Genomic DNA, 559,541 nt, shown 5'->3' on the forward strand with positions numbered 1-559,541 from the left:
TCTGCGTTCAAGGATTTCCATTATCCTTCCAAAAATATTGCTCGAATTTTTGTAAGGGGGAGAGTCAGAAAAATGGCCAAAAATCGCAAAAATACAAGAAATATCCTTATTACTCAGCCATTTCAAGGACGATCAGGATGTCCTTTGGTCAGACTGCAGTCCTTGTTGATCCGCATCGACTGACACTATCAGATCCTGGAATGTCCTTTTGGGAGCTGAGATAAAAGGACTTTTTTAATTATGACAAAATAGGAATTATCTTGGGAGTCCTTTGAAGGATCAGGACGAAAGTGGTGGCCAAACATTCCAATCATTGAGGACTACTGTTGGTGCAAAGGACATCCCGATAGTCCTGCGGAGAGCTGAGATATTAAGGATTTTGTAGTTTTCTCCAGATTTTTTGATTCTTTGCTTTAATTTGGGACTTAGAAAAAATTGCATTAAATTTGGGACTTGGAAAAAATTACAAGTCAAATAAACAGAAAAGTGCTCAAAACTCGGTAGTTTTAAGGATGAGCGGGATGTCCTTGGGTCAGATGAAAGTCCTTGCTCATGCGCGTCGACTGACGTTACCATGTCCTGGAATGTCCTTCAAATATCTGCAAAAAAAAGGTCCTTTTCAGAAAATTTCATGTCCTGCATCCTTAGACGACCCCAATTTTTTTTGATGTCAATCGATAGAGATCATCAAGGACTTTCTAGGAAACCATGTCCTTTTGTCCTGCGACAGGATTTGTGGATTCTAGAGCTAAAAAACGTAAAAAGGATAATTTTTTGGAGGCCACATCTCGGCAGGACATTTTTCGATTCCACCAGGACACGCTTTTTTGGAGCCTCCAGGATCAGGACCATCGATCTGCGTTCAAGGATTTCCATTATCCTTCCAAAAATATTGCTCGAATTTTTGTAAGGGGGAGAGTCAGAAAAATGGCCAAAAATCGCAAAAATACAAGAAATATCCTTATTACTCAGCCATTTCAAGGACGATCAGGATGTCCTTTGGTCAGACTGCAGTCCTTGTTGATCCGCATCGACTGACACTATCAGATCCTGGAATGTCCTTTTGGGAGCTGAGATAAAAGGACTTTTTTAATTATGACAAAATAGGAATTATCTTGGGAGTCCTTTGAAGGATCAGGACGAAAGTGGTGGCCAAACATTCCAATCATTGAGGACTACTGTTGGTGCAAAGGACATCCCGATAGTCCTGCGGAGAGCTGAGATATTAAGGATTTTGTAGTTTTCTCCAGATTTTTTGATTCTTTGCTTTAATTTGGGACTTAGAAAAAATTGCATTAAATTTGGGACTTGGAAAAAACTACAAGTCAAATAAACAGAAAAGTGCTCAAAACTCGGTAGTTTTAAGGATGAGCGGGATGTCCTTGGGTCAGATGAAAGTCCTTGCTCATGCGCGTCGACTGACGTTACCATGTCCTGGAATGTCCTTCAAATATCTGCAAAAAAAGGTCCTTTTCAGAAAATTTCATGTCCTGCATCCTTAGACGACCCCAAGTTTTTTTCATGCCAATCGATAGAGATCATCAAGGACTTTCTAGGAAACCATGACCTTTCGTCCTGCGCCAGGATTTGTGGATTCTAAAGCTAAAAAACCGAAAAGGGATAATTTTCTCTAGGCCATATCTCGGCAGGACATTGTTCGATTCCACCAGGACACGCTTTTTGGAGCCTCCAGGATCAGGACCATCGATCTGCGTTCAAGGATTTCCATTATCCTTCCAAAAATATTGCTCGAATTTTTGTAAGGGGGAGAGTCAGAAAAATGGCCAAAAATCGCAAAAATACAAGAAATATCCTTATTACTCAGCCATTTCAAGGACGATCAGGATGTCCTTTGGTCAGACTGCAGTCCTTGTTGATCCGCATCGACTGACACTATCAGATCCTGGAATGTCCTTTTGGGAGCTGAGATAAAAGGACTTTTTTAATTATGACAAAATAGGAATTATATTGGGAGTCCTTTGAAGGATCAGGACGAAAGTGGTGGCCAAACATTCCAATCATTGAGGACTACTGTTGGTGCAAAGGACATCCCGATAGTCCTGCGGAGAGCTGAGATATTAAGGATTTTGTAGTTTTCTCCAGATTTTCTGATTCTTTGCTTTAATTTGGGACTTAGAAAAAATTGCATTAAATTTGGGACTTGGAAAAAATTACAAGTCAAATAAACAGAAAAGTGCTCAAAACTCGGTAAAACTCCTTGGGTCAGATGAAAGTCCTTGCTCATGCGCGTCGACTGACGTTACCATGTTCTGGAATGTCCTTCAAATATCTGCAAAAAAAGGTCCTTTTCAGAAAATTTCATGTCCTGCATCCTTAGACGACCCCAAGTTTTTTTTGATGCCAATCGATAGAGATCATTAAGGACTTTCTAGGAAACCATGTCCTTTCGTCCTGCGCCAGGATTTGTGGATTCTAGAGTTAAAAAACGTAAAAGGGATAATTTTCTCGAGGCCATATCTCGGCAGGACATTGTTCGATTCCACCAGGACACGCTTTTTTGGAGCCTCCAGGATCAGGACCATCGATCTGCGTTCAAGGATTTCCATTATCCTTCCAAAAATATTGCTCGAATTTTTGTAAGGGGGAGAGTCAGAAAAATGGCCAAAAATCGCAAAAATACAAGAAATATCCTTATTACTCAGCCATTTCAAGGACGATCAGGATGTCCTTTGGTCAGACTGCAGTCCTTGTTGATCCGCATCGACTGACACTATCAGATCCTGGAATGTCCTTTTGGGAGCTGAGATAAAAGGACTTTTTTAATTATGACAAAATAGGAATTATCTTGGGAGTCCTTTGAAGGATCAGGACGAAAGTGGTGGCCAAACATTCCAATCATTGAGGACTACTGTTGGTGCAAAGGACATCCCGATAGTCCTGCGGAGAGCTGAGTTATTAAGGATTTTGTAGTTTTCTCCAGATTTTTTGATTCTTTGCTTTAATTTGGGACTTAGAAAAAATTGCATTAAATTTGGGACTTGGAAAAAATTACAAGTCAAATAAACAGAAAAGTGCTCAAAACTCGGTAGTTTTAAGGATGAGCGGGATGTCCTTGGGTCAGATGAAAGTCCTTGCTCATGCGCGTCGACTGACGTTACCATGTCCTGGAATGTCCTTCAAATATCTGCAAAAAAAGGTCCTTTTCAGAAAATTTCATGTCCTGCATCCTTAGACGACCCCAAGTTTTTTTCATGCCAATCGATAGAGATCATCAAGGACTTTCTAGGAAACCATGACCTTTCGTCCTGCGCCAGGATTTGTGGATTCTAAAGCTAAAAAACCGAAAAGGGATAATTTTCTCTAGGCCATATCTCGGCAGGACATTGTTCGATTCCACCAGGACACGCTTTTTTGGAGCCTCCAGGATCAGGACCATCGATCTGCGTTCAAGGATTTCCATTATCCTTCCAAAAATATTGCTCGAATTTTTGTAAGGGGGAGAGTCAGAAAAATGGCCAAAAATCGCAAAAATACAAGAAATATCCTTATTACTCAGCCATTTCAAGGACGATCAGGATGTCCTTTGGTCAGACTGCAGTCCTTGTTGATCCGCATCGACTGACACTATCAGATCCTGGAATGTCCTTTTGGGAGCTGAGATAAAAGGACTTTTTTAATTATGACAAAATAGGAATTATATTGGGAGTCCTTTGAAGGATCAGGACGAAAGTGGTGGCCAAACATTCCAATCATTGAGGACTACTGTTGGTGCAAAGGACATCCCGATAGTCCTGCGGAGAGCTGAGATATTAAGGATATTGTAGTTTTCTCCAGATTTTTTGATTCTTTGCTTTAATTTGGGACTTAGAAAAATTGCATTAAATTTGGGACTTGGAAAAAATTACAAGTCAAATAAACAGAAAAGTGCTCAAAACTCGGTAAAACTCCTTGGGTCAGATGAAAGTCCTTGCTCATGCGCGTCGACTGACGTTACCATGTTCTGGAATGTCCTTCAAATATCTGCAAAAAAAGGTCCTTTTCAGAAAATTTCATGTCCTGCATCCTTAGACGACCCCAAGTTTTTTTGATGCCAATCGATAGAGATCATTAAGGACTTTCTAGGAAACCATGTCCTTTCGTCCTGCGCCAGGATTTGTGGATTCTAGAGTTAAAAAACGTAAAAGGGATAATTTTCTCGAGGCCATATCTCGGCAGGACATTGTTCGATTCCACCAGGACACGCTTTTTTGGAGCCTCCAGGATCAGGACCATCGATCTGCGTTCAAGGATTTCCATTATCCTTCCAAAAATATTGCTCGAATTTTTGTAAGGGGGAGAGTCAGAAAAATGGCCAAAAATCGCAAAAATACAAGAAATATCCTTATTACTCAGCCATTTCAAGGACGATCAGGATGTCCTTTGGTCAGACTGCAGTCCTTGTTGATCCGCATCGACTGACACTATCAGATCCTGGAATGTCCTTTTGGGAGCTGAGATAAAAGGACTTTTTAATTATGACAAAATAGGAATTATCTTGGGAGTCCTTTGAAGGATCAGGACGAAAGTGGTGGCCAAACATTCCAATCATTGAGGACTACTGTTGGTGCAAAGGACATCCCGATAGTCCTGCGGAGAGCTGAGTTATTAAGGATTTTGTAGTTTTCTCCAGATTTTTTGATTCTTTGCTTTAATTTGGGACTTAGAAAAAATTGCATTAAATTTGGGACTTGGAAAAAATTACAAGTCAAATAAACAGAAAAGTGCTCAAAACTCGGTAGTTTTAAGGATGAGCGGGATGTCCTTGGGTCAGATGAAAGTCCTTGCTCATGCGCGTCGACTGACGTTACCATGTCCTGGAATGTCCTTCAAATATCTGCAAAAAAAAGGTCCTTTTCAGAAAATTTCATGTCCTGCATCCTTAGACGACCCCAAGTTTTTTTCATGCCAATCGATAGAGATCATCAAGGACTTTCTAGGAAACCATGACCTTTCGTCCTGCGCCAGGATTTGTGGATTCTAAAGCTAAAAAACCGAAAAGGGAGAATTTTCTCTAGGCCATATCTCGGCAGGACATTGTTCGATTCCACCAGGACACGCTTTTTTGGAGCCTCCAGGATCAGGACCATCGATCTGCGTTCAAGGATTTCCATTATCCTTCCAAAAATATTGCTCGAATTTTTGTAAGGGGGAGAGTCAGAAAAATGGCCAAAAATCGCAAAAATACAAGAAATATCCTTATTACTCAGCCATTTCAAGGACGATCAGGATGTCCTTTGGTCAGACTGCAGTCCTTGTTGATCCGCATCGACTGACACTATCAGATCCTGGAATGTCCTTTTGGGAGCTGAGATAAAAGGACTTTTTTAATTATGACAAAATAGGAATTATATTGGGAGTCCTTTGAAGGATCAGGACGAAAGTGGTGGCCAAACATTCCAATCATTGAGGACTACTGTTGGTGCAAAGGACATCCCGATAGTCCTGCGGAGAGCTGAGATATTAAGGATTTTGTAGTTTTCTCCAGATTTTTTGATTCTTTGCTTTAATTTGGGACTTAGAAAAAATTGCATTAAATTTGGGACTTGGAAAAAATTACAAGTCAAATAAACAGAAAAGTGCTCAAAACTCGGTAAAACTCCTTGGGTCAGATGAAAGTCCTTGCTCATGCGCGTCGACTGACGTTACCATGTTCTGGAATGTCCTTCAAATATCTGCAAAAAAAGGTCCTTTTCAGAAAATTTCATGTCCTGCATCCTTAGACGACCCCAAGTTTTTTTCATGCCAATCGATAGAGATCATCAAGGACTTTCTAGGAAACCATGACCTTTCGTCCTGCGCCAGGATTTGTGGATTCTAAAGCTAAAAAACCGAAAAGGGATAATTTTCTCTAGGCCATATCTCGGCAGGACATTGTTCGATTCCACCAGGACACGCTTTTTTGGAGCCTCCAGGATCAGGACCATCGATCTGCGTTCAAGGATTTCCATTATCCTTCCAAAAATATTGCTCGAATTTTTGTAAGGGGGAGAGTCAGAAAAATGGCCAAAAATCGCAAAAATACAAGAAATATCCTTATTAATCAGCCATTTCAAGGACGATCAGGATGTCCTTTGGTCAGACTGCAGTCCTTGTTGATCCGCATCGACTGACACTATCAGATCCTGGAATGTCCTTTTGGGAGCTGAGATAAAAGGACTTTTTTAATTATGACAAAATAGGAATTATCTTGGGAGTCCTTTGAAGGATCAGGACGAAAGTGGTGGCCAAACATTCCAATCATTGAGGACTACTGTTGGTGCAAAGGACATCCCGATAGTCCTGCGGAGAGCTGAGATATTAAGGATTTTGTAGTTTTCTCCAGATTTTTTGATTCTTTGCTTTAATTTGGGACTTAGAAAAAATTGCATTAAATTTGGGACTTGGAAAAAAATAACAAGTCAAATAAACAGAAAAGTGCTCAAAACTCGGTAGTTTTAAGGATGAGCGGGATGTCCTTGGGTCAGATAAAAGTCCTTGCTCATGCGCGTCGACAGACGTTACTATGTCCAGGAATGTCCTTCAAATATCTGCAAAAAAAGGTCCTTTTCAGAAAATATCATGTCCTGCATCCTTAGACGACCCCAAGTTTTTTTGATGCCAATCGATAGAGATCATCAAGGACTTTCTAGGAAACCATGACCTTTCGTCCTGCGCCAGGATTTGTGGATTCTAAAGCTAAAAAACCGAAAAGGGATAATTTTCTCTAGGCCATATCTCGGCAGGACATTGTTCGATTCCACCAGGACACGCTTTTTTGGAGCCTCCAGGATCAGGACCATCGATCTGCGTTCAAGGATTTCCATTATCCTTCCAAAAATATTGCTCGAATTTTTGTAAGGGGGAGAGTCAGAAAAATGGCCAAAAATCGCAAAAATACAAGAAATATCCTTATTACTCAGCCATTTCAAGTACGATCACTTACCGATTCGGTGCACTTACCAATCAGTAGATGCATGAATCAATAGTCAGTCATATGTTTGCGAAGCATTATTAATTTTTTGCTACAATGATTCAGAGATTTCTGCTTGATATTTGCATAAAAATTTCACCCGAAATGGTAACCCCGCGGTATCTCAATCCATTATGGTTCGACCCAAAAGCCATCAACGTTATCATCATCATCATCAAGCCCACTCTCACACACACTCAATGAGGATAATTAAAATGCTCGAAATGTCAGCTTAACCCACATGTGACGATAGCAAACCAAAACGTTCGCGACCTGAACTCAAAAGATTCGAACATCGACATTTATACATATATGTACATATATATACAGTTATATACATATGTATATGTATGTATGTATTCCCATTCATATCCCTTTCCGGATACGCAACGGTAACCAGGGCAAGCCAATGTCATTACATTGCAATTATCAGTTACAATAAAAAGCGGCCACAACTCAAAAATTTAATTGAAGCCTCCAGACGAGGGCGTAATTGTTAAGTTTCATTACGTAAAATCGTTTCATGGCCTTGTCCCCGCTTCCATTTTGACTCTGGCTCCAGTTCCTCATCCATTGGGGGATTATGGAAAACGGCAAAAAAGCTGAAAAATGGCAAAAATTGCAACGCTTTCATTACGCATATTTGTTTCGCAGGCTTCTGTTTGGTTCCCCGTCGAAGCAATTACGCATGAACACATACGCAAACTTATGTCTATATATGTATGTGTATACACAAATACACACACATAGACAGCTGCATGTGTGTGTGTGCATATATCAATTAATTACTTTTATGATTCCGTAAAACCCAACAAAAAGCCTTTGACCATTGTAATGGCAAAGGTAAATATTTGAAACTCTGGGAAAACTCTTAAAATCAAATCCACAAACAGATGTTCAGGTCGAAAAGCAAACATTTTGAATTGAAATTAATATCGCAATATAAATTGTAGTAATCTTCTCATCGGACTGAAAATAGCAATACCATAAATATATTAATAATATTCAGACCAACAATAAAGACGATCGCATGTGAAAATGATTACAGGACAGAACAAACAAATAGACATAATGTCATTTAGGATGACCTAAAGACCTCTTAAAAACTGTTAAATTCCTTAAAAACCATAATTCAGCAAATTTTGTAATCCATAAATTTCTAAATTTAACTGTTCTAAAAGAAAACAACCTATTCATAGCAATTAAGAAATTCTCTTTATGTTTTTTTTTAAGTCGGAATAACATGAAGCAAAGGAATTTATATTTTAAAACTTTGCAAAAATAATATTTCCAAACATTTCTTCAACTAAAACTAACTAGGTCTAGTCCCGAGCTCGATTTCATTTGCATATGTGTGTATGTATGTGTAAGTATGTACATATTTGTATCTGTGCTCTTCACCTATATTCATTTCGTTAGCACATACTTGAAATATACACAATGGCACACACACACACACACTTACTTATGTGTATGTGTGTATTTTAGGGTAACACATTCACAAATATCCCCGCCCATATGTTATACGATATATATAGTGTGGAGTATGTACGTATACATACTTACGTATGTATAGGACATTGTTTGGAAGCAGCAACGATAACAACAATAACAGCAGCAACTAGTGCACTAATGAATATTTATAATGCAGACATGAACCCCGTCACACCGTCACACCACCACTTCACTTCTCACCTCAGCCTTTGCCCCTGCCTTCACCACTATTTTCTATCTCTATCATCTTGGTTTTCTCCATTCCATTTCTCTTCTGGTCCCGGTCAAAGAAAACTCATTTTAATTTATTCCTTCGCACGACTTTCATTTGTTTCACTTTTCATCATGGAATTTTCCTAACTCAATGGGGTGCGGAGGCTGTGGAAAAAACTTATCCAGCTAAATATATACATATCTATGTAAGAATGTGTTTAGTTTAGGTATACAGAGGAAAAAGCGAAAACAACAACAAATGGACATACAAATATTGGTAAATATATTTTAAATAGCTTAAATGCATTTTCATAAGAATTTAATAGTGTTTTTTGTGATTTCTCTTAAAAATAAGTTAACCAAGTAACAATTTAACGACTGATTATTTTTTTTTCAAAACTGATGGACAAATACAAATTGAAGATGTGCCAACTCACGTATTAATTTTATGATTTTTAATTGGAAATCTAATAAACTGACATATTTCTATTGTTTATTTTGCTTGTGTCAATAAACAAAATTGAATTTCCTTACCAAAATGGCAATTGTGTTGTGTTGTTTGTGTCCTTGATTTACATCTCTGCCCAATAGTGAAAGATTCTATGTAATTTTACTCAATTTACATTGAGATTTGATTTCTGATTCACACGCTGTGCTTCGTATTTGTTTTTGTTTTCTGTGAGAAATCAATTTTACTTAAACAATTATCAATGGTAAGGGAATTTTAATTAAATTTTAAGACCATTTAATATTATTTACGCTTGCTGCAAACAAAAGCATTTATGTGATAATTAATTGTCTGATGAACAATAAAATCAATTTTCGGGGCATATTTCAAAAATGTCTAGGAATAAATTAAAAAATTGTTTGTCAATGGAAATGATTTTAATTGATTTAGTTATAGATTTGTACCTTAAAATGTCCATCCTTTGAGAAGTATTTCAAATGCTTTAATTCCATTGGATTTTTCTCTTACAAACACTTTTAAGTTGCCATCAGAAATTGTTGAGATATCTGGCGCAAAATAAATAAATACATAAAAATGTTTCAAGATTATAAATTTTATGCAGTTGTAAACAATTTGAGACAAGCGGCCAGACCGCAGACATAGACGCCGAGTTCTGTAGGCGGCCAAAAGGATCTGTGCAACTGGAGCATGGAGGATGTGCCACAGTTGCATAAAATTGCATACGGAAAACTGAGACACCACAAAATGGTACGGGGGGCAATTGGGAGACGTGGCGAAACGGAACGCATCCTTGCATCCTTGGCGGACATTTCGGTTGCGAGGCACGTTTTAAAGGCTTGATTTATGCGCACTAACTTGGATTTTACAGCGCGTACTCCCACGCCCTCCCGCCCCCCACACACACATACATATATCTATCTTGCTTTCTCATGGTGCTCGTTGAATTTGTGGTTGCCGTTGTTGTTGCTTCTTGTAGGGTTTTTTTTTTTTGTTTTCTCTTAGCTTCTCTCGCTCGCACACACTGGCGCCTGTCAGTGTCGTAGAGAAAGGATTATTTAGAGTCAGCAGCGGCTTGCTAACGTCTCAGCGATAAGAACGCAGGACGAACAACGACAATGGCAGGACGACGGCCGCCTCCTGATGACGGCAAAAGCGCTCCCGATCAACGAAGCGAAGGCAATGTGATGGCCCCAGACCAGCAAAGTGGAGGCCATGTAACAGGACTGCACAGTGTAACTGCTAGAAGCACTGTGGGCTGACTTTGATTCAGAGTGGCATAAAAGGAAAATACATGATGGCCAAGGACATGTATGGACCCTGTGGCGGATCAACCTCATGCATGGATTCGGATCAATTAGATCAGATATCTTGAGCCTTTAAATAAAGTTATATCTAATAGATTTGGCATATCATATTGTCCCAGTGTGCTAGATCTGTGGCTGTGTGTCAGCTGTGTGCCATTTCCACAAAAATATCAGCCACTTTAGCCGCAGATAAAGCTATTCCCCCTTCAAATACCCAACGGAGCCACACAACCACATACACACACAGCTTCTCTGCACTAGGAGAGAAGGCATTTGGACGTAGAAGAAGAAAGGCAACATCATAAAATGCACCTCAATAGATGGACGAGGGAAAACGTAATGCAGACAAAGATAGGGCAGATTTGGGAGTCAGTGCGTCGCCTTTATAAATTTTTGTCATTTAAGGCAAGTGTGCGTTTGTGTCTGTGTGTATGTGTGTGTGCACCCTTATGCGCTTGGATAAACAATTTTATAAGCATTTTCTTTTCATATGCCAAATGAACATCCGCTAAACCAACCAGCACGTTGTGGCAATTCTATTTCCGTTGGCTTGGAGTGATTCACGTATGCAAGGGAAAAGAAAGTGCATAAGCAAAAGATAAATAGATTAATAATCCAATAAGAAGAAAAGTAAATTTCTTGTTGATTGACTCAAAAAGCAGCAAAAAAAGAAGACGCTCTGTAGGGAAACTAAGAAAGTAATTGAGTAACTTGTCATCCTCAGACAAATCAGCCCAAAGTCCATAAAGGCAGATAGAAGAGTATCCTTCAGCCAGTGACTGACTTCCCCTGCATCAAAAAATATGAAAATTAATTAAAAACTTTCTTTTTGCTGCAAAGCAAAGCAACAAAACAGAGTAAAAGAATATATGTAGAGATGATGATGTTACTTTTTGTTGTTGTTGTTGTTATTCCTGGTGTTGATGCTGAGGCCAAAGGTAGGGAAGACAGTTGCAAATAGAGTGTCAGCAGTGGCATGAGAGAAGGATAGGAGAAGGCAGAGAAGAACTTTCGGGTCAACGCGTGCGCCAGACGTTCCAGCCATTAATCCATCCGCAATGCACACACACACACACACACACAGACACATTCACCCACAACTAAAAGAGGAGAAGGGAAGTCGGAGTCAAGTTCATAACGCGAATATAAAAACGCTGCAGGATATCGCTACAACAACAGACAATTTCCGGACAACTTATACTTGAAGACATCCAGGCCACGCCACACCAAGCCACGCCCCATTCCCATGCTACCCTTGCGCCTCTTTTCTCCCATGCATCCGGTTTTGTTTGGCAAAGTTTTCTGCTTGGATGATTCTCAATGCTGACCAGCAGTAGCAGTAACAGCAGCAGGATGCCTGCTGGCTCAGCTGTCCCCAATGGGATGACGAAAGACGCAAAGGCTCAGTCGCGTGTTACGGCAAAAGAAAAAAAATAACCAAAGAAAGAAGAGAAAAGAAAAGTGCAAAGAAAAAAATTAAATTATTAAAACATCACCGGATGTCCATTGAGTAAACCAAGCAAAAAGGGAGCTCTGAAAACGAAAGGAAAACTCAAAGGAATCTCTACCAGCTGTTGCCAAAGCTTGACTTGGCCTGGCTTGGCTTTACTTGCTCATTGGAGGACACTCTACTACATAATCTAAAAATGAGCAAAAGGAAAATTGCAAGCCTAGACTAATTTCCGGTGTAATCATGCCAAACATCACACCTCTATGATTCACATCGACTTATGTTAATTTTTTCATCATGACTAGCAAAGAAGAAAGCCTTTTAAATTTAATAAAATTTTATCAGCCTATTTGCCCTTCACAAAACTTAAAAAAAAACGAGATTAAGGAAACTAATGTTACATTAAACAAGTAATGAGAATGTTGATAAATTGTATTCGATTTTCCCATATATTCGTTAAGATCAAACTAAAATATCATTTCATTTCATGACTTGAGAAGGTAATCCAACGACAAGTCCAAGTTAATGTCACATCGAAAATTTCATAGGTTTACTTGCATTATTTGCTGCACAGTGTAAACATTTCATAACTCTCGATAATTTTGTATAAAATCATCAAATACTAAGCATAAATATGGAAAATAGAACCATCAAGGCATACAACAACACACTGCTCCACCATAAAAGCAGCTCCACCAAGTTGATGCCGACAGGTGTCGAGTCGTGCACCACTCGTGGAGCTTGTTAGGAGAAGTCAATACTTTAAGCAAATATGAGATTACGAATACAGATTCAAACATACTTACATACATACATGGGTATCAGTAATATCCTTGAGGGCAACTTGGTGGTACTGCTGAGCTGAAAGTAAACACAGATGCGAAATCCATGCGAGCATCCATTATGTTCAGGATTATGGCAACTCCGAGTGTCACCTGGTGGGCTATCAGCCACAACATTTGCAGGAGACATAAATATGAATTGCAGGAGGGGGCAGATATATTTATTCATTTAAATTGATCATCCTTTTATTTCTATTGATTTTTCTATGCTGCACTTTGTCTTTTTGTACGATATCAAATATTCTTATATGGTTAGCTCAGCGGTTAAGGTTTTCTCAATTTTTACTTAAGAAATAAAGGATAAGAAAAGAAAAGGAGCAACATTCTCACATGCTAGCCTAACTTGGCCAAATTATTTGTGCGTTCTGAGCTGCTTCTGAGCACAAACCACATGAAAAGTTTTTTAGACAACAATTTTGCAAAGTTTCACACAAGTGTAAGCCATGCCAAAGTAAGGAATAGAGTGCGGAGAGTAAAGTGTGGAGTCTAAAGGGAATAGGAATAGGTAGACCGAAATACCAAATGGCAATGTCGAAGATGCGGATGCGGATGCGAATGCAGTTGTGCGCCAACTTGTATTTGCCCACTTAGACAACGTGAACGAGTTAAAATTTATAGGTATTTCGGCTAAAATCTAGCCAAAAGTATAAACCACTTAGGCAGAAAAAGAGGCGGCAACCAGTAGACCCCACGCCTCCCAAACCCTTTTTTTTGTCCTTTTTGTTTCGTTGGAAAACTGCTGCACTTGGAGTACTTGCAACATAAATCAGCTAGGGGGAACACCGACAAATGCCAAGTTTTTGGTGGTTCTTGTAAAACATGAGCTGTGTGTTTGTCTGCGTGTGTGTGCACATTTGTGTGTGGGAGTTAAAAAATCTAAATAAATGACTAAAATTATACTTCCTATGAAATGACCCATAAGAACACGACGTTCTGGGAAAAGATCTTTGCCAGAACTGAAGCATCTAGTATGTATTAAATTCTCTAATTTGTTTTAATTTCTATTCTAAAACTATACCACATCACACATATGTACATAGCTAGCGAAAACTTTCAAACTTCTCCAAATTCTAATAGGACGAAAGTCTTAAAAATTTCAAACAATTTTCGTATTATAATTACCCTGTAAGGTTGCAAATCAATGCGAATAAAGTAAATCCTTTAATAAACTAATATTAAGAATTTCTATTCCTATTGAAGGCCCATAAATGTAATCAACAGATGAAAAACGAGTCAAAGATTCGTTATCTATAAACATCAATAGTTTGTTAGGCAACACCCAAGATAATAAGTGCCAAGTCAGCTATTTCAACCGAAAGGACTTGCCTAGAAAATATCGCATCCTCTTTGGATACACCATTAAAAAAATCTATTAACTTGTCTTTATCTAACTTTATTGTCTTCACTGTGAACTGATTCTATTTTTCTTGTGTTTATTTTCAGATTGAAAAAAAATATACTGTCTCGTCCAAGCATCATTGGCTTTTAAACGGTTTGAAAATTGAAATAAAAAAAGAATACAAATGGGAAATACAAAAACATTAACTCATACATAGTGGAGTGGCTTTCAGAACCATAGGCTGCCAGGCCCACCCCGCCCACAGGTGGAAAACAACAGCAAGCTGAAAAATGAGAAAGGAAAAAGGATTGCATTTAATTCCTGTGGTCATCCACATGGAGTGGTCTGGCTCGCCTTTTAAACACACGAGTGGCGAGAAAGAGAAAAAAAAAGGAAAAATGTAAGCTGCAAACTGGAAACTTCATTGTGAAATGGTGAAACAGGTGAGGACGCTCAAGAGAGACACAGGGAGAGAGGGAGAAAGAGAGACAGTTGGTGCAACCATTTGCAAGTGGATGCAGTGAATCCAACATGAGTTGCATATTTGCATACAAAAAGCTTTTGTGCTACTTTTACTTCTGCTGATGTCATCTCATTGAAACAAAATAAGTCTAAAGACCACATTGATGCATATTTTTTATTTGCTAGCCATTTACTGGCTTGTTAATATAAAAGTTTATACATACAAATATCAAAAGGTCACCAGAAAGGAACATTATATACATATATATGTATATGTATACGTATATATTATACAATTAGTTTTGTTTTAAATTAGAAATTGTCTGTTTTTTATACATTTACGTTAACCACATAATCAGACCAAGGGACTTTATGTTGACGATTTGTGGTTAAAAAGAAAAATACCCAAAAACGGAGCAGAAAATTGAAGACTACCGCAGATAATCCCCTGTAATTATACCTCAAATCGCTTAATTTTGCAAATCCACCACGATAATTAACTGAAAGTGTCATTAAGTTTTAAGCAGAAAATAACAGCAACAATGTCCAACACTCAGACTTGGAGGGGAATTTGGAGAACTTGGACTTTGTCAACAATAACAAGCAACGTAATTACGTTCCACAAAAAACACAAACAACAACAACCTCAAAACACAGAAGGACTTAAACAAAAAAAAAAGGGAACACGAAACAAGGATGTGCGGCAATATAGCAACTGAGCTGGGACTTTGAACAAAAGGACAACAAGGACGATGACGACGCCGACGACGATGAGGACGATTCTGGCGACTTACACTAAACATCCATTTGGGTATTAGCCGACGAGGCGGAAGCCGCACAAAGCGCGCAACCATTTGGCGCCCAAGTGTTTTCCACTGGGACACACGGCACGGCAATGCTCCAAGGACCACGGGCTATGGACTATGGACTACTGTCTCCTTTTGGCTTTGGCTCCGGCTTCATGTCCGTGTCTCTCGGACTGAAATGACCACACTAAGTGCAGGTTTACACAGGCCAATGATTATATAGGCGACTGGCAATGGCCATTGCGATGGCGATGGCGATGGTGATGGCGATCCTTATTACAGACTGCGCTAATTCCCGCTGGAAACTAAACTGTCACCCACATTGTTGCTACTCTTCTCCTTGCTTCTCTTGTTCTGTAGTCTCTGAGACTGACAAAAGCGCATGTAAAATGGCATCAAAAGCACTAACAAACAACAACAACAAAAAAAAAAGAAAACGCGATGATAAATACGGATGCCAGTGAAGAGAAGGGCCAACAGCAAAAAGAAAGGAAGTGAAAACAACTAAACAAGGAAACAATGTGAGTGAGTTAAAGAACAGAGAGAAAGAGTGGTTCAGGAAAAAAAAAAACCAGAAGAAAATTTCTGAGAAATATCAAAGAAGTTAAATTCGGCTATGCCGAAGTTTATATACCCTTGCAGTCCTTGACAATAATAATTTCACATGTTCAAAATTTCTTTTCTGCAACTCAATTCATTAATATACAAACAAAACAATTTTACTCTTCATACTATGTACAATTTGTTCTTCTTCTTCCCTCATTCCCTAAGCAAAGCAACGCACGCATACACATACAGTTTATGTAGCGTTGCGTCTGTGTGTGTATGCATGTGCTCTGTTAACAGATGGTGACGTAGTAGGCAGCAAGCAGAGCTGCCGGCAGCGATTGAACCGATTTATATAGACTGTAACTTGTGTTCTATTTATCCGATCAGGGTCAAATTTTGGGATCTGAGATTTTATATCAAATTCTATTATATTGGTAAATTTCATGGGGATACTCCAATTTTTGCAAAAATTTTTGTTCCAGAGCTATATGATATAGTAGTCCGATCCCAAAGATTTTCATACTTTATCTCACCCGGGTAAAAAAAAGCTCCCAAAAAAAATTTCATCCCGATAGCTCTTAAGATGGCTGAGTAAAACGCGTACGCACCGACGGACAGACGGACAGACGGACAGACGGACAGACGGACATGGCTATATCGACTTAGCTTCTTATGCTGATCAAGAATATATATACTTTATGGGGTCGGAAACGTCTCCTTCTGTGCGTTACAAACATCTGACCAATTTTATAATACCCTCTGCAAGGGTATAAAAATAGCTTAAATTGCTTCTCGAACTGCCTCCGGTTTATTGTTGGCATTGTCAATTGAGTGAACTAAGTTTCAGGATAAGATAAAAATATGGCAAACAATGCAATTGTCAAATGGTTAAAGATACTTTCTCCCAATTGATTTAGGTCGAGAAATACAAAACACTAATCAATGGAATGTTAATAATTAATCTAAAGTTCAATCAGCGAACTAAGGCCACGTGACATAAGCATAGAGTTTCAAAATAATTGGTATTTTAATCAATATCTATTATTTATATACATTCAACTTAAACCCATCAAGTATGATGATAAACACAGATAGAACCTGACATAGTAAACAAAATTACCAATTTATTTATTAAGTCTTATAGAAATATATAAAAATTTAGTTCTGCTGATGTAAGCAAACATTATCAGATGGATAAAGCAAATGGTAAAGAGCAACTTTAATTCACAAATAGTTATTTCCTTTTACTAGTTTTTTGCTGCCTTCATTCCAGGTTTCATGATAGCTCCTGTATGGATACTTTTGCAGCTCTTGTGGGTCAGCTTAGGAAGCCATTAAACTTAGTTAAAGAATTTTCTTTGCTGTTTCTTTATTCTCGGTTGCCAAGAGGAGCTAACAAACGTCAACATCAGAGTCAGCAGTTCCGACACCAAACCCAAACAAGTTCAACTTGCAGCAGCAAAGGAACGTAAATAAGTAACAAGAATATCCAATTATTTCACTTCTCTGTCTATTGTCTCTCTCTCTCTCTCTCTCTCTCTCTGTCTCTGTATCACTATGTCTTTTACTCAAGGATGTCAACAGCAATGATGGCAAAAGTAGCAAGGACACATTTTCTTTAAGAAGCATAAACAGAAAACGATTAAAATCCTTTTCGTCTTAGCTGTTTGAGAGCCCAAAGGCTTTAATAAATTTCCACATAATAAAATGAAATCTTTTGCCCAAACTTGCTGGCTATTAATACATTCACACATAGACACCCATGCACACACACACACACACACACACATGAGGTTAAGACAAGGATGGAAGAAAGTTTATATTCAATTCCCAGGATAAAATGCGCAAAATGCCTAGAAATCCATTTACGTAAATCCTCTATTTAGCATGCATTCAGGGCATTTTCATTGTTTTTTATACGTTTTTTTTTTCCCCCTCATATTCTTGTCTCTCTTTCTCACTGTACATCTGTCCATTTCTGTCTACTTTTCTTTGGTTTCCCCTTCGTCATCAAATTTCAAAGCTAAGCATTTAGGAGCGAAGGTTTGCCTGCAGTTTATTGTGATGGGTTTCCACATTTTAGTTTTTTTTCCCCTGTTTTTTTTTTTCTTGCTTTTTTTGGGCATCGATTGCTGACCCATTTGTGTGCCCGGAGGGTTCCTGTTCTGGTTTCCATCCTTATCGCTTATTTTGTTGAATATTATCGAATTTCGATTGTCTTATTCTCAAGCCCCAAGCGAAGCAACTTTGTGTATGTTGGCTTTTTTTCTAGTTCGCCCAAAATTATGCTTAGATGTCTGAGCCCCAACTGGAAATCCCAGGTCATTCTCTTCTTGTTGCTGGCAAACTTTAATCTCCATTGTTATGGTTGAAGATGTTTCCTTCCTATCCGCACCTTGAATTGGGCATCTATTGAAGATTTTTATCTTAGTAAAGTTATTAAAACTGCTACAGTACCGCATCTAAAAGAAAATAAAAATGGAAATGTTTAATGTTTAATTACTTATCCAATATTTCCACGATCAGCACGGAAGTCCATTTTAGGGTGCCGAAATTGAGTCCATTGAAAACTAAACTGAAGCCCTCGCCCTCAGTTGCATACGCTTTTATAGGCTCAGCCTCTTGTTGAAGCTCAGTTGGGAGCGAAATCTTATTCTTTCCCGCTTACTCTAGCAGTGGCTAGCTTATAAGAAGGTGTATGTGTGTGGGTGGGTGTACTTAAGTCGCCGTCTCACTGATCTTTCTCCCTCTGCATATGCGAGCTTGCATTTATGTATGTGGGAGTGAAGGAATTGCAGTATAACAGCAAGCTGCCTAGCTTGTAATAGAGTTATACATAGGTGTGTGTGTGTGTGTGTGTTTACCTGAAACGCCATCTTGCTGGTACTCTCTTTCATTCTTATACTCCCATATTTTTTCTGGGATAAGAGTCTAATGATTAGACTCTAATCATTAGACATAGGAGAGTGATTTAGAATTGATGGAATAAAGAGAAGCTTTCTCTAATTATTTCCATCAATAAATGGAAATGCAATAAATATTTAACTAACAAGATTTAATTGATCTTTTAAGTTTCAAAAATCGTCTTATTCTTAAGAGTCTTAGGTTTTTTAATTTAAGTCATTATATTTTGTGAAGTAGTTAATCATTGTTCAAACTGTCGTCTGCTAGAATGCATATCGAAAACTTTTGGTAATTAAGAATACAATTTTTGTTTTGTTTTTAATCTTGTTGCAATTTTCCCTCAATGTGTCTTAATTGTATCTCCTGCTCCTGCTCACTACTTTTTGACATTTGCCGCTCAACTTGTCCGACATCAAAAGAGCTCAAAGTGGCTTTCACTTTGCAACATTTTCCATTACTCGGTTGACTGAGCTCATCAAAGTAGTTCGCCACGGAAATGCATTTTTTTTACTTTGATGATGGGCTTTCCATTGGTCTTATCTTGGCCAGTTGAAAACTGCTCTTAATTGCACATCTCATTTAATTATGCAAGCAGAATTTATACTCTTTCTCTTTTTTTTTTTTGCTTCTCGCTCATTACGCTATAAACTTCAGGGAGGGAAATGTATTTCGTCGACCTTCTGAGAGACAGCGAAACGAAAGGAAAAGTTTTCTTTTGTTCCAGAGTCCAGAGCTAACTAATAATGCCCTAATCCGATTTGGGATTGAAAATTCATAGAATTTTCATAAAACCAACAGCAACAGTAACAACTGAGCACAACAAAGCTGAGGAATAAAACAATGCAAAAAGCAACAAAAACAATAAAATAAAAATGAATGGTCACAGGACGTGGTAAAAAATAAGAAGGACTGAACTCGGCAGCTCGGACGTGATCATCGGCAGAAAACAAAAGCGGAAGCGAGCCAAGCGAAAAATCCGCATAAATTTCAACTAATTACAATTTCAGTGTCCGGCATGGTGCACACATCCACACCCACTCATACACACCCACAGACATACACAGAGAGAGCTTGGCACTTTTTCAATCGATATGAAAACCATAACAATTACCAATACAAATGCCATATACAAATAAAGGGAACCAACAACAAAAAGTAAACTCAGGAACTGACCCACAGAATGCAGAAGGCGTATAGGAAACCAACCGAAAAGAAATCTATGAAGTCGAATATGAATGCTCTATATTATATTCATTTTCTTTTCCCTTGAAGATTACAGGGAACAGCAGTAAAGTTAATTTTTAGTTTGAATTGAAAACAGAAATTAACATGGATAAAGTTGGATAAGAGAAGTTTTTTAAGAGTATACAAAAAGAAAATGGTGAAAAAAGAAAACAGATTAGCTTTATGGCGAATGGGCGTAATGGCTGCGTATCTCGAGCAAGAAAGGAACAGAACCATTTTGTGGTCAGGGCCATGGCCATGGCTAACAATGAAGGAGAAGTTGCTATTGTACATCTCTACAGCTCTCCCACACCAACTCCCTGTGTTCCGGCTCCTCTTCGGTATGTGTATTTGTACTTTTGGCTTTCTGTTGTTAAACCCATTTTCGGTGGCCACCAAACGCCAGCGAACACAGTCGACCACAGTGAAAACTCATTAATTTATTCTTCTTTCGTTTGCTGAACTTAAAATAACAGCGTTAATCCGCTTAGCGGCTGTGCCATACGACTAAAACAACACCAGGCTCAGTTGTCGTCAAGCCTCAGTCCTAACCATGCCAGGGCCATGGAGCCATGAGGGCAGGCGGGGCTAGAGCTCTTGCTCTTTATGGCAATCAGAAAACTGTGGTTACCATTGTGGATCTTGCTTGCTGACAATGACAATGCGAGTGTCGCGCCGCCAAACAAACAAAATGAATTAAGGAAAACCGCAATGACATAGTTACAGTGGCAAACACACACACACATACACCCAGAGATAGGGAGGGAGAGAGAGAGAGGAAGATCGTGTGTGTACGAGAGACTAGTTTAAGGATACGCATATCCCTTATGAATTCAAATTGTGTGCAATTGTCAAAAGTGCTCAAGTTGTAAACTTATGTAGCTACCAAATTGTTAGACAAGATGAAGACACAAAAGTCAGAGGCAAACTACTGACCTCTGGGCTAATAGTTCTGACTTAAAAGCTTAAAGTCACAAATGAGTGAAGGATAAGTAAACTTCTATGAATTGGTAATGTGTGAGAAAAACTTTTACCTAGTCAAAGGAAGTAAATATTCAAAAGTGACGTCCTTTGCAGGACCAAGCTCAGAGAGGTCTCTAGATTATTTTCCTTTCTATTGTCCAAGTCTATTAATATTAGTTTTGCTTCATTACAATTCACGTGTACTTAGTGCATAGGAAAAAGGCAAATAAAGGATATTAAATTCCGCTAAAATTGTTACAAGAAATTAACCCGCTCACATCACATCAAAGTCAAAGGAAAATGCCTAAGAGACAGAGAGAAAGAGAGAGAACAAAAACAAAAAAGCAAGCAAACTTTGATTTAGTCATTCTCTTTTTTGCTTCCTTTTCTTGCCGTCTTTTTCATCTGGATGGTTTCCTTCTTTTTTTTCTAAGGCAATCTCTTGTAGTTACTTCGGCTTTTCATTTATCACAGTTTAGACGTGCTGCTGTCAAAAAGAACACCCGATTGGGCGGCGCTGGTGGCCAAAATGTCCTTTTAATTAGTGTTTAATTGAAATGCAAACTGGAATTTTAATCGAAAATAGCTGCTTGCCAAAAGTTTAGTTTGACTTATCCGCACATTAAACAGTTTGCATTGAATAATTTAATTGCTAATCAAGAGAAACTAAGAACTCATGCATTAAGCACTCGTTATGCTATTTAAAACAGTTATTAGTTTATAATTTTTAAGACAATTTGTTTTCTTTTTAGGAAGGACTATTGCTTAATCATTCAAATGAGCATTCAAATAATTACAAAACAACCTTTAAGAAAGAAATTTTTAACCAGATTAAAGTGTCAGCTCCATTGTGAGTTGGTTTTGATTTTGACTTTGATATTAGCCGCTGTCCAATGCAGACTTCCTTATGCCTCTTTGAGGATGAAAAGATAAATAGTTTACGATTTTAATCTAGGCAATTTCGGGAAACCCACAAATTTGTTGTTTAATGGCCCTAAAATTCCACTTAAAGTGAAAATTGAATAAATATGCAAATACTTCGATATATGTAAGTCAAATATGCATTTAAGAAATTATTTTGGCTCGAATGCCGTATTAATAGCAATGCCAATGAAATTCATTCAAGTTAATAAGCTACTTAACCGACTTTTCATCACCAGCACTGCACAGAGAATGTGTGTGTGTGTGTAAATGTGGTGTATGTGTGGTAGCAATGGAATGCATATAATTATTTCCTATAGCAAGTGCATATTATTGATATAAAGTGGAGAGTCGGCTGAGAATATTCTGCATAATTAGGTTGAGTGCCATATGCACTGACCACAAAATGGAATAATTAAAGGTCTACCAAAGGTACAGAAGTTAAAGTGAGAGTGTGGGAATAGTGAAATGCAATTAAAATGGGATTATGTATTATTCTCTTGGCAATTTAGCCAAGTAGAGAACTACTTATACTTTTGCATAGTTCGATAGACTTTGAATAACATTGAACTCAAAATTTAATAGAGTTAAACAATTTCTAAATCTAGCATCTAGCCATATACAGATTATTCTTAGAAATCGATGTATTAAAATTTTTAAAGTATATAGACGATTCATGCCCATCGATTTCTTATTAATTCCATTGGATCTATGCATTTTTCCAGAGTGTTGATAGATTGATGCAATGTGCAATGGTATCATTAACATCGACCGAAGGAAATATCAAGCCCAAGAACTCCAATAGACAAGGTTGTTCCGATACAACAGCAGAATAATCTTCATATGAAATGAGTCCATCTCTGTCTACATCGAATTTTTTGATGATAAACTCACACATATCCTAATGGGAAATGAAAATAATTATAACTTAGAGAGAGATCTTGAGCTTAATTCTAAACTAACCGCTCTAAGTTCATTGATTTCATCTTCATCGTCGCCACTGAAAAAATGCTCCACTGCATTGACTACTTGTTCACGATCGATATAGCCAGTTCCCTTGGTATTATAGACCTAATATAGTTGTTAAAAAAATATAAAAACTTCAATTACTTAATTAACGACATCTACCTCGAAAGCAAATTGCATTTTTGTAGACAAATCCTTGGTGGTATATAAAGTAAACAATTTAATCCATGCCTGGGCACTGAAATATTTCACGTCGGTGGCAATGGCCAGCAATATACGATCTATTAGCTTCTCATTCGATAGATTGAATAGAACCAAGAATAAATGATAGAACTGTGATTTTTTCATCATTTTGGCTGTTGGTCCATTGCTCAAAACGAACTTGTAGTAGACAATTAGCAGACAAGTGACATCGGTATGGGTTAGATGCGTGTTGACCGATAATTCTTTGGCCAAACCAGCGTACAAAGCAGCAAAACGACTGTTCTGCATGCTATCGATAGTCCCATCTAAATAATCCATTTTCTTTCGGGACGAAAAGATTCAAATACCAAGTCGATCTTGCTATAAATATTGGAAAAATGTGCCCAAAAAAAATGAGAGTTTAGTAAGTAATCTAAATACGATGTAAATTTAAAGTCAAGGAAACATTGATGAAATGAAAATTGTAAGATTTGTACTTTAATTATAGTTAGATTATCTAAATATCTTACGTAACAACTTGCGATTGATTTGAAATTCGAACTCAAAGATACTTTTACTGCCTAGATGCTTAAACTCATCTTTAATATGCCAAAAATGTTGTCCAGTTAAGCAGATTTCAATTTGATGTATTGCCACATCTTGTTTCGCCTTTTTAATATCAAAATTTTTATGCGAATTAAATTGTTACAAATTGTCCTACTCAACATTTGCAGATTTAAGTGTCTTTTGAATACCAAAATGTTAAAATGAATCAATCAAAAAATAAGGGGGAAAATGCGGAAATCTCTTTCTCTTTAAAGGCCTTGTGCAAATCCGTTAATACTTGTTGGTATATTTATACCCTTGCAGAGGGTATTATAAAATTGGTCAGATGTTTGTAACGCACAGAAGGAGACGTTTCCGACCCCATAAAGTATATATATTCTTGATCAGCATGAGAAGCTAAGTCGATATAGCCATGTCCGTCTGTCCGTCTGTCCGTCTGTCCGTCGGTGCGTACGCGTTTTACTCAGCCATCTTAAGAGCTATCGGGATGAAATTTTTTTTGTGAGCTTTTTTTTTACCCGGGTGAGATAAAGTATGAAAATCTTTGGGATCGGACTACTATATCATATAGCTCTGGAACAAAAATTTTTGCAAAAATTGGAGTATCCCCATGAAATTTACCAATATAATAGAATTTGATATAAAATCTCAGATCCCAAAATTTGACCCTGATCGGATAAATAGAACACAAGTTACAGTCTATATAAATCGGTTCAATCGCTGCCGGCAGCTCTGCTTGCTGCCTACTACGTCACCATCTGTTAACAGAGCACATGCATACACACACAGACGCAACGCTACATAAACTGTATGTGTATGCGTGCGTTGCTTTGCTTAGGGAATGAGGGAAGAAGAAGAACAAATTGTACATAGTATGAAGAGTAAAATTGTTTTGTTTGTATATTAATGAATTGAGTTGCAGAAAAGAAATTTTGAACATGTGAAATTATTATTGTCAAGGACTGCAAGGGTATATAAACTTCGGCATAGCCGAATTTAACTTCTTTGATATTTCTTTTTATTTTCTTTTCTCTTTGGAGGGGTTGTCAACATTAAGGATCTTGTGAGTTTTCCTCCCCTTTCGTTTTGACTGGGAGTGTGTGTAATGGAATGTGTGTGTGTGTGTGGGTGGATGGGTGTTCGGCGTGTGTATTCTTTCCGCTTGAAAGGTCTTAACACCCAGCTCGGCACTTTTGTTTGGATTATTATATTCGCGTTTCTCACATGTGCTCAAGATGATGTAATTTTTATGTTTCATTTTATTTTGTAAAATTTTCTTGTTGTTTTGTTATGGCTTTTAAATTGCTGAAGTAAGTAGGCTTTACATTGAATTTCAGTCAAATACAAATTTCAGTGAACAAAAAAAAACAAAAAACTTACACAAAACAAAAACTAAAGAAAAAACAAAAAAATAGCAAAACAAAAACTAAAAAAAAAACTAAAAAAAAAACTAAAAAAAACAAAAAAAAACCAAAAAAAAAACCAAAAAAAAAGCTTTAGTAAACAAATTTGCCAAAATGAATCGAATTGACTGTAGTATGGATGATATGGCCAATACCAAGTTTCTAACAGCCTATGGTAGCCTAATCAAACACTTTTCCACATCAACAGATTTTAATTATAATGAAGTTCTTGGCCTTCTGGTAGTCTATTATAAATTTGTCAAATTCAATGGTCCCACAGCGAAAAAGATGACCAAAAAGCAATTCTATGAGCTATTCTTGGTGCTATTCCGCATTTGTGATATGTCGATTATCGATCGTGTTTTGTTGTGTATCACAAACGATGTTCGTTTCGTGCGTCCAGAAGCCTGGATGCAATTATTTTCGGTTTTCCTCTCCAAGGACACGAAAATTCGGTCTAAATTTGCCTATAATGTGAGTCATTTAGGGAGAGATATGTTTTGTGTTCAACAAACCAGACGATTTGTTTATATATTCTAGGTGTATACGTATTCAGGAACAGCCACATTGAATCGTGAGGCTGTTTGCTTGGCTGTGGAAAAATTTTTCGAAGGTGACGATGACGATGAAGTCATTGAATTAAGAGCGGTATGTAACTATGATCTCTTCCTCTTTATTTTAATTGGCAATGATCGTATACCCTGCAGGACATGGTAGAGTTTGTTTTTAATAAGTTTGATTTGGACAAGGATGGCATTATATCTTATAGTGAATATGCAGAAGTTGTACAGAACCAGCCACCCTTAATCGAATTCTTGGGACAAGTATTTCCCGATGATAATGATCTTGCCTTAGTAGCTTTATGTACCAATATAGAGTCAAAGTTTAGAAGTGATGATTGAGAGGCATTAAATGCTAACAATGTAAAAACGAAACTTTGGTTGCATTTCTTTGGTTTTAATTGTTTATTTTCAGTTGGTTTTTGTGCCATGTTGTTAACATTTTTACGGTTGAGTTTATTAATTTTAATGCCAACGGCTAATTTTATGCTCAACAACGAAAGAGCGACCGAGAGAGAGTGGAAAGGAGGGTGAAGAAAGGGTGCGGGGAGTATGGGGAACAACATATGCTGCTTAGCCCACTTACACAAAAGAGTCGCAAGTGTTGAAAATAGGCGCTTACAAGGATTTCGCTGTAAGTTGAGCAAAGCTTTACAATGAAGTAATTTTCTATTAAGTACACACAAAAGTTGAAATTGCCTTTCGAGTGGCGGCGGCGGCTGCTGCTGCGGGTCCTGTATCTTCTGGCATTATGTTTTGTTTCACTTTCAGTCCTCATTCTTCCTTTTATTGTTGGTATTTTTTTTCTGCTGCTGATGTTGCTGCAAATCTGTGCGAATGTAATTGTCTGTGTCGTTTTTGTGTGTTGCCAGTTTGTGTTGTTTTTGTTGTTGTTCGTGTTTAACTCCTTCTTCTTGGCTAGTAAGTAAGGATATACAATCCCTAGGCCCTAGGCAAAAACTTGTTGTTGCTGCTGCTCATGTTGTTTCTACTCCTTGTTTGTTGACGGCAAAGCATTTATTTTGCGGCTTTGTAAAGCAATTAAATTTCCTATTCCTCTTTCTCTCTGCCGCTTTGCTTGTATCCTTTTAGCCATCTTTACCCCATCCCGTCACATATGCGGGCATACATTTTCATCCCATCCATTTTATTCCCACACTTTTGTTTGCGAAGCCAACATGAAATTTTCTAATTAAATTGCCCAAATTATATGTTACATGGGATTCACATATGTGTAAGTATGTATATATGTACATACGTAAATGCATTTACCACATACACACAAGTGTAAATACATGCAGATATTTTGTTGATTTTTAGTTAAACTATCTTATCTCTCACCTAAAGCAAAACACTTTAATTATGAATTTCATTTTAATTCTAAACTTGTTTGTCAGATTCCAATTCTACAAGGCTTGACCCATGGAATACATATATGATAAAGGAAGTGAGGCTAGTAGGAGTCACTTTTGTTTTCTTGCGTCCATTAGATAAAGAGGTTGTTCTCTTTATTTTGTAATGCCAAAACGTTCAAGTTTCTAGAAACATATTTTGTCAACACATCAAACAGAGCACAAGAAGGATAACTTCCCCATGTGTCACGAATTGCCCCAGTATTGGGGTAAGAATCAGTTAAAAAGTTCCGACTGTCTCACTTCAGCCCCGATCTCACCAATTGTAATCGAGCTTATTTTTCAAAACTCTCCTTGAAACATTTAAATCTTTTGCTTTTAGGCGTACATAGACTATCCCTAAAACATTTTCGCTTATTCATTAATTGTGTCGAAGTGTTTTCTATGTATTTAAATGATTCGAATGTGTGACAAATGCATCAGTATTAAGCTAATTGATATATATAATTTTTTCCTTCACCAATTGTGTGTTAATTTCGTTTGGCCATTTGGAAAATGCACAATTTGCATTTAACCAAGTGTTAATGCACTGTGTGACTACATAAAATGCCAACATGCTGCGAGTGCAACAAGATTTACTGTAGGAAAATGAAAAAAAAAGAGGGAAAACACATTCTGCAGGCGATAAATGGACTGACGAATGCAAAAGGATACAGAAATGCCCTGCAGCACTGACTATCAGTGTGTTAGTGTGTGTATGTTTTTCTTTCATTTATTTGTGTGTTTGTGTGTGTGTGTATGACAACATAACATAAATGCGAGGAAAAAGCCTGGAAAACAAACATAGCAGTCCGCTAAAGGGGCAAGTTAACAATGAAAAGAAAAAAAAATGAATTCCAGCAACTCAGTTAAAACGTCGACATTTTTTTTAACAGTCAATGCAACAGGAGAGACGTCTCGCGCAAGGAATACACAAATAGCAAAAGCAAAATAAGAATAAAAGGACAACAGCCAGTGCGACAGAGAGGGAGAGAGAGACCCCTTTTTTCTGTTGGCATATGGTTGAGGCCTAGCCTAGCAAAGGGTCAAGTCCGTGACGTGGTCACTTTTCATGTTTCTGCCCCCATTTTGGCCCTTGTCGTCTGGCAATGCGAAAGTCACGCGTTCAACTTTTAATGCCCAGCGGACAACTAGCCACGTCATTGACTGGGTCGCCGCCATTCGATGGCCAATCCGATTTCTGACATCTTTCAGTATAAGAAGAAAAAACGGCCAATACAAAAAATGAAAAACCTCGCTGGCTTATATTTTTGTTACTCATACGCTCTGTTGCACGCAAACGAATTTATTTCCTTTCATTCCCATCCATGACAAGAACTTTGCTTTTTGAGCCACAGAAACCGCACAGAGAAAATTTGTTAAGTGTTTCAACAGTTTTGAGTTGCTGAAAATGTATTTACACACACTGACACACACACACTCACTACAGGCATTACGTTTTCCTTCTGCATTGAAAAGTGGAAACGCCGCAAATTGTGAAATGCCATGTTGTCATGTGGTTAAGACCAGGAAACTTTTGGTTCCGTGTATTCTTCTTTAAATTGCCTGCATATTGCGATCCAAATTGGAATTGGAATAAACCAAACACAGAAGCCAACAATGAAAAGAGATTTCAAATTCCACACTGCGTGATGAACTTCGAGTTTAATATGTAATATAATAATTGGACCTCTATATGCATATATTCTTCTACTTCCTTATTTCTTATAATTTTAAGCTTCTAAGCCAAAAATGGAATTCCTTACTTATATTTTAAGATCTAATGATCCTTATAAATATTTGAAAGACCACTGCTTCAACTATGAGATCGAGCAATAATTCCAAGAAAGATTTTATTTGAAACTCTCGACTTGTTTCAAATTATTGTAATATCTTGTGTGATGCTTTTTTATGTTCTTTCTCCCTTTAATAATGTAAAAATAATATAAAAATTACCATAGAGATAATTGAGATTACTGCGGTAATAGAAACTTTCCCAGAAATTCGATCATTTTCATTTCATTGCAGAAATAACGTATTGAAATTCATTTTAACGGCAACAAATTGCCATGTGTTTTTTTTTTTTTTTTTTTGGGGAGAAGCCATTGAAAAAGTACCTACTAAAAAATCCCTAATGCCTTTATGCCTGAAATGAAAGGAAAATCTGTGTAACAAAATAAAAAAAAAAAAAAACCAAAAACGAAAAGGATATCCGCGCATAACATCTAACGATAACAATGATAACAATAATAATAATCATCATCATCGTCGTCGTCTCATCCTCCTTAAGAGCATACACCGAGAGAGGTGGGATGAGTTGGAGATGTTGAAGAAATGGGAGCTGGGAATTCCTGTTGTTATATCAATGGAGAAAAGGATACAAGGAATGAAATGTGTGCAATATTTACATCTATTGAGATTTCTCTCAAGCGACCTGGAATCGTTTTGATTGTCACATTGTCATCATCTGCATATTAAGTACAAGTGATTACACTTTTCTCTGTATGGGTGTACATATGGGTGTGTGTGTGTCTGTATATGGGGTGTGTTTTTGTGTGTGTGTGTGAGGATTTGGTGGTGCTGCTGGCAACGTGATGTGTGCGGCATTGAAATTTCGGCATTTAAATCTAACCAAGCAAAAAACGAGGCACGGACACACAGCACAGAGAACTCACAGAGACACTCACACACAAACACACACAGGCAGTGAAAATACAAAAGCCATTGAATAACGATACATATGTATCTCTTGTTAACGAGCACAGCACGAGTACACGAATGTAAATGCTTTTTTTATTTCGCTTTCTTCTCCTTTTTTTGTTTTGTTTTGTTCTGTCTAAAAGTGGATTGGTTGGAAATCAAATCAGTTTGGTATAGAAGCGGAAACGGAATCCATTTCAGGCACGTGAAGTCCTTTTGATTATCCTGGTTTTTGTATTCAAACGCGGCACAACCTCAAAGAGATGAAAAAAAATGCAAAATGTCATTCAATGTGAGAAATGAGCTAAAAGAGAAAAAAATTCCGTTTGCTTAGTGGCTTAATGCATTGAAAAGTTAACTAAATTTTTTAACTTTGTTATTTGTCTATAAAGGACTAATACCAAATATAAGTATATCGCTTGGGCTCTAGAACTTTGAGTCTGTCTTAAACTTTTTCGAAAGTTCTTAGTTTGTACTTGAGGTAGACCAGCCAAGTAACTACTGTTGATTAAGGTAATTATAAACTGCCTTTTACCATTGAAATTTCTTCTTAAGTTCAAACTCTATGTTCTATGCGAGAAACCCAAGCCATTCAAGTAAAACATTAACTTTGAAAAGAACTAACCACTAATTAAGTAAATACTTCAGTATTTGCCACTCATAAGAAGTAAGTAATTTGATAGCCACACACATGCACACTTGCACACACACACACACATAGACACTTCTAGACACAATGAGTATGAGTTTGTTGCTGCTGGCAATGCATTCAATGCTCTACTTTCTTGGTTTTTCATTGTTTCTCGCTCTAGAATTAAAACTAAGCACTTCAGAGCACACAGCTCGCATAAACAAGGGGAAAACAGAAAAGAAGAGACACACATACAGCGAGCAGGGGGAGAGAATGAGAAAGGAAACAAAAATGGTAGCACTTGAAAAATCGTAAAATTGAAATTATAATTGCCACTGCAAATGATTCGAGAGAGAAAAGGTTTTTATTTGCCCCTCTCTCGCCTTCTAACGTTCTCTCTTTTGTGTTCCACCGCGAAAATTGTCCGGGCTTCGGTGCGGTTCGTCTCTGTCTTGCTGTTCTCTTGTATTTTCTGACCTGCCAAAGATGGTCTAATTGCATTTTCAACTGGTCGCTGGTATCGTTAAAATGCTTGTCAAATAATAATTACACCAGACCAGGCATTTCTCCCCAGCTGCATATGTATGGCAATAAAATACAAAGAATGCCAAGCAATTTGCTTTTTAATTGCACTCGCCACATCACGTTCACTTGCCCGAGCTATGCAATGTTATGCCTAAGCTGCTCCCATTTGACATACAAATATGTTTAATATACGAGTATGTATATATGTATGTGTATGGGGTGTCTATATAAATAAAGCAAACGGAATTTCGAAGCTTGTAATCTACCCTCTTATGGTTTAACCTTTCGTATCAACCTTTTTTGTGTGCCAAAAAGTGCATGTGGCAAGCCGGATGTGTTGCGACATTTTTCGTAGCAAAAAGCGCGAAAATATTTCCACACATATTCTCTGAAAGGGAACGACATTGAAAAGCAGCTCTCTCTGTTTCTCTCTCTCCCTCTCTTTTTCTCTTTCCCTCATCCAAGTAACAATGCCCCAGGAATGACACTTGGTGTTTGCGACATTTCTGCAACAAACTGCAGTTTGTCTGTAACGGATTTGGTCAGTTTTTTTCCCACTCCTTTCCTTTCATGCTGCATGATATTCAAAAAGTTTGAGTTTCCCTTTTTTTGGGGTACAATTTTTATTCCATATCCGTTTGTCCGTAGTTGTTGTTGTTGTTGTTGTTGTTGTCCGGGATTTCAGTGGGAAGGCGGCTTAACAATTTGTCGATAATTCGACTTTTTAGGGTTGCACGTTGAAAATCAATGGTTTTAGTTTCTTCTTAATCCAAGCAGAGTGAATATGAAATTAAATATCAATAGGTTGCAGAGTGCCCAAAAATGTATGCTATGTTTTTTTTTAATAGTCGAATTTATATTTTTACTTCATTTTAAACACTTTTCAACTTCATTTGTGGTCTTATTAAACTCACACATGAATTTTCCATCACTCTTTTTTGCTGTGCGTCCCTCTCTCTAATATTTTCGCACTCTTTCATTGGGTCAATTTCTTGCAGTTATTGAAAATGCAACACAAAATGCTGCACTTGAAATTGCAAATTATTTTTAAGTACGAAGAAAACTGTAAATTGCACAAAAGCCAATTGTGAGTATTAGGAAATTGGTTTGTGTGAGTGTGTCGCTCTCTGTATATGTGTGTGTGTGTGTGTGTGTGTGTGTTTTAGTAAACAGGACAAACAGGACGATAGCAGCATTGAGAAAGAGGAGAATTTGCCAATCTATAGCAGAGGACAGGAGCAAACTCTGATGAGTATATGTGGTCTTTTCCTACAGAAGCTCCTCAGGACACTTTCTGCTTATTGAAGTTAAGTAAACAACAACAACAACAAAAAGAAACAATTTTACAATGTCTATAGATGCGTACACTAGTATAAAAGACATAACGACGCCAAGTTGAAGAAGTATGTACAAAAATCAGAATATCAAGAGGGAACAAATTGGATCTGGGACTGAATTTGAAATTTATCGTTTACAGTTCGTATCGCTTTATCAAATCTTATAAAATTCATACATAATATGGTAACAATTTGTTTTTATTTATCTTTGAATGATTTCTTTCAGTGTATTTTGCTTTTTGTTGTAGTAGTAACGTGAACCAAAGTGTTTGCTGCATGCATCTGATTGCAAAGGATTTTATGGTTGTTGCTGCCTTAGATGTTGCCCCTGATGTTGCTGCTATTTTTGTTGTTGTTGTTTCGCCTGGCAATTGCAATGCCAATGCAAAAATACACAACAAGCAGCAGCAGCAGCTACCGAAGCAGCAACAAGAGCAACAGCAGCGGCTGCCGATCGCATGAGATGCAACGTTTAAGTGCAGTTGCTTCGTTCTGTTGTCTGCTGCCTGTGAAAATTGTGGAAACAAGGAGCTTACCCCAATGTGGCAGAGGGATGGGGGTTACAATCTATCGATGGAGCCTTGTAGCCACAGAAGGTGTCGCTCGTTTTCTGTCTATTTGAGTGTGCCAGTGTGCCTGTGTGTGTGTGTCGAAAACAGGAGGAGGCCACACCAAGTGGAGTCCGCACCAATGTTGCCATGGCAGTAGCTGGAAAATGTCGACATCAGCATTACATGCGACAATTGCTCCAACTGCGGATTTGCAGTTTAATGCCAATGCAAACGCAAACGCAAATGCAACAACACGCCAATACCAAACTAAATGCAATTGGTGCCGGGAAATATGTTCCTGGAATGCAGAGAAAAACATCCCAAACGGAAGTTCCGTTTTCTGCTAGTCTAATTAAGCAGAGAAACGTCAATTAGTGAAAAACCTGAACCAACTCGGTTAGCTCCAAAACTTGTCCCCAATCGACAACAACAGACTCTTTGGAAGGTTTTATCAATATCCATTGGAAATTTATATCTTTTCTAAGGGTTGGTAATTATTTTCACATTATTTTCTGTTTGTTTTTATCTTCCCCAATGATTCAACAAAAAACTATTACACCTTAAGCCGCCTCGATTACAAGAGATCTCAACTTTTTCAATACACAACGACCTTTACAATTTTTATAGAATATATAGTTCTCTTGTTCAGTTCAAAAATAGCAAAAAACAAACTCCACAAGCTCGTGCTAGAAACAAAGAAACTTACTCAAGTTTTCCAATAAAATTAAAAGTTTGGCTGCATGCGCAGATTTTGTTACGATTTTGTTTTATTTTTGGTTTATTTTATTTATTTATTAAAAGTACAAAAATACAACTACAAACCATTGAATTGCGGACAGGCGTGTTAGCCAAGGGGAGGGCTAAAAAGTTTTGATTGCCAATAAAGATTTGCAGGTGATAATATAGCATAATCTGGGCACGTTTCAAAGTTGGAAAAAAACACAACAACAATGTTTAAAGTGCTTTACAGAAACGCTAAAACAGAAACTGTGTAAAATAATAATCTATAAACACAAAGGTAGATTTTTCTCTCCCCCAAGGGGAAGGACAATAAAAGATTTAGATATTTTACTCACACTATTTTCCCAAAAACTGTATCTTTACCTTGTCAACAAATGAACTAATTAATTTCCTTTTCGGACCTGGCAAACTCAACCATTAGCTGCAGCTGCTAGCAACTTGGGAAACTTTTCCATCTCTTGCTTTTTTTTTTGCTGGCAAAGGTTACTTAAGAAAATCTTTGACAAGTGCTAAAAAGAAGGCAAGAAATTATATTCCAAAAATTTAGTTGATATACCCTTTAGATATATGTATCTATATATACGTAAGGTCATAATATAGCCTTTGACCTGGTTTTTTGTATAAGAAGTTTGCCTGCATTTAATTACAAAAAAGAAAAGAGGGGAAAATGTCACTCGCCACTTCGCAACTCTCCCCCTCTGTCTCCTCTGTCTCTCTCTGAAAGCCAACAAAAGCAAACAAAATTTCAATAATAAAATTTTCAACATTTTGGCGCCATCAAGACGCAGACAAACAACTAAACGCAGAATGTGCGCCATCACGACAAGGGCTAGGACTCTGTCCAAAGAGCTGGCTACAATTGCAGCAGAATCATAATTACAGTCACGTTGCTAATGAATTTTGGCGGAGAAAGTGCAAAAGAAAATGCCATGAAAATGTAATGGAAATGCATTTAGAAGAAGCTTTGACCTTTTCATTTCAAATCAACTCAATGTCAATGAGTCTTTTCAAGTAGTGGAAATCCATCAACTTTGACTAAATAGCACTGATCAAGAACAAGTTAAATTGACCAAAGTGATGCCATTATTTCAGAGAATATTTAAGGACAATTCGGAGTTTAGAAGACCCTGAACCTAACCCTAACCCTGAAGAATTAGCCACCTCAGTGAATGGGAATGTAAATACATTATCCTATTCACAAACACCCATTGAATTCTAAGAAATTTCTTGTCTACTTTTTCTAGGAAAATTTAATTTCCAACTGTGTTGTTTAGCCCGAAAATTGATTTAGATGAAGCAGGAAAAAGCAGGGTAGAGGGGCGAGAAAGAAAGTCAAAAATAACTCATAGCCAAACAATGTAAAGTCCAAAATGGATGATAAAATAGAATTTTCTTGTAATTGCAAAAAGCGTGTTTTCTACATCTATGTTGAATGTTGTTCGTAGAAAGCTACCATTTCGCTATCACCGTCGAGTCGGTAGGAATCGAGACGAGCCAAGTCTGTCCGGAATATGTTGGCAACAACAACAACAACAACAATAAGAACAAGCATGAAATTTATGGGGCAACTGTGGAGAAGACCAGGGAGCCGTGGCAACCACGCCCAATACTTCAGTAAACATAAATTTATTTATGAGCATGTGTCCGTGTTCCGTTGTGCTCCACACACACACATACAACGAGTCCAAGTCCACCTCCATCTACTTCCGTTAGCTAGCTCCGTCTCTCTCTTTCAATGTTCCTGCTGCGTTACCAACTTCCGCCAAGCTTACAAATTGTTTGAGGGCGAATTTTAATTATTCCTCATTGTTTTGATAGCAAACGCGTGTCGTGTGCCTGCTGCTGTTGGAGAGAAAAGGACTTGGACCTGAGACCAACACAGCCTGTAGCAATGACAGGCTCTCCAGTGACCCCAGCCCACTACCCCACCAAGCCCACCCATCATCATCTTTCACCCAGCCCCCATAGTGGCTCGTTCGTTTGGATTTGGATTTAGCTTTAGCTTCGTCTGCTCTGCACTCTCTGACAACTGAAAATGAAGATGATTTTGGTTTTGGGTGACCTAGTCACAAAAACAATTGTCACTGGGACTAGTTCTGAGTTGTGTCTCTCTCTCTCTTTCTCTCACTCTCTCTGTGTTGTTGTCTCTTTCTCCCCTTTTGCCTCTTACTACTAATCTTACACTGTTCCACTTCAATTGTTACTTTGTGCCCCTTTTTTAAGGGGGGGAAGCTTAATTGAGGTTGGTCTTTGCTAGAATTTAAAAGAGAATGAATGAAACTAGTTTATGGAACTATAAGAGACAAAATTAAACCACTACTACAAACTAAAAATAAATACTTAAAACCAAAACAAGTTATTAATTGTTACAATATTCAATCATCATGTTAAAAGAATTTCGAATAGAAACTCTAGACATCTCTGAACAAATTTTAGAATGTTTTTAATTCTCTTAGTTAAGACTGAGAATATTTTTAATATTTAATAATTGTAATTTGTAAGAAAACGAACCAACCAAAAACAAATTCCATATATTAATATAAATCAACTTTTTAAATACAAAATAAATACAGAAATCTCTTAAAAACAATGAAAACAACAAATTGAACTTAACCGCCTCTAATAACACAACCAAAAAAACAAGAAAAATCAAAATTTTAAACAATTTTCATAACAAAATAAGTTTGTTTTGATTCAATTTATATACATGTCTAGTTATAACAAAAAAAAAAACAAAAAACTCCAAAAACAAAAGTTGCGCCTGCGATTTGAGCGCTCTGCAGAGCAAAGGACAACGACATCCTTTTTGAAACTCACCAATAAACCCGCAAAAACCAAGAGCTTAACTTTTTTCCAACATTTATGCGGGTCGTCGTTTCCTTTCTTTTTTTGTATTTTGTTTTTTGTGTGTTTTTGCCTTTTCAACAAATTTAGTTTCATGTATTTTTTTTTCTTTTTTGCGTTATTGTTAAAGGAAAAGCCTTTTAGCAATTTCACAGTTTAGCACAAAAGTTAAAATGTCAACGCCGTCTGATGTCGATCTTATGTATATATAAATGAGACGGATGATGGATATGGATGGAAAAATGACCAAGGAAATGTGAGAAATGTGAGGGCTGATGGAATATTTTATGATGGCTATTTAGTTGAAATTTAGTTAGTTAGAGTTTTAGTTAATGAAAGGCATTCAAAGTAGGTCCACAATTTGTCAGATAAGTTTTATGAATTCAGGCAAACATTTTTATCCTTAAAAGCCGGCACTCACTTTTGAGTTAAATAAAAGGACTCAAGCAACTTATTTACAATTTGTTTCAACATTACAAAATCATATAAATAATTAAATAAATATGACTTGGAAAAATAACAAGGCATAAAATGACTGCTTCGTCTTATAATTTGTATTATAAGTGTGGCTCTGCCGCCTCGACGAGATATCATTTCAATTTTGGTCTGGCTTATTTCATTCATCAGGCTGTCAATGAGTAAACAAACAAAAAGAGGCCAACATTGCCTTCAAACAGGAGTGGACTTTGGCAAATTAAGTGGCTTCTACTCTGTATTGAATCACAAATTTCATTAAATTCAGTAAAGGACATCTAAACATTTCAAATTAGTCTTAAGAAAATTCTATAGACTGAACGAAAGGTAAGAATAAACAACAAACAACATCAATTCTAAATTAAATGTTGTTATCTTTTTACCAAATCCTTGGCAAAACCAGTCCTGCTGATGGTCTACACATATCTAGTGAGAGGAAAACAGACAAACTGTCAGAATCACAGCTGCTGCTATTGGAATTTTGTATGTTTATTTGCTGTAATAATATTAGTATTTGCATTTATTTGCTACTACAGGAGGAGAAAATCAACAAAACACCAAAAACAAAAAAGAAAAGTCCTTTTGTTCTTGTTTCGATACTTCTGGTCCAAGAGTCAGGACAGCTTTCTGGGCATGTCTGCCCAATGATTGTTGTTCAGGAAATAAGATTAATGCAATTGGGAAATCGAGCATTGGGAATTTTGTCTTGGCTATTGCTTGTTTTTGATTTCTTCTTTTGCTTTCTCACTCTCTCTCTCTCTCTTTCTCTCTTACCTATCTCCTTGTCCTGTATTCAAATATTGGAAGTAATATGTATACATATATATTTGATTTCATATAAATTGTTGTGCCATTTCCATTACGAAAGCTCAAAGAAAAATTTATTAAATAAACAAAGAATTGAGTGCTTGTATAATCAAAAACCAATACACATATCAGGCTTTAAGTATATGTTAACTATTTCTATACGTTTTGATTAAAACTAGTGGACATGAAAGTTGGCCAAACAAATTTTGGGATAAGATAATTATAGAAAATTCTATTTGGAAATAAACAACTTTGGAAATACGTTTAATAAACATAGTAATATTTTTAGTTATTATCAAAACTTTAAAAATTTTGCCAAAAATGTTGCGTAGTTTTGGAAATGCCTTGCTTAAGCAAAACAATCGGGTATGGCTCCAGCCAAAATGCTTGGAACACAAGATGCCCGAGGACTTGAAAAATGTGGAAACGGACAAGAATCCGGAATTCTCATCCATGGTCCTTTATTACTATCACAAGGCGGCGCAAATAATGGAAAGCGAACTGATCAAGGATATGGATGTATATACATACATGAAGCCCGAAGAGAAAAAGGCACGAGTTAGTGCCATATTGAATCTGATGGGTAGTGTAACCACATCGGTTGAGGTTAATTTTCCAATTATTAAAAGCAATGGCACCTATGAAATAATCTCGGGTTATCGATCGCATCATATAAGGAATCGTCTGCCGCTGAAAGGAGGTGAGTGTGCTTAAGCAGGGGAGATAGCCCAGTTTATTATTCTATATGCTTAAGGTATACGCTATGCCATGGATGTCGATAGTTCTGAAGTCAAGGCCTTGGCCACACTCATGACCTTCAAGTGTGCCAGTGTCAATCTGCCCTATGGTGGCTCCAAGGGAGGTATTCGCATTGATCCCAAGAATTATTCAGTCAGTGAACTGCAAACCATTACCCGTCGCTACACCATGGAGTTGCTGAAGAGGAATATGATTGGGCCAGGCATCGATGTGCCGGCCCCAGATGTGAATACTGGTCCACGTGAAATGAGCTGGATAGTGGATCAATATCAGAAGACCTTTGGCTACAAGGATATCAATGCTGCGGCCATTTGTACGGGCAAACCAGTTCATATTGGTGGCATCAATGGACGACATGCGGCCACGGGGCGTGGTGTGTGGAAGGCAGGCGATATGTTTCTTCAGGACCAAGAATGGATGGATATGCTTCAATGGAAAACTGGCTGGAACGATAAAAAGATTATTGTTCAGGGTTTTGGCAATGTTGGCTCATTTGCGGCCAAATATGTCCATGATGCCGGTGCCAAGGTAATTGGCATCAAAGAGTTCAATGTTTCTCTGATCAACCAGGATGGAATCGATATCAGTGTAAGTAAGCATTTCACCCTACGGACATCTATTTCAAAACTAATTATTCGATTTTTCCCCATAGGATTTGTTAGCCTTCACGCAGGAAAAGAAGACCATCAAGGGCTATCCGAAGGCCAGCGAGACTACAGAGGATCTATTATTAGCCGAGTGTGATATTCTGATGCCCTGTGCTACACAAAAGGTAATTACCAGCGAAAATGCTGAATCCATAAAGGCCAAAATGATTCTGGAGGGTGCCAATGGTCCTACCACGCCGGCTGGCGAAAAGATTCTCCTTCAAAAAGGTGTCCTTATTGTGCCCGATCTCTATTGCAATGCTGGTGGTGTAACAGTCTCCTATTTTGAATATCTGAAAAATATCAATCATGTATCATATGGCAAAATGAACTCAAAGACCACCTCCCAGCTCATTCACGAGGTGATCAACTCCATAAATGAGTCTCTAACTCGCTGTGGTGAATCTCCAGTGGTAAGTTGAGCGAACACTCAGAGAGTCAATGTCGAAGAGTCTTGAATCTTTGCTTATAGCCTTCCATCGAGCCCAATGTTGGTCTCAAGAAGATTCGTGACTGCACCAAAGAGGCCGACATAGTGGATGCAGCCCTACAAACTGTTATGGAAGCCGCTGCCGAGGGTATTAAGATCACGGCCAATAAATTTGAGCTTTGCAATGATCTGCGAACCGCCACTTACATTTGGTCAGTTTTTAAAATCTTTCGTGCTTTGGAAAGCTCTGGAATATCTCAACAATAGAGAATTAGAGGAATTATGTCTTTTAAAATCTAAAAATTTTAAATATTAATACTTTTAAAGTCTTCGCCAGTAATCTGAATTATTTGCAGAAAACGAATAAAATTTAATAAATATAAGTTCCTTTTTATCAAATGTATCTAATCTAAAGGATTGTATAGTGGCAAGAAGGTTTGGCAGATAGAAACTGAAAGAAATAAATCCCGTCAAATGTTTGCTAAGATTTGTTTACTTTTCAGTTAAAACTTAAAGGAAAATTCATTCTAAACTTAAAACGATGATGGATAATGAATTAAATAGATTGACATATTCGGCATGAGGTAGAAACGAGTTAGAATCCTTTGAGCAATTGTGATCTAGGAACTTGTTTTGGTGCTGTTCGAATGCTCCTCTTCGCCTAGACCTAGGCCGCTTATGAGACCACCCAGAAAGCTATCGACGATGGGATTGCCGCTGCCAGCAGGAGCAGCAGGTGCTGGAGCTGGTGCAGGAGCAGCAGGACCAGGAGCTGAGGGTGGATTTCCACCAACATAACCACAATCGTACATGCGATTCAACTTTTCCACATCAAAGTCTGAGAAGCCAACACGTTGACCCATTTTATCAGCTCCATTGGATTGCTGTGATCATGGGAAATGAATTGAACTATGGGCTTTCTGGTTTGTAAAGGATTTAATTATACTCACCATTGCCACAATGGTTGGCTGTCCATTGGTTGAGAAGGCATTCTTCGAATAGTGCATCACACTGCCATAATCGTAGGGTACACCGAAAGCTTCAGTCTTGGCTGCCTTCTCAAAGTTATTCATAGCCGATGATTGAATGTTTCGAAATTGAATGGCCACATAGGCATCCCGTTCCATGCGATTCTGTTCGTGCAAAAAGCCCAAGGCATGCATCAGCTCATGCATGGCAGTGCCAGGACGACTAAGGCAACCAGGCGACTGAAGATTGACTTCCTGTTTGCCACCCACACGTCCCACGGAGGACCAGCAACCCGAATTACCGCTAACAATGGAGATGTAGTCCCGCTCAGTGCTGCGTGGCACGAATCGTATACAAGTGCGCTTATGGTACTCGGCAATGGCATTCTGAACGGTAGCCATGTCACGGGAATTGAAATTGCCACGGATCTCATAGGGCACCACACCTTTGGGCCAACGGGAGGACTGTGTGGTCAAGCCATTCTTCATGGTAATGTCCGTTTGAGGGACAAGAATGTCACCCTCCAGATAGCTGCCCAACTCCTCGGGATTCATTTCATTTGTTTCAGCACTGTAATTGGCCACCAAATTGGCCGTCAATTCTTGATCTGGCTTACCGAATAAGGAACTTCCATACGAGCTTAGATCAATGATGTCCTTGTTGACACCCGGCGGTCCTTCCAGGCCATTTTCAGGCAATTCAATGACTTCTGTGTCGTCTATGTCTTCATCATAGGAGACCAAAGGAACTGCTTGGCTGAGGCTCACACCCAAAGCTAAGAAGAAAAGCAAGCGGCTCATGGTGGGGTTAATTAGTTGCTTTTTTTTGGCTTCCAATGTTGGACTGTGATGCAGATTTGAATTCGCGCAACTTATATATCCAATTCCGGCCAATGGTTGGTGTTGACGTGACCGTCTTTTGGTTTCCACTTTACTTTTTTTATCAGACGCCGGTTGTTCTTATGTACATAAACATGATTTCGCCGGCAACCTTCGAATGGGACATCCGAATCGTCATCGTCTTGGACTCTCTTAACACGCTTTCTGCTGCTTGGTAAATATTTGGGCAACGTTGAACGCTAGTTATTACCATAAACTGTATCAGTAGTTTGTTTGCATATTCAAAGTTTAATGACATTTTCATTTCTCATGTTTTGTTTTGTTTTCTTTTGCCAACACCCCCAAACAATAACCGATAAGAACTTATCTGGGCAACCTTTTCGCTTTATGGATCCTTATGCGGAATAGTAGGCGATAATTGCCTGTGATTTAGAGTGGAAATATCACTAGGCTCAGACTGGTATACATAAATATTTAATTCTCAAGGAGCCACAATTAAATGACGGAAGAAAAGACAAGAAAATGAGCGACTGACATAATAAATTTACAAATCATAAATTCAAGTCTTTCATCTAAATATAGAAATTGCCTAAATCTAGGATTAAGAATACTAAATAAAACCTGTTTTGTTACTTGCCTGCCAAACAAATTTAAATATTTCAAGTACGAATCCTTTTAGGAGAGTTAATTTACTAAATTCACGTTTTTTTATATAATGACCGATATAATCTCCTTTTTGAGTTTCTTTTGTTGATCGTTACACAGATCTTTTAGATTCCAACGCAACTATAAGTAATATAAACTAAATGATTAAAACTCGCACGCTTAAATACTTTTAAACCGCCAAAACTATATAGACGGCAAGTTCAAATACACATGGGATGGGAAAAAACATATGAAAAAATCCCAAAGACTTGGCTCATTAGCCAAAACAGCTGTGTATGCGGTATTCATGGGGAATTAAGTTCAAGTGCAGTTAGCATATACATAGTATATAAGAGCGAGATGAGCCTAATGTGTGTGTATTTTTTGTTTGTTTTTTGTTTTATGTATCGAAGCTCATGTCAACAGCCATATTTGAATCTGTATTGGTGAATTCCTCTTCTTCATCGAACTTTAGTTTCATGCCATTGAACTTATCCGAGTTGAGAACTCGTCGACTACTATCCGTAATGGATTTGGTGACATCTGCCAATGCGGCACCGCAAATTTCATCAATAGTGGCCGGATCATCCATAAGGTCTTCAATGCAGGTTTTCAGTATTGTCGATGTTACAATGCAATCACGACTTAATGATAAACTCTTATGGAAATACTCTATGGCCGGATCCAGATAGCCAAGCAGAGCATGAATAAACCCAATTGAAGTGTATGTGGTAGCAGTTTGGGGTTTCAGGAGAAGAGCCTATACGCAATGATAAAATGTTAATGGAATTGCTTAAAAATGTAGAACCATCTCGTTAGAACTTACAAATTTAAAATTAACCAAGGCCTCTTCATATTTCTGCACTTTTCGGCAAGCATGTCCTAGATTTATATAGAGTGGCTCCCAGCGTGCGGAAATCTCCTCTCGATTGGCTTTGGCACGTTGTTTTACAATGTCTACCGTGCATTGGAAGATCGTTTCGGCTCCTTCATAATATTCATATTCATATTTTATCACGCCCAACTCGTGTAGGACACAAACATCCAGCGGAGCTATAGTCATTGCTTGTAAAAAGAACTTTTCGGCCAATTCCAAATTCTTGGTCAGACCGCACTCTACTCCAATATAGAGGAGGGGCAAGTGGCAGCCACGCATTAGTTGCGTGGCCTTGAAATATGCCGCCATAGCTTGCTCGTGTTCATTTTCATTGGCAAACGAGTGACCATATGCCAACCATGCCGGCCCGTAGAGACGATCCAAGGCAGTGGCTTTGGATAGATAACGTCTGGCTGGATCGCTTTTACCAATCATGTCGTAGTAACAGCCCACAGCATACCAAGCAATGGCCTTATCCGGATACCGATCCACCAGTTTGTGAGCCACATAGAAAAGACGATTGAAATCGCCGTGTTCCACCAGGCAGGCAATTTGTATGGTCAATGCATTGTTGTGAAACGGATCCACTTTAAGCAGGCTAAATCATAATACAGTTTAGTTATACAAAAGAATAACAAGGAGATGGTCAAAAAACATACTCATTTAAGATTTTAAGGCACTGTTTGTAGTCGCAGTCATAGAAGCACTTCTCAGCTTCGGCAGCCATAAGATCTGTACTTCGCTGAATTCGAGACAAGCAATCACCCAGAGACATGAGCAACATGTTTTCCAAGTCTCTTGAACGCCGTCGACTTGAGGAATCAAAGAGAGAACGGTGTGAGGCATCAATCATAGAGGATGCACGCGACAAACTAGTTTGCAACGAGAATGAAGGAGCTTTCAGATCTTCGAGAACTCTAAAAAAGAATCGAAACTTAAAAAACCTAAACTTAACAGCAACAAATTCAACACGGTGGTTACTCACTTCTGAGCTGGCGACATAAATTGAAACAGTGGAGCTTTCAGGACACCAGCCTTTGGCGCTGATGTTTCCTTTTCTGGTTCTTTGGTTTTTTGCTGATCTCGGACCGTAAACTCATTGATAAACTGAAGAACGTCCGGATTAACAATGGGCGAAATCTCATCAGCGGTGCGAGCAGTTATCAACTCGTAATATTTCTTCAATTTGGATTCATATAGTTTAAGTATAAGTTTGGCATCTGTTTCACTGGATTGTTGTGCCAGTGGCAAGTGTTGCATTAGCTCAAACTCTGCAATAGCAACAATAGAGTAAAATTACAATTGATTATGCTTAATCGAGCAACTTACCCTCCCAGGCCATTAGCATTTCATGCTGGACCAACGCTTCGAGAGCTTCAAAACAATAAACTGATTTATGCAGGGCTTGAATATAGAAATCCATAGCCATGCCACGATTATCCATAGCCTCGTAGACCTTTCCCTTCATCAAATAAATAGAAGAGAGCAGCTCGTTGCGATAGTTTTCCTCGCCACCAAAGACACTATTGCTCTCCATATAGTAACCGCTGCCTGCTTCCACGGGCTGATTGATTAACGAGATTGTCATAAGTTCCACCTCCACGGTTTGGATCACATTGACAGCCTCGTTAAACTCTTTGGCTGCATATAAACTCTCGAGTAGCAGATTGAAACAGGGTAGTGAGCTCTTCTCCAGCTTATGGTGCTGGATTGTGTGGGCTGCTCGATGATATTCACCCAACAGAAACATACACTGAGCCTGATAGTAAACATCTCGCGGTTCCTGACCACTTAACACGGCAACTTTTTCAGCCCAAAATAAAGCCGTTCCATACCGACGCTAAAAGACCAATTGGAAAATAAGAAAACATATTCATATTCAATTTAGAGCGCATTTTGTTTCGATGCCGGTGCACTTACCATTTCTATGAATTGTTTGACCAGTTTCCTATAAACCGATAGATCAATCTGATCGCTTGTTGTATCCGAACTACTGTTCTCTGTGTCTCCGGCCATTGCAGATAGATTTTATAAAGTTTTTTTTGTTTAAATATCCTGTCAGCGAATTAAATGTTTGGTTGTTTTCGTTTTTGCTGTTGTACTATTTTGCCCCCTATTTTAAATGCTATTTGTACCCCGTTTTTTTCAATCGAACAATTGCCAACACTGGAAAAATATCGCGGCAATTTATCGATAGTTTTGGAATGGCGGGCAATTATCTATCGATTAATTTTAAAAGCGTTAAAAATTCAACGAATTTTACCACCCGACAGTGAGGTAAAGTTTTTTATTGTCATAAAACGCATAAATATAATTAAAAATCAATTGATCAATTAAATGTATCGGTAATAAGTTGCCTATACCTTTGCTTGCAACACATTTTCGGCAAAAAATTGCGGAAGTGAAAAGGAACAAAAACCAAACTTTCAAAGTCAAATGGAACGGATGAAGAAGAAACATTGCATAAATTATGGAACGAAGTGATTGAATCTCAAAAGCAAATATTTGGTTTAGAAACATAATTTTGTTAGATTCAAGCTCAGAATAAAGTATTGATTTTTGAATTCTAAAAAATGTTACTCAATTACAGACTATTTACACTTACTTAATGGGTCGCCCCACTGTGCGTGCGCGGAAAACACAAGGGATGTCCAAATAATGGTTCTCTCTGCTCTCAAATACTGGGACAGTGGGACAACAGTGAGAAGTATTATGTTAAAATAGTGGAATATTTTGTTTTTTTCTTATTTGTTTTCGTCAACATGTGAAATTTGAAATTTCCTTGCGCACCCGGTTTCAACTGCTCGTTAGGTGAGGTTTGCTTTTTACGGCTCGGACGGCGAAAGCAAACCACCGTAAAATAAAAAAATAAATAAAGTAAAGTTTAAATCAAAATAAAAATATATTCTTAATAAAACAAATACATAGAAATGTCTTTTGCCATTTGAGTAAGCAATTTATACCAGTGTAATGAAAGAAACTGCGAAAGGAACAGTAGTACGCCGAGAACAGCAACAATAAACGGAATTTGGAAGTAACGGTTAAAGCGTGGGCAAAAATGTGCTTGGCATGCTTGGAGGAGGAGAACGACCGAAACAGAAACGGCAACAGCGACTCAATGCAAAATTAAAATTAAAATTCGGTACAAAAAATTTATGTGAAAGGCGCGTGGCAATATAAAAGCAAACAGCAACAAATTCAAGAAAGTTTTGTGTGTGTGTTTTTGGGTATGTATTGTGAGAGAAGTGGAAATAAAATTGGGGAAAAGGCCGAGCAGCAAATGCAGCCGGCACACAACAAGAACAAATTCGAAATTTGTAGCAAAAAATCGGCAATGAATGTGTCTTAAATGTAGTGCGAAAAAAACCGTTGAGAACTGAGAAGAAGAAAGTCTTAACTTCAGCCTCCTATTTAAGTCTCAGTCTTGTTTCCCTTGAACGTTTTACGTCGCTCACGTCATCTCAGCAGCAGCAGCAGCAACAACAAATACTACTGTTGCTATCGCTGCCTCAACTACACACTTCTTCTTCTACTACTACTACTACTACTACTACGGACTCCCTCCCCTTGCCTCTTTTACAAATACGCACGCAGAGAGTACATAGACATGGCAAAAGGCATCTCCAACTGCTCCATTCTAGTAACGGGCATAGGCGTAACGAAAAGGAACTGGCAAAAAGAAAAAATCTGTTATCTCTTGAAAAGAAAACAAGAAAGATGAAATAAAACGGTATTTTAGATTTTTCATTAATGCTACAAAAAAAAAGGATTTTTGTTAAATATCTATATATTTATATCATCTAAGTTAGGTTTAGGAGAACTTATTTGAGGACTAGAAAAAGCTATGTATGTACATTTAAGGAGGAGCCTGGCTACGCCTTTGACTGTCCTTCCTACTAGCCCCATTACAGCAGCCTAGGAGGAATACGCACACAGAAGAAGAGGGAGAGAAAGAGAGAGTATGTGTGTGTAGACAAGGCAAGGCAGGCAGCTCCAACTCCATTGTTGTTGGTTCTGCGGCGTTCTGCTCATTTCATGCTGATTTATGGTTCTAATAATAGTTTCGCTCAACACACAACTTCCTGTTTCTGTAAAAGGATTACACTCGTTCGCACTCGCGCAGGACACACGCCCACCGAGCAGCAAGTAGCAACAATTTTTTTGGGAACCCAGACCGGGTCCCTGCCCAAACGGAGGATACTTAATAGTTAGTGCCATAAAAAAGAATTTAAATTTAATGACAGGGAACGACAAAATTATGAAGTAACTAATTTTTGAACAATTTGCGTATATGTATAATAGATTGTATAGGGTAGATTGTCGGAAATTGGTTAATTACTGTTATTTACATATGTATATTCAAAATGATGAAGAGGGTATAGCCCCAGGGGGTGAATATGCCTTGAGCATTTAACGCTCAAGTAAACCGATTTGAGATGGTTCAACGGCTCATTTGATTTGTATTAGTTAAACGATTAAGATAGGAAAGTACTCAGTGAAATTTATAAATAATTTGGATCAAAAGAAATTAATTCAAGTGGATATTCGTCTTATGGCTTAAATGTAAATAGTCTACGTGTCTGTCCTTGGGGTCAACCGAATGAGTTTCCATATTTTTTTATTGATGCAGTAAATGGGTAACAAATCTCAGTACGTTTATAAGCACATTCACATCTTTGACACAATATTCAATATAGCATCCTTTTAACTACTTTATCAGATGGCAATATAAATTGTTTAATGGTTTTTTTCTTTTTCTTTCTTCCAAATAAACTTTATCCTTAGTGTAAGGCCTGGGCCAAACGACTACAATTTGCATCATTGATGGCGAGTATTGCGTGGATGAGATGACTATTTGCTGCCGCATCAACGTCAGCTGTTGTCTGTCCAGTCAAGTGCCATCCAAAATTCCAGCGGCAGCACCAACACCAACAACATTACCACCATCAACAACAACAACAATAAACATTACAGAACCAGCAAACATGTTTGCCTGAGGCAACCGAAACCAAAAGACCAAACCAATCCCGTTAAAAAAGGAAACGTTGCGCGCAGCTCCCCAACTATTGAGAGTGCATTGAAATAGAGAGAAAGAGAGAGCGGGAGAGAAAGCAAGCCACGAGAGAGCAAAGTGCGCGTCCACGTATATATATATAGGATTTGGCCACGCCGTTAGCTTCCACTACAAGTAACGTTTCGGGATATAGGAGACGTTTGCCATAGCCGGTGGAGAGCACACGGAAGTGGTGACATCTGTTTTGCCGCTACCGAAGCCGAAGACTACGTAAAACCAAGCACGACGACCACCAACTGGAGCAACACCACCACCACCACATCAACAAGAACGTGGACACACACAAGTGTGGAAATTGGAATTTTTTTATTCAAAACAATGCCCCTGCTGCAACAGGTATGTAAATAATAATAAAAATAACCCCAAAACCCATTCGCACGCCAAAAAGGGCGGTAATTGAAATGCTCACATACAACTGGCAAATGGCTCGGAAATGTCCACCAAAATCTCAACTTTTGATGTCAGAGAGAGAGTGAATGTGAAAAGGAGAGATAGAGAGAGTACCGGCAACTATTGCTGCTGCTGTTGCATCAGCTGTAAAGAACCTTAACCAAAACTCTTGGCCAAAAAAAAAAAAACTTTTCTATGCGGCTGATGCCTGCTGCTTGATACCAGATGCCGGCTGCCTGTTGGCTGATCCTAATAAGATTACTCTGCCTAACTTTATATTACGCCTCCAGCCAACACGAATCCTGTGTCTCTGAGTCTGTGTGGGTGAGTCCTCGTCCTCCCACGGACTAGGACTCGACACGATGACTGGAGTCGACTCAACTCGACTCGACTCTTGTTGTCTGTTGCACATTATGAGTAGTTAAATTCGATTAAACTTGTGGCGTTTGTTCGCTAGACACACAATGCACACACGGCTTTTGTCCTTGTATGTGTGGGAGTCTGTGCGGGTGTGCTGTGTGTGTGTGTATGTTGGTATTATGTGTGGGCGTGTAATTTGTACTCTTTGTTGCGCAAAATAGTTGCGTGATTTAATTTCCTGAGCTTTTATATATTTTTAATTCATTTAAATAAGGATAATTCGATTAGGCCCTAGAAAGCGAAAAAGCAAGAGGGAGAGAAAGAGATAGAAACCAACTGGGATATTGCGAGTTAGTTGGTATAACTTTCATCAAAAATTGAAATTGCTAGAACAAAGAAGACTAAAAATGTAACTTTTAAGTGCATTTTAATGCATCCCTTTTATGTCGAAATTGCAGTTGTCAGCACAAAATATTATAAAGATAAAGCAATAAGCCATAACCTTATACCATTCATTATTATAAATCTTTGTAATCTGACTTAAACTTGAAATGAAAATCCTTGGTAGCTGGCTTTCCAGATAGATAGATATATATATATTTTGTTAAGCAAAAGTATTTACTACATCTTGCTGAATGTTAAAATTGTGTTGCCTGACCTTTTTTGCTTTTAATATATGAAGTATAATATTTTAGCTATAAACTCGCTCATTAATCATTAGTAAATCTGTCAATTGATGCTGGCTATAACTTCAATTCACAAAAATTGGGAACACTTTGAGCCCTAATTCGCAGCATGTGACATATAAATAATAATAAATACATTGCAACGGCTCATTGAATTGCCCAGCATGTGTTTAATGGTTGTGTTGGGTAAATGGGGGGGATTTGAGGATACGGTTTAGTCAAGTGACACACATGTAATCATTATTATATGCCACTGGCTTAGCCAACGCACTGCCTCCTGTTTCTGTCTCGTGGCAGCTGACGCCCTCGGGTCTAGATTTAAACGCTTCTAAAGCGGCTGTCAATATGTGTGACAGTCCCTTTCCTCCTCTATCTCCTCTCTCTCTCTCTCTCTCTCTATATTTGTAAGACGAAAGCATTTACCATTGTTGCATGCGTTTGTTAGAGGCATCCTTCATCTGTGTATCCTTCGTAATACTCCTGCTGCTGGGGCTGCTGTTGCTGCTGCCAAAGCTAAAAAGTTGCTCATTGTCGACTGTGTGATGTTCCCGTCTATTGCTCATCATTCAAGCATTCGACGACGATGACGAGAATGAGAATGCGAATGCGGTATCTAGGGGAAGGATCCGAAGTCATAGTCGACGTCAATGGGGCTGCCTTGCATGTCCTTACAATGGCGCTGCGCATTTGTTACAATGTTTACACAAATATTTAAGGATAATCCGACGATTTCAAAGGGGTTATTATGCAATTTTTCTTCTCATTTTATTGTGAAGGATGGAAAAAAAAGAAAGAAAATCAAAATAGACAAAATAAGTAAATGCAAAATGTCAATTTTATGCCGTAAGCAGAGCAAAAGCTGCCAGACGAGACAGATTCTGGCCAAAGTAGGCAATTGTATATATGTACATTCAAACATATATATTTACTGGTAATGTCTAAAATGCGTCTACAACTATTACTACAATGAGACTACTTTATTCCTGGAAATGACAATGTGGCGTTTACTTTATATAAATATAAAGTATCCTTTATATATAGTGCATTCAGTTGTATTTCGCTGCGCCCGCTGTTTCAAATCTGTCTCATAAATAATATAAATTGCTCGTGTCTATGGCGAGGAAATGTTAAACACATCGTTACGACTCTAGCCAGCTGTGACACGATTCACTTTTTTTTTACTAGTTTGTTGGTTTTTTTTGCTTTACTTAAAGCTCCCAATTAAAATGGTTTTAGATTTCGTTAGCTGCCTCTGCAATTGCCAGTTATTAGCCATCAAGCGCCAAATCATTGGCATTATTCAAAGAGTAAAACGAGATGAATAAGTGAATGAATGAGGGGTCGAGTGAGCGGGGACAAAAAAAAATGGAAAAAGAGAATCATTTTTGATGCAAATGCAAATCATTCTGCCGGGGCATTTACAGTTAGTTATGTATACTTAAGTATATGCCACACCGCAGGCGTGCAAGCAGCTTAGCGTCGACAGACGGCGGTCCCAAGCAGGAGAAGAAGGACAAAGACGATGGACGACAACGGCGACGAGGACGCCTCCGTCTCTTGGAATGTCTCGACATCGCGCAAATGCCAAAAGTACAAGGCGGTTGGACAGACGGACGAACGGACAGACGTAAGGCGTACTTGGAACTTGGGACACTCAGAAGTCGGGAGTAGGGGAGTCAGAAGAGACGGAAGACGGGCGTAAGCGCCCCGAGGCACATCATTAAAATGTCGATACCAAGCAAATCACACGCCCGCCGCCAGCCAGCCAGAAGGATAAAAAATGCGACGCTCTTCTGCGGTGGAGTCTGAATGAAACGCGTGGCAGAGGCATGAGAGGAGGTGCTGCATTGATAGCTTGGTGCATAAGGGCGTCGCCCAGTGTCGTTGCAATATGAGCCGATGGCATTTAACAAAAAAAAAAAAAAAAAGAAAGACGTAAATAATAATAATAAAACGAAAAGACTGCAGAATTCAATTGAATTTGTTTTGCACAGAAACGTTCGCACATTCAACTAGCATTTAATGCATTGGCATGCGTGGGTTGAAGTTCATCTCTAGAAGGGACTACCCAGTTGGCCAACACCCACACAACATACATACACACACACTCACACCACACACAGACAGAGACAGAGATTGGTATGGCATGGCATGCTAGTCTGTTGCGTTATCATTAAAAACCAAACAAAAATGTGGCGAAAAGAAAATAGAAGCAACAGCAGCGGCATCGCCCACCAACAGCCAACCAACAACTTTTGAAATAAGCTACAACAAAAAGACAACCACAAAAGGCCAACAACGAATCAGGAGTTACATTATATACATATGGATACCTAGTATAAGGACGTACATAGGTTCGAAAGGGATCAAGTCATTTGCAACCACAAGCGATATTTTCTTACATTGATTGATTTGGCTAAGAAAAGGATTAGGATAAGGACTTACTAGGGCTGAAAGACTTCTGTTGAGGTGAGGGATATGAAAAACCTTTAAAGGGTATAAACAATTCGTATCTACTGTTGAATGAAACTCTTACTTTTGTATATTTTGTAGGCAGAAGGAAGATAAAACATTGTGTACGCCTAAAAAAATATGCTTCATACGCCCCGTTGTGCTCTATACCATAACAGTTTCAGATATTCAACGAGATAATACACAGTGCGGAAAAAGCGCGTGTTTTATTTCCACTTAGCACTCACACACACCCACAACACATCCACACACACATACACACCCCTATTGAATGCGCCTGTTGACGGCTGTTTAAAGGGAACGAACAAGAAAAAAATAGAAACGGGTGCCATGCAACCCAATGCAATGGACCTTTTTCTTTTCCTCCCTTTTGGAGGAGAAACAATAACACAACGGCACAACAAAGCGCATAGAATCGGAAATGTTGCCGTTGAAACTGAAATGTCGCTACGCTTCTCGTTTGTTTGTCGTAGTCCGTAGTCGTCGTCGTCGACGACGTCGTCCTCTTAGTTTGTAGATTGTAACTGGGTGGCAGGTCTACGCCCATGTTAACAGAAGTGTAGAGGGAGTTGGCCCTGTCAGTGACTTGCTTGAATTACGATATTGTTGTTATTAATAAATGGATACGTATACGAGAAGAGGTGTGGGTCTAAGGAAGGATGCTGCATGCTCGCCCCCACACACTTGTATTGATAGTTTGAGTTTTGAACCAGAAAGGCATTTAATGTCTTGTTTTCATATGTCGACACATCGTGTCAAAGCTCAAATCAACTGCAACTGCAACTGCAACTGCTTGTGTTTAAATGAAATGAAATTAAATGACATTCAACATGCAACTCAATAAAATTCATCAAAGTCCTAGAAGCAAGCCATCCAACCATCTCAAGCATTGGCATTTAATGAAATGTACAAGAGATGCACACACACAGACACAAACATAGATATGGATTACATGCACATAGAGTAAGAAGCTGCTGGAAGCATCGTCACCTTGCCTAGTCATTTTGGTAGGCGTAGCAATTACGTGACATTGCATTAGAACGTTAACTCGACATCAGCATGTCCTGCAGACATTTGCATCTTATCGAACTTTGCCCATGGATATAAATGTTTTGGGTTTGGCTATACCCATCTTTCTATATACATACATAAATCAGCCCAAGGATATAAACAATAATTTACCAGCAGCTAAAAAATCTTTTATGAGAATATAATAAATTAAATAGAAGCAATTGACAATCAAATTTAAATTTATTAAATCTCAAATGAATTTCTTATTGCCATTATAAATTTGCTGGCTTTTAGCAGCTTTGGAAAGATTGGCATCTTGTTGGCTTTCAAATTATTATAGAAAAAGAACGCGCAAAAGAACATGTTACTATTAAAGAAGTCCTGTTTGATGAGAAAACGATATAACCTTTTAACCAACTTAGTTAACTGGGCTTTTAACTCTTTGTTGGTTTTAGAGTGAGAAATTTAATTATTTTCAATTTTAAAGCGAGAGAAAATTTCAAACACTCGATTCACGAAAGAAAAATTCAAATGCATTCAGTCAATAACCGTTATCCTTTATGGACAAACAGAACACACATCACCTACTCACCACCTAGTTGTCAGCTGGATCTCTATGGCTTGGTCTTGAGGGTTTTTGGTCCAGAGCTGTTGAAGTTGGCAACATGTAATCGGCCATAAAAAATTACAACTGTGCATTAACCTTTTGCGGTCATTCGAATCGGAGGGGGGAGAGGAAATTGAATGGAGGAAAATCGAATCGTAATGGCGACGACAAGGACGACAGCAGCATCGTCATTGAACGCTTATCACTACATGGCCATCAAATTTTAATGTTGTGAACCCTTTGGGCAAAAGGACTCGCTGGACTGAAGCAGCTCTTGCCACTGCTGCTGCTGTTACAAAAGGGAGCAACATCTAATAAGTGTTGTAAACGATGCAAACATAATAATTTGTATGACTTTTGAAAGCAGAAACTTGTAATTTTCCAGAAGGCCCCCCACAGGCTGCCAGCTAGCCCTCTTTAGCCACTTCCCCCTGCATCTGGTTACCATATCCATCGGCCGGGAGAATTGCATATGTGTGTGCACTTAAATGCAGGCCAGGACATCGAAAATCCCAAAGCAAATGCTTGCCAAAAAAGAAGAAAAGGCAAAATGGCAAACCAAAGAATGTTGCTGAGCTGCCGCCTGAAGAGGCGAAGAAAATGCCAAAGGAGCTTCTATATATAATACATACATGTATATCTAGTATCTGGTGTGTGTATCTCTCTCTGTGACTGTGTGTGTGTATGTCGACAAGCAAATGCACAAAAGCCAAGTCAAATGGACATTGGATAAATAACTACTGAGTTATGGGGTGGCCTGTCTACTACTTGGCTAGTTGGGGTGCCTGCCTTAGCGTACACTTTCCTAAACGCCAAAAGAGATTTCGAATATCTTCATGTAGCAATCAGATGGAAGTAAAGTAAAAGCCAAGGATGTGGGGTAAAGAAAAAAAAAAAGGAATCCCTAGCAGCCATTGAATCAAATTTTGAAAATTCACAACGACAAAGCAGCAGGAGCTGGAGCAGGAGTAGTCCTAGACTCGGAGTCGATAGCAATGCGGTGATATCTTATGGGGAGTGGGTTAGTTTTGTCGTATGCGTCAAAGAGTAGTTAAGATTTTTTGCCGTATTCAATTTCTTTGTTTATGGCTTATTTGTTTCTTTTTATTTTTGGTAAGGAGGTTTTGTCTTTAAATTTATTGTCCGAGGGTATAAACATGTTTGAAATTTCCGAAAAATTTTAACCGATGCAATTCCTCTGGAATGCCGTTTTGTCTTTGTAAACAAAAATTCTATAAAAGTTTAAAAAATAGTAATGTAATCTCTAAATAAAAAGTTTTCAATAGAGATTACATATCTTTACAAAGAGTATTGCGTATTCGTTTCGAATCTACTCTAAATGGTGGTGACTTTTGCTATTTCCGTCAGCGAAAGCTTTTAGCATTTGGACTCTTTTGTAAGTCGGATACGGATGCGGATGTGGACGCGGCCTCGGCATTACAAAATAGCTTCCAAGACTCCAAGACTATTTGTAATTTGCATTCATTGACGCCGTTCGTCTTTTTTTCTTCATGGTGTGTGTGTGTGTGTGGGTGTCTTGACGTTGCTGGGCTAGAAACAAAGTCTAAAATCTCCTGCCACACACACACACACACGCACACTCTTCGCTATATATATGTGTCAACAGGCTACAATGCCGTCTTTAACTATTGTAGGATGTAGAGTCGTCCGGCTCCGGCCATTGCCGACGCGCCTACATACATTTAACTAACATTGACTGCGTGTTGGTAGTGTCGGAAACCAGGAGATGGGTAGAAGTGTGTTGCGCTGGGGGTGGGGCTATATGAGTGCGTACGTGTAGATGTTCGTGCCATTTCCGACTTTTCACGTACCTTCATCAAGTTGTCATTCAATTTTTTAAATCCATAGCAAGTTTTGTACTTAACATAGTTGTGACAAGTTGACAAAAAGTAAAGGAGATGCCCCCCGCCCTTCATCCACCAACGTCGTGTCTGGGCTTTGAATGGGCTCTGAAAACGACGGCATTCAAAACTTGTCACCAAACGACCGAACGACCGACCGACCGACACACACATAAGTTTTTTTTCCCCTTGTCTTACCTCTAGAATAAATAGAATCTATTTAAAATGTTTTTTTAGCTTTAAATTCGATGATTAAATTTCAGAATTGATTTGTGGTTGTAAATTATGTTTTGGGTTATTCATGAAGCTATTGTGAGTTCAAAGAAGAAGGATTTTTTCCCTTTCTCGTCATTGATTTTCTCGATTCTCCACAATTTGCTATTTTTTGGCCTTTATCGTCATGGTTGATTTTTATTAGTATTGCTTTGCTTTCTGTCTTATCCTGCGACTCCGGGCCAGTCCATGCCTTTTGCTGCATTAATCCTACGTAATGAGTTGTACGCCATTTTGCGCTAAATTGTTTGGTGAGTGCCTGATAACAATATTTGCACTAATTTGGCATTTTTAAGTGTGCTCCACTGACACTTGATGCGCTTTTAATTGCGCCAAGCACTCGAGAGTGCTTCTGACGAGCCAGAAGCCTGAAGGTGGAGCCAGCAGCTGGTTGGTTGGTTGGGTTGCTTCGTTGGTTGGTTGCTCCGCATTGTTACTTCCATCTTGCGGTGGCTGCTGCTGTCCTTGTGCGGTTGTCTCGCCAACTTTGCTACATTGTTGCATGCTGCCGGCAAGAAATGTGAAAGATAAACGATTCATTAGTTGCAACAATCGTTGAGTGTGCCTCTTCCTCTCCGGGTAAGTGTGCGAGTGTGTACCTGTTTCATGAAGAAAGACAATAAAAGTTTTACCAGCTGACGCCATTTCTTATTGTATGACGCCCTCCTATTTTTTATTACTATTACTTTGCTACTATTCAAAATCTGTGTCTCTATTTCATTTCCACTCTTTCCCTCGTTCTCTCTTTCTTTCTGTAGTACGAGACACCGGATTGCTCTGGCACCATGCGCTCCTTAAACGATGGCAATCCCAGCGATTTACTGCAGAAACATTCAATTAATTCATTGCTAGAACATCAGTATCATCATCAGCAGCAGCAGCAGCAGCAACAGCAGCAACAACAGCATCTCGATCTGCTGGGCAGACGCAACGATGATGAAGCCATAACGTTTATAAATGGTAAGTTATTTATTTATTTTAACCGTGTTTAGCTAGGGTCAAAGGGGCTTTAGGGAGCTCATTGGCCATCCTTGCGACTTTTTAGGATCATTTTTATAGAGGGCGAACTCGGTTCTAATGGGCTTTGGGTTTTTTTTTTCGATCACAGTTGCCATGCAAATTCGGACCGAAATTCTTAATGTAGGGTATGCTTGGCTTCTAATGTCAAAATAGCATAACTGTCCGTTGTTACACACAACGAACTCGTATACATCCATTTCAATCGTTTTTTACTTTTAAAAGTCGGCACACATACATAAATCTTCCAAGACAAAATATTATTATTTATTTACTTTCAAGTAGTTTCAACTAGGATAATAAAAATCCTTGACCAAAAATTTCAATTGTACAAACCCACAAAACATTCAAAAGAAAAAACAACAACAATTAGTAAGAAAGAAACGAGTAAGAAACGCGAATAGTGTGCAGTCGGAAGCGAAAGAAAATTTTCAAGTGATAATCAAATTTTAAATATAATCAACTAAATTCGTTTGTACCAAATACTCTACTCGAGAAAGAGGGTATATACTAAATACTCTCGCATTGGACGAGAAGAAGAAAGAAGAAGAGAGGAGTGCAGTAGCTTCCAGAATGTTAGGCATTGAGGAATTGTTTATCAGAAAGCCGCCAACTGTGCTGCCAAGTATGTCACCCACGCAGGAGTCATACGAATTTGGAATAAATGGCAGCGATGGCGGCGACGGCAATCGTCATAGCGGAGATGGCAGCGGTGGCTTTGGTAGCGGTGGCAGCGGCGTCGGCGGCGGCAACCACTCGTCCTCCGTCAGTAATAGTATCAGCAGCAGTAGCAGCAACAGCATTGGAAATTGCACGACTACCATTGCCAATGGCGGCAATGGCAGCAGCAGCAACAACATCTTACAAAATGAGAGTCTTGGCATGATGGCAGCCGGCGGGGATGGTGCCCAGAACTTGGCCTACGACAACAACGGTCAACATCAACATCAGCAACATGCAAGCAATAACGGCAATGGCCACCAATGCAATGGCAATAGCAACAACACAAATGGCAACTGCAGTAAGTTTTTAAACTCTGCCAAAAAGAGTAACATCATCGAGAATCGAGAGAGTCTTGGGGAGAAAACACATATTTACGCTTAATTTATTAGCAGTTTTTGAATATTTGCAAAATGCTTGAGAAAAGAAAAGTGGGAGTTGGGATAGCTTTGATTTATTTGAGGGCTGCGCAAACTTTGCGATAATTGTTGACATTTATGTGACTCTTTCTCTCATATTGCTTGCTTGCAGATCCAATCACATTGAACGATCTACTTGGACTATGCGGCGGCGGAGGCGGGACCAGTGGCGGCAATGGCTCTCAAGCAGCAGGCAGCCAGGCAACATCGGTAACGGGAATTCAGCAAGTAAATAACAACCACACTGTTACCAACAACCAGGCGGGCACGGGCACAGGCAACAACACTATGACTAACAGTAGCGTCTGTGTCAGCGGTAACGGCAGCAGCAGCGGCGGAGTCAACAATTTGCTGCTCACCAGTGCAGCTGCTGCTGCCGCTGCCGCCGCCGCTGCTGGAGACGGCGTCCAATTGTCCGCCAATGCGTCGGTCTATGCACCGCTCACACCAAATTCCACGCAATCGTCAGCTTCACCAGGCAATAAATCGAATTTCGATTATTTTCAGGTAAGCCCTGTTCCAACTTTTCTAATGCCAACTTTTCATATATAATAATTGCACTCAATTTGCACCAAGAAAAGTTTTTCAAAAAGAATTCTTCAAGTTTTTGCTTGTATATCCCTATAAATATGTATGTATAATCCTTAAATTTTGTCACTCTCTAACTGTCGCTCGTGGACTGTCCATCTAGTTATGATTTACTATCTCTTTCTCTCTCTCTATTTATATCTCTGTCTCTGTGTGTGTGTGTGTGTGGATTGATGGGGCATATCCTTGCATTTTGGTCTGTATTGATCCTGTTTCCTAAAACCTAATTGTTGTGCGAGGATATATGTTAACAGTTTTCGGTTGACCGAAAATGAATATTAATTTTTATTGGGTTTTGTTGTTGTGAATATTTATGTATATTTGATTTCCTATTTCTTTTCTTCCTTATCATTCTTTTTATGGGTAAAAATTGGCGAACTTAGTTTGAAAATGTTGCACAAAGTAATCCACTTAAGGCTTTCCAAAGAACAAACATCAGCTTCGATTGCTCTGCACCTTTATCGCCAAGTACGCCTACATCTATTTACAATCGCTCCTTTCACAGTTCACCTTTAGTCAGGTAACGTTTAATATGCGGCGCACTACTTGTCCACCTAGTTTTATAAAAACTAGGTTATTCACCAATGCTAAACATGTATTCCTTCCTATCTACTCCCATTGCATGCCATTTGCAGTGATAGCAGCAATTCGTCAAGCGGTAATAGTCTATCGATGGACTCCATCAATATGCTGTATCATCAGCAACATCAACAACAGGTGCAGCAGCAACGCCATCAACAACACCAGCAGCCGCAACAGCAGGGCTACGCTAATTCAAGCAACTCTGTGGGCAGTGGAAATTATGTTTTGAATCTTCAGAATGCCTCGACGCGTTCAAATTCACCAGAGAGTCAGAATAGCAATCAGTCTGTCAACGAGACTAATTTATTGGACATGATTGTAAGTGAAAATGAAATTGAGTTGGTTCCTAAGTGTAAGTTCATTTCCTTTCTAGAATTTGCTATCGGTGAGCAGCAACAAGCTGGCCTCGATGCAGCAGCAGCAGCAACAACAGCAGCAGCAGCAACATTTTCAACAGCAACAGGTGCAGCAGCAACTGCAGCAGCAATATGCCAACCTGAATCGTAATTTTGAACAACAATTGGTTTCGAATGGAACCCAGCATCAGCAGCATAACTTTGATCTCACTGGGTCTAACTCGGTCAATGATTCATCTTGTATCACTCAATGTGGCTTGGAGAACTTTGCCAATGTAGATATGGAACTGGCCAAGTTGCAGAATCTACAGCGTCTCAATACGCTGAAACTGCTGCAAGCTCAGACTCAGCAAATGCCGCTGCTTAATCACTTGCTCCAGAGCTATGCAGGCAATCTGCCGGCAACTAGCCCAGGCGGCGTTAACACAATGGCTAATAATATTGCTGGAACCAGTTTAACCAATTTGGTGGGCGTGGGCGGTTCGGGCAGCAATATGGCCATTATGGCCAATGGTGGTATGGTAAATGATAACTCCAGTGATGGCCACCATTTGGATCGTGTTGCCAAATTTCATAGAAGTTCGGCTGCCCTTTGTGATGCCACTTGCACATGGAGCGGGCAATTGCCGCCACGTTCGCATCGTATGCAGAACTACTCACCGAAGGTATTCCTTGGAGGCATTCCCTGGGATATTAGTGAGCAATCGCTAATACAGATATTTAAACCATTTGGTTCTATCAAGTTAGTTTAATGAAACAAAACAAAACAGCAGATTAGGTAAATTATATGATTAATTTTATCCCTACAACAGAGTTGAATGGCCTGGCAAGGAGCAGCAAGCTGCTCAACCCAAGGGCTATGTCTACATTATATTCGAATCGGATAAACAGGTGAAAGCCTTGCTATCGGCTTGTGTGGTCCAGATTGATGAAATGCATAGCGGTAGTAATTACTTCTTTAAAATATCCTCTCGTCGCATCAAGTCCAAAGATGTAAGTCATACTCTATTGCCCAGTCTCGTTTATATTGCTAATCGCGATGTTATTTTCAGGTTGAGGTCATACCTTGGATCATAGCCGACTCAAACTTTGTACGATCTAGCTCACAGAAATTGGATCCAACGAAAACGGTATTTGTGGGCGCCTTGCATGGCAAATTGACAGCCGAAGGCTTGGGCAAGATAATGGATGATTTATTCGATGGTGTTCTCTATGCTGGCATTGATACGGACAAATATAAGTATCCTATTGGATCTGGTCGTGTGACATTTAGCAACTTTCGCTCTTACATGAAAGCTGTTTCGGCTGCTTTCATTGAAATACGGACCACAAAGTTCACCAAGAAAGTTCAGGTGGATCCGTATTTGGAAGATGCCTTGTGTTCCATATGCGGAGTGCAACATGGTCCCTATTATTGTCGGGAATTGTCCTGTTTCCGGTGAGTTAAAGTCCAAATTTTGTGTTCCTTCCAATATTGTAATATTTAATTGCAGTTACTTCTGTCGGAGTTGTTGGCAATGGCAGCACAGTTGCGATATTGTTAAGCATCACAAACCTTTGACTCGCAACTCCAAGTCGCAGACTTTGGTGGGAATTGGTCCATCGTCTTCCACGGTATCGTTAGCGCCATCGATTAGCAGCATGAGTGCTGAACATAATCTGCAACAGCAGCACCGGCAGCAGCAACATCTTCAGATGCAGCAGCAGCTACAACAGCAACAAAAGCAGCAGCAGCAGCATCATCAGTTTCAACAGCAGTCGGGCAACTTGTGCCTTTTGAACAAATCTGGTGCTGCTAATGCAACAGCCGCATCCTTGTACAATTATCAACAGCAACAGAAACATCAACAGCAGCAACAGCAGCAGCAGCACCAGCGTCAGGCTATCTAAAGGCTGTCCCACAAATCAAAGCTGCGTATATATATAGAATAATTTTTTTTTTTAAACGTACCGCTTTAATTTAATTGCAAGACCAGCATTATTGGATCGAAAGAAATTTTTCAATATCAAGAGTGCTGAGCAATCAGTTGAAACACTTTTTAGAAAAATTTCATGCTCCTCCATGGTGGAGAATATTCTTTTGAGTCGAAGTTAATGGTGCATTCCCCAGATACTATCATCATAATCATGATTGATTATGATTCTGAATTATTGTAAATCACATAGTTTTATATTATTGTGTGTATACAGTTACGGTACGATATTAAGTAAACGTGTGTTGCATTATTCTTATAGGTTATAGATAGAAGAGACGACACCCCAACATACACACACACACACACACACACACACACTTACACGACACATTCACATATAATATTTTTTGATAATCATGCTTACATATCAGCATTTGAAGCTGGCATTCGAATGCTAAACACAAAGTAATGAACAAAAAGGGACATCCATGAAATGAACGATTTCATATTAAGTTAAACGCATTTCGAATTAAGTAATTTAGACATTTTTCGGCTAAGAAAGCTATTTAATATTTCATTATTATTTTCATTTCGTATTATGTGTAATTTTAAGTAAGAAGACAGTGATCAGAAACTGTCGGCATAAAAGACAATTTATCTTTGTTTTTGTTACATATTCTTTATATAATTTTGTTTTGCGCTATTAATGAGGAATTTTACGGTTTCTTTTTATTAAGCCAGAAGCATATATGTATCATATATGTATATATATAAATATATATATCACATTTGGATTTGTCTGTGAAGCGTTTCTTAGGGAATTTCAATTTTTAAGAGTCAATTTTAAAAATTGTAAATTCATTTATAGGATTAAACTTTATTTGGGTTTTGTTTCTTTATCTGTCACACCATGAATTGTTTATGAACTTTAGTTATTTACTATATACTCGTATATATATATTTAATATAACTTACATTTTTTGTTTATTCTGTTTAGTAGTTCTTTTTTTTTTTTTTTTTTGTTAAACACATCTACTCAATGCCTGATTGTTAAATCTTGTTTTAAGCTAATGTTTTTCAATTTGGCTTTATTGGCTGTTTTGAGTTTTTTTAGGGCTTATAATTTCTGTCTTTACATTATATTTCATGTATTTTGAGAAAGGATCTCTCTTAGCCTTATATATAATATATAAAAGAGGATAAAGTATCACATTACCTATGCCTAAATATATTGTATTAAACTTAACACGCTTTAATTTAATAGTTATGAATTTTGTATAAAAAAAAAAAAAAACAAAAAGAATAACACAAAAAAACAACAACCAATCTAACCACAAAACTATACGAAAATATATAGAAATCATTCTTTTGATCCTTTAGTTTGCTTACTTTACTTCTTCATTGATTTCTTTCATTCAACTAGCCCATTCAAACTAAACTATATATAAATATGAACTAATCTATGCTTAATCAAACCACACACTTAACCTTGCGCTTCCTAATGCTTATATTTTGTATTTAAGTCTAGTCGTATATCAAATGTTAAATTCAAACGAATTTAAGCATAAAAACAATCAAATTACTTTAACGGGCAACTGAAATACTCCAAAAACCAGCAACTATTCTAAAAAAACGAAAGAAAAATGAATATGATCAAGCGATTATTCATTGAAGTAATGTCATTTTTATTTGATAGTACAGAAAAACAGACTTTGCTGTTTTTTTTGGGTTATTAATTTTATCAGCACACACACACATACAAAGACACACATACACATGCATCTATAAGAGAACCTACAGGGATTTTATGGTAGTCTTTGAAAACAAAACAAAAACTAATTATAAAAAACAAAATGAAAAGAAAACAAATACCAATTGTTAGATTAGTTGCAACTAGTTGAATTGGTTTAGTTTTTATACAATATGTGAATTTTGCAAAAACCAAAAAAAAAAAAAAGGAAAAAAAAATAGAAGTAATAAGCAATTTTTAATTACAAAAAACTAGAATGAACGCGGGTTTTAGGGTAAACACGGATGCCTCTTAGTGTAATGGTTTCTGTTAAACTGTTGAGTCTCGAGTATGTATGTAGTAGAGCATTGCCTAGTTTCTTTGCCTATACCGAGTGTAGTTAGTTGATCTGTTAAGTATCAACTATTTGCAGCCGCTAAATTATATAATATTTTGTGTATGTATATCCTAAATGTGTTGAAACATTCAACTTGACATGAGAGAAGACAGTGTATAAGCATATAGCAATAAACAAAACTTCAAAACGCTAGACAATTATGCATAGTTATAGCAAAAAAACACACACATACACAAATACATAACTAATGCTTACCTAAACTATATCAATACCTATGTATACCTATATATACCTAAACCTATACCAATACCTACCCATACCTATCACATACATAAATTAATGCCTTCAATATTGAGAATACCCTGCTTAAGATTTAAAAGAAAACCAAAACGACGCTTTACAGCAAACCACAAATCAAAAAAGCTTATTAACTACTTTTAGTACTATCTACCTACATACACCCATGATGAATATAATAGGTACACCCCTTAAAATTAATTTTTTTTGACTTTAAATTAGCACAACTTTTTTTCTTTTACCTTAATCACCAAAATTTAAATGCACATTTGTTTATTGAACATTTGTGTATTGTTTACCATAATTTGGAAATGAAAAGTTATTTTATTCAAAAGTTACAACAAAAATATGAAATTTCAGAATTTCGTGCTTGATGAAAATAATAGGTACACTTTAATTGACTAAGTTTTATTTTTTTTTTTTTGGTTTTGAAATCACTGAAAATCTATTTTTGTTTCATTATCTGATTAATATGGAATGTATCCACCTTAATTTTACCGTTACTTTTCCCATCCGATTGGGAATACTCTTAATCAAAGCTTGGCAGGACTCTATCGAAGTCTTCTTCGACGCACTCCCACAATTGTCGGTTGTTGCCACTTTTTTCTGTTCGAGACTGATCCTATAGCTCACCCCACAAGTTATCGATGAGATTCAGATCCGGAGACTAACTGGGTCAAGAGAAAACCACTCCTAACCTAAGAAATTCGGACACTTTCGAGTCCTTGAGAGCCATTGGATCCAAAATGGACAATGATATTAATGTTTTTCCAATTAGGATATGACTACAAATGGCTAATCTATCAGTTCGTATCGCAAGAAGGGTTCCTTTGATGCGAACCAAAGATTTGATCATATAGCAAAGATTTCTTAACGACTACTTCACATGGGCAGCATCTGAAGTTCAAAAAAACCGGCCTAATATCCTTCTTAGCAACGAAACTAAAATTTATCTTTTCGGAAATGACTGTTCCTAACATTTAAGGCGCCCTATAACCAAAAACTTTGATCACCGCTACAGTGGTGCATGGTGTTAAAAATATTATAGTGTGGGGTTGTTTGTCTTGGTCAGAACACTATCCAATATTCCTAGTATCTGACATGATGGGAGCAGCTGACTATAGGGATGTCCTGGAAAATATTATGCTAGCATATTTAGAGGAAAAAAAGTCCCTGTGGTGGGTTTATCAACAGGATAACGACGTAAAACACACCTCAAAAATTTTAAAAACTTGGTTAGAGGTCAATATAGTGGTCGCTCTTACCTAGCCCACTTAGTCTCCGGATCTGAATCTCATCGATAACTTGTGGGGTGAGCTATAGGATCAGTCTCGAACAGAAAAAAGTGGCAACAACCGACAATTGTGGGAGTGCGTCGAAGAAGACTTCGATAGAGTCCTGCCAAGCTTTGATTAAGAGTATTCCCAGTCGGATGAGAAAAGTAACGGTAAAATTAAGGTGGATACATTCCATATTAATCAGATAATGAAACAAAAATAGATTTTCAGTGATTTCAAAACCAAAAAAAAAAAATAAAACTTAGTCAATTAAAGTGTACCTATTATTTTCATCAAGCACGAAATTCTGAAATTTCATATTTTTTGTTGTAACTTTTGAATAAAATAATTTTTCTTTTCCAAATTATGGTAAACAATACACAAATGTTCAATAAACAAATGTGCATTTAAATTTTGGTGATTAAGGTAAAAGAAAAAAGTTGTGCTAATTTAAAGTCAAAAAAAATTAATTTTAAGGGGTGTACCTATTATATTCATCATGGGTGTATATAGATATATATTATATACTGATGTATACATTACATACATATAAGAAACAAACCCTAGTTGTAGGATAATGTGAATGGATATCAAAGGTAACCTGGAATTATTCAGCCTACTTACACATCTAAATCTATATGTATATGAAGCGACCTAAGTGTATATATTTTAAAACCGAAAATTGAATACCCTAAACCTAATGGGAGGAAGAATTAGAATACACATACTTTAGGTTAGTTAACAAAGTGTATATACTCTTAAGGACACACATAAAAAATGGTGCTTTAGCTGAATTATTATAAATTGTAAGACTTAATAGCATATATAGAAGAGCTATATCTACTATATATGTGCATTATATATGTATTAATCTAATCAACTGCAAGGCAACTCTTTAAACTTGTTCACTGATTCACCCGATTCAAATTCATTTAACTTTTCCTCTTTCTCTAGTTTTTATTTTTTAAACAAACTAAACAAAGACTCGAAACGTTAACTCTTTTTTATAACTCCAATTGGATCTGAAGCGTTTTTACTAAATCAAAACATACTCGTTCACTCACACAAACACACATAAAAAAATTTTAAATAATTATACTTTTTACCTCTAACTAAATTTAATGGCAACATTAAACAAAAGAAACATTTTAAGAGAACATTTTTAAGAATTGGCATTCAAAACTAACTCACTATGCAACTTTTACTTTAAAGTTTTTAAATGCTTTTACAAAGCTAAACCAAAAAAAGAAGGCGTTTTTAAATTTCACAAAAACAAAAAACCAAAAAAAAAAAAAAAAATAATATCGACAACAGTTTTAAAGATTTTCCACTGAAAAAGCTTTTCGTATTACCAACTTTTTTGTTATATTTTCACTATATTTTTCAAGAGCAGCGAGCAGATAATTATTATGAATGATAAGAAAATGTTATAAAGTATTAAAAAACCAAAAGATATTTGAGAAAAACGAAATGTAAAGGAACCAAAATCGAACGCTTCCCACGCAAAAACCGATAATATTAAATTTTAGCCAAAAGAAAGAACAAATATAATAAAACATCTTCACACGAAACAGAAAAAGCATACTAAAATTGCAACTAAGTATTACTTATATACATACAATACATATATATATATATATATATACAAAATATTTTACAATAGATAATAGAAATCAATATGTTTATCTATACACACAACCTACATAAGAAACTATATATATTGTATTTTTTAAACTTTGCTAAGGTGAAACGAAATTCGAGAAAACAAAAAAAACAAAACAGAAAACAACAAGAACAAGAAATAAGGATACATTAAATACTCTTATACTCATTTAGGCCAATATCTCCAACAAAAAACATAATGCATTAACTGACTCTAACAACTAACTAACTAACTAACTCACACACACACACACACACACACACACACACACACACACACTCAAATACGCTACTAACATATTTTTAATATAAACATTATATACTGGAAGTATCTATTAGTCGAAACAAAAAAACACAAGCGACATGTGAGACACATTTTTTGGGGGAACATTAGCAAAACAAATTGTTTGCGAATTGAATTTTAAACTATAATAAACTACAACTAAAACATTTGCACGGCAAAAATGAAGAAATAATGCAATAAGAAACGGTTTTTAAAAAGACTCTATTATACAAGAACAACAACAACATCAACAAATGAAGGAAGAAATATAAATTATAAACAATTATACCAAAAACCAATAAATCTTGAAAAACCAAAAGAAAATATATATGAACTAAGCTTTTAATGCAATAATCAGATATACCAAACATACGATTATTATACATACACATAAAAATGCATACATATACATATACATACATACATATATATATTTTAATAACTCATGGAATGTATGAATGAAAAACTGATGGAAAACATAATGGTATATAGGAAAAAATAAGATGAAAGTATTAGTATTGAATTTTTTGGGTACTTGAATGATGAAAAGCTTCGTTTCTTCGTGGTCAGTGAGTTGAAATCAATTTTTGAAATGAATCGACAACTGTTGGAAACGATTAAAGAAAGATTTGCTGCATTCTAGCAAATTGATTTTCCCACCTTATATAGGAATATAAATAAAAACAACAACAACAAAATACTGCAGTGCCATTTTAAATAGCTTCCGATAAGTAAAAATAATATATATATATATATAAAAATCACACACACAAACACATTCACACGAGGAATACTAAAGTGGAAAGTAGATAGACATAAAGATCTAACACGAATTTGCATTAATTTTCTAGAAGTTTTTAAATTAAAATTGCTAAACTCTTAGCAGATATAAATAGATTTCTTTATGGATTCATCTGCCCTTGTTTTGGTTCAGATCTTTATGTCCTGTCAGCCACAAGGACAGAAAACAATACGTACATGGATACATACCTAGTATATAAATGCATACAATACATCTAATAACAACTATTTATGTATTTATTAATAAAAACTAAACAAAAAAATATTGTTATGAGCAAAGTTCAAATTGCATTACGCAGTTACAAATAAAATTAAAAACCAAAATAAAAGTTAAAGCAAATGGAACAAAGTTGAACATATTTTTTGTGTGCATAAACATTTTTGTGAACATTTTTGAAGCGTTTTCTTTGTTTTTTGGTAAGGCATTTGGAAAATGTCACACACACACACACAAACACAACCAAAATACTCATTATATATACTAAAAAAACATATATATTAACCATAAAACCAAAAGACATACATAAATACAAAAACCAAAAAAAGGAATGAAAATGAAAATGTAGTTAGGCATATTTATTATTGACTAATTAAACGAAAAAACCAAATAAAACCAAACCCCAATATCTATTTATAGACCTACATACATACAATATATCAAACTAAAGAGAATTTTAAATGAATGAACAACAACAACAACAACTACAACAATGTAAGAAAATGAACAAAATCTAAGCGCTAAATTAAAAATTTTGCAGGCTAACATCATAATAAAAACAATAATAATAATAATAGCTAATAAATTTCATTCATTCTTACATGTAATGAGCTTACAATAAAAACAAAATAAACTAAAGCAATTGGATACAAATCCAATAATTGTTAATAATATTTACATGCTTTAAAGTGTAAAATGTGGAAAACAAATTTATTTACCTAAAACATATTTAATTGAATTTTAAAAACAAAAAACCAAATGCCACTCATAATCAATGCATGGGACATTCAATAAACAAAACCAAAAACAAAAGAAATCCCAATTATAATCGTATAATATACATACATATGAGTATTTTAAATATGAATATAAGGGACTGGCTAAACTGACAAATCGTATAATCCGATATATAGAACTATAGGAGAGGAATCCGAAAAAAAAAAACACATACACACACACACACACAAAAACAAAACGACAATATAAGAAAATTGCCTATACATTATGCAATATGCAAATGATGGAAAAATGTATTGCCCTACACAATAAACACAACTCAATAAAATGAAATAACAGATAATAAAGGACACTGAGACCAAAAATTTAAAGCATTTTCTATAACTTACTTAGATAGGGAAACATTTTTCATTTTTCACAATTGAACGGTTTGTATATATTTGTGCCTCACAATTGTGAACTTATAATCTAATTACAATACAAAAAATATAGATATATCATCTGTTCAGTGCCCAATCACAAGAAAAAACATCGAGTTTAATGGAAACCTTTCCTGAATTTCTGTATAAATAACGAATGGACTTGATTATGCTCTAAAGGTGCATAAAAACTCAAACGTTTCCACATTAGTTGGGTGTAAAATTTTGCCAAAAGCAATACAAACTGTTTGAAACTTTTGTAAACAATTTACCGACTAGCTTTCGTTATCTGTTAAACAAATATTGCATATACATTAACTTTTAATTATATATATAGAGGTGAGTTATTTGTTTAGTCTTCGCTTAGCAAAGATTTGATAGATTCCCAAGCCAGCAGATATTGTTCCAATGGCACCAACTTGGAATGTGGTTAGTTTTCCTCCCCAGAGATAACCCTTCGGTAATGTGCTTACAGCATGAACAAAATCCAAAGAGATACGCACAATGGACATCAATTCGAGGCGATGTTTGGCCAAAGATTTAGTATCAATGCTGTTGGGACTAAAACGAAAAGATTCAATTAGTTTATGGTGAAAAGAAAACCAAAAATTAATTCACTTACTCGCATAGTTTATGACTGCGATTGAGCTTTTCCTGATTTAAAGAGAAATTTCGCATTGTTCTGCAATAAACAAAAATAAAATCAAACAAAATGTGGATCTTCCTCATTGAGAGTTCAAACCTCATTAGATTTAGATAGACTGATAGCACCCAGAATATAGAGTTCAGGTTATCCCAACTATCTGCATGTTTTACATCCACAATCTTATGCTCTGATAGCCAGCATATCTTTTCAATGGGATAGTATAGTAGATCGACAATATTGGCAGTTACACCCAGAATGGCCATAATCTTATCCGGTTCGTTCTCACCCAAGCCATACTCCAAAGCATATTGTATCATGGGTATATCATCGATCAGACGTAGAGTAGCTCTAGCTCCAGAGATTTTCGAACTAGCTATGGCGTATCGCTTAGCCAACTCCGGATTCTTCTTGGCATGATAACCGGCTACAAGTTTTGCACTATAGCATAATGCTTTCATCACCTGCAAGAGAAATATGAATTAGAACAATGCCTTTTTCAGATTCATTAGGTAAAAATTAGTCAACAGATTGAAGTTAAGTCTAAGATTTTATATTCAAAACGTGATCTATGTGCCTTGAACGCAATAAATATAGGTTTAGCACGACAGAAGTATATTTTTATCAGTTTTTCATCTTACACTTTATGGCCATTTGCGGAATTGCCTTGTTGACACAAAAAGATAAAAAATACATACAAACATATACATATATGAATGATAAAGAGAGCACAATAATTACGACACAAATTTCGGAATTAAAGTTGTTAAGAATCTTTAACCTGAGGGAATTCCTTTAATGACGAGCAGAAGGAGACGAAAGTTCCGTTTGTTACACTATAACACTTTCCATATTCTTGCTTAGAGTATAACAACTTCGACATTAGGATAGGTTCACTTAGTATATTATATTTGCTTTCGTTTCGTGTTTCCATCGACTGCAATCAATATCGTTAGCTACCTACACTATGTAGTTATGAATTATTAAACCAACAACACTTAATGGTTATTTGTTTACTTTCCCTGTTACTTCCACTGGCAAATTGACTAACCTTTCTCTCGTAACGTATAATTTTCTTTATCTGGCAGCGGTTTAAACGTTTGCCGGGTATAAGTTGAAACATTATAATCTTAACTTGATTGTTGGTCGTAGCCGATTGTTTGTCTGTGTGAGCAGAACATTGTGCGAGCCTGATAAGCCATTGAAAGACTGGCCAAAAGTAAGGCAAGGTTCAACTTTACTTCCTAGCCCTGTCAAACGATGCCAATCCCAATGTCGGCAACAATCAAAACCAGTTGGTTCGGTTTAAACCAAGCCCCCAAAATCGACTGCCACGCTGCATTTTGAAATATGCGTATGTGTTTCACTAAATTTGTATGCAAATATTTAAAGACAATTTTAATTATGTTTAAACAATTGCGAGCCCACAGGCAGATGTATTTAATTTCACTCACCTTATCGCGACCTCCATAAGAGTCAATAATATCACAGAATTCAATTACAAATTTGCTGGTATCGCTCATTTTATGGTCGCAGTACCGTTGTATTTCAGACTAAACGAGGAAATAAACAAAAACAGAAATGAAACGCGAACAACAAGTGGGTTTAAAAGGGGGTGGATAAATAGTGGAATAGTGTTTTTTTCTTCTTCTTAAATGAGGCGCTAGCTTTGACTCATTTTGCGTTAACATTGCTCATTTTGCGTTAACATGTGCATGTTAACATCAAGAGTGGGAGAGATAGAGAGAGACTTTAAAAATTAAGCGCGCAAGTTGTATCGATAAATGAAATATTTGTGACATCTGGCCACTCTATTTTACAATTTCAATTTGTACGGCGAATATTCATTTTTCCAGCAAATTGCTAATTGCGGCGAGAGGGCAAAAAGTTAAGGCGAATAGTCCACTGAGCGCGGTGAGCAAATTGATTTGAATTGAAGAGAGCGCCCGGGCGAATTGAATTAAAACGAAGAGAGCGCCCGGGCGAATTCATGTACGGCGAATATGTACAAAAAATTATAAGTAAAAAAATGTCGATATATCGATTTTTCTCCGAATATCGTAAATATCGATACTTCAAAATATCGATTGTTTAGCAGCAGTACTTAACATCGGCAGCACTACCACCACTAGATTTGTTATTGTTGTTTTCAAGGTGAGCGGTCGTGTCGCGGACGGTGTGAAAAGAAAAAGGCTGAAAAGTAAATAGCAAACGCGTTGCGAAAAAAGTAAGGAACCAATTTCAACTTGCAGATATTTTAATGGAAACTTTGTGAGAAATTTAGCTTAAATGGTGTAATTTGTGTAAATTTACATTTTATTAGTTCTTTTTTTTGTGTATGTGTGAATGGCTGTGGGTGTGTGTGTGTGTGCGTGAGTGTTGTGTATGTACGGCCGTTTCGTAGTGTATATGTATTAATTATAATTAAAATTTATTTCATGGCGCAAGCGAAAAAAATTGTAATTTGTGAATAAAACGGCATAACGGACGGGGCAACGACAGCAGCAGCCGCTACTTCGCTTACGGGGCAGAACCACCACCACTACCACTAACACAAAGACAAAGCCTAGGCAAAAATAATAATATTAATCTGAATCTGAATCTGACGAAAACTAGATATGGTAGACAAGTGCAAATGTAGAGTATTTCCGTAGTGCAAGTTCATGGTGGGGGTGGAGCCAAACAAACTGTGGCAATGTGACAAGTAAACTGTTGTTGTTTCAAATTCAAATGACAAAACAACACGCCAAATGCAAGGCAACAACAAACCAACACACACAGTCAGTCAGTCAGACAGATAGACAGACACAGGTACAAACCCAGAGAGTAGTCATCCATCGCCATGGTCTTCTCATAGTCAGAGATTCATATTGTGTTTTTCTTGTTGTTGTTTTCCACATACATACATACATTTATACATATATTTCAAATGAACTGAGACGAAAACATACAGTTTGAAGACGGCAGAGGCACACGTGGGCATGGGGTATGGCTATACAAATCCCCCATTAGCTCCAAGCCACTGGCCAAGAGGCAGAACTCGACTCGTGGTGAATTTTGTGTTTCTCTTGTTCTCTCTCGCTGTCTCTCGCACTCCCCCTTCAACAAAAAAAAATTGCCCTCACCCGGTTGTGTCCCCAGAGAATATACGGCCAGTTCTAGCCAAAAATACAGCCAAGTATCTATTAAAGTATTAAAGCAAAATAATTAAGTTATTATCACTAGCAATTGGTAAAAGATTAGATGCCACAAAAAACAACAACAAATAGAATTTTATACTCAGAAATTATCCACAACTCTGCCCACCAAATGAGCATCTCTAATTTTAGGCCCGACAGCCCAGACGGTCCGAGTGTGTGTGGTGTGTGTGTTGAGTATCAATCTTCATCGTGGTGTGTGGGAGTCAACAAGCAAGCGGACGAATTTTTCTTGGTCGAGCGTCACAAGCTTCCGTAATTTACAGAAAACGTCTTCTATTTGTGTGTACATATATACATACATATGTATATATTTTATAGTGTGGTGTGTGCTGGCCATTCAATTTGTATGAAGTAATAAACGTAATTAGTTTGTTTCGATGTTTAGACGAGAAAATCTGACGCATCTTTTGATTAAACTTTTACAGCCAACGGAAAAGTCAAAATAAAAGTGAAAAAAAAAAACTAATCGAAATCTAAAACTTATTTAAAACGTATTGTGGGTGAAGGCTTCAACGCCCAATCAACGAATTTATAACAAATTTTTCAAATCCAAGTGCAAGTGAAGTTTTACGTTTAACGATTTAGTACTCCGGCGATGTCCACCGCCGCTGAAACGGGGTCGTCGCCTGGCAAAAGCAACAGCAGCAACAACAACAATGGTAATCCCACTGCTACCAATCATCCGAAAGGTGTGCAGCGCCGTCAACTGGTGAGTACCACCTATTAACTGATATCGAAAGCAAAAGAGACATATGTAGAAAGACAGAAAGAGGGAGGGAATCGCTTTCCTCATATGTACATACATACATGTGTATATATATATGTACATACATATATGTTTATATTTCTCGATATTGATAAGCCCATTTCCAAATAGAAGTCATTGTCATTTAGTTTAAAGAGCACATTGCAAGAATCATCATTAATCTTCATAAATACGTACGGGGCCCCAATTGCTTTCAAATTTTCCACCTGTAAAACATATTGGCTAAACAGAAGAACCATCCATCGCCTGCTGAGCAGTGGAGCCCCACTGATGCCGCATGACCAAAAGCAGTGGGCTTTATTTGCCATATTTTGTCGTTATTTCGTTATATTGTTATTTTTCTTGGTATGTTGTTGTTCGTCGTAGACGCGAGGCGCGTTCATTCGTTTGGTCGTGGTGGATTTTCAGCCGCCACTTCGGTCTCTGTTTTCGTATCGTAGATAACAAAAAAAAACCAGCGCAGCGCAGCGACCCTCTCCCTCCCCCTTCCACATATTTACATACTATACAGGCCGTTGAGAACTAAATGCTGACGTTGACAACACATTGATGAGTATGAACCGTGAGAGAGGGAGCGGGAGCGAGAAAATAGAGTGAATAGGAATGTAGTGACATTTGCACTAACAGCTCTAGTTAATGGGATCAGCAGCTGTTACCGAGATCCCAATTTACCTGTCTCTTCTCCCATCATCCAATTTCTTCTTATGCCATGAATATTTCAGTGTGAACTTATGGAAAATGTATGGCTAAATTCAAAGTAAATTAAAGGCGGGTGGAGAGGGCCAACTACTTCACTTCCTTGGTAGGGCAATTAGCACCTTAATAGAATATATTAAATCACCCAGGTGGGCTTCTGATAGAGTCGGGTGGTGGTGAACCACTTGACTGGATTTTAGGTTCGTATCTTACCGACTCACGCACTTTTTATGCTGTTGTCGTTGTTCTTGTTGTTGTTGTTAATATTATTACTTCTACCTGCCCAGACACCAAAACAAGCTTTAAGAACACGCCAAACAAGTTTCCAACTTTTTTTGTTTTGTGGAGAGACAGACAGACAGACAGAGATGCTCAAAAAAGGATATACTTCACTTTACCCAATTGTGTGTGTGTGTGTGTGTGTATATATATTCCACCATACATTTGTTTGTTTGACTGTGTGTGTATAAACGAGGGCAGTTGCATTTTATAGATTTTTTTTTTTTTTTTTTTTTGGTCGGTCCAAAATAACACACAATGCAGGAGACCATGAACTGATTGCACTGAGAGAACTAAAAATGGCATTGATTTAATCGAAGTGTTTCCAGTAAATCCCCTTATCAATATTCATTACATTAAATCCAAGACAAAAAATCCACGTGACTTCCCTTTTTGAAAATAAACTAGATTTTTGACTAATTTTCATAAGGAGCTTTCGCCTAATCCTGTAGTATTACGTCACTCTCCTTTTGGGTTTTCTTAAGTGTACGTATAATCTATAGCCTTTTCTAGTTGGAGCAACAGCCGTTACGGCTTCTTTGCCCAACCGGCTGCGGATGCATTATAAGTGCATGCGCATAGAAAGGAGACAGCAACAGGAGCTCTCTTTTAGCTATCGATAATAGCCTAGCCTAGCCTAGCTCGCTGCTGTCCACAACACAATTTCCATTGCCCTTAACACGCCAAATCGAGCGCGCGGAAATTAACAAAAAAAAATACGAAATTAGAGCTACTTCAAACCATCAATGCGAGGAGCTCTTTCTGGCTGTTCCGGCCAACTATTAGCCAGCAAATGAAAACGAAATCGTAAAAGACCGCAATTTTATATAAAGTTGGAGGCTTGTTGTTTGTCTGCTTCGTTGTCGACGTTGTGGCTGTCGTCCGTCGTGTGCTTCTTCTGTGAGAGAGACCGTAACCGGGTTGTGGTAGTAGTCACAACTGTGGTGAATAGAGCGCCTTCGTCTTCGTCTCTTAATGTGAATCATTCACTTGATGGCGTCAGCAGCGATGCCGCCCTCTGGTTTGCTTCGGTTCGGATCGGGTCGGGTCGGGGTTTTATGTATTTTTAGGCTTTCCGGCTTTACCTCCACTCAACTCACTACCTCACCTTCTCTCTCTGACTCTCATTCACTTAAATATGGTTGAAATCATTTGCCTTTATACTTTCCTTGCCTTCTTCCTCTTTTTATAGCGCGAGCGCAAACAGCGCAAACTCTATCTGGAGGAATGGTCGCTGGGTGATGACGATGCGGAGGGTGCTCGAGGCTTCAGTGTAGCCGAGAAGCTAGAATCGTCGAAATTTGCACAGACCGGCATGGTGCGAGAGATGCGTGGCAGTGATCTGACCGTGGCGTAAGTAAAATAATTCATTAACATAACTAAACTAAGTATTTAATCATTAGATCACGAAGGTAGTTTGTCAATTATTAAGGTGGGAGTACAAAATCAAGTTTGTCAATTAGTAATTAATCATACAAGGGCTAACTAAAGTACTTTTAGTTCATACTGACCTATTTCTGGTTAAAGCAAATGAAAATGCATTAACATCTTATCTGAAACTGTTCCACTTGTAATGAATCAACAAAGTGATGTCACCTGATTTCAATTCAACTCTGGAAGGGTTTATTATATTGAATATATATTTGCATATTTGAAAATATTTCAAGAAAACTTGACTTGCTAAACTTTCAAATGTTAACTTTAGCTTTTGATAACATTTTTTTAGCTAAAAGTCATTAGAAAGTTTATTTATTTAAGATAAATATGTTATTGCAGAATAGATAACAATGAATAGAAATAGCTCTGGGGAAGTTATCAAACAAAATGATTAGATCATTCTATGTAAAGTAAATTAACCCTTGAAAATAATGGATTCGCCTGTATTACAGTAATTATTACCTTGTTCTTATAATAAAATAACCAGATAGTTATAAAACAACATCTTATGATCTGCTTGTATTCTACAACACGACTTTTGTTTTGTAATTTCAGATTTCTGCAACAGCATGGCTTCAATATACCATTGCTATTTAGGGATAAGAGCGGTCTGGGTCTACGAATGCCAGATCCTCAGGAATTCACAGTTAATGATGTACGCCTGTGTGTGGGATCACGTCGTCTGCTGGACGTTATGGATGTAAATACACAAAAGAATCTGCAAATGACAATGAAGGAGTGGCAACAGTACTACGATAGTCCACAAAAGGATCGACTGTTGAATGTGATCTCATTGGAGTTTTCGCACACACGACTGGATCATTTTGTACAGAGTCCCGAAATTGTACGACAAATCGATTGGGTGGATGTGGTGTGGCCGAAACAGTTGAAGGATGCCCAAAAAGAGGGCACAAATCTATTGGGCGGCATGATGTATCCGAAAGTGCAAAAGTATTGTCTAATGTCCGTGAAGAATTGTTATACAGATTTTCACATTGATTTTGGTGGCACTTCGGTGTGGTATCACATACTGAAGGGAAGTAAAGTCTTCTGGCTTATACCGCCCACCGATCGCAATCTTCAGCTGTACGAGAAGTGGGTGCTCTCGGGCAAGCAGGCTGACATTTTCTTTGGTGACACGGTGGAGAAATGTGCTCGTGTCTATTTAACGGCGGGAAATACGTTCTTTATACCCACTGGATGGATACATGCTGTCTACACACCGACACAGTCTCTGGTCTTTGGTGGCAATTTCCTGCACTCGTTTGGTATTGTAAAGCAGTTGAAGACGGCCAGCGTCGAGGATAATACGAAAGTTCCGCAAAAGTTTCGTTATCCCTTCTTCACGGAGATGCTTTGGTACGTCTTGGCGCGTTATGTGTATACATTGCTGGGTCATTCGCATCTCGTGGGAGAGCCATCGGCCAGTGAGACGGAAATGGCAGCAGGCCCCCACACCCATTTAACCCATTACGAATTGTTTGGGCTAAAGGAAATTGTCATGTATTTGTATGATTTACCGCCGCAAAAGAAAAATGTGCCCAGTCTGGTCCTTGATCCGGTGGCTCTTATCAAAGATGTGCGAACTCTGGTGGAACGCCATTGCAAAGATCAGCAAGATATGGCCGTAACTGGCGTCTCTGTGTTGAGGACATCAATAGAAGATCAGACACAATTCCAGCTCTATGATCGAACGCGTGTTAAGCAGGAGATTAAACAAGAGATTGTCCGTAAGAATGCCGAAGTGATCCGTGAACAACAGCAATTGGAGGCAGGCAGAGCCAAGGAGGCTGAATCGGAATCTGCTGTTACTCCAGGCATTGGACCCCATAGCAATAATAACAGTTATGCAAATGCTGCAGTTGCTGGCATTGAATATAGTAATGGAGTTATGAAGAAGGAGCAGGTGGAGAATGGTTCGCCAGTCACAACGACATCAGCAACAGCAACAACCACAACTCACGGATCTCAGCCAGGTTAGTGAATGTTGTTTTAGCCCTTTTCTAGCTCACTTTCATTTGTTATCCTTTTCATTTGCAGAAGCCACTTTTGTCCTGCCAACGGACACTCTTAAATATCGACCACCAAAAAAGATGCATTTGGCCAATGCTGTGGCAGCTGCTGCCAGTAGTAGCACAACAAATTCCAACACCAATACCAGCCCCAGTAGCGGCAGCAACAATAGCGGAGCAGGTGCAGTAGCTGCCTCCTGCAACAGCCCCACGGGTGGAACTTCCAGCAATACAATTAGTGTAATAGCCACCTGCTCCTCCAGCTACAACAACATCGACGGGATCTCATCACCGTTGGACAACTGCTCATCTCCGGGGGGCGATGGGGCAAAGCTTTCGCCCCATTTGACTGGCACAGGACAGCCACGACGTCGGCGTACACGCTGCAAGAATTGTGCGGCCTGTCAGCGCTCCGATTGCGGGACATGTCCGTTCTGCATGGACATGGTGAAGTTTGGAGGACCGGGTCGGGCCAAGCAAACATGTATGATGCGCCAATGCTTGTCGCCCATGTTGCCAGTGACGGCGCAGTGCGTCTACTGTCAACTGGATGGCTGGCGACAGACGCCAGTGTCACCACAGACCAAGCAACTGGCCCCTGTGGATGGCCCCTCTGCGTTAATGGAATGCTCCGTATGCTATGAGATTGCCCATCCGGACTGTGCCCTGTCGCAGCTCGATGGGACTGAAGACGCTGCCGATGCCAAAGGCATTGTCAATGAGGATTTACCCAATAGCTGGGAGTGTCCCAGCTGCTGTCGATCGGGAAAGAATTACGACTACAAGCCGCGTCATTTTCGAGCACGGCAAAAATCCTCAGAGGTGCGTCGGGTTTCCGTATCCCATGGCGGGACAACGGGAGAGGGTCATGAGACTCCCAATCCGTTGCCACCACCTGTGGGGCAGTATAATGACTTTGTTTTCACCAGCGAGTCGGAGATGGAGGGATCGGCGGGATCGACAGGTGGCCAGATGACCCACTGGAAGCATGGCATGAAGCGTCACCATCAGCTGGAGATCAAAACGGAGCGAAATAATAGTTGCGATACACCCTCGCCGGGTGTCTCACCCACAGCTGGTGACAAGGTGAAACGGCGGAAGAGCGACGATGGCGTCAGCGTAAGCAGCAGTATGCAGGAGAGCAATGATGCGGCATGCAGCAATTCTATGGATGGTCCACCAACTACGGGTGGAGGTGGAGGCAGCACGGCCACTGGAGGAGGTGGAAGTGGTGGCAGTCATGCCGGAGGCACCGGCGGAGGATCACGCAAAAAGAACTCAATACGCACACAACTGGCCCAGCAGATGCTCAACTCCTCGACGCGGGTGCTGAAAAAACCCCAGTATGTAGTCCGACCAGCGGGAACGATATCCTCGAGTGGTTCCGGCTCTGCGTCAACCACAACAAATGGCATCAGCAATGGCAACGGCTCGGCAACTGGCGCCAGCAACAACAGTGGATCCCACACAGCGGAGAGAGGAGCTAATGGGAATGGTGGTGGCTCTGGCAGTGCCACCAATGGAATCAGCAATAGCAATCATAGCGCACAAAATCTCTCCCTCGATCCCACTGTGCTAAAGATAATCTTTCGTTATCTGCCCCCCGAAACACTGGTCACATGCTGCTCTGTGTGCAAAGTGTGGTCCACAGCAGCCGTCGATCCTGATCTCTGGAAGCGAATGAATTGTTCCGAATTGAAAATGTCCGCTTCTTTGCTAACCGCAATTGTGCGTCGTCAGCCGGAACATTTAATTCTGGATTGGACGCAAATAGCCAAAAGGCAGTTGGCTTGGCTCGTTGCCCGTCTGCCGGCCTTAAAAAATCTCTCGCTACAGAATTGTCCCATCCAAGCGGTGCTGGCACTGCACACATGTCTTTGTCCACCGCTGCAGACGCTCGACTTGAGTTTTGTACGCGGCCTCAACGATGCAGCTATTCGTGACATTCTGTCACCGCCAAAGGATTCACGACCAGGGCTAAGCGACTCCAAAACTCGTTTGCGCGATCTCAAGATCCTAAAATTGGCCGGCACCGACATCTCCGATGTGGCTGTGCGTTACATTATGCAGTCACTTCCCAATCTCAAGCATCTGGATCTCTCATCGTGTCAGCGCATCACGGACGCTGGTGTGGCTCAAATCGGTACCTCCAATACGGCAATTGCTCGCCTTGCTGAGTTAAATCTGAGCGCCTGCCGTCTGGTATCCGAAAACTCGCTGGATCATCTGTCCAAATGTGAAAGCCTCATCTGGTTGGATCTAAGACATGTGCCGCAGGTCAGCACACAATCGGTGATACGCTTTGCGAGCAACTCCAAGCACGATCTGTGTGTGAAAGACATCAAGCTGGTGGAGCGGAGGCGTCTACTGACCACAACAGCGCTGCGTAATTGGAATGACTGAGAGGAGCGAGCTCGGATTATGCATTCGCTGGGCATAGGAGGATGTAAAATGAAGCGCTAGTGTTTCTCTTATTAGTTTTAAGTCACAGAAAAAATGCAACAAAGCCAATTTATTTGTTAGGTATTTATCGGTAGCAAGCACTGTCCCTGTCCCCTCCCATGTCGCTATGACCAACCGCCTACCCACCCACCTTCTTCTCCGCAATGCAACCAAAGAGAATAGCCCTTTACAAGTTCTAGTCAAAAGAATAAGTTACAATTTTGTCTGTTTGTCAAAAGTTTTAAGGATGTTTGTCCGTTTATTATCTTTTTTCGAAGGTCACTGATGAGAATGGTTGGCAACATTCGAAATATATTTTAATCTATTTGACCAGCCAGCAATTTTCTTGTAAAGGGCATTTTAAATGAATATCGGCTATGCCAACCGCTCCGATATTAAAAATGTCTTTAGTTTTCTTCTTTTTTTTTTTACTGTGTGTGTAGTCATAACGCCAGGTTAGGAATAAATATAAGCATTCCCAAGGGTAAATTTCATGCACAAAAAAAATTTGATAGATGGATCGATCCAGTGTCATATATATAAATACTACACATAATAAAGCAAAGCCCCACCCCCAAGAGAAAGATGTCTTAAGGACGGTTCCCAGCTTTTCATATGTAAGAAAGATAATGCCGCTTAAGCACTACAATTAACTCATTGATCTGGTTTACTGGGATCTGTTGATATTGGTTACAAATCTTTAAGGTTTTTTTTTTCTTAGTTTAATTTCCTTTCTGGGACAAAGTGTAATTTATGTTTCTATATTTGGTCTTTACGAAATCGATTCGAAATTTTGGCCTACATTATGTGATAAATAAGTGAGAAAAAGTATTCGCTTATTGGAAAAATGTTGCAATTTTTTCGTAACTGTTTATATTATTCAAATATCAAGACGATCCTATAAACCTATGATCTGACACTTTCTATATGTTTATCTAAAGCCATCCAAAACCTGGCCAGTCCTTGTCCCTCACCTCACGCCCCATGAATTGTCCAAGTTAAAGAATCAGATATAAACAAAATTATAGTGATAAAGCAATATAAGAATTCGATATATATCTATGTATATATATATATTATACAAGTACATGGCATAATTATATATATTTAGAGTTTTACAGCATTACAATAAAATTATAAAATAATGTTTCAAGAGAATTCTAATATTTGGCTGATTTGTATTCAGGCTCATCACTACCACCACCACCACCTCCTCCTCCACCACCACCATCTTTGGGCAACTTTCGCTTTTGTATAATAGTCTGAAAGAGAATAAGTAGAAAATAAGTTAAAAACAAATTGAAGGAAAATTCACATTCAATGTTACCTGAATTTTCTGCCACTCCCGATCCAACTCAGCCTTTTCATTCTTCTCCGTCTTGTTCTTGCGAGTCTTACGGCCATCCTGCATCTTGACACCATACTGAAAGGCTGCCTTGGGTAAGGCCTCCTTGGTGCTCATATAATCGGAATACTCTTCCTGCGTATCGAAGTCCCAGCGGCCAATTGGTCCTTTCTTATTGCCCAAATCCATTTTAGTGTAATCCACTTCATCGTCTGAGTCATCAATGGCATCGTTCATTTCCTCCAAACCAGGATAGCATTCAGCGTAGCCTTCTGGCTCGTTGGCAAACCTGGAAGCCATGGCCTTTGATATTTTTGGGGGCGGCGGTATGCTCGTGATGACTGGTTCAGCGGCTTCGGGCGGTGCATCACCGAAGTAAGATTGTGGGGGATGTGCCTTGGATGTCTGATCGTTATTTCGATCTCTTCGTGAGGCCGATGGCTGATAGTCGCCCACATCATCGTAGATACTGTCACCCATGGCTTCTGGTTTACTAGCAGCCTGTTTGCTGGCAGCATTGTTGCTGCTGCTGGACTGATGACGGCCACGGATGTGCTCAATTTCCTTCTCGTAGAAGAGTGGTTTGTCCTTGTCTCGCTTCTTGTTCTTCTTGTTGCGCCCACCGGCTCGGAGATAGCTTAAGATTTGCGACAGTTTGTTAATTACAATGTCATTGGTGGTCAGAGTGGCTATATCCTCACGAGCTACTGGCACCTCGAACTTGGAACGCTTCAGTGTGGTCGGTATATCCGACTCGCCCAGTTCGTCATCCAGATCGATGACATAAGCCATGCGCCCGGGGGCAAAGAGTTCATTGCGCGGCACCTCCTTGGAGCGACGAGCCTGAATTTGATTGTAGATACTGCGTGCCATGGAACTGTTAATGGCATTTATATCTTCGGATTCGCGGCGCTCTGCTTCCAGTTGCTCGGCGGCAGCTGCTGCCTCCGCCAGTTTCTCGCGAGCTACAGCAGCGGCAATTTCCTCCTCTTCCGCTTCTTTAGAGTGCAGTTCAGAACGAACCTTCTGCAGCAGCGCGTAATCCAAACCTTTCACCAAATGGGTGTGCTCCATGTCACCGCCCAAGAACTTGGATTCCTGAATGATACGGCGCCTACGTTCGGCGGCATCGATGCCCGATTTCATATCCGGGGCCACGGCTCGATATGCATTGGTACTACTGCCGTGACCGGGAGTACTGGCACCTACATAATCAGGATTGGCTCCGTCACGTCGTTCCCGAGCACGATCCCTGTACTTTTCGGACAGCTCCTGCAGCTTGACATCTTCTTGCTTCTTAAGCGCTGCATAGAAATTCTTTTTCTTTCTTCTCAAATCATTCCTCTCGCTGCTGCTGCTGCTTTTCTTTTTCTCTCCCACCGATGCGGGAGTTGCAAACTGGGCTGTGGCTAGGGATCCAGATGCTCCAGCGCCAGCGGTCGCTGTGCCTCCACCGCTGCTGGCTGGCGGGGCACGAGGAGTGGCCAACAGCTTACGGAAGTCATCGTTGGTAAGCCGCACAGAAGGTGGCGCTTCCAAGTGTGCGTCGGACATAGAAAACAAATTTTTCTCCGATTTTTAAAAAAACCAAAACAAAAATAAGCTAAAAATTTCAATGGAAAATAAGCTTTAATAAAACACTTGATGTATTTATCTTTTTATAGAAATTTTAATAATATTAATGTACTTTCCACCACTGTATAAGCTATATTATTTTTAAATATGACAGATATAGCCTAAAACAGGCCAAAATGGCAACACTGCACGATGTATATAAATAAAAACTCACCACGATAAATATCGATAATCTGCAATCGTAAAGAATGTATCGACATTTAACGATATCGATAGACTTTACGGCGAGAGGGCAAGAATTTACGGCGAGAGGGCGGTAAAAAGGTACAGCGAAAAAAAGCCTGATAAGCCACGATAAATATCGATAATCTGCAATCGTAAAGAATGTATCGACATTTAACGATATCGATAGACTTTCCCGCGTAATCAGTTTTCACAGAGAGCAAGCAACACCTGATTTTTTGCACAACATATAAATTTGAAGATTGCAAAATGCTGGATTTCTTAAAAGGATTGCCAAAAGTTGAACTACATGCTCATCTAAATGGCTCGCTAAGCATTTCCAGTTTGCGGGATCTCGGAGAAAAAGTTTACGGAAAGAATACGGAAGAGTTTCTAGAACTTTGTGATCGCTTCATCAAATTTGATGGGAACTCCAATTTGGACGAGTGTTTTGAAAAATTCACATTTGTACACGAGCTAACTTCAACGGAAAAAGGTCTGAGATATGCCACCGAGATCGCCATACGAGACTTTGCCCAGGACAATGTACAGTATGTGGAGCTGAGGACTACGCCAAAGGCCAACAGCCATTACACTCGAAGAGATTATCTGCATTATGTGTTGGAATCCATTAAGAGTGCACGCACAAAGTATCCCAAGATTATGGTAAAACTATTGGCCTCTATTAACCGGGCGGAGCCGGTGGCAGTGGCTAAAGAAACCGTGTCCCTGGCACTTAAATTTGCCAAGACCGATGGAGATATTGTGGTGGGAATAGATCTAAGTGGTAACCCTGCTCGGGGAAAGTTTAGTGACTTCATTCCAGCATTGAGATTGGCCAGAGAGCAGGGCCTGAAACTTGCCATTCATTGTGCTGAGATTGAAAACCCCTCTGAGATCAAGGAAATGCTGGAATTTGGTATGTCAAGGTGTGGACATGGCACATATCTTTCCAAAGATGATTTGACTCACATGAAAAGGCATAATATTCCTGTTGAATGTTGCCTCACCAGCAATGTGAAGTCGGGCACAGTGTCCAGCTACGAGGAGCATCATCTTAAACAGCTCATGGAAGCGGAAGCCCCGAAAGTCTTATGCACAGACGATAGCGGAGTCTTTGATACCACACTGACAATGGAATTTCACTTGGCCACTCAAACATTTGGCTTGAACCGAAGTCAATGCATTGAACTAACCAAAGAAGCAGTGCATCATTCTTTTGCTATCCCCGAAGAGAAGCAAAAGATGATCGTAAAAGTGGAGGAGTTTCTGAAGAAAAACCCATAAAATGATTTCGATTCGTGTTTTTATTTTTTGTGTCAGCTTGGTGCCAACTTTGTTTAGAAGAATAGAAGATTCCAACGATTGTGGTATCCATTAAAACCAAATATGTGGTTTAAGATAATTTAACCCATGTTCTATTAAAATTGTGCCGCATATATTTTTGTTGGAATGACAATTCTGAACAATTCCTAATTCGACCTGTTGGTCGACTACAAAGGAGACGGAAGCCATATAAACCAATTTAAAACACGCGCTCTCAAAATTCGACAACAGCTGTTGTTTAGCAGGTGATTGCTCATCGTGAGTCACGAGTAACCTTATACTGGGATTTCTTTAGCTTATACTGGTTTTGGCGTGTCAACGAAAAAACGTTTGTTTATTAATTTGTTAAGTATGACAACGATGCAATTAAACGAACTACTCTGTCGGGTTTGCCTGCAGCAAGATGAGCTAATGGTGGATATCTATGAGAAGGTAGAGGAGCTTCAAATGGACTTGTCTTCATTACTGGACAAGATTGGCAGCATTGACATTAAGGTAACACAAGAGTTTTTTGATGCGAAAAAACACTCCTTAATAGTTTCTTTCTCTTCTAGCTTGATCCAACGGATGCCTATCCCAAGTATTTGTGCCAGGAATGTACCAATGAGCTCCTAATCTCGGCCAGATTTCAAAAGAAATGTTCGGAGACGAAGCAAATGCTTAGCAAGCTTAAAGGCCAAATACACATGGAAGTTGAACCTGATGTGAATCATCTGTTGACAGAGGAAATAATAGAATTTGATCCCCTTGACTATGTGGAAAGCATTGAGCCATGTCAACAAGTGGAGCAAGAAGCCACCAATAAGCAATCTAAGCCAATTTACAGCTGTGATAAATGTGGTGCCGTCTTCCAATTGACTTTAACTCTTCATAGACATTTGGAAAAATCTCACTCGGATGCCAAAATCTACGAATGCCAAAAGTGTGGTCATGCCTATACAGTTAAAGAGAATTTCCAGAGGCATTGCTGCACAGATTCCATTGATGATCCTAGTTCTAGACAAGGCCATCGTTGCTCAGTTTGTGGGAAGTGCCTAAAATCACCATCTAGTCTGGCTATGCATATGAGATTACATAATGGCGAGCGGCCTTTTGCCTGTGCTATTTGTCCCAAAAGTTTCAAGACCAATGGAGCTCTCGTTAGCCATCAAAAACGTCATCAACAATTGCCGTGCCATGTGTGTCCCCACTGTGATAGAGGCTTTGTAGAGTCAAGCAATCTGAGGCGTCACATTCAGTCCTTGCACACGAATGAACGTCCTCACGCATGCACCATTTGCCAAAGGAAATTCTCTAGAGTATATTTGCTACAGTTGCATAGCCGGACCCATACAGGAGAGCGTCCTTATGCCTGCTCGCAGTGCGATCGTCGATTCGCCCAGTTGGCAGTGCTGCGAAACCATGAGACTACGCATTCCCAGCAAAGACCGCATCGTTGTAGCATGTGTCCAAAAACATTTAGCCGAACAAGCCAACTCAAAAAGCATGAACTTAGTCATATCAGTGCAATTGACCCTGATAAGCACTAAATTTGCATTGGGTCAAGGTATTTATTGGTATTATCAGTTATTTTTGTCAGTTTTTATTAATTTTCTTCTGTCCACAGTTTTCGTTGGGACCCAATTGTTTGATGTATTTCAATTGGAAAGGAATTGTCAACGTGAAATCATGGAGATTTTCAAAGTTATTGCCAGCATCGTTTGCATCTTCATGACGGACTCTGGCTGGGCTAATCTGGCAAGGGAAAGACGAGGTGTTCATCTCACAGTTCCTAAGGGGTAAACTTCTTCATTTCATTTACTTCATTAGATTTCTAACATGCTCTTTATCTTTTTATAGAAGTGGCAATTCCGCCGCAGTAGCCAGTGCTGTGCGTAGCCTAAACACTAAGATGGACAAACAAAACGAAGCTCTAAATCGTCTAGCCGATGCCACTGAACTGGCAACTAAAACCGTCCCTCGAAGCTGCATAATGACTGACAAATATGGTTATACTCGTATCCAGTTGGAGCCCACAAGCAAGCCCTTTGATGTCTTTTGTGAGCAAGCCATTGACGAAGGTGGTTGGACATTGATTCTCCAGAGATTTAACGGCACTTCGCGTAACGCTCAAGAGTATCGTAATGGTTATAATAGCATTCGGGCCGGCGAATATTTTCTGGGCACGGATAAACTATATGCTTTGACACACTCACGCAAGCATGAGCTCATCTTTGTTATGGAGTTTAATAATTTTGTCCTGCAAAATCCCGAAGCATATTCCTTGTGGGCCCAGGAGCATGAAACAAGACGCTACAGTTGGACGCAATGGCAAAACGATGCTGCCCGTTTGCAAGCTGAACAATCCTGGATCAGTTATGAAGAGTGTCAACCAGGCGAAGCTTTGTGCGGTTTGGAACGATTGTAAGTACAAACATGTATGTCTATATGTAGATATCTAGATCTGATTTTATTGTATAATTCAAGTTTGGTCTTCTTACTGAAATGGAACTTCACGAAAGATACTTACAATCCGTTGTCTGAACACCTACCCATCAGACTGTTTAAGCTACTTCTGCGACCAAGCAATGCATACTGGACTGTACCCATTTAGGGGGGTATTCTAGTCTAAAAGAACTAAAAGGACTATCCAGTCCGTAAAGAAACAGGAAAATTGTTCTTATAGTCACGTTTTCAATCCCAAGAATTTCATTTAGTTCCTTATATTTTTGCCTTTGATAACTTGTTTGATATAGTAAAACCCAAATTTTAAGTACATATTGGTCCAATCTAAAAACGGATATATGAAGAATTTCTAACCTCTTAAATTTTAGAGAAATAGACACAAAATAATTCATTTTTCAAATTGTTTATTGCATGCACGTAAAGATTTAGTAAGTTTTTACTTCTGGTAATTGGTTTACATTTGTTTTTTTTTTTTTTTGTGTTTCGTGTGTTCCTTTGCGATTAGCCTACAAGTTACAACAAATTACGTAGTTATATGCTTGTTTTATATATATATATCCATATATAATTTATATCGATTGTATATTTGTATTCATCGAAATGAAAAGTAACTTATAATTTTTAAGTTGTGTATACATATACATATATATATATATAAACATGCAATTAGTTTTCTGGGAGCACAAATTTATTTTTGATTTCACTTAAGAATCTCGGTATTAACTCGATTTGTACATTAACATTTATATATAAAAAAAGATTGTTGATATATTTCGAATGAACATTTTGGAGAATTTTATTTGTTGAATTTTTGAAAAATTTAATTAAATTTTGTTTAGGAAGATTTTCTATTTAATATCAACAATCTCTAAAATTTGTTAGTAAATTATTTTGGTTGTCTCTTTTTTTGTTTTGTTTCGTTTAGGTTTTATTTTGATTTTCATGCAATAAGTATTTCACTTAGTTTAATTTACATATAATATTTGTTAGTAATTATAATTAGTTTTTGTTTTTTTGGTAAGTGCTGCTTTCTATCCCAATTAATGTATGGCTCAATTCTCTTTGGGTTCACATCTCGAGCTACTCTGTTTCAGTGTCTTCCGATATATGGCGGCGGGTTAACTTGGCTCGTTCCATTTTTTGCCAGTTTTCAATTTGTGGGTAGTCAGGGGTCGGTCGGGGGTTGGTTGGACTCATGGGAGAAGGGACTCGGTTTCACTTAGCCTATAAAAGCGTTGCCTCTGCACACACACACACACAAGCACACATACACGCACACACACACACACACACACACACAATAACAATTAATCAGTAAATTGGATAATTCTGGGCATTAAGTTAGTTAGGAGAACAGCAAAATGGGTGAAGGGTTCGATATAATGGTGCATAAATCTGGTGCCGGATGCTCCTGGCTTTAATCCTTTACAAGGCCACACTTTGATCCGATTTGCGATAATACCTACGTGCCTGGACATTGAGATCATCGAGCAGCAGTTCATTGGAGGACTTGGAGCGCTTGGGAAAGATCAAAGCATTGCGCAATGGTGTCACATGGGCTATGGCCACATGAGAGCGTGTTTGTTGGGGTTTTGGTGGTGGCTTTGGTGCCCGTTTTTGTTTGTGCGAGGGTCGCTTTAGCTGTTGCACAAATGACTTACTAATGGTTGAGCCACGGTTAAAATCGGCCTGATTAAGCTGCTGCTCGGCGGGATATTTTTGCAACTTATGCTCCGGCTTCAAACGCTCGAAGAGATTGGTTAGAGTGCGTGAACGCGGCGGTGCCGGTGCCGGATATTTGTTCAGGTTCAATTGCGGTGTACTATGCTTGGGCGTTCGTCCTGCCGCCATTGTTGTTGGTGTTGTGGATGCTGTGTGCGATTTGGTAGCGAATACATCATCATCGAGTTCACTGAGACTGACCAGCATGTGCTCATCCTCGAAAAGATCATCGGTATTCGTTAGGGTGTTGGTTGGCTGATCCAGCGACGAGTTACCCTCATCATCATCGTCATAGCGTGAGAATATCTCATCGAAGGCGGCATTCACAATGAAACTCTCATCCTGCAGTTCCTCCTCGCTGCAGCGACGCGTTAAAGTGCCGCCAAAGAGATTCTTGCGATAATCATCAAAATGGGATGCGGGCAACTGCTCGGTGGAACGCGCCAAACGCGGCATAGCCAGGGATTTTAATGTTTGGGTGCTGCAGCTGTTTGTTAGTTTACTGTGCGGCTGTGATTGTGCCCGGTTACGTGACTGGAGCTGTTGTTGTTGCTGTAGCAGCTTTTGTCGGTGCATTTGCTGCATGAGACGCTGACGCATCTCCTGCGATTTGCGTTTGAGCTGATTGTATTTGCTTTGACTGGTGCCTATGCTTTGGTTCGCTGTGCTTGCTGGGTCGTACTTACTCAACTCACGATCCTGTTCCGCCTCGGCCAGGCGCCTTTGCAGGGCCAGTGTCTCAAAGGTGTGCACCACACTGCCCACATGCGTGTTGATCTCTGGAATGCCCAAATCTCCGCTAAATAGATCGGCATTGCGTTTACTCAATGTCGAATGGGCGTGCGATGCACATGTCCTCAAGGGCGGCACTGGACAGCTGCGCCTTTGCTGCAGTGAATCTGTGGGGAATTGTTCAACAAATTCGGCAGCTTCCTGTTGCCAGAGCAAATTGCCCAGTTCATCATGGCCGCTGGAGGTGGCATGTGTTGTCGACTGGTATTTTGGATTCGTATTTTTCGTGTGTTGTTGTATGTGTTGTTGTATTCGATGATGATGTTGTTGGTGGTGTGTTTCGAGTTGTTGGCAGAAATGTTTAAGCAAAATTTGTTTAATGAAACAAAATAAATAGAAGCTGATTAGCTAAAGGGGCAACTTGGTGACTGGTGAGCTTAGCCGAAGGGTGAAGGTGTCATAAGTTGTGGTGGAGGTGGTGGACAGGGGGGGGGCTGAGGGTCTAGAGGGGAGGACAATTCTTATAATCTACCATAACTTTATATATACTTAAATATATATGTATTTTTGTGTATATATATATCATAAGCTTAGTCTTTCTTATAAATATGTACAATAAGTTTACCTTTTTCTTGTTTTCTTTTAATTGGGTTTGTTTTCTGCTTGAACTAAGTTAAGTATTGTATTTTGTTTCATATTTTAAACTATTTAGACTAGTCATAAATATCATATATTTGTATATTATAATCTATCAATGAAACAACAACAACACAAATAGCTGTCAATAGACGAGATACCACGAGATAAAGAATTAGAGATAGAAAAACGATCTCCATTTTGAATGAATGAATTGTATGCATTTGTGTGTGCAAATATGTGTGTGTGTGTTGTTTTTGTAACTGAAGTGGACTCATAGAAGTTAATCCAACACGTTTTCATCTGTTGTACAGATAGTTCAACCCAGAAAAATATAGCTAAGCCTCATACAAAACTATTTCCCAGTCGATTAATCAAAGGCAGATCTAAATTTGCCCCCAAAAAGTATGCAATAGGCAGTTCAAAACACAAACTTTACCAATGTGCTGTTGGAAAGAAATAGTTGGTTTAGCCACAAAATATTCCTAAAATTATGAGCATTATTGCTTTAGATCCGCCAATGACAATAAGCCTATAAGTGCTTGAATGATGAGCGGGAGAAAAACGTTACTAGACTTATTGCGACTATAAAAATTCCTTCTATTTAATACATAGCCTTTGTAAGAAGTTTTCATTTATTGACCTCTAACTTTCTTCTATTTGTTTTCTTGTATTCCATTTGTAATCTTCTAAACCTTCTTTATAATTCTCACCGTGGAAAAACTGTATACAACAAATTTTTAGGACTTTGTCACTGACTTGTCGAGATTGCTTAAACCTCCAAAAAGCAATATCCCAAACTGAAGCAGTAAACTAAAATATTTAAAGTTATGGAAATAAACATTTTCAGCATACCAATTTGTGTTCAAGTGTCAGTGCATCTGTGAGATTGAGTTGGTTGATTGGTTGGTTGGTTAAGTGTAAGCATACGATTGATTATTGGGTTAGAAGATGCCATTACATTATAACATACACCAAGAAAGAGTCAGCAACAATATAGAAAAGAGAGAGAGAATGTGTGAATGTGTGTGTATGTGTATTAATTAGTATGTGTAGTAGAGTGGGCGCCAATCTAATAGTAGTTATTATCGAATGGCAGACTATCGCTGGAGCTGCTATAATGCTGATGTTGCTGGGGCAACATTTGATTGTTGCTACTGCCATTGCGTTTTGTTTGTTGCTTGTGGGTAGAAGTGGATTTTTGTTGCTGCTGGGCCTGCTGCTGTTTGTGCATGGCCTTGAAATCATCTTGGGATTTACTATTCTTTGAACTATGCTTATTTTTGTGACCCTTGCTGTGTTTGGTATGCTTCAGACTATGATGTTGCTGGTGTATTGGCTGCTGTGGCAGCTGCTGCTGCTGCTGCTGTACATGGGGATGACTGTATCGATCACTGTTGCAACTGTTGCTGCTATTTGGCTGCGAATGATAGTGATGCTCAATATGGGCTATATTACTGCTGCTATGGTATTGGGGATGTGTCTGCTGATTTGAATTATCGCTGGCAGTGCCACTGCTGCCATAGCTATAGATCTGTGACTTGGACTGACTGCGATGAGGCTGCTGCTGCTGATTGGCCACACTATAATGATCGAGGCTATCGAATGTTTGCAAATAGTGTGGATTGATTTGAGTGCAATAGTCGCCGCCGCTGCCATTGGCCATATGTTTGCGATCGAGTGTGTTGCGTGTGGAGTGTTGTTGCTGTTGGTGATGATCGAGTGAATTGAAGTGTTGCAATTGTGTTGTATTGTAGCTGAGGTGTTGGTAATGCGATTCGTTTGTGTGATGTTTGCCACCATTTTTCATTGGTAATGGCGGCGGTTGTTGTTGTGGGGATTTACGATTTGTGTTGCTGTTGTTGCCATTGGACTTAAAACTGCTGTTGCCGCTGTGCAAACTGAGGCTGTTGCTGTTGTTGCTGATGCTGTTGATGTTGTTGCTGCCCGTGCTGCCGTCTGATTTCGTTTTGATGGCTATAAATGAATTGGGCAGCGGTGGCAATGGTGGAGTGCCTGTTGGTGTAGTTGTTGAAGAACAAGTGGTGGCTGTTGTTGTTGTTGGCTGTGCTGATGGTAATGGTGTTTGTGGTACTGTTACCGTGGTGCTGGCCACAGCAAAGTCCCTTTCCCGATCCCGCTACGCTATGTGATGACCGCCAAATGTGCGCAGAACTGGCACGCTCTTTATTATTATTATTGTGATTGTTAGATTCGGGTTTGGTTTGGTTTGGTTTTTGGTGGTGTGGAAACGGTTAAACGGTAACAGATTTGGTTTGGTGGTGTTGGTAATTGTGTGGTGTGCGTGTTACAGTTGTTTGTTGTTGGTGGTGATGGTTAAAATGCGCATTTGTTTTCGTTTTTCGGGTTGGTTTTTTTTTGGTTTTCGGAAAATGAAATGTCAGAGCGTAAAAAGAGACGAAAAAAAAGGAAAAGAGAGTAGACACTTATCATATAAGTTGTGTATGATATAGGTATATAAATATTGCTTTCAAAAAGAGTATACTTAGGAGTCAGTTGTTGTAATATGTATGTATGTTAAGTGTGTGTGTGTTGTGGGATTTTGTGTATGTGTCAAAGAATGTTTACGTTTTGAAGGACTAGAAGGTGCGTCGGCTGTGGGGACTCGCCATATTTTGTCTATATGTCACATTTAAGGCTACAATCTTCAATAAGTTTACAAGTGCTTTTGGTTAGAATTGTGTTAAAATATTTGCATATATATAAATTCAAAATAAAATTCAAGAAAAGACTACCAAAATGATTAAAGTAAAATTTATACAAGTTGTTAGTTAATATGTACAAACACATTATATACACACGCACACACAAGCACACAGGAGACACACACAGACAGACAGACGCACACAGAGACATACATCTATTAGGTTAAAGCCTTGTGAGCATTTTAAAGTTTCTCTATCTCCAGGCAAAGGATATTTCATGCATGAATGCAGGCAAGTCACAAAAGGAATAAAAAATAACAGCCAGAAATTAAGAATGACTTCTTTCTCTCTCACTCTATCCAGAAAAGCTAATTAGCTAGGGTAATTTGAAATATATATATAAAAAAAGAAGGAAAAGTGAGCACAAGTTTTTGGGCGGGGCCAAGAAGTTGTTGCATTTAAGTTGCGCAAGCTGCGTTATTTGTGGTGTGCTTGGGTCGGGGAAGAGTTCAATTTTGGAGAATTTTGGGGAGACTCGCCTAAATGACTTTGGGTTGGGGTTTTTTTTTTTTGGGGTGCGTAAGTTGTGTTTGAGGCTTGGTAATTTTTACATTAAATTAAAAAAGTTTCATCTACTGTCACTTTGTTTTTTCCTTTTTGGCGTTCCCTTTTACATGGCACAGCCACACATCACACCAATATGTGTGTGTGTGTGTATGTGCATTTATTTGCATATGTGTGTCCCATAGAGACGAAAGTTTCCATTCATTCACTCAATGCACTCTCAAAAGACACTACAGGGTGTACTTGAGATAGAACTTGTCTTCCTTTTTTTTTTTTTTTTGCTGCTTTCTCTCAACATAAAAGTTGACAAGCGTTGACATAATTTTACGCGCAATGACAAGTTGAAGGAGCCGCAGGATGTGCCATTGCCATGCTGAAGTGCAGGCAAATAAGCGAGTAAGTAAGTGCCATCTTTCCTCCTTTGGACTCCTCCCTTGATGTAAAGAGCAAGTAACATTTTCTGCATCATTTACTTATGCACATTTGATGATGGAAATTTAATAGACTTGCCACATAATAATTGTGGTTGTATATACTTATTTAGCTAATGATTGATACATGTATAGATAGATGAATGAATATATATGAATGGATAATGCACTGGATGCACTTAATGTAAAAATATCATAAGAATGTCCATGCTTGTTGGGTGGTGAGGGGTGGTTGAGCAACATCATCAACAGCCGGAAGCAGTGACTACTGGAGGCCACAACGGGAAGTTCAACTCAGTGCCACAAAAATTTGAAAACTTTGTAAACAAAACTTTGCCAGCTAGTTCCCTGCACTTTGCTGTTTGGGGCGCGAAAAACGAAAAACATCAAGACCTTCAGCAATAACAAGAATATAAAAAAAGAGGGTAAAATCGCACAGAAGAAAGAGCCAGCCTGGAGGACTGTCAACGGCACAAAGTTTTCCACACGGCAAATGGTAGCCTGAACTTACACTAAACTTGGCTAAATAAAGAAGGAGGGGAGATGCCGCGGGGCGAAAGGGTGAAACTTGGTCTCCACTTTGCATACAACAACAAAAGCTTTCATCAATTGTCCAGCGGATGTTTGGCTCAGCTTTTGGCACGACAGTCGCTCCTAACACTAACACAAGCACAACTACAGCATCCGCCCCGTGCTGCATCCGGCAGATGGATGTACCCCGTCACATTCCGTCCCCGTCTCAAAACATCGCACAGATCAAAGCTAACTGCACTTCAAAAATGGCTTCTATATACTACATACTACCACTACTACAAAAAAGAAAAGTGAAAGAAAAACCTAAAAAGATACAAGGGAAAAAAAGTAGAAGAAAATGCTTTGGTAAATACTTCTCAGTGATGTGACGAGCCGGGGAGAACGTGGAGGACAAAAGTTGCTTGCTTGCTCGCTTTGCATTTCATTTGAAGAAACTGTTACAAGTTTTCTTATCACCCCTCCCCCCCATCAAATGCTCCACCTACTTAACTATTTGCCTGCCAAAACCCCCTCGAGTAATGTTGCTTTGTGTACAATTGTAATAACTATCTCAGCGAGTGTTTGAAATGCGTTTACTGAAAACTTTCACTACAAAGAATGTTGATGGTTGTTTTGCGCTTCTTTTGTTAACTTATTCTTATTTCAGTTTTTTGGGGAAAAATTTATAGAGTAAATGAAATGGCCCGAAACCTCTAATGAGCGTAGCGAGCGAAACATAAATTACACTATTTTAATTTCACATGCGTTTGCCTCCACATTGGGCGCCAGAATGTAAAATTGGTGCGTAATATTGTTGGCGTACTTAAATTAAATGATTAACACAGATATTTACAACATGGCCAACCAGAAAACTGACCACCACACTGCGGGGGCTCACCTTTCACACACACACACACTCACACGCATCTGTGTAACCACCCCGCCCGATGTAAAAGTAAACAGGGAACAACGTATTGCAACACCCGTACATTGGTCCACACGTACACGAAAAGTGTACGGTATACAGTTTGTGGTCATGTCCTGTGTCTTGCTTTCAGGTGCCTGGACAACGGTCAATTGCTTTGCTTAAACAGACGACTGGGCATGACGCTGTTTTGTTTGCTGATTGCGCAAATATTTGCGCAGGCATTAAACTCAGAATTGATGGGACTTTCCGTCCCTTTCTCGCGCTGGGCTCCTGCTCCTTGGCGGGCTCATCGCTTGGCTTGGCGGCTGCTCGGGTGGCTGGCGGCTGGTGTCTGGTCTGGCCACAATATAAATTTAAATATTAACGCGCTTCGCTTTCAATGACGATGAGTCTGTAGCTTTTGTTTCAGCCGCGTTGCCCTGACTTCTTGACCAACACGAAGTGAAAGGCAAACGTTTGCCTTAATGTTAACAGCCTCGTTACTTTTTATGGCACGCACAGCATTGCCAAAGAAAAAACCAAAAAAAAAAAAAAAAAACACCAAAAAAGGAATATTCCGTACGGTCATTACCAGCCAAAAACGTAGAAAAGAAACGGAAAGAGAAAAAAAGGTACGAAAATTGTGATTATGAACACAAATTTGTGCTTAAATTGTGGGCGTTCACTTAGTTTTTGTGGCCACAAATTTTTATAAAAAAAGACCAAACAAAAAAAAAAAAAGAAAACCGCCTAGTCATTAAATTTTATTACAAGTTTAATTTTTCAATAAGGCAAGGCAGCCAGAAAAGGTGTAATGACCTTCAATTTAGTCGCATTTGAGCAAATTAAACAAGCTGGAAATTCATCAGGACTAAATATTCACTAAAAGCATTAAGTATACGCCACGTAGCCCTAAAATATTATTGCCCCAACAAAAGTGTTGACTTGCAAGAATGTATAATTTAATGGAATTTTCATTTGCTCATTTTCTTGGCCAAATTTAATAAGCAGGAAATTAATCTGAATAAATTTAGCCTACAAAAAAAAAAAAAAAAAATGTATACATATATATTATATAAACGCGGCATTAAAGTCAAATGGCTGATAGTAAATCAAAAGGGACATATATATCTTAAACACATTAAATCAATTCACTTGATATGCAAATAAATGTTTGTTTGGCGCCTTGAAAACTATAATTTTGAATATTAAGCAGAGTCTTGAACTTTGGAGTTTTAAGGACATACTTAAGTGAAGTCGTTTTTAAGATAAAATAATATTGGAATTACTTGGAATTATACCCAAAGAGCTAAATTTAGCACAACTTTTCAGGTCTTGCCATCATTGCGCTTTAATTCTTGTGGCGTTTTAAGCTCTCCTTCGTGCCATATAAATAAATGACTCTAACTTACTAACATTGCCAGGATAAGCATTATGAAATCACTCTCCTTCGCCAGTTAGACACGAATTATACGTGCCAAATCTAAATAGACCCGGCTAAAACTTAACCCAAAGCTTTTGTTCTTAGGAAACATGATCATTATAGAAAACATATAAAAAGAAATTTGAATTCTAAATTTGCATTGGGACTAAAGAATTGAACTTGAAGTAATATATCGTATTAGAAGCAAACATAGATTTTTCAACAAATCAACTAAAAGACTACTAAGCAATTTTATGATACCTCGTGCAACATTATAATGAAGGCAATTATCACGTATAAGCCATTGGGTTTATATTCTTAAATATGGCAATAAATTATTTTGCATTTAACGGTGCCAAAATGTGAAAAGTAAATCATATGCAAATAGTCTTGGATAATAATATAATGTATAGGTAGGAGGGTGGTCCTCCCTGGGGCCAACGAAATGCCAACAGCTGACGAAAAATACACTATAAATTTGGTATTTATTAGTGACTTTATCTAAACATGAAAAATACGTAACAAAAATAGTGTTCAGGGAAGCATATAAAATTCAAATATTTGTTGTGTTGACTTTAAGTATATTAAAATATAAAATGCACCTGTATACATGGACAGAAGGTTTCATAATTTACATTTATAGTGGCAATGGCAGCCGAAACTTTAACGTGCACGCACACACACACACACATCTATACACATACACATGAAGTATGCCATTTATGACATCCGCGCCATGCCGAAAAGAAAAGGATAGAAAAAGTATGCAAGAAGTAGGCGAAAGAAAGAAAGAGAGCAAAAGATATGGCAAGGCATAAAAAGCATATTAAATGCCTTGCCGCTTCTTATGCTACTTCTACTTCTTATTTTTAGTCTTTGTTCCCTGTAACTCCTGTTGTTGTTGTTGTTGTTGTTGCTGGTGTCATTTTGTCTCTCTGAGGCTGCGGCGAAGGTTTGGCTTTCTTTTTCTTTTTGGTTTTCGTCTCTCGTTTTTGTTTGTCATCTTTTAATGGCGCAATTAGAGCACACAGAATGCGTTTACTGGAAATTTGAGAGCGGGCTGGCGCGTCATAAAGGATTTTTAATAATAGCACCATATTACAATAGACACAGACTCACAAATACAGACATACAGTGTGTTTGTGTGTGTGTGTGCTAACAAATTGCGTATACGCCATGGCACTTTGAAACAAAAGCCACACAAAAAACAATGCAAAAGTTGCGTGCGGGTGTGGCGAACGGTTGGTCCTCTTGCTGTTGTTGTTGCTTCTTGTTTTATTTTTGGATTGTTTGTTTGTCTGTTTGTTTGGTTTCTGCTTTTGTACTGTAATTTGATGCAGCATTGTTTTTAGCCTCTCTTCCTTTCTCATCTATTTCCACCTCCTAACTATGACTGCATTCCCATATCTACTTCATTTTAGTGTCAGTTGAGATTTGTGCAGGCGTTTTTCTCGCCATTTCTATGCGAAATTGGTGGCTTTTTTTTGTTTTTTGTTTGTTTTTCGGGCATAATTTATGCGCACATTGTTTCTTCATTTTGTGCGGCTTGTCATTAGGCACAACCACAGACTGTTCAGGTTGTTCTAGGGGTTCTAGTCTGCAACTAGCAGCAGTAGCAGCAGCAACAGCAGCTGTATGAATTTATGGGCAATTTTTCTTGTGTTGTGCTTTATTTTTCCTTTTGACTGGCCAGAAAAGTAAAACTTTCCTGCCGCAAGTTCATTTTTTTTGGGTTGGGAGTGGGATGAAACTTTTTCTTGTTGCATTGAAATTGTTTTTTGACGACCAGAAAGTTGTGGTTGTTGTTGTTGTTGCTGTTGTTACTGTCGGAATACAAAGACAATTTAAAGACGTTAAAGTCTCATTGAGTTGCCGAGTTGTTGGAGCCGCTCAATGAACTCGAAGCGGAAATGCTCAAGCCATAAATTATGGCGTATGCCGAAGGAAAGATGCGTTGTTGCAGTTGTTGCTGCTGCTGTTGCTGCAATATAAATCCTTTTTGAAAATTTATGGTACGTTGAACTTAAAATGAAAATACAATAAAATCTACCGACTGAAACAGAGACCAAGAGACGTAAGCCGCATCAGCAAAGAGACAGTACGTTGTGAAACAAAAAGCGCATAACAATAATACAATTTATTAACGTTGAACAATTTTTACATTTCGCTGGCGTACAAACGGCCCTCTACTATATATGTACACTGTATATATGGGTATATATTTTCAGTACTGAATCTACCATATCAAATTGTGAAAAAAGGGGTCAAGTAGGGCTATGCAAAGAAGATTAAACCTCAAGAATTGATTGGGAATCAACAGGAACAACAATTGATGTCATGGTTCTCATTTTAAGAGAGTAAAATCCATACGATTTAATGAAAACAATTAGAAAAAAGTTCGGTTGTCTTCAAGACAGACTCTTATAGAGTCTGGAAGTTTTCTTTACCCCCTTTAACTACGTCACTGTGCCGTTTCTATATGTACAAATAAGAAAGGCGCCTGGACCTCAAGATGTAATAAAATTAATGCCCCTGCATTATATGCTCTGTGTGCAATGGGGCATTAAAACAGTCCGATGACATGAGAATTGAGTATTGAGGGGGGATAAGTGAGAGGCAGAGAGAGAGAGAGAGAGAGAGATTGGTGGAGGAGAATATGAAAAATCATATCAATATTTATGGGAACATTCTCAGTTTAAGTATACTTACGTTTGTGTACATTTTTGTTTGTTTTTTTTTTTTGTATTGCATTATCTGCTTTGAATGAGTTTTACATAATTTTGACTCTTTGTTAGTAACTCTAGCTAGCTCACAAGGCTCATACAAGATGCAATTATTTGATGCTGGTTCTTATGCATTTTAGTTTTAGTTCTAGTGCAAAATTCGATTGGTGCTTTCAAATTATAATTTAACTAGCAAAAAACTTATAATTAGTGCCAGAAAAACCAAAAAGGGCAAGCTTAACTAACTAGAGCGAGGGTGCAAGGTGGGCAAAGTGGTTTTCAACTTTCGCGGGGGCAACGTAGACAAAGAGGAGGAAAATACAAGCATATAAGAATTATATATAGTAATTTATATAGAATTTTTGTAGTTTTTCTGCTGCAGGTGAAATGCTTAATTAAATTTTTTGCCAGTTTTGTGAAGCGAAAAAGGGTGGGGGTGAAAAAAGTTATCTCAAAACTAGTTAAAAAATAAAATTAACGATAAATGAATGAAAAGTAAAAAAAACAACAAAAAAAAAATGGAAACGAACAAACGAAATTCAACTTTGTTGTTGTCGTATGCAAATTACTTGTGGGTTTGGTAAACGGAGACGAGACGGGTGGTGCTGGGGGGTTGTGCACACTAGAAACAACGTTTTGGGGTGTTACATTTCACGGGTAGTTATGCTGGCTTCAACAACAACATCACAAACGATAAACAAAAAATATACTATATACTTTGTGCTATATATATGTATATAGAAGGTAAATTTAACAAAAAAAAGGAGATAACAAACTGTTTGGAGGCGTAAGGTCTCTCTTTAGGGACACATTTCATTCATTTGCAAACTTAAATTGAACGTGAAATTATTAATTGCTGGGGCTTAATTAATTTATAATGAGTTTGTAGCGGCGGCAGCTGTGCCATGTCAGAACGCGGTCGCGTCGGTGTATGTGAGATAGAAAGAGAAGGAGCATCAAATATTGCTGGTTTGTAGTGGTGCAAGGTGGTGCATTGCAGTGATGTTCGGTGCTGTGCGGTGCATTGCAGTGCGGTGTGTTGCATACATAATGATGAATGATCAGATAATGGAAAAAAATTCTCAACATACGTGCTGACCATTCTATGTGTGTGTGTGTGTGTGTCTGTGTGTGAGTGTGTAATAAAATGACTAATACGAAGAGTACATAGAAAGTTGAGTTGAGTAAAGTTTAGGTTTGTTGTTGTTATTGCTTTTGAGTTTTGCGTGTGGTGCGCATTAATGTTTTGTGTGTTTTGAGACTTTGTGTATAGCCTACTTATTGGGGCTAATGTATTTTTTGAATTGAATGTTTCGTGGATGTGAGTTTTTGTGAGACTGTGTCTGTGTGGATCAGTGTTTTGTTGAGAATCTCTTCTCATCATTGGTTATCACAAGAACATTCAGTATAAAATTACAATACAATATGCATTGAATGATGCTTTTACACTATAGACTATGGGGTTCGTAAGTAAGTATGTAATTTGTCTTTTTGGTAGTAGATTATCAAAGGCAATATAAGATATATAAGATATTATTATTGTTTATATATATATATCGGTTTAGGTATACAAATATATATGTATATATATAAGGTAAAAACGTTCGTATTCCGCTTGCACCACATTTCAAAACAAATCAGTTAGTAATTGGCAAATCACGATCATCACATCATCACAGCAGAACGAACGAGGAACGAATGGCAGCAACTTCCGGAGATGTACAGTGTGTGTGTGTATGTGTGTGTGGGAGTGTATATATATGCTTGATTATAAATATGTATATATTATATAATTTATAGTAAATTTCATATTCAGGTACATATCAAAGTAAAAATTCAATCAATTCAGTCCATTCGCTTAGTATTATTATTATTAGTATACATCATCAAAGGTCATCAAAAGTAAGAAAAATAATCGATCTGTTACATATAAATATTATATTTTATATATGTATTTTAAAAATATAAATATATATATATATGTGTATATATATATATATATTTATATTAATGGTGGTATATATGTAGGTCAATTCATCAATCAATCAATCCATATCAATTAAACAATTTACATGTATGCGTATATATAAATATATATATGTATATATATAGAGAGAGACAAGAGACAATAGTTAGAAGAGAGATATAGAGAGATAATGTGGAACGATAAGAGGGTTCGGGCGCTCACCAAGTTCACGTAATGCAAATAATAACTCAAAAATATTCAACAAAAGTATATATTTATATATATTTCTAAGGAAAATGCCCTAAACATACAATATTACTTTTATTTTCTCCTAGTATTTGTATTGACTATGCATTTTGCTCAGTCTTTATTGTAGCTATCTTGGCCTAAATTGGCTATTAAGCAGCCTAAACTGGCTGAAACCTAAGCAAGGTTAAGGTTTTTTAAAAGAGACTTGCTAAAATGTTTGCATGTTCATAACTTAATAATGAACTAAAAGCCAATTTAAGATCAAAATTTAAATGATTTGCTTCACTTTTAACTCAACTTTCTTTGCTTACTCATTTTGTTATTACTTTCTCTTTTGGTTTTATTGGTGCAGTGAATTCTTTCTGTATTTTGTTGTTTGTTTGGTCTTGCTTCAGGTGTAATTAACTTTAAACTTGCTTGCAGGAACTTTTTTACACGCAAACCTTTCATACAGGTGAAATGGAATCTTATTTCATATACATACATAAATATATGTGGAAAGGGCTAAGTAAAGAGGAATAACGTTCAAATTATACACACTAAGATTTTCTTTTTCTTATAAGTTTCAATAAGTAGAAGAAGCATATGCAAGATAAGACATTTGCCAAGGTGTTGCTGGGTATATGTGTGTAACTATGTGTGTCTGTGTACAATGGAAAGGATTCTAATAATAAGGTACTGCTTTTTACATGGTGAGTTTTGTTTTGATCTGTTTTTGATTGGATTCTAGTATTAACTAGCAGTGAGCGGAGCAGAGTTTATTAAAAAATTCATAGCAAACCGGAGGACAAAAAGGGGGTTGTTGATAGGAGACGAGCATATAATGCTCATTCATGAATAAATCAGAACTGAAAGCGAAAAATATTTGATTTTACTTTATGTTGTATGTATGTATGTATATGCAATTATGGATATCTGTTATATGTATGTGTGTCTGTGTGTGTGTAGTATATTGTTGAACGCATTGTTCGCATCATACAAAGAGAAAATTGTCCAAACGTTTGCACAAGGCACACAGCGGCAAAGTGGAATACAATGAACAAAATCAATATTAATAATAATGCTCAATGCAATATTAATGGAAAATTCAACTGAAAAGTTTGGTTTGTTTTTTTTGTTTTTGTTTTTTAAGGCACACAAAACTGAATATGAATATAAATATTAACAGACACACACACGCATTCGCAATTAAATTGTTTGTTGTTTTATTATTATTCGTTATAAATTTGTTGTTCATGGCATTAATGTATATTGTTACTCATCATCATCATCATCGTGATCATCATCATCGTTTTAATTATCATCATGGTTAACCCCAGTCCCCTCAACGTAATCATTAACTGATTCCATTTGAATTTCTCGTTTCTTGTTTCAGTTTGTAATTGTTTAACTCTTTTCTCTTTTCCTTTTTTATATAAATTACTTTTGCTTTGCATTGTTAATATTAATTATATAAATATTTATATAACTTATTTGGTTTTCCCTTTCACTTGTTTTTTCTTTTATCTTCGCCTCCTTTACAATACCATTTTGCATTACCACGAGGAACAATTAAGCAGGATAATGCCACAAACATGATCAAAGTGTGAATCAAAGTGTGTGGAAAATGAAACAATGCAATTTAATTAGACGATAATAACTAAAAGTTAACAGAAAAATATAGTTCACTAGAAAGGAATTGAGCTAAGTTTATGGCCAGCAAAGCTCCTGAATGGCTCCTACCTACATAAGTGTTTAGTATTCAGTGAGAAGATCCTTTATGATCAGTTTAACATTATCTAAATGATAATAATAGATAAAACGTATAACTTAATTTTATAGTTATGCTTGCAAACGGAATAAATAATGTTAAAAATTTTAAAAACTCTCAAGTTCAGGTGTAAAAATTTCTTTGCTTGTTAGGTCCTTGACAAAACAAATGAAACAAATAAGTGGACAAATAAATAATGGTAATAATATACGTACGTACTGCATTATATAATTCATTTATTGGTTGCAAAAATAAATTAGGCATATTAATAATAATTCGGTTTATTTATACACTTAAAATAATAAATAATTAAATACAAGGTGCATACATTTACATTGCATTTTCGTTCTCATTTCTAATATTGTAATGCTTCTTAATGCTTTGTGAGATTCATTGCCACGCCCACAGTTCCCCACATCCGTTCATTTGAAGGTGGTGGGCGGTTTGGAGGATTACTGCTCTTGGGGGCGGGTTGGGGGCTTTGTGATTTCAATTCTAATGGGCTTTTGCAAACGCGGCGTTTCATATATCTTTACTTTTAACTAAAAGGTATAAATGGGTGTTACTTAGAATCAATCATCGTTTAGTCGGTGTAAAGTAAAGTAAACATAAATCAAAAACAAATAACCAAGCAGAGCGCCACTAAACCAAATAAAGAAATTTTTCATTTCAAAGAACAAACACATACATACAAACATACATACATACAAACACAACATATGGGACACATAAAATTGTTATTACTGTAGATCATCATCAAATGCAATTAATTTTTATAAACAATTTGTTGCCAACACACGCACTAGCACACACACACACGCACACACGCGCAAACAATTATCGGACATAACATTAATAAAAATATGAAAACAGAAAAAATTCGAAAAAAATAAATGTGCTGTGAAATTGTATCACAAAAATTGCAATCAAGTCCACTCGCTAATAATTTTCATTAATTTTATTAATTAAATCAACAAACAGTCTGTCCCTTTGATTAATTCTTTAGTGTGTTTTTTCCTCTAGTCGAACGCTTTTTGGTTAATTAAATTTATATGATTTTTAACTTTCTTCTCTTTACTATCATAATGGTTTGCAATCAAGACCAGATTTTTAACGAAACATTTGAACGGAATTAAGCCCTAATTTCTTTACTGGAATGGCTAAGGACTTTTCGTAATGAATTAAGATCTTAAATTTTAATAGAAGAGGAGCTGAAAGAGTATTTACACTTCGATAAGTTAAACTTGAGCTGTTTGCTTTGGTTTTCGAACATTCGATCGACGACGAATTTTTTCTACATTTTTTTTTTTTAAATAACTGAGGATGAAATTAAATTATTATAATTGCGCTTTATGTTTGATTGTTTTGTTGTTGTTATTGCACTTGATTTCTTTGTTTGTTTGCATTTATATGTGTGGCTTATATTTTCCTGTCAATTTTTTCCCTTTTAATGTGTTGTATTTCCGAGTTATCCGCTTTGGGCTTTAATTGGTTGTAATTAAGAGTTATAATTGTCAGCGGAGTTGTTTTATTTTTATTTTTTCAGTTGGCAGTGCATGAAATGAATAATTTAAATTAACAAAAAATATACAAAAAAACAAAAAAATCCCTACATAAATACAAAAATATTTATGAAAGTACATTTACATGTACCCCTAAAATGGGAATTGAATATGAAAAAGAGTTCTTAAAATTAGCACAGAAAAAATTAATTTCATTTGTAATAGATATTCATACATTGTGAACTTGCAAGAGTGTGTGTTTTGTGTGTGTGTGTGTGTGTGTGTGTGTGGAGTTTGTGGTATGTGAATGTATTGAGGCAAACATGCTATGTGACTTTAATGTGTTTTGTGTGGGGTTTTCGGTGGTGTTGTTTGGTGGTGGTGCTCGGCCATAATATGCATCAAATTGTGCTTTTCAGTTTAAAGTTCAAAGTTGTTTTTGGTTGGATTTTTGCTCTTAACTCTCGTTAGCATACTTTATAGGCACTTGCATAATAATAATAATTTGCAGCTACCTTGAGTCAAATTATTTATGCATTCTCGTTGTTGCTCCTGCCCGAATAAAACTTAACAAAATTTTATTGCGGTTAAGCACTAACTTTTCAACCTCGGCTGCCAACTAATTGGATTATGTGATTAGCAATCTGCTCAAAGGATTGTATTGTGTGTCCTGGTTAGACCTACAATTGGCAGCTGCAATTGTTGAATTTGCTTTCCATTTAAGCCACTATAGAGGCGGCTTACCTGGGCGTAGGCAAATCCATAAGTTTTGGAAATTCCTCCTGCACTCTAATGTCTCTTAAATGTGATTGAATCTCGCCTATTTTACTAAGATTAATTGACCATTTATCTAGTTAGTTTGACAGTATTTATGCAATGAAAATCTATTTAAACGATTATGCCTGAGGTTAGGGTAGAAAACTGTTATTTGTTTGTCATGAATGGAAGTATTTCAAATGAAAATGCATTGCCAGCAATTTTCGATTATGAGAATTTTTAAGAAAATTCTTTTCATAATTAAAATGAATTGTTGAATTTATGTTGATTCATGGAGATTATTGCATTGAGCAAACATTTTTAGGCTATGTAGGGGAAAACTTTTTGGCATCTTGTAGGGCCATTCATTCCATTCTGTTTTCTCTCTTGTTGTCAGTTCTTCAAGAACTTGAAGAAACTTTTGATTTATGCACTGGCAGTTTTGTGGTGCGTGTCTTGGCCTTTATTATTTATGAGTTTTCCTCATATAAATATATATATTCTTTCTTTTTTTGATTTGCATGTTCAGTTAAGCAAATACAGTATACAATAGAAATAAAAAATGTAACTGAAATAACAATTGTTTACTAAAGGTCTTTAAGTCTGCAATGTGTATGTAGCTCTTCGGGGCGTTTATGTTTATTTAAAAAACTATTCAAAGGGTTTTTCATTTTATGATTAAACAAAAAAAGTTAAACTTAGACTCACGAACAGACATGCCAAAAAAATAAATGCCCAAATGGTAAAACAATTAAAGTAAATACGATTAAGAAAACATATTTATGCACACCATGATGCCTGACTCGTCTGATGGAATAGAGAACATGAGTATATATATATATATTATATGTGTTGTTTTTTTTTTGGCTCAATGCAGTAACTAGAGTAAGGTGAGAGCGTGTGTATGTGTGTGTGTTTTTTTATGTTTATGTTTTTGTTTGCTGTCTGTTTGGAGTTTAGTTGCTTTTTCCTTTTCATGGCTCATAAAACATGCCTCAATTCACCACATGGGACACAAAACTTTGAGAGAGAGAGACACAAAAACACAAAACAAAACAAAAAAAAAATGTAATATCTCAACGGAAAAAGACAAAAAATTAAATAACAGATTGTTAGTCTTTGTTGAACAAACAAGTAAAGGACAACAAGCATATTGCATGTGATACACAGAAAAAACGAACAAAATAAATAAAAATCTAAAGTTTTTATACCCATGTATTTCAATTAATTTTGTTAGAGATTGAGAATGAGATTTCAGATAACAATCAGACTACCTATAATCATCATGAATCATCAGATCTTTGATTTATGCAAAAGGGTATTCAAACTTGAACCAAAACAAAAAAAGAAATTAAATTGATTGAGTGTAAAAACGCGTACAACAGGCAATAAAACATCGTGGACAAGGGGCAGATAAAATTATAATTTAGCTAGTTCGATTCAATTCGAAGATATGCACAAAATGCTTAGATGAAGAGAAAGAGCACAGATATGGATACTGAATTACTGATTACTTGGTTTTTGGTTGTTTGGTTATTTGCTTTGATTTAATGCTTTTTACATGGTTTATATAAGGGTAAAAAGAGAAGGGGCACACATTCCTTTGTTTTCTTTTTTCATTATAGAGTATTATTACAATTTTGGGTTGTTGGTTTTTTTTTTTTTTTTTTTGGTGGTATAATCTCAGCGAATCTCATATGGAAATCAAATAAAACACTTAACCAATTTAAAAGAAAATTATGAAGAAAATTCGTCAGTAACATTAACATATACAATATATTGAAAAAAAAAAACTAAGTCGGAGCATTAGCAAATAAATAAATGAGAAAGATAGTTAGATATAGAGACAGAGAGAGAGAGATGTATGCGATAAAGATGACCTACAATTATTATTATTATTTATATTATTGGTATTTATGTACGTAAAAAAATGCTAAAGTCGTAGTTACTTAAATAAATGTGTTTTGTTTGTGCAGCTTTAGCCGCTCATATTTGGTTGCCATTTTATGTTGCTATTTGTTGTTTTTTTTTTTCTGAAGTTTTTTTTGTTGTTTTTTTTGCATACTTAAACCAAACGTTAACACACGAACATAGGCTTAGGGCAATTTATAATAAATTAGTTATAGAAAATGGTTGATAAACATAAAAGAACTTGGAATTTGATTAATTTCAATGCAAAAATTGCACGCTTGGCGGCAGTTTCAATTGGATCGTTGATATTAGTTTTGGTAATTGGTAAATATAGTTAAGATGCGAGTAAAAAGTGGTTAAGAGAATTCGATTTTGTTTTTTTGTGGGGAAGGCGAGTCATGGTCATGTTCGAGTGTGAGTGTGTGTTAAGTTGTTAGTTATGGGTTACGGATGTATGTATGTGGGTATAGGTGAAAAAGTGTGGCTGTAATCAGTCTGCTTCTTCTATAGTTCTAGCTAGTTATTGTGGTCTGAAATGGAAAAGCAAAATCCAATTTCCCTTCACCGTATTTCCCATTTTCATTCTGTGTCTTTGCTTTGCTCGTTTTTATATTAATTTATGTATGTATATGTTCTCGTTCTCCATGCTTGCCGATAAGTTGATGGTCAGCCATAAAGTAGGCAATGAATTATTGTTGTTCGGCGGTCGGCAGATGTCTCTGTGTGTATGTATGTATGTGTATGTGTGTATATACAGATTTACATTGACGACAGCCTGGCTGGTGATGGTGGCATGCATTATACAGCAATTGCTGTTGTCAACTGACATTGCATAACAGCAACAGAGTTTCGTCTTCCCCCCATATGCATAAGGACGGGAATTGGGGATGAAGTAGCCGTAACCGTAGCCGTAGCCGTAGCATCTGCCTGACAGTAAATTAAGCGGAAAAGTGTGTTGTATGACCGGCCAACTGACTGACGGACTGACTGACCGACCGACCGACCGACCGACTGACCAACCAACCATACCATGTGGCAACAATCGTGGAGTACGAAATGGGGTCCTGGGTCTCTCTCCTTTTCAAAAGAGGCTTTGGGTCTGTGCATTATTTGCTTGCAGTCGGAAATAACTCAACCGCAAATGAGATAAATTGCTTGCACACAGATAATTGCATGGGGCCATGAAGCATGGCCAGGAATTGCGCCTGGTTCTTGGTTTTGACCATTTTTTTTCTTCTCTCTGTTGTGTTGTAGTTGTATTTACAAATTTTTTGGTGGCTTTTAAATGTATATATAAGTATGTAGTTCTCTATATATGTATTTGATATTAACACAATTGCATTTCGTATTTAGACAAGCTTCATGTTTTACTTAAAGAATGATGCGGCATTTAATCTTAGCCATTTCCAATGAGAAACTGGAAGCTCTAAAACGTGTTTATAGATATTTATATTCTTTACAAATTTTTGCTTAGGATCTTCGAAACTGTCTAAATGAAAGCAATATAAAAATGATATTCTGATTCTGAGTCTCTCTAGTGGAATTAATTTTCTGACATGACGAAATTCCCTGTGTTTTAAGCTGTAACAACTGTTTTGGAAAGGCTAAACTTAACATTCATATTTAAACGTATCTCAATTGTTATTCATAGTGATAATGTTGCGGAAAATTCGTTTCTTTTTGTTTTTGTGTGTTAATTTATTACATTTACATAGATGAGTATAGGAATTCGAGTAGGTAAATGCTTTGTGAATCCATCAATTGAACTATATATATATATGTATATATATCTATAAATTTGATTTATTTCAGAGTTTTCCTTTCACATTGTATTTTTGTTTGTTTCAATTGCTATTAAAGTGACTAATAGATTTATGTTTTTATGCATTGTATCAATGGTAATTGAATTGCATTTATTGTCAGAAGTTTACGTTCTAATTCATAATCTTATACACAACATTGAACGATGCATGATACATATATAACTATAATTCTAGATATCTGTTTATATACTCGAATGAATATTTGCAATTTTCTAGCCTAACCTTTGATATGGATGCGAGTAATTGCCTATTTCAGTTTTGCTCCACATCTATCTGCTTACTGCTCACTCTCTCCTCTCTCTCTACCTCTACTCTATTCGTTAATCCAATCAGCAGGCTATGCCAACAATTTGTAATTGTAATTTTGGCCAAACGAATAGATTGGGCAATAACAAACAATTCGCAGGTAAACTGCGGGCCGTTTCTGCTTCACAATGCTCTGCCCATCCCCCCGGAATTCGATCGATAACAATTTAATCAGGCGCTAACATTCATATTCCAGTATAAAGGATTCGCTTTCAGTTGGTCCTGCTCCTCCTCCTGCCCCTGTTGGTGCCTGCTGTCGTGGATGTGAATGTGGCTGATGCAGTGAGGATGATGTTGTAGATGGCATTGCCCTGCCTAAATTTACTTGTGACAACATTGCGGTTGCCGATAATTTCCCATTGTATGTCAGAGCAGGCGTTTGTGTGGGCGTGGCTGGGACGGGTGTACCGTGGCCATAATAGTTAAGGGCCGAGGTGAGTGGTCCGGCACGACGTTGCTGTTTCTGTTTGGCCATGTAATCCGTTGCCGGTTGCGTGGCATTGCGCAATGCTATAAAGGTGTCGAAGTTGTCGTTTGTTGAGGAAGCATTCGAAGTGCTCGAGTTGCGACGCAGTCCTAAATGTTGCTGTTGTTGTTGTTGCTGATGCTGATGCTGTTGCGGCTGCGGCTGATGCTTGGGAACGGTGGGTAGATTTAGTTTCAGTTGCTGCGACATTGAAGAGTTCGATGATGAGGAATTCGACAATGAGGATGAGTTGACCGAATGAGCAGGCGGATGCTGCTGCTGGGTGGCATAGTATTTACGTAGATTGTCCATCATATATCGATTTGTGTTTGGACTGGTGGATGAGGCAGCACCTCCCATAGAAGGTGGTGGCTGCAACTGTTTGCTACTAGTGGCATAGACTACATCGGTGGTTGTACTCGTTGGCATAGTCAAATTAATGACACTGCCGGTGGCCATTGCTGTTGCCGTAGTTGTTCCTGCCGCCGCTGTCGCTGTTGCTGGCAGTGCCGTCAGTGGTGCACGTCTTTCCTCTTGTATATGTTGCTGCTGCGTTTCATCTGTGCAGCTGCTGGACACGAAATAACTTGGCATTGCTACCGTCTTATTCGAACTGCGTGAATAGTGAGCTTCAATGAGATCTGTCTGATGTTGTTTTGCGGCATACAGTTCCTGGGCCTCATCTTCTCCAGCAAGACCACCAAAGCCATAATACTCACTACGATTGCAAAGAGACGAGGGCGTTGATGCCCGCTCAAAATCATTGCGGCTGCGTTGACGTTGAAAGTGGGCCAGGTAACTCTCACCAGTGCCCAGCAGAAACTGTTCGGCACTGGCATCCACATCTACATCAACATCAACATCTGCATTCTCCCCAATGCCCTGGACTCCGGCATTGGCTTGTCGTTGCAAATGCTGATTGAGCGATTGATAGAATGTGCTCTCGGCAAGATTCTCATTATAGGATGTTGCCGTCGTTGTCGCTGTGGCTGTTGCCGTTGCCGGTCCCGTTGACGACAGCAGTCGCTGCTGGCGTTGGTACCAATCAGTCCTGTCCTCGCATTCATTGACTTTGACGCGAATGCGAATATCGCGGGCCATATAATCAGGCTGTGGACCATTCCGTTGTTTTAACTCCTCTGCTCCTCCGTCAATTGCCTCATCCTCATCGTCGTCGTCGTCATCATAGAAAAATCTTGCTGATTTAGCGCTTTCCGCTAAAAGCAAATCCTCGCTTTCCTCTAATGCCAAACCATAGCTCGTTAGGTTATCGAAATAATATTCACACATTTTATCTGGATGCTCGTAACGCAATTTATAATCTGATTCATAGCTGGGTGGCAAATCAATTGCACCATTACTTGGGATCTCCAAATCTCGCTTTGTTGCTGTTGTTATTGTAGTCGTCGGACCACTGAATACTGAGGCATAGTCCGAGCTGCTCATTGAATCCGAGTGGAGCGCATTTCCCTTACTCGTCATCGTTGCTGGTGTCCTAGAAGCCATGGGCAAAGTGCCAAGATTCTCATAGTTAGTGGGCAAACCATTTTGAGCCTGCGATTGGCTGCGCTTATGACGACGACGCGGTGTTCCTATTTGCTCCTGTTGATGTTGCTGCTGCTGCTGCTTGGCAAAAGATCGTCGTTGTGCTCCACTCACCCGTCCCACGGAGTGCGCCGATTGTTTGCTTGTGCTCAATTGTTGTTCAAAATTCTGCTCTAGATAAGCGTCCAGATAATGCAGATTTTTGCTGAGATCAATCTCAGACTTGTAGCTCTTATATATGGTGGCCTGCTTGCAGCGGGATTCATAGTTGGAAATGTGCGCTCGGTCGCTAATGAATCGAAAACTCTCATCCTTGGCCAAGGTATGAAAGCCGCTGAACTCGCCGCCGCCGGAACAGCTGCTATCATGTCCGGATTTGAAATTGCGACATTTGTCACGTATCTTTTGAATGCCTTGGCGGGTCTTGGCCTGCAGTCGCTCAAAGTAATTGGACTTTGGCGTGGCCGTGGGATGATAGGATGTGTGCTGTATGTCATAACCACCGCTACCCGAAGCACGCATGCTCTGTATGCTCTGTGTTCGATTGGGATAGCTTAGCTTGAGTTTGGGCAGCGACGGAGGCTCTTCGGAGCGGTGGTGCAGTTTCCGCAAAGACAGCTGCTTGAAGATGGCCTTCGAACGTTTCGAACTCTTGCTGTGCACGGTGGACGTCTCAGTTGGGGTCACCGAATCAAAATCTTGGCGTTCGAAACGACTAATTGGAACTCCATGTAGATAATGATGATCAGTGGCGGATGCAGCAGCGGTGGCTGCAGAGGTGGCTGATGTTGGCCTAGATGGCTCAAATAGTCGTCGGAGACCACGACCTCCGCCGCGCTGTACCTGAACACCGCTGGCCGAACGACCGACACTTCTCAAAGCTGCCGTCGCACTGGTCGCCGAACGTAAACGAGTGTTCACACTTAGTGTGAGTATCTCATCGTCATGGAATATGGAGAACGGATTTGTGATCACCGTGGAGTTGTCGCCACCAGTCGTTACTGTGGTGGGGGGCGTTAAGCTGCTTATGGATCTAGTCTTAACATTATGTGCACTATTTCTAGACTTACTTATGGCTACGGCTTCCTGTTGCTGCTGCTGCTGCTGTTCTTTACTATCTAATACAACTACAACTTTGGCTTCATGATGTTGGTTCGGTTTACATATCCCAACCAAATCCGCTTCAGATCTGCAACGTATACGACATGTTTGCCGTCGCAAACGTCGCAGTTCTTTAAGCGAGTTGCTTTGCTTACGAAAGCGATAGAACGGATTGTTGATACTTAGTTTCTGGAGCAGCATTTGTGTCTCCTCTGCACTAAGTTGCATTTCATCTAACTTAATGTCAGCACCTATAGAGTTTGAGTTTGAATGCCCCTCCTGCTGATGATGCTCTAGCATTTCATCTTTGGTCACATTCAAATTGAGTAACTTGCCTGTGGCCTGGGGCTTTAAATCACTATTGTTCATATTGTTCTCCACCTGGCTAGTGGTGGCTAGTGGCTTACTTTTGTGACTATTTAGGGAACTATCAGTCGAGGAACTGTTACCCTCGCTGCTGTTGCTGCTAGAGCTACTACTACTATTACTGTTGCTTTTGCTTTTGCTGCTTGTCTTGGCTACCTCAATGGTATTGTTATTATTGCTATTGCTATTGCTATTGGTCGTTGTTGTAGCCGTATTGTCTTTACTGTCGTTGTTGTTGTTTTGGGTATGGTTGGGATGGGTATTTGTGTTAGTATTGTTGTTGTTGTTGGTGGTGCTGCTGACATTGCTATCAACATGATGGTCTTGGTGTTCATGTTCCGTACTTTCGTTACTATCAATTGCCTGCTAGACTCTAGTGGGCGGTTGTAATATCATAGCAGCCATGCGTACCTTCATTGCCTCCGGCGATCCATGGCCCGGATACTGCTGCTGCGGATGCTGTGAGGCAGCATGTAGTGCCGATGCCGACGCTGCTGCTGCTGCTGCCGCTGCCGCTTGCTGTTGCTGCTGCTGTTGTTGTTGCTGCTGCTGCTGGTGATGATGGAAGCCAGCGGGCGTTGTATAAATCGAATCACCTTGAGGGCCACTCGTGCTATCCGAGCGTGATTTCAAATCGGCTTTCTCGCTGCAGGGAAAGAAATGAGATAAAAATTTTGTTATCGAAAATTTGTTGTTTGCCAAAGTGACAATTGTGTACATGGTTAGGGGGCAATTTCGCTGATGGTGATGGTGGTCGAGGGTTGTGGGTCTAATTCGCTATCATTGATTGCCAAATTTTATGCCTGTCGCATATCTGAATATCTATTTAGTTTTTCTCGGCCCACGACCCCTGCGGGCAACTGTTTACTTGGGGTTTTTCGGAAATTGTCTTCTAACCTCCCAGCCCCTAGCCGCTTCCCCCTTCCTCTCTAAATCAGTGTGGCGCGTGCTTTAATGCTTTGATTGATATGAAAGTTTCAGGGCATTGTTGAATTGCGGCATACAAACTTGTACATATTTATCCTTGGCCTGTGTACGGAATGTTATTGAATATGGCGGAAATTCAAAATCCATTTCCGCAACCTCGAAAGTATACCATGAAATTTTCACCGCACATTGTGCAATGCAAAATATGGTAATTTCCAAATATAAAATAAGACAAAAAAAAGGGGAAAAGGGAAGGAAAAACTATAGCCGCCAACAATGCCTCATAATTCATGTTGGGGGCTCGGCCAACAAAGTGGAGGCAACAATGACCGATTGTTCATAGGCAGATCCCTGGCTTTACCCTTCTTCTGGTTGTTGCTGTTGTTGTTTTCGCATAAAATTCGCTTGGCAAAAGGCGAAGCTCGGCAATATTGAATATATGAAATATGTAAAATATTTTCTACAATACACACACACACACACGCACGACGAGGGAGAACATTTTTCATGATGTATGTATGCGTGCCAGTAGGTGTGTGTGTGTGTGTATGGGGGGTGTGTGTGTGGCCAGTTGGGGAGCATAAATTGGCACGACAGCACCACCTGTTGGCTGTGTTCTCCTGCATAAAATTTGTATCAAAATGGCCATTTATCTCAGTGTATGTATGAGTGTGTGTGTGCGTGTGTGTGTGCGAACTAGTATACTTCAACTTACCTGTCTTTATCCGATGATTTATAACCCGTGGAACCTGCAATACGTTAAGAAGGAAATGAAAAAGAGAAATTTATATTAGAAATTGTTTTTGCAATACATTTCTTTGGTTAGAATGAAAACCATTTTAAATGAACTCAGACAAACTCTCAAATAGACTTTTTTAATATTTGGTTTAAAGAGATCTGTGAACTGTTAATGCCAGTTTTTCGTATATCTATTTTAAAAGCGTTTAATATGTTTCTTTACAAAACTTAACCACACAAAAGTTTAATTTGAAGAATATTCTTAGAATTTATTTACTAAAAACCTCTTTCTAAACTAATCTCTTTCCAGACTAACTAAGAGCATACAAATTTCGTCACACTGATAATCCTTTTAACTACCAGTCTTCTTCGTATACACATTTAACAAAACAAAGCGAGAAATTAGCTGTCTGAATAACTTGAAGACAGATAATCGTAAGTACGTATTCCTTTTATAAACTGATATGCACATAGCTCTAACAATTTTGATGGATATCATCAGATGGTTAAAATTTCATGTTCTGTCGCAAGATCTGTCAAATGGTATTTGACAGCTTGAAAGCACCTGCTGCAGGTCGAAAATTGACAAGTTGATTGACAATTGAGTAATTGCCCAAAAGCAGTCAGTCAGCTTCATAAGCTTCATATAAAATGAGAGAATAGAATTTCAGAGCAATTGTCCTGGGGGCACAGCAAACAGAAAGCATTTGGGAAAAAAGTATACAAAAGTTTCATTTCTTTAAATTGTTTTAATGTGGCCTTTTTTTTTGGTTACTTCTTTTTCGTAAATTGTTTTGCAATTGTGCATTTTAATTGCGTGCCAAGGCAAAAGTTTTCCGCTTTGCGGCTGGATTTTGATTTCTAATTAGGCAAGAGGCAAAAGTTGGCTCAAGTTTCAAACATTTGGCCAGTTTTAAAGCTGTTGCTATCAGCGCTTTAAAAAAAAAAAAAGTTAGTATGTTTAGATGGAGCAACGACTATGAAATACCCTGCCAACGAATGCATATTCAGAGTGAATAAATGGCAAATATTCTTTTTAAATCATGCATCAATTAGCCTAGAACATTCTTGGTGAAAATCCTTTTTAGAGTTTTCAATAACTTCTAAAACCAGCCCCTGTCTGCTTTAATGTACTCTTACTTTGCCTTCCGGCTAAAGGGTATTGAAAAGAAGAGAAATAGAATGGAATTATCCACTACGGGGTATGTAGAAAAAATGTTTCTGGAAAATGGAAAAAAAAAGCTGGCACTGCTGGCTATGCCTTTTTGCATAGCCGTTGCGTTACTTAGAAGACTTTAACCCTTTTGTTTTTTTTGCCGGGGCTTCTGTTCGACAGGAGCGAAGATAGGGGGCCGAGGGAAAAGAAAAACAAGAGAGACAAAGACAGAGACTGACTGCCTGACTGACTGACCGCAGGCACTGGAGGCGGCGTAAAACGCGCTAATGAATATTTTATGAGATTTATTTGAGTTTCGAGTTTCAAGTATGAAAATAGGAAAATAAAGAACTCAGAACAAAAAATGAAAAAAAAGGAAGAATGGCGCCACATCCTGGCCAGCCATTTTTTTCCCTTTATACCCTCCACTCATATTTCTATGCTTTGTTGGCAGCATTTGCTTTGTGTGTGCGATTTTTTCTCCTTTTTTTTTGTGATATTTTTTTGCAGTAAGTTTTTGTGTTTTTTGCAATTAGTGTGACAGCGGCGGGAAAAGTTGCTGTTGTTTCTGTTGACCACCAATCCCTCCGAAAACTCTCCCTTTACTTATTTTCTTTCTGCGAAATCGGCGGGCATATTGGGGGAGTAACAAAAGTAATGAAGAAATGTTTTAATTGTGGCGGCCTTGACGAGGCGTCTGTAATTAATATGCCAGCCCAGTGTTTGAGTTGGTAATTGTCTGCCTCATCACATTGTTTGGCTTCAACAACGTGTTCACTTTAATGAGCATTTATATTTTTTTGTCTGAAGATGATGATGATTATAATGATTTTACCGATCTGTTGATATACTTACTCTTGAAGCAACACTTTTTGCTCTTAATGGCATATATGCAGAGACAAACGAGCAATAAGATGGCTGCCATGCAGCCGCCAGCGACTCCAAGTAGATAGCTCATTTCATAAGGTTCTGCTCAGTCCAGGAGCGAAAATAATCCACACGAATGTAATGAGATATATATATATATGGATGTTGAAATGGAATTGTCCATGTTGAGGTTATATTTGTTGTTGTGGCGGATGTTGATTATGCAAGCATAAAAGGAATTTAATTTTCATATGAATGTAATGCTTGCAATTGAAATTAATTAAAATTATTGGAATACATATGTATATGTATATTATGTGTGGATGTATGTGTGGATGTGGGCTGTTGATGATTGTTGAATGAGTTATTCTTGTGTTATTGTTATGCATTTGTTTGAATGTTGTATGTGGGAAAAAATTCGTTAAATGAATCTCCAATGAATGCACTTAGAACAATTAAATAATTTATGTTGAAAAGTGTTTAAAACTCTTCAAACATTTTCTAGCCTCATATACAAAATTTTTAATTGATTATGGCGTCAACAATTGAACACTTCTAAATATTGAAAAATTGTAAATACATATAATGGGAATTTGAACAGTATTTATGTACATTTGTGATGGGCAACCGTTTTAAGTTGATTAACTAAGTGCATTCAAATGGCTTTTTTTGTGTTTTCGGGATTCTAAGGGTTTTCGGGGAAAAAATAATAAGAAAAAAATTTCTATGCACCTGCAAACGTACCCTCCACAATCAAATGAATGGCATGTCGATCGGTACCCCGTTCATTTTCCACAACGAGGTAATAGGGTCGCGAATCATGCTCATCTGTCTCATGGATATGCAGTGTGGATAGGTAGCAATCTTCTCGCGAATCCTGTATCATGTCATCGGCTCGGAAGCGCTCTGAAATGATGGGAAACGGAAATTACAAAAATGCTCATTGACTTTTTAAATGAACTAATAAATTATATATGGGAATGTGTGTTTACATAAATGTTGCCATTGTTCAGTTTAATTGTTGAGTTTAATTGCTCTAAAAATTACGCAAACAATTTGTCGATGGATTTTGTGTGTGTGTTTCTGTGTGTGTGCCTTCAAGACCACTTGAACCGTTAGAATGAATGTGTGTGAACTAAGGGGCGGCAATGCAATTCGCATCGTTTGATTTCTGTCAGTGGCAAGCATGCTGGATTACACGCACGATGGCGAAACGGACAGAGGAGCGGACCTACGGGACATACGCAGACAAGCTGAAAATGAAGAGTAATACGAGAAAGGAGCCAGAGCCAGAGCCAAAAACCAAAACCAGATTCAATGCAGTTTAAAGTGAAAAACGAGCAGCGTTTCCATGTGCAGAGCGCGGTGTGTGGCTGGCCCGGTTGCCTGTCCGTCTGTCTGTCGGTCTGTCTGTCTTTTGTAACAGGGATTACCGGTGGCTGACAGGCATGAGAATGAAGAGGCAAGCCATCCCAGAGCCACTAGTAGGGAAGCGTACCATTGTCACGGGATCTACGCGACTGGAGCCAGCTGGAGCTGATGGTCTAGCTACTGGTTGGTTCTGGTGCAGCTGCCTGCCAACGGCAGACGCGCGGACATGACAGCGGCATTTTCTTCCTACGACTGATTTTTGGATGCCTGCGATGGCCATGTAATTTGTCTTGATTTGCTTTCGACCAGCAAACAGCGGCACGTACCATGGAATGCCCTTTCGTTGCTCCTTAACGCCTTATTCAATGCCAAATTTGTGTAAAAGGTTTGTTAATGAGCACTGAAGCGTGCATTGGACAGGACCATGGTAAAGTCGAATCAGCTAAAGGAGAGGCGATCCGTTTTACTGTGCGTGACATGTAATACGTTTGATGCGTAGTCTATTCCCCCACCTCCCCCCTCTCTTATCTATAGCGCTAATTGAGTTGCGGCTTATTGATATAGAAAAATGAGGGAAAAAAATAACCCAAGAACTAAGCACTTAATTGCATTTTCATTAGCTGCCCAATGAAGCGCACTGCAAAGGGTAAAGGCGAGAGAGAAAGTGTGTGTGTGTGTGTATACGCACCTATACCCGAGCCGGCCTCCAGGCGTAGAGAACCCCATTCCCAGGCGACACGCTGTGGTCGCGGATCGGCGCAAACGACCATCGTTAGGCTAGCTGACTCGCCCCGTTTCACAGCGACCGTGTGCATCGAGGGATGCAGACGCAGCACTTGTGGGGCACCTGGAAAAAATGAAAGAAAATGAAAGAATATTTAGCTTGAAGGTTGGTCAGTTAGAAACAGAGAGTGAGAAAGCGAGACACAAAGAGAGAGAGAGAAAGAACGATGACTGCATATTTAATTGAGTTGGTGTGGCTGAGGCAGATACAAAGGCAAATAGCTAAAGAATTTACTGCGACTTGATTGCTATGGAAAAGTCTTAAAGCTTTATATTTCATATGGTAGTAAAATCAGTAAAATATTGCCTTTAATTTGCACAGATTTAAGGTAATTTTGAATTGAATGTTGCTCATGCAGTTTAAGGATTACAAAGATTATTATATCAGATGGTAGATTAGTTGGGAAATGCGAAAGAATAAGCTGAACAACTTTAATTTAGAAGGAATCATCCTCTAAAGGATTCGCTCAGTAGTTAGCCAAAAGGGTTGACAAATTTTGTATACACTTTTCGTTTTTCTGCTTTACTGATTTCGCTGCAGAGATGAATGTTGTCGCTGTTGTGGTTGTTGCCATTGTTGCTGTTGCAGCTGCAGTTGCAACATATAATGAGCAACTCTTTTGTTTCCTTTTTTTAAGTCATACTGTTGATGTTGTTATTGCTGTTTTACGTAGTTAGTTCGTTAGTCACTTTACACACTCACATAGAGACACACGCACACACACACACAAAGACAGAGAGATTGTGGTATGCATTTTTTGCACCATATATAATAGCCGTGGCATTTTTTTCGCTTTTATACTTTTGCTGGCTCTGCTAAATTGCTCGTGTCCTTGGTCGGTCATAAATTATGTACGTGCTGTGGTATTCAGCACTAAATTTAAATATTTCTTTTTTTTTTTTTTCGTCGTTCGTCCTCAACGCTCTTTGCCTGTGGGCAGTGGCCATGGCAGTTTTTTGCATGTTGTTTTTTTTTTTGCCTTTGTGCGCTGCGGTCATAAGTTCATTTTGATTTTCTGTTACGTTTCGGTTTTAGTTGCTGTGTGTTGCAACTTCACATCGCAGCCACCGCGAAATTGTGTGGGGAGCATGAGGCGAAATCGCAAGCGCTTAAAATGTTTTGCCGGCTTTTTCCAATGTTGCAGTGGTAATTTTTTGTTGTTGTGTTGTGTTGTGTGTTTCCTTTTGTTTAATGGAGTTTTGTGTTTTGTTTTAAGTGTGCATTAGTTGCACAGGGAGATGGCGACTTAAATGAGTTGCCCGAAGCGAGAGAAGCTTGGGGTGTTTCTATCGTTGGGACACAGTTGCATGATAAGCTTCATTTTTACCTTCTAAATGGATAATGTAAAAACATTGAGAATAGAATATTAATATTGTACTTAAAAAGATATCCTCCAATCCAATTGTAACTGCATTTATTTAATAGGAATCCAAAGAATTTAAATTTATATCGCACTTTATAAATATCTGCCATCAGCATCAGCTGCTGCTGCTGTAGTTTACAGTGTTGCGGTTAAACGATGACCACAGACAGTAAAAAAATAGTTAATCACGATAAATTTCTTTCTCTCTTACTCTATTTCTGTCTCTTTTTCTCTCTGTTAGTCTTTATTTGTTACTTACCGACTACTTGCAGTGATACTGGATCAGAAACGGCTACACGTTCCTGACCATTGATATAACTGGTGGCTCGGCATTCATAGTCGCCTTGATATTCATAGGTGACATTATCAATAACCAATCTTGGCTCATTGCCCCGCTCCACATACTTGGATCCATGAGAGATTCTGAAAATTATAAAGAAAACAACAAATATTATAGTAAATCACAGAATATTGGTTTGGGTTTAAAATGTTGGAGAATTTGAAATTAAAAATCAGCAAACACAGCTTCAAAAGTACACAAACTTTCGTTATCGTTTATTTGTTGCAGCACTGGCTTTGATTGCATTGACTTTGTATGCAAGTGAATGCAGAAAATATTGAAAGAGAAAACCCTTTGGAGCCTCCTGTCGAAATATTCGGGCCTTCTGCCAACTCCTATCCCTTTATACCAACACCATACCCCAACTCATTCCTGCTTCGGCAATATTGAACGTTGCGTATGAGTTATTTTTGTAAGAGAGAACGCTTGCAGAAAAAAATATTTGATACATTTTTTAATATGAGAAATGCCTTTTATGATGCAAAATGCTTTGCCACATCCTTCAGCTTGCGTCCACACAAAATTCCTTTGAAAGCAAGGGCCCTGTACTCTGTTCGTTGATACATTTCCATTGAATTTTAAGTAAAACCCCTTGATTTTATTTAAAGGTGAATCAAGGCGGCAATAGCCATAAAGCAAACCCCATTTAAAAAAGGATAAGAAGAAAAAAAAAAAAAACACAAATTCACGTAAATCAAAGTGACATCTTAGGGCCGGTTAAATGCATTTGCATTTGAAAGTGAAGCCAAAGTTTAGTTGGCCAAAAACTTAAGTCTGTCGACACGAACGTTACGGTTGTAGGCCATTGATTTATTGTCTTACAACATTGGAAATTTTAAGTAAGTACTTTTGTTGATTTTGACACGGCACGCTCCATTTAATGTGCCAGGGAGCATGATGTGGGGATACGCGTGGAAATTAGTTTTCAACAATTGACATTTAATTTCTGATAAACACGCGCGCGTTCTCGTACGCTTCATTAAGTCAACACGTCAATGCATTGCATGTGGTATTTGTGTTATTAGAATCCTGAGAATCACGTTTATATAGATGTATGTACATGAATTTATGTGTGTACATTAGAGTGGATATTGGCTATAACAAAAACAGAAATGTGTTAAGATACTTGATTTGATACAGAACAAATTACCAGGGAATAAAAGTCCTTCAAATGAAGGATAATTCTTACGTATTGTCTTATTCCTTATTTCATTTACATTTCATATACAATATATCTATTAATTTAACTGTTTACTTGTTTTTTTGTCAGTAGATATTCATTAAAAATTCGAATACTTTCTCTTCGACAACATGTCGTATGATTAATATTTTATAATTTTCATTCAGTTAATATAAAATTTTAATACTCATAAGTATATGATAAGAAGCCACTCTAATATGCATACATATATATTAATAAACGTACATACATAGAATTGTATGAATGTATGATTTCGTTTGTGGGGTAAGTGCAAACAAATGAAATCACAAAAATCACGTCCGATCTAGGCAAAGCCAGAAAGAAGCAAGAGCAAACGACGTGCATGAGAGTGTTTCGAATTTTTCTCTTTCCTTTCTTTTTTTTTTTTTTTTTGCCTCCGGCTTTGCATTATTCCTGCTTTGCATACTAATTTTGCTTTCAAAGGAGACTGTGAAGAGGAGACTGGGGTTTTGCCTATAGCAAAAGCATATACACAGTTTTCTTGCCATCTTTGTCGATGTTTTTGTTGTTGTTGTTACTTGTTGTCGTTATTGTTGCTTGCACACAATTTCCGCTGTGCAGCTAATTAAAATGACGCAAAACATCAGCAATTGTGTATGTGGTGGTGGTGGTGGGCGTTGAGGATGAGACTTAACGCGCAACAGGAAACGTTCTCACATACGGGAAATGTTTTCTTTTTTCTTTCTATGTACTAACATGGCCACAAAACCTAGATACACACACACACACACACACACACATAAAGGAATTATAAATATGTATGTATGTGGCTGCAATTCATTAGAGCTAGAAAAGAAATAACAAGTTTACGCCCTGAGAACTCAAAGGACTTCCAACATTGATTCCAAGTATCTTTCCTTTGACAGAGAATTATGTATAATTTTGATTCATTCTCAGATTCATATCTTACAAAGAACAAACAAAGTTTGCTAAAGTTTTCCAATGAACCTTAACTGGGCCATTTCTCTATTTCTCTCTATTTAAACCAAATAGGAAATTAACATTAAATTTAGAACTGAAGATCAAATGGCTAACAAGTAACGGAGGTTTTTATGAAAACGGAGTGAAAAATCTTTTAAATTTTTTAGTTAAATGATTATTATTGTTGTTCGATTTCGCTTACCTTTGTACCCATTTATAAGATGGCAGAGGATTGCCATCAGCTACGCATTCGAAGGCAGCTGGAGTGAAAAGTGGAGCAGTAGTGAGACGATCCGGGCCAGCTGAAACAATTTTCGGTGAATCTAAAATGGAGCAAGGATAAGAATAAATACGGCATTAGTGAAAAAGTTAGCCAAGCAAACTGAGAAAAGAGAGACAGAGAGACTTGAAGATAAATACTCCAAGTGTACTCACATTTCACGTCCAACTGCACCGACAGCTGCTCTGAGGTGCCCACCGAGTTTTGCGCCTGGCAGGTATACAAGCCGGTGTCGCGGCGTCCAACGGGACGCAATTGCAACGTTTCCTGCGTAGACGAATCGAGAGAGAGAGGGAGAGAGAGAGAGTGGAAGACAGAGTGGGTTGGCAATTTAATACAATTACAAATTTCTGCTACACTTAAGATAAATACACGGCAAGGAGCAGTAGAGTGAAGCGCATTGCCACCACCACCACCACCAACAAGAACAACATAAACAAGGAATGGATATGTAGCTAAAGTTGGTGGTGGCATCTCCAGAGTGAAACTTACCTGCAAGCTGGCTATCTCGGAACGTCCGGCCCTACGCCAAACGATGCTGGCCGGTGGATTGGCATCAGCCACGCAGCGTAGTACAAGCGCATCCTTATCCTCTTCCAAGTCGATTTCCGGTGAGCCAATTAGACGAATGGTTGGCGCGTCTGTAAGCAACAGAGAACCAGAAGTTGGGTAAGCAAAATAAGTAGAGCAAACAACAAGTCAACAACGACCAAGCCGACCAAGTTGTACTTCTTTGGTCAGGGGTGGTTGTGTTGGGTGTTTGCCTGCCTGCCTGGTTGGTTGGTTGGTTGGTTAGACTTAGACGTTGAGAAAGGACACAGAATCTGAACTCTTGAAATTGCTCAACAAAACAGGAAATTGCAGCAAATTGTTGTTAATTTAATTGTTACAGTTGTCTGTTTAGTTTTTGACTTTCAGACTAAATCAAATGACGGCACTTAGACCTTCTACATACAAACAATTTAAAACTAAATGCGAGGTTTTCTGTGTGTGGGAATATATGTCAGGGCTAGTTTGATACTCACATCTCACATCGATGCGGGCCTCCACTGGCACAGACTTTGCCGAGTAGGACTCGTGGAAGGCCAAACAACGTAGCATATCGCCATGACGTTCGCGCATCGCGGACACTTGCACCTCTGAGGTGGCCGACCAGGTGCGTGGATTATCCGGCTCGGTGATATTCGTTTGCGGGTGTATGGCTGGGATTTCTTGGTCGCCTGCAATGTTTGGGGAGGTAAAAACTTGATTAACACCAATGACAGCAAGAACTACTGGACAAACACTGGGCGAACACTTACCCAAATACCATTTAAGTGTGGCCGGTGGATTACCATAATGCGAGACACATTTGACAGTCGCCATGGAACCAGAATCCACTGTAATATTGTGTCCTGGCGGCACGTGTACGCCTTCATATTCGAGACGTGGTCGTTGTGGCGCCACTGCAGAATACATGTTAAATGTGAAATGCACTCGGATTAGTTAGCGTTAGTTTAACTTGCTGCTGTGTGTATGTGTATGTGTGTTGGCGATTTAATTAAAAGCTTTACTTACCACGCACAACCAGACGAACTGGTTGACTGGTCAACGCATCCTGTGTGGTAAAATCACTAGCTGTTACTTGGCACTCCCACGCTCCGTCGTCGAAATCCAGTGTGGCCGAGCGTATCCACAGGGAGCAATCGCCACCGATTTGCATGGGCGGCGGATGAAGATCCAGATGTAAGACATTGCCATTGTCATTCGTTGGCAGACGTGAGGCCCATTCGTATTTCTTTGTATAAATGCCAACGGGCTGAGGAGAGAACAGAGGAAGAGCGAAGGAGAAGGGTATTGCATTAGTAGTACAACAGCTAGGAAAATTGTTCGGGCAGGACGAGATGAGGCCAATAGTCTGGGCGTAGTGGACATGTTTAGCATGTTTAACTTTTCGATGTAGTCAGGCGTGTAATTTCATCTACTATTTTGCAAAGACATGCAGGTCCAGGATACGCCCTACCCTTCACCCACCACAGCCGTCTCCTATTAACTACGTGTCCTTTAAACTACATTTGCAGTTGGCAGTGTCGTCATCCTCATCATCATCATCATTATCATTATCAGTCGTCGGCGTCGTTGTCTCTGTCCGGTTGTTGTTTCTGTCTCTAAATTGGCATTAGTTTGTTTGCTAATTGGAAATTAAATTACAATTAGTGATCTTTGAGCGTGGCCGACTCGCCTTTAAGTATTTATGTACGTCTCTGTCCCTGTTGCTTTTTGTATGCTTCCTAATTGCATTTGGGTTTGGTGATTCGACTGTTGAGTGGGTTAAATTAATTATGACTCTGCATTTCTTTTTCATCTTTTTAATGGTACCTCAAAAATACTAAAAGCCGATGCCTCATTGCAGATGAAACCATCTGATAACAATTTAGCTTTTGTCATTTCAGTAATGTCATTTATTTTTCAATTTATTTTCTCAAAAGTCTCACGGAAATTGCTAGAAACGAGTTTTTATTTAATAAATGTGCAATAGAGTGTAGTCATAAATATTATTTGACATGTGTCAAATAGTTTTCTAACTTTTGGTATGTACATTCAGAACACGAGCGTCTTGTTGAAATTGTTTCAAAGAGGGGTAAACTAATAGAATTAAAGTTTGGAATTCTAAAAACTTATTAATCACTCTTTGACCACGCCACTGATATCAAGTATACGTACATGGTATCTATGGAATCTGTGTACATATTGATAAATATATTCTGAATAGCTTGCGGTGAATGTACACATGTATATTAATATATGTACATATATATATGTAGGTGGTATATAAGCAAATATGATTTCATATAACTGGGAATTGTCCAGCCTCTATCTTGTCATTCATTCTATTTATTTTTTTTTTTTTTTTTTTGATAACAATAGTTTTCTATTTCAAACATTTTTGTGTTCTATCTGTGGCAAGGCATCGTCTGGCCATGTGACCAAGGGTTAAGCGACTGTCAAACACGTATGGATGTCTGTGTGTGTGTGTGTGTGCATGAGTGTGTGAGACGGCACAAACTCTGCCAAACTGCCAGAATAACAATTTGGGTGCCACAAAAAAAAAAAAAGAGGAAAAACACCACCCCAACAAATATTTGCCTCTCATTGTTGTTGCTGTTTGCCATCAAGGCAAAAGCCAAACTATTTCTGAATCGATATTCATATGGATATAATTTTCTATATTTTCCCATTTTTGCCTAAAAGGAAATGCATATGCAAAAAGAGAAAGATACAGAGAAGAGTGGAGTGGAGCGGGAGAGAGAAAGTTGGCAGTTCGTTATGTTTGTTGTTTACGTTTACGGTTCGAACCGAAAATTACATTTACACAAATGGCCAACAAATCGATGTTTGAAACTTTCATCTTGAAAATTATTCGTCTAACTAATGCCAGGAAGTGCAGTCACAGAAATATCGATGAGGTAGGTGACTCGACCTCATAAAATTTCAAATTGGTCATCTTTTCATTTAAATTTTGGCATATTTAGGTGAGTGTCTGGCCAACGTGTATATGTATGTACATTTCTCATACACTTCAGATATCCAAATTGTCTACTTATGATAACTATATGCAAAATACATGGAAAACTACACAAACGGCATGCAAAAATGGAAGCGAAAGGCAACGTACACGAAAAATGGGATAAATATGCAAAACTAAGAAGAATTTTAAATGAAAGCCAAACACACTTGTGCCAGAGTGTGTTTCGGTGTGTGTGCTTATGGAAAAAGGACACACGATGCATGCAAATGCTGTTGGAGACACAAAGCATGTAAACATTTAAGTATGGAATGCAAAAGGCGTATCGAAGACGAAATATGTAGACGAAGAGGCGATGCGCAGCATATGAAAAACTACATTTGAAAATGCTTTGTGATTTCTATTGTGTCCTGCGATCCACTATACAAAACCATTTTCAAAGGACTTGGTAGGGAGAGTGAGCAAATAAAAGTTATGCTTCAAACGCATACAATTGCCATGAATAACAAATAAGCAGCAGTGGAAGAAGCAACTCCTCCGACAATCTAAAGTATCCCAAAGATGAGCCAAAAATTCGTCTGCATAATGAGGTTTGGCCCCTATGGGTTGCCATATACTACCCAAATAAACTCAGTTATACATAGCAATATGCAAATTAACGCTGTTATGTTTTGGTCCTGGCAATAACAATAATAACCTATGAGTAGAGAATACCTTGTGGCTAACAGAGTTAAAGAAATTCCAACATTATTTTTTTCCTTTTTTTTTTGCACTCGAAAGGTAAAACTAGCAAACATTTCTTTGAAATAAATTTGTGTTTTATGTCAGGTAAAAGAAACAGAAAATTAATTGAGTTAAATGAAAAAGAGGGGAAACAACATTTCTATGCTTCTTTTAATTTGAAGTGAGAGAAATATCTTGTATTCAATTTCAACAAAAATAAAGTAAAAATAAATATTTTTGAGTGCAATTTTTACGAAAAATTCAATTTACTTTACTCTACTACTAAAAGTCTTTATTTAAGAAACGAGCGTAAAACTTTCTAATCTCTTTTATTAAATTAACATAGTTAAGTAAGATGAAATTGAAAAATAAGTGTGACTCCAGTTTAGAAAATATTTTATGTAGTTGCCATTATTGGCTTTAAAACATATTCATATACTGATTCGTTTTGGGAAATCTAATTTAGTTTGTTTGTTTTCCTTTATTTTTTGGACCTGGGTCACGGAGTTTCGATTAAAACTTCAGCTGCCAAACGGCACCTAATCAAAGACCAGGCGGCTCTCTTTTACGACAAAAGAACTCCCTTAACTCCACAACTTTCATTATTGGGTTCGTTCTGGTCAGGGTGTAAATTACTTTTTGCACACATACACTCACACACACACACTCACACATACACATACAACACACAAGCATATATGCCATGTTGGTTGGGCTGGCAAAACAACACTTAATTGAACCGCAGGATGCGCCTAGCATACGAAATGACTTGCTTTGCTTGCTTGCTTGGTGTCCAGGACAAGCAGGACCAAAGCACGTATGTGCCAGAGTTTTTCCAAGTTGTAACTTTAATCAAAATATTTATAAACTATAGAGAGACGAAAGTTATCGTCGATATGCATTGTGAGATGATATAATTACCTTGTTATCCTTTTGCCAAGAGCATGTGCCACGTTTATCGATTACTTTGCATGAGAGCAGCGTATCTTGTCCAGGATTGACTTCCGTGTATTTGGGTTGTTCCGAAAATCTTTGATAGCCTTCAATTCCTGCAAATAAATAAAAGACAACAAACAAAAAGTTAAGGAAATTTTTAAAAGGAAATGCTAATATGTAAGAAAGTCAGTCTTAGCGCATTTTATTGCGTTGAAGCACATTTATCTAGCTTGTGTGTGTGTGTGTGTGTGTTTGTGTCTTCCTGTCGTTATCATAAACTACTTCCGCCGGCGCATGTAAGTATGCTATACTTTTTTAATATCTCTCGTTGCATTTGTCACGCTCTCACAGAATGCTGGCAATTATGAACGCTTCGCGCAGCATGGCCGCAATTTGCTTATCTTGCCAGGCAACATACATATATAGAGAGACAGGGAGACTATGACAGCCAGTGGCGGAGCCGGAATGGTTTTCGGTGGGGGTGTGTATACTACTTTCATTATCATTTGGGGGGACTCACAGAAAATTTATGTTAATTGCTGGCATGTTGAATATTTTCTCAGCACTTGCACTCAATTACACCAATTACAGGTAGAAATTACACGCGCTGCTTGCTCAAGATAATGGCAATGGGGTAGAGGAGTTTTGGTTTGCCAGTAAGCAGATGGTAAACAAGTATTTAGGTCGAGTACAAATACGAAGCTCCAGTAAATGTCAAGAGTTAATCAAAGCAGTTGGCTTTTTAATTACCACAATGGAGCTGCTGCTGAGAATTTAGCTTTTCTTCTAAACTGGGCAAGCCGCGCTCCCCTCCAATGGCAAACTTCTGCCCTTTTTCTGGCCAATAAATATGGGTATAAACAAACAATCGCAAGTTTTCGTATATGTTAAGCCGGTTTCGTTGCGTGTGTGCTGACAACACGTGACCAGTCGGGACCAGCTCCGTCATATTTGACATGCCAAGCATTATATACGCACAAACACCACACCTACAACTCGCACAAACACACACACACGCTTGGGGATTCGTTCACGCAATGATTTATTACGCGTGATTGGCGTGATTGCCACTTTGCTGCCTTATTTCATCTTCTCGTTATTCGTTCGGTGTCGTCAAGCATTGAACACTTGGAAAAATGATTGTCAACAATACGTTTTTCCATCAACTTTTTAAATTCTAAATGTTGGAATAGTTTAGTTTAAATGCCCAATATAGAATTATATAGTTCAAATCGTATTTAAGTAAGCTTGAGCTAATTGCATTATTATGTTATGTTTTTTGTCGTATTAATTTTGTTCAGTGTATTTATGTAGGACTTTGGCATTTTATCGCTTGTTTTGTGTATAAATTGGCTTTGTATTTCAATTAGGATGCGTATCCGGAACATGCAACATGCAATCGTAGGCCATTTGATTTATTCTTGCCACAAACCTAATAGAAGTTGGCTCAAGTTTCATGTTGTTTCGTTACGCTGCGCAACTTAATTGAAACGCATTGAAATGTAAAGATTTGCCTGGCCAAAAACCGCAGGGGAATAAATAAAGCCATGGAAAGAATAAAAGCAAACACAAAAGCAACGGAGGAGGACACAGAAGGCGAAAGGCAACGAAGAAGACAGCAAACGCCTATTTGCATGCGGCAAATAAAAATATTAAAAATAAATAAGCAAAGCAACGAAAAATTTGAGTTGCCAGCTGCGGCACGGCCATACAAAAAGGCAAACACACAAACAGACACAGATAGACAGGGAAAAGAACGGCAACGGCAATGGCAATGGCAACATCTGTGGGCCATATCTAACGCCCAGCTGCGATTGCAGTTTTGCTGACTCCTCTGACTGCGATGTTGGTCCTGTAAATGGTTCTGCTGCTGTTGCTGCTTTTCATCCAGGCTTCAAGTGCGTGTTGCTGAGTGCTGCTTACAGAGTGTAGTTGTTGCTGTTGTTGCTGTTGCTGCTGCTGCTGCTGGTGCTGTTGTTTCGCTCGTGCCATGAAGTGGCATTGGCTTAGTCTGTTCCACCACTCCACTCCACTACACTCCACTCCACTCTACACCATTCTACTCCACGTTTTTGAGAGTTCTACGTGCCTGTGCACTGCCAACAAGGATAACAATTACTCTAGTAGCATGTCCGGCATGCCGCTGCTGTCTCATCTATTCGGTTGCTGTTGCTGCTGCTGTTTGTTGTGTTTTCTTCTTTATATTTATTTTCAATTGTTTAGCGCTTAAATACTTTGAACGCCTGTTTAAATAAGAAATAATTTTTCGTTTTCGTTTTTGTATTTCTTCATTTTTTTTTTTTTTTTTTTTGGCTTAATCGCTATATTTTGCGTGTGCCTGGCTGAATTTATTGCTGGTGCCGCTCTTCAACATGTCAGACGCACACTTTGCCAAAAGCTCCACCTACTCCCTGGCTTCATTTCCTCCAATACTCCTAGCTCCTGGTTTCTGGTTCCTGTCTCTGTTTCTGTTCCTGTTCGTGCTGTTTACTTTTGATGATGCATTGCAGCGTAATAATTTCACGTATATGTCCAAGCCACAAACACACACACACACAACAGCAACAGCGTAAAAGCCAGTATAAATAGCGAGTGTGGTTCACAGTAGAACTCCTCTTAACGTCTTTGGTCAGTTATAAAATGCCTGAAATATCCAAGTGTTTGGCCAAGTGACATTACTCATACGCCATATAGTCCTCGTCCACACAAAAGTATGTATCTATATTTTTGTAATGTATGTATGAGGGGGGAAGAAAATTTAAGAAAATTCCCATTAGGGCAAGTCTCCTTTGCTGTTAGCTTCTATTCAAACACAGACAGTAGGAAAACTGTCCCATAAACTCCTTCCACCCGCCGCGCTTCTGTTTTGTCGGCAATCAATGAAAGCAATTTATGAATCTCTTGTGCAATTCTTGCCAAAATACAAACGAGCTCAAGGACAGCGTATAGAAAAGAAAAAATAAAAAAGGTATTGCCAGATACATACAAACGATACCATAAAGATGAACAAAATTCTATGCAAATCAAATATGTACGATGATTTGTAAATTTTCAAATTTATTACATATACCTGTTATACCTAACACATATACATAGATATGTATGTATATGTATCGTCTGTATATAAATATAAACCTCTTGCCACCAAAGCCCGTCTTACAAGGTGCTAAGCAAACATGCAAGCCGTGAGGATTATAAGCAGTGCTGAGAGAGAACCCCACACAATCAAATGTAAAAAAGAAAGAAAAGGAGGGGAAAAAATATGAAGAAAGAAAAAAAGCCAAACCCGCCCCAAACAACAACAGCAACACGCAAGATACAACAAAAGCAAAGCGCGCAAAAAACGTTTACATCTCCAAAAGGAAAGTTGCCGCCTCATGTTTGTAGGAGGTTTGTATGAACGATGTTACGTATGTGTGCTTGGCGCTCTTGCCTTGGGATCCTTTTGAATGTCCTTACCCAGACCACGCCTTCAACCTACTTAAGCATAATGATATATTTAGCTTGCCAAGTGATTGTTATTTGATATTCAACAGATTTCTCTTTTGCCTTTGTTAGGTTAAATCGATGCGTGTTGTTATTATTTCATAAGCTTTGGTCGCCCTTGTGCCAGAGCATTGAGTATCCTTAGTGGCAGGCAACAACCGTTTTTATGCCAGAATCTCTATGTGAGTGTGTGTGTGCATTAGTCACAAACTTGAGAAGCTCTTTGGGCAACACTGCGTATGCATTATCTATGCCAAGCTTCTTTTAAATAAATAAATATAGAAATATGCACTGAAATTCTTGCTTTAACCAGAATCGAAAAGTATTTATAAAGAATGTAAATGGATTATTATTCAGATGTAATTGCATTTCAGGGAAATTACAACCAGGTGAATGGAGATACTAGACTGTAATCTAAAGAAATATATATGTATATATTAATAGAGGTAACTACTTCACATTCCTTGTATGAAGAGCCAAAATGATGTATCACTTTGTTCACAAAAGATAATATGACAAGTGATTTGCAAATTGGCTTAAAACACTTGCATAAACACATACTCGTAAATACACTCATCGCACCACCCACCAGCCACCGCACTTGCCACCCGCCCCTTCGCTTTACACTTAGACAATAAGCGACAGTTTCTGTTGTTCACATATTTCATATTTTCATAGCTCATTGAATCGAACGAGAAATGGGATGGAACGGTTTTCTACCGCTCCTTTGCCGTCGCTTTGTCGACACCTTCCCCCCTTCCTCCCATCTTTCAATCTCTTGGATTCCGACTACGAGAATCGAGCCGATTCTTATTCCGACCTTCATTGTTGCTTGACACTCAAAGTTTATGCATTTATTTGTATGTAATAGCAGCAACAAGAGGGCCCTCCTGTGCTCCTTGATTTATTGTATTGTACTTTTGTATTGTAATATTTTGTGTTCGAGTGCACGCCAAAGAGGCAGGCTCTTCAATGACGTGTATCCCCTCTATCCCGTCTCCGCTTCTTTAGCTTCCTTTGGTGTTGAAATTCATGTGCCAGTCAAGTAGCTACTTGAGCCTGTCATTTCTTTTATTTCTTGAGTGGAGAGTGTTAAAATTCTGTTTTAGGTCAAAGTTTCGTTTAGTTTTACGAAACTTTTACAACTCGCAAACTAAAAACCTTTTTCGATTATAAATACACACACACACAATTTAAATCTCCTCTTTTTGTCAGAAGAATAAAAATGGGACTAATGTAATATGCCGTGTCAGAAACACGCTAATCCTCCTCCCTCTTCCCTTACCTCACTCAAACACATGCACACTCTCATGTCCATACAACGGCGACTATCTCACTTAATATGCAAAAAGGAATTTCCGTGCTTCACCTATGGCCAATTCATTACAATTAAAACACCCGCAGTGTCAAGGTGTATGTGGGTGTGTGTGCGGATTGGATGGCATGGCAACCCGTAGAAATTGTGACAAATAAGGGTAATAACAATTAATTTAGATAAATCTAACTCAAACTCCGTCTATTCGTATAAAGAAATGGCCGCGAAAAACGAAACCATTACCGTTTATTTTCGACTTGTTCTTTTTTTGTGCTCTGACACGCAACTTTTAACCGATTAACCCGTGTGTGTGTGTGTCCTTTTCTCTGATAATCATAAATAAGTCAATTATATTATAGGGCTTATGGTAACTTTTCATATTGCAGCAATCAGAGTGTTTCCCCCCAATTCAATTGAATGAATGCAAATGATAAACAATGACAGGCAAATTGCTGGTCTTAACATATCCTGATTCCAAGCTAGTTGACGACAACTTTGTTGCTTATTAATAAAAACTGATTAAATTGCACTTTATTATGCGTGTATGTGTATCGACGTGTGTGTTTGCGTGTTAACTGATTGGCTCTATAGAGAGATGGCGAGAAAGCCAGTCAAATTAAGCCATATTAATCCAGCAATGGGGGAGGAACGAAGGACTTTTTGTTTGTTTTACAAGGGCCATTGGCCGCAAAACACTTTTGCCCAAATTAGTATAGTTTGCCAAAGTTATTATTACCCTTAATAATCATTATAATAATATCAAAAGCAAATAATAGTCCAATTGAATTAATTTATACCATGGTGGGAGTTACTACTTTTGATTTGGCATGTGATTGACTGATTTGATTGATTAGATATGCCTAGAGTGGGCTTGCCTCTAATTGAGTATGCATATGGATTTTGGAGTTTTACACATTCTCAGGAGTGGATTAAATAAATAACAGGGACTAATGTTATTCGATTCTATTTAAAGATTTAAAACTATAACTAGATTACATTACATGGTTTTTAATTATATGAAGAGCAGAAATGAAAAATAACAAAAGAATCTAAACCTAAGTCCCCCCTTTACTCGTGTACGAATTGATCCTTCCCTGGTAAGCCACATCATTACAGTACATCTGCAGTTACTTGGGTTGCATTTAATTACAACATCTTGGCACACATTAACGGGTATTTGAATGCCTACTTCAGCCATTCATCGTTCCCCCCTTATGACCACCTACCACTCCGATGCTCTCAGACTTGTTAACACTTGAGCACGTTACGCCGTCTTTTGCAGGCACTTAATGTGACTTCTCACTCCTTTGTTGTATGCCGTTGCCTAAAAACAATGCAACGTCAACACAGACAAGCAAATTCTGCATCACGGAAGCGGAAGTCATTGTTGTCGCACAATGGCGAACGCGTCGCAATTATAATAATTTTGATTGCGCCCCTGCCATAGTCTCCATCCCCCCAAGGAAGGGTGGGACAGTTAGCCAACCAACCAACCAACCGACGGTTGGTCCCCAGGACTTGTTATGTTGACGATGGATCCTGCAGCGGCAACAACTTATAAGGATTCCTAGCCAAAAGCAGACACAAGTGCATGTGCATTCAACTTTCTGTTGTTTCGTCTGGTTTTGCTTTTTTTTTTTTTTACCTTTCATTAGAAGGACTCACCTAGCTATATGGCTGTCAAGAGATGACTATTAAGTGGTACAAGTAGTGCACATGTTTGTTTTCAATATATATACATACTAAAACTAATTAGCTGCACAAACAAACCAATTAAATAGGGTAAGTTTCTTGTGGGAGAGCGAGCGGTCACTTAATTACACAAATTATTTGCCACAAAAACCTCTGATATACACACACCCACACATACACATAGAGACTGCTTTTAAGGACATGGTCGTGGGCGGGGGAGGCGAGTGGGTATTTGTCGATGTTAGTCATCCTTGGATTTAAAAACAATTTTCTTGAAAGCTTCCAGACATTGGCTTTGATTTGACTAAGTAAACTGCCCTAGACCAAAAAGTCCAAAAGATGGTCTAAGAAAGAGAGAAAAGAAGCAAAACAAACTAAAAAAAAAAAAATAAAGAATAGGGAATAACTGAGAGAGAATTGCTTACTTAGGGCTGTTGCCTCTTGGTCATTGGGGGAAACTCTTAGTCATTTGCTTTTAATTTGACTCGAGGGCGTAATTAAAGAAAAATGCCAAGCTAAAGCCCTTTGATTGTGTCTAGCCAAGAGGAGCAGAGTAGAAATGCAAATCACAGCAAATAGAATGAAATGCAAGGCATAGACCGAGACAGAGACAGAGAGAAAAGAGGCAAAGTAAGTAATGTGATAATTGTTTTAAGAAACTAACTCTATCTCTATCTTTGGAAAGAGACTGCAACGACATACATACATAAATCCCGTTTAACCTGACGTTGCAAAGCCAAAGCGTTGACTTTGTGAGGCTCTGGACTAACACATAAATTTGCCTTTGTTTCCACTTACATAACATGTCCTGACGTGTTATATATAACGGCAACTTTTACTGCTGACTCGCTACCAGGGCTAACACAGAAGAAGGGTAAAAGAGAGCGAGACATGCATACACAGAGAGAGAGAGAGAGAGAGAGAAAACGAATGAGACAGACAAGTTAGCAAAAAAAGTGCCAAAAAGCTTGCAAGTTTGAAGCAGACGAAGTTATGCAAAGTCAGCAGCGGACATTGACATGAATGTATGTGTGTTAGTCTGTATGTGTGTGTGTGTATGTAGGTGGCCTGGGAATGGGCGTGGCTGTGACTTAGACTGCGAATGTGAATGCTGGGTGATTCAATTTGCAGTTGTGACACTGCAGCACACAGCACTCCCAACGTAAAGTCAAATTGCCATATTTCATCTATGACTTTTATGACTTTTTCTTTTATTTTCCTCCCAAAAAATACCCCACTCTTTTCCGCCCCCGGTTCAGTTAGTTTTCAATGTTTTCCTTTTTTCGTTGCAATGAATTTATATGCACACACCAGCATCACTTTATGAACTTTCACACACATTTCATTTACACGTACATATTCCTTCACGGAGGTTTTTTTTTTTTTTTTGCTTTATTGACGGATCTTAAACATTTGATTCAACATCGACCACGCATTGCAAAAAATAGCTTCTGGCCATTTTACAATTGTCAGTGTTCACCTGGAACTGTTGTGGACATCTCTGCATGGCAAGGATACGCACACAGATGGTTATCTGTAAGGCAAAGGGATTGCATTGCTCCTCCATGAATTCAATATCCGGCAGATGAAGTGTATAGCGTGATGAATGCCTCAGTCGAAATATCTCACATTTCTTATAGGCATCCATCATAAATGTTGTGGCATTATCTTTCGGTTCCGGCATAAACTTGTCAAGATTTGTTTGGATATTTGCCATGTCCAGTCTATATGGTGGATCGGCATCGATATAGCCAGAGCCAACAAAATTGCATTCCTCAATGCACTAATGTACATGTAAGACGAAGATTGGGTAACAAGAATTGGTTGTAAGTATAACTAACTCCCACTCATCCATCCATACCATGTTGATGGTGTAGAGTTCGGCAAACGTGAAATGTCTTCCGTGAGGTAAATTGAGAGTTGCTTTGCAATCAGCGTTTCCTCTGTCCAAGCTGGGATGGGTCAATTGGCAACAGGACAAGGATAGAAGCTGGTCGAAAAATAGGATATATTCTGGTATATAATTGATGTGTGTGAGAATTGAAGCTGATCAAGAAAATCGGCATTCAATTAAAGTCGGTTAAGCTATAATTGAGTATGTTTAACTTGGTTCAGACTATGGAATATGATCTTTTCAATCCCTTTCCATTGTTGACCTCAGATAATTAGGGAGAAAATCATTTATGATTACTTTGTAGCCAATCGCATTAGTAATAATGTGTTTGCACACTTTGGCAGTGCATTTTAATTAAAATTTTCTCGTTTAGAATTTTAATTTCATTTAATTTATTAATTAATTTCACGCAGAGAAATATTCCAATAAATTTTCACTTACAGTGGCATTTTTCTTAAGGGCCTTGCAATTTATATCACCCATTATGATGCCAAAGCGGAAACAAATCAAAAGCTATGAAAATTAATGAGAGAATTGGGAATTTCAATTGAAAATTTCTTGCATTGCCATTCAATATGACTTACCAACCAAAGGCTGAGATGGCCACGTTGTTGTCGGTGTGCCATATGGACGTCTATACTAAAAATAACTGACTAACAGAGCAAGCAATTCGATTCAGTTGAGTTCATTTCAGTTACAAATGAAACGCTACATTACATTTTGGCAATTAAAATAAATTGAATTATCTGTTTTTGTCTGGCCAATTAGCGTTGCCAATGGCATCAGTTGACTGACTTTAGGAATTTATGTGGAGGTCGGCCTGCAAATCAAATAAACACCTTTGTACAAAGAAGAGAAGAGCTTGGGCCAAAAAGCATGTGCAAGTGGCCAGCTGGCAGGATATGGTGATTAATTACATTGACACTGGCACGCAATCAGACGACAATGGCAACGAGCAGGCAGGCACGTTGCTCAAGTTGCTCTTGCCATTGCCATTGCCATTGCCTCAAGGTCAGTTAATAAATTGTTTGGCGTTGTTAACTAAATTTTGATTACCACAGTCAGTCAGAGGCGGTGGGCAATGGGCGATGGGGCGGGTTATGAAACACTTTTACTTGATTTATTGATATGCTAATTGAGTGTTTGCACGTTGGACCTTTTTCTTTGCTCCTGCTGTTCGCCTTTTTTTTGGAATTGCGATGTCGTTCGTGTATGTGATATTGGGAGGGGTGCCTCGAAAGGGGGGAGGATTTGGAAATTATGAGCCATGGCACGCCATTTGCCTGGTAACTTTGCTTGTTGTTGCTGTGCTGAAATTAATTGTAAATGGTTGTAATTTGCTGTTGCCAACGCTGTTCTCCATTCAACGTTCACCGTTCAGTGTTCGCTTTTACAGTTTAATTGCAGCTTACGATCCCGAACTGTGCAGACCTTGAAACGGACAAACGCGCTAGTGATAGGGGGTGCTCGGGGTGCGGGTTATGGAGACCTGCCTTAATTAATTTATGGCCATGGCCAGGACTCTCGTTAAATACACGTCATTTGAAGTTCGAGCGTGTTTAATGTGACGTATGACTGATTTATGTTGATGGAGCGAAGCAGTTTAACTACCAAAAGAGGCGCCAATTGACTTGAATTGTGGCCCAATTGAATGGAGGAGGGGGAGGAATAAAAGGGTACATCCAAAATGTAATGAAAAAAACAGGGAGATGATAAAAAACAACAAACTCATAAATGACAATATAAATTTGATTGCTTTGCTCTTTTTCGCTCAGATTGTTGTCTTTATATTGCGTTCGCCGTTTTGGGAATTCGCTCTGCATAATTACTTCCAGACAAGTGGGAATTTTTCAGCATGGCTAACCTTTTGCTGCCTCTATCTCGTTTTTCCTTGTCGCCCTCGTCAAACTCCTCCCTTTTCTTCCTTTATTCTCTATCTGTTTTGGGGCTTTCCCGCCGTCTCTTACTTAATGCAATTATTTGTGATTATGTTTTTGCTGTTGCTATCTTTTATCCCAGTGAGCTTACTTTAGTTAGTTTTGCACGCAATTTAATTATATTTACTGCCTTTTTTTGTTGCCTCCATACAAGAGGGAGAGAGCCAGTGCCGAAATTAGTAGGAAATTGTTAATGCGATAACAGATTCACACAAACCGTGGTGTATGTGTGTGTTGGCGGAATGGTGGCTGCTCGGCCGCACATGTAGAGCTTCTACTTTGGCTTCGTAAAGTCGCCTCGTCTTCCCTGAAATTAAAGCTAGAGCTGAAAGAGATTCACGGCGTACACATAAATCGTTGCTTGTGGTTTCAGAAGCTTGCTCTTCTATACGGGACACCCCACCTATGTGAGTAAGTGAGAAATTCATTGAAAATGCATTTGCGGTTAACTTAGAGGTGGCGGCAATGGTTAGAACGGGGCGGGATAATGGGCACCATGGCTTGGCAGCTAAATTAAAGACGCATCTCACGCGGTTGCTCCTTGGACGAAGCGAGCGAACGGGCTAGAGTACCGAGTACCATAAATCAGTTTTAAATGCGTATAAATAAATTGAACAGCAGCAACAGCAGACATCACAGGTAAGCAGTGGTGAGTTGGGGGAGAGTTGTTGCCCGTATAACTAGAGCTAAGTGAACAGAGGTCACACACTGAGAAACCCAAGCAGAGCGTAATCCATTGCCTTAGTTTTGACAATTTATGCGATGGTAGAGAAGCTGTGCGCAATGCCAAAGGGATTCGAAATGGAACTGGGACAGAGACAGAGACTGGGGACATGTCCCTCCAAAGTGGGCAAGATATATCTATCTATATACATACATAGCAAGTGAGGCGTTTGGTTGTTGGCAAACGACATTCCCACCCACCTAGATAAAGATGAAGCCGGAGCATGCTAATATGTCATCATGTTTGTCTTGTCCCTGCGTTTACTTAACTGTGGAGTTTGCTTGTTATTTATTTAAGCGGCTTCAATCCCTGCCTACCATTTGACAGTACTTAATCAAAGGATTTTCGCTTTAAATTTCAACTAATTTATCTTGTATTCTTGCTGTTTGATTTTTATCTACAGTGTTTGCTTTAACATACCCCACATAAACACACAAACATGCATACACCCACCCACACACACATACATTCGCAATTGCTTTGGTCTCGCAGCATCGCTCTTTACTCAAATTTCATAGTCTAATTTTGGGCACAAAATTAAATTTTAATTATACAGCCCTTTTTGGGCTCGATTGGCCTAATTGGAAACGCGAAGTGCCTGAGTGTAAAGTGTCCGTGTGTGTGTGTTTGGTAGTATGGATATGTGCGAGGCCTTTGAACAAATTCTAAGGTATGAGGAGCTAAACTCATTTGGAATGGCGTTATTAATTTTTTACTTTGGCTAAAAGCAACAAAAAAGGAAAGAGAAGAAAAATAAACCTACATAGGAAATATTTTTATATTTGCTATCCGCAGGCTGCCTAAATGTATTAATATATTTATGAAAAGCCCATTTAACCCAGTGGAAAATATTGTAAACTATGAAAAAATAAATAAATATAAAGCTAAAATCGCATTAGTGTGGCAGCCACACTTGACGACTATTTAATAATAGAACTATATGAAAGTTTCTTTTAAAAGTAATTATAATTGAAATTTCTTTTTTTATAATCTAGAAAATAGATCACATGTGACTGCGAAATAGTTTGCCAGAGCTAGACTTCTAAAAATAACTGCTCAATCCTTTCTCTCTTAGTGCTTTTAATCAACATTTTTATCGAATTAGAACAAATTTGCATTTAATTTGGTAACTTGATGAAAATCCCAGCAATCATTGCTTGCCAACTGTTGGATCTGTTCTAGGCTATACATATATTGGCAATGCTTTATTTGCATGGCAGCTGCAAGGACATGTCACAGCAAACGAACTGCAATTAACAAATTAAATCTTTACCAAGCGCTGCCAATAGCTAAGAGCTGCTAGGAAGAAACAATTAAGAATAGTTTATTAGGTTAGACGACAATTTCATCTTAAACAAACGTTCGATATTTTCGTATGGAACTGAAATATTTCAAGGAAGGTTACCAAACTCTAGAAGTGCGAAAAAGTTATCATTTCGTTATGTTTTTGTTTGCTTCTGCATAAGAATTTTCAATTTCCAACACTGCGGTTGTCCTGTCACTCATAATATAACATACAAACAGTCTCGCATACACTCATATATTGATAGAATCGCAGATTTCGTTTATGTGTCAGATGCACTTCATTACGTATGCCAAAAGTAAAACAAGAACGCAACAAAAATAAAAATGTTGTGAGCAAATTCAATAATAATTTGTGATATGGGGCCAAAAATGCGAAAAAAGAAACTTTTTTAATTTACAACTAATGAATTTCAATGAATATATACGCTGATAGATGGCTTGCTTTGCCATGCGATGCCATTGCATCGATCCATGTTATGCTAGAGAGTCAGTCAGTCTATCGCGTTGTTGACACTGACAAGTTGGCAGGCGAAGCGGCATGTAATCAATATGCAATATTTACATGTCCCATTCTTTGCTGGTAAATTGAAATGCAACTGCAACAAATAAAATAGACATCAATTTTGCTCAATTGACAACGAAACGAATTGAAAAGCGGGAGTCGACTTGGGAATAAATGGGAGGAGGTACGTTTTAAGGGCTGTGAATTTCAATTCATAACTCCTTTTTCCTTCCTTCTTTCCTTCTGCCTTCGTTTGTTTCATTTCTCTCTAATTGTAATCAGGCAAAACGCAAAACGTGCCTAAAAGTTTACAATGCGTTGCACTAGAGTTATATACATACAATGTTGTGTAATGCAACTTCATTTCAGCCTACTCTAACCACCCACACCCACACCCACACTTGGCTACTATATTTTGACCCTACAACGTGTTTGTATGTGCTTGTAGATTGGGGGAAAAGAGAAAAATTCTACAACAGGAAAAACAACGATATCAGCTTCAACATAAAATTTTACGAGTCGTTTACACAAATAGCAACACTGTTGCCAATAAACGACAGCAGAGAACCTTCAACTGCCCCCATATACCAACACCCCCACAATTCCCAGCTCCACCACCCAGAGACCCCTTTTGGTTGTGCTTCATTCTGTTCCGCTTTTTTGCAATTTTTATATTGTACCAAAATGTTTTCGTTTCAACGCTTTTATATTTATTTTGTGCTATCCCTTCTCTTTTCTCCTATCCTACCGGCTTGCTGTTGCACATTGCCATTGTGCTAGGATCCACTGCCCCATCCTCCCTTTGCCATCACATGCCAACAACACATGCATGTGTACCAGTGTGTGTATGTGTGTGTGTTTGCTAAAATAATGGATTTTTATGCGCATTTGTTTGCACTGAGTCGGGCGACGTCTACATACATATATGGAAGGCGGCGGCCCTGGCATTGTTCTTGGTCGCGTATTCGTGAAAATGATTGGAAAAATCAGTAAAGTGAAATATAAGAAACAAATAATAAAAGGAAAAAAATAAAATAGAAAAACGAAATGCGAGAATGTTGTAAAAACGAATACAAATGATATTTATGTGTGTGTATGATGTGTGTGTGTGCGTATGTGTTGCAACAAACAATTGAAAGCTTATAGCATTGACTTTTGATTGGCAATATGAGTTGTGGTTTGGGCCATGTGGTGCTGTGGCCGCTTGCAAATACAATGGTAATGAATTTCAATGAATTTGAGTGATTGAAGATTCTCGAATTATGCTGACTGCCAATTAAGATGATCATACGCACTGTGCGCCCATAGAAAAAAAGATAACCAAACAGAATACTTGGATCTTTAAAATTATTGTTGAGACTTTATAATCTAAAAAAACATTCTTAGATGAAATTAATTTTCATTAAAAGTAAATGCTTTAAATTTATTGAATGTGAAACGAAACATCTGCCAATTTATAGAGAGTGGGCAATAGCTACCTTTTCATTCCTCAAACATTTCATTGATAGAGGTACAAAACATGGGACAGAGAAAATAGCAAGGCAACTACTATTGGAAGGTTACGAAAGAAAAACAAGTGAAAAACAGGACTACAACAATAGCAATGGTAGGAAAAACGAAAATCCTCTCTAAGTGCACCCAGCTCCACTTGAGAGTTGTGCAAATGCTTATGGAAAAAGCAAGCGAGTGCACTTCTTCACTTTCTGTTAACACTCCCACCAGCAGCAGACTGAAAAATTGCTCACGTAGTGAAGCGAATGTAAAATAAATTTCTATTCTAGTTTACGTTTTTCGTGTGTACTTTTTTTTTCTTTGCACTCTTAACTTGTGCAGCAGTTGGTAGAGGCAAAACAAATTTACGTGTAAGCTCACACTTGTCTTAAGCCGGGATCTTCATTTCTCGATGTAGATATTTTGTAGTAGTAGTAGTAGTAGTTAACTAGATGGTACATACCTGAAACGATATAGAGAAAAAAAACAAATCAGATTTACAACTCATGTGTACAACTTATTGCAACAAATGGGGATTTTTTGTTTTGTTTTTGATTTCACATAAATTAACTGAGTGGGCTTAGACTTTAGAGGAATAAAAGGAAAAGAGTTGTTGGCCAAGAACAAGAGGCAAAGGCAAATGGGCAAGGCAGATCATAAAATCATATTTCATGGTTTTTTTCGGTTGAGAGCAGGGCACAAAGTGATAACGGGGACATATATATTTTGTAACTACGAACTACAAATGGCTGCACAGCACATAAAAGACATCCACCTCAACACCCCACCAAAAGCCCAAACTCTCACTCTCTCACACATACACACACATGGCTTCACTTTTTGGCATTTTTAGGGATACCTTTTCATTCCGCCTCCTTTTTTCTCGTTGCTGCTCTTTCCGCTTTTCTTTCTCTATCTCCTAACTATGTATGTATATACCCTGCCTTTGTCAACGACGTCGTTTTGTGCGGCTTTCACCTAGTTAAACTCGCTGTGTCCTCTCCTCTAACCCTCTTCTTCCCTTGCAAGCGGCACTTTGTTAAAGGTTTGCCCTACGGGGAGCAATTCACATTTTCCTCCCAGCAACCTTCCTCCCTGACCTGGGGGAGCTGACGACCACAGTGGCGCTCTATCATCTCACGTTTTTCTACTGTTTTTATGGGCATTCGCGCGCCTTTTGCTGGCTTCTCGTTTAGTACAATTTTTATATGAATTTTTGTGTCACATTTTGTTTTTATTATTTTTATTTTCTTGACATTTTTAGTGGGTTGCCGCCATCTTCTCTTCGATGACGACGACGTCGACGCTGAATAGGGCAAGAAGTAGTGCGTGTGTGTCATTTTGTCACATACTTTTTATGTTTTATTTAGCAACAGAAGCAGCAGTAAGAGAGTAGTACGAGTAGTAGGGGTAGTAGGAGAAGTAGTTATTGTATCAAGTCTCTTCAGTGACTTCATACTTTAGCACTTTGTGGTCCTGATGTTGCCTTTTTCATATACACTTTGATGAGTTCGTATTGGTCGCTTGTTAGTCCATGGATATACGTAGTCCTCGGGCTCGCTGTTCTTTTAATTACTTATCGCTTCGCTTGGCCATTGTCAAGTTTTAAATGTCCGCTTTTGACACTTAACTGTCTTTTATTGGCTTACTCACTCCTTGACCCAAAATTCCAACTCCCACTCGCCGCTTCTTGTTATTGTTTGTCTAGGCAATTCCATTTGTTGTTTTATGTTCTATTGTTCCGCTCTGCTACATTCTGTCATAAAAATATTTATGTTCTTGGCGTAAAATGTTTTTAATGGTCTTCGGGTCTAGGGACTGTCCAAGATTACGCTGATATTTATACGTCTAATTAAATGTTAATTTCAATTGATTGCTCTGATTTTCTTTTTGCCTTAAAAGCAGCCAAGCCAAAAAGTGTTTGTGTTTTGTGTCAACGGAGAGACAAACGGACTTGAAACAGAGGAATAGAATAACATATCGTTGTGCAGTCATTGTCGTTGTTTTGTGTGTATATATTTAAAAGGATTATGCACTCGTGTGCTACTCAAACTCAGACACTGGCACGAAAATCCATTTTAAGGAGTCGCGTTATTTCGTTTCCGTTTCTCAGCTGTGTGATAAATTGCCCCTTAAGTGCAAAACAATTGAACAGACATTGCAGAGCCAAAGAGAGATAGAGAGAGAAGAAGGTAAAAGCAGTGTTCAGAGCCAGGATCACAGCTGAGCAAGAAGGCGGAGCATACGACACTTTGTTCTGCTGCACTTGAGCATCTTGTTAGGTGCCACAACAAGAGGGAAAAAAGTGAGTGGAGCAGAGTGGAGTGTGCCAGCGGCAAAAAGACAATTGCACTAAGAAAAAGTTTTATTGAAAAACATTTGAAATGTATGACAGTTTTTGTTGTACATACATATTGTAGTTTTCTACCATGAACCATCCCCCGCACATTCCTGCAGCATGTTGGCACAATTTCCAATTGGGCTGTGGCCAGCCCTCAAAAAGTTCTTGTCCTTGCACCAAAGATAACCAGGTCAAACGAAATTTCTATACTCTACCCAAAATTTTGATAGCTTGATAGCATATAAATCATTAAATGATGGTTAACATTTAAAATTATTGTCAATATTATTTTTAAGCCTTTGCCTTTTAATAAGCTAGAGTTGCCTTTTGTACTAAATCAACTCATTTGAAAGAGTATAACAAAATACGAATGAACCTCACACATTATTCGTTTGTTTGAAGCACATGGGAATGTCGTTTATCTGGATTCGACTCGGATCCAGAACTCATCCCATTAAAGTATTGTTGTATGTTTGTCAAATGTATGTTGTGTGTTGTCTTGCTGCAGTTTTCTTGTTTTCTGATTTATATATAATTTGATTTGATTCTCTATTTTTATGCTGACTTATGACATTTGTCATGGAGTCAGGAGTCAGGGATCAGGCATCCGGATTGAGGGTAGAATATTATGTAATTTTAATAAAATTAATTTTTGCATTTGAAGCAGTTTCGCTCTGGCAACTTTTCACAAATGGAATTTAATTTATGTATTCGATTATATACGGAAATTGTTATTTTATGCTGAAATTTATGTAAATGTGTGTTGTGCCTGTATGTGTGTGTGTGTAGCTATAAATTCGAATTTGCTGCCAGCTGCTGCATCATTATTAATGCGATTTGTATCAATGTGTGTATCTGTGTTTTTACATTCTTTGTTTGTCACTTGTCGGCAATTTGTAGGCTAAAATCAAAACACTGATCAACATGAACTACTTTGAATTCACACGACCGACCACTTGGCTAATCCAGCAACCACAAAGTGAGACAGAAAAGAGGAAGTGAACCACAACCGGGACTATCCCCAGGACCAACTGTCAGCATGTCTGTTGTTTCCACATTTACATTGGGAATCTCTCACTCTACTTGTCCCTTTCTCTGTATTCAGTTACTAGATACCAACTGGCGGTTGCGGCCCTGTTTGCCAAACCATTTTTGTGTTTTTGTCTCACTTTACTTTTCTGTTGGTGTCCCCTAAACTTGGCCATGGCATTTGGCCAATTGTCTGTGGCATCGGAACTTTCCGAGTTGGTACGTAGTGCAAAGAATAGCACAGAAAAATGGAGACCAAAAATGGCTCTTTCGACTATGTTTCGCTTACGTAGAGACTTTCTTCGTTTATGTACTTGCCATTCTCTTTGCGAATTAGACCATCATTTGAATGCATATCGAAGGGGATGCTTTGAGCGGCTTTTGCACCATTAATGTGGCTAAAACGGAATTGCATTAAAATTTACTTACTGACTTAATCGACCATAAACTGAATCAGACCTACTGTAGCTTACTTTACGGCTGACATTTTGTAGACAGCAGGTGAGAGTAGAAAAGAAAGACCAAGAAAAACGACCAGAAAGGTGAACACATAGAAATCCTTTTTTAATACTTGTGTGTGTACAAAAACAGAAACGAAAACGTAAATGAGATTACACATTATACACACTCACACACACACACACATAGAAACCTGTATACATTTACATTCACACTGACACATATGAAGTTAATGCCTTGGACTCGGGACTGGTCAGCAAGTCCATTTGCTCAGCGATAAATTAAAGGGAAACTACAAACAGCACCGGCACCAAAACAAAACCATGGCACACTGCATTGAAAATATGGCAAAATGGCACACAAAATTGCAAAACTAAACTGCTGTTTGGAATAGTTGAGGAAGGTAGTAACTTCTAATAAGTAAATACATACCTAAGTGCAGGTTAATATAAGCCGTATCGGCTCATTGCTCTACTGTAAATCTTTCTTGACCTGTTATTTAATTTTTAATGCGTCATTATAAATGAACTTTGCAAATAGTTGACTTTATACATGCAATTTTAGGTAGCAATTATTATTTTATTCTTGAATAGAGTTGTAAAGTTTTGGAAATCTTTCGTTTTACTACACTGTGCGTAATTCAGTTGTTGGACGAGTCAGTCGTTTAGTCAGTGGGCCAGTTAGTCAATGAATGAAGTGAAATTACTTAATGGTACGAAATTGTACTTTGCTTAATTACTTGGCCACTGATACCACATACATTCTCTCCCTCATACACGCACACTTACACATAGTGGGAAGCATACCATACACACACACACACACAAACACATTTAACCAACACACGCGCATACATGTCATTCATACGCCGTGGGTGCCGTAAAAATAACCTTCTTTGCTTTCGTTCGTTTCTCTCTATCTCTCACTCTCTGAATGCCCGTAAACTTAAGGATGTTTGTGTGTGTGTTGGCCCTGTTTATGGCTTGTTTCTTTTGAGTTTGCTTGGTTTGGTTGGTTTTTGGTTTTGTTTTTGTTTTTTGGCTCTCTACTTAAATAATTTTCTTCGTGCTCCCTCGTTTAATTTGCGCTGCCTTCTTTCATTACGTATACGCAATATATGACATTTTAAATTGTTTATGAGTTTCAAAGGGCAAAGAACAACATTACAAATTGTGGCCCCAGCACTAACACATCGGACTGTCACGAATTGGCTAATAGAATTGAATAGAAAATGTACGCGTGTGGTTTTTGAGTTAATTGTTAAGAGAATTGCCAATTGACGCTACAGACAAGGACTGATTTGCTTGGGGGCGTTTTGGGGCTTTAAGTGGTTTCTGGTTAATTGGTAAAGTTGTTGTTGTTGTTGACGTCGTTTTTTTTTTTGGCCTTCGAGTTCTTGTTTTTTGTAGGCTTTGTTTTTGTCTACATTTAGCGGCGATTTCCGACTGACTGCCTGTTTCCTAAACATAGAGCCAGAGCCAATGTGCAAATATTTGTTTGCTCGACTTTTAACATGGCCAGAACCTGGCTGCTGAATCCGGCCTGCGTCATGTGCTTCCGGCTCAACGCACAGGCGCACCTACACTTCCAACCACTTTACTCACTTTACATGTATTTGTGTGTTTGTGAATACGGTGGGCAGCAGATAGAAAGGTAGACTTTAGGTAGCTCGATGGGTGGTCAGGTAAATGGTTATACGTAGGTGTTGTTGTGACATTGTTTGTACATGATTTGTTATACGAAATGTACACATAAGAGGCACGCACATTGTCATAGTTGACCTCCCTTGCTGTCAACCCGCCTTCATTCGCAGTAGTTGTTTACTTAACGCCAACTGGTTCCCCCCACTTGCTCTCTCACTCTCTCTCTCTTTCTCTGTTGGTCCTGCGTATCCAAAAATATTTTAATAATCACGTTGTGCATTAACTTTTGACTGCCTGCTGCTGCTGCAGTTGTAATTGCATAATAACAATGTTGTATGCTGTTGTTGTCCAATGGCCTCGAATCATTTGATGTGTAAATGCGTTGAACAAACAAGGCCAACGATCCATCCATATACCCACATGCACATCCACTCACACACACACACACATGCACACTGGATGGTTGCTTGTTTGCCGAATTTGTGTTTTCAGTAAATTATTTAGGCCTCATGGCATTTCAGTTGCCTCTGTTGTTGCAGTTATTCTATAAGTTTTTCCATATTCGGGTTAATTAAAAATGTATTTTAGAAATTCCAGAATGGTCACATTCCAATTGTACATGTGTAACTATAACACAAATGACAAATGAGTATGCACTAATGGATGCCCTGCTGCTTTACTGTTGCCTGGTATTCCTGAATAGTAATAGAACCCGCACACACACACACTCACACACACACGGGAATATTGCAAATACAATCGATTTTGCATTTGTCCAAAATGTATATCTGCCATATTGAAATTACTGTCATGTTCATTATAAAACCACCTCCCCCAAAATGACCACTCTAGTTCCTCTTAGTGACCCTCTTATCGTTGTAATTAATAGGAATTCATTGCAAGTGTGCGGAATACATAAAGGCTGCCTGTACGATGTGCATGCCCTTATTTATGCCATCAATTTACTTGGCAACAATGGGCCAAGAAGACAGAGAGAGAGAGAGAGAGAGAGAGAGAGAAGAAGAGAGACAGAAAGAGAATGAATAAGTGAGAGTCAGGCAAATGCAAATCCCCCATGCACCCTATGATAATATTTTCCAACAAATATCACAAATCGACAATGCCAAAAGTAAACGGCTAACAAATATTTATAGTATTTGAATGAACGAGCCAAGAAAGAGCGACGGAGGAGAAAACTTAGCAGTCTAAGCGTCATGTGGAGAGGAAGGCAAGGAAGAGTTGGTTGGGTGGGGCTTGGAGGCAAGCTCCTGCAATATTTATTACAAGTTGCATTCAAGACAACGTCGCAATCGACAATGGGCTGCCAGGCGAAAACAAACAGCTGAAAGGCAGCGCTGGAGTCAATGCCAGATGGCAGTCTATTGCCATTCAAGGAGACCTATCCGTCCCCACCCCACAATGCAACTAAGGGCTATATAGAGGCAATGGAAATCATTTAAATAAAAGTCAATGTCATGGCATGTAAAGAAGACAGCGAATAAATAGGCAAAGTCAGCAGCGAAATTGCCTGGCACGAAGACTAAAACTTTCAAGGAAAATATGCCAAGCATATGTACGTAGTATATGACTCTTATTTTATTTTTTTTATATACCCATAGTTATAATAAATAAAGTGTGCGATACATAAGTATTAATGACAATACACATAAAGACGAAACCATGGCCAAATAAATACTTCCCATTCCCCGAACACAAGGCAACGCAAGGATGACAGGCACAACAAAGAGGAGGTACAAATCTCGGCGGCAGCTTCAATACATTTAATTTGGCATCAAAATGGAGGCTGACAGATGGTCCGACGTTGCAGGTAGACAGCAAAAGAGCCAACAACAATGTGGCTTCTAATGTATTTTCGTTTTATGGGCTCATTAAATTACGCTTTATTGCCGTTAAAATAAAATATTATGTGATAAAAATGACGGGCAGATTTTAAGTACGCTAATAAAAGTGACTAGTGACAAGAGGAGCGAAGGACTCAAGTTCTTGCTGGGCTTGCATCTTAAAAAGGCGTCACTTGTTACTTAAGAAAATTGGCTAACCCGTTAACAAACATTATTTACCAACGTTGAATTAAGTTGGCGATATCAAAATATCCTGTATTAAAGGCATAAGGCAGAGCTATTGGGGAATACTTAAATCATTCGAATTTTCTTCTTTTGTGACTTGAGCGCTGAAAAGTATGCTACTAATTATAGTTTTTTTCATATTTTGTTAACCCTTTTACATATCAAAGACCAAATACGTATATACCCGTTTACCACAATTACAGGGTAGAACAAGCATATAAAAATGTATCCAAATTGAGTTTATATGTTGGCCCATTTCGGTTAACTGGCATACAAAAACAGAAAACCCGTCTTTTACTTAGTGAGAGGATACAATTTATTTGTATGCTTCCATGCTTTTTCGTTGTTTTTAATTATTCCATTTTTTGTGTTTTATTTTGCGACTTGTCGTATTTGAATAAACCGAATGAATGAGCTGAGCAGGCCGGAGCAGGAGGAAAAAGATGAGGAAGACGAGGAGGTGGGGAAAGTGTTGACTCTTCTCACACTGTGTTACGTTGCACTTTGCGAGCAGAAAATGTCAGTTGAACTAATCGGATTAGTGTGTCAGTAGTTTTTACAGGCAAACTCAGTGTGTATCTGTCCTCTGTGTGTTTGTGTGTGTGTGTGTGCGTCTATGACGGATGGCTGTTAGACGACTATAGAAGGAGATGGCCCGTTCGTTAGCCCAAGTGACCTCCATTCGGGACAGCGGCACGTTTTAGTGTAATTAAAAAGATATGTCTGCATGTATGATATATGCATATGACTGTGTGACTTACCGACGCAGACATATCTCACTGACACCTTTTCGGAAAAGCCTTCCATGCCATATCCCTCCCCGTCATCACAAAACAAGCATTTCTCACTTTAAATAACTTTTGAGGATATCAATGCAAAATTTAAGAGATTTCCCCCAAAAGCTTAGCTCGAGGATATGGATATGAATATGGGGAATGTGATGTCAGCATGACATATCATATCAAAACAAAAAGAACATAATTCTGACGTATGCGATTACAACTCGCACACATCGGGGAACGCGCGCAGGAAGCATGTTGTTGTATACAGGACTCATGGTTTGCCAGTTCAGGCAACAAAGGACAAAACGAAACAAAACAAAACAGCGTTGAGCAATAAAATGAGAAAGCGCGCCAAGGCAAAGCAAAAGCACATCAATCAACGGTGGGAACGGGGCACAGTGGACAAGGATAGAGGGAAAATATGTAAGAATAAACGTATTGTGCGATGGGAAATGTTTTCTTCTCTCTCACTATATCCCCCTGTCTCTCTTTTCTTATGTGTATTAGTTGCAATGCACTTGAAAAATTGTTTCACATAATATAAATGTTGATTTTGAATCAACATTGAGAACTATTTCAACGAAATGTATTTCCTTTTCCCAATTTTCTCTAACCTTTTCTTTTTCATTAGCGTCTGAGAATACATAAACCTTTGCAGGATTGTTAAAAGATTTAGATTTAGATTTACATATATAAGAAGCTAATTAATATGTAAAGTCCTCTATTAAGTTTTGGTCATTTACAAGCAGCTCTTCTTGTTGAACAATTCACTTTGATTTTTCTGAGTGTAAGCGAGTTTTGGTATGTTAGTTTGTTGTAGTTTTATGCCCCACCGACAACCGCAACATACCTTTAAGTCATCACAGTAGATGGGAGGCAAAAGGACTGGCTCCAGCAGTCAGTCAGTTTAGACAGACAAAAACATGAGCATAAATATAAAATATGTGAGTGCGTGCTGTGTGCTTTTCTTTTCTTTTTTTCGTGTGCAGGGCAACAAGATTAAAAGTGCTGCCCGGGGTAAAGACACACCGACACACATCACACACACACACACACACACATATAAACAAGTAGATGAAGTGAAAGCATAACCCCAGAAAAAAATGCTACAACTTGAAAATAGTAAAACAAAAAACCAAAACAACGAAACTTGACTCACTTTGGCCCACGCAATTAAAGGTAACATTTCATATTTAATTTGTTCATGTTAAAGCAGATGGCTGATTAAGTTGGCAAGCAGCAGCAAGAGTTGGCATAGAGTTTGTGGTTCATACGACTGGCCCATATAGGTGCCAGCTCATTGCACAATTAATCTTGGGACCGCATACAACTGGACATACTTATACATATACATATGTATGTATATACTTGCGTGTGTGTGTGTGTATACTACGCATATTTATATATGTATGTATTATTTTATGGTTCATGGTAATTACAGGTGTCGCTATAATAAATTACCTTTGAATTTACTGTTTGTCGTTCTCATCGTTGTCCTTGCTGTTGTCCTTTTTGTTGTTGTTGTCATGTTGCCTGTTTTTGTCAGTAGTGAGAAGCTGTTTGTCGGAGTAGGGCAGTCCCGATGATGGGGTGGGGCTTGGGATGGTATCGAATCAGACTGGACCCATGGCCAGGATAGTTTGTGGGGATAATTGGCTACTCTGCCCTGGCTATGGTTTGCTACTGCTGTTGCTGGCAGCTCGCATGTCCCGCCATTGATAAGCTTTATTAAAAAGGATAATGAGCCTGTGGGTGTCTGCATCAGCCTGCCGTGTGTATGTGTGTGTGTGTGTGTGGGTGTAAGTATCTGTGTCTGTGTGTGTGTAATGCGGTTTTGTAGTCTCGTATGTGTTCGTGTTCGTTCTCCTGTACATGTGTCCATTATAACTTTCGTTGTTGTTTACGAGTTGTTCTGTGCCGCTTCAGTAGTTGTTAATAGTTATGAGTTAATGGTTTTTTGTTTTCATGTTATTATTGCTGATGTTGTTGTTGTTGTTGGTTGGTGTCGGTGGTTGTTGTTTGCTTTTCCGTTTCCATTATGATTTTCGGATTATTATGATTACTTTTGTTTGGCCGCATAATCAAATTAACTCAATGCTAGCAATTTTAACTGCCACTGACACATTCAGGTTTTGCTTTATTATTGGCATTTCCTTTTATTTTTTTGTTAGCTGATTGTATTTGCTGGTTTTCGGGGGGCCAGGTGGTAAAACACTCCAGTAATTGCATAATCGACACGTGAAATCTTTCGACTTTCCAATAACTATAACGATAACTTTTGTCGATTTTTTTCCCCCTTTTTTTTTTTGCTGTGTTTTTTGTTCGTATGGCGTATTTTTTTCCCCCCATATAGTGGAAAACTTGCGTCAAATGACTTTTTGATGTTTGCTGATTCAGTTTTGATTAGCTTTCTCTTACCCTTAACGGGCCATCGGCAACTCTCGTCAAAGGCTATGTGTATCGTTTGCAAGAAATGTTTTTTATGTATTTCTTTTTCCAATTTTTTTCTTCCTTTTTTTTTTTTAGTGATTTTCAGCTTTGCCTCATGCCTGAGTGCAGTTTTTCAAGCTTTAAGCTCCATTGCACATTGGCCATTTGCACTATGTGGAGCTCCATGGGAGCGTGTACTACTCCCAAATGGGAAGCCTATGAAAATACCTCAAAGCTTGCTGGCCCCATTTAGAGCCACATATGTATGTGTGTGTATGTGTTTTTTTGGGGCACTGGCACTATTGATTTGGGCTAAAAGAAGAACAAACTTTACTTTGGCAACGTAAAAAAGAAATTGCCGAACGATAAAAATATTTTGCCATAGAATTTTCTTCACATTTTCAAATTGAAATGAACAAAAAGTTGGTTGAAAAAATATATGATTTGCTAGTCAATGATTTTTATAGAAGAAACATAAAAAAAACATTGTTCTTTAAAATTTAAAGCTTTAAGTTTTTCGCATCGTTCTCGATCAGAAGCAACTTTCATACCAATAATTATAAAGCTTAGCTTGTTGTTGATTGTAAATTTTGTCTTCTACCACACGCGAATTTTAGTTTCATATTTCCAAGTATCCTTGGGCTAACTAACAAGTTCTGTCATGTTGTGCATTTGTTTCGCTTAGTTAGTCATGGGTGACAACTACATGAATTCATCGGCCTGCTCATATCTTGTTTTTGCATGTCGCTGAAACGTTTGGCAACTTAATGAACGCCTTTGGTTATACACATACATACATACGTGTTCTTAGCATATGTATGTAGGTATGAATTTATGTACGCAGCTGCATGCAGCTACAGCTTAAGGTACAGCTACTCCGGGGGGTCCTTGCCTGCCACTTGAAGCTAAGCAGGAAACGGAAATTACTTTGCAAACACTTTGCACCAGCCCAAAGTCGCGTGGCGAAACGTGGCGTATACGTAACAGCAAAGGCAACAGCACGGCAAAAACGATGTAAAAGTCAAGTGAAGTCAGGTTAAGGTGAAGGCGTCCCAGGGCCTTCTTGCGTCATTTTCTTATACTATTCTTGGCATTTACTTCGTTGCTGCTGCTGGTGTTGTTGCTGCTACTGCCTTTTATGGCCATAAGCAATATGAAATATGAATTGCGGTTGCTTGAAAATCTGTATGGCAAAACCAAGTGAAGTGGGGGGCAAGGGAACAACCTCAACCGGGTAAGCCCAGTATCTGGGGTCTGACCACACTGACTGCTGGCTATTTGAGTGAAAACAAAAACAACAACAACAAAAAACATCAACTGCATTTAACTTTGTTGTGCTTTTTTTTCGTTGCCGTCATCGTCGTCGTGGCACATTGCCATTTTATGGCTAAATCCACTTTAGCTGCGCACATAGAAAGCAGCATGTGTAAGGGAAGAGACTGAAGGGTAAAGAATAGACGATGGGGTAATGTAATTCACCTGACTGCCTACGTTTGTTCCCCTGACTTTCTCTCTCTCTCTCTCTCTCTCTCCTGCTATTGAATGTTGTTGTAAGTTAAATTATGACCAAAATGTTGTTGGCTGCTGTTGCCGCAGCCTGTTTTGTCCCTCCAATACGAGCAAGTCTCATGTGAGTGTGTGTGTATATGGTGGGTTAAAATTACCTTTAAATTGAAAATTATTGTATGTGCGCGCGCGCTCAATTCGCATTCGCTCGTTGCCAGTATCTCTCCTCCCGCCCTTCCGCTTGCCACACAGCAGAGCAGCTAGATCCCTACATCAGGTCGGTCTTCTTGCTTATTGCACTAAAAATATAAATTTCTGTGGTTTCTGCTGAAAATTGCGGCAGTGAAGGCACTGAAGCAGCTTAAAACGTTGTCGAGCTTTGAGAATTACTTTTTCAATTTGAGGTACTCACGGCACACAGCCGAGAAGCCGCTCTACTCACGAGAGCACAGCAGGAAAATGAATTAATGTGGGATGGTGAAAACCCAGCGGAAGAGACTCTTAATTTATGTACATTTCTCATATAATATGCGGGTGAAGTGAATGGTTGAGATTTGAGACGAATGTCAATTTAGAAAATTTTCCGTAGCATACTTTTTAGAGCACGACTCGAAACCCAAAATGAGAGTGAATGGTTGGATGTGTGTGTGTTTGTGTGTGTGAGTGGGCCAGGCAGCAACAATTGTTTGCTTTTGTGTCCATTTTGAATGGGCTTTTAAAATGATTAAATTTCATTTCAGAAATATTTCTTTCCATTGGACAACATCTGCTTCAACATCAAATGGACAATATTGACGAGTTTGCTATCAATTTCCATTTTGATATGGCAAACATTTGACATGTTTATTAATAAATTGAAGTTGACTTTAAATCTATCTATAGAAATTGGCCACTTTAAGAGATGAAGAAGAGAGAGAGAGAGGGAGAGAGAGAGAGGGAGAGCGATGAACAGAACTTTTGGCCAGAGACAAGACATACGCCTTTGGGCCATAATTCTTGTTACTTGTCCTGCCTGTCGCCTGGCCAAATGTGTGGTCTCTGTGGCCTTCAAGTTGGCGTTGAACTCAAGGGGGTTTTGGGTTCAACAGTTTTGAACTTGTGTCTCTCTGTCTCACAATCAGTAGTGCTTGCCTTCTACGACAACTTGGCAAATTGTCGTACCCCAACCCCCATCATGTGCTCCTCCCCAACCCCACCACTACCCCAGCCCACTTTACTATATCATGCCCTGCCGTTCAGCTCTGCTTCAGTCGCCAAGCTGGCTTGTTTGTTTGCCTAACGGGGTCGTAAATAAATCATTTGATAACTTGACGCTGCCTCCACCTCTGCCAAAAAACGATACACCCACATAGCCACATATACACATATACTGCACACACACACACACGCCCTTTGGAGTTGTAGATCCTGCGGTTTGCCAATGGTCAAGGGCTTACCTAAGCGACGTCAACTTGGCTGTCCACTGTTACAAGATTTTGTGATTTATATGCTTTCGGTTTGACGTGACGCGACACGATATCGATTTGGCTCCGTTTGCTGGTTTACGAGCTCAATTCTTGTAGCCACTTTGTTGCTGGCACGGGCTACGAGTCTTATCTGTGGCCCTTCGGCCGCAGAGCAAACTTTAGCCAAAAATGAAATGGCGTCGTTAATTTTTACTGTCCACCACGCCACCAGGACACCAGAACAACACAAGGCACAGAGCACAGAGATACAGTCAGTCAGAACCACAACCATGGCCAGGGAGTCACAGCCACAGTCATGCCAAGGCAGAAAAGAAGTTGGACAACAGTTTCAATTATCTAGCAGCACTTTCATGTGGCTTGCTGCACCATGCCAACATGAAACTCTTCTATACAAACAATTCACACCAAATTTTGGGGTCGTCCTCAAAGTCAAATAGTTGGGACAAAAGTTACGAAATTGATTTTCTTTGTTAGGTAACACCTAACACCAGCTGAAAATCCTCCAATGCAAATCGGCTCATTTTGTAATCTGAGAGATTCCAAGCAGAAGTAAATCTTTTTCAATTACAAACCACAAAAAGTTTCGACCAAAAAAGAAAAAGGTGTCCTTCAATCAAGCTTAGCCATGTTTTTTGTTTGCACCTCATAAAAACTCTTAAAAAAAAAAAAGAGAGCTGAGTCGGGAAACAAGAAATGCGAAAAATACAACACATTGACATAAACACGATTTGCCACTTAGTCCATTGTTCCCTGGCGCTAAAAGAGATTCATTTGACCTACATTAAATACGCATTGAAGCATTTTGTGAACCAAACAGGGCATACGATGCCTGTCATAACTGGAGCTGGAGCCATATGACTTTCTATTTAAGGATTTGCTGTCAGAATCAATTTGTGGCTGCCTTTCCACATCCCATTCCAATCAACTATTAATAGACCATATGAGTCCGAGCCAATTGCTAGCTGAAAGCGGGAAAATCAGCTTAAATGTCTCACGAGAAGCAGACCAGACTTATGACGAACCGTTCAAGATTAAACCGTTTCTCCAACCCGAAGAAGAAGATAAAAAAAGGGAGAGAAATGTTATTTATAATCAGATTCGCATGAGAAACTAAGCCTCTGCCAGCGTGTTGCTGGCTTAAAGCTGCTTCAGCTAGTGCTACAGCTTCTACGTTTCCTACCATGCATGAGGATTAGGTATTTCAAAAGTTTTTGACCCAAAAGGATTTAGCTTTCTCTCCCTTTCTGCCTCTATCTCTTGGCTAGTGTGGTGTGTGTGTGTGTGTATGGGTCTCTGTGAGTGGGGGCTAACAGTCTGGTGGCCGGGTCTTTGTTTGCTTGACTTTGTTGCCACTTGGCAACAATGGGAACGTGTCTACTACATATTTGTGTGCCGCTTTTGACTCTTTTGCCTATTTGCCTGAATGGCCATTATCTTCATCTACATCATCGCCAGCAGCAACAAAAACAACAACAACAACCACAATTTGATCCTAAACCCCTTTGCGTTTTTGATCTATGCCACATAAAAGTTACCAAGCGCCACAAACTACATAGTCTGTGGGTCGTCATCATCATTTCAATCCTCAGTTGTCGTGGCAATTCAATTTGCTTTGCCTACTCATAATACTTGCAAAACAGTTTGAAGTGTGCCATCAGTTGTCGGTATCAACTAATTTGCTTAAATTATCCCAAAAAAGGATTGAGTCATTTATGTAGACAGAAGAAGACTTTGTAAATTGACATCAAACAAAAAGAGTCATAATCATAATCACAATCTTAACAAAAGTTTGCCAACAAAAGACAATCGAAATTGACCAATAGACAATGTGTAAGTCTTTAATTACACAAGTCAAGTCCATAAATTACTTGCACATTTTGTTTCCAAAAATTTATTGCAACTCGATGACTGTCATCTTGAGGTGTGTTTGCTGTTGTCAGGCAATTAAATTTATAGGTATTCTTCCCAAATACCCAAATACCCAACACAAAGCTGACATTGAGAAGAAGCTACAGTAAAATGACTGAACTCTGAAAATAGGCAATAAAAAATTCCAACAATATGGCAAAGCTCATAAGGCAGCATCAGCAGGTCTAAGCCTGGTCCTGAGCTTTCTTAGCTTTTGCAGCAATAACATTAACAACAACCACAAAAGTAGAAGCTGCATCAAATTCGAAGTGAAATTTACAATTTAAAATGCATGCATAATGAATGATGTTTGCAGCCAAAAAGTCTTTCAGGGTGCTGCATGCCACAGAATTAGGAAATCTGCAGGCCATGGTCAAGCTCTAGGCAAAAGGAGAAACAACAACATAACACAACAGGCACTTCGAAGAGGAGCCGAGAAAATTCGTAATCCGTACAACATAAAAGCTGCAGATAGAGAAAACGAGTAAAAGGCAACCAAACAAATGTGAACTGTTTGTTACAGATGGTTTTATTTTCGACTTATTTTTGAATTAGGTAAACAAGTACCAATGTAGATTTATAGTTTCTGTTCCCATGCCCCAAATAAGGAGCCTGTTACCCTTTACTTTATTCTTATATGTAGTGCTTCTTTCTCCTTTTATTCGGCCCCTTCTGCCTCTTTTATTGAGCACATTTTTGTGCCCCGTTGTGTGCCTGTTGTTCGTTCACATTTGTTTTAAAAAATTTTTGCATAACGTTTTTTTTTCTTGTTTCTGAGAAATATGCTTTTGTCTTTGCCCTGGCATCGATGGTTGAATTTCTTTCTTAAGCTCCCCACAGGTGGGGGATCCACCTGTGTTTGTTTTCGGATTAAAACTGGGGCAAAAAAAAGGTGCACGTGTGCTGGCGGCTGCTCTCCAGCATCATCTCAACGCCCAACCGGAAGCTCCCTTTCAGTTGAAAGCCGACACCGACTCATGCTCGAATTTCCGTTTTTAATTTAATTAGGCGCATGCCAACGCGTTTACCTATGCTCACAACCGGGCCTAACAATATACATATATTTCCAGCTTATCCACCTACTCACTCACACACGACAATAACACTATGTGTGTGAGTGTGCGTATCTGAAATTTAAAATAAATTTTATTTATCTTTGATTTTGAAATATATTTTACCCCTGCAGAGTGGCAATATATCGCTGCCTTGACAACTAACAGATGTTTTTTTTTTTTTTTATATTTTTATCAAGGTATCATATCACCATTTTTCCAGGATTTTCAGGCAATCATTGTATATATATGTATCATTTAATTGTTAGTTGTGGCAATTAGTTTTAAATGCAATATTAGAATATTAATTAGAGGTTTTTTGGTCGTGGTTTTATGTTTGGCATACTTTTTGTTCAAACAAGTTTCGAATTTTAAAATCAAATTAAAAATAATAAAACTATATCAACAATAATTTTGACATATCGTTCACTTAATTTTATTATTTATTATGAAAAGGGGTATAAATTTAAAATGTTGCAAGCGTATCACGTATTAAATTTCGAAACTTTCTGTTCTTTTCAGCCGAATTGAATATATTGTAAGTGAAGGTATATTGTCTATATATTTGTATGTAATATATACATACATATGTACATACATATATGGATCTCTCAAATTGAAAACTCATGTCTTTTTTGCATCCGATCCCTTTTTGCCATCTCATAGGGTTTGCCTAATGTTTAACATAAATTTGACTTTGAATAGGAAAGTTTTGGCAAATCATCATCTTCTGCTTAGTTTGTTGCCTTGCTTAAACTTTTACTTTGATTACTTTAAAATGTGGCCATAAAGTCAAAACGAAAAGCAAAGTCAAATAGTTGCAAGTGTGAGAATTGTTTCAACAAATCGCTTATCAAATGCGGCTACACCACACACGCACACGTCATAAATTTTGAGTTGGTTTCAACAAATTCTAGACTATGCCTACACACACACACGTACGCACACACACACTGACATTCGAATAGCTAGCGGAAGAGACGCCATCATAATGGCCAGACCATTATCCTGCATATAAAGTTGTTCATTTCCTTGTTGTTTTTTGGTCATTTCTGCTTTGATTTGACCGTCGTCTCCATTGTCCTTCTCGTACTTGATGTCTACGACTTTCGCCATGCACGTTCATCTGGTTGGCTGGGTGGCTGGCTGGCAGGCTGGCCCTTAAGGCCATTGTATTGCATACATAATAAATTTTATGAAACGTAAATTTTTATTGAAACCAATTTTTGGCACTGCCATAAAACGACAAGTGGGTCACAAAAGCCCAACTTTTTCTCCTCCCGCCACCGATGAGTTCTTGGAGCATTTATAATAAAAGTCCAAATGTTTTATTTATATGCTGTATTCGATTTGTATAGATTTGTAGCGAAAACATTTCCAGACAGAGACACATGGCCTCTACAGATTTGGCAAATTAATTTCACATTACCGAAAACTATTTCCAAATTCAACGAAAAAGCACAAAAACAATGTTAACAATAAGAACAAAGTACTAAAACTACTCTAAACGACAGAAAACAAAATAGGAAGAGTGCATGAAACAAAAAAACAAACATACCAAACTAGTTGAAAGAATCAACAAACGCACAAAGTGCAGAGCAACAACAACAAGAAAAACAACAACGTTATTTTGTGTAAATTTTAAACAAACGCAAATATGGCGAATTAAACGAAACTTTGAACAAAGCATTGGCCCAGCTGTTGATTTGTCGTAGACAAATGAAAAATACTTTACATCGTTTTTCAGTTGGGGGATATCGAATTGCAAAGACCCTGAATAAATTTCCGGGTCATATGATCACTGATAATCCTCCTCAAAATATTAACAATAGAAGAAACCAACTGCAACTTCTGTCTACATAATATTACGAACAAGCAATATGCCCTCTATCTATATATACAGGGTAAAAAAGTAGCTTACTATCATCAAAATCCGCCATTTGGGTTCATTGTTTCTATGTTTTGTTGTTTTCTTTTCGTTGACTAAAGAGAGGTCACAACACACACACACACACACACACAGTGAAAAGGTGGGGTAGGCAATTGACAGTTTTTTCCAATACATTATTCGACTGGAAATGCAAAAAAATGTTTACAAATCAGTGAAGCAAAAAAATTCACCAATTTTATTTTCGGGGTGTGGCACACATTGTACGTAAATCTCGTGTGAACTTGGTAGCTACAAATACATATAAACTATATTTGGCATAAGGTAACCGTTTACAAAAAAAAGAGGAAAAAAACAGTCACTAAGCCCATATGTGAAACGGTTTTTATTAGGCATTTGTATTGATCAAAAAGAGGGATCAGACTTTGTATGCTTTTTGTTGGTTTCGTGTTTGATGAGCAAATTCTCTAATTCATTCATACATCAACTAACATTTTTAACAACTTTTTGAAGGTAAAAAAGTTATCTAAGGCCTTTAAAATTATATAAAAGATCAGAAAACAATTAGCTGTATGTAGAATGTAGATTTAGACTTTACCTAAATCGGATTCGACACTAAATTGATGAGACCCTTAAACTTGTTGCCTTTAAATCAACTTTTAATAACTATGTGGTTCAAATTTTATTTACATATTTGGAACAAACAAAACAAACGGTCCATAAAGATAAATAAAAAAAAATTCGCTTAAAATTGCAAAAAACAAAATTGTTTCTCAATGACAGTGATTTCCGGTTTGGGATTGAACCTTTTCCTTTATTATTTTTTCAATTAATACCTCTCAGGATAGCGTATAATTGCATTATGTGGAGCAGCATTACACAGGCAATACAATTACGAATATGCAGATTATATATGTATGTATGTATGTATTTGAAAATGTCTGATGCAGGGCCCGATACAAACAGATTATGCTTGTTGAATGCTTTTCGACTCACAACAGACTCTCTCTTATGGACATTAATATCCAATGTATGCATATTTATTTATAACACGCAAAAATATTTATTGAACATTCTTGTTCAGCCGGTGAATGAGTCATTAAAAATTCATAAGCGACCAATGCAAAAATCCATGAAATTTTAATGAAATAATTAATTTATACATATTTATATGTACGGGGGGATATACAGAGGGATTCATTAGTGCATACGAAATATCTAGCAAGTTTGTACGTAATTATATTTCAATTATGGGTTGCACTTTGATGGACCTTTTGTTATCTAATTGCTGAGAAGGAGGAGCAAGAGGAGGAGCAAGGCAAGACAGAATGACAGCCACTTTACTTGATGGGTAAAAGAGAGGGAGCAACTGACCCAGTTGACTTAGTGCACCTCAAGTACGGCAAGCCATGCTTAACCTGACAAACGCAGGGAAGTCGCTGTGCATTGTCAAAACGTCATAACGTCGGGACCAACTCATCAAAGTACGGCTCATTAACACGCTTCTGGAAATGCCGAGAAGAGATGTGATGGCATGGAATGGAATGGTATAAGGAGCAGACAACTTGATTGAACTTCAATGGCGGCTGCTGCTGCTACTCCTTCTGTTTGGTGTCGCTCGTTCGTCTTGGGTTGGTTGGGCGAACACCACATCGAGATTAATGCTAATGTGACAACTTAATCGAAAGCCATTTATAAGTCATGTCAAGTGGAGGAGCCTTCGTCGCCCACTTGTCAACATTATGACTACGCCATAATATGGATGTCAATGATAATGATGACGATGGCTAAATGTAGCTAGGCTACCCAAAGCCATAGCCATACCCATACCCATCCATGACAACGACAAATCCATAAAAAGCACGTTAAATATTTGCATTAATTCTATGTTTTTGGACCAAAAGCTGTGTCGTGGTAGTAACACTGTTGGCAGGGACAAAGGAGAAGAAAAACAAACTGATAAGTTAGAGCCAAAAAGGGAAGACACAGGAAACAGGAGGCCAACCAGGATGTGTACATACATATTTTTCGTGCGCTTCGGTACTTACCCGGTAAGCATGATGCCAATGCGATGCTGATAAAGAGCAATAGTTGTGCTATCTCTACCGTGTTGATGCTCCTCCTACGGCTGTTGCTCCCACTGCTCCACCAGCTTCTGCTGCTGCCGCTGCTGCTTCTGTTGTTGTTGTTGTCGCTGTAGCTGCTCATTTTCTCGTTTATCGGTAGTCGTTTGGCTGCTGGAGCTCCTTCTCCTATTTGTTCTTATCGTAGAATGCGTTACTTTGTCAACGACTCGACTCGACTCTGTCTCTCCGTCTGTCTGTCAGTGTGTCTCTCCGGCTCGCTAAGTGGACGTTAAGTGGCGCACACTTGACTTTTATTGCACGGCACGATTCTTGTCACTATTTTACTATTTCTTGTTTTTGCCCGCTTTTTTTGGTATCAACTCACTTTCTACTGCACTTTACGTTGTTTTAGCCGTGGCAGCAGGCGAAATTTTATTTTTGAAAATTTTCGTGTTTCGATTTTTATTTTTACTTTATTTTTTTTTTTTTTGGGTTCACATCAGATATATCGGATTATTGCCGCACTTGCCGATCTCATAGATGTGTATAAACAACATTAACAAAAAATATATTTGGGGAACTGCATGAAGAATTACTGTCATGACAACGAATAAATAAATCAATTATGGAAATTTGATATATTTCGCACAGTATCGTTTGATGGAAATCAACTTTGAAACACAACAAATTACAAGAACCAATTTTACAATTACTATATGTATATGAAATATATTTGCAATTATTTTTGTTGCTCGTTTGGGTTTCTTTCTTTTTTTCGTCTATATTGTCTGCATTTGTTTATTATTTCACTTTGCACCTCGGGAGAGGTTTTTGTTTCTTTTTGTTTGTGGTGTTTTAATCAGAAATTTACACAGTCAACCGTCAATGGTGAACAGAAGGCGAGACGATGGGGCCAGAAGGTGCACGGGATCGGGATGCGGATGCGGATGCGGATGCCGATGTAGAGGAATCCGAATCGTGGAGGCGGTGAGCAACAAATTGGCAACGTTGCAGCCAAATGAAAGCACAATGAAAATTTTCAATCAAAACTTTTTACTCCTTTTGTTTTTTGCCTTTCGCCTGGCTTTTTTCGGGATTTTTTTTTCTTTTCTTTTTTCAGTTATGCTTTTTGTTGCTTTTTAGCGCTCGTTAACTCTGGCGATTCTTTTTGCCAGGTTCTTTTGTAGCTTGTTGTTTCCTTTTTTTCAATTTTTAATGCAATTTCCACGCTTAACTGCACTTTTTGCCATTTCTCTTTCCCTTGTTATTCTTTGTGTTGGTTTTTGCTTTTGTTTCGGTTTGCCCCTTTTTGTATTGCATTTATTTACACGAACAGAAACACACACACAATGTGAGAGAGAGAGAGAGAGAGAGAGAGAGAGAGACAACAAAATATGTACACAATTTGTTTTGGGTTGTCGTCTCTTCTTCCCTTCGTGTCTATATCCTCTGTCTTAGACACAAATTCAAATAACTTTTTCCTTTGCCTTTTCCGCTTAACGTTATTGTTGCGCGTTTCTTTTCCTCAAATCAGTTGACCATCAGTTTTTGCTGTTACTGTACCAAAGAACATGGCCCAATTTTGGATAGCTTTGGTTTTGATTTTCTTGGGCTTCGGTTTGGGCCTTGCCTTTGGCATCTTCACATACTCCTTGCCAGAATCTGCAAAAAAAGAGAGAGAAAGGAAAAAAAGACGAAAGTCTGATGAGTAAATTGTCTGGAGAGTCTTTAAGGGGGGCAAAGCTTACGGTTATTATGACCTTAAATGCAAAACTCATGTAATCTGGGGGTAACTAATTTAAAATTTCCTTTGAAGCTTTGGTTTCTTTCGTCGTGCTTCATATTTATTTTTCATAATTTATTAGTTCAGTTTCGCTTTCATTTCTGCATTTTATGCTAAACTTTTCGCTCGTGCTTTGTGATGAACTTTTTCTTTCTTTTTTCTCTCCTAGTCAGGATATATGACTTAGCCGGGACCGGATAATGCGTCAGGTGGCAAAAGGAGATGGCATCATCTTTTACGCACTCCCGAAGGTCGCCTAGCAAAAGACTGACGGGCTGAGTGACGGACTGGTTGAGTGACGTGTGTCTAGGCTATGAGCCTGTAGGTGGTGTCCTGGTCGGGTCGCAGTCAACCTTTTGTTCTCTTTCCCACACACACACATACTAAGTGCGAGGCTGCAACCATTATTATGCTTTATTTTCCGCTTGACACCTTTGGGCTGCGTTGCGCATTTCCTTTCACCAGGCAATGGCACTCTGTCTATGTGTGAGTGTGTGTGTGTGTGTGCACCCACTTGGCATTTATGCGCGACTTTTTCCCTCACTCGTTTGCTTTTTCTATATTTGCTACTCGCATAAGCCATTTTTTTTTTTTGTGTTTTTGTAGGCCCTAGCCCAAAGGCTTGGCCCAGCCACCTGCATGGAAATGAGAAACCTGGAAATGCTCCCTCGCACAACGTTTTCTTATCAACACATGCACGTCGACGTGAAGCAGAGACGTCATGTCCTCGTCGTCTGAATTGAAATTTATTATTCTGCTTTGTCGTGCGTATATGTGTGTGTGTGTGTGAAACACTCTTTTCGTTTTTTTTTTACCCTCCCTTCTGGTTGGTTTCTCTTCTTTTCGTTTAGTACTTTTCATTTGCCAAGAACCCCTTTGGAGCATTTAATATTTTTATTTTCCGCCATCTCCAGTCAGTTTTTCTTGCTTTTACTCTTGTTAATTGCTTTTCATCTGGTTATGGAAACAACGAAGAAAACTGGCTATGATGAAGTTGACTGGCTGAAGGAGAAGCAAAAGGAGTAAGGAGTTGGGGTGACCTTTGATGTGCGACCTTTTGCTTTGAGAATTGCTGTGCGCACTTAGGGATATTGTTCACATGTCTCAATTATCCTTTTTTGATTTCACACATATGTGCACTTCAACTTTTGCGCTTTTGTTGCTCCAATTTCAAAGTGAAATTGAACTTGATTTTGAGAGCAAAGCGAAAAGTGAACTTCCCTTCTGATTTCTTATTTCAAGATGCTGGTTATTACTTTGTTGGAAAACGAGACCTGTTAACTTAATGCCTTTGCTGCTCCTACTACTTGCTGTTGGCCATAAAAAAAAATCTTGCATAATTCCGCCATTTTTATACACGATTATGTAGGCTAAATGTGTGTGCTAATTCGGTTCCCAGTGCCCGAAGAGATGACCATCCGATAGCAGGCAATTTGTTGAAGGTCCTTTTTATTTATACATCTTTTTTCCTCATTTTTCTGTGAGCCAGCCACGAATGAGATACAAGCAAAAAAAAAAAAAGCGGCAAACCCAAACTTGTTTGGTTTTTTTTCTTTTCTGCTGACATTTGCCGTTTTCGCCGCTTAGCACGTTCGAAAGTGAACAAGAAGTAGGAAAAAACACAACTCCCAGCCACAAAATGGAAAGGAAAAAGCTGAGTTGGAAATTATGCAAAGATTATGTGCACAACTTGAGACAGGGCCGAGAACTAGAGCAAGAACTGGCAAGTTAACTTGTCCTCGGGCTGGACTCGAGGTGTGGTGAGGTCCAGTACCAACTTAAGTCGAGTGACATGTAAATCTGGCTCCAGGCTGTGCGCCATTTTGTTGGAAAGAGTTGAAAAAAAAGTAAACGAGATGATGATAATGTACCCGCTCATGCTCATTTGCCATTCTCCGCTTTTTTTAAGCCCATGCCCAGGAGCCACATTTTCTTTTCATGAAAATCAGTTAAATGAGTTTGTTTACATGTTTCGCTGTTACGTCTGTTGCGGCTCTTGCGGTTTTTTGTTACAAAACCTACAGACACACAACACACACTGACACACACGTCCTTTAATGTATGCAAGCATAAGGAATGGAGGGAACAGAGTGGCGGACAACGACGCGACATTGTCTGGACTCGGGGTTTTTTCTGCGGAAATAAATGTAAGAAAAATCCCCATACAATTTACTTTTGAAATTTGATATGCCGTTGCGGCCTAAAAGTAGGCAGCATATAATTTGCGTTCGCCGCTTTGCCATTGCCAGACAGCAGCCGTTTGCTTTATGTAATTTGCATGTAAACATGTGTTTATTTTTATGCCTCATGGCAACGTACATCGTACGTTATATGTACACACACATACACATTTACACAATCCTCTCCCAACCACCATACCCCGAGTATTTCTTAAGACCGTGACGCGCGAAATTACTCCAAACATCAAATGATTTTGTTTAACATATTTTGTTATTAAGTGTGGAAATGTGCATATTTTGCTTACGGACTTCGCCTTAAGGTTCCTAGCAGTTCCAGCACCAATTCCGGCAACTTCTGGTCTCTGTTTGAGAGTTTCCACCAAACCCCTTTTATCCGTGTGCCTTTCTCTCTTTCAGCTTTCTCATTTTTAGCATTGAGTCGTTCGTGCCTGCAGTAAATTTCCGTTTGCCATCTTTTAGGGCGGGCAAGCAGGCATACTTTACTTGAACTTTGTGTAGCGTGAAGTTCTTAAATTATTGGCCTAGACTATAAACTGTTTGGGGCCGTCTGACCTGCCCAACTACCCACACGAACCCATATACATATATATGGCAACATGCTTAACTTTGGCAGTCTTTGTTGCCAAGCGAATTATGTTTTTGTTGAGTTTAAGACAGTTTGACCTGCCCTATGACAATTCGACAGAAGTTTGAAGGCTAAAACTACTATATTTAATGTAGTTTCTTTGCCAATTAGTCGCGTTTTACAGTTTTCTATATCTTTTAAGGGCATGTCACGTCAGCTAGGGCGAAGTCTACCAATTTGTTTCTATACCTTTTTTTTTGTTCTCCCAACTTAAGGCAAAGATGAAGACGCACAAGTGGACGAGCACTTGGGGAGTTTGTGATAGTAGATGTAAAGAAATTGTAAGATAGAGAGAGAAAGTTGGATAAATAGATACCCGCTAACACTAACACAGACACAAGAACACGTTCACATGGACTGCACATGGACACAACAATTTTCTTTCTGGCCGTGTAATACGTGGCCGCACTTTATAATGCCAGCTGCATCGCTTTGATGCAACCCAATCAACTTGGCCACGCCTTGTGCCATTCCAAATGTGAAAGACGTTGATCCACTTCTATTTCCACTTGTTTCCCTATCTCCGGTTTGGCAGTAGCGTAAACAGAGAGTGCTAAATGCCCAGGCCCTTTTGTTGTATGGTGGGAGACGTAGCAGAGACTAAGCAAATACATCCGTATATTAAAACTCAACTCAATTCAAGTCAAGTCAGCGCGTCCGAACAAAGGCGTTGTATTCATTTCTTATTTAAAACTACCGCGTCTTACGGCACCCCCACATTGAAGATGGATCCGATTTGTGGTAAGAGCTGGATGGATGGATGAATGGATGGTTACGGGTTACTTCAGTTAGCACACACACATACATACACACAAGGTTTATTTATTGAACTGTGAATAAATATTTTGCCGGGCATAAACTTGAAGCACCTTTACTATCGACTCTAGAGTGGGGCATCAAAGCTAAGCGAACCCGTTGGCTAAAGCTTTAGCTTTATCCATTCAGGCGGAGTTCAAATCGATAGACACTTGAGGCGTAGACGCCGTGTTGACTTTGCAGTTTGCAGCTACGAGTATTGACTGTAATTATCTCAATGGGCGAGTACTGTATGTGAAGTTATGGCCGTGTGTATATGTGTTGTGTTATGTTTAGGTGTGTGTGTGTGTGGAACTGTAACCTAATTCCAAGGCTGGCTTAAATGGTCTTACAGGCTATTGACTTGCTGCGCCTCATTTTCGGGCTCCACTTTACTTACGCTCAGATCTCTCTTCCTAAAAGAAAAACACATAAAAATGAACCGAAGCTTTGGCGACTAAATACGTATTTCTATCCCCACCTCAATATCATTTTGAGTGGCGCAGCTGCTTTCATTAGAGCCAAGAGAAGATGGAAGGTGGAGAGGAAGCAGCAATAAGGGGGCGTCACTCACTCACAGGCAAAAGGCTCTTCAGCTTTATCGCTGTAATCAATTGTCTGCATTTGAATAGTTGACAACCGATTTATGGACCATTGAGTGAGCAGCAGCAGCAGCAGAAGCAGTAACAAGGACAGCATCGGCAATGGGCTTGGAAGTGGGGAAGTTCATTTCTTTTGTGCTTGCGGTCGTCTGCATCACCATCGTCTCTCTTCGGTGTACTTGTTTTCTTTTTGTGTTGTGTTTTTTGTTTTTTTTTTTTCCTTTCTCTTGTATGGCCAGTATCCTTTTCGGAAATCAAGTGGAATGACCCGCACGGTCTGTGTTGGGTTTTCCTTGTCTTTCCTTTTGCCTCTTGGTTCTTTTAGTAACTTCTGTTTTTGTATGTTTTACGTAATTTCAGAGCAAAAGAAAAGCCGGAAATGGCTAGGAAATTGAGCCAACAATAACAACAACAACATCAACAACAAGAGCCACAACCACAACTCACATCATGCACGAATAAGAATAATAACGAAAATGTCAGCCCATCGGGTCTCAGTCGAAGAGAACGACTTCTCTCCACTGTCGTCATGTCCTTGTTTCTTTTTCGTCCGTCGTCAGTTGTCAGTTTGGTCAGCCATTCAGTCAGTGGCCCAGATAATGTACTGCCAAGTGTTTTTGACCTTTTTTCGTTTTGCCATTTCATATTTCGTTTCTTCTGCTTGTCATAAGCTGAACTCCGACGACGCATCCTTTTGGCAGTTCTCCCAAACCAACAAACACAACATCGTATGGCTGCCTGCGACCCTTTTGCAATTACTTACCAGCTGCTTTCGCTACTGATGCTATTGCTGCTACTGCTGTTGTTGTCGCCCTTGTTTTTTGTTGGGTGTAATGTGACCCATTTGAAAATTATTTAAAACACAATGCAAAGACCCCAAAATGTATCCCCGAAATTGGGAGAAAGGATTTCAAGTTCAGCACCATTACCATTAATGCTAACTATGCGGCGCTTAGTCTTGGAAGATTGTTGGCTTTTGTTTTCAACAGATTAAATGTGGATCAGAGTGAAAATTCCTAGAACAGTTGGCAATGGGCATATTAAAGCAGATGGTAGATTTAAATGGCAGCATTTCATCTGCATCTAAATGTATACATAGGTATATCACATACATGTGGATACATGTCCCACAGGCATTTGGTTGCCAGGCTCTTGGCACGGCTTTGCATTTGGGTTAATGTAGTATTTGTGTATTTGTGTCTCATGTAGCTAGAGCAGTACCAGCAATAGCAGCAACAGCAGCAGCAGCAGCACGAGACAGATTGATGTCAACCCAAAACCCCAATCTCAGGCCCAAAACCCGTGCCGGCTCTGCTTTTCTCATCGTCATTGCATTGCGGTAACGGGCACATTTTGTCAGCGGCCTGGAAAAATAAAAAAGAATACAAGAAATGCACTGCACGTTGCCAAGTAAAAATATGTCAACGTCTTCCTAGCTTTCGCTTAGATTGGCTTTGTCATAAAATGCCGTACGTACATCCAACCACCGATTCGCCCACACCTACACCCCCTCCCACTGTAGCAACAAAAATGTGCACATGACTGTGATTCAGCTGCCTCATGCAGTCAGTTTAGAGAATGAATTGCATTTTATTGTCGGTATTTCTCATCCTGCCTGCTGGCTGCTTGGTATTTGCTTCTTGCTGCATGATGCATGCCGCCAGCCTTGGCACGTCTTCAACTTTAAATAGCTAAAATGGCCTCGAACGGGCAGTTGAATTCAAAAAAAAAAAAAAACCAAAGTGTGAAAAGCCACAAACGAATTTCCTTTTGGAACGTGTTGCTATTTTCAACTCACGCCCTACTATCACTTCCTCCCACTGCAATTCAAACCAATGCCACAAAGTATGCAACACAAAATACAACAGCAGCAGCGGAAACAGAGCTGCAGCAAATGAAGATGAAGGAGAAGAAGATGAAGCCGAGAGCGAAGTGAACGTTCTGAAAAATTCAATCAAAATTGTTGCCATTTAGTTTGACATTTCATTTTGATGGCTGGCAAAAATGATGATGAAGTGGACACACAATGATTGGGTGTGGCATCCTAGCTTCAGTTCGCCATTTTTTTTGTTAGAGAGCAAACAGGGAAGGAGTCATTGAGAATGGTATGAAGAAAACGAAGGAAATTCCTTTTCTACTTACTGCAAATTGCATAGAAAAATCTAAAAACTGACCGCAAGCTGTGGGTGGTTGCTGGGTAGCCAAAATTGATTTTGTAGCTTTTGATCTGGTCTGCTCTGGTGTGGATGGAGTGGAGTGCGATAAGAATTTGCCATTTCAGGGTTTACGCATAATTTGCCAGTCACAGAGACAGAAAGATAGAGAGAGAGAGAGAGAGAGAGAGATGGAAGCGCTGCGAGTTATGTTATTGATATTTCCCGTTTCTAATCATTCGTTCATAAATCAACGCCAGAAACGGAGCCGGAGAAGTTTGGTGGCTTTAAATTCTTTATAATGAAGTTATTCAAGCTTGAAAAAGAAAACTTTCCACACTCTCATATATATGAATACGAATAGTCGGGTCGTGGGTAGGGGGTGACAGAGACAGGAATGGGGTTTGGGATGCCTTTATAAATTCTTTCACACGATGGCAGCGTTCGCTTGCCTTGTTTCAGCTCCTACGCTTGAAAGCACATGAAAATTCATAAAAGTCTGAAGCTGCCTACTCCCGCACATACACACACACACTCACACATACACTTTGGAGACACACATACGAACGCCTGCCATAAGGAGCTATCAAGAAATCACAACAAATTTACAAGTGCCACACAAATGTTTGACAAAAACTTTCTGAAAAGCTTTTCTCCACTGATTTCGCAACGTCTCAACGATTTCTTCTGTCTGTTGGTTGGCTCCTTCTATGCCAAAAAAAGGAGGAGAAGCAGACATTTATGGCCCAAGATGCTATCGGGTTGACATAAGTTAAGCTGCTTTTGCTTTGCTTTTCGGCTAAAAACAACAACACCAGCAACAACAATAACAACAACAACAAATATTGGCTTGTGTATTTGTGGGTGTGTGGGTGCGTGTGTGTGACTGTGTTTGTATATAGCAAACAGTTGAAAAGGGTGTTCGAAGTGTGCCAACAATGCGTAAATTTCACTTGAAAATATTTTAAAAAGCAGCAACCACAAAACAACTGCGCGAATTCAAAAGTTTTGCCTGCTAGAGCCTAAGGGAGTTCGTGGATGAAACAGAGAGATGGCAGGAGCACAAAAACTGTTTTAGACTTGTCTGCTATTTAGTGTTGACACGCAAGGCAATTTGGCAAATGCAAACATTTTCAATGCTGCCTACACGACCATAGAACATAACGCATCACACGTCATACGTCGCGTCCTTCCGCTCTTCTTGGATATTAAATAAACTTGCGCCATTTCAGTTTCGCGCCTCGACAAACCGCAGAACACACGCCGCGCCCCATCGCCTAGCTAGCACCCCGCGAACCGTCACCCGGTCGCCCCGACGCCCGTGTGGTAACTGTTATTGCTTATTACATTGCTAGCGGGTTGTTGGCTTACAATTCTGCTTAGTTTGCCGTGCTCTGGTTAAATTGTAAATGCTTGTCTATGACAGTTGCCAGCCCCGAAGCCCCTCACTCCCTGCAAAAATCACAAAAGAAATGCTTCTAATGTTTTGCAGTACATATATGTCAGCTTACATGTGCTTAGAGTGTGAACGAAAAAATTTAAATAAATAGCATAAAAATTTTGCACAGCAGATTTGCTGCTACTTTGAAAAAAGATCTAAAGAAGGGAGAAGACCCAAGTTTAGCTCAGCTCATGTATATAATCAACTTCTATTCTAAGCTTTACACGCTTGCTTACGCCAGCTGCCAGCTTCAACTTGATGAAGTGTGCGAAATTGATATATGAAGTGTGTGTGTGTGTGTGGGAGGGAGAGGATTTTAGATAATGATACAAAGGGAACAGAGAGAAAGAAAAAGATGAGAGAGACAGGGAGAAGCGTCAAAGAATTTCCAACTATGCGATATGCGGGGCGTATACTTAATGAAGCTCAAACAAACATTTCACAAATGCCAACAGTCAAATCTCATTCCTTCATTTTCGATAATCTTCATAGTTCTTATTAGCAAATTTTTTGGTAGAATGAGACAAAACAAATCTCGATAAGCTTTTCTGATAACACTCACGAAAATTGGCTTCACGTGGCGTATACTTCTTTCACAGTCTCTCTCACTCTCTCTCTCTCCTACTACACCCGCCAAGTTCTGACTCGGGGAGTAAAACAGCCTGAGGACAAGCACCAAGGACGCCAAAAAAAGAATTGAAGTGGCAACAACAGCGCAAAGAGTGTCAAGGCAGGAAAAAAGGCTAAGCGCTAAGCATTTAAATGCTAAATAGCTGGTAAAAGGATAACGCATATCCTTACTGCCATAGAAGCAGAAGCCAAGCACCACGAAACGGCCCATTCGGACTAGCTTTCACGCTGCGTGCGTCAAAAATTAAACTGTTACCAAAATAATAACAACAAATTGCCTTAGTACCACGACAACAGCAACAGCAACACAAAATGTCGCGGTTCGCACAGCAGGACCATTAGAGGCACTTTTTAGCGACACCCAGCAGGCGGTCCCTGGAAGGGGTGTTAGTCACATGGTGCCACATTTATTTAAATTAAACAGTGAGGCCAAATGATAGCTGTTGGACATGCAATAGACCAAAGGGGCCAAACAATTGCAATTTTCATACCTTCGTACCCGAACTAGCAATGAGTAGGTCAATTTCTTATTGCAGTCGTGAATTGTGACCCAGTCAAAAGTCAATATTTACACAGAGAATGGTAGTCACACTCAGAGAAAAAGAGGCCTGACAACACTTTCTACTTAACAGTTGCAAAAGAAGGCTTATACCATGTCATTTCACAGTGTCGCGTAATTGTTTTGGTCGTATTTCCACACTCAACTCGTTAGCTTTTTGAGTGAGAGCACAACTCGTAACGCCTTCTCTTCTAGCCCTTTTTATTTCGCATTTTTCTGAGGCGGTGAAAATAAATTAAAGTGCAAAAGTGTTTCCTTTTTATGACCATTTCCATTTCTTTTGTGCGCGTTTCTTGTTTCAGTATTGTCGTTGAAGTTTTCTTTCCTTCTCTTTTTTTTTACAATGTTTGAGCAGAAAAAAAGGAACAGAAGAGAAATCTGAAAGCTGCAACCCAAAGAAAAATGCGACTGGAACGTGAGCAACGTTCTACGGATATCCGTTTACAAGGAAAGAAGTGCGCACAGAGACGGGGAGAGAGACAGAATGAGTGAGGGGCTACAGGAGAAAAAGCGTTAACTCAACCGGAAGGTGGGCAGGAGCTGTGTTCCTTAAATGAAACCTAAATGCCCGGCAAGCGGATATGTCGCGTAAAATTACAAAATGGTCGAATGCTAAATAAGTAGGCCACCAGCCACCTGCCACTTGTCAGTGAGAGGCAATCCAACGAGGCAATTATTATGCCGAAATATTTACGCAAGAAATTTGCACAAATATCTTTCGTCTAATTGCATGTTATCGTAAATGCTCACAGCTGCATTTGCTGTTGTGGCAGTTATCTTAGAAATAAGTGCATAAATTTATGAGAATTTATTGCACCAAACAAAACCAACAGACTATAAGCAATATTATTGTATACTTGAACGTGTTCCAACAGCGTTTGCTTTGCCGAATGCGTGCTGGGAACTAGCATGGAGCAGCCAACATCTGACGACGATACACAATTAGTTGAGCCGCATCAAAGCCAACACCAATACATATTATGCCTGGCATGCACACGTACAGATGACAACTAAATAAACACACGGCAATAATGTCGAGCCAACAGCATTTGTACAAGATTTGAATTTTAGGAGGCAACCACCGTGGACCGCATCCCAGTTTCTGCTTCTGCATCTGTCCACACTCAACTCAGCCAAATGCGAATGGGGAAAATGGGATATGTGAATTCAAGCCAAACCCTTGGCAAACATGGGCGAATGCGTATGCTTAATATTGCATAACCCCGCATGCATGCCAAAAAGCACATTAACTGCACACGAACTGACATACAAACATATACCGCATACATACTTGCATATGTGTGTGTGTACTGCACCCACACACAGAGAAAGAGAGAGGCATTCGAATTGCAATTGCGGTTGGTGTGAAATCGTCATGCGCCATCTACTGTTAGAAAATTGAATTATGAATAATTACGTTTTGTTGGCAGTCACCTATATACACACACACACACACACACAGACAAAGAGAGACACATACGCTTACACTTACAGAGAATGCAAGACATGCGTTGCCTACTTTTCTGCGTTCGGGGGCATATATACCATTTGCGGCAACTTTAACTATTTGAAATGCACGACATGTAACACACAGTGTCTCAATTACAAGAAAATTATGCATTTTACTGGTTATCAGAATGAAATTCAATTTGCCATCAATTTGTACACAAATTGTTATCGATACTTCAAATAGTTTAACTAAATTAGATCACTTACGTCTTCTGTGTAGTTTATGTGAGTTTACAAACTTTTATTTTAGTTGCAACTAAAATAACTTTCTATAAGTCCCACTGTGCTAGAACCCAGCGTGTTGCTCCACTGAGAATGAGTATTTGTGTGTGTGTGTGTGTCTGTATATGTGTTTGCCTTGGCTTTTGCATTATAGTCGACCACATTGCACGTGCTTCGTGGTGCGGTTGACGATTGCATTTCAACAGCATTAGCATTGCCTGTATACCTTTCTAGGTGCGTATTTGTCTATGTATGTGTGTGTGTATCTGTGTGCTTGTTGGTGTTGATGCAGTCAAACTCATTTAGCTTTTCGACAGAAGCCGTCAGACGAAGCGACTTCTGCTCAAAAGAGACATAAATGAAATTCATACAATTATATCCTTGGCCTGTGCTGGTAGGAAACTTAAAGAAAACTTCCCCTTGCAAGAGCACACTTACACACACAAACACACACACACACATAGAAAGTGGCCAATGTCATTGGCCCTAATCTACTTAGTGTGCTATTTCATTCAAGCGAATGACACAATGCCAAAAGGACACACAATGAACCTCTGGCACTGAAGGCGTCGGCATTCATTCACATCCATTGTGTGGCCGTTTTGGCCATTTGGTCGTTGTTCTCGCTGTGCTAACAAGACCAAGCAGTTGACTGACAAAATGAAGCGACAGCGCGACTAAGAAGGGCCAAAATCTAATTTAGCGCAAGTGAAGGTACGAGATAGGTGGGTACGCTGAGGTGGGTCGATGGTTGGTTGTAAGAATCCTGCCGTCGGCAAGGTTCCGCTATGGCTTCTGCTGGTTCCTGCTCTACGGAGCGTGCGGCATTTGACAGTAATTTGGTAAATATATTTGCCGCTTAATTTTTATAAACTGCCTGCCAGGGCAATTTTCAAGACTGGCTTACATTTTGCAATTTTTAAACCATTTTTCTGTGTGTCTGTTTGTTTAAGGAGGAAGGACAATGCCGTGCTCTGGCAGCTCTTATAATTTGTTCGGCATGGATGCTGCCATATGTGCGTCATGTTTGTCGTGTTATTATTAAATCGGCATACTCATTGTTGCTGCTGGGTGTTTAACATTGTTAGAAGGCAACCAGCAGATGCTGCGGCCCACTCCTCATACCGCGTCATCATCATCGTGTAATCATGATGAGTATCATTATGGAAAAGGCGTCTTGACGTCCTGCCATCCTGGCGTCCTTTGCCGTGCAAAAAGGCAATTGTTGCGCTTAATAGAGATTCAGGCAAGAGGGATTTGTGCTCTGCCAGTGTTCTGTTGGACAAAATGATACATATTTTATTATATTCGCATGGCATTCAATAAATTCACTGGGCCATGTGATTACGCGAACACACACAGGGTCACATATGGCACGACTCACATGCCATGTCATGTTGTCGCCCACCACTTCATTCTAATCAATTGTTATGCCACATTCTCGTCATCTCCGTCATCATCATCATCATCAGGAGCAACAGCAGCATCAACATAAGTGCCATACAATTATGGCTTTTTCCATAGAAATCTCGTTTACCTACTTTACTGAGTTAAGAATATGAGCGCTTAAAATTTAGCTACTTGACATTTCCAACTCTTCAACTGGATCAAGTTTCTATGCCAAATGAGTAAAAATAATTCGCTTGCTTCGCTTAGTCTCATTAATTAGCCATTGTCATGGCTGAAATTATAAGACATAAAACAGAAATAGAATGAAATATGCGATAGAGGCACGCGAGCTTGGCAGAAAACAGAAAACTGACGTCCTGCAACAATGAACTTTGACACAAAGTGTCAAGTGTACTGACTCGCTGCTGCCTCGGCCAGATCGGAAGCTGACAGTGTCACTAAAATTTTATACAAGAGAATCTACTTAGCAAAATTCAGAGCAAGACAGCACAACAATTAGGCAAGCACCTGCCCCCCGGGCTGGTCCCGTTGACTACTAAATGAAGTTGGCAGACTTTTTCGCTTCCCCTCTTCTCTCCCCATACACTACTACCACTCAGTATGCACTAGGCAAAGACAAAGATGCTACATAGAAAATGGCCAGCCAGAAAGAGGGTAACACGGCAAATGTCGCGCCCTGGACCTGGGGGGGTGGATGAATCTTTTACTTTCTTGCTCACTGATTTTTTTTTTTTTAGAGTGCCAAAAAGTTTTTGCCGTTTCGCAATGATGTGATAAGCAAACTTAAAGACTTTTCTTTTTGCTTGGTTTTTAAAGTGACGCTTCGTCTAATTGAAATTTGTGTCGAGAGAAAGAGAGGGAGAAAGAGAGAATAGGGACTGACACAGCTGTTTGTCATTTGCCGTTTGTCGCGCTAACGCTTCGAGCTATGGAGGGCAATGGAAGAGACGAGACACATGCACGAGCGCCTAAAAGTACACAGCATTGATATAGTAGATTACGTGCAACGCAACGCCATTGAGGGGTCATGGGCGGTGCAAAACTTTTACTCACGCACACACAAACACACAAACAGCGAGTACGATAAGGGGGAAAAAAAGAAAGCAAAATATATATAAGAAATAACACTTGACATTGACAAATTAGTTCCAGAAGACAAGAGTAGCAGCAGAAGCAACAGCATCCCCTACTGCTGCGGTTGGGTCGGCATGTCAGTTCAGTTGGTTAAGCGGGAACAACAACAACAAAAGCAAAAGCAACAACAACGACAAAGGCAACGGCTGCGCCACAGTTGTGGGTATGAGGTTAAAAATAATAAAATACCTACTGACATGATAGACATGAAAGAGACTTTTCTTTTTATTTAGCGTAGATTGGAAAAGTTTCGACAGTCCACTCGCAACTTGACTTTTCCGTACTTGCACTTAAGTAGCTCAGTAACAAAAGCAGCTGTGATTTACCCAGGAACTGAACTGGACCCCACCAACGAGCAGCAACAGCAACAGCAACAACCAACAATGCCACCAGCAGAACAACGAACATGTGTAGCTAATGCTGCTTATTATATAATATAACCAACCCATCGGAGAATGTATTGTGTCTATCTATGTTGTGTGTGTGTGTGTGTCTATTTGGGTCATGGCTATGTTTGGCTGCCATGAGAGAACGGAACAAAGTGAATGGAGAGGAAAGAAATTTTGTTAAATTTATTGCATAGTTGCTGGCGCAAGAGTAGTTAAAGTAAATCTCAACAGTGTCCTGGCAGTTTATGCATTAAACTTTGCCTAATGAGTTATGCAACGAGCTTGGAGCGAAGAGTTGAATACTGTGGGAGGATGATGGCACCGACTGGAATGGAAAACAATTATATGCGCGCCAAAAAGTATGCAAGCTATTTTTTCCAAGCGCCTGTTCAGTACATTACTTACAGTAGATGAGCGAAAACTTCGAGCTTACTACGACCCGCCCCCTCCCATCACGGTTGGGAAAACTTTTTGCTTTTCAATTTATTTTGCAAGTTTTCTGGAGTAGGACACACAGAGTAGCGCAAGTGGCATCAGTGGCAACAACAACAACAACAACAACAACAACAAATAAAGGCCGCAGGATCAGATCAAGCACAAAATGGGCCAAGTATGTATTTACCCGCTGGCTGCATTAGTGGGACTTCCACAGAAATACCCAAAAAAAAGGAAGAAAATTAAGCCACAAATAAATCTGTGAGAATTAAACAACCGCAGGCAACAGCACGAAAACGACGACGTCAATCAGGAGCAAGTTCAGTATATGCAAAAAGTTTACAGTTGACCGTCTTGACGGGCACAAGGACACTCGAAGCGAATGCCAGCCGCCAATCAACGACCACTGATTATTATTTACGAGTATTTCAATCTCGAGGATTGTTTTTATTTTTATTTTTCGTTTTTGGCCCATAAGCGCATTAGAAGGCTCAACTCAACGGACACTTTTACTTAACAAAAATTGTTTTGAAATTTTGGTGTAAGAGTGCGAAAGAGAGAAGAACAATTTTTTGAGTTGTTTGGCTGCCATAATTTTTATTTATTTTGTTTTGTTTTTTGTGCCAAAACTTTGCAATTCCATAAGCTAAGCTGACCAGAGAGTCGGAGATGGAAGAAGAAGCATGGGCTGTGGTGGGTGCAAAGAAGCGATTTTTGACATACTTTTTCTCCTTGTTGAAGTTTATTAAAATCGAGACGGTGGCACTTGGCCCCTGCTTTCTAATTTATCAGCAATTCTCAACATTTTTCCCTTCAATCTCTTGCTCTCTCTCTCTCTCCGTCTCTCTCTCTCTTTCTGTATTTTTCTCTGTGCTGCTCTTCCTCTCTATTTTTCACTTTACTGGTCGCCTAAGTGCGCCACTTCATTTGCATTTAAAATGTTTTCGCCTGCTCAGTTTCAGCCTCAACTTTGGCCATTCATTTGGCACATTTCTCATTGTTGGTTGAGTGGGTCAAGCGGTGGGTTCCTCACTCACCACAGTATCGGCTGGGATTTTCGCAACTTTTTACATATATGTATATAGAGCATATACCCATACATACATACGATCCGTTCCAGCTGCGGTTTTTATGTTCTTCGATTTTCTATGCGATGGTTGAAATGTTACCATCTTCTTAACTCTAATTCACTCAAATTAAATTCTCTTGAATAATGACCAGGCATTTACTTTCGCTGTGGTGGGCTGGGTTTTTCCAAGAAAACCGGCCCCTCTAAAGTATGCAATAAAAGTGTATAACAAAATACCTAATGAAATTTGCGTATTTAAATTATTGTGCAATAATACAAAGCATTAAGATAAAAAGCGAGTCTACCTTAAAAAACAAAATACGGAGAAAGCAGCAAAAAAGGGACCGAAAGCCTTTTAATTTATGACAAGGCCTATTCAGGGGCGTGTGCAGCTCAAATGTATTCAGAAAAGACAGATTGAGGGAAGCCCTAGCCCTGACCATCTCCCACCCCATTAGAATCCTTATGCCGCAAGGCTGAAAAAGAAATTTGTATTTGTTTGTCTTTTGCATAGAGACTTATAAATATATACATATAACACACAGTTAGGATCGTAAATTAAACGCTAATTGTACAACGGCGGATGCTGCCTTTGAAGATGATGAATTATGCGGTAAGTAAAGAGAAGCATATTAAAAATTAATTTAAATTTTTAATTTATTTTCTGTATGTGTGTGCACAAGTTGATCAACTCAAAGGAGCATAATATATGTATGTATATGTGGCCGGTCCACTGGACCCAATTGAAGAGCAAAGACAGCCAGAAAAAAATCATTTACGTTTCATTTACACCGGAAATTTATATACCCTACTAAAGTCTTAAAAACTTTTTAAGCTGTTTTCCTATAGTCAAAAATTCAGTATTCGTTTATTTATCTGAACATATGTTTCATATAGATGTTTGAGTAACATTAATTTAGCTGTAAAGTGTATAATTAAAGGTCCCACAGCTCTGTGTTTGTCCTTGGCCCTTGGCCTTCTTGCCCTAATGTGGCGATTGGCCTCTTAGTGCAGAGAGAAAATTTCCGGGGACAGCCTCTGGGCCATAACCGCCGGCCACTTCCGGCTCTGTTGCGAGACGAGAAAGTTTCTGTGTGTTTTTTTTTTTTTTTTTGCATGGGGCAACTTTGACACTTCCCGAAAATTAATTACTTTAAAGTTATCGTTCATTCTGTTGCTGCCTCGCCTCACCTAACCGGCATTTCCCCCCGACTGTCCTGCTCATTTCCCTGGAATGGGCGAAAATTAAATAATAAATTATTATTGCTAGGCAAGCCAATGAAGTGTGCCAAATTTAATGGACGCCAGCTCTCATAGTTGGGCTAGTGCGCCACTTCAAAGTAATTGTAAAATATCCATGACATGGAGCCGAGTCGGAGAGGGGGGAAGTATGCCGGAACTTCGGCTTCGACTGCGCCCGGATTCACACGAGCGAATGGCGCAAAATAAGTATAAATAAATTATAATAAATGACTTTAATCTTTCAGCATAATTTCAGTTGTGGCAATTATTGACGCCCGGCTGACTATTCTCGCTCTTTTAAATTAGATTTTTATTTTATTACAGATTTAAGATTTATCAGACCGAGCAAGAGCACGGAGCATACCTCCCTTCCCCCACACTCCACATCGCGACGTCCCATCACCGTCCTACTGGCCTACCTTGGCAATTCTAGTTGAAATGTTCATGGCCATTTCTTTTTTAATTTTTTTGCCTCGTTTTTTGCCCACGCACTCAGCCAAATTGCCATCCTCTTTCATTGCCCTTACCCTGCTAACTGTTCAGCATGGTGAAAATGCATTTATATGTATGTGTACGATTTTAATTTTCTGTCGTTGTTGTTGTTGTTGCTTTTCTTTTTATTTTCCGCCATATCTAGCCATTTTTTATTGCCAGGTGCAACGACTGGCTGGCAGACTTTACGTTACAGAGCACAGAATATTGTCAACAACGTCAACGACCAAAGAAATGACTAAAACCAGAAGCAGAACCATCAACTTACCAGAAACTTTGTTTGGATGTCATAACAGAAATATCTAACGTGTCTTTTGAGAGTATCTCAATTCACATTGCTTACCTGTAAAGAGAAAAGCGTTTAAAAATGAATTATTTAACAATTAAACTGTCGGTAGAATTTTGTTTCTAAATTATAGAGTAAGCCAATGGTAATTCAATTAAGAGTTTTAATTTAGATACAAAGAAAGGCAGTTGAAAGATACCAACTTTAATATCTTGTAAACTCAGCCCTAAAAATTGATTACTATTAATTAAACTGATAAGATATACATATATATAAATTGTCACTGATTTACGACCATTGAAAGAATGTTTAGGCAAACCTTCAGGTATTTCAACTTGGCGGAAACTCACAATGTTTTTTAGCATATTTCCCTTGAGTGAAAAAACCACTCACATGACGACACAAAAGACGCAACCAAATGAGAATTGATTGCTTACTTTAAAGACAGAGACCTCGACTCATCGTCTCTCTTACCTTCAAACACTCAAGGATAATGTCATGTGTATGTGTGTGTGGCATAAAAATCTTCTTAGAGCCCAATAATAATCAACACGAAATGTGTCAACACCTTTCATTGGTACCACTCCTCGAATTCTTTCAACCTGTCCTTGATATAAAAATTTACATACATCTATATATATATATACATATGTATGTATATACTTGCTTGCCTTTGCTTTTAGGCAACGACATGTTTTAGATTTTAGGTATACATATTTCTGCTCCTCTGCACAAACCCATCCCAAAGCAGGCAGTCGGTGGAAAAATCTATATTCATAGGACGCGCCCCACTGGCGGCCAAAAATAAAGCAATATTTTCATTTTTTTGCTCTCTTGTGTTGACTTGGTTTGGCTTGGCATGTAAACCAGAAACGGAAAACAAGTCGTCTGTATAAACACCAACGTTTTCCCCTGCCTGTAACCCTTTTTTGGGCAACCGAGAACACAGTTCTGCTGACAAGTCCATGCTGAAGTATGTATTTGCATTTAGTAGCAATTTGGTGAGCCTAAAAGCAGGCCACACAAAAAGGTTGCCCTTGCCATCGATAAGATGGCGCCCCGGGGTTCCGCTAAATCTAGCGACTGTCATAATTTGACACACGCACGAATCTGCTGGGTATGGACGTGTGTGTGTGTGTGTGTGTGTGTGTGGGTGTATGTGAGCACAGTGAGGCGTAAAACATGCCGGCAGATTTTCAGATTCATCCTTCGCCTGCTCGACAATGTCAAAGTCACCGTTCGGTCTTCTTCGTTGTCCTCATCTCTTGGCTCCCGTTGATGTCAAGGTGTTGGCATGCCTCTTTATCGTTGCTCACTTTTATTTTATTTTCATTTTTCTTTTGTGTGTGTGTGTGTGTGCGAGTTTTTGCCTGCCGATTTGCGTAATTTTCAGGTTCATTTAGCGTTTAATGCTTGTAAAGTAATTTTAATTTTATGGCCAAGAGCCAAAGCCAAAAGGAAACCAAAAGCAGCCGCAACCAGAAAGGTGAAAACAAATTTCATAAAGGATTATGCGCGCTCCAGTGGCGCCTCACCAAAAAACAAGCAACAAAAGAATGATGATGATGATGCTTATCGCAAACCAAAGAGGCGCTGGAAACTGGCAAAGAAGCAGCACGGAATAATCACTGTAATTGTTATCGGTCTACGTGCATCTCTCACATGGACAATGCCAACTGAAATGGAATCCCACTCTTCCATCCATCCATCCAGCCATCCATCCCAAACACTCATACACATTTGACAAGAACAAACGAAGGGATATGTTTTTGTCAGGGAAGAGGGGTTAGGGCGAACATACAAGCGACATGCGGTAAAGTTTTCGTGTTAAGTTGACAAATTATTTTGGTAAATATTTGCGTGATTTCAATAATGATGTTGCTTTAGCTCAGTTCAGTTCAGTTTTCGTTTGGCTTGGTTTTGCTTCGCTTTGGTGGGCCGTTGCGGAATTGTTGTGGTCTCTGTGGTTTTTCTCGCGTGTGCCAGCGACTACAAACTTTATACATACATATATACATGGATATATATAGATGTGTATGTGTGTGTGAGTGTGTGTGACTTGTTGGAGAGAAGGGTGTGTAGTCAAGCCAACGCTATTAATTAGCCGATAGTCACTGGCTCACATATTGAATATTAATTACACTTTCTAATCCACCCACATGAACACGACTAAACGCACCGCAACTGCTTCTAACCGCTCTCCCTCTTCCTCTCGCTCTCGCTCTGAATCTACCCAATCTCATTTCGTAGGCTAATTAAGGGCCATAGGCAAATGTGACCAAATGCAAACACTCTAATGTGAAAAACACTTTAGGCCATCTAGATACTTGATAGGCCAAACAATTAACTTCAATCGTGCACGGACATTGAGGTGTAATTAACACTTGGCTCGTTCGGCCAAGGATAGCTGCAGGCTTTTGGTTCAATTGTCTACATTTGCTATTAACTACAATCGATTGGCAAGAAGGAGGTGAAATTGACTTTCCCAAAAGGGCTTATACAATTGGATAGAAAAGAAATTCAACTTGTTGTCCGTGACCATGATAGATTTGTCTGTGCATAGCCCGTATCATGAACTTCGGCAATGGAAAACCACACCAACAACTAACAGCAACAACAACAAACAACAGACAACACTTTCTAATGAACTTAACAAAAAACAAAAAACTAACTGCCAACAATACCTGCAACAATTCTGAGGCAAATCTAAATTCAAATGGCATAAATGCGGTAAAAAAAGAAACAGGTGAATTATATGTCCATAGACCATAAACACAAAGAGGAACAGAGAGAAAAGAGAGAGAAAGAGAGAGAGAAAATGGAGAACGTCGAAAACTGTTAGCCAGGCGTGACGATGACGCAAAATTTTGATTGCAAACTTCAAATCAACTACTTTCTGTTATTTCCTCTATTATGAATAAACTTACAAAATGTGTACAGGCTTATATACATACATTTTTAGAAATTTAATAAAAAAAAAAAAACAATTTAAACAATTTATAGCCAAATCGGCGTTTATCAACTCGGGCACTTTTCTTGTTAGATCAACAACAAAAAGTCAAAAGATATACAGATCAAATTTTTCGGTCAAGATTTTGTAGTTTTTTTTTCAAATTTTTCTCTCCTACACTGAATTTAAAAAAAAAGGAGAGGCGTGTCACATCAACTTCTGAGAAACTCAAATTACAAAATCAGAAAAAAGAAGCCCAACTTATAGTTCCTCTCAGTTTATAGCTTCAGGTCACAGGTGAGGAAGGATGACCAATGCTTTGGACTTGGCCGTAAATCATTTTGATTGCCCTTGAAATATGTGCACAGAGTCCAAGTGTTTACCTCGGGGGATTTGCATCATTTTCTCGTTATTATGGCAGACAAAAACCAACATAAAGTCGCACAACCAATTGCCAATAAAATCCTCAATGTTAGGCAGAAGAAGGAGGAAGAGGAGGCGGGGTCAACATACGATGATATTCATGTGCCGCATGGGATAATTTCAGCAACTCCTGCAATTGGTTGCTTAGCCATCTCCTTGCCGCATACAATATCGGAATGTGCGATGTAGGTACTTGCATATATGTACGTATCTTGTATGCCTTCAATGCCTGAATTGATAATTGGCAATTATTGGCGCGCGCCTTTCCCATCTCCATGTACACTATCTTGTGTTTCTGACAAACTGACAACAGCTCCCCAAGGGCATTAATTATTTATAGACAACCAGCGAGAACCCACAAAAAGAAAACACAGATATTCTACCAGTCAAGGCCAGGGTCGGGGCCGGGGCCAGGCCAGGTTTATGAATATAATCATTTTGTTGTTTGTTTATTGTTAACGGTTTATATTGGCCATCATCGTTTACGAGCGGCTCTACGCACAGAGATGCGACAGGGTGAGTCAGCGCAAGTGTCTACCTGCCCGGGTCACCTGTGTTTATCAATAGCCATGCATTAAATGTCCATTAAGTCTGTCGCACCGGCGGCAGCGGCAAATGCAGCGCCGTCTGTTGTGGCAGACTGCTATTTGCGCAACATTGGTCCTACCCTCGTGGCAACAAATAGATCAGTCGTCTGATCGGTCGCATTGCCTTCCCTTATCGCTGAGAGTATTTCCTCCTCATATATTGTCATTGTTACAACAAATTCCGAGATTGCTGAGACCCATTTCCGTTGCACGTGTGCTCAGAGAGGCGTAAAACCAACCAAAAAATGCTGACGGTGCTTTCAGTTTGTGGTATGTGGTGTGTATGTGTGTGTAGCATTCAAATCAGTGGACCTGGAACCTGTTGGAATGTTAAATTCAATAAACTGCTGAGCCAGCCATCGAGCCATCGATAAACACCCGCTACAGAGTCGTTGTTGGCGATGCTGGACCAGTCACGATGATGATGTTCCCACAGCAGAGGCAACAATTAAAAGTATTCACAAACACAACTAATTTCGCGCCTTCTGACCCAACAGAGATCACCGCTGTTCTTTTGTTGGGTTTATGACGGAGCAGGAAACGGCAGACAATGACTCAAATCGGGTGGAATATGAAATAAGAAAGATTTTGTTTGTATACACACAAGAGAGGCCCTTTTTTTTGTGTTACTGTTGTTGTTGTTGTTGTTGTTTGTTAGTAATTTCGCACTTCATTTAGCGTTAAATTAAAGAACCAAATATACATACAATTCTCAATATGAGACACAAAAACCCAAGTTGCAGACTTGGAATTGAAGACGGAGCACGAAATGTCCATAAAACCGACGGGGCAGAGTATCGCACGAAATGCCATTTAATCGTTACTAAGCGAGGTCTCGTATTGCCTGAGCAGAGAGAGACAGAGGAGCAAAGAGAAAATGGGAGAGAGAGAGAGAGCGAGTAAATACGAGACGTGCCGATGCATAAATAAGAATGAGCACGCGGCTCCAAGCTGCAACAGCAGCAGCAGCGGTGATGCGCTTCAGTGCAGCGGAACGAACCACACAAAGCCAGTTCATTGTGTCTCCCCCTAAGCTACCAAAAAAAAGAAGGAAAAAATCACTAAGAGTGGTAGAAAAAACCAGAGACAAAGTTTAGCGACATTAGAGTCCAGTCTCAGGCAGCTTCAACTTCAAACAGAACGAGTCATAAATGCGCAGTCGCAACACCATCGGCAGCAGCATCTCCGATTCGGATGGTGGTAAATGTGAAGGCCGCACATCGGGTCGGGTAACCAAAGAAATGCCAAACGTTGTTGTTATGTAGGCACAGTTGCCTGCCTCCCCTTCCCCCACCCACAACTATGGCTATCCGCGTGCCTATGCTAACGATGCTACTTCGTCTTGGCAGCGCATTAAATGCTCAGATTTCTTGGCTATCCGCATAAAATTGAATTGAATAGAGAGTTGTCCATTGTTGAGGCATCTCTTGAGCATCTCTAGCCAGCGGCAGCATAAAAATAAACGTTGTTGTTGTTGCTGCTGCTGCTGCTGGCCAGGCAGCCTTTCATAATCGCAAATTGATGCGCCAGCACAAGCAACATCTTCGTCTCACATTGCTTACTACCCCAACCCCGCGCCTCTAGCACTATTACCATCATGTTGCTTGTCTCTACCATCTCCCCACTCCTCCAATGATTCCCTCTGTTGTGCAGTGGAGCGTGGGAGCGAGCTTGAAGCGAATGTGGAAACTGCGGGGCCGTATTGGCTAATGCCCCAAACATCGACATTGGCGTCGTCTGCCTTGCTGCTTTGGCCAGCTGTGCGTCGTCCAACGAAATTGATAACCGCGAAATAACAAAAAGCTTCTACAAAGAAGAAATGAATTCGTTTCATTCAATTTTATTTATGACTTCTTTGACTTGGCTTTCATTTTTTTCCCCCATTTTCTTCTGTTTTTCCCATTTTCATCCATTTCTTTTTTCGATGTTCGTTTTCGCATTGATTTCTTATTAATTTTACATTTGCAGTTCGTTGGTTTTTTTCTCTCCCAATGTAGGCGACACTTGCCCTTTGTTTTTCTCTGGACCTTGGTCCGAAATAATAAGAAAAACAAAAACTAGGTCCAACCACTGGCGCCAGTTCATGGCTTTTGTTTACGCTTTTCTTTTATGGCCCTTTTGCTCATTTTGTTAGTGTTGTTGTTCATCTCCTGTCATGCCCCACCTTGGCACGGCTGATGGACGGACGGATGGAGGGGCGGTGGTGTTATTGTTTTAGTTAAGTTGACCATTTGTATACAATTCGGCCTGCCGCCGCCCAAAACGCTTATCTTTAAAATATGCGGCCACCATCACAATTCTCGTCCTTGCCCATGGTCAGGAGAGCTGGTCGACTCTGTTGGCCGCTTGGTCGGTCGGCCGTGTGCATTTGTGGCCTCATTTATTTTCATTTTCTTTGTCATAACAATCTTTTTGTGCGCTCGGTTGGTATTTATTGTCTGATGCTTTGAACGCATCTTATATTGTGTCTCTTCTTAGCGGTCGTTATATACGAATCTGTTTTTCTGTTCTTCCTTTTCCATTCTTTTGTTTTATTTGCTTGTTTTGTTTTGTTTTGTTTCGGCCTCTTAATGCAATTGCCGCAACAAATTTGATTTGCTCATAAAAATGAAAATGAAATCAAATTAACATAATTGGCACAGATTTGTGACTAATACGGATTCCTTGAATATTTTATTTCTTTGGGCCCTTAATACATAGAATTCTATGCTATGAGGGCTATAACCCGAATGCTACCAATGGTCAAGTTGTTCTTATAAGCTACTTAATATTTTGGTTTGGCTTTCATCGATCTGTCAAAATTCATTAGCACCCCACAAATGAGGAAACCCGAAAACGATTGTTAAATTCTACATTCACTTGCACGAAACGAATGAAAGGTAAACTTAAGCTGCTTATGATAAGTGACTGATGAGGGGAGGCGGGTAATGGAGGGGAGGTTTGGGTAATAATAATTACGTTAAATAATGCCCCAAACAATAACTGACAATTGATGATTTATGTATTGTATGTACGGGCCACTAAAACCCAAAATCAACAACCAATTGGTGAGAGAGAGAGGGACGCAGAAAGAGAGGAAAACGAGGGAAAACCAGTTCGAAGAATCTGCCAGAAGATGGTAAGACACGAAGTGGAAGTTGTTTATTTTTTTACTTTTCGGGGACTCATTACAACTTGCACGTTGCATGCTGGCCAAGGAATGCCGCATCAGCACAACAGCAACAAAATATTGCTAATTAGATTGCAGCCAAAGATGTGGATTTTGCTGTCTTTGCCTTTGCCTGTCTCTGACTTGGACTCTTTGTCAGTTTTGTAAAGAGCAACATCATGAATTTGCAGCTTATACACATGAAAGACGTGAGCAGTGAGCAACAGTGATCGCAGCAGCAGCCATGACAATCTGAGCAACAACATGAACAACGTGAGCAACATGAATGATGACAACCAAGCACGAAGAATAAACTCGGCAATGAAGAGTCTACTTAGCCCAGAAATCATACAACGTATATGTGTAGGTACTAACTATCTATCTATAGATAGAGTGTTGAGCTATGTAAATGTTAGTAACTGGCAAACTGTGTCAATGTCTGTGAACTGGAACTGGAGCGTTGGATTGCCGACTAAGAGTTAGTTTTCCTCTTTAGCTTTATTTTCGTTGCATTTTCGTATAATTTACAAAGCCAGGCCAATTTACTGCAAAAAAAAGAATTGAGAGGGACCGAGAGGAGAAAGAAAGAGAGAGGGAGAAGTGAAGGGCCGACCATGAAATGCTGGCAGTTTCGTTTGCAGCAGTTGAAAGCTGTTTCTGCCTCTGCATCTCTTGTAGTCGCTGTGATTCGTCAGGTTGTGTTGGCCAGGTGGGCGTGAGGCCTTAAATTGGCCATGTGTGGGTACATAGTAGTAGTGGCAACGTAGAGGCAGGCAGACAGGTGCAGGCAACGGAGCGCGTCCATTGCGAAGCTGACGGCGTGACCGAGGCAAATGATGGACATTCACTCTGCGTACCTTTAGTTACATACCTCTACCCCACTGTACTCCACACCACATCACACCACACGATATGACCCCCAGGTCTTTAAATGACGATACGTTTTGGCCAACGAATCTTCACTCTTTATCCCCCACCCCCATCACTTATACTCCTGCCTCCCATCGTCATGTCGCTAATTAAAGTGGGCGTGAAAAGCAAACAGAGTGCAAATTTATCGTCATTGGCTCATTCTTCTCTTTATTTTTTCCTCTGGCTTTTGGCTGATGCTCAATGCCATTTACCAAAATAATATGGGAAGTGGAACCATTAAGACGCCTCCTAAATTGCCTTGGGTCAAAGTGGCAGGGCGTGAAAAAATCCCCTTTGGCGTCTTTGGCGGACGAGTTAACCCTTAAACAGCATTACACTCTCAGAAAACCACAAAATGTTGAAAATCAAATCACTTTACAGATACTTTATTACCATCGTAAAACATTTTTGTCTATTTTGTCGATTTTTGATTTAATCTATGTTTCTAGTATGTGGTCGATATTGCGGTTTATACATATACATATGTATATATGCAAATTTTATTCAATTTGTTTTGCTTTTGCTGAGTGGAGGCTTCCGCTCGAAGCACGTGCTAAGTGAGAAAGCAGCAAACAATCATCGAAATCATCTTCGATATGCACTCACATTTTGCACGGTGCGTAGCAAATTGCCCATAACAAGAAAATGTGAAAGTGTCGCTTCTCTTGTTATCCGATCCTCAGACAACATTATGTGAAATCATTTGGTTAATGGCCAAAAACGAGACAACAACTACATAATACCATGGTATACGCATAATGCTCGGTCTCGGGAACCGAGACAGACAGTCAGACAGGCAGACAAACTATCAAACTTTGGTGCTCGAACAATGCTCGCTGCCAAAACGCATTAAAACCCAATCAGAGTGTTTGGAGATGTCGAAGACAACAACAGACAAAGAGAGCTACGAGAAGGGGAAGGAGAGACAGAGCGTGGCTTTGGTATCGCATCAAAGTCATCAGCTAATGAGACTTTGACTGCGTTTAGTTTTCGATTTGTTCAAGAAACGTAAGAGAAAAAAACGAGTGAGAGAAAGAAAAAACAACAAAAACTATGCCAGACAAACTGTCAACGCATGTCAAACGAAGGAAACATTTGACAGCGACCAACGCTCAATTAAAGCTTCACTTTGCTTCATCTCCATCCCGCCATCCATTCCTTGGCACTCGGGTGGGGGAGGGGCCGGCAAAAGACAAAAGATATGCCAGCCAAGAAAGGGCATCAGTTTCTCTCCAAAAAGAAATCAATTAGTGCAAATTAGTGAGAAGGCAGCTGAATCAGCTGAGGCGCGAGACCAGACCATTTATTTTGGCTTAAGCTCTGTTGTATTTCTTGGTGCCAGTGCCAGTGCCAGGGCCTGGCTATTGGTTTGGCATTGTGAGTAAATTATTTTGGCTTTTTCATGGTCCATTGTGGTTGCCTTTGATATGGGTATACGATTTGTATCTAATGAATTTTTAAGTACAAAATTATTAGACATTTGAGTGAAAAAAAATAATAACTTGAATTTAATGGCCAAACGCCCGTTCAATAATAACTTAATCTTTAAGTGGTTTTGGCTTTTAGCCTGCTTGTCTGCCTGTCTGCCTGTCTGCCTGTCGAGTGTTAAATGGGGGAACCAAAATCATTCCCAGTGCACTTCACATACTGTCTCCGCCCTCCTCCCCCGAACTTTGGTTCCTTCGCTAATGTAGCCTAATTGCAGCTACTGTATCTGGTTCTGGATGCCAACTAATGTTCGTACTCGTAAAAAAAAGAAATCCACGCTTATCTGCCTAAACACACTCTCACACACAGGCGCAGTTTTATATATACTTTAGGGTGGTTCATCAATGCCTCGTTTTGAGGGGCAGAAAACAAGAGGGAGCTGCATAATGCCACTTGACTATTTCCAAATTATTTCCTTCTCTAGTTTCCAATTGTAATTATTTCTTTCCCATTCAAAATATCTCTTAGCGAGAATTTGAAGCGAATAAATACCGAAATTAGATTCCTAATAATCTTAAAAACATTTCAATTCTCTTGTGGAAAATTTCCCAATTGAACCACCCTAATATTTCTAGATGTATAAAGAGGATTTCCCGTTAGGGGTTAACAGCATAGCCACCCAATGTTCCCCATACTCCACTACAATCGCATAAATCACAGTCGAGTGCATTTAATTAATTTGCCAGAAATGAAAACTTGTTGGCCCCATCACAGCAAAAATTTCTAACCAACAAACACAAAAAAAAAAAAAAACACTGAAAAACCATGGAAAAAATAACGAAAAATGAAAAACCAACTATGTTGAATGAAAAGTTGGTTGCCATATGCAAAATTGTTTTTGTTTTACAAAATATGATATGGAAATTCGAAGGCAGGTGGCGATGTGGTACTGGCTTTTGTTCTTACTTTTTTCCCCCTGCATTTTCTCTCTGTTATTCGAATCCGCATTTGATTGTTTTTATTTCTTATTATTTGCCAGTTTTGAATTTCCAATTACTCGATTTTATAGCAGCTTATTAGTCGAATTGCAACTGCCAGACCGTATGCAAATGCTCTGATTGCAAATGGAGCTATCGATGCGGAGGCGGAGGAGGACACTAGAAAATACCATTTAATTGCAACGATTTCCACGAAAGCAAAATGCATTGATGCATTTTGCATGCGTGCCTAATAGGGGAGGAATAGAGGGGGAAATTATTCAAAGAAAAGCTCTGACCGCGTTTAAAGGCAGAGACAGAGAGAGAGAGTGAAACGAAGCTAATTGATTGATTCGAAATTCGCGGAAAATGGAAAGAACGGTCAGTAATTGCCATGGCGTTTCAATAGAATCAAGTCAAGGACTCTACAAGTTAAAAAGCGGGACAATAATGTGGAACTGGACTTATAAATAATTTGCGGCAATTGCATGGCAGACCATTCATCGACTATCTCAGGCAAAACAAAAGACAGTTAGAACTAGACATTCAGAAGAAGGAACAGACAGACAGGCAGACACATTTCCGTTTCCGGTCATTGGGGTTGGTACTTTGATAACTAACTTCTGTGCTCTATGCCTCAGTTGGCCAATTCTGGTTTAATATTTAAATTTACTTGTTTCAACAAAAGGTTTTCAGTCGTTTTTTTTGGGGAGGATTGCAGTGTGTTGTGTTGTTTGTTCAGGTTGCTGATGCAACATTCAGTCCATGCTGCTTGTTACTTAGGTTTGTTTGAGTTTTTGTTTGCTGGCTAGGTGGTTTGAATGGTCGGCAAATACATGGTGTGGTACAATTTCAGTTTTCTAAACTTGCGCCACCAATGCAGGCAATTCGACGTTCTGCTTGGCTTGTTTCAACAACAACCAGCAACAGTACACAAAAGGCAATGTGTTGTATAAAATCATAAACGGTCGAGTTTAACGAACTGGGCTCAGATCGGGCATTGCTTTTGCCATTTTACTTTGCCTCTTGCTTTGAAAATACAAAATTTCGCACTTCTTTCTTTGTTGTTTTGTTTTTTTTTTATGATATTTGCCTCTTCTTACATCATTTTGTTCTTACTCACCGCCCAGCAAAAGCCATGTGTTTGCAAAACTAAACGGTTCAACTAACGAAGGCAAACAACAACTCAAAGTTCTTTTTTGTGGCATCAATGGAAAACCAATTTATGGCTTAAATCTTTGTGATTTCTTCCTGTAATTCAATTAGTTGTAATCTCTTAACAATTCCAAAACAAGACACCTGTCTTGGCAAAGCAATCTTAAAAACACATTAAATTAAATAAACAAATCTAAATATTAAAAGTCCTATCAAAAATTCTAGCTGCTTGCATTTGCAAAATTTAATTTCGCTCAAAAAGCTTAGAACTGTGAAATAATTTTCATCTTGCCATTTTCTGTTTGTCGCAGGGAAAAATCAACATTGCATGAGATTGAATAGCCTGGAAAATGTTGATTGGATTTTGTAGTTTCAAGAATGAGAGAGTTCTTAAATATGTATATATACAGGCAGGAGCGGACACATGAGTTTGGGGCCATTTCCCAAAACAATCTCTTCTATTTAAGCATTAACGATATGGCATATCTAGTAGGTCGAGACTTTGGAGTGTCAAATACATTTCAAAGCTGTCAATAACTACAATACTGAATAAGAATATATATACTCAGTATTAAAACATCAACTCGAATGATAACATCGTATTAAGTAAAGAAAAATTCGTATAATTTTCAATATATTGTTATATTTTTAAGGAAAGTCACAAAAATGGATAACCCAAAGAAGCTACTCACATTCAATCTAACGACGGAACAGGAAACTGACATAAAGAAGGCATTCGATATATTCGATCCCAAGCGCACTGGTTTCATTGAGTTTAAGAAGCTGCGTCTGGCCTTGTACTATTTGGATATTGATTGCGCCACGGATGATTTGCGTGACTTGGTAGAACAAGTTGACAAGGAGAAGACCGGGCTTTTATCTTATCAGGATTTCTTTCAATTTATGAGTTTGAAAATGTCCGAAATGGGTGTTCTGAATGTTTTCATGAAGTCCTTTTCATATTTTGACGCTGACTGCACTGGATCAATATCATTTGATGATTTCAAACGCGTTGCCAAGGAGTTGGATATAAAAATAACCGATAATGAACTGCACGAGCTGATTCGTACAGCCGATTTCGATGGCGATGGAAAAGTGGGTCGAGAAGATCTAATGGCTGTCATGAAGGCCAACAGATTGATTTAAAGTGAAACTGGGGACTACCAACAGACAAAAGAGTTAAATTTGTTATATGTTATAAGATTATCAGTTATATATATTTGAAATTTCATCATTTAGATACTGACTTTTATTCCAGGAGCTAACGAGTTTCGCTTACCATACGCATATACGGGCCCCTTAAGCCAGCTTTGTAAACTTAGTCAATCCGACCCTGATAGTATGCAAAGTAGAGAATATCGAGTGAGATATTCTTTCTCGATTTTTGGCCATTTTTAGCGCCTTGGCTGCCGCACCACATGTGCAAACACACACACATTTCGGCAGGCGCACCAGCAGTCACACACATTTCTATACAAATATAAAGGAGGCATAGATAAAACTCCGATATTCCTAGCGGTGCTGCAGCATTTTTCTTATTTACGAGCCACGTAGCCATAAAACGCATACATAAATTTTCCTTTCCAGTCAGGCTACCCCGAAAAAAAGAAATGCAAGCCCAAAACCGAAAGGAATAAAGAAATTGATATAAATGTTTGAGCAAACACACAGAGACACCAACCACCACATACCCACACAGAATCTTTGCTTTATGTGTGTGTGTGTATAGGGCATTCTATGATAACGCGAAATGTTAGCAAATTCGTTGAAAATACCAAACGTAAAGTGTCGTCTAGAATATTTAGATGGATGATGCCAAATGTGATTCAATTTTGAATCACATTGCGAGTGGGGTAAGTTTTCAAATAAAAGATGAGATTCCCCGCACCCCCTGCATAGCACTTCACAAGATAAGGCAGATGGCCCCACTTAATTCTGTTTTGCTTCATCAAACAAAATAAAGCCTCTTCGTTCTCTCCCCTAAATCTTACTGAGATGATTCTTAAAAAAGTTTAAAACAAGCAAAAGTAAATTGAAATATTTTTCTATATTATGGCAAAACAATTTTCGATTATTACAGAGTTCTCCCAGTGACTCCCTTCGTCCTTTCTGTGCTGTTAAAGATGGTTCTTGGAAGCTTTTCCACTTTTCACTCACGGCAATAACCATTAATAAAAATGGCTGGCATTTAAAATTAAATGACTGCGATGCCGCACGTGCCGCGCCTCCCCTTCTGTGTGTGTGTGTGTGTGTGTTTGTGTGTAACCAGACTCTGCAGAACTTTGAAAAACAAAACTTTTAGGCAATTTCATTTCAATTCGAGTGTGGAATTTAAGGCCATTTGCATATCAAAACAAAATGGAATCGTCTTTGCCGTCGCCTAGCGCGGAGTCTGCAGCGAATTCTCTTCACAAACCCACCAAAAACACAAACACAAACACACAAATACATACACACAGCTGGCAACAAAATTTTGCTTCTCATCTGGGCATTTGGTTGAGAGTGTTGACGGGCGCGAAACAATTAGCGGAAAATTTCACAAGTTTTGGCCAAAAGGAATTTCCATGCCGCCCGATTTGAGTTAATTGCAGATATTTTTTGGGGCACCAGCAGGGAGCGAACCTTCAGCAAAATATCATTAACATGAATTTATAAACAATAAAACGCCAGCTTAATTAAATTTTATTCTGTGGCTGCCATCGGCAGGCTAGAAAGATAAGTGTGTAGCTTCGGGGCGGAGGGCAGATCCTTAAAGGTGGCTTGAAAAATATTTGTCTTTAAAGTATCTTCCCAGAACTGGAATATTGATGATGATGCTGATGATGATGATTATGATGGCGATGTGCACTACTCAACAAAAGTTATAAAACATTCACAGGCCATAAATGTGCGCCATGACCGACGACGAGGACGACTACGACAAACTGGCAAACACTTTGTGAGAACTTTCAAGGAGGGCCAACAGCCAAATAGCAACACTGGCAATGGCAAAGGCAATGGCAATGGCAATTTTTAAATAATCGTCCATAAATATAAGCGGACATAAAAAGGGCAACCAACCGTTTAATCCGTTGTCGCATTTAATATATTGGCCATTTCTTGGCCGAAGTCACGAAAGGAGTAAACTCTGAGTCCTTGGCTCGTAAAATATAAAGAAGATTTTTATTGATGAGCCAAAAGCGAACGACGACAATTCTTTTCAGGAATCTTGAGATTCTGTTGCCTTCCCCCCCTTCAATGTTGCCCCTGCAGCTGCGGCTGCTATTATATGACGATTCCCCTTCTCCCTTGTGTCGCTATTCCTGGAGAGTTGTTGGAACTTTTTTCGAGGACACAACGCAGCCGAAAGTTCAGAATTTAGCACGAAGTAAAAGTGTGTCAAAGTATTTTCCGCCGTTGCTTCTACTACTTGCACATTTAATACACTTGTTCGGGTTAAAAAATCCAGAATGGGGTGGGGTGGTAAATCCAAATATAATGGGCTAATACAAACGACAAGAATAACAAACACACTTGCCGCAATCGAATAAAGCCAGTTCCTTCGGTGGGCGTTTGCCAAAAGTAGACAAGAACAACAACAAAAAAAAAGAGCGCAAGGATAAACACAATTTTAGGGACACGTGATTTCTGTTTAGCTGGTTCACAATTTTTTACATTTATCCAAATGCTATATACCTTTTTCAATATTCGATACGATTCTATACGTATGTGAAATTGCACAGGTTTTGGATTACTACAATATGCAAGTATTGGGTTATGGTATTGGTCACGGTATCACTTGGATTCACTGTTCACGTTCATTCACTGGTTCTTGTTATATCTTTATCTTTAAGCTGCTTACGGGCAACTCGCGTGGGCCACAGAGCCAAACGTTCGATCTGCACGATATTCCGATATGAACTGAACGCTCTCCAACGAACATGGAAGTGAAACTGAAACATTGGGCTAGTCGTTAACTTCGGATTCGGATGTCGGCTTTGAGTTCGTGTGAGAGTCGGCTCGACCCAGCCGAAAGACCTACGCCAATGCACTCAAACTTGTTACCACACTCGGCCGCGACTCTGCAACATGTTGTGTTTACGTTTTTTCTTGCCCATGTTGCGTGGGTGTACCGGAAAATCACTCAAACTGGTTTGAGCCATGTTGCAGGCATCATGTTCTTAACTCAGCTAAGCAACATGCATAGACAGCAGCAACCGAAAGATGAGAAACCATATGGAACTGAGTTGGAGGAACAAAGCCTCTCAACATATATCCTTAAAAAAGTAATAGTTTATATTATGATGGCATTAGCTTAAACCTTGAAGTAAACCAATTGGAACGTCGATACCGCTTAGCCCGCTAAATAAATTCCCTTACTCTCGCTGATACGGAGTTAATTAGGCCATCAAATTAAATGAAAACTCTTAAAGGTCGTGGATAAAACCAAAATTAGAGTTATTGTTCTTCAATTCTGCTATCCCAAAACTCTTTCTTGCCCCCTCATGGAGACTTTAACGCTTCAATGGTTCATAACGATGCAAATGTAAGGTTATATACCCAACTTGGAGATATCTTGTGATTATATGTCTAACAAAATTGTACACACAACGCATCGTTGGGTTTGTCAACCGTTCGTTTGTCACACACAGTGTCTACGCAGTCTAAGTAATCCAAATGTTCATGTTGGTCTTGGCTCTTCACATGGTTTTTGTTCTTCGGTTTCGTTTTTACTATTTGTGGTCTACAATTAGTTTTTACGCTCAAGTGATTCCGCGCCCAGTTGTTAAAGAGACAACGATTTAATTAACTACTTTAATATTTTTGGGAGTAAAACGACGCGTCGTTGGGTCTGGGTCTCAGACTAAGCGGAGGTCATTTTGAAGATTTTGACAGGCAACGCCAACCCTTCGCTTGAATGATATTAACCCAATTTTGATGCGCGATAAGCCGAATAACAAGTCACATGTGCAAACACAAACGGTTATCTGTGTCTTCCACATGAACGGAAGCTTGCAGGTGTCTCTAAGTATATTAACTGCCAAGATTTTGAAGTATGCCACGCGCCCTGATAACCCAACGAAATTTTCCATTAAAATCAAATGGAATTTCATAGAGAGTTGTCGAGAATGCCACTCAGCAAGGGCTTAAAACTAAGACGAGGCCGCAGCAGCATCACCAGCAGCGGCAGCAACGTCAGACGATGGCACACTTAATGACTAATGGACTCTTAATGATCTAACAAGGTGTACTCACACTTACAACATCTATGTATAAGCAATGAAGCAAAGGATGCCGATGTCGCTGTTGTTCTTGCTGCCTCCGCTACTGTTTGGCGGATGCACGATGCTGGCAACAAAGTTCAAAACTTAATAATGGCACATTAGTTTCAACGATGGCAAAAATAACAACAACAATAACAACAGCAGAAGCAGAAGCAGCAGCAGCAGAAGTAGTAGCAACAGAACGCTAGCGAAAGAGCATTGCCAGGTACTTTATTTTGGTGGCATCGGTATTCAGGACACGCTACGTGCAGCACGTCGCGATCTACATCTAGTCTAGGAAGTGAGTGCAGACTCCGGAGGGTGCATATGCAAAGCAACACGACAACAACAGTGCAAAAACTCAACAAAATTGCAAAAATTAAATTAGTAAATTTTGTTACAAACTTGCTGCAAAACTTTTGGGGGCAAAGAATTCCATGGTTTACTGTAATACTTGGTTGGGGGTGGGGGCTGGGGATTGGTCGAGACCCTTGGCATAGGTCACTGGATTTTGTTGCTTGTTTGCCATTTTCTCGCTGCTGCATTTTGTGCCGTTCATTCGCTTCATTTATCACGCAGCTGTCAAGTTTCGCCAAGCCAAGCCACGAATACATAGTCGAAGACCGAAGATTGGGTGTGAGACGGCGTGGGGAAGGTTAAAGCACTTTACGAGTGCCATGCTCCATCTTGGCGATGCCAAAAATTAACCTTCAGCAGCCCAAAAGAAGCGGCAAGACCAACCAGACTGGGACAGAGCAAAACCAAAACAGTTTTACACGCCGCCGCACAAAGCAAACAGCTTCAACATATGTCAAGTAATCAGCAGGGCAAGTTTGCCGCCTCACAGATCTGGAATCTGGAATCTAGAATCTGAATCTGAGCAAACTTTACCTTCGCGGCACATGCCAAGCATAAAATTGAATATGTATCTAAAACTCGGCGAAATGAAGCACCAAAAAGGTAACTTTGCTAGACGACAAGCCCAAGCCCATGAGCTCTTTGCGTTAAGTAAACCTCACAAACAAATTTCAGTCAATTGATAGGCGAATCAAGTGGGGAGTGATGCCAGGGGGGTGTTGGCGTCGCCGTCGCCAGTTCACGCCTGAGTGCGTTTTGCGTTTGCGCGCCGTCGTCATCGAAAATGTTAAGGGAAGAAGGAGGAGGCAATTCTGCCACAAGGGAGGAGAGGTATATGAACGGACGGAACGACGCCGACAATTTTTGACTCGCCGTTGCGCTCGACTGGGTCTACGACGACTGGTAAACTGGCAAACGTTTCTGTTTACTTTGCAACAGTCAACCCACCACTACCACCACCACCAGCAAGCAAACCCCAGACTCGGGAGACTAAGTAGGCCCATAAGGTACACGGTAACCGCATGAAATTTCTCTACTATCTAAAAAAGGGGGTGTGGTTGAAATATATTCAAAGCGTGCATGGGAATGTTTTTGGTTGCTAACCAAAAAAGTGATATGATAGTTGCCAAGAAATAGTAGACCCACTCCAATTGCACATGTACAGCACAAATTGTTTGTTTGTCTTTTTGTTCTTGCCCCGTTGTACAAAGGCTACACAATCCCGAGAACAAAGCTCATTGAGAATGATAGAGATGGAGAGATGATGCTTGTCTATGCCAAAGCTGAGTGGCATTTCACTTTATTATGCGGCATAATCAACAAGGACAACTCAACAACAACAACAACAACAGCATCGGCAGCGAGAAAAAGTAAAGAGCCTGGTGACGATGACAACAAATATGTATATACACACATACGTATATAAATGAATATGTGTGTATGTTTGTATGTAGATACAGGGCTAACCCTCAATGCGCCACTTTGGTTGTAACTGTTGGCAACGACTGTTTAACCTGCAGGCTTCATTCATTCAGCGTTTGCATTTTTTCTTTTTCCTTTTTTTTTTTTTGTGCATCTCTTTGTTGAGAGGATGGGGCCTGTTAAGTGCTTTCCACCTGCAGGGCAGACAAGCGTTCATATCCCTGTCCCTCCGGTCGACTGTCGGCTGCTCCATACGTGGCATTCACCACTTTCAACATAGAACAGGAAGCTAGGTACAACATTTTTGCTCATTTGTTTGGCCTTTCTCATTTAACTAAGTGCGATGAAGTCGTCGTACGTTGGCCCCGGCCTGAGATTAGGCTGTCATATGACATAGCACGGCTCTGCTGGTTGGTTGGCTGGTTGGTTGGTAAATTTAATCAACTTTTACTACGGCCCGTTCACTTGGCCCCACACTGCCGAAAGGCATTCGCCTCGGTGGGCGCCAAAGTCACAAATGAGCGAATTTGCGCAAGAAAAAAATTCGTTGCATACATCCAGGCGTCGCTCAGTTCAAAATAATTCACCCTGAATTGTTTTGGGTAACACCGAGAAGTCGTTGCACTCCGCACGAGATGCCACAGAGCGTCAAGTGTCCACATGTGGCGAAAAGTATTTGAAACTTTTTTTTTCGCTTTTGCGGTGCGCAGAATTTAAATGGCAGTCGCCTGACATCGCTTGACGGCTGGTCTGTCGCTTAGGTGAGCTCACAAGTGGTCGCTGGGGCTTGACACGAACGAACACAGACCCAGACCCAGACACACACACACACATACACACACATACAACACACACCACACAGATATATAGACACAGAGCCAGGATTGCACTTTGTGCAGACCTCCCTTGGTTCCTTTTGCGCCACTGTGCCAACAACATCAACGCGCTCGAACACTTTAATATAAAAATATGTAAATTATGGTTGCCCACTACTCCTCCAGCTCCTGTTTCTGTTCCAACTCCGGTAGCTGCCGCTGCCGCTGCTGCTGTGGTCTACTCTAAATGCCAACGGCGGCTATGACGCAATGGCACTTTAATTAAAATTAAATATTTTTCTGTCCCAACGCTTTCCGAAAAGTGGTATGAACTGGTGCTATGGTGCCCTTTTTTTCGATGTATTTTAATGCAATTGAATGTCATGAGAATTACCACAGGCATTAAAAGTCATCTCTGCCAATTTGCCTATAAATATACATACATACATACACACACACCTTTACATATATCTGCAACACTATGTTATCTTTTAATGGCACCAATGCTTGTGATAATTTTTGACGGCTCAACTCACCGAAATTTGAATAACAAAATAAAAATCATTGATTTCAGTATCTATACATAAATTGTTATGACAGCAAATTATAATAAATGCGGGCAATGTATTTGTTCACTGAACCATTTCATGTTTGATTTGCTTTTTGCCCTCAAGTAAAATAAATGAGAAAAACTGCAGCCGACCTTTAATTTAAATTACAATAATTATGTGAAAAATAAAAGGAAATCACTTGCCCTAAGCCAAACTAATAGAATGGTGTAGTAAGATGGTTCAGTATAGGTTTTGACCGTTGATACTTTGGTATCCTTTTAGTTTTTATGTTTAACGTTTTCTTTCAAATCCTTTCATTTTATGTAAACCTCGAATAAGAATCTAGAAACTAAAAACAGAAAAATGTCTTTAAAGGGTAGAAAAGATAATGATTTGATTTCAAAGTCTTCTTTAAGTTCTCAAGAAAACTCTGTGCTTTTCTTTGTTTATCTTTATTTGTGTTAATCTCATTTGTGTGTTTATGCCTCTGTGTTTTTCTACTTAAATTTATTAGCTCTGTTTTGTATGCAGTATTTTGTCTGACTGCAATTAAAATTCCCCCCGTTGGCCTTATCAGAGAAGGGTCACTCAATTCAGTCTTAACGAATTATAGCAACGAGTTTGCTTCTTTTTTTTTTTGTGTTGCCGTCTGCAATGGTCTAGGCAATGGTCTTAAGGAAGATTGGTTGATAGTTGAAAATCCTTTTTAGTTTCGACTGCATTTTCACATTTACCCTACCCCTGAGGCATTCCCACCACCCCCTCCATCAGTTTTCTTAGCAAGGCAAAGTCGTTTTTCCATCTCTTTTCACATTGTTCACTGATTTGCTGTTTTAGTTGCTTGTTAAGCTGCTGCCGCTTCTGCTGCATACTTCTTGGCGCTACTTATGGCTGTTGACTTTTACTTAGTTTATGCCTTGGTCTTGTGGCCCAGCAACCGTTTGTCACCAACTGAAAGGAAAGCAAAGCCAACACAAAAAAAAAAAACGAAAGATGGATAAAAAAAACACAGAAACTAAACTAAACTGACAAACTCTTCATTAAGTTGGCATGGTAAGCAAATTTATCAAAACTTGGCGACTTTGACCGGATTTAATTTGCTGTCCAAGAAGAAATGAGAAAGTGCCACTGAGAGCAAAAGAGTAAAGCACCTTAAAGCCGCTTTGGATAAAGTTACTTTAAGGATTTCTTTTTTTTTTTTTTTTTGTTGTGGCAGCTGCATTTTGACCATTGTCGCCACGCACAATTTCAGGAAAGTCAGAGTAAAACCAAATCGATTTAATTTCGCTAGTGAAGCGAAAGTAAACAATGGATGGAAATGGAATGGGTAGGAAAGGGCAGACCAAAGATTTTGATAAAGTCCGCAATGGAGCAGCAACAGCGACAACAATGAGAGCCACAGCAAAGTTGTTGACAGCTCACGTTCACATTGGCCAATAGATGATGGCGAATGTCGCTTCCCTTTCCCATTTCTAACACCAGCTTCTAGTTCCAACCATTTGATCCGGCCTCCGGTTCGCATTGTATTCTTGATATTGTTGTTATGGCTGGCAGCGAGTGTGCGTAATATTTGGCTGCACGCGTTACCCAACCAACCAAAATGGAAACCAAATTAATCACAAATATTACTTTTTCGCAATGTCTGATTGTGTCAATGTGCCAGCAGCTCAGTTCAGGGCAGCGCGGCGCGGCGCAGAGTCAGTATATTTTCGTATGTCCTGGCACCATACGTAAGGACTTTAACGAATGACTTCGATGCTTGGGCTCCTCGCTTCACTTGACACTTGTTCGATTATGTTTTCAGTTCATGTTTTCGGAATTATTTCATTTCATTTTTGAAGTTGCGACTCAGTTCCTTTGCCAACATCTTTATGCGGCACGTTCGTCCTGCCAGCCTGTACGACTGTCTATCTGTCTGTCTGTCATTCGTATGGCTTTTGTGTGATGTGTGTCTGTGTGTGTATTTGTGGCTGCCTCGTTCTGAGGCACTGGCACTTCATCATCATTGTTCTTGTTTCTGTATATTTATTAAATTGACACATGCTGACAGTACGAAGATAACAGAAGAAGAGAACCAAGAATGGACATAACGCACCCTCCCAGATCTCAGCCAGCAAGTTGAAGTATATATCACTCAACAGCAAATGCTCTACTCACATAATGAACACTCGCCTGCAGCTCAAGATACAATTCCAGATATATGTATTTACTCTTGCCAGTTGCAGAAGAATTTTAATTTCTCGCAAAATTAACTTTGCTGAAAATTATTACATAGTGCAATGCAAATGTTGAAAATTACTGGAGCACAACACTCACTCACTCACACACACACACACAAGCGCAGTCTTAACCTTTAGCCTCAACCCAAAGAGAAGAAAAAATGGCGCCCAAGCTGGGCAGAGACTGCCAATTCACTTAAGTGGGAAGCTTAGCTGCTGCTGCAGCTAACAACTAAAACCGGCAAGCCATAAAACAATAATTGCAACATCAACAACAAGTAAGAGTGTGGAAGGGAGTGGAGTGGAGTGGGGGTTGATTGGGGCGTCAGCTGCCAAAGGGTTGGCTTAATTCTCCCACAGTTCCATTCTGCCTTCATCCATGTGGCGAGTTTTCTTTTTTGTGTTCGGTCTGATTAATACAAATGAGCGGCGATTTGTCATGTCACTGCGTTTAAATTTATCATTTTCCTCGACAGGCGCAAGCGCCCTTGCTGGAGCTACTCCACCCGCTGCCCGCTGCTGTTGTTTCCTACATGCCTTTTCGTATCGCAATTCCGCTTCTTCATTTTTTTAGTTGTTGTTCAGTTATTTCTGTTTTTTTGCCCCCCTTACTTTTTTTTCTGCCCTGTATTGCCTTCAACAACATTTTCTTGTTTGCTTTTCCTGCTTCCGGCTGCGTTTCCTCTCTCACCCACCAAAAAGAAGAAAAAAATGAAAGGGAAAATCGGACGCAATGGCGCCAAGATCGCAACCAGTGCACCATTTTTGGCATTCGACTCCAACGCTGAAGCCAGCAACGACTTCTGAGTCTGCTTCTGGCTGCCGAGCGAATTTTATGTGGCATATGCCGAGGCGCAACATTTTTGTTAATGGCTTGTACAATTTTTTCCATACACAAATCCCTGGTTTTTTTCCAGCAACTTTTTGCCGGAAACTCTCTTCTCTCTCTCTCTCTCTCGTTGTCCCTGTCCGTTGTTCGTTCGCAGTTCTGCTTGGCTGGCCGTTGACATGACTCCGCACATAACGTAAACCGGCAATCTCCTCCCTTTACCCTCCCCACAACCATTCCACATTGCGCCCTCGCATAATTGTTTGTTAGTTTTTGCTACCATTTTAACATTTGCCAAAAGCATAATTCGATAAGCTTTTATCGCAGCGTGTTGAACTGCAATCATTGCGGAAAAATGCCAATTAGAAAAGTTAGCAATTGTTCCATTTAAGCTCGGACTGTCAAATCTGTTTCTAGCTTTTTTACAGCTGAAATGTTCTGTTTCTTTCTCTTTCCGTTTTCATTATTTTTGCTTTTTCATATTCCTCTGTTTTCTGATTTTGTTCATTTCTATTTTGATTTGCCTCTGCTATCAAAAACTTCAAATAATGAGCAACATAAAGTCAATGAAACTTTACCCACACAATGCCAGTACCCAAAAAAGAAAATAAAGAACTTATGTAAAAGCAATATGCCAACTATAAGATACTCTGTAATAAGCAAGAGAATGACATGAGAAATGTCAACAATTTCAGCGGTTTTCTATTGATATTTAGAGTTACTTAAAGTGAAGTGACTTAGGCCTGTGGATGGTAAATGCTCTCAAGTTAGAACCACTTACTCTTTCAGTTAATTTTGATTTCTATTTGCTTCGACAGATGAAATAATAAATGATGATACCTTTTTCCTTAAAGGGCAAAGTTACAGATACAGAAATCTACTACATCTTTCGTGTACACAACACACACAACGAAATTTTGCAGCAGAAGGCACAAAAATTTGCGCACAATAAATTTCATGTTGGCAGCAGACACCACCAACTGCAACAACAACAACGACTACAACGACGACTGCCATGAAAATTGACAGGAAGACAGCATAGAATGAAAGACAGAGGGAAAAGGTGGTAAAGGTAACTGAAACTATCCAACACTACATCCAGGACCCACCTGGAATAACATAAAACACCGAGCAGCGTACATGGAGTAAAGTTCACATTGTACACCGAACACCTAGAATCTCTCTCACTCTATCCGCCTCTCTCTCTCTCTCTCTTGTTTCCTCTCCTCTTCGACTATTTACCAGCAAAAACTTAGCCGAGTTTCATTTTCACTTTAATCAAAAACTTTTTGCCACGCTACCAAAATTTGCATTCATTTTAATTTTACGCTAAATAAATTATTATCTAAGCAGAGTTTCAGTGTTTGTGTGTGTGTGTGTGTGTGTGTGCGGTTTTCTTGTAAACTTTTTAGCCCTATGTGGTTGGATACTTGTAACTTGATGCACCTAGTGGAGTAGAGCAAGAGGAAGGGAGAGGGTGATGGAAAGATGCTTCCATCAGCAAATGCATCTTCACATGTATGAGATGGTTGCACCTGAGTTAAAATTTTAAACAAGTGGTTGACGCTTGAAAATTGATTGATTTATGGTGAATTTAGCAAAAGTTGCCATAAGATGCAAGTAGAAAATGACTTGAAATATTTTTGCTACCCACAAAATTCCTTGCAATTAATAAACAGGCCACTCGACAGACAGACAGACGGAAAGAGAGACTGCAACTGAGACTGAGATTAGTCGCTGCCACATGTTACTCCCATGAGTTACTCCTTCGCCTCCGCAGTTCCTCACATCCGTTGTTATTAGTGTTCCACTGTCATTTAAGTTACATCGTCGTCTTCTTATGCTTCTTCGCTAGCAGCCTGGCGCATTTGCGGTCTGCAAGCGGAAACTGCGTTTTTGATAACATTTTAATGAAAACTGTCAGTTGCAATGTGTCTGTGTGCGAGTTGGCATTGGTGTTGGTGTTGGTGTTGGCGTTGGCGCTGGCATTCTTGCAACCAACACGCCCCCGGGCCGCTGCTGCTGCTTTGTCAAGTGTGAATTCAACACTTGTGACTTGACATTTTTAGGCGAAATGCGCGCAACATCAGCAACGGCAGCCGGCAATCTTCATAAGTTGCGCATACGCCCCAAAAAGTAAAACACCCTTCAGCAACACACACACACACACACAAACACACTGATGGCAACCGCATCCTCTTTTTTTGGTCGCAGCTGCACTTGGCTGTGCATTAGGAGAAACTCTTTGCCGAAAAATGACTCAAAATGAATGCACGAAACAATTCAGCGGCTCTTTGTTTGCCCAGCACTCCTACGCCTCCTCCCAGCACCATCTTTCCACCCGCTTTCCCATTTTCATCTTGGCATCTCTTTGCCACGCCTGGCATTTGCTCATTTTGCTAGCTATATTAAAATTGCATCCGAGCAAATGCGACGAGGTCATGGCTAAAATCAGGCCGGGTATGCACTTATTTAGCTAGTGTGCCGCCGCCACATCCAATATTTGCTTTGACTTTGGCTTAAGCATCAGCATTCACAGAATTTTCATTTTAAATTTTCACTTAATTGTGAAATTTGATTTGCCTTTTTCAGACTATCAACTCAAACCAAACTTCTGGCTAAATTTCTGCAATTTCCTTGGTAGCACAACCATAATGCACCTGCAGCTGGCAGCGCAATGTCGCCATGATTAACATTTTAATTGTGGCAGTGGCACTCGCCGCAGCAGCAGCAGCAACGGAAATGAGCTTCTCCAAGACGTTGCAGGCAATTAACGTTGACCCCCACATGGAAAGTAGATGAGAAAAAAAAACTTAATTTAGCTAGCCAAACTTTGCAGAACTTCAAAACTCAAATCACTTTGCTTCACTGGCTCCACTGATTCCCCATTAGAGTATTGCCCTTGGGGGTTAATAAGAAGTTTAACCATTTAGTGAATTGGCAACAAAATTAAGCTAATCAAGAAAAAAGTAAACAATCTTTGCACTATAAAAGTCATATTCAAGAGGTTTAAGAAACTAAGATTAAGTTTTTTAAGATTAGTATACATACTATAGATAAATTATTAACAGCCGCATGTATTAGACCATAGAATCGACTGAGAGACTGGCTAAAAACTGTTAGTACCTTACAAATGGATATCCCAATTTGAATGCAAACGAATGGGGAATAAGCGGCAGGAACATTCGGTGCCTCTGTAAAGTTTGTAGCAATCGGATTGGTCAGGTGGCTAGTTGGAATTTGTTTGTGCATCAAATTGCAATTGGATTTGTATGCATATATCAGCAAACTTTAACAACACCAGCAACCAGAGGCAACACGAACGGAAATAAAACCAAAACGGATATGCTTACTAAGTACCCGTACACACCGGACTCATCCGGCCAACAATGCTTAAATGCACAAACATCAACACTAGAAACCAGGTCAATTCCAGCTAAAAGTGTAAAACTTTCATTTGGCATAATTATTAAAGATTCTTGCATGAATTTTTGCCTCATTGCATTCAGATGCAATGTAAAGAAAGGTACCTGGGACAATTGCAAAATCTAACTACGCAAACTCTATCAAAGCCAAGTCAAGCAGCAGCAGAAGTAGCAGTCAAAGCAAGATGTACTGTAACAAATTGCTACAAGTTTCTGCCCCATCGAAGCCGCAGCAGACCAAAGCCGAGTCGAGTAAAACTGGTCAATAAAGTCAACTAGTTCTTGGCAGTGGCAGTGCGTTGCACAGATTAAATGTCATAGAGAAAAGGAGAATATCATATGCCCGACAAGGACAACTGACAATGGCAAAGTTTTTGGGCTGCAGCAGTAGCAGCCGTTCGTTGGCAAAACTTGCGGTGCCCTCAAACCTCTGGCAAAACCAAAAAGGATGCCATCTTTGTTCTTGGTGTTGTTGCAGCTTGCATACAATTTTGTCTTTTGTACATACATACATATATGCAAGCTATCTATTTTCCCAAAAATAAATCACACCTTAGACACACAGTAGAATCTGCAGCAACTGCTTCCTTTATAATTACACTGTGCTACAACAGATTTTTTTCTTTAAGTTCATTTGCCAACTACTTTTCTACATTTTCTTTTCAAAAAGATGTAGTAAACAAATGAACTGTCAATTTCAATCACTTAATCAGTTTTAACGACAACAATCCAACGAATTTTTAATAAAATAGAATAGAATATTTAATTTTAAATGAATTTCCTGGCATGCCATTTTGAATGATACGAAATTTGTTGCATGCTGTCATTAGCTTTGGCATAATGAACACAGTGTCTTGGTGATTTTCTTCCCTTATCATATTGTTGACACTTCCTCGAGCTGGACCGTTAAATCGCCTTAGACTCAGCGCTTAAACAAATTAATCCCTTAAATGAGATTTTGAAAGACATTTACGAAGGTCCGGGACTTATTTCACGCTGCTTGCTTACAAAAAGCCAGTGCTTTCTGCTTTTTGCTTTTGGCCACAGGGCGATTTAATAATTTGGCTATAAATTTATGTTGGTACCATAAATATTATACAAAAATTGAATATCATTTGTTTATACGCTCCGATGCGTTTGTCAAGTGACAACAAAGCATGTACTATGTGCATGTGTGTGGGTTTATTTATGCATATCCTTGAATTTATGTAGAATGTAATAAAATGCGAGCAGTGCAGGTGTCATCCAAAGCGACGGGCAACTGTCAGGCCACACTTTTGCGGCCAAAATATGCGATACATACACATGGCTATACACGACTATGTATGCATGTTTGTATGTATATATGCACACATACAATGGCATGCTCATATTTATGCAATTTAAAGTAAAACACAAAACTGTTGCCACTGTTGGTCAACATGGCGTATGAGCAATGTGCGGAGCCATCATCATGGCATGAGCGTCATGGGAAGCAGCAAGAGACGCCAGATCATGGATGATAGTAGTCGAATGCGTGATGGCATTTTTCTTTCTGTCTCTCTCTCTGTGTGTCACAGACACTTTGTGTGTTGGCTTTTTCAATTCTGGCCAAAAATGTCGAACGCGTTTAGTCTTAGCTCGGACGGCGCGCTTTGACACGAAACAAATTTAACTTTTTCATCTCGAGCGCACAGCCAAACAAACAAACAAACAAAACACACGCATCACACACACACACACATACACGATGAGATGAGCAGATTGAGAGGCTATTGAAGTGGTCGCGGGGGATAAAAAGGGGCCATCGGTATGCCGCCCTTTTCCATGCTTCATGCTCCGCTGCATACTTTCAGGCGCAAAGCGATTTTGCGTTTCTATTTTTTGTTTTTTGTGTCTTTTCGCATAGTGTAGAGAGCTACCAAAACGTCGTTGTAGGAACAAAAGTGGAAAAAAAGTGGAAAACAAAAAAAGTGAGCAGCGTTGGAAAAGTGCATAAAATATGCGCATATATAATTTTGACTAGGCGTACGGCCACCAGGTGGGATACATAACGTATCCAGGGTAGATCCAAGGTGTTGGTGTCGTCCCCTGTCTGCCTCTGCTATTGCTGGTGCTAGTGCTGCCTGGCATTACTATCCACTACCATTTTCATAAATATGCATGCGGCAGTTTTGTACTTTTAATTAAAATGCAGCGCTATAACGAAAAAAATATGAAAAGGCAAACCTCAAAGCCAAAGCAAAGAGAAGTGCCCTTTTGTATGTATAGATTTATACAAAAATTTGGATTCGCCTTGAGATTGATTTAAGCCACTTTCTTCAGTGTCGTTTGTTCAATTACACAAAGTACTTTCGGCAATTGGTCAGTTTTGGTTCCCACTAATTTCTTGAGAAACTTTAACCAAAAAGATTGCTAATTAATTCATGCAAATGCTTTGCCCGAAAATTGTCAGAGTTTGAGGCTAATTATGCGGAGCGTCTTCATGGCGCCCTCCTTCCATCCCACCACCCCATCCTATTCCAGCTCGAGTACCAGCCCCCATCCATTTTCATTCCCATTCCCATTCCTTATCCCCAGAAGATTCGCAATAGCATTGACATTTTGTCAATGTTGTCGACATGAAATCCCTGGCAAAAGTGTCATAAACTTTGGACAACACCAAGAAAGCAGCGTCGAGGGGCGGAGAGTGCTGAAGAACCCTGACTCTCTGTAAAATTAATTAAACAAAAATGTTAGAAAAGTACAAATAATTTTCTGGAGCGTGCTTGAAAGTCAGTCTTGCTTTCGCTCCCTCTCGCACTCTCATTCGTTTTCGCTTCCGACCTTCCTATCATCAGTTGGCTTTCAACAAAGTCCAACTTAAATGAAATTTTCAGCAATTCTTTGAGAGGGGCGCATGATGACACCGCGGAGAGGGGCAAGGGGGCAGGATATGTACAAAAATTTATATCATACTACTGTTTGAAAACTTTTCATTGGCTCTAAGTTCTTCAACGAACAAAACTTGCACTTGTCACTTTCGGGCGCGAATATATTTATATCCAACTCGGGCATATTTATTTCAAATGTTTAGAAGAATCTTTTTCATTTTTGCTTTCAGAGCAATAATACACAACGAACAGCACCAGCAATAACCATATAATTCCCAACAAAAGATCTCCTCCTCCTTTCCCATCCCAGGCAGCAGCGAGAAGAGCAGCAAAAGCCAATCCACCAAAAATAAAGACGGTGCGGGCCAAAAAAAAAAAACACACAAAAACAATGGAAATTGCACTTAAGAAAATGAATTGCATGCAAATGAGGTGCAAGCATGGTGAAAGCAGAACGAGGATGAGGTGTGCCTGGCTACCGCAAAACAAAACCGCAAGTCAACTAACGAACAGGAGCAGGAGGAGAAGCCCCCAGATGGTGTGCTGGAGGTGAGAGAGTTCGCCCAAACGAAGAGTTAAAATCGCGTTTACTGTGTCGAGCAAGCGATTTGTTGTTGTTGCTGTTGTTACTTACAGTTGCTTTTGTTGTTGCTTCTGGCAGTTTGCAATAAATTTTCCATGGAGAATTTCGTACATTTGATTTTCACCAACTTTAACGACATTTTAATGTGCGTGGAAAAACAAACAGGAAAACAACTCGTACACACTATACATACACACAAAAAAACACACATACATACATACACACTCACCGAACAAATGGATGCATTTAGCTGTTTTTCTCTTCCAAAACAGTGGGATTAAAAAAATCTTTAAAGAAAATAACTCAAAAATGAAACATGAAAAATGTTGTTAGAATATCTAAAACTATCTCCATTGAGCTAAAGAACAGCATGAACGAGAGAGACTTACATATTTACGGTTAGTCAAAGTGTCGAAAATTATATATTTTACCTTTTTAGACTGAAGGGAGCAACAAATTGAAGCTATATCAATTATTAGCAATTCCGAAAAATATGTTTCACTAAAACAGTATGAGAAAAATTTGTTTCACAATCACTATAATAAATCAACTTTTAATTTAGAGTTTTTATAAGACGCAGAATAAAAACTTTGAAACGTTTTCAAGTCTACGCTTTGCCGAAAAAAAAAAAAATTTGCCACTATAACTCCCAAACATATTTATACTCTCCCCATCTTACACTCTCCCGATCAAAAAACGTGTGAGAATGCACTCTCTCCCGCTACAACTCTTTTTACCGCTGCAACTGCGTATGCTGGCAAGCGTTAGAGAGCTGTATTAAGTCGGAGAGAGAAAGTGCAGTGAGTGAGCGATATTACCCTCTTCGCTGTCGTAGAGGGCGCGCGCTTTAGTAGTGGGGGCTGCGCTGCTTGCATGCATGTGAGTGAGAGACAGATAGTGAGCGAGATATATGGGTTCAGCAAGATGGCGATACTCCCGCTCTTCGCTGCCGCAGAGGGCGCGCGCGTTAGATGCGGAGCTGCGCTGCCGCGTTCAGTTGCTTGCATGCATGTGAGTGAGGGAGAAAGAGATAGTGAGCGAGATAAATGTGTTCAGCAAGATGGCGATACTCGCGCTCTTCGCTGCCACAGAGGACGCGCGCGTTATTTGCGGGGGCTGCGCTGCCGCCTTCGATATTCTTGCTCATTGCTGTCGCAGAGGTTATATATACAGCTGCAGCAGAGGGCGCGCGCATTTGTTGTGGGGGCGCTGCCCCTTTCAGTTGTCCGCGTCCCAGTGACCTAATATAATTTTAGCAATTGATCGTGAATACTTTTGAGTGTAAATAAAGATAACTATTATTTTATTATATTCTTGTGCGCCCAATAATACTTGCATTAACCAAAGACTATTTCAACAAGTGATAATAATTATTATTTTAATTTAACTTTTTCCCTTTTTTTCTCTTACTTATTTTATTCTAGATCCGCAAATGCTTAACCGTGGAATCTTTGCAATGGAAATTGAGTGTTTGTGTCCATTGTGCGAGGGCACGGTCAGGATCGGTAGTAAAGTTTTGGACGCGTGTTTTGGTGGCAAATAAAAATGCGCACTTTTAATCAAATTAATAGTTTTCGGCGACTAACGACGGGGTCAAGCAAGAGGTGATGGCCCAATCCTCGTCATCCCGGTGCATTCGAGCACTCCACTAAAAATTCGTACAAATGGCTTTGGGGCAATCAAATGCGAAATCAAAATCCGAAATTGAAATACGCAAACAAAATTGTGAAGTGGATTTGATGTTGAAAGTGTTTAAAATTCGCTTGCACATTCGCCAGTTGAACCCATTCGTACAAAGTTTTTTCCACCAAATGTGAGCAAGTGGGTGGGGAGAGTGGCGAGGTTTGGCCTGAACATTAAGTGCTAACTGCTAACGCTTAACTATGAGCAAAACTTTTGCACTTTTGACTCGACCAAACATACGGAAGGTTTTAGGCTGCAGGATGCAGGAATAAAATTGGTCGACGCTCGAGAAGAATGAGGAGAATAGGAGCAATGCATGCAAGAATGGAGAATGTTTGTGGTGGTCAGGCACAATGCGGGACTGGCCACGTCTCTAATCAATCAGGCCACACACATACACGGCCATACAACTGCAGAGGGATACACACACACATTTGAATCTACACTTGCATACATAGTTACCACAAATAAGAATTAGGCTCTCGTGGTAAATGGGCTCTAATTACTTTAAAAAGCCGCTTTGCACCGCAGATGTGGAATTTGCCAGCTTTGCGTTTTTATTGAATGTTGACCAAATGAGAGCATAAATAAATAATTCAATTCGAAATTACGTTTTGCACCATTTTTTTTTTTGTATTTGCGGCCTAACCAATAAATCAGTCATTAAAGAGGCCAGCACGGCTAAATCGGCAAATGTGGCGCATAAATTAAAATTAACATTCGGTCCGACTGAGAATAGTTTCACAAATACACATACATATGATGTACATAAGAGTTTCAGTGTGTATATGACCATTTATATATTTATGTATGTATGTGTGAGCCATCATGTGAATTAGTAAAATTAAACCCCCAAATGCTTACCGCAAGCTGCCGCAACAGCAGCGCATGCAATTTAATGAGTTTTGGTTGCAATTGTCCTCAACCACATACTACATATGTATTTATACACACTCACACACACCCGAACACATACACATGTATACAAGGCCAAAGCATGTTGTCAACGCAAATGGGAAAAACAGTGGGAGCAACATTAAGTGTGGAAAGAAAAGAAAAACAAAACAAACAAGAACCAAACAAGATTCCAAATGTTATAAATTATTTATGATAAACGTTTCAAAGGGACATTCCGTTTGTTTTCACTCCTCGAGGCACATTTGGGAAGAGAACCCTTTTCCCGGCTTACCTGCCCAAGCGGCAATTTTGGCCTCAAGGCGTTGAAAATTCTTTCTTATGAATAAATTATGCAAGTGCAAAAGATTCTTGAGAGGGAGAGAGTGTCGGTTATGCCACTTGGGAGTGCTAACCCCATTTATGCCCATTTTATTTGCCATGGTCTTGTTGCTGAAATTTTGATAGTTCTTGATGACAATAAGCCAAGTGAGCGTATCTTGGCTATCTATCCATGTTAATTGGAAAATAGGTAAATGGGCAACAATTAATTTCTTTAATCGAAATCTAAATTGATTGACTGACCTATAAAAGTTATAGTTCCATTAATCATACTAATTATAAATTATAATAAACATTTAAATTAATTAAAAATCAATTACAATTCAATCTTGCCAGCCATCCAAAATGAATTGTTCGAGGACCATGTATCCATAAACTTTTTGCTCTATCAATCATAGATATCGAATGGGTATAGTCTGAATTTTTCATATTTTCGGGATAGTTTCTGCAGTTTCTGTAGTTTATAATTAATCTCTTCTGAGCTTGTTTTCTTGTGTGCTGCCAACTAAATTAGTCGTTTATTGTTTATAGAAACATTTTAATTTTTCGAATGCCGAAGCTAAGCAAATATTTGCATGCAAAAATGAAAACTTTTCGTGTGAGAAAATGAAATACAAACATTGTTAAACATTTCAAATGTCATTAGGTGTTTTCTCTTAAATTTGTCACCATTTTGGCTTTAACTGTCTCTCAATACATAGATTTTTGAGTATCAGTCGCCTTTTATACATGATTATATTTATTATAAATTATTGATCTTTTAGATCTGACAATGCTTCTTCTTCCAATTTCTTTTGGTATATAGGGTATCTGAGAGTTGGTCAAACACATTTGCTTGTAGAATTTTAATGCAAATTCAATCATTTGAAATGAATTTCCCAGTTCTTGTATTATCAAAAATGTATGTAGAGATTTTTTTTTAAATTTTTAGTTGTGTTTTTTGTTTGCACGATTATTGATATATTCATTTAAAATCCATTTTGGCGTTAAATGCAATTTTCTAAATTGCATTGATTTTGGTGGCAGCAACAAACAAACAAATAAAGCAAATTGCTAACATCAAAATTGATTATGTATTGAAGCATTGCGCATTTATAATGCTAATTTAAGGGCATTTAATTGGATTTTTAGCTATTATTGTTGTTGTTGTTATTCTTGGCAATTACTTTCATTAGGTTTGGCAATTCTTTTTAGGTGCCTTTATTGAATTGCTGTAGATGAAATAAGTTCACAAACAACTAGAGGGCATGAAATCGAGAAACGAAAAGTTTTGTAAACATATTGCAAGTTTCAGATCCTTTTTGCTGGTTGCCTTCCTTACTCACACTAACACACACATATGAGAAGAGAGCGGCAGAAAAATCAAACTGCCCTCAAGCCAAACATCAATCAATCAACAGGCCCACAAGCTCAAGCAGCTGTGGCTAGGGCCTGGGTCGAGTCCCGAAAGTATTTACAACATATGCAACTTGTACAACCAGGCGTATGATGAATACTTAAAGGCCACGGTTTGGGAGCATTCTGGCTATGTTAGGGTATGAGAGTAAGGATTTCATTATTATTATTATGCAGGCCCAAAGCTTTTTGGCCAAAATTGTATAGTTAGATAAATCCATAAGAAAAACTTTTTCCCCCAACGCCACACACCAACATACACACAGACACACACAGATACCAAACCAAAGAAACGAACGGATAAAACTTTTGGCTTAGAAAAACTTTTCATCTTGGCTTTTATATTCGCCTTTTTATGCCGCCCTTTTACCCATTCATGAATAATTAACGGCCAATTGTTGTTGTTCTTCGATATGTCGGCTCCAGCCAAAGAAATGACTTTGAAATTTGCAACCGAAAAGTAGTTAAAAGAAATGCAACCTCAACTTCAATGTGTTTGTGTGAGTATCTGAGTGCGTGTTTGTGTGTGTGTGTGTGTGTGGCTAAAGTTTTAACTGTCCCCCTGAGGAGGTATGTGGGGTATGCAACAGAATCGGGAGCGCTTGAACTTGTCTCAGGCCGTAGAAGAAGATGGAGATAAAGTAAAAAGAAGTCGGTCGGAAAGTAGCACGGCTTATAAAATTTAATTGGATTTTCATGCTTCAAGCAGGGCCCCATGAATTGATTGCCACCAAGAGAGAAAGAGAGACAGAGAGAGAGAGAGAGTATCCTTACACACACCCCTCGTCTTTATTCAACTCCATGACCGTTATTTTATGTATACCTTTCTATAAACGCACTTTACCACATTGTACGCGCCACTTAGCTAACTGCCGTTTATATTGCTTTTCATGCTGACCAACAACAAAACGGTTTAATTTAGTTGCATGCTCTTAGCTCCCTTTCTCGTAAACCCGTTGCCATCCCTCAGTTAATAGGACACTCCATTTAAATGCGCGCACGTGATTTTAGTTGCAATTGTGAGATTTTAGTTGAAAGGCAAGACCACCATAAAAGCCTTAGCCATGCATTCACATGACCATTTCAAATGGCTCTAAATTTTTCGGAGTTCACTAAACCCTTTCTTTCATGGATTGCATGGGACTAAATACAGGAATTCAGTTTACTCGTAGTAAAGCAAAACTATTAAAAATTTATCTTATTTCTTAAATATTAAAGTGAAGTTGGAACTATTAAAATATTTCAAACATAATTTCTCTTGCCCTTTGTCTTGAACAAACAATGGCGTTTCTTTAAGGACACAATAAATTCTATCAAATCAATCATGTTGCAATATTGTTAAATCTAATCTTTTTGTTTCTTTGTTCGAACATTCACCATTACACCATCACACACACACACACACACACACACACACATAACTTTTTCATTATGTTTTCTTTACTGTTTGATTAAATAACTTCATTTTGCTCTAAGCGAAAAGTCCCTCAAGTGTAACTTGGCTTCCTTCATCTTATACAAGTATATAAGTACATTGCTTCTGTTCATTCAGATCTCATTAATTTCCAGCGATTTTCACATAGCGCGAAATTTAACGCCTGTGTTGAGCTTCTTTACTAATTAAATGAACTCGCACAATGCCACGAACCGATGACAACGGGAGCAAGGACACTAGCAACAAGTTTCAATGGCAGCAGAGGCAAACTTCCATATCCGTTTCCGTTACGTTTCACTAACAATTACAATTTCGCGGCATTAAACAATTCAATTATGCAAAAGGCAAATCAACTTGCTTGCTACAAATAAAGGAGGAGTGTTCCATTTTCCATTCCCATTTCACTCCCCCCATCTCAGGCCATGTCTCAGGGCAACACTACTTCAGCCTTGTAATTATAACTGAAATAAAAAAGGGTCGAAGCTGCTTGGTGGAAGCTGCTTTTAGTGTTGGGTATGTATATGGAAGGGGCTCCTTTAAGGGGGTCATGGTGCCGACAAAATGAAGTCTTAAATCACAGCATGTTATTTCCGCTGCACGCTCTGTCCGCAGTTTCACAGCCATCGTCAACTGTTTCTACGTCTCCGGGCGGCGCATTTAACGTTCCGTTTCCGGCTGCGCTCGGCGGGATGAAGAAGACCATGAAGAAAATGAGGCAAAGGGGTTGTGATTACACCCCAATGCCGCGCGCGAGCAGATCAGAATCGCTTTGGAAGAATTGTTTTTGTTACCCTACTACGATTGCCTTGTTTGCCTTTTTTCCTCCGTTTTTATCAGCAGCGCCTTTTATGTCATCATAACCACAACGGGCGATTGCGACCGAGACGAGGGTGTACGTGGACCTCAGACTGGACTTTGCCGGAATGGCAACGAACGGGAATACGAGAATGTCCGTTTACATAAATTTCGCAGCGCAAAAAGGGAAGAAAACTGTCGAGCGTGCAGAAAAATGAGATGACAAATGAAGTTTGTCGGCTAATGGCTGCTGAAATGCGAGAGAGGGGAGCACGAGTGAGAGAGGAGAGTTTTTCGGACAGGGACTGATTCCCACTGATTCCGTAGGTACGAAGCTTACACTTTTTGCGGCGTGGCAATGAACGGAAGTTGAAACAAACAAGTAAATAAATGGCGCCAATTGGGCGGCTCGTTGCTGACAACAGCACTGCCCACGGACTCAAAATAGGTAGTGGGGTGGGGGGCAGGAATTGGCCAGTAGCCACTCCTGCTTCGAATCTGGCACCATCTCGTTGTTATGGTGTCGTTTGTTGTTTTAAAATTGGGTTGGGTTGTGATGGGTTGGGTCGGCTCTCTGGAATTTATTCGGTAAGCTGAGCTGACTCAGGCAAAGCGATTATTACGAGAGTAAACACAATCCATTTTCGCGTATGATTGGTGGCTCCGGCTGCTATTCCCACCCAGCGCAGAGAGTTACGGGGCATACTAAGCTAACTTCATTTCTGTATAGTTCAAAGACTCGAATGATGGTTAAACTTTCTAGAGAGTAAAAATATCTAATCTGGTCTCTGATTGCTTAGCTTCACTCAAAGTTGCCCAGACAAACAAGTAATTCAATATTAAAAACCAATATGTCCAACTTCCGCTACACTTTATTACGGCATCAGACGGGGACAACCAAAGGGGCAGGGATGGCGAGGCATGGGGAGGAAGAAGAAGCAAAAGCTAGATAAATGCATATTACAAACACACACACACACACACACACACAGAAACAAACACATCCTTATGTACACATCATGTGTATGTACACATGATAATATCCCATACACACACTCATGAGCAGGAAGGACCCCCTGTCAGAGACAAACATAAACAAGCCGGAAATCTAATCGCCAACTACGATCAAAGTGTCCAGTTTTGATATTAAGTTCTACATTAAATTGTGCACTTGACAAGCAAACGAGTGGGCCATGGCCACTGTGGCGTCCACTAAGTACCAGATATGTTGAGGCACCGACTACATTGCGTATACGTAATTTTGGGGGCGTCATGTGGCATAATGTGCCATCAACATTGGCTGCGGGAAAGAAATACATTTAGTAACACATAAAGTCAACTTTGCACTTGTTTGTGTGTGTGTGTGTGAGTGTGCTTGCTGGGTGTGTGTCCGTGTGTGTGTAACCCTTGGGCATAGTTGATATTATTCTTATCATTCCCTATAAATCTACATATGACAATTTTCGCATCACATTGCCCATGGCATCTACTCGATTTGATACTGGAATGAGTTTTTAAAGCTTTAAAGCGATTTTTTCCTTTTGCTATATTTACCTCTACATTTATACTTTTTATATGTATATTTGCATTTTACATTGCTAGTTTTTTCTTCAATTAGTTGCTATTTTTGCATTACACTCACCTTTCTCTTTCACCACTCAAGTATTCGCTTTGGCCTTTGATAGTCAGCAAATTTAATTGGCTGCTGCCTCAGCAAGGGGCACTTCATTACAATTTTTATTTTTCATTTCCTCTATCCGCTCCCCGCAAGCGAGGAGCTGCACAAAGGCGGCTAACGAAGTGCCACAAGCAGCTGACCGATGCTGACTTTGACTTTGACTCTTCACTAAGAAGAGTTATGGACCAGTTGCAGTTGCACTAGCACCAGCAGCAGGCGCTCTACTACCAACCACATTCGCATCCGGATCCGCATAAAGTACAAGGTTCGAGAATTCAATGAATATCCTCCCCAGCTTGGACAGAAGTCATGGTAACATGTGTCAGCTCAGTGTAGCAGTAACTTTTGTGGTTGCATAAAATTGCATAAATCAGGAATTCCTCATATATACAAATATGTATATATGTATATACATGTTGTCCTGATAGTCTAAAGGGACGAACAAAAAATGTATACAACATCCGGTTGCAGTCTAACAACGTCTACTACACACTGCAGCTGGAGCTGGAGCTGGAAAAGTAGAGATGTAGCTGAGGCCAGCAAAAACAAAGCAAAATGAAGCACTAAAGGTGGCGGCAATGTTTGGTTTTATGCTACCCACACACACACACCCACACCCACACCCACACCCACACAGAAACATACTCTCACACCAAAGGCATAGACAGAAATGCAGACGCAACCACAGCCATTGCCACATAGCAGAACGCGCTATAACGGCAAGAACAACAAAGTAGATAGAGGATACCACCTATGTCTCTCTGATAAGACGGCAGCGCGTTGTGCATGTGAATGCTAGCTGGGACGTTGATTGCCTCGGTGGCGTTGGTGGCAACAAAGGAAAACAAAGCAACTATTGGCCTGGTTGGCCTGCTTTTCCTTTCCTTTCCTTTACTTGCCTGGTTTGTCAACTCCTCTCGTGTACGGGCTGTGGGACAGGCAGTGCCATTTAACTTGGCCCCTAACGAATGCGCGTTAGTTAGCCAACCATATATGCTTGTATGTGCGTGGGTATGATGTTGACCATTTTGCGTTATCAGCGGTCAACGCAGCTTTCTCCCCCTTTCCCATTTTTCTGGACATTTCTCTAGTTTTTTTTGTTTACTAGCTACTGCTGCTGCTGCCTTGGACCTAGGGCAAGTTGTTGACACTTTTATGAACTCCACAGATTGGCCATGTTACGTGGCTTTTGTTGCGGTTTGTTGGCCTTTGCAGCTACCACCAGGCAAAGCCAAACGCGCACTAAATTATCCAAAGCCGGCGAGCTAATTTGAGGCTTTGTTTGTTAAAGGAATCCTTAAGGCATTATCGGCTAGCAAATTTCGGATTCCAAAATGCACACAAATGAAAGCAATATTAAATTCTTTGAATATGAAACTGAAGAAAATTGGAAAATATTATACCTTTTCCTTTCACAATGGTAAAATTTCTGTAAATGATTTACTTATTCTGCATTACACGTCACATCAGAGACAAATGAAAAGCTGATTTGTAAAGAATATCGAATATTGTTGACAAGCTTGGTGTATTTTCTTCGAGTGGAATGTTTACGGTTTTCACGGGCCATTAAAGTGGAGCCATTAATGGCTTAGACAATGTTGTTGCTCTTGACGTTGCCAGTGACCACGACATGAAGCACTTTTGGTCGGCCATTAGTCGCGCGGCCAGGTGACACACACGCGCACACGCACATAACAATGGCTAGGGCTCACAATAGGATCAGCTGTTGTCATTCTGATGCGGTTGTGGACACGTAATGAGCCTCTACTCAAGAACAGGCAGCCAGCAACAATGCCCGCCATTGACTACAAGACTGCAAGGGACTCGCATTCTCCCTCCTGTCAGCCATCAGTATATAATTACTATTATGATGGCCCTTAAAAATGTCAATTTTAATAAATTCCTATAAAAGAAAATAAAAACCAGCCCCATCGACTCACCGACCATTCAGCCATTTGCCCTTGCTAAGCCATGTTGACATTTTCATTACCCAAGAGCTGAGACGTTGCCGCCGTTGCGGTTGCTATTGCGGTTGCCGTTGCCGTTGACGTTGCCGTTGCCGTTGCATTCTATTCAAGGACAGAGTCGAGATTCTTGTCAGCTGAGTTGTCTTTTGTTTTGAGCGGCATTGACTGAGATTCGCTTTGGCAGAAGCCCAGCGAGCACTTTGCATAATGTCCTCTTGCAATTTTTTAATTAAAAAATTTTCCACAACTTGGTTCGTTGGTTGTCTTTACTTTTTCTCTATTTTATTTTGCCCTTTTGGTTGCTCATTATGTGGCTGGCATTGTGCTTTGTGTTTGTCACAGGGACATGGACTAGGGGACTTGAAGTCAAGTGACAGAATGACAATTGTCTAACATTCACTCACACACACACACACACATACATTTTTAGAGATGTACATTCAACTTGTACTTGAGGAGGCAGCAGAAGACAAACAGCTTTTTGTACTCTGACTACAACAATCTATCGTGTGGATGCAGCCGGACCGATTTGTCAGACTTGAGAAATGACCAACAAACACAAAAAAAAAAAAAAAAAACCAAAAAACAAAAAGACATAGAAGAAGCAATAAGTGTGCCACTGTTGGCAGTTCACTTTTTAAATTAATTGTGCTGAAATTGTAAAAGGCAATTGTAACAAAACTGTTGAGAATTGTTGTACTGCAGTAGCAACTAGTTGTCGACCCACTTACATGACAGCAACTGACGGCTCACATGGCGTATGCGCGCTAAATTCAACAGAGGCCTCTCTGTGTGTCCTTTCTGTCTTTTCCTCTCCCTCTCTTTCTTCTTCTCTCATTCACATTTTCTATGTGTACATAATTGTTTGTTTCATTAATATTTGCTTGTTTTTACCCCAAACATAAATAATACAAAATATACACACACACACACATACATGCATTTATTTATGTATGTATGTGTTTGTGTATATAAATTCCAGTCTTAATTGCAACGCCAACTTGGCTAAAGCAGCTGCTAAAAAGTAATTAAAATTTTGTCAACATTTTTGCTGCTACATACATACATACATACACATGCACATACATAGATGTGATATCTAGGTCGCTCGATTTTGGGCTGAACATTTTAGTTTTGTATACACATAAACCCCAAAAGACCCACAAAATGATCAACTAATGATTAAATATTCTTACAATTTGCGGCTGATAAAAATTGTTTAATAACAATCGAATTGACCAGCTAAGCCAATCAGCACAATTGTATCGCATCAATTGCCAAAAATCTCAATTAAGTGCCAAATATAGAAGATAAACAATTTAAATTAACCGCAGAAAATAAAAGTGCATATATATTCAATAATTTTTATGCCAGTGAGAAATGTAAACTATAATTATAATTAAATTTTTTGGCATTTTAGCAACATTCGCAAGTGTAATTAATTTTTCCTATTAATATAAACAGAAAACGTTTACAAACGAATTAAAGTAATGCATACTCTGTCGTTTTAACGACTTATATAATATAATATATAGTAAATAAAGAAATTAAGGCTAGTCAATTATAACTAGTCGTACGGGCATCTTGGGAGTGGGTAGTGCAAGCAGACTTATCATGATTGATGCACAAACAGGAAGACTCTTTATAGAGTTACTTAGAAAATGTCAAGACTTAAGAGAATTAGAGACAATATTATTGCGCCTCCTTTTCAAACTTCAGTACAAAACGGCTGTACGTGTCCTTAAAACTTGAGACCTTGGTTTATTCACAGAGGCCATCCTATTACACAACCCCAACCTCATAAAGAATTAAACCTCAGGGTAACTATTTCATTTTATGAGAATCAACCACCTTCGAGCTATACATAAACATACAAAATGGAGTGGAGAGTGGCCGGTCATCATTAACATTAAGTCCGTAACTATATCTCATCATCTACGTCTAAAATTTCAATACTTTTTGTCTCATTCAATAAATTTACAGAATTTTGAGTCGCCACAAAGTTGAGCCCCTGCATTTTCTTTCATAATATAGCTAAATCAATCAACTTTGTGCTAGTGTATGTACACTAAATATATTTATATACATACATATGTACATACATATAAATACAGTTGATTGTTGTCGGCATATTTGTGCAATTTTCAGCTTATAATATAATTATTTGCATGGCGCTGGGCTAAGCTTTTCTAATCTATGATAAATATTTATGTAAAATACTATTTCAATAATTGAGCTCATGCCTGTGTTTACATGTTTACATATACATACATATACATACATACATATATGCGTACGTGGAACGTGAGTTGAATTAAAAATGATTTTAACTCTTTTACGCTTTAATGAAATTGCACAATTAACAATTGTATACAATCTTTGGCGATGGCGATGGCAAAGGCGATTTTTCGCAATAATTTAATGTTCAATGATTTAATATTTTCACAATATTTTTTGTTTAATTGACCCAAAGAAAATAATTTTGTTTTTTTAATTTTTTCAGTGAAATAAAAATAAAATTTGTTAAAGTCATAATATTGAGTTTCACCTAGAAATTTTGATTGCCAAAATTGATAGAAACATAATATCGCAAGCCATTATTAAAAAACACAAATCGAACTTGTTTTTTACATTTTTTTTCAAATGATATCAAAAACAGAATGACAAATTGTTTTTGGGGTATTCGTTACGCTTTCTGTTACAAAATGTCTACATTCAATGGATACATAATTTTTTTTTTCCAATTTATTTCATCATCTAATTTCAATTTATAATTAAATCGTCTGTTTTGTTTGCTGAACACAGTAGCAACTGTATGTATCTGTGTGTGTTTGTGAGAGTGTGAGTGTGTTTATGCGTGTGTCGGCCAACCATGTAAGCCTAATTTAATTACAAATGCCATCAAATTGCCCAACAAGGGCACAACATCAACAGCAAGAGAAACAAAACGGAAAAAAAATTCAATACTTTTTGGCCAATAACTGCGAATTTTAATTAAATTCAAATGCGTGACGATGTGTGCGTGTGTGTGTGTGTGTGTGTGTGTGTATTTGTGAGGTTTTTGTGAATGTATTCGTTATGGCATATTAAATTTGCAGAAATTGGGTTTTGTTTTTGATGTTTTTCCATTGGCGCCGTGTGACTTTTCAATGGTCGCAGCAGCTGAATGGCCCCTGCCCGAAAGTATGCAACATTTTCGAATCAAATTTTGGCCATTTCATGCAATTATGCATGCAATTGCGGCCAACTGTATCTGTGTATGTGTGTGCTTATACGTTTCTATTTATACGTGTGAATGTGTGTCTGTGTTTGTGTGTTTGTGTGCGTGTATTGTGCTGAGTTTTTGATTTGATTTCATTTGTGGCTTTTTTAAATTTGCCGCACTTTTTCGCTGTTTTGTCCATCTCTCGACCATTAATGCCACTTCAAGTAAATTATGACAATTCAGGATATACACACAGTCACAAACACACACACACACACATCAACTCGTACATTTTCAGCTGTAGTGGCAGCTGCGGTAACTGCAACACTTGGCGAAAACATGGAAAAGTCCTTCGCATCTTTTCGCACATCAACATCAACGCCTGTTGGGCGCATGTTAAACACTCGAATGCAATTTGTTAGACAAGATATGTGGCAAGAGCGCAGCGAATTTTCCATACCGCAACCCCCCGTTTATGCCAAGCAGCAAGGATGATGCTCAGCAATGCTCGAGGCTATGTTGGCAGTTGGAAAATTTATGCAAACGCATGCGGCAGCCGAACGCATCATTCACATAATTTGTAGCAGTTGCATTTTTCGCCAAATGCCTCGTGGTTGTTGCAGTGGCTGTCACTGTTGTTGTTCAGTTTTGATACGTTTGCTTGTCGTTGTTATTGCAGCAACAACTGTAGTAGCAACAGTAGGAGCAACACTACGACGACCAGCTATGGCAGCAGCAGCGGCAGCCTCTGATGCATTGTTGATGGTCGAAAATTTGCCAGGCGTTTAGCATAAAATGTGCGAGAAATTGCAATGCAAATTGCCCCCCACTCCGCCAAAAAGGAGAGGAATCTTCCCCGCCCCCAACAACTCAGGCATAACACAAACTCAACCCAAGTCCAGGGATCCCAGCTGGCAATGATTTGTTGCCCATATTTTAAACGTCCCACTGAAAGCTCACCCAAAGAGAAAGGGAAATTGGGAGAGTAGAGACATCATTCATAAAGGTCGCCTTAAATGGACCGCAACTGTCACTCAGCTCAAACGAAAATAATACAGATCACTGAACAACAACCCTCCTAACCTCCTATCCTCCTGCCTCCTTTGCCTACCCCAACATTAAAGTGTGTGTGTGTGTTTTTAAAACAGGATAAGGGCATCTTTATGCTGAAAGCAGACGTCGACGGGCAGATGGTCAGACAGAAAGATTACTTATACATATTACATTTAGATAAAAGGGAGAATAAAAAAAAAAGGTAGCCCAAACCGTTTGGGTTTATAGATTTTGCATTTATTTAGGCAGCTAAACGCAGACACACCTGTCGACCAGGCCAAGTTAAAGTCCCCATGCCCGGCGGGAGTAATAAATTAGAGGAGAGCTTCACTAGCAGTTGACATATGACACTAAGACCGGCGCCAGGTGCGCTCCAACTATGTAGTTAATAAATTGTTAGCTCTCATCTACCTTCAAAGCAAAAGCCTTTAATGATATACACAGAATTAATGTTATTTTTATTCTCCATATTAAAGGTGGGATTTAATAATCAATGCATTTTCTATTAAGATATTGGCAATAGTTATCTTTAACTTAATCCATTTAATACCCCTTTTCAAATCATTTATTCAAGTAGGTACTAAGAGTTGATTATGTGATTGCGTCAAAAATGCATTAAGATAATGAAAACATACAAAATTTTTACCATGTTAGGTGTTTGTTGAATTTCTTTCTCTTAAAGTTGTTGGTAATTTTAATCAGAATAATTATTGTTTTATCATAATGCACACACAAATGCAAATTTATGACATTAATATCGAGTTTTTTAATCAACGAAATATAAAAAAAAAAAAACGACGAAAAGTTTTTAATTAAAAATCTGCCAATAAATTATTTGTCATGCGCCACAAGGACAAGCAGAGGCAACTCAAAAGAAAATTCATTACAACAACAAGTATTTCTCATTAACTGATTATGCCAGGCATTAGCAGAGACAACAACGGCCACGCCCCAAAACCCCCTTCCAATTTCCCTCCTATTTTGTATATGCTCGACAACCGCAATTATTGTCAGGCATTTGCCATGGCAAAGTTTTTCTAATTGAAAATGCAAAACTTGCCTTGCAGAAACGTCCAAAGACGAAGCCAACTAGGGATCGGGCAAGATGGCCAAGCCCGTTTACTCGTTTTGTTTTGTTGGTTTTTTTGAAAATTGTAAATATTGTGGGCGTGAACCACAGCAAAGCTGCAGCAAATACAAATAATAAATTTTAAAATGCCGCCCCGGAAAGGGGCAGCAGAACACAATACCACGAGCGTAAAAGCGCGAAAATACAAAACAACTGAGACAAAGATGCAGATGTGCAACCAGTATTAAGAGGGAAGAGAACAGTGGAGGGGGTCCAAGGATGTATCGAGTACAGTGGGCCTGAATATAGGAGAAGGAGCCGAGATAGTGTGGGTGGCCATGATGCAGCCGCTGTGCAAGTCAAAGTCTTAAATTGAAAATGAAACTTAAATTAAAATGCCAACTGGAGTGGAACGAAAATGATATTAAAACTGGAGCGGTAAAGGCCAACATCAACAACAGCAGCAGCAGCAGCGGCAACAACAACAAAATAACAACAACACAAAGCAAGGAGTGCCTGTCCGCCTGCATTGGCATTGATAGTTGACAGAGGACGTTGCCGGCTCGTTGTGGCATTGAGGCGTTTTGAGGGGGGTTCGTGGGCGTGGCAAACGAACCATCAACCTGATTCTTGGTGGCTTACCACAAAAGCCTCAAGTTTGTCAACAAAACTGAAATTACTTGCAGTTGCTGTTGATAATATTATTGATGCCATTCTATATCACAAGCTTTGTGCCAAACACTTTTCTAATTAAACAACAAAAGGTTGAACAATGTACATGCATATATGAATTCCTAAATACAATATGAACCTAACTTGTTTCCAGTAATGTGATTCTTCTCATCATTAAATGCATAAATAATATTGTCCAATTATATGTATGTTCCTTCATGGGGATCAAGTTTTCATATCCATTCTGCATATTCGAATACACTGATAAAAACTATAAACAATTTTTTATGTTAAGCAAATATTCAAATAATTAATATGATTAAAAGATGATTTTAGATTGGAGGCCAAAAGATTGTTAATTGGTAATTTAAAGACTAACAATCTTTTTGCTTGAAGCTCTGTCAAATATTTGCTTATTATATCATCTTTAAACTATTCTTTTTTCCAGTACATACGCAATCACAGAGTTTGCCTCTATAGCTATTGAATTTATATTCACATATATTTTTCTGCACAATTGCGCACACTTTTCATAGAAGAAAAATTATAGGAGAAAGCCACTGGTGCCATAATATAATGACTGGCTGGTTTCGCCTTCCTCAGCCTTTGGCCACACAAATAAAGCATACGCAATGTAGTGCAGAAGAGAGTTCCTGGACGTTTTTAAAGCTTATGCAAGCCGCTTACTGGCCACCAAACAAACAGTTTAGAGTCCTTTTTGAGAAATGGAAAAATGCAAGCGACATTTTCTTTTTTGCAGTCAATAAAAATAAATGTTATAAGAAGGCAGCTTAAATGGTAAAGAACGCAAAAGCACTTTCAATAGAGAAACAAACGAACCTGCCATCAAAGGCAAAACTCAAGAATGTCCACACACACACACATAGAGAACAGGATATATAATCGAAATTTGCTTATGGCGTATGTATGTGTAATCAAAACCCATGTAGACTCAATTTTGAAGCATAATAACAAAACTGTAGCATACTTATTTGGTAGCAAAGAGGATGTTGCAAAAAGCTAACTCAGCCGCTCTCTATACATACTAATGATGTGCATTGCACATGAAGCTGATTTAATTTCCTTTCTACCTGTTATACAAACGCACACCTACTACACCCACACCGACGCCCACACACACACGCATACACATATATACCACAAGTCTCGACACTTACATAGCCACAGAAGTCAACGGCGACAAGCTCATGAGGTAGAGAAGTTAGCAGGATGGAATACCCACTGAAACTTTCTTCAGCTTCACACAGCTACTTAGGTAGGTGAGAGAGTGTGTGGGTTTTTGCATCAAACTTTAACATAAACTTGGATGTCGCTTCCGTTTCCGTTGCAGCAGCAGCGAGACCCTTCCTACCCTCTCCCCCCACCCCACCCACTTGGTAAGTAAATTTTCTTCAAAGAACTTTTTACTTACATACGTACATGGCCATATACATATGTGAGGATGTTTGTATATATGGTTAGATGGGTGTACCTTGTCGTCGCTGGCGCCGTTATGTTGTAATCCTGCGTAAAAAATGAATAATGTGCACATGCATTTCTTATGTGCCCATTTCAGTATTTATTTCTCTCACCCAGCCAGCCCAACCAACCGTCAGACAGTCAGTGCTATGTATATATGTACATACATGTCTCCTTTTCCATCTCACTGTAAGCTGTTGAGTAATGAGCAAATGAAATCCAACTGCTTATCTTTGCCCATACAAGCGGCGTGTCTTTGCGGCCGCTTTGTGTGCGGCCCAGCAACCTACTTAGGGCCTAAGCTCTACTTATGCATTCACTTCTCTTCCTTCATGTTAGTTGCTTTACTCTTCCGTTGTTTGCTTGCTGGTTAAATGAAATGAAAATTTTCGCTTGCTTCCTTTGATATGTTGTCATTCATTGACTTAAACTAGCAATTAGCCATTCAAACATTTCTCAAATCCAATGCCATAGGATTTTTTGTCACAAATGGTAAGCAATTATTTTGTTGAGTAATATTTATGGCAACCAAAATCAATAAGGCAAAAACAATATTAAGGTCTATGTAGTATAGACAAAAGAAAATCTTATCATTCGATTGACATTAACAAAATTGTGTCATAACTCTGAGCGGACAAAAGAAAGTCGCTTGATAGATTGTATGAATTATTTTCATGAAATGTGAAGCCATTTTGGCTAATGCAAACATAAGCCCACAGTGCGTATGAGTAACATTAGCAGCCCAACTATATTTTTAGGCTTTTACCCAAAGCCCAGAGTGAAATATTTCACACTACACAAAAAAAAAAATTGTGACACAGAAACGACAGACAATATAATACTCTATCAAAGAGTCAATTGATGATTCAAATCGCTCTCTTTGTTTAAGCAAAGTCTATTCGACTTTGTCCCACTCAATTACAAAATGAAAGTAAACTAATAAGGGGAGGTGAAAAGCTTTTCGAAATGAGTAATCCAACTATTTATTAAAAGGTATCTTTCAGTCGGTGTTCCAAATTTCCAACTCGTTATTTGCTTTTCGATTTTGTTACTTTCAAATTTGCATAGAAATTTTTATAAACATTTTTTGTGAACACTGAAGCGTGCTTTCAAAAAAGGAAAAGAAATAAAGGAACATGGAAAATGGCAATACTTGCCGCAGTCAACTTTTTGACAACAACAGCAAAGACAAAAAAAAAACTGAGATCCACGAAAAACCGAAAAAATTGCACTCGAAATCAATAAATCACACCAACAGTTGGATGGAGTGAGGAAGTGAGGTGGAAGGCAAAGGGCAAATGCTAAGCTGAAACTAAAATCCCTGGCCTGAATGTGAGCCCAACTGGCGAGGTTATAGGAGGGGCCCAGGATAGGAGGAAATCGAGGCAACATATTGTTTCAATATTTGAATTCAATTTAATGGCAGCTAATTGAAAAAACAAAGCTCAATGCCCAAAATGCGACAACAATAATGCACTGAAAGAGTTTGCCCATCGATTGGGTCATATTTTTTGTTCTCTTTCGTTTGCCGTTTGCCTTTGCTTTTGTTCTTTACTTTTTTTTTTTACACAAATGCCAACAGTTTATTTTCATTTTATTCGACTTTTTTCCTTACTGTGTGTGTGTGTGTTTTTCCTTTTGTTATTGTGTATGTGTGTGTGTGGATATTTGGTCATTGAACACGCCCCAACGCCAGCTGGGGAGATGCCAAAGCCAACGCTTTTATGTTTGTATCTATCCCGGGTGTTGAGTTATTTGCACGTTTTGATAAGTGGGCATATAGAGAGAGAATAAAAAAATAGAATTAAACCAATATTAAAAAGCTCTCTTTAACTTTTGTATGTCATTTGGCATGGAGCAATTAACACCATTACAAATGTTAACAAGGCCCATCAAAAGCTGTATTAATGTGAGTATATTTCAATAAATTTATATTTCTGGCACACTGCTAATAGAGTTAGTATTAACATTGGTTCCCCTGAAACGATTATCCCAGCCGACAGGACAAGCAATTGACTTGACCTGCTTGTTTTTTTGCTAACGCTTGGAATTAGTTTTGAAAGCAAAATACAGAAATTGACATAGGTAAATAAACAAGATTTCCCTGACTTGAATTATGGAAAATAGGTAAGATATTGAAAGTTTTTTTCCCGTCTCTTTTTGTAGCCATTTGAAAATCACAGAAAACGTGACCAGAAATTAAATGTAACACATTTGCGAGCTTTATAAAAATTTCATAAAAATGAAAAATAAATCCCCTAAAAATATCCCCTCACATATACACACACACACATTCACACAGAGCAACAACCAAAAAAATATGTGTTTCAAAAAGAAATAGGAAAACTCATAGTGCTGGAAAAAAATATAAAAAATTGTCATACCATGGGCTAAAAATAAAATATATAGAGATTTTTTAATATATTTTATGCACGTGGTTGCAGCGTTAAGTTTTTTTTCATTTTGCTGGGCAGGTGATGGCAAAAATTCGTCAAAATCACATAAAACATTTTCATATATTTCATCTCACACACGCGAAAAGAAAAGCCTCTGGCATAACCAACACACAAAAAGAAAAATAGGAAGAGGAAAAGCGTGGTCGTGGCTGGTCATGCCAGCGGTGTGCGGAGGAACGGGTTCTTTTCGGATTGGCCTGGGCTTTCCGTCCAGCTCAGCTAGAGGCACAATCGAGCTCCACTCGTCGTCATCGCACACTTCAACGCATAAATTGCTAATATTGTTGAGTGCGTAGATCCGCTCAGCCATTCCTTCTACTAGCTGCTCCATATACTCTACTTACTCCCCAATCCCCCTGCTATGTATGTATCTACTTCTCCTCTTGAACTGCATTAGATACTATGCGAGGCGGATAGTGGGCAAGTCTAGCATAGTGTGGAACAACAACAACAACAAGTTAAAACTCATAAGTACAACTTTGAAGCAACCGAGCGTAAAATGTACTTGCAAAAAAAGGCGAGTATTTGCCGCTTTTCCTTTTTCAATTTTCTTTTGTTACAGATTCTCTTCTCTTCAACTGTTTGAGTTTACGCCTTGCATTTTCAACAAAATACATAAATATCTACATACAAACATACACATGTACAAATGTATGCCGAACAAATACCCCACAAAAAACAAAATAAAAACATATGTCTCTAAGCAAAAAAGGAGAAAAACTGAACCCTTTTTTCGCTACAATGATGTGTGGGCATGCGTTTGCATAATTAAGTCAGAGGAGTCAGTTAAGCCTTTGAAAGGATTGAGATTTAGCGCTGGACATCTCTCTATTTGGCGCACATTGTGTATGATAAAGGGCAAAAAGAATGCCAAACCAACAAAAAAAAAAAAAAAAAAACAATGCTGCAACTAAAGTAGAAATAAACAAAAAGAAAAATACTTGCCATATGAAACCTTTCAACTTAAACTAAAAAAGCTTCACATACCAACAAACTACTCCTTTGATCAAATATGTTGGTATTCGGAACAGTAAAATAAATAATCACCATAATAAAAAGAAAGGGACACGCTTTTATTATTCAGTTAACCAACTAAAATAGTAGACATTTTTTAACAAATCTTAGATCTTATTTAAGTTGATCAACAAGATTCCAATATTCTTCCCTTGAAAATTAATTCTACTTGGCATACATGGTACGAAGTAGAGCGAAAAACTTGTATGATATTTGTAGAAGCTGAATATGAATAAAAAGCAATGATTAAGCGAACAATATTTGCCACTTAAACTTACATCAGTCATGGTGCCCATGGTTATTCTCATGAATATGGTGGCTCTAAGATATGCTGGTTTTTGTGCCCGAGCTATAATAAAGGCTAAAGCCCGACGATAACGCACATCTGCGTGGTTCCAATTCTGATTGTAGGCTGCCCATGATATCCCAGAACTCTGTGGGACACAAAGGGGGATGAAATTACATCAGGATTTCATAGAAATCTACTCACAGAATCAGCAATTAGCTGGCCATAGTAGCAAATCAATAAGATTTGGCACAACGATGAAACCAAAAACAAGACAAGCTTTACCATAAGATCTGGTGGAACACCAACTGTCATTTGGAAGCCCACAAAGCAGATCACAAACGAAGAGATCATGAAATTAAGCAGCAATGGCACACCAAAGATATCATTGAGACCCGAAGCCAGGCTAAAGAGACGTTCGTGATATTGCACAGAATCACTCAGGAAACGGGAGTCCGTCTCCCAACATCCAGCAAGCTTATGGTCCTCAATACTTCTTGCCAAATAGTCAAAGTGCATGACAACCTGAGTGGCCACAGCAACGAGCAGAAGATCTGTGGATATCTGACCCGCCGCAGAGGTGTAACCAGCAAAGTTTTGACAAAAGAGCATAACATAATAGGTCCAGTTGCCCTCCCAATTCCAAGGTGTATACATCAAATAGGGCAAAGTCTGTCCAACAACTCTGCTTTGGAGCCACAGTTCATAGATGAGAAACTGCATGATGCTAAACAAATTGTAAGTCCAGATTAGCACCGAATACAGTGTCGAAAAGGTGAGACTGATGCGGGAGCAGGAACGTAGATATCTCTGCAGTTTATACTCTTTCTGCTTAGCCTCTCCACGAGGATACAGTTCATGCAGTTCGTCCATGATTTTGCTGAGGTCAGATTTCTTCAACCACACGAAAATCATTTTGCTCATACCAACCGCCACGAATCCAATGTACGACATAACCATTATGGCTTCTACGGGTCTATTCGAAGCAAAGGCAATGCCCACATAGACAACCTCGCCAAAGACTATGACACTCAGATTGATCACATTGGCCCAATAAACGATGCTCTTGCGTAGACTCTCACCGGAACTCTGTGGCTTTCTCGCATACGGTTCAATGCCAACGGCTGTATAGAAGAAATTTGCGTACTTAAGAAAGTTATCCATGTGCGTCTGTGGCATGTTGAAAGTACTAATATTTATCTTTCTTGCCTGTCAACAGCTTTTATAGGCCTTAAGTACAATTTATTATGCATTTAAATTACATACTTCAATGTTGACTATTTCATATCGATTTTGGTTCAATCACGCACACATTTAATTATTGTTTTCATGTAATTTGTATTTAAAATGGATAATGCCTAGGCAAACTCAATCACCATGCCACGCCCTTCTTGGCACAATAGATCACTCCCAATCCCAAGATTCGGTCGGAATCCCACCCATCAAAGTTGAAAGCATAATAATAGCTGCCAACCAAAAAGGAAGAAAAGCCACACAAAAAAAGCAATTGAAATGTTTAAATAAGTCCAAGGGAAACGAAATGAAATGAAAACGAATCAGTATCAGAATCAAAATAAGAATCAACGTACTTGGAGTAAATTAAATCTTCAACTTTTGCCACAATACACTTGACGTATCCATTGAACCAAATACATGAATTACCCACACAAAACATGTTAGCCCAATTATATGGTACGCTACGTACATAAAGGTAGATGAGATGTCGATCGAACAAGAGAGTGAGAAATTGTGTGTGTGTGTGTGTGTGCGGGTGCGTGGAAAGAGACTAGAGGGACAGTAGTGAAAGGACGAACCCGCGAAAGTATGCAATGATTCAGCTAGGTAACCAAACTGCAAACAAAGCGAATACTTGGTTTCTTTTTTCTTTTTGCGGATAGCGGATACAACGAAAAGGAAAACGATTTGGGCCATATTGAAAGACAAAAGCCATTGCGAATGGTGCGTTACAACAAAAGCATAGAGCCAAAAACCACAGACGTTGTGTACATTTTTCTGATTCGCCCATTTATCACTAGGTGAAATTGCTTGAATGAATGCAAGCCAAGCCATGCCAAGGTAAATGTTGATGGAAGTCCATATACGTATTTCCACATGTACCTGTATTTTTTCTCTTTTTTTATTATAGTGAATCCTTGCAAGTGAAAATACAATTAAACCATCGGGGGGAGCCCAGGGGATAGAACACAACAACATAAAACTTTTCAACTCTCTCGAATGTTGAAGTGCCGTCCACATGCAGACAGGATGCACTTACCTACTTGTGGGTCTAACTTTAGTCGAAAACTTTTATAAGCAAGCAGAGTAACTAATTTCGTAGTCACCAAGTTAGTGTGGGATTTTTGGGAATTGATTTGAAGGCCCAAAAGAATACATTTGCCTAACAAAAGCATAAAAGAAATGAGACTCAAAATGGGAAGTTATAAAAAGCAACAATCAGCTCGTAATGGTAAACATTAAAATTAGGAATTTCGAATGGGGAATTTGGAATATACTACATTGCCCCAAGCTCATTAATGCATAAAGAAAACACATTTATTTATGGTCCTCCCTTTAAAGCAAGAACAAGTTAGAAGCTAGACACAAGTCACACAGAAATAGAGTTTAAAGTTTTAGTAATTCAAATGCAGCTTAGATAATAAAAAGTTTTGCTCAATTCAAATCGGTCAGAATATTCAGGAACATTCTATTGTTTTAGAGAGTTTAGTTCAATCTAACGATTATAATTATAATTGCATTTGTGTAAAGGGCAATGAACATTTTATTTCTACTGAAAACAATTTAAGCCCTAAACCAGAATATTAACCATCTAAAGATAGATAAGCTAAAGGAAACTTTAATCAAGCTCAGTCAATAATCATTGGGAAAGCCAAATAAGATAATGACAAATGTGTCTTAATCCATTATAAAATTTAATTTTACATTTTGTAACAACATCCGCATGACAAGATAGAGATATCACAGATATCGGCATGCCAGTTTCAGTTGTTGTTGAGTCCCGGAAACTAGACGCTGTAATGCAGTTGCAAGTGCAACTTCTGCTGTCCATGGTGGGACATTTCTGAGTGGGTGCGGGTGTCTCTCTCTCCTGCTCTCTCTCTGTGTGCGTGTGTGTGTGTTTGTGTGCGCAATTGTTTTTGGATGTGTGACACTTGACACATTTGCTGCGGAAGTGTGGATGTGGCAGCCGCCCAGTGTAGGGCAGATGGACAGAGAAAGAAAAGGCCGCCCACTGCTGCTGGTGAACGAAACCACAGAGTTTCGATTTGATGTGAAGTCTATGCGGTTCTTAGGCTAAAGTTTGTATCTTTTTTTAGTTGGGAACAGAACTCATTTGACTCTTTGCCCTTTGTGGTTATTGGATATTGTATTTGCTGATGCTGACTAATCCAGACCAATTTCTAGTGATCAATGGTCAAGCTTGTGGATGTCAGTGAATGGGTTTGGGTGAGGCATTACTTTGTTGGAATGGAAAGTACGGCAATTAATAAAATAAACGTATTATACAAAATTAATTGTATATTATGCAAAGCTTGTTAATGGCAGGATATGCATCAATTGTACACACACACATCCTCAAACGTACCCATATCATTGAGGTCGAGCTACCAATAAAATATTACAGCGACGACAATGCCAACGATGCTGGTCGTACATCTGCTCCTGCTCTACTCTGATATCCTTTACGTTATTCCTGTTGTTGCTATTGTAAAGGCCATGCGCACCAATGAGCAAATGAACAATTTATTACCGCTTAATTGAACACATTTGAAATGAGCAACCACACACACACACAACCGCACACACACACTCCGACTGTGGGGAATGTGCTGGACAGTAGGCAGTAGCGTATTAAGTATAAATGAACTGTCTTAGAGCTGAGGCATCTCTATTAAAATCAACGACAATGCAATGCAGACAGCAGCAACAGACAGCAGCATCAGTTTAGTCCCAAAACAAACAACCCAATGAACTTTGCCCTAGCCCGCTGTGAAAAGGCCACCTAAACCAGGACATCAACTGGGGAGAGAGACAGAGAGAGACAGAGAGAGAGTGGGACAGGAAGTTAGAGTCCTTTCTAGTATATTTTGCTGCATATTAAACGCACGCCTCGTTGGCTAAATTGATTTGAAAATGCTTCCGGGCACCTAGACCGGATCGAGCTTTACTCTAGCCTCTCGCAATTACAAGCAATTATGTTTGGAACTCGACCTGGTCAAGTTTTTAGGGCTAATTGCCAAATTGAGCAAATGTCCTCCTTGGGGCGCCACCCGCCACCCGATGTGGAGATGGAAAGTTTCGCGTCACAAACAAGTTAACATCTCCTTGTCCCATGCCCTCTGCCCATTATGTTCAAGTACGTATTTAGCGCCAAGTGACATGTCAAAAGCAAAGATTTATTCAAACAACCTGCATCACCTCAAATAAATTAAGTAAGTGCCTTGCCGCAGAGCTAAAGTATGTTTTCATATACCTACATATTAACACCCACCTCAGCCTCTTACCTATGCCGAGGGGTTTTCCATGCCAACCGCCAGCTTAAGCCCCAAAAGCGGGAATCACATAAAGGAACCGCAATTTTCTTAAGCAGCTAACACAAGAACAGCAAAAACAGAGCAGAGGCAGGGTTTGAAGTTAACACAAAATCCATCCTCCCCCTTGCGAATTCCACACTGAGAGAAACAGGAGATTCAGGATACTGTTCAAGTATAAAATATTCCTTTTGCAAATTACTCTTTTTTAGAGGAACTTCTCTCTGTGCAGGTTTTGCCACTGAATGGGAATGAATGAACTACTTAAGCGATGCGGCTTTGCAGAAATAAGCCCAAGCTACAGGTATGTATATGGCAATGCCAGAAAGCAAACAATAACGACGAAATATTTTGTATACATCCTTTGCGACCACATCGCAAGTGCTTTAGCTTTCAGGCCCAAATGAAAATACCGGCATCGGCCTGAGAGATGAGCATGAGTACCTCGTACCGTGAACTGGGCTGGGTGGAGATGGAGTCTCGGGGCTGCTTTATGAACTACAACCAAAATCCAATTGATTGCACTGGCAGTGGAGTCTTCTCTGTATCTGGCTCTGTCTCTTGCTCTGGGGGTACTCGAAATGCAAACATTTTGCCAAGCCAAGTGCCTCCAACGCACATTCCCTTTCTGCTTTCATTGAGTTGATTGCGCCGCGAATTGTGGCCTCTGATTAGTCGGAAACGGCATTTTGCAAATGAAAATTTTGGAGAGCACATGACACGAACAGCGTTGTGGTTGAGGGGCCACCATTCAAAAGCAATCCCAAATCATCCCAAAAAAATTTACAAATCAAATTTTTCATCAAGCTAAAATTAAATTCCACGTAGAGATAGTTCAAAGATGAAGCCATATAGATTCTTTAATGCTAAATCAACTTAAATGCGTGAATTAACTCTTAACACACCGGAATATGTAGCTACATTACAATGAACATCAAATTAAACTTATAAATCTTTTTTTTTTTATTTTGCTTCATTTTATCCTTATAAATTCTGCATTTCAAATAACACACGCATAATAATGTAGAAAGCTGACTGCTACGACACGCAGTAGTTAGTAGAAAATGTTAGTTAACAGCACTGTTAACGACTATATACTAGAAAATACTAGTTTCGGGAGTTAGGTCACGCTTATTTATTTTGTAAACAAACAATCTGCAATTTAGCAACAATTTTTGGCTTAGTTTATGCGTAAATATTTTAATATATAAATTTATCAATTAAGTTGGCGCCTAATATTCCATTTAAATGTCGGAGAAGAGTTTACCCAACACGACATTCAAAACCTTTGGCTTTCGAAATCAATCATTTCCACAGGCATCAAGTTGGCCGAATATCAAAACCATATGATCGAAATCACAAAATAGTGCCAAGGCATAAACTAAACCTCCCGACCACTTGTTGTTGTGGTTGATTTGGAATTGGACTCTTGATGCTATCATTAAATTTAATCATTAAAACAAGTGCAAAAGCTCTGGTGTTGGACATTATACTGATGCTGGAGAAGTGTCAAATTAAGTCTCGGCATTGTATCAAACGCAGCGAGTCATGCAATTTGGTGCTGTCAAAAAATCTGAAACAAAACGAAAACGTCGCAAAAAAATTCAGCTGCTAATAGTAACTACACAAGTTTCGATCGAATTCAACATCAAACAATAACCGAAGACAACGTGAAGAATCTCTGCGATAAGCCAATAAAATCTAGTCAAGTGGATTGTGAATTATTACGGGTGAGTAAGTGTTTAAGAAGTGGAGGTCTTATCAGCAGACCAGCCCACACTGAACATTAACCTTTAGTTTGTGCCAGAGGGCTGAATTCAAATGAAATGCTAATTGCATTCATTTTCTATCTGTGAATGTCTATCCATTAATACATTATAGTAAGAACCAAAGCAGTTGTTCAGCCATAATTGGCTGCATTAAGAAATTTAAAACGAACCAAAAATTCAACTTTGAAACAGCAAATTTCGTTGTAGCAATTAATATCTAAACAGGAATTGACAATAAAGATAAATGGGTTATTTAAAAATTTGGTTTCTTCCTTATCAAAACATTTCCATATAATTGAAAGCGAAATCGAATACACCCTGTAAACGTGATATGCTCTTCGTACTGATTATCATAAATCAATTGCAACTGGGTTTTAATCGACCAGTTGTCTTATCAATAGAAAATAATTAACTTCCAGTTGCAATACAAATACACCATCCAGTTGTTAGTCCATGTTCTATTTTAAAAAGCCCATCGTTTAGTTCTAGCCAGGCCATCAGAGCTTGCAGTTTTGTGTGGCCTGACAATATTTTATTTTTGAGTTTCAACAGCAAAGTGCAAGCTCCGATAAGGCAAACAGCAGAATAATAACAAATAATAATAACTTGTGATAAGATTAAAGGTTAAGCACTTCCACATATTCTGCACTGCGATTAAAAAGGTTTACGATGACCTTGTGACAAATCCATTAAACAAATGGATCGTTTGCTTGTTTATTACAGATCAGAAGATTTAATCATCATGACGGGTCAGAGCAAGCTAGTCACTGTCACTTGCCAGCAGTTCCAGCACCCTTGGACGGATAAATGCGTCAATGCCACCGCCGGCATATTACTATCATCTACTCCATATTGCCTTCGTGTCTATACTGTGGTCTACGCCTTGTCGCTGCTGATGCGTCATCGCATCCCCACTCTGGAGGATCTAAAGCGTGCTATTCTGGGCATTGTGCAATCTACTGCCTTTTTAGTTACAAATGCGTACACTTTTATTCTGTACAACTGCATGCTGCGGAACATGTTAGGGCGTTATCATTGCTCCACTGTGGCCTTTGTGCCTTGCTTTCTGGCTTCGTTTACTGCCATTTTGGTGGAGCGTCCAGCTCGTCGACCATTGTTGACCCTGTATGTGGCAAATGTGGCTACGGAAACACTATGGAATATGGCCGAATCACGTGGATTGGTGCGTTCACTGGCACATGGTCAGACACTCATTTTTGGACTGAGCATGTCAGCGCTGCTTTATCTGCACCGTTTGGGTGCGCCCGAAGATTCCATATTTAAAATATTACGCATCTTTGTGGGCAAAGAGGAGGCCGGTCCGGTGCAAAATATCGGATCCACAATTCCAGGTGAACAGCCGGCTCCTTCGCGTCATCGACCAACTGTCAGCTTCTCCACAGTGTCAGACTGGGTGCGTGTCTACAGTAATCTCATACGGGCCAAACATTCGAGTTGCCGGCATACCCAAAGCTGTATTGGTAATGCCATTCTTGGCGGCTTGCGTCCATTCGCTGGCGGAGTGGCTTTGCAGGTAGCCTTGAAGATGCTGATAAATTTGAAGAAAATAGCCAATGGCAGTATTTCATGGCGCAAGCAGCTCTTTAATCGCAGCACGTTGAAATTGGGCATCTTTATGGGTAGTTTCTCCTTTTTGTATAAGTCCGTGTCGTGTCTCTTACGTCATAGCTACAACCGAGATGATGCTCGATTTGCCATACCAGCTGGCCTGGTCGCCTCCTTGGCCTTTACTCAGTATCCAGATAATAGTGTTGCTCTTTACGTTATGTGGAAGGCTCTGCAGGTAAGTAATTGATATCCCTTTAAAGGCATTCTCTAACGAATCGCTTGATTTTCCAGATTTTATATGGCATTGGCCAGAATAAAGGTATCTTACCACGAATACCGAACGCTATGCTCTTCTTATACTCATTCTTTACCGCCGTACTCTTCCATGCTGGCATCTTGGAACCCAACACTTTGCGCCCAAGTTATTACAGTTTTCTGCAAGCCATTTCCGGCGAAAGGTCAGTTCTAATCCATATCTTTTTATTTGAGATCCATTACACTTTGTTATCTCTTTAAGACTCAGCAAGTTCAACTTGAGCCCCTTTGATGTCTTCGGTCTGAACAGCCAGCAGCAAGCATTGGACACTATTAGAAAACTGAATATTGTGGACAAGTCCACACTGCCGGCTTTCTCATTTGCTTCCTGATCTGCAACTACATGCAGATGATCCACACAATGTACAGCATATCTCTTTATTTATTTATATATAATAGAGTGTGTATATACTTTTTCAAGTCACCTTCTCTCGCTCTCTTGCTCTTTGTCATACTCTGCACTTTTGTATGTATATTTTTAAAAGTGTTTGTGTATGTGATGTGTGTGTGTGTGTGTGTGTGCTGAACGTTTAACGACTCAACACTAATCATCGGCTTAGTACTCTGAAATTGGGTGCATTGTGAATTATTTGACTGTTTACTTATGTATAATTCTTTTTTATTAAATAAAATCGGAGCAATGGCATTTAAGACAGTGGCAGTGATCTCTTAAATTCCTCTCTTTAAATGGAATCTCTCTTAGTTTGATAAGAAAGCCGTGCACATGGCACTTGTTAAGCTCGCGCGTGTGATAAGTGAGCCAGACGCACTTCACCCGAAACACTTGGAGTGGATTTATGTCAAAGAGAACCAACTCTTCAATGTGCCGCATATCTTATCAATTGAACCCCCAAAAAATTCACTCGATGATCTCGGTGGTGACTTTGCCCCAGTCAGTTGTATGGTAACCAAAGCATTGGATGGCTGACCTGGCGGATCAACGCAAACTGGAGCTAGTGTTGAACGAGGAATATACCCCTTAAGATTAAGAACCTACTACCAAACTCTCGATACTCAATCCATTTGATTGTACTTTGATCGCCAAAATTTGGGGTCTACGATAAGAATAATCATCCAGCGACACCCAATTCGATAATCGTAGTCAAAGCATAACCCAATCTCAGAATGTCAGTGCAAAGTAAACTTATTGACATTGCCAACACATGCAGTTGCCGTGACTATATACATCCATGGACTGCAAGCTGCGCCTGTGGATCGGCTGGAATGCTTCTAGCCGGCCTAAGGGGTAGCTTTCGCACTTACTCCACTGTTTATCTGGTAAGTACACTTTGTCTTTAACTTTCTGAATCCCCAATTTACATTTTTTCTTTTGTGCATTAGCTTGCTCTCCTCTTGCGAATGCGCATACCCCGCGTAAAGGATTTGCAGAATACATTAACTGGCATTCTACAGTCGACAGTGTTTCTCGCCATGAACGGATCAATCTTTGGGCTGCTTGTCTGCTGGATACGCCTGGCGCTTGGTCGTTACTACCTCTCCACGGTGGCCTTTTGGCCCACATTCATTTCCAGTATGCTGGCACTTAACATTGAGCGGCCAGAGCGGAGACCTGCTTTAGCTCTCTATGTGGCTAATGTGGGCTTGGAGACATTGTGGAATATGCTGGAGGTACGCGGCCTAGTACGTTCCATTCCCAATGGCCAGGTCCTGATTATGGGTGTTAGTGTTACGGCTCTTTTGTATTTGTATCGTGCTGGTTTGCACAAAACTGTAGCCAAAGACGCCACATTCAAGGCCATCCAATTGCTTGTGGGCAAAGAGGAGGAGGGACGTCTCAAGACGCCTGCTGTAACTACTACACAGAGCTCCAGGTCCAGGCCATTCAACTTTCAATCCATATCAGCATATGTACAGCTTTACGATCGTCTAAGAACATCGAAGCATCCGAGCTGCCCACATCGAGAGGGTTGTGCTCCCTATGCTCTATTAGGAGGGGCAAAACTCTTCCTTGGAGGTGTGGGAGTTCAAGTAGGACTCAGATTACTGCTTAGTATAGGAAAAATCATTAAAATGAAGATGGAATGGCGTAAACAAATATTCAATAAGAATTCACTGCAATTGGGCTTAGCTCTAGGCACATTTTCTTTGATCTATAAGGTAAGTCCCACTGATAATGTGCTTTTCCTTACTTCAGAGATGAATAATTTTGCTCTCTACAGGCTGTTTCTTGCTCTCTACGTCATGGCTGCGGCTATGATAGCGCCACATTTGCCATTCCCGCTGGACTATTGGGCTCAATAGGTCTATTGCGCTTCCCTAACACTACAATCGCTTTGTATGCTATGTGGAAGGCACTGCAACTTTTCTACACTTGGGGTATTGAGGAGGGCGTTCTGCCTGAAGTCCCACATTTTGTGTTCATTATGTATAGTTTCTTTACCGCCATACTCTTCCATGCCAACATTATGGAAGCACAAACTGTGCGTCCCAGCTATTACAACTTTCTCATGAATATATCTGGAAATAGAATAAGTCGCTTTGATACACAAGCCTTTGAAGGATATGGCCTAAACAGCTACCATCAGGTCTGTGAGGTGGTTAAGAAACTGAAAATAGACATGACATCACCTTATCCATCGTTCGCTTTGGCTGTGTAGTTAAATCGGAATTGTCGGTCAAATTGTTCGTATGGAGGAGAATAGCTTAAGTATTATGGGAGGTGACAGTTTTATACGTTAATTTTTAAAGCAAATAAAATGTAACAAAACTTTAAATTAAATGTTATTACCCGAATCCCAAAGTGCCCATAAAAGGCCTTTTATGCGAATGGATAAGAGGAATGGATAGACATGGAGGGAGCATCAATCACATAGTCAACGAGCATGGCCCTCAAACCCAAACTTGACAACTCTAGGCACAGTGGAACTTAAGAACCATTTTTAATTGAACACACCTTATTCAAATTTAAGTGATGGATCTACGTAAAGAAATAAGAGAGTTCAAAATTTACATTGTCAAACTATTTTTAAATATAGGTTTAAGTTCTCTAATTGGCTCTTGGCATTCATTTTATTCCACTGTCTGACATGGTTTGCGACCCCGCGCCACTCAATTATTTACATTTATATGTCATATAAATTTATTGTGCCCCATAACTCAGCCAAGGCCCCCAGACAGACTCGCCAAAAGTGCACCAAGGCTAAAAATTTACTAAAGAGAGAAAAAAAAAACAAGCAGGAACAATACGAAACCAAAATAAATAAAAATACGCGGGTTGTCCTTTGGCCCATGATCATCTTTGTTAAAGCTCTGAGTCTGGGGGCCTAGTTTAACAAATGAATTATAGGCTGGAAGAGAATATAATGTGCCACTTAGTTGATGGGGAGGAGAAACTTTTTCTACCCTATAACCATAGAATAAAAAACGGGTATAACAAGCAGAATGATACATTTTCTTATGTAGCTTTTGACATTTAGAGATGTAATATGAAACATTTAAAGAAATATTATGAATTTGAAACGATATTTTAGCTCTAAGGTGGACATGCTATGGTACCTTTATAGGGTATCATTAGGCCTTTGTGTGTTGAAAACTTTTTATTTTTTGGTGTTTTTTGTTTTATTTATTTTATGCATATTATAATAATAGGAGGCAACGTTCTGGTCTGAAACTGACGGACTTGGCCTCTTGTTTTGGGCGATTTTGCATTTGAAATTGAGTTGAAAATAAATGAAAATGCAAATTAGCATCCGGCCAGCTGTTGGACACTTTGCTATAGCATACTTTTCTGGGGCCTGCAATTGCAATTGCCTCCTTAGCATTTATGAAATTTATATGCATGTCAGTTGGCTTCACTCGAACAAGTCGGGCAAGTCAACAGCATGGAAAATATAAATGAAGCCAGTGACAAATCTCATTAATCACAAGGCGAGGATTTTATATCGCAGGCAAAGGGAGCTGAGGCTGAAACTGAAACTGAATCTGTTGCCAGGAGTTGCTTTAAAAAGCTTTGGGGTTTGTGTGTGTTTGTGTGTATGCGTGGGTGTAAGTGTGAGTGTGGTGGTTGCAGCAGCTGTTGGCGCCTTCGACTGTAGTTCTTGGATTATCAGCTTAGCAGCTGCTGCAATTGTTGTTGCTTTACTTCTTATTCGCGCTCGTTGGGAAGGAAAAGAATGCATATAAATTGAATATTATAAATTTTCTTACTTGCCACTTACTTTAGTGCAGCATTTTAGTTGACTCTTAGCCAAGTTGTAACTTCATTTAAGTCAATCGCAAATTGTAAACAAGAAAATTATGCAAATACTTATCAGTAAAGAACAAAAAACGACAAACCAAAAGAAAATGAAAAAAATTCTTCTGACATGGTAAACAATTATAAAAGACTGATGTTCGAAACGCAAAAACAAGATAAAGTATATGAACGAAAATGGGTCAAACCAGAAATTCATTTTAAATAACAATACAAATCATTTATACTCAAATAAACAGTACTTTTGTTAAAGTTGTTAAAGTTTATTTTGACTCAAATTCTAGTAAAACGAGTTGTGATAACTCAAATAAAAGATCTTAGGAGGTTAACTTCGAGAGTCTTATTAGCGAAAACTTAGACGCTTTGGCTAAAGTAGTCATTTCTCAATGTATCTCCCTATTCCCCTGTAGATTTGAATTTTTATGATTTTGCGCTTAATTTTCCATCATCACATCTATAAGAGGTCGTACTAATAGGTCAACATAAAGATTCTAGCCGTTCTTGTCTTGAGTAATCAAAATTTGAGTAAAAAAAATAACACATTTATTCTATGTAATATAACGTACATTTAAAGACCAGTGTTAGAACAATTAATTCATCCATTTTTCAATTTAATTTAGTTTTTCCTTAGTGTAGTTTCTTGTGTTGGCACTTTCCTGTTGCCATAAATTTCATTTGATATTTTTTACGAAGACAAACCAAATGACAAGGTATGTCAACGCAAGATAAGCGCCAAGTAACACGAAATGCTGCCAACTGGAGTTCTATGAGTAAACGGAAAAGTGGGAGGGCAGAGGGTAAATGGACATTTCAGTTTGTGTCTTCAATTTTTGTTTCTCATTTTCATCCTTTTCTTAGTATTTTTTAATTAAAAAATTTCACTGAAATAAATTCTGTAAATTCTGTGTATACAATTAAATGAGGCTTAGATGGAGGACTAATGTTTTTCGACATACTCTTGTTGGCAATCAGGAGAACAGCATCCAAACGCTGATGGCACCCAAAGTGCATTCTCCCTGCATGGTCTCTTCTGTCTCATCCAGTTGGCGTTGGCGTACCAGTGAAAGGGGTATGGTAGTATTTAGATAATCCAGCAGCATATTTACGAGACTCAGTTGTAGCCAAACTACTGATAGACACAGGCACGTGCCGGTGTTAAATAGATCAAGCAGAGTAGACATCATGTCAATGAATGAACCACGCCGTAAACCATAGACTCGCTACTACTATCGAGGTTATTACTTGGTGGCTGACGGTATTGCTGATATGGTTCTATATAATTTTGTTGCGATGGGCACAATCAACTTGATTACGAGCTCCAAGCAGCATTTGTTGCGCAACATTTGTGCGTTTACGCTCAAACATGTTCGATGTGGGATGGGGATGTAATTTCACTCACTGGGCTTGGTATGAATGAGTCTTTGCCTCACTGTTGCATATCTGCAGTCCCAACACTAAAATTTTGAGAGCCAAACCAAACTCGGCTACTAACTGGGTTAGTGGTACAAGTTCAGTTGTCGTGAGCATGTTCTCTAGGAGGCGACAAACGAGAGTGTGTTTCAATACCATGGAATTGAAACAGTCGGCAGAGGCAAGGACTTACCAGGAATAACAGGCACATTGTCGAATGTCTTCTTTGGGCTCTGCACCGGCAAAGGAAACGGCTTCATCGCTGTGCTGCACTTTTTTATTCCCATAGGAGAATGGCAAAAGGAGGAAAAGAAAAAAAAGAACCTCATCTTATCCTCATGTACCCGGTGTGTCTTTGTGCGCCTCAATAAACGCCATCTTAGTCCTCCGCCCCTCTTCGCCCATATCCTTAATTGAAACTACAGCGTTTACCCACTTGTAAGCCATGCTATCTATGTACCATCTACTATGTGGCATCTGGGTGTCCTTTGTCTTTACCTTTGCCTTTACTCTCGTGCTTTTGTTTGTTTTTCTTCAGCAGGGTACATATCGGTCCCCTTCCCTTGTTCGGTCGCTATCTCGCTGGCTCCCTCTCTTATTTCTCCCTGCTCAAATGCATCATCATTATCGTCATCATCTCCATCATCGCCGGCATTGGATTCGGGCTTCAGAGTTGGCTGGCTGGCTGTCGTTGACAGTTGCCCGGTTATTGGCAATGGCGGGCTGTTAAACGACTCTCATCTCGGTGCCGCCTTTGTTCTGTTCTCGCGGATGCGGTGCATCTTGTCATGTTTGCTCATCCTTCTAGCTGCTCCTCTGTCTGGGGTGTGTGCCAAAAGCGTTTTCTTTGTTATGCCAGCCGGTCTCTCCGACAATTGCGCTGCTGATTGCCCTCATTTCAGACTTGAAATAATATTAAAAACTTTTATTCCATGTTCTCTAACTGCAGCATCTCCAGCCTTTGGTTTTCTGCTTTGTCTTTGCGCCTAAATGTATGCTGTGTCGGTCTGTAACCGCACCGCACATCCTTCTTATGCCGTTCCTCCCCCCTTTTCGTCGGCGTCGACAAGAAGCAAGCTGCACTGCAGCTACATGAATCTACCAGCTCCTACATGCGAACGCGTCGTTTTCCTCCCGCACCCGTATCCATATCTAAGAATCGCTTTGATTCGGATTCGGATTCTTTTCGTTTCTGTCGTTTGGCTCGCGTCTCCTTTTATTTACCACATAAATCAATGTGGACCGGCAAAGACATTTCTATCTATCTACTTAGTTTCAGTGCCTAGCAGCAACTTCCTTTTTACCCATGGCTTATCACTTGCTCCTGCCAGTTGTTATTGTATGTACGTACTACTTGTACTTCACGACTTTGTCCTCCTGGTACTTGTTGTTTTCCTATTTCTTTTTTTCGCAGTTAGTTGCTTGTTTTTTATACCCTTGCAGAGGGTATTATAAAATTGGTCAGATGTTTGTAACGCACAGAAGGAGACGTTTCCGACCCCATAAAGTATATATATTCTTGATCAGCATGAGAAGCTAAGTCGATATAGCCATGTCCGTCTGTCCGTCTGTCCGTCTGTCCGTCGGTGCGTACGCGTTTTACTCAGCCATCTTAAGAGCTATCGGGATGAAATTTTTTTTGGGAGCTTTTTTTTACCCGGGTGAGATAAAGTATGAAAATCTTTGGGATCGGACTACTATATCATATAGCTCTGGAACAAAAATTTTTGCAAAAATTGGAGTATCCCCATGAAATTCACCAATATAATAGAATTTGATATAAAATCTCAGATCCCAAAATTTGACCCTGATCGGATAAATAGAACACAAGTTACAGTCTATATAAATCGGTTCAATCGCTGCCGGCAGCTCTGCTTGCTGCCTACTACGTCATCATCAAATCAACAGAGCACATGCATACACACACAGACGCAACGCTACATAAACTGTATGTGTATGCGTGCGTTGCTTTGCTTAGGGAATGAGGGAAGAAGAAGAACAAATTGTACATAGTATGAAGAGTAAAATTGTTTTGTTTGTATATTAATGAATTGAGTTGCAGAAAACAAATTTTGAACATGTGAAATTATTATTGTCAAGGACTGCAAGGGTATATAAACTTCGGCATAGCCGAATTTAACTTCTTTGATATTTTTTTCCTTTTAGTTCGTTTTTCTACGATTGCCCATTTTCTTTACATTTCATAGAATTCTTATTGTCTGCTTTCCTTCTTTCTACGTTTCGATTTTAGTTCGTTTTTAGCCTGCTTTTCGGCGTGATAGCACACGTATCCGCTTTTGGCGATTTTTCAGCAATTGCAGTTGTTATATTTTCCTGGGTATTTTCCAATCTTTCTCTTGTGTGTGTGCCCCCTATGAATGTGTGTGTGTGTGTGTGCACAGGGGGTGTATGTCCGGTATTTCTTTTGGGTTTCTCTTTTTTGGGAGGTAATTGATGATTTACAACTTATTTACGCTTCGATTGTGCAATAATTGAAAATTGCTCTAAATTCATTTGAACATTCCTTGGACACGTTTTCTTGGCGTTTGTCGAAAATGGCGGCTTACTTCTCGATAAACAGACTAAGTAGAAATGGGAATAGGTCAACAACGACATCGATCTTAGACTTAAAGTAAAGTAAATTTAAAAATTCCAGCGAAGTTAGTCACCACATTTCATAGAATAGGAAGTTTAAACTTTTTCTCTTCTTTCTTTCGTTTATCAGCATGATTAGGATACCATTATATATTCGTTATTGTTACAGGACTGAGAAAGAATTAGATGGAAGAATTAATCTACTTGCCTCTCAAGTGAGCACACACATACTAAAACACATGGCCACTAATATAAGTGTACCGTCGAGCGTCTGTTTCATGCCCGATATGGCCGCATAAATGGCATGGAAAATGAAAACGGCGAGCGGATTAAGCAACTCTCCATCTCCCATCGCACATCGCCCATCTTAAAATGCCACCAGCTGCTGCTACAGCTGCAGCTCTGATGTTCAGAGAAGAGGCGGCAAATACTATGCGGTAAAAGCATTTGGCAGGCCAGTGAAACGGGAGGCGGGGCGTATGAGAGAGTGAGAGCCTTTCCTGGCATGCAGACAAAGAGAAATGTTGATCCAGAACCAGAAGCACACATCTTGGCATTGAGCCACCACCAAATTGAAATAGATGCAACTCCATGCAACATAGCTAGTGACTACCGGATACGGACTTTGCCTTTAATATTCAATTCAACGAGCGAAAAAAAAAAAACCAAATCAAAAAAAAAGCAAAAACCAACTCAAGTAAAAATTTAATAGCTTTCCAAAACTTGACTGCAACTAGACAGCTGCTCGGTTGGCAACAGCAGGAGCTGGAGCTGGAGCAACTGCTGCTGCTGCTGCTGCTTGACTACTCGACAATTGGGCGAAAATCGTAAATTAATTGCAGAGCTCTTGAGTTGTTTCCAGCAATTATGTCATTAGACGAGTAGTCATAAATTTGCGTCTGCCTCAATGGCCAGACTTGGCATGGGCCATAAACAAAATGTCAGTCAGGTACACTACAACGACAAATGTCCAAGTGACATGAAAATGTTGCCTAATTTTTTGTGCCCTGAGACTAACGCATTGTTGTTGTTGTTGTTGCTGCAGTTGCAAACGCGCCTCATAAATTGGCAACACAAGCAAAGCCAAGAGACCGAGAGGGAAAAAACAATCCTCAATCCTAGTCCCAGTCCCAGTATTAGCACCCCAACAAGAGTTGGAGAGATTCGCATCGGACCATAAATAAAAATGCTCGTACACAAATTAGAATGCCCCCAAAGGATTGGGGTTCTGTTTTGGGTTTGTGGCAATTGCATTCCTGGATATGGTGGCTTGATCTTCGTTCAGGAAACAGAAATCACTGCCTATTAGATTAGTGGACATTCCCGGCCACTTGATTCCGCTGAAAGTCGACGTTATCATACTGCAACAGCAGCTGCATCGTTTGCCGGTTGCCAGTTGCCATTTTGCCATCATTGCTCATTGATACGTGAGTGTGTTCCAGTTGCTGATTATTTTGTGCGCTTCACTTGCCTGTGTGTGTGTTTGTGCCCCAAAGTGTGAGTGTGTGTGTGTGTGTGTACTTGTCGCATTCTATTTTTAATGCAATAAAAGTCGCGTACACATTGAACACTGAAATTAACCCAGTTTCTGGATGGCTAAACAAACTCGATCTGCATGATTTTTAGTTGATGTTGAAAATGAAGGTTTTGGTCTTTGGTGGAGTACACTGGAAACAAACCAAACCAAACCAATTGCAATCTGCAACAAATTAAACTCAATTGTTTGCCATTCAGCACGTAATTAAATGTACGGTTTCCGCTAGCTCCAGCCTAGCTCAAAGTCCGGCACACGGAAACGGAAGCCGATGATGGCTTAGACGGGTGAGTGTTAACGGCGCCAAGTGCTCCGGTGCTCTATGGCCAGTAAGGAACGAAAGTGGCGCATTGGCTAGAGTAGTAAAAAAAAAAACAAAAAACCTCGAAAAAAAAAAAAACACAGCAAATTAAAATTGTCGCACACTTGGCCAAACATTTGTCCTGCTCTTATCAATTGCACTACGACTGAGTCAGAGACTGGAAATGGAACTTTAACTAACGAACGAACGAGAGACGCCTTTGCCACTTGATGGACTATGTCGATTTAGCCGATAGCAGCCCCAACACCCACTAACAGCCCCCCTCCCTCCAATGGGTTCCAGCCTCAGCTCGAACTCAAACTCAATTTCATGGCACTTAAAGCGGAAACGGAAGAGGCAAGTTCTCATTGTCAGGCTAGCTAGAGCTCTGGTTCTGATGCCAACTCCGACTCCTCTTTCTGTTCTGTCTTTTCAGTTTTGGATACGGTTTTTTTTTTTTTTGTAATCTATTCTTTCTACGTTTTTTTTTTCTTACCAATTGACGCTTTCGTTTAAATACTTTTTCTCGGGCGTGTTAAAGTACATTTAATTTGATTTGATTTGTTGCCGACGTTTGCTGCTTGTTAATGGACACTACGACACTAATCGCTCACTTACCCTATAGCCTACCCAGTTGCACCCCTTTCTATCCAGCTATCTATCTATCCATCTACCCCATTGCAACATTCCCAAACCATTTACACCCGCTGGAAGGCACTCATGTAGCTGTCTGTCAACAGACGTTCGAGTGCCATGGAATTTTTAATGCAATTTGTCTGATTTGTTGTTGACGTTGCTGTTGGCTTGTTGGTTGTCGTGATTTGTTGCTGATTTTGTCAGTCATTTAGTCACACATACTTATCCACCTTCCTCTGCAAATCTCCCCCCGCCCACATTTCTATTCCATCCACCTTATCATCATCATCACGATGACTAATTGTCATCAAAATTAAGTGGATTTCGCGTTTTAATTGAAAACGTTGTGCAAACCAAATAACATTGATTTGTTCTGTCTGACTTTTGCGTTTGTTTTAAAGACCAAATTAGGAGTGGACTGAAAAAAACAAAACCAAAGTCAAGCAGTAGCCTGACCCCTGCATTGGGCTCAAATGCAATGACCAGGAATCAATGTTGTCTAATTGGCATTCACCTGTTTGAGGGCATAGCCAAAGTAGCGAACTAAGCTAGCTTACCCTTAACCCATTTTGCCTGCTTACAAACAATGTCAGATCGAGGATAGGGTATCGACTCCTTCGCCCCTCTCTTTACACAGCTGATTAAAAACCAATTCAAGACTTTTGTATTAATCTACACTTTCAAAGCTAAGCTGGAACTGTGCCTCTAACATAATACATTCCAATTATTTTGATATGGTTCACTTTATTCAGTTTAACAGAGGAATGGAAGCATTTACCGACACACACAAGAGTTAATGGACATTGTCACAACAGACAACATTGAGTGCATGTGAGGCAATTACATGGCCAGGCAACCGCATGGATAGTCTGACTAGGACCCTAACTTGGGCCTGAATGCAATCAAAGGCCAGAGTCTGTGGTCAGAGCCAAAGCTCAGTAATTTTCTCAAGCCAAAGGTATGACATTATATCGTGATGAGCCTCATTCAGCGTCAAATCTGTGGGGCTATTAAGTGAGTTGCCAGCAACTGGCCATCGTCATCATCATCACCATCATCATCATCTTTGTCCGTTGCAGTCCAGGACAATTGCTTAAATGGTGCAACAAAAAGAGAGATCTTTCAGTTGTTGCTGTCGTTACCGAAAACTTTTGCCTACTAAACTAAAAACTCGATTGTTCTATTCTAAACCAAAGATAGAGCAGGAAATTGTTGACAGGATGTTGGACGGATGTGATTTAATTTGTGTATATTTAAAAGACACAAACTATGTCTTTTCTTTTAACAAACTTTACATCCCAGTGTGTGTGTGTGTGCAGTTTATTTGTTGCCCCAAAGTGCATAGAAACAGGAAATTATATAATTACACTCAGCCAGGATATACCAGAGAAGAAACAACTAACCAGATGACCAAAACAAAACAAAAAACTACGACCAAGTTAATGAAAAACATGAGAGATGGCCTCGATTATGACTTGATATGGGGTCGAACATTTACTTCACCATGTGCACAGGACACCCGACCATTTCCTTTTGCTCTCTCTACTTATATATATATACATTTTTTTTTTTTTGTTGTGATTTTGGCTTTCTTGCTGCCCAGCAGGCGGGCTTAAAGACATCAACACCCAATGATGGATGCCATCGGCACATCATAGAGTCAGCAGCCGCTAGCTACCGTCTCTCTCTCTCTCTCCCTTTGTCTCTCAGACTCCCTCGCCCTTTCATCCTCTCACTCGTACCTATAGATGTAGGCAATTATGGCAATTCAAAGTCACGTAGTGTGGCAGCAGATTTTCTAAATGATTTCATAAGCACACCAGCAGGCGTTACTTTTTTGTTACTCAAATGGGCCAATAGGAGATCAGCAAATGAATTCAGAGTTTCTTTAATTTCAAACTTTAAAAACCACTTGTTGACAGACAGAGAGAACGAGAATGTAAGGGGGAGACAATTACTTAAAAGTCATTAGAAATCGCATACAAATAAATTAAGTATACGCCCGACAGGCCATTTTTCTTATGTCCCACAGGCTCGCCCAGTAGCAACACAACAACGACGACAACAACATCGACACCGACTACTATCAACAGTCTTGGTCAGTGGACCATTAATCACAATAATTTGGGAATGGGGCATACACAGAGCCAGATGGAATGGGCGTTCGGCTCCTGTTTATTTTCCCAGTCCAAATAAACGCCAATAATAGCCCAAAATGCCCATTTAAATAGCAACAACTACAGGAGCTGGTGGGATGCAGGTGAACATTGTCTCAGATAGAGAGACATTTAACGTTGTGGACCCAAACTTACCTTATCGCCAACGATATCAGACCAGCATTCAGCCTGTATACGTGTCTGTGTCCTTGGCAGTGTCAATAAATAACATGCCGGTAAACAACTTTTACTTCACCGAAGCCCAGATGCCCTTTTTAGTGAATTCAGCTGAGAATAGATTAACTCATACCCCATTAACTGGAAAGGGTATACGGATGCGTTGTATAAACCATTTGAAAAATATATTATCGGGCCTAAAAGCTGTGCAGGAAGGAAGCTGAATCGACGGATGGTGGCAGGGAGGTACTCACAATCGGCCTCAAGTATTTACTCAATGTTTTAAATCAATTTATCAGCATGCGGCCCAAGCAGGGACTGCCGCACCTCCTTCCATTCCATCCTGAGCACATCCGACGTACATATATGATGCTATAAAAAGCCTGCATCAGCCGGAAACGAAATGTTTGTCGTTGTCGCCGCTTTACAATGCAATTGTATTAAGTGTTACTCAAATTGTGGATTCAAATGGGGAATGTAAATCTGAATGCGAATGCCAATGGGAATGACAATAATGATGAAGATGTGAATGTGAATGTGAGCTGTGGATCCTGATGCCTGAACTGCTCATCAAATTTTATATTGATATGAAAAACAAAAGGCAAAAGCAAATGCCACAAAATTTTTACAACTTAACACGCGATTAAATTCTAATATGAATTTTATCATCATCAAGCCAAAACGTTGGCCAGACATCAGGCAGGCAGGTGGCAAGACAGTTAGTTAAAATCAACTGAAGGATGCGTCGTATTCTCTTCTACTCACCCATCAGCACCTCGGTAAAGTTCTGGATGATTCAACAACTCAATGACAAGTTGTCATTAAATGCGTTTATTGTTATTATAAAGCGACGAGAGTGACAAAATGAGTAATGTCTGAGAGGGTAACGAAGACAAGAACAGATAGAGAGAGAGAGAGAGAGAGAGAGAGAGATGAACGAGTAAAAGATTCATTTTGTTTTTATTAAAGCGCTTAGTGGCAAGTGAAAATTTTGCGTCGACTTGATAAAGATTGATTGATGGCCGGATGGATGGATGGATAAATGGATAGATGGATGGATGTTGGGAGCGTTTGTCATTTAACTGGCATGACAAATTAAGTTGTCATAATATCCCCTCAAGTAAGATGAAATGTTGAAGAAAATATCTTCTAGATTTTACAAATATTTGCAGTAACATTATTTGCTTGCATACTTAAAGGCTGTTTCCGTTTTCTAGCATTAAAAGTGTAATTACCACACACACACACACACACACACAACCACTCATACACCCACACCTATGTACGCACGCATGGGCTGGGCCTGCAGTTAAGCTTTTTATTCCATCACATTAAACGTGTGCTTAGCTGATGAGCTAAATTAAATATTGCAACACTCAAATAAAGCATAAAAGCAGCAGCTAAGTGCATATAATTTCAAAAGCAAGTCGTCACTGTTGGGAAATTAAACGACATTGCCACCTGGCTATATACATACATACATATACAAGCATACAGTGTTTCTACACTGAGAAAAACATATTTTGAAACAGGCTGCTCTTGAGGTTTCCTCTAGAGTAATTGTTTAAGCAAAAGTTAAATGTCATAGAATAATTATCACATCTAAAATCTAAAAGTAGAATCATTCAGTCGTCTATAAGCTAAGAAGTACTCCCTTGTCGTTATGGATTCATTCTGTACATCCTGCTGGACATTTATGGTGATGTTTGTATAAACTAATTGATTTTTGTTCAAAATCTTCAACATCAAATTTATGTTCGTTCGTGTTCATTTATTTTGTCATTTATGTTAAATAAACGTTTTCCAAGCAGATGGCAGAGACAATATCAACAATCAACACTCAAGTCGTGCATAACTAATCACACCCTCACACATGTCCAGGCCACCGTTCGTTGACCAGAGTGCTCCAGCATCTCCTTAGCAGCTGAATGAGCCACTGATTGCATAGACCAAGGCTCAAGTGTTGCCTGATTAGCGCAACTTTGTTGGCACACACACAGACGGATCCCGAAGAGCTGAGTTGAGCATGTGACCATCATTTGAAACATATTCTTGCTAATTTCTATGATTTTGAGACAGGCTCAACAAAATATATACAAATATTTGTATACGTATGTAAAGACTAAAAAGCAATCAGAGTAGTGAAAAAGAGAAAATACAATATGAGAACAGTTTGCAATTGTTGCTGCTGTCGAGCCACTTGTCGCTGTCTCTTCTGTAGTTTATGCTGTTGCTCTTGTTTTTGTTGTTGTTCCCGCCCGCATTTGAAATAGTTGCACGAAGAACAACTACAGTAAAAACAAAAAAAAAAAAAGGGGAAAAATGGTTTATTGTCTTTAGCCCGTTTCATTCTGTTGCTGCCATCCTCACGGCACGGTATTCCATTGGATCGTATCGTATAGCATGGCATGGCATAGCGTCGCGTCGCTTTGTGTCGTTCTTGTCTTTTCTTGTTGCTTGTCTTTTGGCCGTTGTTGTTGCTGCCTTTGTCTCAGCTGACAGCTGTCCGGATGAAGAGGAGAGGAAATGGCTTAAAGCGAGAGAGACTCTTTTAACTAAAACTGAATTTTATGTTTGTCTTGATTTGCAAATCGATTTTTATTAAGTTTACATTGCTGTCGTCACATCTATGGGATCGACTTTTAAATACTTTTTTCATTTCCAACAATGTGCACTTTCATATTGAGGTTGCCCAAGGGACCAAAGCCGCTTTACTTCACTTTGCCATTAAGAAAGAATGGGAAAAAAAGAAACCCAAAAACACTCACACACACATACACATGCAGAGAGAGAGAGAGAGCGAGAGACAGAGAGAGAGTATGGAAATGGACTTAAGCCCGGCAGTTGTCTCACAAAGTTGACCCCAAATGCAATGGGTAGCTGTAGGGGAATGTGTTATAAATAAATTTATTTAGAATAACTTTTTCTCTGCTACTGTAAAGTGCATTTAAGCCTTTGACTACTCTGCCCTTGCCCATCCAATCTGGACAAAAGTTAGCACACCGCAAAACACACACACATACACACAGATACACACATCTACACCCAAAACAAATGCAGGCAGGACTTTGCAAAACTTGCACCTGTTTGCATCAAATTACAAAACTAAGTTCAAGCCTTGGTCCTCTCGAGGAAAACTTGCCTTCATACGCAATTTTGTTTCCATGTCTGTTTTTTTGGTTTTCTATTCGTTTTTTTGGGACAAACATAAATATTTAACATTTCATATGAGATTGTTGAAATTTGGTTTTAAATAGCTGCTTACAAAACTCATACTCAAAACTCAGCTAACAAATAGCATATTCATTTCAAATAAACATAAATATATGTATATGTTTGTATATTGTGTGTTTGACATATGTTTAGTTGATCGGACAGTGCAAATATTTACCAAAAAGTTACTTTGAATTCAATTTCTGCATTGCCAAGTTTAATTTACGTACAGTCTTTGGTAGTGCCTAGTAAGATAGGGCAAAGACCACACAACAAAAATAACATCAACAACAACAGCAACAGCAAACTTGGCCACATACCAACAAAACACTTGCACCTTACACATGCTAGAGTCAAGTGTCTGTCTCCCTCTCCTCTCTGGCTCTCCGGTTTTATGGTCAGCCGCAGGTGATAAAGTTTAGTTGAATACAGGGCAAAGATGAAGATGAAAACCGAAAAAGTAACATAGACCTCATAGACGGACCATTGCCTACTTTGTGGTGTTGGCAAAACATTTACATTTACATTTAACCATCTAGTCGAATAATTATTTTCGCGCAAATAGTTTTGGTCAATCCTCCGGCTTTATATTCTTTTAACCAAAACAACCATCCAACAAACTAACCAAACAGACGAACCAACCATCCAGCCATCCATCTATCCTTTTGACCGTTTTATGTATTTTGTAAACTTTGTTTGGCTACCGCAAAAATATAAATATTTTAGATTGTGGCTTGTTTTTCGCTGAGTTTCGCTCTTTTGCTTTTGGTTAAATATTTTTTTAAAATAGTTTACCCTTTGTAACAATTGTTACATTTACGCAGCTTGTACATGCTAAAAAAAAAAAGAAAAATAATGGCCACAAATTATTTAAATTCTATCCACCTTGCCGTCCCATACCCAACCTGGCCCACTGGCCCATTCAACTTTAATTATACAAAGTGCTTTTGCTCTACGTAATTAGCAAGCTGCAGCTGCACCATATCCAAATCCCTCGCCAATGTGAAAGAAACTAAAGCTAGTTAGTTGTCAGTAGGAAAGTAGCGAGATAAGCTGCGGCTACTCATTAAAACAATCAAGCGAAATGCCCTTTCCTGGCATTAGCAAGAACACAATCTAAATGGTTGTTGAAGTGGATTGGTTATGAGATTTTTGTCATTCTATTCAGTGAGGACAAATGTTGCAGAATCCCAAGCCAAATAGTCAGCCAAGAGTCAACATTAAGGCACTGTAGCAGTTCGAACATCAATCGATCAACCAACAAGGTGAAAGCTGTCCATCGAACTTCTTCTTGCAATGGTCAACAGATGAACTGAACCAAACCAGAGGTGTCTTCTCAAAAAGGGGATAGAAGGTTCTTCTCTCTTTCAATTATTGTACAGTTTTATCTTAGTTTAACTCTGCACATTTTTATTTTAAATATAGTAAAATCATACCGAGTCGATTTACATAGCTTCATCTCAAGTTGGGAAAGAGTCATTTTGCATCCTTTTCCAGTTACTATTTACCTACGACGCATCTGTGCCAGCTACGGCATAACTATGACGCTTGGGGAATATGTTTCCCCCACTGCAGCTGCACTCATTGCAGCGATCATTGTTATTGTCCTGTGCACACCAGCAGCAGCAGCAGGGAGGAGCTGTAAAAGCAGCTGAGACTGAGTCAGAGTCTGTTGCCAAGGACATTGTCGACCAAATGTTGCAATTACCATGCAGCAGCCAGATGACGAGGCATTATGATTGTGTGTTGTGTGTGTGTGTGTATGTTTGCAACGAAAAGTTCAATATGTAAATAGGCTTTTGTATGTGTGCATATGAGTGTGTGTGTGTGTATGCTGTCAACACATTGACAAACGAAAATGAAACAGTCACCTTGGGAGCCATTGCACTGGCAACTGTGACATGCATTTTGTGGGTCACTGAAGCACAGAAATTTAAGTCTTTAACTTTCTCCCCTTTTGAACACTCTCGCATTTAGCCACCTCGTAACCAATAATTTGAAAGTTTTGACTTTCTTTTTCTGCATTTTCCTGTAATTTGCAGACTCTTAAATACTTTAAAAGTTACATTAATTAAATATATTTACATCGATGGCATGCTCCTCTTACACTTGTATATAGTTCTTGTGGCTGCACTTTGGTGGTAACTATTAATTTCATTCTTTTGCCTTAATTGAAACTTAATTAAACGTTAAACACGGCGTCGGCCAAACAAGTTTCATTATAAAGGGCGCAAATACCAACTCGGCTAAGCAAAAAAAAAAAAAACAATGCAGCCAAACTCATAGGTAAATTTATGTGAAATATTGATCAGAAATATGCCAAATTGCTAACAGGAAAAATGTTTCCTTTTGCTTTGCCATGTCCTCCATTATTGACTGAATAATTCCCCTAGAGTTCCTGTAGCGTTTATGAATGGTACAAAAAGTCGCCTGTATTTAGGAAAGAGGACATAAAACGACGGCCTTCATGGGAGGCAACAAAAAAATGGGCTTACAGGTTGGCTGCCAGGAAGGACAACTGCTAAAATCTCCTGTTGGCCTACAGTGGAAACATGCTCCTATAAATAGTTCTTATTCTAATATTCTTTATAAGCCCAAATTGAATGAGAAATAAGTTTTTTATAACACATTTCCGTTTCCATTCTAAATTAAATTTTCTGCAAACTAAAATATTTGCTATTGTTTTTGCCACATAGACAAACTTTTAAACTTTCTTTATTTGCAATTATAAAGTTTTGAATATTGTTTGTAAAGTTTTGATAATGTGATAAGTAAATGTTGCTGCTTGACCCATTGTAGGGCATACAGTTATCCCTTTTATCTGTCTGGAGTACAAAGAAAACAGACACATTAGCGACCATAACGTATGGGCGAATGTGTGAATGGCATTGCTTTTAGATGACTATGCTGAAATGGCTCTATAAGTGTTTATGCAACAATGCCTGACTAGAGCCGGAGTGGTGTGGGGATGGGTGTGGGTGGCGAATGGTTGTGGGTTGTGGGAAAAAGTATGAATGTGGGTATGAAGTTTCACCTACATTCGAACATGATGCATACCATACTTCTCTTGCAGTCTGTTGCCAAGAAAACAGTAACAGTTTTCTGCATGTTATGCCTGTTGTTACAATTGTTTACACACACACACAGAGAGAGAAAGAGATGCCATTGTCAATATTTTGTGTACGTGTGTGTGTGTGTGTGTTGTGTATGGAACATTTGTTGCAGACTTTTCAGGGCAATGGTTGACTGTTCTTGTTGTTGCTGTTTGATAATTTGTGTGGCACTTTAAAGTGTTCACGACCACTGCAATCTGCATTCAAATTAATAGGCATCTGTTGGCAGGAAACGGGTCCTTTACCAAAAACCAAACTGAAATTGCTCTACTTATCAATTGCGAAAGCTTGAAACTTGTATATGTGTATGGTATGTCAATGTGTAACTCTCAATTTGGCGCCATCGAAAATGACAATCACATGACTCCATGTAGCACTCACACACACACACAGAGACAGAAACACAACATCCGTTTCCGGCGGAATTATGCTCGCTGGCTACACACACTCCTGGTTTGGCCTGGCCTTGTCCTGGCTTTCCTTGCCTTGCTCAATATTGCTCTGCCTGCCTGACTGCATTCTGTTGTTTATGCGCATTGACGCTAATGCCAAAAGGAATTTTTAGTGCCCATCGATATGTATAGATATGTACATATACATACATATATATGCGGTACTGCAATTGTTCGTCTGCCCTTTATGACTATTGTCAGGCGAGTGTTTTTATTATGATCACGCGTACGTGACTGCAGCCAAAAAGGCAACGAATCTCTGACCTCGTTTCGATTCCATAAAACTGGTTTACAGCAGGACAAAAATAACCGAAAAAGAACAAAACAAAACTACAAAAAGCCAAGCAATGGCTTAAATTCACATTTGAATAGACGCCACGGCGAGTATAAGTGTTCTCTGATAGTTTCCACATATTTGTTTGTTTGTTTGCATTTTCGGTGGATGTAAAGACGAAAAACGCTTATATTTCTGTTGCACATCCTTCAAATAAACATTTTTATGGCTTGTCAAGTTATAAAGGTAAACTTTTAGTAAGCCTTTCCACTCCCTCACACAGATAAACTTATTAGCAAGGATCATATAAATAAAACGCGCTATAATAATTATTAGATTTGAAAACTCACAAGTCGTTTAAACTATATAAAGTGCATAATATTGCAGAATTACTCTTAAAAGTCCAAGCGAGTTATTCTGTTTTGTTTCACCCGTTTCAACGAGTTCATGTTACAAAGTATTTGAATACACTGCACAACATGTCGTATACGTGATAGATGGCTCAGAAATTTGATAGTTGAACAGATCAAAATATATTTTAACTGATACTAAGTTTGTAACACTCTAAGAATGGTTATTTAGCGTTTCTTCCCTTGAAGACCACTTCAAAGCTTTAGATGTTTGACAGTTATTAAAAAAAAAAAAAAATCTTTGAAATACAATTTTTACAATAGATAACACAATTTCCTACATATCCTGACACCTCTTCTGTGCTCATCATATTATTTTGCTATGCAATGGAATTGGAAAAACATTTTGTATGTTTTTTTTTTGCATGCGCATTTATTATTTTTAGTTAAAGTTTGCATAAATATGTTTCAATGTTAAAAAAAAGTGGCTAACACACGTCCACACACACACAGACACACACACGCATACGAATGACAAAATGTGTAAATGCACTCATGCCAAATTAAACTTTCTGGGAGCAGATTTTGGGTTTTGGCTTTCAGTGCTTCTAGACTAGACCGAAAATGAAAAAGTTTCGCAACGCAAATGCGTGTCTGGGTTTGTTGTGCATTTTCCATTTATTTTAATGCATAAATTTGTCGTTTATTCTGAGAACAATCTGAAATGAACACAAAAAACACCAACATTTTCGCTTCACTAATTCAAGTCAATGTTATACAAATTGATTTTTGATAAGCAACATCAGGAAAGTCGACGCCCACAGAACCACCAAACCGAACGAAATAAAACAAAAAAACAAACCAAAACAACAAAAAACAACTTACATCAAATTCGAATAAGCGGGGAAAAACAAAACAAACAAAAAAAGAAGAAAACAACAGGAAAAACCAGCAAAAGTATGACAGACATAAGATAGCACTCGCCAAAACTTCTCTTTAAGTCAAAAACAAAGCACACAAGCATATTATGAACAGCCTGTAGAGAAAATTATCATAGACGGAGGAGACAAAATTTCCATTAGAATGAAAAGAACTCTTAATACCCATTACTTCAAAAACAAAGTTCGTTGTTGGTTGTTTAGTTTTAAAAATTGAGTCAAAAGCAAAAGCAAAGAGATCGTTCAATTTAAAAGGAGTAAAGCTGTAATGGCTTTAAGCCAAAATAAAAGAACTAGATCCACACAGCTCTAACTGGTAATAAAAGTGCGTAGAAGAAGTGGAAGACGACGAAAAGTTTGATTGTTTTGTCGCGTTGATTGATTTTGCGTGGTGCCTGGCTGACAGTTTTGGCTATGACTTATGGTCGCTTCGGTTTTTTCGGTCCGGTGATTGCTTAATTAAAGGGACCTCTTGTTCACGCACATACACACTCAGATACGTACATACACGTAGCCCACGGGCCATGGGCGACACAGTCAGTGGTGAAAACAAATCAAAACAGTTTTAAAAGAAAAACTTTTTAATGAGTTGTGGCTGGGCCAAAGGCTGTGTCATGACTGTAGCCTGGCGGCGGTGTTTTTCCAATAATTTAACACGCGTTGCGTATACGCCGCGTTTGCACATGCGACTTTCCTGCTCCTGCTGCTGTTGCTGCTGCTGCACAATCCAATCAAAAGTTTACAATTTACGCTCGAAATGTCGCGCCTGGGACACATGCCACACCCACCACAGACATTGATAGGCGTCACCTCTGTCGGGGCGTAAAAATTCTATCCCGGAATCACTTTAAATGTATATACATATAGACATACAATATATTTTTGGGATGAGTGCGGAACCATCGTTTTTTCACTTCTTCTTTTTAAGTCCATAGAGCGTGTCAAAGCCGCTTAGCTGTATAGAAGTGAGAGAGAAAGAGAGAGAACGGGAGCAAAGAGAACATGGAGTGACGCTTCAAGTGTGATGCCGCTTAAAAGTATGCTATAAAATATAAAGCTGTTAACATTAACGCGCCAGCGGCAGCCTCAAACGCAGCCACAGCTCAGGCGACTGAACAGACATTGTAAAAAGAAAAATATTAAGTATCCGCAAGATGTTTTAGGCCCCTTTTTGGGTTTAATTTTGATTTGTGCCTACGTCGGCACTGCATATATGTATGTACATATGCTCGTATATCTCACTTTGCCGCTTATAAGAATTTATGATTGATATTTAAGTCACACTGAGCCACGCCCAGTTCATTATAGCACACAAACATACGTACATGATGTTTCAATGCTCAATTACTCATTTGCCTCAAAAGTGTAAATCATTAATGCAGTTTCCCTTTGGCCAATGTTTGGACAAGCAATGCAGCAAGTAATGTATGTACACTGAGTGTGTGCAATTTCAGATAACTTTTGACCTCAGAGAAACTTCACTGAGTTGCATCCATATCAAATATTAATCATTCGACAGGGAGATCGAAGTAAATCCTTCATTTTGCTTATTAAAGATGGAATTCAGTTATCGACAAGTAAATGGTCATGTTGAAATACAAATATTCATTAAAATAGCCATTAAATTCATACATTAATTCCAAGTTCAACGTCAAGAGCTTAAATTGCAAATGCTACCTCTAATTTATTTAGTAAGAACTGATAAATGTTTGTTTATCCACCCCTTTTTTGACTGACATCAAACACAAAAAGTATACGCACGATGTGACAGCTAACAACATTTAGAATAATATGTAAAGGAACTTATGTGGTCCTAGCGTAAATCTTCTTTTTACTCGAGTTATTGAAAGAATTTATTTCATTGATGATAAATAGTTTAGATTATATTTTGATAATTCAGGTCATTCATTTTTATTTTATATTTACTCTTAAGTTTTATATTCATGGCTTGCTTACATATTCATTGCATATGACAGCTGCAATAACAACAAAAACCACATATTGGTTGAAAAAAAAACTACTGGGCTACGTGGCTGACGTATTTTCGAACGTAGATCAATTCCATTGGATTGCTAGTCCTGTCGACTGCCTGCTACTTGTAAGCAACCAGCAGCTCTATTAGGATCCATCAATGTCAGCCAATTTATGCGCATATTAAAAATGCGGTCTGCCATTGACAAACACGCGCACACGCTAGTCAAATAGTTAGAGGGCCAGACAGGGAAGAGGGAGGGAAGTGGGACAAACAACGCACATGGCACACAATGGCGAACATATGACGTCGATGCGCAAAATTGAGGAACAAGTCGAGAACGTGACAAAAGCAACGTCAAAAAGAGTTGAGTGTTTGCCATCGGAATACAGAGTAAAGAAGCAGGAGATGAAATGAAATGTAACTTTAATGCGTTTCAACTTAGGTAAGGGAGACTTGGCATCTGAGTGCCAAGCAGGTGCCAAGTAGAAGCTGATGCGATTAGAGTGTATATGTGTTTGGGTTACAATTTCGCCTCCCAGGCAAAAGAAGATGAGGAGTGCCCACAACCATTCCATGTGCCAATTATGACAAATGCAGCAAATTGAGTTTAAATGCATATCCGTATCATCATACAGAACATTCACATGGCAATGCATTTATCTGGTTGTATGTATGCATGACACTAATTCTATCATTTAAAGCAGGTGCATAACCACAGAGAGAAAAAGAGAGAAAGCAAAAGAAGCTGCATATACATACATATACACCCGTTGCATTTGAACAATCAATAGTCTTAATTCCCAATGACATTTTCTACAAAACAAAAATTTTATTTCTCTTCCTTTGTTAACTCTTTGAAAGTCGATATGCAAGGGGACATTATTTTGCATCAGAGATCGAATTTGAAATAGAAGAAAAGTATTTGTAGTTTTGTGTTGTTGATTAGAAAAGGCAATTAAGATTCCTCGTTTCTTTTGGGACTCGTTTTTAAGAAGCAAAAGTTGTCACCAAACAAATTTAAATCATTGACTGTGCATACGTAGCTATCCTCCTCTTGGCTTAGTTTCTGTTGAGGGCCAAATATGTTTGATTTAATTGATCAAAACGATTAAATTATGAATTTGTATTAAGTATACAAAGTAAGTATTTGTGTCATTAGTTCTTACGATTCCATTCGATTAGTGCCATATGACATTATGTCATGTAAATTATTGAGGAAAAATCAGCTAATACAATTTCCATATCAGCAGCAAGTCAAGCCACTCAGGCCAATCGAAATAATCATGACAAATGTTTGCCATGACCCACTTAACCTGAAAATTGGGCTAAAGATGCCAGAAGCAAATTATTGTTTAAATATTCAGCAACAACAACAATAATAAATACGAATGAAATATATATTATAGCAGCAGTAGCAAAAACAACACCAACACACACACAGTGGCAGAGAAAAGATGAGGCAAATTTGCATAAATTATATTTGGAGTGTGTTTGTCTGTGTGTGTGTGTGTATCTGTTCATAGGTATGTGAGCATAATGTGCGCATGTATTTATTATTATTACTATTATGCCAATGACTTTTGTCATCATATGAAATAAATATATAGAAATACCTATTTATATAATGAGTGCATATACATAAGGCAACATCTTGTGGCATCCAGGCCAACAGCAAAAGCAGCAACAGAACAATTGCAATTTCAATGGAATTAATGTTCTCTCCACACAAACACACCTCACTTACACATGCATGGAGGTAATGGGGCAAATTGGAACGAGAAAAAGATAAAGCATAAACACACACACACAACACACACCCTGATAAAATGGTTGATGCAATGTTTGGTTATGGTCTGCCATTAGGCGCTGTGCAGAATTATTGACAAATTTGTTGAAATTAATAATAATAATTATTCGGTTGCTAAAGGTAATTATCTTTTCTCTATCCCTTTCTTTCGTTTTCTCTCATAAGCTTTCTCTTCTTTTTCTCAGACATTGCAGTTGCATTCTGTTTGGCCTGCACCAATACCATTTCCGGCTCGACCTCAACTTCAACTCTTCCAAGCTCTTTCTCTCACTCGTTGATGCATAAAGCATTACCACACACACACAAACACACAGACGCACACACACATACAAAAATGAATATATGTATGTACGGCTTGACTTCAATTGCAAATTGGCTGGATTTTCAACATGAACAGTCCTTTTGTAAATATTTTATTGACATATTCAGCATAACGTATATTATATACATATATTTTTGAGGTTTTAAAGTTAATGAATTGCATTTTCATTCATGTGTCGATAAAATCGATAATCTTTAAAACGTTAAATGTAATTTAAATACCAAACATTGCCAAAATATATGAAAATTTGAGCAACATAAATGATAGCTATCAATAATAATCATTTGTGCAAGTTAATTTCTGATCAAATTTACTGAGAAATCCAATTAATAATAAATTTATAACCAAAAACTTAGAAATGCCAAATGGAAAATTCTGAATAACAGTAGAAATACAGAAATGTCCATAGTTGAAAAATAATGTTGGTCAGTTGTTAATTAAGTTGAATGGCTGAGAGTTTTGTACAAATATCTTCCGCCTGGCGATGAGAATTCATGTGCTATAACCATTCTATAAAAGCTGTGGGTATTAAAGGCAATTCTCAAGGAAATCACCCAAGAGAACACCAAGAAAATAATCGTAGGTTAACAATGGAACATTGCCTTAAAATAGAACAAAGTTCCTTTATTTCTTTAAACATGTCAACTGACAAATCTCTGTTCCTGATTTGAACACTTTTCAGTTTATCCACTTCATTTTCACTAGAGGAGAAAACTTTCGGTTGACTCACGCACAAAGTTGCACAAATCAGCCAAACAGCCAAACATATGGCAGATATTAACAAAAATTAGTAAAATACCAGAAAAATGCATTTAAAATTGCCTGAAAACAAACTTCGAGGACCCACATACAAGACTCGGGAGCTCGTTACCTTTTTTCCTCCCTCTCTTTCTCTCTCTCTCTCTGTCCCTCTTTACTTTTTATTCCCCCTTTTTTGATTGTGTGTCTCGCCTTTTTTCCACGTAAAAGACCAATAAACTGCAAACGAAAAACTTTTGCCATGTTGGCTGTGCAAAGAAAAAAAAAGGCAATGCGAGTGGGCTGAAGTATGGCAACAAGCGGAATGGAAATAAAAAAGGGAATGGGGTAATGGGGTTTTCAGGTCTGCACGTGTGAAAATTGTTAAATCAAACTAAATGCAGAAACATAAACGTTCTGCGTGTGTGTGTTTGTGTATGTGTGTGTGTGTATGTGTGTGTGTGTGTGCGTCTGTTGACTGCGGCAAACTAAATGTTGTTTAAAGTTCCAGGCACGCAATCAATTGTAATTATGCAGGTCCCAGGCTCACTCTCCCAATGATATGCATCACTTTTTTTTTATTATTCCTGTTTTTTTTTAATATTTCAGTTGATATTTTCATATAGCTCAAATTTAATTAAGTTAAATAAGTACTGTATACTGTGGCTTAGACAAGTCAAAATATTTGGCACCCAGCCAGGGCAACCCAAACCTAAACCGAAAACAACCAACCAAAGGACAATGACTGACTTGAAAAACAAAAAATAAAGGAAAACTGTAAGAGAAAAAACTTTGTTGAGGGGACGGGAACTTTGTCGGGATAGGGTAATACTTGTGTAAACACAACGCGGCCTTATCATGGCACATTTCACTGTTGGTGTAACAATTATGCCAAAGCCAACAACATTTGGCAACCATTCAAAAATGCCAACAGCCAAAACACACAGAAATGTTTTTTGATAATATGCAACAACTAACTAAGGAAAGCAAACATATGTATGTATATACATATATCTGTGCGAGGAGTGTTGGTACAATTTTATTCTTTCGTTTACCCCATAGTAGTTTGATAACGGGTATACAAATGATAGTACATGGAAACATGTTTACAAAAATCTCAAATGTATTTAGAATTGGAACCAAGCTGATCCTTAATTAGAATAATATTTTGTGGACTAAAATGTCAAAATAAGATCTTCAATTTCACAGCATTTACCTCTGCTGGCTCCAAAAAGATGAAGAAATGAACAAGACGGGGACCACAGGGTATCTAAGAGTCGATACTTTAACATGCCATCTGTGTGTTGTCGTCGTGTTCTTTTTATGGCAAAAGGTTCTAAAAATTGGCACACAACATGAAAACACAGATATTCACAAGCTTTTGGCCGACTTCTAAAAGGGAAGTCATACGTATACGTAATTTGGTATATATGTACATACATACATACATACATTTATTTTGTGAATTAGCTAAATTTACAAAGTCCAATAACTTAAAGCGACTGCAAAGTCAGTAAAAGAATATATTAACAACAACAACAACTAAAGAGTAACAGCAATTTATTAAAAGAATTTCTGGTTTAATGTTACCAAAATGTCATTGAATATTTGGAAAGTAGATGGAGGAATGCAATGAAAAAATATTGTCCTGCATTCGAGAGATAAATTTAAAATGCTAATTGCATTTGAAATATAAATCTCTTGTATAATGACAACATTAAATAACAAAAAATAGCAAAAAAAAAAAATTAAAATATAAATGCACTTCATTAACAAAATTTTTGTGCTATATTTAATGTAAATGTCATTTGGGTTAACTTTGTCATATGCAAACATGGCAATGTAAAGAGTTTGGTTTGGGTCGGGTCGGCAAAATGTGACTTTAGTGGGAGTGAAATTTACAAAATGTTGGCAAAAATGCCATAAAATCGATAAATCCAGTTAAATTTACTAGCACATAATGAAGATGCCATTTCAGTAGTGCTTAATTACAAATCTCTCGAAACGGAAAGTGTATTAGACAAAAGTTAGCCTTGTTACCCTTCTTTTCAAAAAATCAGGTCAGTTATTTGAGTAACTTTTTGATTCATTATCAACATTTTTATTGCTGGCACTGTATTCAATTGCAAAAAGTCAAGTATTCCGAAAAGGAATTGGGAAAAATGAGAGAAGAAACAAAGAAACTGACAATGCAGTCAACATAGCACATTCTGTACCCGAAGAAATGGAAATGCAAGTTCAACTGAAACAAGATGAAGCAAAGAAGGAGCAAAAAACTAAAACCAGGGTGTCAGTCACATATGAGACAGGCTTTGGCTTTATGTTCCCCAAAACAACACTAGGAGAAAAACCAAAACGGAAGCCAAACTCCTGTTTTTTGTCATGTATCTATGTATGTACATGTATGTATGTATCTGCAGGATACAGCAACTCACTTTTCTTTGTTTTATATTCTTGCCAAAAGGGTATATCATTCTTTGTGTATAAGAATGGAGCATTTATGACATAGAGTAAGTTTAGATTCTTTGTCAAGAATACTCGAAAGAGTATATAAACTTTGGCTCTGCTGAAGTTAGTCCAAGCTATCTGTTTTTTTACTTCCTTTTTTTCCCTCCTCTCTGTGAGTCATGTCAAATTTAATGTTGTCACAGGGCAAAATGCACAAACATATTACATCGAGTTGTTTTTCTTTTTGTTTCCCCAAAAAACTGAGAGAATGCATGGAAAGAAATGGAAATTGCTAGTGTAAGCTGACCCAACAAACAACCAACAAAGCACTCCAAAAGCAACATCAAGCAAAAAAGGCTTGTATATTCATGGAGATATCCATAAGGACTTGGCCAACCACAAATCATAATGCATATTATAAGTTGACTTTATTTTGATTTTTTTGAAATTTCCAAGCCACCAAGCTATCAGATCTGAACGAAGCTAATCACTGACCATTTCATTATATTTAATTGTGGAAGTCATCGATTTCGATTTAGTTAATGTCAATTAGAAACGCCCCCAAAATAAATTTGCCTACAACTGTTATAGTTCACAGCGCACACTAATTGAGTGAGTATTAGAGGAAACCTGCCAATCAAATGGGTGTGGCAACTGAAAATTATCAACTCTACTTGAGCTATATAAGCCCCAGAGAGTAAGTAAGTTGAATCGAAAAACTAAAAAATGTCCCAGAAGACGCAAGTTCCAGCAGTTAAACCGCTTAACGATTTCTTAAAGTACGCCAATTTATTTTACCTATCTATTGGTATGTTGGCCTACGACAATGATGGCATAGAGAAATGGAAACAACGTCTTTTAAATTACAATTTCACATTTCAAATGGTGAATCTTAATGCTGTGCTAATCTCGGAGTTGATCTATGTGTTTCTGGCAATTACAAGCGGCTCAAACTTTTTGGAGGCAACCATGAATTTATCCTTCATTGGCTTTGTGCTGGTCGGCGACTTAAAAATTTGGCATATTTGGCGCAAGCGGGAAAAAATTACCCGTGTTGTTAACCAACTGGAGCGACTGCATCCATGTTCCCTAGAGCATCAGAAGTTCTATGAAGTTGATGAACATTTGCGTGGCTACAGACGCGTAAGCATCTTCTACTTTGGCATGCATTTGATGCTAATCTGGACTTACAATCTATACTGGGCCATCTACTATGTTGTGTGTGATTTCTGGCTAGGAGTTCGTCACTTTGAGCGCATGTTGCCATATTATTGTTGGGTACCCTGGGATTGGAGTACCAATTTTAGCTATTACCTCATGTATGTCTCACAAAATATAGCCGGACAGGCCTGTCTCTCTGGTCAACTGGCTGCGGATATGCTAATGTGTGCCCTGGTCGTGCTTCTGGTCATGCACTTTACCTGCCTAGCTCGTCGAATCGAGCAGCATGTGGCCGGCGTTGAGTCGATGAAAAGTGATATGGTTTTCCTGCAGACAGCGATTGCCTATCATCAGCGTATTCTCCAACTCTGCCTGGATATGAACGACATTTTCGGTGTCTCGTTGTTGTGCAATTTTGTGTCCTCTTCGTTTATTATTTGCTTTGTCGGCTTTCAAATGACCATAGGAGGGAAAATTGACAGTCTGGTCATGTTAATGCTTTTCCTTTTCTGTGCCATGGTTCAGGTTTTTATGATCGCCAGCTATGCTCAAAGGCTTTTGGATTCGGTATGTTCAGTATAAGTGTTTTTACTGGGTATCAAATGGTAATGATTCATATTGCAGAGCGAGGGCATAGGTCAAGCTGTCTATAGTCATGATTGGTTCAAGGCTGATCTGCGCTATAGAAAAATGCTGGTTCTGATCGTGAAACGGGCCCAACTACCCAGCCGTCTGAAGGCCACAACGTTTCTAAGCGTTTCCCTAATCACAGTGACTGATGTAAGTGGACGGAAAGCCTTTAAAGAAAGTGCATAACATTGCTTAAATGGAAACTGCCTTGCATGCTTCTTATTAATTTCTCATTCACTTGCAGCTCTTACAGCTATCCTACAAATTTTTCGCCCTTCTTCGCACCATGTACGTAAAATAAGTGTCAAGGTGTCACAACCAGAAAGTACTATTATTTTGTATGTAGTCTTTATCCCCTTCCAACACACCCCGAAATGCCCCGCGAACTGAGGAAATGACCCAATCATGGCTGGGTAATAATTTACGCCATTTTCCTGTAACCGCAATGCCAAAACAGGTTGAGGCTTCTTCTTACTAATTAAATTAACCAAGCACACGTATTGGAACTAGAGAACCAGAGAAGGAAGAAGAAGAAGAAGAAATAACGCAGAAAATAGCGAATGAGTGGCGGGAATTCTACGTAAACCAAAAGTAATGAGCAATATGGAAGCGCAGCGAGTGGAGAGAATGATGGTTACTGGTCGGTACTGATGGTGGTCAGCTAACCACAAAAGCAAATGATTAATTATCGCCATTTCATTTGCAAAGAGAAGTGCAAGACAAAGGTTTGCCTCTCGCTCTCCCTCTCTTTCCCCCAGTTCCTGAAATTAGCAGGACCTCCATTTGGTCATCTGGTCATCCGTTCATCAGTTCATTGCACACAATTTACATTCCCCTCATTCCATTTTGGCCGCTTGTTACTATTTTAATTAAAGATGTATTTACTTCAAACCAATCACACGATGGCCATTTAGGCATAAGCTTATGGAGGCACTTGAAATTAATTGCGAATAATCTTTTCTCGTTGGGCAAATTGCATTTTTATGAATGTAAAATTGAAAAGTTGACAGTCAAGGCAAGACCGTTGCGGGAGGAGGGCAATGGGAAGCTAATTACATTTCTACGGCTGTCAGATAAATGGCAAAAATGGAAGAATTTTTTCAATTAAAATTACTCCTCCTGTTATCCTGGATGAACAGAAGAACACAGGGGATGTTGAAAGAAAGAAGCAACACCAACCAAATGGCCATCAAGTGGAAGGCGCGTCTAATCTAATTAGAAATTACGCGCGTCACGAACTTGACTTGGCCCATGACCGATATACCCCATGGAAATGCGCCTTCTCTCTTTGCCAGTTCATCCTTCATTCATTCAAACCCTATCCCCAGTCACCCCAAAAATAGTTTCGACTAATTTCATTTGCGTTTGCAGTTTTCATTTGCAAAAACTTTGTGGCCAAGGTAACAAAAACAAGAAAAAATTAAACTTTTGTGCCCTGTCAGACCGGGCTTTTGTTGGCCCTCTCCATCTCTGTGGAGTGGGACCACAACCGCAGGCATTTTCATTGAGTGCCAGACCGCCATTAATCAAAGTAAATTGCAGCGACAAATAGGTTGAGGTAAGGTATCTTTGGGGCATACCGGGGAAGTGGGTCTTGGGTTTGTCTTCTTTCAAGCCTTTAGCGGCTAATTGGCATGCAAGTGCCAGTCCTTCGACTACGTACTGTGCGCCCCCAGTGCAACTGAAGCAATCAAAAAGAAGATCCCTGCCCAGAGCCAGACGACAATGCCAAAAAAGTTTCGCGAAATCGTGCGTGGCATGTCCCTTGGATTTATATTTATTTACACAGAGGGCAAATAAATTAATTCGGGCATCAACTTTGGCCATACTTCTCTCTCATTTTTATTTCATTTCATTTTATGTACTTTCTTCTGTATTCATTTCTTTTCCTTTCTTTTCATTCTCCGCTTGAACGAAATATTGGCTTTTAAAAATGTCAATATCTTTCGAACAGCGTGCCCTGATTTGGCAAGAAAATTGCATTCGCAAAACTCAACTTTTTTCGTTTTTATTTTTTGCCATTACACTCGTTGAGAAATTGTATTTCGTTTCATCAAATGAAGAAAAATCGTACATTTCTATAAAGGCAACATCAATGTGTGAGTGACTTTGGAGGGGAAAGAGACGGATGGGTGGGGCTACTATTGTCCAGTGTTTGGCGCCACAGAGATTGCTGGGATAGTGTAAAGTTCCCTCAACTCTGGCCAACAGGAGAGTAGTTAAGTTCACTTAGGGCCACAAGAACACTAAATTTAAATAACTTTAAAGGACTGTTATTATCTAAATACATTGGCTTAATCGTCTTACGGTATTAATCATTGCAAATGGTTTTCAAATTGTAATTTAAATGCAATCCGCTCCTGCCCTAAAAGGGTGGATGGGCATCTGTTATTGAATTTGACATATTTCTTCTCTGCGTATGTGTAGAGAGATGTTTGTCCATCTGTGTTAGCGGCCAAATGGATTAGCGGCATTGCCATTTTGGCGTTTCTTCTTCTTCTTATGTATCCCAAGTTATCCTGAAAGTAGACTACGACTAGCTGCATTTTCGTCACGAAGCGTGTGAACGTATTTGTAAATTTCTACTCACTTCATTTAAGTAAACACATTTGCTGCATTTCATATTTCCAGTCACGTTCTAAGCATAAATAACACGCACACATTGTCATATATGTATGTATGTGTATATGGCTAAGCGTCTGTGCATGTGTAATATGTAGTGCATTTACTTGAAGATGGGCAAAGAAAACTCCGGCATCGTCTAATATCAAAGTTATGTACTTGTTGTTAGTGAAAACTCTGTTGACATACAACATTTCAAGCCCATTTGGATAAGCCATCTCGGCCTCTGCCAAACAAACACCCTCGCCAAAAGCCAAATAGCCAAAATTGAAAAAGCGAAAAATTTACCCAAAACTTATTGAACCAGCACTTTGCCTCTCGGATTAAATTTTCCTGCAATCGTTATAGGCGCCGCAGGCTTCTAACCTAACCCATTTTATTGTTGTTGTTTATTATGTTGGCCAAAAAAAGAAGAAAAAAAAAATTAAAAATATATTCTTCCGCAAAATGTATAATTAACGATCCTTGGTCAACATTTTCAATAACTAAACAATTTGCAACACATCCGCAGGCAATTTTCCAATACAGTAGTAGCAGACTGGGGTATAAAGAACGAGGCAGCATTGGCGGAGGCGCAACAAAAACGAACCACGTATTGCGTTGCGCTGCGTTGGTCTCGCCCAGACTGTGCACACCGCAGGAATTTAATTTAAATCAAAATTGCATCAAACTTATGGAACCAACGAGCCATTTTTTTTTTTGCTCCCCGTTATATACAGAAATTCGAAAAATATTCATGTTGTACTTTAAAAATCCTTAAAAATGGGCTACTCCAAATTCGAAAACCAATTTTTCATTATGGTTTTCTGTATTGTGTCATCTTATTAACTACTTAAGAGTAGGTAAATAACCATTAGCAAGTTAAATCCGAATACCAGTTTATTTTCATTGGCACTGTGACGCACAACAAATACACGAATCAAAGCAAAAGCAAACCTTTGAAAAATGAGCTACGTATACGTAATTAATTACCGGCACATTCTACCATATAAGGTCATAAACAAATAATGGGAACCAAAACAAAAACCGAAAACTCATATCACTACCAAATAAGGCTCAAACAGAGATATGATAAAGAAAGAGAGAGTAAAAGAGGGAGTGACAGAGGAAGAGAGAGAGAAAAAGAGAGTTAAAAAGAAAGCTCAAACCTTTTAAAAATGATTATAGAAACATAAACCAAGACACCAATGTTTTAATATTCTGCTTTTATCTTTCAACTATTTTTCATTTTGAACTAAACTCAGCATATCAAGTTTTTATTTGACAATATTCTAAGTTATTAATTATTTAATAATATTAGAATGACAAATGAGAGACTAGTTTGTATAGTATTCATCGAATACGTTTAGTGTCAAATCAATACACCTCTCAGGGAAAGAGTACCAAAAGCTTTGTGGGTCTCTACAGATAATGGCAATCGAGAAGGTAAAGTACAAGAGAAAGAGCTAAGAGCTTTAAAGAACAACTATTATTTTGTGACCAAATAAGTATAAACAAAATAATAACAAAAATAACGCTCTTTGGCTAAAAGCTCGCAAATAATTCATATATAAAGCAATATACAATTGAAAATTATTAAACATTTATCGTTGGACAAAGAAAAGCAAAGTCAATGGATCAACACGGAGACAATCAAATACCCAAATGGATCAGGGCAGATCTCTTCGAGGATATGTTAAAGAACCAAGTAAAGGATTTTTCAAAAATAAAGAGTTTTAGTTCGAAAGCTGCTTTGGCTCCTGGTGAAAATTTTGCCACAATAATGCTACGAATTGCCATCGAAGTCCTGCTAAATGGTGAGTGAGCTAAGGCCATTAAATACCCGTCGACTCCGTTCATTATTCTTTTACTTGTAGATGGCAAACCCAAAACCATTTCGTACATGCTTAAGTTACCCCATCAGACTGAGATTTTTGAAAAAATGAATGAAAAGTTAAATATGTTTGATATAGAGCGTAATGCATATCAAAATATTATTCCTGAACTGGAGGAGCTATATAGGAATGTAGGTTTGGATGTGACCTTCGGTGCCCAAAGTTTTGAACTCGCGGGCGTCATGACTGACTATCTTTTGCTGGAGGATCTGCAACCCAAAGGCTTTAAAAACGCAAGTCGCCTTGATGGGTTGAATCAAGAGCATACCAAAAGAGTTCTTCACAAACTGGCTCAATGGCATGCTGCTTCCGCTGTTCGAGTTTTGACCAAAGGTCCTTATGAAGTGAACATGACATGTGGATACTTCAAAGAGGAGAATCGTGAAATGATGATGGCCATGGGTAAGGAGTTTTCAAAGAACTTTGTCCAATGCTGTGCCACATATAAGGGAAACGAAGCCTATATAGAGGATGTTGTAAGTGAATATCTTTTTCAATTTACGTTCTCTATATCACATAAACTCTTCCTTTTAGAAAGCTCTTCAGCACAATATGGTTAAGGAAATGTTTAATATGGCCAAATTGGATACAGAGGAGTTCAATGTCTTGAATCATGGTGATCTGTGGTCTAACAATATTATGTTCAAATACGACGCCTTTGATAAAATTAAGGAAGTTTTCTTTGTGGACCATCAACTGCCGCGTTATGGTTCAGTGGTCCAAGATCTATATTACTTTTTGTTGTCATCGACCAAATTGGAGGATAAACTGGATAAGTTCGATGAAAATATCAAGTACTATCATGATAGCTTGGTGGAACATTTAAAGTTGTTGAATTATTCTGGCGAAATCCCTAAATTACAAGATATTCATTTAAGCCTGATTAAACGTGGCATGTGGGGTAAGTTTTACATATCCCCAGGAGATCTCTTCATTGGAATTTCATAATTTCCTTTTCATCTGTTAAGGCTACAATGCGGCCACAGGAGTTATGAGCGTTGTACTCTTGGATCCCAACAAATCGGCTAATCTTGAGACATTTTTCGGTGATTCAGAAGATGCAGCAGCATCTATTCAAACTTTATCATATTCAAATGCACGTTATCGAAAGCATATTCAAAAAGTTTTGCCCTGGTTACACAATCGTGGAGCTATGGAAACTAATTAATCAACCTAGAGACTTCGTTGAAATTTAATAAAATAACAATATTTACAAAGATATAATTGCATATTATCAAAAGAAGAAATATCTCTTGTGCAGTGCTGTCGCCTGTGGCAGAAAAATTCATTTGATATTGGTCTGATTTAAAGATTCCTTAAATTAAATTGAAAATTTCTTAAGCAATTCCAGACTCTTTTTACCCAGAGCTTCAGAAAGGCGGTAAGTTTACAAATCCAAACAATAAACATGAAACAATTGTGTGTAGTTGCAGCAGGAGCACCAGGCACCAGGCAGCAGGCAGAAGGCAGCGTCAGGATAACAATACGAATTTGTAGTTGGCAAGCAAATTTTCCATATTGTTGAAATGCAATTGCAAAATGCTGCTTACAGGCTTCCCATACACACACACACGCACACAAAGCAAAAGGAAAACATAAATAAACGTAACCATCAATAGTTCAATTCTCTCCCTCTCTCTATGGAGAACCACAGTGGGTAAGATGGGTACGCCTGTTTGGGCCACAAATCTATTGCACATTTATTCTGCAATTTATGCAGGGAGGAATCTTTCATATGGTCATATGTATGTACATACCTGCATTCATAGACATCTACATACAATGGCAATGGCCCGACAGGATGCTGCTGTTGGATCGAAGTATCAACAATTGAATTGATAGTCGTCGATTGCTCTGCTGAAATAAAATGTAAACAAAAGTAAACAAGCAAATAAATAATAATACTCATAGGCCACATGCAAATAAACAACAAGGCTCCAACCAACAAGCAAAATGTAAAAATCAACAGCCAGTTGCCATGATATTAAATGGAAATTCCACTTCGAGTTCACAATCTGCCATGTATGTATACATACCCGGAGGTACAGGGGAATCCCATTGATAGCTTGTTATTGACTAATTGTTGAAACCCTGACTGACTTTTAATTGTTAATATATTAAATGGTCATAATTGAGAACTGATTTGCATGGCAAATTTTTGTGGAGTATGAATACCATTTTTGGCAACAGTTTAAGTAAATCATATAGAAGAACTTGTTTATTTTCACATAGTTTTCAAGTAAAGCTGAATATTCTATATTTTTTATAGGGTATACGTCAGCACGGTAACGCTTCTGGGGACTCTAATCTTTGTTTTATAGTCTCTTAAAGTTCTCTGGTATATACATAGTTCGAAGGCAATCCATATGCTCACATTTTATTACCCTTGCAGCTATATCCTTCACATAATTCGTTTGCCCTATTCGGGTGTGTTTTCTCGTTTACCGTCTGTGGAACTTCTGCTACTTGGAATGTTTATGACTAGTTTTTCTTCTTTTAAAACAAATCTGAGCTGACTGACTTTCCTCTTCTGAATAATAAACTTGGCATCTGAGAATGAATAGAGAAAGTGAGGTAGACCGATACTAAAAGTACAGGTATTTGAGCTTGCTGTAGTTGGTTCACTTTTAGTCTCTAAATGCAGTGAATCGATAAGTGAGATACTCCCATCAGATATACCCACGTACGTGTATGTATATGTACATGTGTGTGTGTAAAGTTCTATATCAACAGGCTGATGTAGGGAAATAAGGAGGAAAAAATCAAATTGTCAACCAAATGTGATTAGTTTTCACTTGGTCTATCACCATGCCTGCCATGCCAATCTCTTCACTGGACATTGAGTGGACTTGCATATGAGATAGAAAAGCAAAACGGCTGTGATTGGGATTGTGTGTTGTTGCCTGCATTTGGATGTGAGTATGAGTCCTCTGTTGTCGATGCGCTTTCAAGCAAATAACAAGATTTCACGCTTGATTTTCACATCAAAAGCCATAAGACAGGAGGAAAATATGTGTGAGCAAATGGAACGAAGCAGCAAAAAAGAAAGATATCTGGGCAATTGTTTTTTATTGAAGTTTACAGAGTAAAGCATTTGATGGAAACAAGAAGAAGCGGCAGATGAAATGGCTAAGAGTTGTGCATCGAATCAGTATGAAAAACAAATAAAACACAATCGAAAGAAAATGGATACCCATCCAAGAGTAGAGTTTAAACTTACATTTAAATATTTTCTTGTTTTAGGTGACGCTGCTCGGCCAGATGATGCTCCAAGGCCAACAACATGCTGTCTAGGAAATCGGATAGACCTATCTTCTCATTGGGCTCGAATAGATCACCGCTGGTATAACGGGCATGAGCCAACAGCGGTAACTTTCTTAATGTACGTCCACTCAAACCAACGCTTCGTTCGGCAAGAGAGGTCAACAATCCCTCTTCGGCATCCTCTATTTCCAGAGCCTCGCGCTGCAGTATTCCTGTATTCATTAGCTCAGACAACATCGTTTTATATATAGATCTTATGGCAGAAACAGCTGGATATCCAATATATTGACGTATATCCGCCCTATCTAGAAAAGCCAAATCAATGCTTTGAGCTAGATTCGATGTGGCCAATATTAAAACATTCGAACACGACTTGATATCATCTAATTGGGTAAGAACGGCATTTACCACTCGCATGGCATCCCGCGGCTCATTGCTGCTCATGGCACTACGAGCATATGCCAGAGATTCTACCTCATCGATGAGCACACAGACCAAATTGTTACGATCCGCCACCAGCTCACCAATCTTGGTAAACAATCGCGCCACCAGTTTGCCACTTTCCGAGAACCATTTCGAGAACAAGCTGTGGCTATTAATCTCTACTAAATGCGTGTATGCAAAGGTATGCTGCGTTCTTATAGATAGCTTTTGGGCCAGTGCTTTGCACAAGCTTGTCTTGCCTGTACCAGGTGGCCCATGCAGCAATATCAGTCTATTGCAGGCTATAATATTGGTATCCACTTCATGTTGCGAGAAACTCAGCGCAGACAAAGCAAACTTCAAGAGCTGCAAAGTACAAAAAGAGTATTACATGTTTTCCTCATGTCCGGGATCTGGCACCCACCTTCTCCTTAAGTCCATCTTCGTAGACCAAATTCTCCCACAGGCCAATGAATTGCGTGGCTGGCAAGAGAACATGATTGGCAGCGACAACACTATCCAAGCCATCGCCACCATTTCCCTCGGAACCACTGTCAAACAAGCCCAATCCGCTGCTTGGTTCTACCCGCTGAGCCATGTAGTAATGATAGCAATACTTATGAGCTCCTTTTACTGTCAAATTGCTGCCACTATCGCTCTCTACCAGGAAACTTTCCACCACCTGCTGCAGCGGCGAGTTCACTTCCAATCCCAGGTCTGGCACAAAAGATGCATTTTGCGGCACCGTTATGGCCGACTGCATATACCTGCTTACTATGGGATCGAGCGACGTTCTCAGCGATTGCAAGCGTCTGTTGGAAAATATTATAAGATGTTGGTGGGCCGTAATTTAACTTGCCAATATCAATTTACTTACTGATCACTCCGCTTCAGTCGGATCTCTACGTGCAAAGTACCTTTACTGCTTAATAAATTCATTGCTTGGTCTTTAAAAATTCGCGGGAACAAAACAAACAATTCTATGTATTAAACAAATTTTTAGGGTATCGATAACAATTGGACCACAAATACTAAAGCTATCGATATACAGTGAGCGCAAAAAAAATGGCATTTCGCAAATTCAGTGTTTTTTACTTGCAGTATTTGGAAGTAAACAATACCATTTAGCAAACATTAACACATTTTATTGTCTCTAGGTAATGACTAAATTTAGTATTTAATTGTTGACTCGAGGAAGTATTTGTTGAATTTTCGCCATCCGAAGCGTTTCTTTGGATCCTTCTTGCTCCAAGAAGGTCCCAGATTGGGCATAAGGCCTGCCTTTTGTGCCATGGTCACCAGAGTTCCCATTTTCTTTTGCTGACGATGACAGAGGCCAGTGATGCGTCTGGGTAGCATGCAGCCATCAGATCGAACGTATTGTGAAAGTATCAGGACGTCCGTGTGTTTAATATCCAGTCCCAAAGTGCATTCCGGACAGAATGTGGTATCGCAGGCAGCTTTAAGCATTTTCGAGGACCGGTCTGATTCCACATTGACGCCTTCATAGACCATCACATTGTTCTCCAACTTCTCGTGTACTGGTAAATATTTAGTTTTAGTAGAGTTAAAAGGTTATGAAATCAGCTGCAACTACAACTACAAACTTACTTTCTTTAATTAACGTAGGGGAGGTGGTGGCAATGTTTCGCGTTTGCCAGAAACTAAGTCGCAGAGGACTGATAGCAGCTTTAAGCAAGGTAGCCATTGTTTAATTCAAATTATTATAAATTATTTACTATTTCGTTAAACCGCAAAGCGTTGTAATGTTGTTGCTTGGGCAAAGCGTTGCCACACCTGCGATAATCATCTTTGTATATCGATATCCGATTGCTGTTTTTCCATTTTCAGCTGAGACCTAAAGTGAAAATGTGTAAGCCGGGAGTAAACAAAAATAAATATCTGCCTAACTTTACAAAGTTTTATTCCAATTTTAGCTGCCTCACTAAGTAGCAAAAACACTCTAGTGTCCTCCATTATATCCGGCATACTGAGCCTATTAATATTTGCCATTCTGCGATTCTGTTCCGACTGGTTTAATGGCTCTCAAATCAACGTCCTGGTGGGCGGCTACTTGTTTTCGTGGCTCTTTATCTTGAGCCTGACATGTGTCTCTAATGCAGAAATGGTAATATTTGGTCGCGATTTCCAGGCTAAACTGGTACCAGAGATAGTTTTCTGTCTGACTCTAACTGTGGCGGCGGCCGGACTGGTGCATAGAGTTTGTGCAACAACTAGGTACGTTCAAGTCATTAGCCATGATGCTGATTAATTAATTCTCTGACTACTTCTTTAGCTTCGTTTTCTCTCTATTGGGTCTGTATTTTATTAATCGAATCTCCACAAAGTATTATTCGAATGCTGCGGCAGCAGTGGATGTGCCTGTCAAGAAAGGTGGCAAAAAATTTAAATGATTTTAATTTTATACAACTGCATAATTAATATTTATAATAAATTCCATACAAATGCAATCTCTAAATTAAATAAATGCCAAAAGAGCAGTCATTGGTAATTGATTCCAATTATTGGGTTACCCACAGGAATTAAGCTAGGCGGCCGTTTCAGTACCACCTTCGGACGCCACTTCGTTACCCCCGTTTTCAGTCAACAAGCTTAAAATATTAGAGTCTATAAATCGAACCAACTGTAAATAGAAAATAATTATTTTAGTTTCTCAAAAACAAGAGATATGTAGCTTACTTACCATTTGTCCTACTTTGCTTTTGGTATTCTTGTGCTTTTCGTTCAATTTATCTTTTAAGTTCTTAAACCAGTCGGTTATCTCCGTGATATTCGATGGTTTCTCAAATCCACGGTATCCTGCCTGCCTCAGGCCCAAGTTGTTTAGGTTAAAGGTAGCTGCAGTTATAAGCAGAGCAAAGCTTTTGATTAAAATGTATGATCGGCGCAGTGGCCACACTTCTAGGATAGTATCTACGGTTATAGGCTTTATCATTTGCCAGACTTCCAGAATCTTAAATCGAACAGATTTCAAAGAAATTAATATTTTATAAACAAATGTTACAGTGTACTTACATTTCTATAAACGTGCAGGATTATTTTGGTGTTGGTCAGGTCTGCAATAAAAGCCCTAAGCAATCCCAGAGATATCATTTTCCCCGTCTCACTAGACACCATTGCATGTGGTATAACTTCCAAAATATTTACAAAGTACTGCTCTTCCTCTCCAGAAACAGTTCTACAGCTTTCCAGCAAATCTCCTGTAGCATAGTGAATCATGGTGGGCTTCAGCGCGTCAGTATAATTAAAACACTCATTAAGAAAGTCGAGGCTGCGATGACACTGGCATACATCTTGGGACTCAGATAAAAGCAACATCAGAAAGGATACTGTATACAGCGATGTGATTTCTTCCAAACTTAAGTCACTCTTGAGAACCTTACGAAAGCTTTCACAAATCTAAAAAATATAAATCATTAAACATATGTATGTACAAAACATGAAAATGTTTAGTGTATGTATGTATGTATGTATAGAAACCTTATGCTTGTCCAAATTCTCTTCGGATTGGACCTCCTGATAGATGTCCAAATGCTCCAGTGGTTTCAGTCTCAATAACACATTGCGGAACTGATCATATTTCAGCTCGGCTTTAATCTCAGGTAAATGCGTTAGCGGCACCTCAGTCATTATTATACCACTCATAATTGTCTAAATTTCATGTCTTTCAAATGATATTTAAACACAGTGACTATTGAATGTTTATATTCTGTTTCAGTGTTGGAAAATTAAAAATATCATTATTGCAAGAATGTCGTTGCCAGACTTTCTTACTTAAAAATAATTTTTCAGTTTAATTATATGGGCCCTGTAAATTCAGCAAAACAATTTTATGTTCTTCAATATCCTTTATGAATAGTGCTAATATACCGTTTTTAAACGGTAGCTTTTGTTTAATATAAATTTGTTTTTGAGATTACAAGCAGGAAAATATATTTTAAAATTTGTCTTTTTTGGAATATCTTTGGTTTTAAATTTGTCTATGAGTATTTTTAATCCTTCAATGCTCTCAAATCCGGATAGAGTGAACCGGCATTTATGTAATGAGATTCTGCTTTACGTAAATCACGTTTATAGTCATCGACAACAGCTTCACCAGTCTTTTTAACCAATTTCTTAGCGATTCCCTTGGGTGTAATGTAGTTGACGTTTTGACTGATAATAAAAGCATTTCCAACAGTATCAAAGGTTCCACATGCTAGGTTGCCTGCTGGAGATCCGTATCTGAAAATAGTTATATGATTTTAATTACAGTTTTTGTCAATTTAGGATATAAATTTCTTACTTGTGCTCAATAATTTTAACCGAGTTTTCACTCAGACTATTGCCCAAAATCTTGGCCGATGTCTCCAGGCCATCAAAAACCGTTGTAAAGCCCTCCACGGCACCCGCTGCTATTGTCATAGCTCCTTCCATTTTGCTATCGGCCTCATTGCTGTCATAGCCAAATCCTTTCTGCAGCAAGCGCGAACCTTGCGTTTGTACATGTGGAGCTAAGGCACGGCCTACGGCTAGCGAAGCAGTGCCTACTTTTCCAGCTATCCATCCAGTCATACCAGCCGCAGCATGAGTAACCTTTTGAGCGACCTCCACTGTTGTTTGCACTGATGCGGGCACTTGGGTGGGAGCATCCGCTGGTGCGGCTGACATTTTCGACATTAAGTACGGTGTAGACTTCATCATAAGGCCACCAGTTTTCTCCGCTCCCTTTACTAGATTGCGGGCAATAAAATCCGCCGCACAGACAATGTGCTTGGACACCTGCTCCGAAGTCGATGCGGAACTTGCGTCAGCACGTTGTGTGGTTGGGGATTTCAATTGCTCCACAGTTCCAGCCAAAACGGCTTCAAGCAAATCCAGAAAAAACTGTCGCAAATCCTGCATTTGTTCTTCCTCTGTTTCGCCAGCAGTAGTGTTAAGCGGACGTTGGGGCTTTACCAGAAAAATTCCAAAGGCATTGCCAGGATCTTGAGATTCAATATCGGGAAAAATAAAAGCCCCGTAATCTGTTTGATAGCAATTTGTAATATTGGGGATCAGTGGATAAAGCCAAATCATTTCCGAGTCATCTTCACCCATTGCACACTGAATAAAATATATGCCACTGAGATATTTCCATTTACCGCCAGCAGTGCACATGACCAGGGACATTTTAGAATTCCCAGTAAGGGATGTAACGCCACCGTTCGATTCGATGCGATAGAGTTTTATCTGAGCCTGGAATAGTTCATCCAATTGAGCCTCAGATTCTCGACTCGCCAACAGCTCGCGTAATCCATTTGCCATTTCCTTGTAGGTTTTGGGAGAGCCCCCTTTATTCGCTATGTCATAGAACGTTGAGGGATTCTCTGTTAACGAAGGACGACTGGGTTTGGGGCCATCCATTGTTTCCTCCCTTGCCTCTTGGGCACTATGATCAATAGGCGTCTTGAGTGTTTTTAGGCGGTAATTAATCTCTATCTTGGCACTTTTCAATTTCTGGATCAAGGCACAGGCATCAGACCATTGATCTTGTACGTTATGAAGCTCATCGGGCAGCCCAACAGGTATACGGAATGTGTTCTCAATCATGTTTAATGCCTTCTCATAGGCAGCAACTATATCTCCAGACGTCTTCTCCTGTTCTTCGAAGCTTATGGCTAATTCGACCTGCTCAATGGCTAATTTGTAGGACGATTTTATGGCCTCATACGCCTCAAGAAACTCTGTCTCGTTGGACATGATGAAATGGATCAGCTGAAAAGCAAAAAGAACCAATTCTTAATTTATGATGAAATTAACATACTAATATCAACCGACTTGATCATATTGTTGATGAATTTTTGCAGAGGCCACACAAGCAACTGAATAAGAAAGTATCATCTGCCCTCTTCCGGGCTAAATTTACATGCATACGTACATACATATGTACATACATATGTATCTATATTAATAGGAATAGTCACATCATAGGACTTTCTATGAGTCATCTTCTTGTGAGGGCAGCTGCTCATTTCGGTCCAAATATCTGTGACGTAGCTTTGGGCTTAGTTGTTGCTTAAGGTCATCCCACAAACCTCTCACTTGCCCAACATTCCCAATTCCACTTGTTGTACTCACAATTTTCAACTAACTCAATTTATTGGCCGTTGTCTTGACACTGTCCGTCTACCACATCATTGAGAGTTTATGTCTTGATGGTTCTATTATACCGTTGACGCATTAGACTTGGACTGTCAATGTACTTTGGATCCGACATGGTTTCATCGCAGATATTTACCTTTAGCTGTTTGAGATTCCTGTGTTGAAAAACAAAATTATTGGCACCAGTGTTGGTAACAGCTCAATTTTATTTTGCGCCATAAGATACCAATTTTTAAATGTAGTATTTAGCAGCAAAATTTTAATCTTTCCAATTAAGACTCAAAACGTATTTCTGTTAATTTGAATTTATTTCGTGTTCTTTTTTTTTTTAAATACATAGTTGTTATTCTTGTTTTGAATGCATATAATTTACATTTCGTTCGTTTCGGACGACAATTCACATATCCTTTTTTGTGTAAGGAAAAAGGGAGAGTTTTGTGGCCGTGGTTATTAGCCAAATCTATATACATATATTATATATGTAGGTATGTATGTATATAACGTATGAAAACATTTTAAAACGAAGATAATCTATTGGAATTTGTTAATTCGTGATGATGAAGATGAATTTCTTCATGCAGCATGTCAAATTCTAACCTGACGCAGACTTTCTTTTTCTTCGGAAGAGAAGACTTTGATTGAAATCACAATAATATATACAATTACGTAGTCGAATAACTCCATGGATTATAAATATATATGCTTGTATAGAATTATACATATATAAATATATATGTAATATATAAGACCATAATAATAATTTGAGGGTCTCCTGCCTCAATTCTTCTTTCGCATGCTTTTTGCAATCGCCTTCTACTTAGTGGCCGTCTGATGACTCGATATTTTAGTTAGCTGGTGCATTTGCCACCTCCCGATAGGCATCCTGTATGGCCTGCTGCTGTTCGGGGCTAAGTGTGCTGGCACAAGCCTGCATCACATCGGGATTCGATTCGATTTGCTTCACAATTGTCAGCATCCGTGTGCCTGTCGGACTCTTTGCCTCCAAAACATTTGTGCAGAATGCTTCGGCGATGATTGATACAATGCGCGGCAGATTACAGTTATTTGCTCCCAGTATCACTGGATGATTGGCCTCAATCAGATCGCACAAATAACCATAGATGTGAGCTGCCTCCTCTGGATCCTCGGAAATTGGAAGCCACGAGAACCACACTGCAATTAACTCATCTACATTGGTTAGGGCGGATTTGTTGTATTTAAGAATTTTGCTAAACGCCGATATGGCATTTTCTGTAGCATTGATATTCTCCACTTCGCGACTCTTGGGATCGTTGATGACTTGAACGAGGAGTGGAATGATCGTAGCACAAGCGACGGCGAATTGCTCGCCACCAAATTGTCCCAAAACGCCACAGCCATAGGCCCCTGCCTGGCGGACTTCCGGTGATTTATCCAGAACGTATTGCAATAGAGCTGGTAGGAAGTACTGCTGATAGGGGGCGCAGGCGGGACCGCAAAATTCTTCATGAAAGGAAAAATGAATTCAATTTAGAATAAAGTCCCAATATTGCGCGCATTTTCTATAACTTACCAATCAGATCATCAAAGGCACAGACACCCCACTGGCGATCGGCAGTCGATCGCGACGGATCCAAGAGTTTAACAAAATGCGGCGCGATCTGTTCGAAGGCTGGCAGAAATTGTGCCTTATTGGTCATAAAGAGAGCATGGGTAATGTCTACAATTTTCGACAATATGTAAACATCGGTGTCATCTTGCTCGGCCAATTCCTCCTCGACGCCATCATCATAATCCTCTTCCTGTCGTGCAGCATAACGCTTATCAGCTTTTTCGAAGTGATCCAGAAGATACTTGTTGATAATTTCAAGGACCTGCTTCATCGAATCCTCGTTTAAGCAGTTGGGACCCAAAGTCTCAATGCATTTGGCCAATGAGTTCAACAGTTCGGATTGAACCTCTGCCTCTGGTTCGGTATTGATGACTTTCAACAGCTCTGGGCAAATGTAGAGCCACATGCCCTCAAGATATTGTGGGCCCTTAAACTTTGCGCAATCCAAAAGATAGGGAAGTGATTCGGCCGCTGCTGTACGCACACCATCATGGAAATAAAACTTAAGCATGGGCACCATTTGACGGACAACCTCCTCGGAGTATTCAGCGAAGCCCTCCTTTAGCTCGCGGGCATAGCAGACTAACATTTCACAGGCAGACGCCTTGTCATCCATGCCGGCGGTACGAATGGCAAAGTTTTGCTGTTCACCGAGGTTAATAAAGGACCAATCAACATCACCTTCAATATCTTCGACTTCCTCGTTGTCAAGCATGGCGACCTCAGGCTTCATACTGGCCGTTCGCATCACTGGACCCATGACCAAGGGCAAATATTGTTCGAATTGTTTGCCCAAAATCTTGCACATTCGTGCCCAGGCGGTAATTAGATAGGAGGTCTGAGGATCATCATCGGGCAAGTCTCCTTCGGTATGGGTCTTAAGAAGCATGTCCATAATTTCACCGGCATCGCCAATGAACTTCTCCTGACCAACGGCTAGGCCAATAAGACTCACACACTCGATGGTTTTGCCGCGCAACATCCGGAATTCCTCGGAATTGGCATTCTGTATTATGAATTTCAAGCAAGGCATCAGACGATCATAGTAGGCCACAAATTCCGCCTCACAAGTATCAGCCACGGAGGCAATAGTGGTCACCACCTGCTCCAGCACGAGCTTATTGCCCTTCTCGACCAACTCCTTGAATTTAGAATTTAAAATGTTTTCCAGTTTTGTCATAATTGCATCCAAATAACGAGTCAATATATTCTTAGGACAATCCTCGCTGAAATTGACCAAAGCGGCTCCAGCATGGGCCTGCACTCTCGGATTGTTAACATCATCAAGGAGACCAAGTAGACCAGGAATGACCTGATCGTGGAATTTCTTCTCGAATGTTGGAGCAAAATCGGTGGACATTTGTCCGATGGCATTGCAGGCAGCATAACGTACTCGCGGATGGGGATCACGCAGATAGACTAAGACTCCACTCATGACCTGATCCAGCATGGCTTCCATTTGCTTGTGGCAACCCTCACCGATAGCTGAGATGGCCATTAGAGCAGCAAACCGATGCTTCCAGTCGGCATGACCCAACATCGCAGGCAAAGCATTCATTACATGTGGCAAAACCGTTTTGCCGCCCAAACCGCAAGCCAACCGATCCAATGAAGATTCGGCAATAACATTATTATCAGTATGGTCATCATCGACGACGTCAGCAGTGGACCAGTCCTCATCTTCATCCAAATCGGTCATCATTTGCAGCACCAAAGGAATCAGAGCCAAAACATATTTCTCAGCCCGTTTGCGTACCATAGCCGGGGCATTCTCGGCCAGCGAGACCATCACTTCCAATACCAAATGTCGCCAACTATCTTCAAAATCTTGCGATGAAAACACCTTCATGCAAATCTCAAAGATCAATTCCAATTGTGGACGCAAAAACTTCGGACAATTCTCGGTCATATCAATCAGTAGTTTAAGCAGAGTCTGATCATCCTGGGCCTCGATTGTCTCGCCCGTAATGACGATCATTCGTGGCAACATATCATTAAAGTGTTTAAAAAGTGCCGACTCCTTTTCTTTATCATGGTGCAAGATGAAGGCACCCACTGCCCTAACTGCCTGAACGCGTACTTCTGCATCGGATGACGGATCCATGCTCTTGGCCAGCATCTGCTTAATTAGATCCATATACTGTGCCTCCTGATTACCAAAAATTGATGGTACACTAGAAAAAATTCTCAGGGCTGATTCCTGTAGTTGCGGTGTGGGTGAATTGGCGCATTGGAAAAGAAATTGCAAAACATCAGGCCATTGATTCGTGCCATCCTCATCAATCAGATTACGTGCTGCCTCTGCTATAACCTCACAGATCTTGCGACGCAATTGAGGAGTAACATCCAACTGGACGGCCAATAGGATCTGCTGCAGCAACTGATTCTGTGATTCAGTTGGAATCTGTAAAGTGATCAGAAAATAACCGAAATGTCAAGATGTATATTTTATTACGAGCATTAGACATTATTTTCCATAATTCTTATTGTAAGCTACTCTGCCACAAAAACGGGTTGGCATGTGCTTCCTTTTCTAGGCAAAGCATGGCTCACCATTTTCAAAAATTTCTTTGAAATGATGGCAATCGATATTGCAGTTGTATTTTTGTATTTTGCACTTCAACGAAAATGAAGCTCAAAATCAAACACCTTTCATTCCTTACCTCTTTGTAGAACTCCAGGAAATCGGTGGTGAAGAGGCGACGTAGCAATACTGCAGCCATTTGGCGTGCCTCCTCCGATTGCTGGCCATTGTGTATGTTGCCCAGGAGATGTGTTACCTTCACTTGACGTGGCAGATTGTTGAAGGCTTCCTACAAAACAAATTGAAATATGTATACATATGTACATATGTACGAATGTAGGAACAAATCAAAATCAAATATGAAAGAAAGTTCTTCGAATCTCTCCCTCCCTCTTTCTCTCTATTTATATGCCTATTTATTTGTCTGTTGTTTCCATGTGGGCGGGTGGAGCCAAGGTCAATCGACATTTGCCGTTACCGTTGCCATGTGTTCCCCAAATGGAGGGGACTATGGGAGGTGTTCAAGTCTTATCAAACATGCGAATTAATAGCATATTGCATTTCCCCAGACAATGCGTCATTCCTGATTTTTAACGCACCTGTCTTATGTTTCCGTTCAAGAGAAAATAAAATAATAAAAAATTTGAATTTGTTTTAAGCGCTTTTCGCTCACACAACACACACTTAAAAGCATACGCAAACATACACACACACAAACACACGCCCGCAACATGCGAATACTGTGGCCAAAGAGGAGAGCAAAAACACGTTTTTTCCTATGTGCGGTTGCTGCTGATGATTCAGTATTCAAAATTTCATTGCAATGATAATTTTTGATTTTTGTCTATTATGTATAGCTGAGAAATGAAAATAGCATGCAAATATACTAAACAAAATACAAAAATATGCATATTGCGCATTAAAAATGAACATTTTTCGACGTCTTCTTGATCCCCCGCATTCGTATATTCCCCGCTTACCTCGGCCTGTTGGCGAACATCATTGTCCGTGGAAAGGAGAGAAACCAACAACTGTTGAAATTGTGCCTGATCTGCAGCCATTTTGTTTCGCCTTTTAATTTGTAATTAAATTAAAATTAATTGCAAATCTGCACACACACAAGGAAGCACTTTGTCCACACAATCTTCACGCGACGAAGGCCGCCTTAAAAAAGAGCAGAACAATAGAAAACGCTGGGCAACGCCGGGTTGCCAGTTGGTTGCAAATTTTGGCCTATATCAAATTATTTTTTTTCCACGATGTCCTTTGCTAGCGCTTTCGAGTTTCACAGAAGCTTGATGTTGTACTTTACTTTCTGGTTGATTGAGTAATGCCTCGTTAATTCCAAATTCTGTTTTATTTTTTTATTTTCGTTTGTCTACTCGGTGGCGCGCTTGTCGATTGTTTTGGCGCGGAACCTACGCCGGGGGTTGCCACGTTATTCACTGGGTAGACCAGTATTTGCTATGTACGGCGCTTGAATAAAAAACTGCAAAGAATTTCGATTACAGTTTTACTTTATTCAAATTACAATAAAAAATTGAAATTGATGTGAGCTTAATAACACTTGACTTCTAATAAATAAATAAATTAACATAAAAAATTGATAACAAATTTCTGTTTTTCTGTTTTCTCCGAGCAATTTATCTCATTTGCTGGGTACAGTAACAAAATATGCTTTTTTCTAAGTTCTCTCTCTAGCCAAATGTTTCCAGTTGCTCCAGAAACGTAAGGTAAAGTGATACCACACTTCAACCATGCTTAAAATAGAGAAACCCATGAACAAGCCGAAAATGCCACCACAATTGGCCAAGAAATCCGTGATACCATAAAGCTCCGATCGCTTTGAAGTAATAAATTGACTCTGTTTAAAGTAAATTGAAAGACGAGACATTTGTGATCCCGGATACTCTTGCATAAATTCTGTATCTCCTTCGGCCGCTAGCATTTCATCCAAATCGAAATTGGCTTGCGATATTTCGGTGTTGTAGGCAAGTGATGTACAGGCAGGCATACAGTTGCATGCAGTTTCTACACCTCTTAACATATCTCCATCAGATGCCATATTGAGAGCACGCACACGCTGAAATTCACGTACCAAAAGCTCTCGTTCAGCTCTATCGTAGCAATAGATCTTATCTTCGCCACAAACAGGCATATTCAAATCCCGGGGCATTGAGAATTTTACACAGCCGCATCTGGTCAGTGTAAAGTTGACCAAACATTCCAACTGGCAATTAGATTCAGTGTAAACCTTAAAAAAACGCAAAGAACGCTCATGACTGAGAAAACATTGACGACGCAGAGGATCGTATTCCGCAATGCCCGAAGAAGTGGTTATCATACTGGGTTTAACAGCAATTAGAACTTCCTTGCCCATCGGTATGCGTACAAATTGCTTCGACACCTGAGGCACATCATCGGGAGCATGCAGTATCACCTTAAAGCCTTGAACTGGTCCACGACAAGCATAGTCTACCTCCTGCTTAAAGCTTTGAAGAGCCATAAATATACCCGATCGGGCGCCAGCACTGAGAACTCGCGCTGGATACGTGTCCACATCACTGGTAGGTGGATAGCCCGTTTCTAGTGACCAGGGCAAATGTTTGGCCCTGGTCGAATTCCATGCATCCTTTTCCATATTTTTCTCAATGTGATATTGGTAGGTATCTTCTCTGTATATATCAGTGGGTCTAAGACCATTAAACGTATAACAGATGCCCTCTTCAGTCAAAGTTTTGGTGAAAAACTTATCGCACTCGTTAAAACGACTTAGCCATCGGCAATAGAAGAAATATCGTTCAAATGGTGGTAACATGCGTTCCAGTACATTTAAATAATCTAAATCATCGCCAGCTATCAATGGCATGTCCTGATCAACAATCTGAGAGTTGCACACATGTAAAAGAGTGCGGAATTCCTCCAACTCACCAGGTGTAATGTTTTCAGGTTTAAAAATACGAGACTGTTGCATGTATTCATTGAATTGGTTATACAGCGAGCGATAGGAGGTTCCATTACCTAAAGAAAAATTCCTTAATTAAGAATAGTTCGTAATTTTAAATATTGGTGACGTGTTATTTACCCTTCGGTTTTAGAATTCTTTTAGTTTCTGAGCAAATGGTAACTGCTGGAAATGGTATATTCCACACAGGTGTTGATTTCTCCGCAAAACTTACAATTACAGGCTGCAGAACAAAAATTCTAATTTTTATTTAAGGCTTCAAAAAATAAGATTTGGTCGGGCTTACTGTCTCCGTCCATTTTGTGTAGGCGTTGTTTATTAGAGTGGAGCAACAGTATATGGAGGCCACAAAGACACAAAGCCAAAATACCTTCTCTCTGATGGGTCGTGGATGCTCTCCCAAATACTGAACTCCATGAATGGATGTGTGGGAACAATAATCGTGGTACGTAATCACAAAACTTTTACAAATGGAAGAAACTCCTGCAGGTGATCTTGAAGGCTTAGAACTGAGATCAATGCCTGCTATATTGCTGCTCTCCAAATCGGATTCGGGTCGAGCTATGCTAGCATCCAACTCGCAGCCTTTTTCACGGAGAAACATATTTCGATGGCAAAAATATTATGACAAAAATGAAAATGAAAACATGTAGCCACTTGAAAATTTTGATTTTTGCATTTTTACCGTTAGGTGACGGCGTTGCCATTTAACCCTAAATGCTTTCAGTGTGCGAAAGTGTGTTAACCATTTACAACATGGCAACTCTGCTAAATGTAAAGCGTCGTTTGTAAACACCTGTGAAATAAGTATAAACAAAAACAATGGTTACGCGTATGTGTGCCTACAAAGATTGCGATAATTATTACAATCTCCATGACAAGACCAGGCGAAATGTCACTCTATTTGCATTTCCAAAACAACCGGACCGGGCCAAGCTTTGGCGGGACCTTGCTGCGGTGCATCCAAAAAGCAGCGACCAATTGTTCATGTGTTCAAACCATTTTGATCCTAAATATATAGCTAAATCCAATACTCGCTCCAAACTAGTTGGCCAAGCTGTGCCTTATGCCTATAAATCAACACATTCCGTACAGAAAACTAGAAATTATGAGGAGGAACCTTTGAAAGACATTGAAGTAGAAACCACGAAATCCCCATCACAAGAGAGTTATTATATCAATATGGCTGGCAGCGATGAAGATGAGATCAATATTAACACCGTAGAATCAACTACAACAAATGTAAATTTTGAATCTGCAGAATATGAATTAATTGAACCGGAGTCTCTGTACGATAATGAAAGTAAGTGGCCGTGGAAACTTTTCTTGGAGAAATTCCATATATAATAACCTGTTGTTACAGTTAAGGTGAGCCTAGTGTCACCTTCGCGGAAACGACTGCGGACTAACTCGCAATCAGAGACAGCGGCTGTAATTCAGGCTCCATTGCTACCTTCCCCCGCTACAGTGGACAGGACATCTAATCCCCCAGCTCAAAATGCACAAACTGTCGAAGATTCGGCGCTAGTTGATGTTAATGAAGTCTCCACGTTCAATTTCAAAGGTGAACAATACGTACAAATGTCCCTAGAGTACTATCTAAGAGAAAAACGGGAAATGCACCAACTTTTGACATTGTACAAGAACGCATTAAAAAATATTAAGACGCAAGTCACTGGATTAGATGTATGACCTAAACCTAAAGTAAGTTACCAATTAGTCCAGTATTAATAATTAACATTCTACAAATACGATTGTAGTTTTTGGAACACTTTCTCAACTTTTTCTTGCTTTATTAAAATACTTTTTAATGGAATATTTCGATGCACTGTTTAAAGATTATATCGTTATTCACTTTGATCGCATATTTCCACATCACTGTCAACATCGGGAACATCGCTGAGCTCATCATGGCAATCATTGATCTCCGAATCATCCTCTTCTGCATTTCCGCCCTGTAGCAGGCGCTTTCTTTGCAAAAGAGCTGACCAATTAAGGTGCGTTTCACATATCGGACATTCACCATCAATGGGTATATAATGGCCTGGTTGATTACCCAATAAATAGTTGGCGAGACAGAGAATGTGACAAGTTAAACTACATGAAGGATTTGTGCATGACACTCAGAGTTCCAATTAACACTTGTACTGCCTTCCGGATTTAGGATATCATTTCTTTTTCGTTGCGATGCTGTGATGGAGACTTTTCCGCTAACAATTTCCATTTGGTGTGGCAAAGGCCACTCTTCGAATTTTCTTTCAAAGTCTGTTTCGAGCCAGCGTATGGTTAACGCCAGACGATGCCAGGGACCAACGCCCAGCATGCGATTCAATATGCGAAAATTATAATCGAAGTGACTCTCCTTAGGCTTCTTACGCTTCAATTCTGGAAAACACTTTAATCGAGTTGATAGCGTAGGCTGCTGCCATGCCCACTCGAATTGCAGAGCAGATATATTATTGGGAAAGCCATGGACAATCATGACCATTTGCCAAGGACCCTTGGAGCTTGTCTTTTTGGCGCCACCAAAATCTCGACCACGATTGTGTTGCTTAATCCTACGCTTGGGATTAACCGTGAAGCCCACATAGCATTTACCGTGGTAGCGAGAATCCAAGCTTTGGCTGCACAGCAAGTATACGCCATAGAAGTGACCCTTATGAGCAATATCATCCTCACCATTAGCTTCCTTGTCTGTGGAGCAAAATATTGAAGTTATTAAAAAAACAAAACCGAAATGTAACTAAGCTAAATGTCTGTATCAAGGGAATAACAAAAATCAGCCAACCCAAAAGGAAGCGACTTAATTTCGAATAGAAACATTTCTCTTAAGCTAATTTATTACAAAATCATTAATCGACTATATATCTAATTCATTTCTAGTTTTATATTGGCCGAAGCCAGGCCGTTGTGTTGCTGATGCTGTTGTTGTTGCTGAGGATTTGTCATAACCTGAGTGTCTCTGGGCATGCCAGCTGCAACTATAAGACCAATATCTGCATTGGCATTGCCCATTGAGTTATCGTTGCCGTTTGCAGTCCCCATCATCATGGAACCGCTGTCGCCAGCTAATGCTGCTTCCATGCCTACACTGCCATTGCTCTGTTGTTGTTGTTGTTGCTGCTGCTGCTGTTGTTGTTGCTGGGCAGCAGCAGCACTCTCTATAAGTTTCATTCGTTTCCTTGTATAATGTTGCCATTGCAATATTGCCTGATCATCAATGAACTTGCAACATTGTGAATTGACAATTTCCCGTCGAAAGTGTTCGTATTGCAGGAGATCCAAAAAGTACAGGCACATTGGGTACATCAGATACTTGGCATAGTCCGGCTCTTTCCAGTATTGTAAATACTTTAGATAATTGATGAACGATTGATCCTTGAAGTATCCGCGCTGGGCAAGAACTAAATAGCGAGAACAACATTTTATTACAGACTGCTTCATTTTCGTGCTGCATGTACTCACAGTTTAGGTAATTGGGATTAGATAAGCACTGGACAAACTCTAGTTCGATTTGCCAACGTCGTTTTTGTTGCTCTTCCGACTCTATAGCCGCTGAGAAATAGATATAAATGTAATCACATTAGATCAGGTTTAAATTTAACTTGATTTAAGTATGATTTGATTTTGGTTTTCTTTTTCTATTTTTGTTTGGCATACAAAGGCATGTGAAATTATGTGTGAATTTATTGTGACTTTTACTTACTCTTACCCTTTCCGTACATTTTGGCCATTTTGCTTGGTAGTCTGGAAAGGGTTTTGGTCTTGATTTTCGTCCTGTGTCTTTGTGGCTACGTACTTAGTATGTGGATGTGGTGGTAGATGTGGCTGTGTGTGTTCAACAACAATTATAATAATCATAAGAAAGAAAAACGAAACAAATAGCACAAATTTATAATATACAAAAATATTACAACAAATGTATGAGTGGCAATCGCGGCGCCATAGGCATGATGAAGAACAGGGGCGATGTAGGTGGGGAGGTAGTGGGAGCAGCGACAAAGCTAAATTAAAACAGCAATTCTAGAAACGGCAGTCGCTCCTTTTGTGTTGGTGATTGTTGTTTTTGTTTGTGGCGTTTAAGCATTGCAATTTTTAAAGGTTTATTATGTTCAAAACTTCATAATTTTTAACTACAAACCGTATGAACTCATTTCATTTAGATGCCAGACGAATTTTCCCCAGCCTGTTCCTAGTTATCGTTTCAAAACTGAGCTTGGAGGAAAGGAATCACAAAAAGCAAAAGGCCACAACAAATTCGAATTTCTTGTTCGCAGTAACTTTAAAAAAGCCGGGGAATTATTATTAATTTTAATAGCAATTATTTTATTTCTTGTAATGCTCACAGTAGTATTGTTATTCTAGTGTGGGTCAATACCGAATTTGCAAAATATAATTGGAAATAGTCGATACATTTGTAATCGACTGTTTTTACCCTTCAAACCGATAATTTATAGTTTTTAATTAATTCGCAGAGGCGCCACTGCAAGACCGATTTCAAGTAACGGAAATTTATTTCAAATATTTTTAATAGACAGTAAATGAATCATATAAAGTCGCTTAGTCAATAAGGAGTAAAACAAAATTTATTGTGTTTACGGATAAAGCTTTCAGATGATCCTCATATTATGTTGAGTTTTGACAACTCCGTTTTGGCTTTCGTGTATACATCTGTACGGCGCTGTTTGTAGATGGGAATTTGTCGACGAACGTCCTCAACCATGTCAAAATCTGTTAGGGAATAAAGTAAAGTAAAGTAAAGTAGTAAAGTTGGCCACCTTAAACCATGTTCAGATTTAAAAACTTACCGATCTCCTCCACAATAAACTCGCATCCCTCGCCAGCCTCTCGCTGCACTCGCGCCCATGGGTCAACTATCATAGAATGCCCATAATCAACATACCCGGACATATTATCTCTCGCTGGTGAGCAAGTGACGACATAAAGCTGATTGTCTGTGGCCCTAGCTCGCTGTAATAGTTTCCAGTGCATTGGTCCTTGACAGATGCAAAATGCCGAGGGATAAACAATCATTGAGCAACCTACAAAACAATGCCATTTCAGTTGAATGTCCATTTGGATTTCAATTTAAACTTACCCATATGGCGATAGATACGAGCCAATTCCTCAAAACGCTTGTCATGGCAAATGCCAATACCGACTTTCTGTTGGTTTATCTGGACCACAGTCACTTCAGAGCCAGCCGTAAGAGCAGCTGCTTCATCGAATTGAACTCCGCCACCATTTACGGGATCAATACTCATGGTAAAGAGATGTATCTGTTCGGATGTTTTAATTGCAATAATTATTATTGGCTTGTATAAATATTTCCTTAGTTTACCTTGCGATGTTTTCCAATTAGTTTTCCTGCAGGTGACCACACTGTGCACGTATTATAAAGCTTATCGCCTTCACGCTCTATAATGCTGCCGCCAATGATGTAGATGCCCAGCTGCTTGGACACACGGGACAGAGCCTGGCAGGTGGGACCATTTGGCACAGTTTCCGCATATTTGGGGAAATGTTCCACGCCATAAGGAGCATTGAAACTCTCCGGCAGAATAGCAAGTTCCACCTTGGGATTATCATTCTTTAGTTGTGTGATCCCATCCACAGCACGGCCAACATTAAGTTCTACGTCGCTGGACACTGGCAATTGAAGCAGGGCTAGCGTAAGCTCTGACAAATAGGAAAGATCAGAAGTTTGTTAGAATCAAGATCAGGATTTCTTACTATTAGTCATACTGTTAATCAGTTACAGCTTCAATAGTCGGTTGTCAAGAGAAAACTGCATTCGGGTGAATTGCACCGCCTATTTATATACACAGCTCGCAGCACGATCGCATCTGTCAAAATGTAAACTGAATTCAATGACCATTCGAAAATAATGATAATAATGATTGCGATTGAAAGACCTTTATAAAAAATAATGATGATAACGATTGTGATTATAAGACCTTTGTAAAAAATAATGATTGCGATCATAACACGGGCCAACAAATTGGGACTTGGAATCTTTGTGAGTTAACTGACATGGAAATGTTCTTGGAATCTGTTTGGCTAATTAAAAAGTACTTACATTTAAAGCAATTATATTTAAATTAATCGTTTGTAGTCGTTGGAGCTTTAAAATTAAAAACGATAATATCGAATAGTATTTTAAATTTATTAATAGTATTTTAATATTATTATAGAAGTTGACTAAAAACTAGTCTAGTTTAGAACTTAGAATCATGAAGAGTTGTGTGTTTTCGTTAAGTTTGGTGGTAGTTCTATATTTAAGCCTGAAATTTGGGTATAATGTAGGTATTTAGCTGAAGTTCAACATTTATCTAAGGATTATTTTGATTAACTTCTATTTAGGAAGCCGTCATTTTCAAAATGACAAACGCCAAGTGCGAAACATTCAACAAATCGTGGGTCCTGATACATAATTGCCGCTTAAAGGCAGTTAGGAGACACGTTACTGTTTTGAATATTAACAGTACCTATTTGCATCCGGTAAATAAATTATCAGTTCATGGTCAAATCTTCCAGAAAGCCAATGGATATAAGCCATGGCTAATCAATGTGACTTTTGATGCTTGTCGATATTTACAAAGGCCCAATAATCCTGCTGTTTCTATGGTTTTTAATCTATTTAAAGAGTTTACAAACATCAATCACAAATGCCCTTTTTATGTAAGTTCTAATTCAAATGTTTTGATTGTATTTCAAAGTAAATTCGTTTTATATTCTTTATAAAGGGACCACAGCTTGTTGAGGGTTTCTATCTAAAGCCTGAATTGCTACGACTTCCTTTACCAACTGGCGACTATTTATTAGAAATAACATGGATATTTGATAATAGGCCACAATATTTTACGAATGTATATTTCGAATTTGTTGAGGATTTATAAGTAGACATAATGAACGGTATTACCAATTATTATCAATTTATTTTATACATATATGTGTATATTTTCAGTTTGGAGTAATAAATTTAAAAATATTTTTTCCTGTGAAGCGAAATCACCTATTGTGTGATTTTCACAAAAATATCGAAAACATCGTCGTTTTCCCATCTCTATGGCGAGGCGGTTTTTTTTTCAGTAATTGTTGTTTTTGTCAGTAGTCGAGAATCTAGTTTTCTTTAATATTAATTTCATTTTATAGTTATCGAGAAAATACAACAAAATACAAACGCCGTCTGCTAGTAAAAGACGCGTGCATAAAATTAGACAGAAGCATTACAATACAAGATAATTTTACATAAGACCAGCAACAGCGAATTGCTTAGCAAAGCAGTCTGTTTGCAAAATGGATGACTCACGCGAAGAAAGCCAATTTATTGTTGATGATGTTAGCAAGACCATTAAGGAGGCCATTGAGACAACTATAGGCGGAAACGCCTACCAGCATGACAAAGTGAACAACTGGACCGGCCAGGTGGTCGAAAATTGTCTGACTGTGCTAACCAAGGAGCAAAAACCCTACAAATATATTGTGACCGCCATGATAATGCAAAAGAATGGCGCCGGATTACATACGGCAAGCTCTTGCTATTGGAATAACGATACAGACGGCAGCTGCACGGTGCGCTGGGAAAACAAAACCATGTACTGCATAGTCTCAGTCTTTGGACTGGCTGTTTAAAAAGGAGATTTATGCGTCAATGAAATGAAGATGAGAAGAATGCAGTATGAGGATAGCGAACCAATAGAGGAGCTCTACGATATTTACTAAAAAGGGGGAGGGATTAACAAGATTGCTGCCGTACATAGAGACACAAAAATACATGGAGAGATACACCCACGCCCTACAAAAGCCCACATCGAATTCCTTGGTAAAACTAAACTGTTTGTTCACCAGGAGTCAATCGTTTTATTTCCAATTGCGTTCCAAAAGTGTATGATGATGTACGTGCTTAAAAAAACATGTTACCGGTTTATTTTTTCGATTCTTTAACGTAAATAAAAATTATTGTAAACATAAAATGCCCTTGACAGTGGGCGTAGCCAAGATTTTATCACGGGAGGCATGGGCAAGAATAAATTTAAGAGTGAAAAGTAGAAATTCCGCTATATCAAACACAAATTAAATGTTATTTAGCACATACACTAACCTTGATAGCCTTTCAAAATAGTCACAATAACTATGTACTTTATTTCATTTCCTTTTTAAAATTGACTAAATGTAGAATAAAGCTGAATTAAATATTAATTTCCAATATTTGGAGTATTTGAAAATGACCACCGCGTTTGATGTTAGTTATGGCGGGAATACTTAATTAAAAATGTATTTATATGGTGACCTTGACCCCCACCCCACCCCACAACAACCAAAAAGGAAGAAGTTTTGTTTAATCGATGGTCCCACCAATAAAGGGTGTTTTATTTCTTGCGTTGAAAACGATTGGATGTACTGAGCGCAGGTACAGTGCTGGGCAAACGGAGACTCAGCACATCCGAGCGAGTCTTGGGTCGAGCGTTAACAATGTGGGCATAGGATTTAATTCGATCCTTGGTTGTGCGCAGTGTGCGAGACAAAACGTTCATATCGACTTCATATTTCTCGCTTATCAGGAGGGCCAACACAATGAAGTGGGTAAGAGCTTTTTCTGTGCTGTAGGTTGTGCGCGTAAACGATTTGGCCACCTTTGGATCAGCAAAACGTTGAACTATATCGTTTTCAACCTTTTCCGTGATGCCGGAGAGTTCAACCTTTTTTAGTTGACGCGATCGCAACCCAATTAAAGTCTGGAGGGCATCCATATATATAATAAGCTTGATGTGTAGAAAATCCTGCTTAGAGGCAATTTCTTTAGCTTGGATGCGTTTCAGGCAATCACGCAAGTATTCCGATTCAATGCTGAAAATAAACACAGATTAAAGAAACAAATCATCAAATTGAGGATTAAAACCTACGGAAGCGATTCCACGGGAGTACTATAGACGACCTTAGCCTCTTCATCTAGTCTATCGAGTAGCGGCCGAGGCACTACATCATCCACATCGTAGACCTCGCTCACTTTGGTGGCACTCTTATCAAATTTGGGTACGATAGTAGCCAAATATTCCAAGTTATTCACATTCGCTTCCGGCAGTGTGTCCTCTTCTGCATTCGTTTCATTGAGCGTTGAATTTTGAACTGTCTCATCAAGATCTTGACGAACTACATCCACATTGACCATCATCTGTTCACTGTTGTTCACATATCGTGAGGCTTTGCGGCTACCAAACTCCTTTAGAAGCTTCTTCGTAGCATGTTCTTTGCTTAGCACTGGCATCTGCTCCTTCTTCTCCAGTTGTTTGTAAACATTGTTGGCTAACAGCGACTGCTGGACAGGCACAATTTGCACCTTGTTGGTGCTCTTGTTGCGCAAACAAATGTACGTGTTATACTCTGTGCTATCCTGCAAGTCGCCCATATAGATTTGTTGGCCAGCTAAAACTAAAGCGCGTTTCCGCTGATCCCTGTTGCTTTCCACAATACTAAAGTCAGCATTTCCACTGCCGAGTGATCCATTTTGGAATTTCACTGCAAACAAATATCTTTTTAAAGATTGTTTTCACGGTGGCTTAAATATCTCTTACCAATTGTGGGCAAGTACGTGTCCCGCTTATGATTGCATACACTCTCAATCAGCGTTTTGTCGTCCATTTCCGTCAGTTTTAAATAAAATAAACAATTTTAAGTCGCCCACTGCACGTGCTAGTTGTTATTTTCTTTAACAGCATTTTTTTTAAGTCTGTTAATTAACAGACCATATGAGCGAGATATCGCTGCACGGTGGCGCTCCAGAAAGGCCGCCCAAAATCAAAAATTTCCTAATTTATTTTGAAGTTTAAACTCTTGACGGTTAAAAATGTTTATATAAATAATATTTTATTGATTTTAAACAAATAAATTCAAAATCATCACATTGGTTGAGGTATTAAACAATTATCAGTGTTGATGAAGCAACCACGATTAATTTGCAAAAAAAGGTACGAATGTATAATGGAGCAATTAACATAGCGACATATCTCCGACGACATATGTATCTCCGCCCAGTACATTTTTCTGGCGGAGATATGTCGTTTTTCTAACGGCGGAGATATGTCGTTACCCCGGAGCAATTATCAAATTACTAAATAGTGATAATCTAAGCATTAACAAGATTCTGCTGTGAAACTCCAACAACCGATATGGTATATGTTTCAGGAGGTGGATTTGGTTTATTATCAGCCGTTCTCCGTGGGGCTAATAACTGCATTTCCAATTTAACTAGTGGTGCTTCAATGCATAAGTACATCACAGTTGAAACCATTAAAGTAATTCCAAAATGTGACCAGAATTGTAGAACCTATAAAGAAGAAGAAGAAGTCGTATGGTAATTCAAAAGTAAGTTCCATGACATTTTTCCCTTACCGTGTCATAATTTGAGAAATGAAGGCTTGTCTTTATGCGGGCCATATGAGCAGTTTCCACCAATAGGTGCCAGATGTAAAGGCAATATGAGAGCCTAGACAAAGGTTGCCAAAATGACCAACTGAGAAACGAGTTAATTAAACCGGCCTGACCTGTCTGACATGCCCAGATTAGCCAGCATAGCGCTAAGGGCCAGGCAATATGGCTACAGCATATATAGAAAGCACCGGACAGTGGAGAAATCTCACCCGATCCCGTTTGGGTGTAAGGAAAGACGGCAAAGAGTACAGTGACTATTAGAGATAAAGCTATTAGCCAGGCACTAAGGGATAACCACTTTGGAAATTGTTTGCGATAGCTATTGCAATGCAGGAAATATCCGAACAGTAAGCCGATTAGCCATGGATTAGCACGTGCATGGGTGGTGTAGTATATGAGACGCATCTCTGCTGAGTCTGCTCCCAGATTTCTGACAGGTTTAAATTGATTAAGTGCCTTGTGATGCATTGTTAGATTTCAGTTATACTTACCCATTGCGCTGGAAAACTTGAAGGTTATTTAACATGACAATACTAAAGACACAACCAAATAGTAGTAAAATTATTGCAACAATGACAGCAGCAGCTTTTCTGCCCCACTTGTAAAGAGCAATTAGTAGAATGGGCGAAAGGATATACAGTTGCATATCCACAGCAAGGTACCAAGAATGTCCGAGGCACTGTAAATAAGTACAAGGATTATACACGGGTCAGATTTTCAGCGAGTCTGAGAGTCATTTACCATTTTTCCAGCTGCTGCATAATTTTGAACATATAGTAAAGTGGCCCACCAGGTTTCCCTGCACAGTTGAGATGACCCGGTAAACATCTTCCAAAATGGACCATCGTCCAGACGTGGAAAAAGTGTCATGAAGAAGAGCACAGCCAAGGCTAGGACAGGTGTTAGCCGCACAAAGCGATGCAAATACATCACAGGGACATTAAGCCGACCCGAATTACTAAAAGAGATTGACTTTATCATCGAAATTAAAAAGAAGGGATTAGTCATCTGACTTACCGCTCTAGTTCCCGCAAGGTGCTCATTACCAAAAGTAAACCACTGAGTAGAAAGAACGTGTCCACCGATATGGAACCACTCTGCAGTATCATGGAGTAAGGCGTTTGGGCCCAAGCTACAATATCAAAGGCATTCACATTCGGAGCCAACAGCAGAAACATATAGCCATGCCCGTAGATTATCCATATAATTGTAAGACAACGAATGCCATGCAAACAAGGTATCACATGAGCGGCAGCTGTCGACGTAGTCTTCACCAATTGAGGAACATTTTGACGTAGTGAAAAGGAGAGGAGTAGCTTGCTAGAAACTATAAATGGTATATGGATATTTTAAATTGGCCCTACACTACACAGACTACAGCTTAAAGCCTACCTTCTCTATAATCCAAAATGGTGGCCAAAAGAACCAGTAGGGCTAAGAGGACAAATACACAGCTGTAATTTAAAAATTAAGTCCTTTAATCTGTCAGGGATTTTGTCCGTGTACTCACATTGCAAACCAGTCTAGTCCAGACAATGGTTGCCGATCAGACGTTGCGCAATTGTACTCCTCCACTAGAGTTCCATTCGTTGCGGAGCTCTCGTTAAAAATATCTCTCAGATAGTTGGTAAGCCAATAATTAAGTTGTTTCGCACTACATGCTGATGGAATGCAGGTGCCTATATTTAATGCCAAACTATCCGTCGAGTCTGGAATCAAGTTCTCAAATTTTATATTGGCCAGACAATATTTGCTGCTGTTGTCGTCAAAACTCAGACAGGACTCGTAGTTTCCCATATCCGTGAAGTGGCCATAGAGCAGGCCTTGTGGATATTTACCCCAGGCATCTAGAACTGCGACCAAAATGGTATGGGTAAGGGTCAAACCAAAATCAATCTCTTAGCTTACCTTTTAGAGCTGATAAACTCTTGCTATTAGCCTCTTCAAGGAGTTTGTGGACTTCTGACACACATGATGTTGCCAAATCCGTCTTTACCTGACTGCCGTTGAATGCCTGTTGTAGCACTTGATATCCTAGATTACTATGCTGCAGCCAGATGAGTAATTCCTCCGAGGAATAGGCTTTAGCCGACCCGAAATTGGCTGACAGCAGCAGCAACAATAACGGTACACAACCTGATATTAGTAACGCCATAACCAAATGTGCCCTTTGTCGACCTGACGTCGATATTTATAGCCGTATGTCTCTCTCAATGGCTCAATGGTCGGCCTGTACGAATTAATAGCCCAGCAATACCGAAATCACTTTCTTTTCGACTTGAATTGAATTGAGGCTACTAAACTTGGCCTGGCTGTTTGCACTGGGTTCGAGTTGTGATTAAGGGTGCCGATAAGGCACATTACTTATTAATGATTAGTACGAAGCTTGGAGTAGTAATGAGCAAATAATCAATAGACTCTCAGAAAAGAGAACACTTAGTACATATTCTACGGTTTACTTCTTTTTTCTTCCTTTTTACTGTTATAGTAATATTTGTTATGCAATTGAGGGATTAGTTCTCTAAGAGAAACAGTCGACAACTGACTGACTGATGATTTTAGTGCGCGTTAAATATAATTATCTCTCGCCTCACCTAACTACGTTCTAACTATATTACCGTAGTGCAATATTTGCTATTTTTTTGAGGGGAATCCCTTCTGAGAAGAAGTCATTTATTTTGGGTCTCACTCTCATCGATGGCGAATAAAACTGGTTTTCTCTCTCGCCCAACTCCAGATAATTTCAAAAATTGTTTAATGGTTGTTTTTTCCGCCAATTGTTGAGCCGAATAAAACACGTTTCTGTTTTTAGTGTTTCATTAAGTTCATATAATTTATATAATATGTATTATCATAGTTCGTTGACATTTGCGTTGATGCACGCGCCTATTGAGGATGTTACAAATGATGTGATGTAACTGAAACCACATAGTCTCTGGTGTCTCGGATAACATTTGAAAGCCACCTACATTTTTAGATTTTAAACCTACTCCTAGATTAAGCAGTAATAAGGACACAAATAGGACTAGTATAATAACATATATCTCTTTTCTTCCTTGATTGATAGTTTAGTTTTTCATTGAATGCAACTATTATCTAGTATATCTTAAATATCCTGTCTTTAGAGAATATTTAAACCATCAACTGGGGAATACTGCAGCAAGTTGTCAAACATCAATTTCAATAATTGCGTCACAATGTTTTCTATTTCGTTTTAGCAATTCATTTGAGTCTCTATAAAAAGCGAGAGCGTTGAGTTCATTGACCGTTTCTAGGTCACAGATGAAACTCCCACATCATCAAGGTTGTTTACGACAAATGGATTTAATAAGTCTTTTTAAAATGGGGATTCATTATGTTAGTTATTACGTATAGTATAGTATTGTGAGAGTGACTATTTAATGACTAATGTGTAGATCCTTTTGAAGGCCAATACGAGTTGAGTCAATCTGATGACAAGTTTGTATACTTAAAAATTATCTCTTTAGATGAAGAGCATCTTCATTTTGAGTCTTATAATCTTTATATATTTTCTACAACTAAAAGATTTGTGTCAACGGTATCCTAAAACATTTCGACTAATCAGAAAATTTAAAAAGTGGTATGTTACTTGAACTTACGATAACGTTTATTTTGAGAATCGATTTCGATTGACGACTGCCCACAATGGCGTGTAAATATATTTGTTTTAAAGATTTCTATGTAGACTTGCTGAATTGGAAACAAAAGGCGACAATCATAAAATAATTAAGTCAAATATAAGAAATGTATTTTATGATTTGTTTAAACAAAAACTGTTGCATATTTTGGGGGATTGATACATAAATGTCATTAGGTAAAGTTTTCAGTTTAATTAAAGTGCTTGCTTAATGTTTTTAAACTAAAATAAATAAATTAGTTGTATTAATAAATAAATATAGTTTAGTAATCATCTAAATCAAGTTAAGATCGTGGGTAATAAATGCGCCTCACTTGATTTTAGGGATTCCTTACGACCTCTGTGTTTATATTGAAGCCGCTAAAATTGTAGTGTTTACTCTTTACAATTTGTACCACTTGCTAAAAATATGTTTGTTTAATTTCAATAGTTTTGTAATTTCGCTTTTGACCCAAATGTCAAGTGCAGGTCTACTCAACTCACCAGCACCAGTTTAATTAGAAAGACGGCAAATGTTAGGAAATTAATACTCATAATTGCCGCTTCGGGTGGAAAGTCTATATTGGCGTCCTCCAACAGGCCGCGACGTTTGCGTCTTTGCCGCTCGGTTGGTTGCCACAGAACCGAGAATTGTTGCTCTGTTACCCAAGTTGTGGGAGTAGAAGTGGGAATGTGGGAGTTGAGAAAGTCAGCAAAGTCACTCAAAATTAACAGACTCTAAAATACGCACCAATAATTTTCATGAGATTGTCGCGCAATTGCTTCAGCAATTTGATTTTTTTCTCTATACTCAATGCAGATTTCTTAATCCAAGTGTTTTGCATTGATTTAAGGAACTTGAGAAATCCTTTCATGCTGGGAAATTGAATGTCGCCTTCGTTTATTTGAGTGGCATCTGTTGAAGCAGCCATTCCATCTGAAACTTCGCCATCTGTGGTTTGCGAGGAGTGTCGTCTTGAGGTGGTTTCCACTTTGGGTGTGACCACATCCATTGGTTGTCCTGTGGTATTCGCTGGCCCCACAATTTGTGGGCTTTGACTGGGGCTATTATTGGTTACACCAAAACGTTCGCGTTGATACTCAATCCATACGGCACTGTGTGTAGTAAATCCTTCTGGCTCTGATTTGGCCTTGCTCTGTGGGTTTAGCTTGATCTGAGATGTTTCTACCCATTTGGTTACACCAAGACCAGAGGCTGCCAACAGTACAAGGCTCAGTTTGATCATTGAGAGCGGCATGTTCTTCGTTGGGTTGTCACCTGTAAACTGCTGGAAAAAGTTTCGAAGACAAAGTATTCTTGCTGGAAGAACTGTTGTCCCAGTTGTTACACATTGTTGCATTTAATTGTCAAGCATTGTTTTATTTTTGTTTCTTTGTTCAGAGCTGAGTGCGTTCATAAGAGTTTGCCTTTAAAGCTACTAGCTAAAAGTTTTTGATTTTGAAAGAAAAATGTTTGTAGCGTGAGGAAATCTTAGTCGAAATAAAAATGCGTGACATTAAAGGTATGAGGGAGAGAGGGTATTAACTATTTAATGTGCCGGCACAGATGGAAACGCATCCATTTCAATGCCTTATCACCAATGGCCTCCACTTTGGGTGAACTTTCGGATAGGTGTCTATGGCAGTCCGCACAGTTTGGGTAGTTATCGTTCGATGAACCAGGTCACATATCACCTGCACAATCCCAGCGTATGTCGTCGGCTTCATGCGTTAAATAACGCCCACCGCCCACCTGTGCCTCCAGATTACGCAAATCACGATAGGTTTGCTTATCCTGCAGCCAATAGTGTTGAAGACTTTTGTCAACCGTATAACGTTTGCGTTGTTTCACCTGCAGCAGGTTGTTAATAAGGTCAATGGCTAAAATATAATGGATAAGTTGATTGTTAGAATTGAAATTGTGTAGTCATATTTTTCTACTTTACTTACCATTTGATGATATCTCTTTCCAAGGATTCGGTGGATACATAAAGGCGGCATTCTGAATCTGATCATTGATGTCCTCTTCCTCGTTGAAAGGAAACGTCCCACTAAGACTCACATAGATGATGACGCCAACGCTCCACATGTCGAGGGATCGATTGTAGCCTTTGTTGCGCAACACTTCAGGTGCCAGATATGCCGGTGTACCCACCACGGACCGTCGAAATGATTTCTCGCCAATAATTCTCGCATAGCCAAAGTCACATAACTTCACTTGTGGGAATTCAGCATCCGATGAGAGCAGCACATTCTCTGGCTTCAAGTCGCAATGCACAATATTTTGCGAGTGTAGGTACTTTAGAGCAATCAGAATTTGAGTTATTAGGAATTTGGTAACACGTTCACTGAGACGTCCACGTGAATGCGAGAGAATCATCTCCAACATGTCCCCCTTTAGTTTCTCCATGACAACAAATATACGCTCCGGAGTCTCGAACATACGCTCCAGATTGACAACACCGCAATGGGAGATATTCTGGAGTATGGCCACTTCGTTCTTTAGCTGGGCCTCCTGCTTGGTAGGAAACCGAAGCTTATCAATCACCTTGATGGCCACCTCACGCTTGGTTTTCTTATGCACACCGCCGTACACGACACCAAATTGTCCCGATCCAAGCACCTCATCGGGAAATATTTGATATAGTTGTCCCATATCCTGGACTTGTTCCTCTGATTCACAGCATTCTGAAAGCATAAAACTCATTAGCCAAATCAATTGATTTGAGTGACTGGAGGAGTCTTACGTGTATTTGTTACATGCATATAGGCCTGCCTTATGCTTGTCTCCCAGGATTTGGCAATATCGCTGCCAATACCACTATCTGGCGGCGGAAGCCGCACAGCCTGCTCATCCTTCACTCCGAGCAGGGGATCTTGACCCACAAAATAGCTCAGATTTGGCATACACAATTCAAAGCAATAGTTGGCCTCTTGTGATTTTGGTTCCCGTTGCGTCTCTATCGATATGAGCTCCGAAAGGGCCAGCTCCTTGTGGTACTTACTACCCTGCTCTGAGATAAATAAGGTTATGGTTTTCGAGTCCAGACGCCAAAAGTAACGCTTAACCGCCTTGTCCAGTGAGGTATAGTGGACCAGCCAGCCCTCTTTAATGGCCTGACCACCACGTTTCTTGGTGTGCTTGACCGATTGGACAATTCGCATTAATGGTATATTGGCACTGGGAGAGGATGAAGAAGAGGATTGTGATTGCTCGGATTGACCATCACTTGACTTGTTTTCACCACTGTTACTACTGCTATCCAATCCGCCGCCATTGACCAGCTCGGGCGGTGAATTTTGTGCATTTGTCAAAGCTTTGGGCGCTTCACGAGGACGTCCGGCCACCAAATTGGTGGCGCCACCTTTAAATTTGCCCAACCCCAGCTCGTTATCCTCAAAATCACTGTCATCGAATTCCTCGCGAAAGAAATTGTCGCGATCCTTACGTGTTGGTGTTCCCTCGCTAATCTCGGCCTGCAATTGACTCAATTGTGCCTCGCCCGTGCAGTCCAGTGGCACCTTGTCCATGCATTTCTTGTGCGTATTATATTGGCAGTCACGACACTGCAATCCCTGCTTGAACAATCCCTTCAGCAGCTTCTTGCACAGCTGACACACCGTTGGAATGCCATACGTGTGCACCATAAATGTATGTGGTATGCGGAGGACGGTGAGTCCATTGCGTCCGCTGCTGCTCCCGGCCGAGTGTGTCCTCTGATGTCGTCCAGCCTGATAGCCTGGTATGTTCTGCGAGTGGAAAGGGTTGGAGTTGTTATGCTATTCGGATGGTTAAACTACATATGTCCACTATTTAAACTTCTTTAAAAATCTCTCTCTCTCTTTTCTTCTTTACGAGTATTTAAAATGCATTGAAAAAAATCAAATTCAAATCAAACTTGTTAGTATGTAAAAATATAGAAAATTTATTCAAATGGTAAGCATACAATAATAAATTTGCAAATAAAGAAAAACGGGCAAAGCAAAAACAATGAAATGAAAATGAATACATATTTTAAATACTCGTAGGAAGTAGCATAAAGCTTCCTCTATTCCTCCCACAAACCCGTCACCTTCTTATTCGATAGCTACCTATATATGTATGTATGTATGTATGTATGTTCATGTTTGTACGTATCGTAGGCTAAGTACGTCTCCCCCTACCGCCCGCTTGAGGCATTGTCAATTCTTAATAATATCATTCATAAGCTCCGACATGCGCTTTACCAGTGAACTGTTCGAGTCATTTCTAGACTCCTCATTGGAGACAAGCGACTGCTGTGAGCTGCTGCCAGAAGGACTGCGGGGCGCTTGCAGGGTAAAGGAGCGTCTGGATGTGGCGTCAGTTGAGCGATTGCAGTTGTTGGGTATTTTCACTACGCATCGTTTGTGATAGTTTTGACCGCAACCTGACAGGACAGAAGATGGAGAAGAAGTCAGCAACAGACAGAGAGATGGGTTGGATTAGTTAGGACATAGACATGGACGAGAGACATAGTACATACCATCACACTTAAGTCCTTGACGCACCAGACCAAACAGCATTTCACCGCAAAAATCACAGAATGTGGGCGCCTTATACGAGTGCACATTGAGGCTGTGTGGCTTCAGTGTTGGCATTTCCGATGTGGGATACAATATGGCTGTTCAAAGAGAAAAACACCATTGATGCCAATACTTAGAGATTGCGGTCAACAGATGGCTTCACTTACGGCTCGCTGTCAATACAATTTCCACTAAGGTCTCGTCGACAACTTCCGCTGCAGAATTGATAATATGCAGCACATTTGGCGTACTATAGTCATGGACGAAAAGTAAAATTCGTTCTGATAGATACGTTAAACCGCTATCTGGTATCTGTGAATTGGAACAGAGAATCAAATGATCAGTGTGTGTGTGTGTGTGTGTGTCTGTGAGTAGATATATTTTTGATGTTCTGCTTGATTTTACGCTCACTTTGCATATGGTATCATTATCAGTTTATATTCATATCTTAATTGATTGTCTGCGATAAGAGTTGAGTAAAATTTGTGCATCAAATCTAATATTGATTTCAAAAGATAAGGAAAACATAAAATAAACAAAAAATTGTTGCATTCTCTTTCTTCTAAAAGAGACACACATAAATTTCTAGGGTAATCAACTTCATTGGAGCAACGGAATTGCTTTTCGCACGTACATAAGTTTGTTAAGGAGTTTGTCTTCTTCTACCACTGAGAAAGACTTGATAGAGGGAAAAGTGCGTGTTAGGCAAGCAGCTGTCTAATTGAATTGGTCATGGTTAACAGCATAGAACGGAAATGTGGCTAGTGAGTGTATACATACATATGTAGTCCTGCTGACTTACTTAATGAAATTAAGCAATTATCGTCCACACAGAATTTATTACAACCATGAGAAATGTGTATGTCTGTGTGTGTGTGTGTGCTTGTCCTTTGACTGCCACCAACTACTGCGTTTGTTCTTTGAGGAAATTCTGTTTGTTGACTTGACCGCATTACGCCTGCATGGATAGCAAAAATATTGACATGTCCTAGCAATCGTTTTGCATAATTAACTAGTTGACTATTAGTCAACAGATGGTGACCCATTTGCGCAATCCCATCATTACAGGAACCCATTTTTCTTTGCCTTACCTTAGTATTTATGAAATCACATGCCAAATCCTTGAGAGACTTTAAGGTTAAAGCGTTCACTGGCACGCTGACTGCATCTCGTATGCTGCCAAATTGAAACAAAAATGTCACCTCGGGCCCCTCCATGATGATGGGAACGCTGCCAACGCCGGCGCCGATGCCAACGCTGCTGCCGTTGGAGTTAGTGTGATGTCGTTGTGCCAGGATTGCGCCTTTGGGGGTCCAGATATTTTTTGAGAAATCTCGTAACCACAGCCAATGCCAATGGAGGTGGTTGGTGGTGGTTGAAGCTGGTTAATAAAATTTTTCGTTGCTCAGCTTTATGGTACAGTAAATGCAGCAGCTGCCGGAACCTCCTCGACTCCTTCTTCCTTCTTCTACTCCTTCTTATCTATCAGTTCCACTCTCGCTTCACCTCTACTTGGAACTTGGACTTGCACTTTGTTGTTTTTGCTGTTGTTGCTCTGGTGCTATTTTGCAAATGCCAAGGACGAAATCAACTTTTGTACTCGTTTCACTTTTTACGACTATTATTGTCGTTGGCTCTCCTTCAACTGGTTGGACGATTTTTAATGTTAGTTTTGTGGTTTGAATCGGTTTCAACATCCACTTACTTCTTCGGCGGGTTTCTTTTCTTTTCTTTTTTGTGGTTTCAGGATTTCTGCTTAGCTGCAGTCAGTCAGAGGCTCTTACAATCACATATATACATATAAATATGTATCTATTTATATATATCAGTTATTATGAAGGTTCATCTAGACAGACCATTTGCGGGGTAGTAAAAAAATAAACTGAAAATAAAATAGAAGAAAGAATATAAAGTATTTGCAGTTTTAGTTTGTTTCTTTTTTTTTTTTTTTTTTGTTCACCGCCAGACGAAAAACACTTTATTTAATGACTCATAAATGAAATTATTCAGATTGAAATCCAATTTCATATACATATCGATTTATAATTTTATATAAAAACTGTATAAAATACCAAAAGGATTGCTATACTCGAAAAAATATTAATTGGATTTGTAAAAGTCAAGTTTTTGTTTGCCTTTTTTTCCATTGTGTGGCTCAAATGAGTCAGAGGCAACCGTCAATACCCTAGCCAACAAAATGTATCTTTACATTGTTGAAAAGTATCTTTTAGTTTAATTTGGATAGCCACTTTGGATCCGAAGGGAAGGGCTTACCGCTTTATAACTTGAAAATGGTTAATTAATCTAAATAGTTTAAAGAACAGAGAGGGCGAGAGTTGAAAGAGTATTCAGACTTCATTATAGTTTTCGATTGATTTGAGTGAGATTAACTCGGTATATCTATCATCAGTTTATTGGATACGTATTGTATGTTAGGTCATGGAGCATGTCTCTCAAAACAACAATGGGGATTACATTGACCCAACCCTCCCTCATGGTCCCAAAGGCCACTTTCATTACGTTCAAGTCATTCAATTAGACATGTTATACACCTATTTTTTTTTCTTCTAGTATTGTGATTATTAAAAACTGGTTGCTAATTGCTTTGAGAAAATCTATTAAGCAAGTATACACACACCTGAGTATATGTGTGTGTGTGTGTGAGTATGTGGGAATAATTTGATGAAAGATACAATTGATCACTGCGCATTTTTCGTCAATTGTTAAGGGGAAAATATATAGTTTTCTTGACCTATATAGCTCATGAGTATGCATGAAAAACGCCAGACATTAAACATAATTAAAAAATCAGACTGAAAAACATGCCCATAAACTGGGGGAGACTGCTGCGGCGGTCATGGTAAGAATGCCGAGAGATGTAAACGAAAGGGAGAGAGAGACAGGCGGCCAAAACGAAAGCCAAGCCAAGTAAGAAGAAAAAATAAAAAATGACGATGGCGAGCGGCAGCCAAGCAACTTTCTAAAAAAAAAAAAAACAAAAAACAATTTTTAAGTAGGTGTATCAGTCTAAAGTTGAATATGTCTATACATATGGCTGGATGTGTGTGTATTAGCTTCTTGGCTATGCCAGAGGGTTAAAGTGGGGTAATGCGTTTTGAATTTCAATTGAAGCCATCCATCCATAAGCAGGGAAGCTGCCAGTGGCTAGAAGTGGAGGCTTTTCAAATACATCAAGTGGCTGACAAAAAATAAAAATTGGAGCATCAAATGACGCAGCACAGCAGAGCCTTAAGTCAAGGCTATTGGCACATAGACACACACACACACAGAGGCACTCACATACACATGGACACTTGAAGATTTTGTATCCATGAGATACATTTTGACATTTACATAACAAAGAGCAACAGCTGCCGCCTGCTTGCTAATTCCTATTCAACAAATACGCACTTTTTGTTTTTGTTTTTGATTGTGTTCTTCTTGGTTAGACTTTTTTATTGAGTGAAGTGATGCCACTGGGACATGGTGACTAAGTCTTTAGATTGTTATTGCTCTTAATGTTCTTGTTGCTATTATTCTTTGTTGCAATTTGATGTCACTGCCATCATCATCGTTGTCGTCCTCGTCGTCGTCGTCGTCATCCAACAGCCACGGCACGTTCTGAGTTTGTTAAGCCAAAAGAGCAACTGACTTGGCCAACTGCTTGCCCAAAGTCAAAGCGGTTGACGATGCCACCGCCAGAGCACAGTAAAAGCAAACTCAAAACTTGTTTTACAACACACACACACACACCCAAGCACACAGACAAATAAACAGAAACAAGCCAGAAAGAGAGACAATCAACCAGGAGTGGCTGACATTAACTCAACTATATTTAGAGGTAGGAATCAAAACAAACAATTTCTTGAGTTTATTTTGAAATTTCTAAAATTTCTTTCTCACTATTGTGAAGTGAGTAAAGAGGCCCATTTATAGCTTAGTCCGCTCCTGTTGTTTAAGGGTGTGTGTGCGTGTGTGTGAGTGCTTCTAAGAGAGTGTATGCATGAGCATTTGTGCCATGAACCAAAGTACTCGACCCGGCATAGTCTATTCTCTTGCTTTTCCCGCAACTACTTTAGCTCATCGAGTTTTTCTTCGCCCTCCATTCGTTGTTGGCCTGTTTTGTTTGTTTGTTTTGTTTTGTTGCTGTTGTTGTTTCAACGGCCACTGATGCCCCTTTTGTCAAGCCCAAACCTAAAGCCCAACTAAACCCCCCAGCCAACTCTTCTGCCACTTGTATCCCTTGGCCGATTGTTGCTATTGGCGCTACAATTTTGCACTCTTTCTCTTTGTTGTGCACCCATTTTCTTCTTTTAGCAGTCATTGTCAAGGCTGTGCCACACACAAACTACCTGTGGTTTCCTAACCTGGCTTGATAAGCGATTTTCCAAAGTTTACCCTCCATCCCCCCATCCCTCCCCCGCAGCTAGTGAAGTGAACGAAGGACAATGAAAAAAGAAACCAAGTGGAAGCCAAATGCTTGTCCGCATTCAATACCAATTTTTGCCAAGGGGCAAGTTCTAATTGAGTTTTCACCACAAAAGTTAGTTTTTGTTATTGTCAAATTGATGCTATCATTCGTTTACTAATTATGTGCCTAATTCGTTTAATTGACAATCAGTCACTTCATAAAAGCAAGCGGTTATACATTTATATATTTTTAATAATAGTTGAACCATTTTTCAATCTACTTACTCTTGAGTGGCTAACTAAAATCTATGGCAAGCGACCTCCAGAAATGAAACATAACATCTTTAAGAACATAAATTTTAAATGTATTTCAAATAAAATTTGTAGAAGAAAATTGGTTTACACTCTCGCAAACTCATAAGTTGCCTTTTTTTTCTTCATTTAGTCATACATTTTGTATTAGGTATTCTTTCTTGTTCCAATTTGAGCAACATTAAATTATATTTAGCTTTATTTTCATTTAAATCGGAGACAATTTTGCATTTCAGATGAAACTCACGCCATAATCTGTAATAATTTTGCGGTTTTCTTTTGGCATTTGTTTAAGTATTATTCGCTTTTGCTTTTATTTTGATTGGGGCTTATCAATGTGTTTATTTATTTTCATATTCGACTTCTAATTTTTAAACAAACAGCAAATAATATGTAAATAACAAACGAGTGAACAAAAAAAAGACGCTGGCTTTGAGTGTATTTCGTTCTTCTTTTTTGGCCGCTGATAAGGCGAGAGAGCAGAGCGCATGGCATCATCAGCATCGATAGATAATTAGCTGATAATAAGTAGGGGCCGTTACGATGCTGCTGATGCTGCCACCACCACCACTGCTGGAGGGGATAGTTCAAATTCCATTGTGGGTAAAGTTGATCCACAAAAACTCAGAGAAACCCACAGAAACCCCAGAAACCGAAAACCGAACTGTGAAAATTGTAAACCGAAAACAGAAACTAAAAACCAAAGGAACAGAAGTCATTAAACTGTTCCATTGCTCCCCACTTATCACACACACACATACATACGCACACTTACATACATACATACATATAAATTCATTCCTAAGAAACATGGCCTGAGACACTCATATCAAGTATACGACAGGCTGACGCACAGCTAAAGGCAACAAGGCCAAGGAATAACTTGAATGTGTTTTTGTTCATTTGTTTGTTTTGCTAACTGAAGTCTTCGTGTGTGTTTGTGTATGTGTGTGTGTAAGGATGTAGATGAATGTATGTACTATATACATATGTATATAGGGAAAATAAATATTAAGAGGCGCGGGCGCAAACAAACATACATATTCATGCATTAGAGTTGGAATGGGCAACTAGACCAGAAAAACAACAAATGAGCCCACCCTTCTCTTGAAGCTCATCCTGTTGGACTTCGAAATGGAAAGAAAATAATCATAAATCCTCCACCATTGACTTTACCATGAACTTGGCGGAACTCAACGGAAGTATCTACATACATACATACGTTTATCTATCTGAAAGGCATTTCCATTTCACTTGAATTGTGTTTCATATACACAGAGTTTTCATACATTTTGCATAACATGAAAACGACATTAATGTTTATAAATAATTGAAGAAATAATTTGTTTTGCATTTTTCTTTCTATTTTCGTTCACCCTCATTTATTATGCGATATATTTATAAAGTATAATAGAGAGAAAGAGACTTGCAATTAATTTGAATAATTAATATGCACATTTACACAAACACAAGACACACACACACACACACTCACACGCATACTTATGCACAAGTGTACTTATGAAAATACACGTATACACACATTGACACACCTTCAGTGGTGCCCCATTTTGACTGACGCTTTTCTTTTCGAATTTTCAATATATATAAAACTTTTTTTTTTTTTTATTTTTTGTCGTAGTTTGTTTGTTTCTTTTCTTTGCGGGGGTCTTTTTTCTTGCTTTCTTTTTATTTTGCTCTATGCTACTCTACTGCCAAATCGTTGCCAGTTGTGGCAATGGCAGTGGCAGTGGCAAAAGACAGCATCGTCCTCAGCGTCGTCTTTCGCGACGTTATCCGCATCCACGTTGTGGCAATGATTACGTTCTCAACTGGACGAGAATATATTTTTGGCACGTTTGCACTATGTCTCGTTCGCCGCGCAACTGAAGCAAAAACAGCAAAAGCAAAATCTACGAAACAAATTGCCAAGCTCGTGCTAGCTCAACTCGACTCAAAGTTTTTTTGGGAACAGCAGCAACAGCAACACGGGAATCATTTGGGTGGCACTGCAAAACAAGATTCACTCAGAGGGCTCAGAGGTTCACAGGCAGGCAGAGAGAGAAAGAGAGAGAGAGAGAGAGAGCGAGTATGAAATAGAGTGTGGGAGAGAGAGACTACGAGAGATGGGAGCCCAGGGAGTATGCCGCAAAGGCTAAACATAATTTGCACCTTTGCTTGTGGCATATTTTTCACATTCACTTCAAGCACTTCCTCAATAGATTTTCCCAAAAATTTTCTTCTGTTTATTTATTTTTCTTCATTTTCTATATTTTGTTTTTTAGATTTTGCCATATTAGCTGTTGCTAGCTTGTAGCCAACCATTCAAGTTGTTTACATTGCTTGTCTTCTCACACAGGTGTTTCTAGCTTTACAACATTAGTGTAAAAAGAGAGAGAGATATAGAGAGAGAGCAAAAGAATATAAGAGAAGAAGACGTTTCGTTGTAAGAGAAAGCTCTTTACAGAGTTGCCAAGAGCCCCATACATTTCTAAATATTCTAAAAATAATGGAATATGTTAAAAGTTTAATAACATTTTTTAGTTTTTTTTTGTTTTTGTAGGAGTTTTATCATTTAAATCAAGTATACGCCACTTTGATCAAGAACGTTTTTGGTATTTTTAAAAGAAATGAAAAAAGGTTTAAAATTATTGAAATTTTTTAAAAATAATTTCACTTTATTAGATATTAACTTTCTGATTTCTCAAACACACCACTCTGTAAGTTACTGGAGTCGTTTAAGAGAGGTTTCATCTACATATTAAAGAGCGAATTGAACTTAAGAGAAAGGCAAATGAGCTTTCAATACACTCGAAAAAATCAGCTTGATTTTGTTGGCCATTTTTTGTGGGCAACTGCTTCGAGTGGTTGCTTCGTTTCCCCTGCACTTGAAGAACCTGGTTTCTCTTTCGCATTTATTACGAAATTGAGGCGCGTAAAATGCATATTACGCTAACACGACACAGGCGGAAAGGTAACCGGAAACGCAAAGCTTTTACACAGATGTGTAGAAATGGCAACAACGTAATCGTTTTTCCACTCCAAGAGCTTTTCATTTTAGCGAGCAGCACAACAAATAAAGAAAAAAGAATAGGACAAAAAGGAATCAACTAGGACAGCCGCAAGAAGCGAGCGAGAAAAAAGAAATAAATAAAAAAAGGGGAAGCATAAAATTGTTCTAGCAACACATGGCACATTGGAAGTTGGACGAAGAGTCGTGGAGGGATGGGGTTAGGGAATGGGTTTGGCGATGGTTGGGTGTGTTGAGAAGGAGGGAGAGTGAGTGAGAGGATATGGGGTATGGTTCTCGGAGATTCAGTTGTGCCATCATCTCTGACAACAAAAGCGCCGCACGTAATATAATAAAGAGATTTTCCATAGCATACAAAGCGGGGCTTCGCCTTGCTGTTATGACTGGGTACTATTGCCTGATCCACATAACATTGTACACGCACACACAAACAGACTTTTGTATACCAACATACATATATATGTACATATTGGAATGAAAATCGTTTTTCGCTTAACAAAAAATAATTGGCCTTGCATTTTATGTCTGTCTGTCTGTCTGTTTGTTTGCCTGTTTACTTGTCTGTTATTTGCTTGTTGCACACCAGGCAGCCATATCTGCTTCTGCTTCTGTTTCTGCTGGTGCTGCTGCTGATGTTGTTTATAATCAACAGTTTGTTGGCACGCGTTGTCTATTGGCTATTAGGATTTGGTGTATTGAGGAATTTGTGGGACAATTAGCGAACTGACATTACGCTTTTATATCGTTGCCCAGAGGCACACACTTAATTGATGTTAAAATAAATGACTCTGACCTGACGCAGTGTATACGTATGTACATTACACACATTCCAAGGGGGAGAAAAGTTAACCCCCTACAAATACACACATAATATTCAAAGTTACCCCTCCAAAATCTCCATGTGGATGAACTTGCATTATTGTTAAATGGGGGCCAATGGTTTGGATCTTTAATATCGACTCAATCAGCTGGTTTCCTTCTGTGTTCTATTGTTTGTTCGCTGTCAGGATCTAAACCAAAATAAAAAAACTACAATCTTTCGTTGGTTAAAGATTTAAACATTTAATTCTTAAAATAAAACGGCTGAGACCCAAAAGACGCTGGCTTCAACTTCAGTTGCAAGCGCCCATAAAAAAGGCGGTCGTAAGTGGCCTGCCTGCCTTTCTGCCGCCCTGCCAGCCTGCCGCTCCTTTTGTCCCAGTCTTAGTCTCAGTCTCAGTCTCAGTAGAGGCTGCCTAATGCGGCAATTGTTAAACCAAATGCAAATAGACGTTGCAGTTGCAGTCCCCGAAGTCGACAGGCTGCGTGCCAGGCATAAATCACTCCTCCGTTAGTTCCTTCTGGCCCGTCTGCTCGGTCTGGTTCCCGGCCGTTACTGCCTCCTTGTCGACTGTTAGTTTGGTAACGCGCTCGAGTGTTTTTATGGTTTGCATATACAATCTCTTGGCCAATTCCTTGTCTTGGCCAGCCTCCGAACTTGGAACAATTTCGCAGTCACTGCAGGAAGTAAGAATAAAGTAAAGTAAAAACTCAGAATGATTTTAAGCCCAAAAAGTAAGAAAAAAGAACGAAGGGTGGGGGAAACAAATTGGCTCTAATATGGCACAACTCACTTGAAATATTCGCCGGTTACTTGCTTCAGCTGTGGATCCGTGGCCAGGCGTATGGCACATTGGGCTCCCTCGTAAGCATTCTTCATGAACAGCCACATCCAGGGGTAGGTTATCACTTTAATGCAAATGGCCGACATTAGCGGCGAACTGTGTGGATGGAGAGGGTGGGACAGAGTAAACCAAAAGTTAACTAATTTAATTTCTATTGTAATTAAAAAACAAAAAGGCCAAATACAAAGAAGGCATAAAAACAAAAAGGGGGACACGTGCCCAAGCAGATGACGACCAAATGACAATGACAGCCACTTTTTTTTTTTTGTTCAAAAAGTTGCCGAAATTCGCCAGCTCATCAGAAAGCGAAGGGTAAGTTTGTAAAGGAGATTGCTCCTGAGGATGAGCATTGTTTACTCTTGTTTCCTTGGTCTCCTTTGCTTGCTCTCTCTCAATCTATCTCCCTCCTCCTATGATGGCATTTTAATGTCATTTTTTTCTATAATTGTCGGTTTGATTTGTTCTTTTCTTCTTTCAGAAGGCCTTTGTTTGATTTTTTTCACACTCAAGAGGATGCAGATTATTGAAAACTATTCGTTTTTTAGAAGGCCTCAACTTTTCGGTCTAGTGATTAATGGTGATGAGATATACTTTTAGATATTTGCCCTGGCTAAAATACTTTCTGATGTCGTGTCAGCCTTTTCTTGAACTTTCTTTTTTGTCTATCCTTCGCTTAGTTTTACTCTCTACTCTTCTTTGACTGTTTGGGCAAAGAAGACCAATAAATCCAGTCAGCGAAATATCCGCTTAAAGCCTCCTGCCATATATTGTTTTTGTTGTATCTGGACCAACTTTATTTAAATGACATTATAATTCACTTTTGCAAACAACTTTAACAATTCCTTTTTGCATTCTTTTTTAATGACATTTTCAATTGCGGCGACAACAAAATAACGACAACCAGCTCACAAAAAAATTGAAACAAAAACGAAAAGTAAGTAAGATACAAAAAAAAAAACAAGAAACCCATTTTCAGGCGCATTTAAATTTAACGTCCGTCATTTGATCCCAATCCTACCCCCAACAAAAAAAAAAAAAAAAACACATTGGCCCTACCGAACCGAACCGAACGACCCAATGACTGTCTGTGCCTCCACTCAGAATGAGGTGTGGTGCGTTGGCCACGCTTGGACGGCTCCAGTCCATGGCCAATTTCATCGACTGGGCCCCGTTTAGTGGGTGCGACTGCCGTTTGCCAGTGTACTCTTACTCCTGTTGCCTTTTCAAGAAGGATTACGAACTTGCGCGCAATTTGCTTAGCTGCGTTGTTGTTCTTGTTGTTGTTTGTGTGTTATTTTACCCATGGCAGCAGCCGCCAGCTACGTTCATGTTCACAATGGCTAGGAGAAGAAGAGTGGTCGGTGATGACGATGGTCGGTGAAACAGGTTCACCGACACTTGAACATGATAAAACGATAAATAAATAATTAATGCGTTTAACTTTTCCATTTACGCTTTTTCCGTGACTTGAGCATTAACTGCTTTTCATTTTCATTCATTTCAGAGTACACACACAGATACACAAAGGCGCTTAGATGTGTGTGTGTGTGTGTGTGTGTGTGCGTGGAACTATCCTCTCCAGCTGGTGTCTATGTCTATGTCTGACTCTCTAGTAGAAGCCCTTGCCTAGGGTCGAGGTTGGCATTCATTACATTCATCGTTTTATACTCTTCCTTCTCATAGGTATCCACCTCCCATTTTCTACCCACTTTCCACTCATTTCGTTTGATGCACTTTTTAGTAAGTGCTCAGAAGGCTGCAGGGGCTGCGGATGAGAGAGAGATACGACAAGCAAATACAAAAGCAACTCGAATATGCTATACTGTGTAATCAAATTGAATATTTCGATTGTTGTTAAAACTTCATGTTTAAACACCTTGCAAAAATGTTCGTTCATACCTCTCGCTTAATCTTTCATTATGAGGTATTTGGAGGAGTCGTGGCTGGCTAAGCCAACGTCGAGGCAAAGTTCATGTTCAAGCATCTACCTGCAACCTGCAACTTGCACTTGCTAACCCAACTGTGTTGCAACTGATTACAAGAAAATGTTTTTCTTTTCTTTTCTTTTTTTGCCAGTTTGTTTGTAGAGAACCCCCAAAGAAAAGTCTTTAAATGGCTTAGCGCTAACTGTGTAGAGAGTAAGGTATTTAAGTGGACGGATAAGTTTGAATTTCATTTAATAGTACCTCAAGTCCCAGTCTTGGAATCTGCTATAAAAAAAAACCCTAAAATGTATTGTATTTGGCCAATTTTGAATTAAGCGTTAATCATACGAAACATTTGAATGGAAACAGAGCTATTATTCTGCTAAACTATCTATACATAAATACGATTTGGTCAAATGGAACTATTAAAACTAGATTTCGATCATTTCTAAAAAAATAAATATAAATTCAAACACATCAAACATAATTTTGTAGTACAGACTATGCAATCGAGTCAAGTCGTTTTTGGCCTATTGGCCATATACATCGTTTACTCTGTTATAAAACTGAATGTAAGAAAATATCAGGTAAATTCGATATATAAAAAACTATATTCTTCCTATTTTAGGAGGCTGCCACATTTAAGCTAACAAATGCCGTCTGCAAAAGCTACAACGATTCGTGGTTTACCATAAATAATTGTCGCTTAAGAGCCATTCAAAGGGACACAACAGAATTTAACTTCAATGGAACTTTGCTGCATAAGGCCAACAGCATTTCGCTTAATTTTCAAGTTTTCAGAAGATTAAATGGTTATAAACCGTGGCTGGTAAAGGGAAAACTCGATGTGTGTCGATTTCTGAAGAAACCCTATAATCCCTATTGGATAGTAATTTTTAATATGTTTAAGGAATTTACAAATTTCAACAAGACATGTCCGTTAGTGGTAAGAACGTTTCAATATACATATAACTTAAATATGCAAGTTTAATCCGCGATTTCTCAATTTAAAGGGTGATCATATTATAAAAGGCTTTTCCCTAAAACCCGAGAAGATGCCTTTGCCCTTACCAACGGGCGACTACATGTTATCCTTGAGATGGAGTTTCGATAACAAACTTCAATTTGATACAAATATAAGCTCTACATTTACGGAGAATTTAATTTAAAATGCAAAAAATGGGAAATGAATATCTCAATAAATACCTAAAAGTCCAGGCCTGAAACCTTTCAATCTTTCAACCTTTCAGTCTTTCAATCACAATAAACGCAGTGAAACTCACGGATTGACAGGCGCTCAAACCGTCAAAGTGCAATGGAAAGATAAGTTCTAAAAGATGTTGGCCTAGACAAAACCAGATGGAAGATTGGCAGATATAAATGCATCGAAAGTCAGAGCTATCTCAGACAAGGTGTGCAAGTGTGTGCTCTGTGTGTCTGTGTTTGGAAAGTACAACAAAACTTAAATTTGGCGCTACAAAGTCTGTTAAAAGAGAATCGACTTGAAGAAGGAAAAACATGTACAGAGAACACTGCAAAAAGACCCAACAACAAGGAGTCGGAAAGCCAATGGACAAAAAGCGAATGCATGTAAGGCACATGCATATATGAAATTCTGTATATACCCCATGCCGATGGATATGAAGGCGGACCCATCACATATTGTATGTACCCATCTACCTATACATACATATGTGATAGGTATACATATGTGCATGCATCTATCTGTATGTAGTCCACTTCCAAGTTGCTTCCGCTGTTCATTTGCTGTTTTATTGCCGATGCCTGAGGCCCAGGACAACTAGAGAAGATCTCGTGATTTAGTCCTTTATAATACTTTTTATGTTACAGAAAATGTGGTGCATCTCTAAAAGGAGAACTTAATGCCCATCCCACCAGTCATTTGGTTGTTCTTGGCACTCCGCCTAGGTCACGTGCCAGTGCCTATTGCCGGTTACAGAGCCATTGTCTTGACTCCCCCCCCCATATGGCATCCTGTGGGCCTGTCAAGGTGCTGCGTTTTATGTCCAAATGATTTGTACGTTGCTGTGGCATTTGATTTCTTTCTTTGTTTCGACTTTGTTTCCCATTGCCAATGTTTTCGTTCTCGTTCTTGTTCATGTCTCGCTCGCTTCTCTCTTTCTCTTGCTCTGTCGGAATTGTTATGGCATTTTGCAAATTGTAATGACGCATGTTAACAATATTTCTGATATAGACTGGGAATGTATTTGACACCATCATACATTTGTACATACATTCATGCATACATACAAACATATATGTGACCATTATGTGACTATGATGGATTATGAGTTTGTGGCTTCTGACAGCCAAACTTTTGGCCAAGAATAGCAAAACCAAAATACAAACTCTCTCTCTTTCTCTCTCTTTCATTTGATCGACCTTGAATCAGTTAATTGTTAATGATTATATAGCTTAAGCTTTAGTGACTTTCATGAAAACAATGTTTTATATTATTGTGTCATAGGTTTAATTCAATATATTCTTGAATAATCAGAGCTAAAGCCTCTCGCCCCAAAGCCATCCACGTGCTTTATTTTTATGGCTTTTATTTCTAACTAATTATTTCATTCCTTTCTCGAGAGTTTGATAGACTTGTATGTAAAGGATATCGAATTTATATAGCAGACAAGTCCTTTTATAATGATTGATTGATTTTTATAAAATATTTCAGCTTGATTTATGATATTTCCTAAAAAAATTAAGTGTCAAACTGTTTTAGTGTGTTGCGTTTTAATTGAAAATGTTTGCCTAATGAGAATTAGATGGAACAAAGTAATGAATACAATATGCAAATGTCTACACAAACGAAACGTTTATAATACAATTTCGAATTTGAATGTTATGCACATAAACTAAAAGGTCTCTTGGTATTTTAGACTCAATGTAAATTGCATTTGCAAACTGACTTTCACAGAGTGTGGATAGAATAAAAAATTTAAAAAAAACACACTAAAAAGAGATGTCTACATCAGTTGGTAGGCTTGTGGATTACTTGATCATTTTCTAGAGGCTTTTAGTGAGTGTTGTTTTTTTCCTTTCTTAAGATCCCGTGGAATTACCTTTGATGACCTCGTTATGGTCTGTGATATTCATTCTTTTGGCATATGCTATCTTTGTGTTTAAAGTGGGCAAAGACTGGATGAGAAATCGTAGACCCTACAATGTGCAAAAAGCCATGTTAATCTACAATGCCTTTCAGGTGGTCTACAATGTCACACTGTTCTGCAATGTAAGTACACACAAAGTCGGGGTGAGACATGAAAAATCTAAGTTTGGCAACTTTTTCAGATTTGTCATATGGTTTTCGTTAAGCGAATATATGATTTCCGTTGCATGGAATCATTGCCACTGGATCATCCTGAGAAGAGGATCGAGCGTCTTCTTAGCTATTTCTTCTTTTTAAACAAAGTCTGTGATCTCATGGATACGATATTCTTTGTGCTGCGCAAGAGTTATAAACAAATCACAGTGCTTCATGTCTCCCATCACATTTCTATGGTATTGTTCTTTCCCATTTTCTATCCCAAATTCGGAGCTGGCGGAGAGATCGTATTGATGGGCATATGCAACACATTTGTGCATAGTTTAATGTACTCATATTATTTTATATCGGCGCTGTTTCCCAATATGAAGGGAATTGAGAAATGGAAAAAACTAATCACAATATCACAAATGGTGCAGTTTATAATTTGCCATTTGCATGGCGATATTATGTTTATATTTTATCCTGAATGCAAATTATATGCTCAGCACCTACTACTCATAGGAATGTCCACGGCAATGTTCATAATGTTTGCCAATTTCTATCGCAAAGCTTATATGCAACCGAAGTCAAAGAATCGTGAATAAGAAATACTTTAATTATTTATATTTTTTTTGTAAAGTAAATGCCTCTCTGTCTATAACTGAATGTCTCTGCGTTTAGCTTTATCTATGTGACTAATGATTCTGGCATTCAAATTGTCATCACATTGGCTGACAAACCAATTTATAACTGACAAAAATATGGAGTACAAAGAAGATTTCTCTCGATTTGAGACGAAGCGATAAATAAGAGCATCAATAAATCTCGCATTAATGCTAGATACACCAACACATAAAGTCGATTCGGATCCGGTCAACTGTCAGCAGTAAACACTTGGCCAATAACTCAAAACGACACACACACACATTTACCACATTTTGGAATGGGAGTAATGGTCAATGGCTGTGTGTGTGTGTGGGTTTGATGTGAAACTCTTCATGTTGCAGCTGTTGTTCCTCTTTTGTTGTCCACTTGCAATTTGCAACTGTTTGTCGTGTTTGCACATCCTTTTCTATGTATTGTGCTAATTGCATTCACCATCTTCTTGGTAAAGAGTACTGGAATCTCATTTGCATGCCTCGATTATGAGGCCCTCTTCAGTGTTTTGTTGTTGCACTAAATATCCTAAATGGACATTGTAGCAATTACAAAAGTCCTTGGCTCATAACAATGAGTCGACATTTCTTTTTTGGGAGGGTGGCTTTTAAAGATGCCATTGGAAATTCTTGTATTCTTTTCGAAGAGCCGCTCTTTGGTATCTGTCTGTCTGCCTTTCTAGGTAATGCATTCGTCCTTTGCCAAACTAACATTGCTGCTTAGTTCTGCCTTGAACTGTTGCCAAAGCCCCGCCCAATGTTCACAGGTTTGGCCCTCCTTTCAAATGACTTGGCAACTTTTTGATTGCATCAAAATAAGCCGCCCATGGAGCTACATAAGCCACACAACCACCCATTAAGATTGCTGTCTCTGTCTAAACCACAGGCGGTGGTGCTGGCTTTTGCCTAATGAAAGTGCAAAAGTTTTCTGCTGCCACGAAATAAGCCTAAATTTTATTTATATGTACTTGCAGTTTGCACTTTTTTTCTGTTGAAGGTTTTCATTAAGAAGGAATTTAGTACTTACTTGCGCAGGTGGCGCGTACCACGCACTAATCCGGGCGTACAGCAGTTGACCGTGACCGAGGTATCTATGGGGAAATTAAGGCGAAATGCATAAATCGAAATGGCATAAATCAAGAATGAGTAAAAGACTCGGATATTTTGTGACTTATCTTCCCTTACTTTATGTCAGTTGGTCTTTTGGTAGTAAGTATTTGCAATTCTAAACTATCCTTCTCGAATAAGTCATCAATTTAGGGCCTGGTAAAGTTTTCTTACCTTTTAATTCTTTGGCTAGCCAACGTGTGGCCAATATTAGAGCCAATTTGGAGTGTGCAAATGCGTCACGTGGATGGAATTTAACTGCCCAAGTGCCCACATTTAGCGGATCATCAAAATCAATTTTGGCCGCCTGATGGGCATGTGAGGAGACAAACACGACGCGGCCCTGTTCCGCACGCTTCAGATGTGGCATTAGCAGCTGGGTCAGCAGAAACGGCGCCAGATAGTTCACCTGAAAGTGCTGCTCGAACCCATCCTCGGTGGGCACTTGAGTGTTGGCGAACACCAAGCCCGCATTGTTAACCAGCACATCGATGTGCTCAAATTCGGCCATTAGCTGCTGGGCAAAGTGATGCACACTACGTAGGGAGTTGAGATCGATGTAGCGAGCCTCCACAAAATAACGGTCAGCCGGATTAACATCATCGCCAGGTGTAGTGAGTGTATGGCAACCCAATTCTCTTTTAATAATGGCAGCGGCGCGTTCACCGGCAACCATATTACGGCAGGCAAGGATTATGCGACCACCACGACCAGCCAGAGCTTTTGCTATTTCAAAGCCGATGCCGCTGTTCCCTCCGGTTATGACAACAATTTGCTCCTTGATTTGATTATCATTGGGACACCGTTGCCCGCTCATTATGGTCCTGTAATGCGGGAATAGGACGAGAAGGAAGACAGAAAGGGAACGAAAGAAGATTGTCAGAGGAAGGCCAAGTAAAGGATGCAAAGGGGGTGACCCAGCGGCTTATGCTGCTATTGTGTAATGACGTGTAACCACCTTGTGGCCTGCAACGTTGTGTGAATAATATACATACATATAGATATACACACATATACATACATATATTTTAAAGTCACTTTGGCTTCTTGATAAGGCGCTAATGGAATTAATTTTGCAATTTACATGCCCACGGAGAAATAAGCAAACCTCAGATAAACATTTGTGAATTACAGTCAATAATTTTGATTATCTCCTCTTACTCATGTTAATTAATACTGTTGATAGAGTAAAGTGTCTACTTCTCTTTACTATATCTTAATTGGCCGAAATGTCACATCCGGCTTATGTTCCATTGTTTCCACTTCATTGACTCGGACATCTTCTTAGTCTTAGTTTTCTACAACTTTTCTACATTGCACAAATCCACTTTGTAAATATTTACTGCAGTTTTTGGCACATGCCACAGTTATTTATATAGATATAGAAGTTGGCACAATGCTGTGGCTGATGCAAGCAGTTCGCTGAGTCTTTTAGTTTGCCACTTTAGCCATTTTATGTGGGGGACTTCCCTCTGTCACCTGCAATTGTGGGACAGGACAAAGGCCACAAAAACCACTGCGCTTAATGTTCAAAGAAGCAAAGAAAATGTATATAATCTTTGGATATTACATATTATCCGACCTTTCTCCATCTCTCCTGTCTCTCTTTCGCTCCTTTTTTTTTGTGAAATCCACTTAAAAAGTTTGCTCGCGAGAAAAGCAATTTTTTTGTACTTTTTGGTGTAAGTTTTCCGCTGTGACATTTATTTACGTTCGGGTGTCCACCAAAAATGGAAGGGAAAAGTTTCCAGCAGCAGCCTTTCTTATCGTTGGGCTGGGTTTTGCCAGACACCAGTCGTGGAAACGTTTCCGTTGACTCATGAAAATGTATGAGATGAGATGCCGGTTCACACTCACCGCACTGTAATCACAATGCCCACTGCAAGGGCCGCAATGGTTGGCCACCAGGTGGAAAAGGGATCAGCCTCCTCGAACATGGTCAGTAGGCGTTCCATGGCAAAAGACACTGTGTACTTATTGATAAGCGAAACGAAACGAAACGAAATAAAATGACGATGTCTGCACTGCACAACCGGCTAACGATGACTGGGGAGCTGGTCCAGTCACAAATTGTAATAATACTCGTAAATATATAAATTTTCATTGCGTGGTCCCACACTCACACACAGACACACAGACAGAGCAGAGTGACCCGCAGTCATATGCGGATTTCCATTTACCGGATCAGAGGAAGAAGTTGCTGCTGACAATTGAATTTAAATGGATGCCCCAGTCACCGGCATATTTTCAATTTACATAAATGCTTGTTGCTCGACACTTAAATGGCCGTTGGATAAAGAAGGCAAATAGATGGCAGATGCCACATTTGGATAAAAGAAAGAGAACGAGAAATACCAGTTGGTTGGAAAGAGACAGAGTAAGAGGAAGAGGGACAAAGAACGGGCCATTTTCTTGTTCCTGTCTGCCGGGCACCTGTAGTCGCCTTTTTTATGTTTAGGTGCAAAATTTACACAGGACGCTATTTACACACGCTTTTCCAACCATTCCACCATTTAATTTTTTTCTTTTTTTAATTACTGCCTTTTCATTTCTGTTTTCTTTTTGCGGTTTTACGCATTCGCTTTGCATATATTTTTTGGGTGGGGTGGGTGGTTGTAGGTCTAATGTAATTCAATTATTTCTTCTCCGGGCTGATTTCATCTCATTTGGCATGGTCACAAATTTTAATTATCGCCTAGCAGCATTTGGTACGATACTAAATACGTGCCACTTCCGTTGCCCAAAGCGACAGACAGACACTGGAGATTAAATATTAATCCGACTTTGGACCTCACAGTGACCCTGAGCCGCGAGTTTCCCTGCAAATGAATCAGAATTGAAATAGTTTGGAGAGTATATTTAGATATTCATAGGAAGCTCTTTTTTCACGAATATATTAACTAAATAACTTTTCTAATACATTTTCCTCCAACTAAAATAAATGATAAACACTAAATGGGGAAAATTTAATTTCACAACTCCTACAAAAAAGTTAAGCAATATAAATTTGGTGGGATAATGAATCTAAGGCCTCGAACAAAAACATTTATTTGGGTTAGAATGGAAAGTTAGTTGTAGTGAAACACTAAAATATTGTCTAAATTTGATTGATGTTGCGCTCCTTGGGGGAGAAGGATTGTGGATTAACGAATAATTTCCCTAATCCCATATATACATATTTGGGTTCATCTCTGCTCTTCACCCTGCCAGTCACCCTTTCAGTATGCTGCTGCTCAAATTTCAATACTTACGCACGTATTTTAACCATTTAATTTATCCACTTGCTGACCCCCATTGTTAGCGACAAATGCATTCACTCAGAATCGAGCAGCTCACACTGCACTCTGTGGTTCGCTTCCGGCTAACTACGAGTAATTGAATATATTTCCAACTTACCCCAGACAGTTTTTTGTTTCCCATTGGAATAAGTAGGTGACTAAATTAAATTGCATATTCGAATGGATTTGTATTTTGTGTATAATCTTTGTGTTTGTATATTTCCTTGTTTTTTATTTTTCTGTTCTTTCATTTCTGGTTTATTATTTACGCTTCTTCTGCAATTTACATCTTTGTAAGTATTTTCGGCGTTTTTTTGTTTTTATTTTTGTTCTTTTATTGGGATTGCCGTGCGTTGCATTTAGTTTCGTTTTTGGTTTTAGTTTTCATCATTTCTCTATTGCATTTGCCTAGTCATTCGCATTTAGTTAGTTTGCATTTGCTCAGACAGTGTTTTATATGCTTTTCGTTTTAATTTAAATATTTAATGCTAATTGGTAAATTGATGTGATTTTCATTGATGTGCGGTCTGTGTGTGTGTGTGTGTGTGTATATAAGTTTTGCCTGGAACTTGTTCACTTTCATTATGCATACTTGATTATGTATGTATGTGTATGTGTATGTGTATGTAACTATGTGTTAGAATGTTTGTTTCCATGCTATATAATATGTTTCGTGTATGTATGCATCTTATAAATGTATTAAGACTGTTGAGTTTTCTATGTATTACAAGTTGAAGCTGACATTCTATTTACATAATCATTATCTATAAAATCAAGGAAAATCAACAGAGATTAGTTAAGAAATTACATAACAATATAAACATTTCAAACATTGTTTGTTCATTTAAAATTAGTATCACTAACAAGCTTGTTTTGTTTTTTCTCTTATGTTTGTTTTGTTTTTTGTTTTTTTTTTCATTAATTTGTTTTGTCGTTTATTAAATTTTAAATGTATTCTATGCTTTAAGGTTCAGATTCAGAAAAAAGTAGTGAATACGGACAAGAACCATTCCGAACTATATATGAAGTTATTAATGTCTTTAGTGATAAGAAACCATTTGAATATTTCAAGTTTTTCAATTCACTTTTTGGTCAGTGATATCAACAGAAAACAAGGCAAGAAGAAAGAGTAATATTAGGCCAACTTTTGCTTAGATTTTACTTATAAAGTTTCTTTAACTTAAAATTGTGCCAAACAGATGAATTCTAGACAAAGACAGTTTGACTAGTTGCCTGCCATGTTGATCAGTAGTTTTAAAAATGATGAAAAGGATATAAAAAGTAAACTTTACGAATTAAATTTGCAATAGATTGTAGGCCATATATAGTTTAATGGTTTTAACAATTTTGAAGCTAAATATGCAAATAGATTGTATTTTTTATGCAGTCTAGAGTTTAGACTCTTAGCTAAAGTTGTTAAATAAAAATCACTGACCTAAATGTTTCTTCTTAAAGACTTATAAGAACTACAAGCCCATGAAAAGAGTTTTCGCTCTCTAACTCTAGGTTTTCGCATAAAGTTCAAAGAGTGTTTTTGGGTGTGTGTGTGTGTGTGTGTGTGTGGGTGTATATATCTTATATCAGTTATATATTTATTTGTGAGAGGGTGTTGTATTTTGTGTCAGTTTGATCATTTCACTAAATATAAAGTTTTACTTTTGCTTGGTCGTCAATTTGTTGTATATAAGTATAATTCTTCATAAGCATAGAATTATGTTTTCTTTTAAGTAATTCTAGATACATATACATATTATTTTCGCATATCTTTGCATATCTAATGTTGAGAAATTATTTGCCCATTTAGTACAATTTTCTTATGCTTGAAATTTGCATTTCATAATTTACAATTCCAAAAAATGTTAATGCATTTTGTCTACTTAACGTAGAGCTTAACACTCTTGACCACCCCCGCGACCCACTGCCCCACCCAAAAACCGTTTTAATGGAATTGAAAAGGACAATAAAAAAGAATCTTTTGAATATTTACAGTCGGCTAAATTGTTGTTGGATGTACGTGAAAAGGATTGAGAGAGAGAGAGAGAGAGGGGGGGTGGTAAATACATGCAGAGACAGCTATTTGCATAATAAAATTGAAAATTGTTATGCCATTTGGTTTCTTTTTTGTTTTTTTTGCTTGTTTGTTTATTTTAATTTTTGGTTTCTTCTCGTAATTTAAAGTCTGACAACTTTTGATGTTGTCAACATCAGCCGATTTAATCGTTTTTTTGTGGCCAGAATAGGTTGGACAGGTGGGGCAGCTTGGGTTAGACTGGGGGGGAGGTCAGTATTTTGCCCATAGAAATTGTTACTAATAATTTATTGATATTACCATTTTGTGATATAGTTTAGAATCTCTGTTCTGCATTCGGTATGAATGTATTGTGTGAGGGTGTGTGTGTGTATGTGTGTATTTTTGTTGTTTATTTATGTATTTAGTTTTTGATGTTTTCGTTTTTCTGCATTGCCATCAATAAAATGTTGACTATGTTCAACTTTTTTCTTGTCAAAAATTTTAACCACAATAGTTTGATGTGTGTATGTGATTGTGTGTTTGCGTGTGTGGTTGTGTGGTTCGTACATAAGTTTTTATTATTATATATAATATATCTACGGATATTCCATTCCATTCGGCCATGCAGTGTTTAGGTATACAGCCTATATACAAATTGTCATCAGCTCAGTTCCGTTGATTTATGCTGCAAAATGTTGTTGGCTGTTGATTCTCTCACATGGCTGATATATAAGGGTCATATAATCTGTGAATATATATATGCATTGTTAGTGTATACATCTATATATAAATGGGAATAACGTATGAAAATTCGATTAGTGGTTTGGCAAATACATAACTCAAAAAAATAGAGGCTTAGAGTGTGAGGAATTTATTCATGAACGAGGTTAAACAATTGTATGAATATATCAACTAAATTTAAGTTAAGAAAAACCACACCACAGAAGAATGTCTTTACAGGAGTCACTTGTGTTTGTTGGCTTCTTTGCTAATTGACATAATTTTGAAATCCCTGTATTTGTTGCCACCATATCCTGTATGAGAACTGGCACATTTTGCTTTAACATCAAGTTGGCCAAATGGCAAATCCTTAATTTATATATTTCACAAATTAATGAACATTGCAATTGGTCTATACGTATGTATGTGTGTGTATACCATAATTAATTTGGTTAATTTTTGTTAGCAGAGCCATAAGCCTGTTCATATGTACAATGTATGATCATTAGCCTTAACACTTGGCCACTTGGCAGTATAATTTTATATAATGAGCCATTCATTCATTTGTTATTAACCCAAATGAGTATTCAACAAGCACCCCATTCTTTGTTTGCCAGGGTCAGCACACAAATCCCGCACACTCCCCTCCCATTCCAAGGAAAACGACCCTGGTGATAGTCATCGAAATGGATATGTCGTTGGAAATGGCCGGCCAATATATACATACATACATACATACATACAGACATATGGCAAAGACCCCATCGATTTTAATACTCTACATACATATACATATTCCTTTATATATTCCATTCGGAGGACAACCGAGAGGCAAGAATGGGCTTGACAATTTTTTAATCAACGGAAAAACTAATGCAGCAGCAACAAATGGCCAAAAAAAACACAAAAACTGAATATTGTCGTTTAGGAATAAAAGCTAGCTGAAAATGTTCCATGCCCATTTTGGCACGTGCTCACTTGGCATTGCCTCTTGTTATTGTTGTTGTAGCTGTTGTTGTCGATTGTGTGAACCTTGATTAACGCAACAGGACGAGAACAAGGAGGGGGGAGGGCTCTTAGGTGGGCAGAGATGCCGAGGCAATGGTCTACTGTTGGCGGTTGGAATATTGTAGCTGTTTGCCAAATCTCTCGGCGCTGTCTCTCTAAATTTTAACTATGAATGTCCTGGGTCTGGGGCAACAAATGTGCATATGTATGTATGTACCTATGAATGTATGTACTTATATACACTTGGAGAAAATACGTATGTCTTTCATTTTACACAATGAAAGTGTCTCAAAATAGGTACACAAAGAATTTTGTTTATGTTTATCAAAGCTTCTTTAAGCTATTGATATATTATAAGGATCAGAATATATATCACAAGGATATAGTATATTAGATATCTATCAAATATTGGGAAAGAGATTTGTTGGTGTATTTTAAAAGTTCAAGTTGTATTCCTTTTTTTATTATTCTCATATTCATAGAGTTTTCTTTTTCAGTTCTTTTCCTTCAAGTGTATTAAGATATGTGCTTGTGTGTGTGTGTGTGTGTATGTTTATGTGTTGTTTATGCGGGTGTATGAGTTGGCAGTAAAATTTGTTTACCAAAAACCTCCTTAGCTTGGCTTTGTAGCCCCTCACCGACATTGTTTGTGTATTTGCATTTGCCTTACGTAGCCTCTAACCATCTTCTCCCTCCCCAAACCATATTACTGTCTTGCTCTCTCTTTCTATCCATAGATATCTATCCTTTTTTCTCTCTGCTTGCTTGGGCGTGCGTGTGTGTGTGGCAGAGTGTGAAATTTTATACTTGTATGTATGTTAGTTCTCATAGATATCAGAGTAAGTTGCTTGGCTATACGATTTCGGGTAAGTGTGTGTGTGTGTGTATGTTAGTTGATGATGCCTCGCCTTTGGCCTTTTCGCTGCTTTTGGCTTTTTTTTCTGCCACTTTTGTTTGCCTTGCTGTTTGGCTGCTATTGCTTCAGTTTTTTTTTTTTTTGTTTTTTTGAACAGCCTCCAGTTATCCTTTTGACCAGGTTAAAAATCATATGCAGGTATATGAAATGGATTGTGCGTTTGGCGTTCTACCTTTTAGCTTTCAATGTGAAGTTCATTTCGAAATGTTTACAAAAGTCAAACTATTTTACTTCTCTGATTGTATGCAAGACTCTTTAAGCCTTTCACTGTGACTTTTCAACTTTTTATGCCATTTTATGTTGACATTTTATATTTCGAATATATAAAAGAGAAAACAAAACACCAGAGTAGACAGTGCAGAAGCGGCAACAAAACATCCTAGCAAAGCGAAACAGAAAACCAAAGCAAAAACCACAACAATGTGGAATCAGAGGATGGCAAAGGTGGCATAAAGGAATCTCACACGCCTTCTCCGCCCACCTTGTCTCCGCTCCCCACCATAGAGAACAGGGGATGCGGATTCGTGTAACGTTACCGCAACGTGTTATGCAAATCTGGCTTGGGGTCGCTCTCTGCGGCGGTTGTTGTCCATTCAGGACCTGGTCCCTTTCACTCTTTGGTCCTCTGCTCATGTGTTGTCCGGTTTTATATTTGTTTTTTTCTTTTTTATTATTGCGACTCCTGTCCTAGTCTATGCTGACCGCTCTGTGTGTCCTTTTTTGGGGGGTGGTATAAAACAATTTAGTCTCTTTGCAATGCTTGGCAGTTTTTTCCCGTTTTTATTTTTATCGCAGCAGCAGCCTCTTTCATTTTTATTTGATTCACTCAAAATGTTAATTTAAATTGCAAAATTTCGACTTCATTGTTCTGGGCCTAGTTCATTGTCACAGTTTTCAGTGTTTAGGTTTCTTTTTACCTTTTTTGCTTTTTGCAAACGATTTTCTCCTTTTGACTTGTTTTGTGTTTTTTTTCTTTTTAAATTCGCAATTAGCATAGTGAAAAGGGGGGAAGCAGACAAGAACGAAGGGTAAAAACATTAAAAATGATTTTCTAAGTAGATTCTAAAAATGGCTGGCAATTAGATTTAATAGCCCATCCAAGTGGGCTATAAATGTAGATGGGAGCTATAAAGAAACAGGCGATGGACAGATTCTTAAGACTAACCCGGTTACGGCTACTTGAGCACTTTCCTTTTGAGCCGAGTGACAGTAATTTGTCAAAAAAAAAAAAAAGGAGAGAAACTCTAAGGTAAATTTCTTTGGCCAGTCAAGTAATTGCTCTCATAAACGGAATTGGTTTCCATTTTATAAACGGAATGCTTTAATATTAAATCTTTGGAACAATTAATTAGCTATACTGTGAGCTACTTCTCAAACATTTCCATGTTCATTTAGACAATTTTAATGCAATTATCTTTGCAATTTCGTTTGTCAATCAAAGTAAACCAACTGTCAGAAACTAAACCAAAACTATTTTTGGACAACTCATCAGCATTGCAGGTTCAAAACAATCAAGCAGCACGCATACATGATTGTTCCTAGCTATTTATATATACATACATACATTTGAATACAAACATAGTGGGTATATAACTTCAATTATGAATATTTTAGATTGTTTCGTACGGGTAGGGGCTAGGAAGTGGATGGAGTAAAGAGAAAGAGTTGAAAGGGCTTAACCGCGTACTAAATTTGTACTGAGGACAAAGTTTCGTTCACTTTTTCGGAGTTTTTTTCACCCCTTCTCCTTTACGTTTTGGTTTTCTTTTGCCCAGGAAATGAGGCCACAAAAACTTTGACTGCAAAGGTAAAGTCGAGGACAGGTGGCTAGGTCAGAGAACACCCCGTTGTGATGTTGACTTTGATCTTGGTCTTGGAGTTGGTGTCGATGTTATTGTTCTTGTTGTTGTTGTTGTTGTTGGGCACCATAAATGAGCCACATTGGCTTTTGTTTTGTGAAAATTCAAATGCAATTAATTTGCTTCGTGAGCAAATAAGTTAAAGTCAAATTAGGGCACATCATCTTCAGATGTGGAAAGGTAAGGACAAAATAAATTGGCTTTCTGCTTGGTTTAATAAGCATAATAACTGATGTAATATATAAGTAGCTGACCCATGTTACTTTCCCTTTTGGTCACTGCTAATTAATAATTAAATTAAATTTCCGCCAAGAACCATAACAATATTAATTGCCTAACCAAAATCTCCGACTTAAGAGTCCACGAGGCTGCACGTGTAGCCTTTGAAACCTCAAACAAGAAAATAAAACAAAACTGCCACACGACAAAATCAACCCGTCGATGCGCATCAAAGCAACATATCCGCTTCCAGGAGTCCGTAAGTGTTGCCTTGTTGTTTCCGGTGCCAGCACCAAGAGGACACGAAACTGCGAGAAAGAGAGTCAGCCAAGAAAACCAATTGCACATTCAACGCACACGATGTAACAAAAAAAGGACTTGAAGGAGCGTCGTCAGCAGTTTATATAAACCCCCATAGGGTTTGGTTTATTGAAAAATTCACTCAAATGGATATCTGGAATCCTCTTCAGCTCTCATACGAGGGCTAGACATTTACCTGATGAAAACTGTTTGCCAGAAAATGAAACTATCTACATATATTGCCAAATATTTAAGTTAAAATTTTAGTGATAAATCTGTTTAGTTTAAGACTTTAAGAGTTTGCCTACATAAATATATAAATATTTATACATGCTGGCAAATAGTTTCATACTTAGCCGCACCTCATACACGTATTCCCCATAGATGACATATAAAAACATTTCTCGACAGTTTGCCATAATTTACGGCAAGTCGTTGGGGTACACTTTGCTTGGAGAATACATGAAATGAAATGTTTTCCACTTGGTTTCTAGGGAACAGGGAGGGAACCTACACACTACCTGGCTACGCCCCTGTTGAGATATTATCTTTTGGTGGGGGGCGTGTACATACATATATGTACATATGTAAAGCGCTGAGATTGAATTGAGCGATAATAAAAACAAAGTATTGCCAATGCCTCAATGAAATATCATTCACTCCTGGATTCCCCCTAACTTCCCACCACTAACGTTTGCCATTTCGGGGACAACTTCCGGCGACAGCATATTGGCGCCATGTCATATTGACAGCCTCCCAATCTTATTAATATTAAAGCAACGGAAACTGTCAGGTTTTTGTTTGCCGAATGTTAGTATGCTCTCCCAATGGCCACATAAAATGCTTTAGTGTTTGTCCTATTCACGAGATGGAGTTAGTCGCTACTGGCAGAGCCGGAGCTGGAGCTGGAACTGGCATGGTAAACATCCGGTAGCCATTATTGTGTGACACAGCAAAAGAACGACAAGAGCAAACAATAAAGGGGGCCACTAGACTCGTGTCAGCCAGAAATTGTATTGCAATAAAATGATTTATTTGCCCATATTTCCCCTAACAAACACAGTCGAAAATCTAGAAACGGAAATAAATAGAAGAAAACAAAAATACGTAGTGTGAGAGCCTTCCAAAGTGGTATGTCAGTAAGATATTCCAAGGCAGTGGCAGTGTGATTTTTATTGTCAAGGACTGAGCCTCAGCTCGCCAGAATTTCCCATAAAAATGTTATAACTCCATTTCCCCGGCCCTCAAGGCTTTCGATTCCAAGGAGGGGTAGAAGACGGAAGGAACCGAAAACCATCGTGTAGCATGTGAGTGGCACGATAAGAGTACTTGACCATAGCAACAGATTTCCTTTAACCCCTTCCTATTCTATTATTTCCCCTCTACTAGTCATCATCTGCCTGTCCATCACACGTTGTCATCGTCGTCGTTTTATTGCAGCCGCAACTTTTATTAAATGTCCAAAAGAAACGGGTAGCAAAATAAAGGCAAAAAAAAAAAAAGTGGCCCAAAAAAAAAAAAAAAGAAATGCGACAAGCTTATCTGCAAATGTCGTTTGCCTTCCTTTTTGGCCCCAGCTTCTTTGGCCCCGGAACATTACGTCTTTCCCTTACTGTGTGTGTGTGTGTGGTGTGTGTGTGTAGGTGGGTGGGTGGGTGGATGGTGGCAAAAAAAGAAAAGGATTTTATTTTGTCAGCCTGCCTTTAATGGTCTTAAAATAACTTGCCCATGAATGCTATTATCGAGTTTATCAAAGCCAATGGCAAGCCATTGACATAGATAAATTTAATTTACCTTATTTTTATGCTGATTTTCAAAACGAATTTCGTACAAATAGCTTATCAAAAGACGAAGAAAATTGAGTTACGCCAATGCTTTTTCCAATGAACTCAGTGGGGCGAAAAGTCTTGGGGTGTGCGGGGTGGCGTATGCGTAACATTCATCACGTATACCACACGTATACAAACATATACAAATACATGCACACAAACAAGACTTTTTGGTAGTTTATCAAGAGAAATAACTTTTCTGCATAAATATTATTCACACTATTTGCAAATTCTTTGAACTTTTCCATCTCCTTTATGAAGTTTTATTGTAATTTGTTTTCAATCAAAGGACTAGAATAACTTAAGTAAAACTAAACTCAGGTAAATGATCAATTGAACAGGTAGACATTTACCCCACTCTCTCTCCCAGGATGAGACATAATCTGCTTGTGGCATCACTTTTGCAAATTGTTTAACGCTACTTTAGTATGTCAGCATAAGAAGCTTATTGCTTTCCGGTTGACCATCGATAAATTGAGAATCCGATTACATATGTTTGTCCCTCATGCAATCAATTATTTCAATTAAACATTTCATTTGCATATACATAGACAATGCCAACTTATGGAATCGATAGTTGTGAATTTTCTAATTTTGTTTTCAGTTTCATTAGTCAAGTTAATTGAGGCCAGTCTCTCTTTCTCTCACACACACTCTCTCTCTCCCTGTTTCTCTGCAATTAAAGTTAATTCTGTGAGCACAATTTAATGAGTGCAAAATTGCCTTGGCTTGTCAATCATTTTTATCAATATTATGTCAATAAAACGCAACGCCCACTCGACTTGTAGCCAACTTGACGATCCAATTATAGTAAATGGCAGCAACAACAAAGAGAAAACAAACAACAATGGCCAGTAGCAGTCGGCTTAGGCCATAAAAATGCTCGTAAAAGAAAATCATTTAATCAATTTGTTGCTCCTATTCACATTAAAACCAGAGGGGCCCCTAAAGAAATTCAATTTCCCCTCTCCTTTTCATACATTTTTTCATAATTAATAGACAAACAAACTTGGAAAATAAAAATGGAGCCAAAAAAAACCCAAAACGTAAAGGTAACCTAATGGCATTTTAATTACAATTCGATATGTCAAAGCACACACTTTGGTTCAACCCCTTGACAAAAAAAAATATAAAACCTAAAAAAGAAAAGGAACAGCGACAAAAGGGTTTCAATTTAGTAGTTATTATTGTTGTTGTTGCTGTCATTATTATAAATGCTCAAGCTATAAATTATCGGCGCTCTAGTGTCCATCATGTTGAAATGCTTGAATTTTTCATTGCTTGCATTTCATTTTCATGGCCAGCCATTAAAATTGACATGCAGACAATCAAATATACCCACATACATACATACATACATACACATTGAATGTGTTGATATGGGTAAGCCAGTTATGCCATATCAACGTATCAACATACAGTGCAGGATTAGCCACGTAGCAGGAGTACGAAATGATCCTGACATCTCCCTGAGACTTTTAATTGTGTAATTCGTTAAGCTCAAAAACCTGTAACTTTGCGTGCATATAATTCTGTCATTTGACCGATTTTAAAGTTCATATCGTGATTTTCTTGAGGCAGGCAATATCCTCACTTTGTTAATCTGGGACGAGAGAATCTCATTACACAAAGTACATTTGACATTTGACATTATGGCAAACTATGTCCCATTGTTTGTTAATTAAGTAGAGAAAGAATTACTACTGGCCCCGCGCGGGCTTAATACGGCACTGTTTTCTATATACATCTATATATGTATGAATATATGAACACGAGTAGCTCTGGCCCAAAGGGTTAGCCGAAATAAATAAATGAAAGCGAAGCCTGAACATTTTTTTTCCGTACTCATCTCAATTTTTGCAATCTGAGTATGATTTTGTTGTTGTTGTTTTTTTTGGGGGGTCTTTGCTTTCGGATATCAATGCTTCTTGTTTTTTGCCCCGCCTAAAAGCATGTTGCATAATTTACGTTCTCCGAACTGGCAACTGGGTAGCTGATTTTACTTTTTACTTTCGTTTCGTTTTGGATTTGCTTTGGTTTGGGTTCTGAGCGCTGAAAAGTATGCTATAGTATATACACACACCAAAGCAAAAAAGGAAACCACATTAAAATGTGTAAGTTGTTTCTTTGTTTGTATTTGTGATTTGGTTTGGCACTGCTGCAACAGCTGTCACTGTCATTGCCATCCTTATCCAACCAAACCAGGAAGCCAAGAAGCATCGCATTGTTAGTGTCATCATTTAGTCTCAAGCAAACCGTGTGACCGTCGAATGTCAGCAAGCATTATAAATTTATGACCTCAAGTACGTTTAAAAGTGATTCTCTCTGCGAGTTTCATCACAAAATTCCAAAAGATCTGTCAACATTGTGTGGAAAAGTTGTTTAGAGCTTATATTCTTAGATGTACCCATTGGAAGTTTTATAATTTCAAGCCTCTATAGAAAGCTAATAATTTAAATTTTACCAATAAACTAAATTAACCTTCTCTTGCCCAAATTCTCATTCGCTCTCTTCTTCTCTTCTCTCTGTCATCTGTAAAATTGAAGCATTGAATTTATGCGCGTTAAACTTTATAATTAATTACATTCGCATAATAAATGAACTTAAATATGAAAATGAAGTGCAAACATAGCCAGTAGAGGCACCCGAAAAGTAAACAACTGACATAGCTTTGGGGAAAGAGAATCGCAGAGAGAGTAAGGTCGAAAATTGGACCCGGTTAGCAATTTGGGACAAAATTTTGGTCGACCATCGGGCATCGAGCATCAAATGTGCCTGGGCTATGCGTGTGTGTGTGCATAAACAATATGGGAAAGTCAGGGTTTTGGGTGCAGAGAGCCAATTTAATGCCGCTTACATGAAATTAATTTACACAAAATCAATTTTAATTTACACCAAGCTGTGTAAAAAACCACAAAAAAACATAATGCAATATCCTCTCTACGGAAGAGAGAGCATTAGGCACACTGATTGCATTAATCTTGTTGTCATTGTGGTTGGTGAGGAAAAAAAACTAACTGCCTGATGGCATTTAAATGTTTTGCCATGTCATGTCATGAGACTCTGGTCTTTAAAAGGGCAAATCATTAAATCTGACAAATATATTTTTAGCCAATTATCAAATACAGTCACTGCCAATTGAATAGGTCCTATAGTTAGATGATATCACAATAGATACATACAGAAGAGGTAGCTGATGATCTAGGGCTGTTAATTGGTTAAACTTTAATTATTCTACACACTTTAAGTAACAAAGTTCCTTCTATACATTCTTCTAGTTGTTATTAAACAAAATTTGCATCTTTAAATTTCCCACAGTTCCCTTAATTATAAAGTGAAACCTGTACAAGTAAGTTTTACTGTAGCTTTCAGCAACTTTGAAGCGATGTTCCTCTAGCATGAGACATGCAATTTGGTCTCTGTTTGTGTGTATTCCTAGGTGTAATTGTGTGAGTGTCATGGTGTTATGTATGCCAACAAATAATAGAATTTGTCTAGTTTTGGCCCATGACAGGTGCCAGGATAATGTGCACGACGAGAAGTGAACACGTCTGCATGGCCTTAACTATTCAAGCCTCTGTGGCTGCGGCGGCTTCAGCTGCCTGGCAGTTCTGGCTGCTACCAACTGGTGGGACGCATGTTACTCGTATCATCATCAATCAAGCCGCACAGATCTGATATGCATGTGTTTCGTGTGTGTGTGTGTGTGTGTAACTTGGGACATTTGGAAATGACGCTTGCGGGCTTGGGCTAAAATTTGTAAGCACAAATCAAAGGCAAATCCTTTGGGGCATTTAAATCTAAATATTCAACATACACATCCAACCGAAATTTGTCTTAAGAGATTGGAATGAGGCGCAAGATAAAATTGAATTCAAAGAAATACTTATTGTTTACTATATATATGTACATATATGTCAATTGCATAGATGCGAGGAACCAACGAAGTGCCTGAGGATGTCTATGCAAATTTTTCAAACCAAAAACTGTATTCGAGCCAGTCACGTGGTAATTGAATCATGCTGCGAGTTGTAAGCGAGTTGTAATGCGTCGCTCTTCTGGGCCTCAAAGTACCCCGCCCCAGGGCTAACCATTAGAAAAGTGCACAAGTTTTCTGGGTGTTGGGTGACTGGGTGACTGGAAGCCCGGCCTGATGGTGGTAATGTTTGACAAACAACATTTCAATGCTTTCAACGCACAGGCACAAACTAACAAACAAACAAATATCATTACAGCGACTTACATATGCAAACGGCAGAGGCGGTTGGCTGACAAGTAGAAAATACATATGTATATGTACGTATGCACACTCGAAAGGATATGAAAAGCAGGCAGGCAGGATGGCTGGATGGCAGGCTGGCTGGAGCTGCCGCTGTTGCCGCTGAAGCTGCTTCGACGACAGCGCACATACATAAAAGATGAAGAAAAATTGCATATAAATACATACAGGAAAAAAGGAAGAGAGAAAGAGAGACAGAGAGCATCAGCTAGGGAGTCTTTCAAAGGGGGGAGTAAGAGAGCTGCTTTCCGTTTTGATTGAACTTGTCGTAGCGTATACGTAATTTATGTGTACATATATGTATATCTGCATATATGAATATAAGTATTTACGTATGTATGTATCTACATAGATATGTATATCATATTCCTCCGTCTTTACACATCTGCATTCAATACCTTATACTTATGACTACATAGTAGTCATCTTTACATGTTCCCATTGTCGGCGGAGTTTTTCGCTTTGATAGCAACAACAATAACTGTGAAATTACATTAAACACAAAAGCATGAAAAGCACGTAATGCTACGCAAGCAAGGATATTACGCTGAGAGGTTTGAAGGGGAAGGTGGGGAGTGTATTAAAGTTGGGTGACATAAACGGTAACAAACTTTCAAAGGCCAGCGGCACAAACATCAAGCACATATTTGGTGTCTCCTACCAAAAAGTATCTCTTACCAAGTATTTATTAAACCAACCAATGCCAATAAACAAGCCTTTTCTCGCTTTTAAGTGGAATTTCGTTCACTTGATTTACCATTAAATCAATGGCGGATTTAGGGAATAGTCGCTGTTGAAATGTGCGGTGGATTCGAGTTTCCAATGAACTTTAAAGGCCCTTTTATTTGTCCATCTTTCGGTGAAGAGCTCATCACAGCATCTGCACTCCACTTGTATATTCAAATGTTATGTCAGTTTGCCGCTAGCCAACAGCAGGAGGAGGCGATGGAGATGGAGGAATAGCAGGAGAAACAGGATCTGCTGCTCCATCAGTTGTATTGACAATGCGTCAACGTTAAACTGTGGTGTGCAGACGCATGACACCAAGTTGAATGGGATGGGAGACATCGCGGAGATGTGTGGGCAGGCTTTTGAGCCCTGTGGGTTGGCTGCAAGTACATTTATGCGGTAATCTTTGCATGCACAATGGGACCCACTACGGATCTAACTACGTGTGTATATGTACACATGTAGTTATCTGCCAGTCGCAGTGTCTCAGTTCAAACAAACGGAGAGCAAAAATGGCCAAGGGCAGTAACGAATGTTAGCAGAGTGGGTTTTGCTCTGCAATTAAAAGTTCGCCCAGACACAAATGCATGCAATTTGCATGTCATTGGATTACAGTTGAAATCACGCATCAAACTAATGATTGTAAATGGGCCCAGGATTAGAGAGAGATAAAGAGAGAGAGAGAGGGAGAGACGTAAGTAAAATGAAACCATTAGGCCTGTGTTTCGTTGCCTATTTGAGTGCATATGTATTTGTATGTAATTATTTTTGAAATGTCAAGGTACGAATTACTTTTAGAAAGCTTGTTGTTCTAAGCCCCTTTCTCATATTGGTAATATTTATATTAATACTTGGACAACCTCTCACACACACCCACACTCAAAGCGCATGTTCACATTCATAAAGGACTTCTATCCTACTAAGAGAAAGAGTTTATAAGAATTATTTTGAGAGGCAGAAACTCAAAACCGTAAGCTAAGCTTGTAAGCAAAATTCATTAGAGACTTCAAGTTAATAGCAACAATATTCTTAAATGATATACACTCTGAAGCAAATATTTGATTAACTCTTGTGATGTCATGTGCAGGGTATATTTGAGTCTAGGCTGACGCATTTGCTTAACTCACAAACATTTTCTTTCCTTGGACTGAGTGTAATTATTTATGAAAACATATGTTTCCCTTTGTCTTTCGCAGCAGAGAAAAAAAGAAAAATTAAACGAAACAAAACGAAAAGAAAAAAATCAATATTAACCTTACTGCCATCCGCAGGCGACCAGAATTTTATTTATCCTATTTATTATTAAGGCAGGCCTCAGTTGCACATGTTCTGGGTGAGTGAGGGTGAGTGCGAGGGGAAAGAAGGACATAAGAGTGAAGGACGACAGGAGGCAACTGCATTGTATAATTTGTAGTTAAGCAAGTTAAGTAAATCAAAGTTGATGAGTCGTCCCAAACACGAAGACTGTCAAATATTTATAAGGAAACACTTGGAGCAAGAGTCTCAGCAGGCAGCCGGGAGCAGGCTGATTGGAGGTGGAGCACTTGGAAGTCTAGTGGCTTTGTCAATTATGGGAATTATGAGCGGTGAATGCGTCAGAGACACACGGGGCCATGTCTTTTTCATACTTTTGCCTTGCTTTCCGTTGCCTGCCTCTCGGGTGCGGGAATTGCGTCAGCAGTTAATTTTTATGTATTTTTAAAGCGTTTGCGGCCTCGTAGCCCTTGACGTTGGTATGTATGTATGTACATATCAACTGCCATAAGCGTTAAGGCAGATAAAAATCAACAGCAGGTCCTTAATACACTCGATTATTATGCTGATGTTGATGATGATGATGGCAAGGGGAATTGGTATAAGGATGGGGATTAGTATGATGGGTAAAACTTATGCACTTGCGTGAAGAGGTGCCAAAAATAAAAGAGGAAGATATAAGTACACACACACATATACGATGCATATACAAATTGTTGTTATCAGCGTTACGAAATGAAAGATATGTAAGTACGAACAAAAGCTCATTGCGCCGGGAGTCAAAGAGTGCCTCGGATACAGAGATGAGAGCGAAAAGATATAAGAAAACTTGTTGTTTTCCAAACGTTGCATACAAAGTTTGAGTAAAAGTGCCATGGCATGTTACATGACTACATCCCTACACACACACACACACACAGCCAGCCACACACATACATACTTCCTTACAGATAGCGCACATTATGCTGTTGCCCTGTTGTTTCTTCATTACATTTTTCTCGCCGGAAGAGTGTTAGTATCTGTGACTTGTCTACACAATTGTTGCATTAAATAAATGCTTTGCGTTCTAAGCGTTCATATATACGTTCATATACATATAAACCATGCCCTAAGGGCTCAGACGTTGATAGATTTGCATGTATGTATATGTTTGCTAGACGAGTGGGCTTAGAGTCTTAGACTCCTTACTGACAGCATGTTTTGCGGTATATACATTGCATTTTAATTAGTTTTTCCTCCTTTTTTTTTGGTGTTTATTGTTGTTAGACAGTAATTATTTCTTTCTATGACTTGTAATCAGTTGTAGAAATGAAAGATTGCTTTGCGAAGAGAAAACTTCTTGGCATGCGCGTAGCCAAGTTTCTATCAAAAGGGACCGACTTCAATGTATATAAAATTAAACCGTTTTTTCTCCACACTCTGATTTCTACATTTAGTAAACAATTTATCAGTTGCTGCTCCATTTATGCCAATCATAAAATTGACTTGCAAAAGACAATTGCAACACGCATTTGTTGCACCCACACCCATACACACACCCACACACACTCACACACACATATATATTCAAGTTCTGATCGGATATTTATTATTATTGTTTCACAATTTGTGTTTACATATTGTAAAATTGAATAGCGTCTATTATACTATTTCCATAGACAACAATGCCCAATGCCCTGTGTATCATTTAGTTATGTAATTGTTTATAATCTGTAATGCATTTCATGCCACATGCCACTGTCTTGTGTGTGTGTTTTTTTTTTTTTTTGCGTGTGTTTGCATGGCGTATCTGTGCCTTCTGTCGCCAGCTTAACTGACAACTGTAAACAATTTCTGCAATATTTCTGTGCCACAGCGAGACAGTATTTGGTTAATTAAAATGTTATAAAAAGCGCTGCCAGCATTGATGCTGGTGGCACCTGCCACGTGCCACTAACAGAGAGAGAGAGAGAGAGACAGACTGGAAATAAATGCTGGTCGAATCAATTGCAAAATTCACCCGTTGCGCATACGCCCCGCTGTGCACAATATACACTGATGATTTAGCGCGTAAACCATCGAAGGAAAATTTCATAAAATTTAAAATAATTTAATCATAACATGCAAAAACAAACGTCAGCTGTTTTTTAATCTACCACCAACTATTCAGGATAAATTAAACCATATAAAGTAAGAATGTCATTGACACAAGTATGAAACATTGAATCATTGAAAACAAAATGAATGAATTCCTGGAATATTCTGGCATTTCCCACATAAAATAATATAATTTTAAATTGTTTACAAAAATTTTGACACTGCCAAAACAAACACGTTCCGCTGTTTAATTGTTTTTTTCCTTCCAATCGTTTAGAAAATTATTTCTGGTGATCTACATAGATCACCTTAGAACTAGATGGATTGAACTGGACTATCAATTACTTATTAATCAATGAATTTTTGTTTTTAAAGATTTTCTTAAGGACAATGATTCTGTCTGGCAATATTTATTGCCAGCAGTGTATTATATCTTTCATATTTAATATACATAAATGTGTGTGTTGGCATTTCGCTGATGCGGCAATTTGATGTAATATATAATATTTAAATTCATATGCCGACGGCATGCCGCAGCACCTGGACCATGGCTGGAATGTTATTCTTTTGCCTTTCGCCCTCGCTCTGCAGTAGCACAAAATTGTGTTTTCAATTTTCAACACTTTTAATAGGCAATTAATTAAGCTGGCAAACAACAATGAGCAAAAAGAACCAAAAAAAAAAAGAAAGAAAAGCACATATAGAATTGTGTGTGTATATATGTACTTACATATATATTTATATATAATTTTTTCAGTGCCGTCAGCGATTTGAATTGCGACGGGCAGGCGGGCACCTCGGCAGCTGGAGCAAACAATTTTATAATTGCTAGCCAAGGAGAGCTTTTATTATTTCTATTATTTCTCTAGTATATGTGGAACGACAGCAGCTGCTGCTTGTGCCACAAGCCACGGCCATGGCCACTGATATCGCCACTGCCACTTTGGATATATTGATATATACTCTTATATATACATATATATGGCAAAAGGTCATTTTAGCTTTGATTCGACCATATGCATAATTTATGCCCTTAACCCATGCAAATTATGATTTTTAAATAAGTCAAAGATTGGACAGATTGTTAATGATGAATGGCAATTGGCACAAGCAAGAAGAATGGCCCACAAACCGGACAACAAAGTCAATTAACAAAATTACTATTTATGAGATTTATACGACATACACACACACACACATGCCGCACGTAATATACACTCTCATTCACACACTGTTGACCCCAGGAGATTAGTGGTAATTTGCAGTTTATCCTTAGCAGGAAGCAAGAGCATCAGCCATGGCAAGTGTTTTCAAAGTTTTGTATTTATTTCTACGCATGAATTATTTATACGACAAAAGCCGCAGTCAGTCAGACGTTGATGCTGGCTAAGAAGGGTAAGGCCAAGACATACATATGTGTGTCATGGCAAAGTTCGAGGTGTTGATATATATTTTTAGTGCCGTCATAAGTATTCAAAGTTATCTCACAACATATGTTAAGCCAGTTTTTCATCCTTATTGTCAATACTTCTTAAATTTGCATATGGTGTGTGACAAGTCTTACATTTTAACTTTAATGAACTAACTCTACTAACAAAACTCTTTGACTCTTCGCCCATTTGATCTGGACTCTAGAGATGCAGCAAACTTGATTATAAACTACAAACTCCAACAGCTTTATTTTGGAAATCTCTTGACTATAAATTATTTAACTTCACATCATTATTATCACACATAAAAGGATGAAAGTCTTTCGGCCTGTCTAATTCAATTTTGTTGACGATTTATCACATGAAGTGTAGAAAATGGAAATTGAATGGATTAAATGGATGCGAATATGAAAAACATTTCGATTCAAAGACTAAAGTTGAAGTCAACAAAAATTTATATAGAACCTTTGAATATCGGTCTGATTTTTAGTTGCTTCTGCTTATACTCAAGAAGAATATCTCTCGGCTAGAAAAGAACCTTTTTCTATGAAGATTTAAGACCAAGATTATTAAAATTGGATCACAGTATAAGCCGTAGGCAAAGCGATTACTACAGACAACCTGCAAATGATAAGTTATCATTTTGTGAAAATTTTGTAAATTAAGACATTATCGAATTGTTAAAATAAATCATCAACCTCACGATTATTTTTGGAAAAAAAACTCATGTAAATTTAGAGTGAATTTGTTTGGTTTTTTGTTTTTAACGGCGAATCGTGAAAAACTTTTTGATGTATGCGAAATAAACGCCTCATTCAACGACTCTCACTCTCTCATAATATATGCAATCAAAATGTATATTGAAGGACTGACAACAACAAGAAGAAGTAAAAAGCAACAACAAGTGGCTGACAAAGGGACAAACTGACACGAGGGTCTCACAGCACATTTGTATGAGTGTGTGGACACAAATATAGATAGACACTCGAAAGGACAGCGGGTCCCTGCCATGCCATGCCATGCCGTGCCATTCCACAGGTAGAAACAAAGAAAAAGGCTTCATCGTGACTTCAAATGTGCAAAAACCTCACAACGGTCATCAATTTGACAAAGGCAATAAAAGTTTTTTGTTTTGTTCCATTCTTATTTTTTTGTGATTTTGTTGTTGTGCCCCTTTAGGAGGGCGTGGCTATGAACAAAATGGCTTTGGGGCGGTCACACACAAAGGGCCAACAATTAAAGCGGAAAAGCTCATGTGCAACGCCACAAGATGAAAGCAATGAATTTGACTTTATAGATGAGTGATTCTGATTCTGGCAGCATTTGCGAGTGACAGACAAACAGACAGTCAGAGAGACAATCGGAAATTGGCGACAGGTGGATCAGAAGGCAATTTAATAATGCCTCAGTTTGTATTCACATTGACAATTGAGCGACAGCTGCAACAATCCCAAATGAATGAATGCAGCATTCTGGCAAATTGGATGAAACGTTTTTGTTTCAGAAAATGAAAACGAAAAATTGTTATATTAATAAACGAAATACAAAATTCTGTGAATGGGCAATCAAATTTTGAGCAATCTCAGATGGAAAATATTTATTTAAATTTTGTTTGTACTTATATTACTTACACATTTGAGGTTTGCCTCGATTGCAATCCATTTTGAAGGGGTGGAGTCCAGTGGATGCGATGTCACTACGTGCTCGCCGAGTCACCAAGAGGCGAGGCTATATTGCTATTACTATCCGATGTGGAAAGGGGCCGACAAATGCCGAGACGTGTTTTGCCTGGCGGCATGGCCTTGAGTATGGCCACCGCCTCGTCCAGTTCGAGACCCTGCAATGTGTGCTCGCCAACGCTAATGAGACGATCACCCGGATAGATTTCGTTAGTTGCCTCTGCAGCACCACCGCGTATCAGGCCACGTATCACAATAACACTGCCCTCCGCATCGAGGGGATCCTGATAGTCCAGAATGGAGAAGCCGAAGCCCTGATCTGTCTTTTCAATGTCGACGGTTGTCACCTCACAGCTCCACAGCGCCAGTCCGGATACATTCTCCAGGGATTTGGAACGCTGATGAGTGCCGCCGGCTGCCGCGGCATCCGTCAGAGTGGCCGTGCTGGATGTGTACAGTGAGCTCTCCGACTGTGCTTTGCTCAACAGATTCTGCAGGCTTTGGTGTCCACCCGGCAGGAGACTACGCGTCTCAAAGGCCTCTGGATTCTGTGATGTATTTATAATCGAGGGCACACGAGTACCTCGTGCACAGACCAACTTAACACGGGCGGGCAACTCTTTCAGAATCTTAACCACCTCTATGTGGCGGAGTCCCTGTAGCTTGTGCTCGTTCACCTGGAGCAGTTCGTCACCGGGTCGCAGAATTCCCTGCCTGCCAACTGGCCCATCTTCGAGGATCGATCGGATATAATGATGCGGACGCTTCTCAATGCCACATTCCACGTCCACAGTGCCCTCCAGGCTGATCCCTAGACCTGAAAGTTTATTTATTTCGGCAACTAATATTTCACTTTCGGGAAACTCACTTTTCCAGGCCACACGCAAAGATGCGGCGCTGGGACTGGCAACCTTGAGCCTGGCAATGGGCTCCGGTTCATTGGTGGGCGTCCGACTTTGGCCAGGCGTCTGCGATTCGTGCTCTGGCTCAGCCTCGGGCTCTGGACACTGCTCGTCGGTGTCGTTGCCACTATCATCGGCCTGGCCATTGGTCATAATGGTCGATGCCATTGCCATTGGTATTTGATCTGTGACAGGTTCTGCAAGCACCATTTGGGACTGAGGCTGAACTGACGGAGCTGGCGGTGCACTGTGGTCGCTGCGGTCCAACACGTGCGACATATTCGAGTCCACGGTGTCCCGGGAGGGCAGGTCGGCAAACTCCAATGGCAGCTGACTGCCGCCGCCTTCGGTGGCAATCGAGTCGGCGTCCACTGATTTGGGCGGCAGCCAGCTGAGCGTGGCTATCGAGGGTGACGCTGGCATCGAAAGCTGGGACTGGGCATCGCCATCGTTGTCACCGTTGCCACCGACGCCCGCGGCGGAGGGGCCCGCGCTGCCCTTCAACTCGGTGAGGGCCACCTGTAGATGCTCGAACTTGCGGCCACGCAGGAAACGCTCCAGCGTCAAATGCACCTCGATGTCCGTATTCCGCAGCAGCTCCACGGCCTGATGATTCGTCACGCCAGCCAGGCTACGCCCGTCAACTGCTACGATGCGATCATTAATTTGAATCTGGCCACTCATCTCTGCGGCGCTACCCTCGATGATACTTTTTACAAAGATGCCCGACAGATCCTCCTCCTCGCACACATAGCCGGCCACCGTAATGCCCAGGCCATAGACATTCTTGTGCAACTCGACCACATAAGTCTCTGTCTCAGGGGAGTCTATGTACGAGGGTGATGCAGACGCTGAGGCCGAGCGAGAGGGTGAGGCATCGTCGTCATCGTTGGCCAACTTTTTGCCGGCTATCACAGTCTCAATATGCTGTTGCTGCAGCTGCAACTGCATCTGCATTTCCTCCTCCCCGGAGACAGCAGTCCAATGTGGATCCAAGGACAACTGCAGGGAGAGACGCGGCGGCGGCGATAATATGGAGAATGGCACAATGTCCAAGTCGCGCGGACACTGGCGAATGCTGCAGCTGCCCTCCACTGAATTGCTGCTAGCCAAATGCGGCGGAATGGGCGGCAGCGGCAGATCGGCCAGATCCGCCAGCTCGCCAAGCTGCAGCGTTCCGCTGACAGTTGACTCCAATGGCGGTGGCACATGGGCCATCTGTTCATCGTCAGTGGGTCCGCCACGCACCAGGCCCACAAGACTTGTCACATCCATCGATGGCCCACCCACAGTAGCTGCTGCTGCGGCTGCTGCTGCCGCCGTTGCTGCTGTGGCAAAGCTCGGATTCTGAAAGAGATGACGCGACAGTTCTTCCGGGTCGGAGAGGAGCTTAGTTGGTATAATAGGCGCATGACTGGCCAGCGTTTGGTAATCGATGGCCGTCGGCTCCACGGGCCGTGCCACAATCAGACGCACCTGAGCTCCGGTCTGACGAAGAACTGTGGCCACTTGCTCCGAGCTAAAGCCACGCAGATTTACCTCGCCAATCTGCAGCAGATGGTCGCCCATCTGTAGGCGGCCATCGCGTTCCCCAACACCCCCAGGTGTTAGGGCTTTGATGACAACGCCTGTGCTGCGACCCCCAACAAGGATGAACCCAAGGCCGTTCCCATCATTGATCAGATCGATAACCTCCACCTGAGACCATTCGGTGCTTAGAACCATATTGTTGTAATTGCTGATGTGGCAGTTGTTGGTGTTGTAATTGCTGGTTTTGTTTTTTCTATTGTTGCTGCTTCTTTTCTTGCTGTTGCTATTGTTGTTGATGTTGTTCTTGTTGTAGCTAGCATGACGCAAAGTCGAAAAATTTGCGTGCTTTTTGGCCTTTTAATCCGGGTGGTGCTGGTTTGGGGCAAAAGTCTATGGTTCTTGTTGAAATTTATGATATTGCTACTGCTACTGCTGCTGCTGCTACGTCAAATGTGACAATGATGAGAACTGATGTTGTTGCTATTGCCGTTGCTGTTGTTAGTGTTTGTGGTGTTGCTGTTGTTCGCATTATTTTTATTGCGTTTAGAGTTATTCACCGCATTCAAATGATGATTATGGCCTGGGACTGGCACGGGAACTGACACGGGATCTGCTCCTGGCACTGCCAACGCCAGCCACATTATTATCGGCATCGACGGGGGGCAGCGGGGCGTTAAGAGCAACCACTACGACGATAGCCCCCACAACAACACAGCGCACCTGCAATTATATCCAAAAACCACTTAGCCAGAGAGCACGCGGCGTATACGCAATGCGCGATTGCGGCAGAGGATGGAAGGAGAAAGGAGGGTTAGCGAGGCCTGAGTCGGAGGTCGAGGAGTGTCAGAGTGATGGCGATTCGCGTGACGGGCGTGAAGTAAGTGTTCCTCTTCCTTAGTCTTTTTTGTTTTTACTTGAAACCATAAAATGATATCACAACTTTACTATCAAAGTGGCAACTATAAATAAACTATATATTTATCTGCAATATGCATGCATTTCCCCAGAATAGATTAAACTAATTGCACGCTGATAAGATCTATAACAGAAACCAATTATCTAGCAGTATTATTGAACTCTCTAAAAGTGGACAATTAGACAAATATTGACACAATCAACTATCAGTAATTAGTTCCATACTCTTGGCAAAAGTTTGTTTAATTGAGTTTCGATAAACGTGATGGAAAAATAGTAAAAGGCTTCTGTAACAAGCGATGCTTTTTAGTTGACTAAAGAGTGTTTAAGAATCGACGAACTAAATGTGCCACATTTGAACCATTTTTTTCTGTTCTCTGTATGTGTTTGCGCTTTTTTTTTTTTTAATGGCACCTTTTTTTTGCACGATTTCGTAATTTACATGCATACACACGCACATGGACGCACAACCAAGCACACAACACACACACACACAACTTTATGAATGCATGTGTATGTGTGTGTACATATGAATATGGTATGGTACTAGCATGTTTACTTTGCTGCTCACGTGCCACGCATGTTTGGCACCCGTTCCCAACCCATTCCTTATCCCATCTTGCGGGTACAACAACATATCCTCTGGCAATTCTAATTGGAAAATGCCGTGCGAAATGCTTGGAGTTGTGTGAGAAGTTTCAAATACTTTATGTTGCATACTTTGTGGAGCTTTTTGAAGTACGAAAAAATAAACATAAACAGTCTTAAGGAACAAAATAGCTCACACCGGAAGATATTATTCAAATTGTTTTTATCAAATTTTTTTGATCCTAAGATTGGACAATTGGATATAAAAGGCACAAAAAACTTTGCACGACCCAACTCAGAAGGATATGTCTCAAAAAGGTAAGTAGTTAAGAGCAAGAAATGAGAAGGAACTTGAATTCAAATTGCTACCAAAGTTGTTGGCAATCATTTCTCATCTGTCCTCACTAATAGCATATCGAACTCAGTATCTCTGGTCACTTTCTTGATCACCAATTTTTGCAATGGCTTGCTGTGCCTTTGTGTCTATGGCACTGGCTGTGACTGCGGCTGTGGATGTGCCTGCCATTGACTGCAGCTGTCAATTAAACGCTGATTGACTTTACATTCCCCTCTACTCGGATTGAAGCACGATGCGTATGATTAACGCTTGCCAGCCCCGGCCAGGCCTGATTGTATGTACCATGGCCATTCCTTTTGCCAGTTGGTCATTTTGTTTGTGGACATGCCCCTGCAGTGTATGTGCTTCATTTAACTTGGTTGCGGTCTGGCGAGGACGTTGAAACTTTGGTCCTTGGTATGAGGATTGGGTATGAGTTGAAATGGATGAGTTGGCGTCCCAGCCCATTACCCAGAAAGTAGGCCAAGCGCGTTTGAAGTTTACATTGTGTGTATTTGTGTGTGTAGGTTCGTGTGGCATAGGGCTGCTATTTTTATATGCCTCAAGTTGTAGCCAACCCCCTCAGTCGTCAGTTTCTTCTGCTGATACTGGCTGAGCTAGTTTTCCTTTTCGTTTTACTGCCTCTAGCCACTGTTGCTTCTAACGCACTTCAAACTGCCGCGGCGCTGACCTACTGAGCATTATTAGCCGGCTCGTTCTTGGTTAGCTTTTGCCTGTGCCACCGCGCCTTCTTCTTAGACGAAGAGACGACAAATCGATATAATAGAACACAGAAAACACAAAAAAGGAAACGAAAACCATTCAAAAAAAGGCTACGAAATCGAAATGTACCCTTTTGGAATTAAAGGGAATAAAATAAAGAATATGTTGGGCTTTTAGCTTAAAGATGTTATTTAAAGTCTCTATGTACATTACGTATACGACTAGTTGCCCCGCTGTAAGAATTACATATAACAAAAGATTATTAAACATTTTTGAAAACTGAAATTGATTAAAATACAAACTAACAATTTTCTAATCGACTGGGTAAAGTGTAAAGAGGTTGAAATAAATTTTTCATGGCAAATGAAGTCTTTTATAAATATTTGTCGAAACAAAAAATGCTTCTACAGTATTTGTGAAAATCCTTTTTACTAAGGCTGCTAAGCCTAGACTAAATATGGAGTTTATAATGTACAGTTTTTTTTTGTTTGGTAAAGGCATAAACAAGAGGGAAATAGCCGTGGCCGCAGTTTGGCATGTTCACTTTGTTTTTTATTTTGTTGGGTTTTTATTTTTTGGTGGACCCATGCCCAAGTCTAATGAATTTGACTTGCGACTGGCGCTAAAACCGCCTACAACCGTTGTTGTTGTTGCTATTGCTGTTGCTTTTTTTGTTTGTTGTTCTTGGCTTTCTGCTTCCGCTTGAGACTGAGAAAGGTCTAGCCGCCGCATTGGCTGTGGCTGGCGTGTTATGTTTGTTGGCGTGTTGACTGCGCCTTTTGACCTACCTACAGGCGGCGGCGGCAACGGCTCTTAGCCAAATTGCGCGCACATTGGCTGCAGTCAGCACACAAAACACACACAACACGAACACAGTGACAGTAAAAAATGAGAGAATAGAACTTGTGCAAACTTGTGGCAGGAATATGGTAATTACTTAGACGTCAACTCTCATAAAATTAACGCTTCTATAGCAAGGGTAGTATGCATACAAAGAAACCCTCAAAAAGAAAGAAAGAAATTCGATTCCTATTGATTTAACAAGCAAATTGAAATGCCGCCGCTGTAGAGGAAAGCACCACAGCTGCAACCACATGCTGAGCCAACAATGCTGCATCATCATCATCGTCACACTCCAACCACGCACTCCGCACTTGCCACACTTCATCTCGAACTCCAACTCGAGCTCCTTGAACTTCTCGTTCCTGGCATATTTATTTTTGGGAGGGCTTTGAACTTTTAATTGGCTTTTATTTAGAGACAACAACTTTAACTTTCACTTTTATGCATTTTGGCTAGCCGGTTAGCTTAATTCTTTACCAGTACTGATGCTGGCTGCTATTTGCCAAACGTTTGGCCAGCATTCTGACTGCTTGACTCTTGCAATTTTTCGCCAATTTCTTTTGCTTCTCTTTGTAATTTCACGCACTTCATAAACACATAGCCTGGCAATGGGTTACGGATCTCAAGAACGGATGGTGTATTCTTAACGATTAACGGAAGTTGTGAGTTTGCTCTGTTTTTTGCACACACACACACACACACACATAGAATTTGAGCCGATTTTTTCTTTCCTTTTTCCAATTTTTCTCTTTTTTTCTGTTTTCTTATTTTATGCTTTTTATTTATCAGTTTTACGCGCCCATTTTCCGGCTGAATAACACGCCCGCATGCCACAAAGCTTCTTGGACAAATGAAGTGCCCGCTGGCCAGATTGCCTTTGCTCCGTTCCGCTCGCAGCTCGGCACGTGGCGTGTCAAGAGGGTGACGATGAGAGGACAATTGCTCTCCATGCTCCTGCGCATTGAAGAACTTCTCAACTCTAGACGCACTCCCATGTGCTTCGCCATCGGGCCAATATTTACAAAATGAAACGTTACCGCCGTTTGGTTTTCCATTCAAACTGTCAATTGGTGTGTGTGTGTGTGTGTGTGAGGAGAGAGAGAGAGAAAGAGAGTGCAAAAGCTTTTCTCTCAACCCATTGACCCCACAAGAACAGGGACTTCGTTTGATAAACTTTTGAAAGGGATTTCCGTGGGACAATAATATTTTTAAAATTTATACTTTTTTATTTCACTCATTTGAAAAGTGTCCAAAAATAGCAACAAAAGCAAAAAAGTTTAATAAGAATTCTAAAATTCCAAAATGCAGCATAATAAAATTTCGAAGAGTTTTTGTCCGAATTTGATTAATGATTTCATTCAAAACTGTTAAATAATGTCTAATTGTATAATAAATATATCAATTTTAAGATTTTCGATTCATGTTCACTCTAAAAATGAAAAATTGGTAACAACAAGTGTAAATTCCATCGTGAGATTTCATTGACAAGTCCAAGAGTGCTACTGAGGCAACCAACAAATCAACATGCGCCTGCTCCGTTGTCCTTGGCGACCCATAAATAAATAATTACATGGGAACAGTTGGACGAATCCCATTGCCAATGTGTTACCAGTGAGCAGTTATTGGTTGGCAATGCCACCGCAAGGCAGCCAAAAATCAGTGTGTAACACCTGACAATAATAGGAAACGCGAAAACAAGAAACCAAATGAACAAGTGTGAAATGTGATACAAGAAAAACAACAAAGAGGGCAATTTTCTTAAGTTATCGATGGCAACCACGTTGCACCTGCCTCAAGCTCAAGAGTGAACTATGCCTCGAAAAAGTTGCTGCTGCTCCGTCTCTCCCCTCTGATCTTTACTTGAGAGTGTTTAAGTGCAATATATGTACATGGTTGTGGATAATGAGGGATGGGGCTATATTGAACTCAGTAAACAATAATCTAAGAGTCACATAGACAGACTCTCTCTCTCTCTATTGTCAAAATTCATAGTTCAAAGTTTAGACAGTTAACGAGAAATACTACAGAAAGGCACACACAATATTTCAATGATTCTCTTATTTTATTTTATTTTTTGAAAATAAGAAAAGTCAACGAAATATCATTAGAACGTCGATAGTTTTGTGCCATTACACAACAACAACAACAATAACAATAACAACAAGGACAACGATTATACATTCTTAACAATATCAACACAAAGGCTTTTTAGTGTTATTTTCTTTATTTTAAATGATGTCAGAGGTGCCGGTTAATTCTGATGATGAATATGTAGACGAGTCCTTCGAGGAGGATTCCCAATCTGAGGTGGAAGAAGAACAGGAAATCGAAATCTCCGAGGATAATTATGACGTTGCCAACCAAATGCAGCTAGAACATCTGGAAGACGAGCAGGAGGAGGAGGATGATGAGTATAGTGATACGCAAAGCGAGAGCGATGCGGAGGCGGAGTTCATGCGCGGCAATGTAAGTGACGGCAAAGATTTGCCGGAGCTGACAATCAAAGAGTTTAGCCTAAACACCAAAATAAATGTCCTGCCCCCTAATCCCCCACAGCCACATGCACGTCGCCAGCAATTGTATAGCGGTCGTTCAACTGGGGGTTTCAATCACACACGAATGCCGACCTATCCTAGCTCTTCGTCGGATGATGAGAGCAGTGTGGTCGTAACCAAGACTGTGGCAGAGGTGAATGAATTGGTAGGCGTACTTAGTATTCATGAGGAGGACGAGGCCCTGTCTGTCCGCACCCTGAAACCGAGTAGTGCGCATAATAAGACTGTCAGAGAAGAGCAGAGAGAAGCTGATGCATCGGAGGTTGAAGAAATCGAAGAAGAGGAGGAAGTGATACAATCTCATGCTGCTAATAATAACGACATCGATGACGATGCCGAATCAATTGATGAAGAGGAAGAGGAAGATGAGATACAGATCGAGGAGAGTGAAGATGATCAAAAGACTGAAGCAGATGACCATGAATACAATGATATGGGCGACCAAGATCAAGAGCAATACTTTGACGACGACGACGGCGGCTGCGAGGAGGAAGAAGTAATCCAAATGAACATGCAGGACATGGTTACTGTTGTCGATGCCAGCGACAATAGTAGTGATCAGAGTGGACCCGTTAGCAGAATGCACAACACTTTAGACAATGTTTCTCTCTACTCGGCTGAGACCGAATACACTGTAGTTCAAGAACGCACGCCACGCAAACCGTCTGGTATACCGAAGCCCGTAAGCCTGAACTCAAGCCGTTCAGCACGTCAGCGTGCGGAAGTAAACGTAGAGCCACCAATAGAGAACGTCCAACCACAAGTAACTTATCAACAGACTGATCTTGATTTTACTGTCGAAAAGGAAGTGGTGGAAATTTCTCCTCCGCCACAATTGGAGGACTTTGTTAACGATAGTTCCATGAAACCGGATGCAGCAGCCGTCAAGTATCTGGAACAGAAGATGACTCAAATGTCCGAAATGATAATGAATTCATTTCGCATGAGCGGCGGTGCTGTTAACAATCCAGCTCTCGAACAATTGGCCAAGGCCACAGGAATGATGCAGTCACATGCTGCTAGGCTAGGTACGGTCGACGAATGCGATGGTATTTCCACCACAGGGTCATCGGCTCCGATTAGCTCACGCAGCTGTGGGGATAGACGTAGGCCAACACCGCAGCATCACCATCTAGATTCACAGAATACTTTGGCGGGTACTGTGCGCTCTGCCAGACTAGCGCGGCCGAGTTGTCGCTGTCCATCAGCTACGGACAGTCTCGCGGGGATGGCAGAACTGCAACCCGAAATGGAATTAGGTATGGACGAATTCCTTATGGATGAGTGTGGCCAGGGCGATGGTCTTATGAGACATCACCCACATCGACGCCGGCAACAGCAAAATGTCAATTGTGGCTTTTCCAGTGCAACTCCCAGCACCACTTACAGCAGCAGTGGTGCTGGCAAAACTGCTCCTGGTGCCTTGCGTCCGCGTTCATCCACTGATAAAGTCAAGTAAGTTTTATTCTTAAGTCCCCTCAATGTTGCCAATTAATCGTTTTTTCCTCCTTTGAACACAGCAATAAAAATGCGGGACGCAAAAGTTTTAGTTTTTCCAATTACCAGGTGCGTGAGATTGAGCGACAGAATCATATTTTGCTGAAGAAAATGATGTCCATTAAGCCGACGGCTGCCATAAAGGCCAGCACAAGCAGTATTAAGTGTAATCCTAATGCACCACCAAAGCAAACGCCTCCAGTTGCTCGACTTTCCAGCGCCGCTGTTAATCGAAAAAAGGGTCAACGCCAAATTGATTTGGACAATGATCTGCTTAAGCGAAAACTTGAGGCCATTGGCGCCCGTCGTCCGCAATTTAAATGATGCTTAATCATGGCGCTGACGGTTCCAACTGTGTTCATATTATAAGTTTAGTTCCAAAGCGAATTTACAAAATTAAAATTTATTGCAAGTTGAGAAATGTAAAAATGGGAATTGTGTAAATTTTATCTAGCAATGGGCAAATGGGGCCATGAAAAAAATAGCCAATTGAATAATATAATCTAACAGAAATAATTGCGAATAAATGATTGTTAAAGTATAAAATTAAAATAAAGTATTGAAGTAAAACTGAATTGCATGCGTCTACCTTGATTAGTCTAAATCGTAACCTCAGTGATCTTATCAAGAAATGTTTCTCCCAATGCTTTGACTGCTTTAAAGGCAGCATCGCCATTTTGTTCTCTAAAATTGGCTTCATTCTGCAATTTTACCTTTTCCCTCTGCTCCAAATCTCTGTAGATTACTTGGCCAATCTGTAATTATCAATAATAAAAGCACGGCGTTCGCCCAGAAGAAATATGTCCACTTACATAAACATCTATGGCCGCATACATCAATTGATTCTCATCGAGGGGTATGACATGCCATTTACTCATCCGAACTTTTTTACTTTTATCCATGGCCTTTTTGGCAATGAAATTGGCCAAGCGTTCCAGACTCCAACGACCACCAGTTTCGCATATTTCATTACACCAAACACCCAGATCGACGCATTTCTCAATAAGAGGATCGGCTACAATCTCTGGAAAGTCTCGTTGGAGTTTGCGGAAATCTCTTTAAAGATTGCAAGAAATTTATGTGAGAATTGTTTCGAATTTGTTTGTGGAAACTTACGCCTTGATATTGACGCCATGCAACCGGACTTTCGGATGATTCAGTAAAGCCACTAATGCTGCTGGCAGTTTCTTTAATTTACTCAGCTGGTACACATAACAACAACGTTCATCCACGCATACTTGAATAACTGAAGATTTACCTGGCCCCGTTTGAAATGAGAATGGCCATTCCATATCGAAGGCCATGGGCACCACATCCAGTGTGGATTGCTTGTCTATCCATTGGCTACAGGACAAATTGTTGATACTTGTTTAACAGATAAAACTCTAGACACACTTACATTACATCATCAGCTGAAGCAGCGATATCATGGTTCTCTGTATAATATTTGATGGCTCCTTTATACTTAATAAAAGGCAATTTTTCTGGTTTTTCCTTTTCCGGCGAAGGAGTACCCTCTTCGGTCATGGATCGAGTGCTGCGTGTTAGTCGAGCACTTCGTCGCTTTGGTGGATTCTCACCGTCCTCCTCGTTCTTTATGTCTTTGACCTTTAATTGGCAATGTTCGGATTAATTATTAATTGAACTTGAAATTATCCTGACCTCTGTGGGAGTATCTTGATTCCTGCGCTTAGAGGCGGGCTTGGCGATTTGGGCGTTTCTGAGCTTCGGCGTATTCTCCTTCTCCACGTAATCGACCTCTTCCTTCTAAATAAATTTAATTTGTTTATTTTGTATTTTTACTACGACAATAATAAAACTTACCTGTTTTTCTGTTGGAGTGTTTTTATCCTTTTGTTTATCCAATGACTTAGGAGTTCCCTTGATTGTTGCAGGTTTCTGAAATTGGAAAATATTTATTTAACTTTAAATCTGTAACATTTAATCTTTTGTATATTTAAACACAACTTACTTGATCTTCATTTAAATTTGTTTTAGTGGGCATTTTGATTAAATATTTATCCATTTGTTAACAACAACAATGCTCGGTCCCGCCAAAACTCAAAGAATGTATCTGCTGGCTTATCAGCAAAATACCAAAAAAAAGAAAACTAGATTTTTTGGCGGTATTCAGTAATATTTGGTCACACCAAAAAGTGTCAAATAGGAAGAAATACTATAAAACACTAAAAATACTAAATTTCTTGGTGGAAACTATTTAGTAATATTTGGTCACACCTCAAAGTGATACTAGATAACTTGCCGGTTTGCGCCAGGTCACACTGTAGATATAACTAAAAGGCCGCGTTGTGTTTCTACATTATTGTTATTTGTAATTTTTAAAAAACTGCTTAAAAGAATGGCCGCAAATGTGTCCATACACTATGTGTCTGAAAAAATATCTAAGGTGCGATGGGTGCCAGAGCAGCTGCAGCAAAGTGAACGTTTCATCAGCGGCAGCTGGGACATGAGCAAAAATTTCGTACGCATTTGGCGCCTGCAATCCAATCAGCATCAATTTGACAATCCGGATGTAAGTTTGGATTTTACGCCGCGTTGCAATGACAAAATCGCCATGCAGGACGACGTGACAGGCCTGGAATTTGTCGACCATAATACTCTGGCGGTAGGCTGTGCAGATGGTAAGAAGCGCGGGCAGAGACCAGCAACAGCTGATATCTAAATTGCCTCCACCCACTTCCAGGTCATCTTAGTCTCTTTAATGTCCAGCGAGCCGTAGAAGAGGACAAGCTACAGTTTCAGGCACGCAGTGAACGTCTACATAGCCTAAAACGCAGTGACAGATCCGCACCTTGTACTGCAATTGCCGCCTATGGCAGTGATGTGGCTACCGTGGGAGAGGATGGAGTCCTCAATGTGCTTAGTGCCAACAATTTGAAGCAAGTAAAGCGTTCCATCGATGCCGATAGCATATCTTTGTTTGCCGTTGCCTATGTGAACCAGCATGAATTGGTTACGGCCAATCGAATGGGTGTGTTACGAATGTTCGATACTCGCCTTTCCAGCGAAGCTCAGCCAAAAATAGCCTTCATGGCTGCCTGTGAAGATGACAAAGCCTCAAATTTTGTTTCCGCTTTAACCGTGCATCCCATGCAGCAACATATCCTAATGTGCGGCAGTGAAGAGGGCACAGTCACTGTATGGGATTTGCGAAACTTGGCATATCCTGCTTCTTATCTGACTGCCCACAATAGTCCCATCAACGATATACGTTTTCATAGCAAGGATCCTTCCAAGCTTTTTACCGCAGCAGAGGGAGGCGAAGTTTGGCTCTGGTCTGAGAATAAGGTTCTGAATGATACCCATCAAAAGGAAGGCAATAGTGCTTGGCTAAGTGGAGAACGTGTACGTACATTAATTGATTTGGGTGGGGTCTTGACCAATACGCGTAAATCTGTTAATTCCTTTGATGTTCATGGATCCCGCCTAGTGTGTGGCAGTGACACGGAGGCTATTTATATAGTAGATGAAGTTTTCTAGTACTACAAATTAAGATTAAATTTTCACTTATAATACAAATCCAATAGTTGTATGAGTCGACTGATTTGATATGGGCTTATCTTTTTGATTCAAAGTCAATTGTAATAACTGTCAGAATCTATTGACACACGTTTTAATTGTTAATTGTTACTTCAAAGTTCTTAAATTCTATCTTGGATAAGCCAAGTATTTTTATATTTATAATTTATTTCAGTATACGCAAAAATTTGCTTAAATCAAAGCACCTGTCTATAACTTAAACTACATATGCATATATAATGTTACATAACCATTTTGATTTGAATAGTTTTGGGTGCTTGCTGTGTCTGTATGTGTGTGTGTCTTTTTACTTACATTTATCAAACTTAATTACTAATTCGTTTGCTAATTTTGAATAGATTTATGCGTGTTTATCAACTACAGTAGATTCGATTTATATGATCTAATTTCTCGTCGCTAACATTTGCTCAGATAAGTCAATGAGTAATAAATACAATTATATTTAGGAAGGATATATGTATAATTATGTATATATTTACAATTGATTTGTTTTGGTTCGATACAATTTATAAGTATTCTGTTTTTTGAAATTTGAGCATTTTCAACTGCATTTCAATTAGGACTTGAAGATCATTCATTTTCAGAACTTGATGTATTTTTACAATGGATAATTTCTTGGTTTACTTGCAGAGATTCAATTGTTTTATCCATTCGTTTTTTAAATTAAGGATTATTAACTTCATGTCCTTTGGGCTCTAATAGAAACGCTCGAACTTGGCTGGTTTGTTGAGTGCACAGAAATAATACCCTGAATAGTTTTGTGTAGCGCCGGGTGGAGTATAGTCGCTGATGCTATAATTTCCATAATCATAGTTGGTCATGTGGGGGTGGTGATGGTGGTGCATATGATGTGTATGCGGATGCGGATGCGAATGGTGGTGCGGGTGCGTGGGGTGATAATGTTGAAAACCGCCAGCACTGCGTGGCTTTTGTCATGTGATGAGACTGTTGCCGCTAATGCCATTACCACCACCACTGCTGGCACCGCTTCCACCACTGCTGTTGCTGCTGCTGCCATTGCCATTGTTGTTATTATTGCCATGGACGCGCATGTGCCGATTGAGATTGCCCGACTGCGAGAATCTGTTTGGCAGACGACAAAAATTGATTAGATTCCAGGCATTTCCAGGACTCTTTGTCTCAACACTTACCTGAGCAGACACAATTTGCACTGGTAGGGCTTCTCGCCGCTATGAATGCGCAAATGCTTGGTTAATGTGGAGCTATCCGAGAAGGATTTCTTGCAGGAGGAGCATCGGTAGGGCCGCTCCCCGGAGTGGGTGCGCATGTGCGTAGTGACGCTGGAACTTTGCGAGAAACGTCTATCACAAATGGGACAACGGAACGGCTTCTGGCCGGTGTGTGTGCGTACGTGGGCCGTCAGATTTGCGGCCTGGGAGAAGCTCTTGTTGCAGTCGGGGCATCGGTATGGCCGTTCCCCCGAATGCGTGCGTAGGTGCGTCTTCAGTGTGCTGGGCCGGGCATAGGTTTTCCCGCAGAGGCGACACAAATTTGGTTTCATATCGCCTCCGCTGGCACTGTCCTCGCCATCCTCGCCATTGCTATCCTCTCCGTCATCATCGTAGGTGGAAAGGCCCAAACTCAAAGCAGCTGCCTGATAGCTGCTAGGACTCTTATGCGGCGGAGAATAACCCTGAACATGTCCCGCCGATACTGCTCCAGCATAAGGGTAACCAAGAGTAGACGCTGTGCTTGCTGCAGGCGGCGATGGTGACTCCTTTTCAGTCACAGTCAGCGGCGGGAGAGCACCTAGTGCTGCCGCAGCTGCTGCTGCTGTTGCTGTTGCGGCCGGAGCACGAAAATCCGCCGTAAATGAATAGGTAGCCGAGGCGGGATAGTGGGTGGGACTTAATAGCGGCGGATAGAGCACATTTACCGCTGCTGCAGCCGACGTGGAATTATTTGGCGGTGTCCAATTCATTTGTGAGCACTGCATGGGCACTCCGCTTCCATCAGCTGCCCCATAGCCATGATGCATGGTCATGTTCATGCTGACATTAACACTCATACTTGGATACATGGCGGCGGCTGTGGGAACATTAGAACCGGGCGACTCGTAATAACAACCGGAGCCGGCGCCACTTCCATTCCCACTCGATGTGCTAATGCTATTGTGGAGCATATTACCACCGAGTGATGATTGATTTTGTGCCTGTTGAGGGTGGTGCTGATGTTGATGTTGATGCTGCTGATGCTGGTGCTGGTGTTGGTGTTGATGATTGCTGGAATGTCCGTGTCCCCCATGTCCATGCTGCTGGCTGCCATTCGGGGAGATGAGCATTTGGTGCGGATGCACCGTATAGGACAAGGATGCCTGATGGGGATTGGTGGCAAAATTGTAAGAGGCACCACATGGCGAAAAGGGAAACAAACTGGGCAACGGATCAATGTCCAGCGGCGGTAGACCAGGAAATGTGGAGGCCATCTCGTCGCTATTCCAATAACTGCCGTTGCCGGCTCCACTTGATGCTAAATTACCGCTACCGCCGGCGGGTGGTGTATTATTTAACTGGCTTGTCGTGCCCAGCACAGCGTCACTGTCTCCGTCACCGTCACCGACTCCCACTCCGACACCGACACCGATGGTGGGATCAAAGCAGCCACCGCAATCGAAATCACTGCTGGTAAGCGAGGATATGGGCAGGGCGGTATTACCTTGGCAGGATAAGCAGCCGACGCAGGACGCAGCACACTCTTGCTGTGATACGAAGGAAACACTTGACTTTAATGCGACACGTCCAACAATTTGGATTTATGCGAATTTAGAAAATACCTGCGGACTGTCCAGCGCCAGGACGAATAATGGATTGTTGGGCACATAGCCCGTTTCTGGTTCCACAGGACCACCGTTTGAGACATCGCACGATATGTACATAGCTCCACCCTCTTGATCTTCCAGGGAATCTGCGCAGATGAACAAATAAATCAAAATTTAATACTTAAACACGACTGAAGCACTGGAAGGATGTCAGGCTAGCCATCATCTAAGGCAGGCTGTGGGTATCTGATAGATACATTTCACACAATTCAATGCTAGCCTGCAACCACTGTGCGCATCGCGAAACTCCGCCCCTTACACATACACAAGCGCACCACCAGTCACACACACACACACACAGATGAACGAGAGCCCGCCATTTGCTTTACTCTCGCGTATTGGCTTTGGGACCAACTCGAATGGCATTTATCGCACTCACCCAGAATTATGTTCAAGAGTTTGGAACTTTTATATAACAATCCCATGACATGACTTCACTTCTAAGTCGTTTGATTCCAGCTCTTGTTGTTGTTTTTGTTTTATTTCGCGTTTTTCTACGTTTCATTTTGCGGCTTTAATTTCCAACTAGAAAAATTCACAAAAAATACAGAAACACATTTACATTTAGATAAAAATAATGTCGTCTTTAGCATCTTATATTTTATTTTATTATTTATTTACATAAAACACTCAATTTAATTTAATTTTTAGTAATTATTTTATCTTTTGCTTATTCCCTAGCGACAGAAAGTAAATGCAAGAACTAATCCCAAAAGAAATTCAATTAAAAAAACTTTGGAAGATCTTAAAATATTTGCATTAATCTTCAGAATTTTTCATGTTGTATTTTAAGTGGATTTTTCTCTACTTTTTTTAACTATTGGTATTTCGAATATATATTCACTATTTTGTACACTTTTAAAACTTCTTTTCTGAAGATTTAATATGTTTTCATAAATGACAGGAAATTTAGCACTAGAAACAGCTAAGTTCAGTTTTGTTTTTTAAGATAGATAATTAAAAATATCCAGTCCAAAAAATTTTTAAAAAAAAATCTAGAATCTTTAATTTTTGAGTTTGAGTTAAAAGAATTTAACAAAGAAATTTTCTGATAAAAAACGAGAAAACCCAAACTAAAACTAAAAAAATGAATCGTTTCTGTCTTTTTTCATAGTTTTTGTTCTTTAAACAACTAAAAATTTAGTAGAATTTCGTATTATTTTTTTTTTCATTTCATGACAAAATTAAGTAAATATCAGTCAGTTTCCTTTAATTTCAGAATCGATTAAGATCATAAAAGTTTTAAGAGGCTATTTAAAGTTTTGACTTGTATTAGATATATTTTGCAGATCTAGATGAATTGAAGTTATTAATGTAACTATATATTCTTCATGGGTTTGAATTAAGATCTATTTTCGCTAGGATAATTGTTAAATATGTATAACATTTGAATTATTGATAATCTATAATTCACTTAAATTCTATAATTGGGTAATTCCTAGCAAATTTTTAGTGGTTTTTTTAGAATTTTTTGATATTTGTAATGGATTAGAAATCAGATTTTCGATTAATGAATTACAAACTCGTTTCAGAACAATTTGAATTTAAATTTAAATAGATTCGAATCCAAACTCTAGTGTTTTGAAGAACAATCAGCTAAATATGTTTGTATTTTTGGAATTTTGTAGGTTTAGATCACATTTTGTAGTTTCATTTATTTGAATGAAGTTTTCACACCTTTGAAATATTTGCAATAATTTCATGACTGCACTGAAGAAACAATTTTCAAGATATCGCAGTAGTTTTTTGTTTGATTTTTTTATTATAATTTTCACTAGTTTAACTATTTTCTTTTTAGTTATCACACGAATATTCCTTTGGATTTGTAGGTATAGATTTTGTGTTTTTTGATGGATTTACTATATAGTAGACGAAATAGTTGTGCAAGATTTGAGTATTGCTTTAATGCAGGGCAAGAAGCGACTTTTGGCGACGAGCATAAGACGGCAACTAATTGTCAGTTTTTAGTTCGATGCGTCGTCTCAGCCCCAATGATATCGACAGGCAGTCAGGCAGCAGCGGCAAAGCGACAACCACATAAGAAAAAAAGGCAAAAAAAAAATACTCACTTAATTATAAACAAGCGACAAAAGGGCGCAAAAGACAACAACCTCACACTCACACACACACACTGGGTAGCAAAAGTACTCTCACACATATGAGAGAGACTCCAGACCCTTCCTACAGACGAACCCGCACCCTCCCGAAAATCCATCACTACCACTACCACCACCACCAACAGCCAACCAATGCGCTCCGTCTACGACATGCCGGCTTTTGCGGCGACTACCTACATACCTACCCCTGATCCCGATCCCGCCTGCCACACTATTGAGGCCCATTCATACGTGAGCAGCCAGCGGCAGCAGTTTTCAGTAGTTTTTATTTGTCACCCAATATCTTTACAGCTCGACACCAGATATCTACATTGGTGGAAGGGGCAAGGGAGGAAGGCTCAAGGGGGGAAACGACTGCAACTGCAACAGCAACAATAACCATTGATCGTCTTGAGGCAGAGTCAGAGTTTTGTGTTGACGTCCAAGTTGGATTTCTGCTTCCTTTTTTCTTCATTCTTTTGTGGTTAAATGTGTTTGCCGCTTTGCCAACCACACAGTCTCTCTCTCCCTCCCTTCCTCTCCGGTCAGAGCAACCCTTTGCTGCCCCTTTTGTTTCTAAGTTGTACGATTCTCATACGTATATATCAACCAATAGGAATCGACTCTGCCAGCAGCTCTGCCTACAAGTCTATCGATCGTTGCTCTATGTCATATGTAAATGCTAGACCAGATACAACACAGAAACCGAAACCAATAACTTTTTACGATATTTGATATTACGATTTGTGGTTGTGTTTATTGCAACAAAGCAAAAAACGAGTGTTAAAAACAACTACAACAAATAGACAAGAAAAATCATAATGATGAAATATTATTAATTTCACAGACTAGTTAAAGCTGTCTTCAATTTCTTGCATTTCTTTCACACATTTCCACTCAAATTCGTTGCATTTTTTCGGCCAAATTAATTAAATCAGTTAGGTGTAAAGGCTTTCAATGATCGCCTGACAATGTTGGTCAAAAGTATCTATATATACCCACCTATGTATGTACACAAAGATATCAGTTTACCCCCTGATTGGTGTGGTGGGAATTTCAGGTCAACATAAAATCAAAGTATGGCAAAAGATACCTACTAACCAGTTTTATTTTGTTATGCCAAACACCCTTCACATAAAAAGTTAAGAACTTTACTATTCTAGGATCACCAGGTCCATCATGGTCAAAGCCTAAACTACAAATACTCACATATATTTTCTTTTAAGTTTAAAAATGATTAGTAATTTGGTTAATGAATAAATGATTTTCGATTTCAGTCATACTTTTAACTAATGGTCTAATCAGCCTGAACTTGGTATGGCTTTAAATAGAATTTGACATCATCTAACCAAAATATGTATATCATTACCTAGTATAGGGTATCAATGAATGGGGAGCCTCTTAACGCATAAAAATTGTTCTTAACCATGTCGATCGGTTTCGGTTTCAGTTTCATGCTAGCCAGGACATGAGCGTGAGCCCTGTTTTGCTGCCGATTGTCAGAATGGATTAGGTTCACAAATCAACTGAAGTGCCAACCATTGAGGTTGGAGTCTGTTAAGCTAAGCATAAGATAGAATAGAACACAAATATCAATCGGCTAGGTGCTTCAGGTGTCAGCTGTGTAAACTATTTTGTAACTATCGAGGACTCTGAACTCCTTCACCCACTCTGATCTGGTGGCTGTGCGAATATGTTACAAATTAAGAAGAAAAGTCAACATTGTGTGATTCACCCACCCCTCCAATCTCATTTATACCTGTTATCATCATCAACATCCACGCCATTGACAACATCAACCACCTCTTTATCAAAGCAAGCACGTGTATCTTTTTGCTTTTCATTTTTTGTTTGTTTTTGGTCTTTAACTTTTTGGTTTTGGTCAGAAGCCAACTGGTCCTGATGCTGGTCCTGGTCGTCCTCGATCCTAATGCTTTACATCTCTCATCGCTCATTGTTGCCATTAACAACCTGAAAATTCATTTCAGTTGCGTTTCATTTGGCGTTATGTGTTTTGTGTTCTGGGTCTGTGTCTTGTGTTCCCTTCAGTTGTTGAGTTTTCCCTCTGTGTGTGTGTGTGTGTGTGTTGTATTCGAGAGGCTTCGAAAATCAATGAAATACTTTTCGGGTGGCATTCTTGAGGCTTCTCGGGTTTGGCTGCGCTTTGCTTTTATGTTGCCAGTCAAGTCATTCAACATGTTAGTACCATTTGCTCATATTGAATGCCGGTTAATATTAGCTAAAACTGTGGTGGAGCGGGGGGTAGGTTGTGTCAAAAAGGGATGTCCATATGAAGATAATTATAGTATATGCTTAAATTGAGTTAATGCCCAGTTTAGCATATATTATAGAAAGACTAATTATAAAATTAAGTTCAAGCTTTATAAATTGTTTTTATTTTCAAAGCATTTTTAATTAGACTCACTTTTAAAACGTAAGGCGAATTGGTAGTAGCTTTTATTAAAGCCGAATTAACAGCTCAATAAACATATTCAGTTGTTGTTCTAAAGCCTGTTCAATTACCTTTAATTTGATAAGAAAATATTCCTATATCAAATCCATTTTCATTATATTTCATGTTCAAGTATTATTAATTAGTTTGTTTAAGTTTCCATGATGAGTAACTTTATTGAGAATGATTAATAATTTGATAATCTCCTGGAAATTAAGCTGGAACTAGTTCTAGTTAATCTAGAGAAATCCCTTAGACAATTTGACTATATTCATGAATAGATTACGACTGTGAAAGAGTTTAAATAATTGAGATTTGATTTTTGTGGGAATAGTTAGTTGTTGAAATGAATTTTCTTGATTGACATATTGAATTTATTCTTGTAGGATCTGGTCAAATACATAAACATATGTATGTATGTGTGTATCCATTACAATGATAATAATTTCTGAGGACTGTCAGCAAATGTTGTACATTTCGTTCGGCTGGCAGTTGGTCGAACTGTTTCTCGCTAGTTACATATAATTCCTTTGACAGCCCTTACTTTGACACGTTGAAGAAAGTATCGATGACCACTTTTTGGACAGGCACAGCCGTCGTACTTGTGGGCTGGCATTTGTTGGCCAGGTCTAAGGACTAGCCATTCGACAGCTGTACGAGCCAGGCTCATAACCCACTTCTTATTAAAAACCTAAGCCAGCTTATTATATGCGCGGGGCGCAATGGCACTGACGACTTATTAGGAGCAGGAGTCGGAATTGAAGTCCAAGCAGGAGTAAGACATATCCTACAGAAAACAGCAGCAACTACTTGAATTACATTCGAACTTGGGCCTTGACAATATGTTTTTTTTTTAGATACTACTTGGATACACTTGAGTGAAGCGCGCCAAATTAAAATTTTGTGTAAGCCGATACTTTCAGAAGACATAAGATGAAGGAAGGGTTCGTCCTCATACTCCTCCTCGTCCTGTTCCCTTTTCAATTGTTTGTGTGAGAGAGTGACAGCTACATAAGTACAAACCAATGCAGCAATATAACCACTTTTCGTTTTTTGTTTGTTTTTTATTAGAGAATCACTTTGACAAACAAATGGCTCAACTATTGAGTGATGCCTCAATTTCACACACACAGTAGCCGGTACTCATCCCTGCCCTACTTACCCCTGCTGTGGCAATTATTCCTAGGACACGTTTCGTTATTTGCAATTGCAGTTTGGCAAAAACCGCATAAACGATTATCCTGTAATACTTTGGATAAATATTAAATTTCAATTATAGTTGTTAACATGTTATTAGCCACCAATGATGACTATCATTTAGCGCCGCTACTTACCCGAGAAGTCACGTGCCCACGAGCAGATGATAGTAATCATATCAGAACACCAACCGCAAGGGCGTTATGCAGCACCCATTAAATTAACCGAGTGACAACAAATGGAAGATGCGCTGGCAAAATGTTATCAGATTATGCATTGTAACCACCCAGAAGCAAAAGCGCTTCCCCTGGGATGCACACGCACACACATCCTTTTGTTGTGCCCTATCCGATCAACAGGTGACCGACAGGCACACGAATTTTGTGTGAGAATTTTGAATCGACGATTCATTCTTGTGATATTTTTAACTTGGCTCATTCGTCCATCCATATCAGGTTACCATTTGGTGCTGTGATTCCTCGTTTTCGTTGATTCTCATGAGCTGAAATTGAAACGTTGACTCTGCCAAAAACAGGATCCTGATCGATAACAACAAGTTGACAACAAAGTTGACGCAATTCATTCAAAAAGCTACTGCAAAAGTTTATGTAAGTTCTTGATGGAATAAGGTTGTTATCCCCAATCTCTCTCTCTCTTATAATCTTCTTAAATATAATAATCATTATAACGTTCGCCTAAACTAAATTCTTTATACTTCTTCATTTATGTACAAATGTGTCTTCACTTAGCTCCTAGAAGTATGCCACATAAAAATTTACTCGAAATATTTAAAGAGAAATATTTCATTTTGGCTTACTTAATACATTCTGACAGTGGGTCAAGTTTATATTAATATTAATACAAGATTTCTTTATGTATTTTTTTATTTTTTGTAGAAAAACCTTAAGCTACTCCCCTTAATTATAAAAAGCAATAATTCAATTCAATATTTATAGCAAGAAAACAGAAATCAGAATGAGTAAACATTAAACTTTCGTCAAATGTTTCTTAGATCTTGGGCTCTTGGGGTGTTAGTTTGACAATCTTCACCGATTCCTCCCACAATTTGAGTCCCTTCTCCTCATCAAGAGCAGCTGCGTTAAGTGTGCTCTCCTTGCAGTCCATGAAATATTTGCCGGAAACATTGGCCACTTCATCGGATGTGGCTAAATAGATTGTGGTTTGGGCACCAGCCTTAGTTGTCTTAAAGAAACCCTTGGTAATGGCCATCATGGGCAGATTGAGTGGAAATGGAATGTTACGCCAAATGCCCGAATCGATCATGCCAGGATGCAAGAAGTTCACCGTGACTTTGGTACCTTCCAAACGCTTGGCCAACTCACGGGCAAAGTAAATATTGGCAAATTTCGACACATAATACAAATAGGCAGCGGGGAATGTGCCAATTGGATTTAGCTTGTTCAAATTCACCGAGGACAGACGGTACAACTCGGAGGCCACAATCACAATACGGGCAGGAGCACTCTTCTTGAGCAAATCAATCAATAGATGCGTCAATAGGAATGGGCCATAGTGATTGGTTGCCATTGTCAGCTCAATGCCATCCTCGCTGGTTTGTCCACGGAACGCCAGGGCCATGCCAGCATTGTGAATCAGTACATCGATTTTCGATTCTGTTTTCACAATATCAGCGGCGAATTCGCGCACCGATTTCTGAGAGCCCAAATCTAGTTTCTTAACCACGATTTTGTTATTGTTAGTCTCCTTGACGATTTCATCTGTGGAGAAAATGGATTTGCATAAGCCAAACTTTATAATTTACCACTCAATCTCCGACTTACCCTTGACTGCATTGGCTGTCTCTAGATTTCTGCATGCCATAATAATGCGAGCTCCACGACTAGCCAGATCCTTGGCTGTCTCCTTGCCAATGCCACTGTTGGCTCCAGTGATAATAACAGTTTTTCCCTCCATTTTAGTCTGAAAAATGGCAATGTCAAATGTCAATAACTTAATAAGCAATTCGAATACGGGTGAAAACAAACGACAATGATTTTTATTCTTTTTGTAGCTATTAATTAAAACACAAAAATTCGCACAGCTATTGTAATCATAGCCTATGACATGGATAGTTAGTAACAAGTACTATAAAACGGTGCTGCTTTTAGTATCTATGCCCATTAACGGAGCGTTTAATTACCCGACCCCTTCCCCTTGTGAAAACCGAGAGCTTTTGAGGTTTACTCAGTGTCAGACCTAATTTTTTCTTTTTTTTTTTTTTTTAACCCCATGTAAATGATCTGTGTCTCGTCATTTGTAATGCAGATACCCTGCTAGAGATGCAACCGGTTAACTGTACCACAAAATGACGCACTCTAATTCCCCATCCACTCCAACTGGATATAATTAACTCAAGGCGTCATGGCTGAAACACTTAGCTAATAATAAAACGTCTAATAGCTAACTTAGTAAAAGCCTAATCATAAAGAAATTATATGGGAATGATGATCCTAATGATGACCCTAAATTTGAAATTACTTCTTCTTAACTTATGCTTTCCATGAAAGCAATGCACAACTAACTATATATCAACTAGGTATTAATTATATATTTAAAGATACGTATGAACTGTCAATGTTGGTTTGTTTCTCATTGACTCTGAATCTCTGGTACAGCAGCGGATCTGGATATATATTTCATATATATAGTGGCAAATCCAGTCGAGAAAACTAGGTTAGATCATTATCTTCTTACGCTTCAAAAGAACACCGCTCATGCCTAGAGATTCTCATAGATAAGTAGATGTGGAAGAAAACGGAAATGCCAACACCTAATATGAATACATTTCGAAATGTCCAAGTCATGTCACGATTACTGTGCTGTATGTCATTATATAATTTGCGGAATATATAGGTGGTTACACATACATATATAGAAATATCTGGGCGGGGGAAGGGGGGAATTATGGTTTACCTCTGTGAAACAACGACCCGCTGTAATGCGTAAGTAGAATCGTATGCTCATCAAGGTAGCCACAAGACCCGCTGCTAAAGTCATGAACAAAATATCGCATATATAGTGATCGCTTGGTAACCAATTCAAGATGAAACCCATCCTATAAATAATATTGTATACAAAGTGTATATATATAATATATATATGCAAATTGGTTAGGGGGTTATATAATTTAAGCGACTTAATGTCTCAAAGTGTTAAACCAGTTTTTTTTTTTTCAAATTTTTGACTTTTTTTATCGGTCAGTCTATCACAATTTTTGACTCTGTATCTTATGTTTTAGCAACGAAATTGATTTTGAAAAAAAAGAGAGAAAAATGTTAACAAAATTTACACTTTCACTTTTCATAAATAATTATGGCTTATTATGAAACGATGGTCAAAACCAAATTTAAGTTCATTGGCGTCGACAGGTAATCGAAAGAAGAAGAAAGTCGTGTTTGTATATATGTACGTATGTGTGTGTGTGTGTGTGTGTGTATTACAGGTAGATATATTTTTGTTGCTTTCTGTCCACGTCACAAGAAAAGAAGAAGTCGAGAAAAAAAACAACAACTGTGGATGATACGCTTCTGTGCTCTTCTGCCCCACCCTGCCGCAAGACTTGCTCCAGACTTACAACTGACCTGTTTTCTGCCAAGATCGGCATTTTCTGTTTGTTTTTGCCCTTACTCACCTGTTTTGTATTGATTTAGTCTTGATTGGTAATAAAAATTCGCTTGCAATTTACTGTGAACTTTGGACTAGACAATGGTCAAAGAGTTAAATCAGAGTCACAGATACACAAAACCAACAACCTTCGCTTTGAACGCTTGCTCAGAGACTGACTGAATGATAATTGTGGCCGAAAGCCGAACCTGAAGATCGTCTCCAGTTATTGTTATTGTCTATATAGACGCGATAGTTTGGTTTGCTTGCAGTTGGAGCCATAGTAACAGGTTGGCCGGCAAAAGCGACTTGAAGCTGAGATTTCAATGTCGCGCGGCTCAATGTGAGAGACCAGACCAAAGCAAGCATGAGACGCAGAGAGATCTCTCGCACAGACACAGAGAGGGAGAGAGAGAAAGAGACATTGAGAGAAGGGAAATCTTTTCTTTGTGTCATGGTTAAAGAGTACGAAAAACTTTTCTGTATCATTTTTCTTGTTAAAAAGAGAAAATTTGTTGACACTCTTTTGCTTATTTAAACTAAAATTTAGTACATAGACTAGAAAAAGACTTTGAGCAACAAAGGCCTTACTAAAAGTTCCCATTTCATTTCATTCCTTAAAGATAATTTTGGAAGAAAATATCAGGTGAATAAAACATTTGCTATGGGATTAAATGTATTTTACATATTTACAAAAGTCATAAATACATTTTTATATTTATAAGTATTTAATTTCGCACAATTGTTAATTCTAGTTACTTGTCAATGCCATTCTCGGAACGTTCAGTGGCTTGTCTTTGAGGTCGCACCGTATCGGTGTCCAAATGTTTGGCCAAAGTGTTGTACCATTCGCTCATGTGACGTGAGATAATGTTCATAAACTTGGACACCTTTGACTTGACCGTGGTCACTATGCTATCGGATAATGATATTTTGCGTGAATTTGCGTTTGAGTCGAACTTTTTGGTGATCTTCATGATCTTGGAGTCGGATTCCGATCGGCTTGTCGCCTCTTCTCTCTCTTCGGGCTTTATTGTGACCAAATCCATTTTGTATTCATAGATTGAATATCCACCTAGTGGTGGAAGATCCTCAGGATCACCTTTGTCAATGGCATTTGAACGTAATTGTTCATTGGAATAGGTAAAGGGCAGGGCACGACGTCGTCTAAATGAGGGCATTTCCCACCAAGAAGTCATTCCCTCGGCCTTTTTTGGTAAGCGTTTGGGTGCAAGAGCTGCTCCAAAGAAGTCCTTGGTTTGGGGCTCTGATTTGACAGCTCCAATTGTTTCCAGAGAACTATCACTAGCTGGATTCTCATCGCCTAGAGCGAATTCGTGTTCATGTTCGCTGATGTGACTAAGAAAATGCTTGCCCAGCTCTCGTTGGGCCTGCAAGAAGTCATTGGCCACTTGTCCAGCCTTGGATGGACGCTGCTTTTCAATCTTTTCGCCTTCAACCGGTTCTACGTCCTCTTCGAGTTCATCTTGAGTCTTGGTTTTGGTTTTTACCTTGCTTCTGCTAGCCTTACTGGAGAAGGGTTCGGGAAAGAGCAACGAATTCAAGGTGGCTCCTAGATTCATGGGTCTACCAAGTTTTGGTGCCTCAAAGAACTCTGTCGGGGGTAAACGGCGAATGCCATGTTCCTGACCCTGATGTTCCGCCTCTTGTGAGTATTCCTCTTGGGATCGTTGCACAATTTTCAGTTGTGTTTTCGATTTTGGTCGACGTTTCTTGATTGGCTCAGCTTCGGGCTCGACGAGTTCCTCACCATCTGGGGTCTCGATCCGTTCTAAATGGACATCGCCTTCGGGTACGCGAGTATACGATGGCGGCTCTTCGGGCTGCTCCTCCATCTTCTTAAAGAATTTCTCCTCATCGAACTCATCGAAATTGAACAACGGTTTGTGTTTACGTTCTGGCTTACGGATTTCAGTGATTTTCTTAGTCAGTCCAGTTCGTTTGCCGTGCTTATTGTAGAAATATGGACCATTGTAGCTTGAGGCACTGCGTCTGCCACGTCGTCGGGCCACATCGCGTGTCTGTTCCATTACTTGATGTAACCAAACCATTGCCTCTAGTGGACGAACTGCCTGGGTGGCTTTCTTGGGCTGTGTCTCACGTTTTGCAGGCTCAGCAGATGCAGGAGCAGCCTTTGCCTTGTTAAGGGGCTGCAGCAATTGACCCAGCAATGAACTGGGACTGGCTGATTCTGGATTATCGAGAACAAATCGACGATTCCTTCTGAACACATTCTGCAGGGAGCCACGTGTCACGGATGTTTCCTCTATCAAACGCTGCAACAGACGATCTGCCGAGCTATATCGATAGGAGCCGCTGGACTCACTAGATGACTCATTGCTTACAGGATCATCCGCTTCAATTTCGGTGAATTGGCAATGCTCCAAATTAACATCTGGCAGCACCCAGAAGCCCACAGACATGCTTGGGGTAACCAATTGCAGAGGTTTGCTTGCATCATTCTTCTTGATCAACGGACGGAGAGTTGAGTTCAATGAGAGTCTCACATTATTCAATTGAACCCGATGATCATCCACACTGGTCAAGACGTATTGCCAAATTTCGCTGCTGGCCAATTTACTTAAACTCCTAATAGTTATAGTTGTGGGCTGTTCCTCAGTGTTGACCACCATGAAGGCCAATCCTCCGGATACAGCATTCGCACAGTGTGTATAGAGTTTATTACTCGGGGCAAAGACATTCAGTGGACGAGCGGGGAAAACTCTGGAACCCATAACTTTCTTGAACAGACTCGTTACATAGAAACTGAAATTGGGTCGCTCGAAATCCTCAAGATTCATTCGTTTGAATACCACATCAAAGCCACTGCTGGCGGCATCACCCAATGTCTGTGCCCAACGCAAGGCGTCGGTTGTGTCATCCCCCATTATTCGCTTGCTGGAAGTGCGTTCCTCTGGCAGTGTTAGCCAGAGTGGCACACGCTGCTGCTGCAGGATTTTCAAGGCTGGATCACTGTCGTAGATGTAACTGCCCAGACTTGCCTTCGGCAACATATTGGCGGGTCTAAAAAATTGAAAATAAAAATTAATACTTGATTTCACCCACTACGTACTTAATACTTACTGGGTCCAACCAAAGGCTGCATTCAAATCCTTTGACATTTCCACATATTTTCGGGTCTCATCCGCTGTACTGCCCGCCGAAATGTCAGCACCCATGACCCGCCAATTATCCACATATGGCTTGAAGGTATCTGTCATTAGTTTTAATGTGCTCAACTCTTGGACATAATCCTTGGCTCTCGAGGTACCGAAATCAGTGCCCAATTGCCAAATGCAGTCGCTAATGCCCACCATGTAGGAGGTATTCAGAATTTTCAGTGTATGCATGGAGTCCCATTCATCTGGTGCATATGGCACCGGAACAATCATAGTCCAGTTGACGGCACTTAAAGAGGGCACAAAACAATCTCAAATGGAGTCTCCATGAACCATTAAGGTTTAGTTAAGGCTTACCGTGTCCATCGATTAAAACCTTTCCAAATAATCTTTGTGGGATTACGGAGACGTGTCGGTGCATTGGTGGCAAAATAAAAGTCACCAATGAATTTAACATAGGCATCACCCAATAGAGCTGCCATGCTGGTAACAGCCTTACGATTCTTTCCATCCAAGGCATCATACAGATCCTCCGGCTTGACGGCAAAGCTTACGAATTTCTCACTGACATCGTTGTAAGGACGATTCACATGCAGCTGGACCAGAGTGTCACCCCAACAGACCACAGCCAGCAATCCCGACAGCAATAGAACTTGCAAATGAAGTCGCATAGCGAAGTTGACTTGACCGGAGCACCGTAACTCCACAACTGTGCCAGCCATTCGGTAACTGGCCAACCTAAATAACCTAGATACACACATAGATGTGGCCATAACATTTGGCTGACATTCAGTGGAAATAGTTTTGAATTCCAACAAGTGAAAATTATGCTGCAATCGGCAAGAAAATTTTGCTTAGCGTTGCCCTCAATGCGTTTGGGGTTTGACCTTTTTTTGGATGAAATGATTGGCAGCAACCAAAACAAACACGTCGCAAAGTGGGTTAAAAAGAAATGCCAAAAAAATAAATAAAAACGACAAAAGAAAGAAAGAAGAGCTCAAATTGTAGTATGCTGCATTTATTAATGGATTGTTGGGGACTGCCCTAATCCTCATCGACAACGGTCAATAACACTTTGAAACTGAATGGCTGGAACTGATGGCCGGCGCCAGTGTAGAATTTGCTCATAAACTCGACCCAATGCAAACGCAAAGTGTGCAGGAAAGCAGATAAACCTTCCATCATCACCATAATGGCAATTGTGAAGAATTCCCAGACGGCGAATATGAAGAACAGGCCAATTGCTCCAGTATAGCCACTCATTTGCAAGCCCATCGACAACACCATAGTCCACAGCACTTCGGAAAGCTCTGGAAAGATCAGATCATAAATTAAATGTCATTCAATCATTTGGAACAAGTTAAGTTTACTTACGAGCATGGGCCAAAGACAAAGCCCAAAGACGTAGATAGGAAGCTGTATGGGAAATTGTACTCAATATATACTCAATGGTGTGTATAGCCTGGTGTATCCAGATCTCACTCATCGGCTCATCATCTTCTTCGCTATGTCCGCCATTGTCATGACCCTCGGCCACCTCTGTGATGATAACTTCTTTACCGGTGACCTCAATTTTCTCGATGACTTCATCAATTTCTACTGGTGGTGTTACAGGCTAAAGATTTGATGTTATTAGTAACTTGAATATTCAGTAAATCAGTTAGTTAACCCACCTTATTACGGCGCTTGAACTTAATGTAGAGGGGCTTGCCCAACAAAATCCATGGAATGCAAATCAAGGCTAAAACTAAGAAAATCGTTTCCAACTCCTTTTGGCCATTGTACATGGTGACATCGCAACCAGCTGATACTGTTTCCGACTTGAACAGGACCATGTCGATGAACATAATGAGTACAGAAGGTGCACAACCGGGTGTATCAGCCAGATTATCCGACATGGCACTATATTTCACCCATTTGTAGAACATCATGAAGCACATGTAGCCGAACATGAGCAACAGGAATAGAACCTGGGGCACAAATTGCAAGAAGATGTACGCATATTTCTTGAAATAAACAAAGTTCTCCACAGAAAGACAAACACCGAAGACCATGTGCAAGACGCCGAATACTATGGATAATTTCATCTTGTAGGTGTTTAGGAAAATGATTTTGTTTGTCGCCGACTGCCAGATGGGATCAATGCCCATCGGATAGACGCCTCGTGTGTCGGTTGATGGATTTAGCGTAAGATCAGGATTGGTGAGCACGGTGGTTCTATTATACTGTATTCTCCAATGGCTGCCAAAGACATTGAATGATTTGGAGAAACAATCGTTGTAATGGAAGCCCGTGTAGACGGCAAAGATTCCCATAAGCATAATGATGTAACGGCCAGAAAAGAATATATTCCAGATTTCACCACCACGGCGTTTGCCAAGGCGTTTCTCATCGATAACCATCCAGAAGCCCAGTAGGAAGAGTATGAAACCGTGACCCATATCGCCAAACATGACCGCAAACAGGAATGGGAACGTTATGCAAGTGTAGAGACCAGGATTAACCTCGCGGTAGTTGGCAATGCCATAGGCATCGATTAGATTCTGGAAACCACGAGTGAACTTATTGGTACGGAAATATGTGGGTGGCTCCTTCTTTGTTTCCAGGACATTGATGAACGACGGTATGGTGCTACCAACAGCTGCTGATCCCTCCGCCAGGGCCACCTCAACAAGTTCCAAATCGCGTTTTGGTACCCAAGCCTCGCCAATTAGACACTTGCTGCCCAGATCCACATTGAACAAATTGAGGACATGGTAAATGGCCTTCATTTTCTTCACCATGGCTGTCCAGGTGGGAAGCTTCTTCAAAACCGCATTCAGCACACAATGGCGATGATCCTCCGTCTGGCTAATGATCTTTTTCAGATCATCTAAACGTGTCCTGACTCCCTTCACCATTTCCTTGCGCTCTTCATGCGAACTGGGGCAAGGATACATGTGGGCGTGAAAGCCGTGGCACACCTTACGTATGCGTCCTTGCAACTGATCACCCTGAAAGAACACGACAAAGATGCTCTTATGCAGGACATTGCCGGTCTTTGGATCCTTTAGAGGTGTTTCTACTTCGGATCGCCGCACTAGCACATTGCCACGAGAGATGCGCCAAAGCATTCGTTCAAATGCGAACTCCCTCTCACGACTGATAACACCGGCCACAAAACCCAATTGGCCATTACATTGCTCTGGATCCTTGTGGGTGCCATGCTTGTTCAAATCGAAGTTGTGCGACTCCTGTTCCGAGAAGAACTGATCTGTTTTTTCTAGAACTTCAATCATCTCGGTCAGCTCTAGGTAATTGGTCTGCAGATTCACATTGTTCACAGCCAACTCCATAATTTCAGTTTCGGTCTTCTCCAAATGGGACTCCAACTCGATAATCTCCTTGGGCTTGGGGGGCAGCAGGAAAATCGTCGATTAAATCGAGCACCTTGTGTCCATCTTTTTCCAATTCCATTGTTACATAACGTATCTTACGCTCCAGCTCATCACAACGACGAACCTCACCAATGAATTTACGTTGCTGGGCATTAATGTTCACATTCATCTGAAGGATCAAAGATAAATCCTCATTAGAAAAGGACTTTACGGTTCTCTGCACACGCTCATGAACTTACATCCCGAAACTCTACGCATCCAACTTCCCCCAGCTGGGCAATGGTATCGTATGCTGCCTCTGGTTGCAGGAACATCTGCACCAAGGACATTTTTTCACTGCGAAAAACACTGTTTTGCGCCTTGGAGCCACAGGCCCAAAAACGCCACCAACTTCTCCAACTGGCATCCTCCATCCTTTACGATTTTGTTGGAACACTTATCACTTAGACAACTAATGGCCAACTAATTTGCTTGGTCAAGTGACTGCGAGGTTGAAGCCTCGTCTACATTTTGATGATCTATGTACAACTTTCCAGTCTTATCAGTGAGACCAGCAAGTCCCATGTTTGGATAAACTACCAACGTGCATAATTGGGCCCATCTATCAACTTGATGGGACAGCACGGCCGGCAATGATTGCGTTGGGCCATACACTTATAAAAATTTAAACTAGCTTTGTAAATAAAGTGGAATATCTATACCACGAGTGAATCTTTGGGACTCACTGTGTTAAACAGATTGGATTTCTTAATTATTTCGTAGCAGTTTAAATACAATCAAAATATTTTATTTGTGTCCTTAGTTTCAGAGAGCGTAGTCCTTTTTTCCAACTGTAGATATAACTTTCCTATTCTTATCACCTGAAGTAGCCGTGTAATATTATCGACCATGAGGCATTAAAAACCGATTGCTAGACAATTACAAAACTATTTCCAGTAGATATGTAATTAAAGTCAACAATTGCTGTTCTCTTCTTTGCTGTATATTTTTTAATAATCATTAATTTATAATAAATTTATAACAAGAAATATCAAATTATTGCTTTAAAATGAGTTTTTTGTGGTTTGTTTTTCGAAAATCATTGAAAAAATTGGAAACAGATTAAACTTTTGGATATAAACCAAATGTGGGAAGAGCACCACAATACTGACAATGTATGAAATTAACAAACAAAAAAAAAAATATGGAAACATTTAACAAAAAAGAATACATTTGAAAACAAAATTAAACGAGCTCGTTACTTATTCATTCAGTTTTGTGTGAGCAATTTGTGTTCAACCTTTGAGCTGATTATTCTTCATCCTCGCCATCGAGGATGGTTTTGAAACTGAAAGGTTGGAAGGCATAGCCAAGACCCTCATAGAATTTGCTCATGAACTCCACCCAGTGCAGACGTAGGGTATGCAGGAAAGCCGACAATCCCTCCATCATGACCAGAATGGCAAGGGTGAACATACACCAGGCACCGAAAATGAAGTACAGGAAAATGGCACCGCCAATACCCGACTGTTTCAGACCCAGGGACAACACCATGTTCCACAATACCTCAGAAAGTTCTGAAACGGACAAGAGATTAGAATTGTGTGTACTTTTCAATATAATGCCAAATTGAGGCACTTACGAGCATGGGCCAAAGACAAAGCCCACAGACGCAGATATGAGGCTGTGTGTGAGATGGTACTGAGCACATATTCGATGGTATGAATGGCCTGGTGGATATAGATTTCACTCATGGGCTCATCATCATGACCGTGAGCACCACCAGCATGTTCATCGTGGCCAGTGGGTAAGGGAGTTTCACCTTCGGCCAGCTCTATGTTGCCTGTCAGTTCACCATTCTGATTGGTCTGTCCAAAATACGTTTAAAAATTATAGTAAATCCTTCGATATTCATTTTTCCTGGTACTCACATGTGCAGTGTTCTTTCGGGTGAATTTGATATACAATGGCTTGCCCAGCAACATCCAAGGGACGCATATAAGGCCAATAATAACAAACAACTTTTGTAGACCGGGCTGAGACTCAAACATGAACTCCTGGCATCCATTTGGTGGTGGGGTATTCTTAAACAACATCATGTTAATGAACATAATCAAAACTGATGGAGCACATCCGGGAGTATCGGGCTGGAAGTCTGTCTTCGAGGTGTAGCGGAACCACTTGAAGAACCTGATCATAAAAAAAAACAAATTAATTATTAAATAAATAAATTTTGACCTTGTTTTAGTATCTCCACTTACATCATGAAGACCATGTAACCGAACAGCAGCATCAGGAACAAGATCTGTGGCACAAACTCCAGGAAGATGGAGGAATAGCGTTTGAAGTGGGTAAAGTTCACAACGGACATGCACACACCGAAGACCATGTGCAGTACACCCACAATGATGGACAGTTTCATCTTGAAACTGTTCAGGAAGATGATCTTGTTGTCAGCCAACTGCCAGATGGGGTCCAAACCAAGTGGATAGACTCCATTGGATGAGTGATTTGGTGGAAACTGCAGCGATGGATTCGATAACACTGTCGTTGTGTTATAGTGATTGGTCCAAGTGGAACCAAACACATTCATCGACTTGGAGAACACATCATTGTAGATGAAACCAGTGTAGCAGGAGAATAGACCCATAAGCAGAATAATGTACCGACCGCCAAAGAAGATGTTCCAGATTTCGCCACCGTTGCGAATACGGGCCAATTTGCGCTCACTGGTCACCATCCATCCACCGAAGAGAACAAGAATGATACCGTGGCCCAAATCGCCAAACATCACAGCGAACAGGAAGGGGAATGTAATGCAAGTGTACAAGGCTGGATTGCATTCGCGGTACGAGGCTACACCATAGGCATCGATCAGGTTCTGGAAGCCGCGAGTGAATTTGTTCGTGCGATTGTATGTCGGCGGCTGTTCGTTAGTGTCGATTACATTAAGGAACGAGGGAATTGTACTGCCAACGGCGGCGGAGCCATCTGACAAGGCCTTCTGCACAATGGGCAAATCTTTGGTTGGCACCCAGCACTCGCCAATCAAGCATTTCTTGGTCACATCCATGTTGAAAAGATTGAGCGTGTGGTAAATGGCCTTCATCTTCTTGACCATAATGGACCACGATGGTAGATTCTTGGAGACGGTAGCCAAAACACGGCTACGGTGGTCCTCCGTCTGGCTAAGCACAAGCTTAAGATCCTCCAGACGTGTACGCACATTCTTGACCATCTCTTCGCGCTCGTTGTGCGAGCTAGGGCAAGGGTACAGCGAGGCATGGAAGCCTGTGCACACCTTCTTGATGCGGTTCTTCAATTGCTCGCCCTGGAAGAAGGCCACGAAGACGGTCTTATAGATGGGATGACCGGTGGCTGGGTCGTTCAACGGCTCATCCAGATCGGAACGCTTCAGGAAGACATTACCACGAGAGATACGCCAAAGCATACGCTCGAAGGCAAACACGCGCTCCCGGTTGATGACACCAGCCACGAAACCGAGACGACCACGATGCTGCTGATTTTGCTCATCGATACCGGCAGCACCGCCACGATTGGTCGAGTCCAAGTTGAGAACCTCCTGATCGGAAAAGAAGCCCTGGGTATTCTCCAGAACCTTGCGCAGCTCCGTCAATTCCAAGTAGTTGGACTTCATGTTCACCTCGTTCTGGGCCAACTCGATCATCTCGGATTCGGTTTTCTCCAGATGTGCCTCCAAATCGATAATCTCACGTGGATTCGGAGCCCTTGGAATGTCATCCTGAATATCGGGCAAGACAATGCCGTCCTTCTTGATCTCCGTCTCGATGTAACGGATCTTGCGCTCCAATTCATCGCAACGACGCACCTCGGTTACGAACTTGCGCTGGAATGCGTTCACCGTGACGTTCAGCTGGAGAGAATAAAGTAAATATGGAGATTAATAAGTGCCAAAAGTTTCCTCCATATGACTTACATCGCGAAACTGCACACAGCCGGTTTCTCCCAGCTCAGACACGGAGGTATAAGCGGCCTCTGGTTGTATAAACATCTGGCAAAGTGCCATTTCCTCACTACGGAACATGTCCCCCATCTTGGCGACTGTTTAGGTTCCCCTGCAAATAAGAAGAAGGAAAATTCGACGGGTTAGTTTGAAACATTCCGCAGACATGCAATTAAAAATAAAATAAAAGACCAAGACGACGTCGTCATTTGGTTGGCGGATTCTTCTCTTTCACTTTCACAACGATGACATCCCAATCCCCCTTGGTTTCTATGGTTTATTTATTATTATTATTCTTTGCTTGTTCGGGGTGTCTGGCAACATATCGTATACGATAAACTATGTGCTACCCACGCTATATAGACATATAGTATTTATGTATATACATACATACATACAAAGTAGCTACATATAACCACAAATGCGTACGTTTTATTTATTTATTTATCTAACTATGTATGTATGTAGTTTCTTTTGTTTTAAACGAAGGCAATTTACTTGATTTTCAGACAAATCGCCCATATGGCGAAGGAACTTTGCCATGGATCGTCATGTGGAGACTTAAGACACAACCATTGAATCAAATAAACAAAAATCAATTACATTCAATAATATTTGCACTTATTTCCCCTTCAAAACCAAATCCAAATAACAAAATATATAAATTTGAGTCACGTTTGAAAACAATTCAAAGTTTTATGTATATGACTTTAGAAATAAGTAAGGAGAAAAACTCCGATACGGCTTGAAAAAAGACCTCAACGAGCATATAGTATTATAAGTAATAATAACATTTTGTAATGGGTGTAGAACAAACAATTCTCATGAAAATCAGCATTAATAATTATTTATCTTTAGTTTCATAAGTCTCTCATTTCAAGTTTACTTTATTTTGTTGGATAAGACTTTATGTTATTACTCTCAAGATTAGTCATCATCAGAATCTGCTGAGTTTATCAGAATTTAACCATTTTGAGATATGATTGTATTCCTTATCACATTTAAGGGCAGGGTAAATGGCTTTGCCATGTCAAAAAAACTGTAAGAGAAATTTCGAAACGGATGATGGAACATGGCTTGGATTGGTTAAACAAATTAACTGATAATTAGAATTTTTATCAAAACGCTGTCAGACCCATATGCAAATACACTTTGAGTACTCCAAAATCGGCGGCACTTACATAGATAATGCAAGAGATTAATGTTTTTTTTTTTTTTGTTTTTGATTTAATTAGGGCGAGAAATTATGACGCATTGAGGCTAGGCAATGTGAGTGAGCATGGGCTGGACACGGACCTGGGCTCGGCAAAAATATAAAAAATTCGGGCGAAAATGTACACACAGACATCAAGGTTTGTTGTGACATCATCAGGCCAGGAACAACAGTCAACGACACATGGAGGCGACACAGAACTGGCGCTGGCGCAGACGTTGACGTCGCACATTATCGAACTTTAATGGTGCCCCCGGACCCGGTACCCACACCCGTAGAGTATATTAGCTTTTGCTTTTTGCCGTAGATATACATACATACATATATATGGATAAAACAAAACATACGATGTACTGTCTATATATAGTGGCGCGTTGAAATCATTTGTAAATTTGCTATAGAAATAATGGGCGCCTGTCGGCATCGCCATAATGTAGAAGCGATGTATAATGATAATATGGTTGGATAGTCTCTGTTTGGCCAGCAGCCAGAAGGTGTTGAATAAAATAAAACAATACCAAAACCAACTAAAGTACCATCATATATGACTGCACTGCTCTCCACTCCTGATTCATATCAGAGCCCAAAAGAACAGTCATAGTAGAGTCATTTCGAATCGATTTGCTCTTTATCGCCTGTTGCTCTCTTGTTTATATTGAAAGGCACAGCCATTCTCAGTAAGTAAGGGAAACGTCTCAAGTATTTTTCGCTTACTTTTGCACATTTTATCAACTATTTCCTTGGCACATACAAACTTACATACATACATAAGTCATAAAAGTCAGACTGTACTCTAAATTGTGTTATTTTTATTGATTGATGCATTTATCGCAGTTATTTATCACAATTGAAAATGACCTATCGAAAATAGATGCAATATTACGTGTAAAAAAAAACCTTATTACCCTAATTATTAATGCTCAAACAACCAATTGTCGGTTCATTAATCAACAACAAAAAAAGAAATACTTTGGAAAATTTGCCGTTCAACTGTTTGAATAAAATTTTATTGCATTATAAATGGAGGGGAAATTTTGGCGTGCGCCTAAAACAGGAGCATTAAACAATAGATAGTATATCTTCGTTCAACGTTTATATGACTTTAGTTATGGGCTATTTATAGTGCAGAGTCATAATATACTATTACCTACTTTAACCTCTGGCTAAGTTACGGACAATTTTCATTGCTTTGGCTTACTTATGGGGCAATGGGCTTCACGGTCATTTGTTAGTAATTTTATATTTTAAGGCATTTATTTAATGTATGTGGCTTTTAAGCACGCACTTGGTGTAAGGTATTACTCTGTTCTAAGTTTGGTCCACTTACTTTGCAGGACCGGATTTGGAAACAGTCCTTGAATATTAAAAACCATGTTTCGCAAGCAAGATTGTGGAAAAAGTATCTTAGATAACCTTAAAGGTATAGTCTTGTATAGAGAGTATACAAAAAGAGTTGGACACAATAGAGATTTTATTGTAAGCACAGCTTAAAAACTTATACATATTAGTTTTAGGAATCGGAGACATTGTCTATAACAATTGCCAAAACTATTACCAACCACAACTTTAAACACTGTTTCTATGTATTTACATACACACATGTGTATGTATGTTTGTATGTGTTTTGTATGTATGTATATGTGTGTGTTCGTGTGCATATAATCAGAAATAAAATTCCAATTAAATAGCAATGGCTTCCAATTGTGATTGCAACTTGCCTCGCTAATATAATTGTAAATTTGATTAGCTCACTTTCGATTGGCAGTAATAAATACAACGAAAAAGTCCAATTTTATTTTGAAATAAATAAAAAACAAGCACGCAACACGCAGCACAGACAAAAAAGCTAACTAAACTGTAAACCAGTTCAACTTCAAAACAACAACTAAACATGCCGTTCGTTTGTTTCGCTGGTCTGGTCAATTTCGTGAGTGGACTATGAGTTCGTGTGACTGTGTGTGAGGTGGGAGTGTATCAACGTGTGTGTGTGAGCGAGTGAGGAACCCTGCACGCATACACACGCACACCTTAAATGTGGGTGAGCCTTAATCACATTTTATCGCACTGAACGAAGGTGTTCACGACCCCCATTTGTGTGCACGCCCATGTCAGCAGTTAATACAATATCGCTACCGACTATCCACGACTGAAGTTTCGTTAAATTCAAACACCCTGTAACTATGTATTACGAAGGGTAGATTGGCCGCGGATCTATCATTGCCTTGGCTTACACAAATATATTCAAAGACGGCCTACTCTTTTTACGTTATTGAGCAAAAGTTGAATACAAAACTTTTGCGGGGTATTTTCAAGCCAGTACTTCAGATTTAGATACTTTTTTTATTTTCTGTTCTGTTTGTTTTGCTCTCTTTCTCTCTACCGCTTCATCACTCACCAAGGAGAGTGGGAGAGTGCGTTTTATGCGTGCGGTTGTCTGTGTGTTTGTGCAAGGTTTTATTTGTTGTTAATTTGTACAACTTTTATTTTTTTATTAAACAGTTTTTCCATAACAGCTCCAATTGTCATTGAACATTTTGCGGGTAATTAAGAGACGATCACATTGACTCAACCGGCAGACAAGTTGGCTGCTGCCAGATGATTAACGACAATTGACAGTTTCTTTTACATATGAACATACATATATGTATGTACATATGTACATATATTTTGTAAATTACTTTTACTTGATGTGACTTCTGTTGGCGCCAGTTTAAGGGCGGGGTATATTTCACACGTACACACACACACACATTGTATACTTACTTGGATATCATATGACAAGTAAAAAGTGCACTGCCTGCTCATTTTGCTGCTGATAAGCTTTAGGTTAGAATTACATAAGTGGGGGCTCTACAACCGCTTGAGTTTTTAAGTAGTCTAAATACTCGAAAGAAAATCTATGTTATTGACGAGTTCTAGATTTTTCATTCATTAAAAATACCAGGAATACGAAGAGGAAACCCATCAATAAAGTTTCATTTTGATCGATTAAAGTGCTTGTCAAAAAATTTATGACCGTCTATAGTGCGTTATAAATCATAATTAAATGGAATTTATAACCATTTCTTTTTATTTTGGTTTTTCGAAAGCTACTTGAGACGAAAAATCAAATGCATTTGCGTTGATATCGTTTATTATGTATTTGGAAAATGCAAATACAGCAAAAGATCACATGATGGTTGCATAAAACTCAACTCGACGAGTTCGGAGTAACGACATTGCTACTGGAGAAGTGAGCGTGGCAGATACACAGATACACTCACACATAAGCGGACTGAGAGAGATACACACACACACACAGAACTGACAGGTATCTGTGACTCTGTCTCTAGGCAGGTGGTCAGCTGTCAGAGACTCATCGAGATCGTGGTCCCATGACAATTGAATTGCCACTGGAAAAGCGTATCACGTGCGGTGAGAAAATTGCACAATTTGAGGAAAATGATCTGTCAATAGGCGCACGCTCGAGTTGAGGTATTTATTTGTTATTATTCTGAAACTCTCAAGATCACCTTGAACTGAAATGCCTTTGTATGCCAGTATTTCAATTCATTCTCGATCACATTTTTTGTTCAGTTGTTTCTTTGTATCTTTTCGGTTGTTTTGTTTGCTTACCTTCGCAGCTCCGAAAATGATTTTTATGCCAAAAGAGACACCAGAAAAAGATTCCCCAGCGTAAATGTGCGATAAATTTAGAACTTGTTTTTATCCGTCTTTTGCGCTTGTATAAGTTCAAATAAAAACGATCACGACCGGAGCATATGCGTCTGGCCAGCACAAGCGTTCGCTTGCCTTTAAAAAAAATATATCGCTGAGGCCAACGGCAACGCGACTATCGCTCAGGCAGTTTTCTATCTTTTTATACCCTTGCAAAAAGGGTATATTCATTTTTGTCAGAAGTGTGCAACGCATTGAAGGAAGTATATGAAGTATATATATTTTCTCGTTATTTTCTGAGCTATTGTCGTGAAGAAATGTAGTATTGTATTAGTATTAAGTGTAATTTGATTAAGATCGGATGACTATATTATATAGTTCCGATACGAACGATCGGTGAAAAACAGTTACTTTTGTCAATAACTTTGTTATTTGCTATGCTAAGATTGTTGGACTTTTTAGGGTAGATAAGAAAGGGTATACAAACTTTGACGATGTCGAAGTTAGTCTCGGTCCTCTGGTTTTCTCTCCCACTCTCTGAGAGGGGTGATGTATCTGTATCTTAGTGGTGGTAGGAACTAGCTGGTTTCTCTGGGCATGCTAACTATGTATGATCAATATTTTGTCCCTTATCAGAAATCGAAGCAAAAGTCCAATCTCTAGGGTCTCAGGCCTCAAGTGCTACATAATGTACGTAAGTCTTTTTTGGTTTTCTCTTCCCCCTTTTCATTTAGACACTATCAATTTAAATTAACAACGCTTCAAAACACTAATACCCCTGTTGGCTAGATAAGACCCGCTTGATATTGATAGCACTTTGTTTTGGTTTTGTCAGGTTTATAAATGGCTTTAAATTTCCGTAAACGTTACTTTGGGGATGACCTGGCAACAAAGGTCGTGAAAGCTGAAATATATCCGATACTTTCCAAGAAATCATATTATAGCAGTTGCTATTTTAATAGATTCAATCATTTGAAGTACATAACTTGCTTTTTAATCGAGATTTAAATTTACCGCCTAATGTGGAACTGGAACCAGCAATTGACGAACCACATTACATCATTTTAGCCCCATGCATTTTATTTATTAGCCACTTGAAATCTAACTTTATCCTATAGTTACCTTGGATAAATTCCTAACAATATAAATGGAACAAAAGTCACAAAATTGAATTGAAAACGGAGTGCACGTACGATTTCCTACTGGGGTTGTGATTAACAGACTCAAATTTGAGACCTCTGTTAACAGAAATTCTTACTCCAAAATGTAAATAAATGTAAATGTAAAAAAAAAAAAAAAAACATCCGCGTTTTGTGCATCAAAAACTAATTTAAGTAAATAAAAAATTGAAAATTAAAACAAAAACAGCAAAATTCCATGTTTTGCCGCAGTGTTCAAGGCTAGAAGAAAAAGACTTGAATCAGCAAATAGCTGTAAGTTAAAGTTAACTCCAACTGGAATGGCCAACAAATTTGTGGACATCCTTATAAACATTTCAAATCCCGAATAACTAAAAACTAATGAAATGTTTAATATTATAATTAAATTAGGTGCAGACAATTACAAAAGTCTACGACAATAAGCCCAAACATGGCCACTCTACCGCCGCGTAAGAATCAAACGCCTACTAGGATTGGCATATCCAAACAGACACCACTCCAGACCCTGCTTCAAATGGGATTTCCAAGACATAGAGCGTAAGTATCAGTCCATATTTGATCAGCTGTGGGGCATTTTTTTTGATCAAGTCTGCAATCCATCTCTCCAGATGAAGTAAATAAAAAGAAGCGCCAATTATTGATTTTTTCTCTTTGACACACTTTCAAATAGGGAAAAGGCTCTGGCGTCGACGGGTAATCGTGGTGTTCAAATTGCTTCTGACTGGCTACTGGCCCATGTGAATGATTCCAATTTGGATGAGTGTACACCACGGGAGTATATCATATATGCTTGTCCAACAGGACCATTTCTCCAACAGCTGGAGGAGTTCTGGGCAAAATCGCGGCAGATGTGTGGCTGGAATGGTGCCCACAACTATGTGCCGCACATAACACTGGTGTCCTTCTTCAAGGTAAGCCAAATATTATTTCATTAACGAATTTTTTCTTATTTTGGGATTTTGGCTTTTTTATCCAGGCACCGGACGAATGCTCATTGCAGCTTTCGAAGGCTCTTAAGCAAGTGGTGGACATGACGGGAGCTCTATTGGATCGCCCTTTGAAACTGGAACCGTATATGAGCCAGAACTTTATGGGCTTCTTTGTAGCCGAAGAGGATGCCAATTACTTGAAACGCCTGGCTCTGCAATACGTCAAGGAGGTTTCCAATTCAAGTATGCCCATGCGGTTTCCATTTTGGTTGCACTCTTTGGGTTTATTTTTGTTTTGGTTATTTCGGTTGAGTTCTATATTGGTTTTTGGAGTGGTGGCTTACGGTTTTGTTATACTTCTATCTCTCCAACCAAACGCACACAAAAACTATTCGCTGGCAATGGATGATGTTTGCGTTGAAAATGCACAGTCATTAGCGATACGTATGAGCAGCTGGACGCCATTGTCGCATGCTTTCCCTGGTGCGGAGCAGTCTCTTCGGGCACACGTTGCATTCCGCGCAGCAGTCGATGTAAGCACTAAAGGCGGGGGGGTTGGAAAAATAAACTTTTAGAATTCATTTCGTCATTGATACTAACACAGTCATCGTTATCATAGAAACACAAACACTTAAACACGTAGAGACACCATGCATGAAAACCCCACTGACTCACACACACCTCCCTTGATTCGATTTGCTTATCTATATATTATTGCAGTAATTACGAAAATCATTCAATGACTTGTCAATTGTATATATAAAAGAGCACTCGCCCCATATTGTCATTTTAGTTGTTGATCGCGCTTCCTTGAATGCAGTCAATAATATAGTCTACCATATATATACCCATAGCCATCTCACTCGAGCCACACGTAAAAAGCCTGCACCTGACGCTCGCCTACCAGTTCCCGCAGGCACAATTCAATGCACTGAAAGCACTTGTGGAAACACTTGACGCCGGCTGCGCCTCCAACTGGGAATTGCGCTTGTATTCACGCGATCCACGCCTCGCCACCAAACAAGTTAAACACCAAACACCTCATATTTGCAATCAATATCCTAACAACTTTTCCATTGTTTTGCAGGTGCAAAAAGTTGTCTATCCACACAATCCACATGAAACAGATGAGCTAGAGCTGCGCATAGGAGACTTCATATACTTAAATAGTGACGTTGTCGATAGCTCCAGTGACGGCTGGGCAGAGGGCATCTCTTGGCTTACCGGGAGCACTGGACACTTGCCTGTTAACTACACAGAGCGCACTGCAGAATCGGACGCTTGGACATTGCATCGCGTTGTGCAGCTGTCAAAAAGCGTTGCCTCTTCTTTAACTTCAGCCGAAGATCTAGACATTGTAGACGGTCGAAGTATATCCACAGAACCTGAGGAACGACATCGGGAGTTACAACAAAGTAGGCCAATGTTTACTTAGTGTTATTATCTCTTGCTTACTTACTTGGTTTCTGTTTTAGGCTCAACACATCCGGAGATTATTGAGGGATCATCATTCGAAGAGTCGGAACAGAGCGTGGAAAAGTATTTGCATCAAACATTGAAGCCCTGCTTGGAGCTTCCTTCGGTGCAGTTGCTCAACAATCACAATTTAAGCCATCAGCATAATCCTCATACGCCCACAATTGAAATTACCACCAATATGTCTTCCAGCTCAACAACAGTTTCCAAGCAAGGTGTGGACGAAATAATGGTAGAGCCGCCACTAGTGCAGCCACCGCGTCCAGATGACACCCTTAGTGTTCATTCAGATCACAATTCGCTGCAGTTAGATAGCTCACAGGTTAAAAATCGTAAAATTTACATTATGCGGCATGGAGAACGTGTTGATTTTACCTTTGGCACTTGGATACCCTACTGCTTTGATGAGTTTGGCAACTACATGAGAAAGGATCTCAACATGCCCAAATCTTTGCCACGTCGAAAGAACAGCCCAGAGGGATGGCAAAATGATTCACCTCTAACTAACGTGGGACTCTACCAAGCTCGGCTTATCGGCGAGGCATTGCTAGAGGCAAAGGTGCAGATAGATCATGTCTATTGTTCTCCATCGTATCGCTGCATACAGACGTGCACCAGTGCTTTGGATGGATTGAAATTGTCGGGCAAGCACAAGATAAAGCTAGAGCCGGGCATGTTCGAGTGGATGGCCTGGTATCCGAACGGAGTGCCCGATTTTCTGACTAAAAGTGAACTGACCGAGGCTAAATATGACATCGATCTGCAATATGAGCCCGTACAGTCGACCATGAATCTACCCGCTCAGCTTAAAGAGTCCACCGAACAATTCTATACACGAAACCATGAGGTGCTATTGCAGCTACTCGAGCGAACTAGTAAGTAGTCATTACTCTGCCTTGACCCCTTAGCTCATTTGATTATCTTCTTTGAATTGTAGCAGGAAATATTCTTGTGGTGGCCCATGCAACTACTCTGGACACTTGCTCTCGGCAGCTTACTGGTGGAGCTGCTCGGAGCACTAATGAACTGCGTCAAGTTATACATAAGATTCCCTACTGCAGTCTGGCAACTGTCGAACAGGTGGATGGCGTGTGGAAGCTGGTAGAGCCTGAATGTCTACCAGTGACACATTCGAAGAATCCGCGTTTTGAGTGGAATGTTCTATCGACCACCTAGTGCCAGTGTTTAGAGCAGTTTCTATGCAAGCATTGAGACTGATTGATGGAGTGAATGACTTTCCACACACACACACACACTCATACAGAGACATAAACACACAATATTGCTGATTGCTTAGGTTTACTTTGTTACTCAAAAGTGTATCCAGTTACTGCCATATAAATTGAAATCTTTGTAGATACAGGTTTATACACAGCGCGCTGGTTTTATATGCTTATTAAAGCATACTATATATAGATATATATAAAGGTACACTTAACGCGTTTATACTCGATTTTGATATACATGATGATAAAGCACACATATATACAAGCAAACAAACCATTATTATGCTGCATGCTTTTGCCATTAACCCAGTGTGTTTAAGCGTTTTCTTTTGCATAGCGACCTATATAGCAGATACATACATACATACATATATCTATACTTATACAAAAAACACTTAATTAATTGTGGAGCCATTGCTCGCTGCTTTAATCTACTTTAGCTTGGCCTGTTATTAGATTAGTTCGTTTGTTAGCCTAGTTTTTATTAGCCTTTGCTGCGTAACGCAGTCTTATTTACATTTACCAATACCAACACATACAAGAGGCCGAAATCTCAACAGACAAGAGATAACCCCAATACGTAAAAACTCTATTAGAGATATCAAATTAGTCTTAGAAGTACAAAACTCTGATGTAGCAACGCACAACAACAATTATGGAACAATAATAAAGATTAAATATACATATATACCGAAAAACATTAATATTTATAAATTAATTAATGAATCATGTGTATAAAATTTTTCAATTGGTTTTAAATTCCAAAGAAACTATATACGAAAATTCCAATTGCTTTTGTCTTAAACTTTCTGGTCTGACAGTATGACGAAATCGGCGAAATTCCTTTCTTAAACTATTCTTCCTGGAATCACCTATGTTGGCGAATACCAAAAACGGACAACATTTTGAAAATATTGGAAGAAAATATACATTTTCATTATGATTAGCTATGTCATATTTGGTGAAAGAACTATACATAGGTTTTCGCATTGTCTGGCACGACTACAGAGGTCGATATTTATTTATTGCGCATTGAATTAGAATTAGTAATTATAATTTGTTTGTAATTGTTAAATCTATTAATATAATTGTTGAACGTTTTTTTCTTGATTTATGTATTATTTTTTGTATCGATTCTGCAATATATATATATTCTATATATTTTTTTTAGTTTTTAGGGTTTTTGATTTAAATTTGAAATCCAACTTGGTGGTCACAATCAATAATAGAAATGAAATATAACGAACTTTAAGAATAAGAGCTTAGGTTATACATGTTTCAATATATATACGGCAAACATACACCGTATTCGTCTCAAATTGCTTTAAAATGCGCTGCCTTTAGATGGAAATGGGCGGCAATTATTAAGTAAGTATTAAGCATTTAACTTTAAATGTAAACAAAATAGCGTTAAATTTCACACTTTCTATGTTTTGTTTTTTTGAGGGGGGATAGCGAATTTGAGGTTATTTAAAACTCGAGTTAGGCAAGCGTGGCGAATCCAAGCTGAGAACGGCTACTTAGGGGAAGGGCAACATGCGGGTAAGCAATCCAATGCCCTGGCTCAATTCAAAGGCCAGTAGCAGCAGGAGCACAACGATCACCACACCTGCCCTCAGCCAGGATCATTGCCGCGCTGCCGGCTTTTCTAATTGTTAGCACTGCACCTTACCAAATTGGACGCCACGACGTTCCAAGTGTTCTCGATACTCCTTATACTGCATTTGAATCTCCTGTGAACGATAGCGGGTTAATTTGATGGATTTGCGCATCTCCTGGGTAATGGCAGCCCGATAGCCGCCCTTGCGGAGCAATGAATCAATAGTTTGCAACTGATCCCAGCCTTGTTCGGTGGCCACCTGGGGCAAATAGGTGGCTGTGCGTTTGCAGCCACGCTCCGTGAGAAATTCGATGCGAATGCCATGGACACCTAGCTGCCAATCCAAATGGCCTTGAGCCTCCTCAAAGTTCTGCAGTATAGAGACAGAGACAGTCAGCCGGGGCAGTTCCTCGCGTGAGATCGGGGCAAAACGAGAGTCCTTGAAAGCACTGGTTAGGGCATACTCGCGCAGACCGTTATGCAGTTCCATGGCACTGAAAGTACCAATACAGCCGCGCAATCGCTTGTCACGCCCGATCTTCCAGGTAACAAACAAGGGATAAGCATCATTACTGAACATTGGAACTCCCGGGCCGTCAATGTTGTTTAGCTCACAGTCGAGAACTTCGAAACAGAATAGACACATATCAGGCACTGCCACGGTCTTCATTCCATGGCCGTTCATATACCGCTGAGGATGGTGAACCATCTGCTGGTGCTGATGCTGATACTCATCGCCATTCGACGAGGAGTGCTGAGCCTGCTGCTGCTGCTGCTGTTGGTAGTTATTGTAGTGGGAGTTGGACATTTTCAAGTGCTGATCCTTTAGGTTTTAATCTACTGTTTACGATATTTTTTGTTTGTATAATTATGTTTAAAATTAATGGCAGTGCACGTTGATGATCTAGGTTCAATTAACATAAGATAACAACGCCTTTCTAGCATGCAAAACAGGACGCCAGCCAAGCTAATGTCTCTATCTCTCTCTCTCCGTGTCCAATATGTCTCTCACGCTTGAGGATCTAGCTGAAAGTCGGACAACATTTCAATATGTGAGGAAAAATCAATTTTTGGTTGCATTTGTGTTACCTAAACAAAGAGGTGATCCGTCAATCTGAGTAATTTTCCGTTGTTTCCTTTTTTATTCACTGCTGCTTCACCTGCTCTACTCTTTGTTGCTGTTGGTCACGTTCCAATCCAGACATTGGCTTTCCTCCTAGTCCCTCGGCTGCCGTCGTTTTGACTGCTAGCTCATAAGCACAACATCGAATCGCTGCTGCGGGGTGCTCCGTCGTCTGTGGACAAAACAGATTTAGCAAGTTCAAGTTATTCAGGGTTGCCTTTGGCCAATTGCAATCAATTTCCCAACCATTTAAGCGATCTTCACCTTTTCGCTTTTAGTGCTATCTCATTGGTTTACAAAGTGACATGAGCAACGAGTGCAGCGGGTGGGGTGCCAGAAGAAGTAGAAGCAGGAGGAGACAGAGAGAAAGCAGACTGATTGCTGCATTTATTCCAATTCTTCTCTTTCTGTTGCTTCCTTCTTCCACACTCTCACTCTCACTCTCACTCCACTATCTTTTTAATTGCTCTTTGTTCAATGTTGCTCACTGCCTAGTCTTTCTCTGGCATGGCCAATTTGAATCTATTAGTCACTCCCACAAACCCATCAACATATTTATGCAGCTACTATGCTGGCTACCAAGAATTATTTATGTTTTGAGCTACATTTACCTTTTATTAATGTAAACAAATTTGTACACTTTTTTTATGAGATAGCGATGAGCGTTGCGGACATACCAAAGTAACAATCTCTGCAATCGGTTCTCACGACTATTGCTATTTCGATAAAGTTATCGATATGTTATTTTTATCACATATCGATAGTCATACCAAACTGCATCGCAATTTTTCCTTGTTGTTGTTCTTAGATACTCAATTAAAAACAAACTTGGGCCAAAATGGCCCTGGCAAATGTCCTGCTTCTCAGCCAAATCACTGGACATGTTATCCTGTTCATTTTATCTCTGTGTATTGTGGTGCCGCTGTTTATAAATCTCGATCAGTTCTGGTAAGTGAGAAAGACTAGTTACAATGGCTGTGCTTAGTACATATTCATTGAGTCAACAAAGGGGGAGCTTACATGGGGCACTCCCACTAAATTGAAAACTATAGAACTAAATCCTTTTGGAACTTTCCTTTCAGTGGGCACTGCCTGCTTTTTACCACAGGAAAATGGCGCGAAGAAGACGGCATGTTTGATGTAAATTGGGCTTCTAATGGCTTCTGTAATTTTCCATTAATTACAGGAATTTTCCTACTTATCATTTCGATTGTGCAGATCTATCGGTATGATTATGTCTGATTTGCCCATTTTGTTAAGAGATTAAAGTTATATTTGCATTTGTTGCAGTTATGCCCGCATGAAGGAGGAGGCATCATTTATAGCGCTTTTCATTGATGTTGTCCTTGGTATTTGGATGTTGGCCATGTCCATATTGTCGGCAATCTTTATTACTCTCGGTTTCATTGTCTGGTGTGATGGCATGACTGAACGCTTTCCATCATGCGAGACATCAGCAGGCCAAAATATTATACGCGGCGATACGGAGAAAATCAATACTTCGGGCTTCTACATCGAAATGGGAACCACTCAGGTTAGTTAGGCATCCTAGTCACCTATTTACAAGGGACTACAATTTTGATCCATTTGCAGTTTGGCGCCTGGGGATCCTTTGCTATATCTGTAGGCATTGGTGTCATTGCCTTGCTTAAGCTGATCAATAATCATCAAGTTCGCAACATAAAAGTATCCATGTATTTGGAACGACAACGTTTGGTCAATCAGCATAGTCAACAATTCGATGGTCGCTCAACGCCTCCAATGGTCGCTGATCATTCCTCTGACTCCGATCAGAACAAATAGTAGCCATTTGACGCCAATAATCAAGAGTTTATCGTTCTTTACATATTTCTCGTCATTTGTCTAATTATAGTAATTTGTCGTTTAATATTTGTTCTATTGCTGGAGATTGAGGCACGGCAGCTGGAGAGTATTATTTAAGTTACTTACGTGATATGTATATACTTTATACTTACCTATTTATGTATATGTTCCATGTTCAATACACATAAAGAATAATTTATAATCTCATAGGAACATTTCCTTTTTATGTGAGGCGGAATCATTTGAATATCCTTCCCAAACTTGTTGATTGTTTTTTATGTTTATTGTTTATTGTTAATATTACTCGTTTGAATACTGACCAAGTTAGAATCTGAAAATTATGTTTTTCCCTCCCATTTAGTTTCCAATGAAAATTGAATGAAAATAATTCAACGAATCAATTTTTGTTGTTATGTCAGTTACATTTATTTTTGCATTTATTTTTCCGTTCGTGTCTGTGTTTTCTCTTTGGTTTCATTTTCTTTTAGTATCATTATGTATGTCACAAGAATATCGGATGTAAGGTCAAACGGATTTTGGGTTTTATTTTCGGGTTTTTCATTTCGCATTTTTTTTTTTTTTTTTTTTCTTGTTTCATAGACTTTAAAGCGACGCTATTGTACATTTTACATTAAATTCCATATTTGCATGCGTAGTCTGCTTTTTTGTTCTTGTTTGTTGTTGTTGTTTCTTTGGTTTGTCATTTGTTTAAAACAATTTCTTGCACTTTTGTTTTGTCAACATTTATTCATTCATCATTTTGCCTGCATATAGAGTTTACTTTTAAATGTGGAGCAAAAATGGTGGAAATTTACGTTTTGGTTGTTTAGAGAAAAATAGTTACTTGTACATTTAATGTTTGTATATATATGTATATATATATTTGTTTGTTTTTTGCTTCTTTTGTTGACTTTTCTTTTCTTTTTGCTTTGCTTTTGCATTTAAACTGAATTTCTCGGGCAATTCATGAAACAAATTATGTATTTGGCTCTGGAATTTTCACGGATTTGTTGTTGTTGTTCATTTTCATTTCATTTTTATTTTTATATGTGTTTTTATTTTGTTTTTGTTCTTTCGGTTTTTGCTTATAATTAACACTACATCAATGTATTTACTATAATTAGTATTTTTATTTTGTTTTAGTTGTTGTTGTTGTTGGTATTCTTTTTTGTTGGTAATTATGTTTTGGATTTCTTTGAATAGCATATTATAGTAATTTTTCTTTGTTTTTGTTTTAAACTTACCCTAGCATTTTTTTGTTTTTTTTTTGTTTTTTGTTTTTTTATTTGAAATACATTTAAAAAACATAAAGAAGGTGGTAAAAAACGTTGTTTGTGTATTCTTGTTCATTTTGGTGTATTTTTGTACGAAATGATAAGGATAATTCAAATCTCCTGCGAGCTGCAATTTAAATTGCTAGTGGCTAATCGATTCGAATACGAGTATTCGAATAAAATTTGTTTTAACGAGTATCCCACATCTCTGAGACGTATTCGAATATAAAAGCAGAAAGCTATGTAATTGGAAAAAATTTTCACTTTTTGATTTGTTTTAGAGTCTTTGGCGTGTGTCTGTGTGCGTGTGTGTACGTTTCCTTGTGTTGGAGTCCAAAAGTTGGCTAAAAAATAAACGATAACCTCAAGTTTCTTCTTGCATGTTATTTAGGGGGAGAAACAAAGAATTGGCATTTTGACGCGCTAGTTACATAGCAATCAGCTTTTTGACGCCTGAATGTGGCCACTCGCTGTTTAAAGTCACAGAAATCGTTTGTTGTGTGTGTGCGTGTATTCTGATTAACCCCAAGCACTGAGCCCCTTAATTGCAGCTGGTCAAGGTGATTTGCTGAACATAATGATGTGTGTGTGAGTGTGTGTGATAAGCTCAAATTGTATTTCGTTCGTCCTGTTGTTGTTAATTGACGAACAAAATATATAATGGCGCATGTAAATTTTTACACTGTTATGCGATTTCCGTGCGTTTTCATAACAGCGTCTTGAAAGGATCTTGTATAGAAAAAAAACCTGTCTGCTTATGTATCTGTATATATCTATATTTGAGTGTGTGGGTGTGTGTATGCTTGTGTTTTGTGGGTATGAGTAGTTATGGGCATTCCGCACAATTCACTTGGAACCGGATATTCATGTCCACATCTACTCACATCCACGTTGTGTAGTGTGTTAGGGATGAGCCGCTTGCGCAGGTGAATATCCGTGCTTTTGACGCTTTGGCCAGAACATCCGCATTCGGCCCTTCCCTGAGCGTTTGGTTTTTGTGATTTCTACATAAGATGTAATGTAAAATTAGTTATAAAATTTTCAAAAATTGTTTTCTTTATAAGCGTTTTTAAGTTGAAATTGTAGTTTTCGGATTTTCTTTTCATTTTTTTTTTTTGTTTGTTTTGTTTCTTTGTGTTTACATTTTCTTTTTTGCGGATTTTACAAAAAATCCGAAAAATGTTTTTGTGTTTTTTTTGTTTTTTTTAGACAAATGCAAGTGAAATATTTGTCACATCCGCACACCGAAGGGTTTGGACGACATTTCATCCGTTTAAAAAATGCATTCGTTATAATTTTTTCTTCTCTTTTACCTTTTCCTTTCTTGTTTTGTTTTAATAGTGTTTTTTGTTTTTTTTTTTTATTTTTGTGTTTGCCTACAATAGCGGAGAAAATTCATACCAATTGCACATTCCAAACTTTTGTTTTAACTAAAACATTGACTTTTGCTTTAAACCTCATCGACATCATAAACCATATGCTAGGCATAATAGTCTCATCTGCAAGTATTTTCCGTTATTTTTTGAATAACCTACTAATATAAGTGTATTTGAATTGTCGTTACTGTTGCGTCCCAATTGGTAATATGACAAAACCATGCAATTTGCATCTCTTGTTTTCCCCCCAATTGACGTGGAGGTGGAAATCCAAGAGTACAGTTTCGTATGAATTTTCTCGCATCTGTTGTAAGTTTTATCTCAAGACATGTCCAGGCTTTTGTGTGTGTTTGTTTGACTTGTCCAGTTGTCCCTTTGTAGCCCAGGGACAGGTGGACAGGTGCAGAGTTGTTGTTCATTTCGTGGTTTTTTCTTTTAGGACTAGCCGGTAAGTTTAAGGTCATGTCAAGTGGTTTTCTTTTTTCTTATTCTTCATTTTCAATCATTCATTTCTGTTAGTTACATATATAACAAACAATTTTTGTTTTTTTTTTTTTTTTTAACAATTTTGTACTTTTTGTTTTGTTTTTGCTTCAAACGTAAAACGTTTTACTGTTTGCGCTACCTCTCTTTCAATCACTTTCTTTCTTTCTTTCTTTAACGGTATCACTAATTTGTCTCGGTTGCTTTGCTTACTTAGGAACAAAACGAGAAGGAACATAATTGAACTTGAATTTCTTAACTTTTCATTTTCTATTTTCCTAGTTATTTTCTTTTCTTTTTTCTTACAACTTTTTCAAAAACTATTGCTGAGAGTGATAAGGATTAAAACTTTCTCATTGATTTGTTCTTGTTGTTGGTTCGCCTTATCCTTTTGTCGGCTGAAACTGAAGAATATTCACGGTTCTAAGCGTTGTAGATATTATTTGTGTGTCTGTGTGTCATTAGTTTATTATTACTTTTGTTGTTGTTGCTGCTGTTGGTGTTCGAGCTGTTTGAATTTAACGTACTTAATAAGAGACTTGAGAATGGGTTTTGTGTGTGTTTGGGTTTTCTAGATTTTTGTTTGGCATGTGATGGATTCTATTCTTTATACATTTTCAGATACATTCAGTTATCAGATATATATATGTATGTCTATATATACATATATGTATGTATATTTAAATATTTGTAATGTATATTAGTGTTAATTTTGATTTGAGCTTTTGATTTGAGTTGCCATCGGTTCTTTGACTACTTTAGGCTAGGGCTATGGCTAATGGTTGTTGGCTGTTTTTTCTGGGTGGGCGTTTTTTGTGGGTTGAGTTTGCCTTTTTGCTTTCCTTGGGTTTTTTGTTTTTCTTTAGGCTGGTTCTTTGGAATTAGCACGTTAAATCAGACGCTCGCTATACCATATTCAGAAATCCGTGTTATTTGGCCCGCCATCTGCTTCGGCGGCATCGCCGACCTCTCCCACACTGGGCGGCAGGGTCAGCGACAGTTGCGGTGTGGCAGAACCAGCGACTAGCATGGTCGGTTCCGTGTTGCGGCGTTTCATCTTCAGTTTGTTCTTTTTCAGCATGGTGGCCTACATGTGGTTGGTGGTGTTGTTGTTGTTGTTGTTGTTGGTGGGTATTTATCAATTATTATAAATTTTATTCGATGTTCGAATGTTTTTGTTTTTTTTTTTTTTTTTTTTGGGGTGCACAATTTAGAGAGATAGTACCCAGAAATTTGAAATTTAAAATTAGCGTCCGGTGCATTGAAAGTTGGTTAAAGGATTATTCATAGCGTATATACATAGATAGTTATATATATATATATAAATTTTTTTTTTTTTTTTATAATTGTTGTGTTTTGTGGTTTTTATTGTTGTTGTTGTTGTTGTTGTTGGTTGTGTTAGATGTTTTTGTTTTGTATATCGGAGGAGCGCACAAGATTGAAAAGAGAAAAAGAATTGAGTTTAGGTTTTTGTTCAACGTAGAAATATAGAGAAAGAAAAACGAGAGTTAACAGAAATAAACAAATATTTGATTTATTTGTAGAAATTGTAATAACTTTACTGTTTTGCATTAAATAGTTTTTCGCTATAGCTAAAATGATTGCAAAATGCAATTACTTTATTGATTTTGAAATCAAAAAGAAAAGGAAATCAAGCATTATGCAAAATGAACATAAAGAAATTGAAACATAAAAGAGAATAATATTCATTATTTCGATTACAAAAGCTTGCAGTTTAAGAAAATAAATATAGCATAGCATTAGGCGCTTGGCAGTGTGTAGAGAAAATGTAATTCCGTGAGCACACTTTATTAAAAAGGGGCAGCTAAACGAACGGAAAGTAAAAAGAAATCAAGGCAAAAAAAGTTAAAATGGCGCAAGTTGTTGCTGTGTGGTGACTAGTGGCTTGGGTGGTGTGTGGGTGGTGTTGGTGGTGGCTTTAGTTTTTACTAGTTCAAATTCAAAAGCGGTGGTCACAGTTGATATTTGGTTGTTTTCAGTTGTGCAGTGGGTGGGTGTTGTTTTTTTTTTCATTATTCTTATCTTTGGTCTCTTCTTGCTATCTTCTCTCTTTTTTTTTTGTTGTTGGGTGGTTCAGTTTAAATATTCCAAACGGATAGAGCTTATCGACCATTCTTTATGATCTGTACCTATTTTTTTTTAGATTCTGGTTGCACCTATTTGCTTATTAACAATGTTAAAGTTGAACTAATTAATGTTTAAAATATTTTTGTTTTGTTTTTATCTATTTTTGGCTTTTAAAATGTTTTTAAATTTTGTTTTTGTACGTATTTTTGTTTTTTTTTTTTTTTTTTTTTTTAGGCTATATGTTTCGTTGGCTATGGAAGATAAGGATTAAGTTGCCTTAGCAATGGAGCTTTGTTTCTTGTACAAATATTTTGGCTATAAATTGGAAATCTTCTATGGATATGCATAAGTTCTAAGAACGTTCCTTTTTTGGTTTTTGCTTTGTGTTCTCTGTTACTCGTTACATTTACACGTTACTCGTTTACACGTTACTTTTGTTACTATTATTATTAATATTACTGTTATTTAATGTTGCGATTATGGTTTTTGGTGCGGCAACTATGGAAAGAAACAGGAAAACCAATATCTCAGCCCGGACGTATAGGCGGAGGCCTAGCTCTAGGTGCTGCCAAAATGAGGCGATGGCAGCGGAGCAACTGACGATGATGATGCATCCTTATCGCCATTCTCATTTGACGATTGTTGCTGTTGTTGTTGTTGCTGCTGCTGCTGCTGTTGCTGCGGTGAACTTGATTGTGATGCCGAGGCACTAGCAGTAACCGACAGACTCAATACCGCTGGCGATATATGCGGCTCTGTGAGGCGTCGCTTACTCTTCGTTTTCTTCAACATGGTGGCCTAAATGTAGCATAAAATACACACATAGTCAAATGCGACATACATACACATACACAAATTGAACGACAAAGACAAACGCACACGCACACACACACAAAACATTCACAGTCACACAAACAGAGAAACAGGTTTCATCTTTCATATATTTAGCTGCAGGTTGTATATGTATATATTTTTTTCATATTGCATATCTTTTGCATTGATTGTAATCTTTCTTCCATTCAAAGAAAAAAACTGACATTAACAAATGAAAGATGCACAACAATTTGCTCGGTAATGCTGCTAAATATTAAGGTTTACATGGATCGGATTCGGAACGGGTGTACATATTGTAGGTGCTCTATGAAATTACAACAAATCGAAGGGGGGGAAGGGAGAGGGGCTTTATTGATACTAGACGAAAAAAAAAAACATACAAAACACGCATATCGAACATACAGAAAAATTTGTTACTTTACTTAATAGTTAGTTTAATTGTCTGCTATTGTCATTTATTCAATTTGAAGTATCTCATTATTATTACAATAGTTTTCTATACAAAAATTTCATACAAATATTTACCGATAAAGGAGACATTGTACATTGTAGTTTCCCTCTTTAAGTGTAATTTTTATCCTGATTCAATAAGTGGAACGATAATGATTAATCTGTCAATGCTAACGATGCTATCTTTAACACATTTACGCAATTTTTTTTTATCAAATTCTAAAAAAGGATTTTTTCTATTTCCCTTTGACTTGCATAAGAACTATTTAAATTATTCAAATTCACTTTAAAAGCTGCCTCAAAGGAAGTCAAAACGGTTTAAAACTGTATTTATAAGCAATAAAGTCTTGGACTCTTTAATCCTAATTAACTAGTTTCAATATCTCCTCACCCAAGTCTCTAAATATCCTAAATCTTCTATGAATCACTCAAATAACTACATATATATGAAAAAGTGTAGCATGCATTTCAGGGCATGTCATTTTTTGTTGCTTTGCCATTTATTTTAGCCATAACTGCATTTGCATATCAATTTTTCTAGAGATCAAAAATTAAAAACTGCTATTAATTGCACTTATAATAAATGATGTTGTTGCTGTTTGTTGTTGTTGGTAATTTGTATTTGCAATTTGTTTGTCAAGTTAATTACTGATGAAGTTTGGGAATGGATTTTCTAACTTTAAAGAAGAATGTGATAAAAGCGTAGGTAGAGAGTGGCAAAGAAATAGATTTTTATGTAAAGAAAAACAAAAAAAAATGTATAATATAATTAACTAAACATTTTCTGTGGGAGAAATTGGTGCTTTAAGTCTTATAAGAGAATAAAACCTTATTTATATACAGAAAATAAAATAATAATTGGGGGAAATTTTGTTTCCTGTTAATCATAAGAAGCGTTTCATGCTAAAATTTAAGTTTCAAAGTAACATTTGAGACATGCAAGCCACAGAGGCTAAGGGATAGGCAGTAAACGAAACGAAACGACAGGGCTTACCTTTAAAGCCGATTTGAGGACCACAACATCTCCAGGACTTTGTATCCATGGCTCACCGTCAACCTGTACTGGCATATCGGTATTCAGATGGATCTTGATGTGGCCACCCTAAAGAAAATGTTGAAGCAATTAATTTAGATAAATGACATCTAAAATGGGCTTAATGGTTAGTTTAACTTACCTGAGCTATGCGCATGGCCGTGCGTATACCCGATTGTATTTGGCCCAAGTGGACAACACCAGTGACTCCAACAACCTCGAGCATGCCATCATAGTGATTCGGAGTGCTGAATTGATCGTCCTTATCAGGACCCCAGGGATTGGCACCGCTGCCCCAACTGCAAGACAGAGAATTGTCCGATTGTAATAAAGGTTTCAAATATCTTAGGTTTGTAAATTCTTACCTTAGTATGTTCAAGATAATAATGCCATCGACTGGTGGCAAATCGACAACTTTGCCATCGACTTCTAAACGTAGTTCCTTGTGCAGATCCTTGACTGTTTTGCGGCCAACAATTTTGCGTAGACCCATCTTAACGTAGTAGCCCTTGTTGCGGAGACGCGAATTGAACTGATTGGGATTCTCTTCGCGTGCATTGTGAAAGTCCAGGCACAGATCGGCATCAATGCCAATGCCAAAATAGTTGTTCATTACAAATATCTGTGAGTTATCCTCGTTTTGTGCACCACCTAATATTAAATCGATTTGAGAATTACGAAATTAGCTGACAAGTGTTCGAAATGATTCAATTAGCTCTATCACACATCCATTTATGGCATTTAGAAACATTTAGTTTACAACATCGAGATGGATATATAGGCCAATTAGTTGGTTTACCCTTTGCCAATTTGGTGTCTGAACTTTCTGGATATACTTACCCGAATTCCTTGAATGTTTAGCCAAATCGTTTTGTATGTACATACATATACTTAATTCTAAGTTGTTCATGCAGTTCTTAGCTTTAGTCTAGGAGTAATCATCATATACACATCGAAACTAAACAGCATTTATCATCAGATACCAATTTGTGGGATAAGCTACAAAACGATTTTTTCTTTGGTCTGGTTTTTCGAGGGTTTTTTTAAAGGCTTTTACTTTTACAGCCAGCCTGATAAAGGGATATTTTTATATAGGTTTTTGGTATTTTGGTTAAGGCATAAGATAATATTACAGCATTAGGCCAAAAAAAAAAAAAACACAATTCAAATTACAACGAGTATCGGGGAACGCTCGGGTTTTAATTTCAGGGTGAATAGATGGAGTCAAGGGGGGGTGGAGGTGGGGGTATCGGGGGTAGGTGGATAGACAATATATTTATGTATATAGTAGTAGTAGTAGTAGTAGAGAATATTCGTGTAACGGTTAAGAGAACGTAAAGAATTTTGGAACACCAAATGACCTGATATATCACTCGATGTCAGAGCCGGTAATTGATGATGCTGATTGGTTTGTTGCGATAGATGTGCTTGGTGAGCCTTCTTCTTCTTACCGGTTGTTTGAGAGGGTGCCTTCATGGCTGGCTCTTCGGGCTTATCCTCCGGATGGAAGACAACGGTCCAACGATCTAAGCGGATCTCCTCGGCCTCAATGACATCGCGGAGCAAATTTAATGGATCCTCACCACCGGTATATCCGGATCCCCAGCACAGAACTCTTGCCAAATCATTGCCTAGCGATAATTAAGGATTTTGTGTTTTCACACACTTAGTCTAGGACGGAAAAGTTGAAGGGGTAAGATGGTTTAAAACTGCACTTACCCGTGCCCAATGGTACTATAGCACACGGTGGGCTGGAACACTCGGAATCCTGACCCACATTATCGAGGCATTGAAGTACCCAACCGATAGTACCGTCGCCGCCGCAAACAAGAATCTTATAGTTGGTGATCTGACGGAATACATAGAGGCTGAAAGGAAAGGCAATCAAATGAGAAAGTTGTTGTTTAGTACATGAAATTCTCTAGTGTCTACCCCGGCAATGGTCCACCGTTGTCCAGGTCAAAAACTTGATACGGATTCAGCAGTTTCCTAAAGCTCGATATTAACTCAAGACCCTGGCATCCTCCAGACTTGACATTGACAAACACAAGCAGAGGCCTCACATCGGAGGGAACCATGCTGGGCTCAATATTGGGCAGCAGCAGAACCAACAATTTCTTGTCCTCGATAATTGTCTCCCTTAGATTGTAGAATGCGCGTACCTAAATAGGCCGAAAACAAGAAAGTAAAGCGAATTAGCAGATCACTAAGACACAAGGATGTAAAAACTTACCGCTTTTTGCGAGTCCTCAAAGGTCAGAACTACCGATCCATACTCGTAATAGATGGGACCAATGCTAATGAACTTGTTTTCGTCCGTAACATACTTGTTAAGAATCTGCTCATAATTTCTCTGTGAGAGTCCAGTGGGTAGATTACCCACAAAGAGGGCAATATTGGGTCCATGGGGATCCTGCTTATGCTGCATATAGAAACGCATTAGTTCCATTTGACGTATGGAATCCTTGCCCAGTTGCTTTGTAATATCCCACGGGCGTTCGTTCCATGAGAGTATGCGCTCGGTAACGCCACGATCGAGTAGCACCTCGGAGCATCTACAGCAGAACAGAAGGTTAAGCAAGTGATGAATGACAAACGATGGGAAGCTACTCACCTATAATCCTGTATTTGGTTATCTTGTAGTCCAAACTTGTCCAACGCATCGCGAATCAAGTCCTTAATAACTGTGCTATTATCTACAGGAACACTGACATAGGGATCCTCCAGTGAGCATTGCAATTTGCCAGGATACACACGCACAAAGCCCTTGTCCTTGTCGTGAAACCGAAGATACATGGCCGGTCGTTTGCCCTCCAAGTGCGTTAGATTCAGAACCGGTGTGGGATCCAATAGTGGGGTATCCTCCATACCGGGTGCGGCATACAAATCGGTCAAGTAAAAGGCCTGCGGATCGCGCAGGATGTGGAAAGCGCGCAATGCGGTGGTCAGAAGCTGTTCCAGAGTGTAAGTCCGTTGCACAATAATCACACGATACTGTTGGCGTCGGAAAGAATTGTTGCCATCGAATACCTTGATCATTTCTGTGATTGGAAGGAATGAGAATGGAATTAAAATCTCCTTTTAAATACAGTTTGATACTTTACCTATATCTTTCTCCTCGCGTTCCTTGTCCTTCTTCTCTTTGTCCTTCTCAGATTTGTCCGACTTGTGTCCAGCCGAATCGGGCCTGTAGTGGGTAGAACCACCTCCAACGCCAGAGCCAGCTCCCCCGCCACCTCCACTAGGCGTACCGCCGCTGCTTTGTCCATGAGCGGACTCGGTTTTGCTGGCCGACTCTTCATCCTTGAAACGGGGCGTATCGCCACTGCTGAACTCCTCGGAAATGCTGCGTGCTATTGAATCAGATACAGATCAGAACATATGTTACTTAATCTCCTCCGGCTAAATTAAAAAAGGGGAGCCGTAGCGGGTTTAGTATTGGTAGTAGTAGTAACTGAAGCAATTCCGGGGTTAGACATGAGCATGCAGTTGTTATTAGAGTGTATCTTGGGTGACATGATGCGAAATGGTGCGATCGTATGGCATGTACTTGATTAGATGGTTAAGGTGTTAGTGGGTTTTTTTTATTAGCTTGGCTCAAACTAAGGGTAAAAACGAAAACAAAAACTAAAAACCATAACCATCAAAAAAAAAAAAGGAAAAGTAAACAAAAACAGAAACAAACAAGTTGTTAGCAAACCAAACTAAGAAACAAGTCCGAGGACTCAACCAACAACCGTCACCATCATGGCTAACGGTTGGCTGTTAGCGAGATATGACAAAACAGTACAAAGAGAGAAATATATAGAGAGAGAGAGAGAAAGAGAGCGGTAGCCTAATCACCTCTGCGCTTCTGGTGGCGCGGTTTGCGCCAACCCACCGATAGACCACGTACACGACGCAGGAGTCGTCCCAGGACATGGCTATCGGTTCCGTCGCTGGCGCGTGATCGGCTGCTGGCGCCGCCATCACTAATATCCCCGGCAATAGCTAGATCGTCGCTGCTCAAACCGACGCCTCGAGGCCTCCTGGGCCGATCATCCAGATACAGATCCTCGAACTCCACATCGTCGTAGGCATCCGCCTCCACATCCGCATCGGTGGTATCCAAGCGGCGTGCCAGCATATGGAAATTATCATCATATGGCTGATAGTTTCCATCTTCATCCTGTATGGTGATCTCAATATTCTGAGACAATCTATCCAGGCTGTAGTTGCTCTTGTTGCCGGGTCCGGCATTTTTGGGTGAACGCTTTGATCGACGTCGCTGGAAGAGACCTCGTCCGTACTTCTTGTAACGCGACACGCTTACTCCGGGCTCCTGGAACGACTTACTACGGCCCACCGGTGACAATTGCAGAGTCATGGAGCCGCTTGCCGGTGCCGGAGATGCCGAAGAACAGTCGCTGGAGTTGGGCGAGCTAACCGATCCGCCTTTACCCTTGTGCTTGGGCGCACTGAGTATGGTCTTGGGCTTCGAGAGAGCCCCAGTCTTTGGGTTGCGGCCAGCATTAACGCTTAAGGCCTTAGCCTCGGCACAAGCAGGGGCGGCTGTGCTTGTGGGCGGGGCTGCAGTCGATGTGGCGCTAGCGCTGGCTGTGGCAGTGACATTGGGTCGAGAACGGGCCGTCGGCCTACGTTGCTCATTGGAGGTGTTACTATTACTACTATTATAGCTAAGATTGCTAATCAGATTCATGCTTGAGTCGATGTCATGGTCATCTGTGTTGGTCAACTCCCCGCCGGTATCGGAGGTCTCGTAACAGCTTTCCCGCGGTGCCGTCTCCAGCTCCACATCGCCATGATAGTCGGTCTCGCTGACGTCGCGTGGCTGGCGACGCCCTGTGCGCCTACGCAGGGCCACATCGCAGTGATCGTACTCATCGCTGAGATCGCCACCGCTAATATCACAGACACCACCATCCACTTCGTCCTCATCGTCTCCCTCGCTCTGTGAGACCCCAAGTCGTTTGCGTCGTCTGCGTCCCTGGCCCAGCCTATGGAATAGACTGGTATAGAGCAGATGCAACGAGGAATTGGCCGACGGCGACTTCTGCAGCGATGCTGTCATCTGTAAGGCACTATCGTGCTCCGTGGTATTATCATTCTCTTCGGTGGCAACATCCGTTGGCCGTTGCGTCTCATAGTCCTCGTCCTCATCCTCGTGTTCCGCATCATCGAAGGGCACCAACTCATTGGTCGTCTCGCCCACTGTCAGGGAGGGAGTGGGTGATACGCACAGTGAGATGGAACCACATGAAGTGGGCGTGGGCGGCGTTGAAAGTAGAAAATGTTGTTTCGATTGTTCTAGACGTTGCCTGTGAAGCTCGAGCAGCTCCCTCAGGCAAACATCCGCCGCGGCAGCTGCGCTTGGCCCAGGACAGGCACCAGGACCAGGACCTGGACCGACACTTAGATCCGGACTGGCTGCCGGGCATTAGCGGTGCAGCGGCACACACGCACGCAAATCAAACCAAAAACGAAACATTTAAATAAACACAAAAGAATAATAATAAATAAATAAAAAATTATATGCCAAACCTTGGCTAGAAAACCATAATAATAATTTTAGATAATAATATAAAGAGAAGAAAGTGAGAGATAGACAGAGAGACAGAGAGAGCTGTGGGCTGTCTGACGAAATGATCAATGGATGAGCTGGATTTGATTTGATGTCGAGCTTTGATGGCTTGAATTTGTTGTAAGTGAGTGTGTGTGTGTGACTGGGTGTGAGGGTCTGCACAACATCGAGAGCTGATGCAACGTTCTCTTTTTTGGTTTTTTCTTTTGTTTTTGGGTGAGTAATAGTGAGTGAGTGAGCTGAGCTGAGCTGGGCTGGGCTGGGCTGTGGGCTGGGCTATAGACTCAGAAGTGTGTTCGACCTGCTCAATGCTGGATGGACTCCAACAAAAATATCCACACGGTAACGAATCTAGTTAGTACTTACGACACGAGTAATCGCGCACGAGCGTCGTCTTCGATTTAACTTGAACGCCAATGATCGCCTCAATTGGCACCTCAGTACGTGGTATGGAGACTGAATGCGGAGGTAAGTAGATAGGTTGTAGAATACCAAAATTACATTCGGTTGGCAGGTACATGCGACATCCGGCATGAGTGGTCATGCCGCACCACTCACAGCGATAGCCTAAGACAAGAGAGAGAGAAACAAAAATGAATTCGTAATGTTGAAAAAAAGGATTTCCTTTCTTCTTCTCACCAGTAAGACATTCTGAAGACCAGCAGGTTTTCTTGCAGTAAGCACATTTGGACGTTGATGGCAGATTACCCTCTCGCCAATGATGCTATAAATATTCAAAAATCAATTAGAATGAAATGGATCACGGACGGCCAAATAGCACTCACTTGATGCTTCACATTAAGCAGCTCTTTGCCGGGCACATATGTTGCATTTTCAGTGCAATCTGGCACAGCAAAATCTTGGCACTCAATATGCGCGAAATATTCGCAAACTGTGAAATGTATAATATTAGTATTAATATGTAAATTTTGAAGAGTTACCCCCAAAATTACTATAAAATTGTTTAAAGTGACTTTAAAATACTCCTAAATCTTAGATAGACAAAGAGAAAAATTAAAGAAATAATGTTGAATACAACAGTTTGGAAGGGGAAGTTTTTATGCATTTTAGGAATGGAATTAGTACTCCTTCTGTCTACTATATATACATAAATAATTCACTGGACTTTAGGATATTCTTTCTATATCTAAATAACGAATACTTTCTGATCTTTTTGAGTATTTTCAAGTCTCCAAAAAAATTATGGGCATTTGCTTTGGGTAAAGCTAATTGCAATATCTCAGCATTTTAAAGAACTATTCCTATTTAATTTTCAGAGTTTTAGTCGAGTGGAATGTGGCTTATGGCTTTAGGGCCATTCCGAAATGTCAGCACTCGGTAGAGACAACAAAAGTGCACATAACGTATTGCTGATTGACATGGTTCTCTTATTCATTTTATTTTTTATTTCATTGTTTTTGTTTTTTTTTTTTGAATAGACGACACCTGGGACATTTTGTCACTTACCTAAACAATGCACCGCTGGCGTTTCATCCAATCGCTTACGGCAAACTGTGCAGAACTTTCTCTTGTGATGTGTTGGCTCGGACCAACAATGGGCGACCGGATTCTGTATTTTTTTTTTGCAATGACACATCATGACAGACGACATTTTGCATTCACATTTAACATGTACTACTTACCTTTATAATACATGGAGCGATGCCGGAACAGGGCGTTACCACACTGGAGACACATCGTTCGTGTATGATAAAGTTGCAAACTGCAAAAAAAAGAAACGAAATGAAAAGACATGAAAATGGTGAAAGAGCAAAGAACATTTAGTTGTTTTTTATTTTGTAATTTTTCCCCAGATAAAGTGAGAGAATTAAATACTGTAGAAACGTCATTGGCTTTATCTAAATGGAACAGGCAAATAATAGGCTATTTAGAGAAAAGAAGAGGTGAGAAAGCGCAAGGGAGAGGGACGCAAGTCTCCTTCTTTATTATGTTGAAGCTAAATTGGCATTTAAAGCAAATGCAACAACCTTAGCCCATGCCCATGCCCAGCCCACAATTTTTGGGTGGCTGCACGTCATTGCCAAGCTGCTCTGCCAAGTGCTCTGCCATTCATAGTTGTTGAGTTCATGGACACACATTTAAAACCATATTCATTGAAGAGAGTCAAGAAGACACGGAGAGAGAGAAAGAGAGATGGTTGAGAGGTGCATACCCCAATGCGAGAGACTGGGATGGCTGCAGTTGCACAACTTGGGGTATGGGGTAGAACTAAAGGATATAAAAGCGCACGCACAAAAGCCCAAAGCTAACCAAGCAAAGAATAATGCAAGCCATCGTACAAAGAGCTCAACCCCAATCCGCACTTACCACGCGCTCATCCACAAATTCACTCACAAATGCAACCTGACCGAAGTGGACCGGAAACGAACCTCGTTTCCCCTAACCTCAACTCACATACACACATACATATGTATGTAACTACATATATACCATGTGAATATGCATATGAGGAGAAGGAAACTAAAACCCAGGCACATCAGTGCATGTAAGTATGGACTAATGCCAGCTGAACATAGATATCATAGTTTTATTTTTAGCATTGCGTAAAAGTTGTATTTACATATAGACAAACTTTTGTGCATACAAACACACAGAGAGATAGAGAGACACACATGTTTGTGCGTATGTATGCATAATTATCTTTGTGTGCAGCAATGAAGAAAACTAGGCCGCTGACCTGAGGCATTCTCTGACGTCATGAATGAACTCATGAATGCCATGTTCAGTTGCTTGTATAAATAACAAAAAAAAAAATATATATATGTATATATAAATGTATATACCAGAATAACCAAACGGCAGCGGAAAAGTGAACAGCAAGCAAGAAAGAGAGAGAAAGAGGTTCAGAGAGGGCGAGGGAGAGAGAGAGAGAGAGAGGGGCGTACTGCCATGGACTTTAAATGCAATTGTAAGATGATATTTTGTTGTTTGGAATTCCTTTTTGGCCAAAACGGAGGTCGCAACAACCACCCACCACCTCCCCCACGAAACGAAAGCAAAAATTGTTAAAAGCAACAGCTGAGCCAACGTGGCGTATACATACATACAGATACACAGATGTGTGTATACGCCCTGTGGGTCAGGACAAAGCGAAAGAGAGTAACGAAGAGAATTCACATTGAAAGCAAAAGAGCAGAAAAGTAGGCTAGAAAAAACGGTTACAATCTCAAGCCGTGGGGAGTTACAGACATATATTTATTTGGTTTTGTATATACTTTGGCAATTAAGTTAAAATAACAATTTGGATGCCTCTATTTTGTGCAGATAAGCAAAATAGCAGCCATCGTCGCAGTCGCAGTGAACGTCGCTGCCTCAGTCAACGTCAGCGCCAACGCCAACGCATGGGAAATTTTCTAAATGGTGCGTTCATTTTTGTTATTCCTTTTTTGCGTGTGGGGAATTTCTGAATTGAAACTCAACACACTTTTACTTTTAACATTCCTTTTGACTTTGAGATAAAACGAAGAATAACAAAAGAAGAAGCACACAAATAGAACTTACAAACAAACATACTTATACACACATATACATACATATCTAGAGGATGAGGAGTTGCCAGTATGGCAGAGATGAGAGAGAGCGGGGGGATTTGTAAATTGAGGGCAATTGTATACGCACAAGTTGACATGCGTAGTACAATAAGAAACAATTAAAATTGATATTTGCCCCCGGTGATAGTTATACAACTAAAAAAAAAAAAAAGACGAAAAGAAGAAGTCAACTTCTTTAACTGAAATCCACGATTTGAGCAGACACGAGACGCTCTAGCAACATGAAGTAGCAACGACGTATATACACCCTCTTAACTTTTTTAGAGACCTTATAATGGAAAGTCCTCTTCCATAAGGAGTCTCTAAGAAGTATCATTATTAAAGACAATTAACTAATCTTATTCACTCCTAAATTAACAGAAGAATATTGAAGTAACAGGAACATGAAAACGATTTGGAGCTTCTCTAATTGTAGATATTCCTAAGAAGAAACTCTAAAATGTTTATTTTTCACTATTACATCTAAGATTCAGATACATTAAATAGTGTAAAATGAAATTGTCTCTAAAATTGGTTTTCTTTTTCTTTAATGGAAAGAATATATATGCAATTCTTCTTAATAAATTTAATGACTTTGGTTTTTATAGACTTTAAAAACTAGATCTTCACAGATGTCTAGATTGAATTGGCTCTTAATGCTAATCAAGAGTAAATCTAAATTTGATTTTTTGGGGGGATAAGAAACCTTCTTTCTGCCTATTGCATAGAACATTTCTTACTCTATGGTTGCAAGGTATAAATAGATGAGAATATTTAATAAAATTATATGTATGTACAAGTGTGTATCTCATGCAAACGTGTAAATCATATCTATAAATGTGACGCATTCACCGACATTGCCACATTTGTTGTATGTCATAGCATAGTAAGCCAAATGTTCAAATGACGCGCAAGCTACAAACACACACGCACACTGACATACAGAAATAAACATACTATACATAGATACACTTGATTGTGCTACTATATAAATTATATGCAAAGAGATTCACATGAATAAAATTTTATAAAATATCCGACCACGCAACCAAACAAACCAACACTAACTAACAAGCCAAAAATCCAACTAACTTTTCACATCAACAACAAAATACAATTTCAACTACAATTTGCAAGTGATTTATTTTTAGCCCCTTCTTGAAATAGAAATAGAAACACAGACAAAACAAAAACATAAATACAATTACAGTTGCAGCACCCACAAAACAATTGCCCAATAGAGAGATGTAGGCGACACCGCTTGAAGCCCACTTTGTATGAATGAAATGTATGCATTTAAGGACATGGTGGCAACAGTCAAGGATAAATCTCCAGCATCTCACCCTACTTTGCTTTCATACAACTACAACTGAATTATATTCAAGCTTATAGCTAGATAAGAAAGCTGCTGCATCAACCAATGACATTTATCATCAACAAAAATACATATTTAAGCATTTTTTAACGTTTACTAACAAAAAGCAAACAAAATATTACTTTGGGTGGATTTGATATCAACGCTTAACAATGTTTGGGAACACTATGCCTCACATGACCCATTTTTCATTCATTCATGTGAAATGCATTAATAATGAACAATATATGTATGTAAAACTATTATTGATTAATTTCATTAGACCTAAAGCATAAAAGCTTCGACAAGGCGAAAAAGTTTTCATACACCTTCCATTCAGTGCCTTCAATTTGGTTATGAATGAATAGTGCGCTGAGGTATAACAACGACGACAACGAGAACAGCAACAGACAAAAGGGAAACGAGGAGGCAATTATTGGTTCCCGCCTCTCTATGTATGTGGGGCCAATTTTCAGATCTGTTCAGTTTCTGTTCCGCGGTTGCTACCGCCGCTTTTTCCATGGCGGCCATTGATGACGCACTTTTAGCCCTTCGTTGCTATCGGCAGGGGCAACAGTTGAGGCTGGATTTCGAGGGGGTAATGGCGAAGGGAAGGGTGTGACAGCAGACAAAGCAACAACAACCGCAGCAAAAAAAAAAAATATACCAAGAGCGAGAGGGAGGTCGCAATGGGTGTGAATTGATAAAGAAGGAGGGGGACGGTGGAGGGGTGTATGTTTGTAGAAGGCGAAGGGCAAAGCGAGTGAAAGTGAGAACGAGGCAAAGCCAACCGGCAACCCACACACTTATGCATCCAATTTCAGTTTTCTGCGCACCTGCTGCTGCTCTTGCATGTTGCTCATGCTGCTGCAATTGCAATTCGCCTGCGTTTCCCTTTAAAAAAAAAACCAATTGAAATGTTGCCTGCGGCCAGCCTGTTCCATGTTTGTGTTATGTGGTGGGGTGGGTTGAGCGAGCGAGTGAGAGTGCATTTCGCATTTGACCTAGTTTCGGGAGCGTAGGCAACTGAGCTGAGGCTTTAGCTTCGGCTTTGGTTTTTCTCTCTTTTGGTTGGATATTTTTTTCGTTACTCATACATTCACCCACACACACACACACACACACACACACGTTACACACAGAGAATCCCAATTTCATTGTCGACAAAGTGCAATTAAATATGCAACTCAATTAGTGCAACGCTTTGAATCTGTTCGTCCAGAGTCACTTTGTCAACGTTACGTATGCGTGATAATTGCATACTGAACGTTAACGCCTGGGGATATGCAACGAATAATTGTACTTTTCATCCAGCTTGCAATAACGCAATCAAAGAGTCTTCAAGATTTAAGAATGTTTATTCTTTCTCACAATATTTATCAATAATTTTATAGAATAAAGTTTTCCGTGAAACTTGTAAGATTGTACTTCATAAATAAAGTCGCAAAGGCAGCAAACTTCTATTAAATTTTGATATACTGTTGAATACTATTAAATGGAAATAAGTTTTCCTCTTTAAAAGGTCGCCTATCTCGGGGCAATTGACAGCTAATTGGCGAAACGGCTGATCACTTTTAAGGCAGCCGCGTGAGCTGCGCGCGCTTTTGAAAACTGTAAACAATTTGCGCAAAAAGTCGATATACGATAATTATAATAATGGCAACAACAACAAGAACAAAAACAACTAACTAACGAAACCAATCCAAACGGAACAGAAACCAAACTAAACGAAGGCGACTGAACAAATAAACAAAAAGAAAAAAAAAAATTGACGCGAGGCGCTTAACACGCTTCCAATTGGGAGAGTCAGTTGGCCTTTTGGGGCCTTTGTTTCGATTTGAAATTGTTTCGGATTGGGTTTTTTTTTTTTTTTTTTGTGCCTTTTTCAATTTTATAGATTTTCATGCCCCACAATGTATTGGGAATTGTGGCGCGGACGGCTATGACGTAGTTGGACTTGTTAGCTATTGCTATATGCCTGTGCCTCCAGTGCCTTTAGCCAGTGCCAGTGCTCGCGTCATGCCAGCCATCTATACACGCACACACACACACAGTTTGGAAAAGTTCAAAAGCGCACACTTTTGGCCACAAATAGCATCGTGATGTTCGAAAGGCTGTTCTTGTTGTTGTCGGCGGCAATGATGAAGTTGTTCGCTGCCAGCCAGAAATGACCCCTTGGTATTGATCATGTGGCGTTGGCTAGTGACGATGCTTAAGCTCTGCCAGTGTTTATTTTCACTTTATGGCAATTTAAAATGTATTTTCAAAACTATACAACTATTTTATTTTTATATTTGGTTGGCGTTTTGGATTTTTTTTTCATATGGTTAGCGCTCATTAATTAGGGCTTGATGGGAAGAAAAAAGAAGGGAAATTCGAGGTTTATCACAGTCACAGCTGTCTATAGAATTCAATTGGATCACAAGGGGTGGCTGTAATAAGCGAATCGTCTTATTTATGTATCACAAAAGTTGACTAGAAAATTTTCAATACTTCTAATAGATCATAAGAGTAAACCACATTGTCAAAATAAGGGCTGGAATACCAGCCAGGAAAGAAGATCAGAAATGAAATACTTTATAAGAAATGATTACTAAAGATCCTTGAAAGAGAACTGTCCTTAATACGCCTTAAACTGAGTTCAAAACAAATTTATGATCCCTTCTATATTTAATCTTGAGAATCAATTGCAAATGATATTCCTATCAACAAGTACTCACCTTCGCATATATAGCCCTGTTGGATGAGGCCCCACAGTAGATCGGAGCAGTGATGACAGTATGTTGGCTTATGAAATGTCTTCTTCACAAATGAATGCCCACCATCCGCCATTTTGTTTATTGGTATCGTTTATCGCTGCAACGGTTCTCACGGGCTAACCTAACGGTAACGTATATTTTCGTTCCGTTTTGCCCAGGACTTGTGCGATTTGTTTAACGTTTCCTGCTGTTGTTGTTGTTGTTGTTGCTGCTGTTGTTTGTTATTTCGGTTATTCTGTTTTGGCTTTGATGATTATTTTTATTATGTATTATTATTATTATTGGTGTTATGCTTATTGAGGAATCTCTAATAGTTAGATGGGAGTGCGCCACTATGGCACTCCTTTAGAATTTCTTTTTCTGTGTTTTTGTATATATTTCTTTGTTTTTTTTTGAATCAATCGGCCAAAAATTGCCACCAACTAACGGAAGCTGGTGCAAATTATGCCACAACCGATGCCAATGGGCCAGGCAGAGGCACAGTTGATATCTGATAACGAGATCTTGATCTTTGGCTGGTCAATGCCAAATTTGGCAGAGCCAAAGTAGGCGTACGATAGTAGGCGTGTCTTGGCAGCAGTTTTGCCTGCTGCTGCTGGTGCTGTGCCTGCTGCTGTTTCTGCTGCTGCTGCTGGCAATGGTATTGATGGACAGCTTCTTCTTGATTCCTGACGGATGGCTGCTCCTCTGACTCTGGCTTTGGCTCTGGCTGTGGCTCTGGTTTGTGCTTGTGCTGCGGCTGCTGACAATAGCGATGACAAATGGAGGACAACGACGACGACGACAAGACTGACGACGACGACGGCTGCATTTTCATCCATTGGTCAACTTGGTTGCTAATTTATCCAGACATTTGATTGCCGGAATTCACTTGCCCCTTTTTGTTGTTGTTGGAATTGCAATAAAATTTTAATGTTGCCTGTTGGTTTGCATTTGTTGTTTGTTGGTTGGTTGTTACTGTAGTTGTTGTTGTTGAAGGCTAAGTTGTCATTTAATAGTAGATTTTATTGATTTCTATATACATATTAAGTATGTATAATAACATTTTTAGGTTGAATTATGCATATTTTGTTGTTGTTGTTGTATGGGTTTAATAAGCGTTTCGAATTTTTCCTTTAATAATATATTAATTACTTTTTTGTTTTGTTGTAGATTTCTTGTTTTGTTTTTTCAAGGTTTGCTTTTTCTTTTAGATTTGGTGGAGTGTTTGTTGTTATACTTTTAGTTGCTTATTTACAATTTATAATGGAGACTTTTTTTGTTGGTTTGCGCCTGGTCTAAAAGTGTTAACAGAACAAAATATATATAGATAAAGATTTTTATGCATTTCTCATTTTGTTTTTTGGCTTTTGGATGTTTCAAGTTTTCACACACTGCAGGCGGTCTTTTTGGTTTTTATTTTACGTTCGTTTTGGTAGTTTTTGTGTTTTGTATTTTATTAAAACAGCAGCAACGAAAATCTTTCTCTTTTGATTTGTCTTTTCTGCTTTTCTTTTTCTTGGTCTCTTCTGTGGTACGTGGGCGCCGCACCATCAAATTTCCATTTCCCACCTCTTCACCTATCCCGCACACACACAAACATACACACACTTATGTATATACATATATATGTACAAGCAAACAAAAGGAAAAGTTTCCAGATAATAAAATCCACACGAACAGGAGTTTCGGGAGAGAGCACAATACAGGGAGCAAAAGGAGGAAAACTGTTGAGACAGAAACAGTGAGAGAGAGAGACCAGAGAGAAAAACTGTGCGCGTCATGTGTGTGGTGAGTCTGGCCAAATTACAAAATATCCCACAAAAAAAAAAAAAACACAAATTACCCATTATTTTTAGACCACATAAAAAAAGTAGTAGTAGACATCAATATAATAATAGAAGTAGCGAAAATATGATATCAACAGCGTGTCTCATAAGAGAAATAATTTCAAGACATGGGGAAAGAAAGAGAGAAAGAGCGACAAGACAACAGAGAGAAAGATAACAGAATGGGGAGAGATTGCATTAAACTTTCTCATATTTGTACAAAGAAAAACGGCAAAAAAATTAAAAACTGGTTTTATGCTTTGCCAGAAGCCTCAAAGTATGCAACATGTTAGTTTTAGCAGCTAATTGGTCAATGTCCTGTCCAAGGACACCAATCCACACCATTATATCATAAGAGAACTCAGTCGGGCTCTCGAAATTTTCCAACTTCATGATAATAACCCATATATAAGGGACACTTTGACGCAAAGTTGCCTTTGCCTGTCGACGTGGATATAGTCCATTTGAAGTCCTAGTCCATGTCCTGTCCTGACTCTGGTCAACAAGCACGACATGCGCAGACCCCAACTCACCACACACACACACACATACGCACGCACTGTAAAAATAAAAGAGAGCCACACACATAAAACACACACGTAAAGAAAAACTGGCCAAGTTGAAGGATAAATCACGAATTTTTGCAACAAATGCAAAGTTTTTCACCAAGGCAAAGAAAGGGGAGAAACAATTTGAAAGAAAATGGCAAAAGGGTGAGGTATAGGCACTAATACTGGGTGAGGTAGTCGATGGTAAATGGAAAACTTTGCGGCTTCTTATGGGTCTACCGCCCTCCCCCAAAAAAGCAACAAATTATTATTGTTTGCATTTAGCGAAAAGCGAAAATTATTTATGATGCCTTTGGAAGATGCTAGATGAGCGGCAGCTAGCCCCGATTGGCCCCACTTGAATTCGGCAACAAACATCGTACAAACATACATACATATGTACATATATCCGTACATACACAAGTACATATTGTATGTATATACAACGCAGCAGTAGCAGTACTTCGCACCCACTGCCTGGCTGATGGGGCTGGTGGCGCCCATATGCCCCCTTCCACACACACACACACACGCTCCATGTCTCCCGCGTTCCCTATTTTGATGCCCTATCCTCCCTCCCCCCGCTATCCTCTTGGCAATGCTGCGCGCTTCGCTCTTTTGGGGCCGCATGAGCAAATCGCAATAGATAGAGAATTTTTTTTTTTCCTTTCCTTCTTTCTTTACTGGCGCGGCTGCTCCTGGCTGGCCAAAGTTGATTCCTTTGCCTTCTCCCACTCCTTAAACACACACACACACATACAGAAACACTCACACACACAGAGTTATATATCGCTATATGTATACAGAGAAAGGCCTTGTCTTTGGATTTTTCATTGCTAAACACTTGTGAAATGGGCGAAAGCAAAAAAAAAAAAAAAATAACGTAGAATAAGCACTTGAGTTGAACTTTTGGTTTTTTTCCTTTTCGTTTTTTCTCTTTTCTTTCTTTTTTGAAGCAATTTTCCGAGTTGACGCCTACGCTCATGAACTTTGCACATATGACAACGTAATTTTCACACACACACACTCGCACACAAACCCATACAGAGACACGTAGGAATTTTATGTACCACAAATATATTTTGACCTGGACTTGGACTTCGCCAAGACCAGACTTTTGCTAGCAGAAATTAAATTTCAAGTTGCAAAAAATTGTTTGCAAAACACTTTTCGTTGCTGCTGTTGAAATTTTTTTGCTTTTTCCGAAATTTTCACAATCTTTACGTTTCAGAATCATCGGTTTCCACTTGCACTCACACACACAATCTCATTTTTTTAATTTTCGAGTCTATGCATTTGTTTCCTTTAGCACTCTTTATTTTTTCTAGCGCACAAAACTCTTTTTTTGTTTAAGTTTTTCTTCTTTTCTTGTACATTTTTCTTTTTGTTTTATATTTTTTTTGATTGGCTTTGTGAGTGTGTGTGAAAATTTTTCTTCTTTCTCTTGGTGTGTGTGCCAGTGCCCCGTAACCCGTAACGTACGGAAGAGCACACCTAGCTGACTGGCTGTGTGGTGCTTGTGCTTGGGTGAAGACGATGGTGCGCTCTGAATGAAAAATTTCTCGGCCAGCACCAGCTTTGCGCTCGTCGTGTTGAATTTTGTGTGAAAAGTCTTCTTCTGTCCTTAGTTAGTTTAGTTAGTCCGCAGCAAGCAGCAACAAAATAGTGGGAAAATATTGGGGAGCTCAACTGTCTCTCTCGCGCGTGTCCGCTCTCTCTTTTGTTTGTTCGTTCGTTTGCTGGCTGGCTGGCTCGCTCACTCTCTCTCTCTCTCCAGGATGCTAGCGCTTTTGCGCGTTGGGTACTCGCTCTATTTTACTCTCCCGCCCCATATAAGAATGAAATCAACAATTTGTTGGGGGGATTTAACCGGCAGGCCAACTCGTTTCAAGTTGCACCTCCCCGCGACCCATAATTTTAAGGAGCAGTGCGACCAGATTTCTAGAAGAAACGTACCATTTAGAAATTTTTACAATTACAACTGTTAGTTTATTAAATTGTTGTTTTGTTTCCTTTTATTTTTTGGATTGGATTACAAATAAGTTATAGGAAAAAATATTAAAGCCAGTTTTTTGGGGGTATGAATTACTATAAAATATGTCATTTTTCGAGCAATTTGAACTTAGAATACTAGAGTTGAGCACACCATTATTTGAAAGCTTATCTCTAACGGGATTGATTCCGCCGAATTCCAATTTGTTCCATTTGTCGTTTATTAATCGACTAACATTTTTAAGACAATTTCACCGGAATCAAGTATTGGAATGAACAAGAACAATCTCGTCCTTATATATGTATATATCCTTTGACAGGTAAGAATGTATGTATGATATTGGAGTAAAATAATTTGTTGCAAATTGCATTTGCCATTTTTAGGTTGATTTTTTTTTTTCGTATTGTATATATAGGTAAATAATAAATGAATTAAATGATATACTTTTTTCGGTTACACGCACATACACATTTAAGGCGACTTATATTCTATATAGTGTGAATCAAATTGGGAACGCCAATCTAACCAAGGCCATGATCGTCAAAAAAACTTTGCGGTGTTTCGTCCTGTAAAATGAGAAAACTTACTTAAATAAAATCAAGAGACTCGCACTCAAATTAAGTCACACAGACAAACAATCAGGGAGAAAAATAATCATTACAAGATAGTATAATCATTATGCTTAACTAAACAGCGACCAATTGGACAGCCAGAATAAGAGACAGAGAGAGAGAGAGAGAGCGACAGTTAGGCAGAGAGAAAGTGTGGAGAGAGAGAGAGAGCAAAGCGAAATCAGAGCAAATCATACAACAGTTATATGGAACCAAAAAAGGAAATAATACAACAGATATATCACGTACACCTTACCATTAAAACTTATTTTCTATTCGATACATTTATAATATTACGAGTAAGATTTAGAAACAAGTTGTTTGAGAAATACTTGGTTTTTATTCTTTTGTTTGGATTACAAAACACAGAAATTTGGCTAAAATGTACAACACACATACATATACATATATATATATAGGTACATACAAATACAAATATATCTATAATTTTGTAGATAAACTATAGTTTATCGATTGTTTTTTTTTACTAGTTTACTAAATTGGTTATTACATTGTTTTCCATATTCATTCAATATTAAAGCTTACTTTGTTTTTTTGTGTTTTTCTTTTACTTTTGTTACTATAATTGTAATATTGCATTTATATCCCTTCTAAAAATAATTATTGCCCAATTTTTAACTGCATTGCTTTTTCATTTGATGGTCTTGGAATGATTCATATAGAATATAGATATATATATAAAGTTAACTCAATGAAAAGGATCTGTTCTACATAGTATGAAAAGAAATGTCAGGGTATTAGCGATTTGCATGAACTTTGCTTTGCAATGGAATTTCAAAAATAACTTAAACAAAAATGAAAAACCGTGCCGAGGATGCAAAGTATAAATTAATATATAATAGATATATACATATGTATATCTGAATATATATGTATGAGAAAATGAAATTAGTTATTGCATAGGGTTTTAGCCTCGCTATGGAAGATCTGTTGGTTCTTTGCTTTTTTTTTTTGTTTTTGATTTAGGAGCCACTTTTGCGTTTCTTTTCAGTGCTTTACAACACCCGCACACACACATTTGCCGAGCTGCTCAGTGTTGGTCAGTGTAAAAATATTGTAGGTGTAGGTTTAGGTATAGGTGTTGGTGGTGGTGGTGGAGTCGGTGTTGGTAACAGGTTTTTTAGCTATGCGTGTGTGTTTGTTTGTGGTGTTTGTTGTGCGTAGTGTTGGGTGTCTTTGCTTGGGTGTAATATCAACTACAACATAATGTCTACAGAATTTCTCTTTAGAGTAGTCCAATGTCTCTTAAAGTGCCCTCAACAGCTTCATCCTGGAGTACAGATAAGAATAAGAACAATAAGAGTAGGTAGAGATAGAGGAAATAGTAGATGTAGATAGAAAAGTGTGTGTTTGTAGTGTTTTTAGTGCGTTAAAATATCATTAAATTGTATGTGTGTGTTTTTTGTAGGTGATTTTTTTTTTTTTTTTTTTTTGATGTGACTGTGAGTAACACTGAATGCAAAATGTATGTACACGCTTGAATTGTTGCATACGGTGGCGCAAATCCACCTGCAATTGGATTAGACAAACTTGGCAATGTATGTACAGCTTTGAGGAACTTGTCCGACTTTTGTAAAACTAAAACAGTTCGCCCCACACACACAAGGATATAACAAAAAGCAATTCTCCACTAAAATTCTTTCTCTCTGCTCGTCTATGATTAAGCTGGGTTATTTTTATGGAGGGGAGGAATTCTCTTTACATGATTTGGTAATTGGTTTTTGGTTTGAGCGGGGATTTTTTGTTTGTTTTTTTATTATTGGTTAGTTCAGATACTCATTGAAGTCCTGTTATTGTTGTTGTTGTTGATTGTGGTTGGTGGTGGTTGTGTTAACATCGAATTATGCAGTGGCGGATAGGGAAAGCGTTTATAATAACAAGAAAAAGGGTTTTTATGGTTACACGTTTATATGGTTCATATATAGATATAGACAAATATTTTGTCTAGTTAGTAGGGAAAAGCGCATTAAAGGAAAATCAAAACAAAGACAACTACAAAGATCATGCAAAGCAATTAAAAATATATACCATGATTAGCTAAGGATATTTACTATATTAAACTACATTGACTACATTTTCCAATGGCAACACTCGATTAGATATTGGGACGGAATAAAAAAAAATTATATAGTTGGAAACACTTCATTTGTATACATTTATGGCAAGTTCAATACTGTAGTTAAAACTAAAAACAATATATAGGGGGTATATGTTTTTGTTAAACTCTCACAATTGGTGGTTTAGATAGAGATATCGGTTGTTTGATTAGTTTTGACTTTGTAGGCAAGTTTCGGAACTTAAATTGAGGCGCGCGCATGTGGCATGCAATGACAAGTAGGTAAATAACAAAATTAACATAATTCCTCTTTTCACATATAACATAATTTTCAACTTAATTATAGAAAGAAACATTTCATAATTCCCAAGGACGATGAGACACAATTATACATAAATTATTTTTTTTGATTTAAAAGCTATTGCAAGGAGTAAAAGAACTCTTCTTGCTTTCAATGGTTATTATATAGGTGTAAAAAGTATTAAGAAAAAGATTTGATTAGTGTTGATTGCACAAATAAAAAATAGAGAAAAGAAGATAAAAGTTACAACGGAAAACAAATTAAGTACAGACGATTTGAAACGTATACCGTGATATATGCATGAGATAATGGTTTTTTGATTGATAATTTTGTTGACTCCATTGCACAAAAGTTTAAAATGACATTAAAATAGTTATTGCATCAACAAACACTAACGAGATAAAACCAAAAAAATAAATTAAAATATTCTAAAAACCAGCGAATAGAATAAATATGCAGATCACAAAAAAAAAGTCATTAAGAAACAATTTAACAAGATGTATATCCGGCACAACCGTTACACGTATTGATTATAGATCATATGTCTCGGGTGTACTGACCTCTTGTAGCAGATCCTGTGAGGCAATCGCTTTAAGTACATTTTTCTTGGATGTCTCTTGAATTTCGCCACCAATCAGCAGCTCATCCAATATGAAATAGGCTTTCTCGAAATTGAATATAATATCCAACTCGCAGACCTTTGAAAGCAATTAGATAAATGGCAATTAACTTGTTGTTACAAACAAACAATTTGTATTCCGACTTACACTGCCAAAATATTTGTCCAGCAATTCGACATATCGATGGATAATTTCCAAAGTAAGCAACTCGTTGTCATTCTGCTCGATGGCGCAACAGAAATACAAACTGGCATAACTGCAAAACAAACAAACGAACTAAATTATGTCCAACTTTAAAGAGATTGGTCAGTTGTACCGCTTATAGACGATTTTACAGTCCTTCCACTCCAGAAAGGAACACATTTTTGGCTTTCGTGCCAATATCGTGGTGACCAATTCTCTAGTAATCTTCTTCTTCACCTTATCGGGATAGGCCATATACCATTTCTGCAATCGCAGTTTTCCCTGTCGGCTGAATAGCAGCATGAAAAGCATCTGCAAATCGAAATTTCATTAATTTGACATTACACACATTTTCTTCGTGACTCATCGTGGTTAACTGTGATGGTGGAATAACCGGGAGCAGGTGTCACAGTCACCACGCAGTGAGCATCACTATGGGCCACCGCATCATTAACACTCAATTTCAAAGACTTTATTTCGCGTTTGTCGTTAAGTAAACACATCAACTGTCCTGCACTAAGCTATCTTACCATCTTGAATGTTTTAAATATGCGTTTTAACTGCTTTTACATATGCAAATTGCACAAATAAGAGCAATTATTTATTTTTTCACGCAACAACAGAGCTAAACACTGCTCCCAAAACTTATGCCATTCACAATCTACGCTAACGTCGAGCCAACAAGGTGAATAGCGATAAATTGCATTGGCGTTAACAGAAAAACGGCGGTGTGGCAACATATTCTTACGTAGCCCTGGCAGCAACATTTTGTGGTTCATGGCGAACTTACACATACTCTAACTAAACAAAATTATCAATTTTATTTATAGATATTTTGGCAATAAGCTAGAAGAAACAAATTAAATAAGTACAGACAAACGTTTTTTAAAGTTCAGAAATAAAGAAACATAAAATTAACTGTTGATTTCTTAGTGTTTTGAATGACTCGTTACTTTCGTGCTTGGCCATTGCCCATCACTAACAGACAGTGTATACGTTAGCAGCTGGTGCCGTACTCGTGCAGTTTAAAGCCGCAGATTTCATCACACGAATTTAAATTTACCCAAAGAAGAGGCGACAATAATGTCGATTAAATTAAAAGCCAATGTCAACAATCCGCCCATAAGTGAGTTTATCCAATAGCCGACTTGAAATGGGTCAACTACTTTGTGGTTGCCTTGTGCATCTATTGTGAGGTTATATCGGATCCGCCGACCAATCTATTTATGGTGCACAATTGATAAATTTATCACAAAACATGATGACGATTGCATCAGATAAAGCGAATCGTGTGAGATTAATTGCTAATTCCTTCAATTATAGGTGGCTTGGCAACGGCGCATCTCATCAATGACACGGTGCCCGTGGAAATTGTGTGGAGCAAAGAGGAGACATCGGTGCAATTTCCGGATAACCGTGTCCTGGTGTGTCACTCCAACAACGATGTGCTCCGTGCTTTAGCTCGTGCAGCTCCAGCTTATAAGCTTTATGGTGAAACGGCCATCGAACGGACACAGATCGATCATTGGCTATCGTTTTCGTTGACATGCGAAGATGACATTTCCTGGGCTCTCTCGTTCCTTGATAAGTCAATTGCCCCGGTCACCTACTTGGTGGCTAACAAGTTGACTATTGCCGATTTTGCTCTGTTTAACGAAATGCACTCTCGTTACGAGTTCCTCTCGGCTAAGGGTATTCCTCAGCATGTACAGCGCTGGTATGATCTAATCACTGCCCAGCCACTGATCCAGAAGGTTCTGCAATCCCTACCCGAGGAAGCTAAGGTTTCATCGAAACGTGTGAAACGTAGTTCACCTGCTACCAAAGAGCAAACACCTCCAGCCAAGGCCGGCGAAAGAAAACAAGAGGGCAAATTTGTCGAATTGCCAGGTGCTGAGATGGGCAAAGTGGTGGTCCGTTTCCCACCAGAAGCTTCGGGCTATCTGCATATTGGTCACGCCAAGGCGGCTCTACTGAATCAGTACTATGCCCTTGCCTTCCAAGGCAAACTTATTATGCGCTTCGATGACACAAATCCAGCCAAGGAGACCGTGGAATTCGAAAATGTTATTCTCGGTGATCTCGAGCAATTGCAAATAAAACCAGACCTCTTCACACACACCTCCAACTACTTCGATTTGATGTTGGACTACTGCGTCCAACTGATAAAGGAAAGCAAGGCCTATGTAGACGACACACCCCCAGAACAAATGAAAGCTGAACGCGAGCAGCGCGTCGAATCCGCAAATCGTTCAAATTGTAAGATAAGCTTTCACAGGATCGTTTACACATTAATCTTATGATTCATTAATTATTTCAGCTATCGACAAGAATCTCGCACTGTGGCAGGAGATGGTAAATGGCTCAGATGTTGGACAAAAGTGCTGTGTACGAGCTAAAATCGATATGTCCTCACCCAATGGCTGTCTGCGTGATCCCACGATTTACCGCTGCAAAAATGAGCCCCATCCCCGCACAGGAACGAAATACAAGTAAGCCCAATACGTCGATTACTTTGGATTGTTGCTAACAAGTTGGCTTTTTCCTTTCAAGGGTTTATCCTACATACGATTTTGCGTGTCCCATTGTGGATGCCATCGAAAATGTTACTCATACACTGCGCACCATGGAATACCACGATCGCGATGATCAGTTTTATTGGTTTATTGATGCTCTGAAATTGCGCAAACCCTATATCTGGGAGTACAGTCGTCTTAATATGACCAATACTGTGCTCTCCAAACGAAAACTTACCTGGTTTGTAGACTCTGGTTTGGTTGATGGCTGGGATGATCCCCGTTTTCCCACGGTGCGTGGTATCATTCGTCGCGGCATGACAGTGGAAGGTCTCAGGGAATTTATTATTGCCCAGGGCAGCAGTAAATCTGTAGTTTTCATGAACTGGGACAAGATCTGGGCATTTAACAAGAAGGTGATTGATCCCATTGCTCCCCGGTATACAGCTTTGGAAAAGGAGAAACGCATCATTGTAAATGTGGACGGGGCCAAGGTGGAAAAGGTCCAAGTACCAGTGCATCCCAAGGATGAATCGCTGGGCAAGAAGACAGTTTCTCTTGGCCCACGCATCTATATTGATTATGTGGATGCGGAGGCTCTCAAAGAAGGCGAAAATGCTACCTTCATCAATTGGGGCAATCTACTCATCAAGAAGGTACACAAGAATTCCGCTGGAGAAATCACCTCGGTCGATGCCAAGCTCAATTTGGATAACAAAGACTTTAAGAAAACACTTAAGCTGACTTGGTTGGCAGTGGAAGACGATGTTAATGCGTATCCACCCACTTTTTGCGTTTACTTTGATAACATCATTAGCAAAGCTGTGTTGGGCAAAGATGAGGACTTTAAGCAGTACATTGGTCACAAAACACGCGACGAAGTCGCCATGTTGGGTGATCCCGAACTGAAGAAGTGCAAAAAGGGTGATATTATTCAACTACAACGTCGTGGCTTCTTCAAGGTGGACAATGCTTACGCTCCACCCAGTCCATACACAAATGTCGTTTCACCCATCATCTTATTCTCCATTCCCGATGGCCATACAAAGGATGTTCCAACATCTGGCTTGAAAATCAATGCTAATGCTGATGCCAAGACAACTGTAAGTACTGCCCAAACCTAAATTTCCAAATATTGTGTTCGATAGCTAGAATTAAGGCTTGTCTAAAGGTTGTAAAATTACTCATTTCCCTTAGTTTCCAATTTCCATACCTATAAACACAAAACCTGTGAGAAATTGATTGTGAATCGATATAGAATCATATCAAATTTTCAAAAAATCGATTTTTAATCAGAGGTGATCACTCTCTTTTAACAGTCAGCTTTCTCCCCATTTCTCTCTTACTCATTGGCTCTCTCACTGGCTATCTCTCGGCCCCACTTTGGGTTACTCTCTCTCTCTCTCTCTCTCTCTCACCCTTCACATTGGGCAACTCTCTCTCTATAACCATCCTCCAATAAAGTAACGTTGATGGTGGGCAAAACCAGTTGTCTGCAAACCTACCTAAGAGCCGGTGTTACCTTCATAGCATTGCCACGATTTGATACGAAAACAAAAGGAAGAAGAAGACGCATTAATGCATGCTTTCAACTGATTGCTGACGTATTCAAAAGTGTATGAAAGCTAAAAGTGTTGACATTGCCTGTGATTAATTGCATTAAACTAACATTTCTTTTCTTCTACTTTTAGGCCACCAACAAGAAAACTGCCAGCTCAGATAAAACTGCCGATTTGGATAAATTGATTGGCCAACAAGGCGATCTTGTGCGTGAATTGAAATCCAAGAAAGCTGGTAAAGATCAAATTGATGCAGAGGTTAAGAAACTGCTGAGTCTCAAAGCAGATTACAAAGCTGCAAGTGGCAAGGATTGGAAACCAGGACAAACACCTGTTGCATCAGCCCCAACTGCTGCAGCTGCCAATGACGCTACATCAATTAATGCCAGCATTGTGAAACAAGGTGACCTGGTACGCGATCTAAAGGCAAAGAAGGCGGCCAAGCCCGATATCGATGCTGCTGTCAAATTGCTATTGGAATTGAAAGCCCAGTATAAAGCGCAGACGGGACAAGAGTGGAAACCGGATTGCGTTCCACCAGCCGCTGCTGCTGCTGCTCCAGCTCAACCTGCGGGAAACGATTCAGTGTCAAAAGTATTGACACAAATTGCGGCTCAGGGCGATAAGGTACGTGAACTGAAAGCAGCCAAGGCCGACAAATCCACCATCGACGGAGCAGTTAAAGCACTCCTTGGCCTAAAGGCGGACTACAAGCAGCTTACTGGCAACGATTGGAAACCAGGAACCACAGCAGCAGCTCCTTCAATAGTTGTTAAGAAGGAAAAGTCACCGGAACCACCATCCCCTGGTGCCGTTGCAGTTCTGCTGGAAAAGATCACAAAGCAAGGCGATAAGATACGCGAACTAAAGACCGCCAAGTCAGAGAAATCTCTAGTAGAGGCAGAAGTCAAGGTTTTGTTGGCTTTGAAAACCGACTACAAATCTCTGACTGGTCAGGAGTGGAAACCCGGCACTGTAGCTCCCGTTCAAACGCCAGTGGCTTCCATTGATCTTACCAAAGAAGAATCTCCTAGCGGCATTCCCGGTGTCTTGGGTAAAATTCAAACTCAAGGTGATAAGATACGCAAACTTAAATCGGAAAAGGCAACTAAAGGCGTGATAGATCCTGAAGTGCAAGCGCTACTGTCCCTTAAGGCAGAATACAAGAAGCTGAGCGGCAAAGATTGGACACCAAACGCCCAGGCGGAAGTCAAAACCGAAGCAGTAGTTGTCAAAAAGGAAGCAAGCCCAACGAAAATGGCATCACCAGCCAAGGAGCAAATTACACAAGAGATTAACGAACAAGGAGAAAAGGTGCGTGCAGCCAAAACCAATAAGGCTCCCAAGGAGGTAATTGATGCAGAGGTTAGCAAATTGTTGGCCCTTAAGGCTAAGTACAAGGATGTCACCGGGACCGACTTCCCTGTAGCCGGACGCGGTGGTGGTGGTGGTGCAACCAAGAAACCCGCCAAGGAACCCCAACCAAAACCAGCAAAGCCAGTCAAAAAAGAACCTTCTGCCGATGCCGCTGCTGGTGGTCCAAAGAAACAAACTCGCTTGGGTCTTGAGGCCACCAAGGAGGAAAACTTGCCCGACTGGTATTCTCAAGTCATCACCAAGGGCGAAATGATTGAATACTACGATGTGTCTGGCTGTTACATCCTGCGGCATTGGTCATTCGCCATCTGGAAGGCCATCAAGAACTGGTTCGATGCGGAAATCACACGTCGCGGCGTCAAGGAGTGCTACTTCCCCATCTTTGTCTCGAAGGCCGTCCTCGAAAGGGAAAAAACGCATATTGCTGACTTTGCCCCAGAAGTTGCTTGGGTCACCAAATCAGGTGAATCAGATTTGGCCGAGCCCATTGCTGTGCGTCCCACCTCCGAAACTGTAATGTATCCCGCCTACGCCAAGTGGATTCAATCCTACAGAGACTTGCCCATAAAGCTAAACCAGTGGAACAATGTTGTGGTAAGTAAGAATCAAAATATATCAGAATTGCTTTTATTTACCGACCACATTTCTTTTTCATTTGTAGCGTTGGGAATTTAAGCATCCTCAGCCTTTCCTGCGCACTCGTGAATTCCTCTGGCAAGAGGGACATACGGCTTACGCCAGCAAGGATGAGGCCGACAAGGAAGTGTTGGAAATCCTTGATTTGTATGCGTTGATCTACACGCATCTGCTGGCCATTCCTGTGATGAAGGGTCGCAAAACCGAGAAGGAGAAATTCGCAGGTGGAGACTATACTACCACGGTGGAGGCCTTCATCTCGGCCTCAGGCCGTGCCATTCAGGGAGCTACCAGTCATCATTTGGGACAAAACTTCTCAAAGATGTTCGAAATTGTCTACGAAGATCCCGAGACGCAACAGAAGAAATTTGTCTATCAGAACTCTTGGGGTATTACAACACGAACCATTGGCGTCATGATCATGGTGCATGCCGACAACCAAGGTCTAGTTTTACCGCCACATGTCGCGTGTATACAGGCAATTGTGGTGCCTTGCGGCATCACTGTGAACACTAAGGATGAAGAACGTGCCGAACTGCTAGGGGCCTGCAAGCAGTTGGAACAGCGCTTGATTGGCGCCGATGTCCGCTGCGAAGGCGATTACCGTGACAATTACTCACCTGGTTGGAAATTCAACCACTGGGAACTTAAAGGTGTGCCCATTCGCATCGAAGTGGGTCCCAAGGATCTGAAGGCTAAACAAATTGTTGCTGTGCGACGTGACACGGGCGAGAAATTGACAATTCCTCTCGCCGACGTGGAGAAGAAGATTCCCGCCCTACTCGAGACAATTCACGAGAGCATGTACGCCAAAGCTCAGAATGATTTCACCACTCACACCAAGATCGTAAAGAGTTGGACCGAATTCTGTGATTTCCTTGAGCAGAAAAATGTCCTTTTAGCACCATTCTGCGGTGAGACGCCATGCGAGGATCAAATCAAGGAGAATAGTGCCCGTGGCGACGATGCTGAGCCTGGAGCTCCATCGATGGGTGCAAAGAGTTTGTGTATACCTTTCGATCAGCCAGCAACCATTGCTGACAACGATAAGTGCATAAATCCCAATTGCACAAATAAACCGAAGTTCTATACGCTATTCGGTCGCAGTTACTAAGCCATCACTTGACCCATAGTTTTTTCTGTAAAATCTGCTCTACATTTTTTTCAAACTCTTTTGCGTAAACTTAATTGATTTCTTGTTCAATAAATGTACTATCAAAATATTAATACTCTAACAACTGGAAAGAGTTTTATTTCTATGAAATCAAAAGGCTAAGAGAAGACCATTTTGTGTTAACGCGACTAAGTTTGTTAAAAAAGGCCGAGTGCCATAATCCATTGTTTATATGTCAAACTGTGACCAACTAAAGTGAAAACAAATCGTAAGTGTGCTTAAGAAATAGTTAATTGTGTGTAAAACGTGTGTAGTCGTAAGACGGTGGCGAACGTTAATTGGCATTTGCGAGCTTTGATCCTAAGTGTATTTAATTAACTTTAATGATGTTTGTAAAAGACCCAAGGGTTAAGTCTATAGATTACACCTGGTGAAACTTCGTTACCGATTTTCCACAAATGCTTGTTTGTCCTCCTCCAATGACCATTTTCCCCAAGCAAAAATAAGAGCTAAATATGCCACTTGCTTTAGCTATAGTAGGATTCAATATCTTTCAATTTTCTTGTAAATCTTAATATTAATTTTCTTTAATTTAAATTAATAACAAACTTTGCTTAATTTTCTTTTCTCTAAGTTTGATTTGAAATGGTTAATCCTAAATTTTATGGATAGATTGAACATTCTCTTCACCATTGACTTAATATCAGGAAGAGCAAATATTACAACTCAAATTAATGAAAAATTTCCTATCCCCTCTAAATGATTATGTAATTGGAAGCTCGTGGAAGACCTCTTAAGGTTAAAAATCGCATTAATATAGCAGTAATGTTAATAGGTACTTTAAGCAGCTGACACAAATAATTTTTCAGAACAAAAACTGAATGATCCAGTTTAACTTGATTGTTCGGAATTTAAAAAGCATTAAGAATTGCATAGAAATAAATACCTATAGGTTTGACACATGGTTTTGGTTTTGGTTTGAGATATCGATGGGGATGCGGATGGGGATGGAAGATGATCAAGAACAGGTATTTGTTTTGAAATGTTTTAATACATCTTGTCCAACAAACGAAATAAATTTAAACAATATGCATTGAACTTTTATGCCGGTTTTGTTTAACAATGATATCTCCTTCTCTGGTCGTTGGCATATGTATTATAATAAGAATGCTCGTGCCGGTGAATTGATTTTACTTAATAATGAAATTGATTTATGTATAATACATATTGGTTGCATTTTCTCGTTGGTTCTCAAGTCAATTACTGCTTAAATTGGAACTGCAATTAAATAACAACTTTCCTAAACAATTATTAAACTAACTAATATAATTGTCACACAATTTAAAATCTAGTGGGCAAGTAAGTATATTGATTAATCCGATATCTAGTATTTAGTTAATGCAACAAAGTTGTCTATGATCAGAGCCTACACACACACACACAGACACACCGATTTGTGAAAACGGTTCCTGGGTTTGGTTAAATATTGCGTATACGTACATATATCCATTTGTGTAAAAGCAGCAAAAATAGCATCGGGCAGTAAATTGATAATATTTAAATACCAGAAATGCATTAGCCATAATATGAGTGCTGAGACGATTAGATTCGAATGTGTTTTCTTGTTAGTAAACATTGCCTACTAATTATGAGTTATTTACTTGGCATGAAACCAAATCCGTTTACTTAGCCCGATTCTTGCCTTGCTTTTTAAACTAAAGTCAAAGACTTTTCGAATTATTATTTGATATATAGAGCTAATGCAAGACATTTGAACCCCGTCGGCGAGTTTTCATTTTCTCCACAGAAATTGGCAAAAAAAAAGTGAACAACTTTGGCCAAACTCGTGTAATCAATTTTCGAAATATTGCATAATGGAAAATAATGATGGAATATTTGAGCTTTAGAGTGAACCTGTTTTTAATTGCTAAATCACTCATTAGTCCCACCACAGGGAAATTACATTTGTTTTTTGATTTGCTAAATTTAGTTTTCTGTTCCGTATTGATTTAGAGCAACGGAAAGAACGGAATTCGAGTTTAGTAATTTGCGGGCTGGTGACAAGTTTAGACGCACCATGGGAGGAACTAATGCTACGTTTAGTTTCCTTAGTTTATAGAACTAATTAGAGTGAAACTATAAATTGGAGCTATGTATACACAAAACTATACAAAATGAAAATCAACAAATTATGTCATCAAAAGGAAAGTCTCTAGATGACGAAGCTGAAACGGAGATGTGACTGAATCAACATCAAGATTTCAAGGTCGTTTAACGTTTTTGCTTTGCGGTTGCGAAATCTGTGGTACGATCCTGTGAGCTGATCACATGCAAGAGAGCTAATTCCAGCTAGCCTGTTACCACAGCTAGGCTAACTAACTAACCAAGCAGAAAACCAATCCGACGGGATAACTTGTTTCTTTGTTATTATCGAGAGTGACTAGTAGCTCAGTCAGATCAGGTTCCAAAATTAACAAAAAACAACCAAAATTGCATACCCAGTTTGCATGTCTGTGTGTGTGTGTGTGAGTGTGTGAGAGTGTGTGTGCCTAAAGTGCATAAGTGTCAGTATGCATCTGTTTCTGTTTCATGGATGACATGCAATTTTTTAGGGCCACCTTACAAAAGAGTCTCCATCAACTTGCTGGCCTTGTGTCTTGATGCTGGCCAAGACTGTTGGCATGTTGTTGTTGTTGTTGTTGTTGCAGTTGTCAGCGGTTTCTGTTCGTCTGTCCTTTTTCTGGGATTGGGATTTTTTCTTATTGGGCTAAGTGGCCGGTTTTTCTTCTCTGCTGCTGCTGCTTCTGCTGCTGCTCTTGTTGATGCCCTTGCCCAAGCTAGTAAGTGAGGCATCATTAAGTGCCGTTTAATTGGGTTTAATTTCAATGAAATTACAATACTTAAAGTCTCCACATTTACTCACGTTTGCCTTTACGGTGGTTTTTGGAAACTACCCGGAAAGTCATACCCACCATACCCACCTGTCCGCCGTCGCTTAACTAGACGCAAGCAGCGGCAGCGCTGCCTTAATGCGCTTGTATCGACGGCGACGACGACCACGGCGACGCCGACGTTCAGTTTCCTTTACGTCGAGTATAACTTCAAGCCAATTGCCCGCTTTCAATTCAGTTGCCGCTGACTATTCAACTGATTCAATTCGAGATTTTAAAATTTTCTGACAAAAAAAAAAAAAAAACAAAAGTGCAAAAAAAGAAAGATAAAATAAAGAAGTGAAAAAACATTTATAAACAAGAAACCAAGTGTGAGGAAGTGAGTTTTCGTTGCGTTTCATCGCTGTTAATACGTTGACCAAATATATCAAATATCTATACCTATACCTATAACCAATACCGATACCGAAGTCCTATCCTGCCCAGTGTTCATTTGTCTCCATGTTTTCTTTTGTTGCGGGCAAACAATTGCATTGAACTCATATGTGAGCGTTTTTAGTGTTTGATTTTAAAATTTACAAATGCGAAGGCAATATTAAAGCTAATGCTACAAGGGGCATAGCGAAAACAATTGCAAAAATACTACAACAACAGCAACAAAAGTAGGAAAGACAACCGAAAGAAAAAAACTGTGTAAATATCTCAATTTGCGTGTTGCATGTTGACTTACGTGAAAATCAAATTGTATGTCTGTCCAGTTAAATGAAAGGAGGCGTGAGATGTGTTCATTGTGTGGAATTTTTGAGGAAAAAAAATTGGAAATACCAGAGCGCACTACTTCCAACAAAAAACCGAACAATAAGAATAAGTTAAGCACGGGAAGCAGCCACAGGCAGTCAAGTTTGTCGCCTGAGTCTTTTGTTTTGCAATGGAAAAAAAAATAACTAAAAAATGTGCTGTCTCTTTTGTTTGTGTGTGTGTGTGTATTTTTCATTTCTTTGTTATTCTCATCTATTTTAAATTCCCATTTGTGGACTGATAAAACTAAAGTTATATTTAGAGCAACATTTTTATTCACTTGGATTGCTGAAAGGTTTCGGCGCTTGTTGTTGCCGTTTTTAAGAGATCAGTTGTCCTTTTCCTACATTTGATAAATAAGCTCTTGCTCTCCTGGCTATTATTATAATGCAAAAGACTTTTATGTCGTTAATTTAATGAGGATTTTTTTTTCACTTTTTTACTTTCAATTTACTATTAAATAGAAGAAAGGACTATTATGAGAAAGTATTCCTCAAGAATTACTTCCCATTCTAATAAGAAAGGGATCTAGAATACTCTATGAAACAAGCGTTAAAGGCAAAATTAATAATTGAGCATTTATTTTCATCGATTTTTATTGAAATAATTTTAATTGAAATTGAACTTTTGTTGTAATACAATTATTCATTTTGATTGATTGAATTTCATTTTCTTCAAAACGCAAGAGACTCTTTTTAGAAAAGTTAAAGTCTTAAAACTGTTTTCATTCCATAAACTATACTTAAATTTTTAGTGGGTGTAACTTTCTGCTACAAAGTTACTTCCTTATACATTACAAAACACTGCAAGATAATTGCTGTAACCATCGCAACAATAGAAACATAATAATTTGAAAAGAAACTTCAATATAACCTTTTCGCTTTAGGAGGCATAAACAACCTTTGACTTTATGATATTTTGTTGGTGGTTTTAAACAATATTTTGAATGCTTACCGAGTCCAACTACATCCTCGAATTATGTAGGAAACAATGTGGAAAACTCTTAGCCATCTTCCGCAAAAGAAAAACATTCAAAACCTTATTACCACTTTAATTGGTAACACAGTAAAAAAAACAAAGTGAGGCAAGGGCTAAAGATTAATACCAATTAAAGGTACGAACCACTTATCTCTGTGTGTCTGTCTGCGTGCGTGTGTGTGTAACTGGCACCCACACTTTTGATTGCCCAAGATGTTAATATTATTAATAATAATAATCATTAAAAAAGCCATTATACCAAGAAAAATAAACAAAGATTGCCGCAGTCATTCGTTGATGGTGTTAACAGGTCTTTAAACTTGTCGCTGTTTATTTATGCCAACATAAACCACTAACTAAAACCTAAATTGTGTTGATAGGCGGGAGTTAGCGACTCTGTGGGTCTGGGAAACAATACTTCAAGTGGCACTCAAACAAACAAACAAACAAATGAGAAAAAAGCAGTCCAGTCTGAAGACAAAATAACACAGAGAGATCCCAATTGGCCACGGTAATTACACTTTGGCTTGGTCAATCCAAACATCGTTTAGTTGTTTCTGCCTGCTACTGCTACTGCTGCTGCTGCTGCTACTGTTTTTTAGCATTACGCAACAAGCTTAACTGACATTGAAAAAGAATATCGTTGCCGCCAGTAGGTTAGACAAACAAACGCCATAAATATGCGACGGGATCGACCGAATCTTGATCTTGAAATGCTAACTTTAATACTAACACTTTGTAATGACAATTCATAACAAGTCTTGTTAATCACCTGCCCATTTTGCAGCTGTACACAAAATGGAGATACTAAGAAGCGATGCTGATTGCGTGGAATCTGAAATTGCTAAATTCTATGCCAACAAAACAATATTGATCACTGGAGCCACTGGATTTATGGGCAAAGTTCTTGTCGAGAAACTCTTACGCAGTTGTGGCGATCTGAATGTCATCTATCTATTGATCCGTACCAAAAAGGGGGTCCATCCTAGTGTGAGGAAGGAGCAGTATTTCAAGTGTGTAGTAAGTATTGAGCTTAAATGGTGAATTTAATTCAACAGAACGATCATAAAAATTGGAGTGACATTGACGATCGGCGATTTGATTGATTTATGGGACGGGAACAGAACATTATTGGCTCTTTGTTTACATTATTATTTATAATTTTATTTTTAATCGATACAACGTGACGTATGCGTAATTTTTCACTTGAATCTCTTGCAATTGTATGGTATAACAAAGAGATGGGTTTATTAGATGTGTCATAGCTTAGATCGTGTAATTATAGCATGCTATATAATTAATGAGTGATAATCAAATTAAACAAATATACATATGTACATATATATGTACATATATATGTACATATATGTAGGTAATAATAAGGGACCGCAGTTAGGAAGAAAAAACAAATTCTATGGGTTTTTTTGTTTTACTCAAATTAATCTATGGAAAGTTTACCAAAAATATATGTACATATACAAACTGCGATGTTTTTGATTGAAGGCGATACAATATATCAAAATTCGTTATAAGAAAACATCTCTTGTAGTTTACTAGGACTTGTCTTAGGTCACTTAACTAACTCAAAATACAATAAAATAAAAGTGGGGAAGCCCTTTTGATGTTTGATAGCTTGAGCTTAAGTTTTCTTTTAAAAATTTCGTTTAAAATGAAAATGTTTAAGAGTACAAAATATCACATTTAGTTGATTTCGTACAATTTCATTTAGTCTATCATATTTGAAGTCATTTGTTGCCTTCAACCTAATGTGTCCGACAGTTGAATGAATATATGTATTTGGAGGGCAAACCGTTATACTTAAACTACCGTAAATTACAAATATTGCCATCACACTTACACAAAGTGTGGTACAACATTCCGAAACACTTAAATTTACACTCAAACTTAAGCATTTATTTATAAGTCAAGGTAAGCGTAATTGGTCAAATGAGGCAGAAATGTTAGACAGAGATGGATTTAGACTGAAGCGAGACATAGACGGAAAGAGAGAGGGATAGACAAAAGTCCAAATCTACAATGACTATGAATGAATTGCTGATATGACGTTGAACAAAAAAATGTTGTCCAAAATAAAGTCTGTGTTTTCTAAGCCATGAAATCTTCAACTGCAACCGCAACTGCAACTGCAATGGCAACGGCAATTTGCCTACGGCAAACTTAATTAATGATGAAAAATTCATTTTGCAGATCTTTAACAAACTGCTGGAGAAGAATCCCGACATCGTGGACAAGGTGCGAGTAGTAAAGGGCGATTTGCTGGAGCCAGACCTTGGCCTGAGCCACAATGACATCAACACACTTGCTTCGAATGTGGAGGTTGTATTTCACTGTGCGGCCAATGTTCGCTTTGACCAGCCACTGCGTCCCATGGTTATGATGAATGTGGTGGGCACTCTTAAAGTATTGCGTCTGGCTGAGAAAATGAGCAATCTGCAGGCCCTTGTCCATGTCTCCACATCGTATTGCCAATGCAATGAGAGTGTGCTCGAAGAGCGTGCCTATCCGGCGCCACAGAATCCCTTTTCGATCATTGAGATGGTAGAGACTTTGGATGATGCCGCTCTGGCGGAAATAACACCCAAGTAAGATCAGGCAATTGGCAAATTTAAGTTTAGATTTTAGTTTTAAACTGCGTTCCATTTGCAGATTACTAAACGGTTTGCCCAACACGTACGCTTACAGCAAGGCACTGTCCGAAGATCTAATTTGCAGATACAACAACAAGCTACCCATAATCGTCACAAGGCCCTCGATTGGTAAGTTGCAACTCCATACATACATGCATACGTACATGGAGTGTGCCACCTTGTTAATTACTTGGTTACACCCCTCAAACCTCTAACGTTTAATGCCTTTTTGCAGTAACGGCTGCCATACAAGAACCATTGCCAGGATGGATTGAGGGCGTCAATGGACCAACAGGCCTAATGATCGGTGCCGCCCGCGGTGTAATTCGTTCCATGCATTGCAATCCGGACTACGCCTCCACAGTTATACCAGTTGATAAAGCCATTAATGGCATGATTGTGTGTGGGTATCATCGGGGCAAGGCCACTATGGAGTCGAAAGGTCAAAATCAAGTTGATTTCTGCAATCTATGCATCTCGAGCAAGGCGCTAATGTCTTGGGGCGAAAGCATTGAGACGGGACGACGGTTCTTCTACAAGACACCGCTTAGTTTTGCCCTCTGGTATCCGGGTGGCTCGATCAAAAAGAATTATTTCCATCACATGTTCTGCGTTATATTTTTCCACTATCTGCCTGCATATTTTATTGATTTTTGGCTCTTCATATTTGGACAGAAGCCCTTGTAAGTGTCAGGAGAATCTGATCTTAATCTTACAACCAAAATATCAATAACCAAATTTGAATTTCATTTCAGCTTGGTGAATGTCCAGCGTAAAGTGTCCGTGGGATTAAAGTTACTGCAATATTACACAACAAAAGACTGGGATTTTAGAAATGAACGTTTTCAGGAGATGAGCAGCAAGCTAAATGCCACAGATCAGGACTTGTTCGATACCTCGGTGGGCCAGGTGAACTGGGAGACCTACATCAGCAATTACATTGTGGGCATGCGTACCTACATTCTGGGCGAGAGTGATGATACTCTGCCCCATGCGCGAAAAGTCCTGCGTCGTCTCTATATCCTGGATTGTGTCAGCAAGATTTTGTTCATCGCTCTCACATTTTGGTTGTTGTGGACCCATTTGGATGGATTTTTGGAGAGAAGTGATGCCTTCATACGTTCGTCTCTGCATAATATTTACAACGAGCAAAATACTACCACATTACATGCATAAGTTTTCGCTTTTTTTCGTCTATATAAATAAATTTCATTAAATATATAAACACTTAAGAGTTGCCAATGGAATCACCTGGAACAGGAACTATTTATTTTGGCAAGTCGTATGGGTAGTTGGTATTTACTTTGCCAGTATATCCAAACTATCGCCTTGAAAACATGTTCAAATTTCGGTTACTCAAAGGAAATGTGGTCACCCTAAAAGAAGTAGCACTGCGAAGCTTTTGCTAAGGAACCACCAGCACAAGTTAGTGAAATCGCAAACTGTGACTGTTACTTTTTAATTTCTATTAGACTTCTTAATTATGAAAACGAATTAGTAAATATGTTCAGAGCTGTCTTATTTCTAAAGCGCTGGATTTGGAACTACTTTAAATAATCTACAGAACTGTGTTTATATTCTTGGATCCAGGTTCACTATTAAATGTTTCTGGTTCACCAGATAAACGAAGATTCGATTATAATCGATAATTGTCGAAGTTGATTACTTTTTTGCGGCAATTTAAAATATATAATGTGAGCTTTTGTCGTTGAAAAGCTCAGTTCGGTGCGGCATTGCGAAGCGAGCGGTTGTGTTTTTTGTGTGCAGCGAGAGAGACAGCAATTAAAATATGTATCACCTGAAGAGTTTGGCCCGTCAGGGAGCCATGCGTCAGCAGGAGCTGACCACCTTGGCTAAGGCACTGCCAACGGCTGTGGTCCACAGCAGCCGTGGCTATGCCACCGAGCATCAGATACCCGACCGGCTCAAGGATGTGCCCACAGCCAAGGATCCACGATTCTTTGACATGGTTGAGTACTTCTTCCATCGCGGCTGTCAAATTGCCGAGGAGAGTCTGGTCGATGACATGAAGGGAAAACTGACCCGTGATGAGAAGAAACAGAAGGTTAAGGGAATCCTTATGCTTATGCAACCCTGTGATCACATCATTGAAATTGCATTCCCACTGCGTCGTGATGCTGGCAACTATGAGATGATTACCGGCTATCGGGCCCAGCACAGTACCCACAAGACCCCAACCAAGGGAGGCAAGTACCAATAAATACACAAGCGTAATCAATTCAATCAGAAGCTTTAAGAATTTTGAAACCAAATCGATTTTTTCCTTAGAATTTCCTACAATTATGTGTCGTGGCTCTTTAAGAATTATGTAACTTTTTCGCACCCGTTTGCTCCCCTCACCCACCCCCCGAAATACTGCGCATACTCCGCTTTGTTTACGTTGGCGCGGCCCCCCAACCCATTTTATAGCTATACCCGGGGAATTCGCAGTGCTCTCTCTCCCACTTTCGATCTCTCCCTCGTCTGTTATTTCCCTTCTCCAAGAAGTGCAAATGTCTTTTAATTTGCACGTGTTGCCATTTGATTTTTAAGCCCTTCAAGTGTGTTTTTTTAACCCTTTTCGAATTCTTAATGATACGCAGATTCCCCTCCTTAAAGTCTAGAGAAATGGTCTCTCTGTCTCTTTCACTCTGGGGCAGCAATTATTCATTCGTTTCGCTCGTTCAATTCTATTTTTAACGGTTTTGTGCCTTAGTTTTTTTTGTTGTTGTTTTGTTTGTCTTGTTTTTAGTTGGAATTAGAGCAACGGCAACCCACCAAAAAGACGAAAACGACAAAATGCCGCACAGTGGGTCAATTGTTTTAAACAAATTAGCATTTATTGTTGTCGCCAAGTGCCAAATTGCTGTCCCACCCCAAAACCCATATGTATATTCATATATGTTTGTGTTCGAATAATTAAATATAGAATCACTTTATAAGCATTTAGTTGCTTATCAATTGCTGATGACTTACCAAATCACAAAAAAAAAACACTTCAATTGGGAACTTATCTGACCTTGGCACGAGCAAGACAACAAAAACCACCCAAAAAAACAAAAACAAAAAATATGTAAGCCCCCAAAAAAAAGGACAACAACAAATCGAAAATCATTGCCGACAAATAAATATGTACATATGTATGTATAGATGATGTTTTGCTGTTTTCCATTTATGATTATGATTATTGCCCTATAACCTATGTTTAAACGCGATTTGTTATTTTTATGATCTTGTTTTTCCAATTCTCGCCAATCACATGTGCGTGTTCCAGTCATTTGTTGCCAACTGGTTAAATTTACTTTTGGCCAATGGTCCATAGCTTGTTAATCATACATTTAAATATTATGCTATTTTAGCCTGCATCTAACTCTAACTGGAGCTTAGGTGCTAAAACTATTCGTATTTGTTTCATTCATTTCATTCTGAGCAAAGAAATAGAGATTATCCTCCCCCTTTAAAGGGGGGAATACCATTTGTGGTCAACAACATGTTGAATTTTCATACAAATGCTCTAATTAATGTTAATTTGTCCTGATGCTGATACCAGCGGCCATTTAACTGTTAATTGTTTAATACACAAATGCGCATTTATTTATTTATTAATAATACGCCACCGACCAAAAGTGACTTCATGTGTTTGTCGGTTCTAACAGCCGGCCGGCTGGAAGGCTGTCTGACTGACTGAATGACGGGTGAAACGAGTTTCAAAATTCGGCTTAATTTTCGTCTCGCACTGTGGAGCTTGGCACTCATTTGGCATTTCTATTTCAAAATACTATTTAATGTTCTTTTCAAGTTCGCTAACAGTTTAAATATTGAATCAGTTGAATTTGAATATTGAGAAATTAAAAGTTAAAACAAGTCTGGACCTACATGTACACATAATCAGTTCTTTTTGAAAGATTTAAATATATATTCAGAAAGATGTTGAGAGAGAAAGAGGACTAACCACAAATATATTTAAATTAAATTAAATTCAAATAGTACTCAATTTATGACATTTTACCATTGGGTTTTGTATTGAAAGCGACATGAGTTTGAAATCTGAATAAAATATAACCTGGAACCACTGTGCCTTCACCATATAATTTAATTTTGTTTGACGTTGCAAAAAAGAAGAAGGAAAGAACGTAAGGGACTATACAAAAACTGGTTTATTGGCTTGGGTGTCTGAGTCTGCGGGAAGCTGTTCACGTGATGGTCACGTTGTGCCAAAAAAAAAAGCATTTAGTGTATGAGTCAGGCAATTACAATTGAGACATAACGACAGAATAGTTTTTTCTTGGTTACTTTCTATGTCATTGAACTGCGGGAAAATGTGAAGAATCGGTCAATTGAGTATAATTGTTCATTAGTCTCTGGTTTCATTATAATAGCTCTAATTGTTCCAACATCAACATCATAAGCTGCACAAGGTCCAGAATGCAGTAAAAACTAAAATAGTCAGGCGCTTGAGCAACAATTTACTGATAATGTGCAAATGTAAATAAAAGCTCTCCCTATCTTTGTCACAGCTAGTAAATACGAGTAGCACGAAATACATACATATGTACATATATGTATGTACATACATATGTACATGTTGTTTATCAGATATTGTATTGACAAAGATGTATTAACTATTTATTAGAAAGATTTGAATATGTATGACAATTGTATCATATGAGTGGAAATACTTGAAAATTTCAACTTTCACTAGAACTCTGCTGGGATGGCCTGTTAAGTATGTTTTTTTAGATAAGAATTATAAGAACTTATGCGACATTTCCTGTTATCTACATCTATATATACGTACATACATATATTTCATCCAAAGAAATCAACAAAACGTTGTTGACGCCCACAGCGACAAAAAAAAATCTGAATACTTAAATTTTGTTGATCATATGGCCGAGAATATAATAGTCAGCTGACTAGCGGGACAACCGGTTTCGCCTAGCTAAGAGGAATTGCTGTTGCCAATGGTCTATACATATGTACATATATAGATAGATTCATCTATATGTACTTGGCAGAGACGTGGCTATGCCCCACTCGATCGAGCCCCCAAAAAAACAAAAACTTTATCTCTGACATAAGTTGTATAAGTTCGCAATGCCCGAAATAGAATTCCATTAGTTTCTATATGCCAGATATCATGCGGGTTTCGTTGTTTTTTAAGAAATTTTTTGGTCAACAAAAGAAAAAACACACAAAAAAACAAGTTGCCATTGGCTGATAAAGCCAGTCGAGGCTATGGCAAATAGAGTTGGCATCGAATATATGTATGTATGTATATGTATTTGGTTTGTGCTGTTGTCATGCCCTCTCCCCCACTCTTTCCCTATCCCAATCGGGTGTACAGTCAGCTCACTTCCAGCTTACTCAGCGGAGAACACAAATAAGCACCCAAAATGAGCAAACAAACAGAAACTCAGACGTGAAGCTGAAACTTTTTAAACCATATTTTTAAACACGACTTGTGAAGCAACTGATAAGCAGAGAACAAACATTTCTATACACTTTTTAAAGTGAGCCTCCAATCGATGTCTGATGCCATGATTCTGACCTTCAGCATAATTTCATCTTCTCTCTGTTTCTACATATATAGACCTTTTATTGGATGAAATTAAAGGCCTAATTTTGTATGTAAATTATAGCAAACGATACTCACTTAACTCCAAAAGCTCCTTCACGTTGCACAACCAGAACCTTCTTTCATTGGACACACCTTCTCATGGTCAGCTGGCATGGCAACACAACTAAAAAACTAGTATAACGTTTAATTTCTTGTTTTAAAGGGGGCTCGTCTATCGAATATAACCATTTTATATTTCGGAGGACTTGGAACTTTGTGCCGCCTCCTTTATGATTTGGGGGAAATTAAACATTTATTTATCGAACCATAATAAAAAGGCACAAGTACGGACAAATAATAATTGCATTGCACTCGCATTAAGAAAAAATTACACTGTACAATTTCAATTTGAACAACAAAACACAAAAAGGGGGTGAGGGTTAAATTATTTCGAAATTAGTCTTTCTGAAGATTGCTTATCTAATCGCAAGTGCTCGCCGACGACTTTCTCAAAGATATCAAATAAAAACAATAAATAAAGATTACACAAGAAATCATAAAATATTGTTTATTTGGTTTACTTTTTCTTCCAATTTTAAGAAGGTGGAGTTTTTAGTGAAAGGAACATTTTTGTTTCCCAATTCGACCCAAATTGTGAATGGAACACGTGATCTCAATCCTTTGCCATGAAAACTTTTGCTTTCATTTTGTTAATTTCATTTTTGTTTCGGGTAGTTGCTTGGATTATTTTTAGTCTTGTTGATTGGACGTGGTCCAATATAATTGAAAGCTGACGAGTGGAATGCACTGGGTGAAGAATAAATGTAGTCTCAAGGTTTTGTTTTTTGTTTGGGCACACCTGTCGTATACGTAATGTTCACATATCTTATGCAATTTCCTTTTTTATCTGTTGAATAGGTATTCGTTTCTCTTTGGATGTATCCCGCGATGAAGTCAAAGCCCTGTCCGCTCTGATGACCTTCAAGTGCGCCTGTGTCGATGTGCCATTCGGTGGTGCCAAGGCTGGCCTGAAGATCAATCCCAAGGAATACTCCGAGCATGAGTTGGAGAAGATCACACGTCGCTTCACCCTTGAGTTGGCCAAGAAGGGTTTCATTGGACCCGGCGTGGATGTGCCTGCTCCCGATATGGGCACTGGCGAGCGTGAGATGTCGTGGATTGCCGATACCTATGCCAAGACCATTGGACACTTGGACATCAATGCCCATGCCTGTGTGACCGGCAAGCCCATCAACCAGGGTGGCATCCATGGACGTGTCTCTGCCACTGGTCGTGGTGTCTTCCACGGTCTGGAGAACTTCATTAACGAGGCCAACTATATGAGCCAAATTGGTAAATTTCAGCTAGTTAATTATACCTCAAAAAGTTCAAGACACTAAAGTGGAAATGTTTCTTCAACAGGCACCACTCCCGGCTGGGGCGGCAAGTCTTTCATTGTCCAGGGCTTCGGTAATGTGGGCCTACACACCACCCGCTATCTGACTCGTGCCGGTGCCACCTGCATTGGTGTGATTGAGCATGATGGTACTCTGTACAATCCAGAGGGCATTGATCCCAAACTTTTGGAAGACTACAAGAACGAACATGGCACCATTGTTGGCTACCCCAATGCCAAGCCCTATGAAGGCGAGAACCTCATGTTCGAGAAGTGTGACATTTTTATTCCAGCTGCCGTCGAGAAGGTGATCACCAGCGAGAATGCTAGCAGGATTCAAGCCAAGATCATTGCTGAAGCCGCCAACGGACCAACTACCCCAGCTGCCGACAAGATTCTGATTGAGCGCAACATTCTGGTTATCCCAGATTTGTATATCAATGCCGGTGGTGTCACTGTCTCATTCTTTGAGTGGCTGAAGAACCTCAACCATGTGTCATACGGTCGTTTGACCTTCAAGTATGAGCGTGAATCCAACTACCATTTGCTCGGTAAGTTGAAAAAGAAGATCTTTCTATTCTCTTAGCTGGTATTCTTAGCACTATTTGCGCTCGAAATCATAACATAATTTCATTATTCATTATTAAAACGGTTTTCGGTTAATATAAAAAAAATCTTAATATCTTGTAGAATAAGTTCCTAATACCAAAAAAAAAAAAAACTCTGAGAGAACAGCCTGACAACATTCGTAATATGATTTGGTTACTTTTGCCCGTTCCCCATTCATTTATTTAGTTAGTTACTCTCCCTCCCCATTCAGTATTATCTTTATGAAATGTAATTTATTTTAAACTATCATCTAAGTAATTTGTTGTTTATTCTTCTTTTTCCCATTTCTCTCTCTCTCTCTATCACCAATGTAGCCTCAGTCCAACAGTCAATCGAAAGAGTTATTATGGACGGTACATTATTATTATTAATACAAGCTTTTCGTTTATTATCCCGAAACCACACACAAATTCACTATGTATTTACACATTTCACTAAAAAGAATGACTGATTTATATACATATGTATGTATATTTAGCAGTCCTTGTTTAATTCACTGTCATTTAAAACACGAAATTTGAGTTCCTTCTCTAAGTATATCTGTAGTTCTTTTAGATGTTGTTTTCTGTTTCCTTCTTTATTAATGTATGTGTAATTTATTGCTCAGTTTGTTTTGTGCGCATTATCCTCATGGGTCCTCATCTCTCACACATCTAATTTCCTTTATATAGTCTAACAGTGCTTTCGTCATCTACTTTAATCAAATTCTATGTAGTTAAACCCTTAAACCCACACTATCCCAGCATGCGGCGTATAAACTAATTGCATTGTCTTGTTCTCTTTTTTGTGACTGATGTCATTTTTCAGAATCTGTGCAAGAATCCCTGGAGCGTCGCTTTGGTCGTGTTGGCGGACGTATTCCCGTCACTCCCTCTGAATCTTTCCAGAAGCGTATCTCTGGTGCTTCTGAGAAGGATATTGTCCATTCTGGTCTGGATTACACCATGGAGCGTTCGGCTCGTGCCATCATGAAGACAGCCATGAAATACAACTTGGGTCTGGATCTGAGAACCGCTGCCTATGTTAACTCCATTGAGAAAATCTTCACCACATACCGTGATGCTGGCTTGGCTTTCTAAGCACCCGAAACCAGCAGCACTAGATAGAAACAGCAGCAGCAAACTCTTAATTAGTCGACTAAGCAACCGAACTCAATTGCACCGCCGTTTTTAGATACAAGTCACAAAACATAATTTACCCCATTATTTGAATGGATATGCGCGCGGATGGCTGGCAAACTATTTTAAACAAACAAAAACTTTCGCCCGTGTTTTGTATTAAGTTGAGCAATTTGCGAGCTTATATTATTGTTGATTTTCTGTAATTTTTAAGTTAATAAGCCTCACACTGAAGCAATGGCATTTTCAATTATGTATCGTATTGTAGGAGCTATCGCTCCGTTGCCGTAACATTTAAACAAACAACAAAAGAAAAAAAATTACAAAAAAAAAAAAAAAAAAACTAAAGCAAAATTATCAAATATACACAAAATCTAAAACTCTAAACAAGTGCATTTTTATTTGTCAAAGTGCTCTAATTGGCCACTTAAAAAACATCACAATAGAATTTTTAGTCAGATTACGTATACATCTCGTTGGAATTTGTTTGGAATGTGTTTGTGTGTGTGTGTATAAAAAATATTGATCTCTATATAATACTATAAGTACACTTTTTGTTTATAAAAAATGAAAGAAAAGGGATCTACCAAAATCTAGGACATTACAAGATTGTAGAAATTTAAAAACAAAGTATAATCATCTTTTAACTAGTTTTCCCATATCATCAAAGTCTTTAACTTACTAACTAATATATGTAAATTATATAATTAATGACCACATCCGTAAATATATTCGTCTTACTAACTAATATATGTAAATTATATAGTTAGACGAATATATTTACGACTATGTGCTTGTGCGTATCAACTTGGTGCCAATTGCCGATTGAGTATGATGGAATTTTTGTTTTTACAGTATCAACGATTTTGGGAACAATTGCTGCTTTACATAGTCATCAATCATTTCCATAAGAAGATCTCGATTAAGTTTTGGATGCTTTAATATATAGCCAAAGTCTTTTAATTTCGTATTATCCAAATAAAGATGCTTATGATGAAGCTGCTCCTCATCCAGATATGGAGTTAACGGTGTGTTCTCAATGCCATTACGTTGGCAAATCTCCGCCCATGGTGCCATGTGCTTGTCGTTGATTTCACTCACCGTGTCGGTGGGATATAGCTGAATATATATAATAAATATAAAGAAATTATATCGTAGAGTGTGATTATATTGATTGATTAGAATGAAATCATAGTTTTCGTAGACTTCAATAGAAAGCAACAGAATTTACTGAACGAAAATCATTTGCTTGAGGTATATAAGGCAACTTAATGATTATATGCCAAATACAGACTATGAGGTAATCTTAGGCTAGGCTAAGAATGAGCCCATACTTACCTTAGTCAGATTGGACATAACAACGCCAAAGTAGTCCACACTGATGCCAAATATATCAATCAAGAGATCGGTAATGCTGCCCTGCGTTGACACTGAGTCATCCACAATATTGTACACCTGACCAGCTGTCTTGGGGCTCTGCCACAGTTCCCAAATGGCCGCGCACACATCCGATACGTGCACCGTATTCAGACGCATGGCATCGTTCCAAAGCAATTTCATTGTCTCGCCAAGATATTTGTATATGGCAGCTATTATAATGCGCGGCACTGTTGGAGTTGTCAGACAAGAAGAGGCATAAGTAATATAATAGCAACCGGGCGCCAAGCGCAAGAGCGAGACAAACTTACTCAAGTAGCGCTTATCACCAATGCCATAGACAACGGGCAGGCGCACTATAGTATAGCTGAGATCATTGATACGCGCCAGCTCCTTTTCAACCTTTAGCTTTTGCTTGGCCACACCCGTCCAGGGCTCCAGTTTGCAATCCTCTTTTAATGGTAACTTTTCGCTGCTATTCACACAACCCGAACTGAGCTCAATGTAGCGTTTGACCTGTTGATTGGCTGCCTCAGTGGCACAATTGATGCTTAACTTGTATATGCCCTCCTTGTAAACGGCATCATCCTGATTGGCACGCGTCTCAGCAGCACAATTAATGACCACATCCCAGCCCCGGCCAGTTGTTGGGTGTGGTGCAAATGCCAGTTTACACGAAGCTGCATAAACAAACAAACAAACAGAAAAGTAAAGGATACAAAAACCAGTTTTATAGGCGTCTTTGTGTGTGTGTGTGTGCATTACTGAGTGGGCAGGAGCATTACATACCGGCATTTATCAAGTTGGCACTGCAGAACTCGACTTTATCGAAGGCCTTCGAAGTCTCGTCATTCAACCAAGCCATTTGAGGCGGCGTCTTATCGGCTATGCGTATTTCCTGCGTCAACGCATTGTTAAGCAGATAAGTGACTAAGTTTCTTCCAATGAAACCGCAGCCTTCAATTAAAAAATTTTAATATACATATGTATGTATGCATATTAAGTTCATTTAATCACATTCGTTCAGTGAGGAGGAGGGGTTGTGGTTACGCCCAAGGCAAATAATATTAGACTTACCACCCAAAATCAACACAGTCGGTTTCTCAGACATGCTGCAGCCGCAACGGAACTAAAGGGAATGACTCAAATTAAGATGCACAGAGATTGTTTTAATAAGTAGTATTAATTGTTTATTTTCTGTGCGCCTTCTTCTGGCAACACCGTATCGCAATGCGTGTTGCCAGATGTTCGTCGATATCTAAGTCGCGATAGTTTGCTAATGGTCGTGATTTGTTATCGAACGAATTTAATATAACGGTTGTTTTCTTATAATTTAAGAACTTCATTTTGTAAATAAAGTTGTTTTTAATCATCAACAGTTTCTAATTACATTTCTTTATACTTTTTTCTACATACATTTACACTTATATTTTACAAGTAACAGGTGTGAGAGACACGGACACCCTGTATTTGCATACTATCATTATCGATGACAAATCTATCGAACTATAGTTCATTTTGTGCTTTCAGCGGATCGTCGCGGTTCTAAGATTTGTTGTTTTGTTATTTGTTTTCTGTCGTTATTAAAAATGTCTTTGCAAATGTCTTTTGAATTCGAAGTCAACAGGTGAGTGGTCAGATCAATTTTAATATGCGATGCCTTAACACTTGTCTTATTTTAGCAATAGCTCTCATGTTGTATGCACCAACAGCCAATGGAATACCATCAACAATAACACTATTAACACTAGTATTATAACTAGCCATAATAATACTATGTTTGTTAACAACAATATCGACAGCAATAACAATATGTTTGTTAATAACACGAATAACAGCGGCGGCTTACTGCAGTTTACTAGTGAAACTGAAAATTTCAATCATATGGTGGATAATTCTGTTCAGCGTATGCCCGATGACAATTTTATTAGTCCTGATATTACTTGTATTAAAAGATTAAAACCACGGTAAGCAATATCCAATGCATTATATACATATGTATATATTTATTTTAAAAACAAGCGGAAACTATCGATATGTTTAGTGATGTATCGATAATTCAGTGATGCGTCCGTCAACGTGTGAATGGCAAACCACGCATAAGAAATACTTGTTCTTTATTTGCGCATTTTGTTCATTATTCAGTTCTAACTTTATAATAATAACAATATAAATCTGGAAAGACATTTATTGAAACTATGTATATAGCCCAGTCCATGTCGTGGATTAAAGCCAGGTACAGTTTATTCAGTATAAAATATTTGGACAAAAGCCTGCATGTTGCAACACGTTTATACATGTGTGCACTTGATTTCCGTGCGAATTGTGAATGTATTTCCATGCTTAAATAAGATGTCTCCTTTACCAGTGATTCCGAGGCCGAGGAGGAATTTCAAGAAGCAACCAATGAAGCTTCTGTGGGATCGGTTGGTACCACTGTGCAGGAAACAGCAGATACTGGTGCCGAAGTTGATGCCGAGTGAGTGTGATCAATCAACAGGTGATGAAAAATTTTTGTACTGAAGTGTTTGTTTTACTTTGCCAATTCCAGGATAGTTGATGAACCCTTAGCCTATCTCCAAGGACTCAACGTGAGTATTTTTGTTGCAAACTAAATAATATGAATATTCTTTATAATAATAAGTTTATTTGTTTTTATTTTCAGTCGGGCAATTTAATGCAATTTAGCCAGGTACTTTAGCACGCTGCCACAAATCAGCTTGAACTAAAATTACAAGAAAGCCAGACATCGAAGAAAACACATTCATTATTAGAGACATGTCTAGTTCAAACAAACCCAAAGGTTTAATACGAAACTTCATATTGAGTATCATCAGTGAAAATGTAAAGACCGCCTGTTTATAACGACAATCTGCATGCAAATAGTCCATATTTTGTAGGATCCTGCCCGTTTTCTTAGTTTCCTCTAGTATATCATTGCACAAATGGGCCAGCATAACAATTTCAGCAAGAGAAATGCCTAGAAACACCAGGCTGATAAGCGCACCAAAGCCATCGTAAACTTTGCCCGATATAAAAGTCTCTGCCAGGTTGTAATACTGTACGAAGAAGCCCACTGTCATGCCCAACAGATGACATATTAGGGATAATATCATGGACAACGCCTGTGGTTTTAAATAGTTATTTGAATGTATGTAAACAATCTTATATTGCTGTGCCAATATGTCCAGCTCATCAGCCAAAGAGCAATACTTTTGCATACGGTAGTAGGGTGTCGTTAGTTTAATTTGATCTTCCCTTTGCATGAAATTCACTTCTTTCAATTGACTTTTCACTCTAGCATTAAGAGCCTGCAAGATTGCTTTAACTATTATCATGGCACCAAAGTAGCAATTGTTTAACAAATTAGAGATAATCATTGGATATAATTTATATAGTGACCACATCCAATTCAGTTCTGGTTCATAGTGTCGCTGCTGGATTACCAAAGTTATCTCTAGGATTAATGGAAATCCGATAACTTTAACCAAGGTAGTGCCAACTGAACGCCAAATGATCATCCGATTTATTTTAAACACCCGCAGCGTCGAAAAAAGAGGAACTCTGCTCATCATCCTTGCCACTTGTCTGCCAATTACCATTTGCGTTATATAGTTCACAACGGTCACTATGACATTCATATAGCTGTATAATTTCGTAGCATCCTGAAGATTCAGGTGGTCGTGAATATAGTCTTGGTAGATTTGCCGAACATAAATGCTGGCAAATAATATGGTCACCAGCATACAATAGATTAAATGTTTAATTGAAAATTTAAAACGTTCTCGACCGCGCGGACTAAAGGTAATGGGAAAAAGACCAAAAACACTTAGCAACACAACCAGAGTAACCGTGAGAAGGAACACAAAATGGTCATCTCCTTTTTTTACGACGTCTCAGTATGTCTGTTAGGAAGGACATTTTCTAACCGACTGACTGGAGAGTGCCGACTAATGGTCGTTTAATTGTTTTTTCTTTAAATTTATCATGATGGAACCACCTAAAGGTCCTTGTCATTTGAATAACACTATCTAGAACACATCGCGTCGTGGCCAAAATTGAAATGGGCATTGGCTTGATTCGTCATCTAAGTATAAAACTCTGTTAGAACAAAATGGAAAGAGAGCATGACAGAAAGCGGACATGCCACATAATGACTCAAATGCATGGCTGTAGCTTAACTTGCCTGATGGGGTAAATTTTGACAAATTCACTTTTGGGGAATTGGACACTTATGTACTTATCAAGGGGTAAACCCCTTTTGGTAACGCCTTTTTTATTTTTCATCAACAGCTGTTGTTGGCAATTTCACAAGATCTTTATGACGTCACAAAAGTATTTTATATTCGCAAATTATAGGAACACACGAGACACATTTGCACTACCTCTTCGCTTCGAACCGATAATCTGTCCAAACAGATTACCTTTTTATCTGTTTTGTTAAGTTCCTATATGTCGTCATAGGTGCGAAAAAAAAGAAAACAAAACAAATCACTAAATGAATTGCAACAACTTGTGAAAGCAACAAAACAAACTCAGTGTGTTTATCACTTTGTTCATTCTTAGTGTAGTGAATAATATTGAACAAGCAAGAACATGAAGCTCTATCAGCTCTACGAGCGTAAAGTAGGCAAAAGAAGAAATTTATTGACAAACTTGTGTTAATTTTTCATTATTTTCCTTTGTCGACAGCAATCCGTATTGCGTGAAATGATGTTACAGGATATCAAGCCTCAGAATACTCTACCTAAGCTGGAGGATCACAATGTTGCTGGCTATGAATTCAGCATGGTCCTGGAGGAGCCACGTAAATCACATTGGTTGTACTCACCGGCATTGAATAAGCTCTACATACGTATGAATAAGACCTTCAATGTGGACGTGCAATTCAAGCCAAAGTTTCCCATACAGCCCTTAAATCTGCGTGTCTTTCTATGCTTTTTAAAGGATGTTAGTGGTCCTGTTTTGCGCTGTCAGAATCATATCAGTACTGAGCCTTGTAAGTGGAAGCAGAATGACCTTGAATTGAGATTGTGAAATTAATTTTTTCCCCTTTTTTAGTGTCGTATAACAATGCGAAAGTCCGTGAAAATATTTTGCGCTGTGAAAATCCAAATACCATTTATTGCGGAACAGCTCAGGGAAAGGGAATATCAGAAAGGTATTCGGTGCTGGTGCCATTGAACATGTCGCGTTCCAATAATCACAGCTATATGCGACAAACACTTGCTCTTAAATTTGCCTGTCAGAACTCATGCTTTGGACGAAAGGAAACAAGCCTAATCTTTTGTCTTGAAAACTCTTGGTAAGACTTAAATTTTAAACCAAACATTATATTATTATTTAAAATGGGAATTTTTTTACCCTTACTCTAGTGGCGACATATTGGGCCAGCAGGTGTTGGAAGTTAAAATTTGCACATGCCCGAAACGAGATCGTAATGCAGAAGAACGTCAGCTGCATGACAAGAAGCGAAAGGCATCGCCTTCTCTTGCAGCATCCGATTATGATGAAGATGAATGTGATAATGATTCCATAGATACCAAACGAGCAAAAAGACGTCGAAGATCTCACTCATACCAGCCAGATGTAAAACAGGAAGACGACAGCATGGACAGTGCATCAACGGAACAGTCACTGCCAACTGATTGGCACGTCAAACGTACAAGTAATGGGGACTATCAGCTCGTTCTTACCTGTCCCAAGAAGGAATTGCTGGTGCAAAGCATTGAAAGTATGTTCCGGGATACTGCAGCTGCCATTTTACGTAGCCCAACAAAGGGCAGCAAACTGCACAAATATGCCACCAATTTGTCCAAGCTAAAGGGTAAACAAAAAGTCTTTAACATCTAAAGTTCTGTAAGTTAATTAATTTAATTTTGATTCCAGAAAATGCATTAAAACTGCCATGACTTTTGGATTCGTCAGTGGGGCAAATTTTTTACTACTTTTTATGAAGAAATAGTTTTAAAAATTGGAAGAAAAAAATCAACATTAGTTGATTTTCCAAGATGATAATTGAAGCTTTAGAAATGCATATGAATGTGTCACAAAGCAATGCACTGAACTGACGTGTTTCAAAATATTACACAAGTATATATTTTTGATATTTAGTCGTTTACCACAAGAAAAACTTCCCAACAAAAGGCAAAACTGTTAAAATGGTTACATATTTTAAGATTTATTATTGTTTAAAGTGATTAACATAAGAAATAAAGTGTTTATGAAAAGAGTTAAAGAAAAATTTGTGTCAAGTAGATATGTACCTTGGCTTCGCTTCAATATTAATGCGAATTTAGCACGTACCTCAAGTCCCAGATCCTACTGTACTCGTCTTACAGACGATATTCGCGCATGCTAAGATTCTATATGTAATATATATTTAGTTGTAACATGTGTGGCTCCAACTGCGGTCAATGCTCCCTTTCCACTTCCAGTCGCTCTGTCTCTCTGGACGCGAATATGTCAAAGTCTTTTGCTGCATTTACATATTTTTATTTTTATGCATTTTTCGCTAGGTTTTAGTCCTAAGCGCGCATGCGTTTGTGTCTTGCACATGTGCGAGGATGCACAAAAAACGAAAAAAATCAGAAATGTAATGGAAAAAAAAAACTAAGAGAAGCCAGATGTTGACACTGTTTCGCAGCTGCAGGCTAGGCTAGGCCTCTTTTTTCTGTTGCTTCTTTTTTTTGCCACATGCGGCAGACAGGCAACCGTAGTGTAGTTTAGTGTTTACTTTTTTATGCAGATTCTCTGTGCATTGACCTAGGGCATGGCTGGGCGTCCGGTGAAGTGAACCAACTAAATGATATTTGAATTGTAACGGATTGCCTGGATTCTCATGTGTGCCGCAAGTTGCCCATCTATGGTTGGGCTGCCATTTTAGGCCTGGGCCTTTCCTTTCCACCAAACTTACCTGTTTGGCATAAATAAAATGGGTCGACTGAAAAAAACTCACTCAATTTCTTGTTTTACCACTGGTTTCCGTCAAGAGACTCATCGTTCACTCGTGCCATGCCAGTTCTTCTCAGGCCAAGCAAAAATTTTTGGAATTTTTTCATATTTGTTTTGTTTGTTTTGTCTTTGCCTTTGCCCGTTGGCCAAAAGATCAACAATTGGAAAGTTGACACTCGAAGACCTAAACCCTCTCAGTTGATGGTTTAATTGACTTCAAAAAGTGAAAATGCAATTGATTATAATCAAGAGGCTATACAAAATCCATGACACATTACTTTCCAGAAATTATTCAATTATCGTTTGTTTTTAGATGTCATTTAAGTTATTATGATGAATCGTAGAATAGTTGGATATAAATAAGTCATGTTACTACTGATATGAAAGATTATTTTTATAAATCATTCATGATGGAAAAATCTACAATTTAAAATAAGCTCATGAGCTGGAACTCAAAATAACTTTTCCACTCACTCAAATTTCCAATCATATTTAACTTTCTATTGTTCATATCGAGAGGTAGGGAGCAAGCTAAAACTGAAATTGATTTAAACATTTTGATGTTTAAGTTTGTTCATTAAAAATGTAGTTAAAAATTGAATTTTATTTAATTTCATCTCATCTGATTGTCAAACAAAGGTGAGAATGCTGCAAGTATACAAGTTATTAGCTTTTGTATTTGTGTATATAAGGTAAATCTTGGCAGATAAAGATAGCTATCTTATCCGGCACAAACCACTGTGCGTGTGCAATGAAAGTCAAGACAGCAACAGGCAACAGGTGAAACTGCTTTGCCAGATCCACTCCATTGAATTCCACTCAAAGTTTAAGCTACTGCCATTGGGGAGAGCTTGCTTGGAAGTGCTCCCTTCACTCATACATTCATATATGTACATATTTGCAGTTGGGGTCTACACAAAAACCAGATAATAAACAATACGACGACGATGACGACGACGTCGACTACGAAAAAGTACATACGAGACGACTCAATGTTGTTGTTGTTGCTGCTGGTGCTGCTGCTGCGGTCGTTTGAGCCAAAAAAAAAATTAAGCGATCTCCACTGGCATAGAAAGAGTCAAGAGTTTGCCGCAGTTGGGTGACAACGGTCTACGGTACGGTACAAGTTTCTTTTTTTTTGGCGTTGGCGTTAACATCGTATTGCGGTGGAAAAGAGAAGAGAAACAGAAACGCATTATTTTGACCGCGAAAATACATCTGTCAAGTGAAATTTTTGCATTGTTGCAATGGTGGAAACGTCGACAACTACAACCATAACGCGAACAACAACTAATCTGCCGGCACCAGCTGTGGCCCCAGTGACACCAAGTGGCACAGGAACACCCACAGCTTCAGCTGCTGCTAATATGTCCACAACAACGGCCACACCCACAACGGCTGCCCAGGCGGCAGCCCGGGCCCGTCGCAATGATGAAACAACACGAGCCATATTCAATTTTAAAATTATTGTATTCTTAGTGCTATTGCCACTTGTGCTCTTTGCTGTGTTTTTAAAGCATCTGTTGGATTACCTCTTTGCATTGGGCCTCAAGGAGAAGGATGTGAGCGGGAAAGTGGCATTGGTTAGTAGCAAAATCATCATCATCTACCTCATCCTCCTCATTACGATGATCATGATCATGATCATTGAGGTGGCAGTAGTCTGACGTGATTGTTGGTTATTAAAATGCAATTGAAGCCAAACATGTGTGTGTGTGTGTTGGTGTCTGTGTGTGTGTGTGTGTGTGTAGACATAAATGGCTGGCAATTTTAATAGACAAATTGCTCATTAATAATGCTCTTCGGGTCGTACAAAACTATAAGATCATAAAAAGGCTATGCAGCCAGCCATAAACAATATGAAAACGTCACGCACTTTCCTTTTCCAGTGGCTGCTTCTCTTCGACTCATGGCACGCCCATTTCTTTACCTATTTTAGTCTGCCCATCCCCCCGTTTTCCTCTAGAGTCTAGACTCTCACCCTCCTGTTCTCTGTGTTGGGCATACCTATGATGGGTGCGGCATTATACGATCGGCGGTCAGACATTGGCAATGTCTTGGCTTAAAGTCAATATTTGTGCCTAACTGTTTATTCATAAAAACGATTTTCCCGGCACTGACATAATTTTGTCTGTGTAATAAGGCAATATCGCATATCTGGTTCATTTATCAAGTATTGCATATCGACAGACCTAAACGGAACGGAATCAGCATCATCTTTTGCTTTTGTGGCACTTAATTATGAAAAGTCAATTGATGGTCGCGGCAAGGTCAAGTGCGATCCAAATTTCAACACACTGCTTTATTTGTGTGGGTTAATATTTTCAAATTCCATTCCAGTAAGGTGCCTTTTTCGATCTCGATATATATTTTAGTCGCGAATCGTGGGTGTGTGTTCAAGTCATAAATTCTATATACACGAAGGTAGCGTATTTATGAGTCATTTAAGCGTGTTCTGTTTTTAGACAATCGAGACGATCGTTTTGCCCAGATATCTTCAAGATACAGTCAGCAAACTGGTTTGTTGTTTCTCAATTTTTGTTGTTTTTGCTTCCTACGCTTTTTTATTCAGTGTTTTTTTTTTTTATAAACAAGCAAATTTCTTTTCACTTTTGTTTAAAAAGCTGCAAAACAAACAATTGATGACGTTTCAAAAAAGGCCATTAATGTAAACAATTACGAAATCGAAGCCAACACTGGCCAACAAGATGTTGATTTTTGAATCGTCAATAGAATATGCATATAAATAATATTCTTAAATACTTTTTAAGCTTTACAAATGATTATCTCTTCAAACTATATCCAACTTATGCCCATCTGTTCGTTATTTAATACATTTTTAAAGTTTTAAACTTAAATCAACACAATAAAGTTGATAAAAACAACAAGATATAGGCCTTTTGATTTTTGAAACTGTTTAGTTTAGCAGGTGTTTGGTTTGGTTTCTATATTTCTATATAGAATATACATAAATTTGTGAAATATTTTGAGTATATAAATTTGGACCCCTATTTTAATGAAGTTGGCTAATGAAAGTTGGAGAATAAGTGTTTTGAAAAGCGATTTAATTACATTTTCTAACTAGATGTAGATTCGTTTAATGTAATTACTTTTCACTTTACAAGTTTCCAACAACAAACAAACGAATGGAATCTATCAATTTATCCATATAATCATAATTAACATCAATTATTGACCCATGCAACATTTCGGGTACATATTCCTGTAAGGTCAACACAAAACAATCAATTAATTTATGTATTTACACTGAGAACAATTTTGTTTAAATTACATTAGAAGGAGAAACCCAATGATATTTGTTTTTAAATGTGTCCATAGCTTTTATGAGATATCATCAAAAATTTCTCATTTGCCAAGCCTTGCGGACTTTTGTGAGAGCCAAAAGTAGGTCAGAAGTTTAAAGTTTAAACTGACAACTTAAACTTAATAAGTTATATGTCAATTTTGTTGTATGGTGTATGATTCAATGCTCAGACTATGTATCTTGCCAATCTTATCTAGATAAATAACAACAGCAACAACAATATTGTTAATTTGCATATGATATTGAAATTCTTTATGGCAAGCTAAAAGTGAGTACTACAATTGCGCATTCAAGCTATATGGAAAGATATATACATATACTGACATCTCTATGTACATATATATATACATAGATAGATTTGACATGTGCTGCTTTGATTTTGAATTTTTGTGTCGTGAACGTGCCGTGGTGGCGACTTTGAGTTGCGGTTAGAGCACTCCATGTACATATTTGCACCCCCAAACGTTGACTGAGGTCATGCCATTTTAATTACGGTCAAAAGTCACTCAATTGTGTGGCAGTTGCTCATGGAAATGGATAAAAAAAAGGCACTGCCTGAGTTTGTCATTCATAAGTTACCGCTTTGTTTTCCCATTTGCCTCATAATTGAGTTGACTGCAGACGTTAAATGAGGCTTTTGTTCAGTTCAAAGACACATTAGCTTATGGGTTATTGTTTGCAAATGAAGCTAATTAATTAAAACTCATTATACTGAGAGTGATATATATACTTATATATATACATGCATACTCAAATGACCTAATTGACAGGTAACTGGTGGTGGCAGTGGATTGGGTCGAGAAATATGCCTTGAATTGGCCAAACGCGGCTGTAAACTGGCTGTTGTGGATGTCAACTCCAAGGGCTGCTATGAGACAGTCGAACTGCTTACCAAAATACCGCGCTGTGTTGCCAAGGCTTATAAGGTAAGTGCCAAAGTTACATGTTCACAGAGAATTTTCTTTAGATCTTTAATCTTTAGAACGATGTCTCCTCGCCGCGGGAACTACAATTGATGGCCGTCAAAGTGGAAAAGGAGCTGGGTCCCGTAGACATATTGGTCAATAATGCCTCTCTTATGCCCATGACGTCGACACCTTCGTTGAAAAGCGATGAGATTGATACTATTTTACAACTAAATCTCGGATCATATATTATGGTGGGTAGTAACAATAGTTAATCAATTCAAATTTTTAATGGTTCTAACAAATAGGTGTAAGAATTAACATCTAACAAGGTCGCGCTATTTACCCTTATCAAGTTGATAAAGTAACATTCGCATATGAATTATAATAACTCAAGCAAACATTCCAACTTTCAGACCACAAAGGAGTTTCTGCCAAAGATGATAACACGCAAATCAGGTCATTTAGTGGCCGTAAATGCCTTGGCAGGTGAGTGGCTTTTATTTGCTTATTGCAATAGGATTCATTAATCCATCCATCCGTCCATCGTCTCTATCAATTGCCTAGGGCTCGTGCCCTTGCCAGGCGCTGGCATATATACGGCCACAAAATATGGAATTATGGGCTTCATGGCGGCCTTGCGGGCTGAGCTGCGTCTCTCCGACTGCGACTATGTGCGGACGACAGTGGCCAATGCCTATTTGATGCGGACCAGCGGTGACTTGCCACTGCTAAGTGATGCTGGGTGAGAGGGACTGAGAAACTCAGTCAAATGCAAAGTGGTGAAAGTTAATAACATGCTTTTGCCTTTTACACAGAATTTCGAGCAGTTATCCTGGTCTACCCACTCCCTATGTGGCGGAGAAAATTGTCAAGGGAGTTCTGTTAAACGAACGCATGGTCTATGTGCCCAAGATCTTTGCCCTCAGTGCTTGGCTGCTCCAGTGGGTTTCCATTTAAAGCGATGTCCAATGAAAACTTAATAATAATTTTCGTTCTTTTCCGCAGATTATTACCTACAAAATGGCAGGATTATATGCTTTTGCGCTTCTACAAATTCGATGTGCGCAGCTCGCATCTGTTCTACTGGAAATAGTCAATTGTATTGGAAATAGTCACAGTTTTGGCATTTTGTTTTCTATTTGCAGTTCTTAATTTTAATTGTATTTATACAGTTTATACATATATACATACATATATATTTGTCTTTTTGCCTAGCAGCTAGGTCTTAACATTAGCTATTTATGAATTCCGATCGCAAAACTTAAAGTAAATCCATTTATTAGCACTAGTTTCTTTAATTAAAGACAAACTTTTTCACTCTAGTCCTGTTTGTGTTTAATCTAAAGCATTTCCTTTGACCCTGCTGAACGCAGGCACGTTGCTGATAGTTCCAGGTGAAGGTTAATGGGCAACGATGCAATTTCTTGCTGCCATTCGAGCAATAATAGAAATAGGCACAATTGAGCGGATGTGGCACAAAATCATAGACACCTTTACGACAGGCCACCACTGGCCGCAGAGTCTGTCTTTGAGTGCAGGACATTAGCCTGGTGGGTGAACAGACTCTTGGCATGCCAGCACCTTCATAACAAACCATATAAGCTAAACACGGATTGGCAATTGGTAGTTCATGCAGAGTCACGGAAAAGGAAGAGCTTGTTGGTTTGCTAGTAGTCACCTTTATGGAATTCTTTGATGTTTCCTTGGGTGTTGATGATGGCTGTTTAGTTGTTGTTCCGCCACACCTTAACACTAATTCCTGATTCATGCAACGATCCAGATCAACATCGTAAAAGTGCCCGGATAGACATTCACCTTCAAAGGATCCCTCACCGGCACAGTATATATATTTGGCGCAATTCATCTTGCTGGCCACATAAGTACCCACATCGACTCCCAAACATTCCTGATATTCGATGGCTAGTGTCCTATTGATCTTTCCATCGAGTAGCAATAAGGAGAGCAATCTTATGGTTGAATAATAAAACACGTGGCTGCGATACATTTTGTTCTTCTGTGCACTTTACATCTGACGTGATTCACTCACAATTTACGACTAACTTGGCATGAGCCTAGAAATAGATAGAATATAGACTAGAGAATGTTCGTCTTGTAATGACTTTGCATGTTTCTTTTTTTGGGCTGATAAAAAATGCAAACAACTTTGTTATTGGCGCCTCTATCTTCGATTATTTGTTGGTAATTTGCTATGGTAATTATGCACTGATAAAAAGCAGAAAATTTGTGAAAAATATTTCTGAAATTGGATTTTTAACAATCGCAAAACATTTGAGTCCAAAATCACTCTCACTTAACTCTTAGTTTCATTGGTTAAGCACTTTTGGCATTAATGAAAGATAAAGATTTGCTTACCGGATTTGTCGGATGAAATCACCGCAATTCAACTCAATTATTCATGTGTGGTGTAGTGTGGTAAGGATGTCTGACTCTATATGTGTATGGGACTCACAACAATAATTGTATAAGTGAATGCAAATTTGTATTCGTTGCCTACTTTTCAGCATCGTCCACAGATTTAATGAGACAAAACCGCAACGAACGCAATCAGAATGCTCCACAGAGCGGGCGGGCAACAAGCGATTAAATAAAAATGGATAAATGGATAAATGGAAACTGCACTCAATATGTTTTAAGTGTTGCCACTTCCGTTTTTGCCATCAACATGCACCAAAAACCATGAAGGAGATACGTATAAAGGATATAATCCCTCCCCACCATAAGGATATTCGAAGAGAGAGAGAGAGAGAGCCAAACGTTTTAATATTCGATGAGATATTCATAACTTACAATTAGGTTGGCCAGAGTTCGAGAGTTTCGTTGAAATGTAATGCGTTTGTTGATTAATGAAGAATTACCAACTGTGCCAACTGACCAACTGGCCAACAGGCCAACAGCCATTAACATAATGTTCGATTCTGTCGTCATCAGTGGCCATGTAAAAGCAATTGCTGCAAATTAAAATATTAATTATTGTTAATTAAATGCGGCTGCATGTCGCAGTTGCCCGATGCCTGTGATGATGGCTGGCTGGATGAGAGTGTGGGTGCATGTGCAGGCCATGTAACAGGTTATCGTTTGCATCTTAAACGAAATGCCATCATCCAAATAAATACCCTTTGACTTACATGCATTAATGTTTGTATGCACATAAGCACAGATGCATAAACAATTAATAAAAAATAACAACAGAAAAAAAGGACCCCATATGGTGCAACAATTCCAAAAAATTAAGTGTACGCCCAAGAATCAAATGCTGACACAAAGACACGCAGACACGGCCAACATGTGCATAAACAAGAGCAACACAATCACAACAGTTTATAGATTATTTTCAGTGGCGTAGTTCAAATGATTTTCAAACAGGAATCATCTAGGATCGTACCAAAGCATGAAAAATGGTCATTCAAAAAAGAAAACTGATCCCAATTTGTTTTTACATGTTTCATTCATTTGAGGGGGACTTGGGGACGCCTCTGTATATTCCCTACGGCCTTCTTCTGTTCGGTAAAGAGTTTGCCGCTGACATAAAACGAACGAACAAACGAACAGAGTGAAATAAATTCTAATTACAATTATGACATGAGAGGACCCCCAGCACCTGATGGAGACTGCCGGCTACGCATGCGCAATGGCAAATGCTCCCCCCTCACCCTTGGGTACACTCAAACCATAAAAATAGCTCACTAATTACATATACGCTAGGGTTACACCGAGCACCAAACGTCGAGTGTTTTATGGATTGGTTATTTCTTTTCCTTTTTTCTTGTAGTGTTTCGAGTTCTTTTTTTTAATGCCTCTTCTTGCCCCCTGGAAGTTTTCTCAGTTGATCTTCTGTGCTTCTTGTCATCTATTTCTCAACAATGAATTTTCAGCACGTTTTTTGTTTGATTTTATTTTTAGTTTGTTGGCTCGTTGATTGATTGCCGTTTTGTTTATTATCTTTGGTGTTGCTCTACAGAATCCCTGACAATTATATGTAGCTACTATGGCTATTCGTTTGAATTGGCAATATTTGCCCACCAATTGTGAGGTAAACAAACCTTACACCTGCTTCACTCTTTGATTTCTCTAAAAATCAAGGAAAAAAGTAAAGAAAAATTGGCTAAAAGCCAATTTATGGCTTAGTATTGAATGCTCTTTGGTTACCATTATATGAATGTAGGCTAAAATGTTTCAACAAATCAATTTAATATTTATTAACAGATGATTATCATACCCTTATGAAGGGGACTATTGATAATTGTAACGCTGTGAAGAAGACATATGCGAAGCCTATAATCTATATATAATCATGATCAGCATGAGAAGACGAGTCCATATAACCAATTTCGTCTGTTTGTTTATGTGTATTAGCATCACCTCGCCAATAACAAAGCTGGAGCTTATTACCTTTTTGAGATCAAGTGTGACATATTGCCGGATCGAACCACTATAACATAAAGCTGCTATTGAAACCAGCGATAGAAAAGCTTTTTGTAATTTAGAAACCAGACAAAATCGCTTTGCAGTTGGCTTAGTGAGATGAATTCTCATAATGAAAAATCTTATAAAGGAAATTCGGAAATTCTTGACTCCTAAATGGCACAAGGGTATATGAACTTCGGTGAAGCAAAAGTTGGATTCTTTCTTGTTTTTTGATGAAATGCTTCAATGATTTTTATTTAACTTAGTTGGCCAAAAGAAAAAAATAAAAAAGAGATCAAAATTTGTGTGCTTGTTTGTTTGTTTGTTTCATTAAATCCAATTTACAAAATGGCCTAGTCCATTATTCATATCAATTATAACATTTTCCATTGCTCTCGTGCAATATTCATTTTCACTTGTCAAAATGTCAACTTAAAATAGAATATTTATGCATTTTTATGTTGTCGCTGCCGCTTTGTGTTTGAGTTGTTGTTGTTGTTATGCTATTCAGTGGAGTGACACTAAAAATATAAATGCATCGGCATCATGGATGAAAGTTAAAATCAATTTTTGTTTTCGTTTTTGCTTCTTCTTTGGCCCCATACCGCGTTGGTGTCCCTCAATTATTAAGCAGGCGTAAAAGAGAGATGGCTAAGGGCATGAGTAAAAAGAAAGAGGAAGAGAAAAAGAAGACTGAATCAATTTGTTTTCAATTAAAACAAAAACAAAACGAGTATTTGCCTTTTTTTCACCATGCATTGTCGTTGGAGCTTGAGAATGCTAAAAGGAGGAAAAGTAATTTGGAGGCTGAGCTTACCACAAAATCCTGGGCTTTTGTGCCTAAGCAGGTCCTGTCATTACCAGGTCAGAGAGAAACATTAAACGACTGAAAGAGTTTGAGGGGCAAAGTGGGGGTCAGTGGGATGACTGACCAATGTTATTTGCGGGAGTAGAGCATGTTGTCTACGCATGTTCAACTTAATGAATTTTCATTGAAAGTGACTGCAACATGCATGTCCTGCACACACACACACACACACACATACATACACTGACGTGTGTGTATGCAGAAAATGCTTGACAATGTTTTCAAGTAGACTTCATGAAACACATTTATCCCCATGGGTTGTTTCATTTTGCCCAGTTTGTGCAATTTTCTTTGTGGTTTCCTAAAATGTGTTATTATTGTCATTACGAGGCTTAGTGTTTGTCTATTGTTGAATCCTTTTTGAGTGTTTTCGTATGGATTAGACTGCCACCTAGACAGGTGTCTCTTTTGAGTGGAGACTTTTGTCAATCAGTGTGTATATAAAATATTTGTAGTTCCATATTACGCCCCCGAAAATGACATTCTATGGCTACGTGCAGAGCAAATTATTTGTGCACTTTGTTTATCAGAGAATTGTGTAATTCGTAGCCTTAGGTTGGGTTTTGAATTTTTAGTTTGTTTCTCGATCTCTAAGCAAGTTGTTGATAGGGTGTGTGTGTGTGAGAGAGAGAGAGTATTGTGGTTTAAATTGTGGCTTTTAGTTTGCTTTGTATTGTGGATTGAATGTGGATTCGTTTTTGGATACGCTTTTGTTGTTATTGTCATCAACTTTATGCCCGTTGTTGCATTTTAGTTTTGCCATGTACATACATTGTTCTTGCCCAAATGAAGCCATATAATTTATGTGTTTTTGCCTGCCTCTAACAACAGAGTTCTCTTTGGGTCTCCTCTACTCCATCTATTTGGCTGGCCATTGTGCATACGCCACGTTGTCATGTTATGTGTGTGAGTGTGTGGAAAGTTATCCTTTGTTATACTCTAGCAAAGAGTTGGAATGAATAAATTGTATTATAAATGAAACTGTGTAATTGTGATGGAATAATTTAAGTACCCTTGCCACGAGGGTTTTGTAGCTTTAACTACAAACTAAACTTGTTTAACTATGTTAGATTTATTTAGTAATTCCCAAATAATTAGTGTACTTGGCAAACCTTGAATTCTTAATGCAAAATTTAGGTTTAGATAAGTTAATTACCGTAAGTTAAGATACCTTATCAAGATACTTAAGCATTGAGTAAGGGTATATAGGTAGCGTATAAGCAGAGGCATATAACAAGTAAAAAATTGTAAACTCTTGTTTATTATTGTTTTTGCACTTTCGGTTTGGTTATGAAATGTCCAAAGGGGAAAGTAACGCCTGCCATTTCGTTTCAAACGTTGCAGTCAGTTGCACGCACGCTTGCCTCATCAGCCACCAGGCTTCGCCTTTATGCCACCGCCATCGTCTCCACCATCTCCTCTTCCTCCTCTCTGACTCTTTTTGGGGTCATATACATTCAAACACACAAACACTCACGCGACCATGTCGAGGCGAAGGACATTGTGAAGTTTTGGTCAAGCTTTTCATGTCGTTGTATTCGTGTGTGTCCGTTTGTGTGTGTGTGATGTTATGCTTATATCCTGCGGCTTAAGTATTTGTTGTTTTACAGCGTTTCAGTCTGTTTGCCAAGTAAATAAAAGCTGTTAACTAGTTTTCACACACACACACAGAAAGAATGAGGAAGGGGGGCTTTCAGGTAAGGGGGGAGAGGTAGGTGGTATGGACTCTTCCTGGCAAATTTTTTACCCCACTTGCTTGCTGCTTTTGTGCGTAGTTGGGTTGTGTGTAAGCAATTATTTAATGCCATCCGCCTTTTGTTATTATTCTCCTCTACCCTCCCCACCCTTACATCCGCTCCCTCTCTCTCTCTCTCTGTCTGTTTCGTTCTTGGTCATTGAAGTCAACTGCAGCCTTTTCAGTTTCGTCTGCCTTTTTTGTGTCGCTCATTTATTTGTGTTTATCCTTTCGCTTTTAATTGTGGCTCTGGTTGCTCTTAGTCCGCCCCTTAGCCATATCACTCTGTCTCATTCTCAGTCTCTCTCGCTCTGTCTCTCTTTGTCTTTGTCTCTCTGTTTGATATAATTGCAAGTGTTTGTTGTGTAAATAATAGCGTTAGCTGAGCGCATATTTGCCATTTGTTGCTCAACTCCTGCCCGTGCATCATCATCATCATCATTGTTGTCGTTGTTGTTGCTGTTGCTGTTGCTGCTGCTCCAGCTTCTGTCTCTTTCATGTAAAATTAATTACAACAATTATATTGTTTGTCCCAAAAACGGGGCAAAATGGTTTGTCATCAACGAAAACTCCATGACATTTTCCTATATCCTTCTCCTGCTCTCTCTCTCTCTCTGTCTCTCTGTGTGTCTCTCCACCCGCATTGTCTGTGGATGTGCCACAGGTGTTGGCTAAAATTTTGTAACGGCTTTTCTTTCAATAATTCCCAAAGTCAAGAGCAAAGTAAAACTATTTCAATGTCTAACATTCAACGAGAGGAAATACTACATGGTATTTGGGGTCAACTACACTATGCAACACAAAAAGCGCAGAGATTTCAGAGATTTATATATCATTGTACAGGAAATTCAATTCACTCTCATTTTGTTGTTTGGTGTAGTGACATCAATTAAATACACCTAGACGTTTGAGAGTCGTTAACCTTTAGTTTTTTGTCTCATAGACGTGCACATATGTTGCCCATTAGATGACAGCCACGCCCACGATGAAGAGGCACAACAACATCAACAATAAAGTAAAGTGCTTGGAAGCAATGAAGCATACGAAACCAAAAAATATCCATTGGGTTGCTTGAACCGTGCATAAATATGTCAATAAGGATTTTTGTATGCAGTCGCCCTAATAAGTAAAATCAGAGTCAGTGTAAAAACCTCAGCTTAAATAAACATAGCAAATGGCTATAGCAGGGGGAAATGCATTATCCTTGCACTTGACTATACATACAGTTGCCTGGCATTTCGAGCTGTTAAATTATGACATGCAACTGTCAGTGGCAGTTCAAGTGTTGCCCTGGTGCTTCTGCCAGGCGTGAGAAACTGTTATCCTTGCACCTAAACAAACACTTTCGAGCTGAGGCTGAAGATGCAGTAGCAAGTTGACTAGACCAGCTAGTAGCTGGCTGCTCCTGCCATACATATCCTTTGGCATGGTGTCAGATTGCAGCATGTTGGTGCTGTCATTGCTGCTGTTCATGTTCCTGTTGCTGTTGCTGTTGCTGTTGATCCTTGAGATCAGCTAATTTATTTACTTTGGAATTTGTTATACGACCCACATCTGTGTGCAAAACATGTTACAGCCGCAACATAATAATAATCAAAATGGATTGTATATGCAAGTAAGAATCACTCTCTCAGTGTGTGTGTGTGTGTGTGTAGGTACCTATCTCATTAGGTCCTTTGTGGTTATCTTTGCTTCATTTTTCCCAGCTGCAGCAGCATTTTAAAATTGGTGTTGACAGTTGCCTTGAGAAATTGCCTCGCCTTTTGTAAGCATTCCCAACTACTCGACTCTCGACATGCTAATGTGAAATATTAAAAAAAGGGAAAAGAAGAAGTAAGGAACAGCAGCAGCAGCATCAGGAGTAGGAATGTGAGGAAACCATTTAGATTAACGCACTCTCTCTTTCTCTCTCTGCCTTTTTTAGAGCACTCTGGCTCAACACTTTTCACTTTCTGTCTAATGTCTGGCAGCTGCGGCCCTTTGCCATTGCCGTTGCCGTTGCCGTGGGAAACTTTGGCTCACACACACAACACAGGTTTTTCATTTTTTTCTTTCCTTTTTTTAGTTATCCAGCACTAATCCTTTACCTTAAGTACTTCAGTGCATTTTACTGGTTGCCCTCGAAGCACCCTTTGACGCTGCTGAAGTGTTGTGAGTTCCGTTGAGTGGCATGGAGTTAAAGTGCCACCGATGCTTGCAATATGCTGGCCATTCTCAGTCAACGGGATTTGATCTGATCTAACTTTATGGCCCACTTTCAGGCAACAATCGAGCTCGTTTTTAGTTTTTTGTTGGGTTTTCAATTTCGTTTGCGTTGTTTTTGGTTTTTTGCATACGCAGACATTCAGCCCACATACAATACCATACAATACATAAATCATCGGAATTCTTCAATACTCCACCACGTGCATAAAGGGTTGACCCCATTTCTGTGGGGCAAAGCACCCAAAACAGAAAAAACAAAAACATATAAAAATATGCCTCACGTTAAGTCGTGCCACAGGCCTTACCCACACCCTGCAAAACATGGGCATGGCCAAGGGGTATATATGTTTTGCAACAATTTCTTAAACACAGACAGAAAGTTACTTAAAGTGTGAAAGTTATCTACCTAAAGATAATCTTAGTTAATATTTTTAAAATTTTGACTTTCTCTGAAGTTTAATATTATAATTTCCTAAAATTACTAGAGCTTTCGTGTCATCAGTAAATGAATATACCCCATTCGGAGAGGGTAGCTAAGAAGGTTGACAGGCAAAGAACAAAAAAAAGGAAACTAAAACAAAATTTTTGCATGGAAAATGGCATCACGTGCAGTCGGCACATGTAAAATTGCCAGAGAAATTCTTCACGGGAGCAATTAAAAACAAAAGAAAACGAAACCAAAAATAATACTGAAACCCCTAAGAACAAATTGAAAATAATTTTGCAATTAAAAAACCATATAAAGATAAGTAGGAATAAGAATGCCATAGAAGGAGGGAAAGGAGGAGCAGAGCATCTTATAATTTCCATTTGCAGTGAACTGAAACCAAAAGAAAGAAAACAGAGAAAAAATTAAGTATAAACTCACATACATACATTCACATTCGACACATGCCCTCTCAAGTGCGCCAAGAGCAATAAATTAATATACCCACCACCAGCACCACCACCAGCACCATCAGTCGCACCATCCGCCCCACCAGCACAACAGAAAATTGGAAGTGGCAAGTGGAATGAGTTTCAATGCCCCACAACTGATGCACCTTTAGCGGGCTAAAACTCTATTAAATTGCCATTGCAATGAAAACGAAACGAAAATATAAATGCAACGATTAAACTAAAGCCGACTTGATAATACACTTTACGTAATCTGGTTTTAATTTCCTATTAACCGGTTTTCTCTTGTCAGGTAATTAAACCTAAAGGCTGACACTTATTAGCATAATTGACTTGAATCCGTTTACGATAATTGATCAAGAAAAATTTGCAATAGGTAAACTAGTTTTTTTTTCTCTCCCCCTCTCCCTCTCTCTCTCTCTCTCTCTTTTAGTGAATGGAATGTGTTGAAAATGTTTAGTTTTAGTCATTTATGCCCTTGCACTTCATCCAGAGTAAAAAGTAAAAGAGAAAAAGAAACCGCAGAATATGAAATATACATGGATATTTTACGAAAATTCATTTTGTCGTTGGCTTTTCTATTTTTAACTAAAAAACCACAGCCGGCAAGAACTTATCCCCCGCCCTCTGCCACCCCTTCTAACCACTCGCTCCCACCTTTCTCAATGATATTTTGCCTTCCCTTTCATACTCAATACAAAAATTATCCTTTAGATGTTTTCCATTTTGTTGCTTTCCGAATATGCAGTTTATTGTCAGAAAATCATAGTTTTTTTTTTTTTTGTTGGCATCTCTCTTTTTTTTTATTGGATGTTTGTGTGTTTATGGTGTGAGTATGTGTGTGTGTGTGTGTGTGTGTCTTTTTCCTCAACAAAATTGCTTTTATTTATTACTAATGGGCGCTGGGTTCGGGTTGATACCGATGCTCTGTGGTTGTGGCACATATTGAACCATTACGGTCTTGTCTCATCTGTGCAGGAGGTGATTTCTTTCTATTTTTTTCTTTTTGTTTTTGCTGACAATCCATATGAAGCAATAATGCAGTAGCTATTGTTGTTGTTTTTCCTCTCATTTTCATTTGAGGGTAAAGATCTGGCTACTTGACATGATCGGCATTTGAACAGAAGGGCCAAAGTCTCATATCAATAAAAGTTCAACAACTTGTAATTTGTGAATCAACGATCTCAACCTTATCGCCTGTTTGGTTTCACTTGGCGAGCTCATACCGTTTTCGCAAGTCTCTCGAGCTGGACGTTGTTTTAGCCATGTCGTTGTACAATACTCTGATCAAAATACAAGCCGTGGTAGGTGTAACGCTCTTCGCCAGTCTCACACCGCTGCTCATTGTGTTTGCTCTTTTGGCTAAAACGTTGTCGAAATTGTTGCGCTGCTTTTGTGAACCACCAAAAAGTATAAACGGAGAAGTGGCTGTGGTAAGTTTCGGAGCAATCATTTAATATTTACATCTGCTCAAATCACCATGAAACGTAAACTTGACCTCAGAGTTTGTTAAACGTTGCTTAGGTCGTACACTGCAAGAAATACCATCAAACGTTATTTGCCCTATTCGCTTTGAGTATTTCTTAGGGTGAAATTCAAATATTTAACTGACGAATGTCAGTGAATACCACTAAAACTACACTACACTACACTAAACTAGACAATTTTGAGACCAACAAAAATATGTGTAACAATTTAAAGTTCTTTTTTGTTTTTTTTTTTGCACTTTGAACTATTTTCTTTCCCTTTTTTGGACTTAATGTGATATAATTCTCAACTTAACATACTATATTAACTCAATACATATATGTGAAATAGTTGGAAATAGGTTAAAAACTAACAAAAATTATGTGTTTTTTTAAATTTTTTAGAACTCCTTAGAAAATAAATTTTATAATTTTTGTTAAGGCAAATTTCTAACCGATTCAAGTGAAGCAAAAAATCATATCAAACACTTGGATATATGAATTTTCAAGTACTTCAAGAATGAAATCAGTCAAGTTAAAGCTCTATGAAGGTCCCAGATTATTAAACCATAAAGCATTACTTTTCATCTTAAAAGCAATTAAAGTAAAAAGCAAATTTTAATGTGAAAGGTCGACCAACAGTTTTAAGATCGCTAGAAAATTAATGAATATAATGTGATAAAGACTTTTTCGAAAGTGATTCCGAATGTTAATGACCTAAGCCCATAAACGAGGCAAGTAAAGGAAATATTACAGTTGTTTGATTATCATACAACAGGTGACTGGAGCAGCTCATGGCCTTGGTCGGGCAATTGCACTGGAATTGGCCCGTAAAGGTTGTAAAATAGCCGCCGTTGATATTAATTTGACGGGTGCAGAGAATACGGTTAAACAAATCATGGAAACTGTCCCAGCCAAAGCCTATAAGGTAAGCCCTAGTTGAGGGTTTGAATGAAATGACCAATTCATTGTGCTTATTATAGGTAGACGTGGTCAATCACGAGGAAATTGTCAAGTTAAATGAACAAGTTACCAAGGACTTGGGACCCGTTACCATACTAATTAATAATGCTGGAATTCTAATACATCGAAATCCTGTGAACCCAACACCAAATGAAGTACAGCAAATGATAAATGTTAATTTGTCATCACATTTTTGGGTAAGTCATATGGATATAACTTCTTTTTTTTTTTTTTTTTTTTTTTTTTTGCCAGAAGAACCTAATGATATCTTTGGTTTTTAGACCAAAAGCGTCTTTTTGCCCAAAATGAAAGAACTACGCAAAGGATTTGTGGTCAGCATTGCGTCTCTAGCAGGTAATATAATGATTGCCAATGAGTTTTAACCTTATGTTTAGGAGAATTTCTATTCGTTCATGTTAGGATGGATTCCGTTGCCTTACTCCACAACATATACTGCCACTAAGGCCGGAGTTTATGGCCACATGAAGGCCTTACGTCTGGAGCTGGCCATTGAGAAGCAATCGAACATTCGTGTGTCAACGGTCTTGCCCACATTTCTGCAAGCCAACGAGGAAGTCGTTTCTGTGACAGAGCAACTCAACATGGATAGGCTATATCCGTTGGTCAGTGCCCAAGCAGCAGCTCGTCGCATCGTCGAGGGCATGCTGAGGGGTGAACGTGAGATTGTGATACCGGATATAGGAGCATTATTGTATCGTTCAATTACTGTGTTACCTATCGCCTGGCAGGATTATTTGTTGTTATTGTTTTCTGGTAGTAGGTTCCAAGATTTCTGCAAATTGTATTCCAAGTAAATAAATTAATTCGTAAATTCATACTACAAAAATTTCATTAATTTCAGCAAACTTTAGCTTTGAGTTGTTTAAAAAATAATATCAGCAGAAAGTTTGTTCTTTAATCTGTATACCCAGTGTTATTTTATTCTGTTCAAAGGGAATGTTAGCGCTAAAGAAATACAAAATGTATTTAGATTAGACAATCTATTCGAGGTGGATATGATTAACAAATATTAAGAACTTCTCGATTGCCAATTCAAAATATTTTATGAAAACTTCTTTAAGGAATTCTAAAGATGTATGAAATTTTTCTAATTCATAATTGAAAACCATGAATTTCAAGGAGTCGTACTTTGATGAAGGGTATTGAGAAGTCGATGCTTTTGTTATGGGGAAAGAAAAGTGTGTATTCTCGACTCGACTTGTTGTCTGCATTTGGCAGCTTGGCAGCGGGCGGCCAAGTCAGCCAGAGTCCAGTAGGAAGCAAGGACATGCAATCAACTTGTCAGCAGGCGTAAAAGAGAGTTTATCCCCCTCCTACCACTCTATTCCCTTCTCTCATCATCACATTGGTTTTCCACTCTTTCTCTCTCGCTGTTTCCCCCTGACTCTGTTCATCTCCTTCTCCTTCCTCTGCCGGCTTTTTCACTCATTATGCAACTTTTATGAGGTCATTGAGGGAACGTGATTTATATATTTTGCAAAATTAAAAAAGCTTAACAAAGGATTTAAAATTTCATGGCGAAATGCATGTACATAGTATGTAGGTGTGTGTGTTGGTGTTTGTGTAGGAGCTGGTGTCTGCGTTTGTGTTGCATACATATAGGCGCTAGAAGAGCCAAGCTTTGCCCTCCACCGACCGCTTTCACTTTGTTGTTATTGTTGCGTAAATAGGGTCAAATGCAGAACAATGCAGCATCAAAAAAAAAAAAAAAAAAGTAGATGAGGAAAAAAAGTGGGAAAACTATTTCGGTTAAAGTGATTTTTCTTTCTTCTCCATGCTACGAATCTTCTCATCTCTGCCCTTGCCTTGCTCTGCCCTATCGTATCTATCATGGCGAATGTAACTGCCTGGCAGTTTCGCCTGTCGTTTTTTATCTTTATGTTTGCAAAATTAATGCAACACATTAAGAAAAATATTGCTAGCGCTGTCATGGTCGAGAAGGAGCTGCTGCAGCGGGAGAAGAATGTGGTGAAGGAGGTGTGGATACTACCATTTCTTTTCTGATGCTTTCTTTTCTTCTCTTCTCTTTACATACATACACAGAATTTCTTGCATATTTTCACGTTCTGTGTTTCCATGCGTTGCTCCTTCTGCCCCGTGTCCTTTCTCTCTCCGCTCTTGCTGCTCTCCGTTGCATGTCGCTCCTATTTGGTTTTTTTATGCATTTAAAACATTTTTTGCTATCACTGCAACCTGAAATGCTTTTGCCGGGACAGACCGACTGCGTGCATGTGAATTTTTCTTTCCTGCTGCATCTGCCATTTTCCTTTTCCTTGCGCTGTCTGGGAGTGGGTATCTGTGTGGGTAAGTGTGTGTGTGCTAAATACCCATCCTCGGCAGCAAGGACATCCAAGTAAGTTGGCCCAGGCACAACAATTTTTATTGAAATTAAGAATAATAAAAGCAAAAAAACAAAAATACTTGCAAAAGAAACGCTTTACGTAAATGAAAAAATAATGCTGCAAAATGCAAAAATAACATCTAGAAACTTGACTGGAGTGATTTCTTTCTTTTGCCAGACATGTGAAAATATTATGCCAAGCGAATCAAATTGATTGTGGGAAAGCATTAGCCAAAAAGCCAACAATTCCCAGTCTCAGTCTCAGTCCCATTCTCAATGTCTCATCTTCCACATAATATTGTTGTAATTTCCTAACCCCAGAGCAAATAATTTTTCCCATTTCCTTGGTTTGCCTATGTTAATGATGCATACACAACCAAAACATAGGCCCAGACGTGTCACATGGAACGCCTCAATGGCATTCTGATTGAAAACTCAAATGCTCTGGTGTCAGCAGCTCCAAACTAGACAAAGATTGGAGATCCAAGGGCCCAGGATTGGGTGTTTATTGTTGTGTCTTTCGCACTGGCGCTCAATTCTGTTTCCATTTTAATTTTCAAACAAGGCATTTCCGCGCCTGATTATCATCAGCCAGCATCATCATCTTCGGGGATTTGAGATTGCCGAGCCGTGATTATGAGCTGCCAGTGAAATGCGTGGGAAGGTTGCAACCCCAATTGCAATGGCATCCACAGCGGAGCCAGCAGGGGGTAAGGGCTTGCGGGATTACCTGTTCGTTGGGAGTCATGTCAATCAACCACAAGTGTTAATCGATTCCATGATATTACCAGTAGATACTCAAGAAGTGACTTTCTGTCTTTTTCACTTTTTCATCGAAATGGCATTAATTGCGATTGTATTTAATGAAGAGTTGTGTATGTGTGTGTGTTTTAGTTGCGAAAATTGCTGATCACAAATTTTCATTTTCATTTTCATTTTCATTTTCATTTGCATTTCCATTGCCATTTCGAGCAGGATAAATTTCGTGGCCAGGACTGAAGAAAAACTAATTAAAAACTGTCAATGCCATTTCGAGGATGCTGAAACCAAACAAATTTTGATGGTCCATTGATTTGCTATGCAAAACACACACACACACATAGACAGGACACGTAATACTAGTGGATAGACATGGGCATTAAATTTCCCTAGCAATGGTAATGCGATCCATCTAGTTGGAGTCGGCTACTAACCGTCTGGCAGCATAAATCACATGTTTAACTAATTAAATGGAACAGTAAATAACCATCTCTGTGGCATGGTCAGTGTCACTTGGATTTTGTGGATGTGGATTTAATGAGTAGACAAACTGCCACTGTAAATGCGAAGTTAACACGCCCATCAGAGGGCCAGAGGACCAGAGTGGCACATGGGTAGATGGGCAGAGGGGCAGGAGGGGGCAACATGGAGCTCGTAAAATTGAATGCATTCGGTTGCCTACGCCAGGGGCGCAATAATCATAAAAATTGCATATTAAAATGCATTTTGGGGGCGTGCACTTCAGTCTTCCTTCTCATTTTCCCTTTTGTTCGCAGTTGTTTTTCTTTTTATTATGCGACGCCTTTAAAATGTTTATAAATACAGTCAATTTGCTGTCAACTTTTGAACTCGCCACATGTGTGCGTATCAGATTCCGATTGGACTCGGTTTCCTGTCCCAGTGTGTATACATATATATTCAAGTAGTGTGTGGTATACCATGTCAGAGAGAGGTCAATGGCAACAGCTCATTATAAAAATCATCCAATTGAGTGACACTTTTTCAACTCCAACGAGAAAATTTGAAATTTGTTTAAATTAAATAACGCTAAAACACACACTCACACAGACACACACACACTCACACATGTACGGACATTTTCTAACAAATCAGAAACTAGCAGAAACATAATGATAACGATGACTGTGACATGGATGTCAACGCAATCATTTGACATTTTGACAGGGCCACGCATAGTGACAGAGAGAGAGAGAGAGAAAAAAGGGCAAAGTGAGGTCCTATGAGGGAGTCATTGAAACGAAATGATGTTGTCGCTGCGCCTGCGTGTCTCAAATTTCAAATCAAACATCGAAAACTCTAAGTAAACAAATCAAATTGCATTCTGTAAAATTTAACTTTTGTATTAACCCAAACACCTTCATAATTTTCATGGCTGCTCCTCGACAATTCCCCCATCCCATACCAAACCTCAATCGTTGTACTCTGCTTGTTTTAGCAAAGTGCAAAGATCTTTTGAATTGCTGCCAACGCAAATAAACATGGAAGGGAAGGGAAGGGGGGCGGGGTGAAGGACTCTGTATGCATGAGCTCGCAAATGAAAAGTACCGACCGCTGCCTGTTGCTCCCCAGTTTGTCTGCTGTTTCTTTTGTGGCTACTCAATTGGTTTTTTTTTTTTTTTTTTCAAAGTTTTTTCCTTTCTGTTTTTCCCCCTCCGTTTGGCCCAATGCTTTTCAGCTCAAATGGTGTGGAATGGAGCCCCAAGTAAATGAGTTTGCCACAAGAGTTTGTTTTAAATTGCAAGTGAATTACTTTACCGAATAATTCTTTCAAAAATTAATGCTTAAAATTCGACTATAAATCAAATGAAAGATGAATCCAACTAACTAATCTAGCTTCGCAATATTATTTGAATACGAAGAAGTTATGGTTAGGAAAAATTGTATCAGACATTAATAAGAATCCATCGGGTTGTATTCTTGCTTTTCTCACGTTTTCATTTTGAAAGAGTCAACTCTTTCTCTATTTATTTACTTACACACACACACACATTAAAGAACCAAATTGAAATGGCTTCTAAACAAATTGAAATAGAAAATATTACAATTGCCTGCGAGAAGATCAAGAAGTCGGTAACATATGTATGTTTGTGTCTAAATGTAGCAACTAAATGTAATTCTAAGATTAAAAATAAACAACGTGAAGACCATAAAAATTACAATTTCCTAATCCATTGTGTGTGATCCATTTTGTTGGCAACCGAAGTAAATAAACACCCAATTTTGAAGTGGTTAAATCATTGACAAATTTATGAACTTCTTCAATACAGAAAGTCAAAACGATGTTTAAAGAGACAGAGATGGAGAAAGTAAAAACTTTCATTAACAAATCGTCACTGGACTCATTATTCTGCAACAAATAAATTTTATTAAGTACTATGTATGTACATATGTATGTATGTATGTTTGTTGGTGTATTTTTTGTTCTGTTTGTTGTTGTTTTTGTGTGTATTTTATTTACGGGTTTTCATTAAAGTCATTTCGGGTCAGACCAGCCAGAAGTAAAAACAGCAACAACATTGCCATAAAGCGTTAACCAAACAGAGTTGACCAAACAGTCGGCACACAGAAAAATAAATATCCACAATGGTTATATTGTTTTTGTTCGCTTACTGCATAAAAAATATTAAATTTGTATGGAAATTGGTGTAAAACACTCAATGCACACAGTCGAGGAGGACCATTCAGTTCAAGTTGCAAGTTTATCGCACTAATTAATTTGATGGGCTTTTTAAATAAATTGTGAAATTGTGAAAATTGTGAAAACTGTGCAAAAGCCAACTGAGTGCATATTACTTTCAATATTAATTACAAAATGCATAACAATTGCAAAGTGACTCATAACGAGATTAAATTGAAACTTACCTCAGACAGATGGCAAAGCAGAGCTGCTGCCCACGCAGCTAGACAAATTACCTTAAATCTTGTGAAAATTAATAAAGTGTTTTTCGCTTTGACAGCGGAAATGGGTTGAGTTTTTCCCAGAAGAAAACCATCGACGCGCGTCACCCACTCACAGCCATGTACATATATAATCGGGAGAAATCATTTCTCTCAAGTTTGGCCAGTGACGGCAAACTGTGCCCCTAAATCGACTAATTTTAACAATGATGTAACTTGTCGCAATTGTTGCCAGAGGCCACACAGTTTTGGACACGCGCCCAATTTTCCTTTTCGTGAAATGACAAACGCACAAGTGGCAAAAAATAAATAAAAAGTAATGCAAATATGCATTTGAATACGACCTATGAGATTCCCATTGTTGTCGAAGGACTAACATACTTGCATGACGACCATTTGTAATCAAGGAGCTCTCAGGAGACATCATTTTACCGAATCTCATTTCGAGTTCAACTGATCAATATATGAATATACCCCTCATCATCACGGAAAAGTGTATAGGGTATTGAAAACACACAAAAAATTGTGTGTTAAACGTTTCTGAATTGACTTGACTTGATGCTGCGACCGGGCCCGAACCCGTACCCGTACCCGGCCAGACCAGATCATGGTGAACGTGCGCCAAAGTGTGAAGCTTGCCAAAAACGTAAAGAAAAAGATGGCAAGAAAATAAATTACAATTATATGGGAAAAATAGTGTGCCAAAGAGCATCATATACATAATGATGAACTGCTAACTCACTAGGCAATCTTTTTTTGAAAGAGTTGCTGGAAACGAAAGTGGAAGTCACCATTACCACCTGACTCATATGGCGGAAATAGACCAATAATGGGTAAATGCATTTATTTGCAGTGTACTAGTAGGTACTTAAATTAAAAACATATTGTTGGGCCGCACAGGATTACAAACTGAGAAGAGGCATATACATACCTAAAAATAGTCTAGGAATAACATCAACATCAGCATCAGCATCATCATTATCAGGCAGAACCAACTGAAAGAGGCGGTGTCTCAGCACTTTGTGCAATTTCCGTTGCAATATTTGTCTCTTCTGGCTTCCAAATGAGCTGCCCTTAATAAATTTAGACCATAAGTTAACTCATACTCATTTACTGTACTTTCCAGCACATCAACACACACACACACATACATAGAGAGTAAGTGTGTGTGTGTGTGTGTGAGGAAAAAAGAAACTCAAGAAAAATAATGTGGCAATAAAAAATAGTGCTAAAACATTCGACAACCTAGCTACAATAACAACAACAAACAGCCACAGCATGGACATAGGAGCGCATCATTGCAGCAATGAACACGCTTGCACCATGTGTGCCAAGATCGACCGAAGATGCTGCAGAGCCCACTATAATGATCACTATAAGGCATATAGTGGTTGGAAATATACATATACACACAAACACACACTAGGCAGAGGCCACGGTCACGTGCACAGTGGAAAATATATATGTACATATGTAACTACTACTGAAGTCATGCTGACATTCTGAATGAAGAAGACTAAAATGAATGCATGGATCAGTAAAACATTGAAAACAAACACGATGGAATGCGAATATTGGGAACCATTTTATGTTTCGGCCAAGACAAAGGACTTGCAGCTAGTACTCATCTATTCTTCATCCCATTTCAATATATGTCAACATATATTGATTAATTTCTTCAAGTGTATAATTAGCAAATGAAATGATAACGAAATCCCAATTGAATTTATGACTTCATGAGACATGGTGATCAATTCTTTTGTATGATCTAAGTTTCTACTGGGTGCTCGGTAATATACAATTCACGGGTAATTTCTATACACAAACATAAACCTAAAATAACAGTATTAACAGCAGCAGCAAACTATAACATAGACAGACGGATAGACGGACGGAAAAAGTGAGTTTTCTTGATGGAAAAGAGTGCGTTTAGTTGTGTGCGTGTGTGTGTAGGAAGGAGTAATGGGGTGGCGTGAATGAGGGAGGGGGAACAGCGACAGCACATGTGCGTGCCAAGAAGGAGAATTACAATGAGTACTGCGACAGATCAGAGCAACAAGCAGAGTGTCGCAGCAGTAACGGCAACGGCAACAACTGCGACAGCAGCAATAATATTACAGATCGCTACGAGTCGAGTCAGCAGGACCAACTATCACTTGTTCTTCGCCCCCATTCCCTATGCTTGGTGTACGCACCGTTCCTGATGTTTAAATATCGTGCAGAGGCAGAGCTGCGGGTTATTGTCAGAAAGAACGCGGTGGCGTGAACATCATCACTGAAAATTTTAAAGAGACACTGAGTATCAGAGAGATTATGGAAATAGAATAGAAAAGAAAAAAAAAAAAAAAAACTAGAAAAAGAAGCGACTGCTCGACGTGTCTGCGATCGGTCATTTGGGATTTCCCGCGTTTGTCGTGTTCGTCGGGCCATTACTTGTTTTGTTTTTTTGGCAATTGGCCCAAGTTGGACAAGATTCGCTGACAATTTCGTGTGTTAGAAAAACTGCCGGAAATGCGAAATTGAAAGTGTCTCCAACATAAAAAGAACCCAAGAAAAACCTGAAAAAAAAATTAAAAGGCAATAAATAAATCAATTATGTCTTCCACAATGAAAACACAACAACTGCCATTGAGTTTATCTAGCCACAGTGTCGGCAAGGTTTGCTATGGAGCATTCATGTCGCCCCCACTAAGTGCCAACATCAATGTCTCCGCGGATCAGGATAGATTTCGTGTGCCAGCCAGTGTGGATGAGTGTATTGCAGAGGACAATCAATTCGCCAATGGTAACCTTCAATTTCCGGACTTTTCACACCTTTGCTTTGCGGCCGAGACACCGAATTCAGTGTTCAGCGATAGCCAGCCCAACTATGCGTATGCCGAACAGGAACCAGATGACATTGTTTGCGCCACAGTGGATCATACGGGCAGCATGCTCTATCAACAGGGTCAATATACGCAATTGAATCGTGAGGATATATTCCGCTTTGAGCCCGAGGACATTGCCCGGCTAACGACAGATGCTGAATTACCCATATCGGGATTGATGCAAACACCCCATCACACTCAACCTTTGCCTCAGCCTCAGCCTCTGACTCCATACACACCATATACCCCTTGTAGTGGCCAGTCGAACCAGCCTATGGCACAGGTCGACTCTATCAATCTGGATATTGATTATTTTAATTATGATGAAATTAATTGCCAATCGAAAAACCAATCACCGTGTTCATCCCCGCACCTAGATGCCTGGTTGAATTTTAACCTTAGTGAAATGACCGTGCCATCAACTGAAGCTCCATCATCGTCATCCTTGTCACCAAAATTATGCAATGGCTATGTACACCAGCAGCAACAGCAACAGCAGCAGCAACAGCAGCAGCAGCTGGTGCATCAGCATCATAATCATCATCACATTAAAATGGAGCCATCACCCACAAAGCTGCCTTCGATGAACTCCACATTTGGCACACCGAAATGCCAACCCGTGTGCGGCAATTACGAGGATTACTCCAATGTCTATCAGTGCAGTGCTGTGGATGCTGCTGCTGCTTCTGGTAATTTTCAGGACTATGCGCCAGAAAATTATCATAATAACATGTTGCAGGCCGTCGAGAAACCGAATCGGGAACACAAAATCATTTGGACCATCGACGAGCTGGATGAGCTTAATGAGGCGCTAATGATAAGTAGCAGCGAACATGAGCACTTTGAATCAAAAGTCGAGATGACCAATAGTTGGCCAACAGTGGAAATTAATGACACAAAGGACACGAAGATCGAAAAGCGTGGCTATAGTGCAGATGAGGAAGATCTCGATGACATTGATAATGACAATGAATTCGATATTGATAACGAAAATGATGAGGTCTTTGTGCTGCCGGCGGAAAAGGATGACTGTTGCGATACAGAGATAGAGGCAAGTGAATCGACGTCACTTATCTGTCAATGGACGGACTGCAATGAGGAATTTCCCAACCAACAGGCATTCGTCGAGCATATTGAAAAGTGTCACGTGGACGTCCGCAAGGGTGAAGATTTCTCCTGTTTTTGGTTGGATTGCCCACGGCGCTATAAGCCATTTAATGCTCGCTATAAGCTACTCATACACATGCGGGTGCACAGCGGTGAAAAGCCCAACAAATGTCCGGTAAGTGTCACGACAATCGATCCAGCCTGTACAAGTACATACAACTAAAAGAGTTAAAAGAGAAAAAATAATAGTTAAAAGCCAATCCTAGTAAAGTCGAAACTAATTCTTGGAAAAGGCAGCAACTTTTTAACTTCAACTTAAACCGTTTTGCTAAATATTTAAAGATGATGCAGTTAGTAAACATTTACGGTATTGTCCCCATGCCGAATATCATTTTTCAAATTCAAACAATGAAATCATGCCAGGCCAGCTGCTGCCTATTTATACAACACTTGTTTATGTTGAAAGAGTGAGTTTTCTAAACAAGACTCAACAACGATTCGGTTCCCCATATTTCGGTGTTGTTTTCTTTTTTTTTTTTTTTTTTTTTTGTTTTTGGGGGCAGTTTAGTTTGCGTTTTTGTTGTTTTTGTTTTATGCACGTGTTGACATTTGATGCGGCATCGTTTCGATGATGAATGATGCGGCAAGCAAAGCAATCAGCAAAAATTGACAAAGGCACAGGACTTCAAAGGACTTCATGGGGGCATGGTGCGTCCACTTGAAAAAGAGTTGTTGGTAATGTTATTAGTAGGACAGGTTCTAGCAGTACTCACTCACATGTTGTTCGGCATGCTCTTTCATTTTGATTTTTGGAGTAATTGATGGATGAGTAGTTGACATTAAGGAAGAGAAAAAAAAAGGGAAAAATAAAAAGCTTCTTAGGTCCTGAGCCAACAACACTTTATTCGCATTCGCTTCGTCATCGACAGGCTCAGTATTTGTGGGTTGATGGCAACATATTTTCGAGTGTGTTGCAAAAGGATAATTTGGCCTGTCAGTGTCGTACAGGTGTGGCAGCTTTCTCTGATGCCTGCGGGCAGGCAGCGAGGTCACAATATTATGCATCAACCTTACCCCCGAGAGCTCAATGTCTCTCGTTTGCTCACACGGTATCTCTCTCTCCTTCTCTCTCTTGCGCTCTTTTACCACATTCATATACACAGTGTTCGCAGTAATTGCAATTTTCGATGACACCTTACTCATCTCATCTGTTCTCATATCTCCTTCTTGTTCTCTCTCTCTCTCTCTCTATCTCTGGATCCTTTTTTATTACAGTTTCCCGGCTGCCATAAAGCATTTTCGCGTTTGGAAAATTTGAAAATTCATCAGCGTTCGCATACTGGCGAACGGCCCTATGGCTGTCAATATGGAGGCTGTGTCAAAGCTTTCAGCAATAGTTCAGATCGTGCGAAACATCAAAGGACACACTACGATACGGTGAGTACCCGCAACCTTTATATTTCTCTCTCTATCTCTCTCTCTCTCTCCCACTCTCTGTGTATATGAATATTCCTGTGGAAGGGGATTGATACATGCTTATGGGTGTGTGCGTTGGTTGTGTGTGTGGTGCAAGCAATTTGCAGTGCGTGTCAAAGGAAATTGAAGAGCTCGCGGCTTGCGTGGGTCCAAAAAAAGACGCAGTTGGCTCTATAGCAGCTTTAAGGTTTAATGACTGAGTGTCAAGGCTCTTAACATTGCAGCTTGGACAACTAAGACTGAGTCACTTTTCTAAAATTGTGCCCCATACCCTTCTGGTGTCGCTGCTGCTGTTGCCTCCTGCATGACATGTGCACATTTCGCATTTCGCTGCCTGAGTGATTTATAGTTTTCTACGTGCCTGTATGTGTCTGTGTGTGTGCGCACATGTATTTCAATCTGTGTGTGTGTATATGTGTGTTTGTAGTGAAGGCCCATCAGCAATAGCTGGAACTACAGCTAGAGCAACAGCAGCCGCGTCAGCGCGCACGACAACCGGAAAAAAGGTTGAAACCAGCATAGAAGGCCAGAGAGAAATCGAATAAACTAACTGAGTTACTTTCGTTATTCGATGCAATGGTGTGGATCAGGATCACACGAGGACACAATACGCGACATGCACTACAGAAAAATAGTTCACTTAATTATCAATAGACATACATTATATTTGAATCACTTTCTTTTTGGGCCCAGCGTACAAAATATTGGGAAAGTATGTGGTCTCGAACGAATAAAACGAATGCTGCAATTGCCATTATCAATTTTTTGTGCAGTGTAGCTATAGTGTGATGTGGTTGGTTGGCCGCAGGCGGTACATGGCCAGAACAAACAAAAGCACACATGACATTTCAAAACGATTTGACTTGGCAAATATGCTAGGGACCGACAAACCGACAGACCGACCAGCCGTATGCAATGGGCATCTGGTGATGGGTGCTTGAAGGCATACACAAATCAATTGCATACTTTTAGGCAACAGAAACAGTTGTACTGAGCTCCAAAACCTGCTGCGGTTTCAATTGAATCGGGCAAATATTAATGTTTCGCTTTCGTCTATTCTCTCTTTTTCATTCTCAATAGAAACCGTATGCCTGCCAGCTACCCGGCTGTACCAAACGCTATACGGATCCCTCGAGCCTACGCAAACATGTCAAGAATCACGCGTTGCGCAATGCCAACGGACAGCTGGTACGCCGCAAATCTGCCAGTGTAACAGGAACAGTGGCAGGAACAGCAGCAGCAGCGGCAGGAACAAAAGCAGCTGGTGCTGCTGGTAGTGGTGGAGGAGTAACCAGTAGCGGCAGGAAGGCAGCCAAAATACGACGTCATTCGGAGTCTGCCTTGGCTCAGGCCATGGCTCCAGGCAATGGCCATGACACTAGCAATGCGAATGCAAATGCAAATTTAGGTGGGGCAGGTATTGAGCAGCAGCGACAACAGCGTAGCAATAGCTGCAGTGAAGCAATGCTCCATTATGAGACAACATCAATGGCTAACCACAACAACTGCGGCAATGTTGCAGCTAATAACAATTCAATGAACTTTAATGAGTTGTCAAATTGCATTGTCATTATTGAGCACAATCAATACGAGGCAGCGGCGACAGCATCAACTATTAACAGCAGCCATAACATGCCCACAACAGCAACAGCAACATCGGCAGCAGCAGCAGCAGCAGCAATACCAACAACAACAACACCAGCAACAGCAAAGGCAGCAACATATGCCGTCTACAACATGGCGCCCGTTCCGGAAACGGATGCGCTGAGCGTTTGCAGTAGCAATAGCAACAACAATTACAATGGCTACGACAGCAATGAAAATATTAATCAATTAAGTGAACTCGAACAATTGCTGACAACAACAGTAGCGGCAGCAACAACAACAACAACAACAACAACAGCAGCAGCGGCAAATAATGTTACTGAGGGCAGTAAGGCATTAGTTGCATATAGTACTTGCCCTGATCCCACCTCCATTACGAACGATGGCAATAACATAGACATGGCCAACGGCCAGAAAGGCCATTTGAACGAATTTGTATCATTCGAGTACGTGAGGAAATATCTCACAGATGGCTATGACCCCACTCCAACTCCAAAAGCCAAAAGTCCTGTATCCAATTTGCAATTACAGCCTCAGTTTGATAATAACTTTGATATGCTAGATTTTCAGCAATTCATTTGAGAATCCTAGCCATGTACATACCACACACATACGAATTATTCAGTTAGTTCGGTTGTACTTGAACAAAGGCAAAAGCAGAAGCTAACAAGTCAGCAATTATCTATCCAAAGATCTCAATATCATTGAGTAGTAGTGCAAACGATTAATGTATATACTAACTCCAAATAGCTCTTAGGCATCCATAAAAAAAACCAAGCCTAAAATCCCAAAGAGAGTAAAAAAAAAACGTTCCTAAACAAAAAAAAAAAATATATATATATATATATATAAATAAATAAAGTGTTCCAGTGATTAGCAGCGTCTTCCCAATGATTTAAATATAAACATTTCAAATTTTACTTTCCATTTAAGTTTTTATGTTTAATTCATTTTATGTGACAACAATTATTGGTGGCATATTAAATAGGACTTAATTATCCATTAATTAATTGATTAATCTGTGTAAAATATCATATTGAATAGACAAACAAGAACGAAAAACAAAACACACCAAAAAAGCATATGTAATTCGAGCACTTTGCAAATTATTAAGCTTCAATTAGTTAAGTTTAAGCAGCAACAAATCTAAATAAATAAAACACGTTTTAATGAGTTTAAAATTCTGTTTCTGTTCATTCTATACCTATTAGGCTTAGTGCAATTAATAAATAATTGATATATAGAATGTTAAACAAGTGAAAACGAATCTAATTAAAAAAAAAAAAAAAAAAAAATATACTGTTTACTTACTTTTTGCCAGATGAGTGAGAATGCCTTCCCAATCACACATTTTATACTTTTAAATATTGTAGTTTTGTATGTAGCTAAATCAGCATCTCGAGTTGGTTTCTTATACTAAATCATAACCGTCTTCTTACAAAAGTGAGTAACAAACATTTTTGATCACTTTTAAACCGATTGCCGAAACATGTTAATTTTTCTTTTAACTCTGAGGATCTACTGTCAAAATTTTGTAGAAAAACTGAGAATAGGACGACCGGAACGACACACTTATGCTGGTTGAAGCTTTCCAAATATTCAGGGTTGTTCAAATCGTAGTCTTCGATTTGAGCATACCAGTCCTGGACACAAGTCAAAGGATCTCAAACGTGAAGTTCTGCCAGATCATTCGTATATATTGAAAACTTTTTTGTAAGTAGTAAGGTATAGAAATTTGAAAAATATATGTTGCAACACATTCCTTGTGTTTGGGTAGTTGTTCTCACGCAAGTTGCCTTTAACTTGATTGTAATTTATTTCGTTACATTTCCACACTTTGCTGTATGAGGCTTGGCTAGTAAAACTCAGGTGAAGACCAATCCATCGATTACAATCTCAAGTCTGGCATGATTGGATCCTTATTATACATATGTACACAGATGCAAGCAGAACAGTCAATCTAAAATTTGTAATCTAAATCTCCGTTGCGACAAAGAATGATCGATATAGAAACATTGAGATTAAAGAGATTAGTGTTCAATATAGATAAAAACAAACAATTGAAACTTGAAAATTTATTAAATATTTAATATATCTGAAAATCCGAAAATAATTTCTAAGTATTCCGGCACTTTACTCCATGGAATTAGGCCAATGTTTTGCTTATGAACCATGAGTACAATAGGACGATTACAATGTTGATTTGAAACAGATTTCCGCTAAAACAATAAAAGAATTATGCAAATCATTGTACTGACTTGGTCACACCTTGCACAAAGTGCACAAGTATCATTAGATAGGGACACTTTCATTTCGCAATAGGAGTTATGCTTAAATTGCTGGTCTCGGCTTTTGGATAATTAATCCATTGTCATTTTTTAAATGCTTACCTTGGAAACGATCTGAAACACATGAACAAGAAATAAAGAATCATTGAGAAACTCTTTCCATTCGTGATTCTTTCGATGGCAGCTCACCCATTAGGTTTTGGAACATTTTCTTCGAACTGCCCATCTATATTACCCAATGGATAGTAAGTCGCAAACACATATTTGTTGTTAGAATCCGGACTTGGATTAGAAAGGAATATATGATGTAGGATTTAGGATTTTGAAAAATTTTCAACTAACTTTGTGTCCATCAACACTGCCAAACTGGTTGAAGACTTCCAAACGAGCGCTGTAAAGTATTTAGTTTTGTCCGAAAATCCTGGTTTGTTGAAATCGTAATATTTGATTTCATCATACCAATGCTGCACACAGTTCAGTGGGTCCCCAAGTGTCTTGCAGGTACTGAGAGGATAACTCTGAATATAGGGCAGCTCCCTATCTTCCACTGTAACGTTCTGAAAAATTATGGTTATATTATTATCTTGCTTATTTGTAAACTTTAAACATTACTCTAGCATAATTACGTATCTCCTGCGGAATGAACGGGATTAACTGTAAATCAGGTGAGCCGTGCAGCCTTCGCAATCGATTGTGTTCGTTTAGCATATCTTCTTCAAAGTCGGCAAATGCTCCAGGAATCTGGGAAAGGAGGAATGTAGCTAATACTTAAACGGTTAACTGGGATTAAGGTCGAATGTATACCATCGAAAACGCAAACACACTTATTAATACCGGCAAATACATAATTTCAAATTTATGTTATGTTAAAGAAAATCTAAAAAATTAAAATATTTCTTTTATCTACACAATAATTTTGGTTTTTTTCTAGCTTCAGCTGCTGGATAGAGAATGTGAAAAATAAATAACCCAAGGGTCTAGTCAATGCCGAAGCTTGCTTTGTTCGGTTATTGGCATAGATTGATTGTCATTAAACTTATACTTATAACAAATTTGCTTATTATCCAGAAGGTGAATTGGTATATATACATATATATATACTGAGCAGCATCTATACAGAACTTTTAATACACACTTAAATTCATTTGTTATTATAACTGTAAAATATTTGTTTTACTTGGTGCATGTCGGCGAGAAGTCTTACTTGCTTCATTATAGCTTTGCAGAGGGTATTATAAAATTGTTTATTACGCAAAGGAGACTTTTCCAACCCTGAAAAAGTCTCAAATACAGCAGAATTGGATTCTTATTTTACATATGCACATAGATGCAAGCAGAACAGTCAATCTAACATTTCCTTCAAATCTTCGTTGCAATAAAAAATGATCGAAATGGAAACATTGAGATTAAAGAGATTAGTGTTCAATATAGATAAAAACAAACAATTGAAACCAGAAAATTTATTAAATATTTAATATATCTGAAAATCCGAAAATAATTTCAATGCGTCTGCCTAAGTATTCTAGCATTTTACTCCATGGAATTAGGCCAAAATTTTGCTTATGAACCATGAGCACAATAGGACGATTCCAATGTTGATTTGAAACAGTTTTCCGCTGAAACAATAATAGAATTCGCAATAATAGTTCCATTTGTCAAAACTGCTGTTCGGCATGTGCCAGTTTGAAATTCTTACCTTGAAAGCGATCTAAAATACAAGGAATGGAATTTTTGACAAACTCTCCTTTCAGGATTATTTCAATAGAAGCTTACCCATTTATAAGTCTTGGAACATTCTCCTCGAATTGCCCATCTATATTACCCTTTGGTAGGTATCCCGCTATAACAAAATTGTAATTACTCGTTGGACTGGGATAAAGAAATACATTTATTAATGGAAGTCAAGTGGGATATTTGACAGATTGCAAACATACCTTTTGGCAGTTGCCACTAGTAACTCGGTTGAATTCTTCCAAACGAGCGCTGTAAAGAATTTAGTTTGGTCCGAAAATCCTGGTTTGTCGAAATCGTAATCTTTGATTTCATCGTACCACTGCTGGGCACAGTTCAGTGGATCTTCAAGCGTTTTGCATGTTGAGGGTCCGCCATCCCTTTCATAGGGTTCAAATTCGCCTTCAGTTGCGAGATGCTGAAAATAATGGTTATGTTATTTCATTACTTTTAGTACTGCTTTAATCATACATTAATAATGAACTGAAATCCCTCTATAGAATCGCCTGGGTGTAATATCATTTCTGGTGAGCCGTGCAGCTTTCGTAAGCGATTGTGTTCGTTTAGCATGTCTTCTTGAAAGTTGGCAAATGCTCCAGGAATCTGCGAAAGGAGGAATGTAGCTAATACTTTAACGGTTAACTGGGATTAAGGTCGAATGTATACCATCGAAAACGCAAACACACTTATTAATACCGGCAAATACATAATTTCAAATTTATGTTATGTTAAAGGAAACCTAAAAAATTAAAATATTTCTTTTATCTACACAATAATTTTGGTTTTTTTCTAGCTTCAGCTGCTGGATAGAGAATGTGAAAAATAAATAACCCAAGGGTCTAGTCAATGCCGAAGCTTGCTTTGGTCGGTTACATTATTGGCATAGATTGCTTGATTGTCAAATCGACAAGAATGTGGGAATATAGAAATATATCAGAAATTTGTAATATAGAGAAATCTGGTTGGAGTAGGCTTTGTGAAAAATATCTCATAATATAGAAGACTGGCGAAATTTCGAAAATCGAGACTTTTTAAAAGAATTTAATTGGCATTCAGTTTAAGCGTACATGAACTTCGGAGCAGAGAGAGGGTACATTATGATTGCCTTTTGAATTTGAAAAATGGATAACTTTTCTGGGTAAGTCTGGTAAATGCAAGGCCCAATGCATGTTGGTGTCATTATCTGTTTGGGCATTATAATGTCAGCAACGACATGAGCAACATGGCTTCATTTCCGTTAATGTTGGCCGCTTGATTTCACTTAATTGCTGGGCATTCAAAAAATAATTTACAATATTTATTGCATGCGACCAATATTTATTTGCATTTAATTTATTATGCACATTTAACACATTCACTTGTTCTTTTTCTTTTTAACGACTTGCTTTACATTACATAAACTTTTTTTTTTTTTTTTTTTTTCATTTCGGATTTCCCTATTAATTTGCGCATCATACGAAATGCAAAAAAACGGCTTAAGGTTTTAATCAATGGAGTTCAATTTATAGATTCATTACGGTTTATTTGTGTGCGGACGGCATTGACTCAGGCTGGGATTGGAGTTGGGGTCATTGGAAGTTGGCCACGGCAAAAGGGAGTCAGATATCCCTAATTTGATTACATACATACACATATGCATATAATTTATATGTCCTCTCGCAACATATCACATTTCGGATTTCAGATTGAGTTTATTTAATTTTTTGTTCCGCCTTTAAACGAAAGTCCATTATGGCCTTTTGAACTGTGAATGCTGTTATTAATGAGCTGTCCCCGATCTGGGGTTAAATGCGTTTCACGAAATATAAAACCTTAAGTTGGCACAAGAGCAACGAAATTGCTCTTGATGTTGTTGTTAGCAATACCATTGCATTTTTAGTGGCTTAATAAGGCTCAAATGGGCTCTTCCGTTAACTGGCTGTTGCCGTTGCTGCTGCTAAAAATGGTGGACACAGCGGGTACTGTTAATGTGTAAACAACTGCCAACATATACATATATATCAATGAGCAGGCCTGGATGCCCAGCACAGCAGAGGCGTGGCCAGTGGATGGATGGAAAACGAAGGGGCGAGGAGGGGAGGGTGTGTTGCAAGTTGCAACTGAAACGGATGTAGTACAAATAAAATGGCCAGAGTCATGGCCCGTAAAATGAGCAGTTAACATTGCCCGTTATGAACTTTAATATTAATAACCATTTATGCTTATGACAGACAATGAAAGCCGTGCACAAATTTTCTGATGCCCCTTTCATAACCCCCTTTCATTTGCCGATGCTGGTTTCATTTTCTGTTAACGCTGTACAACTACAACACTAAATATGCTTAGAGGAAGAGACAGTGGACAGTGGGTGGAAACTTGCATTTTAAAACGTTGTAAGTGTGCCAGTTAATATGCAGACCGAGACTGGTCTTCATTACAAGCCGCATATATGTACAAGCACATGCCACATCTACCCACACTCACACTCACACACACACAGACAGCGAAACAACGTTCACAGATATATAGACAACAAAATGTAAAGCAATTAAAAGCAGCGCAGCAAAACATAACGAATATCCCACATAAAACATGAGCATGAGTATGATTTTGACTTTTTACTTCGTGATAAAATTCCACCATGCCACCCTAACTATCCTTTCATTCGACCATGGAGTTAGATGTGGAGTGGACTGCCTGCTGTGGCTACAAGTGGTCATTGCCTAGTTCGAATGTGGTATGTTTAGGGTGTCCATTCCCATGCCAGTTTTGAAATTTTTGCAGACCAAATACGGCTTTTTGCTTGATATTTTCTTTTTGCGGATTAAAGTTTCAAACTTTATGTGAAAAAGGGCAGACATAAATATTTGCCAAGCACTTTACACTTCAAAGAAATTCTTGCGAAAATTGATTATGAAATTAAATTAAATAGAGTTTGTTAAATATGGATTAGATAATCCTCTTAAATCTCTTTATGAAAGCTTCACGATTTAGTTGATGGAATTTTATCCTTTTTTTATACAATTTCTTAATTTTTATATATTCCAGTTTGTTCCAAGTGTTTTAATTTCTTTAAGTGTCGAGAGTAGTAAATTCATCTACAATTGCAATCCCCTTTCCTCCAAAAAGGTTGCAAGTAATAATTATGGAAAATGTTGCACGCCAACAATTTATGTTTGTTAATCAGCAAAGTGAGAAAACCAAACCGACGCCCAAGTGTACTTGGCACGCCTTTATATAAAAATGTATGCTTATGTGTATGTGTTTATGAAACATTTGTCAATTATGTGGCATTTTTATAACAATATTTGCATATATGTACATATTTCTACATTTTAATTTAAAAAACTCTCACAAGGATGGGACTGAGTGCCAAAGAAGATACTAAATAGAAAAGCCCCACACGAGTTTGAATCACTTTGTAGGCAAACCTCCTCTCCTCTATATATGTATGTATGTACATGTGTTTGTGTATGTATGTGTTGGATTTTTCGATATTTATGTGCTGGCTGCCAGGGTGGCCTGGATGAGGTACTCGGCCAGTGGCAAGTTCCACTCCGATAAGCATCAGGCAGCTGCTGCTGCTCCTGTTGCTGCTCTTGCTTCTGCCGCGAATTTGCAGTGCGTTTCCACGGTTTGGCTGGCAATTATGCAAATCAAAAGATCGCCACAGAGCGATATACCCCAAAATTCCATGCATTTAAAATTTTCTAATCAATGGAATTTTAATTTTAATTTATAGTGTGCGGCAAGCAACGCTATTTGTTTGTTCGTTTTCGTTTTAGCATTTTGTAATTGCGCACCGATTTCTCGGGGATCTCGTGAATATTTATATAATATTGTGTAATTGTGTTTCAGTGTGTGTGTGCGTGTTTCATTGCAATGTGATAAGGTTTTTGGCTTTGGGGCATCATTTTCTATTAAGCCAACTGTCAGTTTTCAAATTTAAAGATTAAACCCGTTTCAATTAAAACCCATGTCCTCTTACATATAACATGCATATGTCACTTACCAGCAAGAGGAAGGCAGAGTTAACGCGAAAAAGTGTTGCCTATTTTTATGGGCGCGCAATTCAAACGCAAAATTATTTAATCAGGATGCTTCACTCAAATGTAATTAAGTTTAAGTTGCTGAAAAAAAAATGAAGAACAAAAACAGAAAAGAAAAAAAAATGGAATAAACGGCAGCATAATTTAATATATGCCAAACAATAAATCCATGTGAAGACATGTTTTCATGGATATTGAAATAATTGTACAATTAAATCAACATGCTTACCCTGCTCATTGATGGGCACACACACACACACACACAATCCAATTTTCAAACAATTAAATTAGAATTTCCAGAACTTATATGTATGCTAAACAAGAAAGTATTTATTAACAAAAGATTAAGAATCTATCGAAAGTAGGCTTTGTCTTGGAATAGATAATGCCTCTTCTTTGGTATTAAATTTATCGCTCTGGCTTATAATTTTTTATATTTTTAGAAGTGTTCTTTTCTGTTCTTGTGTAGTGTATTCAAAAGTTATCGTTATAGAATTTTCGCTACAGAATATACTTTTTTCGCTGTATCTCAGATCAGTGTAGAGGCTGCTGACCGGCTAATGCAATAAACGCGCTGGCCAGCACGTTTTTTTAAATAAATTTAATTAAATGAAAATAATTTTTCCCACTTGCCGTTTATTCGATGAATTCGAACAGAACAAAATAACAAAAAAATATATACAAATATTTTGCACGACAGCTGTGCCTTTTGCATTTCCCGTTGTGAAATTAATTAACATTTTTCGTGCCCCAGACAAAGTTGTTGCTGTTGTACCTCTTCTACTTTTATGTGCTTACTCTTCAACACATGTATGTACATACATATGTATGTATGTATGTATAAAGTGAACCTATTTGTATATACATATGTATATTAATGAGCCCATGTACATATATCAAATATAGCGGTAAAAGTTTGCCAAAAGCGTAATTAGAAGGCTTACTTCATGCGCTTGAAAATTCCTTTTTTGGCATTAAATTTATGACAACCGCACATGTTGTTCGGGCCGAGCTCCCAGCAACAACAAATGCAACAATATGAAAACCAAGACGTTGGTAAACTGCTCGTCTGTTGGCAGAGTTGGCAAAAAGTTTCTAAGGTTGCGCTCTTTTATGGAACAGCTGTGCCGTCGCCACCGCCAAAATGGTTCTCCAAATTGTTGCATACATCCAGGCGGTGGTCACATTGTTGCACGACAGCAAAACGAAGCACCAAACACCAAGTGCAGTAGTGTGTGTGGTAGCCACTGATAAGCTGCTCTACTGCAACCCCCACTAAGACGAGGCGTGGCCAACGAATTTGTTATAAAGTGAATTTATTGTTTTAACCATTACCACTTTGTGTTGCCGTTGCCGTAAACTTCACCCCAAAGTGCCGTTTATTTTGATGCAAGGCAGCCGCATCTTAAACTTTTCACCGCAGCCCATCAGGCAAGATGCAAATTAAAAATAAAGGACTAAAAGCTAAAAACAAAAAAAAAACTAAAAACAGAAGCTCACAAAGGAATATTAAGTTAAACTTTAAGTGCCTTAGCTGCGCTTAGTTACTTCTATTCATCGCTTGTCTGCTTTATTAAGTTGGTTAAATAAATATCTTGTTTATCCATCATTATGACCGATAACGAGTGCTGTTCCACTTTACTTTAATTAGGGAAAAACCAATGAGCACAACTTTTGGCTTCTCGCTGCATTCAACACAAAAACTATTCAAGCTGGTACTTCAGGTTCTTTCCTCATTTCTATAGCCATCGAATTAATTGCATTGCACCGCAATTCACGTTGCCGCTGACGTTCTCATTGCCATTACCATTATCGACTCTTGAAATTGTAGTAATTTCCAATAGATAATGAAATGCAATTAGAAAAGTGTGTGACACAAAATCCAAAAGAAAACTAAAAATCGAAAAAGGAAAAAGTATGCACTGAGAAAAACGAAAGATTCTGAAAGAAAATAATGTATTATTAATAATTTTTTACTTATAGTTTTCACTTTTAGTTTGGGAAAAAACTTTATTATGCCATTTTATTTATTATCTGGCACACATGTCAGAAACGAAAAAGAAAGCTACAAATCGAAATGAAAATCGATTTATATTAAAATTCAAATGCTTACTTACTCAGCGATCAGTGACACTTCCGCCCTCCACCGAACGGGGCGATGCATCTTTAAGAACTGATGCTTGACCCCACAGATGCATTTGCTTTTATAGGCGCAGAACTATCAGCGGAAGCCAATGCTATTTCTATCTATCTCTCTCTCTCTCTCTCTCTCTCTCACTTTGTCGCTCACCAGTGAAGAATGGCAGAGTGTGCAATAACCGTTTTCTCTCTCCAACTATCTTGCTCAGTCTCTCTCGCTCGCTTGGCTGCACTCTTTGAACTGCACTGCACTCGCTTAGAAGAGCTCTCTGCTAGCAAATGAGAAGACGTATCAATATGAGGGTAATGGAGCTGAGTGAGCAATAGGGCAAGACAGAGAGAGAACTTTCCCGCGGGCTGCATTAACAAAGAGATCGATTCCATATAAAATGGTTTCAGTCAGTGATAACTACCGTCGAAAAAATATAAGAATAATTGGAATTGTGCATCAAGAGATCTTATTACTAATCTAACTACCAACTAGATGGTTAGATTAGGTCAACTGTAATTCAAAAAATCAAAAACACAAACAATCTTTTCTTACAAAAACGTTTTCTAACCACAGATTATCCCTATAGCAGCAATGTAATTTGTGATCCGATAACACATTGCATTCAAATTAAAGGAAATTTTAGTTGTATGAACAGAAATACCAAGGAATACCAAGAGTAAGTAAAGTAAAAATGTGGTCGATTATTTATTTGTTTAGTTATTGTAAACCAATTAGAAATTTGCTGGTTATTGGACTATCTGCAATTCGGATTATTCCAATGTTGGTTACAAATTATGAGAAATATTAATTGTTTTCACAGTTGTTTAATAGTCATTTTTGTTTCTCCAAGTGTTGGAGTAGTGGAAAATGTAACAATAATAGCAATTTACTCAGTTTCCCCGACCTCTTTAGATATCTTATACAATTTCAATGATTTTTCCCTGCTGTTGCTGTTGCGTAATAAAGCATAGAAGTTTGTAATTAAACTTTGCCGAGGCCAGGCTACAGATGACTACAGATGATGCCATCAACGACCACGCCACGGGATATGGCCAGGCAATGGCATAAAGCAGCTGCAGCAGCAAATCAATCTCCGCATTGGAGCCGCTCTGGAGCTCACTCTGGTGAGTGGCAACAATGCAGAAAATAAAATTCAATTAACGCGTTTAAATTAAACTGCCACTTCCGGTTTTGATGACATTCTAATCGCATCCACTGGCCGTTGGTCACTGGGCTGGACTCGGACAGGACTAAGCTGGTCAATGGCCAGCCTCCTGCTGTTGCTGCTGCCTTTAACCTGGCTGCAATGACATTTTTCTCATTCTCGTTCTCAGTTCATTTTCTTTCTACATCAATGGCAAGGAGGGGTATCCACCTTTTGTTTGAATGTTTGTTTGTCCCATTCCAAAAAGTTTGAAAAGTTTCTAAAGTCGAGTGCCATTAATATATCTTCTCTGTGCACAAGTATACTAAAATTTGGTACTTTCAATGTGGTCTTTTGCAAGGGTATTTATAATTCATCATATTTTAAGTTAGCCAGGTCTTTAGTATTTATTTTTGCGCCTTTTTTTAGCGTCGTGCAGCAATAAAGAATGGTAAATGGTTTGGAGTCATAATGGCTGGACAACTGCTGGTGTCATTATGGCCATGGTTCTGGGTCCTGCCGGATCCATGATGTCAACAGTCGAGGCGCTAATGATAAATAAAGCTTATAACGCGATTTTCTTCTCGCCATTATCATCTGGCCATCTTCGGCATTGTTGTGGGTCAATTGAATTGAACTGCATCTGGGGATGGCGCTTTCAATCATTTTCGCCATTATGATGGCAGTCAGTCAAAGTCGAGCAACTCCAACAACTTGAAATGACACAAAGTCATTGAGGCGTTGCGAAGTGATTAAATTAGAAATCCACTTGGTCAGTTCCACTTGGCAGTTCACTGAATCTGAATCGGAATCTCAATCCTTGAGTTCCCATTTGCTCAAACCAAGGCAAAAAGTTCTTCTCTTTTGCATTTTTGTCTGAATGCAATTCACTTGATAATAGTTTCTCTTGCCGCCTTGATGATGATAATGATGATAACAAAGTTTTCTTTTTTTTTTTTTTTTTTTTGCTATTTTTGCATTTAATTTAATTAGTAAGTACGATAAAATTGAAGCTTACACAAGAAGCGGTAGCCAAGTGTCGGATGAAGGCGAAAAACTGATAAAGACCAAGGCGTTGGTCAAAGTAAACGAAAAGCGGATTTATAGCAACTGCTTTGATGTTGATCCTGTTGGAGTTGAAGTTGCTCCTTAACATCGAATGGTAGAGGACATTCGCATGGGCAGCAATAGAGCAACGATGTCACATCCTCTTTCAGTTGCGATTCCCCTCGTTGATCCTTTATTGACGGGTCTCTCTCTTGCTTTGGCTTTGGGTGTTGCTGCGTCTTCAATTCCTCCTGGATGGGGAGAACAGGTGGCTGAAACTTTTGTACATTTGGCCGATTTTTGCCTAGGAACAATAAACTACCAGCCCTGTGGCGAGTCTCCTTCTTTTTCTGCTGCTCCTGCTGATGCTCTGGCTGTTGTAAATCATTTATTGAGAGTGAAAGATGCGTGGAAATAGTAACATCATTCGAAGGGGCAGCCTCTGTGGGTATGGGTGATGCTGTTGCTGGCTGTCGCCTCTCATTGAAGTCGTCCGTGGAATTTGTGCGCAACAATGTGGCAGCATTCGACTGTGATAGATTCTCCAGCGAGTAGTAGGCACGACTCTGCAACAGTTTGGTGAGGAATTTATTAGTGGGCAGACGTGGCTTGCGTCTCCTACTCATTGCTGCAGTTGCAGGGCTCAGTGTTGATATTGGATTTGCAGAGGCTTTTGTGATGCCACCGAAAAGCTTTTGTCGCAATTTATCTTCCGCATGTAGGATTTCAAAGGCATTCGCAATGGTAAAGTAAATCTGTTCGGCAACCAGAGCACGCCTCGGGGTATAAAAGTCACGGCAGACGGGACAACGCTCAGAACGGATCCGACAATCGACACATAGCAAATGTCCATTCTGGCATTGCATGGCCGGCGGAGTTATGGTCAAATTGCATACGGGGCACTCAACAATCCGTAGCATGCCATCCACCACAAGCGATAGGCGCTTCAGACTTGTCGGCATTGGGGCACAACAAATGCTCTAAAAGGCAAATTGAATGAATATCTCATAAATGTATATACCTCATATCCCTTTTACTCACATTCTTATCACAGTCCATTTCACAGCCGCTGTTCCAGCATAAAACTCTGACGCCATCTTTTTGGCTTTTAACTAGTTTGCTAACGTCTGATATGCGTAAGCCAAGTACATCAATATCGTTAACCTGAAATCAGACACAAATTAACAAAAAAAATAGCACTGCTTGCTCTGTTAGACCCAAAGAGTTAAGAGAGAACTGTTAACGTTTTTAACTTATTGCCGCCATTCTGTTAATTGAATTTTGCTGTGTAATAGAACACAAAAACAATTTTCTTCAAGTGATTTCGTAATTCTCTATATCCATTAGCCAAGTCAAAGGAATTGTCTCGCAACTTGCAATAAATCTTAAAGTTTATCATCACAAAAACAAATAAACAAATGCCGAGAGAATGGGGTTTACAGATGAACTATAATTTATATGGAAATATACACATATTAAGGTCTATATGGATTTCTAGCTTAAACCATTTTTACGGAATTTGAAATTGATGTCTGTGTATTTTAGATGAACCAACTGTTTTTTGATGTTGCGCAAATGTTTTACGTTTTTCGTTTTATTTTTTGAAAGGAAAATGTTTTAAGCCGACTGAAAGCAATTAGGGCCAGCAAATGTGAAATATGTACTCGCATAAAGATGAACGTATGTACATACATACATATGTATATGGCATTTGGCTGCTATCAAGAGTTTGTTAGCAGCCACAGTGACAACAACAAACGATGTCAGAGCTTATGTCAAGTGGTGTTTACATAAAAGATAGAAAAAAAAAATCGTGAAATCGTTTTTCTTGCTCACTCTCGGCCCGACAGTGCTCTCTGGCTCTATTTGTACAAACCAACTCTAACTGACCTCCAAAATGCAATCTCCGGCCTTGAGGCCACAAAGTGCGGCAGGTGTGCCAGCGGCCACTTCACAAACCTGTGAACACATGCAATTAGTACAGGAGAAAGACACCCAAAGGCGAGCGTGTGAGGGTGGAGAATTTTACCCATGGATATGGATCCCATTTGCTGCGTGTTAACTGAAATCCATAACTCTCAATGCTGGGTGCAGCACGTGGGATTTTCAAAAGACGCACACTGGATGGCTGATCGTCATCTTGGCCATCATTGTCGGCTTGTGTGACGAATGCCTTTGAAAACGATCTATGTCGGGACAATTTCATTTTTATTGGTTTGTAGTGTTTATTTGGATCAGTACTCAAAAAATACTGCAAATTATAAATACACACACGGATCGACGTGTTCAACGTACGCTCTCACTTTGTTAACTGCTTTTCGAGTTCTGTGCGCACTGCCAGCCAACTGAACAAAAAAGTTGTCGAGCATTTGGCTGTCGACGCGTTACCAACAAAAATCATTTCGACCCCAGCATCAGCGACAGCTGCGATCCGCTCAGAGTGTACATACATATGTATGTATGTGTGTATATGTTGTAAGTTTTCGGCATAAAAATATAACAACAATAATAACAAATGCGGCTAAAAGCGTTTGGCTTTGGCAGTGCCAGTGGCCAGGGCCAGCTTTGCCGTTGTCGTTGGCGTTGGCGTTGGCAGCGACTTGTGCGCATAGAAATTAACGTTATGTGTTTGGCCAAGTAGATAAATATTTGAACTTTTGACAGACATTTGTTTAGGAGAGAAAAGCTCGGCCCTGTCGACTATACTAATGCTCTACACTAAATGAAAGTGAGATCAGACTACAAACCAAAGCCGATGTAATGCGATTTAGTCAGAGTTAGAGGTTACGTTAGACATAACTATTATCAACGTTCATTGTCATGCTGATCAAGACTTTATATAGTCAAAGACTTTTCCTTCTATGCGTCACGCAACCGTTTTGCCAGGGTATAATAGAACTCGCTGCTAGTTAATAAAAGGTATAAAAGATGAAAGGGCATAAAAATAAAATATTCATTGCAAGTTAATTGAATTCGAAATGTGGAACAACAACTTAAGTAAAAATAATTTGTTTCTGATGACAAAGTTTAACAATATTATATCGCAATTTAGTATTTGTGTGGCTATTCTCAATTCAATAAATCAAAAGTTATAACGACTTACAAACTAATTGACTCTGTTTTGTACTAAAAAACTAATTAATAGTAACTTGAAACGTGTCTCTAGAGTTTGGCTTATTCATTCAACAGATTGTGAGGAAGTTTTTAACCTGCTAAATCGGTTCTTGAAAGCCTAGAAGGGGGGCATACTTCAAGGGCGACTAAATATAAAAATTTCATGTTCTCATACAAAAATTTCATGTTCTCATAGCCAAACAGCAATCAAAAATGCTGTGATCCGTCCCTGTGTTCTTGTCTCGTATCGTAATACTTTCGATTCATACCCATTACCAGTTTTTCACATATCATTAGAAAAAAATACTATTTTCAAAATAACGTAAATGACATTATTATTAATTGTTCATTTTATCTTGTTCCTATGACAGCTTTTAACCGTTAAGTTAGTGGCTAAATGGCACGTGAATTCCAAAAATATAACTAACCCATTAGTCATTAGATATAATGACAACAACGATAAACAAATTTGTTTTAAAATGTATTTCTGTCTGGCGTAATGTATAAGCAATTCTATTATTATTTATGTGCATAATTCATTTGACGCTTTATTGTTATTAAATTTATGCAAATGAATAATATTATTTCGGCCTAACACCGAAAGCCTCTTTTGATAAAACATTACAATTCCAAATATTATTATTTCAAAATAACGATAACAAAAACATTATTGCCCCAGGAATGTGTGAAAGGTGTCAACCTTTGATAAATATCAACGAGCTGAGACCCTAAATAAATATTAAATAGTCGTACATTAACCCGAACACAAAAACAACAAAAATAATAGCAAAAACGGCTACAATTGATGGACATTGGCAGCTGACAAATAGATTTGGCATTGGGGCAAGGGGGAGTTGGCTTTCGCTTTTAATTTTGATTTCGATTTCGGCTAATTTTTGCTGGGCACTGGGTAAGGTTTTTGCCATTTGGTAGCAGCCAACAGCATTGAAACATTGGCAATTATATTGAATGTGCTGTGAGCCCAACGAAAAGCCAATTTCAAATGGCTAAAATGGCCCTGGCTGTTTTGTGTGTTTGGCCGTTTTGAGTTGTGGCTTTTGATTTGTTTTTTGTTTTTTTTTTTTGTTTTTGGTGGTGGGGTTTCAATTAGATTTTATTTGAATTTATTTGTGCAATTACTGCCGGTTGTTGGTCTAAAGTGGCCACAGAAGCGCATAGCCGTCAGCATTGTCAGAAATTAACAACTACTTACAAACCTCATAACATTAAATCGAATGTTTCTCAATGAGTTAGTTGCTCTTCGAATCGCGAACGCCCACTTCTATTGACCGTGTGGCACTTGACTTTTATTAATCGGCCAGCAATTAGGCAAAGAAGGCAAATGGCCAATTTCAAGTGCGAGTCACGCAATTTTAGCTTGGTTATTTTCAAAAAACCGTTGAGCTAGACGTCAAAACTATATGCATATGTGGATGGTTGGTTAAAGCTTTTATCTGTAAGCAAAAGCTTACAGACTCTATAGAGGGCGCTGTCTTGTAGTTGGCTTGGATCAGCTGTTGCTGCGGTTGTTATTTTGTGTTTTTCGTTTGAGCCATGGTTAAAAGACACAGTTTGCTTTCAACTCTTGGGTTGTGCGCAAGCGCCCGCTCGCTGGTTTCTTCCCCCAAGTGTTTTTTATCCGAAGTTCCATGAAGTGCGTGGCGCCGGCGCTGAATTAAGTTATTTTATATTTTTTACAAAAGAAAAAAGTGTCGAAGCGTGAAGTGACGTCTCAGCATAATTGGAAAATTGTGAAAATTTCAATAAGTACCTAACTACCTAGCTACTATATAAACGGTGTGTTAAATATCATAATTATAGACAATGTATCTATCTATGCATGGTTCGTTTAATGCCTTTGTGTGTGTGTGACCTTAGATTCGATGGAAGGCCCTGAAGGTTTCACTGGCCCACCATTACTATAGCCCACGTTGGCTTAGGTCAAGGCAGCGGCTACTGTGCACATAGGCCAATAAGTTTAACCAAGTTGGGGTTTATGTGCCCCATAATAGTTTCGAATAAATAATGAACTAGGAAGTGTAATTATGCTCTCAATTATAAACGCATTTACTGTATGTATAGCTAAACATAATTAAAATCATTGAAACTAGTTTATTTCCTCAAAATTAAATTAGAAACGCGTCAAGTGTACAAAACACGTCAAAAACTCGTACGCAATAATTGCGCAAATATCTGTCAAAGTGTGCGAAATACAAAGTAAAAACAAACAAACAAAACAAAAAAGTGGAGAGAAACAAAATCAACAAAGTTATATTCACGTTCAATTCGTAAGATTTACACACTGCAACAAGTCAGAGTCCCCTTCCCCACACCCCCTCACACAGTCAGCTCTCCAGCTAATTGCAACGAACTCTAATACCAAGTGCCAAGTCGCGAGCCTTTTATCTCCTTCTCGCTCTATTACAGCCAACAGGGCGCATGCGCAACAGCTTTTTGCGCCAAGTTTTTTGTTTTGGGGTTTCTGGGTCTCTGTCTCTGTCTCTGTCCCGTCTCGCATCGTATGTTTCGCTTGCGGTTTCGTGTAAACTGTGACGCAATTGTTTCGTGTGAGTTTTTTTTTATTATTGTATTTCATGTCTGTGAGATCGAAAACGAAAGCAGGCAAACTTAAATCCATCCACTGCACTTGCAGTTAAAATGAATGCATATTGCAGCAATGTTTTCCCGTCTGCCTTGTCAGTTGCAATTTACACGCGCCTATGTACAGTTCGGATAAATTTGTATAAACAATAAGAGGAACACAGAAAGAAACAATCTAACGTAATTGAACGGTTGAATTTGTTTGTAAATGTTAACTTAAATAGCAATTGAAGCATTACAATGGTCTAAAGGAATGAACACTGGCATGAAGGGAATAAATATGCCCATGTAATTGTTGCGCTTCATTGCATTTTGGGTTGGCCACTTGGCCAAATTGTTATTTGCTGTGGTTTCGGTTTGGGATTTCGGTTTTTTAATTAATTCGTGTGGCTGAAGCTGGAAATTAAATCAATTTTCTTAATTGCCTTTGGCACAAATTGAGGCAATCAGTATGAACACATAATCCAAAAGGTGTAGACAGATGTAGACAGCTACAAAGGGAGTTGTTCTGGTGGCTTTTGAGTGTTTAGTGATTTTTGCCGACGTCATAGACGGCATTTTCATGGCCAATGTCAGCCAGAAGTGAAGTGAACTGCCAGCTAACTGACTGAACAAGTTTATTGTATCCGCATGCGTAGAGACTCATACATATACCTACTATGTACATATATCTGTGTATACTCAAGTCTAGAGTACTTGAACGCACTGCTGATAGATATTTGTATTGAAATAATCAATTTTATTTTGAGTACCGATGCCAGTGTCTATGTTTCCAAGGCTCGGAGTCTGTCGCTGATGACGCTGACAATGACTAAGCGAGAAGAATCAAGAATCATTATGGCGATAATAAAACGCTGCTGTGCTAATGTTGATGAAGTCTACCGTTTTATGCTCACATCAGGGACGGATTCCGAAAAATTAATAAACATATATCATGGAAGAAAAAGACAAAGACTTTTGTGATGTTTATCTGTGGGCTTGTGTGCCCCAAAACTTATCTTTTTAGCAAACTGTCCCTGTCTTTTTTAGGTATATTCGATCTTAAGCCTGACTCATTATTCAAATGACATGCACTTGCTATGTGAGTGTCTGTGTGTGCGTGTGTGTGTGTGTAAGAAATTAATTTTCATTGTTGAAGTTCCGGCTATGGGATTTAAGATTGCTGGGGTTAAACCTAATTGATTTTACCTACTTTTGTGCAAGAAACCCATGAACGCTTTGAGAGTTTCCGTTAAAAGGGTTTTTCTTTTCTTAGTACGGAAGGAAAAAGTTTTGTCGCCGCTTTTGATTTATGTTCGAGAATTTCACGCTAGTTTGGCAAAAGTTTTATTTTTTTGTTTGCTAATTAATTGTGCCTCCTTAGAGCAGCCACAGCAGCGGCAGCAGTTGCTGAAAGGTGAAAGAATAGTCCACCAGAAACGGTGCAAATGATACGTTGGTCCACCGCACTTATACCGAAGGGGAAGATGTGTGTGTGTGTGTGTGTACGTGATGTGAATGCCAAGAGACTGGCACCAACAACAAATTTTAGACAAGCAGTAGGCCGTTGACACGCCCACTCAGCAAACGAAATAAAACAGTTTGCCACCATTTTTCAAAGGCAAAGGCAATACGCACGATTTGCCAGTGTGTTGGTAATTAGATGTGTGTGTGTGTCGCTCTCTCTCTCTCTGTCTGTGTGTGTCTGGCTGTAGCTCTTCAAGTGTTGAAAATTGGCCAAATTTATGTTGGCTAGCAAATGTTTGTGCGTGTGCTTATATCTGACATAAATTGCATGAAATGCCTGATACGTGCGACCTTGAAGCTGGCTTTAAGTGAAATTCTCCTGTAACGAAAACGAGAAGCAAACATTACTTGGCAATTATTATAAAGAAAATCTGTTATATAAATATTTGCAACTAAAAAAAGAGAGAAAAAGCGAAAGGCAAAGGGCTTGATAAAGTTTCTAAGCAATTGCAAAAATATAAATTTTATCTTAAGATATCAATCAATCTGAATTCTTGTCTTTAAAAAGTCAAAAGTAAAATTCAAACACTAAAACGAATTGTATTCTTAACAAGGTGTCTCAATTTTATTAAGTAAATGTTTGGTTTTTCATTAACAATAATCAAAAGCAGGTACATAATACTTTAATCACTACAAAAAAGTTGGAAAAGCTGCAGATGGTGGTCAAGTTTTCTTTGTAAAACCTCTGTTTCTATCAACCTATGAATCAGTTATGTATGGCTTAGTCATTTCTATTGTTATTCTTGGGATAAGAAATGTATGTATAGCTCTATAAAATCAGTCCATACTTGGGAAAGTTACTTATATGTTTGGACTGATATATAACTGGGAAATAAGCAAAAGGCTTTTCAAGAATTCGCCATTTCAAGAACTTAAAGAAATTTTAGAATCAAACATTGTTGGTTTAGAACAGTAAATACTTTTCCAGCCTATTGCATACCTTAAGGGGCCCGTTAGGTACCTCTATTCCGTATATATGTATGTATTTATAGATGGAAGAACCGGCGTAAGTTATGAGGACTTAGAAACAATTAATTCTAATTGAATTTCCAAAACTTATTATTTCATAACTGATTCACCATTTTCCCCCTTTTCGCAGTAAACAAAATGCTTCAATTGTGCACCATTTATGCCTGCGCCAATGGTACATTGGGACTGAATTTGAGTCGTGCCCCCTGGGATCCGTATCCATGGGTCAGCGGGGTGCAGGAGAAATCAAATGCCGAACGCGGTGGCGTTTGCATTGGTGATACGCTACTAGAGCTAAATGGAGTCGATATACTGGGTTTACGCATCAGCGAATTGGCCAAGCGGCTGCAAGAACATTGGCAAAGTGGAGCTGAATGTGTAACCATGATGATGTGGCGGCAACAGAGCACCGCGAACTTGACAACTGCTGAAGATGCTGCCGAGGCAGAGCATGCTGTGGTAAGTGAATTGATGCAACGCATTGCTATGTGAGATGGTTCTCCCCACTAATTGATCTGCTCGTATGCGTATTAGGAGCAGTTGGCATGCTTCAGATGATGCAACTGTAATTGTTTTTGGCGGTAGTTAAATGGGTCATTGTCGCACTTGAACACTTGATTTAGATGCAGATACAGAGACAGAAATAGATACAGATATGGAGGCCGATTTGCTGTTATTGCGGTTATTCACGTGCCACTGCCACAGCGCGTTACGTAATGTTGATTGGCTTAATGACTGTTGTGGCAATTAGATGGTGCAGCTTGCAATTGGCAGCTCTTGCTTTTCATGCATGCCACGAACCAATTCGTTTGGATTGAATATCTTTTGGAGTATTCAAGTGAATTCAAAATGCAAACACGACACTTGCCAATTAAGTTTCCTCTACAAACAAACCTGCAAAGTCCTGTGATTATGTTTTCCAAAATCATCTACAAAATCCTTTGCCCTATGCAAATCAATTCTCATTTATTTATGACTACTACGTTGCCCCGAATAAGGATGTTTGCCACAAAATCCATACAACCTTAAGGTGTTCTAGCATAAAGTGTCTAAGTATGTGTGTGTGTGTGTGTTTGTGTGTAGACGGTGATTACCTACATACATACACACATATGTATGTATCTATACATTTGCCTAACGGCCTAGAAGGTGTTTATTTTATTAAATTTAATTGAATTGAAGTAATGAAATTTTGTTCCTGGCACATTATACATCCATATGTGTACAATCTATGACATTCCAATTGACCCAAATAATTTAAAATTGTTGGTCAATATCCCAAAATTTAAGACACCACATACAAGCACACCTTAGTAAGTATGTATATATGTACATATAAATGAATTTCAATCATAGCTGAAGGCTTTGGATCAGCATCATGTATCAGTGCTAGGAAACCACTACACTGCCAAAAATTCTAGTAATATTTCCTTAGTAACCTCTTAAAATAGAAATTATAAGAAAAATTATTATCTTGAATAATTTGACGGGGCTTGGAATGGTTGAAAGTTGTGCAGAGCGAAAAATAGAGACTTCCTCAATGTTTTTCATTGCATACGAAGCTCAGGTGGCTGCACTTGCCATTTCAATTAATCATCGTTTGGAATACGGTTTTGAATTTATTTCCGACAGGTGCTACTGCACATATTTCGTATGAATCAATGCCACGCAAAGTACATATGTACATATGAAAGTGTGCTGGTCAATGTTCGAGTGACCGATTGATTAATTTTAAATTTTTAGGGCAGCCACGCCCACTCACATACACACAGACAATTGACCACATGACACGTTTTCATAATCTAATGTAAATTCCAGGAAAATCGGCTTAAATTGCAACCTCACTTAGGTACGCACTGTGCCGTGAATAATTAACAAGCAATCCCCAGAAGTATGCTATACAAAAAATGTTTAAATGTATTAAACAACGTGACGTTCAAGGGGTTTGGCGTTTTTATAATGTTTTGGTTTTTCTTTTTCGTCACGATATTCAAATTGACATTCTGTCTGTTTAACGTTCTCTTTGCAGCAGCATGGAATCAATCAACAGTCGCTGCAAAAGTTTGCAACATGCCTGCAACATATTGCCCAATTACTAGAGTGTCCCGTCTGCCTTGAGGTAAGTAAAAAACTAAAACAAAAACTAAATAACCCCCAAAAAGAAAGAGATAAAATGCCAAAAGCGGCCTGCATGTGCATGGCATATCGATGAGGTTAGATTGTTGTTAGTTGTCAGTTGGTTGTCAGTTTTGCCCCAGCTTTAGTTTTAGGTTCGTCATTATCTAACTCAGCTGAACTCTACTCAACTAGGGAAAACTTAGTTGCTGTTGCCCAGTTGTCCCGCTTGTTGTTTGGCTTTGTGAAATGCCAGACCCATTTCCTCTTTCGTCCCCCCCGCCATCCTCTTCCGGCTTTGCGTTGATTTTGCTGCGCAAGTTTGTTGCTAATCACTTGACTGTAGTATATAAAGTTTGCAACGTTCGGTGATTGCGTGCTCCTCCAGTCCCGCCCCCTCTTACCCATAACCTCCTTAACCAACAACCAGCCTGAGGTAGTGCAGTGGCAGTGGCATCCCTGCTGGCCCTGTTGACTCAATTACTCTCACTCAACCGCACTGCCATGACTACAAATACCTGGCGCATACCTACATACATACATATGTACATATCTATGTATTTGTATGTACTTTATGCCTAGTGGACATGATCCTAGTGTTAAATCTGTAACGAGACAAAAAAAAGTAAATTCAAAGGAAAACAAATTTGTTTAATCTAATTTTTTATCCCCGTAACTATTTGACTACATATATTTCTTTAAATATAATATTTTTAACATAACCTACTTACATTTAAATGTAGTAGCCTTAATTTTATCTGATTCTCAAAGAAAAAGCTTCGTTGAAGATGTTTTTTGGCTACATAAGAGGAACTCTCAGTTAAGGGAAAATTTTTAAGAATTAAGAATAATAAAATTAAAGATTTCTTTTCAATAAGACAGTAAAGACATGAATTTTGAAAAATAATTGAATTACAAAAAGTTTTCAGTTTGTTAGAGATTTTAGGAATTTTCAAAATTTTTCTTTTACAATAATAATAGTTATTCACGTTATATAGATGTTATGACATTTGATTGGTTTGTTGGCATTTCCGAATTGCATTTTATTTTAAACAACATGTCGTATGAGTAATTTACTTTTGTACAAAACTTTTTGTGAGCAGCCTTTGTTATATTTGGTGAGTTTTTTTTTTTGTAGTTTTTTTAGTCATGCAACGAGAACTTTATCCTAACAACAAAAACTAAAATGTTAAATGTCCGAGTGGATTGTTTTGAATGGACATATGCGTTTGAATGCTTTGACATGTAGATTCGATTAGTATATGTCGTTACGCAAATATTCTGGTCTATCCTACATATGTATCCATGTAGTGATGATTGATAGTATCATTCAAAAATCAAATGTGAACGATTAGGCCATGTCAGTTAGTTTGCGTCATTGTTTAGCATTTGGGATGTTTTGCGATTCGTGCCATTTGTTTTTGGCCCCTAAGCTCGTTGTGAATTTAAATTAAAGCTGCTGCTGGCAAGTGTTAAGCTGTAAATTTATTTATAGCCACTATGTCAGCAAAAACATAAATTTAATTAATTAGACAAGATAAAAAGTGGCAGACCGTTGAGATGCTAGTCCTGATGTTGGTCCTGCCGTTTTAACTCCTCTTTTCCTCTCTCTCTCTCTCTCTCTCGGATGCTCTCTGGCTGCTGTTGCTGGTCGCCTGACACCTGGCCACTTTAAAATGCAATGTTATTTATATCAAATGAAATTTCTCCCTCTTTCTCTCTCTCTCTCTTGGTTTTGCCTCGTCTCGGCTAGATGACTGTCTGTATCTGTATCTGTGTGTGTGTGTGTGTGGCCATAAATTAAATATGCAAGCAAGGACATTGCAAAGTATGGAGATGGTGACCGAGACCGAGTCGACCCACAGTCGGAACAGGAACTGGAACCGGCTGTAGTTATCGCCAAGATAAAGCAGCGTTAGCTGGGCGAACTCCGGTACAATGCATTGAATAATTTGTTTATTAACCTAAAATCAGTTTATGTAAGACACTGGCTCTTATCTGTCTGTCCTTCTCCAACTTATGCACGCTTGCTTTCTCTCTCTCTTTTTCTGTGTGTGTGTGTGTGTGTGTCTCTGGGTTGCGGCTGCTTTGGCCTGGCTAGTACTTCATATTTGGCAATTATTACTAAGGCACGAAGCTGGCATTATATTGCATTATGCCAGCATATGCTATCGCTCTCTCTCTCTCTCTCTCTCTCTCTGTCTACTATTTCTCTTGCACTCATTTCATCCTGTTGCCTATGGAGTGTGTGGCTATTTGTGTATGCAAACACACAAGTCCATTAAGTTATTAAGGGATTTTGTTTTGCTAGATTTTCAATAATTCTCCATATATATATCTACATATATGTACATATAGAAATATACATCTATTTGTATATATAGTTTGCCTTCCTCTTGCTAATCGCTTGTCTTAGTATTGCCCCTCGCAGTGTCTATGTTTCTCCCTCTCTCTCTCTCTCTCTCTCTTCTATTCTTTCTCTTTCTGGCTATTGGCTGTGCAAATTGTGTATTCGATTTAGAATTTTGGGTTTTGTTTTGTTTGACATTAAATCGGGCATATAAAACTTGTTTTTGTTTCATTCAATTATGCATAAATTTGCATGCCATTTAATTTTCATTTTCATAAATCTAAACAACAAAGATTGCAAAACAGAGGGCTAGAGGGAAGAATATGTTTTGAATCTGAAATCAACTGGAAATGCTATAATTATTAATTTACTAAGCAGCAAAAGGAAATTGTCTTGTAATATCATATGACTGTTTGGTTTTTGTTTCTTCTATTATTATTTCAACAATAATTGAAAAAGATTTGTGGCAATCCTTTTTTAATGTCAGCCTAAAAGCACGCAATTTTAATTTTCATTTGCATTTTGTGTGTGTGTGTGTGTTTGTGTGTAATTATTGTAATTATAAAACAATCAACGCGACTTTAATAAACTAACCGCTAAGCTGATGTCAAGCAAATGTTTAAATATAATAAAAATTAAAACAGAAAAAACATATCTGGCATTTGTTAAAGCAAACAACAAATCGGATCTTGAATGTTATTTTAACAGTTTAGTTATGTTCTTCCATTGATTATAATCACTAATTGCATAAAAAACCTGCATACCGATTACATGTACGTATTAAGAGAGTATTTCAATAGAAACAAAATCAAGCAACAATCTTATTATTGTTGTTGATCGTGTTTCCATTGCTGTAGTTTTTATTGTAGTCTGCAAATAAATCGCTTTACATACATAATTCTATACAATTTCTGGCTACTGGCATACAAAAGAGGGAAAACAAGGAAATAATTCAAAGCTGCAGTCGGAAAAATTTGTTTTTTTCTTCCCTTTATTTGCTGGAACATTTAGGTTTGTTGCACTATTTACAAGAGGTTTTTCTTTATTCATTTTTTTTTTGTTTCTTTCTCATAAATACATATGTATATACAATTGTAAGCATTGATTGGAGTTGAATATGGTAGAGACACAGAAAAAAATATATAAATTCCTGTGGCACACACACACACACACACACACTTATATTCACAGAGACACCCGCATATGGCATTTTATCCATTTTCTTTCGTTGCTTTTTGTTTCCTTCATTTTGTTTTCCCGTCTGATAGGAGAAAGGAGGGCCAGCTTGAAATGCGCAAAACTATTTTTGTGCGCATCAAATACAGTTGCAGTTGCATTATTTTAAATCCGCTTGCAATATTTTTTCAATTTGATTTTCAATTTAAATGGAAAAGCTTGTTGCATATATCATAAAAGGCATCATCAATGCATATTTCACAATTCAATGCAGAAAAAGATGGTCTGAGAGCAAAGGAGCATGGAGTAACAGGATGCACATACACACATACATATATCGCTCATTTAGAAATACATATATGCTCAATATTATTGACAATTTTTAAATTAAATTTGATGCCTTCCCTTTAGCAAAGCTAAAGATAAATTTGCTTTGTTCCTAAAAGAGTTCAACAATTATATTTGCTATAGAATTATGGAATGGGATTTGTGTAATTCCTAATTGATGTATATTTTGAGATAAAGAGTTGAAAGTCTTTAATATTTCCACTAAGCCAACCATTATTATTCTCTTTGGTTCTATTATAAATGGTATGGTCAAGTAAATCCCCTTTAACTCCTTATGTATTGTATTAACTCATATGTTTGTATGTCCTGTTGCCTTGAGTAACCTTTATGCCTTTTATCTCCTTTTCAGGTAATCAAACCACCTGGCTGGCAATGCTGCAATGGACACGTTCTCTGTAATAATTGTCGCAGCCGTTCAGTAAAATGTCCTGTCTGTCGTGTGCCATTAGGACCGCGAGGACGTTGCCTTCTATCTGATAAATTATTCACTCTGCTTGCTGAAAATTTTCCCTGCGATGGCGGTAAGTGTCTTTTGGGTAGACTCAATAATTGGAATAATCGCCAAATGAGACTTCAATTAGTTAAAGCAAAGAATTTGCCAAGAAAATTGTATAAAATTATTGTCTCTTGATAGATAACTTTTTTTTTTTTGTCTTCTGTTTTGTTTTCTGTTGTTAAATCTAAAACAAAATATCATACAAATTAGTCTGGCCATTAGGCCAAACAAGATGTTGCCGCTGCTGTGTGGGAATACGGAAAACGTATTGGGCCAACAGATATGGTACTTTCACCTCGGCAACTCTCTTAATGTCGATTACTTGGATGAAAAGTTTCGAAGAACTTCCAGAGTATCAGAAGAAGCAGCAGCAGCAAGTGTCAATGTTTCACTTAAATCTCAACTGAAAAAGGCACAAATGAAAGAAAAATGAGCCGAGACTGTTGGAAATTGAGCGCATGGTTTCGTTTTTGTTTTTTCAATCTCAGCTTTTGTTGTTGTTACTTACTTTGTTTGTTCTCTTTTCTCTTTTTTATGACATAATTATGTAACATAAATTGCTAAAGTTTTTCACGCTTTGTGCTGTTGACATTGCGTATTGTTTCCCTTCTTCACCTCTCTCTCCACACTTTATCTCTATACTTTCAATCTGTGTCCACCAACTTAAGTTAAAGCGAAGTTTACAGCTTAGACAACAAGGAGCGGTAACAAGGAGCAGCAAAAGTTGTTGTTGCTGCATTTGTTTTACCTTTTTGCCTTTGGTACTTAGTACATTTTATTTTATTGCTTCAACATTAAGTGAGTCTTCTAGATGCATATTTACATCGTTTTTAAAGATATTCAACTTAGGGTACAAGTTCCTAACAAGTTTCGCTGCAATTCAAACTTGTGAAAAAATTCACAAACAAGGCGAAGCACATTTTGAGATTCGGCTTCGTTTTTGTATAGTTTTGTGCTTTTACTTACTTGTTATACATTTTCCTTTTCTTCGCAGTCAAATCCAACCAGGTGATGGCCCAAGGCGGCGTCAACAAGTGCACAAATGAATATCATAATCAACCAAAAATGGCACTCGCACTCGCCAAATCAAATTCGTGCAAGAAAAGTGGGAAAATCTCTGGAGAGGCAGCGGTCCTTGTGGTTGTGAATGGTCAAGAGGGGGTGACAGAGCAGGGGGAGTGTTTTGGGGAGCAAATGCCAAAGGGAAATGAGCAAAATGCTCGAATGCGAAATAATGTCAGCAACAGGACGATAAAGATGCAGCGCCAGGCGGATAGCCAGGAGAACTACAGCAACAATATGCTCGTTAAACCAAAGTTAAAGTTGAGTAAGAAAAGTTGGCAGATTACAGGCCAAGATCAAGACGAATTGCGCAGCAATGAAGTTGCAAACATAAATAATGGCCAACAGCAGCAACAGACGATGACGAGGACGGCGACGAGAATGAAGCAAGAGCCAAAGATGATGCTGGGCCAGGAGCAGGAACAGGAGCAAGAGCAGGTGTTGCAAACAGCAGTGAAAGGCCGAGGCCAGCTGCAATATCAAAATTATCATTGCCCCACTGGGAAATCATGCAGCAACGCGAAACTGAAACTTTGCCACCAACAACAACCAACAGTTACAGTAACAGCAACAGAAACCGCCAGCACCAACAACAAATTGTCAACAGTCAGAGATGGAGATGGAGATGGAGAAGTGGTTGCGTCTGCGGCTACTGAAATTGCATTTGCGCCACAAAGCGGTGGCGGTGGCGATGGGAGCAACTCTCGCTTATCAGCGGAGAGTCATACATTGGTGGATACAACGGTGACCCAAACGTCGGGCGGGTCATCAATAAAGTCCTGCGAGTGGCAGCTTCTGCGACATCTCAGCTCCGAGCACAATCTGGCTGTGCTGCATTTCTATGGCACGTTTGGCCGGCGAGTGCACGTTCCGTTGCATTGGCCCAATCTAGCCTGTCTCAGTCTCAGCGAGAATGACAACAACGACCTGGACCTTAGCCCTGCGAATGTCAAAGTGCATACATTTTTCTTGGCTGTCATACCAATTCGAGGCAGAGACGATACTGATGACTACGGCGTTTTCCTATGGCACCTGAATTCTATGGACCAGCAGCCAGTACAATTTGAGACTGTCATCGAGGCGGCAGGCGAACGCCTCAAATGGTTTGGACCAGCTCACTCGCTTACGCGTAGTTGGCCGGACATCAAGTCAACCGGAGAGTATTTAAAGTTTAGTCCGCAATGGCAAACGCAGACTAACAATTGCGCAGCCTTCGATATCACTGTGAAAAGGAAACACTAATTAGATAGAAGTAGACTTTAATTTTAATATACACCTATGTATTAAATTAAATTTAGCTTAAATAGCTCGAACTGTTTGGTTTGTGTGAAAAGTGCCAATTAAACATAATTTGCATAATTCACAATCAGTTTTCACTGGCAAAATAAATCTCTCTGATGGGCATGTGTGTTTTGTAAATTATATTTACAGTTTTTTTTTTTCCTGCTACCAAATATATGTACATGCATCCGAGTTTTGAAATTGTGTTAAATTTGCAGAATTTTTAATTAATAAAATCATTTAGAAATGTGCTTGTCTGGCAGGTCAGGGGAGATCTCTAGAGGGAATAATTATAAAAAACGATTTACCATACTCTAACCGTAATTGGAAGACTTTGGTTTGGCCAAATGAAATGCCACAGATCCGTCCGTTAACAAAGTTGGTTAAAGCAATCTTGGACCTGGAAATATTCTACTCTTCTTACTGATGTGACCTATTGATATATTTATTGTTAATTCTTTCATGATAATCTACACAACTTAGAGGATCTTTTCATTGAACTCCGAATGAGAGTGAGATGAGGGGTTGTTTCCGTTGTTTAGTTACGGGATTCTGATTAAAGGCGAACAGATAGTAAATATTTAGGTAAGAGCATATCAATTTCGTACGAATATTTTATATAGTTTGATTTTCATTTCTTGTATAAAAATAATTTTGATATTTGCATGAACATCAGCAGCTACAAATATCCCATTGGATGACTCTGCCAGCCTCCTGATAATTGACTTGCATGCAAATTAATGTTTTTTGCCCCATGTTGCTCTTGCAATTGGTTGTTGCACTGGTTTTGTTGGTTTGCTATTGTTGTTGTTGTTGTTGTGGGCGTAAATTGCTGCGCTGACTGACAAACAGTAAACACGGTGAATGTGAATGCAAGAGCGAGTAATTTTCATCATCATCATCATCATCAGAAGCATCATGCAATACATAAATCTCGGTACCATCGATGTTTATATTTAAGGAAAAAACAATTTGCAATTTTTATACAACAAAAATCACAGTCACATCCACACACACACACACGAGTGTGATGGCAAATAAAGCAACATTTATGGCAGCTTGCCTGTTTTATTAACATTTCTTTCTTTTTTTTTTTGCCAGCTTTTTATATTTTTTGTCAATCCTTTGGGGCATTCTCTGTTTTTGTGTCCTTTTCCACACTGTCGCCTGTTTGTTTTTGATGACTGAGCCACATCCATCGGATGCATCCGATGCACTGTACTGTACTGTACTGGACTCCGCAATACTGAACTGTATGTTCATTGTGCAAAGAACGTTTTTTTTAAAGAAAACAGCATATACATATACATAGTTAAAATAAATTAAAATTTCTGCATGCGACACTTTTTCTTCTCATTCAACAATGATGATAATCATGGGGATGGGTACGATGATGATGATGATGCGATGCGATGCGATGCTGAGCAATGACAGCGGATTCATGCTGATTCGACACTGTCCTTTGCATGCGATCCATCAGGTAAATTAAAAAGACACTGCCAGCACAATTAAATCATGATGAGCCTGTCAAAATGCAAATTTAACTGGTTAAGAGTCTGGGCGTGTGTGTGTCTGTGTGTTCAGCTTGGAAAAGCGAGTAATTTAATTACCAAATGAATCATTTTAGTAAGAAAGTTGCGATCGGCAAGTCGACTTTTTATCTCTTTTAGATAACAGTGGAGGGGAACAGGTTCAGTTTGTTCAGGGGCTCTTCCTCTTATAAAACTATTTGTATATAGGTTATACTTTTACCTATTGCATTACCTTAATGACTTGAACTGAAAGCTATTTCCATAAGGATGCATCCTAGCAACCTGCTTACTTTTTGCGATGACCATTAAATATTTTGAGCTTGTTGAAAAAGAAAGTTTAAAATTTGTAATAGAAAAAATTACTACTATACTATAAGTAGTTACTATAAAAAAGTATATTTCGACCTATTTGTTTTGAATTCCTGAGTGGCAAAAACTGATATACCCCATCATAATCACAGGGTATGAAGATAAACGATCTTTGCGTAATCGGAAGCATGAATTGTCAGCATTTTGGAGCATGCTCCAAGAGAAAGAAGAGTAAAAACCTAAATTTTTTTTACATTCTCTTTAGCTTGCCTAACAATTTGTTGTTGTTGTTGTTGTTGTTGGTTTTGCTCTTTAATTTGTTCTCTCTTTTGGCACATGTACTGTTTTCTTCTCTCTCTCTTTGCCTCTGCTTTTCTTGGCAATTCCATGGGCGTCCGTGGCGTTTCTTCCATGTTCTTTGCTTATTTGTTTGCCAATTAGTTTTAATCGAAGAGCTTTGCTGCGTTCCGTTTGCTCTTGCTGGTTGCGTCGTTTGTTTAAATTGGTTTTCTAATTAATGCGTTTACAAATATTTGCCAGTGCATGTCTAACTAATAAAAACAAATTTGATTTCACTTCCACAGCACTTGATGGTGGTGTTGGCTGTGTTGGTGGTTCATTTATTGTCCCGCTGCGCTGCTTGTTTCTCGTTCTTATTGTGCAGCGGTCAGTCGGTCAGTTCGCCGGTCGGTCAAAGTCTGTTACGTAGCTATCACGTCACGTCTTTCTCGTGCTTTTGTGCTCCAAGTTCCCGGTTCTGTCAATAAGTTCAACAAGTTAATACGTCATCAACTGAGAAACGACGCCGTGACTTGTACTCTTTAGTGTTTATTGAGAGTTTGTGTATCTGGTCGAAGCATGAACAGCCAATTTGGTGGGTTATTCATTATTAATTAGTTGCTGCTAATTAATACGTTTATGGTTAATCAATTAAAAATTAACTGTTAATGAAGGCAGACGCTTTTATTGAGAAATTCTTGACAAATCCGCACAGGTGATGAACATGATGTTCTAGATGTTGTGGCTCTGGCCGGCAGTGATGAGCCGCCCCTGCAAGCCTTTCGCAATAGCAATCCCTTTGACGAGGACTCCTACAAAGTGACGGTTGTTCCTGCAGCAACAAATCAGCTGGAGATCAATGAGTTGCCTTTGCAGTTGCTCAGACGCGCCAGCGAAACAGTGACGAGCCATATTCTGGCTGATTTGGAGCCAGAAAAACAACATTTGCTGGCCGGAGCAGAGCAACGCCCAAAGCCGCCTCCACGGGGTCAGAGTTCAGTTAATTACAATGGAGGTGAGTCAATGAGTTGTGAAGCGGATGATTCATTTGAACAATCACCCATATGAAATAGCATTAAACGACAATTCGTATCCTTTTGTTTTGGGTATTGTAATGGGAGTATACAATCTGTCTTTCTGTCAGGTCCTCCTCTCGATTCGTCCCTGCATAGGTCAGAGAGATGATTGTTTTGCTTTGCTTTTAAAGACAACTTTTCCTGCGTATATTACGCATACGCAGTGTGGCTGCGAAGCGAACGAAATGGGTCTTGAGGGGGCGATGCGGGTGAAGAGGAGAGACAGTTGTGTCAGCCATTTGGCAGCTGTAATATTTCCGCATATTGGACGCCACTGAGTCTGCCACATTGTCCCATTCTCGCATTCGCATGCATTTTCTTGGGCTGTCAGTAAAAATATCTGTATTAAATTCCGATTTTCGTTATTCCACATGCAACTGTATGAGTTTTTGAATTGGTGTGCCTGCCTGGATGCTGGTTTTACCATATATATTTTTTTGTGTGGTCCAACGTTGTTTTTGAAGACCCTCAAGCATAAAGTTGTAGCTCGCTTGTTGTTTTTTACCCTCCAACAACTTTACTGCTACTAGTACTATTATTATTATTATTATTATTATTATTATCTCTGTGTATGTATGAAAGAAAGTTTTGTTTGGGGTTTCTATGCGTTTTGATGCATAATTTGCAGCTCCTAGGAACATTTTGCGTCTGGCAAATGAATAATGAGTTATTACAACTCGAAACGATTAAAGTTACAATTGCTGCATGAATATGCATTAAAATATGGAAAATGAAATTTATGCTTAAACAGAATTTAAACTTTGCAATGCTAATATACTCTCCTTCTCCCTCCCTCTCTCTCTCTTTCATTTCTTGTGGCTTGTAAATACATACATAACAGTTATTAAGAAAATCTCATTTAAATGTGCCCCTGAAGACAATTTCTCAATCTCAATCTGAAATGGAAAAATGGTCTCCTTTCCTTCTCTTACCTTCGCTCCTTTCAGACCAAGGCGACACTGAAATTGACGACATTTCTGTTAACTTAAACCAACATGATATATGTTGAGAATACATACCTACATGGGTCTCTTTGTATGTAAGTGCACCTAGTAGGAGTAAACTACACTATTGATAAATGCACGGCATATGCACATGAGTTCAGTGTGTGTGCGTGTGTGTGTGTGTGAGAGTGTGTGAAAAACATTTGTAAATGCCAGAGCATTGGTAACGGTGTGACTTGGCATAATGATTGCCAAATGAATGGGAAAAAATTTTAGCACACAAGACGCGTCGTCTGGCTTCGTTCGTCTTTGGCTTCATTTAACTTGGCACAAATGCAGAATGTCCTTTCAAATGCCTTTACCAACGGCAACGCCAACGCCAACGCACTTCACCATGAGAGTGTACACAACAACACACCGTTGCCATCGCCATTTTGCATTGACGTTGACGTTCACTAAGTTTGACTGGCTGCCAGATGGAGCACGAGATGAGCACCTGCTACACATACACACAAACGTATGTACTTATGTATGTATGTGCGTACAAATGCCACTCATTGCTAATTACTAAACTAAGCTTAATCGTGAGCATTTCATACGTCAGTTTTTTATGCCATCTACTTTTTGAGTTAATGTCAGAGTTTTTTGAATGGGATTCTTGTTTTGCTTTCTTTTTTTTCTCGATCTAAGCATATCTTTTTGTTTTTGCTGCTTTCAATTTGTCCCTTTATTTGCTTAGGTTTATACGGATGACCTGCTTTCATCTGGCTTTCCATCAGTGCCATAAAGTTTTTTCTTTTAGCCTGCAGCCTGCAGAGATGATGATGAAGCAAATGTTGTTATTTAGAAAATGTATCTTTAAGCCTGCATCTTGTTTATTTGCCTTCGACAGCAGTTAAAAGAAATGATTTTCAAATGCATTTCCATGCACTGCTAACAGGCAAATATTACCATGGGAAACGCAATTTGTTATGTTAGTTGAAAAAAGAAACTCAAGACTGAGACGGCATAATGCTAGAATATGTTACGTTAAAAAGAAAGACAGATAGTTGAAATGGAAACTGGTATATAAATCATATATCAACAAGTCTTGTTATCCTACCAAGTGCACATTAAAAGGAGTCACTCTACTGCCATTTATTTAACTGTCATCAAAGTATGTGTCATTATGATCCGCTTTAGGTTTAAAACCTTATTAGTTATCCACATATACATACATACATAGGTAGTAGTAGTTTTGGAATGATAAAAAATGAAAAGAGGGAGATCCTTCCATGATTCCTCCCTGTATAGGTCAGAGATGATTGTTTTGCTTTGCTTTTGAAGGCAACTTTTTCCTGCATATATTACGCATACGCAGTGTGGCTGCGAAGCGAACGAAATGGGTCTTGAGGGGGCTATGCGGGTGAAGAGGAGAGACAGTTGTGTCAGCCATTTGGCATACATATATACAAGTAATAATCTAAATTTGATGTCTTTCCTTTCTCGAGCATTATGTGTACATATATGCGATTAATAGGTTTCTGGTAGAAAATATTTGACTTGAGTCTGGATAATGAACATAAACAACACGAAATCGTATGAAGCACATCTCTAATGATAATTGGTTGCCATTTTCAAGAGTCAATTGAAGTGGATAATAAATTCGTATGTTTGGTAGTGTGAATTTTCTCAACTATATGCGTATTTGCTATGATTCCAATTAGCACCTTTACTATATACACAATTCATTGTGTGGCAACACTTTTGCTCGATTTTCACATGACAAGCGGAATGACCAAAAAACTTTAGTTGTCAACAGTCTTTGTTGCCCTTGCCCTATCTCCCTCTCTCTCTCTCTCTCTCTTTCTCTTGCTATATCATTTATTCTGAATACTCATCTCTTTTTCGTTCAGTGTTATAATTTGTGTGAAAAGTTTTACTGCAATTGAAAAGCGAAATGCTGTGCATCTATTGCACTTGGTGTGAAAAACTTTTGCATTATTTTCTTGCCTGGTCACTTGAAAGTTGCAGAAAATATGACAAGATAAAATGGTAAAAGCAAAAAAAAAAAAAAAAAAAAGAAAAAACAAGTCTAGAGTGCGCAAAGATAGCCAACAGAGTTGGTAAGAACTCGCCCTGGCCAGTGGACTTTCCAACGCCAAAGGCAATAATCAATGGGGGCGAAACGAAAAACCTTACTTAATGACCTGGCCAACTTACAGCCTTTGGTTCGAGGTGCATAACAATTTCTTTATGTCGGGTGTGTGAGTGTGTGTGTGTGTGTGTGTTGAGTGCAGCGCATGAATATAAAATATCCTGCAGCAGCAACAGTCCTGTCTTACCTCACTTCCGGTGCTATCTTTGCTGACACCTTTTCCACAATTTATGCACGAATTTCTGTAGCAGTGAAAAAGGCTTGACAAAAAAAAAAAGGAAATATAAAAATAAAAGTGCCCGAGCCGCAAAAAACTTTTAAATGAGGCACATAATTCAAAAATGTTGAAAGAAGGACCAAAAAATACGAAAACTTAACCCCAACAAGCAGAAGTTATTTGCTGCTTCTGTTGCTTCGTTTCGTTATCATTGCTAGCCCTTTTGCCCCACCATCGTTCGGCCATCGTATTGCCAAGGGCCACTTTGCTATTGGTAAGATGTTTTAAATTAATTAGCCCAACTTAAATATTTGTTGCACTTCAAACGCGAACTTTGCATTGAACTTGTAAATAAATATTCAATATGCTTACAGCACCAAATACCAAATTCAACTGAACCAAAACTGAAATGGCAAATATTTGCTCGCTGGGCGGTGCTCGTACATAAGTTTTGCGTGTTGATTATGGCTAATTAATTGATAAGCAAATTGCTTGTAAATATAATTAAACCTAAGAGTCCAACGGCTGCGGGTAAATTGTGTGGCTTGCCCCATCGAACGAACGCGTTGCCTGCTTCATTCTTTTTTTTCCAATTTGAATTGGCAATTCCGATCGCCCGATAAATATGTATACCACCGTATTGAACAGGGATGGATTGCAAGAGATTAGAATTAGATATATTTGAAACATTGATAAGGCAACACAACGTGATCCGTCACTGAACATTTTGTATATTGACACAGAGCAAACTCACTTCACTCATTAGCACCCAGTTGCCTCTTTAGGCCTCTCTTCACTCATAGTAGACATTTAGTTGTTTCATCTAATATATGTTTTTAATAATAAACTGGTGTATAGTTTTTCTCACCACTGCCCAATGTCGCTCGCCTGCTCTCTGTTTGTTTAAATTTTAATAAATTTATTCACTAAATAAATATGCATGTGGAGGCATTTTGTTGTTTCGCTCGCGTGCTTATTATTTGTGAGAGAATCTTGGTGTGTATGTTTTTTATTAGCATAAGATAAAAATTATATATACTGGACCAAGTTGGAAATTGTCTCTGTCGCGAAAATGAAATTAATTTGTTGTTGGTCGCTGGAACTCACGGGGCTTTCTCAGTGATTCGCCGACATCAAGATTAGTTAGCATTTGGCTTTAAATCTTATCGGATTGGTGCGGCAGGTCGCTTCTACATTTACGACATTTATTGTTAGTGTTCACTGTATTGAATATGTGATTTTTATTAAAGCAGTAATAAAGAAATAAAGTTCAAATTGGCCATTTATAGACGTGAGTGTTGTAAGAGAGAGTGAAAGAGAATTGCAATTACCTTTCTCTTTGCTCCTTAGAAGTTAAGCAATAAAATAACAAATGATTTTTAATTGTGAAATTCTTGTAAGAATATAATCAAACCATCGAAATTCGATTAATGTGGGAAGTTTTAAAAATATCTTAAAAAATTTAATCAAATCAATAATAAATGATTTAGTATTTTGAATCTGTGAGTTTCCCAGCCACAAGCAGAAATTTATTGTTATAAAATTGGATGGATTTGTTGAGCTTTTGATATGACAGATGATTTATGTACATATATTAATAAATATATGAGAATATTTATTTGTAGAATTCGCATTAATTGCTATTTTTTCAATATATCTCTTATTTTTTTTGGATTGCATTCTGACTTGATAAACTCCGTAAATTATGACACCCAATTAATAGAGCTTCTCAATCAAGTTGTCTCTGTACATACATATGTGTATATACTATATGCCTATGCGTCAATAAATCGCATGATATTTGATTCATCATCCACACGTGACATAACAAACTGAGCCGAGCAACTGGCGTGAATTGCCTCTAAATATTTGTGATCAATTAACACGTCGCCGTTTGGCTGACAAATGCAGAGCAGATTGTCTTGTAAAATCAAATACAAACATCGATGAGCCTGAGCCTAGGACAAACAGTAGTCATCAGAGTGGGAACTGGGGGGTGGGGAAAAGAATTGCCTTCAAATCAAATGAAGTGCTGATTGGCTTTCAGGCCTTGGCAAAGTCTCTTCCTTGCATAGTAATTGTGAGAAGAAATTGTGAGATTGTAAATTATTGTTATTAACAGGTCGCTTCATATGCAAATCAGACTGGAACTCGGAGGCAAAGCCACAATCGACCTAGAAGTTGCCACAAGTTGGACAAACAAGTAGAAAGGAAAAAAAAAATCGCAATTAGCTTGGCAATTTAGTCACAGTCGCAGTCAAAGTCGAAATCAAGCGCCATTAACTGCGCTAATTATTAATGGAAAGATGCAGATACACAGATATATATATATATGTACATATATATCTGCTTATTCCTTGTCCTTTGCCGTGGCAAGGTGTGAAATAGTCGTGGCAACAATAAAGTCAATTATGGCAGAGGATGCGACCACAACGGTAGGAAGTGCCAGGAGTGCAGGCGCAGGTTGTGTCATCTGGCAGGCAGGCTTTACCTGGGCAAAACAACTTCCTGCCAATGGCACTGGCTGTCATGGTGTCATCGCATCGGCAGTAGGAGCTGAGGCAGCAGCTTTCCCTGTCGTTACTTTGGTGCAATCAACGGCTGTCAATCTTTGTTGCAATCTTCAGTTTGCCATCGTCGACGTCGACGTCTTGAGTAGCATAAAAGCTATGCCAAACTCATGCCCCGTAACACCGTCTTCGCCTGGCTCTCTGAATCTGCAGTCATCGTCGTCGTCGTCGTTGAATTTTCCCTTTTCACTTATGCATGCACGCGGAGAGGGTTTGGGGCGGAGATAGAAATGAATGCAAAATGGGTTAAATGCAGCTTGTTAGGCACTTATAAGCAATTTCTTAGATTCTCCACACCTTTCAGGCCCGTTGACGTTGACATATCTATTAAAACATTTAAATCTGTTTGCTACTTACAGCTAAGCGTAACAGGCAACAGCAGCCAGACAACAAAGCACTCGGCCCAGGTGACAAGATGATGCAAGAAAGCAATGCGGCACTTCCTACTCTAGCCCTATCACCGCCTTTGCATACCAAATTAGACATACAGAAATTCCCGGAGGACTTTAATAACGGCCAGACTGGCAGTGGTGCAGACGATGGAACTGGTAATGGGATTGGTGGGGCACGTGGAGGAGGAGATGCTGCAACAATAATTTTAACGCCGACATCATTAAATTTAACAAATGTTGCCAGCAATGGCGGAGGAGGAGGCTGCCCAACTTCAGCTGGAGAACCACGACGTTCTGATGAATACAAAGGACCAAAATGGTAAGTGAAATGTATGCTCATGTGGCCAAAATGGTTACAATGCGGATGGGGTTAGAAAAGGCGCTTGGACTAGACTTCGGGCTTAACCCTCTTTTGTGAATGCACTTCCACTTCCTCTGCCAGTTCCGGCGGGACATTCACACTTGCATTGCACGCGTTTTTCGCATATCCGTTTTGCAGTTGTTGCCTTTGTTGTGTGCTCCATCTGCGTTTGTGTGCGAGTGTGTGTGTGTGCTGTTGGATTTCTTGTATTTCTTTTATGCGCTAACAATGTTGTCGTCGCTGTCTGCTGCACTGGCAGGCAGCAGGACCGTTTCCGCCCTAGTCGACGGCGTCTAGTCCCAGCCAAGTCAAATTGTTTTCTCTCTGTTTTTGTGTTTTTTTTTTTTTTTGTCCTTTATTTTTTTTTTTTTTTTTTGGATGTGACACTGGTTTTAATAGCTGGCGAAGTGGTGCTCTGTATGAGTTAAGGTGTTCTTTAGGGCTTTAAAACACTTTGGGTTAACTTCTATTGTGGTTTATTAAGCGTTTTGGTTAGGGCAGAGAGCTTACTTATGGTTTCACTTGGATAAATTCAAGAGCAAGGCAAAGAAACTGTACGCATTGTTGATGGTCTAAAGCAAAGCAGAGAAGAGACAAATTAAAAAAATAAAACAGACACATTAGTCTTCAACCCACCTTTACGAAAATAGGCAAACCAATTTGAAAGAACACTCCGGCTCGTACTTTCACAGGACGCTTCAGGAACTCCATGTAGCAATTGAGCAACTTGCGTGTTCCAACCGAATACTCCAGCCAATTGGTATTGAAGACACTGTTCGTAAGCGTATTGGCATGGTAGGTCAGCTCATTGCCAAAGTAACAGGGCAAGAAAATCTGTACAATCATCACTGCGCCAAACTGCAAGGTGGTCACAAAGAGGCCGGGGTTTTGCTGGAATCCCATATGGACCAAGCGATAGCCGCTAAAGCAAATGATTAAGGCACTAAAAACCACCTGGGAGAGCACATACGGTGATACCAATTGCTCACACTGTCTAGTCAAGCGGCGCACTCGAGTGTGCAGTTGAAAAATGTTGCGTAACTCTGGCCTAGCGACCACCTCAGGAGCCTGTTGTAGGGCCATTAGCCGCAGATTCATTAGACGGTAGAGTAGGGCAATCTGAAACATGAAATAGCAACCAAGTGCATCCAGCAGTACGTTAGACAAACAGCATAGGGTCATGGCCACAACATTATAGCCCCAGGCGTAGAAATAACGCTGAGGGTTCCTCCATTCGAAGGGCACATAGTATCCAAAGGGTAATTCGTAGTCGTCCTGAAAAAAGACACTCAAATATCCCGAAAAGGCCACAAACAGACTGCCGATAATATATGTGTAAAAGATGCGATGAAAATGCCGCTGCTCCTTCCGCCAGAAACTGACTTCTTTTTCATTGCACAGCCTAAACGCGACATCCTCCTCCAAATCGGCTATAAATTGCGCTGCCTGCTGCCGTCTGTACCAGATACTAAAAATCTTGGTCACTAGAGCCACTTCAGTTAAGGACATGTATAATACTTGACCAGCCTGCTCCAGATTGTCGGAAGTTAGTGCCTCGAACCACATAAGAACAATGTAGGTAAAGGTCAAAGGAATGTGCAAGATATACGGATAAGCACGTTTCAGCAGGCTCCAGAAATCCTGGCCATCATCGTTTTCCCATTTCAAAAGTCCAAGCCATCGTTGAACAGTAATCAAGAGACGTAATGCTGCTATACGATCCGTAGACTCCACTGGAAAGTCCATTTTAGTAAAATTATTAGGGTTTCTAACGCACAACCCTAGAACTTGACTGCCTTTTATAGTCATTGTGTACTAGGGTCTTACGTTCAATTTTCACTTCGTGTGGAACTCTTTTATTCAGTTCAAGTTCATGTGACTTATATTGAAACGTTTCTTGTCTTTATTTGACAATATTTTACCCAAACGGAACTGGTTCATCTTGTTCGCATAGTCTTTCAGCCCTGATTCAACACTTTGATTTATAATTAGTCAAAATATTTATACCATTTAATAGCCAGGGCTATTACAATAATTAACTTGCTGATATAATGATTCAGCTGATTATGTTAAATACTTGAGTCACGCAACCTTTCAATGGCAGCACCAATCAGACAGCCCTTTTTCTAGGCTTCAGATTCTTAAATCAGTGCAGCAAATGCTGGCCAAGTGTATCCATCAAAGGACTTTGTTTATTCTTTTCGCAAGATAATAAAATAACTTTCCTTTTGTTAATAAAGAAAATCCTTTTAGATATGTACGTATGTATATTAAACTTGTATACATTTTGAATAGTTGAATAAAAATTTGCTCTTTTAAGAGAAAATTCAGGGAATTTCACCGATATAGGTGGCGTTTGGCCCCCGGAAGCAAGTAATACTGTAAAAGTGAAAAGATAATAAAGAATTCAAAGGATTATATATAAGCGTATCATTTTTGTCCCCCCTTCTATTTACAAACAACAATTGTAAATGTAAAAGTAAGCAATAAATTTAACTAAACCAGATAACTAGATTATCTTCTTCGTTCATTGACTTGAGAAAACTTCAGTTTTTTTTTTTTTAAATTTAATCAAAGACTTAATTTCAATGTTGGTTGACATTTATTAGTATTATTTTTGATAGCATCCGCTTAGATACTTGGATTACTTGGATACATTTAATAAAAGAGCAAAAAAGCTATAGGCATTGTTGATAGTCTGTAAAATAAAAGATTAGCATTTATAAAGTTATTCCCATCAAAGATATTTCAATTCTCGCCTTAACAAAGATGGGCAAACCAACTGCAAAGAAATTGCCAGCTCGAATCTGTACTGGTCTCTTAAGGTGTTCCATGTAGGAATTGAGAAGTCTACGAATGGGAGGATTGCATTGCAGCCAGTTGGTGTTGTAGACCTCGTTGGTTAGCTGATGTGCATTAACAGTCACTTCATTGCCATAATAGCAGGGTAGGAATATTTGTAAAATCATGACACTGACGAACTGTAACATGGCTGTAAATTGACCAGGATTGGCACGAATACCCACATGTTGCAAGCGGTAGCCGCTAAAGCATATGATGAAGGCACTCAGAATAATTTGCGAGAGAATGTAGGGCGACACTATACTTTGACAAGTAGCAGTCAATCTGCAATAGAAATTGCATAAATCAGAGAATGTTGTCTTTCATTTTTAAAAATGTAACTGAGACCTTCGGACTCTCTGATGTAATTGAAATATTCCTCGCAAGTCCTGGTCAAAGTTTATTCCAACGTCCTTTAAGCCTCTCAATCTCATGCCCAGCAGACAATAGAGCAAGGACAGATGAAACAGAAAGTAGCAGCCCAATGTGTCCAAGGTTATATTGGAGATGCATGTTAGTGTCATGGCAGCCACATTATAACCATAAGCATACCAATAACCACGTTCATTTCGCCACTCAAAGGGCACATAGTAGGCAAAAGGCAATTCGTAAGAGTTGACAAAAAGCACTCCAGTACATCCGCTGTAGACAACACCCAGGCTGATCAGTATATAGATGTAGAAGAACCATTTAAAGCGGCGCTGCTCTCGTTTCCAGTAGAATTGTTCGTTCTGGGTTCGCAGCTCCAGGTTGACGGAATGCTGTAGCTCATGCATCAGTTCCCAGGCCTCCGTGCGGTGATACCAAATGCTTAAAATCTTCACAACCAGAGCCATCTCTGTGATGGACATATAGAGCACTTGACTAGCTTGCTCCATGTTGCTGGAAATGAAGGCCTCCAACCACATTAGACCAATGAAGGTAAACGTGATGGGCAAGTGGATAAGAAAGCGGTAGTTTCGCTTTAAAAATGCCCACATGGCTGACTCCAAGTCTCTGTCTGCATTAGACCACGGCCAGAGCCCAAAGATTCGCATGACTTGAAGTATAAGGCGCATGGCACCAATACGATCGACTTTTGTTAAACTGTTCTCCATTAATCGCCTTGTTTGATTGCCCCAAAAATCGTCTCGCACTGCCTTTTATAGGCTATTCCATTTGTCGATAATTAGCGGCAATTAGATTTTCATAATTCAAGACAATTAGAATACGAATATAATATTTTATAGGTGGCGTCACTTAGTACTGCATTGGTCATTGATTTCCGAGCATGTCAGCCTATTGGTCATATTTCTGGGTCTCTGGTCCATGGCCTGGGTCCTGCTGCCTGACTATGCCCAACCGCAGGCTGTCATTATGCGTATAGCATTCCTATTTGTTGGTGCCCAGATCTCTGGAATTCTGGTGACTTTTGTACATTTGCCTGATATGCTGGGCATGCTCTTCTTTGGTGTCCTCTACACAAATCTTGGTTTGGCCAACTTTGAGGGTTACCAGCGATTCGAATTATTCTTAAGGTAAGTTTACCGAGTTATTCGGGTTGAAAGTACTTTAACTTCAATTGAAAAACTTTTAGAGAAATGGCTCTAATCAACATTATGTTGCTGGCTGGTCTTGGCCTAGATGGCGATGCATTTAAGCGCCTTTGGTTTATGATTTTACGTCTCACGCTGCTGCCAACTATTGTGGAAGTGGCAGTGATTGCCGGCTTGGCTTATCTTACTCTCTCTATGCCCTGGCTATGGGGCATTGCGTTGGGGTGAGTGCAGAAATGAGGATATTAGATATAATTTGATAAAGAGAAATTTATGGTTTAATCTTCTTTTAGCCTTGTCATCACAGCCGTGTCCCCAAATGTTGTGGTTACTGTCATGTTGAAACTGAAGGAGGATCGTCTTGGTCTCAATAGTGGTATACACACACTCATCTATGCCATGACCACATGCAACGATGTGGTGGCCATCTTCATGTTTGGTGTCATAATCAGTGTAATATTCTCCACAAGTGCGTACCACATAACAGAGGAGGCAAAATAAGGAAGAAAATAAATTCCATTGCATACTTACAGGCTCACTGACACAACAAGTGCTGCAGGGCCCCATTGGGATTGGTATTGGACTTGTTTTTGGTTATCTCTATGGCATGATGCTGCAATACTTGCCATCGCGTAATGCGGTAAGTATCGAGAATACTGGAGAGGACTTGAAGACTCGAAGGACTCACACACACACACACACACACACAAAGCAAGAGCGGCTGCAGACAAAAGCTATGTGCAGCAGGCGCATTGCACTTAAAATGTGCATTCAGTGAACACTTAGACACTCAATCAGCGCATTTAATGATGCAAAACGCGCACAAGCTCCGCTGAGAGAAGGAAGATGAGGCCAAGTGCAAGTTGGTCGTGGTGTGGGAGAGTGTCATACAGGCATAAAGCCTGCGGTTGGTCCCACTCTATCTAACTATACATATATATGCTGGTTTCTGCAGATGTGTAGGTGTGTGTGTGTGTGCATTTTGCATAAAAAGACACTTACATGCAAACGACGAGGACGACGAGAACGACGACGACGACGTCGCTGGCGACATTTGTGACGACAGTTACTGCCAGCATCTATGTGAAGTTATGCTGGAACATCGTTGCAGCCACAAAACTCATTGCCGCAACTTACACCGCTAATGGCGCGCATAATCAAACGCCATGGGTGGCGATGGCAGTGAATGTGAATGCTTTTGTGTCACACACACACCCACACACACACACACACACATTGGCTTCTCATAACTTTTGTTTTCGCCCGCCTTCGCAACCGCGTCCATGGCACAATGCAGTTTGTACAAAAATTTCACGCTGTGCACTGAGAAAGTCGCGCCACTTGCATCCTTGCATATTTTACGCACACCCATTCACCCACACACACATACACAGAGAGACTTACAGCTAAAGGCTATTCACAGTTTAACGTGCAAGTGTGTACAAGTGTTTGTGAGACTGTCATCAGGCCTGAGTCTTGGTTTTCAGCATCCTTTTTTTTTTTTGCTCATGTCACCGCCGTTGCTTTTAATTTTATTATTACTATTACTCGGGTCTCTTGTAATTTTTTGTATTTAACGTCACCTTTCTTTTAAACGCTGCGCAGTCCAGAACTTGCAGAGGGAAATTCATTCAAAAGGAGTCACTGAAAAGAGCTTATACTTAATTTGGTCCTTTTTTTTTCTTTTACCTTTTCAAAAAAGCCAAGAAATGCAATTTGCTATCGATTTATTCAAAGCATCTTTGCCTGTACGCAATTCAATCTTAACGAATTGGGTAGAAGATGGAAAATATCTTAATCAACTTCAATATCAGCGAAAAATATTCTATCTCTAGATACTTATAAGAAAAGACAAAGAAAAGCTATACCTTTAAATGGAAGAAAACAAATGAAATTAGAAAACTTTGATGCCCGCTTTAAAGAAATCAATATTATATTTGACTGCATAAAGTGCATTAAATTAAGGCGTCATGAATAAAAGTTATGAATAGTTTGAATAGTTTTAGTAAAATCTTTAAAAAATGTGCAACGTGAAAAACAGATTTGATTTTTTCCCTTTTCACATATCTCATCCATTTTTCCTCTCCATTTTTTCTTACCTCTCCTTTGCAGGTCTACGCAAATGGTTTGCGCTTTGTCTTGACCATCTTGGGTGGAACTATAGCTGTGATGGGGAGTCGCGTTATTGGCTATACTTCGGCCGGTGCCCTGGGCTGTGTAACGACAGCCTTTATTGCCCGGATTGGCTGGAAGCGAGAGGAGAGCAAACTGAGTCCACAGCAATTGCAGGCCCATCAAATTGTAAGTCGAATCTGCTAGAAGCCTTGGCTGATGTTTGATTTTCAATAGTGTCCATGTTTTTTTTTTACCTGTGCGAGAGAGTGTGGATCAAGCTTTTTGTCTGAGAAAAATGCTTCACTTCCAAGAGTTTCATCTTTTTTATGTAGCTATTTGTCTGTCATTTTTTTACTTCGGCTCTTTGTTGTTTTGTTTTCGTTGGTAATTTGTGACATCACGTACTACTGGCCCAGGTGAGCCTCTATCTGTGTGAAAGGTATATGTGTATATGTGAGACCTGAAGTGGATACAAGTCTCGAATTGCTACTGAGCTGGTTGACAGATGTTTTTCCTGCCTCTTACCATTTGGCTTCGAAAACAGAAGCACCGATTGTTGGTTTTTACTCTCTTGTCTCTCTCTCTCTCTCTATATATCTCGCTTCTTGTGTTTTGTTTTTGACCAAAGTTTCAATTTGTTTTACCAAAACAAAAAAAAAAAAAAAGAGGAGAATAACTTTTAGCTGACGGCTTTGTAAGCCGATTGCCTTACTTTTTATGTACTTCTCAGGTAAGCAAACAGTTTTCCCTTTCACTCGAACTGCTGGTCAACGAAAAGTTTATAGCAACAACAAGAGAATTAAACGAATATACAGCTACACCTAATGAAATGTATTCAATACATTCGGTATGCGAATATTTATAGACTCTTCTTTTGCAGGCCAGTGTACCAAAACGGCTGGATCTGATGTGGAAATTCCTCAAACCCGTCTCGTTTGCCCTCATCGGCAAGGAAATTAATTTTGCTGTACTGGAGGGTCATGTAATTGGCTTTGGGGCACTGCTGGTGCTGCTCGGAAGTTTGGTAATTAAAATGGCAGCCACCGACGCCGACGTCGACGCCGCTGCTGGGTGGTGCAACAAATGCTCGACGCGGTTGAGTCTGCTTGCCACTTATTTAATATTTTTTTTTAGTTTTCTTTGCTGGTAACATTTTGTTAAGCGGTGGAGCATTCTCAAAGATGTTTTTTTTAGCTTTTTGGCTTTTGGTCTCTGTGGTTTTGTGAATGTCACCCGAACTAGCAACACGGAGAAGTAAGAGAAAGTCGAAATGAAAATGTTAGACCGCCGCAATGCAAATGTTACCTGCAAAACACACACAAACACAGACACACACACTGAAAGGGAGAGAATACATCCAAGGGATGACCATTTCGTTCTGTTGCTCTCGTTACAGTTGCGCTTGGCTTTTGCATATTTATCCACATATGGCGGAAATCTGTCGAGAAAGGAACGTGCCTACATTACAATTTCCGGTTTTCCCAAAGCAACTGTCCAAGTAAGTTTCCCGTTCCTCATGTCATGTATCCTCCTCCTCGTCGGCCCCCCCAAGAACATGTGTACATATGTGAATGTAGCTGCGGTTTTTCTTTTTACCCATTTGCGTTCGGTGGGGCAGTGGAACATTCATTTTTTTCTGTTTTGCTTTGCCTCTGGCTGGACATTGTGGCAGTCGTAGTCCTAGTCTTGCCCCTTAACTGCTTAAGTTGTAAACGTATTTGCGGGTTATGTTCTTGCAGTTGGCATGACTTTGCCATGAACTCATCCTTTTTGGTATCGCGCACATTGTTTGCAGTTTAACCGCAAGCGGTCGGTCGTTTTGTTTATGTCGCTTCCCGTAATACGAAAAGAAAAAAACACACACAACAAAAATTAAAATGTTCCGCTGGCTAACTTACTTGCATTCGGTCTAGCTCACATGTGTCTGTGTAAAAACTTTGTCCCAACTAATATGCGGTCACATATTTCACTCTCTACCTTTTTCCTCATTCTTTAAGCTAATTTCATTTAAAAATTTCACATAACAAATTGCATTTAATTATGAAACAAACTTTGTTTCTATGCATTTCTAGGCTGCCTTGGGTCCGGTTGCTTTGGATTTGGCAAGAGCTGCAAGTGTGGCAAATGAAACCCAACTGGCTCTGGCCAGCAACGTTCTGATCATATCGGTTCTGGCTATCATATTTACAGCTCCGCTCGGAGCTATTCTCATGCTCCGATTGGCACCCTATTGGCTAAAGCATGGAGATGCCGTTGAGGAGGCCACTACACCAACCACACCAGTTGCCAATGCAACCACATTGAGCATATCGAGTGCCAACAAAACTGCCTGAAGACAGTTTATCCTACTCCTCGGAAGTGTGTCCCATTTCGCTGCTCTAATCCAAGCCTAAGCTGTACTTAAACTAAGTTGCATTTGTTATACATACATACATAAAATCCTTAAAAATAAATAAATCCCCAAAATTGCCAACATTTAAGATACTTCTTTTCTTACCCGAATCTCTGTTTTTTTTTATATTGAGCTAATTTTCCAGTTATTTGCCTAAAAACGGGGGAAAAAACTTGGGAAAGTTTAACGTTAATCCTGCAGGACTAACACATATACAAAACTTTGAAAAGTGGCCCGCAGTCAATGGAAGCGTTTTTATTGCTGTTCTTTTGTTTCCCTTCGCTTTTTGTTATTTCTTTTAATTCGGCACCTAATTATGACTGGATCTGTGTTAATCCCGGTCTTGGGCTTTTGCTAATTGATTTTCAAATTAATTTTATGGGATTTACAAGATTTTCCAAAAATTCAGTTATCCTCTTAACATTTATTGACAAAGTCTATGCAAGGAAATTAATGATTGACATTAGAACAAAAAAGTATTGAGAACGACAACACTACAAAATAATCTGGTGGCTCATTGATGAGTCGGACACATTTTGTTAGATGGAATCAGGCAGGCGACAAATGGCAAAGCAAAACGGAAAGATATTTAATTGAAATGTGATTGTCTCCTTTGTTGTCAGGCAACTATGGGAGAGTATTTGCAATGCAAAAGGCTTGGAATGGCAGGAACTGATGATGGGGATGATGATGATATGACTTTGCTTCCCTACATCTTCTGGCTGTCATTGCTGTGGCTGCTTGCATGGATTTATCAGCCAGTGTCCTGATGCCTGATGGCTGAGTTTTAGCATAAAGGAATGAAATTAAAGGCGAGCTTCAAAAAGAAGAATCGCAAAAACTTATCATTTTTATTATTCTCGCATTTGCGCATATTTCCAACTACAATTTTTTTTTTTCCATTTCGTCCTTTCTCACTTTTTCTGTCTGTGTCTTTTTGTTTTTTGCCTTTATCTTTCTGCCACTTTTGTTGGCTTCTGTGAAAATGAGTTGGAAATTGAAGGTAAATTAGTGTTATTAAAATTGCTGCACAAAAATAATTGCGCAACTAAATGAAAATTTTAATGAAAGTTCTTTGGTTTATTATTTGCTGTTGTTCACTTTTTCATAAATATATGCATTTACTATTTTTATATTTCCCAGTTGATGAAAGTTTTTATTTGCTCTTGTTGTCGTTGCTGTTATATGCTGCATTCGTTGTGGAGTTGTTGTTGTTGTTCAAGCAATTAGCATAATGAAACTTGAAGGCAATAGGCTAAACGATTTGACTGCCAGTTCAACATAAATAGCAATAGAAAGCAAAGCAAAGAAAATGTACGTGAGAGAGAGAGAGAGAGAAAGCAGGTGATTTTTCTTTTGCAATTTTCATTTAAAATTTCATTTTACTTCATAATTAATCATAATAAAGAGCCAACAAAAGATTGGAATTTCACAATTACCCAACACAATTGACATTTCGTTTCAATTCCTATTCAAAATTGCTTTATGTCACGCCCAAAAATGTATGCTACATCTATTTGGCTTAAGCTCTAGGCATAATCCTTCAAAAACTCATTGCAAACGGTTCTCTTATCGCAAGGCCCATTGAAATTCCAGAGCCCATAGATCAAGCTTATCAGCAAAGCAAAAGGTATTTTCCTGTGCGAAATAAATTCCAGCAGTTTATTATTGTAATTCGCATGCCAAATTCCAACAAAAGGAACTTTGACTACGTCGCTCTCCGCTTTCTCTTTCTCTCGCGAACGCACACATTTACCCACGCATACATACACACACACACACACACACATACACCATGAAAAGGAGTAGCTGGCGCCGTGTGGGCCCAAAGCAAAAATCAAATCAAAAAGTTCACAAAAATGCCAAAAACAACAACAAGAAATTAAGTTATAAAATTTTTAAGGGCCAAGCGCAGTTTAATTTCCAAATGCCACGCCAGTTCAGTCAGTTGTGGCAGACACAGGTGGGTTGCTTGAGGGCGTGGCTGCGGTTTTTTCTTTTTGCTTTGTGTTATGCGCCGATTACCATAAAAACAAGCTCAAGCTGAAGAAAAAGTTGCGTCGCCATCGTCGTCTTTGTGCCCCCACCGTGTAGCCCTCAATGGTCGTCGGCTCTCGGAAACGGAAATCAAGAAAACAAAAAGAAATGAACTCAAATGAAGTCAAACCTGACGCTGAGGCCCTCCATGGCCGACTCTCTTTGCTGCTTCAGTTAATAAAGTTAGTTGCGTTTGCCTTGACGGCGAAAGTTTTTGAGTTATAAGCGCACAAATTATGGTTTATAACAAAAGCCACAATAACAGCAATGGCATAACAGCAATAGCAACAACAACAACACAAACACCAACAACATCAGCAGCAATAAGAACAATACCAACAAAGGAAAACAATTAACATGACGAAGACACATAAAATTTCCACTTTCAGTTACTCGGAGAGGAGGGTCCTTTTTTTCTCCCTTTTTTTTGGGTGCGTCGCGTATTAGCATCAGAAATTCCTAACCAAAATGTGCGTCAATCACGTGATGGGAATGCCGCCCCGTCTGAACACACCCGAGGCTCATCCACACTGAGAGAAATTGTTGGTATTGAAACTATTATTTCCCAGTCTGATGAGTCAAATTAGGTCCTTTTGGGTCTGCCTTTTTACCACGTGTACTCCTCCCTCCTCTCTCTATTGTCTCCTTCTTGTTGTTTGTTAATTTTAATACATGTTTTTTTTTATCGCTTGACATTCCCAGCCCCCACACCTCATACTGGAATCCCACTGCCTAAATTAAGCCATTTGTTAGCTCTATCTGTAGCTTAAGCCCTCGCTCCTGCCTTCAACTGACTTCCCTTTTTTTGTGTTTTTCCTCTTCCTTCTTCCCGCTTCTTGCTATTGCGATCAATTTTTACGCGAGGTTACAGGTCACAGCACATCACAGTTATTTTCGTGTAAATGGCATACTTTTTATGGCCTGTCGCCTGGCGTCTTGTTTTTCGTGTTGTAATTAGACAAAATTGTTGACTGCCACGATGCCGCACAGCCCCACAAGACCCACTTGTGTGCAGAATGCTCCCCCACCACCCATCACATCACAATGGTTCATTCATACTTCAAGTTCTGCCCTCAGCTGAATTTCTTGTTGCTGCTGCTCTCGTGTATCAACCGCTGGAAGGTGTGTTTGACACTTGGCGTGTCTGGGTCAGCGCAAAATATTGTGGAATCTTTAATAACTGTGCGTCTCAGCAATTTGTTAGCTCATTTTATTAAAGTTTTTATTATTATTACCTTTTCTGAGCTATGAAAGCCACAATAATTATTTAATAACTGTTCTCTCCCTTTACACATAGCAGCAGAGAATTTCGTAAGCAAATTCAAATGGCAAAAGCCTGATCAAAATTCATCCTAGAAAACTTAAACTCACTCGGTTCATCATCTTACTTGCCAATGAGAAAGAGAGAGATTTAAAACAAAATCATATTTGTTTTGTGTGTTTAGGAGAAAGTATGTATTATATTCTTTGTCAAAGAGAATTTGATGCTAAATTAAAGAGAGTCAAACGGCGATGCTGCGAAGGCGTCTTCTACCAGATTTCACGGCAGCGGCCACGACTGTCGGGTAGATAGCCCGGCTGGCAAGGGAAATCAATCATGGCTACCTGCATAATATTTTTCTCTGTCGTTTGTCCGGAACCAGAGTCTACTGTGTTGGAGTCGTGTTCGGCCAGCACTACAGCCTCGTTCAGTTCCACACATTGATTGGATTTGCCTTTTATCTTCTCATTGTTGGGACAATCGATGCGTTTGAGGCAGTACTTGACGCAAGGATGTGGCACTGGCAATTGAGTGAGCTTCTTGCTGCAGCTAAAGTGAGCCACACAGCCCTCGCCCACTTGGGGTAAATTGTTGTTGATGAAGAGAGGTGGGGCTGATGTCTCCGTTGTTGTTGTGGTTTCTGTCTCGTTTGAGTGATGACGATGCAACAGGCGACCCAAAAGGCCGCCCTCGGCCAAACTGATGAAAAAAACAGCGCTTAATGCCAGCAAAATTAACTTTTGTTTCATTTTCAACGTGTTTACACTTGGACTTGACTGGACAAATTAAACTTAGCTAAGCTGCGAGAGACTATTGAAGCGATTGTCGCTGTTGGACCCTGTTGATAACCTTTTTGACCGCATTTCGAAACCACAAACAAAACCGAAATAAAAAACCCAAACAGATAGAAGCATACATATATGTATATAACGAATTTGTATAGGTATTTGGCATTTGTTTTCATTCTTATGTCATAATTTCCATCTCTCAATCTTTCCATTTACATATGTATGTATATACTCATCTGAAGCAATACACAATTCCCAGCGGAGTGTAAATAATATAGATTCAAAATGCTTGAAGAATTAGAGATAATCCTAAATGGGAAGTGGTTATTAAGCAGCCATTTCATTCATTTCAAATCATTTAATTCTGTTTATTAATTAAGGCGTAACTAATCTGACCAAAAAAAAAAAAGAATATATATATATATATACATATATGCATAACAATATTGTATTACATATGCTACATTTAGTTAGTCTGGTCTGGCTTTAAATTAGTTTAACACAAAATCCAAATTGAATTGGGACGCGTTTCAATTCTATGCCAGAGAGAGCGGACAGAACGTGGTAAGGGGGAACACAATAGTTGAAGCGTGGCGCAGGCAATTTCATTTCACTTGACATAAAAATTGAATTATCTGTATTCTCTGAACCGCAAAATTGCATAAATAAATATTAGTCCATTTGGTATCTTAGGCATTTTTGTATACACACACACACACACGGACACACATCATTAGCAAACTGCAGCAATTGGTTGAAAATTATCGCCAGAAACGAGAACTGAAATAAGTATGTTAGGCAGACAATCGTAATAAATTTAATCTATCCAACTATAAACAGACATCAGAAACGCGCACAAGCCACGAAAATGATGTGTGATAAGGGGGCTTAGAAATAGCGCTTTTAATTGTTCGATGAATGGAAAGCAAGCAGCACCGCGATGAATTTACACCCCCGCAGTGTTTCTGCAACACCAAGGACACACGCAGTGAGCTCGTATTTCAGTGGACTACAAGGATGTACAGGACCTGCTGCCGGCATGCTTATGACATTATCAATAAGGCATAATAATAGTAATCATAGGGAAGCTGTCTGTGTATTATTGTTGCACCAACCTACTGTGGGGGCAGACAAAGGGCAGGGGAGGCCAGCTTAGCAACTGACTACAAACTATTTGAGTAATTGATATAAATCGTTGCCAAGAGCTGTCGAAATTAATTTCTCATGCATTTTCAAAACAAGATTATTGATGATGATGATTGTATTGCCCGAGAATGCCCGCTAATGGCAATGCGTGATCCAAGCGGTCGGAGAAGTTGAAACCCAACTTCAAGATGAAGTCCACAGACAACAGACAACACTTTGACAAGTCCTAGTGTCTAGTTCTTGGGCATTAATTTCACTTTGAGGCGAGTAATTGATTCGCAAAGACATTTGCTATTCAATGTTCATCTCCCTCTTCCTTTCTCTCTCTCTCTCGCCCTCTCCTAACACCCTGGGTGGTCGGGCATTGGCTTAATATGTATTAACATTTATTGCCTTAACGCAGAAGCTGTTGTGCATGGTAAGCATACAGAACAAAAAGGAACAAAAAAAAAAAAAAATAATAAATAAAGGAAGCCAAAGAAGATGAAGATGAAAAAAATCAACGATAAGGCAATAGCAAAACCGGAAATTACCAAACACTGATACTTCCGCCGGAAATAAGTTCAATTGTTGTTAGTCTCGCCCCTGCCCCAAAGCGTAAACGTCAAGGGTGGCGCAATAAGTAAGTAACCAAGTAGTGTGTGTAGATGCCAGGCTTCTCAAGAAACTTGCTCAGGGTTCTTGTTTGTTTTTTAACTAAATAAAGCTGAACTTGGTACGCTGCTATCGGGCAATCGAACATAAAGGACAACGCCTGATGGGCGCCTATAGCTGTAGCCCGGCTGCCTATCAACAGCGACACATTTCATGTGGCTCGGCCATGTTATTTAACTGCTTCTTTTGAAGTTCACAGCACTTTGCACAATAAACAGATCATAATCTTGGATAAAACTATCAATTTCAAGGCAAAAGTGGACAAAGGCAACAAAGGCAAGACCTAAAGGCCCCTAAAAGAAATGTCACAACTAGGCGGCAATGAAAATGCTTTACAACCCAACAGAATGAGAACAGAAAAAAAGAGAACGACAATGAAAAAAAAACAGCTGCAGACGGCGGCTGAGACAATTGACAGCAACGATGTGTTAACATTTTTAGAAAGAGACCCAGCAAAGCGATACAAACAAGCGGCGGTCGGGTGACAGCCCAGAAATCACTCGATAGGTTCCTTCAACAGAGATGGAGGAGACAGTGGGTTGGATGCCTGTACGTCCTTATAGATTTACGCACACTTAAGCAGCGTTTACTCAGACTCCGAATACGAATGGGTCGTATAAAATGTAGCAACTGTAGCTATGGCTTTGTCTCTCGTCTCGAGTTACTCATTCCTTGGACCCCCTTCCCACCCTTTCCTTTTCGCCTTTGGTTTTATTTTTGTTTTTGGAAATTTCGAGGCGTGAATGAAGTGTCATGTGCTCACGCTTACGCATTTGCTGGCCCACATGTCGTATGAGTTTTATGTGCCTTCATCCCTTTATACACATACATACATACATACATACATAGAAACAAACATATTGTATGTATCTATGACTGTGCGCTCAATCGTTTTCTAGACACATTTATTTGTCTTGGCAGTTCTTCTTGTTGTTTTTGTTGTTGCTGTTGCTTTTGTTAGTTTAACAAATAAAATTAGTGCTATAAACATTCGTTTGCCAATGTGTTCTTCTCTACGGATGTTACACACCACCACCATCAACATCAACACATCGCCAGCAGCAGAAGGAGAAGCCATAGAAGGAGCGACAGTTTGTCCTTTATATTTGTTTACACATTCGCAACTCTTTGGCACTTCACAAGTTTTAATACCCGTTACTTACAATTGCCAAAAAAAAGGGTGTAATATATATTTTAGATGCGTTTAAATGTTAGCCAAAATGTAGTCAAGGAAAAAGAAAAGACTTTTTAATCCCACTCACCAGGCTAAACTAGTGCTCTTAATAACAATTCATTTATGCGTCGGCGAATTTGAGAAATGTAGCATAAAAGTTATAGACTCTTGTTTTATTTTCAACGGGTATATCAATGTCGTATACATTTCGACTAGATAACGCGAAATTTTTTCCTCCTCATGCCAGCATTGCTTTTACAGTTTCATCTGGGATTTATTGCCCTTGCCAGAACGGACACAGACCGAACTTGTATCCTATTTCCTGTGGATGACTTGGACTCGTAGTAGAATGTTTGTTTTAGCGGCAGATACATTCTCAGTAGTACAGTGGATCTCTCCATCAGTATTTACAATTGTGTTCTTCACCCCATTAAAGTGTGTAGACTATTTAATTTTCATTGCAGTTCGAGTATGAAAATAAATGCAACATCTCTTAGCATTCGAATAAACCACCCACTCGCTTATAACATTTTTTTTTGTCTTGCAAGGGATACGCTATTGTGGTTTCTAGCCAATCTCTACACGTGTCATAGGAGATTGCCTATACAAATTCATCTCGGTTCCTTTTAATGGCTTTTTGGGGTTGCTTATGATACTTTTTTGCTTGCGGCAACCATTTGTCAGCCATTAAAGTTGTTACCGGTTACGATAAAGTCGGGACTCTAAATCGGTAAGTATATAATATACATACATATATACATAATATTGTATGTGGGCTTATTTATGTATATGTATTTTCCACAAAATCAATTGGAGCACGCATTCAGCGCCCGCTGTGCGAGCATCGAGGCACATAATTATAATTCGCAGTCCGACGACCACTAAATTGCACAGACACACACAAAAACAAATTGCTGCAAATAAATTTTATTATTATCGCGATTGAATTGAATTTCTGCTGATAAAAATGCCAAAATAATTCGCATGTTGCACATGACCACATGGCGAGTTGTTGGTGGGAGAATGGGCAGGGAATTTCGATTGTATTTTTCGGAATGTCGGCAAATCTCAGCGTGTGGTCCAGTTGGCTGACTAATAGCCAAAGGTATGCAGCAATTGCAAGCTCTCCAACATATACCTAGTATGTACCTAGTATATAAAGCATGTTCTGTGTGTTTGTAATCCTTACCAACACGATTATAGTTTTTGTTTGAATTTTGAATGCGGTGAGGCTCGCGCTTCAAGCCTGCAGTATTTACATTGATGCACTTTAGTCGCATTTTAATTGCATGCAAACAGTGGACCACATCGTGGGGATAACTAGTTGTGCACACACATGGAAGAGAGAGCGAGAGAGAGAGAGAGAGGGAGAGGCCCACACAAATCGGGCGATTAGCGTTCAATGAAGTTCAGACTTACTTTATTTCCCATTCAAATGTAAATTTTTCTGGTCAATAGCAGCTGCAACTCTGATGCGATAACAACAGTTTTGCCGCACATTTTTGGGCCAATTCACTCAATGTTTTTATTGTTGTTGTTGTCGTTGCTATTTGTATTATTCGTGTTGCGGTAAATGGCCCTTTTGGCCACGTTTGAATGTATGTAAGGTCGATTTTTCGGGTGTCTGCTTTGCATGTAAACCTGATTTTGCCTTTTCTATAATTGTTATTTATTTTATTTTCGCCAATGGCAATTTGTTTTATAATTTGTCGTTGCTGGCAAGCCATAAATTCCAGTTTAGATATAGAACATTTCTATGTACATACATATATATAAGTACGTATGTATATCTGTGTGGTCATACATTTTATGTGGATTTCCACCTCTAGAGGGGGGAATACGAGAAGGCAATTAGCAACAACTTTTGTGAGATAGTTGCGCTAATTTAAAAGCTAATTAGATTTCATTTGACTAACATTTCTGTGCAAATATTTGTGACCGCTCATTAGTCAATGCATTTTCACCATCTTGTTCCTCCTTCCCTCGCAATTTCGCACTCTCACTCTCTTTCTCTTTGTCTTGGCTTCACACTTGCCCGCATTTGTTTAAAAACTGAACTCTGAATTGATGCTGAGCGTCACTTGAGTTCAATTAAAACCGCACTTGTAGTTGTTTGCATAACAAACACACTCACAGTGTGCCACCCACAGCCAACCGCAGAGTCCAGGCTACAGGCCACCACAGGCTTCAGGGTACAGGCTACAGGCTCACAGCATCACTCCCCGGCTCCCTAACACCAGGACCATAGGGAAGTGTGGTTGCCTTTTCATGCACCTTTCGCTATTCAGCGAAATGAACTTTGCCAAGCGGCGTAGTCATTGTTGGGCATTGTTTAACAATTAACCGCAAATTGAATGCAATTAAATAAATAACGGTGTTGAACCTTTGTGCAAACGTTTGTATGTAGGCATCGCAGTCATCGTCGTCGGCGTCGTCAACGTCGTCCAAGAGCTATGTAAACACACACGCACTTGCCTCCCTTCATGTATGAGAGTTGTACAAATGAAATGAAATATTACGTATACGTCATGTCGGTCCATTGGCCAGCACACAAACAGGCAAACATGCTCACACTCACACACACTGAGACACAATGGTCAGTCGGAGTTGCCTGCCTGCCTGCCAGCCTGCTGGATTGTATATTTGTTCAAGTTATTGTTGTAGTTATTCGCTAGCCAAGTGCCTACCGACCTACGACTGGCTGGCTGGCAGCTGCAGTACAAAACAATATATTGAAAACTTGTGCATGCTGAAACAGGAGAACAAGTGAAACAACTGCCGCAAATGCAAGTGGATTTTCAACAGCGGCCAATTAATAGTCGTCGTCCCGACCCCCTTTTGGATCGTTGTTCTATTTACATAGTAGGTATGCAATACAAGTATGGTTAAAGGATTGCCACATTCAACGCTTTGATTGATGGATTTGTTTTGTTCTTCATACAATATAAAGCTGAGCTCGATTGTTCAACAATCGCTTTTGGTCTGACATTTTCTTTACTTTTTGCCATTCAGTTTGCCACTTTTTGTGTTGTATTGTATGTTGTGGCTTTTAGCCATTTATTGAGCTATTTTGTTATGGGTAGAAAATTTCAATTTTCTTTTTGTCACACGCAATCGAATATCCGTTTTGCAGCTTATTGCTTGCGCTTCAAATGATTGTCATACAGCGCCAAAGCGCATAGAATAGGAATATTGGCCAACAATAAATGGTGGCAAGGCATGGTGGAGGGGGGATTAAAAGGAAAACAGCGAGACTGAAACAAGAAACGCGAAAGTTAAATGTCAGTAAGACATGCAAAGTTATTGTCACACATTGCGGCATGTTCGATGAAAACCACACAACCCAAAAAAACACCAAACACACTCACACACACACACCCAGGTATAATCTATGGTTGTTTGAATGCATTTCCCTTGTTGTACCTTTTGGTTTTTCATCCTTTTTTATTATAGTTCTTTTCTAGTGGTTTTCAGTGTCTATTCTTGTTGTTGTTGGAGTCAATTTGACTATTTTTCTTTTTGTTTTCTCCCAACTGCTGTCGATTTGCCCACACTTTGATGCATCATCTCATGTTTTATGACAATTTATTGCCTGGTGTTTGATGAAATTGAATAGCCAGACTTTTTTTTGTCCAATTCTCCAACCACCATCAACCCATGACTGGGACGTGTGATGGAAATTGAAATTGAAAATTGCCAATTTTTACTTTGTACCCAAATAAAGTAGCAGCAGCAGCAACAACAGTAAAGCAAATGTGCAATAGAAGAAGACCAAATTGGCATATCCAAATGGAAGCATAATTGAGTTGTCTGTCCTTAATTCCTATATTTGCCAAATGGAAATACATATTAAAGTGCCACACAGAGTCTACAGACCAATAACAAGAAATGAACTGTCACCATGGCCATTTTTAGTCTTTCTTTTGTTTCGTTTCATTTCGTTCGTTTGTTTGTTATCCAACTAAAACTTTCACATTTTTGCAAACAAAAAGTCAAATTGAAAAGTTTTTATTTTGTCAAAAATAAAAAAAAAAAGAAACAAACACACACATACACACACAGCAAACAGAGGAAGAAGAAAAAAATTAGAAGCCGCGACTGCACGAGAAGGCAAAAAAAATAAAAAGAAGTGAAACAAAGTTACCAACACAAGCCAATTGCCCAGTTCCCAAGCTCCTCTCCAGGTCGAGCTGAATAAATATCGGGGCCAACTTGTGGCCATATTCCACATAAACTTTCTTCTTTTTTTTTTTTTTGTTGTTGTTAACAATATTTGATTTATTTTTTTCATCAATTTCACTTTTGATTTTTTACGGAATTTTCATGTTTTCAATTATCTGTTTCCTAGAAATGAAATGTAATGAATACCGCTTAGGTGACTGATTAAGGAACTTCCATTTAAAAAGAAAAGTTTCAAACTATTTAAGAGATGTTTAACTCTTGATCCATACCTCCAATTGACTTGCATTCATTTGTTAGTTTAACTCACTAACTAAATGAATGACTTGGTATTTTAAGACTTTATTAATATTCTGAAAAAGAGAAAAAATGGGGAAGGAAAAAACGACAACTTTCGGTTGGACAACATTATCTGCAGTTATTAAGACGTCTGAGAGAACAAGACAGAAAGAAGCGGCAAACTGATAGGTTGAACAGAGAAAGATTAACTGCAGCGTAGGCGGTAATTATTATTCTTAATTATCCATGGATGGGTTGGATGGCAAACGTTTTCCATATTATATTCTTGTATTTAAGTATATGTATGTATAGGAGGAAAAAAATGGGAAGCAGCTTAGCAGCAATGCCAACTAAGTGCTTTCCTGTCCCGTCACTAGCAGCTAGCTGGGCCATAGTTTTGCCAAGGACGAGGCAATTATGCAAACGTTGGAAGCAGCAGCATCAGTAAGAAAACAAAAACCAAACAAAACGCAGAAGAACTGGACAGAACAGAACAGAACAGAGTAGAACAGAACAGAAGAGGAAAGAATTCAGCGTAATCTTTATTTTGACGGCTACTTTGGGCCATGCTTGGTCTCTGGCTCGTATTTCTTTGGTGTTGTCCTTGTGTCCTTTTTCTGTTTCGCCTGCTCGTTAATTGTAATTGAAGTTTGTAATTAAAAAGTTTATACGAAGCGTGGAGTCATTAAAATGAAATGATTTCCAGCTTGGCTGAACGGCTAATACAGCACAACTAACTGGGATTATTTGCTAAATAGATGGGTAAGAGAAATGGGGGGTGTGTGTGTGGTCGAATGCTGCAGGTAACGGGCTGGTACAACTCTTACTTGCACATTAATTTTGATTTAAATGGTGTGTAAACGTTTTAAAACTTTTGAGATTTGTGTTTCTGTTCCGGTTCTGGCCGCAATTGAGTTATTGGCCTCATTAGTGCTTGCCTACGAATGCTTCACCTAATTAGCCTGCCACATTTGAATTAACTGCCTAGCCTTAGCTGAGAGAGAGAGAGAGAGGGAAAGAGGAGGGAAGAGACCTACCCAGGAATTGATGGGTTTGGGTGGAAGCTTCTATAGTTGTTTACCTTGTCGCACAATCAAAATGTGCAAACAACTCAAAGCTCGACAAGCAAACGACCTCAACCTAATCATGAATAATGTGCCACATATTCACACAATAAAATCACGAGAAAAGGAAAAAGGGCCAACACAAATATCATAACAAGCTCACCAGACGGGACCCAACCGACGACCCTGTCACTCTCAGCTAAAATGTGTTAGGCGAGGAAGAAAAAAGCAATGGTAGGGGGCAGCATATTAAATATGCGTGTCATGTCCATTTATTTGGCGTTGTTGTCACCTTTGGATACGTTAACTTTTCAATCTTATCATGTGAATGTTATATGTCTATAAGAAGGACAACAGCAGCAGCAACTGAAATCTGTACAAGGGACAAAAACATATTTACGAAAATCTTGAGAGGCGTGAAAGTGTGTGTGTCTTGATTAAATGGGCCTAGACCATGAGCAGACATCTAAAGTGCACACTCGATGTCCCGTATCCCATACACTTTTTCACTCCCATCCCCTCATCATTGCTACCAACTGGGGAACAAATATTTTGTAGTCTCAGTCGGTCGCTTAATCAGCATTTGTCAAATGAAAAAAACCTTTCAACAGTTCATCACGGTAAGCAAGCAATGAGAGGGAGTATGAGTATGAATGTAATCATACGAGCATCCTTGGCTTTTAAAGACTCTCCCCTAAACATGACACTGACAGTGCAGAGACCCAGAGACAGGCAAATGGCGTCAACGTTTTTGGCTTTCGAACAACTTTATGTGTCTGATGCCTCGCATTCTCCAGTTCTTCCTCCAAGTTCCTGCTCCTGCGCTTCTACGCCTTAACAATGACACCAGAGTCCCTGGCAATATGCGGGCTGTGAGGGCGGGGCCGGGTTTCTGCATTAAGTCAACTGTTTCGGTTGACAAATTTGAACAAAAAGTAAAAATGTGCCCAGCGTACAGTCAAAGCCACAACATAAACGACTCGTTGGGAAGTGAATGGTTCAGAGGGGGATGGTGAATGGAAATGGAAATTGTGAATGGCTGCTTTTGCTCCCGTGTGAGCAAACACACAAAGGTAACAGGTGGAGTGCTTGCCTTTTTCCCCACCAAAAGCATCAAGGACTACAATCTGACCAAAGGACATCCTGATCGTCCTTTAAATGACCGAGTTAGAAAGACATTTGTAGTTTTTTGTCAGTTTTTTGCCATTTTTCTGACCTCCCCCCTTACAAAAATTTGAGCAATATTTTTGGAAGGATAATGGAAATCCTTGAACGCAGATCGATGGTCCTGATCCTGGAGGCTCCAAAAAAGCGTGTCCTGGTGGAATCGAACAATGTCCTGCCGAGATATGGCCTCGAAAAAAATTATCCTTTTTACGTTTTTTAGCTCTAGAATCCACAAATCCTGGCGCAGGACGAAAGGACATGGTTTCCTAGAAAGTCCTTGATGATCTCCATCGATTGGCATCAAAAAAACTTGGGGTCGTCTAAGGATGCAGGACATGAAATTTTCTGAAAAGGACCTTTTTTTGCAGATATTTGAAGGACATTCCAGGACATAGTAACGTCAGTCGACGCGCATGAGCAAGGACTTTCATCTGACCCAAGGACATCCCGCTCATCCTTAAAACTGCCGAGATATTAGCACCTTTCTGTTTTTTGACTTGTAATTTTTTCCAAGTCCCAAATTTAATGCAATTTTTTCTAAGTCCCAAATTAAAGCAAAGAATCAAAAAATCTGGAGAAAACTACAAAATCCTTAATATCTCAGCTCTCCGCAGGACTATCGGGATGTCCTTTGCACCAACAGTAGTCCTCACTGATTGGAATGTTTGGCCACCACTTTCGTCCTGATCCTTCAAAGGACTCCCGAGATAATTCCTATTTTGTCATAATTAAAAAAGTCCTTTTATCTCAGCTCCCAAAAGGACATTCCAGGATCTGATAGTGTCAGTCTATGTCAGGATCAACAAGGACTGCAGTCTGACCAAAGGACATCCTGATCGTCCTTGAAATGGCTGAGTAATAAGGATATTTATTGTATTTTTGCGATTTTTGGCCATTTTTCTGACTCTCCCCCTTACAAAAATTCGAGCAATATTTTTGGAAGGATAATGGAAATCCTTGAACGCAGATCGATGGTCCTGATCCTGGAGGCTCCAAAAAAGCGTGTCCTGGTGGAATCGAACAATGTCCTGCCGAGATATGGCCTCGAAAAAATTATCCTTTTTACGTTTTTTAGCTCTAGAATCCACAAATCCTGGCGCAGGACGAAAGGACATGGTTTCCTAGAAAGTCCTTGATGATCTCTATCGATTGGCATCAAAAAAACTTGGGGTCGTCTAAGGATGCAGGACATGAAATTTTCTGAAAAGGACCTTTTTTTGCAGATATTTGAAGGACATTCCAGGACATAGTAACGTCAGTCGACGCGCATGAGCAAGGACTTTCATCTGACCCAAGGACATCCCGCTCATCCTTAAAACTACCGAGTTTTGAGCACTTTTCTGTTTATTTGACTTGTTATTTTTTTCCAAGTCCCAAATTTAATGCAATTTTTTCTAAGTCCCAAATTAAAGCAAAGAATCAAAAAATCTGGAGAAAACTACAAAATCCTTAATATCTCAGCTCTCCGCAGGACTATCGGGATGTCCTTTGCACCAACAGTAGTCCTCACTGATTGGAATGTTTGGCCACCACTTTCGTCCTGATCCTTCAAAGGACTCCCGAGATAATTCCTATTTTGTCATAATTAAAAAAGTCCTTTTATCTCAGCTCCCAAAAGGACATTCCAGGATCTGATAGTGTCAGTCGATGCGGATCAACAAGGACTGCAGTCTGACCAAAGGACATCCTGATCGTCCTTGAAATGGCTGAGTAATAAGGATATTTATTGTATTTTTGCGATTTTTGGCCATTTTTCTGACTCTCCCCCTTACAAAAATTCGAGCAATATTTTTGGAAGGATAATGGAAATCCTTGAACGCAGATCGATGGTCCTGATCCTGGAGGCTCCAAAAAGCGTGTCCTGGTGGAATCGAACAATGTCCTGCCGAGATATGGCCTCGAGAAAATTATCCTTTTTACGTTTTTTAGCTCTAGAATCCACAAATCCTGGCGCAGGACGAAAGGACATGGTTTCCTAGAAAGTCCTTGATGATCTCTATCGATTGGCATCAAAAAAACTTGGGGTCGTCTAAGGATGCAGGACATGATATTTTCTGAAAAGGACCTTTTTTTGCAGATATTTGAAGGACATTCCAGGACATGGTAACGTCAGTCGACGCGCATGAGCAAGGACTTTCATCTGGCCCAAGGACATCCCGCTCATCCTTAAAACTACCGAGTTTTGAGCACTTTTCTGTTTATTTGACTTGTTATTTTTTTCCAAGTCCCAAATTTAATGCAATTTTTTCTAAGTCCCAAATTAAAGCAAAGAATCAAAAAATCTGGAGAAAACTACAAAATCCTTAATATCTCAGCTCTCCGCAGGACTATCGGGATGTCCTTTGCACCAACAGTAGTCCTCACTGATTGGAATGTTTGGCCACCACTTTCGTCCTGATCCTTCAAAGGACTCCCGAGATAATTCCTATTTTGTCATAATTAAAAAAGTCCTTTTATCTCAGCTCCCAAAAGGACATTCCAGGATCTGATAGTGTCAGTCTATGTCAGGATCAACAAGGACTGCAGTCTGACCAAAGGACATCCTGATCGTCCTTGAAATGGCTGAGTAATAAGGATATTTATTGTATTTTTGCGATTTTTGGCCATTTTTCTGACTCTCCCCCTTACAAAAATTCGAGCAATATTTTTGGAAGGATAATGGAAATCCTTGAACGCAGATCGATGGTCCTGATCCTGGAGGCTCCAAAAAAGCGTGTCCTGGTGGAATCGAACAATGTCCTGCCGAGATATGGCCTCGAAAAAATTATCCTTTTTACGTTTTTTAGCTCTAGAATCCACAAATCCTGGCGCAGGACGAAAGGACATGGTTTCCTAGAAAGTCCTTGATGATCTCTATCGATTGGCATCAAAAAAACTTGGGGTCGTCTAAGGATGCAGGACATGAAATTTTCTGAAAAGGACCTTTTTTTGCAGATATTTGAAGGACATTCCAGGACATAGTAACGTCAGTCGACGCGCATGAGCAAGGACTTTCATCTGACCCAAGGACATCCCGCTCATCCTTAAAACTACCGAGTTTTGAGCACTTTTCTGTTTATTTGACTTGTTATTTTTTTCCAAGTCCCAAATTTAATGCAATTTTTTCTAAGTCCCAAATTAAAGCAAAGAATCAAAAAATCTGGAGAAAACTACAAAATCCTTAATATCTCAGCTCTCCGCAGGACTATCGGGATGTCCTTTGCACCAACAGTAGTCCTCACTGATTGGAATGTTTGGCCACCACTTTCGTCCTGATCCTTCAAAGGACTCCCGAGATAATTCCTATTTTGTCATAATTAAAAAAGTCCTTTTATCTCAGCTCCCAAAAGGACATTCCAGGATCTGATAGTGTCAGTCGATGCGGATCAACAAGGACTGCAGTCTGACCAAAGGACATCCTGATCGTCCTTGAAATGGCTGAGTAATAAGGATATTTATTGTATTTTTGCGATTTTTGGCCATTTTTCTGACTCTCCCCCTTACAAAAATTCGAGCAATATTTTTGGAAGGATAATGGAAATCCTTGAACGCAGATCGATGGTCCTGATCCTGGAGGCTCCAAAAAAGCGTGTCCTGGTGGAATCGAACAATGTCCTGCCGAGATATGGCCTCGAGAAAATTATCCTTTTTACGTTTTTTAGCTCTAGAATCCACAAATCCTGGCGCAGGACGAAAGGACATGGTTTCCTAGAAAGTCCTTGATGATCTCTATCGATTGGCATCAAAAAAACTTGGGGTCGTCTAAGGATGCAGGACATGATATTTTCTGAAAAGGACCTTTTTTTGCAGATATTTGAAGGACATTCCAGGACATGGTAACGTCAGTCGACGCGCATGAGCAAGGACTTTCATCTGGCCCAAGGACATCCCGCTCATCATTAAAACTACCGAGTTTTGAGCACTTTTCTGTTTATTTGACTTGTTATTTTTTTCCAAGTCCCAAATTTAATGCAATTTTTTCTAAGTCCCAAATTAAAGCAAAGAATCAAAAAATCTGGAGAAAACTACAAAATCCTTAATATCTCAGCTCTCCGCAGGACTATCGGGATGTCCTTTGCACCAACAGTAGTCCTCACTGATTGGAATGTTTGGCCACCACTTTCGTCCTGATCCTTCAAAGGACTCCCGAGATAATTCCTATTTTGTCATAATTAAAAAAGTCCTTTTATCTCAGCTCCCAAAAGGACATTCCAGGATCTGATAGTGTCAGTCGATGCGGATGAACAAGGACTGCAGTCTGACCAAAGGACATCCTGATCGTCCTTGAAATGGCTGAGTAATAAGGATATTTATTGTATTTTTGCGATTTTTGGCCATATTTCTGACTCTCCCCCTTACAAAAATTCGAGCAATATTTTTTGAAGGATAATGGAAATCCTTGAACGCAGATCGATGGTCCTGATCCTGGAGGCTCCAAAAAAGCGTGTCCTGGTGGAATCGAACAATGTCCTGCCGAGATATGGCCTCGAAAAAATTATCCTTTTTACGTTTTTTAGCTCTAGAATCCACAAATCCTGGCGCAGGACGAAAGGACATGGTTTCCTAGAAAGTCCTTGATGATCTCCATCGATTGGCATCAAAAAAACTTGGGGTCGTCTAAGGATGCAGGACATGAAATTTTCTGAAAAGGACCTTTTTTTGCAGATATTTGAAGGACATTCCAGGACATAGTAACGTCAGTC

The 559,541-nt window shown here is 39.1% G+C and overlaps 71 protein-coding genes and 3 long non-coding RNA genes across 108 annotated transcripts; 30 read left to right on the top strand and 44 right to left on the bottom strand.

The window, feature by feature from the left end:
- Positions 1-22,494: 22,494 nt before the first annotated feature.
- On the bottom strand, positions 22,495-23,498 carry sowi (solwind). The gene is made up of 3 exons (XM_068300970.1): positions 23,018-23,498; positions 22,853-22,960; positions 22,495-22,790 (listed from the first exon to the last, which is right to left on the bottom strand). The coding sequence occupies exons 1-3, from the start codon at positions 23,375-23,377 to the stop codon at positions 22,599-22,601; spliced, it is 660 nt and encodes a 219-aa protein (XP_068157071.1). The 5' UTR covers positions 23,378-23,498; the 3' UTR covers positions 22,495-22,598.
- A 1,566-nt stretch (positions 23,499-25,064) lies between these two features.
- LOC137585322 (calaxin-like) lies at positions 25,065-25,943 on the top strand. Its single transcript, XM_068301056.1, has 3 exons — positions 25,065-25,482; positions 25,549-25,656; positions 25,716-25,943. The coding sequence occupies exons 1-3, from the start codon at positions 25,123-25,125 to the stop codon at positions 25,908-25,910; spliced, it is 663 nt and encodes a 220-aa protein (XP_068157157.1). The 5' UTR covers positions 25,065-25,122; the 3' UTR covers positions 25,911-25,943.
- Positions 25,944-37,772: 11,829 nt separating this feature from the next.
- bb8 (big bubble 8) lies at positions 37,773-39,734 on the top strand. Its single transcript, XM_068300629.1, has 4 exons — positions 37,773-38,269; positions 38,324-38,916; positions 38,981-39,388; positions 39,448-39,734. Exons 1-4 carry the CDS (start codon positions 37,891-37,893, stop codon positions 39,670-39,672), a joined length of 1,605 nt encoding a protein of 534 aa, XP_068156730.1. The 5' UTR covers positions 37,773-37,890; the 3' UTR covers positions 39,673-39,734.
- Positions 39,735-40,025: 291 nt separating this feature from the next.
- Positions 40,026-41,174, bottom strand: LOC137583899 (hatching enzyme 1.2). Its single transcript, XM_068299085.1, has 2 exons — positions 40,356-41,174; positions 40,026-40,289 (listed from the first exon to the last, which is right to left on the bottom strand). The coding sequence occupies exons 1-2, from the start codon at positions 41,172-41,174 to the stop codon at positions 40,026-40,028; spliced, it is 1,083 nt and encodes a 360-aa protein (XP_068155186.1).
- A 307-nt stretch (positions 41,175-41,481) lies between these two features.
- On the bottom strand, positions 41,482-44,846 carry Cdc16 (cell division cycle protein 16). The gene is made up of 6 exons (XM_068299640.1): positions 44,656-44,846; positions 44,065-44,575; positions 43,721-44,006; positions 43,395-43,652; positions 42,685-43,333; positions 41,482-42,618 (listed from the first exon to the last, which is right to left on the bottom strand). Exons 1-6 carry the CDS (start codon positions 44,749-44,751, stop codon positions 42,259-42,261), a joined length of 2,160 nt encoding a protein of 719 aa, XP_068155741.1. The 5' UTR covers positions 44,752-44,846; the 3' UTR covers positions 41,482-42,258.
- A 669-nt stretch (positions 44,847-45,515) lies between these two features.
- orb (polyadenylation element binding protein orb) lies at positions 45,516-61,364 on the top strand. Of its 4 annotated transcripts, none has more exons than XM_068299195.1 (10): positions 45,516-45,962; positions 47,521-48,145; positions 56,229-56,430; positions 57,739-57,854; positions 58,598-58,734; positions 58,850-59,114; positions 59,170-59,894; positions 59,965-60,145; positions 60,205-60,590; positions 60,646-61,364. In XM_068299195.1, the coding sequence occupies exons 2-10, from the start codon at positions 48,128-48,130 to the stop codon at positions 61,040-61,042; spliced, it is 2,427 nt and encodes an 808-aa protein (XP_068155296.1). In that variant the 5' UTR covers positions 45,516-45,962; positions 47,521-48,127; the 3' UTR covers positions 61,043-61,364. The 4 variants fall into 4 exon arrangements, with proteins under 4 accessions (XP_068155296.1, XP_068155294.1, XP_068155295.1 ...); XM_068299193.1 differs by having other exon boundaries at positions 45,518-45,962; positions 57,739-58,133; XM_068299194.1 differs by lacking the exons at positions 45,516-45,962; positions 47,521-48,145; positions 56,229-56,430 and adding an exon at positions 56,654-57,508.
- A 7,470-nt stretch (positions 61,365-68,834) lies between these two features.
- Positions 68,835-71,102, bottom strand: Pex11c (Peroxin 11c). The gene is made up of 4 exons (XM_068300265.1): positions 70,947-71,102; positions 69,592-69,956; positions 69,472-69,531; positions 68,835-69,410 (listed from the first exon to the last, which is right to left on the bottom strand). The coding sequence occupies exons 1-4, from the start codon at positions 71,013-71,015 to the stop codon at positions 69,194-69,196; spliced, it is 711 nt and encodes a 236-aa protein (XP_068156366.1). The 5' UTR covers positions 71,016-71,102; the 3' UTR covers positions 68,835-69,193.
- A 532-nt stretch (positions 71,103-71,634) lies between these two features.
- On the top strand, positions 71,635-81,482 carry Kdm2 (Lysine demethylase 2). The gene is made up of 5 exons (XM_068298995.1): positions 71,635-71,719; positions 73,118-73,401; positions 75,626-75,786; positions 76,426-77,846; positions 77,911-81,482. Exons 2-5 carry the CDS (start codon positions 73,288-73,290, stop codon positions 80,283-80,285), a joined length of 4,071 nt encoding a protein of 1,356 aa, XP_068155096.1. The 5' UTR covers positions 71,635-71,719; positions 73,118-73,287; the 3' UTR covers positions 80,286-81,482.
- Positions 81,381-83,363, bottom strand: beag (IC cytokine homolog beag). Its single transcript, XM_068298996.1, has 2 exons — positions 81,652-83,363; positions 81,381-81,586 (listed from the first exon to the last, which is right to left on the bottom strand). The coding sequence occupies exons 1-2, from the start codon at positions 83,221-83,223 to the stop codon at positions 81,485-81,487; spliced, it is 1,674 nt and encodes a 557-aa protein (XP_068155097.1). The 5' UTR covers positions 83,224-83,363; the 3' UTR covers positions 81,381-81,484.
- A 323-nt stretch (positions 83,364-83,686) lies between these two features.
- On the top strand, positions 83,687-84,905 carry Ada (adenosine deaminase-like protein). The gene has a single exon (XM_068299595.1). It carries the CDS (start codon positions 83,737-83,739, stop codon positions 84,751-84,753), a length of 1,017 nt encoding a protein of 338 aa, XP_068155696.1. The 5' UTR covers positions 83,687-83,736; the 3' UTR covers positions 84,754-84,905.
- Positions 84,906-85,109: 204 nt separating this feature from the next.
- Positions 85,110-115,293, top strand: LOC137584275 (oocyte zinc finger protein XlCOF6.1). 2 transcript variants are annotated; one of them, XM_068299594.1, is made up of 5 exons: positions 85,110-85,287; positions 85,347-86,338; positions 86,399-86,570; positions 86,632-87,195; positions 115,271-115,293. In XM_068299594.1, the coding sequence occupies exons 1-2, from the start codon at positions 85,144-85,146 to the stop codon at positions 86,319-86,321; spliced, it is 1,119 nt and encodes a 372-aa protein (XP_068155695.1). In that variant the 5' UTR covers positions 85,110-85,143; the 3' UTR covers positions 86,322-86,338; positions 86,399-86,570; positions 86,632-87,195; positions 115,271-115,293. The 2 variants fall into 2 exon arrangements, with proteins under 2 accessions (XP_068155695.1, XP_068155694.1); XM_068299593.1 differs by lacking the exon at positions 115,271-115,293 and adding an exon at positions 87,259-87,649.
- LOC137583901 (fibrinogen beta chain-like) lies at positions 86,461-87,199 on the top strand. Its single transcript, XM_068299089.1, has 2 exons — positions 86,461-86,570; positions 86,632-87,199. Exons 1-2 carry the CDS (start codon positions 86,461-86,463, stop codon positions 87,197-87,199), a joined length of 678 nt encoding a protein of 225 aa, XP_068155190.1.
- On the bottom strand, positions 88,130-89,952 carry LOC137584279 (uncharacterized). The gene has a single exon (XM_068299598.1). The coding sequence runs from the start codon at positions 89,557-89,559 to the stop codon at positions 88,663-88,665; it is 897 nt and encodes a 298-aa protein (XP_068155699.1). The 5' UTR covers positions 89,560-89,952; the 3' UTR covers positions 88,130-88,662.
- LOC137584278 (G-box-binding factor-like) lies at positions 91,205-93,251 on the bottom strand. The gene has a single exon (XM_068299597.1). It carries the CDS (start codon positions 92,135-92,137, stop codon positions 91,400-91,402), a length of 738 nt encoding a protein of 245 aa, XP_068155698.1. The 5' UTR covers positions 92,138-93,251; the 3' UTR covers positions 91,205-91,399.
- LOC137584269 (serine-rich adhesin for platelets) lies at positions 103,783-278,703 on the bottom strand. Its single transcript, XM_068299584.1, is given in 15 exon segments — positions 103,783-113,941; positions 114,938-114,971; positions 116,972-117,085; positions 117,716-117,889; positions 119,043-119,201; positions 120,761-120,924; positions 123,187-123,307; positions 123,420-123,531; positions 123,757-123,905; positions 124,290-124,484; positions 124,566-124,709; positions 124,822-125,062; positions 128,414-128,541; positions 163,414-165,093; positions 278,607-278,703. Coding segments are annotated over 14 exon segments (5,841 nt in total). The 5' UTR covers positions 163,574-165,093; positions 278,607-278,703; the 3' UTR covers positions 103,783-109,995.
- Positions 136,237-137,298, bottom strand: Obp85a (Odorant-binding protein 85a). Its single transcript, XM_068301812.1, has 3 exons — positions 137,257-137,298; positions 136,783-136,911; positions 136,237-136,704 (listed from the first exon to the last, which is right to left on the bottom strand). The coding sequence occupies exons 1-3, from the start codon at positions 137,296-137,298 to the stop codon at positions 136,327-136,329; spliced, it is 549 nt and encodes a 182-aa protein (XP_068157913.1). The 3' UTR covers positions 136,237-136,326.
- On the top strand, positions 213,487-235,636 carry LOC137584283 (uncharacterized). The gene is made up of 3 exons (XR_011033474.1): positions 213,487-213,565; positions 213,709-213,888; positions 235,606-235,636. It is a non-coding gene; the product is annotated as an uncharacterized lncRNA (long non-coding RNA).
- Positions 233,587-234,871, bottom strand: Or85c (Odorant receptor 85c). The gene is made up of 3 exons (XM_068299591.1): positions 233,912-234,871; positions 233,700-233,855; positions 233,587-233,643 (listed from the first exon to the last, which is right to left on the bottom strand). Exons 1-3 carry the CDS (start codon positions 234,869-234,871, stop codon positions 233,587-233,589), a joined length of 1,173 nt encoding a protein of 390 aa, XP_068155692.1.
- LOC137584271 (transmembrane protein 135) lies at positions 239,418-242,330 on the top strand. Of its 2 annotated transcripts, none has more exons than XM_068299586.1 (4): positions 239,418-239,987; positions 240,750-241,830; positions 241,887-242,053; positions 242,113-242,330. In XM_068299586.1, exons 2-4 carry the CDS (start codon positions 240,769-240,771, stop codon positions 242,240-242,242), a joined length of 1,359 nt encoding a protein of 452 aa, XP_068155687.1. In that variant the 5' UTR covers positions 239,418-239,987; positions 240,750-240,768; the 3' UTR covers positions 242,243-242,330. The 2 variants fall into 2 exon arrangements, with proteins under 2 accessions (XP_068155687.1, XP_068155688.1); XM_068299587.1 differs by lacking the exon at positions 239,418-239,987 and adding an exon at positions 240,507-240,649.
- LOC137584270 (transmembrane protein 135-like) lies at positions 242,715-244,650 on the top strand. The gene is made up of 3 exons (XM_068299585.1): positions 242,715-243,188; positions 243,252-244,028; positions 244,091-244,650. Exons 1-3 carry the CDS (start codon positions 243,036-243,038, stop codon positions 244,526-244,528), a joined length of 1,368 nt encoding a protein of 455 aa, XP_068155686.1. The 5' UTR covers positions 242,715-243,035; the 3' UTR covers positions 244,529-244,650.
- LOC137583902 (uncharacterized) lies at positions 247,092-247,304 on the bottom strand. Its single transcript, XM_068299090.1, has one exon. It carries the CDS (start codon positions 247,302-247,304, stop codon positions 247,092-247,094), a length of 213 nt encoding a protein of 70 aa, XP_068155191.1.
- On the top strand, positions 271,289-272,735 carry Or85d (Odorant receptor 85d). The gene is made up of 3 exons (XM_068299408.1): positions 271,289-272,290; positions 272,348-272,503; positions 272,598-272,735. Exons 1-3 carry the CDS (start codon positions 271,289-271,291, stop codon positions 272,652-272,654), a joined length of 1,215 nt encoding a protein of 404 aa, XP_068155509.1. The 3' UTR covers positions 272,655-272,735.
- Positions 276,192-278,017, top strand: LOC137585413 (uncharacterized). 2 transcript variants are annotated; one of them, XM_068301182.1, is made up of 5 exons: positions 276,192-276,400; positions 276,575-276,771; positions 276,832-277,325; positions 277,384-277,750; positions 277,818-278,017. In XM_068301182.1, exons 2-5 carry the CDS (start codon positions 276,588-276,590, stop codon positions 278,015-278,017), a joined length of 1,245 nt encoding a protein of 414 aa, XP_068157283.1. In that variant the 5' UTR covers positions 276,192-276,400; positions 276,575-276,587. The 2 variants fall into 2 exon arrangements, with proteins under 2 accessions (XP_068157283.1, XP_068157280.1); XM_068301179.1 differs by having other exon boundaries at positions 276,192-276,771.
- pch2 (pachytene checkpoint 2 protein) lies at positions 278,642-281,561 on the bottom strand. Of its 3 annotated transcripts, none has more exons than XM_068299589.1 (4): positions 281,414-281,561; positions 280,961-281,348; positions 280,070-280,902; positions 278,642-278,703 (listed from the first exon to the last, which is right to left on the bottom strand). In XM_068299589.1, the coding sequence occupies exons 1-3, from the start codon at positions 281,473-281,475 to the stop codon at positions 280,072-280,074; spliced, it is 1,281 nt and encodes a 426-aa protein (XP_068155690.1). In that variant the 5' UTR covers positions 281,476-281,561; the 3' UTR covers positions 278,642-278,703; positions 280,070-280,071. The 3 variants fall into 3 exon arrangements, with proteins under 3 accessions (XP_068155690.1, XP_068155691.1, XP_068155689.1); XM_068299590.1 differs by lacking the exon at positions 278,642-278,703 and adding an exon at positions 279,902-279,978; XM_068299588.1 differs by lacking the exon at positions 278,642-278,703 and having other exon boundaries at positions 279,902-280,902.
- A 98-nt stretch (positions 281,562-281,659) lies between these two features.
- mRpS18A (mitochondrial ribosomal protein S18A) lies at positions 281,660-282,332 on the bottom strand. The gene is made up of 2 exons (XM_068299599.1): positions 282,148-282,332; positions 281,660-282,077 (listed from the first exon to the last, which is right to left on the bottom strand). The coding sequence occupies exons 1-2, from the start codon at positions 282,242-282,244 to the stop codon at positions 281,707-281,709; spliced, it is 468 nt and encodes a 155-aa protein (XP_068155700.1). The 5' UTR covers positions 282,245-282,332; the 3' UTR covers positions 281,660-281,706.
- LOC137584282 (protein KRTCAP2 homolog) lies at positions 282,292-283,037 on the top strand. Its single transcript, XM_068299600.1, has 3 exons — positions 282,292-282,409; positions 282,474-282,774; positions 282,833-283,037. Exons 1-3 carry the CDS (start codon positions 282,406-282,408, stop codon positions 282,948-282,950), a joined length of 423 nt encoding a protein of 140 aa, XP_068155701.1. The 5' UTR covers positions 282,292-282,405; the 3' UTR covers positions 282,951-283,037.
- Positions 282,951-284,281, bottom strand: LOC137584277 (uncharacterized). Of its 2 annotated transcripts, none has more exons than XR_011033473.1 (4): positions 284,038-284,281; positions 283,573-283,956; positions 283,241-283,395; positions 282,951-283,180 (listed from the first exon to the last, which is right to left on the bottom strand). XR_011033473.1 is itself a non-coding variant. In XM_068299596.1 (4 exons), exons 1-4 carry the CDS (start codon positions 284,200-284,202, stop codon positions 283,085-283,087), a joined length of 915 nt encoding a protein of 304 aa, XP_068155697.1. In that variant the 5' UTR covers positions 284,203-284,278; the 3' UTR covers positions 282,951-283,084. The 2 variants fall into 2 exon arrangements, 1 of the variants encoding a protein (XP_068155697.1); XM_068299596.1 differs by having other exon boundaries at positions 283,241-283,510; positions 284,038-284,278.
- Positions 284,282-284,402: 121 nt separating this feature from the next.
- On the bottom strand, positions 284,403-286,826 carry spartin. 4 transcript variants are annotated; one of them, XM_068300052.1, is made up of 3 exons: positions 286,817-286,826; positions 284,843-286,293; positions 284,403-284,781 (listed from the first exon to the last, which is right to left on the bottom strand). In XM_068300052.1, the coding sequence occupies exons 2-3, from the start codon at positions 286,276-286,278 to the stop codon at positions 284,550-284,552; spliced, it is 1,668 nt and encodes a 555-aa protein (XP_068156153.1). In that variant the 5' UTR covers positions 286,279-286,293; positions 286,817-286,826; the 3' UTR covers positions 284,403-284,549. The 4 variants fall into 4 exon arrangements, with proteins under 4 accessions (XP_068156153.1, XP_068156151.1, XP_068156152.1 ...); XM_068300050.1 differs by lacking the exon at positions 286,817-286,826 and adding an exon at positions 286,657-286,804; XM_068300051.1 differs by lacking the exon at positions 286,817-286,826 and adding an exon at positions 286,671-286,770.
- A 143-nt stretch (positions 286,827-286,969) lies between these two features.
- On the bottom strand, positions 286,970-292,196 carry Karybeta3 (karyopherin beta 3). Its single transcript, XM_068301233.1, has 4 exons — positions 291,776-292,196; positions 290,935-291,084; positions 288,233-290,675; positions 286,970-288,162 (listed from the first exon to the last, which is right to left on the bottom strand). The coding sequence occupies exons 1-4, from the start codon at positions 291,854-291,856 to the stop codon at positions 287,525-287,527; spliced, it is 3,312 nt and encodes a 1,103-aa protein (XP_068157334.1). The 5' UTR covers positions 291,857-292,196; the 3' UTR covers positions 286,970-287,524.
- Positions 292,197-292,294: 98 nt separating this feature from the next.
- Positions 292,295-294,443, bottom strand: rpk (ripped pocket). Its single transcript, XM_068301234.1, has 3 exons — positions 294,047-294,443; positions 293,881-293,983; positions 292,295-293,816 (listed from the first exon to the last, which is right to left on the bottom strand). The coding sequence occupies exons 1-3, from the start codon at positions 294,362-294,364 to the stop codon at positions 292,480-292,482; spliced, it is 1,758 nt and encodes a 585-aa protein (XP_068157335.1). The 5' UTR covers positions 294,365-294,443; the 3' UTR covers positions 292,295-292,479.
- Positions 294,444-294,537: 94 nt separating this feature from the next.
- Positions 294,538-295,576, top strand: Dlip2 (Dorsal interacting protein 2). Of its 2 annotated transcripts, XM_068301236.1 has the most exons (3): positions 294,538-295,063; positions 295,124-295,464; positions 295,521-295,576. In XM_068301236.1, the coding sequence occupies exons 1-2, from the start codon at positions 294,583-294,585 to the stop codon at positions 295,450-295,452; spliced, it is 810 nt and encodes a 269-aa protein (XP_068157337.1). In that variant the 5' UTR covers positions 294,538-294,582; the 3' UTR covers positions 295,453-295,464; positions 295,521-295,576. The 2 variants fall into 2 exon arrangements, with proteins under 2 accessions (XP_068157337.1, XP_068157336.1); XM_068301235.1 differs by having other exon boundaries at positions 295,124-295,576.
- Positions 295,515-296,476, bottom strand: slx1 (Nuclease slx1; the record flags this gene model as incomplete). Its single annotated transcript, XM_068301241.1, is given in 2 exon segments — positions 295,515-295,879; positions 295,882-296,476. Coding segments are annotated over 2 exon segments (867 nt in total), but the record flags the coding sequence as incomplete, so codon positions are not given.
- A 91-nt stretch (positions 296,477-296,567) lies between these two features.
- On the bottom strand, positions 296,568-298,167 carry MED31 (mediator complex subunit 31). 3 transcript variants are annotated; one of them, XM_068301239.1, is made up of 4 exons: positions 298,107-298,167; positions 297,902-298,040; positions 297,226-297,315; positions 296,568-297,164 (listed from the first exon to the last, which is right to left on the bottom strand). In XM_068301239.1, exons 2-4 carry the CDS (start codon positions 297,912-297,914, stop codon positions 296,629-296,631), a joined length of 639 nt encoding a protein of 212 aa, XP_068157340.1. In that variant the 5' UTR covers positions 297,915-298,040; positions 298,107-298,167; the 3' UTR covers positions 296,568-296,628. The 3 variants fall into 3 exon arrangements, with proteins under 3 accessions (XP_068157340.1, XP_068157339.1, XP_068157338.1); XM_068301238.1 differs by adding an exon at positions 297,473-297,588 and having other exon boundaries at positions 297,902-298,132; XM_068301237.1 differs by adding an exon at positions 297,467-297,588 and having other exon boundaries at positions 297,902-298,132.
- Positions 298,168-298,255: 88 nt separating this feature from the next.
- Positions 298,256-299,606, bottom strand: LOC137584895 (omega-amidase NIT2-like). Its single transcript, XM_068300488.1, has 5 exons — positions 299,494-299,606; positions 299,102-299,439; positions 298,859-299,039; positions 298,569-298,802; positions 298,256-298,491 (listed from the first exon to the last, which is right to left on the bottom strand). The coding sequence occupies exons 1-5, from the start codon at positions 299,501-299,503 to the stop codon at positions 298,382-298,384; spliced, it is 873 nt and encodes a 290-aa protein (XP_068156589.1). The 5' UTR covers positions 299,504-299,606; the 3' UTR covers positions 298,256-298,381.
- Positions 299,607-300,840: 1,234 nt separating this feature from the next.
- Positions 300,841-301,736, top strand: Dlc90F (dynein light chain 90F). Its single transcript, XM_068300490.1, has one exon. The coding sequence runs from the start codon at positions 301,060-301,062 to the stop codon at positions 301,393-301,395; it is 336 nt and encodes a 111-aa protein (XP_068156591.1). The 5' UTR covers positions 300,841-301,059; the 3' UTR covers positions 301,396-301,736.
- Positions 301,737-302,095: 359 nt separating this feature from the next.
- On the bottom strand, positions 302,096-303,514 carry Polr1E (RNA polymerase I subunit E). The gene is made up of 3 exons (XM_068300487.1): positions 303,336-303,514; positions 302,667-303,279; positions 302,096-302,610 (listed from the first exon to the last, which is right to left on the bottom strand). Exons 1-3 carry the CDS (start codon positions 303,400-303,402, stop codon positions 302,133-302,135), a joined length of 1,158 nt encoding a protein of 385 aa, XP_068156588.1. The 5' UTR covers positions 303,403-303,514; the 3' UTR covers positions 302,096-302,132.
- A 102-nt stretch (positions 303,515-303,616) lies between these two features.
- On the bottom strand, positions 303,617-306,711 carry LOC137585025 (nose resistant to fluoxetine protein 6-like). Its single transcript, XM_068300668.1, has 8 exons — positions 306,100-306,711; positions 305,702-306,044; positions 305,584-305,645; positions 305,209-305,518; positions 304,933-305,149; positions 304,683-304,870; positions 304,153-304,621; positions 303,617-304,087 (listed from the first exon to the last, which is right to left on the bottom strand). The coding sequence occupies exons 1-8, from the start codon at positions 306,344-306,346 to the stop codon at positions 303,887-303,889; spliced, it is 2,037 nt and encodes a 678-aa protein (XP_068156769.1). The 5' UTR covers positions 306,347-306,711; the 3' UTR covers positions 303,617-303,886.
- Positions 306,712-308,169: 1,458 nt separating this feature from the next.
- LOC137583903 (uncharacterized) lies at positions 308,170-309,087 on the bottom strand. The gene is made up of 3 exons (XM_068299091.1): positions 308,580-309,087; positions 308,333-308,487; positions 308,170-308,250 (listed from the first exon to the last, which is right to left on the bottom strand). Exons 1-3 carry the CDS (start codon positions 309,085-309,087, stop codon positions 308,170-308,172), a joined length of 744 nt encoding a protein of 247 aa, XP_068155192.1.
- A 101-nt stretch (positions 309,088-309,188) lies between these two features.
- Positions 309,189-316,017, bottom strand: PKD (serine/threonine-protein kinase D3). The gene is made up of 9 exons (XM_068300928.1): positions 315,785-316,017; positions 314,079-314,255; positions 313,465-314,018; positions 312,541-312,685; positions 312,334-312,471; positions 312,056-312,237; positions 310,576-311,578; positions 309,779-310,516; positions 309,189-309,709 (listed from the first exon to the last, which is right to left on the bottom strand). Exons 3-9 carry the CDS (start codon positions 313,588-313,590, stop codon positions 309,513-309,515), a joined length of 2,529 nt encoding a protein of 842 aa, XP_068157029.1. The 5' UTR covers positions 313,591-314,018; positions 314,079-314,255; positions 315,785-316,017; the 3' UTR covers positions 309,189-309,512.
- A 5,246-nt stretch (positions 316,018-321,263) lies between these two features.
- On the bottom strand, positions 321,264-330,782 carry naz (nazgul). The gene is made up of 5 exons (XM_068299873.1): positions 330,604-330,782; positions 328,921-329,570; positions 328,667-328,730; positions 321,740-321,886; positions 321,264-321,623 (listed from the first exon to the last, which is right to left on the bottom strand). The coding sequence occupies exons 1-5, from the start codon at positions 330,699-330,701 to the stop codon at positions 321,446-321,448; spliced, it is 1,137 nt and encodes a 378-aa protein (XP_068155974.1). The 5' UTR covers positions 330,702-330,782; the 3' UTR covers positions 321,264-321,445.
- On the top strand, positions 326,625-327,649 carry LOC137584957 (very long chain fatty acid elongase F-like). The gene is made up of 3 exons (XM_068300566.1): positions 326,625-326,714; positions 326,784-326,968; positions 327,028-327,649. The coding sequence occupies exons 1-3, from the start codon at positions 326,699-326,701 to the stop codon at positions 327,586-327,588; spliced, it is 762 nt and encodes a 253-aa protein (XP_068156667.1). The 5' UTR covers positions 326,625-326,698; the 3' UTR covers positions 327,589-327,649.
- Positions 330,783-332,205: 1,423 nt separating the features above from the next.
- On the bottom strand, positions 332,206-359,008 carry LOC137584471 (patj homolog). Of its 2 annotated transcripts, XM_068299875.1 has the most exons (4): positions 358,649-359,008; positions 353,202-355,485; positions 352,286-353,150; positions 332,206-334,780 (listed from the first exon to the last, which is right to left on the bottom strand). In XM_068299875.1, exons 2-3 carry the CDS (start codon positions 354,958-354,960, stop codon positions 352,351-352,353), a joined length of 2,559 nt encoding a protein of 852 aa, XP_068155976.1. In that variant the 5' UTR covers positions 354,961-355,485; positions 358,649-359,008; the 3' UTR covers positions 332,206-334,780; positions 352,286-352,350. The 2 variants fall into 2 exon arrangements, with proteins under 2 accessions (XP_068155976.1, XP_068155975.1); XM_068299874.1 differs by having other exon boundaries at positions 352,286-355,485.
- LOC137584475 (uncharacterized) lies at positions 358,204-358,996 on the top strand. Its single transcript, XR_011033481.1, has 3 exons — positions 358,204-358,257; positions 358,773-358,833; positions 358,961-358,996. It is a non-coding gene; the product is annotated as an uncharacterized lncRNA (long non-coding RNA).
- Positions 359,009-360,154: 1,146 nt separating the features above from the next.
- Positions 360,155-362,652, top strand: hmw (hemingway). The gene is made up of 3 exons (XM_068299876.1): positions 360,155-360,637; positions 360,728-362,181; positions 362,247-362,652. Exons 1-3 carry the CDS (start codon positions 360,404-360,406, stop codon positions 362,545-362,547), a joined length of 1,989 nt encoding a protein of 662 aa, XP_068155977.1. The 5' UTR covers positions 360,155-360,403; the 3' UTR covers positions 362,548-362,652.
- WRNexo (WRN exonuclease) lies at positions 362,611-364,323 on the bottom strand. The gene is made up of 7 exons (XM_068299877.1): positions 364,196-364,323; positions 364,048-364,122; positions 363,886-363,990; positions 363,623-363,831; positions 363,340-363,567; positions 363,036-363,279; positions 362,611-362,978 (listed from the first exon to the last, which is right to left on the bottom strand). The coding sequence occupies exons 1-7, from the start codon at positions 364,247-364,249 to the stop codon at positions 362,823-362,825; spliced, it is 1,071 nt and encodes a 356-aa protein (XP_068155978.1). The 5' UTR covers positions 364,250-364,323; the 3' UTR covers positions 362,611-362,822.
- Positions 364,324-364,482: 159 nt separating this feature from the next.
- Nup43 (Nucleoporin 43kD) lies at positions 364,483-365,763 on the top strand. The gene is made up of 2 exons (XM_068300742.1): positions 364,483-364,865; positions 364,928-365,763. The coding sequence occupies exons 1-2, from the start codon at positions 364,583-364,585 to the stop codon at positions 365,722-365,724; spliced, it is 1,080 nt and encodes a 359-aa protein (XP_068156843.1). The 5' UTR covers positions 364,483-364,582; the 3' UTR covers positions 365,725-365,763.
- A 78-nt stretch (positions 365,764-365,841) lies between these two features.
- Positions 365,842-370,556, bottom strand: gl (glass). Its single transcript, XM_068300741.1, has 5 exons — positions 370,301-370,556; positions 369,003-369,148; positions 368,579-368,709; positions 366,936-368,503; positions 365,842-366,867 (listed from the first exon to the last, which is right to left on the bottom strand). Exons 2-5 carry the CDS (start codon positions 369,046-369,048, stop codon positions 366,717-366,719), a joined length of 1,896 nt encoding a protein of 631 aa, XP_068156842.1. The 5' UTR covers positions 369,049-369,148; positions 370,301-370,556; the 3' UTR covers positions 365,842-366,716.
- A 4,678-nt stretch (positions 370,557-375,234) lies between these two features.
- LOC137585692 (retinol dehydrogenase 14) lies at positions 375,235-378,177 on the bottom strand. 2 transcript variants are annotated; one of them, XM_068301577.1, is made up of 4 exons: positions 378,021-378,174; positions 377,303-377,444; positions 376,171-376,309; positions 375,235-376,107 (listed from the first exon to the last, which is right to left on the bottom strand). In XM_068301577.1, exons 2-4 carry the CDS (start codon positions 377,441-377,443, stop codon positions 375,377-375,379), a joined length of 1,011 nt encoding a protein of 336 aa, XP_068157678.1. In that variant the 5' UTR covers position 377,444; positions 378,021-378,174; the 3' UTR covers positions 375,235-375,376. The 2 variants fall into 2 exon arrangements, with proteins under 2 accessions (XP_068157678.1, XP_068157677.1); XM_068301576.1 differs by lacking the exon at positions 377,303-377,444 and having other exon boundaries at positions 378,021-378,177.
- Positions 378,178-378,650: 473 nt separating this feature from the next.
- Positions 378,651-381,856, bottom strand: LOC137585690 (uncharacterized). Its single transcript, XM_068301573.1, has 3 exons — positions 381,490-381,856; positions 381,098-381,421; positions 378,651-381,037 (listed from the first exon to the last, which is right to left on the bottom strand). The coding sequence occupies exons 1-3, from the start codon at positions 381,852-381,854 to the stop codon at positions 378,748-378,750; spliced, it is 2,979 nt and encodes a 992-aa protein (XP_068157674.1). The 5' UTR covers positions 381,855-381,856; the 3' UTR covers positions 378,651-378,747.
- A 278-nt stretch (positions 381,857-382,134) lies between these two features.
- Positions 382,135-384,959, bottom strand: Vha100-4 (Vacuolar H[+] ATPase 100kD subunit 4). The gene is given in 5 exon segments (XM_068299786.1): positions 382,135-382,442; positions 382,507-382,747; positions 382,806-384,527; positions 384,529-384,678; positions 384,749-384,959. Coding segments are annotated over 5 exon segments (2,553 nt in total). The 5' UTR covers positions 384,923-384,959; the 3' UTR covers positions 382,135-382,176.
- A 510-nt stretch (positions 384,960-385,469) lies between these two features.
- Vha100-2 (V-type ATPase subunit a family protein Vha100-2) lies at positions 385,470-391,567 on the bottom strand. The gene is made up of 6 exons (XM_068301574.1): positions 391,405-391,567; positions 388,447-388,585; positions 386,750-388,383; positions 386,420-386,678; positions 386,131-386,356; positions 385,470-386,065 (listed from the first exon to the last, which is right to left on the bottom strand). Exons 2-6 carry the CDS (start codon positions 388,561-388,563, stop codon positions 385,800-385,802), a joined length of 2,502 nt encoding a protein of 833 aa, XP_068157675.1. The 5' UTR covers positions 388,564-388,585; positions 391,405-391,567; the 3' UTR covers positions 385,470-385,799.
- Positions 391,568-394,619: 3,052 nt separating this feature from the next.
- Positions 394,620-398,838, top strand: Epp (Ecdysteroid phosphate phosphatase). 2 transcript variants are annotated; one of them, XM_068300133.1, is made up of 9 exons: positions 394,620-394,776; positions 394,894-395,040; positions 395,174-395,414; positions 395,480-395,675; positions 395,864-395,965; positions 396,287-396,456; positions 396,520-396,847; positions 396,908-397,783; positions 397,846-398,838. In XM_068300133.1, the coding sequence occupies exons 2-9, from the start codon at positions 394,934-394,936 to the stop codon at positions 398,082-398,084; spliced, it is 2,259 nt and encodes a 752-aa protein (XP_068156234.1). In that variant the 5' UTR covers positions 394,620-394,776; positions 394,894-394,933; the 3' UTR covers positions 398,085-398,838. The 2 variants fall into 2 exon arrangements, with proteins under 2 accessions (XP_068156234.1, XP_068156235.1); XM_068300134.1 differs by lacking the exon at positions 395,864-395,965.
- Positions 398,839-399,115: 277 nt separating this feature from the next.
- Positions 399,116-401,581, bottom strand: LOC137584634 (uncharacterized protein CG5902). 3 transcript variants are annotated; one of them, XM_068300135.1, is made up of 3 exons: positions 401,469-401,581; positions 400,824-401,029; positions 399,116-400,760 (listed from the first exon to the last, which is right to left on the bottom strand). In XM_068300135.1, the coding sequence occupies exon 3, from the start codon at positions 400,540-400,542 to the stop codon at positions 399,790-399,792; it is 753 nt and encodes a 250-aa protein (XP_068156236.1). In that variant the 5' UTR covers positions 400,543-400,760; positions 400,824-401,029; positions 401,469-401,581; the 3' UTR covers positions 399,116-399,789. The 3 variants fall into 3 exon arrangements, with proteins under 3 accessions (XP_068156236.1, XP_068156238.1, XP_068156237.1); XM_068300137.1 differs by lacking the exon at positions 401,469-401,581 and adding an exon at positions 401,122-401,271; XM_068300136.1 differs by lacking the exon at positions 401,469-401,581 and adding an exon at positions 401,104-401,248.
- Positions 401,582-401,631: 50 nt separating this feature from the next.
- On the top strand, positions 401,632-402,888 carry LOC137585810 (transmembrane protein 179). The gene is made up of 4 exons (XM_068301770.1): positions 401,632-401,805; positions 401,940-402,083; positions 402,148-402,391; positions 402,451-402,888. The coding sequence occupies exons 1-4, from the start codon at positions 401,696-401,698 to the stop codon at positions 402,658-402,660; spliced, it is 708 nt and encodes a 235-aa protein (XP_068157871.1). The 5' UTR covers positions 401,632-401,695; the 3' UTR covers positions 402,661-402,888.
- Positions 402,889-403,082: 194 nt separating this feature from the next.
- LOC137585808 (diacylglycerol kinase theta) lies at positions 403,083-427,390 on the bottom strand. Of its 5 annotated transcripts, none has more exons than XM_068301767.1 (18): positions 427,045-427,385; positions 423,426-424,741; positions 417,444-417,523; positions 417,268-417,370; positions 416,586-416,692; positions 416,440-416,524; positions 416,167-416,367; positions 414,063-415,646; positions 413,324-413,572; positions 412,834-413,260; positions 412,453-412,774; positions 412,152-412,381; positions 411,939-412,087; positions 411,671-411,850; positions 410,585-410,870; positions 410,362-410,518; positions 410,181-410,288; positions 403,083-406,901 (listed from the first exon to the last, which is right to left on the bottom strand). In XM_068301767.1, exons 2-18 carry the CDS (start codon positions 423,535-423,537, stop codon positions 406,731-406,733), a joined length of 4,551 nt encoding a protein of 1,516 aa, XP_068157868.1. In that variant the 5' UTR covers positions 423,538-424,741; positions 427,045-427,385; the 3' UTR covers positions 403,083-406,730. The 5 variants fall into 5 exon arrangements, with proteins under 5 accessions (XP_068157868.1, XP_068157866.1, XP_068157867.1 ...); XM_068301765.1 differs by lacking the exon at positions 403,083-406,901 and adding an exon at positions 407,520-408,700 and having other exon boundaries at positions 411,581-411,850; positions 427,045-427,390; XM_068301766.1 differs by lacking the exon at positions 403,083-406,901 and adding an exon at positions 407,521-408,700 and having other exon boundaries at positions 427,045-427,389.
- Positions 427,391-427,786: 396 nt separating this feature from the next.
- On the bottom strand, positions 427,787-432,284 carry AP-1sigma (AP-1 complex subunit sigma-2). 4 transcript variants are annotated; one of them, XM_068300832.1, is made up of 5 exons: positions 432,136-432,284; positions 431,739-431,917; positions 431,570-431,678; positions 431,363-431,500; positions 427,787-428,379 (listed from the first exon to the last, which is right to left on the bottom strand). In XM_068300832.1, exons 1-5 carry the CDS (start codon positions 432,136-432,138, stop codon positions 428,335-428,337), a joined length of 474 nt encoding a protein of 157 aa, XP_068156933.1. In that variant the 5' UTR covers positions 432,139-432,284; the 3' UTR covers positions 427,787-428,334. The 4 variants fall into 4 exon arrangements, with proteins under 4 accessions (XP_068156933.1, XP_068156936.1, XP_068156934.1 ...); XM_068300835.1 differs by lacking the exon at positions 427,787-428,379 and adding an exon at positions 428,891-430,232; XM_068300833.1 differs by lacking the exon at positions 427,787-428,379 and adding an exon at positions 428,902-429,715.
- A 290-nt stretch (positions 432,285-432,574) lies between these two features.
- On the top strand, positions 432,575-438,931 carry GluProRS (Glutamyl-prolyl-tRNA synthetase). Its single transcript, XM_068301232.1, has 6 exons — positions 432,575-432,731; positions 432,929-433,864; positions 433,926-434,097; positions 434,159-435,224; positions 435,813-437,651; positions 437,719-438,931. Exons 1-6 carry the CDS (start codon positions 432,689-432,691, stop codon positions 438,805-438,807), a joined length of 5,145 nt encoding a protein of 1,714 aa, XP_068157333.1. The 5' UTR covers positions 432,575-432,688; the 3' UTR covers positions 438,808-438,931.
- Positions 438,932-441,941: 3,010 nt separating this feature from the next.
- On the top strand, positions 441,942-447,341 carry LOC137584820 (putative fatty acyl-CoA reductase CG5065). Of its 2 annotated transcripts, none has more exons than XM_068300386.1 (6): positions 441,942-442,077; positions 444,262-444,494; positions 445,683-446,077; positions 446,142-446,251; positions 446,358-446,805; positions 446,878-447,341. In XM_068300386.1, exons 2-6 carry the CDS (start codon positions 444,273-444,275, stop codon positions 447,296-447,298), a joined length of 1,596 nt encoding a protein of 531 aa, XP_068156487.1. In that variant the 5' UTR covers positions 441,942-442,077; positions 444,262-444,272; the 3' UTR covers positions 447,299-447,341. The 2 variants fall into 2 exon arrangements, with proteins under 2 accessions (XP_068156487.1, XP_068156488.1); XM_068300387.1 differs by lacking the exon at positions 441,942-442,077 and adding an exon at positions 442,104-442,391.
- Positions 447,342-447,832: 491 nt separating this feature from the next.
- Positions 447,833-455,383, top strand: Gdh (glutamate dehydrogenase, mitochondrial). Of its 2 annotated transcripts, XM_068299507.1 has the most exons (5): positions 447,833-448,329; positions 452,601-453,035; positions 453,105-453,629; positions 454,002-454,040; positions 454,495-455,383. In XM_068299507.1, the coding sequence occupies exons 1-5, from the start codon at positions 447,912-447,914 to the stop codon at positions 454,764-454,766; spliced, it is 1,689 nt and encodes a 562-aa protein (XP_068155608.1). In that variant the 5' UTR covers positions 447,833-447,911; the 3' UTR covers positions 454,767-455,383. The 2 variants fall into 2 exon arrangements, with proteins under 2 accessions (XP_068155608.1, XP_068155609.1); XM_068299508.1 differs by lacking the exon at positions 454,002-454,040 and having other exon boundaries at positions 447,834-448,329.
- On the bottom strand, positions 455,181-457,402 carry LOC137584221 (uncharacterized). The gene is made up of 5 exons (XM_068299510.1): positions 457,260-457,402; positions 456,972-457,139; positions 456,494-456,862; positions 456,144-456,412; positions 455,181-455,924 (listed from the first exon to the last, which is right to left on the bottom strand). The coding sequence occupies exons 1-5, from the start codon at positions 457,291-457,293 to the stop codon at positions 455,655-455,657; spliced, it is 1,110 nt and encodes a 369-aa protein (XP_068155611.1). The 5' UTR covers positions 457,294-457,402; the 3' UTR covers positions 455,181-455,654.
- Positions 457,403-458,266: 864 nt separating this feature from the next.
- Positions 458,267-462,426, top strand: p53. Of its 2 annotated transcripts, XM_068299861.1 has the most exons (8): positions 458,267-458,418; positions 458,551-458,661; positions 458,734-458,773; positions 458,848-458,874; positions 460,875-461,181; positions 461,244-461,487; positions 461,558-462,009; positions 462,072-462,426. In XM_068299861.1, exons 1-8 carry the CDS (start codon positions 458,381-458,383, stop codon positions 462,092-462,094), a joined length of 1,242 nt encoding a protein of 413 aa, XP_068155962.1. In that variant the 5' UTR covers positions 458,267-458,380; the 3' UTR covers positions 462,095-462,426. The 2 variants fall into 2 exon arrangements, with proteins under 2 accessions (XP_068155962.1, XP_068155963.1); XM_068299862.1 differs by lacking the exons at positions 458,267-458,418; positions 458,551-458,661; positions 458,734-458,773; positions 458,848-458,874 and adding an exon at positions 458,946-459,026.
- A 1,787-nt stretch (positions 462,427-464,213) lies between these two features.
- LOC137584893 (short-chain dehydrogenase/reductase family 16C member 6) lies at positions 464,214-468,691 on the top strand. 2 transcript variants are annotated; one of them, XM_068300485.1, is made up of 7 exons: positions 464,214-464,719; positions 467,232-467,387; positions 467,444-467,620; positions 467,783-467,855; positions 467,934-468,111; positions 468,185-468,310; positions 468,375-468,691. In XM_068300485.1, exons 1-7 carry the CDS (start codon positions 464,384-464,386, stop codon positions 468,460-468,462), a joined length of 1,134 nt encoding a protein of 377 aa, XP_068156586.1. In that variant the 5' UTR covers positions 464,214-464,383; the 3' UTR covers positions 468,463-468,691. The 2 variants fall into 2 exon arrangements, with proteins under 2 accessions (XP_068156586.1, XP_068156587.1); XM_068300486.1 differs by lacking the exon at positions 464,214-464,719 and having other exon boundaries at positions 467,246-467,387; positions 467,429-467,620.
- On the bottom strand, positions 468,664-469,374 carry LOC137583905 (uncharacterized). The gene has a single exon (XM_068299092.1). The coding sequence runs from the start codon at positions 469,372-469,374 to the stop codon at positions 468,664-468,666; it is 711 nt and encodes a 236-aa protein (XP_068155193.1).
- Positions 469,375-478,738: 9,364 nt separating this feature from the next.
- LOC137585211 (17-beta-hydroxysteroid dehydrogenase 13) lies at positions 478,739-480,775 on the top strand. The gene is made up of 5 exons (XM_068300895.1): positions 478,739-478,932; positions 479,744-479,893; positions 479,949-480,125; positions 480,210-480,282; positions 480,349-480,775. Exons 1-5 carry the CDS (start codon positions 478,765-478,767, stop codon positions 480,741-480,743), a joined length of 963 nt encoding a protein of 320 aa, XP_068156996.1. The 5' UTR covers positions 478,739-478,764; the 3' UTR covers positions 480,744-480,775.
- A 7,800-nt stretch (positions 480,776-488,575) lies between these two features.
- Positions 488,576-493,846, top strand: lmd (lame duck). The gene is given in 8 exon segments (XM_068299093.1): positions 488,576-489,307; positions 489,344-489,502; positions 489,536-490,117; positions 491,218-491,379; positions 492,499-492,625; positions 492,680-492,887; positions 493,063-493,118; positions 493,121-493,846. Coding segments are annotated over 8 exon segments (2,511 nt in total). The 3' UTR covers positions 493,606-493,846.
- Positions 493,847-495,083: 1,237 nt separating this feature from the next.
- On the bottom strand, positions 495,084-496,304 carry LOC137585362 (Golgi-associated plant pathogenesis-related protein 1-like). Of its 2 annotated transcripts, none has more exons than XM_068301112.1 (6): positions 496,116-496,304; positions 495,938-496,052; positions 495,654-495,868; positions 495,501-495,593; positions 495,414-495,425; positions 495,084-495,242 (listed from the first exon to the last, which is right to left on the bottom strand). In XM_068301112.1, the coding sequence occupies exons 3-6, from the start codon at positions 495,662-495,664 to the stop codon at positions 495,170-495,172; spliced, it is 189 nt and encodes a 62-aa protein (XP_068157213.1). In that variant the 5' UTR covers positions 495,665-495,868; positions 495,938-496,052; positions 496,116-496,304; the 3' UTR covers positions 495,084-495,169. The 2 variants fall into 2 exon arrangements, with proteins under 2 accessions (XP_068157213.1, XP_068157212.1); XM_068301111.1 differs by having other exon boundaries at positions 495,924-496,052; positions 496,116-496,295.
- Positions 496,305-496,756: 452 nt separating this feature from the next.
- On the bottom strand, positions 496,757-497,891 carry LOC137585329 (Golgi-associated plant pathogenesis-related protein 1-like). The gene is made up of 6 exons (XM_068301065.1): positions 497,709-497,891; positions 497,514-497,645; positions 497,246-497,460; positions 497,085-497,180; positions 497,008-497,019; positions 496,757-496,927 (listed from the first exon to the last, which is right to left on the bottom strand). The coding sequence occupies exons 1-6, from the start codon at positions 497,748-497,750 to the stop codon at positions 496,855-496,857; spliced, it is 570 nt and encodes a 189-aa protein (XP_068157166.1). The 5' UTR covers positions 497,751-497,891; the 3' UTR covers positions 496,757-496,854.
- A 4,688-nt stretch (positions 497,892-502,579) lies between these two features.
- Positions 502,580-503,235, bottom strand: LOC137585366 (uncharacterized). The gene is made up of 2 exons (XR_011033553.1): positions 503,188-503,235; positions 502,580-503,011 (listed from the first exon to the last, which is right to left on the bottom strand). It is a non-coding gene; the product is annotated as an uncharacterized lncRNA (long non-coding RNA).
- A 691-nt stretch (positions 503,236-503,926) lies between these two features.
- LOC137584793 (uncharacterized) lies at positions 503,927-507,701 on the bottom strand. The gene is made up of 4 exons (XM_068300359.1): positions 507,422-507,701; positions 507,283-507,351; positions 506,434-506,556; positions 503,927-506,372 (listed from the first exon to the last, which is right to left on the bottom strand). Exons 1-4 carry the CDS (start codon positions 507,596-507,598, stop codon positions 505,425-505,427), a joined length of 1,317 nt encoding a protein of 438 aa, XP_068156460.1. The 5' UTR covers positions 507,599-507,701; the 3' UTR covers positions 503,927-505,424.
- A 2,448-nt stretch (positions 507,702-510,149) lies between these two features.
- LOC137585032 (uncharacterized) lies at positions 510,150-522,553 on the top strand. The gene is made up of 5 exons (XM_068300677.1): positions 510,150-510,303; positions 513,713-514,041; positions 515,612-515,701; positions 519,921-520,092; positions 521,062-522,553. The coding sequence occupies exons 2-5, from the start codon at positions 513,721-513,723 to the stop codon at positions 522,369-522,371; spliced, it is 1,893 nt and encodes a 630-aa protein (XP_068156778.1). The 5' UTR covers positions 510,150-510,303; positions 513,713-513,720; the 3' UTR covers positions 522,372-522,553.
- A 2,210-nt stretch (positions 522,554-524,763) lies between these two features.
- Nha2 (Na[+]/H[+] hydrogen antiporter 2) lies at positions 524,764-541,191 on the top strand. 2 transcript variants are annotated; one of them, XM_068300080.1, is made up of 11 exons: positions 524,764-525,125; positions 525,246-525,545; positions 531,834-532,185; positions 536,298-536,585; positions 536,645-536,827; positions 536,897-537,072; positions 537,137-537,243; positions 538,716-538,904; positions 539,599-539,742; positions 540,115-540,216; positions 540,791-541,191. In XM_068300080.1, the coding sequence occupies exons 1-11, from the start codon at positions 525,110-525,112 to the stop codon at positions 541,049-541,051; spliced, it is 2,118 nt and encodes a 705-aa protein (XP_068156181.1). In that variant the 5' UTR covers positions 524,764-525,109; the 3' UTR covers positions 541,052-541,191. The 2 variants fall into 2 exon arrangements, with proteins under 2 accessions (XP_068156181.1, XP_068156182.1); XM_068300081.1 differs by lacking the exons at positions 524,764-525,125; positions 525,246-525,545 and adding an exon at positions 530,041-530,195.
- Positions 532,584-534,024, bottom strand: Or94b (Odorant receptor 94b). Of its 2 annotated transcripts, none has more exons than XM_068300391.1 (2): positions 532,864-534,024; positions 532,584-532,799 (listed from the first exon to the last, which is right to left on the bottom strand). In XM_068300391.1, the coding sequence occupies exons 1-2, from the start codon at positions 533,971-533,973 to the stop codon at positions 532,746-532,748; spliced, it is 1,164 nt and encodes a 387-aa protein (XP_068156492.1). In that variant the 5' UTR covers positions 533,974-534,024; the 3' UTR covers positions 532,584-532,745. The 2 variants fall into 2 exon arrangements, with proteins under 2 accessions (XP_068156492.1, XP_068156491.1); XM_068300390.1 differs by lacking the exon at positions 532,584-532,799 and having other exon boundaries at positions 532,986-533,149; positions 533,217-534,024.
- Or94a (Odorant receptor 94a) lies at positions 534,872-536,048 on the bottom strand. Its single transcript, XM_068300392.1, has 3 exons — positions 535,417-536,048; positions 534,987-535,353; positions 534,872-534,925 (listed from the first exon to the last, which is right to left on the bottom strand). The coding sequence occupies exons 1-3, from the start codon at positions 536,046-536,048 to the stop codon at positions 534,872-534,874; spliced, it is 1,053 nt and encodes a 350-aa protein (XP_068156493.1).
- Positions 541,192-544,574: 3,383 nt separating the features above from the next.
- Positions 544,575-545,192, bottom strand: Gbp3 (Growth-blocking peptide 3). Its single transcript, XM_068300479.1, has one exon. It carries the CDS (start codon positions 545,155-545,157, stop codon positions 544,678-544,680), a length of 480 nt encoding a protein of 159 aa, XP_068156580.1. The 5' UTR covers positions 545,158-545,192; the 3' UTR covers positions 544,575-544,677.
- Positions 545,193-559,541: the final 14,349 nt, after the last annotated feature.

The sequence above is a fragment of the Drosophila tropicalis genome, unplaced genomic scaffold (genome assembly GCF_018151085.1).
Source record: "Drosophila tropicalis isolate 14030-0801.00 unplaced genomic scaffold, ASM1815108v1 contig_878, whole genome shotgun sequence".
Classification (NCBI taxonomy): domain Eukaryota; kingdom Metazoa; phylum Arthropoda; class Insecta; order Diptera; family Drosophilidae; genus Drosophila; species Drosophila tropicalis.

Coding starts and splice junctions, on each gene's coding strand:
- PKD (XM_068300928.1), bottom strand. CDS start 313,590: ATGGAGGGGCCCGAGGTGACATTTTTGTTTCAATTTGGCAGCATACGA. Junction 312,238..312,333: donor TCAAGGACTTAAGTGTGATG/GTATGTACTATG, acceptor CTGTCCTGTCAG/GTTGCGGTCAAAACTATCAC. Junction 310,517..310,575: donor TATGCATGTAACAAATACAC/GTAAGACTCCTC, acceptor TTATGCTTTCAG/AATGCTGTGAATCAGAGGAA.
- Polr1E (XM_068300487.1), bottom strand. CDS start 303,402: ATGGACGACAAAACGCTGATTGAGAGTGTATGCAATCATAAGCGGGAC. Junction 303,280..303,335: donor CACGTACTTGCCCACAATTG/GTAAGAGATATT, acceptor ATTTGTTTGCAG/TGAAATTCCAAAATGGATCA. Junction 302,611..302,666: donor ACTCCCGTGGAATCGCTTCC/GTAGGTTTTAAT, acceptor GTTTATTTTCAG/CATTGAATCGGAATACTTGC.
- LOC137584895 (XM_068300488.1), bottom strand. Junction 298,803..298,858: donor TCGTATCTATCGCCATATGG/GTAAGTTTAAAT, acceptor ATTGTTTTGTAG/GTTGCTCAATGATTGTTTAT. Junction 298,492..298,568: donor GTTTATTGTGGAGGAGATCG/GTAAGTTTTTAA, acceptor ATTCCCTAACAG/ATTTTGACATGGTTGAGGAC.
- LOC137585808 (XM_068301765.1), bottom strand. CDS start 423,537: ATGGCGGATGGTGGGCATTCATTTGTGAAGAAGACATTTCATAAGCCA. Junction 413,261..413,323: donor ACGCGAGGAGAAAGATATAG/GTAAAGTATCAA, acceptor TTCCAATCACAG/AAATGATCAAGGTATTCGAT. Junction 410,519..410,584: donor ATTATCTTGAACATACTAAG/GTAAGAATTTAC, acceptor TCTGTCTTGCAG/TTGGGGCAGCGGTGCCAATC.
- Cdc16 (XM_068299640.1), bottom strand. CDS start 44,751: ATGGCCGGAGACACAGAGAACAGTAGTTCGGATACAACAAGCGATCAG. Junction 44,576..44,655: donor TCAAACAATTCATAGAAATG/GTAAGTGCACCG, acceptor TTGGTCTTTTAG/CGTCGGTATGGAACGGCTTT. Junction 43,653..43,720: donor TTTATGTCGCCAGCTCAGAA/GTGAGTAACCAC, acceptor ATTCTTTTTTAG/AGTTCTCGAAGATCTGAAAG.
- LOC137584793 (XM_068300359.1), bottom strand. CDS start 507,598: ATGAAATTGTCCCGACATAGATCGTTTTCAAAGGCATTCGTCACACAA. Junction 507,352..507,421: donor AATGGGATCCATATCCATGG/GTAAAATTCTCC, acceptor ATGTGTTCACAG/GTTTGTGAAGTGGCCGCTGG. Junction 506,557..507,282: donor CCGGAGATTGCATTTTGGAG/GTCAGTTAGAGT, acceptor GTCTGATTTCAG/GTTAACGATATTGATGTACT.
- MED31 (XM_068301237.1), bottom strand. CDS start 297,494: ATGGCCAAAATGTACGGAAAGGGTAAGA. Junction 297,316..297,466: donor AATGTACGGAAAGGGTAAGA/GTAAGTAAAAGT, acceptor TCTATTTCTCAG/CGGCTATAGAGTCGGAAGAG. Junction 297,165..297,225: donor TAATCCCAATTACCTAAACT/GTGAGTACATGC, acceptor CTCGCTATTTAG/TTCTTGCCCAGCGCGGATAC.
- pch2 (XM_068299589.1), bottom strand. CDS start 281,475: ATGAATTTATTAAGCAGTAAAGGTACTTTGCACGTAGAGATCCGACTG. Junction 281,349..281,413: donor CGACTGAAGCGGAGTGATCA/GTAAGTAAATTG, acceptor ATTTTCCAACAG/ACGCTTGCAATCGCTGAGAA. Junction 280,903..280,960: donor AAGATGGACTTAAGGAGAAG/GTGGGTGCCAGA, acceptor TGTACTTTGCAG/CTCTTGAAGTTTGCTTTGTC.
- orb (XM_068299192.1), top strand. CDS start 57,061: ATGTTAGGCATTGAGGAATTGTTTATCAGAAAGCCGCCAACTGTGCTG. Junction 57,509..57,738: donor CAACACAAATGGCAACTGCA/GTAAGTTTTTAA, acceptor GCTTGCTTGCAG/ATCCAATCACATTGAACGAT. Junction 60,146..60,204: donor GTCGCATCAAGTCCAAAGAT/GTAAGTCATACT, acceptor TGTTATTTTCAG/GTTGAGGTCATACCTTGGAT.
- Or85c (XM_068299591.1), bottom strand. CDS start 234,871: ATGGATAACTTTCTTAAGTACGCAAATTTCTTCTATACAGCCGTTGGC. Junction 233,856..233,911: donor GCCAGCTAATTGCTGATTCT/GTGAGTAGATTT, acceptor TGTGTCCCACAG/AGTTCTGGGATATCATGGGC. Junction 233,644..233,699: donor CCATGGGCACCATGACTGAT/GTAAGTTTAAGT, acceptor ATTCATATTCAG/CTTCTACAAATATCATACAA.
- LOC137583903 (XM_068299091.1), bottom strand. CDS start 309,087: ATGCCGCTCTCAATGATCAAACTGAGCCTTGTACTGTTGGCAGCCTCT. Junction 308,488..308,579: donor CAATCTCATGAAAATTATTG/GTGCGTATTTTA, acceptor CTTGGGTAACAG/AGCAACAATTCTCGGTTCTG. Junction 308,251..308,332: donor TTCTAATTAAACTGGTGCTG/GTGAGTTGAGTA, acceptor ACATATTTTTAG/CAAGTGGTACAAATTGTAAA.
- LOC137584282 (XM_068299600.1), top strand. Junction 282,775..282,832: donor AGAGTTTGTGCAACAACTAG/GTACGTTCAAGT, acceptor CTACTTCTTTAG/CTTCGTTTTCTCTCTATTGG.
- LOC137585690 (XM_068301573.1), bottom strand. CDS start 381,854: ATGGCTGGCACAGTTGTGGAGTTACGGTGCTCCGGTCAAGTCAACTTC. Junction 381,422..381,489: donor GGTTTTAATCGATGGACACG/GTAAGCCTTAAC, acceptor GCCCTCTTTAAG/TGCCGTCAACTGGACTATGA. Junction 381,038..381,097: donor GCAGCCTTTGGTTGGACCCA/GTAAGTATTAAG, acceptor TCAATTTTTTAG/ACCCGCCAATATGTTGCCGA.
- LOC137584279 (XM_068299598.1), bottom strand. CDS start 89,559: ATGCGTCAGCGTCTCATGCAGCAAATGCACCGACAAAAGCTGCTACAG.
- LOC137584221 (XM_068299510.1), bottom strand. CDS start 457,293: ATGTCTGAGAAACCGACTGTGTTGATTTTGGGTG. Junction 457,140..457,259: donor GACTGTGTTGATTTTGGGTG/GTAAGTCTAATA, acceptor TTTTAATTGAAG/GCTGCGGTTTCATTGGAAGA. Junction 456,413..456,493: donor TGGTGATAAGCGCTACTTGA/GTAAGTTTGTCT, acceptor CAACTCCAACAG/TGCCGCGCATTATAATAGCT.
- Vha100-2 (XM_068301574.1), bottom strand. CDS start 388,563: ATGGGGGACATGTTCCGTAGTGAGGAAATGGCACTTTGCCAGATGTTT. Junction 386,679..386,749: donor GGTTACATGGTCTTCATGAT/GTAAGTGGAGAT, acceptor TTTTATGATCAG/GTTCTTCAAGTGGTTCCGCT. Junction 386,357..386,419: donor CCCGAAAGAACACTGCACAT/GTGAGTACCAGG, acceptor TATTTTGGACAG/ACCAATCAGAATGGTGAACT.
- LOC137585692 (XM_068301577.1), bottom strand. CDS start 377,443: ATGGGTTTCATCTTGAATTGGTTACCAAGCGATCACTATATATGCGAT. Junction 376,310..377,302: donor CGGGTCGTTGTTTCACAGAG/GTAAACCATAAT, acceptor GCCATTTTTCAG/ACTAAAATGGAGGGAAAAAC. Junction 376,108..376,170: donor GACAGCCAATGCAGTCAAGG/GTAAGTCGGAGA, acceptor TTTTCTCCACAG/ATGAAATCGTCAAGGAGACT.
- LOC137583902 (XM_068299090.1), bottom strand. CDS start 247,304: ATGTCTACTCTGCTTGATCTATTTAACACCGGCACGTGCCTGTGTCTA.
- mRpS18A (XM_068299599.1), bottom strand. CDS start 282,244: ATGGCTACCTTGCTTAAAGCTGCTATCAGTCCTCTGCGACTTAGTTTC. Junction 282,078..282,147: donor CCCTACGTTAATTAAAGAAA/GTAAGTTTGTAG, acceptor AATATTTACCAG/TACACGAGAAGTTGGAGAAC.
- LOC137583905 (XM_068299092.1), bottom strand. CDS start 469,374: ATGTATCGCAGCCACGTGTTTTATTATTCAACCATAAGATTGCTCTCC.
- rpk (XM_068301234.1), bottom strand. CDS start 294,364: ATGTTTCTCCGTGAAAAAGGCTGCGAGTTGGATGCTAGCATAGCTCGA. Junction 293,984..294,046: donor ACACAAAATGGACGGAGACA/GTAAGCCCGACC, acceptor TTTGTTCTGCAG/CCTGTAATTGTAAGTTTTGC. Junction 293,817..293,880: donor AAGAATTCTAAAACCGAAGG/GTAAATAACACG, acceptor ATTTTTCTTTAG/GTAATGGAACCTCCTATCGC.
- LOC137584270 (XM_068299585.1), top strand. CDS start 243,036: ATGTCAGTGCAAAGTAAACTTATTGACATTGCCAACACATGCAGTTGC. Junction 243,189..243,251: donor CTTACTCCACTGTTTATCTG/GTAAGTACACTT, acceptor TTTGTGCATTAG/CTTGCTCTCCTCTTGCGAAT. Junction 244,029..244,090: donor CATTTTCTTTGATCTATAAG/GTAAGTCCCACT, acceptor TGCTCTCTACAG/GCTGTTTCTTGCTCTCTACG.
- LOC137585032 (XM_068300677.1), top strand. CDS start 513,721: ATGCTTCAATTGTGCACCATTTATGCCTGCGCCAATGGTACATTGGGA. Junction 515,702..519,920: donor AGTGTCCCGTCTGCCTTGAG/GTAAGTAAAAAA, acceptor TCTCCTTTTCAG/GTAATCAAACCACCTGGCTG. Junction 520,093..521,061: donor AAATTTTCCCTGCGATGGCG/GTAAGTGTCTTT, acceptor TTTTCTTCGCAG/TCAAATCCAACCAGGTGATG.
- Ada (XM_068299595.1), top strand. CDS start 83,737: ATGCTGGATTTCTTAAAAGGATTGCCAAAAGTTGAACTACATGCTCAT.
- LOC137585322 (XM_068301056.1), top strand. CDS start 25,123: ATGAATCGAATTGACTGTAGTATGGATGATATGGCCAATACCAAGTTT. Junction 25,483..25,548: donor GGTCTAAATTTGCCTATAAT/GTGAGTCATTTA, acceptor TATATATTCTAG/GTGTATACGTATTCAGGAAC. Junction 25,657..25,715: donor AAGTCATTGAATTAAGAGCG/GTATGTAACTAT, acceptor TATACCCTGCAG/GACATGGTAGAGTTTGTTTT.
- spartin (XM_068300048.1), bottom strand. CDS start 286,419: ATGATACTTTCTTATTCAGTTGCTTGTGTGGCCTCTGCAAAAATTCAT. Junction 286,294..286,356: donor TTCATCAACAATATGATCAA/GTCGGTTGATAT, acceptor TTTGCTTTTCAG/CTGATCCATTTCATCATGTC. Junction 284,782..284,842: donor GTTAAAATTATTGAGCACAA/GTAAGAAATTTA, acceptor AACTATTTTCAG/ATACGGATCTCCAGCAGGCA.
- LOC137584634 (XM_068300135.1), bottom strand. CDS start 400,542: ATGTCCAACTCCCACTACAATAACTACCAACAGCAGCAGCAGCAGCAG.
- LOC137585413 (XM_068301179.1), top strand. CDS start 276,588: ATGGATCAACACGGAGACAATCAAATACCCAAATGGATCAGGGCAGAT. Junction 277,326..277,383: donor AAGCCTATATAGAGGATGTT/GTAAGTGAATAT, acceptor TCTTCCTTTTAG/AAAGCTCTTCAGCACAATAT. Junction 277,751..277,817: donor GATTAAACGTGGCATGTGGG/GTAAGTTTTACA, acceptor TCATCTGTTAAG/GCTACAATGCGGCCACAGGA.
- LOC137584957 (XM_068300566.1), top strand. Junction 326,969..327,027: donor ATGTCACACTGTTCTGCAAT/GTAAGTACACAC, acceptor CAACTTTTTCAG/ATTTGTCATATGGTTTTCGT.
- beag (XM_068298996.1), bottom strand. CDS start 83,223: ATGTCCGACGCACACTTGGAAGCGCCACCTTCTGTGCGGCTTACCAAC. Junction 81,587..81,651: donor GGGAGTGGCAGAAAATTCAG/GTAACATTGAAT, acceptor ATTCTCTTTCAG/ACTATTATACAAAAGCGAAA.
- Nha2 (XM_068300080.1), top strand. Junction 525,546..531,833: donor TTCAGTTAATTACAATGGAG/GTGAGTCAATGA, acceptor TGCTACTTACAG/CTAAGCGTAACAGGCAACAG. Junction 532,186..536,297: donor GAATACAAAGGACCAAAATG/GTAAGTGAAATG, acceptor AATATTTTATAG/GTGGCGTCACTTAGTACTGC.
- p53 (XM_068299861.1), top strand. CDS start 458,381: ATGTATATAGCCCAGTCCATGTCGTGGATTAAAGCCAG. Junction 458,419..458,550: donor ATGTCGTGGATTAAAGCCAG/GTACAGTTTATT, acceptor CTCCTTTACCAG/TGATTCCGAGGCCGAGGAGG. Junction 461,182..461,243: donor TCATATCAGTACTGAGCCTT/GTAAGTGGAAGC, acceptor CCCCTTTTTTAG/TGTCGTATAACAATGCGAAA.
- LOC137584271 (XM_068299586.1), top strand. CDS start 240,769: ATGACGGGTCAGAGCAAGCTAGTCACTGTCACTTGCCAGCAGTTCCAG. Junction 241,831..241,886: donor TTATGTGGAAGGCTCTGCAG/GTAAGTAATTGA, acceptor TTGATTTTCCAG/ATTTTATATGGCATTGGCCA. Junction 242,054..242,112: donor CAAGCCATTTCCGGCGAAAG/GTCAGTTCTAAT, acceptor TATCTCTTTAAG/ACTCAGCAAGTTCAACTTGA.
- AP-1sigma (XM_068300832.1), bottom strand. Junction 431,679..431,738: donor TGTAAAATCGTCTATAAGCG/GTACAACTGACC, acceptor TTTGTTTTGCAG/TTATGCCAGTTTGTATTTCT. Junction 428,380..431,362: donor CACAGGATCTGCTACAAGAG/GTCAGTACACCC, acceptor CTCATTTTACAG/GACGAAACACCGCAAAGTTT.
- LOC137584471 (XM_068299874.1), bottom strand. CDS start 354,960: ATGGTTCTAAGCACCGAATGGTCTCAGGTGGAGGTTATCGATCTGATC.
- sowi (XM_068300970.1), bottom strand. CDS start 23,377: ATGGATTATTTAGATGGGACTATCGATAGCATGCAGAACAGTCGTTTT. Junction 22,961..23,017: donor AAATGCAATTTGCTTTCGAG/GTAGATGTCGTT, acceptor CAACTATATTAG/GTCTATAATACCAAGGGAAC. Junction 22,791..22,852: donor AAATCAATGAACTTAGAGCG/GTTAGTTTAGAA, acceptor ATTTCCCATTAG/GATATGTGTGAGTTTATCAT.
- Gbp3 (XM_068300479.1), bottom strand. CDS start 545,157: ATGAAACAAAAGTTAATTTTGCTGGCATTAAGCGCTGTTTTTTTCATC.
- LOC137585329 (XM_068301065.1), bottom strand. CDS start 497,750: ATGTATTTGCCGGTATTAATAAGTGTGTTTGCGTTTTCGATG. Junction 497,461..497,513: donor GATTTCAGTTCATTATTAAT/GTATGATTAAAG, acceptor CATTATTTTCAG/CATCTCGCAACTGAAGGCGA. Junction 497,181..497,245: donor CTAGTGGCAACTGCCAAAAG/GTATGTTTGCAA, acceptor TCTTTATCCCAG/TCCAACGAGTAATTACAATT.
- Dlc90F (XM_068300490.1), top strand. CDS start 301,060: ATGGATGACTCACGCGAAGAAAGCCAATTTATTGTTGATGATGTTAGC.
- Or85d (XM_068299408.1), top strand. CDS start 271,289: ATGTCCCAGAAGACGCAAGTTCCAGCAGTTAAACCGCTTAACGATTTC. Junction 272,291..272,347: donor CTCAAAGGCTTTTGGATTCG/GTATGTTCAGTA, acceptor TTCATATTGCAG/AGCGAGGGCATAGGTCAAGC. Junction 272,504..272,597: donor CCCTAATCACAGTGACTGAT/GTAAGTGGACGG, acceptor ATTCACTTGCAG/CTCTTACAGCTATCCTACAA.
- Obp85a (XM_068301812.1), bottom strand. CDS start 137,298: ATGGGTGATATAAATTGCAAGGCCCTTAAGAAAAATGCCACT. Junction 136,912..137,256: donor CCCTTAAGAAAAATGCCACT/GTAAGTGAAAAT, acceptor TTTTTCGACCAG/CTTCTATCCTTGTCCTGTTG. Junction 136,705..136,782: donor AACTCTACACCATCAACATG/GTATGGATGGAT, acceptor CATGTACATTAG/TGCATTGAGGAATGCAATTT.
- Kdm2 (XM_068298995.1), top strand. CDS start 73,288: ATGTCCACCGCCGCTGAAACGGGGTCGTCGCCTGGCAAAAGCAACAGC. Junction 73,402..75,625: donor GTGTGCAGCGCCGTCAACTG/GTGAGTACCACC, acceptor CTCTTTTTATAG/CGCGAGCGCAAACAGCGCAA. Junction 75,787..76,425: donor GGCAGTGATCTGACCGTGGC/GTAAGTAAAATA, acceptor TTGTAATTTCAG/ATTTCTGCAACAGCATGGCT.
- LOC137583899 (XM_068299085.1), bottom strand. CDS start 41,174: ATGAGCCGCTTGCTTTTCTTCTTAGCTTTGGGTGTGAGCCTCAGCCAA. Junction 40,290..40,355: donor AGCCAACCATTGTGGCAATG/GTGAGTATAATT, acceptor CCATGATCACAG/CAATCCAATGGAGCTGATAA.
- Or94a (XM_068300392.1), bottom strand. CDS start 536,048: ATGTGGGCATTTTTAAAGCGAAACTACCGCTTTCTTATCCACTTGCCC. Junction 535,354..535,416: donor TTACATCAGAGAGTCCGAAG/GTCTCAGTTACA, acceptor TTTCTATTGCAG/ATTGACTGCTACTTGTCAAA. Junction 534,926..534,986: donor GTTTGCCCATCTTTGTTAAG/GCGAGAATTGAA, acceptor TTTATTTTACAG/ACTATCAACAATGCCTATAG.
- naz (XM_068299873.1), bottom strand. CDS start 330,701: ATGGAACGCCTACTGACCATGTTCGAGGAGGCTGATCCCTTTTCCACC. Junction 329,571..330,603: donor GGCATTGTGATTACAGTGCG/GTGAGTGTGAAC, acceptor CCCGCATTACAG/GACCATAATGAGCGGGCAAC. Junction 321,887..328,666: donor GGTACGCGCCACCTGCGCAA/GTAAGTACTAAA, acceptor CCATCCACACAG/TTCGCCGCTAATGTCGGCCA.
- Gdh (XM_068299507.1), top strand. CDS start 447,912: ATGTATCACCTGAAGAGTTTGGCCCGTCAGGGAGCCATGCGTCAGCAG. Junction 453,630..454,001: donor ATCCAACTACCATTTGCTCG/GTAAGTTGAAAA, acceptor TCACCAATGTAG/CCTCAGTCCAACAGTCAATC. Junction 454,041..454,494: donor CGAAAGAGTTATTATGGACG/GTACATTATTAT, acceptor GTCATTTTTCAG/AATCTGTGCAAGAATCCCTG.
- Dlip2 (XM_068301235.1), top strand. CDS start 294,583: ATGGTTACGCGTATGTGTGCCTACAAAGATTGCGATAATTATTACAAT. Junction 295,064..295,123: donor GTCTCTGTACGATAATGAAA/GTAAGTGGCCGT, acceptor CTGTTGTTACAG/TTAAGGTGAGCCTAGTGTCA.
- LOC137585025 (XM_068300668.1), bottom strand. CDS start 306,346: ATGGCGTTACTAATATCAGGTTGTGTACCGTTATTGTTGCTGCTGCTG. Junction 306,045..306,099: donor GAGTTTATCAGCTCTAAAAG/GTAAGCTAAGAG, acceptor TTTTGGTCGCAG/TTCTAGATGCCTGGGGTAAA. Junction 304,871..304,932: donor ATGCAGCAGCTGGAAAAATG/GTAAATGACTCT, acceptor ACTTATTTACAG/TGCCTCGGACATTCTTGGTA.
- LOC137583901 (XM_068299089.1), top strand. CDS start 86,461: ATGGAGATTTTCAAAGTTATTGCCAGCATCGTTTGCATCTTCATGACG. Junction 86,571..86,631: donor CATCTCACAGTTCCTAAGGG/GTAAACTTCTTC, acceptor ATCTTTTTATAG/AAGTGGCAATTCCGCCGCAG.
- LOC137585362 (XM_068301111.1), bottom strand. CDS start 496,157: ATGTATTTGCCGGTATTAATAAGTGTGTTTGCGTTTTCGATG. Junction 496,053..496,115: donor GTGTGTTTGCGTTTTCGATG/GTATACATTCGA, acceptor CTCCTTTCCCAG/ATTCCTGGAGCATTTGCCGA. Junction 495,869..495,923: donor AGATACGTAATTATGCTAGA/GTAATGTTTAAA, acceptor ATAATTTTTCAG/AACGTTACAGTGGAAGATAG.
- Karybeta3 (XM_068301233.1), bottom strand. CDS start 291,856: ATGGCTGCAGATCAGGCACAATTTCAACAGTTGTTGGTTTCTCTCCTT. Junction 291,085..291,775: donor ATGTTCGCCAACAGGCCGAG/GTAAGCGGGGAA, acceptor TTTGTTTTGTAG/GAAGCCTTCAACAATCTGCC. Junction 288,163..288,232: donor TGCCTTTGATGATCTGATTG/GTAAGTTATAGA, acceptor CCTTTCATGAAG/AATTTTGCGGTCCCGCCTGC.
- Epp (XM_068300133.1), top strand. CDS start 394,934: ATGGCCACTCTACCGCCGCGTAAGAATCAAACGCCTACTAGGATTGGC. Junction 395,966..396,286: donor CATTCCGCGCAGCAGTCGAT/GTAAGCACTAAA, acceptor ATATACCCATAG/CCATCTCACTCGAGCCACAC. Junction 396,848..396,907: donor ACATCGGGAGTTACAACAAA/GTAGGCCAATGT, acceptor TTTCTGTTTTAG/GCTCAACACATCCGGAGATT.
- Or94b (XM_068300391.1), bottom strand. CDS start 533,973: ATGGACTTTCCAGTGGAGTCTACGGATCGTATAGCAGCATTACGTCTC. Junction 532,800..532,863: donor GTTTGCCTATTTTCGTAAAG/GTGGGTTGAAGA, acceptor GCTTTGCTTTAG/ACCATCAACAATGCGTACAG.
- Pex11c (XM_068300265.1), bottom strand. CDS start 71,015: ATGAGCGATACCAGCAAATTTGTAATTGAATTCTGTGATATTATTGAC. Junction 69,957..70,946: donor CTTATGGAGGTCGCGATAAG/GTGAGTGAAATT, acceptor TTTCTCTTGCAG/GTGATGAAAGCATTATGCTA. Junction 69,532..69,591: donor GTCTATCTAAATCTAATGAG/GTTTGAACTCTC, acceptor TGTTTATTGCAG/AACAATGCGAAATTTCTCTT.
- Nup43 (XM_068300742.1), top strand. CDS start 364,583: ATGGCCGCAAATGTGTCCATACACTATGTGTCTGAAAAAATATCTAAG. Junction 364,866..364,927: donor GGCGGTAGGCTGTGCAGATG/GTAAGAAGCGCG, acceptor ACCCACTTCCAG/GTCATCTTAGTCTCTTTAAT.
- LOC137584820 (XM_068300386.1), top strand. CDS start 444,273: ATGGAGATACTAAGAAGCGATGCTGATTGCGTGGAATCTGAAATTGCT. Junction 444,495..445,682: donor AGCAGTATTTCAAGTGTGTA/GTAAGTATTGAG, acceptor TTCATTTTGCAG/ATCTTTAACAAACTGCTGGA. Junction 446,806..446,877: donor ATATTTGGACAGAAGCCCTT/GTAAGTGTCAGG, acceptor ATTTCATTTCAG/CTTGGTGAATGTCCAGCGTA.
- LOC137584893 (XM_068300485.1), top strand. CDS start 464,384: ATGGTGGAAACGTCGACAACTACAACCATAACGCGAACAACAACTAAT. Junction 464,720..467,231: donor TGAGCGGGAAAGTGGCATTG/GTTAGTAGCAAA, acceptor CCTAATTGACAG/GTAACTGGTGGTGGCAGTGG. Junction 467,856..467,933: donor GGCCGTAAATGCCTTGGCAG/GTGAGTGGCTTT, acceptor TCAATTGCCTAG/GGCTCGTGCCCTTGCCAGGC.
- hmw (XM_068299876.1), top strand. CDS start 360,404: ATGATGTCAGAGGTGCCGGTTAATTCTGATGATGAATATGTAGACGAG. Junction 360,638..360,727: donor CGGAGTTCATGCGCGGCAAT/GTAAGTGACGGC, acceptor AATCCCCCACAG/CCACATGCACGTCGCCAGCA. Junction 362,182..362,246: donor TCATCCACTGATAAAGTCAA/GTAAGTTTTATT, acceptor CTTTGAACACAG/CAATAAAAATGCGGGACGCA.
- bb8 (XM_068300629.1), top strand. CDS start 37,891: ATGTTGCGTAGTTTTGGAAATGCCTTGCTTAAGCAAAACAATCGGGTA. Junction 38,270..38,323: donor TCGTCTGCCGCTGAAAGGAG/GTGAGTGTGCTT, acceptor TATATGCTTAAG/GTATACGCTATGCCATGGAT. Junction 38,917..38,980: donor AGGATGGAATCGATATCAGT/GTAAGTAAGCAT, acceptor TTTTCCCCATAG/GATTTGTTAGCCTTCACGCA.
- LOC137584278 (XM_068299597.1), bottom strand. CDS start 92,137: ATGAAAAATGGTGGCAAACATCACACAAACGAATCGCATTACCAACAC.
- LOC137584277 (XM_068299596.1), bottom strand. CDS start 284,202: ATGAGTGGTATAATAATGACTGAGGTGCCGCTAACGCATTTACCTGAG. Junction 283,957..284,037: donor AGAATTTGGACAAGCATAAG/GTTTCTATACAT, acceptor TATATTTTTTAG/ATTTGTGAAAGCTTTCGTAA. Junction 283,181..283,240: donor AAAGCAAAGTAGGACAAATG/GTAAGTAAGCTA, acceptor TTCTATTTACAG/TTGGTTCGATTTATAGACTC.
- GluProRS (XM_068301232.1), top strand. CDS start 432,689: ATGTCGATTAAATTAAAAGCCAATGTCAACAATCCGCCCATAA. Junction 432,732..432,928: donor TGTCAACAATCCGCCCATAA/GTGAGTTTATCC, acceptor CTTCAATTATAG/GTGGCTTGGCAACGGCGCAT. Junction 437,652..437,718: donor ACCAGTGGAACAATGTTGTG/GTAAGTAAGAAT, acceptor TTTCATTTGTAG/CGTTGGGAATTTAAGCATCC.
- LOC137584275 (XM_068299594.1), top strand. CDS start 85,144: ATGACAACGATGCAATTAAACGAACTACTCTGTCGGGTTTGCCTGCAG. Junction 85,288..85,346: donor TTGGCAGCATTGACATTAAG/GTAACACAAGAG, acceptor TTTCTCTTCTAG/CTTGATCCAACGGATGCCTA.
- WRNexo (XM_068299877.1), bottom strand. CDS start 364,249: ATGGATAAATATTTAATCAAAATGCCCACTAAAACAAATTTAAATGAA. Junction 363,991..364,047: donor ACACTCCAACAGAAAAACAG/GTAAGTTTTATT, acceptor AAATTTATTTAG/AAGGAAGAGGTCGATTACGT. Junction 363,568..363,622: donor GCTTCAGCTGATGATGTAAT/GTAAGTGTGTCT, acceptor TTTGTCCTGTAG/CCAATGGATAGACAAGCAAT.
- LOC137585810 (XM_068301770.1), top strand. CDS start 401,696: ATGGCCCTGGCAAATGTCCTGCTTCTCAGCCAAATCACTGGACATGTT. Junction 401,806..401,939: donor ATAAATCTCGATCAGTTCTG/GTAAGTGAGAAA, acceptor CTTTCCTTTCAG/TGGGCACTGCCTGCTTTTTA. Junction 402,084..402,147: donor TCGATTGTGCAGATCTATCG/GTATGATTATGT, acceptor CATTTGTTGCAG/TTATGCCCGCATGAAGGAGG.
- LOC137585211 (XM_068300895.1), top strand. CDS start 478,765: ATGTCGTTGTACAATACTCTGATCAAAATACAAGCCGTGGTAGGTGTA. Junction 478,933..479,743: donor TAAACGGAGAAGTGGCTGTG/GTAAGTTTCGGA, acceptor ATCATACAACAG/GTGACTGGAGCAGCTCATGG. Junction 479,894..479,948: donor TCCCAGCCAAAGCCTATAAG/GTAAGCCCTAGT, acceptor TGCTTATTATAG/GTAGACGTGGTCAATCACGA.
- gl (XM_068300741.1), bottom strand. CDS start 369,048: ATGGGATTGTTATATAAAAGTTCCAAACTCTTGAACATAATTCTGG. Junction 368,710..369,002: donor ACTCTTGAACATAATTCTGG/GTGAGTGCGATA, acceptor TCATCTGCGCAG/ATTCCCTGGAAGATCAAGAG. Junction 366,868..366,935: donor TGCAAATTGTGTCTGCTCAG/GTAAGTGTTGAG, acceptor TCTGCCAAACAG/ATTCTCGCAGTCGGGCAATC.